General features: G+C 42.6%; 4 protein-coding genes and 2 pseudogenes across 5 annotated transcripts in view; 3 read left to right on the plus strand and 3 right to left on the minus strand.

The window, feature by feature from the left end:
- Positions 1 to 21922: 21922 nt before the first annotated feature.
- Positions 21923 to 165808, minus strand: LOC124791568 (suppressor of fused homolog). The gene is made up of 9 exons (XM_047257873.1): positions 165621 to 165808; positions 69223 to 69315; positions 61420 to 61598; positions 59197 to 59425; positions 46774 to 46952; positions 37541 to 37727; positions 35018 to 35173; positions 34303 to 34510; positions 21923 to 23711 (listed from the first exon to the last, which is right to left on the minus strand). The coding sequence occupies exons 1-9, from the start codon at positions 165767 to 165769 to the stop codon at positions 23634 to 23636; spliced, it is 1458 nt and encodes a 485-aa protein (XP_047113829.1). The 5' UTR covers positions 165770 to 165808; the 3' UTR covers positions 21923 to 23633.
- Positions 165809 to 166003: 195 nt separating this feature from the next.
- LOC124791724 (actin-related protein 1) lies at positions 166004 to 245777 on the plus strand. Its single transcript, XM_047257886.1, has 9 exons — positions 166004 to 166125; positions 171509 to 171573; positions 175027 to 175228; positions 175315 to 175439; positions 198476 to 198619; positions 233081 to 233246; positions 233356 to 233529; positions 233666 to 233728; positions 242154 to 245777. The coding sequence occupies exons 1-9, from the start codon at positions 166078 to 166080 to the stop codon at positions 242295 to 242297; spliced, it is 1131 nt and encodes a 376-aa protein (XP_047113842.1). The 5' UTR covers positions 166004 to 166077; the 3' UTR covers positions 242298 to 245777.
- A 32526-nt stretch (positions 245778 to 278303) lies between these two features.
- Positions 278304 to 331740, minus strand: LOC124795349 (mannosyl-oligosaccharide glucosidase). Of its 2 annotated transcripts, none has more exons than XM_047259349.1 (5): positions 331365 to 331740; positions 305069 to 305307; positions 304807 to 304964; positions 286819 to 286996; positions 278304 to 280689 (listed from the first exon to the last, which is right to left on the minus strand). In XM_047259349.1, the coding sequence occupies exons 2-5, from the start codon at positions 305273 to 305275 to the stop codon at positions 278761 to 278763; spliced, it is 2472 nt and encodes an 823-aa protein (XP_047115305.1). In that variant the 5' UTR covers positions 305276 to 305307; positions 331365 to 331740; the 3' UTR covers positions 278304 to 278760. The 2 variants fall into 2 exon arrangements, with proteins under 2 accessions (XP_047115305.1, XP_047115297.1); XM_047259341.1 differs by lacking the exon at positions 331365 to 331740 and adding an exon at positions 310342 to 310437.
- A 115-nt stretch (positions 331741 to 331855) lies between these two features.
- The window catches only part of LOC124793932 (protein neuralized), an 881057-nt gene continuing 636196 nt past the window's right edge, over positions 331856 to 576716 (plus strand). Inside the window, exon 1 of the mRNA XM_047258061.1 lies at positions 331856 to 332112. Within this exon, the coding sequence (XP_047114017.1) occupies positions 332079 to 332112 (34 nt within the window). The 5' untranslated portion in view covers positions 331856 to 332078. The remainder of the gene's footprint in view (positions 332113 to 576716) is intronic.
- LOC124722761 lies at positions 491987 to 492104 on the plus strand (annotated as a pseudogene).
- Positions 518120 to 518237, minus strand: LOC124723031 (annotated as a pseudogene).

Here is a 576716-nt window from a genome sequence, read left to right on the forward strand (position 1 = left end):
TTTTGATGCCAGGCTTTTTGTTGGCATTGCCCTAAAATTAAGGTCAGTCTCCTGAGTGTTATAAATTGTTGGGGAGAATACTTTCCCTCTCTTATCATTTTTTCAAACTCACTCAAGTATTCCTTCACTGCACCAAAGTCAGAAGAACTCTCCAGTAATTGTTAGCTGACAGATTCCACAAGGTTTTTTGAATCTGTCCAACCAACTGTACTCGCACCAAAAGACTCATCACCATTCATTAACTTGTTCAGGTAAACAGCCTTCTCCTGAACTAGTGCTCCACTCAAAGGAGTTCCCTTTTCTCTTTCCTGCATAAACCAAAGGGAAAGAGCTTCATCCACTTTATCATAATGGGACTGTTTCAAAGTCTGCCAAATTTCAAGTGCTTTTCCCGAAGACATTGCACAGGACTGTTCTAGCTTCACTTGGTTCTCCTTCCAATCACAAATGGTTGCTTTACCAAAACCCAGTTCCATTGCCAGATTATATACATTCTCACCATTGTCTATCCACTTCAAAGCATTCAGTTTTTCTTTGAGAGTTAACGTTGTATGTTTCCATTTACTCATGACGAAAATATGTACACCATGACACCTGGATGAATACAATACAACTTTTACATGTGCCAGCGATCAATAACTAACATAACCAAGCACTTTTTGAGCCAACAGGCAGTGCACTGACCTCGGACACTACAAAGGTCTCAACAATGCACAACAACAAGGGCAGGGAGTGAGAGTGAGCCATTGTTCCCACACTTGTTCCCATTTGTTACCATGGTGTACCTACTTATCTGCTTGGTATACCTCATTCTAGAAACTTGTCACCGTAATTCCATCTAATTTGAACAAATCGGTAATTTGAACAAGGTCTCGTCCCAATTAGTTAGGAGGACGACCGTTCAGTCCCGCGTCCGGCCATCCTGATTTAGGTTTTCCGTGATTTCCCTAAATCGCTCCAGGCAAATGCCGGGATGGTTCCTTTCAAAGGGCACAGCCGACTTCCTTCCCCGTCCTTCCCTAATCTGATGAGACCGATGACCTCGCTGTCTGGTCTCCTTCCCCAAAACAACCCAACCCAACCCAATTAGTTATGATTAACGGGACTCTACTGTATTTGAAATTACAAAATTTCTGGTATTCTTAAAATTCCAATTATTAATTGCACAATTTTGTGAGAATTATAAAATTTATTTCTGGACTCATTTACAAAATAGTGATATATTTTGGCGAGGATTATTCTTTTGTCAAGAAAGTTTGTAAACTCTTTCGCTTTGCAAACTCTTTGGAATATGGTGAGTACCACAGAATGTGGAGGAGTAGTGGGCACGCCTCTGATGGAAGTGCACATTTTTCTAAGTTTGTCGGCAACAATATAATTATTGGTTTTTTTTTAATGTGGAAAAAGTAAAGACAGTGTGATATCTAATAATGTGACAAGGAATAAAATTCAAGAAATATACTGGCAAATCTTCATCAATTATTCAGTCCAACAAGAACCCACAACATTAAATCAAAATTTCAGCCACAAGAATGTACCCCTAGACACAATAACATGAGCCGTGTAACCACTCTTTAGAGAGTGTGTTTCCAGAAACGAATATTAGATTAAATTCTGTAATACAAAATGACCCAACAGCCAAAAAATGGTAGTTGTATTTCGAAGTAGTAGTTAGTTAAAATTTTATTAAGAGTAGATATTTGAAATAGACTAATGCAAAGTAGTACAAAGGTAATCCAAGGAAGACATAACAGAGCTGTGTTTTGTTTTCAATATAATATATAAACCAATGTGCAGCATTGTTAGCTCTCTTGAGTCTTTGTTTTCAATGATGCATGTTCACAGCCTTCTGTGGTAGTTGGAAGTTAGGGATTATAAGCCTAATTAAGTATCATTCTGAAAACTGGATTAGACATTGGAGTGGTGGATAATAGATTATTTTGAGATATTGGGACAGAAAATAGTTGGACTTTATCATACTAATATCTTTGCCAATCGTAGTCAAGGCAGTTCTGCTAATAAACAAGACGTGAGATATAGTGCCCATGAAAAGACTAAATTTGTGCTGAACAGACATTGAAAGAACTCAAACTTATAATTAATATTGTGTTATGAGAATTAAGAAGCTTAGACATTGTAAAGACAGAGATATATTTATGATTTGTCAGATATTAATGGTAAAGGATAGTTTCATGGGAAATCATATCTTTGGTGATAGGAACACGAAGGAATGTGGTACGGACTGACTGTTATTATATTGAAACGATACACATTAGGCGCAACTCCTTCTTCATAGATTCCCCAGTGCCATCTCTCATTAATTTAAGAAGTGAATTGTGTCAATAAAACAGAATATATACGAGACTTTCTCCATGTTGTCTAAATCCCAAAAATCAGCTAGTACATTGACAATTATATCTGTGAACATTCAAGGGTTATTGAGAAAAGCTGATCAACCTGTTAAAAACAGATAATAGAGTTTAACAAAGGCACATTGACTATGAAGGTAACTAAATCAAATTATTTGGGGAACAAAAATTAGAAAAAATAGACTGGAACCTGACTGGTAGGTTATTTCCGAGTAATAAATAAGATCACTGTCTTTGGATACGCCATGGTTGAAAGTGTAAGAAATGTCCCTGGAAATAGAAACCCTGATCAATTATCAACTGCTAGTTCACACAATTAGGTTTAAAACATGAATCAAAGACGTTTTATGCCCAACCCACATGGCAGGGATTGATTCCCTACTAGCTGGGACAATATATATATACAAACTTGTGAGATCAGCTCTGCTGCCAAAGGGAGGGAACATCGAAGCAATATCAGTGCAGTTGAGATGACAGTGGGTGAGTGGGCGTAAACTGGCACAGGCATTGTGAGGCCTGAAAACGGATACAAAGGCCCGTGAAATTTAGGAATATCAACACTACTATCAATGACAGTAACTGGAATTACTACCATTACCACCGACTGCTTCAATGACAAATCCACAACATGGTTGTGACTCAGTCATAATGGACACCGATCAACACGAGTCTGAAGGAGGACTACCAACCAGCATGCTGTCTTCTGTTGGCACTGTCGTCTCTCTGGGGGGTTGCTGATGATGCAGCGCTGTCTCTCGAGTTGTTGCTAAGTGACGTCAGAAGCCAAGAAGAAACTCAGGTAGGAAACAGTTCACTTCACTTCCTGTGGCGTGGATTTTGGGTTGAGCAGTAGAATCATTTTGGTCTCTAAAGCAGTTCTTCATAGTGTTTTTTTAGTCATAGTACCATGTTTGAGAAAGGTAGGTCGATGGCTCAGTAATATCATAAGTAGTTAGTGATGTAGTAATAGTGATTTTCATACTTGTGGTACCGAGCGAGGTGGCGCAGTGGTTAGACACTGGACTCGCATTCGGGAGGACGACGGTTCAATCCTGCGTCCGGCCATCCTGATTTAGATTTTCCGTGATTTCCCTAAATCATTCCAGGCAAATGCCGGGATGGTTCCTCTGAAAGGGAACGGCCGACTTCCTTCCCTAATCCGATGAGACCGATGACCACGCTGTCTGGTCTCCTTCACCAACCAACCATCATACTTGTGTTTGGTGTAAAATAACCCATCAAAATGAAGCATACTTATAAGCCGAGGTCCAATCTTGACATCTACACATCAGATGTTGAATTGGACGAGGCTCATAATGATGAGTGCTGTATATAAAACGTGGCTAAACATAATATAATGGAGACTGAGGAATCTGAATTGGTTAATAAAGGTTCAGTGTGTGCAAGAGAGACCAGCTCTTAAAATGAACATGATGAGCTAGATACTATAGGTGTGCCTAGCACCAATCAAACTGTGGATGTAGACATTGAGTCCTCTGCACCAACAAGTATGAAAATGTTGTTTCAGTTTTTAGTTAACTCTAATAATGAACAAGAATGCAGACATAAAGCTTTGTGGGAACAGAATTTAGAAATAAAGAATTCTATTATGGAACAAGAACTATGGAGAATGCTTTTAAGAAGGAAATGCTAGACTTAGTTAACAAGTTTGAAAATGCCAATCAGGAAAGAGATAAGCAATTGTCAGATACTTTAAGGAAGCTATCATTAACTGTAGAATGAACTCAATGTGTAACCAATTCCTTGAAAACTTCTGTAGCTAATCTAGAAGAGAATGTAAATTACATTAATAAAGAAGATAAAATGACCACACAGATTGAACAGGTTTGTGATCAGGTTAAGAAGTTGCAAATAGTCGGTCAGGAGTATATTGATGACTATCTGACCAAACAAGCTAAAAAATTAGAAGACAATGTATCTGAATGGCTGGAAGCAAAATCCATGGATGTTCTGACCCAGGTTAATAGCGCGATTAATAATGTGATGTAACATGTAGACCAGATGCACCAAAGCACGACAAATTTGAAACAGTAGCTAAGCTTAAAGAAGAATTCAATTTAATAAAGGAAAAAGTTATCTCTGAACTGCCTATGTGGCAAAAAAGTGTGGATAGACAACTAAATAAAAGCAATACTCCATGTAGGAAACATTATTATAGGGACAACTATTCAGATGTCAATTATCATGATCATTCACCTATAAGGAAACATAAATGGTGTGAAGGATATAAAATAATGAACGTTGTAGCGAGGAAATGGTGATGATGAACAAAGCTATATGTATCGGGGGCTACTATGTCATCAAAGGTTGAGCATAGTATATTTAAATCTAGATAGTTTCAGACGTTTTCTAATGATAAGAATTCCATACACCCCATGGTTTTCATAAAAAGTTTTAAAAATGTATTCCTGCAATCATGGAGAGAACAAGATAAAATTCAGTTCAGTATAACAAAAATGGGTGGTGGAGTATTTTTGTGGGCGTCTGAAGCTGCTGAGAAACGTCAATCATGTACGGATTTTGAAAGGCTGTTTGTAGTGAAATCTTGGCCGCAAACAAAATAGACTTAGGAATGAAATTTATAGTCCAGAAATTTTTAATACCAAGAAGGGTACAGTCAGGAAATAGTTTTAAAAATACATTAACACAACCAGATATTGAGATAATCCTATCAGCCATAGTGAGGTCCTTAGAATACTGACCGGAAAATTGCCCATACATTTAAGAGAAAATTTGGTAAATGCACCGGTAGATGACATCGATAACTTTCTAACAGTAATTGATTCGTTGGATGTCATTATGGAAGACGCAAAAAGCATGGGAAACTAATTTTATACTAATTAGGGTTGCTATTCACAACAGGGTGAGGACCAAGATTCTCTGAGGTCACTGTGACTGATTTAACAGGCAAATCGTCTTTGATCCCAAGAGAGAGGTTCTCTACCCTAAAAAAGCTCCATGTGTACACCACGTATACTTCACTACCCTAGTGGCTACTTCCCGCATGTAGTGCATGCCTGACCTATTAAGGGGAACCCTACAATTCTGCACCCGATAGCAGAGGTCGAGAAATTTGCATCCGATACCATCGTAGAGTCATCTGAGCCTCTGATTTAGACCTTCCGCTCTGCTCAAAACCAGAGGACCGCGATCAACCCTGGGTACGATGCTACAAATAGACAGCTTTGCCTACACCTCATGTGCATTGCTACTTGCCTTCACCAAATCAGCCAACCCCTGAAAGGTGCCCAGAACCCAAGTGGTAGGCATCATTTGTGCTGACATGTGCCACTACATGCAGTCGGTTGCACCCAGTGCACTCAATAGCTGCCAGCAGGGCCTCCTCCACATCACGGATGAGACCTCCCGGCAAACATACTAAATATACACTGGAATTCTTCCCACCTTGCCTACTACCTCCCTGAGGGGCTCCATCACCCACCTAACTTTGGAGCTCCCAACGACTAGCATACCCACCCTCTGTACTTGTCAGGACTGGGCTGGAAAATCGACTGCTGGCCCAGCAGGAGAGGCATCCCGTGCTGGCTCAGAGTTATCATCAACACTGGGTAGCAGCACGCACCTCTTGCTAAGATGTAGGGAGCCAGCCACATGGCCTGCTCCCTCTTTTACTTTCCATCCCACAACACGCAAACCCACCACTGTCTGCCACCCACTCTGGAATGAGGACCAAGTCAGATGTTGCGTATCAGAAGCCGTGGCAACGTCTGGCTCACCAGGGGATTCCAGTGACACCAAAGGTGTTGCAGGTCTCATCACTGGCACCTCGACTTCACCACAACTTTGAGAATTAGCTAGAAGCTTATCAATGGTAGCCAGTGCAGCTTCCAGATGTTAGATGTTTACAGACAGCAGCCTCTTCTACTTGTATCCGCTCACACCAAGAACAGTCCCTAGCCATATCGTACTGTGTATAAAATAGACACAAGGTCTCAATTGGTGCTACTGAGTATGAAAATATACCAAGGAAGAATAAAGTAACACTAAAGTTACTGTGCAGATTTCTCACTGTACTCTGAGACCACAAGCTAATAAACAGAAATAAATTTCTCTACTGAAATTGATGTATTTACATATACCTGTTATTAGAAATCCTGTTTGCCAAAAAGTTACTTCATGAGATAAATATTCGAACTAGAATGCACTGATCTAAACTGTGTGCTGTCTATTAGCACAAAACTGAAACTTAGTGGCGTGATGGAGTTTCTGGCAATGGGAAAATTTACACTAGGAAGCCGCTCTGTGCAAGAATATTCACAAGACTTCCACAAAAACAAAAACTATGAATAATTTTCTAACCTCTAGTCTAAACAGCAACATACGCAAGTACAGAAGCACATGAACAAAAAACAAACACTAAATTAATTTACAGTTTATCAGACAAGTGCTGCTGCTGTTCTACTGCGCGTCCTCTCGGCTCGGTGGCTGCCACTACACATCTATCCAGATCATCACACAGGAATTCAAAACTGCATCAGTATCCACTGCAAGTACTATGACAGTTAGGCAGGAGGTGAGAAAACTTGGATTTCATTGGTCGAGTGGTTGGTCATAAGTCAATCACATCGGTAAATGCCATACGATGGCTCGCTTGGTGTAAGGAGCATAAACATTGAATGATTGAACAGTGGAAAAACACTGTGTGGAGTGACAAATCACAGTACACAATGTGGCGATCCGATGGCAGGGTGTGGGTACGGCCAACGCCCAGTGAACATCATCTGCCAGCATGTGTAGTGCCAACAGTGAAATTTGGAGGCGGTTGTGTTATGGTGTGGTTATGTTTTTCATAGAGGGGGGCTTGCACCTCTTGTTATTTTGCGTGGCACTATCACAACACATGCCTACACTGATGTTTTAAGCACCTTCTTTCTTCCCACTGTTGAAGAACATTTCGGAGATAGCGATTGCATCCTTCAACACGATTGAGCATCTGTTCATAATGCACGGCCTGTGGCGGAGTGGTTACATGACAATAACAGCCCTGTAATGGACTGGCCTACACAGAGTCCTGACCTGAATCTTCTAGAACACCTTTGGGATGTTTTGGACCGCTGACTTCATGCCAGGCCTCACCGACCAACATCGATACCTCTCCTCAGAATGGGCTGCCATTCACCAAGAAACCTTCCAGCACCTGATTGAATGTATGGCTGCGAGAGTGGAAGCTGTCATCAAGGCTAAGGGTGGCCAACACCATACTGAATTCCAGCACTACCGATGGAGGGCACCATGGACTTGAAAGTCATTTTCAGCCAGGTAGCCAGATACTTTTGATCACATAGTGTATGTACCTCGTTGCTACACTTGCAGCAATCCAGAAACTGGAACAACATTTGTTAGGTTAGTTGGGCACAAATTGAGTGAACTTGTATTTTCTCCTTGGCAGTAAGAGCAACTATTTTTTTCTGTGAACTTTCTCCGAATTTCAGATACAAGAGCAGCTTTGTTGGCTATCAGACATTCAACTTGGCTTGGTTTTGCATTTAAACAGGGAAAGTTGGGAAGACCCTGAAATCAGCCCCTTGACAGTTCATCCTTGTTGAAAGTACGCTCCAAGAATGTGACCAAAGATCATTTGCAGACATATCTTTTGTGCAAATGACACTTCAAGCATATAAAACACCTATCATTTTTCTAATTTCGCAAGTGACACAGTCCATTCATTGTTTTTAGTACATTTTGAGTGTTTGATTATCTGTTTTTCTTCATGATATGTAGTACTGCTTAGTCAAAAATAGACAGTAAGTATTGATGGCAGAGTCACCTACTCTTTGGCAAGCTTAAGTATGGTGACCACCTCTGTCCTTTCGAATGTTCATAGTCAAGCTTCTTCTGGAAGACAAAAAGTTGGCAATTTATTACTCGACTTCATCCCTAGTGACAATTTTTATAAAGGCATTCACAGCTGGGCCTGTTGTGATGTATACAATGAGGATTGATGTAATCAGCATCTGCATGTTCTTCTGCTAGTCCCTACTCATTCACAATGATGCCATCTTCATTTTCACTTCTATCAAAAACACTGAGATAATAAAGAACTAAATAATCAACATTGCCCACACCACTGATAGTAGTTTGAGTGATAGAGCATTATGCAACATGAGCTTTGTATATTACACTCCCTATGTCTAGGTCTGCAAAATATCGTCACCATCAAAATACACTTCAACACCAATTAAAAGCACTTCCTACATGACTGTACTTAATTGTGCATTATCAACTGAAGTTGAGCAAAGACAAATCTTATTTTGCGGCCACATGTAGTAAGCGTTGATTCATGCAGTGGAGAATGGCAAAACAGAGGCATGCCAGCGACCGAGGCATTGCAAAGTAGGCAAGCACAGATAGCCTTGCTGACAGCAGCAGTCTACCAACAGGCTGACACAAGGACGCACACAGACCAGCCGAGCGACGCCTGGAGAGTGCTGAGTAAGGGAAATTGAGGCCAGCACGCTAAGTTACGCTGCAATATACTGTGAGAGTAATAACAAAAAGCTACCACCGAGGGTAAAAAATGTCCTCTTGCCAGGTATAAATAGTGGAGCGCAGGCAGCAACAGACAGAAGCCATTAGGAAGCAGTTCGGATCCGAGGACGGACGTAGTCCGTGTCTGAATGTTCAATCATCATAGGTGATGATTCCAGAAGTCTGTTCCAGCTCGCAGGAGTCATCCGTTCACCACTTCAGCTCTGGAGGTCAGCCCGAGTTCGGTCGGCACCATGGCTGACTAACTACAGCGAGAACTTCCAGCAGGACCGGCCGCAGTGCGATCTCGGTCAGAGGCATCGCCGGGGACTGACGTCCGGACTTCATGGCAATCCGACCCCACGGCACGTGGTCCATCCATGGCGGGACCTCGTGGCCATCGCTGCTGATGGCTTCCCAGCCACCGGTGCAGCAGGCATCGGCAGCTGACCTCACGGCGACGCGGCTCCATGGGCGTGCCTGTACTGGGGTGCTAAGCGGTGACGAGTTCATCTCAACCACAGGGCATCCTGGCTTCAGCGGAGCACTGGTGGCCTCAGGCTCTGAGTGCGATCAGTGGCACACGTTGCGCGCATTGTTGGAGAATCTACACAGCAGCAGCCAGGCGAAGGGATCCGCAGGGCTGGGCAGCAACAACAAGGGAGAAATTGTAAAGAAAGTTCAATAAATAATTGTAAAACTCCACGCCATCTCAGTCTTTGGCATAGCCACTGTGTCTGCTGCTAAGAAGTGGTGCAGATGTCATAACAAGTGGTGTAAGGCGCACCCACCTCACGACTTTGACTAGCACCGTGTGGAGCAACCAAGAAACACCGAATAGGGTGAGTCCAGCAACTGCCTTCTCTCTATGTTTTTTGTGTAGCTAGACATGTCAAAAATAACGTTGAGGGATGTGAGAGTGTCATTTGAAAGGCCTAGTAGCCCTGTAGGCTTATCGCAGTTTCGTGGGAATGATAGTCATGTTAACTTAGTCCCATCTAAATGTGTAGTGTGTGGATTAACAGGTCATGTCGCTCCTTGCGATAAATTTTTACCAAGCACTTGTGATGTGTGTGGCTTCTACGGTCATGTAACGGGGCAATGTGGTAAGTCTAGATGGCTTGCCATTAGATGTGCTAGGAATTAACTTGCTTCTAGCTAATACAATTTTATTTTTGTGAGGTGAGGTATACCACACGGAAAATGTCAGAGACATGTGCAACAAGGACAAGTGACGCCGTAGTCGCATTGACAGAGCAAGTTAACTGACTGAAGAAAATAAGTTGCAAAAGCAGCACATGCAGAGGATGGAGCAACAATTGTTGCAAAATACTCAATCACGCTCGGGAAGCGATAGTGTAGAATGCAAGGGTACAGTCTTTTACGGTGTGGCAGATTGTTCAGTGCCAGATTTTTTAGAGAAAAATTGGAGAGGATGATGCGAAAAATGGGTGAAATGGTAGAAGAATTTTCAGACAGAATTAGAAGAATGAATGTGCACATGTATGAGTTAACACAAGATGCGAGTGCAAATGAAGTTCTATTGAAAGAAGCACAGAATAGAGCTTTAGATGCATTTTTGCGAGGGGTCTCACTGGATTTTTCACGCCGGATATGGATGGAAAATCCAAGTGACTTAGCAGCAGCATTGCACGTAGCTACACATTTGCAGGAAGTGGATAGCGCCACTAGAAGTCACAATGACAAGAAAATTTTTTCATCTTCCAAAGAGCGTTACCATTGTGGAAAGCAAGGTAATTTTAAGGGACAATGTCAGGAACCACAGTGTTTCAATTGTCAGAAAATAGGGCATAAGGCACGGCAGTGTAAAGCCAAGAAACAGGTTAATGATACAGCAGGTAAAAAACTGTTAAACGAAAAAGGGAGTGTTCCTGCCATCGGGAGGCATTCCCAGTAAAAAGAGATACTAAGAGAGTGCACGAAGAGGCGGATTGTAGTTTGATGGTTTGGATAAAAGATAAGGGGCAAAGAGTTTTAGTGGATACTGGAGCACATGTATCAGTAGCCAGTGTGGACCTCGTGGGCAAGAAAGGATTGGAAGTTCTGAGATACAGATTGCATGCAGTAGGTGATAAAAATTAGATGCACTAGGGACAGTACAGCTCATGTTTAAAATAGGGAACGTGTGGTTCCGGGAGCAAATGGAGGTGTTGTAAACTGTGGGACAGGGATTTTCAGTGATACTTGGGTTGGACTTTCTGATTAAACATCACGCCAAAATGGACCTTTTGCAACATATGCTGGAACACGATGGGAACTTGTTCTCAATGGGTACAGCTGTTGCAAATGTTTCAGAGTCACAAGGTGCACCGATAGCTAATGTGATACCAACTAAACTGCGTACAAGTGCATTAAAGATGATTTCGTGTGACAAAGTATGAACAGGTACAGGAAAGTTGATCTGGGTACCAGTGGATGTCGATGTGCCACAGCAGGGTTTATTCTTGGTAGAGCCACTACCGAGTAATGAGGTTTTAGATGAAGATCATTGCTTTATTCACAGGAGTGTATCACGGGTAATGGACATAAATGGGCAGTTTATGGTTCCGGTGAGTTTAGATAACTTCAGGCGGGATGATGCTGATCTGCCGAAGGGATTAGTAATAGCCACAGTAGAGTTAATGGATGAAGAGGACATCAATAGTTTGAGGCTAGACTATGATGTAAAGCAAACTGTCAGCACGTCTGCACTTTGTGACAAGGTAAATCATTTGAGAGGAAATGATCGTTCGGTTATGGAAGCATTATTACTAAAGTATAAAGCATTGTTTGAAGCACACGGTACGTTACCTGCTACACTGATAACACAGCATCGTATACCAACAGGGAATCACACTCCGGTGTATCGTAAGCCATACAGACTACCGAAACAATTACAGCCAGTGGTAGAGCAATTAATAGAACAACAACTGGAAGATGGGATAATCCAGCACAGTAATAGTCCTTGGTCTAGTAGCGTGGTCCTAGTTCCGAAGAAGACACCGGACGGGTCGAAAAAATTTCACTTTTGTTGTGATTACAGACATTTGAATGAACGGACAGTGGTAGACGTATATCCGATTCCGAATATCACAGAAACGTTAGACAACCTAGGGCAATGTAAATTTTTCTCCACTATGGATTTGCGAAGCGGTTATCACAAGATTGAAGTATGTCTGGAGGACAGGCCAAAAACAGTATTTACGATGCATTGTGGTCACTTTGAGTATAAAAGAATGCCGTTTGGACTAAAAATATTTCAGAGGTTGTTGTATGGAGTCCTTTGCAGGTTGAAACCGAAAAAATGCATGGTGTATTTGGATGACATTATAGTTTTTTCAAGAGATATAGAGCAGCATGTGGAACAGTTAGAGGAGGTGTTTAAAAGATTAGAGGCAGCACGGCTAACATTAAGTTTGGACAAATGCCATTTCGCACAAGCACAAGCAAATTATCTCAGGTATGTTATCAGTCAGGACGGGGTACAGACAGATCTTCGTCTCACTTCTGCAGTACGAGATTTTCCGGTTCTGCAAACGGTTAAACAACTGCAATCTATATTGGTCTTGTGAGCTATTATCAAAAATTTGTACAGGGGTTTGCAGAAACAGCAAGGCCACTTACTAAGTTGCCAAGAAAAGGTGTTACCTTCCAGTGGACATCACAGTGCGAGAAAGCATTTCAAGAGTTGAAATGGATACTGCCATCAGATCAAGTTTTGATGTTTCCAGACTTTTCGAAGGAGTTTATCCTACAATGTGATGCATCTAATCACGCTCTTGGGGTTGTACTTGGGCAAGAAATTGATGGCTAAGAACATCCGATTGCATTCGCATCTCGTCAACTTAACAAGATGTAACAAAATTACTCCACGATGGAGAAGGAATTGTTAGCGGTAATATATGGGATTTCGTACTTTCGATGTTATCTGTATGGTAGAAGGTTTAAGGTTGTGACGGATCATTCAGCTCCAAAAGGGTTATTAGGTCAGAAAGACCCAGCAAGTAGGCTAGTGAGATGGGTGCTGAAACTCAGTGAGTTGGATTATGAGGTAATACACGAGCCAGGTGTGAAACATGCCAATGCTGACACATTGAGCAGGAAAGTGGAGTATTACAAGTAACAGGGGTAGCTGAAGATAAGTGGAAAAGGGCACAAGCCGGGGATAGTGATTGCCAATTGTTCAGAAAGCAACCGCAGTTCCTAGTACAGGACAGGTTACTTTGCAGGTTGATGAAATGCGGCCCGCGCGTCGTCGTACCAGCAGCGTTAAGATCTGAAGTTTTGCAACAGGCGCATGACCATTTTCTTTCAGGACATGGTGGGAGAAGAGCTATGGATAGGTGCATAGCAGAGAAGTTTTGGTGGAGGACACAACGTCAAGACGTGGACGAGTACGTCAGGAATTGTGTGCCATGCGCACAGCGTGCAGACTTGAGCCACCAAAAGATTCAGCTTCAAAGATTACCAGAGTCAGACAGACCTTTCCAACAAATCAGAATTGATGTATTAGGCCCATTTAATAGGAGTGCAGCAGGGAATAAGTATGTGTTAACAGTGATTGACCACTTTTCTAGGTACTTAGTCATGGTTGCATTACCAGATCAGAAAGCAAGTACGGTGGCACAAACTTTAGTTAATAATTAGTTATTCAGGTATGGGATACCTCAGTCCTTAATCTCGGATCAAGGTACTAATTTCACGTCTGATCTGATGAAGCAACTGTGTAAGTTACTGAAGGTAAAGAAACTATGGACTAGTCCATTCCATCCGCAAGGAAACGGACGAACGGAGAGAGTGCATCGCACGATCGCTAAGATGGTGAGTCACTATGTAAATAGTCAACACACTGACTGGGATGTGTACTTGCAATTCGTAACCAGTGCATATAATAGCAAAGTACATACGTCGACAGGGTTGTCGTCGTACAAAGTGGTGTATGGGCGGAAGATGCTGTCGCCTTTTGACATGCTTCATCCAAGGCTGGGAGCGGAGGGCAAGCATTAAGGCAATTTGCGAAAACCATTAAGGAAGTATGGCAGAGAGTTAGACAAGCTAACACGAAAGCGTTGAAACGACAAGAACGGATGGGAGGTAAAACGAGGAAGTTGCCACAGTACAGAGAAGGCCAATGGGTGCTACTAGCTAATCCGTATGTTCCAAAAGGGAGAACCAAGAAGTTCACAAACAAGTTCCAGGGACCATACCAGGTAGTGGAAATGACATCACCTGTCAGTGTAAAATTACAATTACCTACCAAGACAATGGTGGTTCACGTTAGTAGAGTTAAGCAATTCCAGGGGGTAGTAGATCCGTATATATGTACTTCTCCTTTTGGCAGAAAGCGAAAAGAAGCACCAGAAGCAGACAGTAAATCGGGTATTAAGTATAAGTTGTGTTCGGGGGATGTGTAGTTAGCAGTAATTATCATGTGTGTATTATTTTTGTGCACGGACTATGGTTATTTTATTGGTATTAAGGGGTAGTGATGGGAGTTTTTTCCTTCTCTCTCCATTCTGTAGGTGACGCAGGATGGGGTCCAAGTGGATAGTATGGGGTGTAGTCCTCTGGCAGCTGACACAAGCTGGCCAGGTACAGGATATGCTGTTGCGAAGTGGGGTGTTGTTTGGGAAACAACCAGATGTGGTCCTCATGAGTCACGAGTGGATGCTTAGGCTGGCACTCAACATCCTGCAGGTAAGGAACAAGATGCGACAGCTACAGGAGGTGGTACCGAGTGTGGAAACGGTTGCATAAAAGAATGGAATATTACGGGACATGCAAGAAGAGTATGAGGCTTTGGATAGGTCATGTAAGGAAATAAGGGAACAACTGCGCCAAGTCGTGAGCATGATTCCAGGGAGGAGAAAGAGAGTAAAGAGGGGTTGGTTGAATGCAGGTGGGAAATGCTGAAAACAATTTTTGGAACAGTGGATAGAGACGATATTGAGGGTTTGAACAATTCTTTAACAGTTATTCATGACAGGGAGGAAATCATAGGGAAGTTAGTGGATACATACACAACAGAGACACTGGGATTAGGTACAGAATTGTGGAATGTGACACGCGTGGTGCGTGGGATGGCTACAAGGTTATGAGCATATATAGAACGAACACAGAAATTATTGAATACGGATCTGGAACAAACGCGATTGGATATAGTGGAAAAGAAGCTGGAAATGGCTAAATTGCTGCGGGAACTGGTTAACAGCACTGGTGATGCATGAGTGAGGATGGATGAATTGCAAGAGGCAGTACATCACGCATTGCACGGGCAGGTGAGTGTGATGTTGATGTCACCAGAAAAATTCAGACCGAGTCTGAAGCAGGCAGAAGGAGAGTTTCCAGAGGGGGTAGAGCACGTAGTGCCAATAATTGAAGCGAGTGTGTCACTTTTTTATCATATGTCTAGGATTAAGGTAACAATGGATCTAGTTAAGATGTATATAGAGATTAGATTTCCAGTAACTAGTGTGGGGAGACAGTATCACTGTTACACAGTGCATCCTTATCCAGTCAGATGGGAGCGCAAAGTTTTATTAATTCCTAAGGAGGGGGATACTCATGCTACTATGTCGAGTTTATTTGAGTAGATATCTAACGGAGCCAGTTTCCATTTGTCCACCACGGGTTGTTTTCACGGGCAAGGGGCCGTGTGAGATCCAGTTATTTAGGGCAGAAGCAGAAGTTTCGGAGTGTCGGAAAATAATAGTGAAGCCTACGCCACATTTTCAGCAAGTTGGGAGGCATTGGTTGTATTCAGTATTTGCTACGGAGAGGATATCAGCCAAGTGTTATGACAATGGGCATTGGACAGCAACCACTGGGATGGAATTCGGGACAGTGGTTTGCTAATCAACGGGACAAATGGTGAAATAGTAGGGGATCGTTTCAGCTTACCAGCGACAGTCACAGGAGTCATCAAGGTTGCAGATACTCATCTGACGTTGTACTAGCCAGATGCGTCATTCAGCATTGCTCCAGGAGAAAATTTGACGTAAATTAACAACACCTTGGATGCTACACTATTGCAAACAATAGATAAACTAGTAGATTCGGAGAATGGTCAAATTTCAATGCAGCAATTATTAAGGCATGTGGAGGAGTAGGATACCAGGCAGAAACGTAGCATAGTGACCATTGGTATTTCAACCAGTACTATTACCATGTTGATTGTATTTATCAGTGTGGTATATGTCTTATTAAAATGGAGGACTCAGCATGTTAATGCAAGACTGCTCCATGAGATTCCTGTAGAATGGATTACCAGTAGGGCATGAGTCAGGGCAACCTGGATGTATATAGGGAAGAAATAGAATATAGGATAGAACTAGAGTTAATGTATAGATTAATTTTGGGGACGAATTAAATTTTTAGGAGGAGGCAGTGTTGCGGCAGTGGAAAATGGCAAAACAGAGGCATGCCAGTGACTGAGGCGTTGTGAAGTAGGCAAGCACAGATAGTCTTGCTGACAGCAGCAGTCTACCAACAGGCTGTCACAAGGACACACACAGACCGAGCGCTGAGCGAAGCCTGGAGGGTGCTGAGTAAGGGGAAGTGAGGCCAGCACGCTAAGTTACGCTGCAATATACTGCGAGAGTAATAACAAAAAGCTACCACCGAGGATAAAAAATGTCCTCCTGCCGGATATAAATAGTGGAGCGCAGGCAGCAACAGACAGAAGCCATTAGGAAGCAGTTCGGATCTGAGGACGGACGTGGTCCGTGTCTGAATGTTCAGCCTTCATAGGTGCCAATTCTGGAAGTCTGTTCCAGCTCGCAGGAGTCATCCATTCGCTGCCAGATGTCAACTTCAGCTCTGGAGGTCGGCCCGAGTTCGGTCGGCACCATGGCTGACTAACTACAGTGAGAACTTCCAGCAGGACCGGCCACAGCACAATCTTGGTCACAGGTGCTGCCGGGGACTGATGCCCGGACTTCACGGCAACCCGGCCCCATGGCACATGGTCCGTCCATGACGGGACCTCACAGCCATCGTGACTGACGACTTCCCAGCCGCCGGTGCAGCAGGCGTCGGCAGCTGACCTCACGGCGACGCAGCTCTGTGGGTGTGCCCGTACTGCGGTGCTGAGAGGCGACGAGTTCATCTCAATCACCGGGCATCATGGCTTCAGCGGAGCACTGGTGGCCTCAGGCTCCTGAGTGTGATCAGCGGCGCACGTTGCGCGCATTGCCGGAGAATCTACACAGCAGCAGCCAGGCAGGGGGATCCACAAAGGCTGGGCAGCAACGACGAGGGAGAAATTGTAAAGAAAGTTCAATGAATAATTGTAAAACTCCACGCCATCTCAGTCTTTGGCGCAGCCACTGTGTCTGCTGCTAACAAGTGGTGCAGAAGTCGTAACACTTATTATGCAATCGAGGGGGAACTGTTGTGTGACAAGTCCTACCTTGGCCAACACTCCAAGTGTTCTCCCAAAAATGGTCTATCAGCCCCTCTTCTAATTTTCTTGGGGTACAGTGATGTTGGACAGTCCACTTAACTAATATTTCCCATTTTTGTAAATATAGGGTCCTATATTGGTTCCTCCAGTGGTCACATTTGCAAAACAATACTTGAAATAATTTTCCATTAAGGTTAACCTCTTATATAATTTTCTGATGGATTACTTTTCCTTCCCTGAGTTGCACAGCCTGTGATGGGTTCTCCTGGGGATGTCTGCTCCTGCAAACTCCAGAGAACCTTTATTTCCGGTCCCTTTTATATTCTTGTGCCAAAATGACTTAATGTTTTTTGGGTGCTCTGTTGCCCCACAACAAGACAGTGGCTGCTTGTAGCCATCACCTGCTACCATCAATTCCAGTTATAGCACTCTATCAAAATGCAAACATCTCTTTATTCCAAGCTTGGATCACAATGCGGTTTGCATCACTCTCTTTTACATGAAAATCTGCATCCATACCATTCATGTTACTATCTGATTTCTTGTCTTGCTTAACTATTGTAGGCCAGAACTTAAGAACTCTGAAATGAACAAGCTCAGTGAGGGGACATATCACTGCCAGGTCTCAAGGTCACAACTTCTTTTTTTTCTTTTTTTTTTTCCCCCCCCCCTGTAGGGTGATAGTTTTACAGCTTTTTAACTATTTAGGAAGCACTCTTCTTTGTATGTCTGATATATACATACATAATTTTGTATAAAACTCTTTAAATTATAAATTTTCAGAAACCCCATCTAAATGTTTCTTTAGTAGCATTCCAGCCACTAAAATGAGAGCTAACTGCCAGCAGCAGCAGGAGTTTCTCTTTTTACACAACATTTAGTTGTGATTCTCTTGAGAAGTGAATAGCATCTGTACATTTATCTAATGACTAATGTTAAATGATAATGTCCAAATGCTTTTGTATTTTTTACACCTCAGTGTCACTTAAGCTGACTTAGTAGCATCTTCATAGTGATACAGCTTAACAGCAGTACTTATATTGCATCTAATGACTGCTTGGGTTAATCTAATATTTTTGTCATATAGTTGAACATAGATTAAAGGTGCATAAGGACTGTGCCTGTTGTATATGGCTGCAGGGGGACCTGACCACTGTCTAGATTTAGCTGATAGCTGCATTGTCCAGTCGACAGACTTCTGACATAAGGCACCTGGGGATATAGCTGTGGCATATCTGTGCGAGTACTTCACCTTTCTGTAGCTGACAAGCTTCAAACACATTGACTTTTGTGCACTTTTAATTTTTCCGGCAATCCTCTATTTTGCCGTATCATTCCACAAACTTGAATTTACTTTTTAAGTAATTTCTCTGCAAGTTCTATACTGTTATAATAATTATCCACATAGAGGTGATGCCACTTTCCATAAGATGGTGTCAATAGTTTCATCACTGTTTTTGATAAAGGCTGTCCAACGCTGGTATATATCTTGAATGACGAAATGTATCCCGCACTCGAATCACACAGTATCCAAATGAGTATGCCATATTTTGTAAATTTCGATGATTGTAAACTTTAAAATTTAACTGTCCACGCCACGGTATCATTCCTTCACCAACTGAGATGTTTTGACTTAGATTAAAAGTTTCTTTAAACTTTTTGGAAAAATAATCAGTTATGAATTGCACTTTGAAAAGCCAGTCAGCATTATCCAGTTTATTGTTGTTGTCAGAAAAATGTAAAAATAATAATATTTGTCTGAATCGGTTGCGTGACATCATTTTGCGAAATATCGGTGTGTCTATCAACGGATTCGTTGACCAATAATCATCAATCCTTGCTTTTTTTTACAGTTCCCATAAGGATAGCAATCCCAAACCATTTTCTAAGTTCGTGTCCTGCAACGTCGACAAATTTGGCAATTTTTATCCAGCTTCCTTCTATTGCAGTTTTGAGTGTAGTACTTGTTGGTTTCATTGCTAATATATTCAAATAGATCATTCCCAATACATAATTATATGATATCCTCGACACTGTGTGTATCTTTGGGAAATATGTTTCGACTCTGAGATCCACATATACAGAGTGTTACAAAAAGGTACGGCCAAACTTTCAGGAAACATTCCTCACACACAAAGAAAGAAAAGATGTTATGTGGACATGTGTCCGGAAACGCTTAATTTCCATGTTTGAGCTCATTTTAGTTTCGTCAGTATGTACTGTACTTCCTCGATTCACCACCAGTTGGCCCAATTGAAGGAAGGTAATGTTGGCTTCGGTGCTTGTGTTGACATGCGACTCATTGGGCAGGCATTGTTGGTGATGTCTTGATTGGGCCCCATGTTCTTCTACCTACGCTCAATGGAGCACGTTATCATGATTTCTACCTGTGTTGCTAGAACATGTGCCTTTACAAGTACGACACAACATGTGGTTCATGTATGATGGAGCTCCTGCACATTTTAGTCGAAGTGTTCGTATGCTTCTCAACAACAGATTCGGTGACCGATGGATTGGTAGAGGCGGACCAATTCCATGGCCTCCATGCTCTCCTGACCTCAACCCTCTTAGCTTTCATTTATGGGGGCATTTGAAAGCTCTTGTCTACGCAACCCCGGTACCAAATGTAGAGACTCTTCGTGCTCGTATTGTGGACGGCTGTAATACAATACGCCATTCTCCAGGGCTGCATCAGCGCATCAGGAATTCCAGGCGACGGAGGGTGGATGCATGTATCCTCGCTAACGGAGGACATTTTGAACATTTCCTGTAACAAAGTGTTTGAAGTCACGCTGGTACGTTTTGTTGCTGTGTGTTTCCATTCCATGATTAATGTGATTTGAAGAGAAGTAATAAAATGAGCTCTAACATGGAAAGTAAGCATTTCCGGACACATGTCCACATAACATATTTTCTTTCTTTGTGTGTGAGGAATGTTTCCTGAAAGTTTGGCCATAACTTTTTGTAACACCCTGCAGTAATAATGGAAATGTTATTGGTGTGCTTATTACACTAGTGACTCATGCCTGTCAGCAAAATGGTTATTTGTGCAATCAACAATGTAGTAAAAGACAGTTTGCTACTTGCCATAAAGAAGAAACTTCAAATTGCACACAGACACAATTAAAAGACACTCACATATAGCTTTCGCCACAGCCTGCATCAGTAAAAGAGATGCATACACACAAGCAAGCTCACCTGACATAGGATGGAGATGGCGACTGTGTGTGCATGAGGTGTGCTTGGTTTTTTTTGGTGTGTGTTTGTGTGTGCGTGTGTGCATGCATCTCTCTCTTTTACTGACAAAGAATGAAGTCGAAAACCACGTGAGGGTCTTTTAATTGAGCCTGTCTGCAACATGACATGCCTTCTTTGCAGTAAGTAGCAATCTGTCTTTTCCTACATTTTTGACTGGACAAATAATCATTTTGCTGGCAGGCATCAGTCACTAGTGTAATAAGCACACCAATAACATTTACATTATTATTATATGTGTGAGAAAAAATAATGACACTGATTTTTTTTCCACAGGCAGAGTCATTGTTCCCAGTCTTGGCAGCAGTGCTGAAAGCCTTCAATCGGCGGGGCCTTTAACTTGATGGTCACATTCTTTTAAATAGTCTACAGAGTCCCAAAATGACGTCCTTTTAAGACATTTTTTAGTATCTGGAAAAGAAAAGAGTCATGAAGGCTCTGATCAAGTAAATAGTGGGGCTGTGGAACAGTAGAAATGCCTTTGATGTCAAAAATTCCATGATGGAAATGGCTGTTTGACATGGGGTGTTGTCATGATGCAGCATCCACTTGTCTACAATGTCTGGTCTCACTCTATTCACCCCATTCCTGAGCCTTTCAAGGACATCTTTGTAAAACACTTGGTTGACAGTTTATCCTGTAGGAACAAATTCTTTACGCATGATACCCCAACTATGAAAGAAGCAAATCAGCATTGTTTGGATCTTTGATTTGGTCATTTGAGCTTTTTTGGTTGAAGAGCTGTCTCAGTATGCCACTCTTCATTTTACCTGTGTGTCTCAGGTTTGTAAGTTTGATGTTTTCGCAACTTTTTGATGTTTTCGCAACTTTTTGATGTTGAAGGCGGCTCATTTTCAATATGTTCTCGGTCTTCCAAAAATAATTTTTGTGTCAGTGTAAAACTAGTGTTATTGGTAAGAAGTGTTCCCCAGAGGCCTGTTTCAACTTTTCAAAGGTCACACTGACAAATTCCCCACGTTAAACAAAAAACTCGATGACATAGCACTGCTCTAAATTCCAGTGTTCCATTTTTGTAACACACAACAAAAATACTACTTCACTGATTGCGCTTTCAAAAATCGCATAATGGGTGTAGGGAACTGAAACTCTGACTAGCATCTGGAAGGGAGGAACACACTTGTCTGCACAAGTAGAACAACACAGCATTACCAGATTGCTCATAGTGTTCTCACTCTCATTACTTTTCTCATACATTTCTTATTTGCAGACAACTTATCTAATTTCAGACTACTAATACCATATATATACCTAAGTTGATGTTTTTAGATTATGTGACAAGTAATAGTACATCCTTACCTATAACTCTCAATGCTTGACCTATGAGTTAAGAAGATAAGAAAAACATAAAATAAAAACAAGAAAATTAGTTAACAATAATATTCTTTATTTTGTCATTACAGCACAAAATAAGGATAAAAATAAAACAAAAATGTTGCTACAATGATTTGTAAATTAAAAGATGTGTGAGCTCATTTGTATTTAATACTGATACACAGGTTTCATACTGTCAAAGCAGAAACATATACTACAAAAGAAACATAGCATGTCAACAATCTGAGGTATTTACAATCAATTTAATACTGCAGTAACTCAATATACAAAATATGATTCAATAACTAAGCACTAAGAGAGTGAAATAAATAAAAACATGACGGAAGAAAGAAGACTGCTGATAATGAAGAATGGAAAGTACTGTAGTTCACAATCATAATTTAAACATTTACAATAATAATTTAAGGAGAAAATCTATAAATAAATATATGAACAGGAGTAAACACCTAACAACTGATAACAGAATTGTACACAGCAAATGAGATACTACATTAAATACAGCTGCAAGTGGACTCATTAATATTATATTGTAACTAGAAAACAAGTGCGCCCACCTTGGTCAAATAACATATTCTGGAGAAAGGGAGGAAGAGGGAGAGCCATGGATGCAGATACAGCTACTGTGGCACATTCACAAGAACAAATGAGCATAGACATCTCTCTCTCTCTCTCTCTCTCTCTCTCTCTCTCTACACACACACACACACACACACACACAAACACACACACACACAAAAGTTGGTTTGTCAAGCCCTCCATAATGAGAAACAGTAACTGTAAAGTTAACAAGTAATAGTTCAGTCTTGGTCATTATAAAAAGAGTGCACACCATGTTGTTTATTACAAACTTTACATTCTTTTATCAGAATAGAGGATATAGTGTGAGTATATTGTCCATATTTTTATTGAAAATAGCATCCTAAAGTTTAACCAGTGATAACCAAAATGAAACTACATTCCATAAGAAAAAGAACAATATTAAGAGCTGTGCCACAGGAGTAAAGTTGTACTATACTCCAATTAATCTTACTATTTTCTTAAGCAAAAAACGGTTACCAGTAGTAGTTGTTTCTTTTTAAGAGATTTCTTTGTGAAGCAAAGGAATCCAAATGGTCTTTTTGTAACTTTTAAAAAACTTTTTAACAAGAAGTAATTAAAAATTATGTGCTGGTCTCTATCTTGATACAATGAACAAACATCAATGAACAGATAAATAAACATCAATGACCAAATTGAGGTAACCACCCAATATAATGAAGCATTTCCTTTTTTAACATTTGTCAGTATGCACAAAATGTCAATTATTTTCTTACTACTAGTGACTGTATTAAAAATTTACTACAAATTCAAAACTTTGTAACTTCATACATCAAATTTGTATTTATGGTCCCCTAAAACTTGAGTCAGACAGATGCATTTGACCTAGCAGGCATTTTAAATTTTGTATCTTCCACGTTCTTATAAATTACCCAGTCATTGACATTCACTTTTTAAATATTGACAGTACCTCATGGTCTTTGTTTATGTAAATTATTAAGAGGACATGATGTGACATGAAAACTGAGTTCTCTTAATGGGACGGAAGCTGCCTAAATGAGCTGAAAGTACAAGACACTACCTTTTCTTTCACACACTAAGCCAGTAATCATATTAACAACAGCATAATTAGGCAGCCAAAATACATATATACATACACATAGAAACGTATAAAAAAAATCTAAGATTTTCACAGATCTTATCCTTCATATGTGTGGCTTGTCCTCGACTATTGTGATGGCAAGGTTATGGTGAGGCCAAAGAAATGTTTTCGGTAGTTCCAACTGAAACAAAAACAGAATAATCCTTGTTACACTTCTACGTTACAGCACCAATACAGCAAGGACAGTTATGGCAACAAGTAAATAATTTAGAAGTAAAGGAGACCAGTCACAGACTAGCAGAAGTACTGAATTCTTCACACACGCACAAAAGACACTGTAAGCACTTGGCTGCCATGAGAGCAACGCATGTAGCCTTCAATGACTGCCATAGCTGAACACTGTAGCATGATCTTTCACAAAACCCAAAGGAGTTTTGGTCGTACTAAGTGTCCAGACACTCGTGGATGACAACGGAATAGCAAAACACAAGTAGAAATACTTAACTCCGTTTACAAATGTTACTTTATGAAGGAAATGGCAGACATTCTACCAAAGATCCTTTGCACCCCCCTCAAGTGGTATTCCATCGCCCATCAAACTTACACAACTTCCTGGCTGACTTTCCAGCCCCTTGTCACAGCTGCCACATTCCTAAGGCCCAATACCTGCCCAAAAGATCCTTCCCATCCCTCCTCAAGTGATATTCCACCACCCATCCAATCTACCCAACTTCCTGCTACATCACTCTGCCACACTCAATTCCAGCTGCTTGCCACAGTTGTCGTATCGCTGTGGAAGACCCAGGTCCAGGACATGCCCAATTCATGCACCCAGCACTTCCTACTCCAGTCTTGTCACAGGATTAGCCTATTCCATCAGAAGCAGGGGCATCTGTAAAAACAACTCTGCTGTAACCGTTACACAGCATTTTACGTTGGCATGACAACCAACCAACTGTCCACCAGAATGTATCAGAACTTCCAAAATGAGGCCAAGAACAAAGTTTGACCATCCAGTGACACAATACACTGGCAAGCACAAAATTCTCGAGATCAACGGCTACTTCAAACCCGTGACGTCTGGATTGTTCCCTCCAGCACTATCTTCCTTGAACTATGTAGATGGGAGTTATCCTCACAACGCACCCTTTGACACATAATAGTCCTGGCCTCTGTTTCTGCTAACCACTGTCCCCATATGCTCTACCCAACAGTTTCCCCTTCCTCTGTCCTGTCACCTCCTCCCAATCCACACCTCCAGGTCATCTTCATCATGCACTGCGCTTCACCAGCTCCAGTATCATCACAGGCTGAAACCAACCACACACCTCCCTCCAGCATTCCTAGCCAGCAACCCTACTGCCTCCCTCCAAGCTACAACTTACCCATCCCCAACATTCCTTTCTGCTTCTTGTCTCTTGCCCTCCTCAACCCACTCCACCTGATGTTACCCCCACTCCATCCTATTACAACTCTTGAACTGCATTACCAGTATTGTGTTTCTAGCTGGCACCACGTAATTGCACGTACGTGTGTGTGTGTGTGTGTGTGTGTGTGTGTGTGTGTGTGTGTGTGTGTGTGTATTTATTTCCGACAAAGGCCATGTTGGCTGAAAGCTGACTTTCTGGCATTCTTTTTGTTACGCCTATCTGTGACTTAGCATCTTCACCATATGGAGTGTATTTCTACTTTAGCTCATCAAACAAGTTCTTCCACACACTAGCAATATTTTCTCTATCTTTTGTTTGTGCCTTTCGACTACTGAAGGCTTCTGCTATTCAGTGAGTGGTCTCCTTTCATCCTAAATAATTTAAATTACAGTACATCTACATAGTACTTTCACTAAAACCAGCAAGTCAATTACTAATTATTCACTAACACTCAATGCAGCAACAGCAGCAAGATGAAGAAAAGAAGAACAATCAAACACTTTGACACTGCCAAAAATCTTCACAGAACTGTTTAAACTGCACACTGCCACAAAGAAACCTAGAGAAAGTAGCAATAATGTGTTTATCAGTCCAAACATTCTTAATGAAATAAAATACCACAGGATACAAACAGCCTAAAAAAGTGCATGAAAGAAAAAACTGTTTTCTTAAGTTCTTGTAACTGATAACACGAGACAATACTGACCCTATGACTTACCTTAGAAGATAGGTTCAGGAAAGGCAAACCTACATTTATAGCATTTGTAGACTTAAAGAAAGCTTTTGACAATGTTGACTGAAATACTCTCTTTGAAATTCTGAGGGTAGCAGGGATAAAACACAGGGAGCGAAAGGCCACTTACAATTATTTGTACAGAAACCATATGGCAGTTATATGAATTGAACGGCATGAAAGGGAAGCAGTGGTTGAGAAGGGAGTGAGACAGAGTTGCAGCCTATCCCCTAACATTAGGGAAATTTGTTAGCACTGAAAATAGATTTAAATTGTTAGGAAGTCTTTTCTGAATGCATCTGTATGGAATGTAGTCATTTATGGGAGTGAAACATAGATGAGGACACATTCTGAGACATCAAGGGATCACCAGTTTGGTACTATAAGGAGGTTTTTATGTGTGTGTGTGTGTGGGGGGGGGGGGGGGGGCTAAAATTGTGGAGGGAAACCAAGAGATGAATACAGTAAGCAGATTCAGACAGATACAAGTTGCAGTAGTTATTCAGAGATGAATAGGCTTGCACAGGCTAGAGTAGTATGTAGAGCGGCTTCAAAACAGTCTTAGGACTGAAGACCACCGCCAACAACAACAACAACAACAACAGATAACTGACTCACAGAAAAAACCATAACTGATGAATGAAATACCATGATCATCTGCCCACAATACAAAAGAAGGAGTCAACACAGGTGTCAACATATACAAAGAAATATTCCACTTCCAAGTTACACAAAAGCTATTTTACAAAGCGCTGACTGAAACCAATAAGTAAGTAACTTAAGAGTTGAGGCCTTGTTGCTGAGTGTTTGGACTGTCTCGCATCGAACCACTTCATCTTGAGACAAATGAGGGACTGATTATGCGATTTGTGAACTTAAAGAGTAGCATATCCGACCAGAGAGTGAAATGCACTGGTAAAACATATCTGGTACACAATGTATAGTCACATTGGATATTAACTGCAGAAAAGTATTATGGAAGCCCTTTTCAATCAAAATAGGGCTGGCAATGGATGAGATGTTCATATGATCCTCTTAACACAATTTTCAGTGAAACAAAAGTAACAAAATTGTGGAAAGAAAACCAGCTTTTACAAATCTCTCATTCTCAATCCCCCTCCACTCATAGTTTCCACTCTGCAGGCTTGGCAGCAACAGGCCACTGCAGTCAAGCTGGTCGTACGTTGTGTTCCAAAAATGAACAGCATAGAAATAGAAGTGATGACACTTTCTGCAGGACTTGACCATCATTTTGCAGGACAATGCTCAAGCACGTACAGTGCAAGCTGTTACTGATTTGTTTGACTGATTGGGCTGCTAAGTGCTATACCACTTACTGCACTCCCCTCGTTACGTTCAACTCGATTTCTAAACTGAAGGAAACACTTCACGGCATGCGCTTCAGAACTGCTACAAATTCGTCAGGCAATAGAACGTGCTGCTCGAACTGTCAACACAACTGGCACTGCCAAGAGTATCCTACGACTTTGACATCACTTGCAACGGGTTATACACAGTAATGCTGATGACTACTTTGAAGGTCAGTAAAACTTTGAAACACATATCAATTTTGTACGAGCTGTAAATAAATAGATGCCACTATTAACGTTCCAACCCTTGTATATGAGAGTTATTTTCAATACATGAAAAGGACAGATTGCTAATCATCAAAAAGATGACACGTTAAGTTGCAATAAGCATGATCAAAAGATTGTTACACATTGGGCTTTTGGCCCAAGCCTTCTTCATAAATGAAGAAACACAAATTCACACAACCAAGCACACCTAATGTAGACACACCCACTATCTCTGGCCATTCCAGCTAGAAAACAACTGTCATGTTGAATGAATACATCAATAAGGCGTGGTGTGGGGAAGGGGGAGTGATTGCAGTGTATTGGGGGGGGAGGGGGGGGGGGTGAAGAGCACACACACTGGCAGAGCATGCAGGGAAGTGTTGGGAGGCTGTGGGGAAGAGGGCTGGGGAGGAAGCAGAAAAGGAGATGAGCAGAGAGGAAAAAAGATTGGTGGGTTAACTGGCAAAGAGCAGCACACAATGAAGGTGAGGGGATGTAAACTGGGAGAGGTTATGGGACAGAGGGCAGAAACTGTTGGTTGGAGAATGTGGGAACAGTAGTTATGACAGGTTGAGGCTAGGATAATTTCGGGAGTGGAGGATGTGTTGTAAGAACAACTTTCATCTGCACAGTTCTGAGAAGCTGGTGGTGGAGAGGAGGATCCAGATCGCTTGGGTTCGGAAGCAGCCATTGAAATCAAGCATGTTAGGTTCTTTGCCCTTGGCCACACCTTGCTGGTGGCCATTCATCCTGGTGGACAGCTGGTCGGTAGTCATACCAATACAAAAAGCTGTGCAATGATTGCAGCAGAAATGGTACATGACATGACTGCTTTCACAGGTGGCCCGGTGCCTGACTGGGTAGAACAAGCCCGTGACAGGACTGGAAAAGGAAGTGCAAGGTGGGTAGATTGGGCAAAGCTTTTACCTGGGTCTTCCACAGGGATATGATCCCTGTGGAAAGGGGTTGGGACTGGGTGTCGCATAGGAATGGACTAGGTTGTGTAGGTTGGGTGGGCGACGGGACACCACTTTGGGAAGGATGGGAAGGATCTTTGGTAGGACATCCCTCATTCCAGAGCCTGGAGATACAGGGTGTTTCAAAAATGACCGGTATATTTGAAACGGCAATAAAAACTAAACGATCAGCAATAGAAATAAACCGTTTGTTGCAATATGCTTGGGACAACAGTACATTTTCAGGCAGACAAACTTTCGAAATTACAGTAGTTACAATTTTCAACAACAGATGGCGCTGCGGTCTGGGAAACTCTATGGTACGATATTTTCCACATATCCATCATGCGTAGCAATAATATGGCGTAGTCTCTGAATGAAATTACCCGAAACCTTTGACAACGTGTCTGGCGGAATGGCTTCACATGCAGATGAGATGTACTGCTTCAGCTGTTCAATTGTTTCTGGATTCTGGCGGCACACCTGGTCTTTCAAGTGTCCCCACAGAAAGAAGTCACAGGGGTTCATGTCTGGTGAATAGGAAGGCCAATCCACGCCGCCTCCTGTATGTTTCGGATAGCCCAAAGCAATCACACGATCATCGAAATATTCATTCAGGAAATTAAAGACGTCGGCCGTACGATGTGGCCGGGCACCATCTTGCATAAACCACGAGGTGTTCGCAGTGTCGTCTAAGGCAGTTTGTACCGCCACAAATTCACGAAGAATGTCCAGATAGCGAGATGCAGTAATCGTTTCGGATCTGAAAAATGGGCCAATGATTCCTTTGGAAGAAATGGCGGCCCAGACCAGTACTTTTTGAGGATGCAGGGACGATGGGACTGCAACATGGGGCTTTTCGGTTCCCCATATGCGCCAGTTCTGTTTATTGACGAAGCCGTCCAGGTAAAAATAAGCTTCGTCAGTAAACCAAATGCTGCCCACATGCATATCGCCATCATCAATCCTGTGCACTATATCGTTAGCGAATGTCTCTCATGCAGCAATGGTAGCGGAGCTGAGGGGTTGCCGCGTTTGAATTTTGTATGGATAGAGGTGTAAACTCTGGCGCATGAGACGATACGTGGACGTTGGCGTCATTTGGACCGCAGCTGCAACACGGCGAACGGAAACCCGAGGCCGCTGTTGGATCACCTGCTGCACTAGCTGCGCGTTGCCCTCTGTGGTTGCCGTACACGGTCGCCCTACCTTTCCAGCACGTTCATCCGTCACGTTCCCAATCCGTTGAAATTTTTCAAACAGATCCTTTATTGTATCGCTTTTCGGTCCTTTGGTGACATTAAACCTACGTTGAAAACTTCGTCTTGTTGCAACAACACTGTGTTCTAGGCGGTGGAATTCCAACACCAGAAAAATCCTCTGTTCTAAGGAATAAACCATGTTGTCTATAGCACACTTGCACGTCGTGAACAGCACACGCTTACAGCAGAAAGACGACGTACAGAATGGCGCACCCACAGACTGCGTTGTCTTCTATATCTTTCACATCACTTGCAGCGCCATCTGTTATTGAAAATTGTAACTACTGTAATTTCGAAAGTTTGTCCTCCTGAAAATGTACTGTTGTCCCAAGCATATTGCAACAAACGGTGTATTTCTATCGCTGCTCGTTTAGTTTTTATTGCCGTTTCAAATATACCGGTCATTTTTGAAACACCCTGTAGATAATCAAAGCCCAACGATGGATGTGGCTCAGTTATATCAGTGGTACTTGGTGACAAAGAGGGTGCTCTTTTACAGCTTGTTCTTGAGGACGATGGGAGAATTGGGGCTATGTGGTGATACGGCATCGGAAATCTATTTGCAAACTAGGTCTGGGAGGGGGACGGGGGGCAACAAGAAGAAAAGGAGATAAGCAGAGAGGGGAAAAGACTGGTGGGTGCACTGGCAGAGAGCAGTGCACAATGAGGGTGAGGGGGCGTAAATTAGAAGGAGGTTATAGGACAGAGGGGGCAGAAATTGTGATGGCCTTTGTGAGATCTTCAGCATACTGGGCAGAGGAGATCTTGTCACTGCAGATATGCCATTCCCTATCCTCTTTCCTTCATAACCTCAACACCTTCTCTCCCGCCCACTTCAACTGGTCCTCCTCGACTCAGCTTGCACCTTCCTGGATCTTGTCCTGCTTCTCTCTGATGACTCCAAACACACCTCTGTCCACAATAAAGCCACCAACAATGAACACTACCTGAATTTCAACAGCTCCCATCTTTCCGCATCAAAAAAGCCTTCCCATACAGCCTTGTCATCTGGGGCCAACGTGAACTTTTCCATTCTGTTTGTTACTTGTTAGCTCTGAAGAACATTTTCAGCCTTCTTTATGAGCCTTTTGATTTGATTTTGGTTTTTTATTGACCCAGTTTCATCATACAGCACAAATTGAATAACTGATATTGGACTATTCCATGCCTCAACTGTATAGTGAGTGGTTGCTTTTACTCCTATTATTATTTGTATTCCAACCAGTAATTTTCAATACTGCTTCAAAAACTGTAGTTTGTATTTAAATGTCTGATTTACAATGTCATTAGCACAGAAGTACCATTTAATTAAAATTCGTATGATATTTGCTCAGGAAAATATGAAATCTTAAGTTGCTTTAATTTTCATTTCCCTTCAAGCATAATCTTGTAAAGCATACGCTAAAATTCTATGGCTTGTCAAAACTTCCCTGTGTCCATTTTACAAGTCTAACCAGTTAACGGTTCCTCCATGTTGAAAATAACAGAAAGGTTCTTTTACTGTCATGCTCATGATCTGTCTCCTCTGGCTCCATTTTTAAAAGTCTGCAGATTTTGTAATTATCAAATTGGGTGGGAAAAGACAGCTCCATTTTAAATAGACTGCAGATTTTGTGATTATCAAATTGGGTGGGAAAAGACAAATAATGTCCAGGAATACCTTAAACTGGAGGCACATTCTGTTCACTGGCAGGACTGCTTTTCAACAGAACAATCATTTTTGAAAGCTTACACACACAACTAAACAGAAAAAACAAAGGTTATTTATGAAGAAACTGATGTTAAAGTTTTTGCAAAAGGAAACATTCCAGTCAAAAAGTGCCCAATCTTAACTGTCAGTTTCAAATAACTAAGGCTTTGTTTATCTCCACTAATGTAGCGCTACACCCTCCAAAATTTGTGGGTCACGAATTTTGTAAGAAATAGATGCAAATTTTGCCAAAAATAGATGCTACATTTTCCAGTCCTTAGTTACCACTTAGTTTCTTCATACTGAGAATGAAAATCTTGTACTGATAGCTCAATATCACAGGTATTGATCACTTATATTATATCTTTTAAATCCATGTCATCAAAACTTTTTTCATCCCAGTTGCAGTACGTGATCTCACGACAGACTGTGAATCAGATGTCACTGATGTGACAATTATAGGATTTCCGAAAGGCACAAACAGTTATAGTGTTGCTTCTGTTTCTCTAAATATCATCAAACATCCGCTTCAATGCCAGGTGAAGGTACCAATGAGTGAATTCAGCAATAATTATGACTTGGTTGGACCACTAAATTAGGACAGTGGTGAGGTGTGGAAGAAACTTAAATCTTATTGTCACTAAATGCCATAAATGTGTGATTGGTGCACTAACTACGAGGTCAAGAGCTTTTCTTGAAGGCATTTTGGTTCTCACTGTGTCACCTCTGGAAAAAAAAAATTAAGTGGTGTATTTATTATCCAGGCCAAAAAGTGTACATATGAAAAGGTCTTTTGGACCTGAAATCTCAACTGTATTATGGCAGAAAAGAATAGAGTATTTATCTTTAATTGCTTTCAATCCAGGGGCTTGCTGTTTACACAAAATTAATGTTTGAGAAGTTCCACATTCCCCTTAAAGATCTGACTCTTCTATGTCACTTATTTGGTCTGGAGTGTAGCAATGATACTCTATGGCTTACTTTAATGTATCAATTAATAATATGTTTAGCACCTTTTGCTTCTCCTTTGAATTTCTTGTAAAAGTTTTCTTTGATGGTAGATGCTCCACCTCTCATCCCCCCCCCCCCCCCCCCAAATATACAGCCCAGGACTGTTCACCTCACCTGCTCTTCAGCAGGTGTTTTCTGTCATTCATGAACAGGTAAGTCAGATTAAATGTACCGACAAAATGAGTAAGTGAGTGAGTGTGTGTGTGTGTGTGTGTGTGTGTGTGTGTGTGTGTGTGTGTGTGTGTGTGTTTTTTGTACTACAAAAACAGGAATGCCATAACTCCAAATAAGTGAGATCTACAACCCTTCACACATCTGCAGGTTAGGCTTTGGCTTTCCCATATTTGTTCGGTGTTTTAGACCTTAGTACTTCCTTCGTTTTAATATACAAGGCACAAACTATATGAATAATGTATGAACTGTTACTCTCAAGGGACGTTGAAGTCTAAGATAAACTCAGATAGCATAACTGAATAGTTGGAATTGGCAGATATGTGATTTAGCTTGTGTAATACTCCATTATGAAGCAAATACAGCAGTCAGAGAAGAAGATGTAGAATAGGGGGAAAAAAACTGAAGAAATGTGCTGGCATCATATGGTAATGAACTGTAGTAACACACTTGAGCAGATTTCAAAACAGATTACAGAAAGAAAATCATGTATGGTTATTTCCATGGCTACTACGGGACTTAAAATCTACACAACTGGAAAGAGGGACATGTAAATTTTATAATAGCTGTGTAGAATCAGCTATGAAAAAATTATGTTTCCTCTGTAAATACACCTGAGAGTGAAAAATAATTCTACAGGACAAAAAATATATGTATCTCCACCTGCACGTATGAACAAACCTCTGAGTATCAGATCTGTCCAAAACACTGTACAACCTTATTTTTATGCCGAATAGACACATTAATTTTGTATTATTAGTTTATGTATGGTGTTACATGGGACTATGCGAGCCAAATGTACTTGATGAAGGAATGATTTTAAGAAATGGTTTACAGGATGCTGGTTAGAAAATTTATAAAGAAAAGAAACTAAAAAACATTAATAAAACAAAAAATGCTGAAGAGTGTGTGAATAAATAACACATTACAGAGAAAATGTCCAACTACTGGGAGAAACACCTGTACACAACAGAAGAAGTGTGGCATGAAGAAATATTTCAACTCAGACCTGAAGACTTGGGTTTATCAACTAATTTTTTCACTTCTGCTGGAAGCCTACTGAAAATGAAACCTGCCTTGTAGTGCATGCTTTCTCGTATAATGCTGAAAGAAGTGTTATCCAAATATTCAATCCAGTTTCACTGAATGAATGTTGCACTTTACCACAGATCTGTATGACAGTCCTATTATGGGCTTCTTGGTGAGTGCACGGAGTTGCCCCAACACCATACAACATAATAGGGTGAATGTAAACAAAGTAAAATAAACAAGCCATCACTTTCAAGTGTCAGGGATAATGGAGATTATTCTGACAGTGAAGAATGCAACATTCAGTTTTTGCACCCACTGATGTTTGAAGTCTAGTAGTTCTATACTGGAAAGGCAAAAAGCTATGGTTTAATAGCTGTGGCAATTCATGGAATGGGAAATCACAGGAACTAAAACATGAGTATATAGTCATGTAACAAACGTTAGGATGAGATGTGGAAAATAACAAATTGTTCAAAGAAAGTGGTACTGTGAAATGTAAGCCTTATTGTGAATGAGATATTAACATTTATGTTAAATTTTCACACTTTTTAAACAGATGTTAGAAATTGACTAATACAGAACCAACATGATTATTACACACTATACATCTTACCCAATTCACAAATTTATGAAAACACTGAGAACAATACACTGATTGGGTGAGGATATGATCAGTACAAAATAAAAATAAAAACACGCATTCTTCCTCATATCTCCCATTAACAAGAACCTTCATACTGAAAAGATTCACTTGAACATTTACACATCTTATATTTTATACATCTCTATAAATTGATTACTGCTGAATGTTTCAAATACAACATGGGGACTTTATTCAGTGTAGCAAAGACATCTTTAACTTTTAGTTTATCAGACTGAAACTTTCATATGAAAATATTACTTGACTCACCATTCCACGATTACTAAATATTTCGAAGCTCTCCGACATCTCATCAGCCAGTTCATCTGGAATGAGAACCTGTAACCACGGACCATGAGCTACATAAGGGTTATCATCATCGACCAACGTTCCAGTTACTGTCGGAGCTACGAAAGTTATAGCTGTATCCCCCATCATCGATTTGAATGTGAAATGTCTACCATGTTTTACACGTCCCCTGTAAGGAAAAAATTCAAAATGTTTGGATCCATTCGTCATTCCTTAGTGCAAAAATTTATATTCTAGAAATTAAAACAAAAACTGTGTATGTTACACTTAATTTAAACTTTTCACTGGTTTTTCTTTCACATTTTTCATTAGGTGACACATCTCATAAACTAAATAGCAGTTAACAACATTAATAAAGAATAAATGCCATAATGTATGTTTTCATTACAAATACAGCTCTCACAATCTTACAATGAAGTCCATGGATTTGTACTTCTGTACTCAATGTTATGTAAATTATGCTACAGTGTCTAACCACTGCTGTGATGATATCTAGTGAAATGAATTATAAAAGTAGCTTCCTGCACATGTGCAGATATGTACATTAAAACGAAGCTGACAACGAAAATGTGCTTAGTATTGCTAGTTGCTATTTGAACAAAGATCTTATCATGCAACTTGGCTATTCAGTATTAAATGACAAAATTTGCATACCTACATAAACTAAGTAACTAACCTGATAGCTAATGGCAATAATTCCCCTGCTTCTAGGTTGAATGTAAGATGTAAGCCCTCCAGTTTTCTGGTGCGTAGAAGTTCTGTTGACTCAAGAATATCTGCATCACCATTTGATGTAGTGCCTGTTAGTTCCTTCTTGCATACATTGTCATTACTGAAATAAATATAAAGTAGAAAATATAAAATCTATTATTTCAAAATAAATATGTGAATAATTGGCATTAGATAACATTAAGAAAATGAAAAAATATACTAAGCAACAACTGTCCTAGTTGAGGTATTTTCAAATATCACTGATAGTAGTCTGATGTTTGAGGATGCTCTTATTGTTCTAATTAAATCACCATCACCAAAGAAAAGTTAATCTAGTACAACTGAGTCCTCCAGTTTTGATGATGAAAGAAAACAGTCAACACCTATGGGTCATTTCCTAGCTATCACTGGCTATCACTGGCTAAGATGGATGAGGAGGAGACAAAGGACAGGAGAGAGCAAGTGGAACTGACACTGGTCTCTCCAAACAACCACTAACACACTTTTCCATGATTATTTAGAGTAACCACATATACTGATCTCCTCAGCCACAGCCAGAAGGTCCAAGGGACATAGAATGGCTGCCGTGTAGTCCTCTGCCATATGGAGTCATGTGGATGCAGTATGGAGGGGCACTTGGTCAACACTGCTCTCCTGGTCATTTCCAGACAATGAAACTACTACTTCTCACTGAATTAGCTATTTAATTGATATCATGAGGCTGAGTGCACCCCATGACTGTCTTACCAACACAGAACAATCCTTGGCATTACTGGGAATCCAACCCAGGACCTCCACATGACAGCTATCTACACTGATCACTCAGCTATGAAAGCGGTCAGAATAACCACAGAAAAAAAGAAATCAGGCTGTCTGGAGCGGGATTTGTGTCTTGTTCCTCTCACAGGTATCTTTACCTAAATACTATCATTGAACTAAAAAGAGAGCTCTAGAAGACCGTAGCGTTCCAAAGGATTGGAAAAGGGCACAGGTCATCCCCGTTTTCAAGAAGGGAAGTCGAACAGATGTGCAGAACTATAGACCTATATCTCTAACGTCGATCACTTGTAGAATTGTTGGAACACGTTTTATGTTCAAGTATAATGACTTTTCTGGAGACTAGAAATCTACTCTGTAGGAATCAGCATGGGTTTCGAAAAAGACAGTCGTGTTAACCCAGCTCGCGCTATTCGTCCACGAGACTCAGAGGGCCATAGACACGGGTTCACAGGTAGATGCCGTGTTTCTTGACTTCCGCAAGGCGTTCGATACAGTTCCCCACAGTCGTTTAATGAACAAAGGAAGAGCATATGGACTATCAGACCAATTGTGTGATTGGATTGAAGAGTTCCTAGATAACAGAATGCAGCATGTCATTCTCAATGGAGAGAAGTCTTCTGAAGTAAGAGTGATTTCAGGTGTGCCGCAGGGGAGTGTCATGGACCGTTACTATTCACAATATACATAAATGACCTTGTGGATAACATCGGAAGTTCACTGAGGCTTTTTGCAGATGATGCTGTGGTGTATCGAGAGGTTGTAACAATGGAAAATTGTACTGAAATGCAGGAGGATCTGCAGCAAATTGACACATGGTGCAGGGAATGGCAATTGAATCTCAATGTAGACGAGTGTAATGTGCTGCGAATACATAGAAAGATAGATCACTTATCATTTAGCTACAAAATAGCAGGTCAGCAACTGGAAGCAGTTAATTCCATAAATTATCTGGGAGTACGCATTAGGAGTGATTTAAAATGGAATGATCATATAAAGTTGATTGTCGGTAAAGCAGATGCCAGACTGAGATTCATTGGAAGAATCCTACGGAAATGCAATCCGAAAACGAAGGAAGTAGGTTACAGTAGGCTTGTTCGCCCACTGCTTGAATACTGCTCAGCAGTGTGGGATCCGTACCAGATAGGGTTGATAGAAGAGATAGAGAAGATCCAACGGAGAGCAGCGCACTTCATTACAGGATCATTTAGTAATCACGAAAGCATTACGGAGATGATAGATAAACTCCAGTGGAAGACTCTGCAGGAGAGACGCTCAGTAGCTCGGTAAGGGCTTTTGTTAAAGTTTCGAGAACATACCTTCACCGAAGAGTCAAGCAGTATATTGCTCCCTCCTACGTATATCTCGCGAAGAGACCATGAGGATAGAATCAGAGAGATTAGAGCCCACACAGAAGCATACCGACAATCCTTTCCACGAACAATACGAGACTGGAATAGAAGGGAGAACGGATAGAGGTACTCAGGGTACCCTCCGCCACACACCGTCAGGTGGCTTGCGGAGTATGGATGTAGATGTAGAATATTATTATTTTTGTACAAAATTTTACACAACTTGCAGTTAAAACCTTCCCCAACAGTTGCTAGCATTTCAGCTGGGATACAAAAAATTGGTATGAAATCTTCTTGAACAGTAGCAGCCCAATATTAAGTAAGACCATAAATGAAACACACAGAGATACTAAACTTACTCGTCCAAGTCCAATGATTTTCCAATTTTTGTGCTCAGTAACCCTTTTCTCAATGCTGCTTTGATGAGCTGAGAATCTTTTTCAGAAATCGAGGGACGGTCAACACAGCCTTGTCCTCTTGAACATTCATTTCGATTAACACCATCCTCTGGTAGAAGCTCTTCAGTTTCCTCATTACGATTTCCAACTACAAGAAGTAACAACTATTACAACAAGTTCAAGTCAGTTCACTACAAAATATACCAATAACATCACTACATTTTCAGTCATCTAGTGTTCAATACAAATTTTTGAATTCATTAGTCAAATGTAGCGTGTAAGTGAAACAGCTAGTACTTGAAGAAAGCTCTCATTTGGTTAAACACCGAACATACTTGCTACATGTAAACATTTAAAAAATCTGTAAAACAAACAACAAATTGCCAAAAATATTTACAAGCTGTATCTATCAATGGAAACTCCAGGCTGAAATATAAACAATATAAAGAAAAGATGGATTGCTACTTTAGTAAAGATGACAAGTTAAGTTGCACACAGGCACAAGAAAACACACCTCATGCACACATGATAGCCATCTTCGATAGCTCTGACTGGAATGTCACTAGAAGCAGCAAATCTTGAGGAGGTGGGAAAAGGGCATTTGGGGAGAGGGGGGGGGGGGGGGGGGAGGGGAAGCGCTTTCTGGTTGAGCATACAGAGACCAAGAGACTAGACTACCAAAAGGTGCAGTATTGGGAGGCTGTGAGGCAGAGGTGATGGGGAGGGTGGCAGGAATGGGCAGTGAAAACTGAGAGGAGTGGGGAAGGGCAAAGACGGGTGAGACAGTTGGCACACAGAGGCACACAAAGAGAGTGGGAGACAAGAATAGGGAGGAGGTGATAAGACAGGTGGGGTGGGAAGTGATGGTTGGAGGGTGCGGAGACAGTATATTACTGTAGACTGAGGCCTCTCTCCCCACTTCCCTGCCCCACAGCTTCCTGACACTGCTCCTACTGGCAATCTAGTGCCTGCACAGTCCATCTGAAAGTGCTATTCTCTGCCCCCACTCATACTTTGTTATCCCTTCCCCTCTCCCACCCACTCCAGATTGTTGCTTTTCTTTTCTAGTGACAGCTGCATTCTGGTTCGAGCTGCCTGAGGTGGCAGCCACCTGAGTGTGAGGTGTGTTACCTTGTGTGAATGAATGTGTGTGTGTGTGTGTGTGTGTGTGTGTGTGTGTGTGTGTGTGTGTGTGTGTGTTTCCTTTTCTGGCAAAGGCTTTGACTAAAAGCCAATGTGTGTCTTTTTGCTGTGCCTATCTGCAAATTAACTTATCATCTTTACAGTATGTAGCAATCTATCTTTTCCTTATATTGTTTATAAGCTGTATCTAAGTGATCCTCAGATTCAAGTCAAAGGAAATCGTAAAAATCCCATGACATTTTGGCAACATATCAGTTGCCATTAAAAAGTAGCCTGACATGATACAGAGAGGAGCAGCAGGAATGGGGAGGTGGAGTTATCATACATTTTTACATTCTCACACTACCATGTAATCCAGGTTAAGCCTCATTTATCCATCTCGTTACAAGAGTCAAAGACTGACTTGTGAGCTGCAGTGGCCACTACATTGCCTAAGTTTGGGATTTGAGTAAGCCATACAAATATGAGGAAGAAGAAATAAATAGTTACTTGAAAATGCAATTTTTTGTTGTCCTAGTTCATAGGATGTCCTTTGGCACTGCAGTATTCCACTGTAGCATGTAGATTATTGTCATCTGTTATGGTTTTCTACTCCCATAAATAAACAAGTTTTTTGATAAATTTTATCTCATTTTCAATTTATTTCTTGATTGTTATATAATACATGTACAAAAATCTCAAGATCCTATTTACGATTAATTTCACAGAAATTTATTATTCAGAGTGCCATTTCAAATGTTCTGCTTGGACTTCTGTAATTAGTACTTATTATGCCAGTGTGAACTAGAAGTTACAGTTAATTAAAAGTTAGCACAGTTCACTGCGTGCAAAACACTATGAGCTAATATCTGAGAAGGGTGGCCTACGCCATTTGAATGTCAAAAATACCAACTTTTCTGTAAAGTACTTTAAATTACCTAAAATTAATTATTTTCTGCAATAATTAACATCGAAGTTTAAATCGCCCATGTCACTTTCCATTCCAGAGTTCGTCACAACCACTGTTAGACTACAAATTTTGAGTGCATGCTTTTGTTACCTTAATTTTTCTGTGTAATCGACAAAAGCATTGATTGGTTACAAATTAATAATTTCATGTAATTCACTCTAATATGTAATATGGGTTTGGGGTTGTTTGGGGGAAGAGACCAAACAGCGAGGTCATCAGTCTCATCGGATTACGGAAGGATGTTGGCCATGCCCTTTTGAAGAAACCATCCCGGCATTTGCCTGGAGCGATTTAGGGAAATCACCGAAAACCTAAATCAGGACGGCTGGACGCGGGATTGAACCATCATCCTCCCAAATGTGAGTCCAGTGTGCTAACCACTGCGCCACCTCGCCCGGTATTGTAATATGGGGATCATGCATGTAAACAAGGGGATTCACAATCTGGAAGGAAAAGAGTGTCCATGCATTTTTTAAAATTTGTAACCAGTACCATTTTCTGTCTTCCAAAATGTTACTGGTTCTTGCAATTCACCAAAAACAGTAAATTCCAATCCAGCCAAATTTTAAACCTTTATGAAGCTTTCAAAATAAGACTGTTCTTACACCTGTCAGGAAGTAGTCAGACATCACCCAAACCCGGCAGGCCACAATTTGAGAGCTAATGAGTAACATCTATGTTAGATACATTCTCATTGTTGATTTGCGCCACAATAATGCACATTCTATAAGTGACAATATGCGTTCCAAACACCACAAAACTCAAAAACTTTAATAAATAATTACATTTTAGTGATAGCTTTAATCTAAATTAATGGGCCTTGCTAATTCAAATGTGATGCGATCAACAAGTACTGTGAACTATCATTGGCAACTGACTGAGGTATTGTTACACTCCAGTGATTTGTGTGATGGACACACTTAAATGAACACCAGAGTGAGTTATCTTTAACCAGCACAGTGGTAAGTGACAAATGTGGTATTTTCGTATAAATAGGAACATTGCCTTTGTACCACAGGAGAAAATGCAACTTCTTCACTGGACTGTGACTGCGAAATATTGTGGACTTGCATAACAGTGCTAATACTTTGTTCATAGTGTAAAAATTGGTCACTGTACTTATCAAGTGATCTTCACAAGGAATAAAGGTGTGTGTGATAATGAAATCTAAATGCTTGTGACAGGTAGTTTTTTAAATGAACAATGTTCCAAACTTTTGTAGACTTTCAGCTTTGATGTGATCTACATTGATGCTACCGAGGAATAACTATAAAATCCAAGTCTGTTTCATCAAAAGCAGACTTCTTAGGCTGAAACATCAATACATGGTGGTGATATTCCTTGCACTGTTGCTCAACTGTGTAAAGAAAGAAAAGTGTCTGAGCACTGGTGGATGCATTTAGTTTTAATAGTCTGCTGATTTCACCCTATAAGCTGCTGGGATATAGCAAATAAATGATTGTTTTACATTTCTCTCCTTTCATGAAACCATTCCTACACCTGATCAAGGTTCTTTGAAAAGCGCACTTGATCCGTAACTTCATGTGTTTCTTCCACGAGAAAACTGCCTGCAAACTGCATAACTTTTCATCTATGCTTTGAGCATGAGTTTCTGAGAAAGTGCTCTCAGTATTCCCCCACACTACAAAATGCAAATGGATTTACTGTGTCTACCTGCACTATATGTTACATCTGAGACATCCATCTGTTATTCACCAGATGAGGCCAAGCAGAAATGGCAACAGAAAGCATTTCTCCACTTCCATAGCTATATTAATGCTATGGTGGGAACAATTAAGATGGCAAAAGTCCTGTCATCAATTCCACCCTTATGGCTACAATACTCTGTCTTTCTAGTGAAGGTGTTATCAGTCTTGTGAAAGAGTCTGTGACAGGGGAAAAAAAGAGTGACAGATAGACAAACAAAAAGCTGATGATCCAATGAGAACTTTTGCCCTTTGCACAGCTGGACCACGACATGGATGGGGTGGAGGTGGGGGAATGACTAGATATGAAGAAAAAAAAACGTATGTCATACAACTTCATTCGAATGGACATGAAGAAAAAAAAACGTATGTCATACAACTTCATTCGAATGGACACCCAGGAAATGATTAGGTGCATATCACGTTATAGAAATGATAATTCATTTATACATTAAAATTAAAAAAAAAAAAAAAACAGTTGAATATTCAATTTATGATTAGCTCTTTCAGTGCATTTGTGATGGAATTAATTTCAAGGCACCCATCATCAGCAAAAATGATCATTTCCACTTTATCAATATAAGGTAAGGCACCAGTAACATATAAGAAAAATAAGAATGACTTCTCTACGAAAGTCTACGGCCCACAAAGATTAATTTACCCTTCACTGGAAAGACAGAGTATCCATTTGATGGATTTGTGTAACATGACACTCTAATTTCCAAGTCTGTTAGAACCTAGTCATTATTTTTATCTCCAATACAGAGAACTTACATTTCACTTCTTACGTTGCTGTTCATAATTTCATTTCCAAGAAGGGAAGCCCCCAATGGCAGTAAAAGTGTAAGTTTTAGATTGCTCAACCTATTACGTATGTTGCAACTCCTTCCTCTGTTTCTGTCTGAGGCAACAATGAAAGTGAAATGGGAGGCATTCCGCATGATGATTTTGAATGTAGGAATGAACGCAAATCAGTATCTGGAACATTTGCAGCAGCCTTTTAGAGATTCACTTCCAAATTAACAGCTTGCTTCTGGTTTAATGAGTTTGAATACAAGAAAAATTCTCTTGGATACAAACTGAGTACATTCTTGGTTCTGGATCTGAATATCAGTAGTTTACGAGGAGGTTATGAAGAAGAAGAAGGAAAAAAACAGGATAACATTTCCGTGGGCAGAGTTGTATAGTAAGCAATTCTGCCGCTAAACGTGTGTAGCAAAACTCACCAGTTCAGTGCCACCCGTGTCGTAAACCTGCCTTGTTCTGTTCATCTGCAGTGAAAGTTTTTGCTAGCACTGTTTTGTTCTTGTTTCATTTTTTATGATGGCAATTTAAGTGAACAATTTGCAGCTGTAAATTTTGTTTCCTAACCAGTTAAAATGCTGCTGAAACTGTTTTAATGTTGAAAACTGCTTACCAAGATGACACTATGGGACAAAGGTCATTACAGGTTATGAGTGATGGCGCTATGGTTACAGCCCAGAAACAAAGCAACAGTCATGCCATGGAAGACGTCATCATCATCGACCCGCCCAAAAAAATGTCGTCAAACTTCAAAATGGTGCCGATTTGCTTTTTTGATGCCAAGGTATACTTCATTCAGAGAGTGTTCCCCCAGGTCAGAGCGTCAATCAAACTTCTTATTAGGGAGTTGTTAAGAAGATTGCGCAACAGTGTTCATCAAGAGAGACCCTATTTGTAGCAGGCAGGGACACTGATTTGACAACATTGAAGAAGTCAATAAAACAACGAGGGAGCAGCTGTCAGCCATTTTAGAAATGGCTACAAAAAATGTTTCGAACAGTGGAAGCACTGGTGGGATAAATTCATTAGTTGTACTGGAGGATATTTTGAAGGGGATAAGCTTGTTTTGTAAACAATATGAAAATATATAGCTTTTAAAAAGTAGTCCCTGTCTTTTTTGGGTACCCCATCATATGGGATCTTGAATCAAAACCTGCAGTTTAAAATAAGGACATTCTGGATACCAAACTTTCCAAACCCTATGCAAATGACTGCATACTGAATTCTGCCCACAAATGTGTACCAATTCAAACATGGAAAAGTCACAATCATGTATTTGTCTATCTGGAAACGTGAGAGCAGCATGAAGTGCGGGAAACATAAGGAGGTGTAATTTCATTCTGAAAAATAATCTCTCTGTGAGTATTTGCAACATGTTTAAATAATTGTGTTTCACAGCGGCAATAATCCAGACATCTGCCTCTCATTGGACAGTGGACTACCAAATGAACTATCTGAGCATGCCTCGTGAGCTGAGTAAAAACTTGCCACCTAAGTTTTCTCCATACATTTTAAGCTCTACTGAGGATGGCCTGTGTGTTGTGATCCCCTAGAAGAAACAAAAGTAGCACCCTAATGCAGTGTACATTCACTAAAAAGTGAGATGTACACTCACTAAAAATGAAATCTAGTCATCTCCATAATATCTCAGGAGTTGTGGTTAGATTTATATCTTTGCTACCCCTTCAGCAATTTGGAAGAGCCTCAGGGGAAGTAGGAAGGTATGTATAGTAATTAATGGCAGGCTGAAGCTCTGGGTTTAACACTAAGGCATGTTTGTTTAACATGACTGATGGTGTACTACTTGCAAAAGGCAGGTATCCGGGTTTGAGTCTCTGTTCAGCACAGTGTCTAAACTTGTCAAGGGTGTTTAAGTCTTCACTAATTTTCTGAGTCACAGATAGGCACAACAAAAAGACTCTCACAATTAAAGCTGTTGGCCATTAAAGCTTTCGGCCATTAAGGCCTTCATCAACAACACACACACACACACACACACACACACACACACACACACACACACGACTGCAGTCTCAGGCAACTAAAACCACACTGTGAGCAGCAGTGCCAGTGCATGATGGGAGTGAGACTGCGTGGGGGTAAGGAGGAGACTGAGGTGGGGAGGGGGTGGGATACTATGGTGGGGGTGGCAGACAGTGAAGTGCTGCAGGTTAGACGGAGGGCAGAGGAGAAGCGAATAGGTGGGGGGGGGGGGGGGGGGGAGTAGCAGAAAAGGAGACATAAAAATTGTGGGTGTGGTGGTGGAGTGATGGCAGTGTAGTGCTGTTCCCATTCCAGCACTACACAGCCATCATTCACCACCACACCCAGTCTTTTTATTTCTCTCCTTTTCCACTATTTCCCCTCCCCCTTCCCACCTAACTGCAGCACTGCTCGCAGTGTGATTTCAGTTGCCCAAGACTGCAGTCGTGTGTGTGTGTGTGTGTGTGTGTGTGTGTGTATTGTGGACGAAGGCCTTAATGCTCAAAAGCTTTAATTGTGAGTCTTTTTGTTGTGCCTATCTGCAACTCAGCATCTCCACTGTATGGTGAGTAGCAACTTTCCTTCTCATGATATTGTTACAGTCCATCCTGGATTTTCCATTGTTTGATTCACTAATTTTCTGCATTTGTGAACAGTTACTTAAATGTTAAGGAATCATTCTGAGTAAACAATGTAACTATTTTAATTTCTTTTTTGATAATTAATAGCAGTAAACTTTCCGAATACTCAGAATTCTCCCAAAAAGGATCTACATTTAATGTAATCTGAACTCTCATTTCAACTGTAACTTTCTAACATTTAGTTCTCCTCATTTTATTGCTGTTGCAAATACACTGTCCTAGGTTTTCATAGGTTTGCAACAGATTTTAGAGAATTCAGGATTTGCTTTTCATATTTTCTGTTATCAGTCAAATTTATTTATTTTACGCATATAGACTGAAGTGGCAAGTGAAAACGTGTACCAAGGAGAGAAATAAATCTGGGTCTTCTGGTCACAAGACTGGTGCATTAGCCACTAAGCAGCTTGGTACAGCGGTTCACACAACTGCAAGGATTATCCTGGCATGCCTCCCTCCTTAATCAAATTCTTACTGCCACTCCACTCTTCTTTAAATTCTCCCTTACATATGAACAGAATTGCCAAGGCTCTCCATGTTCTGGAATAGCACCTCAGCATCAAACATAAAAGGAGGTCCAGCCTGAAATCCAGGTGCAGGTACTTATACAAACAAAATTACCCAATTTCAGAGACTTTACTGGTTTCATACAGGTATGATTTTATATAGACTGAAGCAGCGGGTGAAAACCTGTACCAAGGCCAGGAATTGAACCTGGGTCTCCTGCTTACTTGGCAGGTGCGTTAGCCACTAAGCCATTATGCCCTTAAAGGGGGGAGGCATACCAGATTAATATGGGCAGTTGTGTGAAATGCTGTGCCTACGTGGCTTAGTGGCCAATGCACCTGCCTAGAAAGCAGGACACCTAGGTTCGATTTCCAGCCTTGGTATCAATTTTCACTTGCCATTTCAGTCTATATGCCTAAAATCATACCTGTATGACGCCAATAATGTCTTTGAAATTGTGTCACTTCACTTATTTATTTTATGTTTAATTGACATGTTGCAGTGTGTTTGAGGTATGTTTTGCTCATCATCAGGTATTTACATATATTAATGAAAGATAAAATTGTCTTAATCTGAAATAATACAGAGCTGCTCTGTTCATTATTTGCTTCGGGGGTAACTAAAAGCACTGTCATATGTTACATAAACACAAATAAATGTGACTTGTAGCAGAGAACACAAATAATTATTCTATAGTCATGATTCCTAAATTCTGTCCGCATGGCCACAATTAATCAGGATATGGATGTTTGAAACTACTGAGAACTGAAAGACAGTTTGTCTTTAACCAATAACTAAACCAAGTATGTACTCATGCTAACAATGATGGAAAAGATAAGACTGATGCTTACTGTAAAGGTAACATGCTGAGTTGCGAACACACACAATTAAAAGACATGTACATATAAGCTTTCGGTCACAGCCTTAATTGGGAAAAGAGAAACACACCATTCATCCACACACATGCCTGCCAACTCCGGCAGCTCAGGCCTAGCCCGAGCCGCTGGAGTAGGCGGTCACATGTGTTTGAGGTGTGTTTGCTTGCGTGAATGATGGATGTGTGTGTTTTTCTTTTTCTGATGAGGGCTGTAGCTGAAAGCTTATATGTAAGTGTCTTTTAATTATGCCTGTCTGCCACTTAGCATGTTAACTTTACAGTAAGTAGCAATCTATCTTTCCCTACGTTGCTAATATTCCCACCTGATGTATCCATATTAATATTCACTACAATACTGGAATTTCAAAGATGGAGTAGTTGAAATCTTTGACAGAACTGTCCCATTATTTATATGCAGTTGTTCTCAAAATAACGCTACTTTATTACCGATTTGTTGCGATGCATGGTATGATTCACATACAATCTGAGCAGACAGGAATCATTATAAATATAAACAGTGACTGTAATAAATATGTTCTTTATTGTCCAGTATTAATAGTTCAAAAATTGCTCACTACGTGGCTTACCAATGTGATGGATCAGGTTCTGCATGTTTACATCTGTCCAGGAACACCGAGCACTTACGCCACTTAGATTGGAGCCATCTTTCTCAACACCTTGATCTACTTCCTCCTGGACTGCCAAGTCTATTTCCTGCATGCTTTCCCCCCGACGCATGTCAGTCACTAGCCATTGGCTGCCAGCCCTTCATAAACAAAAAACGCAAAATACTTAATCTAGCAGCATAACAACACATCAATAGCCAGTCTAGATAAAAAGGAACAGTTTAAGTGATATCTCACAACATAAGTACGCCCTAAAAGAAATTTAAGTATTTAGTATTAGTTACTTCAATGTTTACGATACAGGCAAATGTAGGTTTGCATATATTATTTGGACAAAGCAAACATCTGCATTAAATGCAAAATTAGAAACTGCTATGGATTATGCACGTACCACTGGATGAGAAAATGAATTAAAATTCTATTTACTACCATGCCTGTGATTGATTACAATTCAGCTCTCCAGTGAAAAATGTGTAAAGTTTTAAAAAGAAAATTTGTTGTTTCCTGACAGAAAGGGAACTACACCTATAAATGAATATCAAAAAGTAACAAGAACAGTAAATATAAGAGCAAAAGTTAAGCATTAAATGTTAATGTACAAGTTATCGTAGGACATGAACTAATGGACTGAAATATGGACTGAAACTTCAAACGTTTAATCTGCAGAACTCAGTCAGGACTAAGTAACAAAAGTGTGTGACCTGGCTGGAATTAAATGTCTATTAATAACAATGCTTTCCATTTTTCTGATGTGGCGTGAAATAATTAAACATTCATCACTATAACAGTAAGGTAGAGGACCACTAACAAGATACTGTGATGTCCAAAACGAAAATGCCTAATACTGAAACTATTTAGGTCACAAATAGATACAGAAGGATTCTGATGGAACAGAAACTGGACTCTACTGCAACGAAGAATGGGAAGTATGCTTGGTAGCAAACACACATGAACTGAAAGCTGCTACCAAGTAGAACATAAGGGTAACATCTCAGCAGCAGCCAATAAGATGGTGATAATGACAGGAAAACCGCTGAAATTTATTTTAATAATAATATAAAGGGGAGGTGGAAGGAGAGGAAGTAATTTCAATATCCCGACTTTACTTTATTGTTCACACACCGGAAATCTGGAAAACTTCCAAATGATGATGATGATCGGTTTGGGAGGGGGGGGGGGGGGGGGGGGGCACTCAACTGTGCGGTCATCAGCGCTGGTACAAAGTCCCAATTTTTACACAGTCCAATTTTTTTTACACATTCCAATCAAGCCATAGTCACAAATGATGATGATGGAATGATGAGGACAACACAAACACCCAATCCCCAGGCAGAGAAAATCCCCAACCTGGCTGGGAATTGAACCCGGGACCCCATGATCCGGAGGTAGCAGCGCTAGCCACTAAACCACGAGCTGCGGACAAATTTCAAATGGGAACTGTAATATCTGAGTCAGAAGTTTATTTTACACATGGTCCACCAAAATGTGCATGCACAGTATGTGGGTGGGGGGTGCCACTAAATTGATTTTGGGAAAGAATGATAGTTAATTGAAAGAAAATACAGATTAATTTAAACATTGTCTTTCATCATTCAACTTGAAATATTTGAGAACAACCATCATTTCAAACATGAATCTTTCACTCTGCAACAGAGTGCACATTGTTTTGAGACTTGTAGCCAGAATGCTAGATCAGGACTTGAATCCAGAACCTCACTTTTATGGGTAATGTTCTTAGCACCTGAGCTATCCGTATGCAACTGCTGACCTGCCTAACATTTCGCTTTTGCCATTACCTCTCTACTACACACCAGTTCTTCTGCACACCTCACTGGAAGTTTCAAAACAGCGCACATTTCACTCCAGAGTGAAAGATTCATTCTGGAAACAATTCACAACACTGTGGCTAAGCCAGTACTCCACAATATTCTATCTTACAGGAGTTCTTTCTTACAGAGTATTGGAAAGGGTTGGTGAGAGAAGATGTCTGCTGAAGGTTGTAAGAGAAAGGAAAAAGAACTGGTTGGGACATTCATTGAGAAGGGAGTGCTTGCTAGTAGATGCTTTGGAAGGACTGGTTTGTGGGAGAAGACTGAGAGGAAGAAGGAGATACAAGGTGATAGACGACATAAAGGGAAGAGGAAATTATGCAGACCTGAAGAGGATGGCAGAAGACCAGACAGCCTGGAGAACTACCATGTGAAAACCTGCCTTTAGGCAGAAGCCATGATGATGATGATGATGATGATGATGTTGATGACAGGAGTTGAAGTCCAGTGAGGTACGCAGGGGAGCTTCTGTAAAGTTTGGAAAGTAGGAAGGACATATGGACGCAAGGGAAGCTGAGAGGCATTAGTCATGCCTGGGTAGCTCAGTCAACAAGTGCATTGTCCATGAAATGCAAGGTTATACGTTCCACATCAGTCCACCATACAGTTTTAATCTGGTTGGCAGTTTCAGTAAACATTATACTCTATAGCCACAAAGCTTTTGACAGTGTTGACTGGAATACTCTCTTTCAAATTCTAAAGGTGGCAGGGGTAAAATACAGGGAGCGAAAGGCTATTTACAATTTGTACAGAAACCAGATGGCAGTTATAAGAGTCGAGGGACATGAAAGGGAAGCAGTGGTTGGGAAGGGAGTAAGACAGGGTTGTAGCCTCTCCCCGATGTTGTTCAATCTGTATATTGAGCAAGCAGTAAAGGAAACAAAAGAAAAATTCGGAGTAGGTATTAAAATTCATGGAGAAGAAATAAAAACTTTGAGGTTCGCCGATGACATTGTAATTCTGTCAGAGACAGCAAAGGACTTGCAAGAGCAGTTGAATGGAATGGACAGTGTCTTGAAAGGAGGATATAAGATGAACATCAACAAAAGCAAAACAAGGATAATGGAATGTAGTCTAATTAAGTCGGGTGATGCTGAGGGAATTAGATTAGGAAATGAGGCACTTAAAGTAGTAAAGGAGTTTTGCTATTTGGGGAGCAAAATAACTGATGATGGTCGAAGTAGAGAGGATATAAAATGTAGGCTGGCAATGGCAAGGAAAGCGTTTCTGAAGAAGAGAAATTTGTTAACATCCAGTATTGATTTAAGTGTCAGGAAGTCATTTCTGAAAGTATTCGTATGGAGTGTAGCCATGTATGGAAGTGAAACATGGACGATAAATAGTTTGGACAAGAAGAGAATAGAAGCTTTCGAAATGTGGTGCTACAGAAGAATGCTGAAGATTAGATGGGTAGATCACATAACTAATGAGGAAGTATTGAATAGGATTGGGGAGAAGAGAAGTTTGTGGCACAACTTGACCAGAAGAAGGGATCGGTTGGTAGGACATGTTCTGAGGCATCAAGGGATCACCAATTTAGTACTGGAGGGCAGCGTGGAGGGTAAAAATCGTAGAGGGAGACCACGAGATGAATACGCTAAGCAGATTCAGGAGGATGTAGGTTGCAGTAGGTACTGGGAGATGAAAAAGCTTGCACAGGATAGAGTAGCATGGAGAGCTGCATCAAACCAGTCTCAGGACTGAAGACCACAACAACAACAACAACAGCCACAAATGTCGTTGGACATTTTCTGAGAAAAGACAGAGTGAACAACAACCATGAACAGAAAAAGATCTGAACACCCCCCCCCCCCCCTCCCCCCACTGCGCCCACCAGATATTTGAGTGTGTTTAAGTACTGCACTATCATAATGAGAGAAACTACTTTAATTACACAGTACATAAATGGCTATAATGCCCCACCATAACTGAGTCACTACTTCAAGCTAATGCAGTGGTGTCTGATCAGGAGGTAGCAAGTTTAAAATATGTTAACAGGAAAAATTTATCAGCATCTGTCTTTGGCCAATAATGGGAGGAGAAGTGGCAGGCTATAATGTGTAGACTGTGCTCAATATCGTGAGTTATATACCAGCCTTTCGACAGTATTTCACCCAGTGAGGGTATGTGACAACATTTATGGCTACCTGTACCCCATTTCGTGCAGAGACATCATTAGTTCAACATGAAATGATAAAATTACATACTGGCAAACTGGTTTTCCCATTGCATTTTGTATTATTCAATACTTAAGCACAAAAATGTCATGAACATTTAACTAAAATAGGAAGCACACACAACAGTTGTTTATATGATATGGCTGTAACATGAAACCACAGTGAATGCTTTAAGGAAGGCACCAAGAAACCAGAAAGTTGTGGAGAAAGCCATACAAGATTCTCACCTTGCCACTGAAGCACAGTTTTTGGTAAGAAATTGTACTGGTGTTTGAACATTACTATGCAATAATGAAGGAAACTTTAGATAATGTCTCATCAGAGAATGAACACAGGGAACACTGACAAGGACTGGGTAGAATTCAAGACTTTTTTTGAGAATCATCCTATTATTTAATGTGAGTAATTTTACGAAACAGCTGAAGACCTTTTCCATCAAATACAGGTGCAGTATCTTAACAGCTGTATCGTCTCACTTAATGCTGCATGTTAAAAAATATTCAGTACATGATGTGAGGTGAAACACACATGAATGTTTGCAAGCAGCATCTCCCACACAGGTAACCATTTCTGTCAGGAATTAAGAGGCTCTTGTATCTCACACGTTTAAAATCACATCAACTGTTTATGATACATGCAAAGAGGGGAAATTTAAAACAACTTACAAAAAAAAAGAAGCTGAGCTTTTGCCACTGTGCTTGGAGATTCCAAAAATGATAAAAGAATCAAGACTTTTGAATCTGCCATAATTTTCCACGAGGCAAAGGCAAAGGCTTGATTAAGCTTAGAAAACTATGCGCTCATTAATATAGGGGCAAGATGAAAAATTATTGATCTGGGACAGAAATTACATTGATATCAATGAAATTTTTGTATTTATTTTGTTGTAAATGTTGTACAAAAGTGTTGGTCACATTTCAATGTGATCTGGAGAAGATGAAGAGAAAATGAAAAACCTTATAAATGATAACCATGTTGTTATACTTATGTATGAATGTTGTTGAATGAATACACACTGAAGCACCTAAGAAACTGGTACAGGCATTCGTATTCAAATACAGAGATATGTAAATAGGCAGGGTACTGTGGTTGGCAATGCCTATGTAAGACATCAAATGTCTAGAGCAGTTGTTAAATCAGTTACTGCTTGTGAATGACTCCCTGTAGGCGCTGCTCAGCAACAGCAGTACTGGAGGAGCAGTAAGAAATGCAGAAGTCACCCGCCTACAGAGAAGGCAAGACAGATGGCCCTACAGCTGCCACTAGACCGTTAATGGCCACTACAAACAGAGAGACACTCATTACAGAGCCCTGCGGGACTCCATTCTGCAGGATATGGATGGAACTATGGGAGGCACCAACTTGGACATGGATAGTACAAAGCAACAGCAAATTTTGGATACAAATCGGGTAGCGGGCCTCGGAGACCCCACTCGTATAATGTGGCAAGGATATGATGTCACCAGGTCATGTCATACACTTTTCTTCAATTGAAATATGGGGCAACCAGGTGTTGGCATCTGGAAAAGGCTGTGTGAATGGCAGACTCAAGGGACACAAGATTATCAGTGGTACAGCGACCCTGACAGAAGCCGCACTGACATGGAGCCAGTAGGCCACATGACTCCAGGACCCAACCCAACCGCCAGCACACCATACATTCCACCAGCTTATAAAGAATGTTGGTGAGGCTGACGGGCCAATAGCTATCCACATCAAGCGGGGTTTTACTGGGTTTGAGCACTGGAATGATGGTGCTCTCCCGACATTGCGATGGTAAGATGGCTTCGCACCTGATTCGGTTGAAGATGACGAGTAGATGTCGCTTGTAGTCAGATGAGAGACGTTTAATCATCTGACTGTGGATCCGATTTGGCCCGGAGTAGTGTCGAGGCAATGTGCCAGGGCACTGAGGAGCTCTCACTAAGTAAATGGGGCATTACAGGATTCACTGTGGCATGTAGTGAACGAAATCCCTTTCCCTTCTAGCTGCCATTTGAGAGTGCGAAAGGCTGGGGGGGTAATTATCCGATGCAGAGGGTTGAGCAATGTGCTCAGCAATAGCATTTTCGTCGGTAGATAACACACCATTTACGTTAACACCGGGGACACCTGTTGAGGGCTGGTACCCGAACACACGGTTGATCTTTGCCCAGACTTGGGAAGGTGATGTATGGCACCCAATGGTCGAGACATATCTCTCCCAACAATCCTGCTTCCATCGTTTGATAAGATGGAGAATGCGGGCACAGAGCCGTTTTAAAAGGTTATGAGGTGCTCCAGGGAAGGGTGCTGCTTATGCCGCTGTAGAGCTTCCCAACACTCCTAAATTGCTTCAGCGACTTCCGGTGACCACCAAGGGACTGCCTTTGAGCACGGGCACCCTAAAGAGTGAGGGATTGCATTTTCTGCCGTGAAACGATAGTTGTAGTCACCTGCTCAACCATCACATTGATGTTACCGTGTGGGGGAGATTCAACGGTGACAGCAGCAGTGAAAGTTTTCCAGTCCGCCTTGTTTAAAGCCCATCTGGGCAGGCACCTGTGGGCCTGACACGGGGGCAGTGACAGGAAGATGGGGAAGTAATCACTACCAGACAGGTCATCATGTGCTCTCCAATGGATAGATGGGAGAAGGCCAGGACTGCAAACCGAGAGATCAAAGGCCGAATATGTGCCACGTGCCACACCACTGAAATGGGTGGGGGGGGGGCTGTATTTAAGAGGTAGAGTTCGAATTGTGGCAATAAATTTTAGACATCTCTGCCTCGGCCAGTAAGCATGATGCTGCCCCACAAGGGGTTATGAGCATTAAAATCTCCCAAAAGTGGGAAAGATTTAGGGAGTTGATCAATCAGTGCAGCCAATGTGTTCAGGGGTACTGCACCATCTGGAGGAAGATATACGTTACAGACAGTTATTTCCTTTGTCGTCCTTATCCTGACAGCCACAGCGTCAAGAGGGGTTTGAAGGGACACAAGTTCACTGCATACTGAGTTCAGGACATAGGCACAAACTCCACCTGACACTCGATTATAGTCACTATGGTTCCCATATAGCTGCGGAGGACAGGGTTCCGCATTGCCAGGAACCAGGTTTCCTGGAGGGCAATGAAGACAGCAGGTGTAGAGCTTAACAGTTGCCATAGCTCAGCCAGGCAGTGGAAAAAACTGCTGCAATTCCACTGGAGGATGACGTGATCGTGAGGCTGGGAAGGCATGGAACATTCAATGAGGCAGTTGATGCCTCAGAGTCATCTGCTGCCACCAATTTATTTCCTGAGCAGTCCGTATCCATGGCGCCTGAGTGTCCGGCGAGGTCTAGGTCCTCAGCGGATGCCAGAATCTCCACCTCATCCTCAGAAGTAAAGCATGTAGAAAGCGGTGGTGTGAGTGCCACTGCAAGTCCCTTGGTCTTGGAGGTCTTTTTGGATTTCTCTCACTGCTCCTTGAGTTTCTCTGGCTGGGAGGGCTTCACTGATTCAGTCTCCGGGACTGAGGATGATCGTGAAGCCCTACAACGAGGTACTTTTGGGTACTTCAGCCACTGGCGGGAGTCATCTTTGCCACTAGTAGAAGCCTGGGAAAGGAGTGACCCAAGAGAAACCTTCCTAGCAGGAGGTACCGAAGAAAACTTATGCTTCTCCGGCTGAGAAGTGGGGACTGGTGTCCCCAATGGTTTGGGGGGGGGGGGGGGGGGGCACTGCTCCCAAGGTAGGTGGTGTGGGAGCAACAGTGGTGGAAGTGGCCCCCAACCATCAAGGGGACAGGTGTAGTCTTCCAGCTCAGAGAGCCTACTGGAATTCACGGAACGGACAGGCTACAATTGTTCTCATAGCAGCAGCATAAGAAGAGGTCACAGGCACAGGATGTAGACGCTTAAATTTTCTCTTAGCCTCAGTGTTAAGTCACTCAGTCCAGGGTCTTGTATTCCATAATTTCCCTTTTGCGTTGTAAAATCCTGCAGTCTTGTGAGCAAGGGGAATGATGCTCTCCACAGTTGGCACAGATGGGGAGGTGGGGCACATGGAGTATTGGGATGTGATGGGCGTCCACAATCTCGACATGTGATGCTGGGAGTACAGCGGGAAGGCATATGGCCGAACTTCCAGCACTTAAAGCACCGCACAGAGGGAGGGATATATGGCTTTACATCACAGCGGTAGACCAACACCCTGACCCTCTCGGGCAATGTGTCACCCTCAAAGGCCAAGATGAAGGCACCGGTGGCAACCTGATTATCCCTCAGACCCCAATGGATGCGCTGGACAAAATGAATGCCTATTGCTCTAAGTTGGCACGCAGCTTGTTGTCAGATTGCAAAAGAAGGTCCCTGTGGAATAAATACCATGGACCATATTTAAGCTCTTATGAGGCGTGATGGTAACAGAAACATCCCCCAGCTTGTCACAAGCAAGTAATGTCCGTGACTGGGCAGAGGATGCTGTTTTTATCAAGACTGACCCTGACCGCATTTTGGACAAGCTCTCCACCTCCCCAAACTTGTCCTCTAAATGTTCTACAAAAACTGTGGCTTCATCGGTACAAAGGAGTCCCCACCACTTCTCGTACATACGAGGTACCGGGGTGAATAAGTTTCGCTGCCATCCTTAGCCTGGCATTCCTCCCATGGTGTGGCCAAGGAAAGGAATGATTTACGGTCGTACTTCCTAGCATTGTACTGAGACGTAGAATGCTTAGAGACTGCTGGTATTTGATCACCAGAAAGTAATGATGTGGTACACTTTATCGCGCGTCATCTGCCCTGTTGCCACCCACTCCGACCAGGGGGCCTCCCCACGGGCGCCACCCAGCCGCAGCAATGCCCACCTGGCTGGACGGCCATTCGCCAGGAGTCCCAATGCACCAGGGTGACAGGAATCTACTCCTTGGCAGAGCGATCCCTGTGTTGTCAGGGGGCTACAACCAACAGAGTACATGGCGGCCCCACCACAATGGACTGGCTACCGTCCTGGGTATCAGGTGCAAACAAGTCCATGGTCATTGTCAGTGCAGAAAGCAACATTGCATAGTGCATGGTAGGAAATGCACCCAGGAAGGTGTCATCACCCAAGAGATGGAGAATGACTGGGACTGCAACGCGACGACGACAGATCTTAAGGCACAATGGACATGATGAACAATGTAAGGTGCCCTTCCCCAATTGGCTGGCTCTTCGGAAAAATTTTGAAGAATGGAGGTCAAACCTTACAGGGGACCATCACATAAAGGCCAAAATATGTGAGACTCCTTTTAGTCGCCTCTTACGATAAGCAGGAATAACTCGGGCCTATTCTTAGCCCCGGACCCGCAGGAGGGCATCAAGAAGTGACAGCAAGGCAGAACTTCATCTCTGTAATTATATAACTACTGTTATACATATTTTCAAAGTGTAACCACAGTTCTGTCAAAATTGGAAGAAAAACTAGAATGAAACACTCTCAAAGTTCTTAGTCTTGGGGTGATTTATTGCTCACAAGTAGTCATTCAAAGTTGGTTAAAATTTATGAGGAGTGTGCTCTTCCAATTTCAGCATTTAAGAAAGGTTTGGCTGAATTCAACAGTATTATCTTGAAGCTAATCCATGTTTCATATGTAACAGAGCTGCAACTACAAACGAAAACGATGTAAAATAAGTATGGTACTGGAAAATTGGCAAGTAGAGAAGTATGGAGTACCTGACACCATGGTAATATCAAGACAGTATATGGTATATATTACATGGTAAAATAATTGTGAGAAAGCTTTGTGGTAGTATTTGTTGAATTCTGACCAAAAGAAAATACAAAAAGATATTGATCAGAATGTTTAAACCATTTCAAAAACAAACATAACTAATTTTGTGTTCCCATTAGTTAGTGTGACTGTTACACAGTTTCTCCATACTACACCAGAAAGGAAAACATAATCAGACCACTGAGTAGAAGCCAGTAGCCCTTCACAGGGTGTATACGTGGACAAGGAAAAAAAATTCCCGGATTTTTCCCGCATTTCCCAGTTAAAAATACACTTCTCCCAGGTGAAAATACACTTTTTCCGTGTTAAGCGACAGTATACTCTTCCTCGGCACTGTAAAACTCATCAATCCTTTGAATGTTTATGGTTTTATACACCACAGTAGAATTTCCCGGCACTTTAGAAAACGAAACTCGGGGGGGGGGGGGGGGGGGACGACACGTTTTGAAAGACCTTTGATGTGCAGCAACATGTATGCTGCATATTTTCGTATTACGAAGGTATAAATTTGAATTCCACCAAATACCGCATGGTACTTTCCGAAACATTGAAATCGAGATTGCGATGCGCTTTTGTAAGACAGTCATAGCTCGTGTCACGTGATCTCACCAGCTGATGGTAGTATAGGACACGCAATGTAGTAAGCCAATAGCAAGATCCCCCTTAAGTAGTGCGAACACACAAATAAGAAAAGTTAATGGTTTAAATTAATATACATAGCATTCACATATAATATTGGTCTTGAAGATTAATAAGCTGGAAGAGAAGCTAGGCTTCCACATATAATGTTGATCTTTTTGCACGTGTTACACTTTAAGATACATCAGAAAAATGTGCTGGTAAAATTTTTAATAGCGACGTAAATGTCTGATCTTCTGGGCTCGAAATTCTTCTAAATGGTCGTCCTCAAAGAGTTGATTTTTACATGAGAGTAAAACGCTTTGTGATTTAGTTCATCGTACATTCTCGTACATAGTTCATCTTGCGTAAAATGAAATCTGCTTTGAATGTAACGCTTTTCAAACCACCATTCGCAATATTTTCCCGCGACCTGTTACAAATAGGTTCGTTTCAGCAGTTGCAAAAGAGCGCCGGATAACAGGCATCGCTGCTCTTGCCCAGCTGCGATGATGCAGGAAGCCCATATGTTCATATGTGTAAAACATTAAAAGATCTTATGTATGTCATAAAAGAAACAAGATATCTTGGAGTACCAGTACTGTATTATCTCATGTTTGGTTTTTTACTATGGCATAATGCCATACGTGCACTTGAAATGCAGTGAACAGTTGAAACTAACCAATAGTGTGAAATTAAACACTTTGTTTCAAATAAATTGACTGCCTCAGCAGAAAAGATTAATTTTAAGCCAAATCTCTTCAACAAACTGGCAAAAATAACTTCACTGTTCTGTAAGGTGATTAATGCTTGACTGTCAGAAAGGTGAAAATAAAATTTGAAACTAATAACATATTTTAGCCTTCCGTTATTATGAAAAAGTATTTTAATTCATTTGATAGCTCCCGGCCACAAAAAGCTGTTTTGTTATCATTTAACGTGAGAGCAATAAACAAAGAGGAAACAACAAAATCACTGAAAATAAACACAGGTCACGTGGAGACTACCCACCTCCCCACTACAACTCAACACTGCTCTGTGCATCAGCCCCAGATTTACTATATTTCCGAACCGGGGCAATAATAATTAGTGGCGCCCAGCGACACTACTGTAACCAGAAGCGGGAGAAGGTACTACTCATCGCGACAAAACTGCGCATGCTCAAGAGCCCGCCCGCAACGGGTCAAACGAATCTAATTTAAACAGTTGTCACATCAGCTCATCGGACACAATTGGTTGTTATAAAGCATTGCATAGTCTTCCTAAAGCCTTTGACACACTTTGATGTTGGCAGGCGCTTGTATGAGCACTGTTTTTTTTTGTTGTATACGGTGCATTTCCTTTGCAATTTAAGTCCCCCCCCCCCTCTCTCATTCATGTTTTGTTGCTGCAGTATTATTCTGCAGTGGCGGGATGCAGTAATATTCTTAGTTAGAGTATTGGTTCTTACCAGTCAAAATCACAAAAATTTAACTGAAAACTAAAAGACTGAAAAATTCCCAGAATTCTAAAAAAATTCCTGGGTCCGGTTTTCTCCCGGATGAAAAAATTCCCGGGTTTTTCCCGGATCTCCCGGTTGTCCCGAGTCGTATACACCCTGCCTTCATCAAACCAGATGCAGATAAAAGGGTGAAGTATATTTCATTTTCTGTAAAGCCTAAGGCCAGTGCTTTTAGTGAGTCTTGTGTTGACTGTCTTGAGAAAAGTAACCAGAATAACCATAAAATACTAAAAACTCTTCTGGAACAACCAGACACCATAGACAAAAAAGGCCAGATTTATTTATTTTTCAATATCTTCCACTTGGACCTGAAAAATATTGGACAACTGACAAGACTAAGAACTTTGTCCTCATGAGAAATTGTAAGTGTCTAGCAAATTTATAGTAAACACAAAGTGTCAAAAAATTACCATTTAGTTGATTAGCAATGCATGTACTTTGATGAACACATCAGGTTAATGATGAAATGCACAATAGAAAACTCTTACATAGGTAGGCAAACAAATTTAGTATAGATTTTATTACCCTGGTAACCTCTTCAGTATGTCAAGAACTCCAGGTCCATTCCACTGTTGTGCTGCCTGCAATTCTTCAGCTGTTACACCAACAATCTGCACGAAGTTAACAGATCCATAGGGAGTGCGTATGGAACCCAACTGAGGATCCTGTGTCATCAGCATATGCTGTATACGTGATTCACTGCCATCAAGTGCACAGTGCCAGGAAACATGGTCACCAGCACAAAGAACATTATCTACAGGTAAAGAGAGAATTATTTTTTTTATTTTAAAATAAAATTAAAAGTTTGAAATGCAGATAGTTATTTAATGAGTTCATTGAGTAAAATCAAATCACAAATGAACAATAAAATGTTTGTAGAACATAAGGGGATATTATAATTTTATTCAAAGTAAAAGGTAAGAATATGTTATAGGTGACACACAAAATGAAACAGCTCAATTAAAACAATATAGAAGAAATTCCCTATCTATAAGGTTTGCTGGCAATGTAAAACTTAAATTATCACTAAAAGAGGAAAAAATTGTTACAGTGTGATACAATCAGCATGCCACTGTTAACCCATAAAAACTCCACCTCTTCATTTGTTTTCAAATTATTTCCCTCTTATTTCTTACATATTAAGGATCAAATACCAAGTACAAAATTAGTACTAATAAAATATATGATTAGCTTGACTTCAGTTAATGTGCAAAAGAGGGGGATGGAAGAAAATACCACGTGATTCAAAACGAAAGAACAGATTGCAATTGTTTGTTGCAGACTAGACTACAAAAGGTAGAAAACTTGTGCATGTCACTGGATAGAGGAAGGCTCAAAGTTTCAACACAGCTGCACTGTCGTTTGTTTGTAGCAACACGGCAACTAATTCACAAGAAAAAACATTTTGCTTGTTGGACAACAAGACCTTGTTCATTTCTTTTGGCCTCCCAGTCCACAAGACCTCACATCTTTTTTTCTGTGGATTACATAAAAGACAGTCTGTGTTGCACCTATGGCAGCTGCTCTTCAAGAGCTGAGAAATTGAACTGCTGAAGCTGTTGATTCAATAAACAGGGACATATTGATTCATGTCTGAAATGAAATGGACTACTGTTTCCATCTTTCTTGAGTACAACATGGTGCTCACAATGACTGTATGGTATAGTGTCTGTGTGAACATAAAACACTGAACCTTCCTCCGTCCAGCAACATTTACAATATGTTTGTATCTTTCACAGTTTCTCTGTAATAAATAACTGAAATCTATTCTTTCTTTTATAATCACCCAGTGTATAGCCCGCAAAAATTATTGTACTCTCTTTGGAGAAATTCCACAATCACTTGGTACAAAACTGATTCTCTTGTCTGTGTAGATTGCTTTAAAATTTTTTAATGGCCAATTTTGGTTCACCTAAGCAATCCTCACATCTGATCCTATTGGTTGCAATAGTAAAGTTATCAGCAAAATATTCATGCTACATCAAAGGATAAAACAGTATTATACTGCGCTGTAGCACGTAAACTTATCAAAGCTGATCACAATTCACAATATTCTCCTAGTTTCAAAACATAACTGCATAATTTGAAAATTAAATACCCACATATTTCATTCCAGTTTCCCTATTACCAGTCATATAAATGTCTTCTTACGAAACAGTGGTCTTTATTGATTTTTATTTCCACAAAACTTATTTCCATAAAAAATATTCTTAATCATTTCCTTTTCTGTGACAAATGTACATCAACGGTAAAAGTTTCTGCAATGATGGCATGTACCAAGGTCTCTCATCATAGTGCTTACTTATTTTCCCAATTACACTGCTGACTACTGACACTTATTTGCCTACACTGCAAATCTGTATTTAAAAAAAAAAAAATCATCCTGCCTTCCAATTGGCATTACTAATATCCAACAAGTAATGAAATATAGTATTGAGCAATCATATGAAAACTACAAAGAATGTCAAGTTCACCTGTATCAGACAAGTACATTATGTGCCTTCCTTAACCTAGGGTACCTGGTGATTTTAACTCTGTGACATAGAAAAAGTTTTGAAAATGCTGTCAACTCTCATTTCACTTTTCAGCAAAGAAAATGATATTCACATAAGCTAAGAATTCACAAGTATTGATTCTTGTGAGAAACTATTCTGTCCCATGAAGCACCATTCCTTACAAAATACCAAGAGGAGAAATATACTAAAATAATAAATCAATACTAAGATAGTAGAAACAACTACTACATACCTGACTGGAACACGTATTTTGCAAGTGACTGCATTACTGTTGCTGGCCAAGTTGGTGGTGCTGTTTCACCTGGTTCACGCTTCAATCGGAATGTCAACTCAAAACCAAAACCACTAGGTGATTCAGGACCAGTAATATCGTGCACTCTGCCATCACCATGAAGATCTGACAGGCCAAAGCTGTTGGTAGATAGAAATTTAAGTTTTTTGCCTTTAAACATATGGCATTCAAAGAACCACAACACTAAAATAACATAGTTATAAACCAACGAACGACACCTTTAGAATATGAACATGAAGAAGAAGAAGAAAACAAAAGCAGCTAATGACATTAATGAAACAAAAAAAGTGTGAGAAACATAGCAGTATTCAGTCAAAGAGAGAGAGAGAGAGGGGGGGGGGGGGGGGGGTGTCCTGTATTTCCCAGTTAAAAATACACCTTCCCCAGGTGAAAATACATCTATACCACTGGGGAATGTCCATGTTAGGTGACTTTATAGTTTCCCTCGGTGCAGTAAAACTTATCAGTTTTTTGAATGGTGCAGGGTTTTATACAGCAGCACAAAACTTCCCAGCCCTTCAGCAAGCAAAATACTGCAAACAACAACCGTTTTGAAAACATCTTTCATGAGCAGCAACATTTACACTGCATATTTTTGTATTATGAAAGTATAAACAGGAATTCCACCAACTACAGCAACAGGAATTCTGTCAAATGCTACAGAAATCCTGTGACACACTTTTGTCAGCCAATTATGGCTTGTGTCAGCTGATCTTGCCAGCCAATGGCGGCAGATATTCAGAGCATAGGACATGTGATGTAGTTAGCCAATAGCAACATCTCTGTTAAGTAACGCGAACACACAAATAGGAAAATTCAATGGTTTAAATTAATACACATACAGCATAGCTACAAGAAAACCTAAGCTTTAACATATAAAACTGGTCAGCAAAAGCTTTTGCTGTTTTAATCTGAGGGTTTGGCTAGACAGGGTCCTAAAAGCACAGCTTAAATTGCAGCAACTGAATATTTCTCACAAGCAAAAATATAAATTTCACTGCTATGCACTGAATATTTTGTGGACTACCTGGCTGTTCTGTCAAGCATTTTGACTTTTCCATAGAACAGCCAATTATGTGAGAGACTGTTCAAGAACTCATCTCACACTTTTTTGAGGATAATTATACTTTTTGCCATCATTATTGCATAATTTGTAATCTATGAAATTACTAAAATAAACATAAGAAATTAGCCTTGAAAATTGGTCTTTCTTGCCATGTTTTCACTTTAAGATATACCAAAACACAAATGGCCTATAAAATTTTAAATAATGGCATAAATGGCTGGTCTTCTGCACCCAAAATTTTTCTAAGTGGTACTCATTGTTAAGTTCCAAATGTGTGTGTAATGCTCTGTGATTTGAAAAACTCATCACACATTCTCTCACGTAACATAATTCATCTTTAGTAAAAGGAAATTTGCTTTGCAAGCAACGCTTCACAAACCACCATTCGCAATATTTTCCTGTGACCTGTTAGAAATGTAAACAAATGTGACATCATCCTCACTGAAATGAGGCCCATGAGAAAGACGCGTCAAAAAGTCTTGCACTGTCTTTGAACAATTTGCTGTTGGCAGACGTTTGAGTGTGGTGATATTCTCTCGTTTATTGCTGAAGTATTATTCTGCAGTAGTACATTAAAGTAAAATTTTTTGTTGGAGTATCAGTTCTTGACAGTAGAACTTACCAAAATTTAACTGCAAACTAAACCAATGAAAAATTCCCTGCATTCTAAAAAAATTCCCAGGTTTTTTTCCCAGATTTCTCCTAGATGAAAAAATTCCAATGGTTTTCCTAGATTTCCCGGTTGTCATAGGGCATACACACCACATTCAGTATTTTGTTACTAATTACAAGAAAACATAACACTAGTCAGTAATTATCATCAGAAGGCAAAATTTTAAGTGCTGACAACAGTCACTCATAAAATTATTAAGAAACTGTCCTAACTTAGGAACTATTAGTTCATTTTTCAGGGGAAAGTAAGTTAGATTGTAGAAGATTGGAAAGGAGGAGTAGACATCTCCTTCCCCACAGACCCCAAAACTGAGGATTCCCGGCTCTGACAACAATGGGAGACAAGACATAAAATGTAATCTGTCAACGGATACAATATCAGTTACATATTTATATTTCACTAGTGTAATGCAGTCCATAAAATGCAGCCACTCTCTGATACTTTTCTCAGTTTCTCTCTTATTCCACAATATACTCTGAACAGGATCAGAAGGACCAATGGTACCAACTGACTGCCACGTCAACCTCAGCTGACAGGCATCACCAGATGCGGATATGGAGAAGTATGCGGTCAGTACATAGCCCTCCTGGTCATTTCAGCTCTCCCGGCTATTGCCAGTTTTTGTGACTGGAGTTGCTATGTCTCAATCATGCAGCTCTTCAATTGGCCTCACAAGGGCTGAGTGCACCCGCTTGCCAACAGCCCTTGGCAGTCCCCACTCCATGTGCTATCCAAATCTGACACGGCTTAACTTTGGTGATCTGACAGGAACTGATGTTACTCGTGTGGCAAAGCTGTTGGCCCTTACTTCACAACAACTTTCAAATAGTGGAAACAAAAGTATGACAAAGAACATTTATGAAAAAATTCATTTTAATTAAAATAATCTATAGCACCTGTTCAACATGACAGGTACAAAATAAAGTCTGATGAAGACAGTGCATTACAGCTTATGTCCCCCTTTTGAATATGGCACAAGTAAGGAGCTTCAGGAGGGCCTCAACCATATATTCCATGTAAGGTAAATGAAGTGGTATGAGATGTGGGCTTGTGAAAAAAACAACCCGCCGAATTCTTCACTGCTGCACTAAAATAATGTACAACGTGCCACAAACAATTAACATCTACATACACTCGCAAACCATTTTAAATTGCATGGCAGATGGTACATAGCTTGGTACTCCATGTTGCAGTTTCTTCCCATTCCAATCACATAAGGACAGAAAGAAAAATGACTTCACTTAATACTGGTTTCCAAAAATATTGGTTTCCAAAACGTTTTAAGTAGGCTATCATGGGATAATTAACATCTCTCTACAATGCTAAATCAGGTTTTTCAACATTTCAATGAGAATCAAACAAATTCATACCACCCTTGTTTTTGCATGTTCAACAGCCCCAGTTAGTTCTGCAATGCGACTATCTAACATAGGACGCAAAATTCTTGGTATAACCATTTTATCCATCTCCAGTTACATTTAACTCTTCATTGGACTCCCTGTGATACAGTGACTTCCATTACATCGCATTGCCCTGCCTGAAAGCTATAATAAAAACATTTTGCAGAATCACTGTAAGCAGTTCTCACATCACTGTAAACAGTTCCCATTTTTTTTCCGGTGTAAGCTGCACAATAAATACAAAGTGTTACTGTGTCACACTTGTTCAAATTCCAGTAGCATTTTCATGTACAGTATAACCACAGTAATCTGGCACTTTGTAATCCAGCACACGCATCAGTGCAGCACACATCAGTAATTTAGAGAGGAGACTGTTGGTGTGATTTTACAATGTGTTTTCAACCGACAGCAAGTGCACAAAAATGAGACTGATGAAGAAATACCCAAAACCCTTATCTATTGGGCTGAGACTTCAGATGCCTTAGACACTGTTGTGAAATTTGCTGAGGGTAGTCAACAATACAGTGCTTCTGAAGTTATGAATTCACACACCATACAAAATAATTTTTGTAAAAAAAGAGCTCAATCCATCCAAGAAACAGGACAGCCTTTATGCAAGGTTTCAAAAGGCTCAGAAGAAAATTTTAAGTAACTGTCTGACATACTTCACACCTTCGACAAATACATCTAAAGACAGTGATTCCAACTGAACTGTGCCAAATTCTTGGTAACAATTTTTATTAATTAGCTCTTCATTGATCCTTTCCAATTAATAGAATTTATTTTGTTTCGTTACATGCGCATAAATGTTGTTTACGTATACTAAAGTACTTTAAAACTTTGAGCCTTAAAGTGGTTTAATACAGCAGTACAATATTTGAGTTTAATTCAGTTCTGTTTTTAAAGAAAGTGACACATACTATTCATCTATGTTTACATCTACATGATTACTCTTCATTTAATGGTTACATGACCAGCAGAGGGTTCATCAAATGTCTTTTAAGCTGCTTCTCTGCTCTAATTTCTCTTATTTTATTATGACTATCATTTCTTCCTATGTAGGCGGGTGCTAACAAAATATTTTCACACTCTGAGGACAACGTTGGTGATTGAAACTTTGAAGGTCCTGCCAGAGTGAAAATGCCTTTGTTTTAATGACTGGCAACCCAATTCATGTATCGTATCCTTGGCCTTTTCTCCCCTATTTTGTGATAATACAAAATGGCCTGACCTTTTTTCGAACATCCTATCTGATGTGGATCCCACACTGCACCGCAATACTCCAGAAGAGGGTGGACAAGACGGTGTAAGCAGTCTATTTAGTACACATGTTACAGTTTGAAGTGTTCTGCTAATTAATTGCAGTCTTTGGTTTGCTTTCCCCACAACATGATTCATGTGATTGTCCCATTTTAAATTACTTGTAACTGTAATCCCAAAGTATTTGAATGAGTTTCCAGCCTTTGGTTTTACGTTATTTATTGTGTAACTGAAATTTAGTGGATTCTTTTTTGTGCTCATGTGGATGACTTTTCATGATTTAGAGTCAATTGCTACTTTTTGCACCATACAGATATTTAGTCAATTGCTACTTTTTGCACCACACAGATATTTAGTCTAAATCATTTTACAATTCGTTTCAATGATCCAATGACTTCACATGGTGGTAAATGACAGAATCATCTACAAACAATCTAGGAGCACTGCTCAGATTGTTTCCTAAATTATTTATGCAGACCAAGCATGCCAGAGGGCCAATAACACTTCCTCGGGGAATGCCAGATATTACTTTCCATCAGCTATTTAGTACTCTGATCTTTCTGACAGGAAATCACAAATCCTGTTACAAAGCTGAAATGATACTCCATAGGCATGCAATTTAAATAGAAGTCGCTTGTAAGGAACAGTGTCGAAAGCCTTCTGAAATCTAAAAATATGGACTCAATTTGACACCCCTGTCGATAGCACTAATTACTTCGTGAGAATGAAGAGGTACTTGTGTTTGGCAAGAATGATATTTTCTGAATCCGTGTTGGCTATTTGTCAATAAATCATTTTCTCCGAGGTGATTCGTAACATTCAAGCACAGTATATATCCCAAAAAACCTACCGCAAATTGATGTCAGTGATATGGACCTGTAATTCATTGGATTACTCCAGTTTCCTTTTTTGGGTATCCACAAGTGAGTGGTTGTATACAATTGCTACGTCTGGAGTTACTGTATCAGCACACTCAGTTATGTATACCATACTTAGAACATGCCTGGTATACAATCTGTACTGGAAAACTTGTCCCTCTTAAGTTTTTTTTAAGCTGCTTCGGTACACTGACGATATCTAATTCTAAGTTACTCATGCTGGCAGTTGTTCTTGATTTGAATTCTGGAGTACATACTTCTTCTTCTTCTTTTGTGAAGTAATAACCATGTTTTGTAACTCTTGCTTTAGTGGCGCTGTCATCAATAACATCAATTTATTTTATATGGGAAACTCTCCTTTTTATTTATAAATAATAGTTACTTGTTCTTGTATGTTAGAACTATAGGTTTTGCTCGTATCCCCTTCACTAAAACATATTTTTAAACCTGGACTTCATGATATGGCATATTTGATAATCTGGCATCGATGGATCCTTGAGTGTGCTGCATTATCAGAGCCCTACTGTAATACGATTTTGTTTTGCAGGTATGAAAATGTCATTATTCAATCTTTTGGATTCTGATAAATTTACTGTAGTAACCAAAACCAACCGCAGGAACGCCTTGGGTTGTGGGGTCAGAGACCAACGACAACCGACAACGACCGACTGTGAGCGACACAACAAAGAAGAGAGAAAAAAATGGAGGCTTGTAGAAACCGCAACACCAAACACCAACAGTAAATCCACTCGGAACCAGAGCCAGGCAAATGTCAACAACAAGCAACAACCCGGAAGCAGTACCGCTGAGATAGAGACGCAATCCAGAGCGAGTACCAGACTGACTGGACTAGGGCAGAGCGGGTCCCTATATACGAAACTGGAGGGAGCGGCTATTGGCCGTGGTCTGCACGTAGTGTAGCAGTGGTGCCCTCGCTGCGCAAGAGCCGCTGTGCGGAAGAGCTGTCGCGGACGCAGAGTCCTCTATGGGCTGCCCACGTCCATTTGTTCTGGCGCGTGTTCGACTTATACGGTGGGAGGTACTAGATTTACATTTACAAAGAGGTACCTTCCTATGTAACATGATTTCTGTACTTATGGTAACTTGGTTTCATTTTCACTTTGAGTGCAGTACTTCTTAAATAGTGATTACAACAATATGTTTTACTCACATACACTGCACAATTCAATCATCCCAAACTTCCTACGGAGATCCACTCCCATTTAACTTGTTTTGGGGGGAAAATCTAACTCTGTAATCTTATTATAGCTTTTCATGCTTCCTACATGTTGACTGCTGCCTCATATATCTCAAGGGAAGTTCTGTGTCATTAGTTTCCTATGTAACTTGATTTCTGTACTTAGGGTAGCTTGGTTTCATTATCACTTTGAGTAAAGTACTCACTAAATAGTGACAGACAGACTGGTCTGTTTTCTGTCAGCACGCCAAAGAGGTGACTTTCGTGAATATATTCAAACTCGAAAGAGCATTCTTTTATCTTTTATGTCAATTGAATGAAAGAGCCAGAGAATCTTGGATAGAGGAGATGTGGATGAATCTGACTGTTGGTTACACCACAAACTAAGGAACCCAAACTAATATAATTATATAGCGGTCATGATGTTTGAAGGGTGATCACTCACTGCTATTATAACATGTAAATTCTACTGCTGGAGCGCCCAAATAGTAGTTATTGCGTACATTTCTGACCGTTGCACAGCTTGATGGTCCAGCCTGTACCTGTATTAAAAACACAAATCTATAATCCACTTCACACATTTTACATCTACTTTTCTCTTCACATGATAACGGTATTGTTTTTTCATGAATATGACCTACACCAACTAAGACGGGATGGAATATTAGCCAGTCACCATACATCATCTGTGATGTCTATGAACCTAAGAGACTGCATACTTTCAGGAAACACTAGTATGGTCAATATCTGAGTACTGCTCGAGTGTATGGGATTTGTACTAACAAGAGAAAGTGAGCATATGTATAGGAGGGCTGCGCAAATGGTTCACACGTTTGTTAGACCAGTGAGACCATGTAACAGAAACCTTGAAAAATCTCAAATGACACACACTCTTGAAGAAAAGACTCCGTACATTAACTAGGCTGCGCTTAAAAACTTTCAAAGCAGAATTTATGAATATTCTCCAACCTTTTAGGTATCTATACGGCACACATATCATCACGTAAATAACAGCTCATACAGAGGTGAACAAGCAGTCACCATTCCCAAGCTACAACAGCGAATATAATGGTACGAACGTATAATATGCGCTACAATAAAAAGTATCCAGAATTATTTCACAATAGAATGTGTAATAATTGAGCATATGTTACATTTATGTCAACCTCAGTATCAACAGCCACTAACATCCAAATGAAAGTCTGTTGTTTTCAAGTCGATAAAATTGCCTGACTGTGGGAACCAGTTATTCACGACACGACACTTACCTGATATAATGCCAATGTGGAGGGATATTCTTTTCTGGGACACCAGGATTAGAATACATGCTTATATAATCCAGAGGATCAGGTCCACCTAGCCTGAAAACCAAAAAATAATTTTTCATGAATAATTAGAAAATGTTTACAACAAAATATTGTATTCTCCTGGTATCAATTTCCTATGACATTGCAAACTAGAGTTATGGGAAGAACACTAGGGTTGGCAAAGGTGAAAAAGCATGAGACCACGAGAAGATGTGTAGTGGACAAGATCATTGTTTTCATGACAATATAATGTGGAGCAGAAACATTACATTTTTGCACTGTCTGAAAAAGACTATGTAAGCAACTAATGGTTACAATTCACGACTAGCTGGTGATAGCAGCTGTCAATTTCTACCAAAGAAAAAGGAAAAGCAGAGTGAAGTGTTGGAAAGTGAAATGCGCACTGAACTTTGAAAATTACAAATATCTGATTGGGAGGGGAAAAAAGGCATAAAAAACAAGCACAGTGAAATTCTGTTATGTATGTCATAGGTGGCCCAAAACTTGTGTGATGCATGGACAATGGATGCAACTGAGAATAAAAGCATAGAACATAACAGTAAAAACAAGGCAGTTTTGCAATATGTTATATACTTCCTTGGGGTCTTCATTTATATGCTAAAAAACGGAATCCCATCCTGACAGAATACACATTTCAGAAACTTTTTAGTGCTACAAGGGGAGAAGCCACATCTCTGAAAGAACATGTGGGGCCAAACACCTGCACAACAGAGCACAGAAACAGAATCCTTGAGGTTAAAAATAGAGAATAACATCAAATCCAACATTTAAGATTATTAGAATACAGGAAAAAGAATACATGTTGTGGCAAGCAAGGGAAATAAACGGTGGAGTATAAAAATGAGCAAGTTTCCAATCATTCTGAAAAACAAAATATCTGTTTTGTGTTCAGGATCTTAAAAATTTACTTACCGTTCTGTTTAAAATGCATGAAGAAGTTAAATGAGATCTGTAATGTTACACGCATATACAACCTGTAAACAATTTGTTTTGATTACTGATTAAAGACAGTAACAACAAACAACTAATGTCATCAAACACCATTGCCAGCTAAATGTTCTCTGTCTTGTTACCTGTTTTACTTGATACTTCAGTTCTTCATTAGTGTTGTTCAACAAGAATAGTAAAATAATCATTAATGACGCCTATTACTGCCCCCCCCCCCCCCTCCCCTATCCTCCCCAACTAGGTACCACATGGCAATTTCACTTCCTTCTCATTTGCTTTTATTGTCTTGGGCTCTCCTTCATAGGAAATCTACTAGAGTGGACCAATCCTCATGGAGTTTGGCCAAAATGCAATAAAATAACATGGGAACGCAACGTAGAAATACAGGCCACACAGACTCAGCTTTCGTTATATATTTATCAAAATATCCAAACAACAAATAATAAACAGTTAGAAGTTGTAGTCTACTCATCAGACAGCTGTATCACGGTAGATGTAATTTGTTCCACAGAGCAGTGGCTCAAAAATAAAAACATGTCATTCTTCAACTTTCCAAATTATACAACTGGTAACAGTTTCTGCCAATGTAACAGCAAAAGGGAGGGAGGGGAAGTTGGCTGTCTAATACTTGTTAAGGAGGACACAGTATTTGGCACATGCAACAAACCTGACCACCTACATATTGAGAAACATTTTGAGCACTGGGCTATAGCAATCAACCAGCCTAATGTGATGATAATCTGTATTTAGCCTTCTCCTGATGGCAACATATGACAGTTTCTGAACAGGTTTGAAAGAGTAACCTATTTTTACAAATCCAAAGGTAAGGAGATCATATTGTTTGGTGATTTTAACGTAAATTTTGGTAACATTTCACACATCGTGAACAATGTCATTGTCCTGGTAGTAACTGTCTATAACCAAAACACAGGAAAAGATCCAACAACAATAACAATGTAACTCAAGCAGTTTTGCAGAAGCAATATTCCTGGACCCAAATTCTCTCCTATTTATTAATATCCTGAGCTGGTCCAATGGACTCAGACCATCAGGGTATCTTGTTATGGCTTGTTTTAGGACAACTAAAAGACAGGTCCTCTCCTATTTTCATCTACAGAAGGCAGATCAAAAACTTTAGCAATATCATCATGTTTAAAAATTTACTTCATTCTCATTCCTGGGATATCATTTACAAGGAAAATAATGAAGATAAGAAAACTTCACTATTCCTTGACATATTGGCTCATCATTTCAATATGGCTTTTGCAGTAAACCAAATCAAAGTACAAAATTCAGCCAGGAAAACAGATAATATTTGGCTCACAAAAGGTAGAAGAATATAAAGTAAGACCAAGAGGTCACTCTATGAGCAAAGTATAAAACAGATGATCCAAATTTCCACAGTTGTTTCAAACTGTACAAGAATATCCATACAATCAAACAACTAGCAAATAAAGCCTACGTAAATGACTGTAATATCAAATGTGAAGCCGTGCGAGATATTGAGAGAAAAACTTTACAAACTGATGTAAAATAGAAAACCTCAGAATCTCTTCAATACAATGGCCAATAATTATCAGATGCCAAACATATTTTTGATACAATAAATAAACACTTTTTTGGAATTGCTATTGAGTCTTTCAGTTGGTCCCTCTCCAACAACATAATCTTGCCCCCCCACACCAAGTGTAAAAGATCTAACAAATCACTTTTTCTAATACTTTGAATGAGCTTCCCCTACTTATTAAGACTATGAAAATTCCTCCTTGTTTGGCCTTGTGGTTTAGCTAGCTATCTAATACAATGGTTCGCTGACGAAATAGGACGACCACTTTGGAACATAATTAACTGCTTCTAGGGTAGTAGCATTTTTCCTCGACCACTGACAACTGTCCCACTTAACAAGGATGGGGACTAGCATGAGGTTAAAAAGTGCCAACCTATATCCCTCCTTCCAACTGTGTCCAAAATAATAATAAATTATACATACTTGAGTAACATACTTTCTTGAAAAAACTCCCTACTAACAGCACAACAGTTTGGCTATAGTAAAAATAAATCCACCAATGAGGCTCCCATTTCATTTGCTGACAAGATAATACATGCACTTAATCAAAAATACTATGCTTCTGGCCTTTTCAGTGATGTGACAAAGGTGTTTGATCTAGCCAACCACCCACTGCTTCTAAGTAAACTGGATGCTTACACAGTATACGAGTTGTCTGTAGTGAATGTTTTCAGTCATAACTATCAAACAGTGGGCAGCTGGTAGAAATAACTACACATGACGGAAGAACAAACTGTTCAGTCACATCAGGAGTCCCATAGGTCCCAAACTTAGGCTCCCTCCTCTTCCATTGATTTATTATTAATGATCCCCCAGAACACCTATCCTCAACAAAACTTTGATTATTCACCTATGATACAAACTTCCTCTCTTGCAACATTTCTCCACAACTGATGAGAGCCAACATAGTTGACAGCTGTGAGAGGGCTCCTACACTGGCTCTATGAAAACAACTTCTTACTTAACATGAAAAAAGCAGATGATATTTTGTTCATAAAAAGTCCCTACAACACATATAGAATCATTAGCCATAGACAAGAAAGTTATCAAACAGATCAGTGAGACTAAATTTTTGGGGCTCTGAATAGACAACAAACTAACAAAGGAATATCCACAGAGAGAAATAAATGTGTAAACCGAGTAGCCTCTGCTATGACTTTTAGAGTTCTCAATCAAAGGTGTGACTTGACTCCATTAAAATTGTGTACTTTGCGTTAGTCAACCCAAGTCATCTCATTTGGCATTCCTTTCTGGGGGTCAACATACAAGCAAATATTTGTTATACAGAAGCAAATTGTTGAGATCATGATTCGAGTACCACCACATACACATAGCAAGCCAAACTTTAAAAACTGGGAGTATTACAAATCCTAAGCATATACATCTTAGAGAGTTGCATTTATAAATAGGGATCACCATCTGTATAAAAAAAATAGTGACATACTTGATTATCACACATGCAGTGATGGTAACACTCATCTGACACATCGGAGACTGAGTAAACGCCATGACAGTATGAGGGTCATAAGCAGCATACCTTGCTCAATCAAAAATAACAAAAAATCAAGGAGAATGCTACCAATATAATGTTCCAGTACTATTTTTATTCTGTTGCTGAATTTATGGAGACTAATGTATGTCACCTGTAACTAATTTTGTCCATCGGGTATTAACCATGAATGTGAAGGAGATTAAGTAATAATAATGCTCATGTTGACTTTGTATTTTAAAGTAGATTGCTGCTTAGGAACTACTGTAATGTAAATGTGTGTATATTCTGTCTTATAAGTGCATGTACATTTAGGAATCTATGTAACAAAAAGGTTTATGCTCTTTTAGCTATGTACTGCTGTAACTTGTATCTCAGATCATTAACATGATTTTGTAGATAAGTAAATGAACTTTCCACCAATATTCTTCTATACTTTTATCCTAGCTCCCTTTTCTTTCTTCATACCTGCTCTCTTAGTGCTTCTGTCATAGAATTTTGTCTAAATTTAACACTAGTATTCTGAAAATATCTTTGTGTTGCTTCTTCTGCTTTCATGATATACATTTTTAATTCTTTTTAAATTTCTTGGGTCCAGTTTGTTGCCAATTTATTTTTCAAAACATATTTAAAGAATTTTCTTTTTTGTCAGCCTATCGTCATTCACCTGTAAATGTCCAAAAAAATATCAAACTTCTTTTTTTTAGTATTTTCCTCTTTATTTTTTTCTATGTTTTTGTATAGTTCATCATTGCTTTTCTATCTCCGTTCATCATTGCTTTTCTATCTCCAGGCTTTCTCATTATTCTTTGCTCTAAAATTTCTAGTTTGTCTAATTTACAATCCAATACTAGACATTTATTAGTGCAGAGGCATTGTGGTCACTAGTGTGATATTATGCATTGTTTTTGTATTGCCTGAAAATTTTTGTGGTTCCATATAGCTCTTTCCATTCTGGATATTTTCATGACCCCTCTCTACTATGCTGGAAAAGTTATCTCCATAAGCACACCATTACAGTGTGGCTAATACCTGTATAGTACTTTTTTAGAGCTGACCATGATGTCTCCTTTGTTGATGCTGCTGAGTCTGTGTTGTCCATGTGGCTTCTCGTTGTCTAGGCAATAATTCCTTTGCTGCTCTGAGTCCAAGAAAAGGTGCGGGTTTTTTAATAATCACTGCACTAATGAAATCATGATGCAGTATTCCATGGTTTCTTTGTAACAAAAACACATATTTATTGCCAAAACTCGAAAAACAACTACACTCAACTGCGGCCAAAACTCAAGTGGCCGAAAACCTGTTGTAGACCAAAGATCACAGTCATAAGCTACTAAGAACATACAATTTTGATATCGATTATTAATCGCAACACCTAACCTAGTATTATATTAAGCAAATGCTTTTTAACACAATATTAGAGTATAATATAACAAAATGAGGTCTATTTGGCAGTTCCGTTACAGTATCATGTCACTTACTACTCTTAATTTGTTTTTCAATACAATCTCTCCATTTCATACACTTGTTCCATCAACAGAAATGGCTTTACAATTCACTCTGGGAATTTCACAACTGTAAAAGTTTCACACTGCGGCAATGGTGATGTGCATAAGGATGTTTGTATTTTGGTCCACAACTGTGATTGGTGTAAAACAAGAGAAAATTGAGGGCATATGCTGGATGGAATAACAATTTCACAGTTGGCTATCAAGACTGTTTGGGTTTTAGGTGCTGCACTATATGGCGGAACATAATCTTCAGGAATAATCTTTAAATCTTTAATTGCAGGTTTTAGTCCACTTGCTGTGCCTAGACAATCGTGATGGATGTACTTCACATGAGATCATGCCAAAAATTCTTTCGTTTACAAATACTTCCCAACAAACACTGCTTTGAAATTCCTAATGGAGTCCCTTCTGGACAAATACGAATAATAATGGCTCCTTGTCTACCCAGGATGCACACAGATTTTCTCTGTTGATTGTCTTGCACAAGCATACTGATGTTGATACATATTCTTTGTTAGCATACCTACGCTTGCTTTTACATTTCAGATTAGTCTGATGGCTCTCCACATACTGTGCTTGCTATAGTTCTGACCATTCAAGTCACACATCTGCTGATCTAAACATCTGTGATATCTTGGACATTTCAATAACTTGTTGCTGGAACACTGTTCCACACCTTCTCCAAGTTCTCAATCATTTGGGTAATTCTTTCTCAGCACTGTGATTTTCACAAATGTTTTTTGTGTATTACCGATTTCCATCTACACAAAATATGTTGTGATCGGTAACTGCATTCTCTGCTAGGTTCTGCAAACACGTTCTTCATGAAAGATATGTGTATTTCTCCTAAACTAGTATGTCCATCAATATATGCCTCATTATATAAAATGTTATAAATGTAAAGACTGTGTCAAATCTGAATTAAAACTTGAACTTTTGAAGAAAACAACCATCTTCTTTGTCAGGAGATGACAAAGAAGATGGTTTTAACTGAGATCTGCCCATAGTCCATCAGCAGAAATTTGATGTAACATCTGTATCAGATCTTTAAGAGAATAGTTTCGAATAATCTACACTGACTTACAGTCACCTGCACCACAATGTTTATCACCAGTACATGCTCAAATTTAACAAATCACTAACAAGATTTGTGGCTGTAACATAACAGATTTCAGTTGACTTTTTGATGAATTTTAAACTGAAAGTTAAATGAAGTTTTAAGCTTCTGAACTGCAAACAGATTGTTTCTATTTTTCAAAATGGCTGGAAATATTCCTTGTTTTCCTGTCCACAATATGTATAATTGTTCCTTTATGCTGTTAATCTTCAAAGTTTGATTTGATTTTGTTCTCTGTTATGTGTGTTCTGGCAAAGTCCAACACATCTCAGGAAGATAGTAGTAATAAACTCTGAAGGTCCACTGTAAATCACAGGTGACTTGCTTTCTAAATTTTGTTTGTTAAAAGTTGATAAATAGTACCACATGGCAACTGATGACAAAAAAGACAATACACCAGTAACACATTTCCAAAACAAATATATTATTCGTCCAGTATACATAGAACACACTTCACACAACAATATATTACAATGAATTTATTCCAGATCACATACAGTTCTTTTAAATGGCACATAGAAGTTTTATCAGACAAACTTCTATACTGATTCATTCAGTGGTTGTATAATCAGTTTGCACTCATAATTTCAATGACAACATAACACTGCACCAAATTCAAACGTCATCCACTTAAGAGATTTACAAGGCTTGCATTCCTGCTGTAGCCTTCCAGATCCATGTAATAATTGTAGATCACAATGAACATGTAAATCCAGAACTCCAGGATAAGTGCTGAACTTGTGATTTGGCTGAACAGGTTGCCTGCCTTGGAATATCGAACGTAATAGGTAAGGTCCCACAGTGTCATGCCGATGTTCAAAACACATACCACCAGCCAAAATATGAATAGTCTGGGGCGGCAGCTATAAATGCCAACCAATAGACCTATATTTGCAAATATGTCCACAAGTGTCCAGCCTATGAACATCCATGATGCCGTGGAATTGTAGTCCGTGTCATAGGTCTTGTGGATCCAGGGGTTCACAACCTCCATCACGATAGCCACAAAAGAGACTGCGGAAAGTCCCCAAGCAATTGCAATGGCTCCATTCCTCAGTGACAGAAGTCCAAAGCAGCAAGTATTCAGCCTGCACATTATTTGCAGAGAGCTGACATAGAACAACTGAAAAAATTTTCACCTTCAACGGTATGTTACATTTGTTTGCATTTGATTTTGAAGCACATAATTTTCAAACAAACATCTAAACCATTGCTTATAGATATCTGTTGCTAAGCAACAATGTGTGTCACTAAAAGAGTCGTAACAATAAGTAGCTCCAATATAAATTTTGTAATGCCTTTGTTACAAAATTTACAATGTCTTACTATAAAATACTATTTTTACATAATCATGTGTCTTGACTTTCATTTGGCTCTCATTAGCTTAGGACATACTTATGGGGAAACATGTTATGCTGGTGTTGATAGTTTCTGAAATGACTGAAGTGCCCAAAAATCATCTTTAATAAAGACTGCCCAAGAGGCATAATATCCTGTCAACAACCAGTATTCAGTAAAAGGCAAAAGTTTTCAGCCTTGCAGTAAACAGCAAAAGAGGATTAAAATGTGATGTCTCATAATTTCATGAACAAAAGATTAAATTCCTAAAGAGCAAAAGATGAACATCCCAAGAAAGATGAATATGAAATTGACTATAAAACCCTTAGAAAATATGCAATCCTGTAAGTACTGTAATCTGAAACATATAACTAAGATGTAACTACAATCACTTGCAAAAATCGAATATTGTTCAGTGGTAAATGACACAGACAAAATCAAAAGGTGACAATTATTAGCTTTGTGTACCCTTCTGCCAAATCAAAACGATAAGCAAGTATTAGAAGTAACGTGGTTCTGAGAGCGTCTACCACTGAGCAGCTGCAAGTCATTTTTCCCCTTTAATCCTCCATATGGAGCTGTATTTGCAATAAGTGCTTGAATGTGTTCACAAATAGATATTCATTTAATCAATATTTCTTTATACAGGGTGGTTATAATTAAACTTTCACTACTTGAGAGGGCCCTCATGAAAAACGAGTGATCATAAGACAATGAAACTTTGTGGAAACATTTTTAAGGACATATGAACAGGAATAAGGAATAAACCACTGAAAGAAACACTTTTTAATTTCCACAAGAGGGTTACATTTGTTACTTGGACACCATGTTTACAATCCACGTTACAAACACTGATCAAAATGACAACCATATATATCCACGACAGCTGAAACCACAGTAGAGATTTATTCCCAAACATCTTGGGTGGGATGTTGACTATCTACCTTACTGTACTCATCTTCAATGTCTTCAGTGACATTCTGTCATTCCCTCTACTTCGTCACTACTTTCCCTGTTCCACTGACATTGAGTAAATCAATCTTAACTCAGCTGTGCTAACACCACTGCTCATCGGCTGGTGCTCTCATATGGTATTTAACAAACTCTTAAAATTTTGAATCTCAATTTTTCTAAAATGAATGAGAAGTGCACCGTACTAGAGCATCATTCCAGGGTGTATACACAGACAAAAAACAACGATTCCCAGATTTCCCAGCTAAAGCACACTTCTTCCTCGGTGAAAATACACTTTCTTTCCAGGAGAATGTACACTTTTATTCTGTGTTAAGTGACAATATACATAGAGTTGGAAAGCTTACCAATCCTTTAAATGGTAAAGGTTTTATGCACCAGCAAAGAATTTCCCACCTTTTAGGAAATAAAACCCAGTAAGAAACAATGCGTTTTGGAAAGGTATTTAATGTGCAGCAACATTTACACTGCATATTTTGGTATTATGAAAGTATAAATAAAATTCTACCAAATACAGCATGGTAGCTTCCCAGTTACTGAAATCGAGATTGAGAAGTGATTTTGTCAGCAATCACAGCCCATGTCACATGATCTCAGCAACTAATAATAGCAGATATTCAGAGCATAGGACACGTGATATAGTTAGCCAATAGGAACATCACTCCTTGTCAACACACATGTACGAGAACCTTATAGTTTAAATTAATATACATACAGTATAGCTACTTGTTTTTTTGCTCTTATTTCGAGTGTGTAATTAGGCAGGATCCTAAGAGCACAGCTTAAATTGCAGTAGCTGAATATTTCTCACAAGCACAATTATACATTTCAAAGGAGTGCACAGAACATTAAGCGGGTTTCTTGGCTAAACACGTTCCGTCAAGCACTTCGACTTTTCCACAGAAAAGTCAATTACGTGTGAAATTGCTCAATAACCCACATCGCAATTTTTTTAAAGAATATTATTTTTTTGCCATCATTATTGTATATTTTGTAATCTATGAAAGAACTAAAATAAATACGAAAAACTAACCTTGTAGCTTGGTGTTTCTTAGCGTGCTTACTCTTTAATAGAAACTAACCTCAAAGCTTGGTGTTTTTAGCGTCTGTTATGCTTTAAGCTATAATAAGCACAAATGAGCCTGTAAAATTTTAAATAATGGCATGAATGGATGCTCTTCTAGACCTGAAATTTTTCTAAGCGGCTGGTCCTCAAAGCGTTAAGCTTTGAATGAGAGTCAAATGCACATTGCACACTGTCACACATAACGTATTTTATCTTGCATAAAAGAAAATTTACTTCGGGAGTAATGCTTCTGAAACCACTATTCGCAATATTATCCCGCGACCTGTTAGAAATGTAAACAGTTGCGACATTACATTAGCAAAAAGCAGTTTGTTGTTACTAAGTTCAAATGGCTCTGAGCACTATGGGACTTAATTTCTGAGGTCATCAGTCCCCCAGAACTTAGAACTACTTAAACCTAACTAACCTAAGGACATTACATACATCCACGTCCGAGGCAGGATTCGAACCTGCGACCGTAGCGGTTGCGCGGTTCCAGACTGTAGTGCCTACAACCGCTCGGCCACCCCCGGCTGGCTGTTACTAAGTATTGCACAGTCTTCGTCCTAAACCTTTTAACGTATTCTGCTGTAGGTAGATGGTTATGTGTTTGCACTGTGTTTTGTTGTTGTAAATTCCACACTTCCTTCATAACCAAAGCTTTATTTTAGTGCTATTGTCCCGTTTATGTTTTATTGCTGCAGTGTTATTGGTTCAATTGGCTCTGAGCACTATGGGACTTAACATCTATGGTCATCAGTCCCCTAGAACTTAGAACTACTTAAACCTAACTAACCTAAGGACAGCACACAACACCCAGCCATCACGAGGCAGAGAAAATCCCTGACCCCGTGCAGTGTTATTCTTCCGTAGCGGACTAAAATATTTTTTTTGTTAGAGTATCAGCTTTTACCGGTCAAAAACACGGAAATTTAACTAAATACTAAAACAATGAATAATTTCCCGAAATCTAAAAAATCCTCGTTTTTTTCCCCGAATTTTTCCTCGATTTTCCGGTTGTCCCGTGGCATATGCAAGCTGCATTCGTTAAATTTAAGCATGTAAAAACCTGTACAACCGTGCAAAAGATTAAAAAAAAATTCTGAGCCGTTTAGTGTACGCTTCCCTTGTCGTAACTCGGGCGCAACGGGTTGCCGGTGTACAAATGGAGGAACAACCTATCCGACCGGTGGCCATGACTCAGTGAACCCGCAGTGGAAATTAGAAGCTAGGAGAAATACAATAACTACGGTGCAACGGGCGACTTAAAAATGACATGTGGCCTACACGGCGACCACCCGCGAGGCTTCAGGATGCAGGCCAGGCCACACCGCAGCACACATGTTCCGTCTCCCCCGAGGCACCCAACTTGAAATGCCGAATCCGCCGCAAGCAAAAAGGGGAAGGGGGTGGGCAGGCGGTCCGTGTGCGTCAGCGGCTACTGTTGCCGATACGCCTCCTGCTATGTCTCACCGAGGCCGAGCCATAAAAACTCGTTTCGCTTTGCTCTGGGGCGTGTCGGTTCGTGACTCACGTGGTCGCCAAGCAGCTCAGATGCGCCGTTCGAAAGGGAGTTATGAGAATCTTTTGATAAATATCTTAGTTCGCTCACCCTCAAAAGTGAAATTGTCGCTCAGACGAGTTGTTTTTGATTTTGAGAATATGTTGGAAGAATCGAAAATGTCCCAGACTGTGACTCGAGCCAGGATTTTCTGTTTTTCGCGAGGGGCCGCCTTAAGCATTTCAAGTTAAACTTTTATTTTGACCGATGTTTGCATCTATGATGCATGATTTGGGAACGGTCCTGTTTGGGGTATGTGAGGCCAGAGCCACACAGGAGACGAAATCAGTGAAACACGAGCCTCCTATCCACTGACTCCATTTCTCCAGTGCTGCCATTCGAACTTCCTTGCTCCCCCTTCCCCAGGCTATCATCATTCCACAAGATATATGTAAGAGAAAGTAGTAAACTTTGGAACGCAGCCTCTCGCAATTTTGTGGGTAAATACCTGTTTACATGTTCCTTGTAGTGAGCAAAAAAAAAGAGTTATGCAGACTGCCTACCTCGCTATCCCCACCTTGCTGCTGCAAGTTGCGCGGATCCACAGTGCGCATGCGATGTTACAAGGATGCTGCCGATAGAAGACGAAGCATTCACTAGTGATATCTAGTAAAGAGAAGGCAGAATTTGGCAACTTGGTGCAAAGAACACATAAGTGTTACATTAGACAACATGAACATCAAGTAGTGTCTCCTTGAAATCAGAAATAAGGATTAGAACAACAGAAACAAACGTTCTACAGAAATAAACGAAATAAGCTGTAAAAGAAGAGATATACAACTGTGGAAGCTGTAAAAAGAATATAACAACTTTATATTCCGTATATTGCCGAAAAAGAAATGTAATTGAGCCAGTACTCAAATACTTTTTAACAGACTTCAGTAGTGAGATTGAATCTAGTTGCCGATAACTCGGAGGAAGTAATTCTCTTCTTATCACAGTCTCCTGCTTCATTAATTTCAGCTGCGCATGGAATCGATGATTATCCTCGCCTATCCTCAATTAATTTCGAAACCGGTATTCGTCTACTACTTGCTCTCGGCGCGTGCAGTACTAATGCGCACTTTGTGGCGCGTCTATAATACACGCGACTTATCCCATTCGCTTTAGTGCGCGCTTTAAGAAAGCTGTAAATGAGCACTACAGCGCTTCACGATGCACAGTCTTCCTTCTCACGTCTCCAACTTCAGTTTGTTAAAAAATTCTGTGACTCTCTCACGCTGACTAAACAAGTCCGTTACGAACTGTTTAGCTCTTCTTTGAAACTTTCTCTCTCTCCTGCTAATGCCACCGGCATGGATCCCAGACCGACGAACAGCACTCAAAAACTGGTGGAACTACGGCTTTGTAGGCGGAATCTACCAAGCCTGAATGATTATTCCACATAAGTCTTTCAACAATCTTAGTCTGACGTCTGTCTTCTCCACAACTACCTTTATTTGTTCTTCCAGCTTACAATTACTCCGGACGAAAAATCCAAGATACGAGGGGACGTCAGAAAGTAAGTTACGCATTGCTATTTCACGCCACGTAACTTCTGGAGCCCTGCACCGAGGTTTCAGAGTGACACAGATACATGACACTGTTTGTCAACGTAGTCGCAAAGCCTATGTAAGCAACGGTTGGAACTTTCTACCCATCGTTCACTTCGTGGACGACAAAAATCCGCTCCTTGCTAGCGGAGCCAGAAACACTGTGTGAAAGTCACAATCTCTGAAAAAAATCTCCCCCTCCCCCCCGCCCCTTCCCACATGACATGTCAAATAAAATTCACATTACGCAAGATCTAGACTTCCCCATCAGCATTACCCATGTCAGTGCGGCTTTGTCAAATATCATTGCCACCATTTCACCAATTTTCAAAAATGGATTTCGCCAGACAGCCGTGCAATGGAGAAGTTATTTTATTTTCGCTACCAGTTTCAGCAATTCATCATGCCATCTTCAAGTCCCATGTGCACCTCTAAAAAATAATCGATATTGGCATACTGGGGCCATCTATTTCTGGATGTCGCTTCCGTCGAAGACCAGACTGCAACTCCAGTGAAGTCTCTGAAGGAAATACTTGGTAATTCACGACATCTGGAACATGGTCTAAGTATGCCAATATCGATTATTTTTGAGAGGTGCATATGGGGCCTGAAGATCGCATAATGAATTGTCAAAACTGGTAGCGAAAATAAAATTAACTTCTCAATTACACGCCAGTTTGGCGAATTTCATTGTTAAATATTTACCAACCACTGTTCCGTGTCCACAATGGATCAACAGAGACCATTTCACTGAGGCTGGACGCGACATTTTACTTGGTCCACATATAGCAAGAACATCGCGGTGAATCTGTAGTTCAGACCTTTGTCCTCAAGAAGCTAACTGACTGCCCCGCGTACTTCTACTTTCGAGTATGTTTCCAGTTGCTGCGCCCATTCGCTGGCGTACTACATGCATCTGTCATCCGTTCCGCAGCAGGAAACCCGAAACATGTACTCTCTTTTAATAATGCACCACTCTTGCTGCGAATTGGCCTTACCGTGGGACATATGCAACTCACTTTTTGCAGTCCCTGCGAAATTTCAGATTGTGACTGATCACCGATCGTATAGTCCAACAATACAAGTTCTTTCCGACTATTTATGTGCAACACATTACCTTTATTTATCTTGTGGAATGAAACCGCTAACAGCCGTTTGTACAATCCTTTATTTGGACCTTGCACACTACTTGCATCATTTGTGGACAGCCTCATGCGGCTGCAGAATATGTATCTGAAGCTTACCGCGGTCAATGTCACTGTCAGTAAAATTCCTCTCGAATGTAACCGATTTGGCGATACGTAAAATTCTCCAACTTTGGGCCCACTATTGCGAATGTCCTTCCTCGGGCTGGTGAGCTGAGCACAGTCCACTCGACACCCTGAGGAAGGCCATATGCACCACCGGGCGAAACGTTGGAGACTGTTACATACTGACAATGCGCTGGTCACACACCCTGAACAGTTTTGTTTGCCTAGCTGAGTTCCGTTTGCTAAAAAGTCTTCAATACAATCGCATATTCTTTAGAATATTCTATGCGTATTTATTTTGTTTACTAGGCATTAGTGCGCAACAGTCTCGAAGGCTTTCCGCAAGTTAAGTCTTTCATGTCAGAATAATTTTTTGTGATGGCGTTGTACTCGTATGATCTGTCAAGAAATATAGAACATTCTTAGTAAATGCTCACATTCTGTGTGAACAACATCAACTTTTTCTCAGAAACAGAAAAACTAGATAGATGGCACTCTTTGAAGCTGAATTCAACGTTCGACTAAAAGAGATATCTTCTGTGCCCACATATGCATTCTATTAAATGCTAGGTCGTTACATCCGCCCTGAACCCGACGGCTGGTTAGAACACTGTTGCGATCTACTTGGTATGGTTTTATTTGATGTGATGTGCCCTTGCCTTCCTCCGACCGCGTAATCGACTTGCCCAGATAGTTACAAGCGACCTCACATATTAACGTGCGCATTGCATTTTTCAAACGTACAAAACATTGCCAAAGGAGTAAGAAGCCATAATTACGAGAAAAACAACCGAGTGCGCACTGAAACCTGGATCCTATTAGATTTCTACTACAACTCTTGCAGTAAGCACCTGAATACTGCGCAGCTTAAAAAGCGGTATCCGAGGAGACGCCCTGAACCAATGAAGAAGTTATTACGTCGGGAAAGTCTCAAACACTTATCCAGTTAACCACGGAGTCATAGTGAAAGTATCAATCTTGAGTTGATTACAATGCTTAGCTGCACCGACAAAGTTCACACACAATGAAGTCCGTACTCTGAAAATGTACGGAGGAAAACATCTAAACGTAAAATCCCATGATTTTTAGTGGTGCAAGCTTTAAGCTCCACGAAGGAACAAGGACAAGTCATAAAACAATTTCAGGAGCAACGCAAAGTAACCCCCAAATATGAACATACTGCCGTCGTGCTAGATCACTTTTTTCCCAGCACAATAGCGACACAGATAACAAAATGACAACATATTATGGAAGCAGTTCGCAGCACCTACCACACTTTCCCCACGTTAAATATGCAAACATTAAGTTAACTGTTGTGCTGTTGCCGTGTTACATTAACTATTCGTTGTATTGCAGTCAAGTTTACGCAGATACACTTATTCAAGAATCCGTTTCAGAGGACAACGTCGACACTTCAAGAAAAGAAGCACGGTGCCACAGGATCCGAAATTGTGTGACGGTAGGTGATATTTATACACACATTCAATTAACATCGTCAGGATAGAAATTAGAAGATTTACTTAACACTTCGAAGAAAAGCCACTTAGAAGAATGTCGGGCCTAGAAAGCCGATCAGTTATGCCGTTATTTAAAGCGTTACTGGCATATACGTAATTGATATATCTTCAAGAGTAATATTGAAAAAGTCTAAGCTTCGAGATTTAATTTTCATGTTTATTTCAGTTCTTTGATATAGATTACAGATTTCAAATTAATAGTGATAGAAAGTACAATTACCATCCCAAGAAAAAAGTGTGTGGTGAATTATTGGGCAATTTCTTCCAAAATGTTATGCTCACTCACCAAACGTTTACATATTTGTAGCAGAATTACAGCAAAGTGCGAAACCTCACGAACACATGGCCAAAATTACGTCAACGCGATCACATGCTAGCTCAGCCATTCGCGACATCAGCTGTTAACGTTCGCTACTGTTTCTTTCGAAATAATTTTAGGAAGTAACAACAGAAGGCAGCATCTGTCAAGGGACCTGTAACGAGACGTCTGTCCACTGTTCTCAAATTAAATGAGCGCAGTTTTCGAGCGATAGGTGGCTCGTGCGTCGAGAAAATCGCGGCCCGAGCTATACTCGGATGCGGTCTTTAAAACACAGCGTTGTGGCCCGAGCTATGTTCGGGCTTGGCCACTTAAGTGTTAAATCACGACAGGTTCAAACGTTATAGAACATTTCGGCACGAACATTCCAATATATTCTCTGAAGTTGTCAAAATACAGTATGTACAAAGAAACTTCGAAACAGATAGAGGCTACTGCACAAAATGTGGGAAACAAAGTGTAGGAGAATAGATAGGTGTTGAACGAATAGTTTGGCTGTCAAAAGGTCCACGCGTGAAGTCTTCACTGATTACCGGAGAAGGATCTAATCGAAGAACCTCTCACAAAACCAAAAGAAATTCTGTTGTAAGTTATTATACAGACATTCGTGAATGACACAGCAACTTAAATTAAGGATAGCAAAGCAAAACATAAATGCTATACTCCGCTTTTAATTGTTCCTTTGAAAATGATAATCCCAAGCTACTGCCTAAGTTTACTTCTAGCACCACTGCAAACTTGAATGATACAGTTACCAATGCCAGTATTGTCGAAAACACCTAAAATCACTAGAGCTGAACAGAGCTGCAGCGCCTGATGGAATTCATAGCAGATTATATTCACAGTTTGCGGGTGAGACAGCACTTCCTTTTAAAAATAATGTATTGTACACCCTTGTGCAAAACACAGTGCCTGAAATCTGAAGAAAGCATAGTTCACACCCACCTGCATGAAGGACAGTAGAAATTATCCACAAAACTACCGTCCAATATCGTTGACATCCATCTGTTGTAGAATCTTACGGCATATTCTGAACTCAAACACACTGAGGTATTTCGAACGGAATTATTTATCTCCTCTACGCCAACCAGTACGAACTGGCTACGCGCATCGGCCAAGGGAAGCCCAACCCGTCACACGACATCCTAAACGCCACGGTTTAAAGCAATGAAGTAGATGCATAATTTCTTTCCAAAAGCATTTGATTCAGTACCACGCCAAAAATTAGTAACCAAATCATATTTGTGACTGGATTAAAGATTTCAATGTAGGCAAGTGGCAGTACCTTATCTTGCATGGAAAATCATCAACAAATGTAGAAGTAACTACAAGCGAGCCCCAGGGAATTGAGCTGGAACCCTTGCTGTTAATGCTGTACATTAATCGCCTGGCAGAGAATACTGATAGTAATCTTACACTTCTTGCGGAAGAGGTAATTGTCTATAATTCCGGGAACAAGTTTAAGAGATATTCTGTCTACATATACACCTACATCTACAGGGATAGTCTGCAAATCACATTTAAGTGCCTGACAGAGGGAGTCATCGAACCACCTTCACAGTTAAACTATTACTCCACTCTCGTATAGCGCACGGAAAGAACGAACATCTATATCTTTCCGTACGAGCTCTGATTTCCCTTATTTTATCGTGGTGATCGTTTCTCCCTATGTAGGTCGGTGTCAACAAAATATTTTCGCATTCGGAGGAGAAAGTGGTGATTGGAATTTCGTGAGAAGATTTCGTCGCAACGAAAAACGCCTTTCTTTTAATGATGTCCAGCCCAAATGTTGTATCATTTCATTTCAGTGACACTCTCTTCCATATTTCGCGATAATACAAAACGTGCTGCCGTTCTTTGAACTTTTTCGATCTCAGGTCTTAATAAGACATCAAAGTGGTGCAGAGATTGGCAGCTTGCTTTAAATGTTCAGAAATTAAAATAAATGTTCAGAAATTAAAATAAATGTTCAGAAATTAAAAATTGAGAACTTCAAAAAGTATAAGAACTTTAATTTTCTATTGCTACATGAATCAGTCACAAATGGAATCAGTCATACAAATACCTGGGTGTAAGAGTTTATAGGAATATGAAATGGAACGATCACTTACTCGTACGCTCAGTCGGGGGTAAAGCAGGTGGTTCACTTGTGGGATACTGGGGAAAAGGATATCAGTCTACAAAGAAGACTGCTTGCAAAACAATCGAGCGACCCACCCTAGAATACTGAGTGTGTCGCTCGAATGGTTTATCTGAACAAGACAAAGCGCAATGGAGATGCAGAAAACTGAAACGGCAGACGCATGAAGACAGACTACTTACATAGTTCGAAGAAGCAGTATTTGCCAACGGCTTGTCGCAGTGGTGACACCGGTTCCCGTCAGATCACCGAAAAAAGCACTGTCGGACTTGGCTAGCACTTGGATGGATGACTGTCCGGGTCTGGCGAGCCGTAACCTACAGCCGAGCGCTGTTGGCAAGCGGGATGCACTCAGCCCTTGAAGGCCAATTGAGGAGCTACTTGACAGAAGTACCGGCTCCGGTCACGAAGCTGAAACGGACGGGACAGCGGTGTGCTGACGACAGGTCCATCTATATCTGCACCCAGTGACGCCTATCGTTGAGGAAGACGCGGCAGTCGGTCGGCATCGTTGTGCCTTTTGAGGCCTGTGCGAACGAAGTTTGAGTTTCGAGAACCAATATTGAATGAGGAATCTAGTAATATAATACAATACTGCTGCGTATCGCTCCCGTAGCGGACGTGAAGACTGAATTAGATTAATTACAGCGCGCATAACGCATTAAAGTAGTTATTTCCTACCACGCTCCACACGGGAGTGGAACGGGAGGAAACCCTTGTGTGTGGTACAGCGGGAAATACTCCCAACCACGCCCTTCACAGTTGTTTGCAGAATATAACACACTATGATCGGGCGTTTCCTTGAAACCGTTTCTCGCATAATTCTTGACAGTATTCATTTCCTCCTACCAGGAAACAGTACAAGATATCGGTATCCATCATATTATATTAACGTCTAAACTGGAAAGAACAGACTTTTGCGGGATGCAAGAAATCTCTCTTACCAACAAGCAAGCAAGGATTTAAAGAAATACTGAAACCTCAAATTAATCAATTAGACTAATTAGTCTAGCGTCTTTAGTCCTACGACTGTTTATTCCTATGATACAGTTCAATATGGAAAAAGCAGTGAAACTGCAGATGACTCGAGCCAGCTGCGAATGCTTGCGTATGAGATGTAACATGATGTTATGGTGTTTTTTTCACACGCCTGTTTTCGTCGTCGGCTTCTACGTGACTGGTATCCTCCATGTCTCTTCCTGACTATTACATATCTGTTATTCTGTAACAGCAATACGACAACGGTTAAGTATAGTGTTTTTGCTGTAACTTTCTCCATCTGCTCCTCCAAATTTTCCACACGATGTTGGAACAAACTACCCTATAATCTGCGTCTTACCCAAAACCACTCTGCGTTCAAGAAGAAACTGATGACGCTTCATTTGTTATTATCCCTCTCTTCATATTTCAGCTGCTTTCCTTCACTCCAATAACGAACTGGTGCATCATTCACGTTGTAAACTAACCATACTTTTCTCAGCCATAATGCACTTCTGTTTTCTTCCTTCCAAAGCTTCTGCTACTCTTATCCTATTATTTCTCGCTTATCCTCAGATAAATCAACTTCTTCTCCACACTGAGTCCTTCTGTGCTGTTGCCATTTCTGCTAGATACAATTACTCACCTTTGCTCAATATAATGTTAATAACTGATATATTTTTAATTCAATACGTACAAGATTGAGTAAATGTAAAAACAATCCAAGCGGAAAATACTGTCCTTTCTAAACTATTGCAGGCCCCATGTGCACACGAGTAAACAGAAAAAAATATACCCTGAAGTGCCAAAGAAACTGGTATAGGCATGCGTATTCAAATACAGATACATATACCAATAAGCACAATACGGCGCTGCTGTCGGCAACGCCTATATAAGATAACAAGTATATGGCGCAATTGTTAGATTGGTTACTGTTGCTATAATGGCAGGTTATCAAGATTTACGTGAATTTGAACGTGGTGTTATAGACGGCGACGAGCTATGGGACACATCTCCGAGGTAGCGGTGAAGTGAGGATTTTCCTCTACGACCATTTTACTAGTGTACCTTGATTAGATTATCAGGAGTCCGGTGAAACATCAAATTTCCGACATCGCTGCTGCCAGAAAAAGATCCTGCACGAACGGGGCCAACGACGACTCGAGAGAATCGTTCAACATGGCAGAAGTCAGATTTCAATGATGGGCCATCAACAAGTGTCTGCGTGCGAACTATTCAACGAAACATCGTCGATATGGGCTTTCGAAGCCGAAGGCCCACTCGTGTACCCTTGATGGCTGCACAACACAAAGCTTTACGCCTCGCGTGGGCCCGTCAGCACCGACGTCAAACTGTTAATGACTGGAAACATGTTGCCTGTTCGGACGAGTCTCGTTTCAAACTTATCGAGCGGATGGACGTGTACTGGCATCGAGACAACCTCATGAACCCATGGACCCTGCATGTCAGCAGGGGCTTATTCAAGCTGGCGGAGGCTCTGTAATGGTGTGGTTTCAAATGGCTCTGAGCACTGTTGGACTTAAATTCTGAGGTCATCGGTCCCCTAGAACTTAGAACTACTTAAACCTAACTAACCTAAGGACATCACACACATCCATGCCTGAGGCAGGATTCGAACCTGCGATCGTAGCGGTCGCGCGGTTCCAGACTGAAGCGCCTAAAACCGCTCGGCCACCGCGGACGGCAATGGTGCGGGGCGTGTCCAGTTGGAGTTATATGGGACCCCTGATACGTCTAGATACGACTCTGGCAGGTGACACGTACGTAAGCATCCTGTGTGATCACCTGTATCCATTCATGTCCATTGTGCATCCCTACGGACTTGGGCAATTTCAGCAGGACAATGCGACACTCCACACGTCCAGAATTGCTTCAGAGTGGCTCCAGGAACACTCTTCTGAGTTTCAACACTTCCGCTGGCCACCAAATTCCCCAGACATGAACATTATTGAACGTATATGGGATTCCTTGCGACGTGATGTTCAGAAGAGATCTCCGCCCTCTCGTTCTCTTACGGAGGACAGCCCTGCAGGATTAATTCCTTCCAGAACTACTTCAGACAGTCGAGTCCTTTGCCACGTCGTGTTGCGGCGCTTCTGCGTGCTCGCGACGGCTCTACACGATATTAGGCAGGTGTACCAGTTTCTTTGGCTCCTCAGTGTATTACCCTTACTACAATAGTAAACACAACAGATGAGATCAATGTGTGATACTTTGTCAAGCGTCTATGACTGCGTGATATATTGCTGGGTAACCCGTACAGATTGCCGTAAAGTGGTTTTATGTAGTAGTCAAATGAACATTTTATCCATGCCAATGATTTTGGAATGTCCATGACATCTTTTGCAGTGTTCCCAGTGTGCCGAGAACCACTGGTACCACTTTCACTGGTTCACAGCACAGTAGCTGTAGTCCGATTTTCAACTCTTCGAATCTGGCAAGTTTTTCAAGTTGTCTCTCGTCGGTTTGCCAAAATCTGGGATGGTAATGTCAATGACCCACACACTCTTTTTCCACACAATTGTGATGTCTGATGTACTGTGTTATAGCATTCGATTCGTCTTAAGACCCATAGTAATTTGGTATGTTCGTTGTTGACTACTTTTTGTGGCTTGTAAGCCCACCAGTTCCTTGCCACCGGCAGATGACAATTTTGGCCTGTGTTCAAGTGGATCATTCGTGTCATAGCACTTCCGTCTGTAATCGGTCTGAGCGATCTTTCTGCAACAGTTCAAGATACAGTTCACTGCTTCCTCAGCTTCTTTGTAGATCCGCACATTTGGGTCTTCTGCTGATTTCTCTATTTTATCGCTTGTATTAAAGATACTGCAATGTTGACTCACTAAAAACGTTTGGTTAGATACAAGAGAGGGCCGAAAATCTTGTCAGGAGAAGCAATTGCATAAATAAAGAAGTATCTATGGGAGAAGCATTACACGAACGAAGAAACCAAGGGCGCTAGTTAAATAATAATAAAAACCGGACTAGTGCGAGTAGGTCTCGGGCTCTGAGAGTACGTTCAAACGTAATTATGTATGTGGATAATAATTGAGTTTGGTGCAATGGTCTAGTGGAAGTCTTTCTACTGGATTCCATTTCGGCGACTTGCATGTCCCGCAACTGCTCCAGTTATCCAACCGGGGAAAGGGGACCTACAGTTTAAGGTGGAATCCGAACCACGAGTGGCTTCTAGCGACTACTCAAATCACTGAGACGTGATGGCTACACACTGAAGCGCTGACTGAAAAATAAGTGGTCGCCCTGGATTCGATCACGCAACCTCTCGGTTTCCAGGCACGCGCATTACTACTTTTTTCCCTCCTTCCGATCAGTATATTCGTCGTCGTTTCGCTGCGAATGTCGCCTGACATCTTTTGCATTCTATCGATGAGAGCTGCACTCAGTTCTTTTATTTTTATTTTTTTTTTATTTAATACAGACAGTGACCAGGCCCCTGAGCGGACGCGCTGAGCTACAGCTCCGATGACCACTAGATCACCAGGACCGACATGTATATAAGTAGTTCAGCTACAGGTTTTGATGGGCGAGTTTTCTAGTATGAAAATATATGACGCATAAGGCCGTATCGTTTAACTGCATTGACTCTGAAGCACAAATTTGTCACACCGTTAAGGGACCATGCGCACCTAAGCATTTGACATAGATCTCGATGATGGATTCTAATTCTTTGGGTGCTTGTGTGCACTGGTCTTAGATATTCCATTGCATTATTTACTGAACATGACAACCCCATGCTATCAGTAACAGAGACAAAATACTGGTTTAAATGGCTTGCAACACAACATGCATTTGTTGCCAGGGTTTCGTTTATTTTTGGAGCTATTTGTTCCTCCTCATTTCTGGTCCTACCTGTCTCTGACTTAACTACACCCATATTGTTTTTATTTTGGTGCTGGATCAATTTATCTTCTTCTCATAATGCAGGTGTTTAGATTTCTGGACAACCTTCTTCACTACTTTGCAGTAATTTTTGTAATGAGCAATAATGCTAGTATCAAAGGTGTCCCTACATATCAGATAGAGTTTCCTTGAGATTAACAAATTACTGGTAAGGACCTTAAACAAATAGCACCAGCTTAGAGAAGGATGTGGAAGAAAGAAGCCATGGCCTGTTAAAAGGATCATTCCAGCATTCACATTCATTGATTAAGGGAAATCACAGAACACCTAACCAAGATGATGAGATGGAAATATAAAATCAATTTGTCTTGAATACAAGGCAGTTTCTCAGTCACATCATCATCTCACCTCAGTAGTATCAACCAGAGAGTAAGCATCAGGACATGATCTTGAGTGTCATTAATCTACAGTTCTTGGCAATGCAAAAAGTTGAACATAAAGACCCAGGCAGAAAAATGAAGAATATCTTTCTTTGTTGCGCACTGATGGGTTCTTAGGCACATTTCCTGTTGCTGCCTCAGTCTTGATATTTGTGTTGTATAAACATGTATCTTCTATTGCATGTCATACATGTTCAAAAATGGTTCAAATGGCTCTGAACACTATGGGACTTAACATCTGAGATCATCAGTCCCCTAGACTTAGAACTACTTAAACCTAACTAACCTAAGAACATCAGACACATCCATGCCCGAGGCAGGATTCGAACCTACGACAATAGCAGCACCGCGGTTCCGGGCGGAAGCGCCTAGAACCGCTCGGCCACAACGGCCGGCCCCGTTCATGAGAAAACAGGGTTTTAACAGAGGGCCAGACATACAGACGGACGACAGAAACAAAAAAATGATTCTTTTCTAATGTGTTATAATTACAAATTAACCATTTTTCCCCTTCACTTTTACTGTGAAACCTTGCTTCTTGCAAAATTTCTTGATTCTGGGTCAGCGGGAAGAGTACCGAACAGGGTTTGATGAATAAGATTGCGAATCTTGAAGTACGACACAACTGACTCTATTTTTTGATTGCACTGACTTAAAGAGTCTTAAACTGTTCTTGCCACGAAGGGACCGTAAAACTTAAAATGTGACATAAATTTCAACTAGATAGGGGCGATGTTCTTGAGGACAATATTATGGAAATGGAAGAGGATGTAGATGAAGATGAAATGGGACACACGATACCGCGTGAAGAGTTTGACAGAGCACTGAAAGACCTATGTCGAAACAAGGCCCCGGGAGTAGACAACATTCCATTAGAACTGCTGACAGCCTTGGGAGAGCCAGTCCTGACAAAACTCTACCATCTGGTGAGCAAGATGTATGAGACAGGCGAAATTCCCTCAGACTTCAAGAAGAATATAATACTTCCAATCCCAAAGAAAGCCGGTGTTGACAGATGTGAAAATTACCGAACTATCAGTTTAATAAGGCACTGCTGCAAAATACTAACGCGAATTCTTTACAGACGAATGGAAAAACTGGTAGAAGCCGACCTCGGGAAAGATCAGTTTGGATTCCGTAGAAATGTTGGAACACGTGAGGCAATACTGACCCTACGACATATCTTAGAAAATAGAGTAAGGAAAGGCAAACCTACGTTTCTAGCATTTGTAGACTTAGAGAAAGCTTTTGACAATGTTGACTGGAATACTCTCTTTCAAATTCTGAAGGTGGCAGGGGTAAAATACAGGGAGCGAAAGGCTATTAACAATTTATACAGGAAGCAGACGGCAGTTATAAAGAGTCGAGGGGCATGAAAGGGAAGCAGTGGTTGGGAAGGGAATGAGACAGGGTTGTAGCCTCTCCCCGATGCTATTCAATCTGTATATAGAGAAAGCAGTAAAGGAAACAAAGGAAAAATTCGGAGTAGGTATTAAAATCCATGGAGAAGAAATAAAAACTTTGAGGTTCGCCGATGACATTGTAATTATGTCAGAGACAGCAAAGGACTTGGAAGGGCAGTTGAACGGAATGGGCAGTGTCTTGAAAGGAGGTTATAAGATCAACATCAACAAAATCAAAACGAGGATAATGGAATGTAGTCGAATTAAGTCGGGTGATGCTGAGGGAATTAGATTAGGAAATAAGACACTTAAAGAAGTTTTACTATTTGGGGGACAAAATAACTGATGATGGTCGAAGTATGGAGGATATAAAATGTAGACTGGCAATGGCAAGGATGGCGTTTCCGAAGAAGAGAAATTTGTTAACATCAAGTATTGATTTAAGTGTCAGGAAGTCGTTTCTGAAAGTATTTGTATGGAGTGTGGCCATGTATAGAAGTGAAACATGGACGATAAATAGTTTAGACAAGAAGAGAATAGAAGCTTTCGAAATGTGGTGCTACAGAAGAATGCTGAAGATTAGATGGGTAGATCACATAACTAATGAGGAGGTATTGAATAGAATTGGGGAGAAGAGGAGTTTGTGGCACAACTTGACTAGAAGAAGGGATCGGTTGGTAGGACATGTTCAGAGGCATCAAGGGATCACCGATTTAGTAATGGAGGGCAGCGTGGAGGGTAAAAATCGTAGAGGGAGACCAAGAGATGAATACACTAAGCAGATTCAGAAGGATGTAGGCTGCAGTAAGTACTGGGAGATGAAGAAGCTTGCACAGGATAGAGTAGCGTGGAGAGCTGCATCAACCCAGTCTCAGGACTGAAGATAACAACATCAACAACAACAACAACAACAACAGCTATACCCTTTTCTGAAAAAAAAGCGGGGGGTGGGGTTAACAGTCGGACAGATAGACGACAACAAGGAGAGCCTATAAGGGTTCCGTTTTTCAGAGTAGGGTACGAATCCCTAAAATTACGATGAAACTGAATGAGGACGTTTAGGTCCTAGACTTCAAGGACCGGACAGTGGTCAAAGGAGGAATGTGAGGGTCCGAAAATAGCGGCGGACGGCGCAGGAAGCACCGTCTGCGTTTGTTTGCTGCCGAGGCGCCCAGCGTCCGAGACCACCCACGAAGCGCATTCGACGGAGCTGGAACGCGACTGTGGACGGCAGGGACGGAAATAAAAAGAAGGGCTGGGTCCCCCAGCAGCGAGGCGGCCTCTGCGGCAGACGTGCGTGTCCGACAGGGGCCGACCGCCTGGGTGAGCCGGTGCACACACAAATTTCCGTACGGCACTGCTACGCCGAGATGTCCGATAGCATCGAATGCCGGACATTTGCCACACTTGCCCCTTCGCCAGGTAGCGATCCCTCAGGTAAGGGACGCCCTTCCTCGTACTACTTCTGTCCGCTTTCAAACCGCCGTCTCCATATCTTACTCGATACAACCAGTACGTAAGGGATCTTCTTCTTCGACATCTTGGCCAAATACAGGGCTTCTTTTCTGAAATCGAAATATTTATAACTTTTGGAAAACGAAAGCAATACCGACTATTATGTCAGTATGTAATTAGTTCTGCCAAGTACAAATATAGATTCCTCTGTCTGTACGGTAGCTTTCTTTCACGCTTACTGATTGCGATAGAAACAGTCCATCGCCATGGGAGCAACAAAAAAGGAACGATGTAAAGATAATGCGAATGTACGCTAATCATTTCTTTTTGATCACTACATTTGTGCCTACTTTAATTACTACAACTGCATGCCTGAAAGACAACAAGGAAAGAAGAAATGGGTACGTGAATGTTTGAAAAGAAGAACGACATACTCCATATTAAATTACTCTCTAAAATGAGATATCCCTTGCGGCGAAACATTAGTTACTAAAGTGTAGCGGGACAATATTCAAAACATGACTGAAAATACGTTCACTAAATGGAGATAAGAACATCTATGATTGACATGTCATCTAAAGTCGACGTTCAATTTTAAAATGTTAGAAATAAGGAAATGAAGTAACACAGATTGCTATGCTTGTAACGTACGTTGTTGTTCTATATTGTTTAGCTCTGGTATTTACAGGGTCACAGAGAAAACATCCTAGGTTTTGGAGGGAAAAGCCGTTAACTGTAATGATCTGCACTACAACAGAAACAAGAAGCACAACTTAAGGAAAAATAATGTAATGTGTGTTCCAGCTCACAAGCGACATTGAAGCAGATAGTTCCTGTGACTTAGTATGGGCAGGGTTATACTCGACAACCGGATAAATTAATAACTGGCTCCTTTTACTGATTCACGGTCTCAGATGAAACAGTTGCTGAACAGTTCAAAGAAAACTTGAGTCCCATCACAAATAGGTACCCTACTCATACAATTATAGTTGACAGTGACTTCTATCTACAGGGTGTTTCAAAAATGACCGGTATATTTGAAACGGCAGTAAAAACTAAACGAGCAGCGATGGAAATACGCCGTTTGTTGCAATATGCTTGGGACAACAGTACATTTTCAGGCAGACAAACTTTCGAAATTACAGTAGTTACAATTTTCAACAACAGATGGCGCTGCGGTCTGGGAAACTCTATAGTACGATATTTTCCACATATCCACCATGCGTAACAATAATATGGCGTAGTCTCTGAATGAAATTACCCGAAACCTTTGACAACGTGTCTGGCGGAATGGCTTCACATGCAGATGAGATGTACTGCTTCAGCTGTTCAATTGTTTCTGGATTCTGGCGGTACACCTGGTCTTTCAAGTGTCCCCACAGAAAGAAGTCACAGGGGTTCATGTCTGGCGAATAGGGAGGCCAATCCACGCCGCCTCCTGTATGTTTCGGATAGCCCAAAGCAATCACACGATCATCGAAATATTCATTCAGGAAATTAAAGACGTCGGCCGTGCGATGTGGCCGGGCACCATCTTGCATAAACCACGAGGTGTTCGCAGTGTCGTCTAAGGCAGTTTGTACCGCCACAAATTCACGAAGAATGTCCAGATGCAGGGACGATGGGACTGCAACATGGGGCTTTTCGGTTCCCCATATGCGCCAGTTCTGTTTATTGACGAAGCCGTCCAGGTAAAAATAAGCTTCGTCAGTAAACCAAATGCTGCCCACATGCATATCGCCGTCATCAATCCTGTGCACTATATCGTTAGCGAATGTCTCTCGTGCAGCAATGGTAGCGGCGCTGAGGGGTTGCCGCATTTGAATTTTGTATGGATAGAGGTGTAAACTCTGGCGCATGAGACGATACGTGGACGTTGGCGTCATTTGAACCGCAGCTGCAACATGGCGAACGGACACCCGAGGCCGCTGTTGGATCACCTGCTGCACTAGCTGCGCGTTGCCCTCTGTGGTTGCCGTACGCGGTCGCCCTACCTTTCCAGCACGTTCATCCGTCACGTTCCCAGTCCATTGAAATTTTTCAAACAGATCCTTTATTGTATCGCTTTTCGGTCCTTTGGTTACATTAAACCTCCGTTGAAAACTTCGTCTTTTTGCAACAACACTGTGTTCTAGGCAGTGGAATTCCAACACCAGAAAAATCCTCTGTTCTAAGGAATAAACCATGTTGTCTACAGCACACTTGCACGTTGTGAACAGCACACGCTTACAGCAGAAAGACGAGGTACAGAATGGCGCACCCACAGACTGCGTTGTCTTCTATATCTTTCACATCACTTGCAGCGCCATCTGTTGTTGAAAATTGTAACTACTGTAATTTCGAAAGTTTGTCCGCCTGAAAATGTACTGTTGTCCCAATCATATTGCAACAAACGGTGTATTTCTATCGCTGCTCGTTTATTTTTTATTGCCGTTTCAAATATACCGGTCATTTTTGAAACACCCTGTACCTTCCGTGTTGACAAAAAATACATTTTCAGACCCTATTGTAAATAGAAAACAACTTCCTTAATTGTTCTAAATGCTTTTTTAAAATTATTTTGAAGAATTAGTTCACGAGGCCATTCAAATTTTAAATGGTTACGAAAACACACTTGACCTCTTAGCCACAAATAATCCTGAGCATCACGACGGATGCAGGGATTAGTGAACACACAGTCGTAGCGAGGCTCAATTCGGTAAGAAAGAAATTCACCAAAATTAAACGCGAAACATATCTATTTACAAAAGCAACTAAAAATTCGGCTGACGCCTTTCTAAGAGACAGTCTCCAATCCTTCCAAACTATGTAAGTGAAGACTATATGGGTCTTAAGTTCAAAGAAACAGTATCAACAGCACTAGAGAGATTCATACCAAGTAAATTAATAAGAGACGGAACTGATCCCCCATGGTAAACAAAACACGTCAGAAAGCTGCTGCAGGAGCACCGAAAAATGCAACTATAATTTAGACGAACGCAAAATCTCCAAGATTGCGAAGTTTTACTGGGGCTCGAAATTTGGTGCGGATTTCAATGCGAGATGGCTTAAATAGTTTCCACAACAAAACTCTCTCTAGACATGTGGCGGAAAATCCAAAGAGATTCTGGTTCTATGTTAAGTAAATCAGCGGAAAGGCTCAGTAAGCGATTGGGGGGGGGGGGGGGGAGGAGTAGGGGGAGGAGTAGGAGGAGGAGACAATGGACCCAACCCCTCAGGGCAGGTAAAATCGTGGAAAATGCCCGCACACCGATAGCATCCAACCGTTTGATTAGTGGTAAAATTCTGGAGCCCATCACACCGTTTAAATATTTATGGGTGCACTAAGAAGCGACATAAAATGAGGCGAACACGTAACGTCAGCAGAAGGGAAGGTGAACAGAAGATTTGCTGCAACAGTTCTGGGGCAGTGTGGTAGATCTGTGTATGGTATTAGGTTGGTGCATTAATTCACAGCGTTTTGTTTTGCTCATGTTGGTATTCCGGCTGCTACGGCTTTTTTTTACCGATTGTCATTTTTTTAATTTGTAGTACACTGTTGCTATCTGAGTTCACAAATTGTCATTTTGTCATTTGGAGATAGTGAGTGGAGCTGTGGACGCTAGAAAATGGAATATCAAGCGGAGAAATCGGAACCTTTCCGACGTATTCTTCTGTTTGAGTTCAATAGAGGGGTGACAGCAGCGGAAGCTGCCAGAAACATTTGCGCCGTGTATGGGGATAATACCACTAGGCAGGGCACGGCAAGAAAATGGGTTTCTCATTTTAAGCAGGATCTTTTTGACATTAGTCACTCCACGTTCAGGAAGCCCTTCGGGGTTTGACGAAGATCTTTTAAACGCAGTAATCCACAACGATCCAGTCAGTGTACTCGAGAAATGGCAAACGTGATGAACTGTGATCTTCCCACCATCGTGCGACACTGCATGCAATGGGTAAGATCAAAAAATCGGGTGTATGCGTACCGAATGCTGTAAGCTAAAACCACAAAAATCAGCGGGTGGTCATTCCAGCATCTCTGCTTGCTCGTCATAAATTAGTTGGTGAACAACATCGACCATTCCTATCCTGTGTCGTAAATGATGACGACAAATGAGGTCTTTGTGCTAACTTAAGGAAAACGATTGGTCAAGCCTAAACAAAGCAGCACTCTCCATACAAAGAACTGCGCACATCCGCAAAAGATATCGCGGTGCATCTGGTGGAAAAGCGACACCATGATGTACTACGAATTGCTTACCCGAGGTGTAGCCATCACTGCTGACATTTATTGTCAACTGAGATGTCCTGCAGACGCAATGCAAGAACAACGACCAGGAAGATTGCGTAAAGCGATGCTATTCCACGATAACACTCATCCGCTTTTCGCTAGTGACAAAAAACACTATACACACACCTTATTCACCTGATCTTGCGCCCTCAGATTTTCACCATTTCCTATCTCTATAGAACAGCCTCCAATGAACTTCCGTTCCACATAAAAATGCGCACTGAACACGGCTTGACGAGTTCTTCGCCTCAAAACCTCGGATTTCTTCAGTCGCGTAATCGAGAAGTTACCCTTGCGTTGGCAGATTGTTGTATATGTATCTGTTGTATTTATTAAAGTTACGGAAAAAAGGTGCGAACTTGTGCACCGATCTAATATAAAACAGCTACTGCGAAGAGTCCTTGAGTACTCAACCCACGTCTGCGGTCCGTATCAACTTGACAAGATACCAAAGGAATTTAGGGATTCGTTGCTACGACCGTAAAAAGGTTTAACACAGGTGTTCATGGATGTCAAATGGGAACGTTTGGGAGAAAGATGAAGTGGTTGTCGCAATATATTACCGGGTAAATTTAAGAGTTCTGCTACGTTCATCACTCCGCCACGTACAGTAGCTTGCTGAGTTACATTCGCAGGGAGCGTTAGCTAACAATTCGACAGGCCAACCTAAAAATATCCAGAACGAATAAACATATAGTGCTGTGGTTTTCGCTAAATTATAGAGGGCAAATGTGGCAAATTTTCTGAGATATGCAAATAATTTTCAGCCATTACAGTTGCCAAATTATGACAGAACTCTTTTTTTATGGAACTATGTTGTTAAAGTACTCCATATTTTTGATAAGTGGTAGTATGGAACAAAACAAGAAAAAAATAGATTCTAAAACCCATACCTTAAAAACTATGAGCAGCGGTTATCTTCGCTACTGTGAAAACACATCTCTCCCACTGCTGTCATGAGCAACCGACCTATAATAGAAGCGTGGCAGGCACTATTATAAAATTTCGACTACCACGGGAATATCGAAAACTGTAATTTGTTTGCCGGTAGTAGTATTCAATATGACAATAACATACATCTTATCTGGTAGCAATTGGCAGTGGAAAGGACTTCTAATTATTGTAGGCTTTACTATGAATAATCTCACCGTTTGTATTTGATACGTAGCAGGGTCATGTATCAGGAAAATAAAAACTAATGTGAATAACAACTGTGAAATTCTATCCTTCCAGATAAGATCACGAAATTTTCACATCTATTTTCAATAAAAATTGCCATTAATATTTCATACGTTCTTGATTGATAGGTATCTACAAACATTCACAGTTATAAGTAAGTTCACATTATATATTACTTTATTATCTTAGAATGCATTCTGCATAACCACACTCACAATAACAGACTGAAAGTTTATCATGAAATAGTTCGCAAAATTTACTCTTAAGATATACACTCAATCAGCGCTAATGTCGTAAGAAAGCCGAAACAAAATTTCACTCAAAAATCGTCTGTTGCAGAATAAGCTACCACAGAAGTTAGATCTAACGAAGAAGTGACATCCAGCGAAGAAGTCAGGCTCATAAAATGGGTGTATGCCTTTTATATTTTCTGATAGTCTGCGAGTAAAATGAAAATGACTACTTCGGTGGCTGAATTACGCACGCAAGCGCGTCTGGAATCTCACTCAATCGAAGGTATGGAAACCGCGTAAAAAAACTCAAAATATGTCAAAGAACTGCAGAATGCAGCAAACAAGTAAACAAATAAGGACACATTCTGTTAGTACTTTCTGGATATTTTTCAACTTACAAGATACGGGCTCAACAGTTGCTTCCATTTGCCAGACAATAACAGAAGATCAAGTCTCCCATTCCCCGTGTGGAACAATGGGCTTCTATTAAGCAATTAAGTACAAAGATAAATCTATTATGTACAATGATTTCACAAACCTATTACAACATAGCCTGGTTCTATTAGAAATAATGTATGGACTGCACTTACCCAAGTGCGAATACTTTTTTCTTGTGGCATTGGAAAGCACATTCGAAGAGGACTTAAACGGAATACCTTGTGGAACTTGATCACATTGTCACAAGATAACGCACCACAAATCACTGTCACGTCATCACGAAAGGAGATCCCACAAACATCTAACCCTCAGTCCCAAACGAAAAAAACCACCACACATAACTCGAATTACACACATATAAAACAAATACCAGTATCACAACCTGGCAACTACAAATGTTCAAACTTACTTGCATATGCCACCGAATTCGTCAAGTGTCACCTTTATCGAATGAAACAACAAGATTACTGTTACCAGTCACTGTTTTTTTCCATAAAGCGTTTCAAAGGTCCATCACCATGGGGACTTATGTGTATTAATATTACATGTGTGTGTTATGCTGCGTCTTTTGGGTGACCTGTAACACTGTCTTCAATGATCACAGGCTCCTTTCTTCGTCGTAATACACCACTAAATAACTTAGCGAAAACCGCGCATCGATACATTTCCTAGTTCAGCATATATATTTGGGGTGGCCTTTCTTAGGTGCTACCCTGTACGTAGATGTACTGCACATACGCCTGGAGAAAAAAATGAAACTGGGCTGAAATAAGAAAACCTGACGCGTTACTAAACCACAGACACACTGTTTTGTGTTCTAATAAAGCTGAATACAAAATAGGAAAATTATTTGAGTCTGGCAGTTACATTTCAACTTACTGCAAGTTAATGGGAAAATAATTGATCACACATGGGGACACCGTGACTTCTGTGGTAGGATGGTGCCAACGTTTTTGACAGTCATCCTATAAACACGCAAAACCTACCCCTCGTTGACATGTTCGAGAAATGAGACATTATTCCAAAGGCGTATGCCAAAAAGTTATATAAATAATAAATGTCAGCTTGGTTTCTCAGTGCGTGCCGCTTGACTAGGCAACCAACTCCCGCAGCCCTCATAGGAATTATACGGTACGGTAGGCCTCCAACCGTCAACCACGAAGAAGGTTTTGGTTTGGAAATGCACTTGTTGAGTTCGAAGATACGGGTGGCAAACGAGGGTATTGTACCAATCGACTCCTTATGGGTGAAACAGCTGAGAATCGAGTGCCGAAATGCCCAAGTCCGGCTAGAATTTTCTTTCAAGAATGTTCTCGAATTCTTAAGGATGTTAGACAATGTTTTTGTATATTCCACTGTCCCGCTATGATAAGTATTCGTTCAACTTAAAAGGGTATATATAGGCGCTGGCGAGAGGCATGCGTCAATATAGTTTTGGGAAATCAAGTTGATGTAAAATGAACTGCTTAGCACAGTGAGCAGTGTACGGAGATTGAATGTTAGTGTGTAACTAATATAAACGTATAACAAGGTGCCGAAACGTGAATTTTGTTGCCAGTTGTTGCGTGACTGACATGTGTGAGAATATTTCTTTATACCTAATATAATCATTTAGAAATGTTTCCCTCTTTTGTTCAGAAGCTGAAAAAGATGCGCTTTTCATGACCTTTATTTTCATTTGTTTTCTGAGAACATTCCTGGTCACTCGAGAACATCGTAAAAATAAACATTCAAAAATATCAGAAACTGACAGTGGTGTGTGACAAGAAGGAAACAGAAGGAGCAGAAAAGAAATGAAACTAATGAATAGCAAGAATAACTTTTAGCTACACAATGAAGAGCATGAACATATTAATACATGAACAACGAGAAGTAATTAGAGAAGCGGGGCGGGAACCAGCTAATTGAGAGGCACTGTCGAAGAAACAAGATTACAAAATGAATGCATAAATAAATCTCACCGAGACAAGTTCTTGAAAGACAACGATCGCAAGCGAATGAGCAAAATATTACTGAACGAGAAGTGCAAAGCAAAAGAAGTAGAAATTAAAATTTGGCAAGTTAAGCATTCCGTTATGATCACACTAAAAGGGCAGAACAAACACGTAATTGATAAAATGGATAAGTGTATCCATTCTGTGATGCCAAGACATTCAGTAGAGGAACACCAGGATTGTGTGACATGAGTGAAAAAATTCGTTTAGCACCACTAGAAGCGCAACCACCAGAATTATATCATTGCATGACTAAACTTCAGAATCAAAACATTTTCTGCAAAATATGAGAGTGTATAATCTTTACTTTCGAATGACATCATTTGATGTCACTTCCACGACCGGTGAAGAAAATCAATTCATTCCTTCGTTAAGTTTACCATAAGGTAGGATCATTGTTGCCATTGTCAAACGAATTTTGTGGGATTCCTTGGTGCTCTACAAAGAAATAAATAAGGACGGTGTGTTTTTCTTTCAAGTTAGGGCACTGCCTTTTACTTAAGTAGAATTAAGATAACTGAAGATATTTCTGAACATTCTAGCATACCTTTGAGCGTAAAACATTAATGTTTTCTGATATTTTTGAATGTTTATTTTTACGGTGTTCTCGAGTGATCAGGAATGTTCTCAGAAAACAAATGAAAATAAAGGCAAACGAAGCGCATCTTTTTCAGCTTCCAGACAAAGGAGGGACACATTTCTAAATATTTATATTTAGGTAGAAAGAAATATTCTAACAGACGTCAGTCACGCAAATGCGTTAATTCTGAAATGTGGTTAGTACGGGCCATGTGCTATAGAGTAAATTAATAACGGAACTGGGAAACCGAGCAGACTGTGCGACTTTCAGCTTATTATTTCTCTTAGCTAGACACTGGTACAGAAACGCAATTTGACCCTGAAGTTAAAGTTTCGGAAAATAAACATCGCAGAAAGCAACTAGTCATAAGCGAGAAGCGTGCAGGGGGCACAGAGATAAACTGTGTCTAGGCTATTTATGCTGGAATACCGATAAGACTACCACCAACCCGCGAGAACTGGTTATTGATAAGGACGAAACGAGTTAATGGTGACCTCTACCGGTCACTAAAAAGGAAAACCGCATCAATAACACGCGCGCTTGTAGAGCAACATTAAGTTCAAAACAAAAGCACAGCCCTACGGTAAACACATGCATAAAAACAAATTGCAGCCCTATTGTAGAATGACGTGTACGTTTAGTAACTACACCGGCCGTATCAATAATACATAGTTCCAGCTTTCGAAGGAATGTTCCCTGCACAAACGTAAAAAAACTAAAAAATGAAAAGAGCTGGCTCGGTCGGTTATGTCAACTTGTACATTTTCACATACGACAAGCCACAGATCACTGCACTTCACCGCATTTCTCCCATCGTATATCACTTTTCTGTTTCTCATACCTACTGCGCAGAACTGGAAGTCCTGTTCCCTTCTTGGTTGGTTGATTAGGGGGAGGGACCAAAAAGCGAGATCATCGGTCCCGTCGGATTAGGGAAGGATGGGGAAGGCCGTGCCCTTTCAAAGGAACCATCCCGGCATTGCCTGAAGCGATTTAGGGAAATCACGGAAAACCTAAATCAGGATGGACGGACGCGGGTTTGAACCGTCGTCCTTCCGAATGCGAGTCCAGTGTGTTAACCACTGCGCCATCTCGCTCGGTGTTTCCTTCTTACTACCCTCTCTTGCGTAAGATAACTAAATAAGCCAACCATCTGTTGAAGCAAGAATCAATAATCAATAACGTCAATGACGTTCTCTCATTAATAAGAGAAAAGGGAACACCCCCACCGTTGACGTACTTCATGCCCTTGAGATTCTATAGTATTATGGGATTTATGCAGCCACGTAAAAGTTATTTACTGGACAAGACAAGACGCCATACATAACCTAGACACACACACACACACACACACACACACACACAATAATGATCGAACTTTTACTGATCACCTGACTCCCTAGTTAGTTCCACATCTATACATTAGTAATGGGAAGACTTCAAAGCGCTGATGTTTTGTATCTGGCTATTTCCAACATTACAGATCTAACTATTACAATATTGATTAGTATACGTAAGTGAAAGTCATGTTGCGCTGATAGGTTTGCTTGTTTCAGTCTGTGTGATGAAGCAATTTATGGTCCAACAAGGCCTACTCTACGGTCGATTTTTGGTTAAAATGCGACATGAGAAGAATAATTAAAAATGTCGCCAAATGCTGACTACAAATTAAAATGCCAAGAAGTCAGTCATGAAAACTTTAAGCATTCGTTACATCCGTACTGAAGAAACGCATGGCACTTGAGTACTACTGACATTGCACGAATTCGGCGGAACTTGTTCTACTTCGTGACGAATGTGAAAACGGAAGAAATTTCAGAAGCCTGAAAATTGCAAGTCTTTAAAAGAAGAAAATCCGGATGCTGATACAGATATTTGGGAGGAAATATTACGTATGATAAAAATAAGTCACTAGTGGTAAACCAAACCATAATGGGTACTACGACGGCGGTTCACTAAATATCCGTCGAGTACAGCCAACTGATAGACGACATAACACAACATGTTAATTTTGATTTGACAGCCATTTCAGTAAGTTGTGCTTCGGGATTTTCGCAGGGATGGGAAAAGTGCAGTAACGTTTGGTGACGAGATTTTTGCTTTTGGGTGGAAAAACATGTGACGAGACAAAACGAAATTCGATGGTGTTTATGTCGACATTCACCATCAGTGTCAATAATTCGATATTAGTTCAACGAATTTAAATGTGGTCTAACATCCGTTTTCGATGAGGATCGCTCAGGAAGCCGCGCAGATGTGGTTAGGCCCACCGACGAAATCACTGAAAAAGTCCACGCCGTAACTCTCCTAATCGTCGAACGAAAGTTCGCGAAGTAGCTGAGATCAAATGTTCACAGATACTGTAAACGACGAAAAAATTCTCAGGCCGATGGGCGTCCCTTTACTGAAGATGACAAAGTGGGTGGTCATAGAAGCTGTATTTGGCGTGATTTAAGCGAAATCCAAAGTTGTTTTTTTTACGCATCGAGTTCTCGCCGTGGAGAACGAAGCAACAGACAAAGGGTTGCTACTGGTAAACCTGCTCCAAACAAGACAAAAACGGTCCCAAGGGGCCAAAACATTATACAGACGATATTTTGGGGTACGATGGGCAGCATCGCTAAGACTTGTTAGATAAGAAAAAAAAGAAAGAAAGAATAACTATCTTTTGACAACATTACATTGAGTTATCGTACTGCTACGATAATAAAATGAAGGAAGTGCTGTTCCACCACAACGCACAAGCACATTCATTTGAAGTTGCAAAACTGCATGAACTGGGCCGCATCTCAGTAGTCGCTCGACACTGCTCCCTACGATTCTGCTTTGCGCCCAGACGTGATGAAATGGCTCACATATCAAATAATGAGATGTTTTTTTTAGAAAGCTTCATAATTCCAATTTTTCTAGAGAGGTTAAAAATGACCGGGGCCGCACCCCAGTATTCGCTCGACACTGCTCCCTGCGACTCTTCTTTGCTGCCAGACGTGATGAAATGGCTCCCATGTCAAAAAATGAGATGTTTCTTAGAAAGCTTCATAATTCCAATTTATCTAGAGAGGTTAAAAATGACCAGGATATCTAGAAATTAGATATCCCTAAAACTGAGCCGACGTGAATAGTAATAATTTGTTTTGAACACGAAAAAAATATTAGGTGCCTTGCTATGCAGAGCTGTAATTGGAATGTGAATTGATTTGCACTATAAGCTAGAATTAACGGGACAAGCCTTCGCCAGTATTATGAATCGGGGAGAGAGCAACATGGGTTTCGAGTTGCGCTAACCTCTGTGCTGCTGATCCTCTACAACATGTGATACATTAAATAAATAGGCAGAGATATTTACAGGGCCGGCCAACACCAGCTACGTGGCCCCTCCTTGCCCTACCAGGACACGAGTGGCAACCTGGGGTAATAGGGCTGCCTGCGCTGCCGTGACAAGAGGGCGGCTGGCGCACCACAAACTGCAACGTGAGCTGTGAGCTCCGCCAAGCGTGCCCCGAGCTTTTCAGTGCTCACATTGCAGCAAGTCTGAGGGCGAACCTGCCTACACCAGCTTGTTCACTACCAGTACAGATTAAGTTCACCGTTCTAACCGCCGGACGGGTAATTTACGGAAGACGAAAAAAAGCGCTGTAATACACTTATTTTGTTAAGGAATTAGGCTACAAATTACTCGAAAAAAAAACTGCTCTCGACAAGAAGGAAATTACATACCATCCCCTCTGTACAAGAGTAATTTTGGGACAGGTTCTGCAACGCCTTTCAAATTATAATTATTGGTGGTCACGGTTCTGCCAATGCCTTTCAAACAATAATTGTTGGTGGTCACCAGGACACGGTCACCGATTCAAGAGTTCTTTGGTTTGAATAAGGACGCCAGGAGCGTAGGTTTATGTTTCTTGGAGATAGCTGGCGGTTAGCAGCAACTAGGCAATGGTTACGTCGTAGGTCTGGAGAGTTCCCTCGGAACTAGCGTTTAAGGACGACAGAACTTTTGGAGGAACGGCTATTTATGGTGGCAACAGACAACAGTGACAGCCCTGACAGTCTACTGTTTTCTTGCTGGGACAGAATCTTTTTAATACGGCAACACCCGGCCGGGTCACTCACCCCCACTTCTGTCGGTGTGCTGGTACAGTCAACAACGTAGCGACTGCACAGTCAGTGTCCCATCAGAGAGGACCACGTTGGCGACAGTCTAGCTCTAAGGCTTTTCGCACAATCCATCATGTGCCACTGCTGCTCCCCATTGCTGGTATTTCTCTCTCTTGCGCGTCTCAATCCCATAATGGATTGCTTGATGAAATCATTCCTTGTTGGTCAAGCATTGTACGGATCCCACACACATGAGCGATGTTCCAGTGTATAAAGTATAAGAGCTTTCTAAGTGATTCCTTTGGCAGATCAACTGCCGTTTCCTAGCACCTCGTCAATAAATTAATGCCTTCTATTTGATGTACCTGATCGTTCACTTTCGTACTTCCCATACTGTTACTCCCGTGTGTTTCGGTAAAGTCAACCAAAGCCTACACAACCTTACACTTCTCGACATTAAGAGCTCGCTGCGGAACTCTGGACTACATCGATATTTTGTCAGGAATCACCTGGGCATTATAACCATTTTTAACGGATTAAACTTTCTCATGCATATATCAAGGAAAAGTCAGAAATTGTAACTAATATACTCCAAGCCAGTCACGTACAACACAAATAGAAGTGCCCGTACGGCCAACTATACTTTTCCGAGTTGGACTAGACATTACATATGTTTTATTTACATGATTCTCCGTTTCAGATAACACGCAGATTTCTGTGTGCAAAGAAATTTGGAATTTTATTGCAAATTAGGTTAGATTCATACCGGTACCAATCGACAGAGCAAAATTTACTACGGGATTTTCATGTGGATTATTCACTCGATTGAACTATAATGACTGTACCCGGAAATCAATTGTGGAATAAAGTTAAGGAAACAGTGTCCAACATACTTACTCAAGCCCATTGTGTGAGTCGGTCGAAATATTTGGTACAATGTTTGCATGGAAAGTCATTCTCAACATTACAGTAATGATTAGGTGAAGATAGTTGGTTTATTACTAACAAGCCATATAGTGTTTCTCCTACATATATCTCGCGCAAATAAAAACCGAGATTCGAGTTCACACAAGGGTTTTGTAACCATCGTTCTTCTTGTGAACCATTCGCGACTGGAACAGGAATGGCGAGAAGTGAGTGGTATGCAAAGTACTTTCTGCTACATACCGTAAGGTGGATTGCGAAGTATAGCTGTAGAAGTATGGGCTTTCACACTACTTATTTGAAGACTGCGCCATATTTTGCCAAACAATATCTACCAGAATAATAATTCCCTAACATTTTCGGTGGTGGTCCGTCTCATTAATTCCCGTTAGTCTTCCCAACCCACTGCTTTCCTGCTCGACCCGAATACTACGTCATCGCACGCTCGCGTCGAGGTGATCAGTCGGTCCCGCTGCTCTGGAACACCGTGTGCGGAGGCAGAGGTGTTCATAATAATAGAAGCGGCAAAAAAACAGCAGCTGTTCTTCGGCGGCCCGTCTGAAGGGAGGGCGGAAGCGGCGCACGTGCTGCGAGCACAGCCCCACGTCATCGCCGTCTGCTGGCTGACGGGCCGCCCTGGCGCCCTCCGAGGAACCAGAAACCTGCAGCAGCTGCGACCGCGGTCGTGTCGAGCACCGGCCTCGCAACGCAGTTCGCGGAAGGATGACTCGGCTCTCTACACCGCAGAAGAGTATATGTCGTCTGCCCTCTCGTCACGAAGCAGGCATAAGGAAGAGTATGGCTAGACGTACGAGCTCCTCGTGATACGTATATGCAGCTGAGGGCTCTTGAAACCTTCCTTCCCTAAACAAAGCGACAAAATAACTGATGATTTCAGTTAAGACCTACAAACACAAGCAATGACGCAACCCACAGTGTATACGCGCATGCATATGGGCGGGCGTAAACACACACACACACACACACACACAGAGAGAGAGAGAGAGAACGCTCCTTAGCGTAGACATTTCTAATACCGCCAACGTTAGTGTCACGCGCTTCTGAAACTGATTTCCTCTTTTTAACAGCTCACAAGGATAACTTCCCATCGCACCCTCCCTCAGATTTAGTAGTAACAGGGCCCCAGTGGACAACCCCTTGAAAACTAAACGTAATGGAAATGAGTGTTTGGCGTTATTGGCCGGGAGGCCCCTTACGGGGCAGGTCCGGCCGCCTTGGTGCAGGTCTTATTACATTCGACGCCACACTGGGCGACCTGCGTGCCGGATGGGGATGAAATAATGATGAAGACAACACAACACCAAGTCCATGAGCGGAGAAAATCCCCGACCCTACCGGGAATCGAACCAGGGCTCCTTAGGACGGCAGTCCGTCACGCTGACCATTCAGCTATCGAGGCGGAGAAAAACTAAACGTAGATCAAGCTTGAAACCAGGAAGAAGGTGCAATGAAGTATGAAAAAAAAAAATCGAAAGAGTGAACAGCCCAAGGACAAGAACTGCAATATAGAGCAGCGTGACAGAGCGACGGCGTAGTTAAGTGGTCACAATGTTGGCCTGTCAAGCAGGCGAGCCGTGTCCAAACCACCTTCACACTAATTTTTTTCCTCCGTAGTTCGCTGTATTCAAATCTGTATCTGTGTAGTGGTGTAACATTCCTATGCAACAGCGAGGTGTAACGAAGCGACCTATAATGACAGTTGATTCTGCACAACTACTCTATTAGCAGCCGAATGGAAGTGGCTTTCGAAAGGGAACCGCAAACGTTTGATGACAGGGTGACAAATCTACTGAATCCTCCACCGGAAAACACGTCTGCTGTGTCACACACGGCGTTAATGACAGTTCAAATGGTTCAAATGGATCTGAGCACTATGGGACTTAACATCTTAGGTCATCAGTCCCCTAGAACTTAGAACTACTTAAACCTAACTAACCTAAGGATATCACACACATCCATGCCCGAGGCAGGATTCGAACCTGCGACCGGAGCAGTTCCGCGGTTCCGGATTGAAGCGCCTAGAACCGCACGGCCACCGGGGCCAGCCTTAATGACAGTACGTGTGTCATATGGTAGGAATATCTTACCTACGCACGTAATTTGTACACCTGGTAAATGAGTGAGATATGCCTCTTTCTCCGATTTATGTGTTCGTATGAATGTGAATGTGATCACTCCCAAGAAATTTATGAAAACATAATTGTCGCATAGACTGCAATAACTGAACAGTTTCACAATCACACTGTTCCTCTGTGCTCTGTGAAAATATATGTTTTTAACGTTTTTGAAGTTGCTTTCCGTTTTGGAAGTTTTGACTCTTGAATTTCTTTGTTGAAATATAGTTCAGATCCTTTTATTTGTTTTCATTTCGGTGACACTTCTATGTAATATCTCGCCTGCCATCACTGTTCATCACGTGTGCCTGCGACGTTAACGTATTCTTACCACATGACACAGATTCTACGCCGGCCGGAATGGCCGTGCGGTTATAGGCGCTACAGTCTGGAACCGCGTGACCGCTACGGTCGCAGGTTCGAATCCTGCCTCGGGCATGGATGTGTGTGATGTCCTTAGGTTAGCTAGGTTTAATTAGTTCTAAGTTCTAGGCGACTGATGACCTCAGAAGTCGCATAGTGCTCAGAGCCATTTGAACCATTTTTTGAACAGATTCTACAATCAATGTGTAGTATGACAACGGCCAAGACTACAGAAAGAGAACAAACGTTTCAATGACGGGACGGACATTCGATAATGTTGTGAAGAAGAAGAAGAAGAAGAAAGTAAATGGCACGAGGGAGTTTTGAACACTGCTCGTCCGCTTTACAGTCAACACCGTGACAACTTAACCAGGACGCCGCTGCAATTCACCACTCACCTAATCACAATATTGCACTTGTAAGTTTAGGCCTTTCACAGTTTCTATTTTGCTTTTTTCCCCCCAGAGTTCAGTGCACATTCTTCACGTTTTCATGCTTGATCTACGTTCAGTTTTTGAAGGGCTTACCACTAAATCTAAGGATATGTGTGTGTGTGGGGGGGGGGGGGGGGGGGGAGGGAGGGGGGGTGCGATGGGAAGTTTCCTTCGCAATAAGACAATGTAACCGCACTAGCATGTAGCACTGAGGACTATTAGTTTGATTGCAGCCAGCTATCCAGTCAGAACGACGCTAACTTGCAAGGTTTGAACGGGTCAGGGCACCAGACACTTCATACAATAGTGCAGCGGTTTCCGGATTTTTTTTTTTTGTCACTGCTTACCACACAACATTAGCAAAAATTTAGTCGCACCACTATTAACTCGTTCACTTTCTAACGAACCTTGTGGTGGAGAAGGAGCGGGTGAGGAGTGGGGGTTGAGCGACGACTGCTCAGGTGTGAGGAGCAGTACGGAGAGAAAACTTTCGCCATCTTGCTCGATGCTGACAACGCACATACAGTTCTTGCGTCGTGCCAGTCAACTGCCGTGTGCGGTACATAATGTGACAACAAGTAATAAGGTTTCGTGGAAGTATTTTTTACAGTCATTTCAAGTTCAAACGTGGTACGTATTTGTAGCAAGTAAATTAAGTCTGTTCTGATACAAATATTCAGCATTTAACGTAATGGTCAACAAAGCGGCGACAACAACAACACCGTTCACTGCGTTAAGACTACTACGGAGCTTCACACTGGTACACGCCGTAGTTGGCAGCAGTTGCAAAAAAACTTTCAAATAAACGCAGACAAGACCATATCAAAATATTACCAACTTCAAAAAAAGGCGAATCATTCCCGGCCAAGGCAGGGACGACTACTGAAGAGAGGGCCGGGGTAAGTATAATCCGACCTTCCTTTGTTCCGCGTACAGTCCTAATCAAACGATTCTCCAGTAAAGCCATTTTCTTTAACATTATACAGACGCTACTTATCAGTTTTCTCACTATTATTTTGCTTTAAAAATAAAGAAACAAAAGAGAATAATTTTACTTATATCAGTAGCGCTCTTGTTTACATGACCGTGTACCACTTGAAATGTCTTCGCGTACCATCCTTGCGAAAGTACATTCCTTATCTGCGTTTACACATGGCATTCTGGGAGCCAATGTTGCAAAGCTACCCACAATTTCTTGTTGCTTCTTTCCAACAATGATATTCCTTCTAAATAACATTACGTAAAAACCCATAGCAAGTAAAAACCCATAGTAAGTTTGAGTCTTATGCTGGTCGCATCACAAATCACTTCGTTCAGAGCAAGAAATGAAAGGAAAACGATGAATGTTTATGCTTCGCGATAACCACTTTGCTAACGATGGTAACTGCACGTGAGTGGCACAATAAAAGGTGTCCTATGGGTCCGTCGTTCGATTTCGTCACATATCAGATTTGTCTGGAATGTTGCATGCCGACTTCCCCTGTTTTTCGTTTCTGCAAACGGCAGCGATCTAGCAGCTGTAGTGTCAAAATAGAGTACTGAAGTTAAACTTCGCAGTTCTTTTGATAGCGCCGAACGCCGATTACCTCTGCATTCCCCCTCACACAATCTCCGCCCACGACAAAGACAAATCTTGTCATTTAGATTTTTGCTCATCATTTTCAGCAACTGTTTCTGAAGGATGCCGATGTGAAGAAATAACACACTAGTTGCGTTGTGATGTGCTATTTCTTCGTATTGCAAATCTTGTTATTCCATTCCCCCCCAAAGTGCAACCGACAACTACTTTTGTGCTACCTATATTCGTTTCTGATAGTCAAAGAGAAAGACAGCACGTGATGAAAACTCAAACACTAGTAAAACTCCTTCACACAGTGAAAGCAAAATTATGTTCTGCTTCAATTTCAAATATTTGCTGAAATTTGGGAAAAATGAACAAAATAAAAATATCGGCATTCGATATTTTTCGATGTCGATATATCGGTACATATAGATATGTTTCGCAACATTATCGATCTATCGATATTTTATTAGCTCCCTACGAGCAAGCAGCTCACGTACACACGCGCCACCCACACCACGGGCTCTACTTCCAGAGAACGTCTCGGCTATAACATGAGAACGTGACAACGCAGCCTGCTGGCTTCTTTACTGCAGCCTACGTCCTGTGTCACAATGAGCCGGATAGTTTGGAAACACCATCCACCTGTCGTGGTTGTAGGAACAGCATACAAAGTCAGCCACGACCTCGCACCATGGTTTAAATTTTGTTGAATGAATCTTGGGTGACAGGCTGAGGTACGGAAATAAAAAAAATTGCCTAATAATCAGCTTCGCGACAGCAAATGTCAATATATTTTATAATAAACAAAACATTTTTAAAATTAATAATACATGTAAGTCACCGGTTCATAAATCCAAGAAACTGCATCACACGTTCTCTAAGGAATCTACGTTCAATTCTTTTATCTTGGCGGCTCGCGCATGCCCGCCCAGACGCGGGAGATTGCTGCGTAGCCAGTTGCACACAACGCACGCGCCAATAGAAGCAGCGCCATAGTATAGCATAGTTCGCAAGCTTGCGTTTAGGGGGCAGCGCGCAGTTCATGAAGTAAAGCCACCACGGCCGCATTAACCCTTTCGCTGCTACAAAGACGTGCTCCCTGCATTCCGCGCTGTGCGCGATTTTGTCACTGCACTGTTCGCCTGTGCAGACACATCGTGTTCCGACTGCTTTGACACTCTTATCATTCGATTCCACATAAATTATTTGGCACAAAAATTAGATTTTTACACATCTTCTTGACTGATACCTTCCCCCCATAAATGACATAATTTTGTTTCGATGTTCAACGCAGTTATTATGCAGCATTAAATATAGTAAACCATTGCACGAAATTTTGAAGAGTTTGCAGAGGTAAAAGTCCATAGAGTATACTTTCCGTATGGTCGATTTTAGTAGCCACAATGTTGAGAATGAAATGTGGACAAGATACCTAAATTTCATATAAAATTTACTGTATAACAATATCTCATTTAAGTACCACATAGGTGTCGTATGGAATATTGAGAAATATTCCGTCTTTCGCGACTGTAACAAAAGATTTATTTACACTGAGCACGTTTGGCTTTATTTTAAAGCACTTCAATCAATCAAAAGGAAGTTGACAAAATACATTAAACAAAACTGTGGACTTACAAAAACATTAGGACTTGAATATACCGTCTATCAGTGAAGTGCTCTGAGCTATGTCAAATATAATTTTTGTGTGTGGCACACACAAACATCATTTATTTGCTAAAACACTGATCAGCCAACACAAACGTTGAATATTGTGTTACCGCAGCACAAAACTACGAAAGGTGACTTGGCAATGGAGGAGACAAAATACTGTCCACTGAAGGTGCTTCAAAAGAGAAAAACGCGTCTGGTCTAAATAAGCCGCTTATTACAGTTGTAGAAGAGGAATATATTTCAGTACCATTGGTAAAACTGCGACTGTGGAGCAAAAACAAGAAAGAGAACATGAGTACCATTGTGTATGTGCCATACCTTTCATTGATTGAAGTGCTTTAAAATAAAGCCAAACGCGTCCGGTGTAAATAAAACTTTTATTACAGTCGCGAAAGACAGAATATTTCTCAATAGTACATACGACACCTATGTGGTACTTAAATTAAATGAGATATGGTTATACAGTAAATTTTATATGAAATTTAGGTATCTTGTCAACATTTCATTCTCAACATTGTGGCTACTAAAATCGACCATACGGAAAGTATACGCTATGGACTTCTACATCTGCAAACTCTTAAAAACTTCGTGCAATGGTTTACTACATTTAATGCTGCATAATAACTGCGTTGAACATCGAAACAAAATTATGTCATTTATGGGGGGAAGGTATCAGTCAAGAAGACGTGTAAAAATCAAATTTTTGGGCCAAATAGTTTTTGTGAAATCGAATGATAAGCGTGTCAAAGCAGTGGGAACACCATGTGTCTGCACAGGCGAGCAGTGCAGTGATGACAAAATCGCCCACAGCGCGGAATGCGGGGAGCACGTGTCTGCAGCAGCGTAAGGGTTAATGAAGAGACAAAGCACTAGAAATTTCAAAAAATTGCATTCAAACGAATATAATTCGTGAAGTAAGGCACTTCGATATTGTTTTTAAATAATGAAAATATTAAGCACCGCACAAGGTTTGAACTCATAACCTTTCACATAGAAGCCAAACACCTTTTTTTTTTTTTTTTTTTTTTTTATTATTCACTAGAAACAGTAACAAAAATGGCTACAATGAAATGACATAAATAAGGTGACAGATAATTGCAGTCATGAATTACAGATTCAAAAAATGAGTCTTTAGTAGTAGCACAATTTAGCACCTTCACTGTCACCTTCAACTGGTGGCAGTTCAGCACGCACATTTTCTTCTTCTGCAGCCGGTTCCTCATCATCATTTCCCAGGCCCAAATTAATCATTCAGTAAATCCTTGATATGTGTTTTTTCCAGGGTAAATTACATGGACAGAAGAGAAGTCCCGAACAGCGACATCGCAAAATATTTCACTGCCTTGTTATTTTTGTCAGTTCCAGCCTTCTAAACGCATCTATAGGGAGTTCATGATCTTCCTTTATATCAGACACCAGATGTTTCTCGCCGTATTCTTGTATCTGCTGTACTGCTGATTTATTTTTCATGTGCGACTTGCAGGTGAGGTTAGAGTCGGGAACATGACCCAATCCATTCCCTCTCTACTAGGAATCCAGTTCCTAACCTATGCCCATTCGGTTGAAGACAATTCGGAGCATGTTACCATATTTCTTATTGTGATTCTGATATTTGAGTATTTTGTCGAATTCATTTTCCATATACATCTTGTATTCAATATGTTCATCGCTCCCAATATTGTTAAAAACATAACTTGTATATTTGCCCATTAACCAAATCACAGCGTTATTTTTTGCCTGAGGGTAGTAACTTTCCTCTGGTCTGAAGAAAATGTTAGTCGGTACATTGTTTGCTGAAGTTCTTGTTATTTGAGCAATTTTCTCCCTGGTCCACCTCCAGTTGATAATCCGATCTCCACAAGTGTAACGATGAGGCACACTATCAACGAGGTTGCATTTGATGCAGAGGTTTGTGTCACTTAAGCCGACGGCAAAGAGGCGCTCATTAGTGCTGATGATGTTGTTGACTACCTTGTACCACGCTGTTCTCACGTCAGACGAAAGAACATCACTACTGATGTTTTTCCAGACCACATTCCATGCTATTCCAGCATATTTGGTTTCTATGTTATTTTTCCTTTCATGTTTCCGCCTTTCAGCTAAAATCGCCTTTGCTGTAACGTTTTTGGAGTTTAAAATCTTTTTGCTGAGATAACTTAGTTCAAGATAATACTCCCTAATGTGTTTCAGCTTAAAACTTATTTTTTGTATATTTATCGGCGGCTCCACACTTTCTGGCCTGACAATATCGTATAGTTTTGCTGTAATGCACCCTGGATCATTACACATTATGCTCCATGTTCGTTTGACATACAATGCCATCGCTTTAGACTTGATGTCGGTTAGACCCATTCCTCCATTGCTTGGATCCAAAACTGCTGTCTTCACCGGCACTCGAAACAATTCCCCTTTCCACAAGAACTTTGCCAAAGTGGACATGATCGTCTTCGCCACCATTGATGGAATGGGGAGAACCTGTGCTATGTAGTAGGCCTTGGATAAAATATACGTGTTGATAAACAGTATTCTCTGGAACTGGTCTATGCTACGTTGACAGTTTTCAATCAAAGCTCCCTTGATTTTTCTTGCCACCTCCCGCCAATTTATTGCTATCATTTTTATAAGGGACGTTGTCAATGCCATTCCAAGAGCTTTGTGTTCATTAACATGGTTCGCCCACTCAATGCGTAAGTTAGCAAGCCGCTTTATATTTAGAAATTTACTTTTATTTTCATTTACCCTCGCACCTGATGCGGAACAATATTTTGCAAGTATCATCTCTAGTTGTGTCACATCTGTTTGGTCTCTGATGATTACGCCTACATCGTCCGCGTAAGCACCTACCACGGTCTTTGTTCCTTGAATGGTAATGCCTGTCAGCCTGTGCTGTAGCTGTCTCAAGAAAGGTTCCAGCGATATAACGAACAGGAGCATGGATAAGGGGCTTCCTTGGGTAACACCCCTTTTTATTTCAATTTTTTTTGTCAGTTGACAGTTAACGGAGATTTGTGCAGTAACACCCATTGCCATGTTCTTGATGATGTCGATGGTTTTTGGCAGGAAGTCCATTCGGCGCATTATCTCTATCAGGTATTTGTGATTAATTTGATCAAATGCCTTATGGAAGTCTATGAAAATCAGTCCACATTTTATGTTACTTGCCTGCGCTAGCGCAATGACATCGCGATACAAAGCCGCAGTTTGTAAAATCGTTCTTCTAAAAGCACAAGTCTGCTGTTGGCCTATGATGTCAGCAGTGCATGGTGTAAAGCGCTTGTTAATTACTCGAGCTATAATTTTATAATCTGAATTTAAAAGCGAAATCGGCCGTAGATTGTTTATTTTTTTTGCAGCCTCTGTTCTTCGGGATCAACACGATTTTGCATTGTTTGAACTCTGCAGGCACTGGCTTTCCTTGTAAGACTTCATTGACAATTTCGGTGAACTTTTCTCCTATTAGGGTCCAAAATCGTTTATAGAATTCAATGGGCAGTCCGTCAGGTCCTGGAGATTTTTTAGCAGGGGAGCTGCACACGATTTCTAATACATCTTCCTTGGTGATGTCCGAAGAAATGTTCTCATCACCATCTCGCGATATTCGTGGAAGATATGTCCCAAAGAGGTCATCGTATTCTTCTTCATTTGTTTCCCCTGACGCATACATACGTTCATAGTACGCTGAGATCTCTTTAATTATTTCCTTCTGGGTGGTGATTATGGTACCATCATCTATTTGAAGTTCATCCATGAAACTTCTTCTTCTATTTTTGGCGTGTCTGACAAGGTGGTACAATGCAGCAGTCTCATCTTCAGTGACTGACTTTGCTTTGGATTTTATTTTAAGTCCCTCCAGTTCCTTACGTTTCAGACTTATTAACTTTGCTTTTATTTTCTTGATGTCTTTTAATCTTGTAGGAATTGCATCTGTCTGATCGTAGAGGTCCCTGAGCACGCTGTAGTAGAATTCTACAGTCTGTTTCCTTTCTCTGGCCATATCTATACTAAAAGATATTAAAACTTTCCTTAGCTTCGGTTTCGCTCGTTGGGTCCACCATTCTATCACACTTGGAAAGTTGTTCAGTGAACGGAGACACATTTCCCAAGCTCTGGTTAGGGCATCTTCTAAGTCTTCTTCTGATAATAACGATATATTTAGATTCCACTGGCTTCTTACTCTTCGGGTAGGTTGTGGTGTTAAATTTACGCAGGTCAGCAACGCACTGTGATCGGAAAAACTAACGGGAACAGTTTCTGTTTTCAGTACTTTATCTGCTAAATTTTCCGATACGTAAATTCTGTCAATTCTACTACAGGAATTCGTAACAATATGAGTGAAGTTCACCATTGTTGGGTATTTTATTTCCCACGCATCTTTTAATTTTAAATCAACAACAAGACGTCTCAAGTCAGGTGAGTAATTGAAGTTGGGGGTTTGATCCTTTCGACTCAATACACAATTAAAATCTCCCCCTATTATAAGTTGGAGGGGGTTTTTCCTCAGTAAATAAATTACGCTTTCATTAAAGAATGTGGCTCTTGCAGCTCTATTACTGGTGCCAGAAGGAGCATATAAATTGACTATAGTAACTCCTGCTACATTTATTCCAATACCTCGCCCCGATTCTAATTTATCAACGTCATGTACGGGGATGCCTTCTCTAACTAAAATGGCCGTGCCAACATTCGTTTCAGTGGAAATATTGTAAAAATCAACGTAATTGGAAAAATTTAATTGTGGGAATACCACTTCCTGTAGGAGAGCAATATCCGTCGCTGACTCATACAGAAACTGTTTCAGAGCAGCTATTTTAACATCCGACTGTATTCTATTAATGTTTAACGTGGTAATCGTATATGACTGTAACATAGGGGGGTGACCTTTTTCCCGCTAGTCTATCATTTCATGCCACTCCATGCCGGATACTTCCTGAGAATCTGACTGGAGACCACCGTCACGGTTTGCATTAGAACCTTTCTTTTTACTTTTCTTGCGGTTTGCATTGACACTAGCCTTCACCGAATGTCTGCTCCGCCCACCCCCTGAACAGTTTTCCACCGAGACCGTAGTCGATGGATCTGAGTGGCAGTCGTGTGCCACCATCTCGTCTGCCAAAGGCGGCGCAGAAGCAGTTTGCAAACACTCTTCCAATGCCCCATCACTTCTATGAACACTTTCGTTTACTGTTTGTGTGTTATTGTTGTAAAACTCCACTTCTTCGTCTTGGGATTTGGACTGTGACGTCGCCTGTTGTTGACAATCACTCGCTACCTCGTCATGTTTGCTTTCAGTTGCATCTGCGAGTGAATCTGTCTGCATTGATTGACGTACGGGTACTGCAGCGCGGGGTTGTGGTGTCACCAAGAGCAGCGCATTGCCATCTACTGGCGCGTCCAGCGCTACAGAATGGGACTCTGATGTCACTTCGACCTGTTCAGGTGATGGTAGCATATTCGATCTGTCTACTGATGTACTTGACTCAGAGTTCGAATCTATGCTGACAATATTGTCTGAAACAGTTTCCAGTACTGTTTTCTGAATGTCACCTACAGCTTTCAGCGATAGGTTGATATCTTCTTCATCTGTGCTACTGCCGTCACAAGTTCGACGTCTTTTGTTAGTGGCTATACTACTTTTTCCAGCCGGATTGTCTACAGTGTCTTTCCTGAGTAAAGGTGGAAATGCTTCAAGAGTATTTTGTGGCCTGTCGTCTACATTCCCCGAAATGCTGGAAACTTCACCACCCGTCATCTGATTTTCAGTCACAAGATCAGCCAGTGTTAACCTTTTACGCTGTTGTAAATTATTCTGCAATACAAACACCTTTCTTGGACAGTTCTGCCGGAGATGCCCACTTTCATTACATATATGACAAGTCAAAGTCTGTCCATTGTATATAACGTGCGCTTTGTAGCCACAAACCAAAATATGAGATGGAATGTTTTGTTTGACATGCATATCGACAGAACGAACGCCACTAAAGCATTGCAATCTATGCTGGCTTGACCATCGTTCATTACGAATTTGTCTGACGTCACCGTATTTAGATAATGCGTCTTTTAAGTAGCAGTTTTCTACCTCAGGAGGCAAATTAAATACTCTGACTTGTTTATAATCAACATCAGCATTTGAAATAGTAACTGTACTCACCGAATTATCGCGATGGCGGAATTCAGCTTTTCCTTCAAATTTCTGCAAAATCCGTTCCAACACCAACGGGGAAAGCAGCTTCACAAAAAAGCAGTATTGCTCCAAGTCGTAATAAGCAGTGTGCGTCTGATCCGAAGTAATGCCAATAACGTCAACGATCCAGTCATGAATTTCTAGTGAACTTGGCTGAACATTACGGGTTGCTTTGTCAAATCCAAATCTTAGGGTAAGCTTTCTGGGAAACATTGTTGCCATGTCAGCAGTTAACAGTTCGCGAATACAAGGAAACTAAAATGCTGCATCACCACAATCACAATTTTACACAACACTGTTACGCAGAGTCATGAAATCCAAACAGAAGCGCCGCTCAGGACGGCCGGAAAAGCCGATATTCTGGTTCCAGATAAACGAAACTTCTGTGTAATTGCTTGTCAGAAGGCTATGAACGATAATGGACACCACTCAAAGTGTAACTGTCTGTAATACAACTATATTTTTAAGTTATTTCACAATGCGAACCAAACTGCGATCTCTGTTTACGTTGCTAAGCAGAGATATTCTTGACCGTTACGCTATCGCGTCTCGTCCGTATAGAGGATGCAATGAGGACTATAACACGTCACGCAAAATACTGACAAACACTGTTGGTATAACTATGAATTACTCACGCTTCGTCGAAGTACAATAGGAAATAAACAATTACCGCTGTTCTTTATTGCGAAAAAGCAGTATAAAAGGAAGTCTGCTATGAAGACATTGCTTTTGTTTTATTTATTTATGACTGAACGTTTCTAAAACTGAAGACACTCGTCCATGCTATGCACTGCAGTCGAGATCTGGCAACGTCGTTCTCTGTTCATTGGCTGACTGTGTTTTGTGACGTCAGATGCGCAGAACGAACCTAAACTCGGCCGCCAACATAAATGACGCGCACTTTAATACAGTGCTAGTCTAATTGCGCTTGTAGCGTATGCCCGAGTAAACATTAAACAGAAAAGAAGATTTATCTGCTACCGACATGGTTAGAATCATTCTTATTTTCAGAATGCATTCAAGTTTTAAATCAGTGTAACCAATCATACGTGGTCTGTGAACATCTATACCAAGGGTGCGTCCAGTGACGATCATACTATCTGCTTCAGTTGTAAAGACTTCCATATTTTTGAACTTCTTGCACTTCTAGTAGCTTATGTTTTTATGAGCAGTTGAAAATGAGAACCAAGCTGTATACCGGCCATTAGAGCTTAACAAACTGCTCATTTAAACCAGCAGCCTGGTGAAAACGATGTCGTACTTCACAAAACTGAATTAAGAAAGCACAACATACCAAGAAAATGCATTAATCTTGCAAATATACCGACAGTATAATATTCGTGTACGATACCGATATTGTTTCTGCACACTGTCGATAACCTTACCGGACAAATTATTAACCACCGGACAAACTATTAACCGTTCACTTAAAACAGCGCACCGGTCGTTGTAGAGTTCTGTAGACAGTATCAGATGGTCACGTGACTCTCCACAGCTAATGAAAGTCGTGCCACTGAAGTGGCGTGTATATGCCAGCCGGTTGTAAGGAATCAGTGCAGTAAGATAGATCAATGTGGAGATGTGACAGCATGGTAGAAAGGATATTTCGAGTCTGGACGTGCCCACGGTCACACCGAGAATGAAGTAGCCCGGTTTGTTGGTGTATAAACAAGGAATGTCCAAGGCGTCTGCCAGGACGAGTGCAGCACTCGCTGCCACGTAACACGGCGTAAGAACAGTGGTTGTCACACGGCTTGTCAGTGACAATACGTTTCAACCAAGAAAAAAATTACTATCAGAGAACGCTGGTCAATTTGACTTCTTTCTAAGGATGCAAGGTGACGAGTTATCGATGGTCCCATGACGCGTTTAATCTATAAGGAATGTGGCCCACTTAGGTTACCGTGAACATGAATCAAGATAGTTATTTCAACATCCTAGGTGACTAGTGTTAGCCCTTCTTCTACATCTTTATGACGTGCATGCTGTGGACATCCCCGTCCTCCAAGGTGGCAACGGCCATGGCCAAAGGATTGCACGCATATTCGTAGTTGGACGAACACTCAGGCATCCTATTGTATCATGACTAACCCGAAAAATCACCCATCTTAATTCCACTGGCAATGTTACGAACTATTTGGAGCAGCGGGTGGAGCATAGCAATAAGCATCCCTGCAATTTTGTATCTCTAACCGACGTACAGCCGTGTACAGAAGTGAAACATTGACGATAAACAGTTTACACCAGAGGAGCATAGACGGTTTTGAAATGTGCGCTACAAAACAATGCTGAAGCTTAGGTGGGTAGATCACGTACCTAATGAGGAGGTACTGAACAGAATTGGGGAGAAGAGAAATGGGTGGCACAACGTGACTAGAAGAAGAGATCACTTGAAGAAACTTGTGGATTTTTTCCCTCGCCAAACCCAGTCCATTACCAAGAGTAGACACACAGTACTAGGGTGATGCCTCATCGGCATACCCAATTCTTCGTCTGGTGTGCTTATCACAGAAATGAATAGTACTGCCAATACACACTGATCAACCAGAACATTATGTCCATCTACATAATAGCCGGTATGTCCACTTTTAGCACAGATAACAGTGGCGACATCTTGTGGCATGGAAGCAAGTCTAAGAAAACATTTCTTGGTGCACTGAATAATGGGAATTGCGCAACAGGTATGTTACTTAATCTAACTAAAGCTTTCGCCACGTTGACTACAAAATACTGTTAAATAATTCAGATGGACTGGGAATAAGTGGGGTGGTGAAAAAGTGGTTGCAGCCATATGTACTTGACTGAAATTACACATATATCACATAGCACCATATATATATTGAAAAACGTACTTCTGACGCTAAATATACAAATATAGCGGTATCACAGGCTAGCCTGCTACGTACAGTACTGTTCTTAATTTACATAAATGATTTCCCACAAAGTATCAAGCATGAGCAAACAATATTGTTTGTAGATAACTGTAGTGTACCGATCACTGACAAATCATTAGAAGCACTAAGAGAGAAAGCTGAAGACACACTTAACTGCGAATATGAGTGGGCGGTAAACAATAAAGTTACTCCTAATATAAATTCTGCATAAACAAAAGGTCAGATTGAAACAACGAGAAAATAAACAATGAAGTTATACAACGCGTGGAAAGCACAGAACTTCTGGGACTGCATGCTGACTGTCAATTAAGATTGGAAGAGCATGTAAAAATACTTAGTAATAGCCTCTCTACAGCACACAATGACCACTGAATTCTTACAACAGTATGTGATATTTACTGTATCAGATCAGTGTATTTTGCTTATATTTATTCTGTTATTAGCTATGGCATAACTTTTTGGGGAGTGAGTAAGAGAAATATTCAAGCTGTATTCAGACTGAAAAAAAAATACATGTAATGACCAAGAGTGGAGAGACAGCTCACTGCTTCAAATTTTTTAAAATGCTGGAAAGATTTAACTCTACCTTGTAAATATATTAATCTGATTGTTATGTATGTATCTAAAAATATTGCCTAGTTCATGAGTATAAAACCAGAGACTGCTACTGAGGTTACTGCAAACTTCGGAGCAGAAAATCTCATTCTGGAACATCCCCCAGGCTGTGGGCTAAGCCATGTCTCCGCAATATCCATTCTTGCAAGAGTGCTGGTCTTGGAAGTTGCGCGAGAGCTTGTGTGAAGTTTGGAAGGTCAGAGACGAGGTGCTGGTGAAAGTAAAGCTGTGAGGATGGAACTTGAATCGTGTTAGGTAGCTCAGTCGGTAGGACACTTACCCACGAAAGGCAAAGGTCGCCAGTTCAAGTCTCGGTCTGGCACACAGTTTCGATCTGCCAGGAAGTTTCGGTATTTTTCTGCTTACAGAGACAACCAGTGTCCCCGAATTGTCGATACCAGCGCAAAGTGTTCTGTTTACATGGCCGTTCTTTTCCTAATGCCTTCTGAATGCACACTGCACTGTTGTAACAGATACGCATCTCGCATTTTCCAACAAAGAAAAACTCTTTTTTGCTGCTTCGTCGTCATTTTGACACCGTACTGCAATGGCAACTGGCGGACACAAGGCAAACTCTGTGAGTTTATCAGTCACATCTGTACATGTAATCATTTGGTACTTCAAAAACGAATGAATAATTTGCAATATCCCTGTATGCATGGGCCTACATGTTATAAAAATATATGTATGTATGTACGAATGTATGTATGCATGTGTGTTATGCTCCACATCTCCTTCAGGACCACTGGGCAGATTTCAAGCAAGTTTACTAGACATATCACTTACAGTCAGCCGCGCGGTCTATGGCGCCTTGTTACGGTCCGTGCGGCTACCCCCGTCGAAGGTTAGAGTCCTCCCTCCGGCATGTGTGTGTGTGTGTGTGGTCCATAACGTACGTTAGTTTAAGTTAGACTAAGTAGTGTGTGGGCTTAGGGACCGACGACCTCAGCTGTTTGGTCCCATAAGACCTTACCACACATTTCCAATTTTTACTTACCGTCTGGAAAGAATCGCTGTGGCGATAAGAACCACCTACCTATCAAAGGTGTTAAAAATCAGTGTAGCGCGCGACACTTACGAGACTTGCAACAAAATTTACACATAATTTCATAACATTTACGAAACCTCTTCCATGGATGACATCCACAAACTGATGCAAGGAAAAAAGTTTACCGTTTACTACATTTTCGCTGTTCATGCAATAAAAGTGCCCCATTAGCATGATGTTTTAATTTATTATTTTTTTTACTACTACCTCTATTAGCAACACACTTCGCAGACAGTATCCACATATGCTGCTGATATATAACTGTACGACACAACGTTCGGGAGGCATGACGTCATAAACACTGAGCTGCGTGAAGACGAAATAGCAGGGCGAAATTCGCTAGAGACACAATCTAAATATGTGTAAAAATAAACGCGAAAATGTTAAATATACGTGAAATATATTTGACATCTACGTATGTTGGTACAAAGCTTATGCTAAACCTCTGGAACGACTTCAACGAAATTTGGTACACATATTAGTTGCAACCTGGAAAGAAAACACCACCACCTAATGAGATGGCCGCGGCTCGCTCGTTGTGTGGTTATGAATATTTAACTCCTGTACGCGTGTGATCTGAATTAAACGTGCTACAATAGGAAGACTGCTGCAGGGGTTGCGCCTAAATTCTTTCGCTGCAATGTCTCGCCAAGCCTCGCTAGCTTGCGTGACGTCGCACCGGGCGCCCCACGGCCTTCTCTTAGTTGGTGGCAGTAAGGCCGGTATTACACTATCGTGTTTCTTTGTCAAAGAAATTGGATGGTGTAATAGGGAACTTTGTCGAATCTCGCCTGTCGTCAAATAAATATGTTCAAATCTACGGCGAGGCTCTAGATTTCATAATAAAAGTCATTCGTCTTCTGTTCACTGCAATGCGAAATGCAACCGCTTGTAGCGGTGGCGTTGCTATAGCTATTTGACGTCTCTGTAATGTGTTTGTAAACATGGCTTCAAGATTGGAGTGTACCATTGACTTTTTTTTTTTTTTTTTTTTAATAAACTTGCTTCGACTAGGGGGAGAGGGGGGGGGGGGAGCAAGACGGCACAGTGCCGATGATTAATTGTATGTTGACGGGCAGGTGAAATATTCTGCAGGCGACTTCATGTCCGCAATCACAGCTAGAGCCATCCACCTCTACTTCTGGAAACATCCAGGCAGCTTTTCAACAAGCCGGAATAATGGATGTGGTCACATTCTAAAATAAAAAAAAGTCTTTCTTAGCTTTGCATTCTACTTTGTCTATTTTTGACTTCTGGATCGTACTTGTTATTAATTTTCTTGTTGTTGGAACACTAATTCCATTAATTAAATTATTAAAAAATAAAAGTAGTTCTTTGCCCATGTAGTGTACTAAACATTTATTTACCTTCACATATCCTCCCTTCAGTGCTTTATAAATCGCTTCACACGCTTCTGGAATTATCTTGGTTTATGTACAATGTGACATTCGAGTGCCGTGTTGTAAACTACAGTAGCTCTTCCTGTATCAAGATGTTTGCCTCTCTTCTGCACATTTAGCATTTCTCAAGAGTTTTCTGTTTTCTAATATGAGAAGCCACTTTACTGTGCAAATACTGACATACACTCTGATCCATTCGTAAGTAATTTACATGTAAGACTTGACTTCCTCCACTTGCAGCTTTCGTAAGAAATTTTGCTGAATGCTTTCATTATCTCAACGTAATACCTGTGGCCTCACCCAAGTATGATTCCTTTTTCCCCTTTTTCTTCCAAATACACGATGCAATCGTGGTATTAGCAAGTGCAGCACATAACAATAAGTTGTTTCCCGCCATCTTGAAATCTGACGAAAAATATGACGACAGTGTTCCAAATGGTTCAAATGGCTCTGAGCACTATGGGACTTAACTTCTGAGATCATCAGTCCCCTACATCGTAGAACTACTTAAACCTAACTAACCTAACGACATCACACACATCCATGCCCGAGGCAGGATCGAACCTGCTACCGTAGCGGTCGCACGGTTCCAGACTGTAGCGCCTAGAACCGCTCGGCCACTCCGGCCGGCGACGACAGTGTAATATCCCTTTTTAGCGCCATGTCAACGATCTTTGTCACAGAAATTGGACTAATATTTGATCATATTTCTTTGTAATGCCGGCCTAAGAACCACCAGCTTCTTATTGGGGTGAGCGTGGTAATGTGGAAGGAAAAGGGGGAGGAGAAGATAGACACACAGCTAGGGAAAGGGAGGAGACAGGCACTGAGAAGAAGGAGATGAACGGAGAGAGGAGGGGGGGAAATGGAATTAGTGGGGGGAAGAAGAGACAGCCAGAGAAAGGACAAAGGAGATGAAAGGGAGAGGGGAAGGAGGGGATGGACAAGGAGGGGGGAGAAGATAGACAAAGGGGGAAGAAGCAGATGGACAGAGGGGAAGAGGAGATTGATGGGGGGGGGGTGGAAGAGGACATTGGCAGTGAGAGAGTGGGGGGAAGAAGAGACAGGCAGAGAAAGGACAAAGGAGATGAAAGGGAGAGGGGGAGGAGGGGATGGACAAGAAGGGGGGGAGAAGATAGACAAATGGGGAAGAAGAAGGTGGACAGAGGGGAAGAGGAGATTGACAGGGGAGGGGGAAGAGGACATTGGCAGTGAGAGAGTGACAGGGAGAAGGGGAGGGGGAGAGTGACAGGGAGAAGGGGAGGAGGAACCTGACATGGAGAGCGGGAGGAGGAGATTGACAGGGAGAGGGAGAGGTGGAGATGGACAGACAGTGGGGCAGGAGGAGATAGACAACGGGATGAAGCAAGTGATAAACAGAGGGGAAAGGAGGAGATGGACTAATAGAAGACCGGAATAAATACATACTGAGGCAACGCCGGGTACTCGGCTGTCTGTACAATATGTCCTAGGGGCTGCTTGTGTTCGGTGCGACGCCGGCAGAAGACGCCGGAATTTGCGCAGTTGGTGCGGCTGCGGCGGTGGGCGGCGCGTGAGAAGCGTGCCGGCGCGTGTGTGGCGTGTGTGCCGCGCGGATCGCGGGGTCGCCGGGGCAGCGTCTCCCGCGGCGCCGCTGATAGCGGCCGGCGGCCCGCGTTGCCCTGGCCGCAGCCGCTGCCGCATGCGGGCCTTGTACTTCGGATGACCGACTCGCCGCCCGCGGACGCTCCCCCGCCGCGCTGTTTCACAACACGCGTCTCAAACCACCGCGACCTGCTTTTCCTTTTCCTCGCCTGGCTCACGTCCACAAAAGGGTAATGTAAAGCTGGACAATTAAATAGGGTAATGCTTAGCTAATTAGATTACGAAGCTGGACACGAATGTTTGTTTGCTATTTAGGGAACAAAATGATGGCGACAGGCAACGGCGAGAAAAGCATTTCTGAATATTAAAAATTTGTTAATATCTACATCTACATACATACTCCGCAATCCACCATACGGTGCGTGGCGGAGGGTACCTCGTACCACAACTAGCATCTTCTCTCCCTGTTCCACTCCCAAACAGAACGACGGAAAAATGACTGCCTATATGCCTCTGTACGAGCCCAAATCTCTCTTATCTTTGTGGTCTTTCCGCGAAATATAAGTTGGCGGCAGTAAAATTGTACTGCAGTCAGTCTCAAATGCTGGTTCTCTAAATTTCCTCAGTAGCGATTCACGAAAAGAACGCCTCCTTTCCTCTAGAGCAGGGCTTCCCAACGTGTGGTCCGCGGACCCCTTAGGAATCCGCCGTTTCTCTCTAGGGGGTCCGCGGCCACCTTTCACGAAATCGTGTAAAATAATGAGTAAAATTATTGAATAAAAATGTGAAAATCAAATTCATCACTATTTTATTTGTGTGAAAAACATGTGTACTTTTACTTCAGGTCGTATTCCCAAAAAGCCTCTGCTTCCTAAGTGAGAACGCATACACAGTTTAGTGCCGAAGAACGCGGCTTCTCTGATCTACTGTTTCGCAAGAATACGGGAGTCGTTTGCGTGCCGGCTCACGACGCTAGATGCACTGAAACCTTTTACGCATGCGTGGAGCGAGCTTTGTCGACCAATCACAGCGCTCGCTGGCACGTATGCGGCCTCAGGCATCATTAAATGTTAAACTTGGTTTGTCAGTGCACTACCTATTTCGTAAGTCGATTTTTGACCAGTTTATTACTTATAACATGGAACGGTGGCTGAAGTCGGGATCATTGAAGAAGGGTGCAGTTTTTCCATCGCCTTCACAAGAAGGGAAGTTTCCAGTTGAAATGAATGAAGAGGGAGGACGACCAAAGGAAGAGCAATCACAAGAAGCTCCACAGCCGGATTTATTATGTGAAAACGCTGCAAGTACTCCATTGGTTGCAATATCCTATGGAAGTGGGATAACCAAGAAGCGTAAGTACAACGAAACTATTTAGATATGGGCTTTATGGAGACAAAGGAGGGTAAAGCTCAATGTGTAATTTGTGCGCCTGTCCTTCCGAGGAGTTAAAAGGGTTCCAGTTAAATTGCGCCGTCATTTTGAAGGTACTCACCCGGGCTTCCAGGCTAAAGACATCGATTTATTTAAAAGGAAGAGTGCTGAACTAGCTGCTTCTCAGCATTGCATGAAAACTCTTGCAAAACAATTAATGAAAATTCATTAAAAGCTTCTTTCTTGGTTAGTTATCGACTGGCAAAAACAAGCAAAGCTCATACCATTGCAGAAAATCTCATAATTGGATTGTTAATTTCAAGTTGTTTTCATTCATCTCTAAACCAAAGACTATTGATACTCCGGGAGAGAGAGAGGGGGGGGGGGGGCATTCGGAACATGGCACTTGCATTAAGAAGCTTTCAGTTCCCATGGGTTTCACTCTGAAATTTAAAGTTACTGTACTCTTGACTGACTAGGGGTCCGCCATGGATTTTCGACTGAAGAAGGGGTCCGCCAGCTGGAAAGGTTGGGAAGCCCTGCTCTAGAGACTCCCACCAGAGTTCCTGAAGCATTTCCGGAACACTCGCGTGGTGATCAAACCTACCAGTAACAAATCTAGCAGCCCGCCTCTGAATTGCTTCTATGTCCTCCCTCAATCCGACCTGATAGGGATCCCAAACGCTCGAGCAGTCCTCAAGAATAGGTCGTATTAGAGTTTTATAAGCGGTCTCCTTCACTGATGAACCACATCTTCCCAAAATTCTACCAACGAACCGAAGACGGCTATCCGCCTTCCCCACAACTGCCATTACATGCTTGTCCCACTTCATATCGCTCTGCAATGTTACGCCCAAATATTTAATATACGTGACTGTGTCAAGCGCTACACTACTAATGGAGTATTCAAACGTTACAGGATTCTTTTTCCTATTCACCTGCATTAATTTACATTTATCTATATTTAGAGTTAGCTGCCATTCTTTACACCAATCACAAATCCTGTCCAAGTCATCTTGTATCCTCCTACAGTCACTCAACGACGACACCGTCCCGTACACCACAGCATCATCAGCAAACAGCCGCACATTGCTATCCACCCTATCCAAAAGATCATTTACGTAGATAGAAAACAACAGTGGACCCAACACACTTCCCTGGGGCACTCCAGATGATACCCTCACCTCCGATGAACACTCACCATCGAGGACAACGTGCTGGGTTCTATTACTTAAGAAGTCAATCTAATCAGAATTTTGGTGCTAGGAAGTTTCTTCTACATCTACATCTACATCGATACTCTGCAAATCCCATTTAAGTGCCTGGCAGAGGGTTCATCGAACCACCTTCACAATTCTCTATTATTCCAATCTCGTAAGCGCGCGGAAAGAATGACCACCTATATCTTTCCGTACGAGCTATGATTTCCCTTATTTTATCGTGGTAATCGTTTCTCCCTATGTAAGTCGGTGTCAACAAAATATTTTCGCATTCGGAGAAGAAAGTTGGTGATTGGAATTCCGTGAGTAGATTCCGTCGCAATGAAAAATGCCTTTCTTTTAATGATGTCCATCTCAAATCCTGTTTCTTTTCTGTGACACTCTCTCCCATATTTCGCGATAATACATAACGTGCTGCCTTTCTTTGAACTTTTTCGATGTACTCCGTCAGTGCTATGTGGTGAGGATCCCACACCGCGTAACAGTATTCTAAAAGAGGACGAACAAGCGTAGTGTAGGCAGTCTTCTTAGTAGATCTGTTACATTTTGTAAGTGTCCTGCCAATGAAACGCAGTCTTTAGTTAGCCTTCCAAACAACATTTTCTGTGTGTTCCTTCCAATTTAAATTGTTCGTAATTGTAATACCTAGGTATTTAGTTGAATTTACGGCTTTTAGATTTAGACTGATTTATCGTGTAACCTAAGTTTAACGCGTTCTTTTTAGCACTCGTGGGTGACCTCACACTTTTCATTATTTAAGGTCAACTGCCACTTTTCGCACCATTCAGATATTTCTTCTAAATCGTTTTGCAGTTTGTTTTGATCTTCTGATGACTTTATTAGTCGATAAACGACAACGTCATCTGCAAACAACCGAAGACGGCTGCTCAAATTGTCTCCCAAATCGTTTATATAGATAAGGGACAGCAAAGGGCCTGTAACACTACTTTGGGAAACGCCAGAAATCACTTCTGTTTTACTCGATGACTTTTCGTCAATTACAACGAACTGTGATCCCTCTGACAGGAAACCACAAATCCAGTCACATAACTGAGACGATATTCCGCAAACACGCAATTTCACTACGAGCCGCTTGTGTGGTACAGTGCGAAAAGCCTTCCGGAAATCCAGAAATCTGAATATAGCATTGCACACAAGTGAAACGCGGACGATAAACCGTTCGCGGAAGAAGAAAATAGAAGATTTTGAAATGTTGTAGAGCGGGAGAATGCTGAAGACCAGATGTGTAGATCGGATACCTAACGAGGAGTAGTAGTAGTAGTAGTAGTAGTAGTTGCTCTTGCCATCTCGTTTGATGCAGCTCTCCATGCTACTACATCCTGTAACCAATAACTACTACAACCTGCATTATTTGGACCTACTTACTGTATTCATCTCTATTCTCTCTACTGTATTCTCTCTACAATTCTCTCTCTCTCCTCCCCCCCCCCCCCTCTCCCTATTTCACAGAAAGTGTCCTATCTACCGATTCCTTCTTTTAGCCAAGTGCCGAGCGGTCTAAGGCGCTGCAGTCATGGACTGTGCGGCTGGTCCCGGCGGAGGTTCGAGTCCTCCCTCGGGCATGGGTGTTTGTGTTTGTCCCTAGGATAATTTAGGTTAAGTAGTGTGTAAGCTTAGGGACTGATGACCTTAGCAGTTAAGTCCTATAAGATTTCACACCCCTTTTAACCTTTTTTTAGCCAAGTCTGGCCACAAATTTCTTATCTCCCCAGTTCTATACAGTGCCTACTCATTATCATGCGACCTATCCATCTAATCTGAAGCGCTCTTCTATAGCACAATATTTCAAAGTTTTCAATTCTCTTTTTTTGCCTGAACTCATTATGACCGCGTTTCACTTCCACACAAGGCTATACTCCAGACACATAGCTTCATAAAAGACTTCCTAACACTTAAGTTTATATTCGATGTTAACAAATTCCCCTCTCCAGAAACGTTTTTCTTGCACTGCCAATCTACGTTTGATGTACTCCCTGCTTCTCATATCTTCATTTATTTTACTGTCCAAATGGCAAAACCCAGCAACTAATTTTCGTGTTTCGTTCCCTAATCTAATTCCACCAGCAATGTCTTATTTAATTCGACTGAATTCCATTGCTCTTCTTTTGTTTTTGTTGACGTTCATCTTATATCCTTCTATCGCAATGCCCACTCCATTCAATTGCTCTTCCAAGTCCTTTCCCGTCTCCGATAGAATTACTTCATCAGCAAACCTTAAACACTTTATTTTTCCTCCCTGAACTTTATTCTCTTCCCAAATTCCTCCTTGGTTTTCTTTACAGCTTGGTCAATGTGCACAATGAATAATACCGGCGATAGGCTATAATCCTGCCCAAGGAGGAGGTATAGAACTTTATTATAATGCTCACTAGGCTTTCTTTTTATACTTGGAACGGCCATGCACAATCTCTCTGCGAGTCAAGAAAACGCTATAAACATTCCGCTGTCAGATCCTGGGGACGTTTCCCATGTTTCTTATACAGACAAAGTGTAGCGATCTGGACATTACAACGAAAAATTGTTTTCTGGACATAACAACGAAAAATTGTATTCATTACCGATATGAATTTCATTAAATGACTACGTATTGATCGAAGAAGAGACAAAAGAAAATTATGGTACAATTTGAGTAAAATAATGGCTTCGTCGATAGACCACATTCTGGCACATAGGAGAAAGTAAAAAAAAAAATGTTTTATCGGCGCACAAAAAAGGTCAGATATGCTCATGAAACTTCCTGGCAGATTAAAACTGTGTGCCGGACCGAGACTCGAATTCGGGACCTTTGCCTTCCGCGAGCAAGTGCTCTCTCTTCATGTTCGTAAAACTTGCCAGGTTATTCCGAACTGTGCAAAGAGTGTACAGTACTCGCAACATTAGAATATATTCTAACCTCTACGATTCCGCTAAAAAGCTGATGAAGGAGATCGGACGCACTGTGATCAAGCTGTCGTCCGTCCGTTGTTAGTGTCGCTGTGGGCAGAACGACTGCCAATAGGCCACCGTATAAGCTGTAATTTCTCCCCTTTTTCCGTAGTAGTCGTTTCGCGAGAAGTACGTTCAAATGGTTCAAATGGCTCTGAGCACTATGGGACTTACCATCTGAGGTCATCAGTCCCCTAGAACTTAGAACTACTTACACCTAACTAACCTAAGGACATCACACACATCCATGCCCGAGGCAGGATTCGAACCTGCACCGCAGCGGTCGCGCGCTTCCAGTCTGTCGCACCTAGAACCGCTCGGTCACACCGGCCAGCGAAGTACGTTCGAGGAAGTAAGATGCTACACTCTCCTAGGAAAGTGCACTCTAGGAACTTTAATAGCAAACCTCTTCATGATGTACAAAGCACCTCTTGTAGTATCTACCACCACTGAAACTTCGTATCAATGTAACATTCTAGCGATTACTGAAGAACTTCGCGACGAAACGCTCCACTCTTCGTTGGTTCTCTCTCTCTCTCTCTTTCTCTCCCCCCTTAACAATCCAACCTCTGCCCCCTATTAATCCAATCCGTTAAGTGTTGCAGACTAGCAGTATTCAAGAATCCACTGAACGAATGTTCAAGCCACTTCTTTCTTGGATCAACTACATTTCCTTAGGATTCATCCAATCAATCTCAGCGATGACTGCAATTTAGGTCGCTCCAGACAGTCATTACGTTTTCCTGTAAGCTATCACCAGCACTGCAACCTAACATTAATGGATCAATGCTTCCACCTATTTAGGCCCAATGTGTTGCATTTAGCCGTAGCACAAGTCTCCGATCCTCGGCAGTTCTTCCTGCATTTCGCTGAAGTCATCTGGCGTTTAGTATTAACTCGGTTTGGGTGTTTTCGTGCGGGGATGGATAAGCAGACCAACCAACATACGAAGTGGCGCCATCCCTCCTCCCAGACCATCTGACGGTTCGTCTTCTGTTGTATGGATTCGATCTGGGTCTGAATGACCACTCTGTCTCACAAGGCAACGCTCTTCGTTGTTCTTTATGAAAGTGTGCTGGAAGTAAATAAACAAGTAAAACATGTCAACAGCAGTAACAATAGGGACAGGACTGCGAAAGAATTATTAATTGTGAAGAGTATTGCCACTTGCAAGTTCTTTTAGCAGGAGCCGATTTAGTCCATGGAGGCTGGTTCGCATTTTCATTCTATATAATTACTTTTACAAGTCGAAACGCCTAACAATTGTTATTGTGCACTGAATGAAAGCTTTTAGCAATCCAGTAATCTCCGACAGGTCGATCATATCAGAGGCAAAATCTATCGAGCGGTAACTTATGATGAAGCGTTTGCTGAGTGAAATTGTCTCCGCCCCCTCCACGTAATATACTGCGTAAGACACAGCACTTTTTCCTATAGGAGAGAACTTCAGATTCTCGTACTTTTGGTTTCCTGTCGTCACTAATCACTTTACTTCAAACTAATGCCGGTAATATATCTTCAATATGTCTATGGCAAATTCCGTCCCCCAACCGTGTCTCATATATGCCTGTAGTTCTTCGGCGTTTCCTATCGCCTTCTATAGAAATACAAAATTTGAACGTACTGTCAGATATTCTCCAATTACGGAATTGCAAGTAATCAAAGTCATTTCCCTGGTGACAGCTACATCAAGTAAAGGACTTGATGAATTCCAAAGTCATTCAGATGATGCCTGGAATATTTCAAGCAAAAACGTGTGTGCCTTGGCAAACCATATTACGTTCTTTACTAATTCTATGTACCTGTAATCACACTGTATGGAAATACGTGCAGTACAGTATCAAGTAACACTGTGGTGTATGATCAATGAGATGCACCTATTGGGAATTCAGTGACAGGTAACACTGATTTATGTGTGTACGTAAAGAAACGCGCCTGGCAACATTAAAAGATATATAGTGCATGTGACTGGGCTCACTAAATAGAATCACAAGTGATGTCCCCTCTTGCACTAAAATTTAGTACATTAACACACACTGGATGCCAAATGTAACTGACAAAGTGCCCATTTTAAACAGCTTCAAAATAAAAAAATGGAGAATAAATCTACAGCTCCGAGATTTGATCAAAGTAATTAGATGTCACGGGCAGGGTTAGTTAGCTTCATTATTATTTTTGGAGCTATTACTCGGTGAGTCACCGCGACAAAATTACCTCAGACCGCTGTATACATCCCGAAAGGCGTAAACTCAATTACAACTCAGTTCATACGTCAAAATCTACTTACGTCGGGAAACGGGCGGACATTTGCTTCTCTGGTTGAATGTTCTACAAAGTGACACAGAAAGTGACGTATAGAAGACAGACATCCCGTCAGTTTTTTCCGGGTGGGTGCCAGTATGCTGACGCCAACATTGAACAGCTGACTCGCCTCTCAACAACCCGTAATGCGACAACACGAAGGGCGAAGCAGCAATTCGCATAGCTTCTCTGTCGCTAGCACATCCGAACGGCATCCACAGCAGAGGCCGCATGCAGCTAACGTATGAAAGTCACACGCATCTCTCAACACTACATGCCTGCTAATAGCTAGTCTTGCATCGTCTTCGCGCAAGGCTCACTTTACTCGCTTTCGTTTAAAATGCGACAACACATACAACTTAGTCACAAGATTTTGATCTAATTCTCATGTACGCAAATACGTCTCACAGTTAAATATTCCTCGTGCCCTACAGAGAGTAAGACCAGTTGAATTTCAGGATCCGCGATAGCACTGCTCTCATTCAGCGCGCCTTAAGTGGGGAGGGGTAGGGTGAGGTGGGATGGGATGGGAGTGGGGTGGGGGCGATATGTAAAGACGGTTTGACAGTGCATTCAGTGTTACTTTTTGCAAGTATTTTGGGATTGAATAAATGTGAAACTGAAGTGACAATTCATATTCAATCGGGGCTAGGTTATGGCTTGGATCAGGTGATGGGGCCAAGATTCAGTCTCGGCGTAAAAGTTATGCACTTGCTGTTGAATGATACTACGCGTATTTCGGATTTTGTGTTCTGTGTGTAACAGCGAGTTTCGTAGATAACTGGTAGTATCAGCAACAACCCACAAGAATTCTGCCTTACTTGTACTTTGTTGGTGTTAGTGGCTACAGCAAACTACTAAATTTCAGAACCGTAAGTTATCATTGTTGGTGTTAGTGGCTACAGCAAATTACTAAATTTCAGAACCGTAAGTTATCATTGGATGAAAAAATACTGTGAGGATTTTTTTTTTTATTTCATGTGTGTGTGAAATCTTATGGGACTTAACTGCTAAGGTCATCAGTCCCTAAGCTTACACAGTACTTAACCTAAATTATCATAAGGACAAACACACACACCCATGCCCGAGGGAGGACTCGAACCTCCGCCGGGACCAGCCGCACAGTCCATGACTGCAGCGCCCAAGACCGCTCGGATAATCCCGCACGGCTTTAATTTAATACTGAAGTTGAGAGTATCTCCTTTAATCATTTGGTAGATCTGATATAGTGGTGTCTTTCCTTTGTTGCAGACATGTTCAATGTGTTTATTGAATGTTAATCTTGAATCAATAAGTAAGCCTAAATGTTTTATGCTGTTCTATTTGTGATATGATTTATACGTCTCCATTAACTCCTTTATCAGTGAATAGGATGGCTTCAAGGCATGTGTACCGGCACAGAAAAGGATTTAGTGAGGAAATCAAATAGTCGTGTCCAGATGAACAATAGACTAAGTGCTCATACTTCCTGACAAAACTGGGTACTGAAGAGGGATCCGAACCCGTTCCACCGCCTTTCGCAGGCGACTAAGATGGCCTAGAGGGTCGTGGTGTATTTTGCGGAGGTTATTCTCACAGTCATTCAGGCGTCGGGACTTTCCTTTGTACCCAAACAGCCGGAAATGCCTCCGGGTCCCTGCTTGTAGACTTATGAGTCGGCGCGGACAGACGAGACAGTCCCAAAATACCTTACCGGTGCGGTTGGTGTATTTGCCTAGCGCCCAAGACGGCGACGGCAGAAAAACTGGCGCCAGGAAGCGGGCGGGGGCTTCTGGTTTCTAGCGGTCGCAGACGCTAAAACAGGAAGTCCGGGTAAACGCTGCTCACGCTATTACAGCCAAAGGCGGCTCTCTGAGCAGTCGCCTGTATTTCTCTTACCACGCTTACTAGAGCTCCCAATTCTCGTTTATCACAAACACGTTTCCAAATATAACTACTGGTTCGTTATATCATTACCATCATCATATTTTCTTTTCTGCTAGTAGGTCCTTGGCGTTTCCAATTTCTGGCGCGCCATCGCTTCCTTCTTAATGAAGTTGTATGTGCTGCCGTCCAGGACATCGTTCAGGATCTGAAATCTCTCCTTTCTACACAAACACCCCTCTCAGACTGATTTCATACGCCTCTCCTTAATATTAGTCCTATCCAGTTTCTATTCCCTTGTATTACACTCAGTAATCGTCTTTGCACTCCGATCCTCCTCAATACCTACTCATGTCTCATCCCTAGCCAACCAAATTAATCTTTCCATCCTGCGCCATGCCCACGTTGTGCACCATACAGGGCATTTCATACAGAACACTTGATCAGTTTTTCCCTTTTTGACCACACTGCTGCAGAAAATTATCCTTTTATTAAAAATACCTCTTTCGCCATTGCTATCCTGGTTCTAATTTCAGTATCTTCCCTAAATTATTTCAGGCAAATGCTACGATAGTGGCTCTTATGAGGCCACGGGCAACTAGGTGTCCCATCCTAGTCGAACTGCAGATGTTAACCCTTTAAGCCCTGGTTTCTGCCTAAAACCAGCATTTATTATATTTTTTTAAGCCCAGCGTCTTTCACGTGAAAACACCGGTGCCACCGATGCTATTCCAAGACAGAGACGCCAAGCAGTACACTAATGCAGCAATCGCTTATAGCATTCGAAGCAACGGTTGGTGCTTAGTGTTTGCTACATGACTGTAGAAGATTTGTATCTACAAATTTTTGTAACATAATTTACTTGACGTGTGGTCTTGCATAGCGATCTCGCTAAGATGATCTAAAATCACTGTCACATAAATGTGAGTTTGTACTACAGCTTTTATGAGTAGTTTCGACAGGAAACCACTGGGGCGTTATGTACTTCTATAAGTAATTTTGTAACTGGATGTAAATTAATTAAGTGTAGGCCCATTTTTTGTTTGTTATTTAGGACTATAATTTGCTTTAGGTATTATGATTGATGGAAGTTTCGAGACAGCATCCATGATCTAAACGTCCGTCTGTTAGAAGATGAAATTCCTAGTGATTTGGATTCAGAAACATCTGAGGGAGGAAGTGACCATGAGGATGCTTCCGTGAATGTTCTCATCAGGCAGGTAAATTAGCAACTTTAATTCCTTTGCCAGGTTCTGAACTGGAAATTAAGTCCCATGCTTCTTGACACCGCGTAGGGGAACGATGCGGGAGACATGCACCGCCGTAATAAGCAAGGCCCTAATTGAGGTGGTGAGGTGGTTTCCCGTTGCCTTCTTCGGCTGTAATGGGGACGAATGATGATGATGACACAACAACACCCAGTCATCTCGGGGAAGGTGAAAATCCCTGACCCCGCTGTGAACCGAACCCGGAACCCTGTGCTCGGGAAGCGAGAACGCTACCGCGAGACCACGAGCTGCGGACAGGTCCTAAACTACTCACTGAAAATGCGGTTCATGACGAAGTTGATGATACTGAAGGCGAGCGTGCCATGACATACACACAAATAAGATGGTTTACATGGTACAAATTAGCAGCTTTGCATGACCTTCACTGAAGAGGTCGGACCAAATGTTGATGTAAGCTGTGAATCTTCGGTGGAGGTGTTTCTGAGCTTGTTTCCACAGCAGATGACCGGAAGTTGATAGCCGTATCTCCCAGTGGTTCCAATGTGAAACCATCTCCATGAAACAACCGCTTGTTTTTGACCATTTCTTGTTGTGTTCGTTGCTTACGATGACACACTTAATTTTGTGAAAAATTTTAAAGCTGTATATTTTTTCATAACGTCTGTAAATGCCCGTGCGTATGAATTTTATTTTCTTGTTCTCAAAATGCAATATCATGACATGTCCAACATTCTTGTAAAAGTGTTCTACAGATAAATTACACTGAGGCGGCACACGTCATAGGATAGCGATATGCACATATAAAGATGGCGGTAGCATTGCGTACGCAACGTATAGAAGGACAGTGCATTGGCGGAACTGTCATTTGTACTCAGGTGATCCACGTGAAATTATTTCCGACATAACTAAGGCCGCACGACGGGACTTAACAGACTTTGAACGTGGAAAGGTAAGTTAGTTGGAGCTAGTAAGGTCAATTTCAGAAATCGTTAGGAAATACAATATTCCGTGGTCCAAAATTTCAAGAGTGAGCCGAGAATACCACGTTTCAGGCATTACCTCTCAGTACGGGCAACGCAATGGCCCACGGTCTTCACTTAACGACCGAGAACAGCGACGTTTGCGTAGAGTTGTCAATGCTAATAGACAAGCAACACTGCGGAAAATAAACGGCAGAAAACAATGTGGGACTTATGACGAACGTATCCGTTCGGGCTTTGGGGCGCTAATGGGTTACGGCCGCAGATGGGTGACGCGAGTGCCTTTGCTAACAGCGCGAGATCGCCTGCCTCGCCTTTCCTGGGCTCGTGACAATACTGGTTGGACCCTTGACGACTGGAAAACCGCCGCCTGGTCTGATGTGTCCCGATTTCGGCTGGCAAGAGCTCATGATAAGGTTCGAATGTGGGGCAGACCACACGAAGCGATAGACTACTACTATTACTACTACTACTACTACTACTACTAAACTTTCTGTCACTTTCTACTCTGCTTCCTATGTATGTAAAGCTCTGCATTTGTTCTAATGTTCCTCCATTTAGGATTCATTATCTTTACCCTATCAAGTTCTCCTTTTGTTTTCGGTGTACTGATTTTCATCTTGTAGTTCTTTCCTTTAGCTTCTATAAGAACAACTATTTCCTGCAACTGTTTTCAGTACGTTGCTAGAAAGTCTATGTAGCCTGCAAACCTACGAGGGTAATCGCAAAAGCAAGGTCTTCTATTTTTTTTATTCGTACATAGACCTGTTTATTCCTACAACGGTTTACATCAGTTCACAGCTTGAACATTTAGCTATATTTCGAGATAATCACCATTTCTGTCGATGGGCTTTAGTAGACGCTGTGGCAGTTTTTGTATGCCCATGTCATACCAGCTCACCGCCATGCTGTTCAGAAAGTTAGGAACTCTTCTTTCACCTCGTCTTCGGAGCTGGATTGATTTTCGGCCAAATGATCTTTTAACCTAGGGAACAGGTGACAGTCACTGGGCGCCAAGTTAGGACTATAGGGTGGGTGGGTCATTATGTTCCACTAAAACTGCTGCAGGAGAGCAACGGTTTGCCGAGCGATGTGTGGGCGAGTGTTGTCATGGAGAATGTATACGCCCTTGCTCAACATTCCTCTTCTCTGGTTCTGAATTGCCCGTTTGAATTTTTTCAGTCTCATAGTACGTGTCAGTGTTAATGTGGTCCCAGCGCATTCAGCTCCGACGACGAGGTGAAAGAAGAGGTTCATAACTTTCTGAACAGCATGTCGGCGAGCTGGTATGACATGGACATACAAAAACTGCCACAGCGTCTACGAAAATGCATCGACAGAAATGGTGATTATGTCGAAAAATAGCTAAATGTTCAAGCTCTAAACTGATGTAAACCATTGTAGAAATAAACAGGTCTATGTACTTATAAAAAAATAGTAGACCTTAATTTTGGGATTACCCTCGTATATCCTTCTTTCAATTTTTATACCCCCATTCCCTCTGTCATCTAATGGACAGAGTTCAATCATATTCTCTGAGTAAAGACTGAAATGGTAGGAGACAGCAGCCGTCTCTTACTACTTATTTCAAATACCGTCCAACTGACACTTTCTCCTCTTAATCTCGTCGATAGTGTTCTGTTATACAGAGAGAGTTTATATGTCACCTTTACCTTTCCCATCATTATAGCTGTAAGCTTATCCCAAGCCAGATTGTCAAATGCCCTTTCCAGATCTACATAACACATAAGTCTTTCCCTTTTCAATAACCCTCGCACTTGAAGTTAGCAAAAAATGTATTCCCTCTCCTGTGTCTGTATTCCTTCTAAACCCAAACTGCTCCTCGGGCAGAATCCCCTCCATTAGCTTTTCCAGTCTTTTATTCGTGATGCTGAACATAACTTTAGTTGCACATGAAATGAGGCTAATCGGCCTTTGTTCACTGCATTTCTTGGTTCCCTAGTCACTTGGTATCGGAGTCACTACCATCGTCAAAAAGTCCACCGACCATTTGCTTGCCATTAGTATTGGACTGACCAGGAAGTTATTTCCTTTACTTAACTGAAGAGGTTAACATTTAATCGTTATTAGATAAAAAAATACGTAAATGCTGTTACATTTGCTGAACTGGCAAACCTAAACTGCTTGGCAACAACCCTATACGTGGATAGGTACTTGTAAATTGCTAGACCAAGTCTCTATTTTAGTGACGAAGGTTATCGCACACAACCGACAACTAGTGACAAAAGACTCGCCAATTCTGCATACGAGATTAGGAATGTATTTTTACTAATTGTGGAGCTTTCTAGCCAATCCAATTCTCCAAAATTTAGAGAATGCAGTAATGTCCCTTCAAATACCACTTCGCACTTTTTCCACAACGAGCAAGATCTTGGCAGGTATAATAAAAAAGGTTATGCAAGTATCTCTTGTGAAAAATCTCCCCCTCCATATTTTTAAGAATTCACAGATATCCTTAAGGAAACCGTACTCACTCTATGTTACAAATCCTACGAACATACTTGTAACTACACTTCACAGTGATATTCATCTAACACAAATGACGCTCAGCCTGCCGGGGTGGTCGAGCAGTTCTAGGCGCTTCAGTCTGGAACCACGCGACCGCTACGGTCGCAGGTTCGAATCTTGCCCCGGGCATGGATGTGTGTGATGACCTTAGGTTAGTTAGGTTCAAGTAGTTCTAAGTTCTAGGGGACTGATGACCTCAGATGTTGAGTCACATAGCGCTCAGAGCCATTTGAATGACGCTCAGAAAACTGATTTATCAGACCAGCGTTGTGCTGTTATACGATCAGCTCTACAGTCATGCGCATCTGTCCCTCTTTTCATTTCCGCCGTTAATTCTTTTTTCCCCGAATACACGGGACATTATGAAATTTACTTATTGCAAATTAACTGACTGAAAACAAAGGACGGCATCCTAAAGCTAGCAAACTCTAATCTTACATGTGACGATAACACCATACATTTATACTGAGTTCTCGTGAAACTAAGAGTGTACTAATGAAATCGTAATTCATTCAATTTTGTGTCACAATGGTCTCTCGTCATTAGCAGCTGATTTGTAGTATTGTGCACCCTTCACACTCGATTATAAAGGCACCACCAGGTAATGTTCAGGAATTTACTCCGTTATTCTAGGTTCAGTTTCTTCATAGGCAAGAACTGGATAGCACGTGTCGCGAGAAATGTGGGCTTCTCAAAGTCACTGGCGCCTCTTCAGTATACAGCTTATAGTTCCGTTTAGTATTCCATGGCCATACAGTCACGTTTTTTGAACAATAACTTTCCCCTCGCGAGGAGGAGAAAAAAAAATCAGCGAAGCGGGTGGGTGTTCTCGGCGAGTCTTTGAGCCAAGCCGCCCAAAGGCAGCCACCCACCCGCCGGCCTGTATCTGTCAGAATCGCGGGCCGTAAAGAGGCCTTCTCGCTTCACGCCGCGCCCTTTTTTGCGCATACGTCAAAAGCACGCCGGCGACCAAACACGTGCGCGCCACATCTGCAGCCGGCCACGGACAACGAGGAAGAGTTGTACGAACAGCGCCGTCGACGCGACGGGCCCCTGTCGACCAATTTTGTGAGCGAACACTGTTCGTGAAGTGGCGCGTGCGTCCGATCTGATTCATGTAGTTCCAGCCACTATTTCACCAGAGTAGATCTTCGCAGGCAATGCTCCTGGGTGCGAAATAATGACACGAGTGGGTAACTGTTAAGAAATTAACGAAAATGTTTTCTGTTATAAAATAAATAAATAAATAAAAGGAGCAACACACTATATTCGAAAAACCCTCGATATAAGCTAAGCCATCGTAATTTATATCCACACGTATTCCTCAAGCGATTCTACAACAAGCCGCGGAAGGTATTTCATACCAATATTAGCGATTATACGAGGCGTTTTTTTTAAGTTAAGTACCGTTTTGAAATTAAAAAAAGACGTGCTAAGATATCTCAATAATTTTATTTTTACGTGAAAGCCTGTACCTTAATGTACGCACTGACGCCATTACAATCTGATTCTTCCTAGTTTACGTTGGGTACTGAGTGTTTAAGGTGTCTCCGATATTCGTGAGTCCCGCCGACTGTGAAGTACGGGCTGTTATAAGATTTCTTAGTGGTAAAGGCCTAAAGGCGATCGATATTCATCGTGAGATCTGTGCAGTTTACGGAGAAAACATTATGAGTGATGGACTGGTAAGAAAGTGGGTGAAAGCATTTGACGATGGCCGCACAAGTGTGCATGATGAACAACGGAGTGGGCGTCCTTCGGTCGTTAATGAAAGTTTGATGCAGGAAGTGGAAAATAAGGTGAGAGAAAACAGATACTTTACGATTTCCACCTCGCGGGATGACTTTCCTAATGTTTCTCGTAGTGTTTTGTATGGCATTGTGACCGAGCACTTGAATTACCGAGAATTGTGCGCACGTTGGGAACCGAAAATGTTGACGGATGTGTACAAAACCAAACGTTTAGACAGTGCACTGACTTTCCTTGAGCTGTACCACAACGACGGTGATGATTTCTTAAGCCAAATTGTTACGGACGATGAAACATGGGTGGCCTACGTCACACCAGAATCAAGCTACAGTCCATGGAAGTTGAGCAAGGGCATCATTTTGCTGCAAGACAACGCCCGTCCGCATGTGGCGAATCAGACCAAAGATCTCATCATATCTTTTCGATGGGAAACTAGATCATCCTCCTTACAGTCCCAATCTTGCGCCGAGTGACTACCATCTGTTCCTGCACTTGAACAAACACCTGGGCGGTCAGCGTCTTCAAGACGATGACGAAGTCAAAACAGTGGTGATTCAGTGGTGATGCAGTGGTTAACAAGTCAGGCGGCAGACTTCTATGAGGAGGATATTCAAAAACTGGCACAACGTTATGACAAGTGCCTCAATATTCACGGAAATTATGTAGAAAAGTAGATTAAGGTACTGGCTTTCATGTAAAAATAAAATTATTGAGATACCTCAGCACGTCTTTTTTTTAATTTCAAAACGGTACTTACTTAAAAAAACAAGCCTCGTATTTCCCACTCCAGTCACTAATCGTGTATGAGTAAATTACTGGTTAAATATATCTCGGTACGCGACCTAATCTCTGCCATACCATTCTCTTGACATGCGACAGCCTCAGGTCCTCCCTCCAAAGCAACCCTGTTATAACACTACACTGAAATGACAAAAGTCTGGGACAGCGATAAGCACATACACAAGTGGTGGTAATACCGCGCACACAGGGTGTAAAAGGGTAGTGAATTGGCAGAATTGTCACTTGTACTTTCCTACGTGATTACGCCCGCACGATGGGAACTAACAGACTTTGAATGCGGAATGGTACTTGGAGCTAGACGAATGGGGCATTCCATTTCGTAAATCCTCAGGGAATTTAGTATTCCCAAACCTACAGTGTCAAGAGTGTGCCGAGATTATAAAATTTCAGGCATTACCACTCACCACGGGCAATGCAGTGGCCGATGGCCTTCACTTACCGACCGAGAGCAGCGGCGTGTGGTATGGGCTGGTGTTTACATGAAATGGTCTGGGTCCTGTGGTCCAACAGAACCAATCATTTAATGGAAATGGTTATGTTCGGTTGCTTGGAAACCATATGTTCCCAAACAACGTTGGAATTTTTACGAGTGACCACGCGCCAACTCACTGGAACACAACTTGCTAGCGATTGGTTTGTAGAACATACTGGACAGTTTGAGCGAATAATCTGGCCAACCAGGTCGCCCGACATGAATCCCATCGAACATTTAATTGGACACAATCAGAGGTCAGTTAGAGCAGAAAATCCTGCACTAGCAACACTTCCGCAATTATGGACGGCTATAGAGGCAGCATGGATTAATATTTCTGAAGGGGGCTTCCAATGGCTTGCTGAGTACATGTCACGTCGAGTTCCTACATTACGCGGGGCAAAAGGAGGTCTGAGGCGATATTAGAAGGTATCCCATGACTTCAGTCACCTCAGTTTACGTGAATGTGGACTCGACATGATCACAGCAGCACGTATTTCTATCTGTCAAAAATGGTTCAATTGGCTCTGAGCACTATGGGACTTAACTTCTGAGTCATCAGTCCCCAAGAACGTAGAACTACTTAAACCTAACTAACCTAAGGACATCACACACATCCATGCCCGAGGCAGGATTCGAACCTGCGACCGTAGCGGTCGCGCCGTTCCAGACTGTAGCGCCTAGAACCGCTCGGCCACCCCGGCCGGCTTGTATCTGTCGATGTCTGTCATGACTCCAAGCAAGATCAGAATAATTACATTGCGCACAAAGGCATTTTAGAGTTCATTCTTGTCGCGCTCTATACAAAAATGGGGCGGTAAAAAATCCTAAATTTACAATGTGAAGTACGCTCCCTTCTTTTCCTTCTTCTTCGTCTTTTCCCGTTCCTATCTGGTAGGCATTTTTATATGGATTTTGGCACTGTTAGTGGCAATTGTTGGCCGCATGTCCTGACGCTACAACTCAGCCCGGGATGGATCAGTGTATTTCAAATGTCTGCGTCTAGAGTAAATCTCATCTTCAAGCATGAGAACATTTTCTATCTGTTTGCGTAGCGTATATCTGAAACGGGACGTGGGCAGCAGCCCGGTATTTTCCCAGTCGATGCCTAAAAAACCACAGCCAGACTGGCCGGTTCGTCAGCCCTCGTCATTATTTGGTGTATCGGATTCCATCCGGCACTGGCTCGCCTCCCCGAATAGCAAGGAGCAGACCGTTAACGCGCTCAGCAATCCAGACAGGTCATGTGAAAGTACCCTTTGCCATTCACTTAACAATGGTTTCGAGAGTATACAGGGTGATTCAGAAGTAATGTCACATAATTTGTGAGGTGATTCTACGTGTGGAAATAAGCCTAAAAACCCACATGACCTGTGTCCGATTTTCGATTGTTACAGAAGTGGAGCGGGTTGAAGACCGACCACACACACACACACACACACACACACACACACACACACACACACATCCACGAATGATTATGAAGACAAGTGTGAATATTACTTACCGAAATGCTGTGTAGGCGCTGTGGTGAACAGAATAATGGTAGAACAGATGATTATCCATTCTACCGCCACAGCCGAACAACATTTGAAGACCCTGGGTTCGAAAATTTTACGCGAGCAGGAAGCTTCTTTAGCACGAATACCTACCCCACTTAAATCACATAGACATCAAAGATAAGCCTTTCGGGGACTGTCAGACGAAAGAGGATGTAAACCACTTGTTTCGCTGCAGTTTCTTCGAAGCACAGCAAAACTAATTACTGAGAAACCTCGTGAAATTGAGGGTGTTCTTCCCAACAAAAGCTCAAGTTTTATTCTGTCTGAAGCCAGTTTTTACTACATACGAGATAATAACGAGTCTGTACGAAATTTGGCGTACTATATGCGCTTACACGAACACTCTACCCTCCAGGTTTATGCTCCTCAATCCCTTGTTCTTTTTTTTATATTCTGTCTACACCTGATACTCTTTCGTTGCAAGTACTGCGCCTATGTAACACTCGAACGCTACTTATTTTGTTCAAACTATTTACATTGTGATTTCTCTGTACATATGATTCTACATTTGTACCAATTTGATGGCAATATGATTCAGTAACCGAAGCCAAAGGAAAAAGAAGTATATGGACACTTGTTACTATCAGAAGTACAATCTGTGGAGTGATGAAACAGTCGGGAAGACCACACGGCGGTTACCACTAAAGTTGTCAGCAAACTACACAATGTCGGATGTGAGGTAATACGCACACACTGGTAAGGAAGACGTGTAATAGTAGTAACTCGTACGCGTCCTCAGCAGAGACTCGTCAAACGCGGGGAGAGAAATCCCGCCAACATGAGTACATTGAGTACGGAATCTAGTTTTGAACCTCTACACATAAACATCTGGTTGCCCCGTCAATAATACAGCTTTCATTACGACTTAATCAGGTTAGCGAAGAGGTCAAAACTGGAACAGGACACAAAGGCAAGGTGCTTTTGTGGCACCAAAACTACTCACAGCAGTTCCTGAGGAAGTATTCATACCCTCAATCAAGGAGAACCGAAGGAGCACATGTTACTAGAACGTAGCTGGTTCCCCTTAGTTTTGCTGATGACATTGCACTCTATGCATATAATGCAAGTAATCTACTAACGGGAAAACTTAATAGAGCAGATCTGAAAATAGGTCTGAAAATCAATGAGACAAACATTATTGAAATATAATTGTACAAATTAACTATGAAGTCACAGAACAAGTTTGAGTTCTTGTATTTACGGCAGATGAACGTTGGTTGGCTGGTTGCGGTTTTAAAGTACTAAACAATGAGATCATAAGTCCCTCGGGCAAGATTGAACTAATGACGTTAATCAGAAATCTGACTGAATTATGAAAGTATGTAGTAGTGGAAAAGTCAAGGCACTGAAGGCAATACTGATTCAAGATCTGAGAAATAATTTAAAAATACTCTGGTTGGGCCGATACGTACAAGGAGCAGAAGGGAGCAACCCCTTCCCACGGGGCTAATATGTGGCGAGAGAAAAATCACCCGCATTTACCCACTCCAAACGGAGAAAAATCACCCGCATTTACCCACTCCAAACGGATTAAGGGCTAAAACAGTTACAAAGTAGAGAATGCCTTCTAGCCGAGCCACTCATAATAGCAGAAGCGAGAACGCTAAATGTAAAAGACATCAGCTGAACCGACAATAATAAACTAAGGTGAGAGAAATAATCAGGTCTGGAGGTGGGTGTGGTCAGGCGTGTGTGCCCGGGACTGTACGCGACGGGAGTCGTCCCTCTCATAGCCATCCACCCCCGATCCGTTACAGTCGAAATGTTAAAAGATGGGAACAGCACCCACTATTCATCGGGGTGATACGCGACACATCAACAAATAAGGCAACTTCGCTCAAAGTATAGTCAAGAGCAGGTGCAATACGATAGCTCCTCTGCCATTGTCACGTCTCCACATAGACTCATCCTACTGTACTGATTTGTACAACAGACTGGCATATACAAACCATTTCACTGCCAGTGGAACAGGATCACGTGACTGCCCGGTACCAATTATACACCATCTCCAGTGCTGCAAGGCACCCAGTGTGCTCTTTTTAAATGGCTGGCTGAAATGTATTCTGGCGAGTTTATCTTCCAGTTAGAAAGAGAGAACTGTGCAACTGGTTTGGTCTTTTTAGGGCTCCGTACCCCAACCGGTAAAAAAGAACCCTAGTGGGATCACTTCATTGTCCGTATGTCTATCCGTCCGTCTCTTGGGACCCTTTTTCTCACGAATGGGAACAGGAATCAAGTTGAAATTTATATCAAATACTAAGGTCTACAGTCCCGTGGCAGTGTAAAAATTTAAGCTTCAATTAAATTTGCACGGAAACCACAGAACGTGAAACATATCCACTTATCTATTTTTTTTCCTTTGCATTTCTTTTAGAAAATGCCAGGCACAGTCTATATAGAGTATAAAACGGGTGTCATTTTCCTTGCAATAATAAAATTAATATCATCTAAAATATTAATACGTAAATGTTGCGTCAGCTTTCATTCTCTTTCCAACTATCGAAAAACGTTTCAATAAGTGCGACTCAAACCTACGCATACGGAAGTTGCCAGTGATCCAACTGCAGGCCTCATACATCATCTCCACCGCCCCCTCTTTTCTTTGTTTCTTCCTCCCTCTAGCGTATCAGCAACGGATAGAAATCACACATTCTCCCACTAACTGGAAACTGTTTAATTGCAAGTCTGATGTGTAGCATGAAATTTGCTTGTTTTCGAGTCTTCTAATGATTCCTCCTAGCCCGAAATGGATCCTAAATCATGGCCTCATGATTTCCATTTCTTTCCGAAAATGGAAGCATAGTAGGTCTACCCCCCCCCCCCCCCCCATCAACCATGGACCTTGCCGTTGGTGGGGAGGCTTGCGTGCCTCAGCGATACAGATAGCCGTACCGTAGGTGCAACCACAACGGAGGGGTATCTGTTGAGAGGCCAGACAAACGTGTGGTTCCTGAAGAGGGGCAGCAGCCTTTTCCGTAGTTGCAAGGGCAACAGTCTGGATGATTGACTGATCTGGCCTTGTAACAATAACCAAAACGGCCTTGCTGTGCTGGTACTGCGAACGGCTGAAAGCAAGGGGAAACTACAGCCGTAATTTTTCCCGAGGGCATGCAGCTTTACTGTATGATTACATGATGATGGCGTCCTCTTGGGTAAAATATTCCGGAGGTAAAATAGTCCCCCATTCGGCTCTCCGGGCGGGGACTACTCAAGAGGATGTCGTGATCAGGAGAAAGAAAACTGGCGTTCTACGGATCGGAGCGTGGAATGTCAGATCCCTTAATCGGGCAGGTAGGTTAGAAAATTTAAAAAGGGAAATGGATAGGTTGAAGTTAGATATAGTGGGAATTAGTGAAGTTCGGTGGCAGGAGGAACAAGACTTCTGGTCAGGTGACTACAGGGTTACAAACACAAAATCAAATAGGGGTAATGCAGGAGTAGGTTTAGTAATGAATAGGAAAATAGGAATGCGGGTAAGCTACTACAAACAGCATAGTGAACGCATTATTGTGGCCAAGATAGATACGAAGCCCACACCTACTACAGTAGTACAAGTTTATATGCCAACTAGCTCTGCAGATGACGAAGAAATTGAAGAAATGTATGATGAAATAAAAGAAATTATTCAGATTGTGAAGGGAGACGAAAATTTAATAGTCATGGGTGACTGGAATTCGAGTGCAGGAAAAGGGAGAGAAGGAAACATAGTAGGTGAATATGGATTGGGGGACAGAAATGAAAGAGGAAGCCGCCTGGTAGAATTTTGCACAGAGCACAACATAATCATAGCTAACACTTGGTTTAAGAATCATGAAAGAAGGCTGTATACATGGAAGAACCCTGGAGATACTAAAAGGTATCAGATAGATTATATAATGGTAAGACAGAGATTTCGGAACCAGGTTTTAAATTGTAAGACATTTCCAGGGGCAGATGTGGACTCTGACCACAATCTATTGGTTATGACCTGTAGATTAAAACTGAAGAAACTGCAAAAAGGTGGGAATTTAAGGAGATGGGACCTGGATAAACTAAAAGAACCAGAGGTTGTACAGAGATTCAGGGAGAGCATAAGGGAGCAATTGACAGGAATGGGGGAAATAAATACAGTAGAAGAAGAATGGGTAGCTTTGAGGGATGAAGTAGTGAAGGCAGCAGAGGATCAAGTAGGTAAAAAGACGAGGGCTAGTAGAAATCCTTGGGTAACAGAAGATATATTGAATTTAATTGATGAAAGGAGAAAATATAAAAATGCAGTAAGTGAAACAGGCAAAAAGGAATACAAACGTCTCAAAAATGAGATCGACAGGAAGTGCAAAATGGCTAAGCAGGGATGGCTAGAGGACAAATGTAAGGATGTAGAGGCCTATCTCACTAGGGGTAAGATAGATACCGCCTACAGGAAAATTAAAGAGACCTTTGGAGATAAGAGAACGACTTGTATGAATATCAAGAGCTCAGATGGAAACCCAGTTCTAAGCAAAGAAGGGAAAGCAGAAAGGTGGAAGGAGTATATAGAGGGTCTATACAAGGGCGATGTACTTGAGGACAATATTATGGAAATGGAAGAGGATGTAGATGAAGATGAAATGGGAGATATGATACTGCGTGATGAGTTTGACAGAGCACTGAAAGACCTGAGTCGAAACAAGGCCCCCGGAGTAGACAATATTCCATTGGAACTACTGACGGCCGTGGGAGTGCCAGTCCTGACAAAACTCTACCATCTGGTGAGCAAGATGTATGAAACAGGCGAAATACCCTCAGACTTCAAGAAGAATATAATAATTCCAATCCCAAAGAAAGCAGGTGTTGACAGATGTGAAAATTACCGAACTATCAGCTTAATAAGTCACAGCTGCAAAATACTAACACGAATTCTTTACAGACGAATGGAAAAACTAGTAGAAGCCAACCTCGGGGAAGATCAGTTTGGATTCCGTAGAAACACTGGAACACGTGAGGCAATACTGACCTTACGACTTATCTTAGAAGAAAGATTAAGGAAAGGCAAACCTACGTTTCTAGCATTTGTAGACTTAGAGAAAGCTTTTGACAATGTTGACTGGAATACTCTCTTTCAAATTCTAAAGGTGGCAGGGGTAAAATACAGGGAGCGAAAGGCTATTTACAATTTGTACAGAAACCAGATGGCAGTTATAAGAGTCGAGGAACATGAAAGGGAAGCAGTGGTTGGGAAGGGAGTAAGACAGGGTTGTAGCCCCTCCCCGATGTTGTTCAATCTGTATATTGAGCAAGCAGTAAAGGAAACAAAAGAAAAATTCGGAGTAGGTATTAAAATTCATGGAGAAGAAATAAAAACTTTGAGGTTCGCCGATGACATTGTAATTCTGTCAGAGACAGCAAAGGACTTGGAAGAGCATTTGAATGGAATGGACAGTGTCTTGAAAGGAGGATATAAGATGAATATCAACAAAAGCAAAACAAGGATAATGGAATGTAGTCTAATTAAGTCGGGTGATGCTGAGGGAATTAGATTAGGAAATGAGGCACTTAAAGTAGTAAAGGAGTTTTGCTATTTGGGGAGCAAAATAACTGATGATGGTCGAGGTAGAGAGGATATAAAATGTAGGCTGGCAATGGCAAGGAAAGCGTTTCTGAAGAAGAGAAATTTGTTAACATCCAGTATTGAGTTAAGTGTCAGGAAGTCATTTCTGAAAGTATTTGTATGGAGTGTAGCCATGTATGGAAGTGAAACATGGACAATAAATAGTTTGGACAAGAAGAGAATAGAAGCTTTCGAAATGTGGTGCTACAGAAGAATGCTGAAGATTAGATGGGTAGATCACATAACTAATGAGGAAGTATTGAATAGGATTGGGGAGAAGAGAAGTTTGTGGCACAACTTGACCAGAAGAAGGGATCGGTTGGTAGGACATGTTCTGAGGCATCAAGGGATCACCAGTTTAGTATTGGAGGGCAGCGTGGAGGGTAAAAATCGTAGAGGGAGACCAAGAGATGAATACACTAAGCAGATTCAGAAGGATGAAGGTTGCAGTAGGTACTGGGAGATGAAAAAGCTTGCACAGGATAGAGTAGCATGGAGAGCTGCATCAAACCAGTCTCAGGACTGAAGACCACAACAACAACAACAGTAGGTCTACCTGAAATCTCTCACAGTGTGAGTTACTTTCAAGTGGTCCCGGCCGCAGGTCGTCGAAATTGGAGAGCCGCTGCTTCTGGTCTTCTCCATGCAAGCTGTGAGAACGTCACTTAGGAAGTAGCATAACAGTGTAGGCTAACTAACTGGGTATTTCGGTAATAATAGTTCTGAGAAGCTGCAAATAAAAATAAAAATTATAATAATAATGCCAAAAACTTTCTCTAACTTGCGTAACTGCCTAACCTTTCCCAGTACAAGCAATACAATGAGGTGCCAAAAGTCATGGGGTACCTCATACCGTATCGGACCTCCTTTAGCTCGGCATAGTGCAGCAACTCGATGTGACGTGGACTCAACAAGTCGTTGCACTTCCCCTGCAGAAATACTGAGCCATGTTGCCTCCATCGCCATCCATAATTACCTAGATATTGCCGGTGCATGATTTTGTGCATGAACTGACCTCTTATAAGTGTCCCATAAATGCTAGATGGGATTGACATCGAGCGATCTGGGTGACCAAACAATTCGCGCTAATTGTCCAGAATGTTCAAACCAATCCGTGGCCCGGTGACATGGCGCATTGTTATCCATAAAAATTCCATCGTTGCTTGGGGACACGAAGTACGTGAATGGCTGCAAATGCCCTCCAAGTTGCCCAGCATAAGTATTTTCAGTCAATGAACTGTTCAGCTGGACCGGAGGATCCAGTCCATTCTATGTAAACACAGCCCACAACATTATCGAGCTATCACCAGCTTGTCCAGTGCCTTGTTGGCAACTAGGGTCCATGGCTTCGTGGGGTCTGCGTCACACTCGAACCCTACCATCAGCTTTTACCAACTGAAATCGGGACTCCTCTCACCAGGCAGCGATTTTTCAGTCTAGGTCCAACGGATGTGGTCACGAGCCCAGGAGAGGCGCCGCTGGCGACGTCGTGCTGTCAGCAACGGCACTCGCGTCGCGTTGCTGCCATAGCCCATTAATGCCAAATTTCGCCGCAATGTCCTAATGGACACGTTCGTTGCTCCTCCTCCACTGATTTCTACCGTTATTCCATGCAGTGCTGGTTGTGTGTTGGCACTGACAACCCTACGCAAACGCTGCTGCTCTCGGTCTTTTTAAGTACAGGCGGTCGGCCACTGCATTGTCGTTGGTGAGAAACAATGCATGAAGTTTTGTATTCTCTCTCGGCATATTCTTCCTAACACTGAATCTCGGAATACTGAATTCCCTAACGATTTCCGGAATGGATGCATGATCACGCCGGAAACCTTTCCACATGAATCACATGAGTACAAATGACAGCTCCGAGCGAGCGATATGTCGAATGGGTGAAGGGACCTCTTCGTGTTGAAGGTTCAGGCTTCAGTTAGCTCATGCCTTCTGTCAGAAATGTTTACAGGGAACAAAGCTAATTGGTTTTTGATGTAGGAAGTGTTATTTTGTTGTGTTCTTGTATAATGATTGGTGGTGGCGTCTAGACGTTGAAGAGGCGAGCGGTCGTCATTGTTGCAAATTTGGTTGTGTGATGGTCTGGGATAATGCCTATGTTTCGAATAAGTGGGTAAAGAGAGTTCTGCGAGTTGCGAAAGAATGTTTCTGATTTCCTAATGATGATGTCTGTGATTGAGGGGAAATTTGTGTTTGTGTATAAGTCTATGTTTGACAGATAACGGGGCGCATTTGACGCCAGTCTCAGAAACTTGTTGTGGACTACTTTGACTTTTCTAATGTTAGTTCAAATGGCTCTGAGCACTATGGGACTCAACATCTGAGGTCATCAGTCCCCTAGACGTAGAACTACTTAAACCTAACGACATCACACACATCCATGCCCGAGGCAGGATTCGAACCTGCGACCGTAGAAGCAGCGCGGTTCCGGACTGGAGCGCCTAGAACCGCTCGGCCACCGCAGCCGGCTTCTAATGTTAGTGTCACTGTCTAGCGACCAGAGTGCCGACCCGTAAAGTACAGCTGGCAGTACTATCGTTTTGTACATCTTGAGTTTTGATTTGACCGTGAGGCCATTTCCTTTTAGCAGAGGGTATAATTGGTAAATGGACTGTGCGCCCTTGTTGCATATCTGTGTGATGTGGTCCTTGAATGTAAGTCTTTGGTCGAAGACAATTCCTAGGTATCGAATGCTGTCTTTCCAGGGTAGGACTACGTTGTTGAAAGTAATGCTAACATTTGCGCTCATCCTACGGTGGGTAAACATTATCGCCTGCGTCTTTGCACTATTTATTGTTATTTTTCACAGGTTTGCCCACTCCTGTATGGCTCTGAGGTGTTGTTCCAGCTTCTTTGCGATGAAGAGAAGGTTTGGGCTGCTCCTGTAGACGGCAGCGTCGTCAGCGAAGAGTGAGAGGTGACCTGGTTGTTTCGGGATATCGTTGGTATAGATAGAGGACTGGGCCCATAACTGAGCCCAGTGGGACTCCAGCCTCTATTTCTTTGGTGATGCTGACTGCACCAGAAAGATGGACGAAGAATGTGCGGTTCCTCAGGAACGAAGCTGCGATATTGGTAATGTGCCTTGGACACCCTTGATTATGGAGTGTTATAAAAAGGTACGGCCAAACTTTCAGGAAACATTCCTCATACACAAAGAAAGAAAATATGTTATGTGGACATGTGTCTGGAAATGCTTACTTTCCATGTTAGAGCTCATTTTATTACTTCACTTCAAATCACATTAATCATGGAATGGAAACACACAGCAACAGAACTTCAAACACTTTGTTACAGTAAATGTTCAAAATGTCCTCCGTTAGCGAAGATACACGCATCCACCCTCCGTCGCATGGAATCCCTGATACGCCGATGCAGCCCTGGAGAATGGTGTATTGTATCACAGCCGTCCACAATATGAGCACGAAGAGTCTCTACATTCGGTACCGGGGTTGCGTAGACAAGAGCTTTCAAATGCCCCCATAAATTAAAGTCAAGAGGGTGGAGGTCAGGAGAGCATTGAGGCCATGGAACTGGTCCGCCTCTACCAATCCATCGGTCACCGAATCTGTTGTTGAGAAGCGTACGAACACTTCGACTGAAATGTGCAGGACCTCCATCGTGCATGAACCACACGTTGTGTCGTACTTGTAAAGGCACATGTTCCAGCAGCACAGGTAGAGTATCCGGTATGAAATCATGATAACGTGCTCCATTGACCGTAGGTGGAAGAACATGGGGCCCAATCAAGACATCACCAACAATGGCTGCCCAAACGTTCACAGAAAATCTGTGTTGGTGACGTGATTGTACAATTGCGTGCGGATTCTCGTCAGCCCACACATGTTGATTGTGAAAATTTACTATTTGATCACGTTGGAATGAAGCCTCATCCGTAAAGAGAATATTTGCACTGAAATGAGGATTGAAACATTGTTGGATGAACCATTCGCAGAAGTGTACCCGTCGAGGCCAATCAGCTGCTGATAGTGCCTGCACACGCTGTACATAGTACGGAAACAACTGGTTCTCCCGTAGCACTCTCCATATAGTGACGTGGTCAACGTTACCATGTACAGCAGCAACTTCGCTGACGCTGACATTAGGGTTATCGTCAACTGCACGAAGAATTGCCTCGTCTATTGCAGGTGCCCTCGTCGTTCTAGGTATTTCCCAGTCGCGAGTCATAGGCTGGAATGTTCCGTGCTCCCTAAGACGCCGATCAATTGCTTCGAACGTCTACCTGTCGGGACACCTTCGTTCTGGAAATCTGTCTCAATACAAACGTACCGCGCCACAGCTATTGCCCCGATCTAATCCATACATCAAATGGGCACCTGCAAACTCCGCATTTGTAAACATTGCACTGACTGCAAAACCACGTTCGTGATTAACACTGACCTGTTGATGCTACGTACTGATGTGCTTGATGCTAGTACTGTAGAGCAATGAGTCGCATGTCAACACAAGCACCGAAGTCAACATTACCTTCCTTCAATTGGGCCAACTGGCGGTGAATCGAGGAAGTACAGTACATACTGACGAAACTAAAATGAGCTCTAACATGGAAATTAAGCGTTTCCGGACACGTGTCCACATAACATCTTTTCTTTGTGTGTGAGGAATGTTTCCTGAAAGTTTGGCCGTACCTTTTTGTAACACCCTGTATATTAGACCTTGGTGCCAGACACGGTCAAAGGCTTTCTTAATATCGAGAAAGACTGCTCCCGTGCTGTTCCTTATGTTTTTGGCTGAGAATTGTTTCCGTCAGACGCATGGCTTGATGCCAATGCACTGCCCTTTTATACCTTGTGTTCGCGATACTACCGCCATCTGTATATGTTTATACCGCTCTCCCATGACTTTTGTCACCTCAGCGTATGCCGCGGTTAATTCAGTACAAAACACTTCTCTCACTAACGGATAAGAGCGAGACGAGAGGGGCGGGGGTGGGGGGTCGAGCGAGGCCGCCTGTCGCCACCTCGGCGACGCGGCTGCGGGAGGTGCGTAAAAACAGTGTGTGAGCGTCCGCGTGGGTGCCGTTCCCACGGCCCGGACCGCCAGCTCCAGACCGAGACTCGGAAGTGGCCGGTCCCACGCTGCAGCCCGGAGCCAGCGCCCCCAGCAGCGCGTGCGACACGTCACGCCAGCCAGACGACCAACAGTTGGCCGCTAAAAAACGAGCCCAGCGCAGGGGCCAGGCGGGTGGAACGTCGCCGCGCCGAGCGCTCGTCCATTTAAACGCAGAAATAGCTCGCGCGCGCACACACACATACTGCACCTGTTGGATCCGGAGGCTGCAGACATTCCCAGCCTTTCCGACGGATCCACACCTGTTTGAGAAGTGCTGAATGAGCGAGATGATATCTCTTTACTACTGCAGAGTAAACCATTTCGCTTAAACAAGTACTACGCCCCGACTGCCCTACACATTTAGTGAAATTATCCTGGCTTCTACCACGACATATGAAGAAAAAAAACACATTCTTGTGAAATTGATGGTAAATTTTTGCATAAAAACCTTTTTTTTTTAAATTCAAACGTATTTCGGAAGAATTTGTCTTCAGCAAGTACTGTTTAGTGGCAAAGTACATTACTTGACATGTTTTCAACTTACCGAGTAAAGTGTCGTTGTCGCTTCAGTTTTTCGCGTTACAATTGTTGCAAGCTATTTATGATAGCACAGGAGTCAACTTAGACGTGAAATTTATCGATAGCATTTCATTAATTTTAAATTGAGATGGGAATTAATCAAACCAGAAGCGTTTCAGTTATGGTCTATTTATTCTGTGCTCACCAAACACGAAATACCGAGTGATCAAAAAGTCAGTATAAATTTGAAAACTGAATAAATCACGGAATAATGTAGATAGAGAGGAACAAATTGACAGACATGCTTGGAGTGACATGGGGTTTTATTATAACCAAAAAATACAAACGTTCGAAAAATGTCCGACAGATGGCGCTTCATCTGATCAGAATAACAATAATTAGCATAACAAAGTAAGACAAAGCAAAGATGATGTTCTTTACAGGAAATGCTCAATATGTCCACCATCATTCCTCAACAATAGCTGTAGTAGGGGAATAATGTTATGAACAGCACTGTAAAGCATGTCCGGAGTTATGGTGAGGCATTGGCGTCGGATGTTGTCTTTCAGCATCCCTAGAGATGTCGGTCGATCACGATACACTTGCGACTTAGGTAATCCCAAAGCCAATAATCGCACGGGGGACCTGGGAGGCCAAGCATGACTAAAGTGGCGGCTGAGCACAAGATCGCCACCAAACGACGCGCGCAAGAGACCTTTCACGCGTCTAGCAATATGGGGTGGAGCGCCATCCAGCATAAACATAGTACGTTCCAGCAAGTGTTTATCAGCCAGGCTGTGGATGATGCGATTCTGTAACATGTCGGCGTACCTCTCACTTGTCACGGTAGCAGTTTTGCTGTCCAGCGCCATCTGTCCGACATTTTCTGAATTTTTTTTTTGTTCTAATAAAACTCCATGTCAGTCCAAGCATGTGTGTCAATTTTTACCTCTCTATCTACATTATTCCGTCGTTTATTAAGTTTTCAAATTTATACTGACTTTTTGATCACCCTGTATATAGCCACAAAGTCAACTGTCTCCTCCTGTTTCGGTGAATCTTGGGCTGGCAACACACTATTCGTGTTACTTCTACGTACATTTAGCTTTCGTTAAAACTCGAATCCAGTTCTTCTCTTTCGATAAGTTTTAATCTACCACATATCACAGAATTAACTTAGCGCGTCAAAGCACTTCTTCTGGAAGGTCGTCTTTTGGGAGGTCGTCATAGTGAAGCCAACAACTCGGTCATCTCACTAACATCGGCATACATTTGCAGGCGTCTTCCAAAGTACTTCTCAGTTTATCTTACATGTAGTCTTCCCAACAGAAGTTCCTTTATTACAGTGGAGTTATATTGCGCAGCGTTTGGTTGCACTGAAAAATACGTGAAAGTAAGTCGTTTCACTTGCAGAGTTGTCTTACAAAACACGCAAAAAATTGTGAACATAATTTCCAAATTAAGTCAGTGAATTTACAGGGAAGTTATGGAGTGATATCGTTATCAAGCAAGTAGAAATTATCTATTTGTGAGTATTAATTTGCGTCTATGTATTACGAACTGAATGAGTAGTTGGACAAAAATTTGGAAACAATTTCTGAAATACGCACTTGAATGTAAATGCAGTTGCTATACAAGCCTGCAGGTTTCGCTGTTGTTGGTTACCACTGACGGCACACGTGCAATGTCCTAAACACGTTGCAAGTGCCTGTCGTGGTCGTAAGTATTCTGCGCACTGAGTGAATTATGTCGCAGCTAGATTAATTCCAACGTGGACACATTGTTGGTGCTCGTAACCAAGATAGGTAAGCGTTCAGTGTTTCAAGAAGCGTCGCAGTGAAGATTTATACCGCGAGTCACAACGCGGACGAAAGTGTGTGCTGTGTGTTCATGGCAGACTCTCACTGAAGAGGATTTGGAGAAAAATAAGACGATTACACCAGGAAAAGTTACTGCAGAACTGAATGTGGCACTCGCGAACCCTGTCAGAACCAAAACAACAGGAAGGGAGCTCCATAAGATGCGGATTGCAGGGGGAGATGAAATTCCAAGATCACTCATCAGCGATGCAAATGCACATAACAGGAAAACGTGATACCGGAGCCATAACACCTGGATTATAGAGCACTGGAACAAAGTCATTTGGTCGAATGAGTCTAGTTTCGCACGGTTTCCAAATTCTGGCCGAGTTTACGTCACAAGAGTGAAACATGGCGGAGTTAGGTGGTGATTTGGGCAGCCATATCGTGGTAATCCATGGGCACCATGGTTACTCTGCGGCGTCAGGTCCACCTCACGATACAATGTTTGTTCCCCAATGGTGATGCTGTGTTCCAAGGCGACACGGTACCTGTTCAACAGCTCGCATACTCCACGGTTGGTTTTGTGAGCACGAGGATGAATTGACGCCTCTCCCCTGGCCACCATATAACCAGATCTCAATATTACTGAGCTTCTGTGGTCTACTTTGGAGAGATGGATATGTAATCGCTATCAGTCTCCCCAATAGTTAACTGAACTGAGTCACGACGCACTCACCCGAAAATTATATCGGACCTGTACATATCCATCCCGTGACGAATGGAAGCTGCTTTGAATGCAAACTGTTTTCCTACACTGCATTTGGCATGATAATGTGTTTTTGATGTTTCCATATTTTTGTCCAGCCCTGTGTATCTATCGACGTACGACAGTATCTCAATAACTGACTCACTGCGAAAATTTTCTGTATAATAAACGATTTCTAATGAACTACACTTACCTTCTCGATGTGGTTTCGGTATCTGTACAAGATTAAATAAAGGTCATAAAATATAAACACTTATTTTGTTTATAAATCGAACATAGCTGATAGAAATTGATATCATTACTTATGCAAGCATAATACATCATTTCACATGTACTGCTGAGGAAACTAAATGGTTCCTACCACACTAATACTACTACTTCTTATACTATTACGGGAACAGCGAACTAAGTGACTCGCACTGTATCAAAGACTTCGCTGAAGTCGCTTTTGAAAAGAAAGAACTGTCAATATAGTGCTTAAAACTGTCGTTTCGCCAGGACAAGCGTAGGAATGAAAACCTTCGCATTAATACTGGGAATTATGGAGAAATCCTGTTAGTCATACACGTGTAACGCTGATTCAACAAGTCAATCAAGCTTTCAGTTATAAATTAGAAAAACTGTAACTGTCGGCTCCACGTCGCATACTGCGTAACGACAGAAACTTGATTCTTTTTGTCCTGTGTGCTCTGTCTTGTGCCTTTGTTTTTTAAACCTCAACATGACAGATAGGTGCAAAGTAAATTTGCTGCCTTAAATGAGATCCCACGAGCCGTTCGAATATTTCAACATTTATCTGTGCAAATGGTTCATATTTTCTGCCAGAGCTTGTTTCATTCCGGTATACAGCTCTCATACCTTTATTCCGGTCATTAACGCATCACATCACTGGCGACGACACCAGGATCCAACCGTCACAGCCGTGTCTCGCTGCACCATAAGAAGCAAACAACTGAAAGGTCTACGGAACGCATGTATCCCAACGATGTAAATTACTTCCGGGTAAGACACCGTATTTAACGTTCATTCAAGCACTATATTTTTACCAGCAAAGTTTTTTGTTAACTGGTCTTACTCTGTTATTGTCGCGGTAACAATGGCATTTACCAACTAATATCCCGTAATCCGATACCAATTCCCCCAAATTTTCCGTAGGTTTTGGTTAACAGTCATCAGAAGCCACATTACTTGAATACTGGTTTCTGACAGGAGGGTTCGCAGTGCAACAACTTGAAGCAGTGGCATCAGCAGGCACTGTTGTTTCGGGGACCTACAAGACGCACGTTACCTTTGTGTCTTCACGAAATTGCACCAGCCTATGTAGTGTCCAACAACTCTAGAAAATCCTATTGTCCAACAACTCTAAGAAAATCCTATCCAGACAGCAGAATGTTGGGCTCTACTTCGATCAATGTATTATCTTTTACTGTCATAATATTTCTCTCTCTTCCTCGAACAGTTCGAAAATCTGTCTTTATCTCAAAGTATAATTTTATAATCTCACGTCGCCGGCAGGAGTGGCCAAGCGGTTCTAGGCGCTACAGTCTGAAACCGCGCGACCGCTGGTTCGAATGCTGCCTCGGGCATGGATGTGTGTGATGTCCTTAGGTTAGTTAGGTTTAAGTAGTTCTAAGTTCTAGGGGACTGGTGACCTCAGAAGTTAAGTCCCATAGTGCTCAGAGCCATTAGAACCAATCTCACGTCTTAGACACGAAAACAACAATGTATCTTATTGTTTTGTATATCTTCGGGACCAAGCTCCATTCAACTTTTTGTCCTACATACTGTACATGCCTTACCTCTGGCAAAGAACTGCTTATGCGAACTAAACAACTACAGCAGCATCGTGGGTTGGATTCTACAACAAACATTAATTCTAAAGGACAACACCTAAATTACAATTGCTCTGTAAATCACTGTGATCCTCAATTTGAAAATTCATTAAGTCTTTCACCGCTTCTTCCCACTAAATCGACTATTCATATCATTCCATCGCATACTTTTTGAATTGAACCGATTAAAATGAACAATATATTCCTACAACAGATTGTGATGCCTGCTTCAGGCAAATTATGCGCATAACGGCAAATACCCTGACTTGTTTTCAAGCACCTATCAAAACAACATTTACAAAATTAGACTGGCGTTATAAACAACACCATGAACGAAAACGAAATACCAAACCAACTAGCAGCATGATTTGGCAACTTTAATGAAACCTGTAGACATGGCGGAAAGGTAAACATACTGTATAAGCTACGAAGAATGAGTACGAGAATTCAAGGAAATTTTCCATTTTATGAAAATATATAAGGTTTTAAGAATAACGTATAATAGTTGGGCATACCTCTGAAAGAAAATTTGACATTCAGAATCTGACCATCACAGTACTCTGCACAAATCGTCGTTCTTGTGATTTGGCATCTCCTGGTCTGAAGCAACAATGAAATGACAGAACTATGAAATATCACTGCCAATGAACGAAAGATGTGGTGATCGTCTACTTCCGCACCCTACAAGATCTTGGGGATCCCTATACATCACTTTGCAAAATCCAATACTACATTTTAATGTTCTATGTTCTTTAAACCGGAAGTATAGGTTTAAATCACTGTTACTAGAACTGAAAGAAGAACACTGCTCCGAAGACACCTCCCTTTGCTATTAATATCTGGAGAGAGAGAGAGAGAGAGAGAGAGAGAGAGAGAGAGAGAAGGAGAAATTGCAGAAAGGGTGGGGGAAAGGGGAGGGGCGTGATGAGCTTACAGCACAATTATTCTCAACAAAACATTGTTGTAAGAAAACAAGTCTAAAAATACGTCTTACTCTTTCGTAAAATAGAGAAAATGCAAAGTAAATGGCTTCCTCATGAACTGAATATTTTATATAGACCATTGACACACAACTATGTAGCTTATTTACAACGAGAGAAGTTAACAATGCCGTGGGTTACATTAAAGTAGACAACCTGCGTCTCATGTTTTAAGCCCATAACTTTCGTTCATGCCTTCACATTTATTATTTTCTGATGGAAGTCTCAATCAAAAACGTTAACTCATACATTTGAGAAGCAATGTTGATGTCTGTCAAAAAAATGAAAACCACAATGGAGCACAGACTTGACGCCATGGTGTTGACGTTATGAAATCTAAACACAGGCAACCCCAAAAAGTGTATATATAAGTAGGTATATTCTGATCTACGTAATGAGTAGCATAAGTGCAGTAGTACTGAAAAGCTTATTAAAAAAATAAAAAAACAGTACGCGCGCACACATTAAAGGGAACTGCTTCGGGCTGAAGTTATTTACGGTAGTGTTTACAAAAAAGCAAGTATTTACTATGATTCACAATACTAAGGTCAATGCCTAACGCTATTTTGAAACAGAATCTAACACTTCAAGTCATTTTCATAGTGTAAATAGCATCCGTACAAAAACAATTTTCGTGTAGAAATCAGTTTAGATAATTTCTGCATTTTTTGGACTTACCAATACTTCACCAGTGCGGTTACTTGGAGAGGGTTCACCTGATCTGGATAAATTTTTCGACATAGGGAATAAATAGCATCGAGTCCTGCCGGAGTTGGCGGAAAAAGCTCCATTGGCAACCGATACCTCGCACCACTTAACTCGCTCATTCCACTTTTGGAACTAACTCGAGCACACCACTTCCACTGCCAATAGTTCGTACGTTTCACGCAAGGTGTCACTGGCTGGTTGGAGATGCAGTCCAAATCAGCATACTTATATTTAACAATAAATTGACGCCACAGTTAGAATCAATAATAGAAAAATAAATCGTTACAAATTTATTCTGGTCGAAATATCAGTTTGTATCGGTGTGACCTCCTTTCTGAACTTTTGGTTCGGAAGCTCAATACATTGACTGCTTGTGAATCAGCCGGGTTGGGTTGGATGAAGTGTGGGAGGAGGAATTGTAACAGAGATGGAACCTTACGATGTTATAGTCAACCAGCCAGTTGTCATTGATAATGTAAGTTTGATTTAGTAAAACACGTTCCTTACTTTCCTGAATAAATGTTGTATTAATACCATCAATACAATATTTTGTGTTATGGAACGCCATATTTAAGAAACACTGTGACCACTGAAGTGTCTACATTGTTTACTGCGATTGTTCTAGTAAAATAAACAGCAAATAGTTTTGCTGCATCGCCATAGAGATTGCAACGATATTGTGTGCGGAAGCATACCTTTGAATTCCTTATCAATAATTGTGAGGTGGCCAATATCATTCTAATACTCCCAAAAATAACTATCACATCACATGTCATTTCGATGAAGTTTTTGCCTCCACGAAGTCACAACAGCCAGAAGCCGCACAAAACACACATATTGAATAGTTACAAGGCAGTTGATTGTTAAAAGTAAATAAATAATTGCGAGAGATACTCGATCATTTAACCAGTGTGTCAAGTGTCCCGCGTCCGTTCTCTGGAGGTTATGAAGATAAACGAACGTGGTTTAGGATTTGAACATACAGTTAGAAGGAATAGATGAACTGAAGCCCTGTATTCGTGTACATGGTTTTGCATAAAATACACATATCTGATACAAGCATTTCTTTCTCTGGCAACGCAGCTAAGACCTAAACAGTATTTAGGCAAAAGGTCATTAACAATATCATGTAAAGTTAATAGCAAAACATCTTACAGAATTCTCTTAAGGAATCTGGGAATTCTTACGCTTACGAGTTAATACATTGATGCCCAAATGGTATTTGTAGTTAATTGTAGTAGTGAATTTAGGATGAACTGTAAAATTCACAGCCACAATACTAGATGTAAAAATCATGTTCATATAGAGATCGGGTTCAGAAAGCTTTGTTTTGTTGCAAATGTCTGTAAGATAATGCCAGCAGACATCATGTAGGAAATTGTAAATAGCAAAATAATAAAACCTACTTGTAGGGAACCAAATTAATCACTTCAATAATTTATCGCAGTATTTCTGTATTTGGATGTAAAGTCTGGTTAAAACTAACAGGCTTCGACTTTCCCAGAATATAGTGACAGAGCATGTTCTGTGTAAAGTTACAAATTATCTTAGTTTGATTCATTATAGAGAAACAACAGCTGAACAGTGTAAGAGGAATTGCAGTCCCCCCCACTCTTCCAATTATCTTTATCTAGATTAAGTCTTGTATAACCATCATCATTAGTAGATGAGTACTAGTTTTAATTTGTTGTAAGGCTACTACACCAACACATATAGGAAGTATCCTTTCCTTCATGATGGAGTTCGTGCAATGTGATGATGTGTGAACAAATGAATTATCACAGGACAAGTATCGTAAGTAATTCCTACTGTGCAGAAATAGCGGTATTCAGACTAAGGAACTATTGGGTTGATTACTTCAAGTGCAAAGGTTGATAAGTAAGGATTGTAATTGTTAAGTGAAAGTAAACTCTCAGAAGAATGGAAACAAATATGAGGGGGTTGTATCTAATCATTCGACCTGAGACTTGTTATGATTCCTTGGAAAATGTGTCAACCGTGAATTTTTTAAGTTTTTAGCTGCTCTGGGAATATTCTTTTAAGTAAATAAGAATAAATATTATCCATCTTTTTCAAATGAATGTCAACAGATTACACAGTTTTGTGTTGGAGATAGCATGTTTGTGCCCTAAAGCACGTTTGCAATTTATGATTAGTTGAATGCGACCCTTTTTGAAGAACAACTTTTTGTTATGTTTATGGAAAGCTTTAGTGGTAAGTGTCCATCCCTTGACTGGAAGAAATAATTGAGTTATAAATGTAATGCTTTCGGTGGCAAGATTCTATGCACATATGTTAAAAAATAATATTGAGAAACATTTTATGGGATAAGAACAAAAAAAAAATTGATTCTGAGTTTTTCATTTATGTGTGGGTTGTTTTTTATACGTAAGCTATCTAACAGAGCAATGTGTTTAAAGACAGCAAACAGTCCATGTAATATTCGTTAATAAGAAAAGGTGCAAGACTCTGAGCCGTTTAATAAGTTTTAACTGAGCATGAAGAATTATGGTGTCCAAATGACCTACATCAATGTAGGTAGAACGTTGTATTGTAGAAGCATCAACTCTGTGAAAGTGGGTAATGTATTGTAGGAGAAATTCCGAATTAGCAAAGGGGTTTGACAGAATTTTCCACTGGCTCCTCTGTTTAAAATATAACGGGAAGTAGTACTGAAGACATGGAGAAGTAAATCCAGTCTCGTGGGAATGTCTCACGTACTTGCCAAAGACAAAGTGATAAATGCCAAAGATGGTGAGAACACTAGTTATATATGTACTAAATAAGCTGTTTGAAGAACATGACAAGTGGGATTTAAAAACACATACAGAAATCTGAGTATATGATAGTGGGTAGTGACAAACAAAATGATTTATATGCTGAGAATTTTAGTATTAAATGTTGTTCTTTTAAGTATATAGGCATAACTGAACCTGTAAAAGATAAGTATCTGAGAAATCCATATAACATTGAAAAGTACCCTGCAACACATATTTTGATGTGTCTTGATTTAAATATGGACACTTGTGATCCAGTTTCAAGGAATTTTGTTCTTCTAGTTGTGTGTGAAATTTGATCATTCCTCTGTATTTATCAATGATAGTTTTTCTTATCACATTGTGTTTCATATTGATGAATAATTATTGTTTTTTTAAGCATATACAGCTCGTCTGTTGATGTATATCTTGTTCAAAGTATCAATAAATGTATTAAATTTGATATTGTTGCCATTTTGCTGGTGTAAATGGCTATAGTACACCAAAATAAATAAAATAAAAACTTTTCCATAATTACAGACTGATCTGCAGCATAGCCAGAGGTCTAGGTTAAGTTGGGAAGTGACAATTCAGTTGAGTTGGTGACACCAACAAGTGTGAATGCAAAGTAAAGGTTGCTTTATCCAATTGATCTGTAGTGTAGCCTTATTCTACGTTTATGCCACATTTAACATACCTTTATTTATAAAAACACAACTACAAATTACATTCAGAATAACAGTATTGGGCAAATCTCTGACAAGTATTTTGATGCATATGGCAAATAAAATGAAAAAATGCAGAGTTGACAGCACCACAGAACTCTTCCCAGCTTAAATACACAACATTCATCACTATCTGCGAAAAAATTGCTCATGTGTCTTTCTGGGAAGAAGAATGTCCGAGAGGAAAAAAGAGAGAGAGAGAGAGAGAGACTGATTTTATAAGGCTTGCCAAAAATAGACATGGAAAGATGCCCCCAGAATCCTTATCAAATATGAACTGGATAAATTCATGATCAATTAATTGTGATAAATCCACAAAAGGAAAAAAAGTGATGTGAAACAAAACAATTACCATTCAGGGAAAGCCATTATGTAAAATCAAACAGTGGAAAGTCCAAATTGACATATCACTAATATTATGAAAAGGATAAATGGCTACTCACTAGAGCTGCAGACAGGCACAATCAAAAGATTGCTACACATTGAACTTTCAACCAAATCCTTCTTCCAAAAGGAAAACACACAGGCAAGCACACCGTACACACACAAGACCACTTCCAGGTGGAAAGCAAATGTGTTGTGTCGATTGGAAGCAGCAATCTGGAGTTGGGTGGGGATGGTGGGAGAAGGGATGTGTGTTTGCAGGGGGGGGGAGAAGTGAGCACTCCCTGGTGGAGTGTGCAGCGGCAAGGTAGTGGCAGGACAATGTTGACAGGCGCACAATAAGTGTGAGTGGACATGACTTAGGACAAGGTGAAAGGACAGGTGTGGATACTGGTACTGTTGGTGCAGGCTGCGTGCACAGTAGGTTAGAGGCCTGGACGATTTCGGGAGCAAAGAATGTGTTGTAAAGATAACTCCCATTTGTGCATTTCAGAAAAGCTGGTGGTGGAGGGGAGGATTGAGATGGCCTCGTTTGTGAAGCAGCCATTGAAATCAAGCTTCTTATGTTCAGCTTGTGCCACAGGGTGATACAGTTTGGTGGCCACAGTTTGATGGTGGCGATTCATCTTGATGGACAGCTAGTTGATAGTCACTGCTACCGTTGCAGCAATTTGAGCAGTGCTGGTATAAGATATTGCTGCTTTTACAGGTGGCCCGACCTCTGGTGGATTAGGTTAAGTCTGTGACAAGACTGGAATAGGAAGTGCTGGGTGGGTTGAATTGGGAGTGGCATAGGAATGGACTAACATGTTTTGGAGAGTGGGTGGGTAATGGAACACCACTTTAGGAGGGGTGGGAAACAGGCTGGCATAGGAAGATGCCTTGCTGGTGCCCATGGCTGTACTGCAGATTTGTTAGTATACTTTTCCTTCAGAGGAAAAGTAATTATGTATTATGATAAAGTTATTGAGGTAGATGAGGAATAATGTAGTTGGTTTGGAGTCCGAAGGATGTGGGGAGAGATAGTGTCCAAGAGCAGCAAGACAATTGTCATGGTGGATGTTGGTGTGTAGGGAAGTGACATCAACAGTGATGCAAAGGATGCAGGAGGTTAAGGGATAGATATGGTGAAGAGTTGTTGAAGGAAATGGTTGGTATCTTTTGACTTGGGAGACTAGATTTTGGGTAGTTGGTTGGCAGAGTTTGCTCAGTAAGGGCTGAAATTCTTTCAGTGGGAACTCAGTAACTAGCTACAATGGGGTGTGCAGGATTGTGGAGTTTGTAGATCTCAAAAGGCATGTATGTTATGGTTGCCCATGGGGTGAGGAAGAAAACAGATTTAGGGGAGAGACTCTGGGAAATGCCTAAGGCTTTAAGCTGGAATTGGAGGTTATGTTGAACTTCTGAGATGGGGTCTCTGTGGCAGAGTTAATAGGTGGAGGAGTCAGACAATTGGCTTTTCTGTTTTGACACTGTGTATTCCTTTCCTTTGTGAAAGGTTGGTGTCCTTAGTAGGAGACCTGGGGAAGGATGGTGAGGTCAAGTTGGAGGTAAGGAATTATTTGAAGGTGACCACAGGCTGGTTAGTGGTAGGGGGTAGTATCATGGTTGGATGGTGGAGAGGCAGGTTCAGTGTTGAGATTTGGTTGGCTTTGAGTGGAGGGATTGGTGGCAAAGAAATGTTTCCATTGCAGGGATTGAGAAAAGGAGATTAGTTCTTTGAGAAGTCCAACATGGTTATATTTGGATGTAGGGCAGTAGGTGAGACTGTTTTCTTTTATGTAGACATATGACAATCGCAAGTTTTACTCATACAATTACTGGTTTCAGCGTAATTAGTCATCTTCTGATCTAGAGTTGCAGCATAAGAAGACTTATATTGTTTTTCTATGGTTAAATAAAGGATAATGGGTGCCATTTGGGTTGTAGTTTGTTGTAATCAATAAATGTTGTTGTTATTTTGTTATTTCTATTGCTAGATGCTTATTTACAGGGCTCTGGAGTCATCAAAGCAGGATTTGCAGGAGATCACATTCCAAAATGTCGGTTTCCAAACTAGTAAGTCAGTTCCAATATTTTTTTCGTTATACAGAAGGATATGTTCACATAATATTACATTATCATCATTGATATTATATTTTTTTGATAAGTTCTTAATGTTTGAGAGTGTTTGTTGAATGTAGGAAGGATGCTCAGAAATTAAGTCCCATTTTGGAGAAAAAAACTCTTAAAACATTCTTTCAAATCAAAATTTATTTTTACAAGAAACCGCATTTCCTGCTAAACACCATTTTTTGCTTAATCATCGCTGTAAAAGCACCTTCCAAAATCACACTTAAAGGTCAAGAACAAGTGGAAGATGCGAGACCAGGACTCCACAGTGGGTGATGAAACTACTCCCAACCGAATTGTTGAATAACAGCGGAATTGGGTTGTTTATTGCGTGGTGGGACAGACGGGGCATTCTGTTTGTTGAGTTCCTTCCCAGAGATGCGACCATCAGTTTGGTGTAGTACTATGAAACACTGAGAAAACTGCAACGCGCATTTCAGAAGAATAGGTTTGGATCACTGTGTCAAGGCATTGTGGTACATTATGACAACTCATGTCCCCATTCTGCTGGTGTCGTTCAAAACCGTGTTCACCAGTTCAGTAGGGAGTAGTTCAATCAACCGTGGTACATCCCTGATCTTGCACCATCTGTCCACCATTTGTTCTCGAATTTGAGGCATTATTTTGGGGAAAGGCACTTTGACAGTGATGAAGATGCGAAAAATGATATTCAGCAGTGGCTGTATTTTTATTTGGTGTCTTTTATGAAGAGGGCAGAGAAAAGTTGCTTTCCCTCTATGACAACTGTCTGAACAATGCTTGCAACTGTGTAGAAAAATAATTTAAGAAGTGGTCTTTCTTGTAAAAATAAATTTTGGTTTGAAAAAAGTGTTTTTTATGAGTTTTTCCAAAATGGTACTTGCTTTCCAGAGATGTCTCACAGACAATAACAGCAAGGAAGAGAAATTATTGAAGGCTTTATAAGCAGCATTTTTTCAGTCTAGTGGCACATTGCATGACAGTAAGATTTAAGCTGAACAGTATTTTCACCAAAACTTTGTTGAAGTAAATATTGTTACTCTATTGATCAAATTAATTATGAATTAATATAACAGGGGGAAACATTCCACGTGGGAAATATATATATATATATATATATAATTTTTTTTTTTTTTTTTTTTTTTTTTTAAAAAAAAAAAAAGAGGGAAACATTCCACGTGGGAAAAATTATATATAAAAACAAAGATGAGGTGACTTACCGAACGAAAGCGCTGGCAGGTCGATAGACACACAAACAAACACAAACATACACACAAAATTCAAGCTTTTGCAACAAACTGTTGCCTCATCAGGAAAGAGGGAAGGAGAGGGAAAGACGAAAGGAAGTGGGTTTTAAGGGTGAGGGTAAGGAGTTATTCCAATCCCGGGAGCGGAAAGACTTGCCTTAGGGGGAAAAAAGGACGGATATACACTCGCACACACACACACACATCCATCCACACATATACAGACACAAGCAGACATATTTAAAGACAAAGAGTTTGGGCAGAGATTTCGAATTTTCCCCGCGTGGAATGTTTCCCTCTATTTTTTTATATATATATATACGAGAAAGCGCTGGTAATAGACACAATAAGAAACACACACACAAATTTCAAGCTTTCGCAACCCAAGGTTGCTTCATCAGGAAATAGGGAAAGACGAAAGGATGTGGGTTTTAAGGGAGAGGGTAAGGTGTCATTCCAATCCCGGGAGCGGAAAGACTTACTTAGCGGGAAAAAATGACAGGTATACACTCGCGCGCGCACACACACACACACACACACCCATCTGCACATATACAGACACAGGCAGACACATGTAAATGCAAAGAGGTTGGGCAGAGATGTCAGTCGAGGCGGAATTACAGAGGCAAAGATGTTGTTGAATGACAGGTGATGTACAAGGGGCGGCAACTTGAAATTAGCAGAGGTTGAGGCCTGGTGGGTAACGGGAAGAGAGAATATATTGAAGGGCAAGTTCCCATCTCCGGAGTTCTGATAGGTTGGTGTCAGTGGGAAGTATCCAGATAACCCGGACGGTGTAACACTGTGCCAAGATGTGCTGGCCGTGCACCAAGGCATGTTTAGCCACAGGGTGATCCTCATTACCAACAAACACTGTCTGCATGTGTCCGTTCATGCGGATGGACAGTTTGTTGCTGGTCATTCCCACATAGAAGGCTTCACAGTGTAGACATGTCAGTTGGTAAATCACGTGGGTGCTTTCACACGTGGCTCTGCCTTTGATCATGTACAACTTCCGGGTTACAGGACTGGAGTAGGTGGTGGTGGGAGGGTGCATGGGACAGGTTTTACACCGGGGATGGTTTCAAGGGTAGGAGCCAGAGGGTAGGAAAGGTGGTTTGGGGATTTCATAGGGATGAACCAAGAGTTTACAAAGGTAACACATCTTCGCACAGTGTTACACCGTCCGGGTTATCTGGATACTTCCGACTATCAGAACTCTGGAGATGGGAACTTGCCCTTCAATATATTCTCTCTTCCCGCTACCCACCAGGCCTCAACTTCTAATTTCAAGTTGCCGCCCCTCGTACATCACCTGTCATTCAACATCATCTTTGCCTCTGTACTTCCACCTCGACTGACATCTCTGCCCAACCTCTTTGCATTTGCATATGTCTGCCTGTGTCTGTATATGTGCGGATGGATATGTATGTGCGTGCGAGTGTATACCTCTCCTTTTTCCCCCTAAGGTAAGTCTTTCCGCTCCCGGGATTGGAAAGACTCCTTACCCTCTCCCTTAAAACCCGCATCCTTTTGTCTTTCCCTCACCTTCCCTCTTTCCTGATGAAGCAACCTTAGGTTGTGAAAGCTTGAAATTTGTGTGTGTGTTTCTTATTGTGTCTATCTACCAGCGCTTTCTCATTTGGTAAGTTACAGCATCTTTGTTTTTTATATATAATTATGTATTAATAAACAGAAATGACAAAATTGCACTTGCCCACAATTTTCTATTTGATATGTGGCACATAAACATGTAACACTACAGGGACTATCTCTTTCTGTTAAATCTCAAGCCATGATACAGTTTTTTGATCTGCCGTGATTTGTTTCAGATTGAAAAAAGTCTCGCTCACAATAACTTTACGCCGTTATTTAGAAAATTTTTAATATACAAATTTTTAAGGCTTTTTGCCAGATTAAAAGATCTCACTAAGATAATATAACATAATTTTTAAAAAAATTCTATTAGGGCCATTAACAATTATACTTTACCAAAGTTTCTCTTAAGAAAGACAGATTTAGTGTTGTTATGTAGCTGTTTTGCTTGTCTATGTACTTTTAGTGCAATATAACTCATAGCTTGCATTTTACAGAATTTTGAGAGATGTCCAGTAGTGTGATGAAGCAGTGTATGGTCCTTCGATTAATATTTGTATTGTGCTTTTTCATGTAGTATTGGACGTCCAAAGCATATTCGCGTTATGGCTGGAGCACTTGAAGCTGACTTGTTTGTAGGACCTAAAGCTGAAGAGCACAGGGGATTGTTAAGCATAAGGTATCCAATGGAACATGGAATTGTTTCTGACTGGAACGATATGGAAAGGATTTGGCAATATATCTACAGTAAAGATCAGCTTAATACATTTGCTGAAGAGGTAGAGAAGTCTTCATAAAATTATGTGGTTCTGTGTGTTTACTGTTTCTTAATTAGGTATTATTGCCGTAATTGTTTTTCTTGCAGCATCCTGTGCTGTTAACGGAGGCACCACTAAATCCTAGGCGTAACAGAGAGAAGGCAGCAGAAATATTTTTTGAAACATTTAATGTTCCAGCATTATTTGTTTCAATGCAGGCTGTGCTTAGTTTGTAAGTATGCCCAGTGAAACATTAACATGAAATAAAATTAAATCTGCTATGTTGAGTACTATATACAACCTCACTAGACAAAAAAGTTATCTTTTCTTGTAAGCTTGTAATACTTCTGTAAACCTCAGTGACAACTGTGATTCACTGGGGAATAAATTGACAAGCTTCTGATCGTACACTATCTAATTGTTGGAGCACTTGCATAGTGTGTCCACATTGTGTGCATATTGCCTCCTGTTGTCCGTCTTTCAATAAAAGTAGTTCACAATGCTACACACTTGGAAAAATGAGACGGGCACTGTGCTGTATGACATCCTTGGGAACTCGTTAATGCTATGCAGATCTTGAAGCAGATACCTGCCATTTTCCATCTCATTCTTTGCCCTCTGCAGGAGACTGAAGTTTCTAGTATCTGCATGACAGTAATTTTTTGTCCAGTGAGCTTGTAAATACTTACTAGCTGGTTCTCAAGTAAATTTTTTCGAGCAGCTTATAGCATCCCTGGCAAAAAAGGTGAAACACCAAGAAGGGGAGGAGGAAACTTAACACTTTACAGATTGAGAAGGTATGTGATGTTATTTCAGTGAGTAAAAATTTACAAAGACCTTGGCAGTATGAGCCCACTTATCAGTATGATGTTGCACCCCTCTGGCCTCGATGCATACATTGACTCAGTTGGGTAATGTGTCATAGAGCCATGTGATATCTTTGACCAGGAGAAGAACATGATTTGCATAAAAAATACCGGGTACCATATGTTCTCCATGTGAAGAGTGGCTAGCTGTGTGTGTGTCCCTTCCATTGTTATCTGTGCAAGTCTTTTATTACTTTTGAATAGCTAGGTTATGATGTTCTCACATCATTTTCAAAATATAGAAGGGTTGAATACTCGTGGTTGGTTGAAATAAAAGTTCAACATGCACTGAATTAATTTGTTGAAGGGAGGGCGATGGTTCAAACCTGCGTCTGGCCATCCTGATTTAGGTTTTCCATGATTTCTCTAAACTGCTTCAGGTAAATGCCAGGATAGTTCCTGTGAAAGGGCATGACTGACTTCCTACCCCATCCTTCCCCAATCCGACGAGACTGATGACCTCGCTGTTTGGTCCCCTTCCCCAAATTAGCCAACCGTTTATTGAGCGTATGCAAAGGATGTTGTCCTCATGGCTACTTGATGTTCAAGTTGCATTAAAAATTCTTCCATGGAGATTCAGAAAGTAGACAACTAAAATTTCCTAACAATTCAGACAGTTGCTCCCCCTGTGCTTCATTTAACCCTCAGTCCCTTTAATCCTCTCATTAACTGCACAAACTATCTTTTCGTTACACAATACAGGCTGATCTCAGTGTTTGTAATTATCAGGAGACTTGTGGTACAGTTCGGCTACAACTTTACTGCCTAATAAAATCTTATTAAACTGAACTCTAAAACTGTTATCTCCTACTTTAAACTCAAAACAGATACCTGCTGCAGTTAATTGTGGCACCTACTTTTGTCATTCATCCCATAACAAGTATAAAATTCACTCAGATCTGGGTTCACTAAACATGCTTGTATAAGGAGGCTGTTTGTGTTGTTACCCCTGGATGATAATTATATGAAATATTTGTCAGGATTTGTAAGCAGTGGGGTCTCTGAAGTACAGAATACACGAACACCGAGAAGTAACTTTAAACAGTTTATTAACAAAAGACTGATTATAGAACACACATGCTACGTGCACCCACCATCAGTGTGTCTGAGACCCTAACACTGGCTAATTACGGTCATATCTAAAGGCTCCATAGCGAGCTAAGAAAAGAGACATATTTGCCCCCAAGGCCGTGCTAGTTATATGGCGCACTGTGGACGCCCAGTGGCTTACTCTCCTGCAGCGGACAGCAGCCGGACGAGCATCTACTGACCAAGTAAATTGTCGGCATTCCAAGATAGGTCATCTGGTGAGTGCGTGTTATGTACTGTATGACTACGTGCAACCCGTAGACCCTTACATCACTCTCCCCAGAGAAAAAGAGCAACCATAGGTAGCTCAAAACAACCTCCTGGGTGTTATGAATTTATTTTGCCATTTGTGGCATCAGAATGCATCTCAACATGTATTTCATTTGCAGACATAGTAACGTTCAGTACAGAGAAGCAAGCTTTCAGGATGATAGTTTCATACATGACAAATGCTGTTGACAAAAGACAAATTAATAAAAGCAATAAAAACACAATACTGACAATCAAGTATGCGTTAACATTATTGGATGAATCTAAGTTCCTAATACTATTTGCTGCTTCAATGAAGTTTAACTCATTATTGGAAGAAATTACATTTTCATGGATATCCTTAATTAAATCATTGTCTTCAGAAAAACCTGATACGGAATGCTTTCCATATGTATGAATCATTGTAATAAACAGATAACATTCTCGTTAATGGCAAATGTCCAGTGGCATGAAATGTAGTTGGCAATACACTAGGCGTATCAAATAAATGATAAATCACAATGTGTGGCATTCAAGATTAATTCACTGTTATTCAGTTTGAGTGTAAAGGGTAGCTCAGGTGTATCATAATTGCTACATGTAAATGTGACATCTAGGGTGGAGTTAAATGAGAAAATTATAACTTCAAAACATCGTTTAATATATGGATGATAAAGACATGTTAAAATTCTAGGGCAATCATCTCTTGGGGGATGATTCATAAACAGTTCTTTCTCACAGCTGTACACTCTGCTATCTTAGAATACTGCCAGTTCATGGCAAATTAACTTATGACTATGTTTACACATATGCAAATCGTTTTCAAAAAATATCTTTGATCCTTGCTGATCAGTAGATAATCATTTAGTACGTACTTTACATGAATACCTGCCCGTCTCCACTTCACAGGGTACTACTTTCTAAGGCTGTTCTTAAGTTAAGGGCATCAATTGTAATATTTGGTAAACTATTAGTAATTCTTAATTATCAAATGTAGACCCTACCTGCATTTTGGCTGGGATTCAGTGACTATACCAAGATTTCCAAAATTGTATAATTACCCTTAACAGAACGAATTAGATCAATTTGCTTCTTTACAGAATTGAACTGTTCCTGGGTTTCACTCAGATTGTACTTCAGAACAAGTTTTGCATTACTTGTTGAAACTACCCTGTCTGATTGTGGTTCAAAAAAGACACCTGTACTCTGTGGTACTATTACTATAGCATTAGTAGAAAATGCTGTCATAGCAAACATTAGAATAAAAATGGACATGGTTAATTAGTTCTGGTAACATGTGTAGTAAAAGGTTTAGCTTCACTTGTGCACCCTTTGTAATAGCTTCAATACTAAATTTTCACAACACATTCACATAAGCACATGGCTGAAATAAACACATGCATTGCACTCTCACACACTACACACACTTATGCAGATTGTAGGGGTGTCTGGAACAGGATCACTCAGAACGTGGCGATGCCTCAGCCTCGAAGTCTGGACTGCGACCTTGTGTTTCTCGCTTCCTGGGTTTGAGAACAGCAGGTCTGCTTCTCGGTCAGTCCTCGTCGTCTTGTGATGCCACAGGAAATCTACCTAGAAATGACTTTACACAATTGACATGAATGACAATAGAACGAAAGGGCAGTTGGAGCTTAAGAGTGACTGGCAACAACACCTTCAAGATTGGATATGATCCTTTCCAAAACTTCTTAAACTTTTTGTCTTGACTCTTCTTTAACACCACGTTGCTCAGATACACAAGATCTCCAACTCGATACTGTGACACTGATGCTTGGTGGTCGCATGCTTCCTTTAGTTTGCATGCTAGATCCCTTGTGTGTTCATTGCTGATTCTGGCAGTCGATCGTGCAAGGTCCAAAGGTGAATGCATTCTTCTTCTGTAGGCGATATCATATGGACTTAGGCCGTTGAGCTGTGCATTTTGGCATTGTAACAACTTACCAAGTACAGTAAACAGACATCCCAATTGTCATGTCTGCTGCCCCCATAATGGCTAACCATTTTAATAATTGTTCTGTGGACTCGCTAAACTCTTCCATTTCCTTCAGGGTGTGCTGGAGTAGTCCTTAACTGAGTTATTTGTATGAACTTACAAGTATGTTTAAGTAATTCACTCATAAAATTCATTCCTTGATCACTAATTATACTTTATGGTGATCCAAACTTAACAATCCGTTCTTTTACAAAAACTTCAGATATAGTCTCACCACTCTGATCAGGTATTGGTATCATCAGAAGGTATCTAGAGAAATAATCTAACATTGTCAGTATGTATTTGTTTCCATCTTTGGTCTTAGGCAACAGTCCTACATCATCTAGTCCTACTCTTTCAAATTGTCCACTTGTCTCTGGCAGTTCTTGCAATGTTGCTCTACTTTTTCCTACATTATTCTGTCTGTTACAGGAATCACATTGTGAAACTCAAAAACGTCAGCTTTGCAGCTCGGCCACTGAAACATTTGAGCAGTTTACTGTTTGTTGCTTTTTTGCCGCAGTGTCCTGATAATAAAGAATGATGTTGTTTTCTCATGATTTGATCTTTCATGCTGTCTGGAATAACTAGGCGGTTCCCTTTTCTAGTGATTTTGTACAATAATCCATCTATTTCAACAAAACATTATTCATTTTTCCATAATTTACATTGTGGATCTTCTTCTTGAGCTGCCTTTAACTCTTCTTCTCGACTTATTGTAGCACAAACGTTGACTTTTCAACTCATTGCATCAGCATTCACATGTTGTTTACCAAGTTGGTGAACAAATTGGTACTCACTCAGTCTTAATGCCCATCTTATTAATCTGGAACTTGGATCCTTGAAGCTCAACAACCATTTAAGTGCAGCGTGATCTGTAATAACTGTAAATTCTGTTCTTGTTAAGAAACATCTGTTATGTGTTATACCAAAAACCAAAGCACAAAGCTCCTTCTTGGTAATAGTATAATAACATTCTGCTTTGTTCAATTGTCTGGAAGCAAATGAGATTGGATGTTCATGACCATCAACTTCTTGAGACAAGATTGCATCTATGGCAAAATTGGATTCATCTGTTGAAAGAATAAAAGGTGTACTAAAATCTGGATAGGCTAACACTGGGGCTGTGGTTAGAGCAGTTTTAAGTTCTTCCATTGCCCTTTTGCATTCTGTTGACCAATTAAATGTGGCTCCTTTCTTCAGTAGCTGTGTCATTGGACGTGCTATATTCGCATAACCGGCTATAAATCATCTGTAGATATTTGACAATCCCAAGAATGGTTGTAGTTCTTTCAAATTCTGTGGTTCAGGAAAATTCTTTACATCTTCAATTAATTTTGGATCAGGGCACCTTCACTGATTATAACATGACCAAGGCAGTTAACCTTACTTCGTGCAAAATGACATTTATATATTGACAAAGACAGGTTTGCACTTCCTATACCCTCAAAGACAGCTTGTAGTCTCTCAGTATGCTGCTTCATGTTTTCACAAAAAATTATTACGTCATCTAGATAAACAAGTGCCTGTGTTGGGGTGAGCCCTCGTAAAACTGAATCCATCAGGCATTAAAATGTAGCCGGAGCATTATGAAATCCAAATGGCATACGAAGGTACTTGTATACTCATGTTGCAGTTACAAATGAAGGTTTTGCTTGATCATCAGGGTGCACTGTTAACTAGTGATAACCACTTGTTAAATCACTTACTGAAAAAATTCGACATCTGCCCAAGTAATCCAAGGTTTCCACTATATTTTGTAAGGGGTAAATGTCAGGTGTGATTACAGCATTCAAAGATCGGTAATCAACACAAAAACAGAACTGTGGTTCTCCAGAAACTGATTCCTTATTTACAATTACAACAGACGAACAGCACGGTGGGTCTAAATGATCTCTTGGTTTTATAATTCCGGCTTCTAATTGTTCTTTAACCATGTCTTCTATCAACTCTCTTTGACTAAATGGTATTCGGTAAGGCTTCTGTGTGACTGGGGCTGCATTCCCTGTATGAATATGATGCTAAACTAAATGAGTGACAGGTAAATTTGCGTGTTCTTGGAATAAATCTATATACTCCAATAAAACAGGCCCAAAATCTTCTGTTAATCAGCTGCCAAATGTTCTATCTTCTGCCAAATGTTGCGCTTCAGTTCATTATTAACTTTGTCTCCTCATTGCAATTTTGCGGTACTGTTACCAAAACCTATGTTCATAACCGCATAACGGAAGAAGAAGACCGCAGTGTTTGTTACTTCATCTGGAATCTGTATTACATCGCTTTTACTTATCCTCGACACTTCAGCAACCTTCGTTCCTCATGGCAAAACAGCTAACTCATTGTTCATATTTGTTATTGGAACCAGGACTTTTGCAACATTCTGTCTCACCATTGTAGTGACACCTACACTTCTAACAACATAACAATGCATTGTATCCAGTAACTCACTTTCCCAGATCGCTCAATTAATAACAAAGTTCCTTCCTTGCATCAGGGTGACTTAACTTCAACGTAGAGTGTCTTTCCTGCTACCTTGGGAATTTGCTGAGGCTGATCAATTTGAACATCGACTCAGACGGTTTGAACTGATGCATCGTTTGGGCGATCCATTCCCACGACGTCAGTATTGCTGCTCCTTTGAGTACGATCTGAAGAACGATTTCCTAGGTTGTAGTTGCTACAGCCTAGTCTGATCTTTCTTTCTGCAACAAATATCTCTGCCTCGTTAATGGACAAGAAATCAAATCCAAGTACACTGTTGTAACGCTTTTCTTTATTTGAAACTACTTGTACCCTTGCTGTGTATTTATCTGTATCTTTATTTTCACTTTCATCTTGGACTTATGAAGTCTGTGTTTCTGTGTCAATAAGTAGTTTGATGTTTCTCCCACGATATGCAGCACCTATCACATCATTTTCGGTCTGATTTTCACTAGAACTAACAGGAATCATTGTCTCTGGCAGGGGGCGGAAAGAATGGTGGCCTGTACGTCCCCGTACTCGTTTGAAGATCTGGCAGATTATCTTTGTTCACATTACTTTTCTTTTTGTTGGTTCAATTCTCTTTACAATCCTTACACTTGTGACCCACCTTATTGCATCTGTGGAATTGTACTGTTGTGTTGAAAACTCTGCATTCTTGTTTCTGCATCTCATTCGGTCGTCTTAGTGCTTCAACGAAACCAACAGCTGATTCTATTGCTTCCTGAAACATTTTACATCTTGCCAATCTATCGGCTTTGAAGAACTGAATGCAATTTTCATTTTCACTTCTACTAACTCTATGTTTGAGCGTTGATGTTTCGAATTCTGCCAGCAAACTGCTCGATAGATTCGTCTCGTCACGTTCTCAAACTGTAAAGCTGCTCTCTGTAAAATCTGATCGCATTTTTACATTTAAATCTCTGAACAAGAGCCATTCTAAACTCCTTGTAATCTTCTGTTTTCACGCAAGTAGGCTCCGCACTAATGAAATCTTGTGCTGCTCCCTGAATTCTTAATTTGGCAACCACTAGCTTATCGGTATCTGTCCATGATCCTAACAGGGTGGCATCTTCAAGTTTACAAAAAAACACTCACACATCATCTTCGGGTTTCCCGATAAACACTAGTACTGATGGCAATAATGAAAAATTCTTTATTGTAGTTGTACTTGTACCGCATGAACTATCATTTGACAACTCTTTCGGAATGTTATGCTCACTTCTCTGCTTTGAACTGCCAAATCTCTCCTTGCAGTTCGTAGATCGACAACATTATTCAGACTGGATTGCGGCATTTTGTCTAATTTAACGCCAATGAGTCACTAAAGTGTAAAATAAAAATCCATCACTGCCTTTCATATTCTAGCCATACTGGAGTAGGCAAACCTGAATTCCAGCGTTGGATGTCCCGGCATAGTCGGAAGATGTTCATGCTGCTGCTGCTCGAAGTTCACACTGTGCTGCACCTCTTCAGGACTGTAGGTTTTCTATAATTATCCCCATGCTGACACCTCTTCTAGAAGGAGGTTGTTTGTGTTGTTACCCCCGGATGATAATTACACGAAATATTAGTCAGGATTCGTAAGCAGTGGGTCCCTGAGGTACAGAATACGCAAACACCGAGAAGTAACTTTAAACAGTTTATTAACAAAAGACTGATTATAAAACACATACACTATGCACACCCATCATCACTGTTTCTGACATCCTAATACCGGCTAATTACGGTCTTATCGAAAGGCTCCCTGGTGAGCTTAGAAAAGAAACATATTCATGCCCGAGGCCACGATAGTTATACGGCACGCTGCAGACGGTGGCCAGTGGCTTACTCTCCTGTGGCACACTGCGGCCCGACGCACGTCTACTGACCAAGCAAATTGTCAGCATTCCAAGATAGGTTGGCTGGCAAGCAATTGTTACGTACTGTACCGCTACTTGCAACCCGTAGACCCTCACACCTGACTAAATTCAACATTATGTATTCTGAATGTTAGGCAAATCTGATTTCTTATTGGCTTACTTAGCTTATTTGCTGCTCTTCATATCTTCACCCCAGTGGCTGGCATCACAGATAATTCAGTGTGTGCTCTTATGTGATCTACAAACATTTCTGATACATCATAAACCTGACTCATTGTTTCAAGTAAAGGCTCTGCTTCAAAATCTCCTATTTATATATTCACATCGGGTTGAGTTTTAGTAGTGATTCTCTCCTCAAGCTACTCTTCCTCCAACTGATCTCTCTGTATTTCTTCAAAATTATCTGTGTAAGGAGCTTGTTATGTATATGAAGTTTGTAGAAGGTGCCAAGTCTAGTAATTATTTCATTCAAGGTTCAAATTATTAGCAGTGTTATGGAAAAAGCAAATTGTAACCCTCATATGGTTCACAGTGGATGTAATGCTTCCCACATAGAAGATATATCTGCTGGAACAAACATGGTGCATTTCTGAATGCAACATCCGCTGTCACTGTCGTAAAACAACCGGAGGCAACTTGCTTACCTCCTGTCTTGTAAAGATGACTCTTGGCCATGGCCCCGATTGGTTTCTTCTCTACCTCTACTGGCCACTTATGCTAATGTGTGTGCAATAAACGTAGCGTAACGAAGTGGCAGATAGGGAAAATCTTAGTGCTACTAGAAAGAGAAATTTTGAAATATTGGGATGCCACTTAATTTTCCTTTTATTGATAGAATCATAAAAATCTTAAGAGCCGGTCGACTATTAGCAAAGTTCCCTGTTATTAACTACTCCCAGACCACCATAAATAGTGAAAACAAAATGCTCCACATAATCTTAGAATTCACATATATGTTTTCAGAAGCATCCTTTAAAAATTTGACCAATGTTTAAGTGAAATCAAACTTCACACAATAAATCACTTTTTACCTCCCCAGAAACTGATCATAGACTAGTAGTTGAGCTATCTTAACTATTTTTCGTCTGCCTGCTCAGGGTACACTTGTGATCAGTTCTCAGTATCTGCCAATGACTATCAGTGGTAACTTAAACTTGTAATAAGTCTCTAAATGTGAACTGAAAGTTACAGAAATTATTATTAATAAATTCTCATTGCAATTAATGTCAGCAGAAGTGTTGCAGATGTACATTAACATTTAAACATTAAATATAAATAATAAAAGTCACACTTATTAGTACTCAGCCTCATAGTTGAAATCACCAATGTCTGTCTATGCTCCAACATGATACAGCTTCCACTCAACCTGCTGTAGTACACCAAATGTTCCTACCTTCATCCTAGCTTCCAGCAACACCCTTCTATACTGTACATGGAAATGTAACAACAAAATGTCATGAAATTTAGGCAGAGATGTGGCAGAAACACCACAAACTGACTACATGGTACCTACATTATTTTCCTCATCAGGAGGCTCTATTTCCAAATCACCTTTAAAAATTTTGTTACAAGTCTTTTTCAAGAAATAATGTTTTGTACATTGCAAACTTCTCCATTGCGAACTTGACTTTATTAGGTTTCCAATAACTTATACAGGTCTCCTGCTACAGGTGAGTGAACTCTTTACATTCATCCTGACTGTATATATTTCTATGTTTATAAAACTAGCCATTCCTCTCTATAGTATCATATCCTTCGTGCAATTTATTAACTGCTAAATATAAAGTCTCCCATATCTTTAAAATTTGCAGCATCACCAGTCTTATGTACTATTTATTCTCTACCATTTTATGTTAATGCACTCATACTTGATCTTAACTCACTTGATTTCACAATATCGTCTTCATTTTTCCCAACTGTTGCAGCTGATTCCAGAACTAGAAAGTCTTCAGCCTCATTAGTACTTTCTGCATTATATATATATATATATATATATATATATATATATATATATATATAAAATAGAAGGAAACATTCGTGTATATATATATATATATATATATATATATATATAAAAATCACTATGTCATTTTTTGAATCACTGCCTACTTCATTAATACCCATTTCTGCATTAACACAAATGAAATCATCAACAATATCAACACAAAAATTAGCAACATTATCATGAGAAGTATTTTTACTTGCAAAACCGTAGAATTTTGACCTCAATTAACATGCATGTCACTCACTTCCACATTCATTCTCTCACACTCATTCACATTATCTGGCTGCTGCAGACACTTATCCACATCACTTCTTTCCAGTGGTGCCCTGCCCTCAGGGCAGGCCTTTGGCCTTTGAATTTTTTTTTTTTTTTTTTTTTTTTTTTCTGCCTCTTGGAATCCTGTTCACCGTATTACTGTGTAGCCTCCCATTATTTGTTTTGCCAAATCTCTCTTCCATGCTCCCCGTACCATAGCCTATACTGCCCATTATAGTTTTCTTTACTTCTGCTTCATCCCTCATTGTCATGCACATTTATGCAGGGTGGTACAAATAAAAATGGCCTGAAGAACAGAGTACCAGTGTACAAAGAAACATAGTAGAGGAAAGGAAATACAGTGGTTATAGCAGATGTTGAAAGTGGCTACTATTCATGTCTTTGCACTTTTGGGTCACGGTCAGCAAGTTGCTAAAGGCGGATTGAAGCTGGACTGCTAGAATTCCTACAGTCTCATCTGAAATGTTCTGCTACAGTTTTTGAATGCTAGGAGGGTTGTTGGGATACACCATAGACTTGAGGGCTCCCTGTAATCAAACGCTGACAGATCAAGTGATCTGTGTGGCCAGCCAGAACTGCGACCAGACTGAGCTTTGTCAGGCAGGAAGATAGTGTGAATGTGCTTCAAGATTTGGTGGCTGATCGGGCAGTTTTTCCTTCCTGTTGGAGGTAACTGTAGGTTAATGCTACCACTAATTCACATCCAATTGTACCCACTCATCTAGGGTACTTTTATTTGCCCCATCCTGTGTTTCTGTAACCCTGCATTTCCCTTTGTTAGTTCTACCTGCCATTCTTAAAAAAAGAAAAATCTGTCTATCTTTCTATGTATTCTAGGAAACTATCTGTGTTTCATTTGGTGTATTAATCAAATCTCATTGAATATTGTAAGGTTGCCTTTTTTAGAGTGGAAATGATTGTTAATGGGGCTTTTCAGTTTCTTCCATATAGAATGTTTTTATGTTTTGTCTACCTGGTCTGTATAGTGAACCATTCAAAAATTCATTTTGTATCCTACATTGCTTTGCTTCTCCCCAACATCTGTGCAGAAATCCTTTTGTTCTAAAATTGCTAGTATTCCAATTCATTAATGATAAAGTTTCACCTTCTAACAAACATATCACAAATTTAGCTTTAGGCCCATCTCCATCGATACTCGCATTTAGAAATATATCCGTAGAATCTCGTAGAAAGTCTAAAGGATCCTAATTCCCAGCATTATCAAAACTTTTCATTCCAAAATTACTAATAAAAGGTGCCATTGTTCACTACTCTTCCATGCTCCAGATTTAAAAATTTCTTCTTCATATATGATTACAGCGTGTTTTCAGTGTCATTTAATCAACTATTCCACATACTTTCCATTACTTGGATGCTCTTCTTAAATTCAGTCCCCTGTTCTTTAATACTCTGCTTAATCTCAGCCATTTGGCCATCGACTTTAACTATAGCTTTCATTATTGAATTTAATGTATCCACTTTCATTGTGCGCTGACTGAAGATTGCCATACCTGGCAACTCTGTTATCACAAATACTATTTGAATTACTTGTTGTTGTACTTTTATATGAACCAACACATCTTTTTTAAAAAAGCCACAGCACTGTGTTAGACAGTTCATGTTTCGCAGTCTGTACTTAACTTTTGTAGTCTTGTTGCTTCCCGCAAGACGTATCAAGCCGATACACTGCTCTGCCACTGCCGCTGCTGCTGCTCGTAGGGTTTCCTGCTTCCTGGCTCAGGTGGGCTGCTGCATTCGCTAGATTTTCCATTGGCTGGTGTGGACTGTTACCACTGCTTGGTGGTACCACATAGTTAACCTGGCTTTTCATCATCGCCAAACCCATTGAGGCTTCCAAAGTCACTTCTGAAGTCATTTAGTCTTCAAAAGGAATCTCTTGAGCATATTCTTCTAATTTGGCTAGTTAAACAATCACGACTTTGGGTTTGTCTGTGATTCAGTCAGACAAATCAGACATGGCCCCATATTATGATATCATCTTACCATATTAAATGTATAGACCTGTTAAATGTTTGAAGAGTATTTGTAATTGGTTGAAATGAAAGTTTCGCATTCACTAAACACATTTATTGAACTCGGCTGAAAACTGGTTAACATAGTAAATTAATGCTGCAGAACAAAAGCAAACTAGCACTTTTCATTTATCATTGGTACGATTTTATACAACAGGTGTTGCCCTCGTGGTCGCCACATTCAAATTGAGCACTTCTGGCTGTCAGAACCTCATCCTGCCCCCTTGCCTGACGTCCCATTTGCGAGCTACCTGAGGGTGTGTTCACTACCCCATACACAATAAGATATATCTCTGCCCATATATTGAACTATGATTTTATATTTAAGCAGAGGCTGTGACTTGTACTATCACAATACCATGGCTGGCATTGGTGCTCCTGAGGTCATAGTGTGAAACATAAAACATTACGCTGATTTACAAAATCAGACTCCACATGGAAAATATGTGTGTGTAAAAAAATTGGAAAAAATAACACATTGTCACAGGACATGTACATCAGAAGGAAACAGTGGTTGTGGGAAAGCAAGGAGGAGGATAATAATAAGAAGCAGCAGCTTTGACAGGAAATGTAACGAAAGACGACAGGCAATTCTGTTAATGGCATTGAAAATGATTTTACTGTACAGGGATAGTTAACCAGTAATAATGTTGCTTTTCTAATTAGAGAAAAAGAAAGAAGAAAAGAAAATTGTAAGACAGGGACAAAGTGTAATTTGAATATGTATACTAGTGACTGAAGTGAGTGAAAATGAAATGGAACTCTGGTTTGGAACTCTGAGAACACAACATGAAAAAATTACCTTCTTGGAAAAACTGGTAGCAAAAACAAAATAAAATAACTTCTCAACTGCATGGCTGTTTGGTGAATTTCATTCTTACAAAATGTTAAAAATTCCAGGGTAAAAGTTGTGACAAAAGCAATGTAAGTACAAAGATTTGGTGGTAGGTCAAGTGTGATATTTTGTGAATATTTACAAGTCCCTCCCTCCCTCGCGCGCACACACACACACACACACACACACACACACACACACACACACACACACACACACACACACACAGCTTTGATAGTGACTATCAATTCACAGGCAGGCAAACCACATACAAATTGATTTAAGCAGATGCTCTAGGAATGCAGCAGATGTAAAAAGAAGATAACTTTTGTAGAGATTCGAATTCGCTTGCCATCTGGGTTGGAGAGTTTGCAGTGTCCCAGTTTTGGTGCTAATAAACCTGCCAGATGTTTTGCCAGTCTGTAGGTGGTCAGGCTGATTGCACTAACAATGGGCCTAACATGAGATGGTCCATTCCGACATGTCAAAACCCAACCTAAAATTTTTCGTGCAGGAAGAATACACCGAAAGAAGTGCACTGTCATAATTTTAGCTGTTAAGATGCACTGTAAGGTGATGTTTTTAGTTGGTCATTTTTGCGCTAGGTTCTATAGCCCTACCTGTCTAGTGTGCGATTCAGTGAATAAACAGAAGCAGTCGTGACAAGAGGACAAAGCACAATGGAATGCATTGCAATGGAATGCAATGCAAATTCCAAAGTGCACACATGTGAATTGTAACCACTTAAACCGTACCAAGACTGCCTCAAATCATTAATTTTTTGAATAACTTGCAGTTCGTATTGACAATTAACTATTGCAAAAATAATTGTTAAACAATTGGCTAGTAGAGGAGAGAAAATTGAGGCAGTGTTTGATGTCACATTACGGAGGATTTCTGTCGGTCGAGACTTTAATTTGTTGACATGAAATATTTTGTAGATGTTAATTTATTAGCCTTTCAGCATGTTTACCTTGCAATTGGCTTCGCCATTTAGTGAATTTACAATTACTGTAGCAAAGTTCTTGTAATTTTTCAATAACATGTATTTCACTAACAATATAACAGGTCTTTGTTAGCATTTAGTTTTTTTTAAAATGTGGAGTGTCTGTTGGATGACAGAAACAAACATTTTCCATACACAAGGCTCACCTGATAAATGAAGAACTAATGCATTCAGGTGCTTCACACTACTAGTTTTGTTTAGACAGAACTGGAATGGAGTAAAAAATGGTTTTGGCTGCTTTTCTGCAAATTGGTGGCGTGTTCCAGGCACTCTTCATCAAATTTGTAAAGTATGTTGATGCAAACTGACAATACAGAAATTACTGAAGTTTAACAATACTGTTTGCTGATAATTCTGAAACGACAAAGTGCTGTCGGAGACACAGGTGTCAGTGTGTTCACGCCAAGAGTCCAACAAAAGTAATGAATTATTTCTGCAGATGGTAAGAAGTTTTTGATGTAACATTGAAAAGTATTCTGTCCCGTTTTTGCAGATTTTGCTATTTTGATTACAAGACTTTTACAAGTAAATACACTGTTTTACAAATTTTTGGTCCTGATGTACCTTGATTTTCTGGAGACAGAGATAAAGCTGCAGAAACAGTAATCCACTGATGCTTATCACTGACATTGTTGTATATGAACATGTTGTAGCATGCGCTGTCTGCTACAGCTGCAGCAGGGGTGTACATTTCTCCAGCCACCTAGCGAGCTTCGAATTTATCAAATTTACTTCCTGTGCCATGACGAATATTATGAAATAACAGATGGCACAGCGATTGATCACCACTGTTTCCAGCAGTCGCGAATTTCTTTACAGAGCACTTTGATGAACAGACTCTGAACTTTATTGGTGTCGTGTTTGTGTTGCTCCCTAAGGCCATTGAATGACGCTCCTGATATGGCCTCATAGGGAAAATGCACTGCAGCTCTTCGTCGGTCACACAAATGGTTGCCCATCTCAAAATTAAATTTCCTATCAAGATGATGAAGGCTGGAAAGGCACCACACTTGAATTTTTTAGTTCAGCGGAAGACAGAAGGCTGAGTTGGTCATTCAGTTACAGTGAAGCAACACATACTGATCGATACTTGAACGCTGATAGTTTTCATCATCTTGTACACAAGAAAGCAGTCCTGAACAGCAGGGCAAAGATTATTTCTGATGACAATCACTTATAGTCTGGATTTTGCAGCATTAAAGACAAGTGGCACCATCTGTATGGGTCTAAAAATTTGCACAGTTGTGGAGCACTTTCCTAAGCACAAGTGCCATATTAAACAATAGGAAGCAGAAGGTACACTTTAAATAAATGAAAGTGAGCTTGACAAGATAGCTATAGCTGAACATTGCCTGAAAAAGACACAAAATACTGTTTGAAAAGAAGAGACTCTTGGCTCTTGTCAACATATTGGGATTCCATTCTAAACTCACTTTTCATGCACATGTCACTCCAGCTGTTTATGATGTGTGCCAGATGCTACAATCGTGCCTATATATGTGGAAAGCTGTGCTAGCCCTGGCAATCAGTGCTTTTTACTCCTGATGACAATGGCAGAGACAACCATCGAAACCTTGAGTGTTTTATCCAAATTGATGCGACATGAAAACCGAGGAGATTTTATTTGGACGTGCCACTGCAAAAGACTCGGTGGACACAGGATATAGAGGGTTTTGCAAAAGTCCCAAAGTTTAGGAGAGACTATGGGAACATTCACTGATGATAAAAACTGCTACATATTTACAAGCGACTAAGTATTTAAAATCTTACATGCTTGCCAGTACCCATTGTACACTACTGGCACTTAAAATTGCTACACCATGAAGATGACGTGCTACAGACGCGAAATTTAACAGACAGGAAGAAGATGCTGTGATATGCAAATGATAAGCTTTTCAGAGCATTCAGCACGGTGGTGACACCTACAACATGCTGACATGAGGAAAGTTTTCAACCCATTTCTCATACGCAAACAGCAGTTAATCGGTGTTGCCTGGTGAAACGTTGTTGTGATGCCTCGTGTAAGGAGGAGAAATGCATACCATCACGTTTCTGACTTTGATAAAGGCCAGATTGTAGCCTATCGCAATTGCGGTTTATCGTGTCGCGACATTGCTACTCGCATTGGTCGAGATCCAATGACTGTTAGCAGAATATGGAATTGGTGGGTTCAGGAGGGTAATATGGAATGCCATACTGGATCCCACAGTTCGACGACATTTGCAGTAGCATGGACTATCAGCTCGGAGACCGTGGCTGTGGTTACCCTTCACACTGCATCACAGACAGGAGCGCCTGCGATGGTGTACTCAACGACGAACCTGGGTGCACGAATGGCAAAAGTCATTATTTTGGATGAATCCAGGTTCTGTTTACAGCATCGTGATGGTCGCATCCATGTTTGGCGACATCGCAGTGAGCGCACATTGGAAGCGTGTATTCACCATCGCCATACTGGCGTATCACCCGGCGTGATGGTATGGGGTGCCTTTGGTTACACATCTCAGTCACCTCTTGTTCGCATTGATGGCACTTTGAACAGTGGATATTACATTTCAGATGTGTTATGACCCGTGGCTCTACCCTTCATTCGATCCCTGCGAAACCCTACATTTCAGCAGGATAATGCACAACTGCATGTTGCAGGTCCTGTACGGGCCTTTCTGGTTACAGAAAATGTTGGACAGCTGCCCTGGCCAGCACATTCTCCAGATCTCTCACCAATTGAAAATGTCTGGTCAATGGTGGCCGAGCAAATGGCTCTGAGCACTATGGGACTTGGACTTAACATCTGAGGTCATCAGTCCCCTAGTACTTAGAACTACTTAAACCTAACTAACCTAAGGACATCACATACACCTATGCCCGAGGCAGGATTCGAACCTGAGACCATAGCAGTCACGCCTAGAACCACTCGGCCGGCCGCGGTGGCCGAGCAGCTGGCTCGTCACAATACGCCAGTCACTACTCTTGATGTACTGTGGTGTCGTGTTGAAGCTGCATGGGCAGCTGTAACTGTACACACCATCCAAGCTCTGTTTGACTCAATGCCCAGGTGTATCAAGGCCGTTATTACGGCCAGAGATGGTTGTTCTGGGTACTGATTTCTCAGGATCTATGCACCCAAATTGCGTGAAAATGTAATCACATGTCAGTTCTAGTATATTTGTCCAATGAATACCCGTTTATGATCTGCATTTCTTCTTGGTGTAGCAATTTTAATGGCCAGTAGTGTACATGAAGTACATAAAACTAAATTCTAGTTGAGGGTTGTGCATGCAAAATCTACTGAATGAGGATCCTGCCGAGCAGAAGAATGGAGGTTTTGTTCTAAAAGCAGACATAACGCGAAAGGTGAATGACAACCTATAAAAGAGCATTACGTTTGTTTTGGCATCTTTGCTCTAATTTTGCAAAGGCTGCATTTAGCCTCATTCAAATTATGGTTGCATGATCTATGAATCAGTGTGGCAATCATATTTTAAAACTCTTAATGGAGTACACAACAAGGATATTGAATTGGACAAGCACCATAGCATCTTATGCGCAGAGGCAGAATAACCTCCATGATGTGATGTGTTTCGAAATGTTCTTTGTGGATAACAAAGTATAAAAGCTATGGTCATTAAGTTGTTAATTTTTCATATAATCATTCATATTTAGTATTTTGTCCCTCTTCAGCAACTGTTTTTCCATTTGTTGAAATAATCAGTAACCAGTTGCACAAAAGAAATTTATTTCCTTTACTCATTTATAGAAATATAGTTGCTGAAAGTGGATAAAATGCTAATCTTAACGTCAAGCCAGACACAAAGAACCATCTACTTGTACAAGAAAAACAAACTGAAGAATCGTGAGATCTCCAACCACATTAATTTTAATAAGGAAGGAACTGACAATAAGACTTCTGAAGAGGGGCACTAGCTGTCTGAAACCAGCAAAGGAAATAAAATTTCTTTTGTGCAACTGTTTGCTGATTATTTTAAAAATGATTCATATCAATGAAATCTTAGGATGATTGTATTGAAATTCTCCTCAAGTGTGGAAGCCATTTGGAATAGGAGCACATTATAAATCTTCTTGAAATAGACATGGGGTTTCACTGATATGGGGTTTGTGCAAACCCCCACTGTTAGTATTAGTGAGGTCCAGAATAATTTTAAACATGACTGAGTACTACATAGTGTCTACTCAAGAATGCATTTTTCCTCCAGTGAGCTCTACTAACAGGCCTAAGCAGGAGGAAACTCTTAGCTGTTCATTTGTTTTCTCTAAGCATATTTGATGCTGAGCTGTATGCATTTCTGAGGGCCATGGAGCTGATGAAATGTGATCACGGCCTGAATTCCTTTCCTTTTCCAATTTCTGTAGTGCTCTGCAGTTGATACAGTACAGACTGTTCCAGCTCACATGCCCTCCCATGAGCAGACAGTGCACAAAAATTATTTGAAATATGTATGAAACGGCTATTGCTGATATTAAAACATAAATTGGTGACCACTATTTTTGGCTTTGAGTCAACAAGACCACTGACAGTTGTGGTTTATTTATAGCTAATGTCATGGTAGGGAAATTAGATTCCACAACAGCAAGAAAACTTCATTTACTTCTGGGTAAAGAGTTGGAAAAGACAAGTCACAGTACTGTAGTCTGCACTGTCAGGGATTCCCTATGCATCCAATTGTAGTAAACTACCAGTTACTACAACTACCACCCACATTCAGGCCTCCAGTGTTAGAATAGTGCTCACCAACATTCAAGCAGCGTGCCTCAAGGCTACTTGGTCGCTGACTGCTGTCAGCAGGTCTACTGTGCATGTGCAGCACTACACCAGCGACCCATTGTGTGGGTAGTGCTTTTTAAGGGCATGCACAGACCTCTAGTCCCTGTGACCAGGAGAAGATAAGGATAAAAAAATTTTGGTGTTGGTGACAAGACTGTGTTGCCTATATGTTCAAAGTGGGAGCAACACTGCAAGAATTCTGTCCTTGTATAATCTGTTACACCTACCTTGCCCATGGTCGACACCATGTAGCAGAGGAAGTCAGAATAATTTTCCTGGGGTTAACAGTATTATTTCTTCTATTAAGAAAATACTTCTCAAAGCTCCTAGCCCTTTAAAAAAAAATCTCCAAACATTCTTCTCCCACCTGAACCCAGACTTACACTTTTGGGCACATGGCTGTTGGCAGTTTCATAGTTTCCTTTTGAGGGCATTGCTGCAGTGTATATGCAACACAGTGCGACTCTGATTTAGGTGTGTAAGCATCGACATGTAGGAAGAGACTAGTGTGGCATTTGTGTCTTTCTGAAATGCGTATGGTAAATGCCAAAACATGAACTATGGCGACATTATTACCAGATGCTTCCAAACAGTATTACCAAATGCTTCCAAACAAGACTAACATGATGTTATTATTTTCTTGGTTTCCGAAGGACAAACACCGGTAGACATCCATTGGAGAATGAAGGATGTGTATGGGGCAACATGTATGCTGGAAACCATGGTTGTGAAATAGGCCAAGTTCCATGCTGATTGTGATTTGACACAAGATGCCGTTCGATCTGGGAGGCCAGCCTCTTCCGTTATGGACCAATTCTATTGGGAGACACTTGATCATGTGCCGTATAGTCCTGATCATTCCCCATGCGAATATTAAATCTTCATTCCATTAAATAAGGCCATGGATGCACTAAGATTCCTGTTAGATAAGGATATACAGCAGACAGTTGCGGACTTCTTCATGCAGCGTGACACGATGTTTTACCAAACGTGTATCTTCAACCTGGTGTGTTGGTGGGATGAATGCTTCAGTGCTTACAGCGGTTTTGTCTGAGTGGCATACCAATTCTGGACTGTGCGGTCTTCGATTGGAAACTTTTTGATCGCTCCCTTATATTATGCCAAAGACGACCAGAAAGTTAAAGAGGTAGTAGACACATTCGGCTGTAGTGAATCAGTGTTCACTGAAGAAACCATTGATGGTCATTAAGAACAACAAGAATGTTGCATCCTTGACATTTTTAAGAATTTATTTCCAACATCTATCTGTTGCAATACAATGCCTAAAGTCCACATCTTTGCCCCAAAAGATGCTGTAGACATGATCTCTGAGGTGCAGATATCAGGAGAATCATTGGACATAGCATGTCACCAAATTAAGGAATATTCTTCTGAAGCACCCCAAATACGAAGAAAACGTCCTCCATTATTGAAGGGGAGAGGTTTTGAAGGTAGATTGTATTGAGAGCCACAAGCAGTTGTGTTGATGAAATATGCTCCTTGTGTGCTGTAGAGAGATATTTCTCAGTGTGCAAAAGTGTGCCGATAGCCCAATAAAAAAAGTCTCATTTTAAAAATATAGAAATATTTTTAAATTGCACCAAAATGCAATATAAAATTACTTTTAGTTGTCATGCTAGGCCACAGACAGTGGTGATACATACACATATACAGACCTTAAGTTTATGTTTTCATCTTAGCGACAAATGAAAATAATTTTTCAGTAAAAGAATTTTCATTAAAATATTAAAAGAAGTGAAAATAATTGTAGCATGATTAAAATACCTCAATTGTTATTGCATTTTTTATTTTTTTATTTTATTTTTTGGGCCATATAAGAAATAGTGAATTGTTCATTTTCTACAAAGAAGTAGGATAACTGTGTCATAATTATAATAAAATTTTCTATGTCAACATTAATTTTCATTACATTTTTTATTAAAAGATTCCAAAAAGGTTAAAATAGTGTGTTTGAACTTATTCCAAGGAAGTACAGGGCCCTAGTAATAACACGAATAATTTATTTTAGATTAAACAAACTGGAAGTAGTTTGTGTGCAGTTGTACTTATCTTGCTGGATAGATGAGTCGGCGGTGTTCTGTACGTTACAAGTTAGTTAAGCCCAATCCCCTCCCCACTCGACTTTCTTCTGTGCTTCAAAAACTTGTGCCTGGAGTGAAGTTCTTATCCAATTACAGTATGTATACTATCTCATGAAGTCTACACTATTGCTACAACTAAATAAAAGTTTTGAGAGACTGATTAGCCTTTGTTATGTGAAATTTCATATTACTCCAGCTTTGTATGTTGCACTAGTACCAGATCTGGCACTTGTCTCATTTATTTACAAATTTTCTCTTATGTAAATAAATCCATGATTTTGAGTGGGTAAATGCAGACTACCAATCCAAAGATTTTGGGATTCAGTCCTCAGAAGGCCCTAAGATTCTTTTCTATCTATTTATCATTTCATTCACCTCTGACAGTGATTTGTAAATGGAAAAAAATCCAAGTTTTACTGTGATTCAGAGTTCATGAGAACTTTTAAGTTCACACTATAATTATCTGATTTGTTCAGGTTGAAAACTCAGATACAACCATGCGTATAATTAACTGACATTTGGGTTGAGGGCAGCTTCATTTATGAAAACTTACACTAACACAATAGTGGTTCGGACTGATTTACATGTATTAAGTATAATTAGTCTAGTGCTAGTTCATATCAGATGAGGTACTGAAGTGTCCACTCATCATATTTGGGTAAGAAATAATTGGCATAATATAGCAAATAATTTTCTATCCACTGGAGGGAGCAATATTGACTTGTGGGGCGCGCGCACACACACACACTCACACTCACACTCACTAACACACTCCTTCTATTCTCTTCCTTCACCTGCATTTCACTTCCGTACAAGATGGCGCTGCAGAGCCCTGGAAAAGAGTTTCTAACACTTAACTTTATGTTTGATATTTTCTTGCTATTGTCTGCCTGAATTTTGTATCCTCTCTACTTTGGCCATTGTTACTTATTTTGCTGCCCAAATAACAAAATTTGTCCAATGTTTTTAGTCTCTCCTTTCCTAATCAGTTCCCTGTGTCTGATTTAATTAGACTTTACTCCATTACTCTAGTATTGCTGTTGTTGACCATCAGTTTATAACTTTTTTGAGACACTATCCATCCTGTTCAACTGCTCTTCCAATTCCTTTGCCGTCTCTGATAGAATTACAATGTCATAAGTAAACATATAAATTCTAATTTCTTCACCCTGAACTTTTAATTCTCTTTCCAAACTGCTCCGGAGTTTTCTTCACAGCTTGCTGAATGTACAGATTGAATATCAGGGATAAGCTACAACCCTGTCTCAATCCCTTATCTGGTACTGCTTTCTATTTATATCCTTTGACTCATAATTGCAGATTAGTTTCTGTATGAGTGGTAGATAATCTTTTCCTCATTATATTGTATTCGTGCTACCTTCAGGATTTCGAAGAGTATATTCCAGTCAACATTGTCAAAAGATTTTTCTGAATCTACAAATGCTATAAACGTAGCTTTTTTTTTTCAACTTTACTTCTAAGGTAATTCAAAAGGTTAGGAAGACTTAACTGTTCATTTTTATGTGTATTAGCAGCAACCTATGATCGCTTCCTGCTATGCTTTCCTTCCTTCATACCTATCCATCTGTAGTCCCATTTATCGCTCACCTCTTATTGTGTTGTAAGAGGTCTATTTCTGATGTTATGTAATAGTCATCCATGTTTACTGCCTTTTTTTATTCTCACAGGTATGCAACAGGACGCACAACAGGTGTTGTTTTGGATGCAGGAGATGGCGTTACTCATGCAGTACCTATATATGAGGGATTTGCCATGCCTCATAGCATAATGAGGGTAGATATAGCTGGAAGAGATGTAACTAGGTACCTTAGGTATGTCACGCTACTTTATATTATTTCTGTCTCTGGCAACTTGTCTAGTCTCAAAATGTTGATTGATGCATGATTCATTTTGTCCATGAAGAATCGTAATGGGTCATGTTAGTTTCACAGAAATACCTTTTAAGTGATTCATGCACAAGCATGTTTTAGAAATAAATTTGACAATAGAATATAATTACATTTGTCTTTGCTTCATATGTTATAATTACTTATAGTGTAAGATACGAGGATGGTTTGAAAAGTTCTCAGAACGGAATAGAAAAGAAGTACTTACATCACTGAAACTATTTTATTTTTGAATGTAGTCTCCTTGTAGATAAATGAACTTTGTCCTATCTCGAAAATGAGTTTCCTCCGGGCCTGCAAAATAATTGTCAGCTCTGACTATCAGTTCTTCGTTTGAAGTGAATTTTCATCCAACAAGAAAAATTTTCAGTTTTGGGAAGAGGTGGAAGTCTGACGGAGTCATATCAGGTGAATAAGGTGGTTGTGGCAACATTTCATAACTTAGTTCGTGTAATTTTGCCATGGTGATGGCACATGTGTGCGGTTGCGCATTGTCTTGATGGAAGAGGACTTTCTTCCTTGCTAAATCTGGCCTTTTTTCACATGTCTATTGTTGCAATTTGTCCAGGAGTTTAGCATAGTATTCTCCAGTAATTGTTTGCCCAGTAGGGAGATAATCTACAAACAGAATCCCCTTCGCATCCCAGAACACTGATGCCATGACCTTTCCTGCCAAAGGAATTGTCTTTGCTTTCTTTGGTGGCGGAGAATCAGCATGTTTCCACTGCTTTGACTGTTGTTTTGTCTCTGGGGTGTAGTAGTGCACTCAGGTTTCATCTGTGGTCACAAACCAGCACGAAAAATCTTGTTCGTTTCTCCTATAGCAGGCCAAACATTGTTCCGATATGTCCATTCTCGTGCATTTTTGATCCAGCGTCAAGAGTCACGGCACCCATCTTGCAGATAATTTTTTCATTTCTAATTTTCAGTTAAAACGTGATACACCCTTTCAGATGACATCTGGCAAGTGTGAGCAATTTCATGCACTTTCAATCAGCAATCCTCCATGACCATTTTGTGCACTTTTGCAGTGATTTCTGGATTAGTGACACATGTTGGCCAACCACTGCGTGGATCATCATCTAAGCTCTCCTGACCAAATTTAAATTCATTTGTCCACTTGGCAATAGTTGAATATGAAGGAGCAGAGTCCCCCATTGTATTCTGGAAATTGACATGAATGTCCTTTGGTTTCACACCTTTATTTACGAAGAACTTAATCACCGCTCGAATCTCGATTTTTTTTCCAACTTTGCAAATCACTCCGCGGGAACAACAGAGCCATGTCACAGCCACAGCTCTCTTCCAAGAGCACTGACGAGGCACGTGTATACAGGCAACAGTCCAATGAATATCGCGTGAACAACTTGTTGCGCTAACACTGACCTCTCGTGGTGATTCCGAGAACTTTTCAAAACACCCTCGCAGTTTATGTGAGTAAAACATGAAAAAGTGGGTTTTCATCAGAAAGTAAGTTTGATATTTGATGATCTGTTTTTAGACACCTAATTTACTCCCTTTGTCAGCTTGTATCAAATTATGTGACTGCTAGTGAAAGTTATTTACATCTGTGTTTACAATATTTCTGAAGATTCCTTTTACATTCATACTGAGGACACCACATACAAGAGATGTGCTGTAACTATTGCATGATAAAATATCTGTAGAAGTATCACTGTGGACATGCCACCAGCCCAAGGTTTTCTTTCTTCCCCTTTAATAGTGGGAAAGATTAAATTTGTTTATTGCTTTAGTAGTGTACAATATTTATGAGGATTGATTGATTTACGCAGGAAGAGAAAACAACAGTGGTCTTAGTAGACTGTTGGCTGTACTAGAACTGGGTTTATTGTGCTGTTTCTCTCCCTGGAAGTCTAGTAAATCCAGCCAGTACCTTTAAAGAGTAGTAAGAGGCATATTATTACTTCTTTAGTGGATATAAGTTCTTTTAGAATTACTGACCTTAGTATCCTGTCTTTCTGCTTCCCAGCTCTTCACATCAAAAGATTAAATATGGTGTGGTTTCATCCCCCTCACCACATAGTCTGCACTTAGGGACTCTATTGTCTACACCCAGTGTGTGTGGGGGTTTCTTAAACTTCCCACAGCCACTCATCAGTCCTATCATGAGTTTAATCTGTCTTCTATTCTAACCCAAGTTTACAGAACTTCCCCTGAAACATGGCTTTGACAACATTACCTCGCCGTGTTTCTGTTTTTGGATCTTCGTTCAATATTCTGTTTGGTGCATCCTAATCCAGCTAAGTAGTGTCGTTCTTACCATTACCTTAAGGATGGACACTTGCGAAGTTGCAATAATTTGGTGAGAGGAAGGGGGGGGGGGGGTTGAACCTTACAAAGTTCGAAGTTTTCAAGGCATAAATTTGGTACAGTTGTTAAGGAATGTTATATGGATAGACACATACATTTTCATGCTTATTGAATTATACATTTGAAATTATAAACAATTAAATTTTTTCCGGCAAGATGGGTACAAGTATTCATTTTTTGAAAAATCTGTCTGAACAAATTTAATGTAGTTTTGGATAAAGTTTGATATACAATTATTACAGAGATCTGTAGAATGGAATATTACATCATCTTTTGCAAGTTAAGGGAAACCTGAATCAAAGATCTGGCAGTGTTTGTATTAGGCCTTGTGTGAACTAGTGCGAGCCATATGCATTTTCCTCTTCATCCTCAAGCAGTCTTTTCTTTGTTGTCGTGTTATGCTAACCAGAATTCTAAATTGAGTAACATCTGCATCAATTCCCCTGTTATTGGTTTCCTTCAGTATCTACAGCGTGAAAGCTCCTGGATCGAATGTTAGCCTCCTGAGAGGCTGTAGTGTGCAAAGATTAGCACTGTTAAAAATTAAACAAGCATCAAATGCTACAACTTCTTCAGCAGTTTTGTAAACAAATGTTGTCTTGGAGGTTGGCTTTCCTGTCGTCAGAGAGTTGTAACTTTCATTGGTATTTCGAGTTCTGGATCTGCTAAACACCGAAATATTCCTCACGTTATGACTGCATAAAACTGGAAGGAAACACAGCAGGAATAAATAATATGAGAATACACAGAACAACAAAAGGGCTTGGACCCAAGCGCTTAGGGGGTGGAACTGGTATTTAATACAGTGAAGCCCTATTTTATGTTTTCGTATAGTCCAAATGTAAAAAAACACAAAACTGAAGAAAATGCAGAATCGAGGAAAATATTGAAACTCCCAAAATACGAACAAAAATATATGCAATTGACATAAATGATTAAAAATTGTAATCCTCTCCAATGCATTGTATAAAATCTGTGTAAGTGGAGGAAATTAAATGTATTGTACAATAATTTGTAGTAATGAAATTCATCAGTTCTTTAAAAAATCACAGATGTGTAACAGCATGTAAAAACTCATCAAAAAATTGAAAATGGTATCTGGGTACAAGGTAATTGGACTGTTTTCCGACATGCTATGATCATAAATTATAAGATAAAACATGCTTTTTTGGGAAACCCTTCCTTTGTGCTCATCCAGAAAAAAGCAAAAAGTGGCGAACAAGGTGAATGGTATAAGAATGTAATGTGGGGGTGTTTTCCTTCTGTAACTAGTGGCAGTGCAGCATATTCTGGTGACATAAGCGTATTGACCTCTAGTGTATTGCTTGTAAACTTTACCTTATTCATGTGCTGAGCAGTCAAAGTGGAGCATTTTGCAAGATTGCCAAAGCGTTTTTTGCACTTGGAGCATGTCACTTGCTGTATTGTAAACAAGCAAGTTTCATGAAAGCACTTGTATATACAAACATTTTCCTTCACATGTGGTGCCTATTTATACCAATGAATATGAAATAAAGCTAAGCCTGCTGTGATTTCTGTGTTACTAAGTACCAGCAATCCATTAAATTTATAACGATCTGTCTGCCATCACAATGTATTGAATAGCATTGTGGACTGCAACAAAGACAAACAAGCCATCGCTCAACATATTCATTGAATACGTTTTATTAAGTGTGATGCTGCAAATAGCAAATGGAGTAGCCTACGTTGGCTGCAGTCGGTAGAAGCATGATACGTTCTGGATTCTGTCGACAGGCTTACAGCAGAACTACTGTAAGTAAAGTTAATTCACGGTAGTGGAGGGCGTACAAGATTTAACTGTATAAATTAAACCTAAATGGAAGCCACAATCACTAACATGGCTACACAGACATATGACGACAAATTTAGCACAGCTGTTGTGAAATTGCACAGCATCATAGTAGCATTCCTGTCTCCACTTTCAGCTGTGCAACACGCTACCAAACTTTCGCCTCTGTGGGCGAAGTCACCAGCCACACAATTGGCAGGCAAGAAAGGACAGAAGGCATACTCCCATGAAGACTTCCTATGTCCCTTCAGCCAACAAACATCTGTGTCTTCTTCTGCTAACCGGAAAGGTTCAAAGAAGTCAAACAAAGGCAAACGGGCTTCTCCTTCGTTGACTCAAAGATCCTCTTCGACGGTGTCGTTATGTGATACCCTCACCCACCCAACCTCTGTTCCGCGAGTGCACACCACCTACCATTTTTCTGCCCTGGACTCTGCAGGCCAACAGCTGATGAATTCCGATGCTCCTGTAATCCTCATGGAGCAGGATCCTCCTGCCTCTGTGCCCTGTAGCAGCAAGTCTTTGAAGACTAGCCTCCAAGGTGACACCCCTTCATTTTTTCCTTGTCGTGATTCTCCTCCAATGGAACGATCACAGCCTTTGATCCAACCAAGAGAATTTACGGCTCATCCTAGAATCACAGCGTCCACTTGTTCTCTGCCTCAGGAAACAAGATTGCATCCTCACGACCACATTGAGCTCTTGCAGTTCTTCCCAGTCTGTTTTAACCTTCCTCCTGAGGTCAGCATTCCATCTCATGGGGGATTCATGCTGCTCATATGGGATGACGTTCATAGCCAACCCAGCCCCCTGACTACCCGCCTTCAAGCTGTTGCAATTTGCCTTTTCCTTCCTCACTTGACCATTTCCCTTTGTACCGTTTACATCCCTCTGTCATTCAGTGTCACCAGGGCAGACTTCCTCCAAGTTATTGAGCAGCTACCTCACCCCTTTCTACCACTTGGTGACTTTAATGCACACCATCCCCTTTGGGGTTCTCCCAGAACACGTCCAAGAGGTGCCCTCTTGGCTGACTTTTTCAATCAACTTAACCTCTTCTGCTTTAACACAGGAGCACCCATGTTCCTTTCAGACTCCTCACACACCTATTCCCATTTGGACCTATCCTGCACTGCTCAGCTTTCTCATCGTTTTGATTGTACAGTTATCTCTGACACATACTTTTCCTGTGTGCTGACTCCTACCCCGCCTATGTGCACACCAAAACGACAGCTTACTCAGGCTGACTGGAGGTTTTATTCCTCACTGGCGACCTTCGACAAACAACAGTTCTCCAGTTGTGATGACCAGGTGGAATACCTTACAAACGTTCTGCAGAAAACCATTCATGACATGAGTCAAAAAAGGGACGAGATGGTCAACTGCAGAATGGCGTGCTCGAAATCCACATTGTGCTATGGTTAGTAATGTTCCATTCTTCGCACTTCCTCTATACCACACTGTGTCCCAGTCCCTTGGTGGACTGAGGCGTGCCACAATGCAATTTGTTTGTGGAGACTTGCAGTTTTTAACCATCTCTTACAGTGGCAAACTGCATTCATTATAAACAGATGTGTGCACAATGTCATCGCTTTCTTCAGGCTAGCAAAAAAAAGCTAGCTGGATTTCACTCACTAGTTCTTCCAGCAGTACCGTTCCCTCTTCCTTCTTCCAACAGTGCCATTCCCTCTTCCGTCATGTGGGTCAACATCTCACAGCCCTCTGGGACCAAGATCCATTCCCTAATTTCCTGCCTGACAGTAGCAGATGATGTCATTGTGGAACCTATTGCTATCTCCTGCGGAGATTTCAAGCTCCTCCGTATCACCCTGCCTTCCTCCATCGGAAACGAGTGGAGGCAGCTCAGGCGATACCCTTCTCTTCTCAGAATCATGAGTGCTACAATGCCCTCTTTACTGTGAAGGAGCTGGATCATGCTTTCACTTCCCCCAATCCTCTGCCCCAGGGCCAGACGTTGTTCACATTGAGATGTTGCAGCATCTTTCTCTTGCAGGCAAGCACTTTCTGCTTAATACGTACAACCGCATCTGGGCAGAGGGTACATTTCCCAATTGCTGGAATGAAGCCACTGTCATACACATACCTAAGTGTGATAAGGACAAACACCTTCCTTTTAGCTACTGCCCCATTTCTCTCACCAGCTTTGTTTGCGAGGTGATGGAACGTATGATTTATGCCCGGCTGGTATGGTGGCTCAAGTCTTGCAGTTTACTAACTATTGCTCAATATGGATTTCGAGCACGCCATTCTGCAGTTGACCATCTCGTCACTTTTTTCACCCGTGTCATGAATGGTTTTCTCCAGAAATCCCAGCTGTGGCTGTGTTTTTCAATTTGGAGAAAGTTTATTACACCTGCTGGAGGACTGGTACCCTCCGTAGTCTGTATGCATGGTTCTTCTGTGGCCACCTGCTCCGTTTCCTTGAGAAATTTTTAAAAGACCGAGTTTTCAAGGTACATTTGAGTTCTGCCTTGTCAGACACCTTTACCCAGGAAAACCGTGTGCCTCAGAGTTCTGTCGTGGTCATCGTCCTCTTCACTATCACCATTAACCCTATAATGGCCTGTCTCCCACCGGCCATCTCTGGCTCCCTTTTCCGTTGATGATTTTGCCGTCTGTTGCAGTTCTCCACATACTTGTCTCATTGAGCAGCATCTTAAGCGATGTCTCAATTGTCTTTACTCATGGAGCATCAACAATGGCTTTTGTTTTTCCACTGACAAAACCGTTTGTATGAATTTCTGACAGCGCCATTGGTTTGAGCCTGTTGCTCTTCCGTTCATTGAAACAACAAAATTCCTGGGGCTCGTGTTTGATAGAAACTTTATAGGTCCTCCCACATGTCTTACCTGGCAACATGCTGTGTGTGGTCCCTCAGTGTCCTCAATGGTACTTCACGGGCAGCAGATCGTGCTGCCCTCCTCTGTTTGTACCAATCCCTTGTCCGTTCGAAACTAGACTATGGGCGTTTCATGTATGCATCTGCACGTCCATCCCTCTTACGCTGTATCAATACTGTCCACCGTTGTGGCATACATTTGGTCAGTGGCTCCTTTTACACTAGCCCAGTCAAGAGCCTGTATGCAGAAGCTGCCGAACTACTGCTGTCCTACCGCCATAACTTCCTTCTAAGCAGATATGCGTGCCATTTGTCTGCCATGCATGGCCACCCTTTCTATGCTTCCTCATTCGATGACTCCTTTGATTGCCAGTATGGGATGCGTCCCTCTTCTCTGTTACCTCCTGGAGTTTGCTTTCGGCTCTTGCTCCAGCAGCTTAATGTCACGCTGTCTGCAACTTTCCCTCCACTACCTCGGCTTTGTGCAGTGGCCATGTTTACCTAGGCCCTCATTTGCTTCCTAAGGACACTTCTCCAGCCACGCTCTATTACCTTCAGTTTCACGACCTTCGCATGGAACTTCGCAATAGTACCTTTGTGTACACTGATGGCTCTTGGACTGACCGTGATTTAGGGTATGCCTTCATCATTGGCGCTGATGGTTTTCGGTATCAGCTTCCAGAACATTCCTCAATATTTACAGCAGAGCTCTTTGCCCTGTATCAGGCCATGCAGTACATCTGGCAACACAGGATTTTCAATTGTGTCATCTGCTCAGACATTCTCAGCGCCCTCCAAAGCCTCTGTGTGCTGGACACCATCTATCTATTAGTGCAATGGGGCCAGGAAAGCTGTAACTTGCTCGCTCTTGATGGAGCCACTGTGATGTATATGTGGGTTCGTAGTCACACTTGTCTGACAGGAAACGAGGCTGCTGACGCTGCTGCCACGGTTGCAGTCCTTGTACCTCAGCCTGCCAGTCCTTACATTCCCTTTGAACATCTCTGTGTTTGCCGTCTGTCAGCAGGTGGTGTCACTTTGGCATCACCACTGGTACTCCCTTCACAGGAACAAGCTCTAGGTCATTAAGCCTCTCCCAGCGGCTTCAGCCCTCTCATTTTGACTAGGTTTGTATTGGGCACTGTCTTTTTACTTTTTAGCCATCGCCATTTGTTAACTGGTGATACCCCACCACTTTGTCCACATTATGCCCAACTTGCGACTGTCCACGATTTTCTGACAGAATGGCTTTTTTTTTTTTTTAACTGCTTACGTTCCCATTTGTGTTTGCCGTCTGAGTTATTGGCCCTTTAAGCGAACGACTCCTGGGCTGTCGACAGTGTTTTACCTTTTATCCATTGTAGCAATATGGCAAAGGCCATTTAATTTTTAGTTCTGGCATTTTTTACAGACCTTTCTGCACATCCCTGTTTTTAACTGTCTTCTCTTTTGTTGATTGGGATTGATGTGTAGTCATTTCTGGCTCCTCAGTCTTCTGGTTCTAGAGTTTTGACGTGGGCATGTGTGACCCTAGTTGTTTTTGCGCCCTAAAACAAAATGAAATGAAACAAAACAAAACAGTCACTAAATTTGCTTTACACAAGACACATCAGTCATACTTTGGAACAAGCCACCAAGTAAGCTTGCTGTTTATCACTCTATATGCTAGAAGCCACTGCATTACCGTGAGGTCACCATGCTATACAGCTATTGGCTGCAGGGGGAAAACAAACATCCAAGATGTCGTAATCCAGCAGTTTTCATTGTATTTTACAGCAGTTTTCAGTTTATTTCATCATATAGGCTATAAATATTTGCTATATTCGAGGTGAACATAAAATGAAAGAATCCTCAAAACTGCAAAGTTTTGTAGTACAGTTTGTGGCAGTAGTGTGTTGATAAATGGCTCAGTTACCTTGTACATAGTTACCAAAAGTAATAGTCTGATAGTATTTTCAGTTTCGTATCTTACTATGGCAAAAGCCACGTTTTTTCGTAATAGTCTTCTATATGACGTAAAATTTTGAAATTTCTTTGTTGCTTGGTTATGGATTTGGTCATGTCAGTTGACGTTATGAATGAGTGTTTGTAAAATTGCTACCTAGGAGGAGAAGAATGAAATTCTAGCACCTACTTAGATATAGTTTCTGTGCCTGTTTATACTGTATAATCCATTACTTTAGGAATTTCGAATGTTTCATAGGCTGAGGTCTGTAAACTTATTACATAGTGAGCTAAACAAAGTGGGTTTGACTGGTACAGAGTGATGGGAGGGATAAGCAGTGGGGGGGGGGGGTGTAAAGAATTTCATGTAGGGCTAAAAACATATTTCGCTGGCAGAACAGCTCATGTACGCTATTCTACAGAACACTATAAATTACACAAAATGTCGGCAATCAGAGATGATAATTTCAAAAGTACGTTCTTCACTTTACATGCCGTAAAGTAAAAGGAAAGTAAAATACAGTACCAAGTTTTCTTGACAGGAATGATAAATAATCCGAACTTAATGTGGCAGACTTTCCATGCTCTGCCAGGAGCCGCTAAGCGCTAATAGGAAACACGACACAAAGGAAAGGCTTCCTTGGGCATAAAATACAAAAGGAACGGTCACGTGACTCAACATCCACGAATTAGGTTACTAAATTGAATTGTCAAGAGTCCATGTATGAAATACAAAACAGATTTGAACTACATGTTTTATTTGGAGGTTAATTATTTAGTAATTGCAATACAATATTCACTCCTTAAACGAGTCCAGACTACTCGTTGGTTTGGATTTTTCTTGCCGCTTAAATAAATAGAGCTTGTTTTCTACATTTGATGACATTGCTAGATAGTGTCTCCCACGTCAGATTACTGCAGATATTTTCTTAGTCTCTACACCCTGTAGTGTCTACAGAAACTCACTTTCTCGGGAATTTCTTTATCAGATTCCTCCTCCTCTTCTTCTTCTTCCTCCTCCTGTTCCTCTTCCTCCTCTCTAGCACCACAATTAAGTCTGATATGCTCTTTCACTACATGGTCAACAGAGTTGTTTTGCATTACACCTAAATTTATGTCATGCAAAACATACTCACCGAAATCTAAGTCTGCTGGTCACACTGAATCCCAGTCTTTTGCTGCTTCTTCGTCCAGAACAGTAGACATGTCATTATAGTCTCCCCTGTGTGCCAAAAAGCCACATTTTCTAAAGCAGTTTTGTATTGTGGTGCTGTTCCACGCTTCTGAAATAAAGTTAAGAGCAGTGAGGAGATTTATCTTCAGTGTGGATGCATCTCCAAGTAGTCCTCTGTCAATCCATCACAACTGCTTTCTGAACTAGCTGCTATCAGTAATTAAATTTAAAAGCATGGATAATCCCCAAATCTAGAGGCTGCAATTGCCCAGTGCAATTTGAGGAAAAAAACATTTTCACATTTCTCACCAAATGAAAATATTTCGGATGTGCAGCACACTAATTGACAAGTAGAAATTTTTCTGTTTTTTTTTTCCCCCATTTGATGATATAATGGGATGAGGAAGTCTTCAAAATTTCGAAAGTCACCTAGGGATTCGAATTTGCTGTGTTCTATATGGAAAGCTTTTTAATACTTTTTAAGCAGTGTAGATTTACACACATACTCATAAATTAAGGATAATTGCAGAATGTGGTGCCACACAACGTGGCACTACACAAAACTGGCGTTAATAGCATAGGCACATAGGGAACACACACGACACAGATCTATATGTCCACGATATTGGTGATAAGTTTAGAAAACCATCCGAAATACATGTGCTACAAAACGCCACTATCCTGTGCATGTACCCCGATGTCAATATGGGATATGATCACCATGCACACGTATACAGGCCGCACAACGGGTTCTCATACTTTGGATCAGGTGGTCAAGCACCTGAAGTCTCCTAGGGGTTTGAAGACGTGCAGCGATACGTCGACCGAGAGTATCCCAGACGTGCTCGATGGGGTTTAGGTCTGAAGAACAGGCAGGCCACTCCATTCGCCTCATTCAAGGTACTCCTCCACGATGGCAGCTTGGTTGGTGGGGCTGTGCGTTATCATCTATCAGGAGGAAGGTGGGACCCACTGCATCCCTGAAAAGGCGGACACACTGGTGCAAAATGACGTCCTGATACTCCTGACCTGTTACTGTTCCTCTGTCAACGACATGTAGGGGTGTACGTGCACCAATCATAATCCCACTCCACATCATCAAACCACAACCTCCATACAGGTCCCTTTCAAGGATATTAAGGGGTTGGTATCTGGTTCCTGGTTCACGCCTGATGAAAACTCGGTGAGAATCGCTGCTCAGACTATACCTGGACTTGTCCGTGAACATAACCTGGGACCACTGTTCCAATGACCATGTACAGTGTTCTTGACACCAGGCTTTACGGGCTCTCCTGTTACCAGGGGTCAGTGGAATGTACCTTGCAGGTCTCCAGGCAAATAAACCATGACTGTTCAGTCGTCTGTAGACTGTGTGTCTGGAAACAATTGTTCTAGTGGTTGCGGTAAGCTCCCAAGCAAGGCTACCTGCAGTACTCCGTGGCCGTCTGTGGGCACTGATGGTGAGATATCAGTCTTCTTGTGGTTTTGTACGCTGTGGATGTGCCATACTGTAGCACCTGGACACGTTTCCTGTCTGCTGGAATTGTTGCCATAATGTTGAGATCACACTTTGTGGCACACGGAGAGCCAGTGCTACAACCTGCTGTGTTTGACCAGCCTCCAGTCGCCATAGTATTCCTCCCCTCATAACATCATCAATATGTGTTCTTTGAGCCATTTTCAACACACAGTCATAATTAGCACGTCTGAAAATGTCTGCACATTTACCCGCTGCACCATACTCTGACATGCACCAACACACCTCCGCGTATGTGGATTGTTGCCAGTGCCACCGTGCGATGACCGCAGGTCAAATAAACCGTATGGTCATACCCCGAGGTGATTTAAACCTGCAAACTGCCCACCAGAGCATTTTTTCACCATGTATCAGCATTATCCTTAATATATGAGCATGAGTGTACATTGCAGCATAGCAGAACTGTGACTATTTATTTCGAATTAGTGCCACCATGACAGACATCTTTATATTACAAAGTTTTATTTGGCTGCACATTATAAAACAGTCCGTTTGTGTGCATTGAAAATATCTCCCAGTTCATAGTCCTCAATCAATTCCATCAACTCACTTTCCACTCACAAACGTTTTTCGTTAACGCTTGAACTTTCAGCACATAATGTTTTGTAAACTAGATTGTGGCAGTTTTTAAATCAGTCTATTCATCCATTGGATGCTTGGAAATTGTCAGTTCCTAACTAGACAGCAATATGTAGGATCTTTTCTTTCAAGATAGTGCCATCTATGGCAACATTTGCTGTGCAGGCTTGCTTGAACCAAGTTGCGAGAATTGATTCTAGTTCTTCAAGTGGTGATGGCTTCATTGATTTCCTGCCCACTATCCTTCCCACTCCTTCTACCGTTGTATTCCGCCGACCACCGAACCTACACAATATACTCATCCATCCTTACACAACCCCCAATCCCTTACCTCATGGCTCATACTCCTGTAATCCCCCCTGCGGGTCCGGGGATTAGAATAGGCCCGAGGTATTCCTGCCTGTCGTAAGAGGCGACTAAAAGGAGTCCATCCCCCTCACGGGGGTAGTTAGCGCCTGCGTCCGGAGACGGACGGTTTCACGACCTATAATCGTGGTCTTTTTGGTTTTTCACTTCTCGTTTCTTCCTTCCTTTTGTTGGTTCCTTTCTTTGCTCTTCTCCACTTCACTGTCTTCCTTACTCTTTCCCTTGACTTCTCCTTGCCTTCTCATTGCCTTTTTCTCCTTGCCTTCTCATTGCCTTCTTCTCCTTGCCTTCTCATTGCCTCCTTCTCCTTGCTTTCTCATTGCCTTCTTCTCCTTGCCTTCTCTGGTCTCCGCCTCGGCGTTTGAGACAGTCTGTCCTCTTTCTCCCTCTCTCTTCTTTTTCCTCTTCTTCCTTCCTCCCTGTGCGTGTCTGAAGGCCGACCCACGCGTTCGCACGCGTAGCCGGTGACGGGGTAACGCGTAAGTCCCCGCCCTGGGTAGACATGTAAGGCACGCGCGTACCCCCTGATAAAGGCCAGGCCCGGGGAGGGGTGATTGCCTGAGCTGATACCTTCTCACCATGCCGATTGGTCCCTCCGTCTGTTTCTCGGGAGGTGTGACCTGAGGTGTAAACATTCACCTAAGGCGGGAGTGCCCTCTGAGAGGGTCCCCACAAGGAAGGAGCGCGCCATCGGAGATGCTGGCAATCATGGGGGATTCCTCCGCAATGGATTCTACTCCATCTCTTTCGACTTCGACCCAAAAACGGAAACGTGACCAGCCTACAGTGACAAAAGTACTACCGCCTGCCCCACAGTTCCTCGTAGTTTCTCGATCTGAGGACGGAAAGGATTTTTCCTCTGTCAACCCTTTCGTTATTCAGAAGGGCGTAGATGCCATAGCCGGATCTGTCAAATCTTTTACCAGGTTGCGTAACGGCACCTTATTACTAGAAACTGAGAGTGCCTTTCAGGCACAAAAACTGCTTCGGGCCACCCTCCTGTACACGTTCCCTGTCCGGGTGGAGGCCCACCGAACTTTGAATTCGTCTCGAGGTGTAGTCTATAGTAGCTCTCTCGACGGATTGACTGACGAGGAGCTTCAATCCTTCCTCGCTGAGCAGGGCGTGACGGCTGTCCATCGGATCATGAAAAAGGTCAACAATGACCTTATACCGACCCGGACACTTTTCTTAACCTTCGATAGTGTTAAGCTGCCATCGCGCATCAAGGCGGGCTACGAGGTTATTTCTGTTCGCCCCTATGTCCCGACACCTACGCGCTGCTACCAGTGTCAGCGTTTCAATCACACTCGACAGTCTTGCTCCAATGCGGCTAAATGTGTCACTTGTGGCAGGGATGCCCATGAGGGTGACTGTCCACCTCCGTCTCCTCGTTGTGTGAACTGTCAGGGTGACCATGCCGCATCCTCCCGCGACTGTCCTGTCTATAAGGAAGAACGCTGTATTCAGGAAATTCGAGTCAAAGAGAAAGTGTCCACCTCGGCTGCTCGCAAGCTATTGGCTAGTAGGAAGCCCACGCTGCTCCCAGCGGGGAAATACAGCACTGTCCTCGCCTCTCCTCGGACTACCCGGGAGGTAGCAACCCAGACATGCGATCTGACCTTCAGCACCACGGTCGTCCGTTCGGCCAGTGCTAAGATCGCGCGGTCGACGTCTCCTCTTCCTCCCATCACCCCACAGACACCAGCCACTTCCTCAGCTTCTGCTCAGTCGAAGACCCCGAAGTCAGATGCACGGGCCTTCAAGAAGGAACCATCCCGTGCAGACTTCCTCCGTCCCTCGACCTCCCAGCCTTCGACCGGTACTTCCACCAAACGTCCTTCTAAAAAGGCGCATAGGAAGCACAGTTCTCCTTCTCCGCCGCGGCGCCTTTCTTCTCCTGCGCCACCCAGCGGTTGCCGCCCCAGGCCGTCATCCGTTTCGCCTGGCCGCACCGCTGGTAGCCGAACATCTGGCCGTTCACCGGCGGAGGAAGCTCCCCCTCCCGGCCATCCTCCCGAGATGGCCGATGACCCTATAGACCCCATGGACGATGACTGTCCGCCTCCTGCTAGCGGCGGCAGTGCTCGCTCGAAGCCAGGCCCTAAGAGGCCTTCGAGGTGACCCCTTCTCTCATCTTCCTTTTCTTACGATGGCACTTATTAACTGGAATATTCGCAGCATTCGCTCCAACCGAGAGGACTTGAAGTTGCTGCTCCGCTTGCATCGTCCGCTCGTCGTAGCCCTCCAGGAAACGAAGCTACGCCCATGCGATCAAATTGCCTTGGCACACTACACCTCTGTGCGTTTTGACCTACCCCCTGTGGTAGGTATCCCAGCTCATGGAGGGGTTATGTTGCTGGTCTGGGATGATATTTACTACGATCCCATCACGTTGCACACCGGCCTGCAGGCAGTTGCCATCCGCATTACTCTCCCCACTTTTACGTTTTCCTTTTGTACCGTTTACGCTCCATCGTCATCTGCCGTTACCAGGGCAGACATGACGCAACTTATTGCTCAGCTACCTGCACCATTTTTGTTAACAGGAGACTTCAATGCCCACCATCCTCTTTGGGGCTCTCCCGCATCCTGCCCGAGGGGCTCCTTGTTAGCAGACCTTTTCAACCAGCTCAATCTTGTCTGCCTCAATACTGGCGCCCCTACTTTTCTTTCGGACACATCTCATACCTATTCCCATTTAGACCTCTCTATATGTACTCCCCAACTTGCACGCCGGTTTGAGTGGTATGCACTTGCTGATACATATTCGAGCGACCACTTCCCGTGTGTTATCCAGCTCCTGCAGCATACTCCCTCTCCGTGCTCCTCTCGTTGGACCATCTCCAAGGCAGACTGGGGGCTCTTCTCTTCCAGGGCGAGCTTTCTGGATCAAACCTTCACAAGCTGCGATCGTCAGGTCGCACACCTCACGGAAGTCATTCTCGCTGCTGCTGAATATTCCATTCCTCACCCGACTTCTTCTCCTCGTCGCGTACCGGTCCCCTGGTGGACCGCAGCATGTAGAGATGCTTTACGTGCTCGTCGACGTGCTTTACGCACCTTTAAACGCCACCCTACAGTGGCGAATTGTATTAATTATAAACGATTACGTGCTCAGTGTCATCGTATTATTAAAGAAAGCAAGAAAGCCAGCTGGGCTGCTTTCACAAGCACCTTCAACAGTTCTACTCCTTCTTCTGTTGTCTGGGGTAGCCTGCGCCGGCTATCTGGCACTAAGGTCCACTCCCCAGTTTCTGGCTTGAAGGTCGCGAATGAAGTCCTTGTGGCCCCTGAGGCTGTCTCCAATGCCTTCGGCCGCTTTTTCGCCGAGGTTTCGAGCTCCGCTCATTACCACCCTGCCTTCCTCCCCCGCAAACAGGCAGAGGAGGCTAGGCCACCTGACTTCCGCTCCTCGAATTGTGAAAGTTATAATGCCCCATTCACCATGCGGGAACTCGAAACCGCACTTGGCCGATCACGGTCCTCCGCTCCAGGGCCTGATTCTATTCATATTCAGATGCTGAAGAACCTTTCTCCTGCGGGTAAAGGTTTTCTTCTTCGTACATACAATCGCATCTGGATTGAGGGACATGTTCCCGCATGCTGGCGCGAGTCTATTGTTGTCCCGATTCCTAAGCCGGGGAAGGACAAGCACTTGCCTTCCAGTTATCGACCTATCTCGCTTACCAGCTGTGTCTGTAAAGTGATGGAGCGAATGGTTAACTCTCGATTGGTTTGGCTGCTCGAGTCTCGACGCCTACTTACCAATGTACAATGTGGATTTCGCAGGCGCCGCTCTGCTGTTGACCATCTGGTTACCTTGTCGACCTTCATTATGAATAACTTCTTGCGGAAGCGCCCGACCGCGGCTGTGTTCTTTGATTTGGAGAAGGCTTACGACACCTGTTGGAGGGCGGGCATTCTCCGCACCATGCATACATGGGGCTTTCGCGGTCGCCTCCCTCTTTTTATTCGTTCCTTTTTAATGGATCGACAGTTTCGGGTACGTGTGGGTTCTGTCCTGTCCGACACCTTTCGCCAGGAGAATGGGGTGCCACAGGGCTCAGTTTTGAGTGTCGCTCTCTTCGCCATCGCGATCAATCCAATAATGGATTGCCTCCCAGCTGATGTATCAGGCTCCCTTTTCGTGGACGATTTTACCATCTATTGCAGCGCGCAGTGTACACGTGTCCTGGAGCGCTGTCTTCAGCGTTCTCTTGACCGTCTTTACTCCTGGAGTGTCGCCAATGGCTTCCGTTTTTCTGCCGAGAAGACGGTCTGTATTAACTTCTGGCGCTACAAAGAGTTTCTCCCACCGTCCTTACGACTCGGTCCCGTTGCTCTCCCACTCGTGGAGACAATCAAATTTTTAGGCCTTACCTTTGACAGGAAACTTAGCTGGTCTCCACATGTGTCATATTTGGCCGCCCGTTGTACCCGTTCTTTAAATGTCCTCCGTGTTCTCAGTGGTATGTCATGGGGAGCGGATCGAACCGTCCTACTTCGTCTATATCGGTCGATCGTCCGCTCCAAGCTGGATTATGGGAGCTTCGTATACTCCTCTGCACGGCCATCCATCTTACGCCGCCTCAACTCCATACAACATCGGAGTTTACGATTTGCGATCGGAGCATTTTATACCAGTCCCGTAGAGAGTCTTCATGCTGACGCTGGCGAATTGCCACTCACCTACCGGCGCGATATACTGCTTTGTCGGTATGCCTGTCGGCTACTGTCAATGCCCGACCATCCGTCTTATCGTTCCTTTTTTGACGACTCTCTTGACCTTCAATACGGGTTGTATGTCTCTGCCTTGCTACCCCCTGGAGTTCGCTTTCGTCGCCTCCTTCAACACCTTCATTTTTCACTCCCTGCAACCTTTCGGGTGGGCGAGAGCCGCACGCCACCTTGGCTCCAGGCTCAGGTCCGCGTTCACCTAGACCTCAGCTCGCTCCCAAAAGAGGTCACCCCCGGTTCGGTCTACCACTCCCGTTTTTTGGAACTTCGTTCGAAGTTCAACAACATGACTTTCATTTATACAGATGGCTCTAAGACCAATGACGGGGTCGGGTGTTCCTTTATTGTCGGGGCACAAAGTTTCCAATACCGGCTCCATGGCCATTGTTCGGTCTTCACAGCTGAGCTCTTTGCCCTCTACCAGGCTGTTCTTTACATCTGCCGCCACCGACATTCTGCTTATGTCATCTGCTCAGATTCCCTGAGCGCCATCCAGAGCCTCAGTGATCCGTACCCGGTTCACCCTTTCGTACACCGGATCCAACGCTCTCTTCAGCAGCTGGTGGACGTCGGTACGCCGGTTAGCTTTATGTGGGTTCCTGGCCATGTCGGTATCCCTGGGAACGAAGCTGCAGATGCCGCAGCCAAGGCTGCGGTCCTCCAGCCTCGGACAGCTTCTTGTTGTGTCCCTTCGTCCGATTTTAGCAGGGTCATTTGTCGGCGCGTTGTGTCGCTGTGGCATGCCGATTGGGCTGCACTTACCGACAACAAGCTTCGGGCCTTAAAACCTCTTCCCGTGGCTTGGACGTCCTCCTCACGCCCTTCTCGGCGGGAGGAGGTCGTTTTAGCAAGGTTAAGAATTGGACACTGCCAGTTCAGCCATCGCCATCTGCTGACGGCTGCGCCGGCGCCGTTCTGCCCATGTGGGCACTTGCTGACGGTTAGACACATTTTAATGTCCTGTCCAGATCTTAACACACTGCGCCTCGATCTTAACCTGCCTAATACTTTAGATGCCATTTTAGCGGATGACCCACGAGCAGCTGCTCGTGTTCTTTGTTTTATCAATTTGACAAACCTTGCTAAGGACATTTGATGATGTTTTTTAATCCTATGCCTGTCAGTCTGTCTTTTATTGTGTTTTCCCTTTTAGTTGTTGTTGTCAACTTGTGCCTCGCGGTGCATTCTTAGAGTAGTCAGGGCGCTAATGACCATTGAAGTTGTGCGCCCGAAAACCACAAAAAAAAAAAAAAAAAAATACTCCTGTAATGGATCTAGATGCAAGATCTGTTCCATACATCCTCCTACCACCACCTACTCCAGTCCGGTCACTAACATCACCTACCCCATCAAAGGCAGGGCTACCTGTGAAACAAGCCATGTGATTTACAAGCTGAGCTGCAACGTCTGTGCTGCTTTCTATGTGGGAATGACAACCAACAAGCTGTCTGTCCACATGAATGGCCACCGACAAACTGTGGCCAAGAAACGAGTGGGCCACCCTGATGCTGAATACGCTGCCAAACATGATATCCCTCATCTTAATGCCTGCTTCATAGCCTGTGCTATATGGATCCTTCCCACCAACGCCAGCTTTTCTGAATTGCGCAGGTGGGAAGTTTCCCTGCAATACATCATACGTTCCCGTAACCTTCCTAGCCTCAACCTTCGTTAGTCACTGTCCTCACCCATCCAGCCCCCTCCCTGTTCCCATTCGAGCACTACACAGCCGTCATTTCACCGCCACACCCAGTCTTTTAATTTCTTTTATTTCTCTCCTTTCTGCTTCTTACCCCCTCCCCCCCTCCGCAACTTCTTTCCTGCCCTCCATCTAAACTGCAACACTTGGCTGTCTGCCACTCCCGCCATACTATCCCTCTCCCTCCCCGCCCCAGCCTCCTCCTTACCCCCACCCAGTCGCCACTCCCATCATGCACTGGTGCTGCTGTTCGCAGTGTGGTCTCAGCTCTCTGAGACTGCAGATGCGTGTGCAAATTGTGTGTGTGTGTGTGTGTGTGTGTGTGTGTGTGTGTGTGTGTGTGTGTGTGTGGGTGGGTGGGTGGGTGGGTGGGTGGGTGGGTGGCTGGGTGGGTGCGCGCGCGTCTTCTGCTGACAAAGGCCTTAATGGCTGAAAGCTTTAATTGTGTGAATCATTTTATTGCGCCTATCGCTATATGGGGAGTAGCAACTTTCCTTCTCTGGTATTATTTGAAAGTCTTCTAGTCTAAACTGCATATCAATTGGGTTCCTTTCAGAGTGTGCTGATGAAGTAGCTCCTTTTTTAACAACTGAATACAACCCCTTGCTTGATGAAAGATCTGTAAGATCACACCTATATGTAAGAATGGAAATACTGTATTTACCCAAGTATAAGACTAGGTTTTTCCAAGATTCACCATTTGAAAAACTGCGGTCGTCTTGCATTTTCAGATTAAACTATTGCTGCTGATGTCAACGTTTTTACATTCTTTTGTAGATTAGTGGAGAGGACATCTTAAATTTACAAAGGAAGCTTTGGCTATTGAGGTTTCTTACAAATTTATTTTGAAGATTCTGGAGGATAGGGCTTGTCAAACAATGCGTTCATTTGAAAAGGCTCAAGACTTTCTGAATATGCCAAAGAGCTTGATACAGTATTGACTTTGCTTGAACAATTGTGTGATACCCGATATTTGACTCTTAAGTGCTAGTGCAAGGGAAACATGTGGGACTATGAACTAATGAGGGACTATGAACTAGCCACTACAGCAATCTAATGCTTTGCCCTAAAAACTGACAATTATGTGAAACACAGAACTTAACTTTTGTTATATTTGAACAAGTTTGCAATAAAAGTCTTCGTACATGAGTGGTTATCATATACATACATATATCCATACTATGAGAAGGAAAGTTGCTACTCGCGATATAGTTGAGATGCTGAGTCGCAGATAGGCACAACAAAAAGATTTTCACACCCAAAGCTTTTGGCCAATGGCCTTTGTCAACAATTCACACGCACACACACACACACACACACGCAAACACAACTCACACACACGTGCGTATGTGAGTCTATTGTTAAGATCATTGGGTGAAAGCTTTAAGTGTGAAAATCTTTTTGTTGTGCCTATCTGTCTCTCAGCACCTCTGCCATATGTTATGTAGCAACTTTCCCTCTCTTAATATTGTTACATTCCATACTGGATTTTCCATTTTTGATACATACATATATGCTGCTTTTTAAGTAAAGATAACATTCAGAGGGGAAAATCTTGCCCATCACAAACTGTTCCTTGTTTCTGGACCCAACTCAATATTTTACTTGATTATGAAAAACTGTAATTATTTACCAAGCAGATTACAGATGAGAAATTCTTTCCATATTCACATATTACGAGGCAGGAGAAAAAGTCATCAGCTTTTGAGTAGTATGGTGACAGTCAGATGAAACAAGAAAGAAATTTAAACCAGAGCTAAATGTCTGACAAACAAAATAAATTGCATTACACCGACTGTAATTATTACAAGAATACACTCCTGGAAATTGAAATAAGAACACCATGAATTCATTGTCCCAGGAAGGGGAAACTTTATTGACACATTCCTGGGGTCAGATACATCACATGATCACACTAACAGAACCACAGGCACATAGACACAGGCAACAGAGCATGCACAATGTCGGCACTAGTACAGTGTATATCCACCTTTCGCAGCAATGCAGTCTGCTATTCTCCCATGGAGACAATCGTAGAGATGCTGGATGTAGTCCTGTGGAACGGCTTGCCATGCCATTTCCACCTGGTGCCTCAGTTAGACCAGCGTTCGTGCTGGACGTGCAGACCGCGTGAGACGACGCTTCATCCAGTCCCAAACATGCTCAATGGGGGACAGATCCGGAGATCTTGCTGGCCAGGGTAGTTGACTTACACCTTCTAGAGCACGTTGGGTAGCACGGGATACATGCGGACGTGCATTGTCCTGTTGGAACAGCAAGTTCCCTTGCCGGTCTAGGAATGGTACAACGATGGGTTCGATGACGGTTTGGATGTACCGTGCACTATTCAGTGTCCCCTCGACGATCACCAGTGGTGTACGGCCAGTGTAGGAGATCGCTCCCCACACCATGATGCCGGGTGTTGGCCCTGTGTGCCTCGGTCGTATGCAGTCCTGATTGTGGCGCTCACCTGCACGGCGCCAAACACGCATACGACCATCATTGGCACCAAGGCAGAAGCGACTCTCATCGCTGAAGACGACACGTCTCCATTCGTCCCTCCATTCACGCCTGTCGCGACACCACTGGAGGCGGGCTGCACGATGTTGGGGCGTGAGCGGAAGACGGCCTAACGGTGTGCGGGACCGTAGCCCAGCTTCATGGAGACGGTTGCGAATGGTCCTCGCCGATACCCCAGGAGCAACAGTGTCCCTAATTTGCTGGGAAGTGGCGGTGCGGTCCCCTACGGCACTGCGTAGGATCCTACGGTCTTGGCGTGCATCCGTGCGTCGCTGCGGTCCGGTCCCAGGTCGACGGGCACGTGCACCTTCCGCCGACCACTGGCGACAACATCGATGTACTGTGGAGACCTCACGCCCCACGTGTTGAGCAATTCGGCGGTATGTCCACCCGGCCTCCCGCATGCCCACTATACGCCCTCGCTCAAAGTCCGTCAACTGCACATACGGTTCACGTCCATGCTGTCGCGGCATGCTACCAGTGTTAAAGACTGCGATGGAGCTCCGTATGCCACGGCAAACTGGCTGACACTGACGGCGGCGGTGCACAAATGCTGCGCAGCTAGCGCCATTCGACGGTCAACACCGCGGTTCCTGGTGTGTCCGCTGTGCCGTGCGTGTGATCATTGCTTGTACAGCCCTCTCGCAGTGTCCGGAGCAAGTATGGTGGATCTGACACACCGGTGTCAATGTGTTCTTTTTTCCATTTCCAGGAGTGTATATTACAGTGGAAAGAGGTATTGTGAAGATAGTAGCAACAGATGTCACTAGTCACAGGATTAGCAAAAGTTCGAGCATTGGACTAGATCATTATTGCGATCTTTTATTTATGTATTAGTTGTTGTTCTGCTTATACCTGCACCCTGCCATCCATGTTTCACCATTGCTCAAGCACAGCAGTACAGAATTTGGAGGGAGAGCAGTGACACTAGCTTGGCTGAGAACTAGGATGAGTGCGAGGAATGGATTGGTGAGAAGGCAGCAAATTTCGTTGTGCTGCTAATAAAGGGATTTTATACTGCGTATTATGGCTTTTTATGAACATCTACTGTGTTTAAACTGCAGTTTACCTGAATCCATTTGTACTCTGAATAGAATTGGTTTTAAAATTGGACAAATACCCAACAGTAGCATGTATTTCTACAGGTGATGCTTAAAGTCTAGATTGGGGCCATTAGCATACTTACGCATTTCATGCAGTAATGTTGTCAACACTCACCGTGAAGTACGACAGGAGTGATAAAGGGATGTGTCAGCTACTGGTTAAACACAGGCAATGAGAGATCGGAGGGCATACGGTATGTTTTGAAGCAAGAGATAATGTAACTTTCCCACGTCAGTATAGGAATGAAATCCACTATGTGTATGGGGCGGGGTGTTAGCTCGCGGATCCCAACATTACCATGACCTCAGAAATCACAACATGTTCGGAAGAAATAGCCAAATATTTGTGACAACAAATACGTAGGTTTCACAGCTGTCCTGTTAGGATGATGATGATTAACAATAGTGATACCATGGATGACAATAAACAAAAAAGGCAGTAAAAATAAAAATTAATGTAAAACCATTTCTTTTTGTTTATTTTACTTCCCCGCATATTATCAAGATGTAGACAATGAATAAATGGCCTAACTTTACAATAGATGCACTGTTAACTTTTTAGGCAGATGCGTTAAATAAATATAAAAATTTGTAATTTTGATTAACCAGAATTCGTTAAAAAATAAATTTTTCTCAAGGAGCCTCTTATATGAAAAGGGGGAATCGTCTTGTATTTAGGGTCATCTTATACTCGGGTAAATATGGTAGATTTCCAGAAGGCTTTTTACACTATTCCTCAAATGCTTTGTGGCCAAATTGTGAGCTATGGAGCTATACAGTTCGGTTTGTGATTTCGTGTCCAAAAGGTTACCATTTGTAGTAATTGGCAGGAAGTTATTTAGTGAAACCAAAATTACATTTTGGGTGCCCCAATGTTATAGTCCCTCTGCCTTTCTTAATGTTTGTAAACAGTTTAGAGGAGAACCTGAGCAACCCTCTTAACTTTTCTTCAGATATTGCTGTTGTTGTGTAATGAAGTCATCAGAAGATCAAAATGAATTACGTAATGATTCAGACAAGATAGTTCCGTGGTGCGAAATGTTGCAGTTGACCTTGAACAATAAAAATGTGGTCCTCTACATGAGTATTAGAAAATTTCCATTAAATTTTGGTTACACAAAAGGACACACAAATTTAAAGATTGTTGATTCATCTAAATATCTAAGGTTTACAGTTATGAATAACTTAAATTTGAACCATAGTTGGAAAATTTAGTGGAGAAGACAAACCAGGGATTGCCTTTTCATTATCAGAACACTTAGAAGATGCTACAGATCAGCCAAAGTAACGGCTTTCACTATCCGTGTCCATCCTCTTTTGGAGTGTTCCTGTGCAATATGGGATCCTAAACATGTATGACCAATCGAGGACATTGAGAAATTTCAGAGAAGAGCAGCTTGTTTTATACTGACTCAAAATACTGGATATAGTGTGACCGGTATGATAAGTGAATTGACAGTCATTTTTCATCATGGCAACATCTTTTCACAGAATTTCAACCACCAGCATACTCCTAAGAATTTGTTGACTTCCACTTACATAGGGAGAAACAACCATCATAATAAAATAAATCGGAGCTTGCACAGAAAGATTTAGATGTTCATTTTTCCTACATACTGTTTGACAGTGGAACAGTAGACAAACAGTTTGATAGTGGTTGAACCCTCTGACAAATACTTACAGGGTACTCATGTAGTTGTAAATGTAGGGCACAAATATGAGGTGTGGTTGGTGCAAAGCTGAATTGGATGATGAGTGGAGATTCTGCCTTGGTACCATTGATATTTATTTGTAGGTAGAGCAGGCAATTATTGGAGGGTGGCACTAGCACTAGCTCTAGGCGTCATGGTGCCAGTAGCTTTTAACGTGTAGTGACCCGAAACGTTTGGTTTTGTTGAGGTAACATCAGAATGTGCAGTATTCGACAAGATCATCATCCAGCCCATTCTGTTATTGTTGTACAATGTTTTCTAGTGGGAGAATGTCAGTTCACACCCCAAAATGCACTGTCACAGATTTTCATAAATTCTCTGTGAAAACTATCTGCAAAGATTTCGTTCAAATCCTCTTTTATTATTGCTGTACAGGATTAAAGCTTAATGATGACAATTAAAGATACTGAAGTTATTATTCAAGACAATATTGGTGTAATTGATGACCCTATGATCATAGCTTTATGTATTACACATATTGTACAATATTTGAAAGAAAGAAAAAATGTGTGAAGTGTACTTACTTGTGTGTGTGTGTGTGTGTGTGTGTGTGTGTGTGTGTGTGTGTGTGTGTGTGTGTGCGCACGCGCGTGCTCATGCGTGTGTACAGGACCTCCTGCCAAACACTTGTTTATTTTAACCATATGTGGCACAGAAACAACATATGTCACAGGTATGACCACCGTTAGGTTTATAACCTTCTAGCTCCAATAGGAGCGGAGATACAGGTAAATTGTGTTTTTCGTCCAGTCCCTTGTGTATAGGCTCCCCTGCGCAACATAAATGTGTTGGAACAGTATTGGTCTGCAAAATCAATTTGTTTGCAGGGCAGCCTTCATTTTAAGGCAAGAAATGGTTGTCCGGGACCAGAAATGCCGGCTGACAGGCATGTCGTGTTGAAGGAGTATCGACCTGCTTCGCAACGTGGTCTGTATGTCGAAGCAAATACATGATTTTCATGCCCCTTATTTGTAGCCTGCTCTGCATGAAAAGTGTGTTGTGGGAGTAATATTGGCTTGCTTTATTGAATAGTATTGCAGGGGCTACATGTCCCATTGAGCATGGCTGGGGACAGGTTGAGATGGATAGAGGGGGCAGGGGGGGGGGGGGGGGGAGGGGAAAGATGCATGAGCCAGGTGGAAGTTCTACAGGAGTAGTGGACTGGTGAAAAAACAAGAGGGGAAGGTGGATATGGAAAGAGATAGGGGGAGGAGGATATGACCAGAGGGAGGGGGAATGGGAGGGGGGGGGGGGAGATATAGTCAGAAAGAGGGCATGTATCGAACGCATATGCAGGTGAGGCCATGGGAAAAGGCTAGTACATAAATGTGTGTGAATGTGAGTGGTAACCCTGACATCTTGGCATTCCCGCAGGAGAGACGTATTGTGCAGATAATATTGGAATGAATTCCATGCAGTATACATGCAGATGGGCATGGCTAACAGAGAAAGGGGGAGGAAGAGGGGACATTGAAGAGGAGTAGGAGAAGGAAGATGAAGGGGAGGTGTAGGAAGCAAGTGGAAGGTGGAGAGGGGTATTGGGCAGGTGGAAAAGGAAGTTTGTGTGAGGCAGCAGGTTGGAGTACTGTGGATTTAAGGTACCCCATTATCCTTAGTGACAGGGATGAAAAAAGGGGGTGACATTTAAAAAAGTTTGTCCATCTATCTGCCCGCCCAACTGTTAAGAACCCTTTTTCTCAGGAACAGTGGACCTATCGAGTTCAAATTTGTCACATACTGAGGTCTGTGGTGTCTTGGCAGTGTAAAAATTTTAAGCTTCTAAGTGTCCCTTTTTTGATACTCAGAAACTCACTCACCAAAACCTACATGGTATTTTCCTGTTGACCTAGAATCGTGGAATTTGACAAGAAGCAATGTTTCACAATGCAAGTAAATGCGAAGATCTGAAATTGTTAATTTGTAATTATATCACACCAAAAAATATTTCTGTTGCCATTTGTTATCAGATTTCAGACTTGAAATTAAAACATTCTCGTAAGTCGTGGAATGCCTGTGACTGACATCTTATCAGTATCAACGTGAAAACAGGCAAAAATCGTCAGTATCCTTGATTCACAGAATGGATAAACTGTCTATATATGTAATTAAGTTTGTACGGAACCCTCAGTGCAAGAGTCCTACTCGCACCTGTCTGGTTATTTTAGCATTTTTATGGACCAAAGATCATGCCATATGGCTGAATACCACAGATAACTTTGACATTCTCTTTGTGGTTGCATGGTGTGTGTGCATACCTAGTGGTGTGAAAAAATTAAGGACGAACATAACTTTTGTATGATGTGCCACTGCCAAGTAACATAGGTCGATGAAGTGCGAACCATTCATAGAAAGAATTGCAGCAGTATACTACAGAAGGTAACTGAGAGAAACATGCAATGAGGTGAACAAAAATGACATTTTTATGTGAAGACAATACTACACTGAAGTTACTGAGATACGTGATGGTCCCCTGGACATTACAAAAGGTGCGACATGGTTCTTAATAGGGTGTGAGATCAACGTGGGTGACAATGGATTTTGTATAATGTGCTCCCATTCTGCCCACAAGGTTGGTAAGGAGTTCTTGTGGTAAGGCATTCCATTCCTCCATCACTGCAGGACAACTGGACCGTCTAGACCACCAAAATGATTATGTTCGACAATAATGGATGTGTCCTCATATGGAATGCACCCAGGAACATTGTCAAACATGATCTTTTGGTGGTCCGGGTATTGTGGTATGAGGAGTCATAATGTTACATGGGCACACTGACTTTCATATCTTTGAACATGATACACTTGCCAGTCACTGTTACCATGGCACTGTATTCCTTTCCCATGTACATCTTTTTGGTGATGCATCTGGCCCAGACTTCATTTTTATGGGTGACATTGTGCCACCTCATCAAACAGTGCAGGTGGAGGAGCTTGACCAAGACATATTCTGAGGGTAGACTGGCCTGCTTGTCCCCCCTACTTAAATCCCTTCAAGCATTTGTGGGATGGTGTTGGGGAGATGTATTGCAACATGTTCGCATGCACCAGTGACCATCCAGCAGTTGTCAACCGCTTGTTAGAGAAATGAAATGGCCTACCACAAGAACTCCTTAGTAACCTTGTGATCAGTAATGGAGCACATTGCAGAGCATGCATTGCCGTTTGTGGTGTTCACAAACCCTATTAAGAACCATGCGCTGCCTTTTGTAATGTCCAGGGGACCATCACGAATTGATGAGTTCAGAGTAATTTCTGTTAGTCTCATTCCATATTTCTTTCCTTTACCTTTTGTAGTGTACAGTGGTAGTTCTTTCTGTGTATTTAGTTGACATGGAATACTTTAAAAGTATTATGTGTAATATGTGTCGTATTTATGCTGTTCAGTGTTTCGATTAAGTCGTGAGACTGAGCACTGCAGTAGGCCAATAATCTTGTCAGCATGTTTCATGACTGAATATCATGCCTCACAGCTGAATACAACAGATAAATTTAACATAGTTACTTGGGTTGTGTGGTACAAAACAGCAGAGAATCTGTCACATATGTAAGCAATATATGTGACACAAGCATACACACGCAAAGTCATGGGTAAACAAGCTAGTATGTTATGAAAATGTTTGTATGTTCCACACCAAATTAAGTGCACCAATTTCAACTAAACTTGTTACTCATATCACTTAGTATCTGGAAAGAAGCACTGTAGGGGTAAGAACCACTATCTCTCGTAAGGGTGGGGGTGTGGGTAAAAGAGGTGCGTTAAGTCACATAGTACTCAGAGCCAAAAGAGGTGCGACATAGAAGCATAACTCAAGAAGTTATGGTGCGATTTCAACCAAATTTTGTATGATTCATGACTCACTATTTGTAAAAAATACTGTGGGGCGATATACACATACCATGCCTAGGGATGGGGGTGAAAAGCCAAGGTGGTCAGACTATCAGGCCCATGGAGGACAAGTGTACTGAGCACAAGTGTCTCACACACTTAAAACGACGAGCAGTCGGCTATCGTAGAACATTGTTTTGGTACTAGTTATCCTACAGACTATAACTACACGGAGATTCTGGCATTCCCTTCCCATTATTAAGGAAGCAATTGAAATTAAATTAGAAAATAACCTTGTAAATAGAGGTGGAGCTTTTTGCTTAAATTCTGTGTGGGATCCTGCTCTCTCGCATGTCAAAAAACAGAGGGACGAAATGAACACTATCTCAGCCATTGTTTAGTAGTTCTCACTATCAATAACTTCTGTCTTTGGTCACCTTTTGTTGTGTTGTGGTGCTAGACAGATAGACACACACACACACACACACACACACACACACACACACACACACACACACACACACAGAGAGAGAGAGAGAGAGAGAGAGAGAGAGAGAGAGAGAGAGAGAGAGAGTGTTATCTTTCTGGAATTGCTCTGCAAACATAGGTCTTAAATTCCCTTGCACAACACTTACTTGCTGCAGTTTTGCCTTCGAAATGATAGGATGATCACCTGTTGAGTTGCATTCCCATAAGTTACTTTAACAAATGAAAGTGGTTCGATGAACACTGTACCAGGTGCTTAAGTGTGAAATACAGAGTAGTCATGTAAAGGTAGTTCTTTAATCCTGGAGGGAATAACTTATTCTTTCATGTATTTCTGTGGAAAATATTTTCCCTTTGCATGCGAAAAAAACTAGCTTTTAAAAAATCTCATAATTGGATGTTTTTGTTGATGTAGCTCTTTCACAATATTTTGGGTACAAGGGTCATCCTATAAGTAGACTGTGCCCTTAACATATGAGGGCTAGCGATTTGGACTGGTATGTGCTGACAGTGCTCACACTGGCTTATGATGCACGTCATAGTATCTTGCCAGTATGCTGCCAGTTAGCAAGGAGTTACCAATACAAAGTGTTTCTGCTTGTAAGTTGCACTCTGTCATTCTTTTTCTCACAGCAAAACAACTACCTGCTGTCAGTATCCATTGGTAGTTAATCTTTGTCAGTGGGGAAGGCCTTATGAGCATTCAAATGGGGTGAGACCTGGGTCCATCATTCCAACCCCGAGACAAAACATCAGAGCATGATGTGTAAGAAACGTAGTGAAAGCATCCCCCCCACCCCAAAAAAAAAAAAAAAAAAAAAAAAAAATTTAAACTAAAAAAAAAAATAAATAAATAAAAAAATAAAAATGTCACACTTTTGGCACAAAAAGTTACAGCAAGAAACTTTTGGGGTGTTACTTGTTCATTACCTGTGTCACAACACCACAATAAATGCAGTGAAGTACTGTAAAGACACGAGAAAAAGTTTTCTTTCTTCATGACAATACTCGGCCTCATACAGCTTGAATGACCCAGGTGGAGCTTGGAAGAGTCAACTGGGAAGTGTTGCCGCCACCTCTTTATTCACCAGATCTTGCCCTCAAGTGATCTTTATATGCTCCCCCAACCTGGAGGTCGTCTTGGAGATAAACATTTCTGCACTGATGAAGAAGTCACATCAACAGTGAACGACTGGTTACGGGCAAGGGACCTGACCTGGTACAATACTAGTTTGGAAAAATGTGTTGTGTTACTAAAAATGCTTGGAAAAACATGATGACTATGTAGAAAAGTAACAGAAAGATTGTACAATGCCAATAGAATTATTTCACCATGATAAATTGTATAAATTTTTTTTAGTTACTATAGAAACTTACGTATGGGAACCCCCCTTGTAGTTGACATTTTTTGCCTGTTTATATTCTTAATCACACATATTGAAAAGTTGTTCATGTAAAGTTATGATCTGTGTTGCTGTTCCCGTGCCCCCCCCCACCCCACCCCCCCCCCCCCCCCCCCCACCCCACCCCCATCTCCCACCTCACACACACACACACACACACACACACACACACACACACTTACTATCATCTCTAGCAGTGTATGCCACTGTACTTGATCGAGCATCTCCATAACGCTGTCATGCCAAGTAAACGATCCTGGATCCTGTGACTAAACGTGCCGCTCTTTGCCGAATCTCGTCTATCTGTTTTATTGATCCTGCGTGGTAAAAGTCTTAGGTAGAGGGACAATAACCAAGAATCTATTGACCAAGTGTCTTGTGACCTACTTCATTTGTGGATGTATTACATTTTCTTAAGTATTGTGCAATGAATAACAGTCTGACATCTGTTTATCCTACTATTTGTTTTGTGTGGTCACTCCACTTTCTTCGCGTATTTGTGCACAATATGTTACATTTACTTACACCTGCCCAGATAGCTGTGCATGTTAAAGCACTGCTTCCAGAACAGGGAGGTGCACGAGCTCTGGATCAATTCCAGCCAGCAGATTAACGACAAGGGTTATTATGCTGGCCAGCCTGGGTATGGTTTTTAGGTGGTTTCCCAAATCCCTCTAGTTGAATACCAGACTGTTACCCCCATTTGACCTCAGTTACATGATTCTCAAGCATATAGGGAACTTTTGCTCACTTTCACATGAATAACATGACACGCAGTCAGTTGGGCTACACATACCCCATCCCAGGGGGTGTGACAGGGAGGGCACCATCCCAGGGGGTAATGGGGTGTGACAGGGAGGGCACCCGGCTGTGCCATAAATTAACCATACTAAATCTGTTAATAACCATAACCATGATGATGTGGGACAGAGGCACAAGGAAACCAAGAAGGGGCAACTGCCAGTCCTTAAACCAATTGTCGATCTTCCACAGGTCTTCCTGCATTTTGCAACAGTCTTAGGTGTTGCAACCATCCTTATAGACAACAGCATCATCCTTGGATAGCATCGTGAGACCTCCAACATTATTTACAGGATCATTAATATAAATGACAAATAGTGGTGGCCCTATAACACTACCTTCAGGTACACCCGAAATTACCTTCTAATTTGTTGGTTTAGTTGCATTGAGAATGAATTGTTCAGTTCTGTCTGCAAGGAAGTCTTGTATCCAATGAAAGATCTGGTCCAGTAATCGGTAAGCTTTTATTCTGTTCACTAAATGACAGTGCAGAATTGCACACATGCTTTGTGTATGGTAGCCTGGATCTCGTGAAGGAGAACAACAACTGAGTTTCACAAGATACGTGTTTGCAGAGTTCTACATCTACATCTACATCCATACTCCACAAGCCACCTGACGGCGTGTGGCGGAGGGTACCTTGAGTACCTCTGTCGGTTCTCCCTTCTATTCCAGTCTCATATTGTTCGTGGCAAGAAGGATTGTCGGTATGCTTCTGTGTGGGCTCTAATCTCTCTGATTTTATCCTCATGGTCTCTTCGCAAGATATACGTAGGAGGGAGCAATACACTGCTTGACTCTTCAGTGAATGTATGTTCTCGAAACTTCAACAAAAGCCCGTACCAAGCTACTGAACGTCTCTCCTGCAGAGTCTTCCACTGGAGTTTATTTATCATCTCCGTAACGCTTTCACGATTACTAAATGATCCTGTAACGAAGTGCGCTGCTCTCCGTTGGATCTTCTCTATCTCTTCTATCAACCCTATCTGGTATGGATCCCACACTGCTGAGCAGTATTCAAGCAGTGGGCGAACAAGCGTACTGTAACCTACTTCCTTTGTTTTCGAATTGCATTTCTTTAGGATTCATCCAATGAATCTCAGTCTGGCATCTGCTTTACCAACGATCAACTTTATATGATCATTCCATTTTAAATCACTCCTAATGTGTACTCCCAGATAATTTATGAAATTAACTGCTTCCAGTTGCTGACCTACTATTTTGTAGCTAAATGATAAGGGATCTTTCTTTCTATGTATTCACAGCACATTACACTTGTCTACATTGAGATTCAATTGCCATTCCCTGCACCATGCGTCAATTCACTGCAGATCCTCCTGCATTTCAGTACAATTTTCCATTGTTACAACCTCTTGATATACCACAGCATCATCCTCAAAAAGCCTCAGTGAACTTCCGATGTCATCCACAAGGTCATTTATGTATATTGTGAATAGCAACGGTCCTATGACACTCCCCTGCGGCACACCTGAAATCACTCTTACTTCGGAAGACTTCTTTCCATTGAGAATGACATGCTGTGTTCTGTTATCTAGGAAATCTTCAATCGAATCACACAATTGGTCTGATAGTCCATATGCTCTTACTTTGTTCATTAAATGACTGTGCGTAACTGTATCGAACGCATTGCGGAAGTCAAGAAACACGGCATCTACCTGTGAACCCGTGTCTATGGCCCTCTGAGTCTCGTGGACGAATAGCGCGAGCTGGGTTTCACACGACCGTTTTTTTCTAAACCCATGTTGATTCCTACAGAGCAGATTTCTAGTCTCCAGAAAAGTCATTATACTTGAACATAATGTGTGTTCCAAAATTCTTGTTCATTTTTGTAGAGGAGCTTTTCATTCTCCATGTACATCGTAATATGTGAGTATAAAACATGTTCCATAATTCTGCAACACATTGACATCAGTGATATAGGCGTGTAGTTATGCGCATCTGTCTGCTGAGCGGTTTTCAAAATGAGAATGACCTGCATTTTTTCCCATCTCTAGGTACTCTTCATTGCTCCAGTGACCTACGATAAAATACTGCTAGAACTTATTTAACCTAATCTCAGTAGAATCTTACAGGTATTCTCACCTGGTCGAGTTGCTTTTCCACTGTTAAGCAGTTCACCTTGTTTTATATTCCACAATCGTTTATCTCAATATCTGCCATTTTAGGTATTCATGCAGTGATTGAAAGGAGGAACCATGATACAATACAGGAATTATCTCTTCACGTATTTATGCACAATATGTCAGAAAACAGATCAAAATCATGTATTTAGTCGCTCGGTGACCATACTGGCACCAAAACAAAAGTTTTGGGGAGCAAAATAACTGACGATGGTTGAAGTAAAGAGGATATAAAATGTAGACTGACAATGGCAAGGAAAGCGTTTCTGAAGAAGAGAAATTTGTTAACATTGAGTGTAAATTTAAGTGTCAGAAAGTGTTTTCTGAAAGTATTTGTATGGAGTGTAGCCATGTATGGAAGTGAAACATGGACGATAACTACTTTAGACAAGAAGAGAGTAGAAGCTTTTGAAATGTGTTGCTACAGAAGAATACTGAATTAGGAGGGTAGATCACGTAACTAATGAGGAGGCACTGAATAGAATTGGAGAGAAGAGGAATTTGTGGCACAACTTGAATAGAAGAAGGGATCAGTTGGTAGGACATGTTCTGAGGCATCAAGGGATCACCAGTTAGTATTAGCATGGAGGGTAAAAATCGTAGAGGGAGACCATGAGATGAATTCACTAAGCAGATTCAGAATGATTTAGGTTGTAGTAGCTACTTGGAGATGAAGCAGCTTGCGCAGGATAGAGTAGCATGGAGGGCTGCATCAAACCAGTCTTTATACTGAAGATAACAACAACAACAACTTACTATGTAAGATCAAAACTCCTTAGGGTATGTAGTCAGATTGTTTGGACAAATTTTACTTAAAATTCATTTAATGCTTTTCACATTACTCTCAGTGCGCCCTTTTTGGCCCCATTTAGCTTCTGTTTGTCTACCAGGCTTTCAGTTCGTTTAAATCAGAGATGAAGCACTCTTTGCTTTTGTAGCAACTTTCTAACATGGTCAAGGAGGGTCTTTACCATCCCTCACTACCTTTCTGTTATTTCTGGAGAAAAATTATGCTGTTATGGACTAATCCATTTGGGCATGTTCCACAATGAGGCTCACAGTGTCAGTCAGTCAGTACCTCTATCCGTCTTTTCAAACTCCACTTTGTTTCTTTGTTGTACTACATACATTGATAGGCAAACAACGTTTATGAATTTGCTGGCATAGAATATTGTAAACTAGGCTTTTCTAGAGGTTAACAGTGACAGTTGTGTTGAGAAAATGTGATTAATTTAGTTGTTCAGTGTTGGAAGGAATCTCATAAACTGCCAATGTTTTCAGCTACAGTCTAACAGTAACTTTACTCATTTAACTGTTCTAAACTTTTCTCTGTTATCTGATGTACATATATTTTTAGGTTACTGTTGCGGAGAGAAGGTGTTAATTTTTATACAACTGCCGAATTTGAAATAGTGAGAACAATTAAAGAAAAGGCGTGTTATCTTGCAAATAATCCTCAGAAGGAAGAAACTGTTGAAACTGAAAAGTACCAGTATGTTCTGCCAGATGGCAGCACTCTTGAAGTAAGTAATTTTTTTCTTGTAAAACAGTCGATTTAAAAAAAAAGTCAAGAGTTATATAACTGCACCCAAATCACTGCACATAACTTATTGGGCCTTTTTTCTATGCCAGATCGGTCCAGCAAGATTTAGAGCACCAGAGGTTTTGTTCAGACCAGATCTGATTGGAGAAGAATATGAAGGACTCCATGAGGTTCTCCTGTACTCAATTCAGAAATCTGATCTAGATTTACGTAAAGTACTCTTTCAAAATATCATTTTGTCAGGCGGCTCAACATTGTTTAAGGTAAAGTCGTCTGTATTTTTCTTGTGTACATAATATAATAACGTTCTTCCCCTCTCATTGTATGTATTTGTTATTTTTATCATCCAAATTAGATGGTGGTGATCTCATAGTGTACTTGATGTTCTTCTGTTTTCAGGGATTTGGAGACAGACTGTTATCAGAAATACGAAAATTGGCACCAAAAGACATAAAAATTCGGGTAAGTTTCTTCTTGGTTTTTAGTTGTGAACTGCTGTAATAAACTGAATTTATATATAAGCTTCCAATTACTGTTTAATTTATGTTTTACTCTCTCTCTCTCTCTCTCTCTCTCTCTCTCTCTCTCTCTCTCTCTCTCTAAATCAAATTCCTAAAACACCCATGTTTTTCAAAATAAAAAAGCCTTTCTTCTTATAAACCTATAACTACACAAGGGTCTACTGTCAGGAATGTCATTTGAGTATCTCTGCTGTAAGCAATGGTGTGGGACAAGTTGTTTGTTTTGAGCAAATTGTGCTGTAAAGTTTCTGTAAAATCTTCTTAGTTAAGGTATTTTGTAAACAATGTTAGGGATGGTCCTTAACATCTCTGCCACCACACTGTCATTTAAATTCATGCAAACCATGGCAAGGGACGCAACATAATATAATTGCTTAAATAATTATTCACATTTATCTGATTAGCAACAACTTTTGAGGCACATTTTTGTTCAGGAACATATTCCGGATTTTATTTGAGTCATAGTTATCGACATCATCCTTGGATTTGTACAAATCTTCCCTGGAAAGCATTTTCATATCATGAACACAGCACATATTACACTACTGGTAATAATGCTTTCAGCACTTACCACTGTTTACAGGCACACATTCCGACAAATCTACCATTAATGAAAATAATAAATTTTAGTTAAGTTGTCATTTCTCAGTTTATCGTGGAACTGTTTTATTTGTATACCTTGTTTCCCATCGACTGTCCCATACCATTGTTTCTAATCAAGGTCTTCATTCATGATTAATAAAATTGTTTTATTATTATGTTCCTAAAGAGTTTACAACTTACGAGATACTTACAGCCTCTTAAGAGAACAAATTATTAATTATGTCTTCAAATGGATAAGTTGCAACTATTTATCAATCTTATGAAAGAAAAATATGCTCCATTGAAGCCAAATCATTCACTTGAATTGTCCAGAATGGTCTTCAAACCAGTCTCTCATAATTGTGGCTCAGTGACATGGCACATCGTTGTTTGGGAATATGAAGCCCATGAATGGCTGCAAATGATCTCCAAGTAGCTGAACATCAAGAGCACCCAGTCCATTCCATGTAAACACAGCCCTCACCATTATAGAGCCACCACCAGTTTGCACAGCGCCTTGTTGACAACATGGGTCGATGGCTTCATGGGGGCTGTGGCACAGTCGAACACTATCATTACTCTTTCCAACTGAAGATGGGACCGATCTAACCAGGCCACGATTTCAGCTAGGGTCCAACTGATATGGTCACGAGCCCAGGAGAGGCGCTGTAGGTGATATTGTGTTGTTAGCAAAGGCACTCACATTGGTTATCTGCTGCCATAGCCCATTAATGCTAAATTTATCAACAACATCCTAATGGATACGTTTGTAGTACATCTCACATTGATTTCTGCAGTTGTTGCTTGTCAGTTTGCACTGACAACTCTAGAGAAATGCTGCTACTCTCGGTCGTTCAGTGAAGACTATTGGCCACTGCATTGTCTGAGGTGAGAGGTAATGCCTGAAATGTGGTATTCTCAGCACACTCTTGACACTGTGAATCACGGAATATTGAATTCTCTAATGATTTCTGAAGTGGAATGTCCCATGCATCTAGCTCCAACTACCATTCTGCGTTCAAAGTCTCTTAATTCCTGTAGTGTGGCCATAATCAGTTCAAAAACCTTTTCACGTGAATCTCCTGAATACAAATCACAGCTCCGCCAATGCACTGCCCTTTTATAGCTTGTGTACGCGATACTACTACAGTCTGCAGATAAGCAGATCGCTTTCCCATGACTTTCCAATTTGTTAGAAGGGAAAAAAGCGGGAGGCAAGACACAACAGTCTTGCCAGGTTAAATAAATTAATAAATAAAAAATGAAATAAACAATGTGTTCCCCCTGCGGCTCCGGGGGTAAGAATAGGTCCGATGTATTCCTACCTGTCATAAGAGGCGACTAAAAGGAGTCTCCAACATGTCAGCTTTTCTGTCATGGTCCCCTCTCGGGTTTGACCTCCACCTTTTCCAAATTTCTGTTGATAGTGCGTGCCATTTGTGGAAGGACGTCTTATGTGGTGTTTTTTTGTGTGTACATCGTGCACTGAGATCTTGCATGCTGCTTATTGTCGTGTGGCAGGCTTGGCCCCCTCAGTCTTGTAGGTTGCGTACTTTTTGTCTCTTGCCCCTAACCATCCTTTGCACCTCCAACAATTCTGCGCATTTTGGCACCCGAAATCCAGTCCAGTCCAGTCCATCGTGGTGGGTTTGTCAAGTGTACCGTCTTGGTGGTAGCCCCCTGACAACACAGGGATCGCACTGCTGATGCCTGAGCTGCGACCTCCCCGCATATGCAAGGAATAGGTGCCCGTCCTTTCTGGGGCACCAGGACTCCCAGAAATGGCCATCCCGCCATGTGGCCCTTGTTATGGCTGGGTGGTGCCTGCGGGCAGAGCCCCTGATTGGAGTGGGTGGCGTCAGAGCGGATGACCCGCAATGAAATGGGTTAAATTGACTCAAGCTGGTGGTCGCTCAGTTTAGCAGTCTCAAAGCGTGTATGAAATGATTTTAATGCTGCAACATATGATTCCCGATCGTTCCCAGGGCAACTCGTCTCGTGAGCCATATTTGCCTCGGTACCTAGTTTGCTGCAGGACTGATGCCGAGACTTTTCAGGCAACGAAGCCTCAGTTTTCATGGACCACCTTGAAGATAGTGGCGGTGTTATCTAGAATGCACAGCGGGGCAATTTTGATCCAAGCAGCCTCCCCAGCCTAGTCGCAGGAGTTGGTCATCTGTGACAAGCTGGGTGATATTCCCATCTCGATTACTCCCCATAAAAGCCTTAACTTGGTCCAGGGTCTTATTTTCCATCATGACCTCCTTTTGCAGTCTGATGAGGAGCTATGCACCAACTTAGGGCGTCAGGGTGTCCACGTCATCCGGCTCGTGCATAGGGGACCCAAAGACCCTTTGAGGGTGACTTGTTGCCTGAAAGGTCAAGGTGATGGTTTACCATTGTGACATAAAACCATACATCCCTCCTCCTATGTGGTGCTTTAAGTGTTGGTAGTTTGGTCACATGTCATCTCATTGTACTTCCAGCGCCACATGCAGGGATTGTGGTCGTCCTCTGCACCTGGGTGCTCCGTGTGTGCCTCCTCCCACTTGTGTCAACTGTGGGAAGCACCACTCTTTCTGCTCACCTGACTGCCCTGTTCTCCATAAGGAGTGATGAATCATGGAAACAAAAACCCCGGACAGGCTCACCTATCAGGATGTGAAGAGGAAATACGAACGACTTCATCCTGTGCAGATGACTACATTGTATGCTGCAACTGTGACTTCACTTCGTTGCCCCGGTGGAGACGGCTGTCCCTGCGGTTGTTAAGCCTCCAGTGGGCCCTTGGGGCCACACCGGCTCTTCCCCCATGTCTGTGATAGGGGATGCTGTTTCTTCTGGTGCTCCCAAGGTACCGCCTTTGGGAGACCAACCCCTCAAACTGATGGGGATATCGGACCCCCCGCGCCGAAGGTTCACCAGCCTCCTCCGGCTTCTCTCATGCAGAAAGGGTCCCTTGGAAGTCTACCTTCTAAGACCACCTCCAGCGCGACAGCTGACATCAGTCAGTGGCTCAAGGAGCCATGAGCGGTGGATCAGAGAGCTTCCCACTCTTTGTCTGTTCCTGACGCTCTGTCTGAGTCTCCCTCCTCGGTTGCTCCTAAGGAGCAGCAGGAGGAGGCGAAGAAGAAGAAGAAAAATAATAGGCTGGGTAGGACGGACGAGGTTCAGGTTTGCCTCCGTGCCCCCTGTTTCTACCAGTTCTGAGTCAGGACGATTTGCAGATTTTGGCCTCCCCCGACAGTCTCACTCTCATCCCTACCTCAGACGCACTGATTCTCAATTCAGGCACTCCTTCAGTGGTGGTTGATGACCCAGTGGCGTAATCTACCTCCTTGGTCCCTTCATGCCTTTTTTGGCCGTGGGCAGTGTCATCCTCCAGTGGACTTGTAGAGGTTTTTTCCACCACCTTGCTGAGCTCTGACAACTTATCAGCCTCCACCCTTTCTTCTGCATTGCTCTCCAGGAAACTTGGTTTCTGGCGTTGTGAATGCCTGCCCTCTGTGGCTATCGGAGTTATTATAAGAATCGGGCAGCTTATGAGAGGGTATCTGGTGGAGTCCGAGTTTACGCTCTTCACTCTCTTTACAGTGAGCGTGACCATCTTCAAACACCTTTAGAGGCTGTCACTGTTAGGGTGTGGACGCCACAGGCTGTTACTGTCTGCCACCTTTATCTTCCACCTGATGGTGATATCGTGCAGCATGTATTGACTGTGCTGGTGGCCCAACTGTCGCCACCTTTTCTGTTACTGGGTGACTTCAATGCCCATAACCCTTTGTGGGGTGGATTGGTGGCAACAGGCTGAGGCACTGTCATTGAGTGAGTGTTGGCACAGCTAGACCTTTCCCTCTTAAATACTGGTGCCTCCACACATTTCAGTATGGCGCACGGCACGTACTCGGCCATCAACCTTTCGGTCTGCAGCCCTAGCCTTCTACCATCTGTCCAATAGTGTGTGCATGACGACTTGTGCGGTAGTGACCACTTTCTGATCTTTCTGTCACTGCCACAGTATTGCTCTTTTGGGGGCCTCCCCAGATGGGCCTTGAATAAGGCTGACTGGGACTCGTTCGCCTCCATTGCCACTATTGAGCCTCTTTCTCATGACGCTATTGATGGTGGATCACACGATTACCACCAGCATTGTTTATGCAGCAGAATCTGCAATTCTCTGTTCTTTCGGGTCCCCTCGGCAGAGGACTGTACCTTGGTTGTCACCAGAGATAGCTGAGGCGATTAGCGATCACAGGCGGGCCCTCTAATGTCATAAGCGGCACCCATCCCATGAACACCTAATCACCTTTAAGCGGCTCCGTGCCCGAGCCCGACACCTTATTCACCAACGGAAGCTGGAGTGCTGGGAAAGTAATATCTCCACCGTTGGGATCCGTACCTCTCCATCGCAGGTTTGTACCAAGATTAGGTGTGACTACGGATACCAGACCCCCGTCAGTGTACCTGGGCTTTCCCTGAATGGAGCAGTCTGTACTGAATGAGACATGATTGCAGAACTCTTAGCAGAGCATTATGCTCAGAGTTCCACTTCTACGAATTACTCGCTGGCCTTCCACTCCCTGAAAGAGCAGTTGGAACTTCAGAGCCTTTCATTCCATACACGCCACTCCAAATCGTACAATGTCCCATTCAGTGAGTGGGAATTTCAAAGTGCCCTAGCCTCTTGCCCTGATATGGCTCCCGGGCCAGATCACATCCACTGTCAGATGCTCAAAAACCTGCATGGACTGCCTGTGACACCTCCTAGACCTTTTCAACCGTATCTGGGTTGAGGGTGAGTTCCCATCACAATGGTGGGAAAGCATCGTCATTTGGCTGCCGTCAGCATCTGGTTGCAATCTTTTATGACATGCGGAAGGCGTACGATACAACATGGCGACATCACATCCTCACCACGCTTCATGGGTGGGGTTTTAGGGGCCCGCTCCCGATTTTTATTCAAATTTTTTTGTTGCTTCGTTCCTTCCGCATCAAGTTGTTTCCTGCCATAGTTCCTCCTGAGTCCAGGAGATGGGATCCCGCAAGGCTCTGTCTTGAGTGTCTGGCTCTTTTTAGTTGCTATCAATGGGCTAGCTGCAGCTGTGCAAACGTCCATATCAGCTTCTTTGTATGCTGATGACTTTTGCCTGTATTACAGCTCCACTGGAATTGCAGTTGCTGAACAGCAGCTGCAGGGCGCTATCCGCAAGGTGCAGTCTTGGGCCGTAACGCGCGGCTTCCAGTTTTCGGCCACCAAGACTTGTGTCATACATTTCTGCCGGCGTCGCACTGTTCACCCTGAGCCAAGGCTTTATCTTGACAGCGAACCTCTTGCTGCGGTGGAGACGCATTGGTTTTTGGGAATGCTTTCTGATACCTGGTTGACTTTGCTCTCTCGTATTCGGCGGCTTAAACAAACATGCTGGCGGCATCTTAACACTCTTCATTGCTTGAAGCACACCAGCTGGGGTGCCGATCGGTCTACCCTTCTACGGCTATATCATGTGTTGATTCAGTCCCGTCTCGATTATGGGAGCCTGGCTTACAGTTCGGCATCATCTTCCGCGTTGCGGTTGCTTGAGCCCATACTTCACTGTGGGATCCGACTCGCACATCCCTGTAAACAGCCTACTTGTGGAGGCTGGTGTCCCTTCATTGTGGATCTGGCACCAACGACAACTGGCCGCTTATGCTGCACATGTTTGTAGCTTGTCCAGGCATCCAAATTACCATCTCCTGTTCCCCAACTCGGTCGTCCATCTTCCAGATCAGAAGCCCCAGTCAGGGTATACGATTGCGGTTCGCGTCTGGTCTCTTCTCTCTGGGCTTGACTTTTTGCCTCTCGCACCTCTTTTCTGGGCCCGTTTATGTATACCCTCGTGATGTGTGCCCTGCCCATGCCTTCAGCTGGATTAGGCACAAGGCCCAATAGACTCAATCACTACTGAGGCCCTCTGCTGACACTTTCTTTCCATCCTTGCCACATTTCACAGCTCTGACGTAGTCTATACCGATGGTTTGATGGTTGCTGATCGAGTTATTGCACCATGAGAACCCACTTCTGTGAGTCAGTGTTGACAGTGGTCCACATCTTGTTGGACTATCCGCTTTTAACCGCACTCAAATAGGATGCTGCCATGCTTTGAGTTTTACTCAGGCAGGGGGCTTTTATCGCTTGATCTGAGGGTTTGTGTCCTTTTTGTGTTGAGTCTGGCCTTTGGCCTACGGTTTTAGATTGAGGTTTTTAATGTCTCTCTTTGTGGTTGGCTTTTCCTTTTTTTTTTGTTTCTGTGGTCAGCCAACCACTGTAACACTTGTGTTTTTAATTCCTCTTTTCTGGTCTTTGTCTTTCTTGTTCTGTGTCATCCCTTGTTATCTCCAGTACTTGTTTCTCTTCCTTATGGGCGTTTCATGGTCATGGAAAAAACCCCACAAAGCAACCAAACAAACAATGTGTTAAGGAAACAATCCCAGTACAATGCAAAGAGGTGGGGGTGGTGATTGTATAACTTAAATAAGCACTACAACTTTGCTGATGGAAGGTTGTGTCCTTGGCTTTCTGTTAACAACAAATACACAACACAACCTGTCAATAAAATTTATATTTATTAGTATCAGAGTGTTTTTGGATGAACTTGGATGTTAGCCCCCCACCCCACCCCTGCCAATGGTGTTACTGTGATATTAAAGCACAGTTTTGCATGTGTGTGTGTGGGGGGGGGGGGGTCTCATACAGTGGGTGAGCTGTTCCTCATACCATTCTTTGTGATAGTTTATATGTAAAATAAACACAAGCACTCACCTTTGGTTAACTGATGGAATACTTTTTCCTGTTGCGGGTAGCTACGTGCCACTGACCAGTTAGTTATCGGTGCCTTTCATTTATTTTACGTATTATTCCACCCAGGAATTTCCTTTAATTACAGTTACTAATGTTCCAGATGTGTGAGGACTCTTCTTCATGTTGAGATCTACAAAATATCATATGGGAATGATGAATGAATACCATCTAGCAAAGAACCCTTGCAAATTTCATGTGGAATAAGAACTCAGTTTCCATTTGACCACCACGATTAAAGTTTCCTTAAATTCTTCAGGACTAGTGTGAAGACAGTAGCACAATTTTTGTAGAAATTGTTTTAGGATTGCATTGCATTGCATTCAACACCAGTATTTAAAATAATAATAATGTTCGTAAAAGAGCCATATTTGTAAATTTAATTTGTAAACTATTTTTGGCGTACTATATGGTGAAATACACAAGTCAAGTACATAATGAAATTTAAACAATGGAAAATCTAGAATGGAATAATGACAGCATTATGGAATGCATAGGTTGCTACTCACCTTGTAGAAGAGACACTGAATTGCAGGCAGGCACAATGAAAAGGCTGCTGTACGTTGAAGCTTTTGGCCAAAAGGCCTTCTTTCAAAGTAGAAAACACACACACACACACACACACACACACACACACACAAAATTGTCTCTAGCGGTCCAGCCTCATTGGCTAGTGACAGTGGTTATGTGTGTGAATTGTGCTTGTGTGAATGTGTGTGTATTTTCCACTTTGGAAGAAGGCCTTTTGGCCGAAAGCTTAAATGTATAACAGTCTCTTTGTAGTGCCTGTCTGCTACTCAACATCTCCAATACAGTGAGTAGCAGTCTATATCTTTTCCATATTATAATGAAATTTCTCTTGAGCTGAATGACAGTTTCACTAAGAAATAAGAAGTCTTGTCCACACCTTCAGTGCATTTATTAACAATTCCTTTGTTGTCTTCAGATATCGGCACCACAAGAACGTTTGTATACAACATGGATTGGTGGTTCAATTCTTGCCTCTCTTGACACTTTCAAGAAAATGTGGGTATCAAAAAGAGAGTATGACGAAGAAGGTCACCGAGCAATCCATAGAAAGACTTTCTGAAGAGACCACTGCTGTTGGAATTATAATATACCAATATTGCGTAGGCTGGTACAGAGCAATTATGTTACCAGCCTTGAGAAAATGTTGGACCACAAAACAGTACATGTCTGTTTAAGTGATTAACTTGTTTGGTTGTAATGTGGTAAATGCATTAAACTTTGCTTTATATTACAGTAAGATGATTTAAGAACTATACTGCTGTATTTTACAAGCCACTGTAGCTATCATGTGATAACATTCAGATGTATAATTTATTGCTAAAGTCTGTCTGAGCTTTATTATACAAATGTGCAAGGTATTGAATTCTTAGTTGTTTTTTAAAAAAACAAAAAAGAAAATAAAGAAAGGGTAATGAAGAAATACACAGGTTTGCTGACTCTTGTTGATATACAGAGTGCCAGTTTCTGGATGTTGAGTTTCAAACGAAATTATTTTAACGGGAAACTTAATGTGAGTATCACTGTCAGAAATATGTTAAGTTTCAATAATGTAACTCAAATTCGATCTCATCCTTTACACAGAAAAGGCTAAAGTAACTAATGTGCATATTTAATTTCATTTGAAAAAGTAGGATATATGTCAGTAGGCAACAGCAGGTCTTTATTGCATAATTATTTATTGTTGTATTGTTATATTATGAAATTTTAATGGTTGTAATCTCACGGAAAGTTGAGAGAGAGGCTATTCTATTGATGTGTACATTATTTATTTGTAATTTCCTCTTGAATAATTTAAAATTATGTTGCAACAGTATCGGCAGCTAACTTATGGAATTATGGTGGAATGCACTCAAACTGCTAGTGTGTGTAATGTGTAGAGCATTTGAGTTGTAGAAATAATGGTTTGTAATGTTATTTGTGTAATAGTTAGTGGCTTTGAATATACAATCAGTGCGACAACCATTACTATCTTTTGTTATAAGTGGGGCAGCAGTATGTCATAACCAGATAACATTTGCTATGTGCCAGAATTTGTGCAGGTAATTTATAAATTTGTAAAAAACACTGTCATCAATGAGGAAATATATTACAATTTATCTGTTGTTTCTGTGCGGTGGTACCAAAGGAGGCGGCTTGAGGTGGCCAAGTGTTCATATTTAATGTTTTCTGTTTGTAAGTTAAACTTACAGAAGAGGTGTTAATCCACACTTGTGCAGGGCTCGGAAGAAATAGTTTTAATTACCTCCAATCTGAACTAATGAGATAAGTGCACAGCTTTGTTTTGTTTCCAATATTGTTATATTTAAGGAAAAATTTTCCTAGTCTGTAAATGTCTTTTCACTTTGATTATGAGGGAACTGGTGAGATAGTTCAGGACTACCTCTGTCAGTAAATCGTTGGTGTACGCTAAATTTTAGTTCATACTCAATGCTGTAATGTATTTGTCATTCATTGTTTCAGTCTTGTGACTTTCTTTTAACTAAATTTTTAAAATTTTAACTGGAAGATGGACTTGTGAAGCTGCATTTTCGAATTTACAGGTCCTGTGTTGCAATGTAATTATTGTTTTTTTGGGCACAGTAATATGTATAATTTTGTTATGAAAGATGGTTTTTCAACACAATGTGTATTTATCAGCAGTTTTGCTAATAGAAATGACATTGTTGTTTAGTACATATCAATGTTGCCTCTATGGAACAAATTGGTAAATTGGGATTCCAGTAACAAAAAGATCTGAAAGGAACAGGCGAGGGAAGAGGCATGTCTTAGTGAGGCAGTAGTAATTTTTAAAAAAATGGTGTACTATTTTTCTCAAATTAATTGCCTATTGCCATTCTTCGAATAGTAACAGATATGCCACAAGTGTATGGTGTTGCTGGTGCATCAGTTTATTTAAATATGAGAAATGTATGTCTTTATAAGGAGATATTTGTTCACAGGATTGTGAAATGAAACACTGAGAAACAGGTTGCATATTATGTTCCGGTACTATTTTGCTTCATGAAACAGGAGCAGTAATGAAAAGCAAATGCATGTGGTAAGCAACTGGTCTATTACTCAGCCTGCATTGGCTTAAACTGTCTTTTCAGGAGTAATTGCAGAGTTGAACTCCAGCTCTGACAGTCAGGCTAAAAAAAGTTTTAAAAAAGCAGTAGGATATAATGCGCTGATCATGTCACTGTAATTTTTATGTTAATGGCAAAGTAAAAGTTAAATCATCAGAGATACATTTTAGTGTAAAGCAGTGGCCTTTAGTTTGGAGGAAATTGTTCGAAAGTATAATAGATGCATACTTGTTAATATTGAGAAGAACATTAATTTGTTGCTACTGCTGCATAAACACACTGCAAGTTGCTTGTTTTGCATTAGTTATCTTGTTGATGCATTCATTCTGCACAACATAATTGCAGTATCAGCTTGAATAACTCATAAAAAAGACAGTGCACTTATACAATAACCGTTAAGATTTGTTGTTGCTCTCATTTCTATTTATTAATAAATTGAATTATACTCACAGTTTTCTACATTGTAGTGTGTATACATAATAAAACTATAGTGCCCCCTCCAGAAATTAATGCACTAGCCCTGCAGCATACTGTAGTCATTATTGTAAAAGTTTGATTTTTGGACAAATTAAATATGCATTTTCTCATATTAGTTTTGATACAAGGAATAAATACAGCATGTATCACAATAAAACACACTGACTTTTGAAAAGACAAAATGGAAAACTTTCATAGTGCAGCTTTTGCAACAGTCTTTCTTTTGTGCAGTCCTTCTACATATACTTATTCAAGAAAAATAAACAGTATCCTGTTATGGAAATATAAAGATATTTCAGAAATTGTTTCATTATTTGTTCATTTGGAAACTTTTTTTCAGTGCCTTTTGCGTTGTGATACCTCACCAATAACTTACTAATCATGCCTGTTTATTACTGTCATATGTTTAAACTCCGATTAAGCACACATTCCTTAGTAATAAGTGAAAGCACACAACCTGTATTTTGTAATCTGTGAATTATCTGGTATACTTGAAACTGAGTGACAATGACTGAGTTAAATGATGTATAAATGTGGTGTTGGAATGCAGAACGATAGATAATGTAATTCTTTAAACAATGAAAGATTAATTAACTGAATGCCACTTTTGTAATGGTTAGATTTTTTTCAGTAAAAATGACTCGGTGAGTTTAATAATGCCGACAATAACACTCAAATCCTGTAATTCAGACCACAAACATTGTAAAATGCAGATTGTGAAACAGAGGTGGTATCTACCAACTATAAAGCAGAATTTGTTATGTATGTGATGTTTTGGGAGTGATAATACCATATAATATCTTCCATTCAGATGGAGGCTGTGCTGCTTTTGCAGTTTCTCTTCAGAAATCACAAGAGCTTGCTGCAAACAGTATTATTTTTTTAAGATTATAATTTATTGAGTTTCTGTAGTTGCAAGCTGTTTGTGTACTTTAATTTTTAAAATATAAAATTTGTGTGTTTACCTTGTTTGTAATAAATTTTATACATTTTGCTTATTTTCTGAGTGCTTTGTGGCATTAGAACTTCGACAATGGGAGCATTGTTATGGCTCATTCGTTATCCCACTATGGTTTCATATTATTTATAGCACTAGGAACATTTTTCAAGAAAAGTGGAGTATCTCCTTGGATGTGGAACTGAAAGTGTTAAAACTTGGATTTTACAGTTTCTCATAATGACACTATTTGGTTGCTCAAAAGATTGCCAAGTATTATCTACAAGTTTTAAGCATCACATCAGATTCTCCTGCGGTTTTGCATGTACTCAGAGAACCGTATTAGATACAGATCTACAGAGAAACAAGTTAAAAATGAAAACAGTGAAGGCACAACATATTTCAAGGCAATATCAGTTACATTTATAAAATTAGAGAGGCAGAATAGAGAAATGGTATATGGAGTAATTACATATTATCAACATAGACAACAAACAGATCATGGGCTTAGCCTTGGGAAAAAGGCTTATCAACAGACTTCAATTGTCTACTAGTTACTTTTGGTATCAAAAGTGTGCAAAGTGTGAGCTTTACGGGCTCTCCTGTGACCAGGAGTCAGTGAAATGCACCTTGCAGGTTTCCGGGCGAATAAACATGTCTGTTCAGTCGTCTGTAGACAACTGTTGCAGTGGCTGCAGTAAGGTCCCGAGCAAGGCTACCTGCAGTACTCCATGGCTGTCTTCTTGTGGTGTTGTACACTGTGCACGTCCCGTACTGTAGTGCTGGACACGTTTCCTGTCTGCTAGAATCGTTGCCATAGTCTTGAGATCACACTTTGCACACTTTTGATGCCAAAAGTAACTAGTAGACAATTGAAGTCTGGTGAGGATGATTCCATCAGTAAAACAGCATATGTTCTTATTTCACAGTTCTACTTATCTTGTTTCATTGTGACTCCAATTTAGCATGGCGAATCAAAAAGCGTAAGACACCTATTAGCACATGCTGTCTGTGAGGGAGTAGAGTTGTGCATTAGTCTTTCCGAGCTTCAGTAGGAATAAAATTCCCTTTCCAAATGTTCAGCTATTACAGAAGATGAAACTCTCGAACAAAGTAAATTAACTTGGAAATATTAAATTTCTTGGTGAACAGGAAGGATTTAGTATACTCTCTCCCAACCATGGTTTCCTGTTCTACACATATTGTGGCGTTTAATATATCAACAAAAATAATCAGTTTTTGGAAATATAACATAATTTGATAGATTAGAACTACTTGCCAAGTGGCAGCAGGAGAAAATACAAATAAAATTTAAGGAAATGTGCAAGCTCTCAGAGCCCGTGGCTCCTCCTTCGGGCAGAAGAGGGATCAAGGAAAAGACTGGAGAGGTTTAGGAAATGGGGAGACTTAACTAATGGGAAAGTTGCCCAGGGTCAGCGGAGACTTACTGGATGGGATGAGAAGGAAAGACTGATTGTTGACTGCAGCAGACAAGATTTAAATACCTGGGCTTAAAGGAAGACAGATTACTGACTAAACATTATGCTAGAGGTAATAAGAGTGGAAAGCTAAGTGCATTAAGATGGGAGCGGGAAAAAATAGACAGGTCAGAAAAAAAAAGATACAGAAAACTAAAAGGGACTGAAGAAGGGAATAGTTACTGTAAAGAAATGCTGAGACCGAAGAAATTAATGTAAATGAAGGCCAGGTGGATGGCAAGAACCAAGAACATGTAACACCAGTTCCCACCTGTGGATTCTGAGAAGCTGGTTTCAAGAGGAAAGATCCAGATGGCACGTGTGATGAAACAGACACCAAAGTCAGTGTCATGTTGCACATTATGCTGTACAACAGTATATTGCGTGTTGCCAGTATACATCCTCTTCTATGCCCATTCATCCTAACTGACAACATTGTGGTTGTCATACCAATGCAGAAGGCCAAACAGTGTTTACATAACAGATAATACACAACGTGTCATTTCACGGATATCTCTCCCTTTAATAGTATATGTTTTACTAGTTACAAAGCTGGTATAAGTAGTGGTAGGAGGGTGCGTAGGTTAAGTCATAGGTGTAGGAGCTGTAGAGTAAGGAAACAGGTACACAAGGAGCATAGGGTCTGACCAGGATATTGCAGAGATTCAGAGGGCAACAAAAAACTATTTTATGTGTGGTGGCAAAATGACAGACAGAATGGACCTCATTTCGGGTCATGATTTTAGGAAGTCACAACTTTGTTGAAGTAGCTGATAAATACATTCAAGACAAGGATATGGAAAGGATGCCAGTTGTCAAAATGTAGTGAGTACTGTTGCTTGTTAGCAGCTTTATTGTGAACAGAAGTGTGTAGCTGAACCTCAGTGAGAATGAGGTCAATATCAAGTAAAGTGACATGGGATTTCGGATAGGACCATGTCATGTTTAATTGGGAGAATGTAATGTTTAGCAGTAGGCAGAGCATGTTATGTGGGGAATGTTCGTAAAGAAGGAGGTGCTCTGCTGAATGTTACCTCGACCAGCAGCCACCTGATTCCAAACATACGATTTTCTTCCCGCTCACCTTAATCAGATTTGTACTTACAAATGGCTGCTTTACGTTTGACGCATAGACAACAAACAGATCATGGGCTTAGCCTTGGGAAAAAGAGTTGGCTCTTTTCTATGCCAACCTTTTCGTGGGTTGCTTGGTGGGGGCTTTTGTGGGATCCATTAGCTTTCAGCACCTGGTTTGGTTTAGATATACTGATGATGTCCTTGCAACACTTATCATGGTGAGGGTGACCTGTTAAAATTTTTGGAATCTCTTAATGCATTCTTCCAATTAAATTTCACATGGTCCTATGCCACTTTCCATGGTGTTGACCTGATTCTCATCGACATTCAGCTACACACTTCTGTTTGTATTAAGGCTACTAAAAAAGCAACAGTACTTACAATTTGACATTTGCCATCCTTTCCATATCAAACATTCTCTCCCATACAGCCTTGGCATTTGAGGCAAACATATTTGTTCTGATGCAGACTCTTTACAGCACAGCAATACCTACCATTCTCACCCTTGCCTTCACTAGACATAATTACTCCATAAGCCTAGTTCCAATAAAGCAAATTTCTTTGGTCATCACATCCAACCTTGATAATACTGGGCCCTCCAAGAAAAAAAAAGCTTAGTACACCTCTTGTCCCTCAGTAATATCCTGGTCTTGAATGTATTAATCAGTTACTTTGACAAGGCTATGACACATTAAAATCATGCATGAGGCCTGTTGCATCTTTTGCTCACCACACCTAGAATAGGTCAGACTCTATGCTCCTGCATCTAATCACTACTCTGTGCCCCATATCCCTGTGTCCATTCCCAGTGTAATACTTACCCTATGCACCCTCCTACAACCACCTATACCAGCATCATAACTGATAAAATGTATACTGTAAAGGGAGAGCCACCTGTGAAGTGACACATGCCATGAACTACACTCATGCTCATAAATTAAGGATAATTGCAGATTGTGGTGTCACACAATGTGGCACTACACAAAACTGACACTAATAGCAAAGGCACATAGGGAACACACAAAACACAGATCTGTAAGTCCACAATATTGGTGATAATTTGAGAAAACCGTCCCGGAATACATGTGCTACAAAACGCCACTGTTTCCTGTGCATGTACCCTGACATCAATATGGGATATGATCACCATGCACATGTACACAAGCTGCACAATGGGTTGGCATACTCTGGATCAGGTGGTCGAGCAGCTGCTGCGGTATAGCCTCCCATTCTTGCATCAGTGCCTGTCGGAGCTCCTGAAGTGCCTTAGGGGTTTGAAGACGTGCAGCAATATGTCGACCGAGAGCATCCCAGACATGCTTGATGGGGTTTAGGTATGGAGAACAGGCAGACCACTCCATTCGCCTGATATCTTCTGTTTCGAGGTACTCCTCCACAATGGTAAATTGGTGGGGCTGTGAATTATCATCCATCAGGAGGAAGGTGGGACCCACTGCAACCCTGTAATGGCGGACATACTGGTGCAAAAATGACGTCCCGATACAGCTGACCTGTTACAGTTCCTCTGTCAAAGGCATGCAGCGGTGTACGTGCACCAATCATAATCCCACCTCGCACCATCAACCACGACCTCCATACAGGTTCCTTTCAAGAACATTAAGGGGTTGGTATCTGGTTCCTGGTGCACATCAGATGAAAACCCGCGAGAATCACTGTTCAGTCTATACCAGGACTCGTCCGTGAACATAACCTGGGACCCCAGTTCCAATTACCATGTACAGTGTTCTTGAAACCAGGCTTTACGGGCTCTCCTACGACCAGGAGTCAGTGAAATGCACCTTGCAGGTCTCCGAGCGAATAAACATGTCTGTTCAGTCGTCTGTAGACTGTGTGTCTGGAGACAACTGTTGCAGTGGCTGCGGTAAGGTCCCGAGCAAGGCTACCTGCAGTACTCCATGGCTGTCTTCTTGTGGTGTTGTACACTGTGCACGTCCCGTACTGTAGTGCTGGACACGTTTCCTGTCTGCTGGAATCGTTGCCATAATCTTGAGATCACACTTTGCAGCACATGGAGGGCCCATGCCACGACCTGCTGTGTTTGACCAGCCTCCAGTCACCCTAGTATTCTACCCCTCGTAATGTCATCAATATGTGTTCTTTGAGCCAGTTTCAACTCAGTCACCATTAGCACATCTGAAAATGTCTGCAAACTTACTCGCTGCACCATACTCTGACATGCACCAACACACCTCTGCATATGTGGGCTGCTGCCAGCGCCACTGTGCGACGACTGCAGTCAAATGCACCACACGGTCATACCCCGAGATGATTTAAACCTGCAAACTGCCTACCAGAGCTTTGTTTCACCATTTATCGGCATTATCCTTAATTTATGAGCATAAGTGTAGCTGTTATGTAAACACTGTTTGGCTCTCTACGTTGGTATGACTGCCACTAAATTATCAGTTAGGATGAATGGGCATAAACTGGCAACACAAAATATCCTACTGTAGAACATGCTCTACAATATGGTAGTTGCGACCTCAGTGCCTGTTTCATCACATGTGCTACCTGCATTCTTCCCCGATAACCATTTCTCAGAACTCCGCAGGTGGTAACTGGCATCATATGACCTTGGTCCTTGCAACCAACCTGGCCTTAATTTATGTTAATTTCTTCAGTCTTAGCATTTCTTCACGGTACATATTCCTTTCTTCAGTCGCTTTTAATGTTTCTCTATCTTTTATTTTCTGACCTGTCTATTTTTTCTCTCATCCCCACCCCAACCTCTACCATATATAATGCATATAGCTTTTCACTCTTGTTGACACTTGCACGATGTTTTTGCCAGTAATCTGTCTTCCTTATTATCCATCTTACACCTTTAAGGTCTCAGGTTTTCAAATCTTATCTGGTGCAGTCCCCAACAATCAGTCTTTTCTTCTCATCCCATCTGATAAGTCTGTTCTGACCTAAGGTTCTGGGCAACTTTTTTGTTACTCTCCCATTTCCTAAACCTCACCAGTTATTTTCCTTCATCCCTCTTCCTCCTTCAAATCTGCAAGAAGAGCTACTGGCTCCAAAAGCTTGCACATTTCTTTATTTATGTATGTTTTCTCCTGCCACCGCTAGTTGAGTAGATTTCTTATCTGTCCAATTATATTACTTATGAGAACGTGCAACTCAGAATAAATAGAACTAAAACTGAATGGGCATAAACTGACAACACACAATATCCTACTGTAGACCATGCTCTACAATATGATATTGTGACCTCAGTGCCTGTCTCATCATATGTGCCACCTGGATTCTTGAACATTAAAATTGCAACACCATCAAAACTGGCAAGCAACATGTCAAAAATTATAATTAAACTGATGATGTTCATGTTTCTGGAGTGCAGGCTGTATACATCACGAGATGATGAAACGACGTATGTATATTCATTAATCGGCGCATTAATGTCAAGTACAAATCCAAAATGAACAAGCCTGTGATCCGGTTCTGCAGATCGTTCAGAGCGATTGGTAGAGGCGGGACATAAATAGCTTCCTTCACATAACGCAATAAGAAATAGTCACAGGGTGAGAGATCAGGAAATCTCAGTGGCCAGAAGAGCAGAGCCAGGTCCTCAAGTCCTCTGCGACCGATCCAGTGCTGAGGAAGGGAGTCATTCAAAATGCCTCGTAAATCATGGTGCTATTGGGGTGGAGCTCCATCCTGTTGGAAAATGAAGTCATGGGAATCTTCCATAAATTGGAGGAGGAACAGCCACTGTTCCAACATGTACGTGATTCCTGTTACAGTTCTTTCTGCAAAGAAAAATGGCCCATAAACCTTTGCACGGGATACGGCACAGAACACAATGATCTTCAGTGAGTCTTTCGTGTTGCAATGGTGAATGTGGATTTTCCAAGTTCCACATGCGAACATTGTGTCTGTTGACTTTTCCACTAAGGTGGAACATCGCTTCATCGTTAAAAATTACACACTGTAGAAATGTGTCATCCTCCATCTTTGCTAGTACAAAACCAAAAAATGTGAGATGCTTCTCTTTGTCATTGGGGTTGAGAGCCCGCACAAGTTGTAATCGGTAGGGCTTGTACAGCAAACACCATCTCAGAACTTTCGATACAGGTGGTTGGGGTATTCCAAGTTCTCAACTGGCTCTATTGTTAGACTTACTAGGCCTGCACACAAAACTTTCTTGAATCCGTCAGCATCATCCTCTGACACACACGGTCGAACTGTGCTTTTTTTCCTTTGCACACACACTCCCAGTCTGTTTAAATTGCTTAAACCAATGGCTAATGCTTTTTCGAGTTGGTGGTTGAATATCGAATTTGGTACGAAATGCCCGCTGCATTGCAATTTGTGACTCACTTTTCACGAACTTCAGAAAGCAGAAAACCTTGTGATCCACAGTCACCATCTCACTCGCAACTGACAGTGAAACACAATGACGGTCCTATTGCTGCGCAAACTCTACCGGCCACTTCTGAAACCATCACCAGTTGCCTGCCACCTGCTAAAATCTTTGAAACTTCCACTTTTCATTGGTATAAAGCTTGTTCATTTTGGATTTGTACTCGAATATATAAGAATTTTTGAAAAATCCCATCATTTAGAATAATCCTGTTGTTCCACTTTCTTCCACCAGCTGAAAATTTGGGCTGTAAGTAGTCTGAACCCGAAATGATTTGTGTTTTTGACGTCAGTATGCTGTTTGTCGCTCGGCGACATATGCTGTTTGTCGCTTGGCGATGCACATTGATTTCATTTGTGAAAAGGATTATGAAATCTGAAGTTTTCCATATGAAACATAATGGCTGTTGAGAAGAAAGATTGTGCATTGCTGATACAGGTGCTTTATAAGAATGGCAGCAATATACTTGTGCTGCACTGTGGGAATATCACCAACAGAAACAGCTGCAAAGAGGTTCCATATCACTAAAAGGGCTAAAGAAATGCACCACATTTTTCACTGGTGCGCATTCCAGAATGTGCATCAAACGAAGCCCCAAAATAGGCTATAACGCTGTGACTTTGCCGTTTGTTTTTTTGGCACGCATGGAAATGGATGATATGGCTGGAGAATATTCTTTGGACAGAAAAGGCACATTTTACTCTACGTATTGCTGTGAATGTACAGGACTGTCGGTTATGGGGTTCTGCTCTGCTACACGTTATGCAGGAACATCCACTGCACTCAGCTTATGTGGCTTTGTGGTGTGATTTTAAAAGCTCCTTCATTCTCAGTCCGTTGTTCTTTGAGGAGGTGACACCTCATAGGCATTGAGTGCACAGTAATTTGGATGTTATATGGACCTCTTTGTGCAAAATGTGATTCCAGCTTTCAAAGAACACAACTGCGTCCACGTCATTATTTTCACGCAAAGTGGCACCATATATTGCTCGATAGGTGAAAGATTTTTTCGAGAAACCGTTGCTAATGACCGCATCATCTCTAGGCAATTTCAAGATGCGTGACCTTCCAGCTCCCTCGAACTAAATCCATGTGACTTCTTATTGTGGGGACATCCGACAGATAGTACCTGTTAGGAATGTATCCTCACTCTTTGTGATCTGAAAGGTAGCATAATGTGACAATTGTTCCGACTACATTGAATATGCTGTGAGCAAGTGTCAGCCACGCCGTGTTACAGATACATCATGTCGCTGAATCAGAAGACCATATCCTAATAAAAGTGCCTGAACCACCGTTATCATGTGTTTGTTTCCTGCACCCACAGCAGCACCCTATTTTCAACTGGTGGCAGAAAGTGGAACTATTATGTTTTTCAGCATAGCTCGCATGCACACTCTTGGAACTCCATCAGTTTGATTATAACCACATGGTACATGCTTGGTATTCTAATAATGAGCATTTCAGTGTGACCACACAAGGAAGATATAAGTAATACCATCTGCATTCAGTATGTAAGGAAAGATTATGCAATGACTTCCTCATTCAGCAGTCATACTGGAATATTGGTGGTTTGTGAGAAGATTGTGTTGCACTTCTGTAATGAAATGTCTACCTGTGCATATGAGACTTCAGCAGTGGTGGAATCATTGTTCTGCAATATTGCTGCTTGTGTTTATTGGGATCCTATGACTGTTATGCAATATTGGGGGATTCAGGAAGGTCAGACGCATCCAATGACAGCACTAGACATAAGACTGACACCATGCATTATTTTCATATGAATCCCAGTTCTGTGTACAGCATCATGCCAGATTCCATTTGCTGTTATCGTACAGGTCCAGCACCTGGAATTATAGTATTGGGTGCCACTTGCTAGACAAAAGAATCATCTCTGGTTCGCATAGCTGGTAATTTGAACTGTAGTAGTCAGATACCCAACACTGGTAGCTGTGCTGTATCTTTGAACTTATCTTTCAAGAAGATAAAGAAAAATTACAGGTTGTCCATGCTGTCCTGACCTACATTAATATAGAGGACATTCAACCATTGCCCTGGCGAGCATGTTCTCCAGATCTCTCACCCAGTGAAAACATCTGGTCATGGATTTCCAAGAGAATGGTACTCCACTACTCGCCAGACACTACAACTGATGAACTCTGGCAAGCTGAAATAGTGTGGAATGATGTACCTGATCTCTCATTCAAGCTCAGTTCAACTTAATGCCCAATCTGGCTAGAGATACAACCAGAGGTGGCCGTTTGTCTACTAAGTTTACAGTGTATATGTCCGTTACTTTGGTTATATCACAAGAAACACTCACCAGATGTACCATTAAAATTTTAAATGCAACACAAAAAAATAAATTCACAGATTGGTATGAACACAATAACTGACTCCTGAAAGGAGGAGGGGGGGGGGGGGGCACTACCTTCAATGAGTGAATGCTCAAATTACTTAGATTCAAAAGTAACAGTCGCAGGACGAATCCTTTAGTCTGTATCAATGAAGTTTCTTATAATGGCACTAATTCTGACACTTTCCAAGTGTGGTAAATGTAGCAAAAACAGAATACCCAGTCCTCTCCACTTGGCAGCATCCCACTGGCAAAGTTCCACTTCATTGTGGCAATGATGAGTAGAGATGTCGATTGTAGTAGTATACTGTCCAGGTGTGGTCTTACAGATGTGGCTGGAGCTGCTGGTTCCCATCGCAGTGCAAGCCTAAATAGTAAGCTTGCAGAGTGACACTTCTGTTTGATTGGCTCATACTTAGTTTCGGTGGAAGTAAGAAATAGTTCAGTCTGCTTGTGATGGTCAGAGATGCAAACATGACTTTGAGCTGCTTTGGCCTGGCCAATAATGCCACCCTCTGTTGATCGGGTAGTGAGCTGGTCAGTTTGAATTTCTGCATCCGGAGTACTGCCACTGCGATGTAGGGGTTTCTGTTGCACATATTGCCACAACAGTGTGTACCCCAAAATTGTCTACAAATGTAGTCGTGTTCTTTCTGTTGTAGTGTATATTTACAAGAAGTAAAATTTCATTATTTTCTAACTTTCCTGGTGTTGCACTTTAAACAGATAGCAATGCTGTATGTCTTGACCCACTGCATTGCCTGTCCACTAGTTTTATCCGAAACATGTGACCTTCACCTCTTTAGAGTGGAATGTAGAAAGTCCATGGCAGAATATCATATTGCAAACACAAGAAAAACCCAGATCTACCTCTACATCTGTACTCTGCAAACCACCAAGAGGTGCATGGCAGAGGATATGTGCCACTGTACCAGTTATTAGGGTTTCTTCCGCTGTAATTATTCTAATCTTGTCCTCACAATCCCCATGTGAGTGATATGTAGAGGTTGTAGTATATTCCTAAAGTCGTCATGCAAAGCTGGTCCTGGAAACTTTGTTAGTAGACTTTCTTGGGATAGTTTACACCTATCTTCAAGAGTCTACCAGTTCAGTTTCACAGTAACACACTACCAGGGGTCAAACAAACCTGTAACTGTTTGTGCTGCCCTCCTTTGTATATGTTCCATATCCCCTGTTAGTACTGTTTGGTAAGGGTCCCACAAACTTGAGCAAAATTCTTGAATGGTTCACACATGTGATTTGTAAGCAGAGCCTTTGTAGAATGATTGTACTTCCGCAGTATTCCACCAATAAACCGAAGTCTATCACCTGCTTTACCCACAACTGAGCCTATGTCATCATTCTAGTTCGTACTCATACAAAGTGTTACACCCAGGTATTTGTATGATCTCGAACTATGACTCATTGATATTATAGTCATAGGATACTATGTTTTTTCGTTTTGTGAAGTGCACAATTTTACATTTCTGAACATTTGGAGCAAGTTATTATTAGATATTCTGTATGTCAACAAGCTAGCAGCCTGCTTATTCCCCTCAGAGCAAGAATTGAAAGGGAAATGAAACACTTTCACACTTCGTGATAACCACATTGCTAACAATGGTAACTGCAGGTAAGTGGCACTAAAAGGTGTCCGATGGGTCCATCGTTCGGTTTCATCATTTATTGGATTTGTCTGGAACACTTCATGTTGGCTTCCCTGTTTTTTCATTTCTGCAAACGCCAGCAACCTAGCAGTTGTAGTGTCAAAATTGCGTGGTGAAGTTAAATGCTCCAGTTTCTGTTGGTAGCGCCGAGTGCCTATTACGTCAGCATTTCCCCTCACACATCTCCGCCCACCACAAAGACCAATCTTGTCTTTTAGATTTTTGTTCATCAGTTTCAGCAAGTGTTTTTGAAGAACGCTGTCGTGAAGAAACAGCACACTAGTTGCAATAAAAATTGTTTTTTAACACAACTGGTGCACTATTTCTTCACATCGGATATCTTGTTATTCCATTCACACAGTCAAAGAGAAAGACCTTCACACAGTGAAAGCAAATTATGTTCTACTGCAATTTCAAAAGAACAACTTCAAATATTTATAAAAAATTGCAGAAAAAATATAATACAAAATAAAAATATCGGCTCGAGATTTCGATATTGATACATTGGTGAAAAAAAGTATCGCCGATATATACAGATATTTTTTTTGGAAAAACATCAATATTTTATCAACAGCCTTATTTCAATACACTTCCCTGAGGCACACCCGAAGTTACTTCTATGTCTGATGATAACTCTCTATCCAAGACAACATGCTGAGTCCTCCCTACAAAAAGTCCTCAATCCAGTCACAAGTTTAACTTAATGCCCTATATGATCATGACAATAAGCGCAGGTGTGGTACTGAGTCAAATGCTTTTCAAAAATCAAGCAGCACTGCATCTAGCTGGTTGCCTTGATCCAAAGCTTTCAGTATGTCATGTGAGAAAAGTGCGAGTTCAGTTTTACGTGGTTCATGTTTTCAGAAACCATGCTGGTTGGTATTGAGGCAGTCATTCCATTCAAGATACTTCATTATGTTTGAACTCAGAATAAATTGGTGTCAACAGTATTGGATGGTAGTTTTGTGGATCACTTCTATTACCCTTCTTGTAAATGGGTGTGACCTGTGCATTTTTCATAGAACTGGGTTCGGTTTTTTGTTTGAGGGATCTATGACAGATTATAGTTAGAAGAGGAGCTAACTCAGCCACAAACTGAGTATAGAATCTTACATAACTTATGCTGGATGCTGTTGTTAGCTTCAAGTTTGGCAGTGATTGTGCAGAGGAGTTCAGTAGATGCCACACCAAAGTATTTTGTATACATTATGGTATAAGCCTCTGATGCGAATTTGTTGTTAAGATGGAAATAACACTTTTGTTTTGGCTATAATTGGACAGAGCCTGTACTTCTGGAAGTACACGTACTTCCATGATGGTTTCATCATCAGTGAGCGGCTTCCAAAGATAAAGGCAAGTTTTGACAGACAAGTTATTAGTATACCCAAACTCCCAGAAATGCACTCTGGATATTATGACACTCTAATAACTGAAAAAATAACAAGGCTTAAACTGATCCTTCTGAGAGTTCAGTGTTTAAGTACCTTGTTGGCATTTTCACACAGTTCATAGAAGTTTGTTTTGCAGCGTTCTATCAATGACATTACAAATACTTCCTATTAAAAAAATCTAAAAGGGTGTTACTTGGCACTACTTGAAATATCTTAAAAGCACATTATGTTAGAAACAGCACTCGAGTCAATGAAAGCATTACAGACTTTTTAATTGCTTTTGGAAAGAGAACAAATGAGAGGGGGATGGGTACTGACTTCCTGTTTGGTACTGACTTCCTGTTTGAAACTGTCATCTTTATTGGTGTGTCTATTATAGAAACCAAGAATATTTGTAGTGTGTGATGTGGCATAATATTTGTGTCAGTCCAAGACCAAGTCAGGGGTGTTCCGACACTGGGATGCTATTGCAGTGTTTATGATATATCTTGTTCCCCCATTTCTTGCATAAATGGAAGGGGGAGGAGATTTGATTCTGTATACTGTCATTCGTCATGGATGTTCCATGGACAAACAGCCAGGAAGGACTGAGTGTCATCACCAGAGGTTGTCATGGATGTCTTCCTGGATTTTTGCTTGCTGGCGTGATCCGTGCAACACTTGTTATGCAGGGTACCAGTTGCTCTGTTCAGTGCTGATGTTTTTCCAGCATTACATTCACCAGTTATATCATCTGTCCATTGTTTTTTACACCTGCAGCTACAGGGAATACTATATATACCACATCTTCAAAGCTTGAAGCTATCCTTCACTGTGTACAACAGCACCTGTGTTTTGGCAAGGATGTGGAAAACATACTTGATGCTAGATTTCTATCAACTGTAAATAATTCTCTTTTATGTCTGGCCTGCACATTGCAAGAAGACCATGGAATGTGGTTCTCCAAGATATCTCTGTATGTGCTGATGGTATACAATAGAAAACCAGACTTATCTGGCAGTCACTATATCCTTTTTTTCCACTTCCATTAATACCTGTTATAGACGTTACGAATTCTTTTCTGAAGGTAGTTGTCTGGAGTGTAGCCATGTATGGAAGTGGAAATGAAATGTAAATGATAAATGGTTTAGACAAAAAAAGAATAGAGGCTTTTGAAATGTGGTGCTACAGAAGAATCCTGAAGATTAGATGGGTAGACTGCATTGCGTAACTAATGAGGAGGTACTGAATAGATCAGCAATACAAAAATGTTGTGCAACAGTTTGACTAGAAGACGGTATCAGTTGGCAGAACTGATTCTGAGACATCAAGGTATCAGCAGTGTAGTACTGGAGGGAAGTGTGGGTGATAAAAATCGTAAATGGAGACCAAGAGATGTATACAGTAAACAAGTTCAAAGGGATTTACATTGCAGTAGTTATTAGGAGGTGAAGAGGTTTGCACGTGATGGAGCAGCCTGAAGAGCTGCATCAAATTAGTCTTCAGAGTTAAGACCAGCACAATAACATAAGATGACATCTTTCATTATTTTGTAATCTCCAATTTAATACTGATTTTTATTTATATTACCGTGATTATTTTTACTGTCTCGCTCTGTGTCCTAGTAGTGCTCTCTCCGCATGCTCTCCACAATGACACCTTACTCAATGTTCTAGCTAAATGTGTTTCCACACTACACTAATTTAGAGCTTTATGCAAAGCTTATTTGCAGCTATCACATTGTGCACCTGCATTGGTATGAAGATATCACAGGAAAAATAAGTACTGTGAGACGAACATTTACAGACAGGACATGATATTGTGGGCTCCACCTTTGTTCAGTTCAAAAATTATGGTCTTGTAGTTATTGGTGATTAAAATTTCATGGTATTTTGTTCCACAAAGGCATTCAGCCAACATGTGAATAATTTCACATGTGTGTAAAAAGAATGAAGGGGGGGGGGGGGGGGGGAGCAGAAGAAAGAAAGACTGAAAGGCTTCCACAGGCTGTTAAAGCCACAACATAAGCATGTAATTGATATATCTAAATATTTAGTTAAACAGATATTTTTACTGTCATGAGGAGACTACTCTGAACTTTTACTTTTTCATGGAGTGATTAGGATTTACAAGCACAGTTGTCAGTGGGCTTCCCATGCCCACACCAACAGTTTGTTCATAATGCTCTCACTTGATAATAAAGGAGAGAGATGTAAGTGCACAAGTTCAGTCTCTCAGGCTTATCAAACTTAAAAAAAATACACTGGAGTAAGTCTGCCACTCGAATGTTAGTGAAAGGTAAATATCCATGTGCTGAAGTTGTAGCTTTGTCCACATGTTTGTAAGTTAAACTAATGACTGTCTGACTGTGTACCTTAGCTAAATGCTTATTGGAGAGACACTGCAAGCTTGACATCTGTCAACATGCAGCTGTTCTATTTGACGTGAGCCTGAGTCCAGGTAAGGACTTCCAGCCTTATTCCAGGTGTGTAGTGTGAAGGTAACTGCAAGCTCTATTTGCACAGTGAGCACTACTGTGGCATTTGTAATGGCACATGGAACATAGCCAAGTGACAGCCTCTTGTGACAATGGTCACACACTCTTGGGCATGGACAATGCATGGAACATCCACAAAGTAACCCAGCTGCTGGAAATCAGGTTTCATCCCTCTCTGTACACCAGGACTTGGAGAAGAAGGTATATCAGAAACCGATAACATGTCAGTACATGAGAATATCTGATTGCATCTTGGTCTGAAGCCAAAAAATTGTGTTGCTTCAACACAACAGCTTGCAAGATACCTCAATAGCTCTTTCTTCAGCTTCCTGTCTGCTGAAGAAAAATGAAAGTTTAATAACTCAACATGACTCACTTGTTTTTCATATGCCTGTCAGTGATCAGTTTCTTAAACAGATGTTTTCATCCCATACAGGGCATTTGCTCTTAAAAAGAATATTATATAACATTTTTAAATGAGAAATTTCCAAGAATGACTTGAAATATCCCCCTGACTGTGAATTTCTTACACTGGAGTAGAAGAACCAGATGAAGTCACTTTTAATTCCGTGGATGGTTAGAAAGCAATTATCCCTAAGACTTTTTTAATTAAAATAATGAAGGAAAAATTCACTGACTTTAATTGTCACAAATATAAAAACATGAAAGTTATGAAAATTGCCATGCTCATAGGTTATGAGGTTAAATTACCAATTTTGTTGTCCAATGACATTATTATGAATATCAGCTAGCTACACCGCTCTTTAAATGGTTTTTATTTTACAAATAAATCACTCACGATGAGCCCATTTCAGCATATTGCCATCATCAGGTGCTCTGTAAATACATAAGTAAGTAATGGTCTTAAAATAATGGTCTGTAACTTATGATTAGAAAAGTTGCAATACATTTGGTTGGTGTTTTTACCTTACATGTAGTATTGTTGCTGCCATGTCCTGTCTTAGTTACCATTTATAAGTAAACACTTCATACTTCTGATCAACTGTCATCTAAGCTGTCAAGAGAAAAATAGCATACATAAAAACTGACTAAATGCAGAGATATGTCTCCAATGTACATCTATCAAGAAACTAATTATTCTTAAAAACAGGAGAGACAGACACAGGATATGGCAGCAACAATATTACATGTAAGATAAAAACACCAAATGAATGTATTATAACGTTTATGATCACAGCTACAGGCCTTTATTTTAAAACCACCTCTTACCTAATGTGTTTATGGAGCACCTGAAGATGGCAATATGACAAAACAGGCTCATCAGGAGTATTTTTAAATTAAAAACCATTTAAAGAACAGTGTAGCTGGCTGATATTAATAATAATCATGTTATTAGAGGACATATTTTGCACTGCATGTCCCAAAGAACAAAAGTTAATTTTGTTATCATTGTTAATGAAAATTTGCCACTCTTCAATCTGAAAAGGAAATATTGTTGCACTGTATCGAGTCTATGTGCCAGTATTTAACATGAAGCTAAAGAAGATTTGAGTTTAGAAGAAAGTAGCGTGTTATTGCCACGTGGTGGTGGTTCTCCCATGTCAACAAAACAATAAGCTAAAAGTGTGGTATATTTGTGATATCAGTTGCCCAATCAATGCAGTGTTACCTGACCACCAACCACCTGCCAGTTGACATCCAACTGTCATTTCCTTGGAATGGTCATTGTATGCATAACTGGACATAAGAGAGTCCATGCAATGGAATGTGTTTCAACAACAAAACAGTCAGGAAACAACTTCAGAAAAAGTGACAGAGAAACTTCAAACAGTGTTATATTGGAGTGAAGACATGTAGGGAAATATATTCTTGTATAAAATGACAAATCATTATAATCACAGCAAATAGCTGTTTCATGTATGACAACTAGGATTTTGTAATTGATACCATAATAAATGCTGTGTAAGAATTTGATGTGTACTTCTAATATCACATAATTTTATTATGACATATTTCTACCACCTAAAATAATCATGTGACTGTAACAAGGAGTGAAATAAAAAGACGAACTGTGGCTGACAAGAAAGAGTACTACAAAATACACAACAGCTGTGGACCGGAATATAAACCATCCATCTGCAAAGTTCCCCAATAGATTTTCTTCCTTGGACACAAGCAACAGTGTGGTAACTATGGCGACAGCTTGAACTGTAGACAACAGATGTGCACGCCATCAGATATTGTGAGCAGGCAGCGTTCAGTAGTGAACATGCAGCCAGCCATATTGTGTTGCAATGAAGCAACAACTCTAAACCAAGTAGTCAAGACATTCTCCAGAATTCCCAGACCAAAATTTTTCACTCTGCAGTGGAGTGTGCACCAATATGAAACTTCCTGCCAGCTGAAAACAGTATGCTGGATAGAGAGTCAATCTTGGGACCTTTGCCCATGGAAGGGAACGGTCGCAAGCTCAAGTCTCCGTCTGGCACACATTTTAATCTGCAAAGAAGTTTCACTCTCCAAATGTTCTGAAGAAGAGAAAAGTGTGTATAAAGTTTGTCCTGTATACTTAACTACCGAAAAAAAAAAAAAAAAAAAAAAAAAAAAAAAAAAAACAATGCATGGACGCCTATCGTCACTTGACTGAAATACAAAATGTGGACAATTCTTTTCTGGAAAAAATCATTGTGGATGATAAGACTTGGTGTTACCAATTCAAACCGACCAGAAAATGACAAAGAGCAGAAAGTGACATGAAGGCTCAATGCTTTGACAACATAGCTGACAGTTGTGTCAATATAGCACGCGAGTTGAATAACATCCCACAGATGGACATTTCTGACAGTTTCACACAATTATAAGAATGTTGTAGGTGTTTTACTCATGGGGGAGACATTGTAGAACACCTGAAGCATTAAAACCGTTATGTTACCTCTTCTCTGTTTTTTATTAATCCAGTCCCAACCCTAGTAATCAATCAAGTAATGATAACAATTATAAAATCATAGCAAAACAAAAGTAATAATTTGACATTTTTAATACAAATGAAGCTCCAATGTCTTGAAAATACAGTTTTATCACCATTCATGAGCTACTCATGAAATGTAATTATATTAACAAAAAAAGGGGGGAGGAGCTGCTCATTTATAGGAAACAGATGGTCATGACTGAGAAACAGAAATGCACAAAAATAACAGCACACAATTGGAAAAAAATGAAAATGAATCTATAAAATCAGCACAATAAAAGTGAGGCAATGAGAGAAAAGACTGCAATAATTACAAGTTTTCCAAAGGTACTTTCATAATTTTACCAAACTGCACAGGAAACGAAACTTATATGGCTAATGAACTAGAAAATTCTCATCGCATAAATGGAGGGAGCTTTATCTTGTTGAAAAACAATCATATGAAAACTGGTTTGATGCAGCACTCTTCACTAGTGCACAATATTCCGATGAGCAGCCCAGCTGTCCTCTTCAGGCACTGTGAGTTTTGTTGTTACTCACTGCCGGGTCTCAGCCAAACTGTGAACTATTGTTGGTCTCACAAAGCTGTACATAGCAGAGTTCAACTCCCGATGTCCGCTACGCACTTTGACTCTTTTGTTTTCAGAGCTGGCACTGATATTCTGTGAAATGCAAATTCTCTCAGCGTGTTCCAACTCTGGTAGATGCAATGGCTGGTGAGATTTTAATAAATTAAGCACCAGACTCCAAGCTTTATTTAAACTGAAACTGCCATCCCTGTTTATTAGGTTTTCCGACATCTCCATTTCAGTAAAATCCTTAATTATACTGTCCCAGAAACTTGGTGTTTGCACAACGATACTGGTCTCATCGTATTTCATATCATGATTATATTCAAGGCAGAGCTCAATAACAGGTGATTTGCTTGATTGTTTTATTAGTCGGGTGTATCACTGATGTTCCTTGCATCTGTCCTCGACTATTCTAATATCTAATAGTCTGCCCCTTGTAAGACATGTCACATACACATGGAATGCGATACACATCTGGCCTAGATCATCTTTAGCATTACAAAGATGCCTTTTTATCTTAGCTGAAGGGAGCAAAATATGGTTGATGCCATGCTTCCATATGCGTCTACCGATTTTTTCAGATATTGGGTAAGCGTAACGTAGGTAAGTGATTTTTGGCTTCTTTTCTTTGGTCTCAGTCACAACCTCTTTCTCCGGCATTCTTGATTTTGTCTATAACACCTGCTCAATTTGACAATCATTCCTAAGGAGGAGTATTTGTGGGCATTGTAATTCTTTGGTTAGGTTCTCCTTGTCTGAATGTGTACAAGCTCTATGGAACAGAGTCTTCGGCACCGCATTTCTTTGTAATGGATATTGCGCATATGTTTTCTGCCCACACTTGTGACCCAGGGATCCATCTGATATTTACTTAATTAATACTTTGAGGAAAGGTAGTTGACCCTCTTTTTCAAGTTCCTTTATGGATTTTATATTTCAATGGATGGAGTTTAAATTTTCCAGGAACCATTTATGTTTCTTCTGCTCCATGTGGCCAAATCACAAATGTGCCATTTACATACTGACAGAAACATATTGGTTTCAACTAGTGGATTCTAGTACATTTGCCTCCGTGTGTTCCATATATAGGTTCACCACAGGTTCCCTTGTCACAGTATATACAGAAAACCTATGCACACTGGCTTCTTATCTCCAGACCTTGTAAACTGTCAGACAGGGAGAACCTTGTAGAAGAGTTACAACACCTACAAATAGTGTTCTGAAGGAACGAGTGCTCAAATTGTCAAACTGAACAGGAATTGCAGGCAAAATCAAGAAGGCCTGAGAAGGAGGTTGGAACCAAAGAAGAGAAGCCTAAAATCACTTATCCACCTTAAGCTGGCCGAGTATTTGGAAAGACTGGTAGAGTCCTTTGAATACATGGCATCCAGTGTATTTTTTCCTTTCAACAAAAATAAAAAAGGCATCTTTGTAATGTTAAAGATGATCTAAGTCTCTGAAAGGTAGGTGTGTATCACATTCCATGTGCACGTGGCATGTCTTATATGGGGCAGACTATCAGAACGGTCGAGGAGAGATGCGAGGAACATCAGTGGTGTGCCTGACTTAACAACCAAACAACTCAGCTGTTACTGAACACTGCCTCGAATATAATCCTGAATTAAAATACGATGAGACTAGTACCATGATGCAAATGTGAAATTTCTGGAACAGCATCATTAAGGATTGAATTGAAATAAATATGTCAGAAAACCTAATAAATAGGGATGGAGTTTTCAATTTAAACAAAGCACTCAATTTATCAAGATCTCGCCAAACCTCACATCTATCACAGGTGGAAAATGCTGCAAGAATTTGCATTTCACTGAATAGCAATGTGGGCTCTGAAAAACAATAAGGTATCAAATGGTGTAATGAGTGTCAGTAAGTGGCACAAAACCAACAATAATTCACAGTCTGGTTGGAGCGTAAACAGCCAGTACACATAACAGCAAAACTCGGAGGACCTGAAGAATATGGCTTGGCCAGATTTCAAAATATTGTGCATACAGTGGAAACAACTCAGCATAACACCCAGAAGCATGCCATTAATCAGTCACAGTGAGAAAGCCTGATAGATCACTGCTTACTGTAGTCAAATCTTAGTCTCCTTCTACAATTTTTACTCCACACTTAACCTTCATAACCAAACTTACTACTCGATGCCTCAGGATGCTTTCTATCAACAAATTGCCCCCTTTTTTTGTCAAATTGCATCATAACATCCTTTTCTCACAAATCTCATTTACTACCTCTTCATTAGTTACTCAATGTATCCATCTAATGTTCAGCACTCTTCTGTAACACATTTCAAAAGTTTATATTTTCCTCTTGTCTGAACTGTTTCTGGCTCACACATCATTTCCATATAAGACTACACTCCAGGCAAAATCCCTCAGAAAAACCTTTGTAACAATTAAATTTGTATTAGGTCTTGAAACATTTTTCTTTTTCAGAAATTTTCATGCTATTATTAGTCTGCATTTTATGTCCTGTCTAGTTCAGACATCGATTACCTTGTTGCCAAAAAAGCAAAATTGATCTGCTACATTTAGTGTCTTGTTTCCTAATGTGATTCACTCTGTAGCATCGGCAGCACCCGATTTAATTTTTCTATATTGCAGCACTTTTAGTAAGGTTCATTTTATAACCTCTTTTGAAGACACTAGACATTCCATGCAACCGCTCTTGCAAGTCCTTTGCTGTCTCTGTGAGAATTACGTCATTGGCAAATCTCAAAGTTCGTATTTCTTCACACTCAACATTAATTACCTTTCCAAATCTCCCTACTTGCTCAATGTACAGACTGAATAACATTAGGGATAATCTACAACCATGTCTCACTCCCTTCTTAACAACTGCCTCCTTTTCATATCCTGGTTTCTGTACATGTTGTAACTTCAACTTTTCTCCCTGTACTTTATCCTTGCTACCTTTAGAATTAATTTTCTACATCTAAAAATGCTATAAATGTAAGTTTGCCTTTCTGCTAAGATAAAATAGATAACTAAAGACAGTAAACTCTTGATTACTCACAGTAATTGTGGACCTGAAAATTGTAGTTAATTGAATTCTGTTGATAGTCCACAGTTCATGTGCACAGTAATGTATTAGAGTTGTTCAAAAACAAAAATTAATTACAATATCATAATTGAAATCATTAATTACAGTTTATAACAAATTCTGCTTTAATCATCATAATATATGTGAAAATTCGGTAGTTACAAGGAATACAGAACAACCCAATTACACATTACCTTACACTACTTTGGAACAAAACACTGTCCAGCTCTTTTAGCATTCGAGCAGCACATTGTTTACTTCATTTGTGCTGTAACGTGTGATTATCGCGCACCCGCAACCACTCCCAGGTTAATGTAAAATTTTCAGCAGCAAAGAAAAAAAGTCGGAGAACTAGGCCATGGATAATCCACCTGTGGATAATTGGGAGTTTACTATATTCTGAAAAAAATTTTGGCTGCCAGGTCATTAACTTACAATATCAACAACAGGGCTGCCAACATAGTAACCTGGAGCATACCTGTTGGTGACTCACTATCCTCCCTATCAAGAAATATTGAATCCAGTCACAAATTTCTTTTACTATGTTAGTGCTTTCATTAGTAAGTGTTGGTGTGGTACGACGACAAATATTTTTTGGAAGTCAAGAAATACTACAAAAGAAATACTGCAGTCATCTGATTTCCATGACCCACGGCTTCCAGGATGTCACATGACAGAGGTGTGAGTTGGGTTCCAAATGATCAACATTTCTGAAACCCATGTTTCTTGCCATGCAGGAAGAAGTCATTCTGTTTGAGGTAACTCATTATGTTTGCGCTCAGGATATGTTCTACAATTCTACGACAGATACATGACAATGATATTGGATGACAGTTTTATGGATCACTTCTGCTAACCTGCACTTTTCTCCCATCTATTGGGCACATACTTTTGTTTGATGGACCTCAGTATATTACGGTTAAAACAGAGGCCAACTCCAGCACAAATTTGGTACAGAGTTTGACAAGCATTCCACCGGACTGTGGAGCTTTGTTTAACTTCAGTAATTCCAGCTGTTCAATAACACCACACACACTAATAGTCCACCTCCTTAGCTGAGTGGTCAGCGTATCTGACTGCCATGCAATGGGCCCGGGTTCGATGCCCACCTGGGTCGGAGATTTTCTCCACTCAGGGACTAGGTATTGTCTTGTCCTCACCATCATAGACAGGCAAGTTGCCCAATGTGGCATCAACTGCAAAGACTTTCAACTCGGCAGCCGATCTTCCCCAGGTGAGGACTCCTGGCCAATCAGTACCATACGATCATTTCACAGACACTAATGTCTACATAACTCATCTTTGCTGTTGTGCAAGAATTACACTAGAACACTGCTCTTTGATCCTCCTTTGTAAACTAACATTTGAAAACTGAGCACAGCATTTCAGATTTTGCTTTTCTACCCTAAATTTCAGTTACAGTGTCATCCATGAGTGCCAGGGCACCAATCTGGGTGCCATGTACAGCCTTTGCATATGACCCAGCATTTCTTTGGGTTTTTAGGAGGTCTTTTGATAAGATTCTGCTGCAGCATTCATTGAAGTCTTCATGCAGCCAAACATGTCACATTTAGCATTTCTCTACTGATATGCTTTGTTTTACATGTATTGTGCAGTAGTCATCTTTTCCGTGGTGTATGGACTATACACCATGCAGGGTCCCTCCCATCATGAACTCTTCTAGAACCAAGGGGATCTTACAGACTGATCTACCCTCTCTGGTTTTCTTCATGCTGATGACTTGAAGGTCAGTACCAAAGCATCAATTTCCTAAAGTAGTATGATGCACTTCTCAAAAAAACTTGAAAAATTTGCCTTTGAAGATTTCCATATGGCGATATGTACAAAACATTTCAAGCATTCTAACAAAGCTGCCAACAGCTCAGTGTGTAGTATAAGTCTTTTAATGACAAAGTTGCTGATTTCACTCTCACTAGTAGCACTTTTTTTTAAAATTCTATATTTACTATTGGATGAAAATGTTCATCGACAAATACTGAAGGGAGCCTCTGAGAATGTCTTACAATCTTTATATGATCCTTCCTCTTACCATGTTACTGTAAATACCGAGTCAGCAATATCTTAGTTAACTACAATAGGTGACTGTGGACAGACTATTACAGTAAAACTGGTACATTCATGTAGCATCAACCTCATTTGCTGCCCGATTTTCTTTTTTTCCCCTCCCTTTGCCTTTTCCTTATTTTTCTTTCTTCTTTGTATTTCTCATTTTATACTTATTTATTGACACTTTCCCAGCCTTTCACTTAGCACTGATTTACAATAAATTGATAACAGTGTCCCCATTTTTAATTGAGGAAAACTGAATAAAGCAGTTAAAAGGACACACGTCTCCATTCATTCTTCCAGCCCTTTGATTGTCAGACGCATTTGACAGGTTATTGTGGTGACACTGGATGAAGAACAAAAGATGGAGAAGTTGTCAACAAACAAGCAAAACTGAACAGACTTCTTACTCTCTTTACTATGTTATTAACTGCTATGGCACACACAGTTTCACTTAAAACAATACCTTGAGGGACACAATTCTCTCATTCAACACCATCAGTGGGGATATTGCTGATTCGTGATTTAAAATAACATGGAAGAAAAAGGACCATATAAAGATGGGAAGACACCCTTGAAAGCAGCATTCATGAAGCTGTCTGAGGATACTGTGCCTCCAAGCAGTATCAAAGGCCTCCTCAATATCATAGTAAACACTTGTTATGTAGCATCTGTGTAGAAATACTTTTGTATAGCTGCCTCCCGTGGGGTTAGGTTATTAAACAGGGGAGTGGTATCTCCTGAACCATCACTGGAAGTGACTAGATTCAAAGCTGTGGACAGTGTGGGAGTTGACAAGCTTCACAAGCCATGCAAAGAATCACCTTTCAAAGATTGGTGTGGCTCATATTAATGTCTTACACCATGCTCAGAGCACATCATTACCTTGGCTTCTTAAGAGACTTCAAATTACTTTGCATTTGACAAATTTCAAAGAGGAATGTCTAGATGTAACTTCATTTAATAACATTTTAGTAAGCAACATGATTCAGAACCCCACTGATGATGAAATACACTCTAAGACAAAAAAAAAGACAAACCATGAAGGAATTATCTGAACAGTATAGAAATCGATAGATGTGATGTACATGAACAGGAAAACAAATGATAACAATTTCAGAAAAAATGGATGATTTCTTCAAGAGGAAGAGCTTCAAAAATTGAGCAAGTCAATAATGCATTGGTCCGTCTCTGACCATTATCCAAGCACTTATTCGGCTTGGCTTGGATTGATAAAGTTTTTGGACATCCTCATGATGGATAGTGGGCTAAATTCTGTCAAATTGGTGTGTTAGATCATCAAAATACCAAGCTGGTTGGAGGACCCTGCCCCTAATGCTTCGAAAGTTATCCGTTGGGCAGATATCTGGTGACCTTTCTGGCCAAGGTAGGCTTTGGCAAGCACGAGGACAAGAAGTAGAAATTGTCACCATGTGTGGGTGGGCATTATCTTGCTGAAATGTAAGCCCAGGATGGCTTACCATGAGGGTAACAAAATGGAGGTGTAGAATTTCGCTGATGTATCACTGCAATGTAAGAGGGCCATGGGTGACAACGAAAGGGCTCCTGCTATGAAACAAAATGGCACCCTAAACCATCACTCCTGGTTGTCGGTCTGTATGGTGAGCAACAGTCAGGTTAATATCTCACCACTGTCTGAGGCATCTCCAAAAAGTCTTCATTAGTCATCGGAGCTCAATTCGAAGCGGGACACATCACTGAAGACAATTCTACTCCAGTCAATGAAATTCCAGGCCAAAGACATTTCTGAAGATGCCCTGGACAGTGGTGGGAGACCAACCTGACTGTCGCCCACTATATGGCTGACAACCTGGAGTGGTGGTTTGGGATGCCTTTTCTTTTCATAACAGGACTCCTTCGGTTGTCATCTGTTCAAATGGCTCTGAACACTATGGGATTCAACTGCTATGGTCATAAGTCCCCTAGAACTTAGAACTACTTAAACCTAACTAACCTAAAGACATCACACACATCCATGCCCGAGGCAGGATTCGAACCTGCGACCGTAGCGGTCGTGCGGTTCCAGACTGTAGCGCCTTTAACCGCTCGGCCACTCCGGCCGGCGGTTGTCATCTGTGCCACCTTTACAGCACAGTGGTATGTCAATGATATTCTAGACCCCATTCTGTTGCCCTTAATGGCAAGCCATCCTCAGCTTACATTTCAACAAGATAATGCCCACCAGCACACATGCAAGTTTTCACTACTTGTCTTCATGCTTGCCAAACTCTACCATGGCCAGCAAGGTTTATGGATCTCTCCTCAATTGAGAACTTTTGGAGCATTATGGACAGGGCCCACCAACCAGCCTGGGATTTTGATGATCTAACAAACCAACTGGACAGAATTTGGCACAAAATCCCTTAGAAGGATGTCAACAACTCTACCAATCAGTGCCAAGCCAAATAACTGCTTGCATAAGGGCCAAATGGATGATATTGTCACTTGGAAAAGACTAGAAGAAGCAGTGATTCTCACTGTGTCACTGCTGCAGATTCCTTCAGGTATTTTCCCTGAAAAACAACTTCTCTATTGCATCATAGTGACTAAAACACTTTTTTGGGGAGGAGAGGGAATGGAGAAATTGCCTACATAGAAGGAAACACACACCGTACAACCATACGTATAGTCCGAAAAGTGCTTAAAGTCCTTTGCAGAACCTTTCTATGCAGTAATCAATGTATACAAGTTCTCCCTGCATTGTGTCTCTCAAAGCCCGTACTCACCACAAGGGTCTAAAATATGTTGCAATTACTCTTAAGTCCGCAAATTTCAATTTAACAGTTTGCCAAAAATGCACCCTTTCACAAAGAAGTAGTTACGGAACACAGGAAGTTCCACGCATTATGTGGTAATATATGCTGACTTCATATGGGAAATAGTCCGGCTACTAAGAAAAAAAGCTACAGTATGAATGAGTTAGAATCTTCCAAGAGTGTATGTCCACCATCTAACATGCTAGAGAAATTTCTAAGTCCACCATGCAACACTTAGTTTCTAAGTCAAAGCACAGAGTAGTACAGTACCAGTGTCCTTGTACTACTATGATTCGTTCCCTGGCTGCTGAGGGTTGCAGCTTTCATCTGGTGAAGTGGACAGGCTATTCATCCTCATTTCACTAGTGGCTATGTTCAAACCACGATAACGCAGTCCATCAAACCAGCTAAATCATTCATGGCATTCCCATTTTGGTCTCTGCATTAAGTTTGACGACAGTTTTTATCCCTCATTTCCTGAGAGAAACCCAGTAAAAAATGTTGCTTTAATCTGCAAATTAAAGGCACAGTAATTTTTTAAAGACAGGATATGGTCACCTGAGGGCTCTGAAGGAACTCATAAAAACTTTACTTTGGTTGGAGTATTACTAGTACACCATGATATGGTCACCTGTGGGCTCTGAAGGAACTCATAAAAACTTTACTTTGGTTGGAGTATTACTAGTACACCACCCAAAACCCAAACATTCGTATTTATTGTAAAATATCTAAACTGAGGGCTTAAAATGAACATTAGTTGATCTAAACATGTTTTTACATTTTTTAAATGAGAATCACCAATTTCAGAATAACTTCCTCAAATTGAAAGATACTTCTAAATGGGCATAGGGGGAGCTCACTGTATAATAAACACATATTACTGTTGAATTACATTTCCCAAATACCATTCCCTGCTGGCCATTAATACATTAAAAAAAACACCAAGATCTCAAAAAGTACATGCTTTGGGGGAACATTAGTATTGCTGGACACAGAAAATCACACACAGTTTTATCTCTGGCGGATGACGGGAGCCGTTCAGTTCACTCTGTGACTCAAGTAATTGATGTCATGTATCCTTGTATGTATTGAGTTTCTTAAAATAAAGTGTGTTGTGTACTCCATACCACTGTGTAATCTATCACTCGTTCTCACTACATCTGGAGTCCTGTACTGGTGACCCCCGGAATACCATCATGACGTATTTTCTTACTTTACTGCAGAGCTGGTTACTGGGCAATGACAATTCATCCATTATCACTCTCCGCCACCAAGTACACTCCTGGAAATTGAAATAAGAACACCGTGAATTCATTGTCCCAGGAAGGGGAAACTTTATTGACACATTCCTGGGATCAGATACATCACATGATCACACTGACAGAACCACAGGCACATAGACACAGGCAACAGAGCATGCACAATGTCGGCACTAGTACAGTGTATATACACCTTTCGCAGCAATGCAGGCTGCTATTCTCCCATGGAAACGATCGTAGAGAGGCTGGATGTAGTCCTGTGGAATGGCTTGCCATGCCATTTCCACCTGGCGCCTCAGTTGGACCAGCGTTCGTGCTGGACGTGCAGACCGCGTGAGACGACACTTCATCCAGTCCCAAACATGCTCAATGGGGGACAGATCCGGAGATCTTGCTGGCCAGGGTAGTTGACTTACACCTTCTAGAGCACGTTGGGTGGCACGGGATACATGCGGACGTGCATTGTCCTGTTGGAACAGCAAGTTCCCTTGCCGGTCTAGGAATGGTAGAACGATGGGTTCGATGACGGTTTGGATGTACCGTGCACTATTCAGTGTCCCCTCGACGATCACCAGTGGTGTACGGCCAGTGTAGGAGATCGCTCCCCACACCATGATGCCGGGTGTTGGCCCTGTGTGCCTCGGTCGTATGCAGTCCTGATTGTGGCGCTCACCTGCACGGCGCCAAACACGCATACGACCATCATTGGCACCGAGGCAGAAGCGACTCTCATCGCTGAAGACGACACGTCTCCATTCGTCCCTCCATTCACGCCTGTCGCGACACCACTTGAGGCGGGCTGCACGATGTTGCGGCGTGAGCGGAAGACGGCCTAACGGTGTGCGGGACTGTAGCCCAGCTTCATGGAGACGGTTGCGAATGGTCCTCGCCGATACCCCAGGAGCAACAGTGTCCCTAATTTGCTGGGAAGTGGCGGTGCGGTCCCCTACGACACTGCGTAGGATCCTACGGTCTTGGCGTGCATCCGTGCGTCGCTGGGGTCCGGTCCCAGGTCGACGGGCACGTGCACCTTCCGCCGACCACTGGCGACAACATCGATGTACTGTGGAGACCTCACGCCCCACGTGTTGAGCAATTCGGCGGTACGTCCACCCGGCCTCCCACATGCCCACGATACGCCCTCGCTCAAAGTCCGTCAACTGCACATACGGTTCACGTCCACGCTGTCGCGGCATGCTACCAGTGTTAAAGACTGCGATGGAGCTCCGTATGCCACGGCAAACTGGCTGACACTGACGGCGGTGGTGCACAAATGCTGCGCAGTTAGCGCCATTCGACGGCCAACACCGCGGTTCCTGGTGTGTCCGTGGTGCCGTGCGTGTGATCATTGCTTGTACAGCCCTCTCACAGTGTCCGGAGCAAGTATGGTGGGTCTGACACATCGGTGTCAATGTGTTCTTTTTTCCATTTCCAGGAGTGTATTTCATACAAACTGGCAGTGATTTTCCTGCGGCCTTGTTTTATGTGCCATGATACAACATAGAACATTTGTGTGCAATGCATCAAACTGTGTTCAAACCCAAACATCAACATAACTGTGTAGTGTACTAACTGCCCAGTGCATCCATGGTGTTCTGCGTTCCATCAGTGCACAAGAGATGGCCCATTTCGACACGGAATATATAATCCACATGTTTGGTGCTATGTTATGTTGCAGCCAACAGTCTCCATGGGACTTAAATTCAGATACGAAGTGTCATTACAGTGCTGGACAGACACACACTATCCAACTAGACAGCGTGCTCTCATCGATGCTGCTGTTTTGACTGCGCCACTTTTGGACAGTAAACATTTTCAGGAGTGTGCCTTCCAAACAGTTGAATAGTGCTCAGACACTATTTTCCACCCTACTATTATGTACAATTGACAATGTGTAACTGACACCGACAACAATGGCAGCCACCTTGCCTTGCCACAACCTCCAGTTGCCTCACAATGGCAGGAACCCAAACTTGCATGAATTCAACTGGGTATCACCGAGCATGACGCCCTCATCGCCACGCCATTGCAGAAGAAGCCAGCATATGGGAGGGAATGTCTGATATGGAAAGGATGGCAACTGTCAAATTGTAAGTACTGTTGCTTGTTAGTAGCCTTAATGTGAACAGAAGTGTGTAGCTGAACATCGGTTACAGGACTGAACAAAATGTTCCAGCAACATACCACAGTTCCACAGACATCTACTGGGCAACTTGTTACACACAAGAAGCCATCTGCACAACATCTGTTTCCTCCTGAATGACTGCAACAGCACCATGTTTCACTGATGACGGCCGTCTAGCCATTCATGCTCTGCACTACCGGTGGTGGACTCTGGTATGTAGTGGCAGTGAATGATAGATGACATATAAGACACTTTATTTTAGAAACTCAATACTCAACATAACACACTCGAGTCACAGAGCAAACTAAATTGCTCCTGTCAACCGTACGAGACAATATCAGGAGTCATTTTCTCTGGTCAGCGATGCTAATGTTCCCACATGTTTAATCTTAAGAACTCCTTACTCCTTTCCCCATGTTCACCTACATTGTGTGATCTTCTTCTTCTTTCGTTTCACCCTCTTTGGGGTACGCTGGATCAATCATTTCTTTGTGCGTTGTTCTTTTCTTAGGGCCCAGTATTTCTTCATTCTTTCTGATCTTCTTCTCCTCTCTTCTTCCGAAATGAAGGATTTGGACTTTTGTGTGGATTTGTCTTGGAACCTTATGTTTTCATCTTTAGTAATTAATTTAGCAGTTCGATCAATAAGTGAATTTTCTGAAATATTTAATTCCACTAGGTCTTTCTCAGTTTCTTTAAACCAGTTGGGCTTCGTTTTTCGGTTACGGAAGAAGTCAAAGATTTGTTTAGTTAATCTGTTGGAATTCATTCTGAGAAGATGACCATAAAAATTTATTCTCCTTTTTCGCATAGAATCTGAAAGTTTTTCAATTTTCTTGTAGAGAGTTTCATTTTTAATGTATATAATCTTATTGTCTTGAAATTTTGGCCCAATGATTTTTCTTAAAATTTTTCTTTCCTTTATCTCAAGTTTCTCCATTTGGCCTTTGAATTTCATGTTAAGTGTTTCTGCTGCATACAGTGCTTCTGGCTTAATCACTGTCTTGTAATGTGTAATTTTGGACCCCCATGAAAGGGATTTTTTGTTGTATGTATTTTTTGTTAGTTGGAAGGCCAGTTCAAGTTTATTTTTTCTGGATTCCATTGCTTTGCTTTCCCCAGCATTCCAAGTAATCCATTCTCCGAGATATTTGAATTCTTTTACTATTTCAATCTTCTGTTCTTGAACTTTGAGGTATTTACATGAGTGCTTGATGTTTGTCAATATCTTAGTTTTTTCAGGGGAGATGTGAAGACCAATTTTAGCTGCTTGTTTCTTTAGTTCAAGGATTTGCTCCCGTGCTTCTTCCATTGTTTCAGCAAACAGGGCCATATCATCTGCAAAAGCAATGCAATTTACTTTAAGGTTCTTCTTTTTGCAACCCAGTCTTATACCACTCTTAATATTTGTGTTCCATTCTCTGACTACTTTCTCAAGAGCACAATTGAACAGCAACGGTGAGAGCCCATCGCCCTGTCGCACTCCCGTTTTTATTTCAAAGGGTTCCGATAGTTCGCCCATAAATTTAACTTTCGAAAATGTATTCGTAAGGGTCGCTTTTATAATATTAGTTGTTTTCTTATCCAAACCCATTTCTTCCAGGACTGATAACAGAGATTCTCTATCAATCGAGTCATATGCTTTTTTGAAATCAATGAAGGAGATTACGTATGTCTTTGCCCTTGATTTTTGGTAAGCCATGATGTTTTTGAGGTTTAGTATTTGTTCCGAACATGATCTACCCTTTCTAAAACCTCCCTGGTATTCCCCGATTTTCGGATCCAATTGCGGCTCTGCCCTGTTCAAAAGGACTTTAGAAAGAATCTTGTACGTTATATCCAGCAGTGATATTCCTCTGTAATTGTTGGGGTCTGTCTTCACACCTTTCTTATGGATAGGGTGGATGAGAGCTGTTCTCCATTCTGCGGGGATCTCTTCTTCTTTCCAGATTTGATCGAAAACACATTTTAGGGATGTAACTGCATTTTTGTCAGCCTTTTTCCATAGTTCGGCCACTATTTGATTTTCTCCGGACGCCTTGTTGTTTTTAAGTTCTGAGATGACCTTCTGTAGTTCTTCAGTCGTCGGTGGTTCTGAATCCGGCTTCTCACGGTTGTTTGGAATGGATTCAAATTTTTCAAGGATGGGTTCACAATTCAAGAGTTTCTCAAAGTAGCCTGCTAGTATTTTGCAGTTTTCCGTGTTGTTGTGAGCGATGGTCCCATTTACATCTCGAAATTGGAGGGTGGGTGCTTTGTATCTTGATAACCTTTGTTTGAAAGTTCTGTAAAAGCTCCTTGTGTTGTTTTTAGCAAATTCTTCATCAATTTGGAGGAGAGTTTTGTTTTCATGTGTCTTCTTAATCCTTTTTATATTTTTATCTACCAGTTTTCTAACTGTAATGAAATTCATTGTGTGATCATTGTAAATAATGACTTTTTTTGAGGTTTTCTGTGCTGCGTGTTTGGAGATGATGCACATGCGTGTGTGAAGGAACACACAGTGTACTAATACATATCACAACCTGTATGGGCAAAACAAGAATAACTAATGTTGAACAAGTCTGTCTCATTAAGCCTGTTGCGGGACCCCAGGTAAGCTGCAAGCAACAGGCGTGTATACAATGTGACATATGGAGGTTTGGATCAGTCTTGGATGTGTGCACAGATAAGCAAGATGGTTAAGGTGAACACTCATGATAAGCAGGAAATGCAAGTTTGAGTCCCAGTCCAGCACAAATTTTCATGTGTCACCAATAGGTATGAATTCCATGCCTAACTCAGCTGGTGTTGAAAATATTCATATTTGTGACAAAATTTTGTAATATTACTACAACTGCAGATTGTCACAAATGTCTGTTTCTTCAAACATGCATGTGTGTCTGAAAACACAGACATTGTAATAATAAATAATGATACTTGCTTACTGTCAGTTTCTTTACAAAGCATAATATAAATCAATGTAATGAATCAAAAATAAAATTTTATTTTAGAGTCACAACCAATAATGAACAAGGAAAGTTCTCACCTTTCAGTTTCTTGTGTAAAATGAATCATGTACAGAATGTACATGATTTTGTTGACAGAAGTCACAGTTAAAATTGTTACACTCTTATGGGACTACTTTAGAATATCAAGTTAACCCTTCTTAAAATAGAAGGAATGCTTACTGATAGCATAGTTACTTCACTCTCAGTAAAAAGGCATATATTAAGAATTAATCTTTACCAAAGTACCAACAAAATATATTGAGATCACAATATCAACAGCAACAACATTAGAAAGACACATTTTAATGGAAGTACCTCTGAAAATATATTGTTTCCAGTGCAGCAAATGTGGTATTTTTCTTTAAAATGTAATCATGTTCAAAAGGATTACTTGATTTAAAAAAATCTGTTTATGCAGTGATGTTTTATTTCAGAATAATTCTGCCATCATTAAAACTACTAATGATGACCACCCTGTAAAAGGTCTTGATCTCTGCCCTTCTCCTGTTTCATCATTATACTGTTCCCAAAGATAACCCGTGCGTTTATACTCCTTGAAAATATTTTTTATCAAATTTTGTCGAAGTTCATTATATATTTCTCTTGATTTCTCCATATAAGGTCCATTGATTTCACTGTAATAATGTAGTGCTCTAACAGCAAGGTAGTTCATATTAATCCATATGGGACCTCGCCAGTAAGGTGGGTCATGTTCTGTATTGTATTTCATGTATAAAGGAGAAGTTTTAGCTAATGATCTTAACCCATATTTAGTCCAAAGCAGCTCTGGACGTTTTATATCATCTAATACCTTACCAAGTTTTGGAGAATCTGGTTTCATTAATTGTAGTAAGAAGGGAAATAAGCTAACATAACCGAAATGTGAATCAACAAATTGCAGTTCTGGATCTTTCAGAACAACACGAATTTTCTCTCGTTCTTGTTGTGACTGATAAGGCTGTCCTGGTTGCCTTCCTGGTTGAGGAGGTGGTCGCTTCAGAACTACCTTGTCAGTGTGCAACCCAAAATCTGCAAATGAAGATGAGTGTTTTGACCAATGTAGTTCATCTAGAAGGGTCTCTTCAGATAAATATGAAACTGTATTCATGTACTTTGCATTGTTCACATTCAACAATTTTGCTATTTCAGCTAGAGTAGAGGATGCAGCAGCAATCCAGCACCGCAAGTCTATATGACGTTCATCTACATTGGGATGTGATGCCCTTGGATAATCATCCAAGCCAGATGTCAGTGTTTTGGGATTTATTTCTCTGTTTGTAGTTGAATCTCTACCTCTCCACCGGTACGAGCCAGGCATATCACCTACTTGTGTAGTATTAAACCATTCAAACCACACTTGCAGTCGTGGATAAAGACGTTCCAGTGCTTCCAGTCGCCCATCTTCCTCAGTAAGCTGGTATGCAAAATTTTGTAGTATAAACTGTAAAGTAATAAAAAATGTAGGTGGGTTGGCATTAGAATTTCTCTGGATAACAAATTCCTCAGGTACTTTGCTCAGAGCCTCTTGGCCTAATATTTGCTCCCGGGGTATCCAGCCTTCAACATTCATTAAATCAAACCAGTGACATATAATATCCAACTCAATATCTAGATCCCACGATGCAATGAGCAAACCATGAAAACCTTCATCCCATAAAAATCCTCTTGGGAAAAAGCTTCTAGACGGTACTGCAGTATACAAAGGAGCTTTCCAGTATGGAACAGGTCCTCTTGTGTAAGGTGACTCTACGCGGGATGCACCATAAAAGTATCCAATTCCACCAACCATATTACTAAAAGCTGCCTTTGCAAATTCTTGTTCATCTGTACCAAATCCTTTTTCCTCCAGGTGGAATGTGTTTTCAAATCTGTGACTGAAAGCATCCCTCCATATTTGTAATTCCTTAGTATAAACTGCTCCTTTCAGTGATTCTGTTCTTTCGAAGGCACTATTTGACTCAAATATAATATCTATTTCAAAAGGAGCTTTTCCAGTAATTTGTGTCACAATAAAATTTGTTGGTAGCTCATTCCCATCAGGTCCATTAAGTCTGTGTTCACCTGGAAGAACTATCCACTTTTTATTTTTATATTTTTCACTAACAACACGAAAATTGCTTAGCAAAGTTTCTTTTAGCAGATGCAGGCCAGGAGCTGTTGTACTCAAGAATGATTCATTTTCTATTATTCCTGAATTATTAACAATCTTCAAGGAGAAACTACCTAACCCATCTGTCTTTCCTGTTACACCTGTTATTTGACTATCCGAAAACTTTTTGGGTTTGATGAAACCCTTAGTCTTTTCCTCCGTTGCAGTATACAAAAGAAGAGAAATATACTGTTGCTTCATAGTCACGTCCTGAAAAAAGGAAAAAAAAGAGTTAAGAATTTTTCTTCATACCACAAAAAATATTTTTTTTCCATACACTCACTCAATTTTCAAACATAAAAGTAAAAAAAACATTAGTTTTGAGCACCAACACTTACACTACAGCCAGTGGTGTACAAACATTTCTTATTTCTATACACTTGAATATGCATATGATTAGCATTTCAGTGCAACTGAACAAAGTAGATATGAGTAACGTTATCTATGGTCTGTATAAAAGGAAAGATCAAACAGCAGGTTTGTCATTCAGGAATTGCATTTGAATGTTGGTTGTTATACCTCATGTATCGAGTACAGACATCTACCAGCACTTGTTGGAATTCAACAGCAGAAGAATAGTGGCTTATCAAAACTATGGTTTATTGTTCTGCGATATTGCTACTCACTTTTATCAGGATCCCATAACTGTCATGTAAATATGGAAATGATGGGTCCAGAAGAATTCTGCAGGATCTCAGTTGCCCCCTGTGACTGGCACCCAAGAGGATAGACATATTGTTCATTTGCTCTTGTAAGATCATGTAGGCATGTCACAAACTTTGAGTTAGGAAACTGCCCTGTTTGCAGCAAAACAAGTATCCACAAAGATAATGTAACAATGTCGGGAGTACCAAAGACTATGCCCTGTGCACCATGCCATCTTTTTCAGCCAAGCCCAGTTCTGGGTACAACATCACATTGGATATATACTTGAGTGGGGGGTCCAAGGAGAACAAATGTTGCCAGACTGAACTTTTCATCATCATACGGTCCCAGTATCTGACGTGATGTTATGAAGTGCCAATGGATACACAACTCGATTGCCTCTAGTTCCTATAGCCACTGATTTGTACAGCAGATGTTACATTTCTGACATGTTACGGCCAGAACTTACACCCTCTCCAGGACATTATCCATAAACAAAATAATGCAAGACCGTGCTTCTCTGGCCTACGCAATGCAAAGGCTCTTTGACTGTTGCCCTGGCCAGCTGATTCTCCAGAGCTGTCCAACTGGAAACATCTTGTAATGAGTTGCTGAGAGACTGACACACCACACTTCACCACAGTATGACCGGTGAACTCAGCCCTAGAGTTGAAGCAGTATGAAATGACATGTCCATATCTGTCATCCAAGCTCAGTTTGGCTCAATGCTAAGCTGTATTCGACCCCAAATCACCTATAATTTAATCACGTGTGACACAAAGGAATTACAAGACATTGGCTGCAAGCAAGCATTGATTAAAATCAATGAGGAAAGTTGAATATTTGTACCAGACCAGGATTTTAGCCTGGGTCTCCTGCTTACTATGTAGATGCTCCAAACACTAAGCCATCTGGACACAGTGAGCATTACAACTGCACGGCCTACCCCTGCACGCCTCCCATCAGACCCAAATTCTCAACTTATTCACATACCACTAATGTAGTGCCCCTTGCACATTAATCGGATGGGGAAAAAGATCTACTCATCAAGTGGCGGCAGAAGAAAACACACATATAAAAGGAGGTTCATATGTATTCCTTGAAGCATAAATGCCTGGTATGGTCTCAAGAATGTCATGATGCCAAATAGGAATCCCCTAATTGGGGATAATGGCTGCTGTATCAAAATTATGTCTGTTATTGACTCACATACACACACACACACACACACACACACACACACACACACACACACTCTTCTTGCACGAGGTGTATCAACCAACATTCAAATGCAATTTATGAATGAGAAATCTGCTGTTTGATCTTTCCTCTTTCCTTCTATACAGATCATAGATGACATTATTTGTACCTACTCCAGATGGCTTAGTGGTCTGAGTATCTGCCTAGTATGCAGGAGACCTGAGTTTGAATCCTGGTCCAGCACCAATTTACAACTTTGCTCATTGATTTCAATCAATACTCACTTGCAGTCAATGTCTGTAATTCCTTTGTGTTTTAAATCATTATGGCATTATGGCTGGTGGACATATCCGAAAGAACAGACACCACACATATATTTAATCATGTATTCTTTTTACCTTCCTGTATATGTACAATATGTAAAATTTCATTATTTGATATCCTTCCTGGTGTTGGAATTTGAATGACCAGGAGCCTGCACCCCCCCCCCCCCCCCCCCCGACCCAACTGCAGTCACAGAAACTGGTACCAACAGGAAAGAAAGTAAACCAATCCCTCGGGGTCTTAAAGTAAAAATACATTGGCTAAAGTATTTACCCCCAAAAAAATCAGTTATTTAGGGGAGGCCTTGAAGTGGGACCCCACCACGGACCTACTAAGGAGGAGGTCAATAGACTCTCATGAGAAAATACTTGTAAAAACAAACTTCACAAATGAACACAATATTTCATGTTTTTTATAATTTCTTGTCATCCTTGTTTGAGAATCAGTTTATTAAAACTGTTTGTTAAAAATGGAAAGAATACTCAAGACAACAACAAAGAAAAGGAAAACTGCTTAAAACAACAGAACAAAAATTCAAGACTGAGTACAACATGTATTTGTGTCATGTGTCAAACTATTGCATCTGGGCATATTTCTTGACAAAAATAGCATTTTTTTTCAGTCTAGCACAGGATTCACTTTACCAAAGAAACCAATGAATGCTTAACAGACCATTTAAACAGAATCACGAAGATTTAAATATACAGTGAGACCTAACTGCAAAGCACTGCTTTTATTGGTATTAATGTCCGGGATTTGCCCGTGGTTTTCCAGACCCTGTAGGGCCACCCTACATACATATTGTTAACAATACCTTGGGTGTAGACCTGGTGAAGGAAAAAGAAATTCTTATACAATATATGCCACTCAAGGAATAGAGACATTATTGAAAAGAATATCACAAATATATTGGTGAAAAGAAGAAACTGCTAGAGAGACTGCACATTTCAACAATACCATGAAGGAAGATTGGGAAATTAGGAAGTAACTCAATTTCCTCAAGTACATCTCAATCCTGGTTTGATACAGACCTTGTCCTGTAAACTCACATGAAAATAAAATATAGTAAGTAATGCACTAAATGCAGCTGTACTACAAAAGAATGTCTTAGTGTTGAGCTTATTGCCTTTTTACTGAGGAATAAAATGGGGGGGAGGGGGGGTGATTTTATTATTATTATTATTATTATCATCTGGAATTTCGAACTGTCAAGAATCCTGGAATATTGTCAAACATTTGGTGCACTGTAACAACCAGTCCCTCCACACTTCATAACAACTGCTGTCTCAGTAGTCAAATTTTGACCATAGGTCCTAAAAGTCAATGACTCAGAAAATGAAAATTAATAGTATACTACAAAAGCAGTAAACAGTGAGAAGAAATAATACATTACGCAAACACATCAACAAATCATGGTTCACTCTCTGGTGGCCATGGCAAAATTTCTCAAAATTGTGTGAACACTAGGAACTTAAGAGGGCACTGACTGTGTAGGATGCTAACTCACAAATATACATACATGGCTGATCTAACAGAGTACTGCAGAGTTTGGAAGTGCAAGGAGCCCTTCAGAGGCAAGAAGCTGCCAGGTCAGCCATACCACAGAATACAAAATGGTGCTTACATGTTTGATAACATTGTTAACAGTAGTACTATTAGCAGTAGTAGTAATAGGCATTAATGGTAAGTAAACATAAATCACAAAAGCAGTGTCACGCAGCTGACCTCCACTGGTGAATTGCATTATGTATTTTATGGAAGAATTCATTCATGAGTCATTCCTGCAGTTCATAATTAGCAAGCCCTTGAGTTTTCTCTTGCTTAAAACAAAAAGCATAATAGAAAATGAGAGGCTTTCTATAATAAAACATTTATGAGATCACTGCATACCCACAGCATAACATCAAGGAATACCTTTCTGTGGATAAAGACTTTATCAGTAGCCAAGAAATATAAAATCAGATGTGAACCCTGAGCTTTCAATGACGGACATTGTTGCCAGTGTTTGTTTCAAAGTTTGAGGAAGCTGTGAGTCAGTTGGCAGTGTTTACATACAGCATGTTCATTATTAAAGTCCCAGTTTCAAAATGCTGTAGATGCAGAACCACTGCTCACAATTATACCAAATTTGAACACCTTATTATTGATGCAGGGGAAAACATCATAGAACAAAATATAATTTTTTAAAAAGTTACAAATACATGGCGCTGTAAGCATCTTAACAGAAATGGGGTTGGTTGGCTACAAATCAAAGATGAAATGCAATACGATGTCTATGGTTTGAGCTGCACATCACACCATATGTACCATTCAAAGTGCATGACTGCACAAGTTCAGCAGTCAACTGTTGTTCTGTTAGTTAGGCAAGCCCATCCACCGCAGTAAGGACATACCACATTCTGTGGCTAAAATTGGTTTTTAATTGTCCCGAGGTCAAAAACTGCATAAAAGGCAAAATGACATCGGTTTCTAATTGTTGGGAGACTGGAGCAAGACATGCTGTCCACTGTTTTCTGGCACAGGTTGAAACTGAGAAACAGCATGTTCCACAACAGATCGGAGTGTCTCATTGAGGTCACATTCACAAAGTGCTGCGCAATGCATGCCTTCAATTCAGCTATGTTTGTAATTAAACACTGACCACAATGTCTTTCATGTAACCTCACAGCCAGAAGTCACACAGATTAAGATGAGGAATCTGGACTGCCAGGCTGTAGCGAAATGATGGTTGATAATTCTAGTATTTACGAAATGCCTCTGCAGCACCCGCTTCATTGGCTGTGCAATGTGCAGAAGAGCCATCTTGCATAAAACTGATCCTACCCAGACATCCATGCTGTTGAAGGGTTGGAATGACGTGGGTGTACAGAAGACTCTGATAACATTTACCAGTGACCGTACAGGTAACAAGACCCACAGGACTCATCTTCTCAAAAAAAAAACATGGTCGTATCATAAATGGTGCAATCAACCCTCACCATACAGTCACTTTTGCAGAATGAAGTGGTACAGGTTGATGTGTGTGCACATTTTCTGTTGCCCATATTCTGCAATTCTGTGTATTGACATATCCTTGGAGAATGACTTTGTCTGTTCACAGAATGTTCCATGGCCATTCCTTGTCCACTTCAATATGAGTGAGAAATTCCCCACAGAATGTCTGTTTTACTAGGAGGAAGCAAATCCTGAAATGGGTGATTTTGTACAGACACCAATGCAGGATGTTTTGTAAGATTTTATGCACTGTGCTTGCCGGCATATCCAACATTTGGGAAATTCCCTGTGCACTTCATGTTTGCACACCACTGCTCAACCACTCCTGCAACACTGTGGTCACATCTTTGACAGACGTCAGATCAACTGCTTTCCTCCCTCTGCCACATTGCCCTTCTGTAATTGTTTTCTCCAGTCCCTTAGAAGACATCATAACAATGCATTTTTTCATACCCTTGAGTGTCCAGAACTTCTACAGAGCTGCTGGCATACAATTACCATTCTTATAAAAGAGCTTTACCAGCAGTGCATGATCCTTCATGGTGACAGTCATGTTGGGTGTCTTGAACGCAAACTAAGGAACAGCCGTATGCTGTGCATCTGTTGGTGAGCATATTCTGACACACAAAGTGCCATCTATTTGTCAAATTTTCATTTTTTCACTGCATTAAATAATTTGCTGTTCAGATTTGATATTCTGAGCAGTGGTTCTCTTTCTGCAGCATTTTGAAACTGGAACTTTAACTTTGGACTCCCTGTATAAGTCACTTCTGAGCGATTTCTACACTGGAGGATGTGAATACTCAGATGTCTTCCAACTACTAAAACAGTTTCCACAGATATTTAAATTATCAGCCCCTTCTGCTACATTCCTGGAGTTTTCCACCGTCTGCCTATATATTTGAGACATCATCACAATTCCAACTGTCACATTTACCTCTGACAATGACTGTCATCAAAAGCTCAGGTTTCACACTCAATTTGATACAGCTTATCTACTGGGAATCTCATCTCCATAAAATCCTTTGCAGATACCTGTTAGGTCTATTCTTCTGTGTCATGGAACACTTATTTTGGCGTTTATATGTTCACTAATAACAACACTTGCACCAACCTGGAAGCCACATGGTATTTATTTGTGTACAGAAGTTGGAAGAAATTGAAAATTGTTCTTGCCTGTGTGGTAACACTGATCCTTGCAGTCCAATCACCACCATGGCTGCCACCAAGCCTCTTAACAAAAGATGTTGTTATCCTGAATGGACCATCATCAATTTCCTGGATTCCAAAATTTCTTCCATCATGTGCAGTCCATGTGTAACGATCCAGATTGTCACTTTGCTCACACCAATGCCTGAAGAGAGGAAACAAAGTAATACGTAAATGTCACAAACAAGATTTTCACTAAGAAAATTTCTATCACGATAATGAAAATTTTTGCTGGTTTGACAGGATTTCCCTTAAGCTACCACTATCATTAAACAATGATTATGGGCAGATTTCCTAGCAGATTTTTTTAATATGCCGCAGTAACACTCATCTACAAAATGGAATATAAGCTAAAAAAGAACAAGTATTCTGTCAGTATATTCTGTGACCTTGCCAAAGTCTTTGATTACACTCATAATCAAATAAGTTAAGTATATTTCCAAATTTCCCACCAATAGTCACCATGGACATTTCTTTCATGTTTATGTACGAAGGTGGTTGTGTACATAATGCAAAATTGTTTATGATTGCCATTGTGCTTTGTCAGGGGCCATGAAATCACATCTTGTACACAAACACAGTACACAAGAGCTAAGTTGTTGTGAATGTACAGTTGTCCATGTGCCTAGTAGTGCAGCACAATGCCTCAGAACAGTCTCTTCATGGCAGACCATATCAAAATCATCACATTGATGGGACAAGTTGACACTGTGAATATTGTTCACATTAATCAATGTGTTGTCTCCAGATTGTGGAAAAAGTTCCAAGAAACATGTTTAATAGTGGATCGACACAGAGAAGGCCGTCCACACAAAACTACAGCAGCTCAGGACCCTATAAAGACATCGGCCACTCTGCGCCATAAGTTTGAGAAGCCACAAGGGTTACCGTAAGTACCCAAATTGTAAGCAACAGACTTCATGATGGGGGTTGTACAGCAGAAGACCTCTCACAGGGGTGCTCATGCATGATGGTGTACTGGCGTAAAAGTCAAGTGCCGGCACAATGGTCAGGGACAGTAGAGCAGACAGGGCTGTGAAGAAGATGTTAGCCAATAGTACGCTGACTGACCCCTCTCTAGGATGACACCAATACAGCAGCGGCCTCTAGGCAAAGAGAACGTAAGTGCCGCACTACCTAGCTGCGGCCCAGTTGAAGATGAATCATTCTATGAGCTCTACAGCAGCGACTTAGGAACTGTATTGTTTCAATTGTAGTAGGAATTGTGTATACTGAAGAGATTTTCTTACACTGTCTGTTGCCCACTGCTTGCGACACACCATTGTAAATTCTCAAAACTGCCCGTCGCGACAAACACAGAGTTACGCTCGTGGCAAGAAAGGACACATTGTCATTTATCTTACTGTAAATTCATTAATATGATTTTTTTTTATTGTTGACTAGTGAACAGAAAAGCAGGTTTCCTAGACAACCCACATTTGACAAGTCGGCAGGACACAACATCTGCGTCAAGGAAGTCAATGGATTCCATAGCGACAGCCACCCCTGTTTCTCTGTTTTCCTTTTTTGTGGACTTTTGTGTTTTGCTGGCACCATAATTTTCTCTTATCTTTTCTTTGCAGAGGTGTTTACTTGCTTTAACAGTCTCTTATAGTGTTTTTGCTAATCAGGGTGAGTGTGTGTAGCGAAAATTTTCTTTGCTTTTGTACTTATTTTTCTTGCTTGCCTTGTCTGTTTATTGCCTTTGTATCTTCTGATATGAGAAACCCACCTATCCCACCCTCTGATTAGATGCCACAGCTGCAAGCGTTAGATGCAACACAGCTAATGCAGATGTTTCAGTTTCAGAGTCAACAAATTGCATCTTTACTCAATATGATGCAGCAACTACTGGCCAATGCTGCACACCTGCCAGAACAACCAACCACCCATATCGCAGCAGCCGGTGCATTCTACATCTGGCTATGGGCCTCAGTAGGTGGATGTGTACCCTTCTGGTCATTTCCCGGGGGATGTTTCAGCCAGAGCACAGCCCGGATGGCGAGGTGTGACTGGAAGCCTAACATCCCCTGCAGCCACAGCTTCCGGTCCAGTGCTGCATCCACACTTCTGCCTCACCCGCCTTTGTCAAGCTCCTTATACGTGATGGTACATCGTTTGGGGGGGGGGGGGGGGGACAAGCCAGCGTTAAAGTCAAGTGCCAGCATGACTTTCAGGAATGGTAGAGCAGAGAGAGCTGTGAAGAAGACGTCAGCCAACAATATAGTGACCAGCCCCTCCCTAGGATGATATAGAGACAGCAGCTGCCTCTAGGCAAAGAGAATATAAGCACCGTGGCCCCTGTCCGTGGCCCAGTTGAAGACTAGCCATTCTCCAAGATCCACAGCAGCGACTTTGGAACTGTATTGTTTCATTTGTATTAAGAGTTGTGTATATTGAAGAGATTTTCTTGTATTGTCTGTGCCCATTGCTTGGAACATGCCATTGCAAATTCTCAAAGTGAAGTATTGCCATTTACCTTACTGTATTACAAATTCATTAATACAATTTGCTTGAATTGTTGTCTAGCGATCCGAGAAAGCAAGTTTCCTAGGCACCCATATTCGATGAGTAGGCAGGACACAACAGATGGGCTAGAGCACATGAACATTGGACAAGATACCAATGGACCCAAACCACATTCACAGGTGAAGTGAGAATAGGCTTGCACCCTGACAACAACTCTGTTCACATATGGAGGCAAACAGGAGAACTTCAGTCATCCCTCAATGACTGTGGAACATCATCAACAATCCGGTGGCTCAGTCATATTATGGGTAGGAATCATGTATGACTGCTGCACACCACTCACTCCATTTGAATGCCACATGACTGCTGCAGTGTATGAAAACATTCTCTAACCCATAGACAGCAGTTTTGCAGAGACAGTAGGGGAAGGGTTCAATCTACAGGATGATAATACCACTCCTCATCCTGCTCACAGCGTGTTTTGGTATCTGACTGGATGTGGGATCCAAAGACTAGATTGGCCAGCATGCTCACTGGATATGAATTGCATAAGCATGCATAGAGCTTGCTGAAAAGGGTGATTTCTCATCATCAACATCCTCCATTAATGATTGAAGCTCTCAGGAATGCTGCCATTGAAGAGTGACAAATGTCTCAAGAGGCCTACAATGAGTTGGTACTGAGCTTGCCACGTCACATTCAAGAGTGCCTGAGGGTTCGTGGAGAAACTATACATTACTGAACAGTGCACTGAACACACAATTTATGCTTTCTGATGTTGTGAGCATTGTAACTTTTTAGTTTTTTCAAATAATGTTCCTTTTTCATTTTCTAATTGGTTCAACGAAAACATATAATATAGTTTTCCTATGCATAATATTCTGTATTATCAAAAAAATACAATATAAGATATCTATCTCATTTCAAGATATGACAACCAGTTATATGCTTAACTTTTTTTCATGGATGTACATGGATCTCTTTCAAATTCTGAAGGTGGCAGGGGTGAAATACAGGGAGCGAAAGGTTATTTACAATTTGTACAGAAAGCAGATGGCAGTTATAAGAGACGAGGGGTATGAAATGGAAGCAGTGTTTGGGAAGGGAGTGAGACAGGGTTGTAGCCTATCCCCGATGTTATTCAATCTGTATATTGAGCAAGCAATAACAGAAACAAAAGAAAAGTTCGGAGTAGGTATTAAAATCCATGGAGAAGAAATAAAAACTTTTGAGGTTCGCCGATGGCATTGTAATTCTGTCAGAGACAGCAAAGGACTTGGAAGAGCAGTTGAACGGAATGGACAGTGTCTTGAAAAGAGGGTATAAGATGAACATCAACAAAAGCAAAATGAGGATAATGGAATGTAGTCGAATTAAGTCGGGTGATGCTGAGGGAATTAGATTAGGAAATGAGACACTTAAAGTAGTAAAGGAGTTTTGCTATTTGGAGAGCAAAATAACTGATGATGGCCGAAGTAGAGAGGATATAAAATGTATACTGGCAATGGGAAGGAAAGCGTTTCTGAAGAAGAAAAATTTTTTAACATCGAGTATAGATTTAAATGTCAGGATGTCGTTTCTGAAAGTATTTGTGTGGAGTGTAGCCATGTATGGAAGTGAAACGTGGACGATAAATAGTTTGGAGAGGAAGAGAATAGAAGCTTTCGAAATGTGGTGCTACAGAAGAATGCTGAAGATTAGATGGGTAGATCACATAACTAATGAGGAGGTATTGAATAGAATTGGGGAGAGAAGGGGTCGGTTGGTAGGACATGTTCTGAGACATCGAGGGATCACCAATTTAGTATTGGAGGGCAGCGTGGAGGGTAAAAATCGTAGAGGGAGACCAAGAGATGAATACACTAAGCAGATTCAGAAGGATGTAGGTTGCTGTAGGTACTGGAAGATGAAGAAGCTTGCACAGGATAGAGTAGCATGGAGAGCTGCATCAAACCAGTCTCAGGACTGAAGACCACAACAACAACAACAACAACATGGATCACAAAATTATATCTGACAATCTGAAGTGTTATGGCAAAAATGGCATACCTCTTGCACGGATAGAGTCTTAACTTCATAATAGAAAGCAGAGCATTTCACTAACAGATTGTGTCACAAGCATGAAACTAACATCAGAATGGGGGAATGTAAGATGTGAAGTGTCACAGGGGTACAATGATCAGTACTTGGACCAGTTTTGTTCTTAACCAACAGAAATGACCTTCCAGTGACTTTAAATGGCATTTCAAAAACTATTATTTTGCTGATGACGTGTATATTAATAAAATGTATAAATCTGAGCACAGTTGAGACAGCTCAGATGATAGCAGAATAGCCCTATAAGTTATTCATAGCTACAACTTTGTCTTACTCCCACAAAGATTGTTACACAGTTTTGAATGAGTGGTGAGAATACTGTTTAAAGTAGATAACCATCCATCTTGCAGACAGGTTTTAAGTCTCTTGTAATTCTTTCACTCACCTCACAATACATGAGTTCCTTGATGATTTTTGGTTGCTTCAATTGGCCAGAAAGGCCTTCGCTGATGGATCAGACTAAGAGTGTCCCACAACATCCTGTCTTCCTTAACCACTCCTAGTCCTTACCCAATTTCCTTCCAAACCCAAGGTGTGATGCAATCCGTGCCAAGGGGTGCGTGGCACATGGGAAGATGTGTCGCAAACAGAGCCTCAGGGATACCAGGCGACCTATGGTGTGAACTGTGTAGATCCCCAAATCATGTGGGACCAAGATGGACACAACAAAAGAAAATAAATTAAAACAAACTGAGGGGCAAACTGAGACCTCAGACAGCCAAACATCAGGGTCCAGACCAATGGAATGCCCTCCCACTACTGAATCAGGGTCTAGACCTGAGCCAGAAGTGGGAACTGTAAATGAGAATTTGAACCACATCAAGATTAAAGCCTTGTCTGGGGCCCAGAGGAGGAAACTTCTCAGGGAACAGAAAGAAAAGGAAGGAAAAGAACAGCTTCCGAACCACAAGCAGAGGGAATTAAAAGGGCTTGAGCCCAATACCCCTAAGAAAAAACTGTCTCAGGTTGAAGGGGATATGCAGACCCCCACAATGTCGAAGACAGGTAACAAGAGGATAAGGGAGGAATCGAAGACTCCCTTCTCCCTGGATAAGTGAGCCCAGATAAAGCCAAGGCAAAAAAATAGGTTTTTAAGATGGCAGTTATCCAGGAAGGCTATCCACTGGTAGCCATCAACTCGCAGTAGGAGGAACTCATACAGATGGCCCTCTATGAAAAGACTGGAGGGGATGCTGGTTCAGGACACAACTTCGGGAGGGTCTATCTAGATTGTGGTGCCCTCATTTTTGTCTGTGAATGGATGCACATGGTGGAATGGCTGAAGGACAAGGTGCCCATGATATTCCCCTGGGAAGATGTGAAGCTGCTGGTCACGACGGCAGCGGAGCTTCATGAGACCGTAAAGATATCAATATGGGTACCAAAGATCCTTAAGGATGTCTCTCCAAAGACTCTGTTCGAGAAAATAGAAATTCAGGACCCAAAAGTCTCGACAGAGGAATGGAGAGTAATCAACCAGAAGGTTGGACTGGAAGGACGAACCCTGGTGGTGGAGGTTGGAGAGAAGTCTCTGAAGGTGACGTGAGAGCAAGACCTGAAATTGTTTTTAGGGTAATCAAAGACCTCATAGGCAATTATGGCAGCAAGGCAGAGACTGGAGGTGCTGCAGATTAATCTGCACCACAGTAAAGGGGCCACCGCTGCCCTGAGCTGCTGCCTGGGAGACAGAAAGTGGACATGGCCCTGATACAAGAAACCTACTTATATAAAGGGGACGTATTGGGCCTCGGTGGCACTGGAAGTAAGCTGATTTATGCTAGAAATCTAAGAAACTCCAGAACATGCATCCATTGAGAAATGGAATTCCTTTCATGTCAATGATGGATTTCTGTTCCAGGGACCTAGTAACTATCACGATGCAGCAATATGAGGAAGGTATCACGAGGGAAATTGTTTTGGCTTCAGCATACCTTCCTTACAAAGACAGCTCTCCTCCTCCTTTGGAGGTGAGGAGACTGACAGAAGCTTGCCATCAGCAAGACGATCAACTGTTGGTTGCATATGATGCCAATGCCCACAACCTAGTGTGGGGCAGCAAGGAAACCAACAGTAGATGTGAGTACCTTCTTGAATTTCTCTTGCCTAACAACTTGAAGGTCCTGAATAGAGACAATGAACCTACATTTAGGACATAACCTTTGGTTCCATGATGATGGGCAGCTACAATGTTATGTGGCATTAGAGCCATCCTCATCAGGCCACATATATACTAAATTCAAGGTTGAAGTGGGAATCAGACAGACCACTGCCTATAGGAATCCCAGGAAAACAGACTGGGAGACATATAGGAGAGACCTTGACTTAAGCTTATCAGAAATTAAAACCTCGATAAGAAATCCAGTAGAGTTTGAGGAAGTAGCAGAGGCTGTTACCTCTGCCATAGTGACCTCATACCAGGACAACTGCACAATCATCACGAAGTGCACAAATATGAGTGTGCCTTGGTGGAACAATAACTTGGAAACGCAAAGAAAACAGGTACGGAGACTGTTTAACTTTGCGAGACATAAAGGACAATGGGAAAAATATCATGAGGCTCTTGTCAACTACAACCTTGCAATTAGACAAGCACTGGAGGTATCCTGGAAGGCATTCTGGGAGGAAGTGGAGAGCAGACTTCACAGAATTCTCACTACAGTACCAACTAATCCAGCTCTCCCGCAACAGGCAGGAGAGAATCTCTTAAGAATCCTATGCAGGTTATTCAGGGTTAGCCTAGCAGTAGGAATCATTCCCAATGCCTGGAGGGCAGTGAAGGTTGTCTTTATTCCAAAGCCAGGGAGAAGTAATCATACCAAGGCCAAGGATATGGGACCTATCAGTCTGTCCTCCTCCATTCTTAAAACAATGGAAAAACTGGTTAATGTATATGTTGGGGAGAGGAGGCTAATTAGGGACCCCTCTAAACTCAAACCAACATGCATATCAACCAGGTAAATCATGTGAGACAGCTCTCCATCAACTCGCTGGGAGGGTGAAGAAAGCACTTCACTTTCAAGAAATAGCACCCTGCATCTTCCTGGACATCAAGGGGGTCTTCAGTAATGCAACCTTCGATTCCATGGTTAGGGCAGCAGTGGTGCATGACCTAGGCACCACTATATGTAAGTGGACTAGTGCCATGCTTAGTGGAAGGAAGGTAGAGGCTACCATGATCAATGAAAGGATGGTAATTAACACCACTAGAGGTTGTCCACATGGAGGAGTTTTGTCCCCTTTATTGTGGAACCTAGTGGTGAATGAACTCATTGAGAAACTAAATTCCAGACAATGTTTTTACCAAGGATATATAGATGACCTTGTCATACTAATACTTGGCAAATTTACTGACACATTTAGAAATATGGCACAAGGTGCATTGGACATTGTGCAAGACTGGTGCATTAAACAGGATCTAAGGGTTAATCCTAAGAAGACTGTTGTGGTGCCATTCATGAAGAGGCATATCCAACATTCAAGTTGGAATCTAAAGCTCTTCAATGAAACTACCTGTGAAGGGGATAGTGAAATATCTAGGGGTAACCTTAGATTAGAAACTAACATGGACCCCTCACATTAAGAGCATCTGCTACAAGGTGAAAGGTACTCTAGTGAGTACCAGAAGGGCTGGTGACAAAAACTGGGGCCTAAGCCCTAGAGGTAAGCACTGGATATACACCACGGTGGTTATACCGAGGAATTCCTACGGGGCCGTAGTGTGGTGGAAGAAGGTAGAACAGCAGGTTGTAGCTAAGGAGCAGAGACTGGCCTTCTTAGCAATTGTTGTTGTTGTTGTGGTCTTCAGTCCTGAGACTGGTTTGATGCAGCTCTCCATGCTACTCTATCCTGTGCAAGCTTTTTCATCTCCCAGTACCTACTGCAACCTACATCCTTCTGAATCTGCTTAGTGTATTCATCTCTTGGTCTCCCTCTACGATTTTTACCCTCCACACTGCCCTCCAATACTAAATTGGTGATCCCTTGATGCCTCAGAACATGTCCTACCAACCGATCCCTTCTTCTGGTCAAGTTGTGCCACAAACTTCTCTTCTCCCCAATCCTATTCAATACTTCCTCATTAGTTATGTGATCTACCCATCTAATCTTCAGCATTCTTCTGTAGCACCACATTTCGAAAGCTTCTATTCTCTTCTTGTCCAAACTATTTATCGTCCATGTTTCACTTCCATACATGGCTACACTCCATACGAATACTTTCAGAAATGACTTCCTGACACTTAAATCAATACTGGATGTTAACAAATTTCTCTTCTTCAGAAACGCTTTCCTTGCCATTGCCAGCCTACATTTTATATCCTCTCTACTTCGACCATCATCAGTTATTTTGCTCCCCAAATAGCAAAACTCCTTTACTACTTTAAGTGCCTCATTTCCTAATCTAATTCCCTCAGCATCACCCGACTTAATTAGACTACATTCCATTATCCTTGTTTTGCTTTTGTTGATGTTCATCTTATATCCTCCTTTCAAGACACTGTCCATTCCATTCAACTGCTCTTCCAAGTCCTTTGCTGTCTCTGACAGAATTACAATGTCATCGGCGAACCTCAAAGTTTTTATTTCTTCTCCATGAATTTTAATACCTACTCCGAATTTTTCTTTTGTTTCCTTTACTGCTTGCTCAATATACAGATTGAACAACATCGGGGAGAGGCTACAACCCTGTCTTACTCCCTTCCCAACCACTGCTTCCCTTTCATGTTCCTCGACTCTTATAACTGCCATCTGGTTTCTGTACAAATTGTAAATAGCCTTTCGCTCCCTGTATTTTACCCCTGCCACCTTTAGAATTTGAAAGAGAGTATTCCAGTCAACATTGTCAAAAGCTTTCTCTAAGTCTACAAATGCTAGAAACGTAGGTTTGCCTTTCCTTAATCTTTCTTCTAAGATAAGTCGTAAGGTCAGTATTGCCTCACGTGTTCCAGTGTTTCTACGGAATCCAAACTGATCTTCCCCGAGGTTGGCTTCTACTAGTTTTTCCATTCGTCTGTAAAGAATTCGTGTTAGTATTTTGCAGCTGTGACTTATTAAGCTGATAGTTCGGTAATTTTCACATCTGTCAACACCTGCTTTCTTTGGGATTGGAATTATTATATTCTTCTTGAAGTCTGAGGGTATTTCGCCTGTTTCATACATCTTGCTCACCAGATGGTAGAGTTTTGTCAGGACTGGCACTCCCACGGCCGTCAGTAGTTCCAATGGAATATTGTCTACTCCGGGGGCCTTGTTTCGACTCAGGTCTTTCAGTGCTCTGTCAAACTCATCACGCAGTATCATATCTCCCATTTCATCTTCATCTACATCCTCTTCCATTTCCATAATATTGTCCTCAAGTACATCGCCCTTGTATAGACCCTCTATATACTCCTTCCACCTTTCTGCTTTCCCTTCTTTGCTTAGAACTGGGTTTCCATCTGAGCTCTTGATATTCATACAAGTCGTTCTCTTATCTCCAAAGGTCTCTTTAATTTTCCTGTAGGCGGTATCTATCTTACCCCTAGTGAGATAGGCCTCTACATCCTTACATTTGTCCTCTAGCCATCCCTGCTTAGCCATTTTGCACTTCCTGTCGATCTCATTTTTGAGACGTTTGTATTCCTTTTTGCCTGTTTCACTTACTGCATTTTTATATTTTCTCCTTTCATCAATTAAATTCAATATATCTTCTGTTACCCAAGGATTTCTACTAGCCCTCGTCTTTTTACCTACTTGATCCCCTGCTGCCTTCACTACTTCATCCCTCAAAGCTACCCATTCTTCTTCTACTGTATTTATTTCCCCCATTCCTGTCAATTGCTCCCTTATGCTCTCCCTGAATCTCTGTACAACCTCTGGTTCTTTTAGTTTATCCAGGTCCCATCTCCTTAAATTCCCACCTTTTTGCAGTTTCTTCAGTTTTAATCTACAGGTCATAACCAATAGATTGTGGTCAGAGTCCACATCTGCCCCTGGAAATGTCTTACAATTTAAAACCTGGTTCTGAAATCTCTGTCTTACCATTATATAATCTATCTGATACCTTTTAGTATCTCCAGGGTTCTTCCATGTATACAGCCTTCTTTCATGATTCTTAAACCAAGTGTTAGCTATGATTATGTTGTGCTCTGTGCAAAATTCTACCAGGCGGCTTCCTCTTTCATTTCTGTCCCCCAATCCATATTCACCTACTATGTTTCCTTCTCTCCCTTTTCCTACACTCGAATTCCAGTCACCCATGACTATTAAATTTTCGTCTCCCTTCACAATCTGAATAATTTCTTTTATTTCATCATACATTTCTTCAATTTCTTCGTCATCTGCAGAGCTAGTTGGCATATAAACTTGTACTACTGTAGTAGGTGTGGGCTTCGTATCTATCTTGGCCACAATAATGCGTTCACTATGCTGTTTGTAGTAGCTTACCCGCATTCCTATTTTCCTATTCATTATTAAACCTACTCCTGCATTACCCCTATTTGATTTTGTGTTTATAACCCTGTAGTCACCTGACCAGAAGTCTTGTTCCTCCTGCCACCGAACTTCACTAATTCCCACTATATCTAACTTCAACCTATCCATTTCCCTTTTTAAATTTTCTAACCTACCTGCCCGATTAAGGGATCTGACATTCCACGCTCCGATCCGTAGAACGCCAGTTTTCTTTCTCCTGATAACGACATCCTCTTGAGTAGTCCCCGCCCGGAGATCCGAATGGGGGACTATTTTACCTCCGGAATATTTTACCCAAGAGGACGCCATCATCATGTAATCATACAGTAAAGCTGCATGCCCTCGGGAAAAATTACGGCTGTAGTTTCCCCTTGCTTTCAGCCGTTCGCAGTACCAGCACAGCAAGGCCGTTTTGGTTATTGTTACAAGGCCAGATCAGTCAATCATCCAGACTGTTGCCCTTGCAACTACTGAAAAGGCTGCTGCCCCTCTTCAGGAACCACACGTTTGTCTGGCCTCTCAACAGATACCCCTCCGTTGTGGTTGCACCTACGGTACGGCTATCTGTATCGCTGAGGCACGCAAGCCTCCCCACCAACGGCAAGGTCCATGGTTCATGGGGGGTTCTTAGCAATAACAGGCGGAATTAGCAGCACACCAACCGTTGGGATGGAAGCCATGCTAGACACCTTTGGGTGAAGATGGAGGCAGCAGCTAGTGTATACAGACTCAAAACTGGTAAAAATTCGATATCACTATGTTCCACATCCAAAAGAACAACTTCAAATATTTACCGAAAATTGTGACAAAAATATAATATAAAATAAATTCACTGTTTGAAGGAGTCTTACTACTTTTTGAGTTTTATCATGTCTAATCTTTCTCTTTGACTGTGTGAAGTAGGTATATGGGGCACAAAAGAAGAAGTCCAACTGCACTGGGGAGTGGCGGCGCGAATGGAATAACAAGATTTCCAATGTGAAGAAATAGTACACCAGTTGCATTAAAAAACAATTTTAACACAACTAAGGTGCTATTTCTTTGCATCAGTATTCTTCAAAAACAGTTGCTGAAAATGATGAACAAAAATCTAAATGACAAGATTGGTCTTTGCAGTGGGCGCAGACGTGTGAGGGTAAATGCTGACATAATCGCCACTGCGCACCTTCACTGCACAATTTTTACACTACGGCTTCTAGGTCGCTGACATTGGTGGGTGGGGGGGAGCTTGTATCAGGGTTTGTCTCAATTACAGCTCTAAAACTGGCAGTATATTTAAAATGTGCAGCCGATATTTTTAGGGGTCAGTATGTCAATATTTCTTCAGTTGATATATCGATAACGGTATTTTTTTAAATATCAATATCTCGGATTCCAGAAATTTTTAAAAATATCAAAAGTCCTAACATCAACCACATCACACATTTCTATCCATTTTTGGGCATCTGTGTAATCATGGGTAAATAGGCACGGAGGTTTTGGACTGGGCGTACACCAGATTTGGAGCTTGTATCAGGGTTTGTCTCAATTACTCTGTAGCCCATAGTACCATATATCTGGTGCATACACAGTCCATTTTCACCCTACATGTTTGTCTGCCTGAAAGGACCCATGATCACACAAATGTCCAAAAAGGACTGGAATGTTGCGTGATGTGATTGGTGTCTGTGAGGGTATTTGTTGTGATATAGCCGTGCTGCCTCTTGACTGTTTCCTTTGGCTTGGCCATACACAAAAACCACCTTCGCTTGTTCCTGACATGATACTAGACCATTCTGCTGCTTACAGTAAGATGCATCAATCACACAGCCTGCAACATACAAGGAACACATGGCATGTGGTCAGAGGAACAGTCATTTGTCAGTGCCTTCTACCATGGCAACAGTGCCTTTCAGAACACATGTTCTTAGGACATTTTTTCCTCCATGTCCAGTCAGTAACCCGTCCCTGCAGTCTGTCAGTTTTATTAATGCTCACCCTGTATATAAAGTCTATGTCTGAGTGAACATTCATCAGAATATCATGTAAAAATTTGAAGTAAACAGGGCTATTACAAATGATTGAAGCGAGTTCATAAATTCACTGTAGCTCCATTCATTGACGTATGGTCACGACACACTACAGATACGTAGAAAAACTCATAAAGTTTTGTTCGGCTGAAGCCGCACTTCAAGTTTCTACCGCCAGAGCGCTCGAGAGCGCAGTGAGACAAAATGGCGACAGGAGCCGAGAAAGCGTATGTCGTGCTTGAAATGCACTCACATCAGTCAGTCATAACAGTGCAACGACACTTCAGGACGAAGTTCGACAAAGATCCACCAACTGCTAACTCCATTCGGCGACGGTATGCGCAGTTTAAAGCTTCATGCCTCTGTAAGGGGAAATCAATGGGTCGGCCTGCAGTGAGCGAAGAAATGGTTGAACGCGTGTGGGCAAGTTTCACGCGTAGCCTGCGGAAGTTGACGAATAAAGCAAGCAGGGAGCTAAACGTACCACAGCCGACGGTTTGGAAAATCTTATGGAAAAGGCTAAAGCAGAAGCCTTACCGTTTACAATTGCTACAAGCCCTGACACCCGATGACAAAGTCAAACGCTTTGAATTTTCGGCGCGGTTGCAACAGCTCATGGAAGAGGATGCATTCAGTGCGAAACTTGTTTTCAGTGATGAAGCAACATTTTTTCTTAATGGTGAAGGGAACAGACACAATGTGCGAATCTGGGCGGTAGAGAATCCTCACACATTCGTGCAGCAAATTCACAATTTGCCAAAAGTTAATGTGTTTTGTGCAATCTCATGGTTTTAAGTTTATGGCCCCTTTTTCTTGTGTGAAAAAAACGTTACAGGACACGTGTATCTGCACATGCAGGAAAATTGGCTCATGCCACAACTGGAGACCGACAGCGCCGACTTCATCTTTCAACAGGATGGTGCTCCACTGCACTTCCATCATGATGTTCGACATTTCTTAAACAGGAGACTGGAAAACCGATGGATCGGTCGTGGTGGAGATCATGATCAGCAATTCATGTCATGGCCTCCACGCTCTCCCGACTTAACCCCATGCGATTTCTTTCTGTGGAGTTATGTGAAAGATTCAGTGTTTAAGCCTCCTCTACCAAGAAACGTGCCAGAACTGCGAGCTCACATCAACGATGCTTTCGAACTCATTGATGGGGACATGCTGCGCCGAGTGTGGGAAGAACTTGATTATCGGCTTGATGTCTGCCGAATCACTAAAGGGGCACATATCGAACATTTGTGAATGCCTAAAAAAACTTTTTGAGTTTTTGTATGTGTGTGCAAAGCATTGTGAAAATATCTCAAATAATAAAGTTATTGTAGAGCTGTGAAATCGCTTCAATCATTTGTAATAACCCTGTATATATATTACATAAAGGATTTGTTCAAAAGTAGTGTGTCACATTTTTTTTTTAATTTATTGCTCAGATAGGTTCAAAAACTTCCAATTCTTTGAAGTATGACCCTTCTGCATCAATATATTTTTGCTAGCACAATTTCCGTACATAGTAAGCTTTCTGCAGTCCTATGTAGTTTGCACACTGTCAACCAACTCGAGATGCTTTCCTCTGCGGTCCCGTTTCAGCAAAAAAAAAAATCTGCCTTGGCCAGGTTGGAACTGTAGGGCGGCTGTGGCACCATTGTCAGACCGGTATAGCTCAGGTAGTCCATGAGAACAAAGTTGGTATGTGCCTGCATGTTGTCATAGTGCAGTTTTCCTGAAACACAGAACTCCTTTCAGACACATGTGACCCTGTGATTCAGTCTCTAGAGCACTGTCTTGTAAAATTGAGCACTGATGCACAGACCAGGGGGTACAAATGCAATGTTCACATTCTCAAGGAAATTGGGATCATCTTCACAGAGTTGCTTGAATTCTTCACACACTTCCACTCGGTGCCACTCTTGCACGTTGGTCAAAACTCTGGGCACAAGTCCTACGCAAATCTTCTGCATGGACAAGGCTTCTGATACAACCTCATGAAGAATCGTTTTCAGAAAGTCAAATAATTCTGACACCAAATTAACACCATTTGACAGACTGAATTCAGTGACTGGCGCACTTAAGTCACATGGTTGTCTGTCCTGCATGGACCTTGTCAGCGAACTTTTCCTGATCTTCTCTAAACACCTTGTGCCACTTGTTCAACTGTGATCTGGAATAGCAATCATACCTGAATGCTTCGTTAACCATTCCAAAAGCTTCCAGCAGTGTCTTCTTGAGCTACATGCAAAATTTTATCACACAGTGTTGCTCCAAAGTCTTCTCCATCTGAAGTTCGATGTGACCACTACATAGAGATTCACAGAAGAAGCTGTCCTAACCCTCCAAGATGGTGGAAGCAATTGATAGACCTACTGCTGAAAAGCTAAGGGTCTCCCTCACCATCCCCAACTGGTTCAACACTCTGCGACATATAGTTACATCACAAAAAAATGTGATGTATTACTTTCAGGACACACCCCACATTTATTTATATACCATATTTACTGAAAAACAGGTAAATAAAAACAAGTGCATATCCAAATGCAATACTGTGTCAAAATTTCAAGTCAATTGTCATTACTTTTCAAGTTCTGTGAGCACAAACATACACAGGCTGAACTTTTTCCAAACATCCAAACATCTAGACTCAGAGATTGATAAGTCCCATTAGCTACATGGTAACTAGTAGTGTTCATTGCAAAGCTGCATGACAAGCAGTAAGGTGCTATAAATACAATTAGGGTATTAACATATGTAATGAAATACTATCTTTGAAAAATACAATTGTAGAAAATAAATAATAAGCTACCAACAGCAGACAAACAGCAGCTATACCATACAATTTGAGGAAGTAGTAGCTTCTTTTATAATTTACTCAATTCAATGTTGGTGGCATAAGCACCAACAGCATTAAGCAGTACAGTGGTATTTTATTGTTAATACAGTATACAGATTAAGTCTCTGTCATTTTTGTTAATGTATACCTTGGTCCATACCGCATCCCTGACTGTTCTTCTTTATGGGATCTATGGAACAAGATGAATGTGTGAGTGACTAAATGAATGAATATACACAGATTACCTCCCTCTGCAGTTTCATATTCCCACCCCCATACCATTCTTCTGCTCCCACATCAGTCTCTCACAGCCTTGTCATTTACCTACTCTTCTGTAACTTATCCATATATTCCTTGGCCTATCTCCTTCTCTTATTGCAGGTCCTCATCCTCACACTGCACTATTTTTCTGGGTTTCTCTCAGCAACACTATACCTTAGCCCCTGCCTCATTATGTGTCCTACAGCCGCCTACATGTTCCGCACTGTCACTATCTTACCTAACCTTCTTATGTTTCTTCCAATACCCGTCTTAGGCCTCTTATAAATTCCCACCTTCCACTCCAGCCACAATGAGAAATGGTCTACTGGAATACTCTGTTTCAAATTCTGAAGGTGGCAGGGGTAAAATACACGGAGCAAAAGACTATTTACAATTTTTACAGAAACCAGATGACAGTTATAAGAGTTGAGGGACATAAAAGGGAAGCAGTGGTTGGGAAGGGAGTGAAACAGGGTTGTAGCCTCTTCCCGATGTTATTCAATCTGTATATTGAGCAAGCAGTAAAGGAAACAAAAGAAAAATTTGGAGTAGGTATTAAAATCCATGGAGAAGAAATAAAAATTTGAGGTTTGCCGACGACATTGTAATTCTGTCAGAGACAGCAAAGGACTTGGAAGAGCACTTGAAAGGAGAATATAAGATGAACATCAACAAAAGCAAAATGAGGATAATGGAATGTAGTCAAATTAAGTTGGGTGATGCTGAGGGAATTAGATTAGGAAATGAGACACTTAAAGTAGTAAAGGAGTTTTGCTATTTGGGGAGCAAAATAACTGACGATGGTCGACGTAGAGAGGATATAAAATGTAGACTGGCAATGGCAAGGAAAGCATTTCTGAAGAAGAGAAATTTGTTAACATCGAGTATAGGTTTAAGTGTCAGGATGTCGTTTCTGAAAGTATTTGTATGGAGTGTAGCCATGTATGGAAGTGAAACAAGGATGATAACTAGTTTGGACAAGAAGAGAATAGAAGCTTTTGAAATGTGGTGCTAAATAAGAATGCTGACAATTAGAGGGGTAGATCATGTAACTAATGAGGAGGTACTGAATAGAATTGCGGAGAAGAGGCATTTGTGGCACAACTTGACAAGAGGAAGGGACAGGTTGGTAGGACATGTTCTGAGGCATCAAGGGATCACCTATTTAGTATTGGAGGGCAGTGTGGTGGGTAAAAATCGTAGAGGGAGACCAAGAGATGAATACACTAAGCAGATTCAGAAGGATGTAGGTTGCGGTAGGTACTGGGAGATGAAGAAGCTTGCACATGATAGAGTAGCATGGAGAGCTGCATCAAACCAGTCTCAGGACTGAAGACCACAACAACAACATGGATAAATTTGACCTGTACATTTTGATAACACTTGATGAGGTATGTTACATGTTGCAGCAGCAAATAAGTCACATATGGCAAGTTTCAACTGTAAATACAGAAATATATGACACATAATCAGTTCATATTTACTAAATGTACAACAAATATCCAACAAAAAGCAATTTTGCATTATTAAAATTCAGTGTTTATGTGTCTTACCATACACCACCTCATGTGTTAAATTTATCTGTGAGAGGATGTAACTAACCATCCCCACCACTATTTTTCTCTCTGTTTTGACTACATCCCTGAGAAAATAATTCTGTTCTCTGATTTTCAACTTTTATTACCAACTTTCTGAGCTAGTATAAGCTGAGTGTTTTTTCTGCATTTAGTATTTTTGTGTGAACTTGGTATCAAACTTACTTTTATTGCAAGATAATACATAATTGTAGTGACTTAACCAACTGTATAGTAAATAATGTCACTGGAGAAAGTGTACCTTATACCACTGCCATCTGGCCTTAACATGTGTGGAAGGTACCACATCAGACCTGTAACTAAAGAATGTGGATCTCTTGTCTTCATCCCAAAATAAACTCCTGGGCGGTATGAACCCCAATATCTATCTGGAACCTCAAGACCAGACTTGGCAACAATCTGGAACACAGAATTTTATGGTTTAGTGGCATGCAATGACACAAGTATAAGAAAAACAGATTCTGATGGAAATGAAACAAATTAATTAGGAAACTTCAACATACTTTCGTGTCATCATATGGAGTATTTACACGAGTCTCAAGATAGCCCATGTAACCAATACAACCAGCAACTGCTAAACAAACAACTGTAACAGCTTTCCAAACAAATGGCATGCCCCTGGACTTCTTGGAGTTGTCTTCCGCTGCTTTCTTTTTGCCAGGCTTCTGGTGTGTACTTTCTACTGATAAAGGTTTACGTTGTCGTGCCATAGTCTGTACTGCAATTAATATGTGATGGAATTCTGGAACAAAAGAAAATTTTATATATTCTCTGATATTTTTGCTATACAGCTATGGACATCACAACTAACAAAATATAATAGATTGTCAATGAATTTAATATAAAAATAGAATGAGTAAAAAGGACAAAATGTGTTAGGAGGATTATACTAATAAGAATTTAAAATACTGGAAAATCATGTAGTGGATTTCTTAGCAATTGTTGCCATAAAACTTTTCAGACTTTTGGGAATGGTAATGAGTGCCGTAAAGTACAATATTTGAAAGTAACTCTTGATTTATACAAACATCAGGAAGTTCTGAGAAGTTCATGTGAAGTCTGCAAGTATATATCTTGCCAGCATGGATCAGAACAATTAATAATCATGTTAGTGATTCCACAGTGATCTATTCTGTAGTGACTTTTTCAATGCCAACAATGCACTCAACATCGAAACTAAGAGGAACACTCACAAATGTAGTACTTCACAAAACACCGACTAAACTGAATGAGGCAAAAATTAAAAGAAAATGGTGTGCAGCATCCAGTTATATAATATACCCAGGTGTTAGTTAATCTTTACTAATGAAGACTGAAAAACAACTGTCCCACTAAAACAGCAAACAGAGGAAATGTCACAAGGCTTTGTAGCCTCTAATAAATTGTGAAATATTTTCACACGAAATCGTGTAAAGATTAGGTTTCAAGAAAAGTGCAAGTAATAACTCTTAACTTCCATGGTGAAAGTTATTTGTAAATATATTACCTGTTAGCATGTCTTAGTGGGTGTCAGAGTAAAAATCCAATCGTTTGGGGTTGAGTCCTCTGTCTGTTGTCAGATTTTTTTCTGTTACTTATGTCTTTCGCCTCTGGCATTGATTTGTGAATGAAAAAAATGCCAAATGGCACCATGGTTTGGAATCCCCTATATGGCTAAGTCAGTTCAAAGGTCACAGAAGGCAAGGGCACAAAACTTCCAATAAAATCGTGCTCTGTAAAGCACTGCAGTGTTAAAACTAACATTTGGGTTTGGAACTGATTTGCTTTTAATTTGTTGAGAAAGCTCAGTAATTATGTATGCTGAACATCTTTACAGAATATGCCAATGATGATAATGTGTATTTTAGAGTAGCAATATTACAGGTACTTGAAATTACAACGATGACGGGAGGGGTGGGAGGGGGGGGGGGGGATTGACTGGGGGAGGGGAGGGGGCGAGATGGGGGGGGGGAGATCAAAAACCCCACACTCTCACATTATCATCTCAGAATTTCTGAAGAACCCTGTGAATCCTTGAAAAATAATTTATTCAACACATTTCTTAGGAAATATAGTCAACATGCATACCTATGCTTTTTTTTTATCTTAATGACTGCAAAACCTGCCAAGCTATTTATGTCATCTGTAGTTACCGTTCTATTGCCTACTAATCTCACTGAATCACTACTTTATAATAGATCAGAAGTTAACTTTATTCAGCTGTTGTCAATAATTTGCTACTGGATGTCGATATGAACATTATCGGTGTTTTTACTACAATAATGAGAGCAAATACAGTTCAAATTGTATATTTTATCCAGTTACAAAAAGAACCCTAATAACCCTAATTAGCACTTAACTTGCTCTCTTTCATTTAGCTCAGTCCTCCCGACTTCCCCCAGTCTAAACATATGGGCAGATCTGACAGTAGCTTTTGTTCAGCCTGGAAGGAAATGATGAACCACCCTTTCCACAATCTTTTTACATGGGTTGTGATTGGAGATGACTCGGCTGACATAAGGGCTTGTGATATTCCATGGCTGCTTGTGTTTTTCAATACCCACTGGAAAAAAATTTCCTGGTAGGAAGTAACACCATACAGAGAGTGCTATTAGCAAGAGCAGGAAATGGCCAATGGGAAAGCCTAAATTTGTTTACTGAAAATGACTGGCTGAAAGGTCTAAATGTTTTTTAATTTTGTGGATCTCGCAAAATCTGAAGTTAGTCAGCAGTCCTTAAGGGTCTAGGTGTAGGTGTAGAAGTCCTGTGTCTTCTGGTACAGAGGTGACATTTTTGTATCGAATTTCTGAAATTGGGAACAGGTGATTCTTCAGGATCGACCAAGTTATTTCTTGCAATATGGAAAGCAGAGAGGATCTTGAAGGGTGGTTCATCATTTCCTTCCAGGCTGAACAAAAGTCCCCAGTTCCTGAATACTAGTCCAGGAGTCCACATTAGTGTACAGGATGAGCTGATGGGTGTGGCCAGGAAGTAAATGTTAAAATGTAACAATGCTGTGAAGCACTCAATCACTTTGACACCCTGAGCAAGCTTAAGGTAGTTCTATAGCACCCAGCAAAGACATAACTTCAAAATATACAGTGCTCTCCCTAGCATAAAGGGAAAGGGATGTTGTTCTGCTGCACAGCAAGGCATATGGAAATCTGGAGAACTGAAATAGCTAAGGAGGCCCACTAGTGGAGTTACTGCGAAAAACTGTGCTGTTTGAACAAAGAAATTGTAACTTTTGTGTAGACACTGAAAACTATAGTGCATATAAAGTTGCTGTATCGCAGCAGTGTATGTAAAATAATGTAAAACTTCTGTATTACTCTTATAAAAATATTTCATTGTAAATCTGGACATGTCTCCTGTACACCAAATTAAATGATTTCAAAACTGTATATTGTGAGATAAGTAAATAATATTTCATGTGTCTCATGCTCTGTGGCGTTTCTGCTGAGACAACCATGTGTCAGTTGGAGGAACAGTGGCAGGGAGAAAGCAAAATACACCACCTAACCATTGCATATCTCATTCCACTCTGCTAGGTTGAAGTTATTTTAACTTTACTTCAGACTGAAGTTTGCTTACAATGCAAAGATTCTTCCTCCATTGAGATGACCTGGCCTGAGGTATCCAAAAATTGGAATACGTTGTATTTCAGCCTTGAACAGTCATAGATTTCTGCTTGAGTCACTTCAGGTTTTGTAGCTGAGTTTTATCATTTAGCGAGTGTGCATATCCTCCGCATGCAGATACCTCAAATTAGGAGGTGGAGCCAAGTAGCTATCTGAATGGTGTTGTTAGGGTGACAAGGCGTATTTGGTGAGGTTTAATTCAAGTTAATACATTATATACATGCCTTGAAAATTTACGTTTTTGTGTTTTTGTGTGAGTTTTCCCCAATTAACTTTGTATCCCTGTTTTGTTTGTGTGGAGATTATCAGGGGAAGTACCTTGGAGTCAGTGGGAGATGATATATGAACTGTAAGCGGTGTACGTATTTCAGCCCACTGTTCATATCTTGAAATTTTCCTGGGGGTAATTGTTGACACTAGATTATTGAGAAGTTTAGCCCTTTCTCGTGGCTAAAAGCAGAGCTGGCAATCTAATTCAGATGATTTGATAATGTTGCGATTCAGAGGTTTAACAGGTCTGCCAATAAGCATTTCTGAGTAAATCTGTGGACCAATACATAACATAATTCCTCTCACCTGCTGCACATTGCCAGATGAATGTGGATTCTTGTCACAACTGTTTGGTGTTACAGAATCTTCAAGAATGTATGAAAGGAGCATTTCTCCTGGTAACCTTGCATGGACTGGAATCACTGCAGGTAACAGTGGCTGCACATCATTGAATCCCATGGTTTATCACTTAGAGGGGGCATCTTTGAATAAGTCTCTGGAAGATTCCATATTACTCTATTTCCATAGGCTTTTGAGGGGAGAGTGAAACAAGAGAGATGGTGGAAAGTCAATTAGGTATCCAGGAACTGGAAAAGGAAGGAACCAGAACTGAATAAGAATATGCATTTCACATTCTGCTGCATAATGTACTAAGGCAGCTTCCAGATGATGAGCAGAAGGATGTGCTGAACAACTTGCGTAGTTCAAAATGGAAAATATAGAAGAAAAAAGATGTGGTGATGAATCTAGACCATCTTCTGTATGAGCAAGTGAGATTTTAGAAGAGAGGAATACACAGGATTAAAATTAGCCAATGTAATGCTCACTGTAGTTACTACTCTTCGTAAGGTGAAGCTTAAGTTTCAGTTTAAGAAATTCGTTTTACAAAAACCTTTCTACAAGTTTGTCCACAAGAAACAGTAAGCATTAGACACAGGTAGATGCTGTATTCCTTGACTTCTGAAAGACATTCAGTACAGTTCCAAACTGTTGCCTAATGAAAAACGTATGAAGTGTATGGAATATCAGATTAACTATCTGACTGAACTGAAGAGTTTCTAGCAAACAGAACAAAACATGTTATTGTGAACAGAGACGTAAAAGTAAGACAATTACTTTTCAAAATATATGTATATGGCCTAAGCAGACAATGTTGCAAGTTACATGAGGCTTATCACAGATAATATGGTCGTATACAGAGAAGTCCTGACACTAGAAAATTGTAGCGAAATGTAGGAAGGTCTGCATAGGATCAACGCTTGGTGCAGACAGTGGCAACTGACCCTCAACATAAACAAATGTAACATACTACATACATAGACAGAAAAACCGTTTACTGTATGATTACAGATAGCAGAAAAATTACTGGAAGCAGTTACTTCCATAAAACATATAGATATAGTTACTTCCATTAAATATCTAGGAGTATGGGTACCAAGCAGTTTGAAGTGGAACGACCACATAAAGTTAATTGTGAGTAAGGCAGATGCCAGACTGAGATTCATTGTAATAATCCTCAAGAAACGTAGTACATCAACAAAAGAAGTAGCTTAAAAAGCACTTTTTTGACCAATACTTTGATTGTGCAAGTCAGTCTGGGACCTGTACCAGATAGGACTGATAGAGGAAATAGACTAGATCCAAAGATGAGCAGCACATTTCGTTACAGGTTCATTTAGTAAGCGCAAAAGCATCATGAAGATGCTCACCCAACTCCAGTGGCAGATGCTGCAAGAGCAGCATTCTGTATCACGTTATGGTCTAATGATAAAAGTTCTAGGAAGCTACATTTCTAGAACAGTTAACCAATATCTTGCTTCCTCTATATCTCACAAAAAGACCATAAAGACAAAATTACAGAAATTTGAGCCTACATAGAAGCTTACCATGAATTGTTACTCCTGTGAACCATACATGACTGCAACATGAAGGGGGAAGTGACATGGTACACAAAGTATTCTCTGCCACAAACTGTACGGTGGTTTGCTGAATACAGATGTAGATGTTAGAAGAATACCACAGATACATGCAGAATAAAAAGTACTTTCAAATAAATAAATAAATAAAATTAAAAAGAAAAAGATGTAAATAGCAGCTAATCATTTACACATACACTTATTATATGTTAATCAACAACATATTCAGACGAATGTATTATTGTATTGTGTGTCAAGAATTATAACTGTTGCTGTTTTTGTACATATGCTATTAATCATTTGATACTGATATCCATAAAGCTTAGATACTGATCATCCACAGAAACAGAGTTTTGATCAGTAGGATGGCATAGAAATTTAAACATGAGAACAAAATGAAGGCAAAGACATGAAATATGCTTTTGAAACTGTTGTAACACAATAAGTTGTCCCAGGAGCACTGGTTGTTCCTGATAATAAGAACTTTCTGAAATGAGATCTCTCTCTCTCTATGCAGAAGCTAAAACAACACATTTAGAATAATTAGATGGAAAAGATGTCTATGTTTCAAAATTTCATCATTTCTGCAAGGTGGTCATTGGAATTAGAAAGTTGTCAATGCAATAATTAAATTCTGTCTTGCCTCTGGTTTCCAAGATTATACATTGTAAAACAGAACAGAGAGATTCTCTCAAATCGAGAGATGAACTGAAGATTATTAAGGAGTAAACTTTTAATCAGTTTTTAAGGGCGGACGGCACCAATGAAAACTTTTGAAGCAATAAGACAAGCATGAAACAGAAATTTAAAAATTTAGAGAATGAGAGCAATAATTTCCCATTAATGGAAGGGACAGAGAGATGAAAAGCAAACTTTATAAAGTCAACACTTCCAGCAGTGTGAGGCTACTGATAGCAACTGACAACACATCCAACTATGAATGCCAATACAATTAGCTCGATATTTTGTGTAGCTGCCATCTGGGCAATACATAAGGCAGAATTCATGGTCAAAAGTGCTTACACAGCATGGATTAAATTGGAGGAAAACAAAATACATGTTGGTGCTGCATTGACTGAAGATACCCAAGGATGATAGTCTTGATAGTCTGAACCCTCACCAGCAGACTTTCCAACCTTCTCTACAGCAGACATTGCGCTGTCCGAACTATCTCTGCAATGCTACTACGTGTTTAGTTGTGCAAAAAGTATAAAGTGGCAATATATCTCACCAGAGCAGTGGATATGTGTATATAAACATATGCTCCACAGAGGGTTCCATGAAAGATCTTTAATTTTCATTGAAAGGTGTGTGAATCAAAAACATAGTGTGTGTGGTTTTGGTGGCCTACTGATGGCTATATATTTATGCTGATGATGTGCTTAGTGAATGATATGAATGAGAGCATTATTTTCTTTAATCAAGCTGATACATTGATTATTTACATGTATTTACATTGACTAATGCATGGGATTGCTCTTTAATTTTGTGTGGTTTAGACAATACTTACTGATTTTATTAAACATAAAGACAAAAATTATTATGCTATAATGATTTATTTCTTACTTAATTATACGATGGCATTCCAAAAAAAATGCTTCAAAGTTTTTTATGTGAAAACTCTTAAAGTTGTTTGAATATAATAAACTTCATTAGCATTCTACACTTTTATTCTTTATGTCTACAAATTTATCAACACAGTTATCTCGACAACAAACACATTCTCACAAAGAGAGAGCAATTTGTTGTTATCGTCACTGTAAAATGTTTGATTCTGTTGACAGAGCCACAACCCCACCTTTGAAAGTGTTCTTTAAGTTTTAGAAACATTTGGATGGAGCCAAGTCGGGACTGAATGGAAGACGACTGATGTCGGTGAACCCAAGGTGCAGGATTGTTGCAGATGTTGCAGTGCTCATGTGTGGTCTGGCACCATCACACTGACGAAGAGGGTACTGCTTGTGTGAACAAACTCTTCAAATTCATGCTTTCAGTTTTCTGAAGGTGTCTCATGCATCGCCATAGTTATGTTACACACTGTCATGTTACACACTACAATTCAAAGCCCTCTAGCTGCAAATAATACCTCAACCGATATCGAGAACAGAATAAAAAGTTTCAAGGCACTGTTTTTTAGCATGCTGTCATACATTTGAGATGGTAATTTAATTTGGCTCTAAACAGAGTTTAATTTTTTTTATTTAGAGTTGGCTGCCTCCAAATACAGATTAACAATTATTGAACTATATGAAAAGAAACATAAATTAGTTACAAATTACGGTATGCTCGCACTTTATTCAACATGTAAACCTCATTACAGATATTTGGATTTAGGTTACGACATTTTCGATATGCCTGCCATCACTGGTGATGATGTGGCGCAGATGAATAGTGAAATTCTGCTGACCTGTTGAGTGTCAGAACACTGATGCTGTTGATGACCTCCTAAATGGCTGTTTTCAGCTCAGCGATGGATTTGGGATTATTGATGTACATCTTGTCTTTAATATATGCCCACAAAAAAGGGATCGCATGTGTTCAGATCCGGAGAATATGGTGGCCAATCGAGGCCCTTGCCATTGGCCTCTAGGTACTCCAGAGCCAGAATGCGGTCCTCAAAGTGCTCCTCCAGCACATCAAACACTCTCCTGCTTTGATGGGGTCAAGCTCTGTCTTGCATGAACCACAACCTGTCGAGATCAATGTGTCTGTGGATAATGGGCACGAAACCATCTTCCAAAACCTTCAAGCACCGTGCCACGGTGGAATATCGCACTGTTCATTTAGTGACTGGACACTGCACATCACATGGTCACCTGTTGAGGGTGAAGAGACTTCTTGATCATGAAATGCTGATTCTCATTCCCCCAAATGCCCCTATTTTGCTTACTGACAAACCCATCCAAATGAAAGTGGGTTTCATTGCTAAACTAAACCATGCGCATGCGCATACCAATTCCCATCATGCCTTGCATCTAATGTGCAGTTTGAACATTCTGACGCAGACCACGCAGAAGTTATAACAATTTTATTTCATATAGCTCCATAATTGTCATCCTGTATTTGGCCTACTTATTTTCCTTTATTCAAGTCTTTCCGTTTTGATTTAGAAATGCAGTACAATTTTATTTTGTTTGATGTTTTTGTTAGTTAGTGAAGTATTGTACTATCATAAAGTGCTGCCATTTTACTTTCATTTTCACTTCAAACAAATAATTTTATTTTTCAAACTTGCCCATTTGCATTAATTCATTAGCAACGTTTTTGATAGTTCAAGCAGAAGTATATGGAGGTCAGCAATAAAACACAGATTTGTGTGCCATTTTCTTTTGCTGTTAGAGATGACGGTTTTGATGAATCATTGTAAATTTTATTATTCTTGTGTGCAGTCAATTTTTTAATTAACCCTTTTTTCATAAATTATTCTATGATGTTATAGTATTTGGACATATAATGTATGTAATATACAACTGCACACCAAGTTTCTGTTCTTCAGTCCTATTTTTCGAGAAGTGTGTATATGTGGCTTCTGCAGACACCAACCAGCCACCCATTGCTCCAGCATATTACATAAATTTATTGGCCTAAGGGTTTCATTATCCTGGTTAGGAGTAATTTCATCTGTCACTGAAAAAGGGAGGGGCTGTGTAACATATCAGTTCCCGGCCACATCCATCAGTTCTTCTGTTCGCTTTCTGGAAGATAGAGCCGGTCTCTGGATCTGGAAAACAGTGACTTATGTAGACTGGTGATGATAGGCCAGTGCTTCCATAATCCTTTTAAATGGGTTGTGATCAGCACCAATTAGGCTGGCTTAAAGCTTGTGACTTCTCATGATGGCAGTTGTTTTCCAGTAGCTAATGCAAAGAAATTTCTCTAAATCCTGGCAGAAAGCCGCACCTTGCAAAAAATTCTATCAGTGGGAGCAGGAAACAGCTAATGGGAATGCTTGAATTCTGTTGTTAAGGCTGATTGACAGAATGGGGCTAAATGTTAAATAATTTCATGAATCAGAATTGGAACTTGCAAAAATGGCAGCCCTTGTGGGAAGAAGTTGGGTGCCCTCTGAGGAAGTGAGGAAGTGGTCATTTTCTCATAGTGTATATCTGAAATTGCTGGAAGGTGAACCTTCAGGCAACCAAGTTATTTCTTGTAGTACAGAAAATTTCGATAATCCGAAAGTGCATTCCTGAGAATAGGTATTGATTTCTTGTGCAGACATTTCTAGTTTTGTAGGCAAGTGTTGCCATTTAGCAAGTATGCACACAGTTCACGAAGAGCTCATATGAGGTTGTGGAGTTAAATAGATAGCTGGAATATTGGTGTTTTTGTGAATGATATTGTATCACTTCTTGTTACCTCTATTCTACAGACACGTGAAATGAAGTTCGTCAGAAATAGGACAGAAATAACAAATCTAAGATGGTATGGGAACTTTCCTAGTAAGATACACGAAATGGAGATGCAAAGCAAATGAGCAAGATGAAGACCAAGGAATTAGTGATTGAAAGGTGAGGAGTGGTGTGTTGAAAAAAGAGGCGAGGACTGGACCAAAGTGAACAAAGAAAGACGGTGGGAAAACAGGACTAGGTGGCAAAAAGACCCAGCCTGGAGTTGGAAATTTTTCATGATGATGATGATGATGATGATGATAAATGAGATGCATGTGGCATGACTTAATTTAAGCCAATACATTACACTTATTTCTATGGAAATGTAAAAGTGTTGATGTTTTTGTGCGACTTCTACACAACTGACTTTCAACTATTCCTGGTTTGATACTGTGGTGACTATAAGCACAAGCTGGCTGAAGCAAACTGAAGGTGGTGTACATACTCCAGGACCATGGCTGAATCTCAGAATTTTCTTGAGAGTGTAGTTACATAGTTATTCTTATGGGACTACCAATAAACATTTCTGAGTAACTGTGCACAACAATACATAGCATAATGCCTCTTGAATGCCACACATTGCTAAGAGTGTATACATTCTTGCTACAACCACAAGCAGGACTTAATTGACATCACAGAATTTTGTGGACAAACAAATGGGACATTTCAAAATTGCATCTGCTCTTTTGGTCACAAGACTGCACATTTCTCTAAATCAAGGGTGTGTCAGCTGCACCTTGAAAACAAATTCTGGGCTTACATCGACATACGTGCTCTGCAAGTCACCATACGGTATATAGTGGATGGTACCTTGTACCACTTTCAGTCATTTCCTTTCCTGTCCCACTTGCAAATGGAGCAAGAGAAAAATGACTGCCTCTGTACAAGCCCTAATTTCTCTTATCTTGTATTCATGATCCGTATGTGAAATGTATGTTGGTTGCAGTGGAATCATTCTGCAGTTAGCTATAAATGCCCATTCTCTAATTTTTCTCAGTAGTGTTCAGAAAAAAGAATGTCACCTTTTCTCCAGGGATTCCCATTTGAGTTCATGAAACATCTCTGTCACACTTGTGTGTTGATCGAACTTATTGGTAACAAATCTAGCAGCACACCTTTGAACTGATGAATTTAACCTTACCTGGACAGGATCCCAAACACACTAGCAGTACCCAAGTATGGGTTGCACTATTGGTATATATGCATTTCCATCTATGTATTAGCTACACTAAGCAGATTCAGAAGGATGTAGGTTGCAGTAAGTACTGGGAGATGAAGAAGCTTCCACAGGATAGAGTAGCAAGGAGAGCTGCATCAAACCAGTCTCAGGACTGAAGACCACAACAACAACATTAGCTACACTTTCATAGAAGACTCCCAATAAATGGAAGATGACCTTCCCTCCAACCAACATTACATGCTTGTTCCATTTCATATTGCTATGCAATGTTACACCAAGATATTTAATTAATTTGATTGTGTCAAGCAGCACACTACTGGTACTGTATTTGAATATTGCAGGATTATTTTTCCTACTCATCTGCATTAGCTTACATTTTTCAACATTTAGATCAAGCTGCGATTCATCACACAAAACAGAAATTCTGTCTAACAAGGGAATATTCCCAGGTGTAAATAATCAATTTTCATAAAACTTGGTGGGCAAGTAGAGGGGTCAAAATAACACAATATGGTCATTTTTGCCCAAGTTCAATTTTAAGGGATAAAATATACCCCGAAACTAATTTGGCATATCAAACTGAGAGAATATCTTCAAAACCATGATACGTAAAAAAATATGTTTTATATAAAAATTGAAATGTAGTTAATGTTATTTAAAACTGTATAATGAACTTTTGTAATAATTTGAAAATTTGGAAAATACCCCACCATTAATTAATTTTGAAAAATGAATACTTTTGGTACTAGATAATTTACAGAAGTTTTCATGCCATATCCATCCATGGTTTGTGAAAAACCATTTTAGGAAAATAAGCGGCAAACAATGTGCTGTCTGAGCATTTTCAGCATACCGTATCAAAACATCTACACATTCATTATTATTCTAATTAACTGTTTTGCCTTTCTTGTTTTTGTTATTTTACATATCAAATTCATATTTCTTTAGGCCACCATTTCACATATGTGTATTTTCTTAATTGAAAATAATAAATAACTCATTATATCTACATTATACTCTGTTAGCCATTTAATGGCGTGTGGTGGAGGGTACTTTCAGTACCACTATCTGGTCCCTCCAACCCTGTTCCACTCGCGAATAGTGCATGGGAAGAATGATTGTCGTTAAGCCTCTGTACTGGCTCTAATTTCTTGAATTTTCTTCTCATGGTCAATATGTGTGATGTATGTGGGGGGAAGTAATATGTTGACCGACTCCTCCTGAAAAGTGCTGTCCCGAAATTTCATAGTAAATCTCTCCATGATGCACAACATCTATCTCATAACATCTGCCAGTGGAGTTTGTTTAGCATCTCCGTAATGCTCTCTCGACAGTTAAACAATCCCTTGATGAAATGCGCTCCTCTTCACTGGATATTCTCTGTCTCCTCTATCAGTCCTACCTGATAGGGATCCCAGATAGATTAACAACACTCAAGAATTGGGCGAACATGCATCTTATAAGCAACTTCTTTCATGGATGAGTTACATTTCCTTAAGATTCTTTCGATGAATTTGAGTCTGGTGGCTGCTTTTCCCACTATCTGTTTTATGTGATCATTCCACTTAAGGTTACTCTGGATAGTTATTCCTACATATTTTATGGCAGATGTTGTCTCCAGCTATTTGTCATCAATAGTGTAGCTGTACAATAGTGGATTTCTTTTCCTATGTATGCGCAATATGTTACATTTATTTACATTCAGGGTCAATTGCCAGAGTCTGCACCATTCATCAATTCTCTGCAGGTTCTTCCGCAAAATTCTTCCCATTTTATGAAACAAAATCATCACAATAATGATTATCCATAAAGAAAGGCTTAAAACATAACTTATTTTCTTACACCATGCACATAAAATTAACATAATGCACATGGCATTCATGGCAAGTCACAGCTGCAAAATACTAACGCGAATTCTTTACAGACGAATGGAAAAGCTGGTAGAAGCCGACCTCGGGGGAGATCAGTTTGGATTCCGTAGAAATATTGGAACACGCGAGGCAATACTGACCTTACGACTTATCTTAGAAGAAAGATTAAGGAAAGGCAAACCTAAGTTTCTAGCATTTGTAGACTTAGAGAAAGCTTTTGACAATGCTGACTGGAATACTCTCTTTCAAATTCTAAAGGTGGCAGGGGTAAAATACCGGGAGCGAAATGCTATTTACAATTTGTACAGAAACCAGATGGCAGTTATAAGAGTCGAGGGGCATGAAAGGGAAGCAGCGATTGGGAAGGGAGTGAGACAGGGTTGTAGCCTCTCCCCTATGTTATTCAATCTGTATATTGAGCAAGCAGTAAAGGAAACAAAAGAAAAATTCGGAGTAGGTATTAAAATCCATGGAGAAGAAATAAAAACTTTGAGGTTTGCCGATGACATTGTAATTCTGTCAGAGACAGCAAAGGACTTGGAAGAGCAGTTGAACAGAATGGACAGTGTCTTGAAAGGAGTATATAAGATGAACATCAACAAAAGCAAAACGAGGATAATGGAATGTAGTCAAATTAAGTCGGGTGATGCTGAGGGAATTAGATTAGGAAATGAGACACTTAAAGTAGTAAAGGAGTTTTGCTATTTGGGGAGCAAAATAACTGACAATGGTCGAAATAGAGAAGATATAAAATGTAGACTGGCAATGGCAAGGAAAGCGTTTCTGAAGAAGAGAAATTTGTTAACATCGAGTACAGATTTAAGTGTCAGGAAGTCGTTTCTGAGAGTATTTGTATGGAGTGTAGCCACGTATGGAAGTGAAACATGGATGATAAATAGTTTGGAGAGGAAGAGAATAGAAGCTTTCGAAATGTGGTGCTACAGAAGAATGCTGAAGATTAGATGGATAGATCACATAACTAATGAGGAGGTATTGAATAAAATTGGGGAGAAGAGGAGTTTGTGGCACAACTTGACGAGAAGAAGGGACCGGTTGGTAGGACATGTTCTGAGGCATCAAGGGATCACAAATTTAGCACCGGAGGGCAGCGTGGAGGGTAAAAATCATAGAGGGAGACCAAGAGATGAATACACTAAGCAGATTCAGAAGGATGTAGGTTGCAGTAGGTACTGGGAGATGAAGAAACTTGCACAGGATAGGGTAGCATGGAAAGCTGCATCAAACCAGTCTCAGGACTGAAGACCACAACAACAACAACAACAATGCACATGGCGAACAGCACAATATAAAACAAAGTTCAGCACAATTCACGAATTGTGGCTGGCAACCCTTTAGACATCCTGATCTGTATAAGGCATTTTTTGTTCATTGAAAACCTTGGCAACGAGAACTGATTATGTACTAGTGACTTCAGTTTGATTGCAGTGTTTCCCAGTTGGAGACTGACTACATAATCATTTGGCGGAACCAGGTTCGAAAATTTTCTCATGAGGTCCTTCCAACATTGAATGCCTTGTACGTCCAATGGCTATACCTGTCCTGTTGAGCCTTTTGGGATCACCAGATGAACAAGTTCCTTGTCCTTATATATGATGCTCAAACCGGTTTTTCCACAATGACCGCCCCAAGAATCTAACAATAAAACAATTTTTTCTCCTGCACTGAAAAAAAAAAAGCCTGTCAAATATCTTTTGATGACGGCAGACATTATTTTACCAGATTTTGAAGCTGCCACAAGAACATTTGGGGCTTCAAAAAGAGATTTTCGAATTCTTGTTCATCTGGTGATCCCAAAAGGGTCAATGGGACAGGTACAGACTTGGGACATATACAGCTTTCAACGTTGGAGACCTTTTTGAGAAAATTTTCTGATCTAGCTTTGCTGAATGATTAACATTTCATCCTCCACTCGAGAAACAATGTAATTAAGCTGCAGTCACTAGAACATAACACATCAGTTCTGTTCACTAAGGTTTTGCAATGCACCAAAATGAGCCTGGCACAAATCAGGCCTAAATATGGCTGGCACAAATCAGGGTATTTAGAGGCTCAGCCGACACAATTGGAAATCTTGGTGGATTTTGTTTTACAGTGTGTTGTTCATCATGTGTATTGCATTACAAAATTTTGTTCATTTTATTTGTGTGGTGTAAAGTACATTATGTTTTATGCCTTCCTTTATAGATAATCATTACTGCAATGATTTTGTGCCATAATAATGAGTCAAAATAATTAAACTAATAATGAATGTTTACAAATTTTAATTAGTTATATTGAAAAAATTCTGACAGCACAATGTGTACAGCTTATTTTGCAGAAATGGTATTTCAAAAAACAACTTTATTACACATGAATGGAAATGGTGTGGAGCTTTCTTAATTTACGTTGCATCAAAAGTTTTCATTTCTGAAAATTAATTAATGGTGATGGGATATTCTGCCAAATTTCGAATAGTTACAATATTGATCACACAGTTTTCAAGAATGTTAATTACACTTCAGCCTTTATATAATACACATTTTTATGTATCATGGTTTTGAGGATATTCCCTCTAAACCGAATATGCCAAATTAGCTTTGTGGGTATGTTTTACTCTTTAAACGTGAAACTAGGCAAAATGAAAAAATCTGTATTGCATTTCTTTGAACCCTCTGCATACCACCAAGTTTCATCAATATCATTTATTTACACCGGGAATGTCCCCTTGTAAGTCATCCTGTATCCTACTACAGTGACTCAATAATGATACTTTCCCGTACCCTTCAGTATCACCTGCAAAGCCACAGATTGCTGGTCTTCCCTGGGGCACTCCTGATGATAGCCTTGTCTTTGATGGACACTTGCCATCATGGAAGATATACCGGGTTTTACTATTTAACAAGTTCTTGAGCCATTTGCAAACTGTGAACCTATACCATATGCTCAGACCCTCATTAACAGTCTGCAGTGTGCCACCATGTCACAAGCTTTCTGGAACATGGTAACAAAGGAAACCATGCTTAGTCAAGTTGGTTTGTTGGTTGATTCATGGGAGGGAACCAAACAGCGACGTCAGTGGTCAAAGCAATTAGGGAAAGGTGTGGAAGGAAGTTGTCCGTGCCCTTTCAAAGAAACCATATCGACATTAGCCTGAAGCGATTTAAGGAAATCACGGAAAACCTAAATCAGGTTGGCTGGATGCGGGTTTGAACTGTCGTCCTCCCAAATGCGAGTCTTGTGTGCTAACCACTGCAGTCAAGCTGGCACAGGCAATGATGTCAATGTGGTGCTTCCTTACAAGACAAGAAAACAGTAATGGAAAAATACGTGTCAGAGTATGGTATTTGGATCCACAACAATATTATGTGATGCATCTTCACACAAATCTCAATGGTGTTGTTGCTCACAAACAAAAAATGAACATTTGTTCATTTGGTGAATGAATGGAATGAATGGTATGGTGTGACAGTGACTGGAAGAAACACATTTCATTTACACATGATAACCTAACAGAAGTCAGCACCACCTGGCAAGTGATCATTCATCAAACTCAGCAGATGTTGGTCTTAAAACTTCCATTTGCCAGCCCAATCCCCCGCCCCCCCCCCCCCCTAGAGGAAATGTCTACAATCTACAAGTACACAGCTTTGCTGACTTATACACAGTGTATCCATAGTCTTCCCTGCATGGCATTTACGGCATTTTGGAAAGCAGCAGATATTCCTTGTCTGCTCATCTAGATCTGTGCCTGAGGCAATTTAGAATGTTTATTTCCATCAAGTCTATCAGGTATACAAACTTAGTGAGCTTATCATTAAACTGGAAGCCTAGAAACTCTGCTGCAGATTTAAAACTGCTCAAGCAGTTTACAGACTAACACAATTAAAATCGAGTCTCCTCTGGAGATGATAAAAAGCTGGTGGTTGTTGTCCATCATCCAACTGCCTTTCTGTCAGTCATAATCATATGGCTGGAGAAAAGAGTAAAAATTGCACATTTGTTAAAAGAACAATGTACACTGTACTAAGTTCTTTACCATAGCAATATGCTATGATCATAATAACAAAAAAAAAGTGACATCTAAAATAGAATTTAATGGAAAACAATTCTCTTGCACTAAACATCACCAATAATTAATTGACACAATCAACAGAGAACAAAGAATCATATAAGAATGGAGAGGTGCTTATAATATCCTCAGCCACAGAGCTTTTGGAAAACATCATGCTTCCAAATAACGTTTTATGCTTTTCCAAGATTTAAAAACGGAAATTCGCTACTGGATGTTATTTGCCCAGGAAACCATTTGCAACAGGATCAAAAAAATAAAAAAAATGAAAATGAATAAGAAGCTGTCAGATTCTAAGATGCTGGTAGATTCCAAAATGCAGATTCCTCACCAATTCTCATACTTAGGTGGAAGTGGATGAATTATTTATCACAAGCGTAAGTTCCATAAAAGCTTACTTTTGCTGTGTTTAGTTGTGCACTGACACTTAGCCCTATCTACATTAACCATTTATATGACAGAGTCTTGTATTAATAGAGCAAAGAATATCAAGATCCAGAATCTTGTTGGAAAACATTCTCTAAATTTACACATGGAGCTGTGGCCCCAGCTGAATGGCTGTTTTGGGATACGAATATAAGGTTACACATGTAGAATCAAAACAGACACACATCATATACTGAATGGGCACAACTATATCACCACAAAATGAAAGAAACCTCAGATCCATGATGCCAGAATGGACTTCTGGTACAGAAGTGGTATCTGCCTGGGTTACTCAGCCAATAGGAATATGAATGTACAGTTATTTGCCTTCACAAGGTCATCTCACTTTTACTTGTTTGTGTAAACCAATGCTCTGTGTTTCATAATTTGTTAGGTCTTTGTTGTGAAATTACAATCAACAAATATTGTTCCGCATTTCATTCTATGTACAACATTATTTTCCAGTTTTTATAAGTTTCAATACTATTCATGGAGCTTTTTATCCCAACCACACAGTAACAGTAATCCCTTTTTACTAAACTGAGGAAGATAATCCATTTGCACTTGCTATATTGCACTACATATCAATTCAGTCTCAAATCTGTTGAGTCTACTAAACAAAAGGATCACACATCTACATCAACAAACATACTCTGCAAGCCACCATCCAGTGCAGTATGGAAGGTACCCTGTACTATTACTAGTCATTTCCTTTTCTGCTCCACTTACAAATACAGCAAAGGAGAAATGACTGTCTATATGCTTCCATATGAGCCCTAATTTCTCATATCTTTATCTTCATCATTGTTACATGAAATGGATGTTGGCGGCAGTAGAATCATTGTGCAGTCTGCTTCGAATCCTGGTTCTCTAAATTTTCTCAATAGTGTTACTTGAGAAGAATGTCGCCTTCCCTCCAGTGATTTCTATTTGAGTTCCCAAAGCATATCTGTAATACTTGCATGCTGTTCGAACTCAACAGTAACAAATCTAGCAGCCCACCTCCAAACTGCTTCAATATCTACCTTTAATCCAAACTCATGCGGACCCCAAACACTTGAACAGCACTCAAGAATAGGTTGCATCAGTGTCTTATATGTTGTCTCCTTTACAGATAAACCACACTTTCCAAAAATTCTTGCAATATACTGAAGTCGACCATTTGCCTTCCCTACCACAATCCTCACATACTCATTGCATTTCACATCATTTTGCAACATTGTGCCCAGATATTTAAACAATGTGACTGTGTCAAGTACGACACTACTAATGCTGTAACCAAGCATGAAAGGTTTGTTTTTTCTCCTCGTCTGCTTTAACTTACATTTTTCTGCATTTAGAGCTAGGTGCATTTCATTAAACCAACTAGAAATTTTGTCTAAGTCATCTCATATCCTATTACAATCACTCAACTTTTGACATCTTCTTGTACAATGCAATATCATCAACAAACAACTGCAGATTGCTGTTCACCCTCTGTACCAGATCATTTATGTATACAGAAAACAATAGGGCTCCTATCACACTTTCCTGTGGCAGTGCAATATCAGATTATTCTGGCACTCAGAGACATCAAATTTACATTATGATTCTGGCCCACAAAAGAAACTGTAGATACAGGCATGATAAAAATCCTGTCCTGGCTGCATATGCTTAGCAGAGCTGATAATGTCTTATTTGTCAGTAAAACTCAGTTACAGCCTGAGGTAACAATTACCACAGCTGTTCACAGTCTACCAAGCCATCTCTTTCACCGTCTTGGATTTGGATGAAACTTGACTTATTTGTTATCTTTATTGATTCATACCAAATTCTAGCATTTCATCTACCTCTGTTTTCATTTTATGGCATTACAAAATTTGCAAGTTTAGAAACTGTTAATACTATAATGTCCCAAAGAGACACTAGCTAACATTTTTAAAATCAATTATAATTTTTTCATACAATACATGTGAAATTTGGTGCTTATGTACTTGAAAATATGATAGTACATAAAATTACCTAACACCTTTACGTAAACTCACCGAGACAGGAAAAATGTATTTCACAGTTTTGTGTTTTATTCTGGGAATCACATGGTTCAGAACTGCATATAGGGAAAGCAATAATCCTCAAAACCTATATTATTATTATTATTTTACAAAAAATCTTCAACGTTAAGGCCATCCTGTGGTAGTATAAAATTTGTGGGTTTCATCTATGTGCGTACCACTAAGAAATGTGTGGATGAAGGTACTTCACATTGTACTATGCACAGTATTAAGGTTTCTACCGATTCCACTCACACGTGGAGCACACACTGAGTGATGGCTTACATGCTTCTGTGTATGTTGTATTTAGTGTCATCTTGTTTTCATTATCCCTATGGGAGAGCTGCAATGTACTTTTGTTCTTTTATGGGATTTTTCTTGTTGTCTTGGAAATTTTAGGTCTTTTAATATATTCGGCTGTCTCACAAAATATGTTTCTCAAATATTTGTAAAAATAATCTTTTAGAATTTGTTTCTCTTTTCAGAGTTGTTGTCATTTATAGTAATTACAATTTTTTTTTAAAAAAAAAGGAAAGGACAAGTAGTAAAACACATGGTTCATGACAGATAAATTGGCAACAGACAATTTTGTAGTCCTAAGCTCAAGACAAAAACTGAAGTTTTAAGTCATTACATTTATAAAACAAAAATGTTCCACTGATAGTAATTTAAAAAAATACATTCAGGCATTCATAAAACTACTGATTTATTCTTTTTTTAGCTATCTATCTAAAGTTAAAATAATTTCCTGCAGCAACATTTTTTTCTGAATAAAGCACATACACTATTCTGTCATAGGTAAATTCCTCGACATAAAGTTTTAGAAGTTCAACAATAGCCAGATGGAGACAGTTGGGCACCACACAATTATCATCTCTTTGGACTAATCAAATGACTGTGATGGTTCTGAAGGATGCATACAGAGAAAAGTAATATCATATTTTTTGTAAGACCCGACATAATTAAAGACATGCATGCTCTGTAACAGTTCACTGTAAATTTGTCTTGCTCAAGACAAATGTATTGCGATTATCATCACATTCTATTATATTCAGATCAGTAATATTTACTCCATGTACTACTGATTGCATAATTTACATGTTAAATAATTTGTTGGCACCAAGGGAAGTCAATTTTCATCTTAAATTACATTTCGAGGATGGGGTCAGCATCACAGCTCATTCTGCTTGGTGCCAACTTTCCTAAGCAATCTACTAGTTTGAAGTTATGGAAACTTCTGGGTTTTGAAAGTGTTTGACATTCGACAAAGTATTCCACAAGATGCAGAGAAGTTTGATTTACAGACTCTTTGGAAACGAAAAAAATTTATCTTTGGTGTCAACATTAAAAAACTGAAAGAACTGTAGATTATATTTCTTGGATGAAATCTGTCACAGTGTATGGAATTCTGCAGAGCATACAGACATCATGTTTTATGTCATCAGGCATGACACAAAGACACTTCACTTATCTCTCACCTTCAGTATTTTTCAGATTAACTACAATGTGATGTATAGTGCAAGAGTAAAACAGGAACAAGTTTTTTGAATTTGGTTAATAGGTTCTGCAATGTTTGCAGAATGTGTGGCTATTTGCATTCTTTTGGTTGAAAGCCGCTGATAAATTTTATATTTTTTTCTAAATTTTTCTTCCTCTTTTGAACGGGATTCACAACAGTGGCATAACATACACGCATATTTCGGGTTTTCGTACATTAGCATTTTTCTGTCTATTGTTTTATTCAAATGGTAATATGTTAATTGGTAAAATCATGTTGGGTGAATCATGTACACACATAATGAGTGGGTAGCATTAGCGTGTACTACAATGCTCAATTTGGGGCACCAAAGGGGGAGGGGGGAGGGGAGTACAATGGTTGGCACACTGGACATGCTTAATGCATTCGGGAGGACAATGGTTCAAATCCACATCTGGCCATCCTCATTTAGGTTTTCCGTGATTTCCCTACATCTCTTAAGGTAAATGGCAGGATGGGTCCTTTGACACGGCACGGCTGGTTTCCTTCTCCAACCTTTCCTAATCTGAGCTCGTGTCCAACTCTAATGACCTTTCAATGGGATGTTAAAAACACTGATTTCCTCTTCCTCCTCCCACAATTTGGATGCAGTAAACAGAAGTTAGAAAACTGACTTTAGTTTCAGAATATTCACTTTTAAAATTTGAATACATTTTGTACAAACTGCTTCAAATCAAAAGTTTTCTTTCACAGTGTTTTCTCCCTGTGCATACTCCATCTTTTATACCTGGCGAAACTTGCAGGTTTTATTTATTACTAAATCAGTTATTTCAGTTTCTCAGGTTATTTCCTCTTTTCAAGTTAGGTATTGCTAAGAAGCCCTTTTTGTTAAATATACTCTGTGCCTGATGCACTAAACTTTTTAATTATTTTGTTTCTCTGCTGAGACAGATTCAGTGATGCAGAGATAGTCAGCAACCGAATTTGGTACTTCTTTGTAACTTGGTGCTAATATTTTCTTGTATCTGTTATAAAAAAGAATATGTTTCTCTCTCTGAAAAGAAGTAACTTTTTCATCTGTGTTCTGCTCAACATATTTAAACAAACGTTGCACAGTATGGCAATTATGGGTAGCATGCGTGTGTGAGCCCCCCCCCCCCCCCCCCCCCAAATCTCTCTCTCTCTCTCTCTCTCTCTCTCTCTCTCTCTCTGTGTGTGTGTGTGTGTGTGTGTGTGTGTGAAGTTACAATATGTTAAATTAAAAGCCCTACTTTAGAAGGACTTATTTTAGCATTGTATTTATTTTTTTCCTTCCTTTTGTATTCCTTTTCCTTCTGTAATACTAAATTCCCCCTATTTCTTGAAGCGGCCTCTACAGGTCTGCATTCTGGTCTTGGGATATTTACAGAAAAAAGTCAAATAAAATGAAGATAGGAGATTAAGATAGTACACTGAAAACATAGCTCAATTTTCTACCGTAAACAAACATTCATCAGGTGGTGTTTGCTAAGTAGGAATACTCTAGGAAATACATTTATATGCTGTAATGTTTACCCTATAGTACAAGTTGAATATGACTACAGATGGCTTTCACAGACATCAATAACATTCTGAAACGTGCTCAATAATCTCTTTTTATTTCTATCTGTGACTGAACTGTTTAAAATTAAAAACTACACCTTTCTATTTTATATGTGGGACATTACATGCCGGAAAACAGTCAAAATCAAATATCCTAGTACACCCAGAAAAAAACAACCAGTGCTGGAGATAGATGCATCATATACCTCCAGAACAACAAGGAAAGGGGGAGGGCAGAAAACATGGCTGTATCCATGCGAACTGCACATATTTGGAATAATTTCCTGGGACCATATAACTTATAGTTTGTTGAGTTTTAAGTAGTAAAATCTTATTAAGAATGTTAAGATTGAAAAACAGAAATATTCTAAGAAAATGTTTTATTAATTTTTGAACAGCAACAGATTCTAAGGAAACTGAAAAAAGACCTAAATATTTCAATATAGCAGGAAATATACCATACAGGTACAAAAACACTACTAATTTTCTTTTTCCACTTGATAGCCAATGGTTTAAAAATTATTTTAGGAACAAGATTTTGAGATTATCTCCTTTCTAGCAAAAGTTGATGATACATGGTTCTGGCTGATTGTTTAAACCTGCCTGTATTACAGAAGAATGTTTCCTACAGCAAGACCCTTTCTCTGTTAGAAAACTTCTAGAGCCAACATAAGGCATACTCTTGATTTGTGAAAGCAATGTTAGCAGGACTTTGACTTTCTCATTTCATCCAAAGGGTGGTCATTACCTCACATAATATCTTAATTATGATGCTCTCTTCAGATACACGGTATGCAGACTGTGAAGGTAGAATACTCACAGGCTGTAGATACATAAATCCAATTTTAATATAACATATAACACAAAAATGAAAGTACACTTTTTTCCTGTCTCATTGGGATTACATGCAAATATTAGACAATTTTAGAGTATATAACAACTGAATTTCACATAGGTTGGACAACGAATGAAAAAATTGTAATTTATTTCCAAAATGTTGGCAAGTTTCATTTTATGCCATCACACTGGTTACAGTTTCAGTTCCAAACTTTAAACTGACAGAAAATAGAAAGGCAAGTGATAAATTTGGTATACTTATTTATCTCTTTAGGGAGAACTACTACAATAAAAGCCAAGTATCATCCAACTCAGACACAGTGGGTGAGAAAATGATTCCTCCCCCCCCCCCCCCACCCCCCCCCCTTCTTCTTCTTGAATTGACAAGACTCACTTACAAATATGTCGTCAATTTTTACAAAACTAATAAGGCCTAACAACGCACTGTGAGGGGAAGCCAATATTTCATCAAACTTCAATAGTAAACTACTCACACCCACTTCAGTAGTAACATGCAAATTACACAGAGCGAAATAAAGTTAACCTTCCACTTATGTGTGAATTAATTCTTCATCTTTACTTCTCTCAGTAAAAGTTACATACTGGGGTCCGCTCCCCTTGCATTTTTCCTACTTGTGTGTGATATAGGCCTATATCTATAATATGCAGCAAAATACTCATCATTATATAATATAGCTTTTCTAAATTTACCCTGCAGTTAGTATTTATTTTAATGAAATGTGTGTTAAATATGGCAAAGGGCTTTCATTTATGGGTTGGGGGTTGGTTTGGGTTGTTTGGGGGAGGAGACCAGACAGCGAGGTCATCGGTCTCATCAGATTAGGGAAAGATGGGGAAGGAAGTTGGCCATGCCCTTTCAAAGGAACCATCCCGGCATTTGCCTGGAGCAATTTGAGGAAATCACGGAAAACCTAAATCAGGATGGCCGGATGCGGGATTGAACCGTGATCCTCCCGAATGCGAGTCCCGTGTGCTAGCCACAGCGCCACCTCACTCGGTTTAAATTATGGCACTAAAAATCAATCTGAAACCACCCTTTATTTCACATTCACACTCATTGTCAATCCTACCCAACTCTCACCAACTTCCTGACTTATCCTCACCTAATCCTATCCTACTTTGTACTAGTCTCACACAGGTGAACATGAATAAAACCAACAAATTGCAGGGATGGATTCGTGAATAGAAATGGAGAAAAAAAGGTCCAATAAACATGTGTCCAGGAACAGACAGACAGACAGAGAGAGAGACACACACACACACACACACACACACACACACACACACACACACAGAGAGAGATAGAGAGAGAGAGAGAGAGAGAGAGAGAGAGAGAGAGAGAGAGAGAGAGTGTGTGTGTGTGTGTGTGTGTGTGTGTGTGTGTGTGTGTGTGTGTGGACAACTAATCATCCCAGAACACAGTACAGAGCTGTGTTGCATTCAAGTGATAACAAGTGTTCAAAGTGCAACACACATGGTACATTCTCAGAGGAATTGTCATTCATCAGCACCATCTACCACAGCAACAATGCACTTCCTCCATTTTCAGTCAGGAATCCATCCCTGTGGTTTGTCGGGTTTATTAATATTCACTCTGTATATGTATGTATTATTACTTTAATGTGTCTAACATGTCTGACACTGTTATGCTGAATGGTTTAAGGACAAATAATAAACATTCCTGCATTGATTTACAGTTTTTATGACACTATACAGCAAACATCATCAGATTATCACACAATTTGCTCTTTAGAAATCACTGCTTCTTGCTGTAACGAGACTCACTGATGGACATTCACTTGGTAGTGAGGTAATTTGACTCCAGTCTAGCTGGACTGGTAAAGGGATTTATTTAAATCTTTCTTAAAGGTGACATCACAGCATTCAGCTTGAATGATGCAACAAAATCACTGAAATGTAGAAGAAAGTGGATTGGTATGTGTTTTATTGCCACTAACTGTGAATAAAAGTTTCATTTTAAGGGGTACGAGACCTAACTCTGTAACCAGAGATACCCTCCTCTGCAGTCTTATATCTGAATTTAATTGTTATTTAAAACAGTGCAGGAGACAGATGCCAGTTATTTCTTCTCAATCTCCCTCCTGTTCTTTTGTATTTCTGAACTCTTTGTAGCAATTCCATGAGCACTGGCAGTAATTCAGATAAAAAAAAAAACTCTAACTAGCTTCAATTACACAATCTGGCTGCTTATAAACACAACTTTAATGATTAGGTGCATAAAAAGGAAAAAAAAAAGAAGTCATCTAACCAAAAGTCGTATAAATTTGGTTGTTGGATATCTGGAGGTTTAAAACAATCTAACAATGTTTATAAAAACAATAAAGTGACCTTTGATGCACAAAACACCAAGAGTAATCTACAACACTGATGCTGCATTGTACTGGAACTGCTATAGGCTATAAAAAAACTTAGTTTCTTTTGAAAATGAGTTGTAATACATCGCAATTTATTAAGAAAAGTGTGTTTTGAATAGTTAATAAAATGATACACCAAGATTAAAGGCATGCTGATGAAGCAAGTGATGATAATTACCCTTGCACAAGTCACAAATATGGTTCATCTACAATATTTAGAGGAGAAAAGAACTTACACGATTTCTGATAAACGAGAATATTTATCGTGAAGAAAAGAAATGAGCATCAGCCGAGTGGGTTTTTGCTGAAACGTAAAATGTCGGTTGCGCTGAATGACAACTACTTCAGACCATTTCAGAAACGGCTGGGCTAAAATCACTCTAAAGACAAGAAGGCTGCAGCTGATAATAAATTTTGTATTGTCAGATTCATCTTCTGATTAAAACTTGATAAGAACATTTACTATACTCTAATTTTTATCTTTATATGAACTACAGCATCCTTGTAAATTAACTTCAGAGTTTTTTTAAATTTATTCATGTTATATTGATGTTGTTTGAGGTGGAATAATTTATACTGCTGCAGTCATTTGTGACTGCAGGAGAATAAATTATTCCACTTTATTCAGGTTTCTTCTTTTTAATTTTTGGGCGCTTTCTGCTCACGCCGCTAAAATTATGAGGGCGTTACACACTATAAGAAGGCGTATACCATACTAAATACCGGTACGCGCACCTTTCCTGAGAAGAGTTTGTGCCTGTTTGTCGTACACATGGAAAAATAACGTCACTCCTGAAGAAGCGCCCTGCTCTCTGGACACGTAGTTCGTAAATAGAATACTAACATCTCTTTGATTTTACTATGAAAACGAGATAAATTTTGCAAATTAAGCAATAATGCATGCGTTTGCTGTTAGTTTTCCAATCACTCACAGCCGACACAAGCTATAAAGTGTCAGAATACGGTCTTCTACAAATCAGCATATTTATAACTTTGACGCTGTTCATTAAAATACTTTGGCAGCTATATTTCGCTACACACTTTAACAACACAATACACGTGTCAGACTCATAACATACGTAAACATAGTCACTTCAGATATCAACATTGATCCAGTGACACATCTTTGCCATAAATTCTTTGCATTGCATAGCATAAGTAGTGATACCAACCCTTTATAGTAATTACATCCTTTATCCAATCCTACCAACCTTTAAGGAGTCAAGTGTAACGACTCCATCATAGATGGCAATACCTGTAACGAGTTTGTAATTCGTGAACAAGTGCAAGGTGAAGAACCTTTGCCATTTTACAGTAGTCTGAAACAGTGGCAGTTGTTCCGTTAATTAGCCAGATGTTTGCAGTTGTTAAGTGGGACAGTATTTGATAATCGCCATCGGTTCACCTGAAACTTCACAAGAATTCGAAATTCTGGAGATGTCTTGAGAAATGGGACAGACATCCAGCAGCCTTGGTCAAAACAGTGAGTGATGTCATTATTTACTTTTTATCGTAGCCAGAGATATATTGGAATATTATGTCGCCGTCGTTCAAGCGTCAGAAGCAGTCGCACGTGATATGTTGACAGTTGGATGCTTATCGTGTGTGTGTATATTCTGAATTGCGGAATGTGGTAGAGACTGTGTTTTATTTGACAGCTAGAAGATTTAGAAACGACGTGCAGCGTATCAGTGTTCTTGTGCACAAATTACTGAACGAACATTGGTATTAGATATTTATTACAAATAATATTTGTCCATTTGGATTGATCAGAACTTTTAGTTCTACATTACTACTGGCACATGTTTGATTAGGCTCCTTTAGAATGAAATTAATGTCCGGGCCCTTACATAGAGTTGTTTCTGTTTCCACGAAACATTAAAATTATCTCGAGCATTTTCGGTTTTTGTCGTGGAAATTATTTATCTGGATTTACATACATATATATATCTTCTAATTAGCGTTTGTTTATTTTGCTATATTTTGTCTGCTCGGATTTAATGCACTTCTTTATTAATATGCAACCTATTCAATGATTAGCTACTGATGCGAAGTATTGATAAAACTTACCGAAAGGCTGCACCTGAAACAATCACAGAGGCAACTGTTTTGCTGTTGAAATTGTTGTGTCGTTTTAATTATTCGATTCATGATGAATTTGCTGTGAGATTTTTCAGTAGGTTTTAAAGACTAAATATGCTAAATGTAAGTAGCAGAATATGTATACATGTCAATAGTGAATTTGTCGTGAACGCAATCGCCTACCTTTGTTCCATAGATGGTTTCAAAGCCACAGGCATAGTTCATTTAATAAACCGTAAGTCTTTGAATAATAAAAATTTATCGCAGATGCATTATACCGCTTTGGGCACGTACATAATTTGCAGCTTATTTTTGTACATTATTTGTTAGTGTAGTGCTTCTCAAGAAACTCTTTCGAAGCAAAACATAGGTTTCTCAGTGTCTGTCGTTTGCGATCATAAGGCGGGCCGTATTATTTGGTACAGACCGCCCCGCCCCCTTTCTTACATTAAATACGATTCTCTCTCTCTCTCTCTTTCGTGGAAATTAAATAGAATGTTGGTGGTTGTTATGTAAGTTTTCACTACACTAGAGATCATCATTTCTGACCTGTAGACTTTTTCATACTTTTCAAATCTTTGATGACGCTCGTCAATCGAGTCGCTGTAAATCTCATCCGCATGAAGTGCATTGCCCAGGAATCACAATAATTCGTGTTTTAATTCAGTGCTGCAGCAAAGAGTCGTTAGTAGACTGAAAGATGCTGGAAGAGGTCTTTGAGGGAATTATTTTATCCCCGCGTAATTAAGCCTTTTACATTCACCCCTTTTTGACCATACAAGTAAGTGTTACTTTTTTTTCAATTCTCGTTCTGTCCACTTTTATCTTCCCTGTTGCGTTCTTGAGTTTATTTGTTCTGTCTTGGGCACTTGTTAATTTATTTGTTTTTGTTTCTATATTTTGTTCTACCTGCTTTGGAATTTTTGAGCCCGCCCCCTTTCCCATTTCTCTCTCTCGACAGAATTAAAAACATTATTTCATTTTTCAGATTTGATTGATTGAGAGCAGATACTGCAAGCAAAAGGGGTGCTGCTGGAAAATGTCTTCCACTGGGTACCTTGTCTGCACTGGAGTGATGTCTAGTGAATGACGATTAAGATAAATAACAAGAGATATGTTGCCTTCTCTAGCCGATTCAAATTCTTTTGTCCGATGTTCAGGACTCGAGAACAGTCGATTTACACAAGTCGTGCTTTCGTTATTTGATTCTGCCTTTCGGAGATGCCTTTCATTTTAAACGCAATAATAGCAACCCACTGAAAGAAGTGTCAGTTCTAGTAGACAAAGTAAGCATTTCTTGACGCGGGCCGCAGCGGAGGGTATTGCTCCCAGAAATAAGCGTTCCAGCTATGTGTAACAGTCAATATGTTCGGCGATGTGCAAGAAATGGTCGCGATCGGGAAATGAATTAGTATTTTCCAGAAACTCAGTGACAAAAGGACGCCAGTAAAGACCGTATTTCAGTAGCAACAAGACCCATAAGTAAGTTGATCCTCAAACTATATTTACCTAGACAAGGCCAGTTTCTTTATACGAAAAGGGATCCATCCAGCTTGCTTTAGTGGAATCCGCAGTGGACCATAGTGCAAATTATAATTTGTTATCAATCGCTAGGGAAAAAAATAAATAAAAAACGTGCTTGATCTTGGGCTGAACCCCAGGCATGGGAACTGTAACCTGACAGCTGAGCATAGGCCGAGCAATAGTGAAAGTGATCAAACTATGTAAATACAGGGTGTTTCAAAAATGACCGGTATATTTGAAACGGCAATAAAAACTAAACGAGCAGCGATAGAAATACACCGTTTGTTGCAATATGCTTGGGACAACAGTACATTTTCAGGCAGACAAACTTTCGAAAGTACAGTAGTTACAATTTTCAACAACAGATGGCGCTGCGGTCTGGGAAACTCTATAGTACGATATTTTCCACATATCCACCATGCGTAGCAATAATATGGCGTAGTCTCTGAATGAAATTACCCGAAACCTTTGACAACGTGTCTGGCGGAATGGCTTCACATGCAGATGAGATGTACTGCTTCAGCTGTTCAATTGTTTCTGGATTCTGGCGGTACACCTGGTCTTTCAAGTGTCCCCACAGAAAGAAGTCACAGGGGTTCATGTCTGGCGAATAGGGAGGCCAATCCACGCCGCCTCCTGTATTTTTCGGATAGCCCAAAGCAATCACACGATCATCGAAATATTCATTCAGGAAATTAAAGACGTCGGCCGTGCGATGTGGCCGGGCACCATCTTGCATAAACCACGAGGTGTTCGCAGTGTCGTCTAAGGCAGTTTGTACCACCGCAAATTCACGAAGAATGTCCAGATAGCGTGATGCAGTAATCGTTTCGGATCTGAAAAATGGGCCAATGATTCCTTTGGAAGAAATGGCGGCCCAGACCAGTACTTTTTGAGGATGCAGGGACGATGGGACTGCAACATGGGGCTTTTCGGTTCCCCATATGCGCCAGTTCTGTTTATTGACGAAGCCGTCCAGGTAAAAATAAGCTTCGTCAGTAAACCAAATGCTGCCCACATGCATATCGCCGTCATCAATCCTGTGCACTATATCGTTAGCGAATGTCTCTCGTGCAGCAATGGTAGCGGCGCTGAGGGGTTGCCGCGTTTGAATTTTGTATGGATAGAGGTGTAAACTCTGGCGCATGAGACAATACGTGGACGTTGGCGTCATTTGGACCACAGCTGCAACACGGCGAACGGAAACCCGAGGCCGCTGTTGGATCACCTGCTGCACTAGCTGCACGTTGCCCTCTGTGGTTGCCGTACGCGGTCGCCCTACCTTTCCAGCACGTTCATCCGTCACGTTCCCAGTCCGTTGAAATTTTTCAAACAGATCCTTTATTGTATCGCTTTTCGGTCCTTTGGTTACATTAAACCTCCGTTGAAAACTTCGTCTTGTTGCAACAACACTGTGTTCTAGGCGGTGGAATTCCAACACCAGAAAAATCCTCTGTTCTAAGGAATAAACCATGTTGTCTACAGCACACTTGCACGTTGTGAACAGCACACGCCTACAGCAGAAAGACGAGGTACAGAATGGCGCACCCACAGACTGCGTTGTCTTCTATATCTTTCACATCACTTGCAGCGCCATCTGTTGTTGAAAATTGTAACTACTGTAATTTCGAAAGTTTGTCCGCCTGAAAATGTACTGTTGTCCCAAGCATATTGCAACAAACGGTGTATTTCTATCGCTGCTCGTTTAGTTTTTATTGCCGTTTCAAATATACCGGTCATTTTTGAAACACCCTGTAAGTGTACAATGTAAATTGTTAAATGCGTGAAACTGACGCATTCATTTGATGATGTTTTTGCCTAGTTCAAACCCCCGACCGATCATCCAGATTTAGGTTTTCTTTACTTCGCTCCAAATCGATTGTGGCAGATGCCCAGGTACGTACGATCCTTAGAAAAGGAAACAGCCGAATTTCTCACACAATCCGAGGCAGTGTCTCATTTCTAATGCGCTCGTCTAGAACAAATCTCAGTCTTCCGTCCGTCCTTTTTTTTATGTTCAGAGAAACAATACACATCCTTCTGAAGAACACTAGCGGTGTCATTACTTTTCTTAGCAGTTGTTATAAACTTTCTGCAGTCAGTACGTATTTAGGTAAGATTTTGAAAAAAAAAGTGCAGCATTTCTCATTACTACTATGATGGTTGAAGGAATTGAGATGGTCATTGAAAGACTCCCTCCCTCCCTCCCTCCCTCCCTCCCTCCCTCCCTCCCTCCCTGCCTCGTCCCTCCCCCCCCCCCTCCCTCCCTGAACGAACCACAGTGCAATAGATCATTCATCCATTAGATGGCGGGTAAAAATATGGAAAGAAGATTGATTTGCGTTCTGTCAAGGCGAGCTCATTCAAGGCTGAGCTCTAACTCGGATACGACAAAATTGAGGCGTGCTTTTTAAAAAAAACCACTTCCGCATTCTACGTAATCGATTTTGAGAAACTATATGAATCAGCATAGCCGGATGGGTAATTAAACTCAGCTCTTCGTGAGTTAGTGTGTCATGCCCAGATCGCTGCGCCACCTCGTGCAGTTGGATAACAATAACAGATTATGACCAACGATACACCCAGAACCATCTCATTGTTATGGGATACCGAAGATACCTTCCATTGTGTGTAATTTTTATGCTCACTGCACGTAACTGGGCATAAGAGATCAACAGAAAAAATTCGCCTGTACTGATGAACACGTTGATAGGGCTTGGGTAGAAACGCTTTCTTATTCTTAGCATTGGTCGAGTGTATCCTTTTTCTCCGAAGGGCTGGCCGCCTTAGTTTGCTGTCACCTGCTGAGCTGTGCAGGTTGTTTGTTAGAAGTGAAAGTCTCCGTTGTTTGTGCCCTGATTTTCGTATTTGTTACTCTAGCCAGGGACTGAGACTTGTAGAATTACATGTCGTACTGGCATAATGTGATAATAGGTTTATTTTCAGACTCATAAGCTGTAGCCCAGAAGTTCTGCTTGTGCATAAACTTCAGCTGTTGGACAGCACCTCCCCTATCCCGCGGTGACCTTCTCGCAGCGGACACCCCACCATTACAACGCCGTCTGTACAGGTAGGGGCCGAGTTTTTTGTGTGCGTTCTATACACCTCTGGCAGGGTATGACTGCGTCGAACATTACGTGAGGCGATGCGTCCCCCATACCAGTAGGGAATGATTCCAGTAAGTGGTGGAGATATTCCGCAAAATTACAGACCAATATCCGACCAATATCCTTAACATCCGTTTTGCTGCAGAGTTCTAAAACATATTCTGAATTCGAATGTAATAAATTTCCTAGAAATTGAAAAGCTTTTGTCCGTGAATGAGCCTGGTTTTTAGAAAGCATGGCTCTTGTGAAACCCTGCTTGCCGTTTCCTTCCATTATATACTGTGAGCTATGGGTGAAGTTCAACAGGCAGATTCCATATTTCTAATTTCCGAGAAGCATTCGACATATGCCGCACTGCAGACTGGTAGCAAAAGTACGAGCATATGGAATAGGTTCCCAGATCGAACACTTCTGAAGTTATAGAACCCTGTATGTTGTCCTCGGCGGTTAGTGTTCATCGAGACTAGGGTATCGTCAGGAGTGCCCCAGGGAAGTGTGAGTCGAATGCTGTTATGTTCTTTATACATAAATGAACTGGCGGACGGGGTGGGCACCAATCTGTGCTTGTTTCGTGTGATGCTGTAGTGTTTGGAAAGGTTTCGAAGTTGACTGACTGTAGGGTGATACAATATGGCTTAGACAAAATACCTAGTTCGTTTGATGAATGACTGACAGCTATAAATGTAGAAAAATTAACATTAATGCGGTTTAGTAGGAAAAACAAACCCATAATGTTCTGATACAGCGTTATTACGTCAAAGTCGTGTTGTTTAAATATCTGTATGTAACAGCGTAAAGCGATATGCAATGGGACATGCAGTGAGGATTGTGGTAGGAAAGGCGAATGGTCCACTCCAGTTTATTGGGAGAATTTTAGGAAAGTATGGTTCTTCTGCAAAGTAGACTGAATATGGGTCGCTAGTGAGACGTATTCCGAGTAGTGCTCGAGTGCTTGGGATCCGCACCAGGTCACATTAAAGGAAGACATGAAGTTCAGAGGCGGGCTGCTAGGTTTGTTACCGGTGGTTTCGAACAACACACAAGTGCTGTATAACGATATACTTCAGAAGCTTAACTTGGAATCGCTGGAGGGGAGGAAACATTCGTTTCGAGGCTCACTATTGAGGAAATTTAGAGAACCGACATTTGAAGCTGATTGCGGAACGATTCTACCGCCGCCAACATACATTTCGCGTAAGGACTAAGAAGACTAAATGTGAGAAATAAGAGCTGATACGGAGACACATAGGCAGCCGTTTTTCTCTCGCTGTATTTGCGAGTGGAACAGGAAAGGAAATAACTATTTGTGGTACCAGGTACCCTCCGCCACGCACCATACGATGACTAGCGGAATATCTGTTTAGATGTAGATATTCTCAGGTGTGGGAGGGGGGGGGGGTATTTATCACCGATGGCGTCTGCCATTGTTCGTCACAGGCGAACTGTACAGGAACCTATTGGCCTTACTGGAAGAAGTATAGCAACCAGCTGCTTTATATGTAGCATTACTTGTGCTAAGACGCGTTTAGGATCTTCACCGATCTTCAATTGTCACAATAAATATACAGGGTGGTCCAAGATGGCGCTGTAATTGTCACAAACGTACAAAAGTACGTGGTATCACGCAACATTCCGCCAGTGCGGACGGTATTTGCTTCGTGATACATTACCCGTGTTAAAATGGACCGTTTACCAATTGCGGAAAAGGTCGATATCGTGTTCATGTATGGCTATTGTGATCAAAATGCCCAACGGGCGTTTGCTATGTATCCTGCTCGGTATCCTGGACGACATCATCCAAGTGTCCGGACCGTTCGCCGGATAGTTACATTATTTAAGGAAACAGGAAGTGTTCAGCCACATGTGAAACGTCAACCACGACCTGCAACAAATGATGATGCCCAAGTAGGTGTTTTAGGTGCTGTCGCTGCTAATCCGCACATCAGTAGCAGACAAATCACCTGAGAATCTGGAATCTCATAAACGTCGGTGTTGAGAATGCTACATCAACATCGACTGCACCCGTACCATATTTCTATGCACCAGGAATTGCATGGCGACGACTTTGAACGTCGTGTACAGTTCTGCCACTGGGCACAAGAGAAATTACGGGACGATGACAGATATTTGCACGCGTTCTATTTAGCGACGAAGCGACATTCACCAAAAGCGGTAACGTAAACCGGCATAATATGCACTATTGGGCAACGGAAAATCCACGATGGCTGCGACAAGTGGAACATCAGCGACCTTGGCGGGTTAATGTATGGTGCGGCATTATGGGAGAAAGGATAATTGGCCCCCATTTTATCGATGGCAATCTAAATGGTGCAATGTATACTGATTTCCTACGTAATGTTCTATCGATGTTACTACAAAATGTTTCACTGCATGCAGAATGGCGATGTACTTCCAACATGACGGATGTCCGGCACATAGCTCGCGTGCGGTTGAAGCGGTATTGAATAGCATATTTCATGACAGGTGGATTGGTCGTCGAAGCACCATACCATGACCCGCACGTTCACCGGATCTGACGTCCCCGGATTTCTTTCTGTGGGGAAAGTTGAAGGATATTTGCTATCGTGATCCACCGACAACGCCTGACAACATGCGTCAGCGCATTGTCAATGCATGTGCGAACATTACAGAAGGCGAACTACTCGCTGTTGAGAGGAATGTCATTACATGTATTGCCAAATGCATTGAGGTTGACAGACATCATATTGAGCATTTATTGCATTAATGTGGTATTTACAGGTAATCACGCATGCGTTCTCAGAAATGATAATTTCACAAAGGTACATGTATCACATTGGAACAACCGAAATACAATGTTCACACGTACCTACCTTCTGTATTTTAATTTAAAAAACGTACTTGTTACCAACTGTTCGTCTAAAATTGTGAGAAATATGTTTGTGACTTTTACAGCGCCATGTGTCACAAAGAGAAAAAAGTGGTTCAACTAAAACATTCATATTTCCTTACGTACTACACGAATGTGTAATAAGAAATGGGGCTTTCTATTAAAAAAAAAGAAAAAAACGCAGTTAATATCCGTTTGGCCTATGGCAGCGCCATCTAGCGGGCCAACCATAGCGCCATCTGATTTCCCCCTTCAAGCTAAATAAGTTTCGTTCTTTGTAGTTTTTTCATTTGACGTTTATTTCGTGATATATTTGGCCCGGTCACGATCAATGGACCACCCTGTATATATCTTCGTTAATACAACGTTTCCGTCGACCGCATTAAGAAGGCTACAGTTGCCCTATCCAAAATAACACACCCAGACCACTGGCGATTGCACAGCCATCGTTTTCTGTCGAGCACCACCAGCACGACACTCTTCTTGCACACAGTTGTTGAATAGTACTGGTGTACAGCCAACACGGTCTACACTGTAGCCAAGACGCCATGCACCGTCCGCCCACTTCGACCAGGAACCAGTCTGCATGTTGATAACAAGCTGGCATTAGCTAAGGCCTGTACTTCATGCCCGTCTGCTCCACTACTGACCACGTGAAATTACAGTTCCGTCCGAACTGCAACATGACCATCTCTGTTTCTCGCTTACCGCTGTGACCTTTCTCGTTGGCTCTCCAGAGACGGACCCACTGCTCCAGCTGAGGCCCAGCACAGCTCGAGTGGGGCGGCGTTGTCGGCAGACTGCCGCGCCGATGTGCCCCTGGACGAACAGGAGACGAGCAAACGCTGGACACAGTTATCGTTGTGGGCGGGAATTTATCGCGTTGTAATTAACAGCACATTATAAATGTTAGACAGCCAGGGTCAGGTGAAAGTTACGGTGACATACACTACTGGCCATTAAAATTGCTACACCACGAAGATGACGTGCTACAGACGCGAAATTTAACCGACAGGAAGAAGATGCTGTGATATGCAAATGATTAGCTTCTCAGAGCATCCACACAAGGTTGGCGACGGTGGCGACACCTACATCGTGCTAACATGAGGAAAGTTTCCAACCGATTTCACATACACGAACACCAGTTGACCGGCGTTGGCTGGTGAAAAGTTGTGATGCCTCGTGTAAGGAGCAGAAATGCGTACCATCACGTTTCCGACTTTGATAAAGGTCGGATTGTAGCCTATCGCGATTGCGGTTTATCGTATCGCGACATTGCTGCTCGCGTTGGTCGAGATCCAATGACTGTTAGCAGAATATGGAATCGGTGGGTCCAGGAGGGTAATACGGAACGCCGTGCTGGATCCCAACGGCCTCGTATCACTAGCAGTCGAGATGAGAGGCATCTTATCCGCATGGCTGTAACGGATCGTGCAGCAACGTCTCGATCCCTGAGTCAACAGATGGGGACGTTTTCAAGACAACAACCTTCTGCACGAACAGTTCGACGATGTTTGCAGCAACATGGACTATCAGCTCGGAGACCATGGCTGCGGTTACCCTTGACGCTGCCCCACAGACAGGAGCGTCTGCGATGGTGTACTCAACGACGAACCTGGGTGCACGAGTGGTAGAACGTCATTTTTTCGGATGAATCCAGGTTCTGTTTACAGCATCCTGATGGTCGCATCCGTGTTTGGCGACATCGCGGTGAACGCACATTGGAAGCGAGTATTCGTCATTGCCATACTGGCGTATCACCCGGCGTGATGGTGTGGGGTCCCATTGGTTACACGTCTCGGTCACCTCTTGTTCGCCTTGGCGGCACTTTGAACAGTGGACGTTACATTTCAGATTTGTTACGGCCTGTGGCTCTTCCCTTCATTCGATCCCTGCGAAACCCTACATTTCAGCAGGATAATGCACGACCGCATGTTGCAGTACCTGTACGGACCTTTCTGGATACAGAAAATGTTCGACTGCTGCCCTGGCCAGCACATTCTCCAGATCTCTCACCAGCTGTACGCCACAATACGCCAGTCACTACTCTTGATGAACTGTGGTATTGTGTTGAAGCTGCATATGCAGCTGTACCTGTACACGCCATCAAAGCTCTGTTTGACTCAATGCCCAGGCGTATCAAGGCCGTTATTACGGCCAGAGGTGGTTGTTCTGGGTACTGATTTCTCAGGATCTATGCACCCAAATTGCGTGAAAATGTAATCACATGTCAGTTCTAGAATAATATATTTGTCCAATGAATACCTGTTTGTCATCTGCATTTCTTCTTGGTGTAGCAATTTTAATGGCCAGTAGGGCCAGTAGTGTATATCTGATCAAAATTATCCAGACACCTATTAGTGGACATTAACGTTGGGTTTGTCCCCACTTTGCCTTTATGACTGCATGAAATCTGCTGTGGATACTTTAAAGGATAGCAATCCTTTCTTCCTCAATAGCAGACACAGTGATGTCGGGCGCTGGGGTCTGGAGCAGAGTCGACGTTCGAACGCATCCCAAAGGTGTTCCATTGGGTTCAGGTCAGGACTCTGGGCAGGCTTTCAGGAATGCTACTGCCCGCAAACATTTCCTCATTAATGCTGCTTAATGAAAGGATGCTTTGGCATGCTGATACAGTCAAGTCATCGTCTCCGAGGTGTTTCTCCACTGTACACTGTACGCAAAGCTGTTAAATATGTTCATATCATACTGCACTTAACATTTTCTTAGGTGCAGTGAAGGACCATAACCTAACTACAACACCCCCATACTGTAACAACACGTCCTCTGTACTTCAATGTTGACAAAAAGCCTTCTACAGGCATTCGCCAAACTCGAACCCTTCCATAGGATTGCAGCAGAGTTTGGCGTGATTCACCAATCAAGAAGACTCGTTCCGAGTCAGCCACTGTCCAGTAGCGTCGTTCCTTAACCACCTCAAGCGTCGCTAAGCATTGAGTACAGAAATACACAACTGGCCATTAAAATTGCTACACCAAGAAGAAATGCAGATGATAAACGGGTATTCATTGGACAAATATATTATACTAGAACTGACATGTGATTATATTTTCACGCAATTTGGGTGCATAGATCCTGAGAAATCAGTACCCAGAACAACCACCTCTGGCTGTAATAACGGCCTTGAGACGCCTGGGCATTGAGTCAAACAGAGCTTGGATGGCGTGGACAGGTACAGCTGCCCATGCAGCTTCAACACGATACCACAGTTCATCAAGAGTAGTGACTGGCGTATTGTGACGAGCCAGTTGCTCGGCTACCATTGACCAGACGTTTTCCATTGGTGAGAGATTTGGAGAATTGCTGGCCATGGGAGCAGTCGAACATTTTCTGTATCCAGAAAGGCCCCGTACAGGACCTGCAACATGCGGTCGTGCATTATCCTGCTGAAATGTAGGGTTTCGCAGGGATCGAATGAAGGGTAGAGTCACGGGTCGTAACACATCTGAAATGTAACGTCCACTGTTCAAAGTGCCGTCAAGGCGAACAAGAGGTAACCGAGACGTGTAACCAATGGCACTCCATACCATCACGCCAGGTGATACGCCAGTATGGCGATGACGAATACACGCTTCCAATGTGCGTTCACCGCGATGTCGCCAAACACGAATGGCGACCATCACGATGCTGTAAACAGAACCTGGATTCATCCGAAAAAATGACGTTCTACCACTCGTGCACCCAGGTTCGTCGTTGAGTACACCATCGCAGGCGCTCCTGTCTGTGGTGCAGCGTCAAGGGTAACCGCAGCCATGGTCTCCGAGCTGATAGTCCATGCTGCTGCAAACGTCGTCGAAAAGTTCGTGCAGATGGTTGTTGTCTTGCAAACGTCCCCATCTGTTGACTCAGGGATCGAAACGTGACTGCACGATCGGTTACAGTCATGCGGATAAGATGCCTCTCATCTAGACTGCTAGTGATACGAGGCCGTTGGGATCCAGTACGGCGTTCCGTATTACCCTCCTGAACCCACCGATTCCATATTCTGCTAACAGTCATTGGTTCTCGACCAACACGAGCAGCAGTGTCGGGATACGATAAACCGCAATCGCGATAGGCTACAATCTGACCTTTATCGACGTTGGAAACGTGATGGTACGGTGTTTCACCAGGGAACGCCGGTCAACTGCTGTTTGTGTACGAGAAATCGGTTGGAAACTTTCCTCATGTCAGCACGTTGTAGGTGTCGCCATCGGCGCCAACCTTGTGTGAATGCTCTGAAAAGCTAATCATTTGAATATCACAGCATCTTCTTCCTGTCGGTTAAATTTCGCGTCTGTAACACGTCATCTTCGTGGTGTAGCGATTTTAATGGCCAGTTGTGTATATGGGTTTTGAGGAGTTGCTCGACCATTGTACTCCCGTCTTTTTAACTCCCTCCACACTGTCATTGTGCTAGTTGGACTGTTTCTAAAACTTTGGAACTCGCAAACCGTTCCTCCTGCTGATTTATGCGATATTTTACAACCACCCTCTGCAATGCTCGGCGGTCCTGTTCCGTCAGTACGCGAGGGTCCGCCAGGTCTTGGTTGAGCTGTGATTGTTCCTTCGCTCGTCCGCTTCACAGTCACATCACCAGAAGTCAACTTTGACAGCATTAGTAGGGTTGTAATGTCCTTGATGGGTTTATTACTCATATGACTAGTTCACGTTCGAAATCACTGAGCTCTGCAGTAACTGCTTCTCTAGTGACAACACAATGCTGCGTGCCTCCCTTTATCCACCTCTCGCGACATCTAGTGATCGAGTTGGAGGGTCCGGATACTTTTAATCAGATACTGTATCTAGGAGAAAGTAGATTGTCTTTTTATCCCTTTCCAGGCACAGATTCTCAGCTTTTTACGAGTGAATTACGACATATATTTCGGCCCCTTCGGGTCCTCTACATGTGGATATCACCCATTTACGGCTTATCGTACAGTCCCATACTGATTAATTCATGAGTGTCCACTATCATTGTTATTATTAACGACCTTCACAACCTATAAATCCTTCTCATCTGTTGAATGAATTTTCCACGTAATTCCGACTTGGCATTGAATGTTCCAGTTCCGGTTTCCATAAATGGAGAAACTCACACAAACAGTTGTATTTGGCAGTGAAAATAAACGTTGGGCTTGAAATATGAGAGTTTTGTTGCCACAACAGAGTTATCCAAAACTTCTTGGTGCACCAGCGATGCTGCAGCCCGCTTTCGTCATCTGTACCCGGCAGACGACTTCCTGTTTGAGAAGAGGACAACAGGTAGACAGCAGGATGAACTAGTGTCGAGGCATTTGTTACCGAACGAACTGTAGTGGAGAGACATTGGCAGATTGGAGTAGTTCAACATTAGACAGTCGTGGCCAACTGGCTAAATGTGAACACTCCTTTTGTACACAGAGTGGCGACAGTTTTTAAGAAAGTTCGTTGATCAAATACTAAACCAGATATTGGCGATCATCCACTCGAAGAGAGATGAGTGCGACAGTATAGCGGCCGTCACCAAAATAGGCACCTCATGGTCATCTCACTGTCCGACAGCATTGCCAGTTAGTGATAATTTGAGACGTTAGTAAGAATTCCGGAAAAAAATTAAGACATCCATATTTTTGGTCTAGAATATGATGGTGTTCTTTCTAAAGAAAATTGTTGCCAGTTGCTACGAAAAAAATAAATAAAAATGACGTTACGAGAAATTTTGAAGGAAAGTGATTTTGAAAAAGAAAAAGAAATTTCTTTTTACTTAAACTTCTGGGGGAAAAAACAGAACGGCTGTCATATTTGGATTGAAAATGATATATGAACATTCTCTAAATTTATATATGCATCTGATAAATATTTTACTATGAAAACATAAACATCTTTGAACGCATAAATATTTTATTGAAACCGGTAACCGCATCTTCAGATCCTGTACTCTGCATAGAGAGTAGTAAACAGCTTATAATAATGAAGGGAAACAGTTATACAATATAATTAATGTGAATAGTATACCCATAATGGTGACTGGAGCAGGGCTTGCTGAACAGGCTGAATGGACAAAATCAGTGTATTTTATAAGTAGCTTTTATTACTTACACTCACGATCCATAGCCATTGGCCAGTAATGACGCCATGCTGGAGGCAGGGGGCGGGGCTATCACTGTTTAACGACGAGCAGCTGAGCCAGAGTCAGCAGTCAATTACATCTGTCTAGAGTAGCCTGCTCAACCAGCCCAGCTCCTTTCATCATCATGAGTAATTATATTTTACAATTATTTCGCTTTATTATTATTATAATGATATGTTTTTAAATCAATCTGTATATTGAGCAAGCAGTACAGGAAACAAGAGAAAAATTCGGAGTAGGTATTAAAATCCATGGGGAAGAAATAAAAACTTTCGAGGTTCGCCGATGACATTGTAATTCTGCCAGAGACAGCAAAGGACTTGGAAGAGCAGTTGAACGGAATGGACAGTGTTTTGAAATGAGGATATAAGATGAACATCAACAAAAGCAAAACAAGGATAATGGAATGTAGTCTAATTAAGTCGGGTGATGCTGAGGGAATTAGATTAGGAAATGAGACACTTAAAGTAGTAAAGGAGTTTTGCTATTTGGGGAGAAAAATAACTGATGATGGTCGAAGTAGAGAGGATATAAAATGTAGGCTGACAGTGGCAAGGAAAGCGTTTCTGAAGAAGAGAAATTTGTTAACATAGAGTACAGATTTAAGTGTCAGGAAGTCGTTTCTGAAAGTATTTGTATGGAGTGTAGCCACGTATGGAAGTGAAACATGGATGATAAATAGTTTGGAGAGGAAGAGAATAGAACCTTTTGAAATGTGGTGCTACAGAAGAATGCTGAAGATTAGATGGATAGATCACATAACTAATGAGGAGGTATTGAATAGAATTTGGGGAGAAGAGAAGTTTGTGGCACAACTTGACTAGAAGAAGGGATCGGTTGGCAGGACATGTTCTGAGGCATCAAGGGATCACCAATTTAGTACTGGATGGCAGCGTGGAGGGTAAAAATCGTAGAGGGAGACCAAGAGATGAATACACTAAGCAGATTCAAAAGGATGTAGGTTGCACTAGGTACTGGGAAATGAAGGAGCTTGCACAGGATAGAGTAGCGTGGAGAGCTGCATCAAACCAGTCTCAGGACTGAAGACCATAACAACAACAACAACTTATTTTTTTTTAAAAAATTATTGGTAAACCGCGACCGCTGTTTTCCTGGAACAATGTTCCAGAAAAGATGTGAAAGATAAAAGTATTCGGAGATAAAAAATAAAATATCCGTAAGAGGGTTGGTATCTTTACCGCCTGTGTAACAAAAAATGTCGCCGGTGATGAATTTGTGTTCTGTTAGATCTTGTACGGAAGTACTAAGAAATGACGAGATACGTGTGAAGTTCTCTAACGCTATAGATAGCAATAAGGAATAGCGCAGTAGGCAGTACAGTTGAAGAGGAATGGACATCTCTAAAAAGGGCCATCACAGAAGTTGGGAAGGAAAACATAGGTACAAAGAAGGTAGCTGCGAAGAAACCATGGGTAACAGAAGAAATACTTCAGTTGATTGATGAAAGGAGGAAGTACAAACACGTTCCGGGAAAATCAGGAATACAGAAATACAAGTCGCTGAGGAATGAAATAAATAGGAAGTGCAGGGAAGCTAAGACGAAATGGCTGCAGGAAAAATGTGAAGACAGCGAAAAAGATATGATTGTCGGAAGAACAGACTCAGCATACAGGAAAGTCAAAACAACCTTTGGTGACATTAAAAGCAACGGTGGTAACATTAAGAGTGCAACGGGAATTCCACTGTTAAATGCAGAGGAGAGAGCAGATAGGTGGAAAGAATACATTGAAAGCCTCTATGAGGGTGAAGATTTGTCTGATGTGATAGAAGAAGAAACAGGAGTCGATTTAGAAGAGATAGGGGATCCAGTATTAGAATCGGAATTTAAAGAGCTTTGGAGGACTTACGGTCAAATAAGGCAGAAGGGATAGATAACATTCCATCAGAATTTCTAAAATCATTGGGGGAAGTGGCAACAAAACGATTATTCACGTTGGTGTGTAGAATATATGAGTCTGGCGACATACCATCTGACTTTCGGAAAAGCATCATCCACACAATTCAGAAGACGGCAAGAGCTGACAAGTGCGAGAATTATCGCACAATCAGCTTAACAGCTCATGCATCGAAGCTGCTTACAAGAATAATATACAGAAGAATGGAAAAGAAAATTGAGAATGCGCTAGGTGACGATCAGTTTGGCTTTAGGAAAAGTAAAGGGACGAGAGAGGCGATTCTGACGTTACGGTTAATAATGGAAGCAAGGCTAAAGAAAAATCAAGACACTTTCATAGGATTTGTCGACCTGGAAAAAGCGTTCGACAATATAAAATGGTGCAAGCTGTTCGAGATTCTGAAAAAAGTAGGGGTAAGCTATAGGGAGAGACGGGTCATATACAGTATGTACAATGAAGTTAAGGAATTTTGCTACCTAGGCAGTAAAATAACCAATGACGGACGGAGCAAGGAGGACATCAAAAGCAGACTCGCTATGGCAAAAAAGGCATTTCTGGCCAAGAGAAGTCTACTAATATCAAATACCGGCCTTAATTTGAGGAAGAAATTTCTGAGGATGTACGTCTGAAGTACAGCATTGTATGGTAATGAAACATGGACTGTGAGAAAACCGGAACAGAAGAGAATCGAAGCATTTGAGATGTGGTGCTATAGACGAATGTTGAAAATTAGGTGGACTGATAAGGAATGAGGAGGTTCTACGCAGAACCGGAGAGGAAAGGAATATGTGGAAAACACTGATAAGGAGAAGGGACAGGATGATAGGACATCTGTTAAGACATGAGGGAATGACTTCCATGGTACTAGAGGGAGCTGTAGAGGGCAAAAACTGTAGAGGAAGACAGAGATTGGAATACGTCAAGCAAATAATTGAGGACGTAGGTTGCAAGTGCTACTCTGAGATGAAGAGGTTAGCACAGGAAAGGAATTCGTGGCGGGCCGCATCAAACTAGTCAGTTGACTGATGACCAAAAAAAAAAAAAAAATAGAAAGTTGTTAAACTGTGAACTTAATTTTGGTGCCATCTCAGACGTCATTACTGTATCGAGTCACGTACGGACGCATTTTATTTACAAGGACTGCGCGACAGCGCCCGAGTGCTCGTGTACCTCCGCTAGGATTTTAGTTCCGACAGCTCGCCGTAATAGCACCGAAAATATCCCCTACCTCCAGAATTTTTTGTATTTGCAGCTGTTACTGACCCTTCGTCTCTGCAACCATTATCCAAATCGCCGATATATACTATACAAAAGTAACTGTAGGTACTTTCAGGCCGTTATTTCCGTTGAAGACGAGCGAAATATATTTTTGCGTGTGGTTTTGTGAAGCTCATGTTATATCGAAGTATATCAAAGGACTATTGTCATCATCACGCAGTAAGTGCATTTTACACAGAACTTGCTGTTACAATGTCTCTGCATTCCACTGCAAATTTTCGTCCACCATTACACTTTCTGAATCAACATCCAGATGAGCAGAGAAGACAAAGAACGGTAGTCTCTGAGCTATAATAACTAATTTTTTTCACAGTGATCCCCTGTATTTTTGTATTCCTCTGTCGTAATATCAATGTACAATTCTACGCACAAACTTTTTGTCGAAATCGCCAAATTCTGTAATATCAGTTTTAATTTCTATGCCTTTCACATGCTCACATTTAGAGGTTCTGCTGAGGTTACTGCACTGTTAATATGGAATACAGTCGATTCGAAAATACTATAGGTTTTTATTGTCATTTTATGAACTTGCGCAAAATCTATATTATTCCTGATTTTCACTGTTGGCCATATCAATAAAAAAAGTTCAGTACATTCGATACGACAATTTTGGATTGTTTTCGAATGTCTTTACACCCTTTACGCACACCGACTGGAGCAGCAGTACACGTTGGCCCTTGATCCTCCATTCCACTCACTACCAGACACAGAATTCCTCGTTCCACGGATGACTGAAACCCTCCATGAACACACGATATTGCACGGAGGCACTGAACATTTCATCTGATGCTGACTTACTGCCCTGTTCACAATGTACATGCGGCAACAAAGCTATGAAGCGAGCGAATCACAGGGGGTTTGACGGTTTGGTGTCGAATTTCGTGACGACCACTCTAGTTATAATCTGGCCTTCTTGCAGCCATCGTGTGGGTGGCACATCGTATAGAGAGGACAAATTTTACGCCTGTGTAACTCCTTTTGCATATGCTCCTTGATTCCACCGCTAGTCTAAGCCAGGGGTTTTCTAAACTTTTCTTCTAACGGAACGCTTTGAGAATCCTGGCTCTTTGATGGAACACCTTGTTCATTTTGAAAATCAATATAAATTTTAAAAAATGGGGAACCTTGTTTTAGTTAGTGATTACTTCAATTTTAAATCATAACTAATAAACAGAAATCATAATTTTTTTAAAACATATGTAGTATCGTCAGAATGCTGAAAAAAACACCACGTTATTAATAGTTTTTCGCGGCGTTTTCGTTCCCTTCCCGCGGGACAAATTCGCTCATATGAAAGTAGTTCAAAGGGATAAAGTTGGGCATCGCCCAATATACACTACTGGCCATTAAAATTGCTATACCACGAAGATGACGTGCTACAGACGCGAAATTTAACCGACAGGAAGATGATGTTGTGGTATGCAAATGATTAGCTTTTCAGAGCATTCACACAAGGTTGGCGACGGTGGCGACACCTACAACGTGCTGACATGAGGAAAGTTTCCAACCGATTTCTCATACACAAACAGCAGTTGACCGGCGTTGCCTGGTGATACGTTGTTGTGATGCCTCGTGTGAGGAGGAGAAATGCGTACCATCACGTTTCCGACTTTGATTAAGGTCGGATTGTAGCCCATCGCGATTCCGGTGTATCGTATCGCGACATTGCTGCTCGCGTTGGTCGAGATCCAATGACTGTTAGCAAAATATGGAATCGGTGGGTTCAGGAGGGTAATACGGAACGCCGCGCTGGATCCCAACGGCCTCGTATCACTAGCAGTCGAGATGACAGGCATCTTATCCGCGTGGCCGTAACGGATCGTGCAGCCACGTCTCGATCCCTGAGTCAACAGATGGGGACGTTTGCAAAACAACAACCATCTGCACGAGCAGTTCGACGACGTTTGCATCAGCATGGACTGTCAGCTTGGAGACCATGGCTGCGGTTACCCTTGACGCAGCATCACAGACAGGAGCGTCTGCGACGGCGTACTCAACGGCGAACCTGGGTGCACGAATGGCAAAATGTCATTTTTTCGGATGAATCCAGGTTCTGTTTACAGCATCCTGATGGTCGCATCCGTGTTTGGCGTCATCGCGGTGAACGCACATTGGAAGCGTGTATTCGTCATCGCCATATTGGCGTATCACCCGGCATGAGGGTATGGGGTGCCATTGGTTACACGTCTCGGTCACCTCTTGTTCGCATTGACAGCACTTTGAACAGTGGACGTTACATTTCACATGTGTTACGACCCGTGGCTCAACTCTTCATTCGATCCATGCGAAACCTTACATTTCAGCAGGATAATGCACGACCGCATGTTGCAGGTCCTGTACGAACCTTTCTGGATACAGAAAATGTTCGACTGCTGCCCTGGCCAGTACATTCTCCAGATCTCTCACTAATTGAACACGTCTGTTCAATGCTGGCCGAGCAACTGGCTCGCCACAATACGCCAGTCACTACTGTTGATGAACTGTGGTATCGTGTTGAAGCGGCATGGGCAGCTGTACCTGTACACGCCATCCAAGCTCTGTTTGACTCAATGCCCAGGCGTCTCAAGGCCGTTTTTACGGCCAGAGGTGGTTGTTGTGGGTACTGATTTCTCAGGATCTATGCACCCAAATTGCGTGAAAATGTAATCACAAGTCAGTTCTAGTATAATATATTAGTCCAATGAATACCCGTTTATCATCTGCATTTCTTCTTGGTGTATCAATTTTATTGGCCAGTAGTGTAATTCGAGGATTTAAAATGTTAGGAAGAAGACTTGAAAATGGACGGAGATGCATTCAGATTGGACACTCTTTTTCAGAAAAAAACAGAACACCTTGAACGACTAGAGATTGGATATTCATATTTTCAGGACATGTACATCAGTGCATTCTGCAGAAATTATCAGCATTTGAACAATGTCGGCCTGCTGGCTCAAGATGAACATCGATAATGCGACACATCACCACCTTCCGGTAAGATGTGCCTGCGGCTCTCGTTGTCGCTATAAACCAAGGGTAATGGATCTGTGTGCCTTGAGTAGACGTGCAGGATGGCTGGTAGACGTATGCACGAACTTCATCGTAAAATCAGTGAGATTGAAAGAGGGCGCATTGTTGGTATGTGAGGATGTGATGCATCCATCCGGGAAATTGCTGCTCATGTGGGACGAAGTGTTTCAGCAGCGCAACGGGTATGTGCAGACTGGTTCAGGGAAGACGGTAGAACACGACGAGATAGGTCAGGTCGCACCATCCAGGCCATCCCCCGAAAAGATCGACATCTCATCCGAATGGCATAGCTGGACAGATCTGCGTCCTCCTCGGCTCTGGCGCAACATTGGAACGGTGTAACACATCTACACTAACAGGGGTGACAGTCCGTTAGCCGGCCGCGGTGGTCTAGCGGTTCTAGGCGCTCAGTCCGGAACCGCACGACTGCTACGGTCGCAGGTTCGAATCCTGCCTCGGGCATGGATGTGTGTGATGTCCTTAGGTTAGTTAGGTTTAATTAGTTCTAAGTTCTAGGGGACTGATGACCACACATGTTAAGTCCCATAGTGCTCAGAGCCATTTGAACCATTTTTTTGACAGTCCGTCGCCGTTGATTACGGCATGGGATTCGTGCGCATCGTCCACTTCTGTTCCTACCTTTGACGAATGTGCAGACACATGGTAGACAGCATCACCGGGTACAGGAATGGCGCCACATTGTTTTCGGACGAAGCCAGGTTCTGTTTGTTTGAAAATAATGCCCGCATTTTGGTTCGACGCAGACAGGGGAGTAGCCATCACAGTGACTGCAATCGCAAAAGACATACAGCGCCAACGTAAGGCCATATGATGTGGGGTGCTATTGGGTACAACCACAAATCACAGTTGTCCAGGGCACTCTAGCCATTGAGACCTACGTGAATGGCGTCCTGCGAACGCCAGCCATACCCTTTCTGCACAACAGTCTAGACACCATTTTTCAGCTAGACAATGGACGATCACATGTTGCTGAAAGAAGACGTGCCTTCATGGTGTCACAGGATGTCAGCGTTTTACCCTGGACCACCAGATCACCAGACTTGTCGTCAATCGAAAATGTGAGGGATATGGTGAAACGACGGGTGTAGTGCTGTGACCCAGTGCCAACCGTCACAGATGAACTGTGGAACCAGGTGAATGCATCAAGGATGGCTAAACCGCAAGACGCCATTCGCGCCTTATAAGCGTGGATGTCATCACGCATGGAACAAGTTATCAGGGCCCACGGCGGACCCAATGCCTACTAGGCAACAAGTCACATATTAATGTACGTGTCCTGTGAATATGAACGTCCTTATCTCTAGTCATTCAATGTGTTCTGTTTTTTCTGAACATGAGTGGTGTTGTACAGTTATCTGGTCATTTTTATGACAATATTCAAACATATAATTTTGGAATGCCATTAGGTAGACTGAACCGTGAAGTGTATCTGTGTATCAGTTGCCGAGGATAAAGTTTTGGACGAGAATAAATGGACTAATAAATATGTTGTTCAGGTAGCTGTCTGTCATGTACAGCACAGCAGATGATTTCGATAATTTGTTATCTGAAACTGAACGAGAAGCATACACAACAACAAACAAATGTTGTGGAAGCTTCCTATTCAATTCCATATGACAGACTGTACTGAAATACATCGGTTGTACTGCAGATAACAGGTAGCTGCCTGAACAACAGTACAACAGTATGTGCTGTGAAGAAAAATAAAGGGAACTCACTGATGATGAAACTACACTAGAACATATATGGGCAAAAACGAAAGAAAACAGTGGTTGCTCAAGGCAGATTTCTTACAAAACATTTATTTGTTGAAGCAAACATACGGGAAAGTGATGTTTAACCTCAGGATGAATGAGTAAATTGTCTATTTGTTCATAAACAGCAAATCACTAAAGTTGTTCACTTACGTATTTTAGTTAAGTGTCATAGGTATAAGTGTTGAAAAATCCCCTCACGTAGCCCCTCTCGATTACACAGTTAATTAATTAATAACTAGTGTGTTGCTAAGTGAGTAAGTATCGGACGAAAGTTCAAAGATCCGGATTTAATGTTCAATGGCTCCTAGGATTTTTTACCTCTCTTGTAGCTTTTTATATGTAAAAAGTGCGAAGTTTTACGGTAATTCGCCGTCCATGTTATAGTGTATGTCTCCCAGTAAGTGGCTGATCAAGTTACCCCAAAGATCAGGGGAAGGTAAGAGCATACCAACCACAACGGAACCCTTATTAAAGTACTGTTGCGTTCAAACCAACTTGGGGGTTGAGTAGGGCTTCAGATTCGGTAGTAGCTCTGATTTATTGCTCGAAATAAAGGATCTGTTTCGCGAATACTGTGCAATTTATTCCGCTGTAGCTTCCAAGTAGTATTTATCTATTCAGTTTTATTAATTTCCTGTAGTACTTATTACAAGATCGATTATATCTGTTCTTTCAGACGCTTGAAGCTACAGGTAATAGGCAGTGTCCAGTTTGGTTTCTTTCTGCTTCGATGGTAATTTTTCACCTTATGATAGCTGGCTGCAATTGCTAGTGCCATCGTTCAACTCTACAGTACTATTAGTCAATAAAACTTGGCAGTAATAGAATTAAATTATCGTCAACTAATTTTCAAATGACAGCATCGCTTTAAAAAAATTTCTTCATGTCCACAGGCATACACAGACGAGCAAAATTCAAATGCCGTGGGAGCAGTGGACACATGAACATTATTTGTCGGAGATTGAGCGGTTGTCGTCGGTTTAACTACGATCTTACATCAACTCTGTACTATTTTAGCATTTCAAACACCAAAACAGTTGTTACTGTGAGTCTATGATGAGTCTGTGTTGAAAAGTAGTGGACGACAAAGCTTCAAAGTCAGTGTAAAATATATTACATTGAGGGGAATAGAAAATGCTAGTCTTACAATATCTCTATTTCTTTTGGCAGTGTGATCTCTGAGGTATTCTTGTTGAAACTGGTAGAAGGAATGTTTTCTGGTATCCAACCGTATTGACATTTAAACGTCATGAAACTCAAAAGTTTCAACGCAACCATATAGCTGAAATTGCTGTGAAAGAGGTCGGTGTCTAGTATTATGTGTTGTGGTGGCATACTTGAGAATATGAAAATCTTATAATTACTCACTGTGATACAGTGTACCTCACATATCCCCAAACACTTGCATTTGATGATGAGCTGACTTCCGTACCTGATTATGTCGTTCCTGAATAACTTGCAAAATTTAAAGCTTTGTTAGTTTCCTGGTATTAAATTACCACCGTGTCACACCAGAAACATCTTACAACAACGAAAACAATTTGCTAACCTCTTTACCAACTAGTTAGTGATTTTATTTTCAGCCTCTGCGTCAACAATAGCCGACCATCTCTAAATCCGAAATTTCGAAGAAGAGCTTACATTACTTTATAAAACTCATTTTTCCTTGCGTTTAAACAACATGGGGCTAATAATTTATAGCGTTTGAAATTTGTAGAAATGTATTTGTATTTTGTGTGTTTAATTCTAGAAATAAATGAAATTCGAATTGACGTAAAGTTATTTTATTTATTTATACTCTCATTTTTTGCTCCCACCATTCCTTGTAGCTATTACCCAATATCAGTTGTAGCATATCCATCTTATGCAACATCTATTCCAGTTACGATGTTTCGTAAGTAATCCTTCATTTATGTTTGTACTTTAATTTATGTAACGTTTCATAAGTTCCTTATCCCACTTTATCTTGACATTTCTAATGGACAACACGTATTATTTTTTTAGAACCTAAAGTACTGCTATGTAAATTATTCACGAAACTGGCACTTCATGACATGGAATACAGCACCTTACTTCTAAGCCCTTTGCGAAGTAGTCTTCGCCACAGAAAAGAAAGTCCGCATGTTTATCAAGGACACAGGGACAAAAAGTCTGCGGGCAGAATAAACATGCTAGTTACTCGCAGCAGTACCATGTCAGATTGTAATTCACGCTTTGACAGCGACGAGGTATGGTGCACACAAATAACCACTACTACACTCTGAGGTTGTGAGTTGCTTTTTTATCTCTTGTAACTGCCCTATGAAACATATATTAAGTTTTTGTGTGCCCATCCTTCTGACTGAAGATGTGTGGGACTTCGGCTTCACTTACGGTATAAAATGAAATATCTGCCGCCGTCCTTTTCGTGAGACCTGTTATGTAGCAGACAGTTTCGGTGGCTCTGTTAAGGCCTGAAAATGGTGTATTGAGTCACCGAAACTGGTTGCTGCGTAATAAATAACATTGAAAGGTTAGCTACATGTGGTTCATTTTATGCCGGGCACTATTTTATGTCCGTGTTTACATTTCAGTGGCTATCTCTACCCGAAATTTGCCATTGTAATTTCTAGAGATTAGTGTCACACACTTACCCACTGGATTTTATCTACTATTTTTGGACGTTGTAGTGTTCAAATAAGTGTAGTCTGATGATTTTTCGGTACTCTCTGCAACCACTTATTTTCACATACTTATCAGTTAGACAGATAGATTGCATATTCGTACTTAAAATCCGTCAGTGTTACCACTGCATTTGCACCTTTGTGGTCTATTGCTGTCTTTATGAATGATGAATATTTGGCTTTTACGATCCAGGCCTCTCTTCACGAATTTTGTCATGAAACAGTTCCATTGATCTAGAATATTGGCACAATATTCGCCAGTTATTGTATCGTCCTTTTGCGAGGTAATCAGTAAGGAAAACTCCTTTTATCTATGAAAATGAGGTTCGTACCTACTGTGACGGAGAGGTGGTTGGAGGTTGGTCAACAATGCCGTACAATCCATTCTTCTTCTTTCATCGGATTTGTGAAATATGTCTGTGCCAGTTCGAGAACTGTTCACTTTTCCTTCTTACGTTTCTTTCCCTCGTTTCTGAGGATGCCTTAAAAGACAGCGAAAGCAGTTTATGAATTAATTTTCGTTGGAGACTTGTCTTCTCCAGTTTGAATCTTATAATAATTAAGAAGGTTAACCAGTTTTTCTGTAAGGCAATAAATAATCAAGATCCCTACACAGTTTCGAAACTTTTAACATTGCGGACACCTTTCTCTCGCATACATCGCAGCAAAACTTGAATCAGTTAGTAAAACAGAAAGATCACTCCATAAATAAGATACAGATAAAAAAGAATCTCTCGCGCTATGCTAAAGTGGACCGCTTTGCTTGACTTTTCCAATTGCCGCACACTGATTCGTAATGAATTGAGCATATCCATGGGGACACTACGGAACTGTTGCAGTATCACACTTCTCCTTAAGTTCCAAATTCATATACGTAAAATTTGTTTCCCACTACACATACAGATGCTTGGACCCTTATGCATCCCAAACTCCACTCCTCACCTCAGTGCTTTTCGCCTCTGTAGGGTTTGTCCTATAATTTTAAACTGTCGTTCAGTTAAAAAAAAAGAGCTGATCAATATGGGATGAACAGGGTGTATACGACCCGGGAAAAATCCGGCAATTTTTCATTCGGGAGAAAACCGGGAAAAAGCAGGGAATTTTTTTTCCGGGAATTTTTCATTGTTTCAGTTTTCAGTTAAATTTTTGTGATTTTGACTGGTAGGAACCAATACTCTAACAAAAAATATTACTGTACCCCGCTTCTGCAGAATAATACTGCAGCAACAAAACATGAACGAGAGAAAAAAAACGAAAATAAAACTTAAATCGCAAAGGTAATGCGCCATATACAACAAAACACAGTGCTCACACAAGCGTCTGCCGACAGCAAAGTGTGTCAAAGGCTTTAGGAAGACTATGCAATGCTTCTTAACAACAAATTGCCTCCAATGAGCGTGACGTGACAGCTGTTTACGTTAGATTCGTTTTAATGTTTCACACGTACGAATATGCGGGCTTCTTGCGTCATCGTAGCTGCCCAAGTGCAGTGACGTCTGTTATCTGGCGCTCTCTGGCAACTGCTGAAACGAACCTATTTCTAATAGGTCACGGAAAAATATTGCGAATATTGCTTTGAAAAGCGTTACTTTCGAAGTAAACTATGTGAGAGAATGTACTACGAATTTCTTAAATCACAGAGCGTTTGGACCTCATTTAAAAATCAACTCTTTGCGGACGACCACCTGAAGAATTTCGAGCCCAGAAGATGAGACATTTATGTCGTTATTAAAAATTTTACTGGCACATTTATGTGATGTATGACGCGCAAAAAAGATCAACATTATATGTGGAAGCTTAGCTTCTCTTGCAGCTTATTAATCTTCGAGACCAGTATTATATGTGTAAGCTTTGCTTTTCTTCTAGCAACAATATGTATATTAATTTAAGCCATTAACTTTTCTTGTTTGTGTGTCGCGCTACTCAAGAGTGATCTAGCTATTGGCGGACTACATCACGTGTCAAATGCTGTCATCAGCTCTGGCGAGATCACGTGACATGAGCTGTGACTGGCTTACAAACGCGCGTCGCAATCTCGATCTTAATGCTTCGGAAAGTAACATGCAGAATTTGGTGGAATTCGAATTATACCTTCGTAACACGAAAATATGCAGCGTACATGTTGCTGCACATCAAAGATCTTTCCAAAACGTGTTTTTTCCCCCTGAGTTTCATTTTCTATAGTGCCAGGAAGTTGTACGTCGTTGTATAAAACCATAAACCATCAAAGCATTGATAAGTTTTACAGTGCCGAGGAAAAGTATACTGTCACTTAACACGGAAAAGTGTATTTTAACCCAGGAGAAAGTGTATTTCCCATTGGGAAAAATCCGGGAATATTTTCTTCCTTGTCCATGTATACACCCTGATGAAAGATGTTCAAATTTCTATCTGACCACCCTGATCAGCATTTCCATGGTTTCCTTTCATTACTTCAGCCAAACCCCAGGAGGGTTCCTCTAGTATGACCATAAGTAATTCCTAAAACCCATCGTTGTTCCATTCGAGCTATTCCTCATTGTGAAAGATGTCCTCCCCACCTAGACCATCTTTCATAAGCTAGTTGCGAAGTGAAGAACGCTCCAAGAGGTCTGACGGTGATACTTTTCTACGACGCACTACAAGTTTCAGCATGCTCAGTCTGGTTCAAGTCAACAGACACCATATGGTACCCCATCTCCAACCTGACTGTCGCCCACCATACGCCCCGACAGCCAGTAGTGATAGTCTGGGGTGCCATTTCTTTTCGTAGCAGGACGCCTTTGGTTGTCATCTGCAGCACCCTTACAGCATAGCGGTACGTCGACGATATTCTATGCCCTGTTTTGTTGCCCTTCATGGCGAGTCGTCTTGCTTGCCAAACCCGAACAATGCTCCAGTAAGCGCTGCGCTTCGCTATTCTTCATTGTTAGAAGACACCGACGGGAATACGGCTGGCATCTAACCTGGCAATATTATGTCGAAGAAAGCAGTAAAGGATGTCAACAGGACACAACAATGCAGCTTTTTAAAGCCTACCGTATCTCGCTGTTCAGCAGAAAAGTGGAGAAGAACAGGAAGGGAGAAAGGTGCTCAAACGAAAGAAACCTACATTCCATAATCCAGTGCCTGGTATTATCCATTGTATTTTTTAACAGAGAAGACGCTGTTTTTCTCGTCATAATCTCAAACTTCTATAAATTCAGCTCGTCTTTCTTACATTTACGCCGCGCGGGATCAGCCGAGCGGTCTCAGGCGCTGCAGTCATGGACTGTGCGCTGGTCCCGGCGAAGGTTCGAGTCCTCCCTCGGGCATGGGTGTGTGTGTTTGTCCTTAGGATAATTTAGGTTAAGTAGTGTGCAAGCTTAGGGACTGATGACCTTAGCAGTTAAGTCCCATAAGATTTCACACAAATTTGAACATTTTGAACATTTTCTTACATTTACGCTATAAAAAAGTTTTAATTAAGGTGCCAGATGGGCCTCTTAAGTGATGTCTGGTCCACGGAGGTAGAACATCGCCCTTATCTCCACTATCGCCAGGCGTGTTTCTAGAACTGTAGTTACAGGGTTTGTCGTGAGTATGGGCACGACTTTCAACAGACACAGACTGCTCGCAGATTTTAGCTGTATGTTTCTTAATAACATTGACAGGGACGAATAACGAAGAACGGAAATGTGCGGCATTGTGACATGTGGTCGTTTATAAATTCCTAGCCCATTACTGAGATTGTCATTTGCAGCTGTCCAAATTAATAAAAAGGTTGATAAATCTCTTATTTGCTAAGTAGGAGGCATCGTAATTGTTCTGTAGAGGCTTCAGCAGGTCGTTGGTGTGATCAGTATCATGTAACTCCCACTGGCTGAAGGTGAGAGATTTAGTTTGTGTGTGTCCGCCAAGGACGTACAGTGATGCGCACTACAGATCGTCACTACACAACTCGAACGGCTATTGCGAAAAAGGTCATGATCAAGTTCCATCGGCAACCATAATTCGTAGGGTGTAGTGTACCTGTGGCTATCATAGAAGAATGTCTTCTTCCTTACATGTTACGGAATGAGTTCAAGGATGTAGGGTGGGGGTGCAGATTGTGGGATACCGGCTCTTTGCATCATCTCCCCCTAATAACGACAGGAAATAATGCAAATTGTTCCAGAGTTCGCATCGTATGTCTGCTAACACTTCTATCCATATAATCAGCGAAACGTAAATTGTACCTGGGGCTGGTTAGCTGTATTATGAAAGTACATGTACTACTGCAAGTTTTCATGATGCTCAAGATCTGACGAAGCGACGCTCTTAAACAAGAGGGCAACATTGGCGCTCTCCGGGATCCTGCTGAAGAGTCTGCCGCAGCTGGGACTGGAGAGGTAAGTCATGCTGGCTCAGTCCTCGCATCTGACCGCATGGGCGTTGTGTGGTGTGAGCGCTTCATTGCGGTCAGCGTCCTCGACTCTCCTGCTGTGAGAACGACTGTGTGGGGCGAGTCTGCTGGAAGACGCCGTAACGTCCAGATTTTGTACGTCAACCGAATCACAAGTGCTGTGTCCCAGAGGAACTGCCAGATACCGTTTTATGGCTATTAGCAGAGCTTCCGCTAGACCAAATTGAAGACTTCATTTGTCGATGTTCAAGTTTTAACGTAGTCTCCAAATAGACCCTAAGGCATATATCGCAAGACTTCAGACACACGCTGCTGGGATTATAACCGTTACATTTGTTGCTTACTGAAGGGTTACTGTGAAATTCGAGGCTTTGAAATACAACATACGTTTTGCGAAACGCTTCTGGAAACTCCAAAGAGAATCAAAGTAATTGAACGTAAAACATTTCATCTATCTGAGTTGCTAATGGAATTAAATTCCTCTGAAATGAAATGAGAAGAGTCAATGTAGCTGCAGTACATGAAATGGTGGTGTGACATCTGTCCGATGGCTGGTTTGATAAGCTCTCCACACTTGCTGATCCTGTGCAAGCCGCCTCATCTCCGAATAACTTCAGCAACCTTCCTCCATTTGAACTTACTGTATGCATCACTTGATCTCCCTCTCTAATTTTTCACCCACCCTTCCCCTGCCCTCAATAAATGCAAACGCTTCCCTCCACACCAAATATTCCACGGCAGTATCCGTGTCAGAGCGAACACTGTTTGTGCGTTCTGACCTGCGTTATATGCCACCCTATCTCGATATTACTGCACTTTTTAAAGAAGTGCACCAGTTGACCGAGGGAAAATCATCACACTGTCAATAGTGTCAGGTCAGTTGTGCATGAACTGAAGAATTGTTCGGCTTATCCTTGTGAAATATCATCAGTAGTGTAGTGCGGTTTTATCTATAATGATGAATTCCCCTGAGAGTGGAAAACGAGGAAGGTGTCCCGAAATTGGACACATTCAGGTGAAAAAGAGCTGTACACGTTTGCTAAGAAGAAAACAGAATCAGGTAATGATGTCTCGACAGAAAGCGGCCTTGTGAAGGGGGGAAAACAGTAGATAAGTCTGAAAGAACAGTAAAATACATTTTGAAAAAGTAATCAGAAGAAACCACAGAAAAAGTTAAAAGTATTAGAAAAGAGAGGCAATCTATAAAAGTATTTTCTCTACATCACTTCGATAAAGCATTTACACGAAAAACATTTTTGAAGTACAGGGTGACAAATGCACCCTATTGTAGTGTATCTCAAAGAAATTATGTTCCGGCGTTGGAAGTGCCAAGTATCGTCGCCCGAGTGCAGCATGGTCGGATGAAGTGAAAATAGCGACTCCACAGCAGCGCGCGCAAGCATTAGTGTGGTTTGCAGAAACAAAATCGCCGATTACTGTGCAAAGAAATTATCGTCGTGTGTATGAATGTGATCCACCTGATGTAAAAACAATTAAGGAATCGTATAGGAAGTTTCTGGCGACAGGAAGTGTTCTGAAACCTTCTAGCGGTGCACATTACAGAGTTTCAGAAGAGACAATGGAGGACATCAAACAAACGTTTCTCAGAAGCCCACCTAAGTCAATTCGTAAAGCATCTGGGCAAATTGATGTACCTCGATCAACATTGCATCGTGTAGTTCATCAGCGTCTTCGTAGGTGTGCTTACAAAGCAAATTCTGCAACATCTGACGCCGAACGATAAACCACGCCGGCAACAACTTGCTGTGGATAGGGTGCAGCGTATTGATTTGGATGCCAGCTTCCTGGAAAGATGTTTATGTTCAGATGAGGCAACCTTTCACGTATCAGGAAGGGTTAATAGGCATAATGTTCGGATTTTGGGTTCGCAAAATCCGCACATAGTCACCGAACATGTTCATGATAGCCCTAAACTAAACGTCTGGTACGGGCTAATGCACGACAGGATTGTTGGAGCGTTCTTCTTTGCCGAACAAACAGTGAATGGGTCACTGTATCTGGACATGTTGGAGCAGTTTGTGTACCCTCAGATACAAGACTTGCAACCCAACATTATTTTTCAACAAGTTGGAGCTGCGCCGCATTGGTCAACGGCTGTTCGCAAGTTCCTGAATAGGAAATTTCCCAATCTTCGGGTCGGACGCGGAGGACCCATTGCCTGGCCACCACGTTCACCCGACATTACGCCGCTTGATTTCTTCATGTGGCGATTCGTGAAGGACCGCGTGTATGCGACCAAAGTCCTGCGTTACGACATCGTATCACTAATGCGATTGCAACGATAACAAAGGAAATGTTACAAAGAACTTGGCAAGAAATTGAATATAGACTCAATATTCTTCGTGCTACAAATGGTTCACATGTAGAGGTGTATTGATGAAAAATAAATAAATTCTGTGAGATTCCCTACAATGTGGTGTATTTTTCATTGTCGTATCTATTGTGGTTTTTTCCTGTGTCTTTAAAATCAATGAGGTTTGAGTGGGTCACCATGTATTGTGAGCAGAAGAAGGAAACCCATATGTTGAGAAAACTGCTTATATTTTCAGAAACTGAGATAAATTTTCAAGAGGGGGGGGTGATGGGTATCATTTCGGAATATTTTGGAAAAGATGGGATTTCGTTTCAAAAAATAGGAGAACCATCTTTAGAACATCCGACATTGCTGCAGTACTTGACAGCAATCAGAAATAATGAAATGGGGTGAAATAAACCAATGGCATTCATGGACGAAACATGGCATTATAGACTACCATGAAAAAGTGCTGGCACATGAAGATGTTCTGGAAGTAGCCACTAATAGCAGTGCATGCCGCAGAATTATTGTTGTCCATGCTGGAGGAACAATGGATTTCATAGATGAAGCAGAGTTAAGTTCAGATTCGTATTCGAAATCCCGAGATTATCACGATAACATGAATGGGGATAATTATCAAAAATTGTGAGAAGAGAAACTGACTTCTAACATCCCAGCTGGTTGTGTTGTTCCTGGTAACGCAGTGTATCACACTACTCAGGCAAATAAGCCCCCACTGGTAGAACTCGTGGGAAGGGCATAACTAAGTTGTTTATTTAGAACAAAATCAGTTTTGAAATGATCTTAACAACAAATACGATTTTACAAACTGCCTTATAATAAGCCAAAGCATGTGTTTAAAGGAGATGCAGTTTTAAAGCGTAAGGGATATAGTTTTCTGAGGCTCCCATCGTAGCTCTGCGAATTGAACCCTTTAGAGGTAATCAGGAATATAATGAAACAAAAAAATGCATAAAATATATTACTTCCATTAATTAAAGCACCCTACGATAAATAACGAAGGAGTCGTTATCTAAGATTACCCAACATGATTGGTTCAAAAGTTGCGAACATGTAAAAGAAACTGAAAATAATTATTGGTACTGAGAAGGGTTAATGAAAGAAGCAATAGAGAATATAATAGTGTTGGGCTCGAAAATGAAGATGAATATGCAGCACATGACGAGGACAGTGATGGAACGGATTCCAGTGAAACAGATACAGCAGATGAAGATCTTTGCGTAAACCCCTTGTGTAACGGCCAACCGCTTCACAACTCTTAACCATCAAGGCTAGTGCAGTTTTCATTGCATAACAGTAGTTATGCCGTCCTTCCTTTCCTCGGCAACCCCAATTACTTGCTGACCCACGTAAGCCGACCGAAACGTGTCGTCACTCCCAGATGCAGTAATATTGTGAGCGACTAACACGGAAGAGCAAGGGTACATTCTAGAATCCAACCAAACACAACGTCAAACAGTGCATCGGGGAAGCTTGTCTTTCCATGACACGGACAGATTTACACCTGACCCTGATTTAGAAGGCGCACTGACATGTGCATTTTCAGTCAGAAAATTGCACTCTCATTCCAACACATATCTAAAATGAACATTCCTAGCTCCTTAACCAATACTGGTATAAATTTAACTCTTTCACTAAAAAATTTTCCGGAGTGGACGACACTGATGTATAGGTATTATAATTAATGTTGTAGTCAGAAGTAACAACATAAAAAAATTTCCCGCCGTCTCGTTTTGCAATGCAGGGAGGGTTGAGACACGCAGGATTATTCATAAGTACCTTCCAGACTTTCAGATGAGTGCGCAGAAAATAGAAAACACACATATCAGTGAATAGAGCATCTCTCCAAGTTTTTAACTCACATTACAGGTGTTCAATATGAGACCGTTTCTGGCGTTGCAAACGTCAATACAGGTGTGCGGTTCACTGACACGAATTGTGCAGGAAAGCGCGGTGGCAGTCCGTTTTGGAAACTTGTTGACTGAGTTGCCTATCTACAGGCGCGAACTAATTATAGCGAGAAAAGGGTTAACGATGACATGCGAAGATAGCACAACCTACAGTTGAATTCTAAGAATTCTACATACCATTAGCAGGTGTCCCTTTACCAGTTGACCAATGATATGTAGCAATAACGCGTAGCAAATTCGCACTGTTTCTCTACCAACCTATCGTGGGACACACAAATCCCAATCATAGAGAAAAGGGTAAATTGATTTGTACACAGTTCGTTTAATTACATCAACTTCATGATACAAAATATAATGTTCTATTTAAAAATTTATAATTCTTTGCTGTCAGTCAGAAAAATAACTAAATAACCTATGGTCATAACTCTGCAGACAGTTTTTGTTATATTTAGGTTCGGAAAACTTGACATTAAATAAACTAGAAGGGATAGATAATTTCCGTCGGAATTTCTAAAATCATTGTGGGAAGGGACAACCAAAGGACTATTCAAATTGATGTGTAGAATCTGTGAGACTGGCAAAAAAAAGGGGTGACAGTCATTGCTGTACACCTTGTAAAGAAACGTAAATTAGTTACAAACTAGGGAGTACACATACTTTATTCAACATGTAAACGTCGTACAGACATTCGGATTTAGGTTATGACATTTTCGATATGCCTTCCATCATTGCCGATGATATGGCGCAGACGAATACCGCAATTCTGCATGACCCGCTGTAGTGTCGGAACATCGATGCTATGGATGACCACTGAATGGCCGTTTTCAGCTCAGCAATGGGTTTGGCATTATTGCTGTACACCTTGTTTTTAATATAGCCCCACAAAAAGGAGTCGCATGTGTTCAGATCCGGAGGGTATGGCGGCCAATCGAGGCCCATGCCATGGCCTCTGGGTACCGCAGAGCCAGAATGCGGTCCCCAAAGTGCTCCTCCAGGACATCAAAACTCTCCTGCTTCGATGGGATCGAGCTCCGCCTTGCATGAACCACATCTTATAGAAACCAAAATCACTTTGGATAATGCGGATGAAATCATCTTCCAAACTCTTCACATACCGTTCGGTAGTCACCGTGCCATCAAGGAATATCGCCCCTATTATTCCGTGACTAGACATTGCACACCACACAGTCACCCGTTGGGGATGAAGGGTCTTCTCGATTGCGAAATGCGGATCCCCAGTCTCCCAAATGCGCCAGTTTTACTTATTGACGAACCCATCCAAATGAAAGTAGGCTTCGTCGCTAAACCAAAAGATACAGTGCACGCTAATTCCAATCATGCCCCGTGGCCAACCGTGCTGTTTGAACGTCCTAACGCAAACCGTTCAGAAGTTATGACGATTTAATTTCATATAGTTCAATATTGTGACCCTGTATACCGTCAGAGTTTCGGAAAATATCGTCCATTCTGTTCGGAACATAGCAAGAGCAGGTACGTGCCAGAACTGTCGGACAGTCAGGTTAATAGCTCATCCATCCAATTTTATAGCAAGGATAGTATACAAAGAACAGAAAAAAAAACGTGAGGAGCTGTTAACTGAAGCCGTCCGGAATGGCGGAACGGTTCTAGGCGCTACAGTCTGGAACCGCGCGACCGCTACGGTCGCAGGTTCGAATCCTGCCTCCGTCATGGATGTATGTGATGTCCTTAGGTTAGTTAGGTTTAAGTAGTTGTAAGTTCTAGGGGACTGATGACCTCAGCAGTTAATTCCCATAGTGCTTAGAGCCATTTAAACCATTTGTTAACTGAATATCAGTTTGGATTTAGGAAAGGTAAAGCCAGCAGAGACGCAGTTCTGACGTTGCGCTTTGTAGTGGAAGGAAGATACAAGAAAAATCAAGACACTTTCATCAGATTCGTCGACCTAGAAAAAGCGTTTAGAATGTAAAGTGGTGCAAGGTGTTCAAAATACAGAGAAAAATAGCAGAAAGCTATAAGAAAAGACGGGTGATTTACAAGAAGCAAGAGAGTACAATAAGACTGGAAGACCAAGTGCGAAGTGCTCGCATGATAAAGAGAGTAGGACAGGGATGCAGTCTTTCGCCCTTACTGTTCACTCTTTACAGTGTGAACAATAATAAAACCAAAAATTGCAGGGACGGATTCCTGATTGGAAATGAAGTAAAAAATGTCCTATGAACATGTGTCCAACTGCTTCGTTCCTACGGTGGATAGCGCTGATGAATGACAATTCCTCTGACCGCGTGTTCCACGTGTGTGTAGACTTTGTGATTGAAGCAGTGTACCCCAATGTCGAAACACACTCATTGTGACGAAATGACATCGATTAAATGAGTTTCACTTACCAATCGAAGCGTTTTTTTTTTTTTTTTTTTTTTTTTTTTTTTTTTTTTTTTTTTTTTTTTCCAAGCACTCACTTTTTACTTCGTATAAAAGAAACAAACGAAATGACAGGTTAACCAGAAGCGAGAAAAAGTACGTGTTTTCAGACTGTTTGCCATATACGAATCATATTACGACGGAAAATCTTGTTGAGAATAGTATTTTAGTTGATACTAATGCCCTCTGTGATACATCCGAAATCAGTAGCACCTCTATTCTGTCGGTTGCATCCGAGTGCCAGGATGCGCCAAACCTCCAATCAGAAAATCGCGTTTTTAACATACACTACTGGCCATTAAACTCGCTACACCAAGAAGAAATGCAGATGATAAACGGGTATTCATTGGACAAATATATTATACTAGAACTGACATGTGATTACATTTTCTCGCAATTTGGGTGCATAGATTCTGAGAAATCAGTACCCACAACAACCACCTCTGGCCGTAATAACGGCCTTGATACGCCTGGGCAATGAGTCAAACAGAGCTTGGAAGGCGTGTACAGGTACAGCTGCATATGTAGCTTCAATGCGATACCACATTTCATCAAGAGTAGTGACCAGCGTATTCTGACGAGCCAGTTGCTCGGCCACCATTGACCAGACGTTTTCAGTTGGTGAGAGATCTGGAGAATGTGCTGGCCAGGGCAGCAGTCGAACATTTTCTGTATCCAGAAAGACCCGTACAGGACTTGCAACATGCAGTGGTGCATTATCCTGCTGAAATGTAGGGTTTCGCAGGTATCGAATGAAGGGTAAAGCCACGGGTCGTAACACATCTGAAATGTACCGTCCACTGTTCAAAGTGCCGTCAATGCGAACAAGAGATGACCGAGACGTGTAACCAATGGCACCCTATACCATCACGCCAGGGTGATACGCCAGTATGGCGATGATGAATACACGCTTCCAATGTGCGTTCACCGTGATGTCGCCAAACACGGATGCGACCATTATGATACTGTAAACAGAACCTGGATTAATCCGAAAAAATGACGTTATGCAATTCGTGCACCCAGGTTCGTCGTCGTGTTCACCATCGCAGGCGCTCCTGTCTGTGATGCAGCGTCAAGGGTAACCGCAGCCATGGTCTCCAAGCTGATACTGCATGCTGCTGTAAACGTCGTCGAACTGTTCGTGCAGATGGTTGTTGTTTTGCAAACGTCCCCATCTGTTGACTAAGGGAACGAGACGTGGCTGCACAATCCGTTACAGCCACGCGGATAAGATGCCTGTCATCTCGACTGCTAGTGATACGAGGCTGTTGGGATCCAGCATGGCGTTCCGTATTACCCACCTGAACCCACCGATTCCATATTCTGCTAACAGTCATTGGATCTGGACCAACGCGAGCAGCAATGTCGCAATACGATACACCGCAATTGCGATAGGCTTCAAGCCGACCTTTATCAAAGTCGGAAACTTGATGGTACGTATTTCTTCTCCCTTACACGAGGCATCACAACAACCACCAGGCACCGCCGGTCAAATGCTGTTTGTGTATGAGAAATCGGTTGGAATCTTTCCTCATGTCAGCACGTTGTAGGTGTCGCCCTCGGAGCCAACCTTGTGTAAATGCTCTGAAAAGCTAATCATTTGCATATCACAGCATCTTCTTCCCGTCGGTTAAATTTCGCTTCTGTAGCACGTCATGTTTGTGGTGTAGCAATTTTAATGGCCAGTAGTTTATTTCAACATTTATGGCTCAAGTTGTGTGAATGAATCATAAAAACAGACTTTCTCAGGAACATTTTAAACCAGTTAAAAACTTAGTCAATTTTTTTCAACCTTAGTCTTCAAATTGATTCAAATGACTCTGACCACTATGGGACTCAACTGTTGTGGTCATCAGTCCCCTAGAACTTAGACTACTTAAACCTAACTAACCTAAGGACATCACACACACCCATGCCCGAGGCAAGATTCGAACCTGTGACCGTAGCAGCAGAGCGGCTCCGGACTGGAGCGCCTAGAACCGCACGGCCATCACGGCTGGCTCAACCTTGGTCTGTCCCCATAAGAAGGAACCGACATACTACGAGAAATACATAAATGACTGGCTAGGCTAGCAGAAATCTTGCGGTGATGAAGATTCGTAATGAGAAGCAGCTGATACCGAGGCTGGCCATGGCGCCACGCATGCAGATAAGGAACGCGCCGACAGAAAGCCCTGAAATGCGTCGCCCAGCTGGTCGCGGGCAGCTGATCGCGGGCGCATTGTTTTGACTGGGGCGGCGGCAGCAGCAGCTGTGGGTCGCGTGGCAGCTGAGGCAGACAGCCAGGTGCTTCCCCGGCCCGGCTCGCTCGTGTTACTGCGACCTGCCGCCAGCTGCCGCCGTCTGCCTGCAGCTTTTATTTCCATCTTATCCATTATGCACTCCTTGTTTTCTCTCACATTTAACTCGTACCGCGGACGCTGCTCCGGAAGGTTCGCCTGCAACTTTAGAGTGATCCACGGCATTAAAGAATTCCGAAGCTGTTAATTCTCTCGTCACCATTTACGTAATATGTTGAATGAAACTTATTTATTTATTTGATCCGTATTATAACCAAATACCTTCTGTTCTACAATATGCCTAATTTTTCTTTGCGGTTCTACTTTATTCATCATCAATATCCACTTATCCTCCACTCCTGGCGGCCGGCCGGTGTGGCCGAGCGTTTCTAGACGCTTCAGTCTGGAGCCGCGCGACCGCAGGTTCGAATCCTGCCTCGGGCATGGATGTGTGTGATGTCCTTAGATTAGTTAGGTTTAAGTAGTTCTAAGTTCTAGGGGACTGATGACCTCAGAAGTTAAGTCGCATAGTGCTCGGAGCCATTTGAACCATCCACTCCTGGCTGTATGCCTGACTACAGAGATTAATACTCAGTGCGACCACAAGGCAGTTGCTGCTAGACTGAATACCGTTACACCCATCAAAAAGAAACGCAAAATACATCTATTTAAAAAGAAGCTGACAAAAATGCTCTTAACGCCTTTTTAAGAGATAGTCTCCACTCCTTCCGATCTGATCACGTAAGCGTAGGAAAGATGAGGAACGGTTCCCAAGAGATAGTATCGACGGCAATTGAGAGATATAGCGGGTGATCAAAATGTCAGTATAAATTTGAAATAAATCACGGAATAATGTAGATAGGGAGGTACAAATTGACACACATGCTTGGAATGACATGGGGTTTTATTAGAACCAAAAAAATACAAAAGTTCAAAAAATGTCCGACAGATGGCGCTTCATCTGATCAGAATAACACTAATTAGCATAACAAAGTAAGACAAAGCAAAGATGATGTTCTTTACAGGAAATGCTCAATATGTCCACCATCATTCCTCAACAATAGCTGTTGTCGAGGAATAATGTTGTGAACAGCACCGTAAAGCATGTCCGGAATTATGGTGAGGCATTGGCGTCGGATGTTGTCTTTCAGCATCCCTAGAGATGTCAGTCGATCACGATACGCTTGCGGCTTCAGGTAACCCCAAAGCCAATAATCGCACGGACTGAGGTAGGGGGACCTGGGAGGCCAAGCATGACGAAAGTGGCGGCTGAGCACACTATCATCACCGAATGACGCGCGCAAGAGACCTTTCACGCGTCTAACAATATGGGGTGGAACGCCATCCTGCATAAACATCGTACGTTCCAGCAGGTGTTTATCAGCCAGGCTGGGGATGATGCGATTCTGTAACATATCGGCGTACCTTTCAACCGTCACGGTAGCTGTTACAAAACCAGAATCACGCATTTCCTCGAAGAAAAAAGGCCCGATTCCAAGCATGTGCGTCAATTTTTACCTCTCTATGTACATTATTCCGTGGTTTAGTAAGTTTTCAAATTTATGCTGACTTTTTGATCACCGGGTATGTCACATAAGTTAATAAATGATGGTACTGATCCCTCATGGTACACAAAACTGCTGCCAGAAGCAACCAAAAAAGCATGCCAAAGTTTAAATAACGCAAAATTCTCAAGATTGGCAAAGTTTTGCAGAAGTTCGAAATATAGCGCGTACTTCAACGCGAGATGCTTTTAATAATTTCCAGAACGAAACACTGTCTCGGAATCTGGCAGAAAATCCAAAGAGATTCTGGTCATACATAAAGCACACCAGTGGCAAGACGCAATCAATACCTTCACTGCGCGATAACAACGGTGAAGTCACTGATGGCAGTGCCACTAAAGCAGAGTTATTAAACACGGTTTTCCAAAACTCCTTCAACGAAGAAGACGAAGTAAATATTCCTGAATTCCAATCAAGAACAACTGCCAAGATGAAAAAAAAGTAGATATCCTCGGTGTAGCAAAGCAGTTTAAATCATTTAATAAAGGCAAGGCCTCCGATCCAGATTATATACCAGTCAGGTTTCTTTCAGAGTATGCTGATACAATAGCTCCATATTTAGCAGTTATGTACAACCGCTCGCTTGCAGGAAGTGCCGTAGCTAAAGACTGGAAAATTTCTCAAGTCATCATCGACAACGAGGTCATTAGAGACGGAGCACAAGCTCGGATTAGGGGTGGATGGGGAAGGATATCGGCCGTGCCCTTTGAAAGGAACCATCCCGGCGTTTTGCCTAAAGTGATTTAGGGAAATCACGGAATACCTAAATCTGGATGGCCGGGTGCGGGTTTGAAACGCCGTCCCGCCAAATGCGAGTGCAGTGATCTAATCACCGCGCCACCTCGCTCGGTGCCTAATGGTAAGACGACAGCTCGCGACAAGCGGGAAAACCGTGTTCGAGTTCCGGTCCGCCACAAGTTTTCACTATCGTCATTCCATTAAACAGCTGATAGTTGTCCATATTCGCAACTGCGAATACGTTTCATGTATCCACATATAGCGCTGAATGTACCTACGCAAATATATCATTGACTACACGTAGTTCGAGAGATATGACGTCATAAGCGCTTACATGCGTGAAAAAATGCCGCATGTGGCACGAATGTTTAATACATTTATTCTTTACTACTAAAAAAAAAAAAATCAGGCCAACTTAAGGAAATCCCTAACACCTGATAGCCGGCCGGGGTGGCCGAGCGGTTCTAGGCGCTACAGCCTGGAATCGCGCGACCGCTACGGTCGCAGGTTCGAATCCCGCCTCGGGCATGGGTGTGTGTGATGTCGTTAAGTTATTTAGGTTTAAGTAGTTCTAACTTCTAGGGGACTGATGACCTCAGAAGTTAAGTCCCATAGTGTTCAGAGCCTAACACCTGATAGCGCTTTTGACAGTTTTCAACCGCGAAGCGCAGACCGCTCTAGGCGAAAACAATCGCCGTCTATAGAGCTGTGAAGAACAGTTGTCATAGAGACGTTTATAAAATCGCGTTGTAGACATGTGAAGCAGCTGCGCCCAGCCTACAGAAAGTATATGGGATATTATAGTACAAGCACAGTTCAATTTTTCTATTCATTTCTAATAGAAAATTGGCAAAAATAGTATCCGGGCAATGCCGTGTTTCTCGGCTAGTAAAATTATAAATACATGTGAAATAGTAAATTGTGACCACTCATCCACTCGGAAAATTGGGTAAGGATCTTGAAGACTCATACTGCCTTCATATTGGGTGTAAGTGTGTAGCATTTATAGTACTGGCACATTTACATACCAACTTTAAAGAAACTCATCTGCAATTTTTTATACACTTGCCTGAGTTGAAAAGTAGCTTATTGCGATATTTACTGATGTCAGCTTTCATGTGATGCATTGTATGACCAGATTGCTCTAGTGGCTTATTTGTTATTACTTTTAAATCTGTCATATTGAAAAGACTTTCAACTTTCTGAACATTAATCCTAGATCATACTTGAAGTTGCAGTGTGCTCATCTCAGTGCCGCGATTTTTGTAGTGTACTCGGTTATTCTGTATCAAGTTTGTCAGGTTTGCAGCGTAGTTTATTTGATACATAATAGTCATTTTCCATTTCAACCATCTCAGCCGCCACCGAATCGTCGCCACTCTTTCGGCAGCCGCGCACACTCCAGCCACGGGAAAATCTCTCGCATTCGGGTCTCAGCCACCTGCATTTCTCGCCTGGCTGAGTAGACGCTGCTAGCGGTCAAAAACAAAAACACCACACCTTCGCCCCACGAGCCAGCTTCTCTCAGTGTCATAGATGCACATATAGGACGTAACAGGTCATTGTAGCCAATATGTAAGTGTAACGGAGATAATTAAAGAACCTAAATGAATACTTGAAGAAATACAGTAACTGGACTAGAGCTGGTTCTGTATCTCTTCAAGTATCACCCAGACAGCCTAACTACCAGTATCATGAGTAAACCGATTTTAATCTTTGGAAGAAAGGCGATGTTTCCTTGAAGTGCTACTAGATAAATTTAGAAAAAACTGTATTTGAGAAAGAATGTGCAATAGCTCTGCTGCCTCTATCATATACCGGTATATCACGAAGGATTGTGATAATAAGATGTGGGAAATTATATCGCGTGGAGAGCCATATAGATATTTCCCCATCGCTCAGCATCATGGAACAGGAATGAAAATGGATAATATTGGTATAAGTATAGTAGCTTGCGGAGTTGATACGTCGAAGTAGATTTACGTATATATTTCTTTAATAATTAGGTAATTAGAATCCATATTAATTTTATATCAGTAAAACTTTACTTTCCTGGCAAGAAAATCCGATAGAATACAAATTTGGCATCTTCTGACAGAACGAACTTTCTTGTTATGTTATACAGGGTGTAAGCGCAGATATTTTCTCCATGTGGTACGTGAGTATGTACACACATCGGTGTGTAGTTTGTTTTACCTCTGCGTTGAAACGTCTCCACACAAACAAGTCACAGACGTCACTATCTGATGATTTCTGTAGAGTCTTAACTGCAGTACTAAGTGGACTACGTCTGTCAGTATAGATTAACCGTTTTGCGTCCATGCGTCCATACTTCAACAGCATTAATGGCTTGCTATTACCATATGTACTTGGAGGTACTAAGCAACCTGAATACGTACTACTTCTAATAGGTGTAATTATGAGTCTACAAATGAAGTAAATATTGATGTTATGTTGTTCAGTACACTGTCCTCAGTCACCAGTCAAGATATCTACACTTGTGCCCGTTACACCCTGTATAAGGTGTTCTAAATTCCAGTTATAAACTTGTGGTATTTCTAGAGAAGACTGGGTACGTAATACTTTGAATAGGAACCCACCCCCAGAAACATACCGTTTCCGTTCTACAAATTTTTCAACGTATCGGTCCGAGCCATTACTGTTTCCCTCAGCAGAGACGGATGAGTTAAACACCCAATTTGAAATGGTTATAGAACGGAAACGCTACATTTCTGGAGATGAGTCCCTGTTCATAATATTGTATACTCTATATCCTCTAGACGTCCTACAAATTTGTAACCATAATATAAGAACAACCTGAGACTACTATGTATTTACCTTTCCTGTCTATTATTGCCATAAAAATCTCGTCCACATCGCAGTCATCAAAGACTAAGTCAACATACGTCCTCAGCTGTTTAAAAACAACGCGAGTGGGAAGTATAAAAAATGATCGAATGTAAATGTGACACATCGAGGTGATCCTTGAGAACTGCTTTGAAATAATGAAAAAGTTATAAATTTTCTCTAGAAGTTCTGGGCGGTCTTTTGGTGTTGGACGGCAATGAGCCGAAGTACAATAGAGGCTCTTAGCAGTCTTCTCCTCTGGAATTTGACGAATTATTAGTGCTGCTACATCAAACTGGTTCTACCCTGGCTTTTTACCACTAGAACAAAATCGTCGTTCTCCATCAGTTTTCGTGTTTCTGCGTCTGTTTTTGAAAAGTACAACTTTCTAGACGCCTTTGTGGCCAGGTTAGAGAGTCAGCCCCGCATTCGCCGAGGTGTGGATTCCCCCTAAAAGCCAACGTAACGTTTAGTCAAAGGACACCGCTTCTGTTCGAGAAGCCAAACCACTGAGGCACTACGGACGCTGCACCTGTCAAGAATAGGGTAGTTGTCCCCATAGGGTCACACGCCGAACCCACCAACTTCTCACTTAGCGTTAATTTTCAACTCACTCTGGAGCAACTTCCGCTAATTAGCAGTTCGCTCGAAATTCGAGAGTTGCGTTCGGGGGTTTCTGCTAATGAGACAGCGCTGCTCGGAGGGAACTGTGAACTTCCAGTAAGCTGTTATGCCATCGCGATAATATGTAGCCGGCCGGTGTGGCCGAGCGGTTCTAGGCGCTTCAGTCTGGAACTGCGAGACCGCTACGGTCGCAAGTTCGAATCCTGCCTCGGACATGGATGTGTGTGATGTCCTTAGGTTAGTTAGGTTTAAGTAGTTCTAGGGGACTGATGACCTCAGATGTTAAGTCCCATAGTGCTCAGAGCCATTTGAACCATTTTGATAATATGTATACGATCGCGAGACTGTTGTTCCGCGGGAATTGAATAAGTGCTCCGCAAAACCTATTATAACGTGGCCGTTTTTCCATCATTATTTATTTAAAATTTTATTATGATTTGTGTGTTATTAGTTACAATTAAAATTTTACATAAGTACTGAATAAACCAAGTTTCCTCATTTTTAAAATTTTTATTGACCAAGGTGTTCCATCAAAGTACGAGGATTCAAAGAGTGTTTTCTCAGAGGAATAGTTTTGGAACCCCTGCTCTAGGGGATGTTTACGTTCAGTTCTTTGGCACTTCGCAGTGCCAGTTTCTGCGTTAAATCATGATTCATTAAAACGTTTGCATCAGCTTGGGCAAAGAGAAATTACTGTTAAAAGATAGACTTCACTTTATTTCGATCGGGTCTGTGCATCAGCATTGTACCAAAGGGTGAGCCACAGGACACCAAGACATAAGAATTGCACTGCCCTTGTTATGTTACGGAAGCAGGCAACGACAGTAGCGTTGTTGGTGACCTGGTAGTGAATTTCGAATATGGGAAAATATGGCACGAAAATCCGTGTTCTTGCTTTGCGAAATACAAGGATTAGATGATAATATTTTTGTTTATACTTTTTGGGTGTTGGTCAAGTGCATGACTGGAAACGCTTTTGTGGCCTTCTAAAGTATTATATTCGGGAAATCTCAATCAAAAACTACGATTAACTTCTAGTAGCTGGGGTTCAGAGTCATGTAGAATTTTGTAACTGACATCATGGTCGCCTTTTGGCTGGAAAATTATTTACTTGTTAAAACCCCATGTTGCAATTTCGACCATGTGGCGCAAATCAAGTGGAAACAATCACCTAAAAACCATCTAACATGACGTGTCATATAAACTGGTTTCACCGCAATGCGTTCGTGATTAAGGATTCTAGTGTGTACTACAGTCTTTGAATTGCATTGTAAGTATGTTGCTCGCTTTCTGCATGATTTTTGCTCGCATCCGTACTATTGGCAGAAGTAAATGATTCCTTATTTATTTCCGTTTCATATAAAAAAGAATCTAATTTCATCGCATGATGTTCTTTGAACTGATGTATACACTCTAAGACAACAAAAAAGACGCACCACGAAGAAATTATCCGAATGGGGCGGAATTCGGTTGTGATGTACATGTACGGACAAACAAATGATTACAGTTTCAAAAAAAAAAAAAAAAAAAAAAAAAGAAAAAGAAAAAGAAAAGAAAAGAAGAAAAAAATTGGATAATTTATTCAACAGAGAGAGATTCACAAATTGAGCAAGTCAATAACAGTCTGCTCCACCTCTGGTCCTTATGCAACCCGTTACGCCGTCTGGCATTGATTGATAGAGTTGTTGGATGTTCTCCTGAGAGATATCGTGCCAGATTCTGTCCAGCTGACGCGTCAGATTGTCAAAATCACAACGTTGGAAGAACCTGTCTATAATGCTCCAAATGTTCTCAACTGGGAAGAAATCCAGCGACCTTTATAGCTAAAGTAGGGTTTGGGAAGCACGAAGACAAGCAGTAGAAACTCTCGCCGTGTGCGGGCGTTCATTATCTTGCTGAAATGTAAGCCCTGGATGGCTTGCCATATAGGGTAACAAAACGGGGCTTAGAATGTCGTCGGCATACCGCTGTGTTGTAAGGGTTCCGCGGATGACAACCATACGCATCCTGCTACGAAATGAAATAACACTCTAGACCATAACCCCTAGTTGTCGGGCGATATGGCGGGCGACAGTCAGAGTGCCATCCCATCGCTGTCCGGCGCGTCCCAGACACGTCATCGCTGGTCATCGGGACTCAGTTCGAAGCGGAACTCATCACTGAAGTCAATTCTATTCCAGTCAGTTAGATTCCAGGCCGAATGTGCCCGACACCGCTGCAAATGGGCTTCTTGGCGTGCAGAGGTCAGCCCCCTTTGTGTGAGTCGCGTATTGATGGTCCTTGTGGTCAATGAAGCACCATCGGAACGGTGGATCGACAATAATGATGAAACGGAGGCTCTGAGTGGCTCTCTGACGATCGCTCGATCCTCATTTTCTTGTTGTCTCTCTAGGTCGACCGCTTTCTTCTTGACGCTGTGTTCGGCCATGGTTCACCCATTCCTGCCAACAGTGTAGAATAGTACCATCACTCCTATTCAAATTTCGAGTGATTCGCCGATTACTCCAACCGGGTTGTTTGAGCCGAACTGCATGTCCTCTCTCAAATGGTGACATACACGTATAGTGTTCTTCACGCGCCTGTCTACGATGCATAGTTACTGCACAGCTGAGAACACGGAATGAAATCCTCAAAGACTTTATGCCCTGGTATCGACACGGAACTCATCACTGAAGACAATTCTATTCCAGTCAATTAGATTCCAGGCCGAATGTGCCCGGCACCACTGCAAATGGGCTTCTTGGCGTGCAGAGGTCAGCCCCCTTCGTGTGAGTCGCCTATTGGTCCTTGTGGTCAATGAAGCACCAAAGGAACTTTGTATCGACAATAATGATGAAACGGGAGCTCTGATTGGCTCTCTGACGATAGCTCGGTCCTCATGTTCTTGTTGTCTCTCTAGAGTCTAGGTGGGCCGCTTCCCTCTTGCAGCTGTGTTCGACCATGGTTCACCCTTTCCTGCCAACAATGTCGAATAGTGCCACTACTTCTATTCAAATGTCGGGTGATTCGCCGATTACTCCAACCGGCTTGTTTGAGCCGAACGACAGTGGTGGAAATACACTCCTGGAAATTGAAATAAGAACACCGTGAATTCATTGTCCCAGGAAGGGGAAACTTTATTGACACATTCCTAGGGTCAGATACATCACATGATCACACTGACAGAACCACAGGCACATAGACACAGGCAACAGAGCATGCACAATGTCGGCACTAGTACAGTGTATATCCACCTTTCGCAGCAATGCAGGCTGCTATTCTCCCATGGAGACGATCGTAGAGATGCTGGATGTAGTCCTGTGGAACGGCTTGCCATGCCATTTCCACCTGGCGCCTCAGTTGGACCAGCGTTCGTGCTGGACGTGCAGACCGCGTGAGACGACGCTTCATCCAGTCCCAAGCATGCTCAATGGGGGACAGATCCGGAGATCTTGCTGGCCAGGGTAGTTGACTTACACCTTCTAGAGCACGTTGGGTGGCACGGGATACATGCGGACGTGCATTGTCCTGTTGGAACAGCAAGTTCCCTTGCCGGTCTAGGAATGGTAGAACGATGGGTTCGATGACGGTTTGGATGTACCGTGCACTATTCAGTGTCCCCTCGACGATCACCAGTGGTGTACGGCCAGTGTAGGAGATCGCTCCCCACACCATGATGCCGGGTGTTGGCCCTGTGTGCCTCGGTCGTATGCAGTCCTGATTGTGGCGCTCACCTGCACGGCGCCAAACACGCATACGACCATCATTGGCACCAAGGCAGAAGCGACTCTCATCGCTGAAGACGACACGTCTCCATTCGCCTGTCGCGACACCACTGGAGGCGGGCTGCACGATGTTGGGGCGTGAGCGGAAGACGGCCTAACGGTGTGCGGGACCGTAGCCCAGCTTCATGGAGACGGTTGCGAATGGTCCTCGCCGATACCCCAGGAGCAACAGTGTCCCTAATTTGCTGGGAAGTGGCGGTGCGGTCCCCTACGGCACTGCGTAGGATCCTACGGTCTTGGCGTGCATCCGTGTGACGCTGCGGTCCGGTCCCAGGTCGACGGGCACGTGCACCTTCCGCCGACCACTGACGACAACATCGATGGACTGTGGAGACCTCACGCCCCACGTGTTGAGCAATTCGGCGGTACGTCCACCCGGCCTCCCGCATGCCTACTATACGCCCTCGCTCTAAGTCCGTCAACTGCACATACGGTTCACGTCCACGCTGTCGCGGCATGCTACCAGTGTTAAAGACTGCGATGGAGCTCCGTATGCCACGGCAAACTGGCTGACACTGACGGCGGCGGTGCACAAATGCTGCGCAGCTAGCGCCATTCGACGGCCAACACCGCGGTTCCTGGTGTGTCCGCTGTGCCGTGCGTGTGATCATTGCTTGTACAGCCCTCTCGCAGTGTCTGGAGCAAGTATGGTTGGTCTGACACACCGGTGTCAATGTGTTCTTTTTTCCATTTCTAGGAGTGTATTTATTGCATCATCATGAATTACTTCGTCTTTTTGTCTTTCGCAGCAGTTTGTTTCAGGTTATATCAGTCCCATTGTTGCTACACTTTGTTGACATGTTATTGCCTTAATAATGTGACTTATTCACGCATGTTTTCCAATAATACACAACTCTTTGTTGCAGTCGTTTGGTTTTACAATGACACCAGTGTTTATACTGCCATTTTGAGTTGAGGCTTTGCAGTGAGAAGATGGGCAGGTCAGTTGAATTAACGCTAGAAAAGAAAGTTGCTATACTTGGTTATTCGTCTGTTGGTCTCAGCACCAGAGAGGTAGCCTCTAAGACAGGATTTAACCAGTCTACGATTTCGAGGTTACTGAAAAAATACAGGGAAAAAGCAAAAGGTTGATTGTGAGGAAGGGAGAGGTCGGAAAAGGGCGTCTACTGCCAAACGGGACAGGGTATTGAAAAGTCTTTCGCTCAACGATCGTCGCCTGTCATCAACTGAACTAAAGCGAGACTGGGAAGGAATGTGCGACATCTCAGTAACCAGTAGAATTGTAAGAAATAGACTACTGGAGGCGGGACTCTCAGCCCGTCGTCCTAGAAGGAAGCCTTTATTGCCCAAGATAATGTGACAACAGCGACTACAATGGGCAAAGGTACATGCGACATGTACACCAGAGATTTGGAACAAAGTAATTTTTTCAGACGAGTCCAAATTTAATCTGCATGACTCAGATGGAAAAGTGTTCGTGCGTCGAAGAAAAGATGAAGAATTTTTGCCACCATGCATAACACATACAGTCAAACACCCACAAGGACAGATGGTCTGGCGGTGCATTTCCAGTCACGGAGTAGGTCGTCTGGACTTCATCAATGGCACTCTCAACGCAGATACCTACATAAGCATCCTTGAAATTCATGATGACTCCATAGAGCTTTGAAGGTGAGTCCTATGACTAATATTTGTACCAAACATGAAGCAGATTACTTTCTTGGTTAATTATCACGTACTTCTACATTTCAGGTAAAGTCTTTCCTTGGACAAAATTGGATTCGAGTATTAGAGTGGTCAGGAAACAGCCCTGATCTCCATCCTATTGAGAACTGTTGGAAGGTTATGGGAAATGCTATCACCAAAAAGAACTCACGGAATAAACGGGATCTGTTGGAGATCCTTATGCGTGTGTGGTTTCATGAACTGAGTGAGGAGGAAATAAAAAGTTAATTCTTTCAATGCCTTCATGATGCCAAGCGGCGATTAAGGAGCGTGGTGGAGCAACGAAGTATTAAATGCAACAGTGTGTTCATATGAGGCAATACGAACACTAAAATCCATCACTGTTATGTTACAACATTAATATGCAGCGTTTCTTTCAACAATAGTATTCATATTTCAGAATAACAAACAGAATAGCTGACATATCCACTTTCACTCATTTTTCAAGAAAGTGTTAAATTATAAAAAAAAAAAAAACATTTTATAGAAATAAAAATTAAGGATAAAAACAAATTGACAAAAGTTATTGTGTATATTCATCTCTGATAAAAATCAAGAGAAATCAGGCAAATTTAGCGCAGGTATTCAATGGTTGTAACAAAAATTGTTAATTGTAAGAGGTGATGCAATAAATATTTCCACCACTGCACATGTCCTCTCTCACATACGCGTATACGATTGTTCAAGCGCCTGTATACGAGGCATAGTTACTGCACAGCTGAGAACACGGAATGAAATTCTCAAAGACTTTATGCCCTGGTTTCGACACGTCACCTATTGACTATCATGCTAGCTGTGTGGTGCAGTTGCGCTGTAAGCGTCACACATTCATCCATTGGCCGCCAGAGTTTACAATTTTGCATTTTCCGTTGATGCATGTATGAATACCAGTTTGTGACCAATTTGCATCTCCTTCAGGATGCGCCTTTTTTTTCTTGGAGTGTATTCGTTCCTGCTTACAAATCTGTGTGTGAACTGCTTGATTTAAATGCTTTGTTAGTAAATGCTGATATTTTACTTTATATTTCTGAGCTTCCGTTTTTCATACTTTCTCACGTCTGTTGGAGAACTCCGAAATTTTCGTTGGAGTGGCAGGATGATTCTACTGTCTGCACATACTAAGTTGACACTCGGACTGGTTGCTGATGGGAGCGACCGTAAATACATTTTCCATTTACGGTCGCTCCCATCAGCCACCGCGCCATGTGTCAAGTTAGTTTGTGCGGACAGCAGTACATTCATTTCTGCTAAAATGCGTTGTTTTAGTACCTGTTAATAACGTTTGGACACACTTGTGAAACTACCGGTATTGTTGCGTTTTAAGCATTTGCAAAGAAGGATGGTCTTGTCACGAAGACTACAAAGCATACTCAGTGGCAAGAAGCTACATCATTTAAAGTAGAATTATTAACTCATTTCGTGGCGAGATGTAATAAAGTTGAATATCAATTCTGTCAGAAGCTAATAACACTGAGTTCTCCATAAATGGAAGAAATTACGTAAAACGTATGCAAACAAACATAAAGCGGAATACGAGCAATATACTTACAATGCATTAAATCGAGCAGTTTACACACAGGTTCGGATACGTGGGTGTACAGAACATCATTAGACGAAACAAATGTGCAATCATTTACCTCACCCAGCATTACGAACGCGAGTAAAAAGCGGGCTGAATACGAGCAACATATTTACAATGCAATTCAAAGCGTACAATGCACACAATAAGTCGTAATTAGGAACACAGTCCGATGAAATCAGCCTTTGTTTACTACAAAACGAAAAAAATGTGAAAGAGTTTATATCCCACAACATGAAAACGCTGTGACGAAAGATATAATTATAGCTCTTAATAAAGACAGTAACGACAACCTTGTGTGTGTGGATTACCAACAACTGCTCGCTGACATTGGTCAGTTGAACATCACGTGGTACAAGGCAGCCATTTTGGACCAAAATAGTATGAGATCAACTTGGAGCATTGAGTGGTTATCTTAGTAAGTAGGGGTGTGTGAAAAATACGTTCTCATTTTATGTTAAATTAAGAGCCTTATAAAACGTGGCGACTTTTCTGTGGTGAAGAACGGCGCAGTGTTCTGCAGTACATTGCTGTTCGAGGGCAGAGGATGGTAACAACTTTTTCCGAATTCCACAAGGAGGAAAGATGCAAAATATGGCTGCATCGATTCGAAAGGAAAGATACATTTCCATGCGAGTCTGCTAAACTTTGTGAAGTAAATAAAGATTTCTCGTTGTGAATTACTTAACAATGAACTTTCGTAACCCATTATTTAGCCGCTACAACTCGTTGTCACCTGTTTCGTAATTGGTAACGTGATGGAATTCTAAAGTGAGGTTTGCAAGGTCGAGCGTCATTTAGAACTAGTTTCTTTTATCTTTCCTTCCTGTTCACTTACTACTGTCTTCGTAAGTTTAATTTACTCGTAATACAGTTATGTAAGAGCTTTAAATTGCATTTCATATTACATTTTAATACCTAGTTTCATTTATTCGCTTCATTTTACGTTTGATCAGTTTGAGATGAATCATAAAAATGGTGTTAAGGAACTGTATTTCGTGCCTGATGTAGCTCTTGTTCTAAAAATCTGAGAAACCATTGGACAGTTTCTGACAATTCATCTTTCCAAACAAGATGTTGAAGACAATAATTTGCCAATTCCAGTTGTCTCCATTGAGCCTGTTGTAAAGCTCAATGATTTTGGCAAGGAGAAAGAAGCTGTACATTAGTACCTACGGGAAAATGTAATATTGCCGGATAATCACGATAAAATGAAAGTTGATCTTGCTTAAGCACTTTTACATCATAATGTTTGAGCAGCAGTTAAGTATAGAACAACAGATACATTAAGGTTCTGCTGCGATCAACTGCATATTCTACACTGATGATTCAAAACATTATGACCAGCTGCTTAATAGCTTGTTTGTCCGTATTTGGAACGAAATACATCACTGATTTTGCATATCAGGAATCCGACAGTTTGTTGGTAGGTTTTTGGAGGTAGGTGGCATTAGATGTCTGCGCACAGGTCATGAAATTCGTGTAAATAACGGGCCGCTGATTTGTGTATATGGCGATAGCGACCCAGATGGATTTCAAAGGATTTACATCAGGCGAATTAGGCCGCCGAGACATCAACGTGAGTTTCCTATAGTGCTCCTCAAACCACTGTAGCACAGTTCTGGCTGCGAGATACGAACAGTTATACTGCTGAAAGATGGCATCGCCGTCGGGGTAAACATAAAGCTTGAAGGGATGCAGGTGGTTCGCAGCTGTCGGCGTATCTTCGATTACCACCGCAAGTCCCATGTAAGCACAGGAGAATTTCTCCCGTAGCATACTACTGCTCCCTCCAACCTGCGTCCGTTGCACGCTGCATGTTTCGAGCAACCGTTCACATCGATGACGGCGTTCGTGGAAGCAACCGTCGACCTAGTGTAGCAAAAATATGATTCACCCGAAGATCCGACAAGTTTCCATTGATCGAAGGTCGAATCCCCATGGTCCCATGCCCACTGCAATCGTAAGTTGCGATGTCGTTGGGCCAATGTGAAAAAGTTCAAAATGGTTCAAATGGCTCTGAGCACTATGGGACTTAACATCTGTACATCTGTGGTCATCAGTCCCCTAGAACTTAAAACTACTTAAACCTAACTAACCTAAGGACATCACACACATCCATGCCCGATGCAGGATTCGAACCTGCGACCGTACCAGTCACGCGGTTCCGGACTGAGCGCCTAGAACCGCTAGACCATCGCGGCCGGCAATGTCAACAAGTAAGGGTGGTCTTTTGCGGAGCTCCATGTTCAACAATGTACGATGAACGGTGTGCTCCGAAACACTTGTGCGTGCGCGAGCATTGTGCTCTTTCGGCAAAGAGCCACAGATCACCGTCTGTCCTACTTTACAGAGCAGACAAGCCTCCGAACCCCACTGTCTGTGAAGAGTAGTGGACGTCCAGTCATTTAGTGCCCAGTGGTAGTTTCATTGTCCTTGTATCTCTTTCTGTAGATACTCATGGCAGAAGCACTGAACATTCGAGCAGTTTCGCTGTTTTCCAGATACTCGTTCACAGGCTCTGTGTAATAATAATCTGCCCTTTGTCAAAGTCGCTTGTCTCAACGGATTTCCCCATTTACAGCGCATATCTTCTATATGATGATCCCCCGTCCGTGACTGCTCCGCTTACATACTTTTCTTACGGCGTCATATGCCGGCAACGCCACCAAGTGGCATCCAACGTCGCGGTGGGCAGTGGTCATAATGTTTTGGCTGCTAAATGTATAATTTTCTGGTGGTTTAAATTCAGGACTGGGAGGAACAGAAAAACTTCTATGTATAAAGCTGTTGAAGGCAAACACGATGAAGCTCTGCAGCTCGGCAGGAGTGTTGTTACGCTGTTTGAAAATCTGATAAAGAAGTGCCTGGAAAACAGTAGTTGTTCCGGAAATACCCACAGTAATTAATAGTCAGAATTACCTTCTGAATGAAAAAGGTTTCCACTGTGTTTTATTGTGCAGGTTTTCACAAGATGTGCTGGAAAAACTTTTCGATATAGTTTGAGTAAACAATACAGTTACAGATTCCTTTAGTTTTAAGACAATTTTGCGGCTTAGTGCTCTCTCGCAGTGTTTCCGTCGCAGTCGCCATGGCAGTTATCAGACAGAGAATGCTGAATTCCTCGCTCTTTGGCGACTACTCAGGTACTGGCGTAGTTGTGATGAGTCACAAAGCAGCAACGATGCAGACGTGCCTACAAGTTCGAATTTAGACATTAGTGACGTAGATGAGATTTCACACGAGGGAGAACATTTTCTGAATTGTCTAGCCGAGTTGTAAAACGAGTTAAGGAGACACATGTGGAAAAAAGTTCGTAGATTAACCGAACTCGAAATTACACAACCGATCACAGCTTAGAACATATATTGTAAGCAGTTTTAGGTATTATTCAAATGGGAAAGTTTCCCGCGTCAGTGAGAAACAAATTTTGGAATGACAGTTGTTGCTTGATGTACTGGTGGGAGTTGCATGTTAATCAGCCACAGAAACTCCTTCAGTGTTTTCCGTCTTGTCACGGTGTCACAGAAAATATTGTACATATATTTTTTTGACAAAGGAGTGTATATTCTTTTGAGAAAATATAACCGCCCGGCGTTGATGGACACCATTGCGAAACATGGCAATAAAAGTATCAACATCAGAAATGTTGTTAAGTTATATTAAGAGGTAGTCACAAGACAGATCATTTATTTCCAGTAATTTTCTGCTAATTATGTGATGCAAATGTAAAAAGAATTACAATCTGCAAAACTAACAAAAATATTAAAGACGTTACCATGTAAACAGAAGTATGCGTTTGTGTTTCAATGTGTTCTGCAATTCATAAATATCTTTCTCAAGGAAACTGAATGTGCATCATATATAATACTATTACATGTGTAGCATCGTTATCACAAAAGTAAGCGTGAGGAAGGTTTATCCTTATTACAAGGAGAGTAAGATGTAATGATTCCAGTGACAGTCTTACGAAAGTCACCACTTTAATCACTTTAGCTATTAGAAACCAGGGAATAATTAAAAAACTGTAGCTCATTGTTTACTTTACGCAGTAGGATATCATATGCATGTAAAGTCCCTTTCATCCCGTTCACTTCCTCATAAACGAGAATTTAACAGTTCTGTACCTAGCGCTGTTGTAGCCCCATGGCTCCAAAATGGCGGCCGCCACCGAGTTGGCGATACTTTCTTTATTCAGGGCTTTGGGATTGGTGAAATTGCAGCGCTCCAAATGGCCTGGCAGCGAACCATGGTCGTGTTACGCTAAGCAACATTCAGGGTGATAGGAAATTCTTGTAGGACTTCGAGAGGTCAGAGGAGAGTGAGAACATAATATTTTGAATAGGGACCCATGTCCGGAAAAGTACCGTTTTCTTTCTACGATGGTTTTAGTTCAGATGTTTATCTCATCCACTTCTGCCTGAGGAATTGAATTAGGCGTGGCACAGTACAATTATCAGGTAACAATTCGAAAGGAAACATACCGGAAACATATATTTATCACTTACGCACATTTTTTTGTATTGACACATAACCAATGTGTGTTTACATTATTCCAAAACAAAAGAGAACCCATCATACTTCACGTGCAGAAACTAATGTTCAAATGTTAATACAAACAAATGTGCTGAAGTGACAAATGGATATTTCATTATGTTTCCTTTCCTATTGTTTCCTAGTAGCTCTACTGCAGAAGTTTGAACTGGGGAAACAAAACGCATACATCATAATTACGTATTGCTCTGTAACGAGCCACCGGAGACAACGAATTCCTTATACCAGTATGCTAAACAAATATCCCTGAAAGACCTCCCAAATTTTGTCTGTGGACTTGGCGTTCACATTGCGTATGCAGCTCACCGTAACAACTCCTTTTAACAATTTCGGTCATTGATTTTCACTGTTTCATCGCCAGCTTGATCCTGTAGATTGAGCATTGACCAGAACTGACAAAGGTTCAAGGATGAATCGGATTCTTGCTTCTTTAAATTCTTACTCAGAGCAATCAGCAATATTCATCATAACTATGCTAAAAATGAATCGGCGACCGACACGAGAAAAATTTTTAATCCAAATCTGAGATAATGAAACTTATCACCCTAACTTTCTTGAGAAGTTTTTAAGATAAGCAGTTGCATGCTTCTTCATCTTATTATTCGGAGATTGTTATGTAGACGGACTGAGGTGCCCACCACCCTGCTGTATTGTTATTCGACAGCTATTGGAGGCATCCGACTGTCCGGAAGCTGCGGTCTCTTAAATAATGCGACATAACTAAAAGAGGAAGCGCCCGTCGGCGGAAGGGTGAACGGGGAGAGAGGGTAGTACTGGTGGCGCCCGCTTTGTTATCGACCATCTGTCGTTACTGTGGCAACGCCAGCTGCGCGGCTGCTGCGAGATCATCCGAAAAAAACTTAATGTAGGGGAATTTCGCTCTTACTGGCTGAGAACAGTGGCGAATGCTCCATTTTCGTAGCTCTGCTGGATAGCTGCATCTATTGTGCAGTCTTCTGACACAATTACTCCAGCCAAGTTCACTGCATAAACGTCAGCAGTTTAATCGCATACTCGGTAGCACTGATAGTTTCGCACAGTCAGTCACTGAAACTGGGAAGAGGGCAACATCCCAGGTTCTTAAACATTGACTCTGAGCACTATGGGGCTTAACAGCTGAGGTCATCAGTCCCCTACAACGTAGAACTACTTAAACCTAACTAACCTAAGGACATCACACACATCCATGCCCGAGGCAGGATTCGACCGTAGCGGTCGCTCGGTTCTCGTAAACATTACATGCCGAACCGAGAAAAACCTGAAGAGATCGCTGACGAAGAAACTGTTGACACGAACATAACAGGACAATGAAGCAACCAAGATGATGGTAGCGAAGATGCTGAAGAGGAGGAGGTGGAATAAGAGGAAGAAGAAGAAAAGATGATGATGATGCCGTTGAAGCTGGTGGTGATGATACTGTATCTCCAGCCTCTAAAAGAAAGAAAAGCTTATTATTGTGGCAATAAAACGTGAAACGTATATAGTGTGTCGACAAAATTAAAATGATCGTACCGGATGAAATCAGTGAAGACGCAGTGACGTAAAATGATATCAGCGCTAACCGAAAGATGAACTTGCAAAATGTGAAGACTGTGTCAGGCCTGGATGCGTGTTCAGATAGTCTAATGGTTACAGCGGTTGGCCGGCCGGGGTGGCCGAGCGGTTCTAGGCGTTACAGTCTGGAACCGCGCGACCGCTACGGTCGCAGGTTCGAATCCTGCCTCGGGCATGGATGTGTGTGATGTCCTTAGGTTAGTTAGGTTTAAGTAGTTCTAAGTTCTAGGGGACTGATGACCTCAGAAGTTAAGTCCCATAGTGCTCAGAGCCATTTGAACCATTTTTTACAGCGGTTGACCACAAAAAATTGGATAAACAAAAATAAAAAATTGCCAGGTGCGAATAGCATTCGTGTACTGAGGGTTCCGTACAAACATAATTACTTATATGGACAGTTCATCCATTCCGGGAATTGAGAATCTCGAGATTTTTTCCTATTTTTGACATTGATACTGGGAAGATATCGGTCCCATGGATTCCAAGACTTCCGATAATGTTTTAATTTCAAGTATGATATCAGGTAACAAATGGCAAAAGATTATTTTTCCGTGTGATGTAATTACAGATTAATAATTTTTTGATTTTTGTCCATAACTTATTCTGAAACCTTGCTTCTTGCACAGAAGTCATTATTCCGGGTCAAAGCAAAGTACCCTATAGGTTTTGACGAGTGAGTTCTCTAGTATCAAAATATGTGACATGAATGGCCGTATCTTGTGGTAGCGCTGACTTGCGAGCTTACATTTTTTGCACAGCCAAGGGACCATAGATGTTGGTATGTGACATAAAGTTCATCTTGATACGCATACCTGTCCCTGAAAAAAAAGGCGTCTTAACAGGCGGGCAGACAGACAGACAGACGGACAACAAAATGATCCTATAAGGTGTTCCGTTTTTACCGATTGACGTTTGGAACCTCCAGCACACATTTTCTGTTGTCATGACACATTCTTTAGTCTCTAAATATTCCTGCTCTTCGTCACGATGCGAAATTTTTGAAGAAGCGCCATCTGCATGGGCCATGAGTTCCAGAAGTGGTGGGGTGTTCGTTGTTACTGTATGGGATGTAATTTTACCCCCATCGGCGACAAAAACACTGATTTGCAGACATGCGTCAATCTGTAACAGACCTTACCTGTAACACTGTGTTTTGATAAAGCTCTCCAGTCTCCCTTTGACCTATGAGACATCGTTAACTCGGACACAATTGATACGAGCCTTAAAGCTGTTTGATTACACTCGAACTCCTGCTACGACCATTGAACCAGAAACAATAACTCCTGTAGCGGTCTTATTCCACAGGTTAAGGTCTCGTGTGTGCGTCGAACGTTATGTTGACGTTAAGAGTTGCAGACTGACCACTTCTATCACTGACTGACATGTGAGGGAACTATGGAATGGAATCCTCTAGTACCGCGGCGAGCGCAGAGTCAAGTATGCTCACTCAACAACATTTTTCATTAATTGTTGTTGCCATACAGAAGGTCGACGTCTGCGCCAGGAGGCCATGGCTAAGAAGGCGGCGAGTGTGTACCTAACAGAGGTTGGCAGTGTGCGTGGCCTTGCTGATGCAAGACTGGAATCAACTCAGTAGCTTACTGTGGGACTCACGTACACTGCAAGCAGCCAAAGGCGGCTGCCACGGGTGCGCAGACGCTCCAAGTTCAACCCAGGTCCCTCGGATACTGGCCGGAGTGTATTGGCACTTGCTGGATGACCTCTTGTTGGCGGTACCAGTTCGAAGCTCGGAATCATCAGGCGTATCTGAAGGCTTGTAGACAAGCGGCTCTGTCTAGTTCATGTGTCCCCAAGCTTTACCTCTCACAGAACACTTTGAGACTCCTAGTATTTTGATGGAACACCTTGTTTATTTTGAAGTTTAATAAGATTTTTAATAATTAGCTAACTAGAAACACACAACTCATTATCATTTTTTTAAATAATTAATATCGTCAAAATGTAAAAGAAAAGTGTTATTCGCTACGGTCGCAGGTTCGAATCCTGCCTCGGGCATGGATGTGTATGATGTCTTCGGTTAGTTAGGTTTAAGTAGTTCTAAGTTCTAGGTGACTGATGACCTCAGAAGTTAAGTCCCATAGTGCTCAGAGCCATTTGAACTATTTTTTGAAAAGTGTTATTAATATACTGTGCAACACAACGATCATCTTCTTGAAACCCTTAATTGTCTCCTAGCTGCGACGTAGAAGTTTGAGATCTGGCTCAAAGATGCCTACGGCCTTCCTCCATAATGGTGCAAAATCGTGGCAGGTACCCTGTAACATCACCCTCAGGCTCGGCAGCACTTCGAACAGCAGAGTGTTGACACATGCAAATAAAAGGCCAGAGCTCAGAAATTCATGTAATGCGGGTCAATGATGTCCCATGGTCACCAAGTTTCACCACAATTCTGCCCTACACGACCGTGGACGTGTCAGGATGGGAAGACCGTCACATTCCGTCTTACCTACATCTCATCCCTTCATTTGACGCCTCTGCAATGGAGGTCAGCGCCTAGCGTTTTATTCACGCATGTATCTTATGAGTGGCCAAGGAAAGCATTTCATACACACCGCCACTCAGAATCGAGAGAAAAGGCCTCATGAGGTGGCATAAAGGGCGTCGATGAACCACCTATTTCCTAGGGGCGTTCGTTTTCACACATTTCGCACTAGAAAACGACAGTTTTCGATAGGATGTACAACAGGACGACGTGTCTTGACAAATTTTGAAGTTTTACCCCTGCCGTCCCCTCCCCCCCCCCCCTCCAACCTCCCCCCGCGGACGAATCAGTCCTTCTCTCAGGACATCGCAGGGCTGCAATTCCATATAGGGTGATGCCAGGATGGAACCACCTGGGACCATTCAAAAGCTTTAGACGAAATTTGAAAGTAATCCAAAGCAGAAAAGGGTGTTTGTGCTTTTTCATCCTTCCTTTTTGCAACCAGTCCTGTGGCGTGTCGTTGGAGCCGTGCGACCTTGAAACACATGTGAATGAAATGGCAAAGGGTCCCCCTGAGACCCCCCAGTTCGACAACACCCTTGGTCACACTTGAGCATCTTTGTTGGGCACTTCAAAAATGTCCGTGTACGGAGATACTCATTCACCGATCCCTACCTGCAGACTGCTCAAGCAACCTGCTCTACCCTATTACCATCTGGCCACATACGAAATCACGGGGTTGTGGAAAGGGTTGCCTGTCTGACCAGCGGGTAGAGATCTGTAGATAGATGTCTCCGTACACACCTATTTTTAAACTGTTCAACAAGGCTGTGCAGGTGGCACTGAAGATGTTGTCGAACCGGGGTGGCGGTGGGGAGGGGGGTTGTTAGAGGAATCCTTTGCTGTTTTATTCACGTGCATTTCCATATCGTACCCCCCCACCCCCTCCAAACACATGCCACAGAAGGCCGTGAAAAAGGAGGGATGAAACAAAATGTTGAGATCACTTTGAATGGGAGCTGTAGCCCTGCGTTGTTCTTAGAAAAGGATTGAATCATCCTGGGGTTGCCAGCAGTGGCAAAATTTGTCAACAGCGTCTTCCTGTTGTACAGTGCATTGCGAAATGCCGTCTTCCAGCGATAAATGTGGGAAAATGAACGCCCCTAAGGAAGAGGTGGTTTCATCGACGCCCTTTATGACACCATCTGAAGCATTTTAGTGTCGATTCTCAGCGGCGATGCGTTTGAAACGTCTTCCTCAGCCACGCATAAAGAGCCCGCGTGATATCAACGCTAGGCGTCGCGGTTCCGATTCCTTCGCAGATGCACCAAACGAAGGGGTGACACGAGAGGAGATATCACGACCACCCCATCACATGACGCGTCCACGGTGGCGTTGAGCAGAATTGTGGTGAAATTTCGTCCCCATCTGGCGTCATTAACCAAATTCACAGCTCAGGTGAACTTCTGATCTCTGGCTTTTTTCGCATGGGTCGACATCTCACTGTTTGATGCGACGCCGAGCCCGAGAGAGATGTTGCATGGCGCCACGCTTTTGCGCCATTGCAAAGGAAGGTTGTAGGGACCGCTGAGCCAAATTTCAAACTTCTGTGTCGCAGTGAGAGACAGTTTTAAGTTTTATTACTATTTATGCAAGTAATCACTTCCCGCAGAACTCCAGTGTTCCGCGGAACACAGTTTGGGAAACTTTTTTTTTTCTTTTGGAACGTGCCCATACAGCCATCTAAGTAGTGTAATTTCAATTACGACAACACGAACGTAAGGACAACGTAAAATCCAGTTCCCGAATGGAGACAAATCTCAGACCCGGCTGGAAATCGAGTCCGGGTCCTTTTGTTTAGCAATCCGGCGCACTGACCGCGCAACTACCGAAGCGGATGTTTCGGAAACCTTGGTCTAGTCTATGACATTGCTCGATGCAGCTGTAGAAGTTAGCTCAAACCTTTTTTGTCCGGTGACTGTCGCGGCGCCGGTGGAAGATGGAAGCCGGGAAGCGTTTGCATTCACTTAGCTGCTGCGTTTTGACAGGAGGCCGCTTCCCGTCACGTAGCGAGCCGCGGAAAGGCAGCTTTGAGCTACAGCACGTAGCAATCCAGATCATCGCTGACGTTAAAATGCGCGTTGCAGAACGCTACAGCAGCCTTATTTTAGTCCCCCGGCGACTGGCCTGCGTACCCACTGACCGGTTGCGACGGCTCACCTGAGACTGATGCCAAAACAACTGCGAACAGTTTCCAATTATCACCTAACTTATTTCTTGTACGTCTTCTGAACCTACAAAAAATAAAATCTCAGACCAAAAATGAAGAAATCCCAGAGTGGAAATAGGCTCACAAAACCATAAACAATAATATTTGTTTTGTAAATAAAAACCACCTTTCCTTACTGCTTTCTTTCTTTTGCTTGTGCTTTTTCCCGCAATGACGCAGGATCGGCATGGTTAATCGTGTGGCAAGGTTAATTTAAGGGGTGGCCGGATGCCCTTCCTGCCGCCACCCTGTACCCCAACTGTCTGTGTCTAGTGTAATCTATGGAATGGTGTGAATGTATTCAGATGTCTGCGAGCTGTGTAACTGAGGCGGGACGTGGGGACCAGCCCGGTATTCACGTATTGGGATGTGGAAAACCGCCTAAAAACCACATCCAGGCTGGCCGGCACACCGGCCTCCGTCGTTAAGCCGCCGGTCGGATTCGATCCGGGGTCGGGGCGCCTACCCAAATCCTGGCGGGTAACAACCTTTGCTTACTGCACTGTGTTTTATTTCTCGCAGACGCGTTCCGACTTTCTCTCTGTAAGACATCATCGGCGAGATTTAGATGCATGCAGTTTTGGATTTACGTGTGTTCTTTGTAGATTTTATAACAGTTCACCTCTCGTTTTTAATGCTAATTAGCGATTATTTATAGATCATCGCCCATGTGGTTGCATCTGCGCTTCCACTTATCTAGTCACATGATGGAGGTCGCACTATAGCTGTGTTTATGCAACTCAAGCCTCTGTCAATATTCCGAAGCTTTACTTCCCACTTGTCATCTTGTTTGCCCTTATTGCCGTGATGCACTATCATTCTTTTGTCACTAATTACAGATATTTGACCGAAAACTATGATTTCAAGACGTAACTACTGCGAGTTCACTACGTGGCTCATCCTGTTCCGTTTGTTTACGTACATGTTGCCAACCTAACGATATATACGGTGAAAAGTAACGTCTGTTCATTCCTGCTATGTTTATATCGTGTGTGTGAGTTTGTTCAGAATATATAAACGTCATTGTGTTTCGTAAATAGAGCTGTAGTCCGACTAGCAGCATGTAACCAGATGAGAGGAAACGCATATGCCAACCAAAAACGCAAATAACTTTAGATAATCACTTGCTTACATAAAAAAAAACAAGAAGTGAACTTTTCTATAACCTACAAGTAACACATTATGAAAGCAAAACTGTGTCATTGTAGATCCCACTGATGATATCTTAAATAGAAAAAGGCGAAACGCGTCTGCGAGAAATAATATACAGTGCAGCAAGAAATGGCGGTTTTCATTTACAAAACTAATATTTCTGTGCTTGCTGCGGACGATGGCCACGCAAACAAACTCGATAAACTTCAGTCTCCATTGAAACAGTTTTATTTCCACACCGACAGGAATCTCATCGTACTCGTCATAAGCTGTAACACACAACGCAAAGCTGCCGCGGGAAAGTGACATTCACTTAGCATAAATCACAGTCAATCCTGTAGTCTGCTGCCAGCGAAAGGAAACCTAACTTCGATTTCACCATCCCTCTTGTACTTGAAAGCTGAAACTGCCGATCTCTTTATACTAAAACCTAAATGCGAATTAAAATGAAAACTGCTGAAAATCACCAACTTCACTTTTCATTTTTCAGTTTGTTAACCAGCGATCTTCACCCCGCAATTGCGTGCTGCTGATTTCCCGATCTGCGAGACCAGAGCAACTCCATGGGCTACCTAATAATAGGTCTGCCTTTACTTCATTTACATCGTCGTGTCCAGGGAAGCTTTCACTGACGTACTTGAAAGCTGAAACTGCCGATCTCTTTATACTAAAACCTAAATGCGAATTAAAATGAAAACTGCTGAAAATCACCAACTTCACTTTTCATTTTTCAGTTTGTTAACCAGCGATCTTCACCCCGCAATTGCGTGCTGCTGATTTCCCGATCTGCGAGGCCAGAGCAACTCCATGGGCTACCTAATAATAGGTCTGCCTTTACTTCATTTACATCGTCGTGTCCAGGGAAGCTTTCACTGACGTTGTGGAAAAATCCTTTGACATGGAGGACAGTTCCCACAACTCTCGATGGAATGCTCTGAGAGTCCTCAAAACCTTCCCCTAGTACAAAATACGTAAGAGATGTGGCGAAGATCATTTATTTCTTCAGCGATAAGCAAAGTAAGGGAGATAATTATAACTGTCATAAGTTTAATATATCCTCTTTCTAGACCAGAAGTCATCAGACTTTTTTCACAGCGGGCTGGATAACTAACAAAATGACGAGCGCGGGCCGCATCATCATTGTGAACAATAGCTGCACGAAAGAACGAGAGCTCTGGGAAAAAATAGGAAAAACTAAGTTAAGCATTCCGTGTTAAACGAGGATGAGTGGCACGCAAAGCACAAAAATGGACAACCAAAATATTCATTTTCTAAAAAAGTTATCAAAGAAGGCGACATAAGACAGTTACGTCAGTCCTAGTACGCACATAACGAAATCTCACAAATTAAGCAGCAAGAAACATTAGTGAGATACTTGAAACCGATGTTTGGCTTTCAAGATACCTTCAATTCTTGGTTTGATATTACCGAATCCGTTCAAAAGAATTGATTTAAAATGTCTATGAGTCAACCTCGTTCCATGTTCTGCTATAACATACTGCATTTCTGAAAACGTTTGCTCACGGGCATAAGTTTTCCCTTAGCTGAAGCCATATAAGCGGCAAATTTCTTCAGTTTCGGAAACTCTACATCAGCGCTACCATTCAGCAAGTTTTCTTTCTCTGTGCTTCTCTCACAGAACGTCATTTTCTTGTAAATTACTGAATTCCAACTGTAGCTCAACTGGCACACCATCAAGGTTACTATCAAATGGATTTTATAAAAGCATTTGACAGGGTACCACACTGCAGACTATTATCGAGGGTACGAGCATACGGAAAGGTTCCACAGATATGAGAGTCGCTTGAAGACTTGTAAAGTAACAGAACACCACACGCCTCGACAACGAGTGTTCATCAGAGACTAGAGAATCGCCAGGATTGCTCCAGGGAAGTGTAACAAAAAATGGTTCAAATGGTTCTGAGCACTATGGGACTTAACATCTGTGGTCATCAGTCCCCTAGAACTTAAAACTACTTAAACCTAACTAACCTAAGGACATCACACACATCCATGCCCGAAGCAGGATTCGAACCTGCGACCGTAGCAGTCGCGCGGTTCCGGACTGCGCGCCTAGAACCGCTAGACCACCGCGGCCGGCGAAGTGTAACAGGATCACTGTTATTTCCTATATATGTAACACTACTGGCCATTAAAATTGCTACATCACGAAGATGACGTGCCACAGACGCGAAATTTAACCGTCAGGAAGAAGATGCTGTGATATGCAAATGATTAGCTTTTCAGAGCATTCACACAAGGTTGGCGCCGGTGGCGACACCTACAACGTGCTGACATGAGGAAAGTTTCCAGACGATTTCTCATACACAAACAGCAGTTGACCGGCGTTGCCTGGTGAAACGTTGTTGTGATGCCTCATGTAAGGAGGAGAAATGCTTACCATCACGTTTCCGACTCTGATAAAGGTCGGATTGTAGCCTATCGCGATTGCGGTTTATCGTATCGCGACATTGCTGTTCGCGTTGGTCGAGATCGAATGACTGTTACCAGAATATGGAATCGGTGAGTTCAGGAGGGTAATATGGAACGCCGTGCTGGATACCAACGGCCTCGTATCACTAGCAGTCGAGATGACAGGCATCTTATCCGCATGGCTGTAACGGATCGTGCAGCCACGTCTCGATCCCCGAGTCAACAGATGGGGACGTTTGCAAGACAACAACCATCTGCACGAACAATTCGACGACGTTTGAAGCAGCATGGACTATCAGCTCGTAGACCATGGCTGCGGCTACCCTTGACGCTGCATCACAGACAGGAGCGCCTGCGATGGTGTACTCAACGACGAACCTGGGTGCACCAATGGCAAAGCGTCATTTTATCGGATGAATCACCTGGGTGCACGAATGGCAAATTACAGCATCATGATGGTCGCATCCGTGTTCGGCGACATCGCGGTGAAGGTACATTGGAAGCGTGTATTCGTCATCGCGATACTGGCGTATCACCCAGCATGATGGTACAGGGTGCCATTGGTTACACGTCTCGGTCACCTCTTGTACGCATTGACGCCATTTTGAACAGTGGACGTTACATTTCAGATAGGTTACGACCCGTGGCTCCACCCTTCATTCGATCCCTGCGAAACCCTACATTTCAGTAGGATAATGCACGACCGCATGTTGCAGGTCCTGTAGGGGCCTTTCTGGATACAGAAAATGTTCGACTGCTGCCGTGGCCAGCACATTCTTCAGATCTCTCATCAACTGAAAACGTCTGGTCAATGGTGGGCGAGCAACTGGCTCGTCACATTACGCCAGTCACTACTCTTGATGATCTGTGGTACGGTTGCCTATACACGCTATCCAAGCTCTGCTAGACTCAATGCCCAGGCGTATCAAGGCTGTTATTACGGCCAGAGGTGGTTGTTCTGGGTACTGATTTCTCAGGATCTATGCACTCAAATTGCGTGAAAATGTAATCACATGTCAGTTCTTGTATAATATATTTGTCCAATGAATATCCGTTTATCATCTGCATTTCTTCTTGATGTAGGAATTTTAATGGCCAGTAGTGTAGTTCTAAGTTCTAGAGGACTTATGACCTCAGATGTTAAGTCCCATACTGCTTAGAGCCATTTGAACTGTTTTTTTTTGATCCTGTGGTGTACGAGAAGATGTCATCATTGAGTGACTGTACGAGGATACAAGATGACTTTTACAAAATTTCTAGTTGGTATGATGAAAGGCAGTTAGTCCTAAATGTAGAAAAATGTATGTTAATGCTGGTGAGTAGGAAAAACAAACCCGTAATCTTCGAATACAGCATTAGTAGCGTGCTGCTTGACACACGCACGTAGATTAAATATCTAGGCTTAACAATGCAAAGCAATATGAAATGGAATGAGCATGTAAGGATTGTAGTACGGAAGGCGAATGGACGACTTCGGTTTATTCGAGGAATTTTTTGGAAAGTGTGGTTCATCTGTAAGGGAGACCGCATATAAGACAGCAGTGCGACTCGTTGTTGAGTACTGCTCGAGTGTTTGGGATCTCCACCAGGTCGGATTCAAAGAATACATTAAAGCAACTGAGAGGCGGGCTGCTAGATTTGTTACCGGTAGGTTCGAACGACACACAAGTATTACGGAGGTTCTTCGAGCTCTCAAAGGGGAATACCTGCAGCGACGGTGACGTTCTTTTCGAGGAACACTGTTCAGAAAATTTAGAGGAGTGACATTTGAAGCTGACTGCAGAACAATTCTACTGCCATCAAAGTACATTTCGCTTAAGGACCACGAAGATAAAAAAAATTACGTCTCGCGCGGAGGCATATATACAGTCGTTTTTCCCTCGCTCTCTTTGCGAGAGGAACAGGAAAGGACTTGACTGGCACTTACGCACCATACTGTGGCTTATGGAGTCTGTATGTAGATGTAGAAAGGCTATTTACAATTTGTACAGAAATCAGATGGCAGTTATAAGAGTCGAGGGGCATGAAAGGGAAGCAGTGGTTGGGAAAGGAGTGAGACAGGGTTGTAGCCTCTCCCCGATGTTATTCAATCTGTATATTGAGCAAGCAGTAAAGGAAACAAAAGAAAAATTCGGAGTAGGTATTAAAATTCATGGAGAAGAAGTAAAAACTTTGAGGTTCGCCGATGACATTGTAATTCTGTCAGAGACAGCAAAGGACTTGGAACAGCAGTTGAACGGAATGGACAGTGTCTTGAAAGGAGGATATAAGATGAACATCAACAAAAGCAAAACGAGGATAATGGAATGTAGTCAAATTAAATCGGGTGATGCTGAGGGAATTAGATTAGGAAATGAGACACTTAAAGTAGTAAAGGAGTTTTGCTATTTAGGGAGTAAAATAACTGATGATGGTCGAAGTAGAGAGGATATAAAATGTAGACTGGCAATGGCAAGGAAATCGTTTCTGAAGAAGAGAAATTTGTTAACATCGAATATAGATTTAAGTGTCAGGAAGTCGTTTCTGAAAGTATTTGTATGGAGTGTAGCCATGTATGGAAGTGAAACATGGACGATAACTAGTTTGGACAAGAAGAGAATAGAAGCTTTCGAAATGTGGTGCTACAGAAGAATGCTGAAGATAAGGTGGGTAGATCACGTAACTAATGAGGAGGTACTGAATAGGATTGGGGAGAAGAGAAGTTTGTGGCACAGTTTGACTAGAAGAAGGGATCGGTTGGTAGGACATGTTTTGAGGCATTAAGGGCTCACAAATTTAGCATTGGAGGGCAGCATGGAGGGTAAGAGTCGTAGAGGGGGACCGGGAGATGAATGCACTAAGCGGATTCAGAGGGATGTAGGTTGCAGTAGGTACTGGGAGATGAAAAAGCTTGCACAGGATAGAGTAGCATGGACAGCTGCATCAAACCAGTCTCAGGACTGAAGACCACAACAACAACAACATGTAGATGTAGATTTTGGAAAATAGGAATGTCACTATTCTTTCTGTCAAGATCTGAAAATCTTGCCAAAAAAAGCTTATTCAACTCACGATTAATTTTCTTGGAGTACTGTAGCAGAGAACTCTTTGAAACAGTGAAAATGAGGAACGTTTTCTCCTTCTAGTTGTACTACGAACAAATGCATTCATGAATCTGTAGAGATAACACAAGACAGTTTCATTTTCTTGACGTTTAAAGTTCAGCTCATTCATGTGAGTTGTGGTGTCGGTTATAAGGGATAATATTGACAGCAAGGCAGTATCTGACAGCTGCGGATCAGCTGTCTCTTTCTCAGTCAGAAAAACATCTGTTTCGCATCGGAGCTTATAATAATGAAACAGGATTTTGCCACAGTTGAGCCACCTCACTGCTGTGTTGTTAGACAAGCTACGAATTCAGAATAAGTTTCTTCAAGAAAAGCATAGAATAGACGGTGATTGAGTGTATGTCCCTGAACGATGTTCACAGCAGAAAAGACTGGTTTCAGTATACCGATATATCTAAGTTTTTTTTTCCATAGAGTTCTTCACGATGTATGATGCAACGTATGACCAGAGTACCTGGAGTTTGTAAATATTCCAGCTGAATCCTGATCATTGAAAATAGTAAATTTAAGGTACATAGCAACCAGGAGGTCTCCGCATTTGTGAAGATCTAGTATTTTAAATATAATTTTTAATTGCATCACAACTTATCCTGTTTCATACGTTTGATCAGGAAAAATCAAGTACCTTCGGTGGGCCGGATGAATGACGTCACTGACCGGATCTGTAGTTCGGTGAGCCTTATTCTAGACGGACATCCAACGAACGTCTACTGCGGTCTCAGTAACCAAAAAATACGCCAAGTCTAGTGTGATCTCTAGTGCACGTTAAACGTAAATGAAACTTCTTCCCGCATTGGAATTAGTATTGGATAACAGCCATTGTGAAAGCACCTCCCTACAACTTTGAAAGTGATTATTGCAAATGCAGTACGCACATCTGAAGCTGAAAAAATGATAAACTTATGTATAAAATATCAGCAACGTCTTGCCGCGCTTTAGACGATAAACACTATTAGTTCGTCAGCAGCAAATGATTGTCCTGGCTACTGCTGTGGCGACGTTATAAGCCCATGGACTGCTTCTGATTGGTCGGCAATTGTGTATGCCGCCACAGATGGTGTTGATGTCCGCGCTGGCGGCTACACCGCTCCCGTGGGAGCGCAAACAGTGTGGCGAATTTCCGCGTTTCTTCTCAGCGTCTGGAGCTCGCTTTTACGCATCTCTAAGATATTGTCCATAGTTCCGTCTGAAGTTGTTCTCGCTCATTCTATCACCTTTTTAATAACAGAATCCCAGTATGTAGTAGGCGGGGATAAAAATTTTGTTTCATCAAACAGTATTCTGTGTCTGTGAGACTGTACTCGGCAACTGCTGATTTCTTAAGTCCGCGATTTCCTGAGAAAGAGGATGGTGGTAATCGTCGAAATCTCGAGGTTTACCGAGAGCTGACGCGGCAAGAAATTCAAGAATATTTTGCACGTAAGTGTCGTCGTGTGAGACTTCATTCTCATACGAGAAACTTACGTTTAGTCTTGCCCCCAGATAGAACTTCTAATGTAATTTACCACTTAATGTTCAGAAAAATTTCTACATACATCGAGGGGTACCCACTGGCATTTCAGTCAGCTTAGAAACTCTTAGAATACTGTGAGCATTGTACTACTTCCTCAAACTATGCTAACCTTAGGGACACCCAGCCCATCAGCTTAGGATTGCTGACAAAGGGAGCAGCTCTTTTCACTGGCAGACATCTGTGCATCTCGTCTCAGTAGGCAAGGAACTTCTGCCAGTGGTGAGTATCTCGACTGGTAGACGAGAGTGTCAGCACTGTCAGCAGCGCCTTTTAGTTGGGCAATGAGGTGTTTCATGGTGATCCGTCGAACACTTGGAATACGAGTGCCCGCACGGTCCTATATTGCAGGGTCACGACTGTGTATGGTCACCCGGCGCGCGGGAGATCGGACGGCCTTGCTCGACCTTGTTGCTATGACGACAGACGCCTCGCCCAACGACTCACGGTGCTTTTGTTCATTTCCAGTTCTCAGTAGACATTCAAAAAGCGCCTATGAATATCTGCGATGCTGTTGTTTTCCGTCAAAAGAAACTCAATGACAGCTATCTGCTTGGAACGCGCCAGCGTTACAGACGCCACTTTGAAGGATCCGTATAGCACTGCCACCTACCGGAAAAAAATGTTCAAATGTGTGCGAAATCTTATGGGACTTAACTGCTGAGGTCATCAGTCCCTAAGCTTACACACTACGTAACCTAAATTATCCAAAGGACAAACACGCACACCCATGCCCGAGGGATGACTCGAACCTCCGCCGGGACCAGCCGCACAGTCCATGACTGCAGCGCCTGAGACCGCTCGGCTAATCCCGCTCCGCACCTACCGGAACTTCATAAAACTATAGAGGCTGAAGCAGGAATATTCCATGATGTCCCACAAGAAATTCCGCATTTGTTCTAGCGAAATAGAGCAAGAAAAAATGTGTTGCATTACTTACTGAACTCCCCTCGTATACATAAGACACTAAATAGATCTTAATTTACGCCATTCCTGTGTTATTACTTTTCTTCACGTATATACAGTTTCTTCCAAATATTAACAGTTACATGTGCTGCGGACGAGTAGGCGACGTACTGCTGTGAAAATTGTTACCGTCTGACAGTTGCACCTAAGCTAGCGCCCCTAGCGGCGAGAAAGAAGCCGTAAGATAAACGTTTGTTTTTAATTATTTTTCTACTTAATTAATGAAACAGTTATTATATTGTTACGCTCCAAGCCTAAGTAAATTATCGAGAGACTTGAATGACCGTGAAATAAAAATAAAAGAGCCGAATGTCACTGACTGAATGCCATAAGCTATATAACCTATTCATGAAGAAAGTCTTTTGCAGCGTAGATGTATAATTGCAGCATATATATTCATGCATGAGACCCATATATTTATGTTGTTGTGTGTCTCTCTATGATAGGCACGTTTCTCGATACGTAACAATTTTGTATGGAGTCGCACATTCTTACAATTCATTCGACTTTCCAGTGCACGAATATTTTTTTCAATGTAACTACTTTTGCTACAAAAGCGAATGTGTTGAAGATACTTCGCGTTTGTTGCTCAGATGTAGCAACAATAGTGGAACTGGTTTCTCCTGTGTTGGGAAAATTGTTTATTACCGTTGACACTTTACTAGCACATCTGTGTGGTTTTCTCTTCAGCTACAGTTGTGGTGGTTTGTTTGGTACATTGTAATATGTAGGTATTGCATTCCATACAACTTTCCTATGCTCCACATTCACTGATTTGACTGGAAGGGTAGTCACCAAAACTTAACGTTTCTGAGTGGATATAGGCCTACGACGTCTTTCTGCTGTTTACAAGCCTTTTTTTCTTTTTGTTCTTAAAAGAAAAAGACATTCTTCAATAAATATCCGTCCGTTACTGTGGTGTGCGTACTGTAAGACCTTCGGTACACACACCATCAGATTATTTGACTTGTCGCTCTAACGAAGTAGGAGAGTGTCAGCAATATGTCTCGTGGTCTTATCGTGGCGTGTTTATCTTCTGCCGTTAGGTCAGACGATAGAAATGCCACTTGCACACTTTGAGTAGCAGATTGACGGTGACCATCTTTAAACAGAACTTGATTAATTTTCTCACACATTTATTAAAATAATAACAATCATAAATATTACGTAACTTGATTCTGGATGCTGTTTACAATTGACATCTGAAGTTCCTTTGGTCTTGGTATGTTAATCTTATTCTCACATATCTCTGATACTTGACAAAGTGTCTATACATTTCTCTTCATGGCTATGTACAGGAATATGATAATCTTATTAGGCGCAGACTGAAACTTGACTATAGACTGGTACAGACAAATGTAGACTGGTACAGACTAATGCAGACTGATGCAGACTGACTAATGTACACTCGTTATAATACCTCGAGCGTTCAGGTATCACTGCGCGAGTGTGATCCGCGAGGAGAAAAGGTTCTACGTTAGCAGCAATCTCATTGGCTGCGTTACATATTAATACGCGGATCGGAGGAAGCAGAATTTGGTCCGTCTCTCAGGCAGCGCCATCTCGTAGTGCGGAGACGGACGAGCGCTGAGCCTGCGCTGTTGTGCTTAGCGGGGCGCGCTCCAGTAGGAAAGTTGTGTACGCGCTGACTACGCAGAACTATGTACACAACAGTTACAAACTGTCCTGTAATGTACCTCGAAGAAAACGGTCTATTGACCCACAGTCAACATGGGTTTAGAAAACATCGTTCCTGTGAAACAAAAATAGCTCTTTATTCACATGAAGTGTTGAGTGCTATTGACAAGGGATTTCAGATCGACTCCGTATTTCTGGATTTCCGGCAGGCTTTTGACACTGTACCACACAAGCGCCTCGTTGTGAAATTGCGTGCTTATGGAATATGGTCTCAGTTATATGACTGGATTTGTGATTTCCTGTCAGAGTTCGTAGTAATTGACGGGAAGTCATCGAGTAAAACAGAACTGATTTCTGGCGTTCTCCAAGGTAGTGTTCTAGGCCCTTTGCTGTTCTTTATCTATATAAACGATTTTGGAGACAATCTGAGCAGCCGTCTTCGGTTGTTTGCAGATGACGCTGTCGTTTATCGACTAGCAAAGTCATCAGAAAATCAAAACAAACTGCAAAACGATTTAGAGAAGATATCTGAATTGTGCGAAAAGTGTCAGTTGACCCTAAATAACGAAAAGTGTGAGGTCATTCACATGAGTGGTAAAAGGAACTCGTTTTACTTCGGTTACACGATAAATTAGTCTAATCTAAAAGCCGTAAATTCAACTAAATACCTAGGTTTTACAGTTACGAACAACTTAAATTGGAAGGATCACGTAGAAAATGTTATGGGGAAGGGTCAGCGAAGACTGCGTTTTATTGGCAGGACACATAGAAAATGTAACAGACCCACTAAGGAGACTGCCTACACTACGCTTGTCCGTCCTCTTTTAGAATACTGCTGCGCCATGTGGGATCATTACCAGATAGGACTGACGGAGTACATCGAAAAAGTTCAAAGAAAGGCAGCACGTTTTGTATTATCGCGAAATATGGGAGAGAGTGTCACAGATATGATACAGGATTTGTGCTGGACATCATTAAAAGAAAGGCGTTTTTCGTTGCGACGGAATCTTCTCACGAAATTCCAATCACCAACTTTCTCCTCCGAATGCGAAAATATTTTGTTGACACTGACCTACATAGGGAGGAACGATCACCACGATAAAATAAGGGAAATCAGAGCTCGTACGGAAAGATAAAGGTGTTTATTCTTTCCGCGCGCTATACGAGATTGGAATAATAGAGAATTGTGAAGGTGGTTCGATGAACACTCTGCCAGGCGCTTAAATGTGATTTGCAGAGTATCAATGTAGATGTAGATATATCCCAGTGTCCTTAGGAAAAACAAATTGGGTGTCATTTTTTAGCTATTATCGTTTTTTATGGCACAACAAGCACTCCTTATTGTAAAAACTATGTTACAAATCAATGTGAGCGATACTATTCGCACTCATCCGATATCGTGTTCAGAAGTGTAGCTTGCTGCCCGCTTGGAGCTCTAGTGTCGCACAGTATACCAAAAGTGAGCGGGAATGTCGCGACTATACAGGGTGTTACAAAAAGGTAGGGCCAAACTTTAAGGAAACATTCCTCACACACAAATAAAGAAAAGATGTTATGTGGACATGTGTCCGGAAACCCCTACTTTCCATGTTAGAGCTCATTTCATTACTTCTCTTCAAATCACATTAATCATGGAATGGAAACACACAGCAACAGGACGTACCAGCGTGACTTCAAACACTTTGTTACAGGAAATGTTCAAAATGTCCTCCGTTAGCGAGGATACATGCGTCCTCCCTCCGTCGCATGGAATCCCTGATGCGCTGATGCAGCCCTGGAGAATGGCGTATTGTATCACAGCCGTCCACAATACGAGCACGAAGAGTCTCTACATTTGGTACCGGGGTTGCGTAGACAAGAGCTTTCAAATGCCCCCATAAATGAAAGTCAAGAGGGTTGAGGTCAGGAGAGCGTGGAGGCCATGGAATTGGTCCGTCTCTACCAATCCATCGGTCACCGAATCTGTTGTTGAGAAGCGTACGAACACTTCGACTGAAATGTGCAGGAGCTCCATCGTGCATGAAACACATGTTGTCTTGTACTTGTAAAGGCACATGTTCTAGCAGCACGGGTAGAGTATCCCGTATGAAATCGTGATAACGTACTCCATTGAGCGTAGGTGGAAGAACTAAAATGAGCTCTAACATGGAAATTAAGCGTTTCCGGACACATGTCCACATAACATCTTTTCTTTATTTGTGTGTGAGGAATGTTTCCTGAAAGTTTGGCCGTACCTTTTTGTAACATCCTGTACATGTTAGACTTTGTCTAAAACTATCTATCTTTGCTCGTTATCTCCGTCTTGGGAAAGAGGGAGACAAAAGAAAGGAATTCGCGGATGAATTACTATTATTATCTGTGGCCTACGTAATCTTAGGTTATATTTATTCATTACTAATAGCGTTATTTATCTCGGATTAATAATTTGGTTCGTAACCTTGTTGGAGGCGGAAAATACAGAGATACTGCGTGATTAATTTTTAATTTTTGCTTTGTAATTCAGGTACAAAACACGTACTGCAGCCACCTTAAACCTGTAGTGCACGCCTTTGTTAGCAGTGCGATTGGTCTCCTGAGGAGGCTGCAGGCTACCAGTTGGCTACGCGCCGGCTAGTGGCTCCCTCGAGGGTGGTGAAGTTGTGTCGGCCTGGCAGGGCTGCGGCGCTCAGGTTTCGCTCCTGAGGCGACGCGCGCTGCTCTCCCAATCCGGCGGCTGACGCTATCGATCCGGCCCTCCCCTCTCCCTGCGGCGTTCATCCTTCCATTGAGCGAGAGGAGGTCATGGTTTCTTGGCGAGCCGGCGAGGGCCGAACAGCCCCGAGCTGCAGGTAGCAGGCGCTCTCAGCTGATGGTTTTGTTCCCAACAGCTGGCCGCCCGCACGGGGAGGAGGCGTTCCTGTTCGTCCGAGATCAATGGCTGCACACACGGACTGCCTGTCCTCCTGTTTCTTAACACAGCGTGAGCGATTCAGCCTTCATTACAGTCTAGTTCCTGCGTCACGTGCAAGTCCCAGTATACGAGTGCTTGTACTGGCCGGCGAATGTTCTACAGAAACAAAACGAGCATCGGACGTACCCCATGGGCGCGTAATAGCACCTCCAATGATCTCAAACACACACGTCGACAAAAGTTTTTTACCGCCACTGTATGTCGTGTAGGTGTGTTGCTATTCTGACCGTTCCTGTACTGCACACAGTTGCCATGAGCGCCACCTACAAGTAAAACATCGTACTCGAATGGCTTGCAGCATTTCAGCTGAAAATAAAGCAGCATTAGGGAGGCATTAGAGTCGTCTGTGAACAGTAGAGTGAACATACACTACTGGCCATTAAAATTGCTACACCACGAAGATGACGTACTACAGACGCGAAATTTAACCTGGCAGGAAGAAGATGCTGTGATATGCAAATGATTAGCTTTTCAGAGTATTCACACAAGGTTGACGCCGGTGGCGACACCTACAACGTGGTGACATGAGGAAAGTTTCCAACCGATTTCTCATACACAAACAGCAGTTGACCGGCGTTGCCTGGTGAAACGTTGTTGTGATGCCTCGTGTAAGGAGGAGAAATGCGTACCATCACGTTTCCGACTTTAACAAAGGTCGGATTGTAGCCTATCGCGATTGCGGTTTATCTTATCTCGACACTGCTTCTCGTGTTGGTCGAGAACCAATGACTGTTAGCAGAATATGGAATCGGTGGGTTCAGGACGGTAATACGGAACGCAGTGCTGGATCCCAACGGCCTCGTATCACTAGCAGTCTACATGACAGGCATCTTATCCGCATGGCTGTAACGGATCGTGCAGCCACGTCTCGATCCCTGAGTCAACAGATGGGAACGTTTGCAAGACAACAACCATCTGCACGAACAGTTCGACGACGTTTGTAGCAGCACGAACTGTCAGCCCGGAGACCATGGCTGCGGTTACCCTTGACACTGCATCACAGACAGGAGCGCCTGCGATGGTGTACTCAACGACGAAACTGGGTGCACGAATGGCAAAACGTCATTTTTTCGGATGAATCCAAGTTCTGTTTACAGCATCATGATGGTCACATCCTTGTTTGGCGACATCGCGGTGAACGCACATTGGAAGCGTGTATTCGTCATCGCCATACTGGCGTATCACCCGGCGTGATGGAATGGGGTCCGATTGGTTACACGTCTCGGTCACCTCTTGTTCTCGTTGACGGCACTTTGAACAGTGGACGTTACATTTCAGATGTGTTACGACCCGTGGCTCTATCCTTCATTCGATCCCCGCGAAACCCTACATTTCGGCAGGACAATGCACGACCGCATGTTGCAGGTCCTGTACGGGCCTTTCTGGATATAGAAACTGTTCGACTGCTGTCCTGGACAGTACATTCTCCAGATTTCTCACAAATTGAAAACGTCTGGTCAATGGTGGCCGAGCAACTGGCTCGTCACAATACGCCAGTCACTACTCTTGATGAACTGTGGTATCGTGTTGAAGCGGCATGGGCAGCTGTACCTGTACACGCCATCCAAGCTCTGTTCGACTCAAAGCCCAGGCGTATCAAGGCCGTTATTACGGCCAGAGGTGGTTGTTCTGGGTACTGATTTCTCAGGATCTATGCACCCAAATTACGTGAAAATGTAATCACATGTCAGGTCTAGTATAATATATTTGTCCAACGAATACCCATTTATCATCTGCATTTGTTCTTGGTGTAGCAGTTTTAATGGTCAGTAGTGTATATCATGCCACAAAGGACAATAGCGACCAATGAACGGGTCGGCGTTATCAAGGTATGCACAGAAAGCTTGTTAACCAGGAAATTTGCTCAGTCTGTGGACCAGATTCAAAGTGATGTGCAGACATAGAATCGGTTCCAATTGACAGGTGGTGTTGAGGTCTTACATCCCACAGGTCGCCCATGTTCAACAGGTGCAGTGTATGATTGACATATACGATATTGGAGTCTAAGGAACCGTGGCCTGAGCATTCTAGAAATGAATTTGAGCTTTGAAAAGTCTACAAGAAGTCATGTATCGCATAAAATTGTTAGAATACGACTGATTGATGCGAATCTCCATTCCCAACGAGCATGGCGATCGCCGAGTCTTACACCACGATACCATGGACTCTGTTTTAGATAGGCAAGAAATCTTGCAGAATGGACGCCCAGGGGTTGGATGCTGTTCTGGTTGAACTCCGATGGTAGCAGACAACGTGTTTGGAGCTAACCCTGTAATTTCGAACACCTACAACACTGTGTCCTGCATGTGTAACAAGATGGCGGAGGAGGATATTCTGAAGTGGCGTTACGTTGGGGCGACCCAACGCTTCTTGCGGTTGCTCAGGGCAATCTCACTATTCTACGATGCAGTGACGAGATTCTGCAACCAAAAGGGGACCTTATTGCCAACATTTTGGTAACAACTTCATCTTTATGGATGATAGCACACTTGCCCATCGCGCTGTTCTCGTGAACACGTTCCTTCAGCATGTTAAAATTACCAGAATGGTATGGCTTGCCTGTTCCCCTGACATGAATCCAATCAAACATATATGGGATCGACTGAAATAAGTTGTTTTTTGGACGCTGACAACCTCCACGTACTCTGCACGACTTACGCACAATCGCCATTGGAGAGTGGAACAATTTGTGTCAGCGTTGGCTTGATGATCTCATCGATGGTGTGCCTCGATGTATTTAAGCCTGCATCTGAGGCAGGGACGTCCCATCACGTACTGACGTTGCTCAGGAGTGCTGTGGAAACCCTCTCCCCGTCCCTTAAGGGGAACTGACGATTTCTTCATTACACAAATATTTTTTTTTTTATTTGATTATCTGGACACTCTGCAAATGAGTGTATATACATATCTCAAAGCCAGTTTTATTCAGTGCCATGATTTTCGAAATAAAGGAGTGATGCAAAACTTTTGTTGATGTGTATACTTGAACGATTTATCAGTTAGTACCAGCAGCACTGTAAGGTTGTTCGTTGATGCTGCAGTTTCCACAGAAAAGCTGGTCGTTGGCCGATTGTAAGGAATTGCAGGAAGACTTGGACACAAATTTCACGTTGTATTATGAATGGCAGCTCTCTTTAAATGTGGACGTAAATCCTGTAACAAAGGTACGCGATACTGATGTCTTGTCGTTCTTCTGAGATTAACATCTCACCCGTCGTGGGAAGATGCTGGTTCAGTTTTCCCGGTGGACTGAGCGGAGGAAATGAAGACGGACATGGGGAACTGTGGCATGGCTACCGGCCTCAAGTCAGTTTGCCGAACGGGTTGTAGTTAATGCGAGGGTCTAGCAGCAAGTTCGTGGTCCCAGAGGCATTATCGGGGGCCCTTAATGTGCTATTCTGATATAGATTTTCGTGGTTTCCGTAAGGCACTTCAGTAATGGTTCCTTCATCAAAGGCACGGCCGACCCTGTCGTATCTTCTTAAAGCTTGCTTGTATATTCTGGGTGTGTGTGTATTCTTTGAACTACTTATTTTCATTGCATTGTGATGACAAATCCTATATCATTGTAAGATGATCCCGGCATGAACGAATGAATAAATGAATAAATAAACAAGTAAGAAATGAACGACGGTCTCAGATCACACGATTAGCGGCGGACATCTTGATCACATCATACCAGGCAAGTATTTAGGAGTAATACTAAGAGGCTATTTGAAATGGAACTTCTGTTCTCTTCTTTTTCCTGGTCTTAGGCCGTATATTCGCAGGGGCGATATGTGAATTCCCCCTTGCTCCGCTGGGACGTAATAGGTGTACCCATCTGTCTTACATGTAGTATTATCTCACAAGTGGACATGTTTACGAAATGTTTCCGAATAGTGTAACTGAGGCGGAGCCTGCCTTCTAACTCCGTATTCACCTAGTCGGGTGCGAGAAACCGCCTAAAACCTCCTAAAACTACGTTCAGGATAGCTGGAACACAAGCCCTCGTTGCTAATCAGTTGGACGTAACTTAAAAGTAGATACCCTCGGACTAGTGAAGCAACTTAAATCACTTAACAATATCAAGTCTTCCGGTCCAGACTGCTTACAAATTAGATTCCTTTCGGAGTGTGCTGATACGGTAGCACCATACTTAACAATCATATACTACCGCCCGGTAGACGGGAGTTCTGTACTCAAAGGCTGGAAAGTTCCAGAGACACACCAATATTCAAGAAAGGTAGTAGAAGTAATCCGCTAAATTGCAGTCCCATGTCATTAACTTCAATATGCAACAGGATTTTGGATCATATATTATGTTGGAACATTATGAATTACCTTGAACAGAACGGTCTATTGACACACAGTTAACACTGATTTAGAAATATAGTTCTTGTGAAACACAAATATTTCTTTACTCACACGAAGTGTTGAGGGCTATTGACAAGGAATTTAAAATTGAGTCCTTATTTCTAGATTTCCAGAAGCTTTTTGACACTGAACCACACAAGCGGCTTGTAGTGAAACTGCGTGCCTACGGTATATCGCCTGAGTTATGTGATTGGATTAGTGATTTCCTGCCAGAGAGGTTACAATTCGTAGTAACTGACGGAAAGTCATCGGGTAAAACGGAAGTGATTTCTGGCGTTCCCCAAGATAGTGTTTTAGGCCCTCTGCTGTTCCTTATCTGTATAAACGATTTAGAAAACAATCTGAGCAGCCGTCTTAGGTTTTTTGCACATGGTGCTGTCGTTTATTGTCTAGTAAAGTCATCAGAATATCAAACCAAATTGCAAAACGATTTAGAAAAGATATCTGAATGATGCGAAAATTGGCAGTTGAACCTAAAGAATGAGAAGTGTGAGGTCATCCACATGAGTGCTAAAAGGAATCCGTTAAAGTCCGGTTACACGATAAATCAGTCAGTTCTAAAGGCCGTAAACTCAACTACATACGTAGGAATTACAATTACGAACGACTTAAATTGGAAAGAACAAACAGAAAATGTTGTGGGAAGGCGAACCAGAGACTGCGTTTTATTGGCAGGACACTTAGAGAATGTAACAGATCTAATAAAGAGACTGCCTACACTACGCTTGTCCGTCCTCTTTTTGGAGTTGTGCTGCAGAGTCTGGCATCCGTACCAGATAGGATTAACGGACTACATCGAGATAGTTCAAAGAAGAACAGCAAGTTTTGTATTATCCCGGAATTGGGGAGAGAGCGTCACTGACATGATAAAAGATTACGAGTGGACATCATTAAAACAAAGGCGTTTTTCGTTGCGTTGGAATCTTCCCACGAAATTTCGGTCACCAACTTCCTCCTCTGAATGTGAAAATATTTTGCTGACAGTGACCTACATAGGGAGAAACGATCTTCGTAATAAAATAAGGGAAACGAGCTCGCACGGAAAGATATAGGTGTTCAGTTTTTTCGCGCGCTGTTCGAGACTGAAATAATAGTGAATTATTATGAAGGTGGTTCGATGAACCCTCTGCCAAGCAATTAAGTGTGATTTGCAGAGTATCCAACCAACTGTAGATGTAGGCGGATTCGATCCGGCCCAGGCGCGCCTCCCGGAATCCAGGAAGCGACGTACTAACGCGCGTGGCTACCAGCGTGGATCCGATATGAAATGTGGCGATCACGTAAAATCAATATTACGCCAGGCGAATGGAAGACTTACTTTCGTTGGAAGGGTTCTGGAATAATGCGGTGCTTCTGTGAAGTAAGTGACATACCACACGCCAGTGCGAGCAGTTCTAGGGTATTGTTCCAAAGTTTAGAGTGCTTACCATGTAGAGATGACAATAGATTTAGAACGAAATCAGACACGCGCTGCTAGGATCGTAAAAGGTCTGTATAACCCACACTAATGTTAAAGAAATGCTCGTGGAACTTAGATGGGAATCTTGCAAAAGCGTGTTGAATAAATTTAGAGAACGTGTACTCGAAGTAGACTGCGGACCATTATGCTGACGCCATCGTATATCATCGTGGCTGATGCCACCCAGTACAACTACTGGTCATTTCCTTTCTTATTCCTCAAGCGAACAGAGTGAGAGAAAAAGTATTATTTACATGCCTCCGTACGGGTCCTAATCTCTCTAGTCTTTCATTCGTGATCCTTACGCGCAGTGTATGTTGGCAGTAGTAGGATAGGATCGCTCCAGTGTACCATTTGAGTTTACGAAGCATCTCGGTAATACTTGCGTGTTGTTCGAATGTTCTAACCTACCGGTAACAGTCTAGCAGTGCGCCTCTGAATTGCTTCGATGTCTTTCTTTAATCCGATCTGGTGCGGATCCCAAACACTCAAACAGCGCTGAAGAATGGGTCGCAGTAGTATTCTGCATGCGATTTCCTTTATAGACGAGTCCTACTTTCCTAAAATTCTCCCAGTAAACCGAAGTTTACCATTCGCCTTTCCTACTACAATCCTTATGTGCTCATTCTATTTTATACTGCTTTGCAACGTTACGCCTAGATATTTAATCGACGTGACTGTGGCAAACAGCACACTAGTAATGCTGTACGCGAACATTTTGGGTTTGTTATTCCTCCTAATCTGCTTTAACTTACCTTTTTTTTTTTACATTTAGAGCTAGCTGCCATTCATCACACCAACTAGAAATTTTGTGTAAGTCACGTTGTATCCTCCAAAAGTCACGCAAGACGACACCTTCCCATACACCACAGCATCGTCAGCAAACAGCCGCAGATTGTTGCTTACCCTGTCCGCCAGATCATTTATGTACAAAGAAAAGAACAGCGGTTCTATGACATTTCCCAGGGACACTCCTGACGGTACCTTTGTCTCGATGAACACTCGCCGTCCAGGATTACATATTGTGTTCTGTTCCTTATGAAGTCTTCGAGTTACATACCTGGGAACCTATTCTGTGTGCTTGTACCTTCGTTAACAGTCGGAATTGTGGCGCCGTGTCAGATACATGTGGAAATCTATGAATATGGTTCAAATGGCTCTGAGCACTATGCGACTTAACATCTGAGGTCATCAGTCCCCTAGACTTAGAACTACTTAAACCTAACTAACCTAAGGACATCACACACATCCATGACCGAGCGAGGTGGCGCAGTGGTTAGACACTGGACTCGCTTTCGAGAGGACGATGGTTCAATCCCGCTTCCGGCCATCCTGATTTAGGTTTTCCGTGATTTCCCTAAATCGCTCCAGGCAAATGGTTCCTTTGAAAGGGCACGGCCGACTTCCTTCCCCATCCTTCCCTAATCCAATGAGACTGATGACCTCGCTGTCTGGTCTCCTTCCCCAAACAACCCAACCCAACACATCCATGCCCAAGGCAGGATTGGAACCTGCGACCGTAGCAGCAGCGCGGTTCCGGACTGAAGCGCCTAAACCCGCTCTATTGTGCTTCATCCATAGTTCGCAGTACATCATGTGAGTAAAGGGCGTGAGTTTCGCATGAACGATGCTTCCTAAAACTGTGCATACTTGTGGACAAAAGCTTGTCCCCCTCAAGGAAATTTATTTTATTCGACTTGAGAATATGTTCAAGGCTTCGGCAACAAACAGATGTTTAGGACATTGGTCTGTAATTCTGTGGGTCCGTTCTTTTACTCTTCTTAACAGGAGTCACCTCCACTTTTTTCTTTTCTAGCCGCTTTGGACTTTGCGCTGGGCGAGAGATTCGCGCGAAATGCAAGCTGACTAAGGAGCCGATGCTGTATAGCACTCTTTGTAAATCCGAATTGGAATTTCATTAGGTCCTGGGGACTAATCTATTTTTAACTCATTCTGCTCTTCTCTCCACCAGGGATGCTTATTACTGCGTCCTCCACATGGGAGTCTTTGCAATAGTCAAACGACGAGATTTTTGTACGATTCTCCTGCGTGAGCTATATCTTAAATGCGAAATTTAAAACTTCGGATTTACTTTTACTATCTTCTACTGCCACACCAGACTGGTCAACGAGTGATTAGATAGAAGCCTTAGTCCCACCTAACGGTTTTGCGTAGGAACAGAATTTTCTCGGGTCGCCTATCGCTCAATACACGAATGGGATAGGGCAGAAAATAGGTAATAATGATGGGATGTACCTTCTGCCATGCGCTTCACAGTGGTTCAAATGGCTCTGAGCACTATGGGACTTAACATCTGAGGTCATCAGTCCCCCAGACTTAGAACTACCTAAACCTAACTAACCTAAGGACATCACACACATCCATGCCCGAGGCAGGATTCGAAGCTGCGACCGTAGCAGCAGCGCGGTTCCGGACTGAAGCGCCTAGAACCGCTCGGCCACAACGGCCGGCGCTGCACAGTGGCTTCCCATCTAATGAAGTTGATGTAAAATTAAGGAAAATAAAACGGCAACAATATTGCAAGAAAAGTTCAAGTAGCTGACACAGAATTCGAGTATGATGCTGCTACCTTCGGCTTCACGAATCTGACGCGCCAAAAACGGCCACGCTGCAATATGCTTTTGACGTCCGATCGTAGCATACTTCATGTTTGAAGGCCTCACAGTCGCTAGTTCTTGGAAAATGGGAGAAGATAGGTTGGCTGGGCGACTGAATCAAGTGGTGGCGTGGGAAATTTACCGGGAGAACTGCGATGGTAGGCCACTGACAAAAAGTCTCTCCGCAGTGCCGTATGATTGTTAGCCGCGCGTGCCGTATGCCGCAGTGAATATACCGAAATGAAACTCGGTGAAATACAAGTTATTAATTTATTGAATATTCATTTTTACTTAAAAATTTTCACATTAAATGTTGAAAGTGTCCCCCCTGTTGGTGAATACACAATTCAATACGTCTAATCATGTTTCCAAACACAAGCTGTAGCATTTCTTCTGTAAAAGAAGCGGTGAAAGTGGATATTGCAGTTTTTAATTCATCGATGGATTTTGGACGGTTTTTATAGACAGTTGCTTTCGTTGCAGCCCAGAAGAAAAAAAGTCAGGTGGTGTTAGGTCGGGTGATCATGGAGGCCAAAGTCCCTGTGAACTTATGCGATCACCAAAAACATCAGCAAGCAATGATATTGAAACGCGAGCGGTATGCGCGGTTGCACCGTCTTGTGGAAAATAACCGTTCAGTATTTCACTTAACAGAAGTTCTCGTATGAATGGGTACAGAATATCACTGCAGTATCGTTGTGCGTTTATTGTTTCGTTGAAAAATATGGGACCCACAGTCCGGCGTCTGGAAATTGCAACCCAAACTCCTATTTTCACAGAATGAAGTGGTTCCTCATGAATACGCAATGGATTTGCAGTACTCCACTTACGAGAATTTTGCAAGTTCATGTACCAGGATAAATGGAACGACGCCTCATCAGTGAAAAACGTTTCATTAAGAATATCCCTTCCATTTTGTTGAGCGAAGTTTTTGAACCACTGACAATAATGCAGTATTTTTCAGGTCTTGCACAACTGTCACTTTGTATGGGGGAAAGTTTTAATTTATTCCTTACAGCTGTATAGGCCGTTGCGACACTAACATCGATTTCCTGGGCGCGAGTAGTTTATCCTCAGACAAAACGCTAGGACGACCACTTCTCGGTGAATGTGTCACGGAACCCGTACTTCGAAATTTGTTAATCAAATCTCGCACAATATCGCGATATGGGGGTGTTGTCTCCGGGAAAACTGAATTAAATATTTGACGAACTGAAACTGTGTATTTACCGCCAGCTTTGAACACTTGTTCGACTAAAAACACACGTTCTTCAATGGTTAGCACTTTAACAGTGACAAAAACGAACAAAGGAACTAAACTTAAACGTTCACGTCAACACGTAACGACACACGCTAACGATACTACTGACGCTGGCTGAGATAAACGAAAGAGTCCACTTGAAGGGAAGTAACCCAGGGAGGCGAACAATCATACGGCACGCTCGGCTGACAATCATCGGCACTGCGGAGAGACTTTTTGAACACCCCGTATAAGCAGGCCCATGCCGGAGTAAGTTGGCCGTGTTTCCGAAACTTCAATCTTCCAGCGGTCATAGACTGGCGGCAATATACAATGTCCGATCAAAAGCATCCGGACACCCCTGTGGAATCCAGAATTGACCAATAGATGTCACGAGAAACGGTCATGAGAGCTCAGTGACCTAGTCACTGGATGCCACCTGAGTCACAAATCCATCTGGGACATTTCAGCTCTTCTAAACCTGTTCAAGTCGACTGTGAAGTCGAAACGCGAAGAAACAACCAAAACTAAACCAAGGCCGAGCACACTTCATGTACTGACGGACGGCGGGGAATGTCAGACATTGCGGAGGGTGGTTTTAAAAAAATCTCGTGAAGTCAGCGGAAGGAATCACTAGTGAGTTCCGGCGATCTACCAGCTGTGCAGCTGGCATAATGACTTCCGTAACGAGTTAAACAGAACGGGGCACTAAGGTCGAGCAGCTCCTCATAGGCCACATATCGCCAAGCGACGATTAAGGTGGTGTAATTAGTGACAACTTTGGACAGTGGATGACTGGAAACAAGTGGTTTGGAGTGGTGAATCACGCTATGCTATGTGACAATCCGCTGGGAGGGTTTGGGTCTGGCGAACACTTGTACAATATTACCTGCCATTATATGCAGTGACAATCACTGAAGTACAGAGGAGGCGGTCTTACGATCTGGGGTCTTCTCGTGATTGGGGTGTGGTACCCTTGTTGCTCTCAAGAACATGTTAAATGCGGAGGATGTGAACACATTGGACAGCACTGTGTATTGCGTACTGTAGAGGAACAGTTCGGAGACGATGCACTTTCGTCTCAGCACAACAATGGCTCCTATCATAAAGCAGAATTTGTAAGGAAATTATTTGCGAGCAATAGCAGGGAACACCTTTGGAATCTGTTAGCACTTCATCATCTTCGACATTGTGAAAAAAAATCTCTTCTAGTGCAAACTCTTTATTTTATATATTTTGTTAGGAGGTAGTAGGAACCAAAACAAGAAAAAATTGTCTGGTAAATATGGTCTCTAAAATGCGTACCTTAAGAGCTATGAGCACTTGTTCCGTAGAAGAGATGGGTTTCACACTGGCGAATATAAGCATGTGTTCATAGATGTTAAAGTATGCTTTTAGAGTCCGTGTTTACTAGACTTGTTTTCTTCGAATGATCGTTCCTGATATATCCCGGAATATTGCGCATCCCCCGCAGAACACCCTGTGTTTTAGTTTCACATGGCTACTTTTTCACTCCTTGAACCTCTTTAATCTTAGCCCGCACAAGATTGCAGATATGTAGTTAATGGAAAACTTTTTTAGCCGTTTAGTAACTTAGTTTTCCCTGTCGTGAAAGAATAACGTTTCTCACTTTTGGCATTACTATGTTAGGAGTACCATACGTCAAGAAGTTACACTTTCCGAAGAACAGAGACGTCACGCTGTATTGAAAAGCAGGACGACAAGAAATGCAAGGGAGCCGGCCGGTATGGTCAAGCGGTTCTAGGCACTTCAGTCTGGAACTGCGCGACCGCTACGGTCACAGGTACGAATCCTGCCTCGGGCATGGATGTGTGTGCTGTCCTTAGGTTAGTTAGGTTTAAGTAGTTGTAAGTTGTAGGGGACTGATGACCTCAGATGCTAAGTCCCATAGTGCTCAGAGCCATTTGAACCAATGCAAGGGAATCCTGACGGGTAATAGCAAATTAGTATTTCGTCCTTCATATTTATACGACTACTGTTATACAGTGTGTATCAGGAATGGAGTTGGTAGCAACTCAAAAATTCATTGATGATACATGTTCGCGAATGATCCCTAACATAACAATATTAATTATTATTACTGATTTGTTTCTCGTTCCAGTACGGATATTTGTGTAACTTTAGACGAAATCTGCACTCTACTACAAGGTCTTAGCGATGGATTTCGCGAATTACATAACTAACGTAAGATAAAAGCGCTTGAAAACAGCGCGTTCATCAATTGCAACCTATCGTTTGTGAGTGAGTTTTATTCTTCAATCATTTTGATGGAGGTACCAAAATATCTATTCTCGTAGAAGCAACTTGAGTGATCTCTCTACTAAACTGCTGTTATTATTATGATTACTACACGTGCATTCCCTCTTTTCTCTGCATCTGTGAAACCTTAGGATTTGAGTAGAACATGGCGTTCTCCTTCTCCTCTTTTCCGTCTATTTTCGTCTTCTCCCTCTTTCCTTTATACAGGAACATGCGCCAGCAAAAGTTCTTTTGCTTGCAGCCACTCCAAATCATCTTTCATTTTTTGAATGGCTTTGCAGATAGTTCTCTCTCTCTCTCTCTCTCTCTCTCTCTCTCTCTCTCTCTCTCTCTCTCTCTGTGTGTGTGTGTGTGTGTGTGTGTGTGTGTGTGTGTGTGTGTGCAGGCAGAGAACATAGAGGACATCATAAATACGAAGACGGAAATAATCTTGCATTTCGAGGGGCTCGTAAATTTTTTCGTGTGCTGACAAGGATCAAGGAGCGAGTAACTCTTTTAGGAAGAGGCACATCTGATAGTGAGCTTTGGAACTTCGACTATAGAGAGGTAGTCTTTCACATCTTGAATGGAATCCCACCAGGCAGTATATTCCGTATAGACCCGTGTGCGGTCTCAGAGGCGTCGAGGGGAGCCACCCCTCTAAGCGAACATACTACACACCGTTATCATTCTTTCCACGTAACGGTGCGACTGCCGCCAATCTCGATCGACCGACACACACACACACACACACACACAAACGCACGCACTCATATGTTACCCAAAATCAGTCTTCAGAAGTGCACAGTCTTTTCTGCTTGAGTACACCAAATTTTTTATTCAGAAAAAACATTAAAAATGTATCAAGCAAGTGTTGTTTAGCCACGTCGGATCATTAACCAGCATGACTGCCTTTCTCGTAACTTCATCCATTCCTGAAACATTACCAGCAGTACGTCTTTTTTAAACAGCACCCTATATTTTTTTATTCTGTTAACCACTTCCTCTCCTCAGGACCTATTTAGAAACATGGTAACGAAACTTGTCCATTTACTGGAGTTAACAGTAACTAAATTGAAACACAATGAATACACATACCTGTCATTCATTCAGCCGTTTCTGCTGAAGGTTTGTGTTGATGTAAACTGTTCTCACAAATTTCACGAAACCCTTGAGTGATCTCCAAGGAACACCATGGTTCCGCTGAATATAGTTTAACAAACGCTGTTCTAGCCGGAGGGCATTTATTCTTTTGCACGTAGCCACTTGCACTAAATGATGACCTGAAGACAGGAGGTATTATGTTCCCTTTAACGAAAACATCTGACACTGTCGGTCTTATCACCACCAACACCACTAATATATGTATCAGTCACTTTTATTTTCTTTCACGACGCGTTTCGAATGCTTACATCTTCATTTTAAGATGGCCCAGTTGATTACATCAGAATTTCTTTTTCTAAATGAAGCCATTTGTCTTTCATAATCTTCATTTATAAAATGTTCCTACAAAAAGAACTCTCAGTGACTGAAACAGAAAATAGTTTTAACTTATGTCTTAAACAGGCGTAGTTTCCAAATCACTGTCCATCTTTGACGACATAAGGCTGTCGCCGCCACCACCGTCCACTTAATATCCCCTGCCGGTTAAAGGCCTCTTCCACATTTCTCTATGAATTGCCATCATCCACAAGCGTCGATGTTTTCTAATGCATATACCGTGTCCGAGAAACCTCCCAAAAACTTCTTTTTTCCCCCATTCGATTCAGTATCTCTTCGTACGTTGTTCGATCTACCCCTCTAATCTTCAGCATTCTTCTATAGCACCACATTTGAAAAGCTTATCTTCTCTACTGGTCAGAATTGCCTATCGTCGACATCTCAGTTCCATACATGCCTAAAACTGCCTTCAGAAAAGACTTCCTAACACTTGCATTTATCTTAATCAACAAATATTTCGTTTCGAGAAATGATTTTCTTGCTGTTGCCACTCAGTATTTTATATCCTCCCTATAGCGGCCATCATCAATCATTTTGTTCTTCAAACAGCAAAACTCATGTATCCTAATCTAATTCCTTCAGCATCGCCCGATTTAATTCGACTACGTTCAATTAACGTCATTCTGCTTTTGTTGATGCACATTATATATCTCTTTTTCAAGACACTATCCATTCGGTTCAGATTCTCTTCCAAGTCCTTTGCCGTCTCTGACAGATTTACAATGTCATCGGAAAACAGTAAAGTTCTTATTTCTTCTTCCTAAACTTCACTTCTCTTTCCAAATTTCTCCTTCATTTCCTTCGCAGCTTTGTCAATGTACGGATTGAATACCATAAGTGACAGCTACGTAACCTGTCTCTTTCCCTTCACAACCACTGATCTCCTTCCATGACTTCCAGCTCTTATAACTGCTGTCTGGTTTCTGTGGAAATTTTAAATAACCTTTCCTTCCCTGTATTTTATCCTTGCTATCTTTAAAATTTCAAAGAATGTGTTGCAATCAACATTGTCCACAAGCTTTCCCCAAATCTGCGAATGCAATAAACGTATTGTGTCTTTCTTCAGCATATCTTAAAAAATAACTCGTATGATCAGTATTGCCGCGCGTGTTCCTACATTTCACCGGCGCCGAAACTGATTATTCAGAAGTTCGGCTACTAGAAGCTTTTCCATCCTTCTGTAACTAATTCGTGTCAATGTTTTGCAACAATGACTGATTAGGCTGATGTTTCGGTGCTACTCACACCTGTCACCACCTGCCTTCTTTGGAATTAGGATTAGGCTACTACATTCCTCCTCAAGTCTGAGAATATTTCGCTGTTCTCATATACCTTGCACACCGTGTGGAATAATTTTTGAGGGAATGTCGGCTGCCCCAACAGCCTCTTTCCCACAAAGGTTTTACAGTGTTGTGACAAATTCTTCTCGCTGAATCATCATCTTCATCTTCTACCTCTTCTCTTTCTACACTATTAAGACAAGAAAAGCGATCACGACGAACGCATTATGCCAACTTGTCACAAACTGATATCCAAACAGGTATCGATGGAAAATGCAAAATTCTGGACTTTGGCGGCCGATGGATAAATGTGTGACGCTCAACCGCGCAGCTGGCATGGATAGTATACAAGAGACAAGTCTCTGCGAATTTCATTCCATATACTCAGATGGACAGTAACTATGCCTCGCAAGCAAGCGTGTGAACAAAATACGCAAATGTCAGCATTTGGGAGAGGGTGTGTAGTTGCGCTCAAAGAAGCCGACTGGAGTAATCGGTGAATCGGCCGCTATTTGAATAGGAGCGGTTTCACTATTCGACGATGTTCACCGTAATGGGTGAACCACGACCCAACACAGCGCCAAGAAGGAAGTGGTCGATCTAGAGAGACGGCAGAACGTGAGCACCGAGCAATCGTCAGAGAAGCGCTCAAAGCCTCGGATTCATCATTGTCATCGATCGATGCTTCAGTGATCACAAGATCCATTAGTAGGCAGCACAAAATAGGGGGCTGATCTCATGCCGCCCATTGAGCCGACTACCAATGACCAGTGTGCACCAACAAGCCAGTCTGCAGTAGTGTGGGGCACATTCAGCATGGAATTACATTGACTGGAGTAGAATTGTCTTCAGTGATGAGTCCTGCTTCGAACTGAACCCCGATGACCATCGGAGACGTGTCTGGAGACGCCTCCGACAGCAGCTGGATAGCAACCTGAACGTGGCACGCCATAAGACTCAACAACCAGGATTAAATGGTCTGGGGTGCTATTTCATTTCATTTCTTAACAGGACCCCTATGGTTGTCATCCGCGGCACCGTTACAGCACAGCGGTACTTCTACGATACACGAGGGTCGTTCAATAAGTAATGCCCCACATTTTTTTCTCAGAATATCTTTATTGTTAAGAGTCAGAACTTGGTGACAATATATATCAACATGTCTTGCCCCTGTCCTATTTTTCTTCGTAGTCTCCATCATGTTCTATGGCCGTACGCCAGCGTTGTGGAAGAGTATGTATTCCTTGCTGATAAAAGCTCTTGTCCTATAGGGGTAACCATGTTTTCACACGGTCCAGTCGTTCAGTGGTGTTCGTCTGGACCCCTGGTTAGGTCGGAATCCCAGGAAATGAACTTGCTGACAGGCTGGCCAAACAGGCTACACGGAAACCACTTCTGGTGATCGGCATCCCCGCAACTGACCTGTGTTCGTTATTACGCCGCAAGGTTTTTCAGCTTTGGGAGACGGAATGGTAAAATCTCAATACGCACAACTAACTGCGAGACATTAAGGGGACCACGAATGTGTGGAAGTCCTCGATGAGGGGCTCTTGCCGGGACTCCGTGGTTCTCTGCCGGCTCCGCATTGGCCATGCCTGAGCGACCCACGGCTACCACCTGCGCCATGAAGACCCACCTCAGTGTCGGTGCGGCGCCCGGTTGACAGTGGCCCATATTCTTCTGCTCTGTCCTCCTTTGGCTGCCCTGCGACTTCATCTTCGGTTGCCGGGCTCGTTATCATTGATTTTACCAGACAACACCTCATCGGCTGATCTGGTTTTACGTTTCATCCGTGAGGGTGGGTTTTACCATTCGATCTAAGTTTTAGCCCTGTCCTTTGTCCCTCTTTTGTCCTCCACCCTAGTGCTTTTAGGTTGAAGGTTTTAATGTGTTGCAGGGTGGCTGACTTTTCCTTTTTATTTTCATGGTCGGCTAGCCACTGTTATCTGCTTCCTTGTTTTACTCCCTTCTAACTGTTTCTTGCATCTCTCTGTTGTTCTCTTGTCATCTTTTGTTCCTTTTAGTGTTCGTTGCCTTTCATTTGTTCTTGTGGTTTGTCCTTTCTTTCCGTATTGTGCTACATGTCTCGTCTATTTTATTCTCACGCTTGTGGCATTGTTTTATTAGGAAAAAGGGACCGATGACCTCGTAGTTTGGTCCCTTTCCCCCTCTTTTAAACCAAGCACCAACCATGTTTTCACTGCATGACTGACAATCTCGCCATCTTCAAAGTGCATTCCCCGTAGAGAATCTTTAAGACCGTCACCATGATTTTTCCCGCAGAGGAGGTTCTCTTGAATATTTTCTTTTGTGGTGAATGGGGACGATGCCACTCCATGGACTGCCTTTTTGTTTCCGGCGGAAAGTGGTGCACCCAGCTTTCGTCCCTCGTAACGATCCGTGACAGAAAGGCCTCTCCGCCGGTCTCGAAACGCTGCAACAATTCAGATGAAATGGCCTTTCTTTGAATATTGTGGTCCGCTGTGAGTACTTGCGGAACGCATCGTGAGCACCTCTTTGAATATCCGGGAGTCTCGATCATTGCAGACGCACTTCCAATGCCGACCAACAGCTGTAGAGCCAGTTGTCGAGTTGCCGTCGGTCGGCACGAATGATGGCATCCGCCCAATTCAACATATCTGGAGCAGTGGCGGTGACATGACGTCCCGGAGCAGTGGCTGTGACATGACATCCCGAGCGTGGCTGATGATGGAGCTCTGTTTCTGCATTTCCTGAGGCTGTAATTTATTTTGCCCGTTGCCTAACTGTACTTCCATCAACTGCAAAAAATGGCTCTGAGCACTATGGGACTCAACTGCTGAGGTCATTAGTCCCCTAGAACTTAGAACTGGTTAAACCTAACTAACCTAAGGACATCACAAACATCCATACCCGAGGCAGGATTCGAACCTGCGACCGTAACGGTCTTGCAGTTCCAGACTGCAGCGCCTTTAACCGCACGGCCACTTCGGCCGGCCATCAACTGCAACATCGCCATACACTGCACTCAAACGTTTATGGATGTTCACCACGATTTCTTTTTCTGCGCACAAGTATTCAAATACAGCACACTACTTGTAACGTGAGTAGTACGTAGACGCCATTTTGACGCTGTACTACTGCTCTGCCATCTGCCAGAAGGGTTCGAAACTGCGCAAAGAACAAACATCAAATGTGAAGCACCAACAAGGACGTTTGTCTATGTATGTTAATGGCTTTAAAAAAAAGTGGGGCGTTACTTATCGAACGACCCGTGTATTATTGTTGCCCTTCATGGCAACCCATCCTGGGCTTACATTTCAGCAAGATAATGCCCTCCCGCACGCTTGTCTTCGTTCGTGCCAAACCCTACCTTGGCCAGCAAAATACTAACGCGAATTCTTTACAGACGAATGGAAAAACTGGTAGAAGCCGACCTCGGGGAAGATCAGTTTCGATTCCGTAGAAATGTTGAAACACGTGAGGCAATACTAACCTTACGACTTATCTTAGAAGAAAGATTAAGAAAAGGGAAACCTACGTTTCTAGCATTTGTAGACTTAGAGAAAGCTTCTGACAATGTTGACTGGAATACTCTCTTTCAAATTCTCAAGGTGGCAGGGGTAAAATACAGGGAGCGAAAGGCTATTTACAATTTGTACAGAAACCAGATGGCAGTTATAAGAATCGAGGGGCATGAAGGGGAAGCAGTGGTTAGGAAGGGAGTGAGACAGGGTTGTAGCCTCTCCCCGATGTTACTCAATCTGTATATTGAGCAAGCAGTGAAGGAAACAAAAGAAAAATTCGGAGTAGGTATTAAAATCCATGGAGAAGAAATAAAAACTTTGAGGTTCGCCGATGACAGCAAAGGACTTGGAAGAGCAGCTGAATGGAATGGACAGTGTCTTGAAAGGAGGATATAAAATGAACACCAACAAAAGCAAAACGAGGATAATGGAATGTAGTCGAACTAAGCCGGGTGATGCTGAGGGAATTAGATTAGGAAATGAGACACTTAAAGTTGTAAAGGAGTTCTGTTATTTGGGGAGCAAAATAACTGATGATGGTCGAAGTAGAGAGGATATAAAAAGTAGACTGGCAATGGCAAGGAAAGCGTTTCTGAAGAAGAGAAATTTGTTAACATCGAGTTTAGATTTAAGTGTGTGTGTGTGTGTGTGTGTGTGTGTGTGTGTGTGTGTGTGTGTGAAGTCTTATGGGACTTAACTGCGAAGGTCATCAGTCCCTACGCCTACACGCTACTTAACCTAAATTATGCTAAGGACAAACACACACACCCATGCCCGAGGGAGGACTCGAACCTCCGCCGGGACCAGCCGCTAGATTTTAGTGTCAGGAAGTCGTTTCTGAAAGTATTTGTATGGAGTGTAGCCATGTATGGAATTGAAACATGGACGATAAATAGTTTGTACAAGAAGAGAATAGAAGCTTTCGAAATGTGGTGCTACAGAAGAATGCTAAAGAGGTATTGAACAGGATTGGAGAGAAGAGGAGTTTGTGGTACAACTTGACTAGAAGAAGGGATCGGTTAGTAGGACATGTTCTGAGGCATCAAGGCCTCACTAATTTAGTATTGGAGGGCAGCGTGGAGGGTAAAAATCGTAGAGGGAGACCAAGAAATGAATACACTAAGCAGATTCAGAAGGTTGTAGGTTGGTGTAGGTTCTGGGAGATGAAGATGCTTGCACAGGATAGAGTAGCGTCGAGAGCTGCATCAAATCAGTCTCAGGGCTGAAGACCACAACAACAAATAGGTGAATGGTATTTGAGATAGTTTTCCTTTCTGTTGCAACTAATGTTGTTACAGAATGTAAAAAACACAAAAAGGGGTTCCTCGATAATAGTGGTCATAAAAAAGCGTTCCATTAATGGAAGCGATTAAGAAATGCTGTCCTGCACGGTGTGGTCAGGGTACAGCACATTTTGGGCTACACACCCTCGTCAGTAGCCGTGTTGCCGTGTCGGTCAAGTGGAAGCGCACTCGTCGGCAGCGGTGTGCCGTAATGCAGTGTGCAGCACCGGCAGCAGCTGGCGCCAGGTGGGAGTCCGCTGGGACGGGACAGGTGCTGATGCTGCAGCCGCGGCCAGCTCGTTATGGCCGCTGACTCGTCGCCGGCGGCCCCCGCATATGCCGCGCGGCGATCGCATTTCTCCCTCCTCAGCACTCCGAGGCTTCCGTCTCGGGCCTAGCCCCGCCTGCTCTCTGTACGGCCGGTCAGCTACAGCGCCGACGAAGGCGATAAATCCTACCACGGGGACTTCAGCACCGTTCTGTTGTCGTGTTTAAGGTGGGAAGGAGGGACGCCTTCTTATAAGGAAAGGTAGTTTGGTGGCTGCGAAGTAAATAGACGAATAAGCGGAGATAAAACCGAATCTGCCAAGTGCTTCAACAGGTTTTACATCGTTACAGCATTCATCCGAGATACGTAAGGACTTCAAAAACTGTTCGCTGTAATTCATCCCGGGAGGCGAAGCTGGACGAGATAACATGGAAGTCTAACTGATGTGATGTGACAAGTCAGCATCCAGTGATCGTTAAAGGTGTACAGCTGCCTCTTTTCTGCCACCTTACCAGAAAATAAAAAAGTTCGCAAACCGACTTCGTATCCTGTCTGGTCTAATAGATAGACATACAGTATTAATTGCCGGCCGCGGTGGTCTAGCGGTTCTAGGCGCTCAGTCCGGAACCGCGCGACTGCTACGGTCGCAGGTTCGAATCCTGCCTCGGGCATGGATGTGTGTGATGTCCTTAGGTTAGTTAGGTTTAAGTAGTTCTAAGTTCTAGGGGACTGATGACCACAGATGTTAAGTCCCATAGTCCTCAGAGCCATTTGAACTTACCGAGCGAGGTGGCGCAGTGGTTAGCACACTGGACTCGCATTCGGGAGGACGACGGTTCACTCCCGTCTCCGGCCATCGTGATTTAGGTTTTCCGTGATTTCCCTAAATCGTTTCAGGCGAATGCCGAGATGGTTCCTTTGAAAGGGCACGGCCGATTTCCTTCCCAATCCTTCCCTAACCCGAGCTTGCGCTCCGTCTCTAATGACCTCGTTGTCGACGGGACGTTAAACACTAACCACAACCACCACCAGAGCCATTTGAACCATTTTTTGAACAGTATTAATTCGGTATTACTTTGGAGAAAGGTAGAACATGTACAGTGATTGGTAGAGACATATGCCGTAAAATCTCAAAACTATTTCTTCATTCAAAGCGAAAATACCTGAGCTGCTCTTCCCTTTTTTGAGACCTTCAAGAGCTTCCTCTGTGTTTACTGCTTCGAAAACTTCGGTCATTTAAAGATTAACTTCTCGTGTTCGGCGTTCATAGTCATGTAGAATTTTTTAAAGCACATCATATTCGCCGTTGACTGTAGAAATTATTTATTTCACAATTGCAGTTTCGGCATTCGGGCTATTTTCAAGTGTCATTGCAAAAAATTGTGTTTCAGCACATGTCAGACTTTGAAATCCTCCGACATGTATACATGTCATCGTCAAAAATATGCCTTTTCACTGTGCAAGTACAGTTACAGTTTAATGTATTAATCACAAAGAATAGTTTTTCAAGCCCTTACACATTTGAGCTCAATGTAACGATGTCAGACCTATTACTGTGCCAGCCGGAGTGGCCGAGCGGTTCTGGGCGCTACAGTCTGGAACCGCGCGACCGCTACGGTCGTAGGTTCGAATCCTGCCTCGGGCACGAATGTGTGTGATGGCCTTAGGTTAGTTAGGTTTAAGTAGTTCTAAGTTCTATGGGACTGATGACCCCAGAAGTTAAATCCCATAGTGCTCAGAGCCATTTGAACCATTTTTGAACCTATTACTGTATTTTTACAGTGAAAATGCTTATTTTTGACGAGGACATGTATACATGTCGGAGGATTTTAAAGTCTGACACGTGCGGAGTCAAAATCTTGTGCAATACCTTTTGTGTCCCGCCTGGATAGGCGGCGCGTGGATCTGCTGCGGTGAACTGCTTCTACAAAATAGGCCGAGAGTGAAGGACGCGAGTAGGAGCTAGAAAAGGTGAAGTACTTCGGTACTGCAAGTAAAGTTAAAGCACCTTTACTGGTGTATAAACAGAGATATAAACACATTACTTAACTTCTGGTACAGACGAGCACGTAGGTGCGAAGCCGCTCATGTATCGAAGCTAACAATTACTACAAGTTACAAAGGCAAAGTATGTAATGGCTAGCCCCCCTACAACTAGAAGCTAAGTTGCTTGGTCGTCTGCTCTTGATCAAATGGAGTCAATCAAGAGCGGCGCTCGTCGAGCTCCACAGCGTCGGCTAGAGGGCGCTGTCGTCGGCGTTGTTCGTCCGCTCTCGTAGTCCCGACCTACGAGAGCGCACCTACGTTGTGGCATCATAGCTATCGATACCACAATACCACTTGAAAATGGCCCAAAGACCGCTACTACAATTGTGAACTAAATAATTTCTACAGTCAACGGCGAATATGATGTCGTTTCAAAAATTCACTCGTTTAGTTACTAGCGGGTCTAACGAGAGGACCAGCGGCAATGGAATCATTGTAATTTGTTGTATTTATAGTACGTGAAGTTCAAAACTCAAATACTAATCTCCCAAAATAATTCGATGCAGCTCTCAGAAATTTTGGAGAAAATAAACTATAAAGTTTTCCGATCATCGTTAATGTACTACAACAAGGCCGATTTTTTTTCGACAGGGTGTATGGCTGCGTGGTTGAATGCTCACCTGACACGTGTCGCAGATTTTCATAGATGCTTACAGAATATTTGTAAGTGGTAGTGAACAAAAGCACGGTGTGTCGTTGGGCGAGGTGTCTGTCATCATCGCAGCAAGGTCGCGCAAACTGTCCGACCTCCCGCGTGCCGGCCGGGCGCACACAGCAGTGACTCCTGCAGTGTCGGAACGTACGGTCACTCTGATACGAGGTGATCGATGGGTCACAATGAAACAACTCGCAGCTCAACTGGACGTCTATGCTGGTAGTTGGGTTATTCGAAGGTACGTGCCCGCTGGGTTTCTCGCCACCTAACAGAATACCATAAAGAACGACGGAGAGCGTCTGTGGGGAATTGCTTTTGCGTTACGATGGAGATCGTGACAAGTTTTTGCTGAATAGCATCACAGGCGATGAAACATGGATTCATCACTTCAAACAGGAAACAAAACGGCAATCCTTGGAGTGGCCACACACCACCTCTCCTCCGAAGAAAAGACTCGAAGCCGCACTCTCTGCCTGTAAGGTCATGGCGACGATCTTCTGGGACTCTTAAGGGGTTATTCTGTCGGAAGTCCTTCCTCATGGCGACGATCTTCTGGGACTCTGAAGGGGCTATTCTGTCCGAAGTCCTTCCTCATGGCGACGATGTTCTGGGACTTTGAAGGGGGCTATTCTGTTTCATGTCATCCCTCATGGTGCAATAATCAACCTTTAAATGTATTGCTCTATCCTCAGGAAACTAAAGAAATGATTTTAGTATGTTCCTCGCTACAAAAATGCAAACGAACTTCTCATTCTCCATGAAAACGCAAGGCCTCAAACAAGTCTGCACACCCGAGAGGAGCTCACAGTCTTTCATTGGACTGTTCTTCCTCATCCACCCTACATCCCGGATCTCTTACTTTCCAACTTCCACCTGTTTGGCCTAATGAAGGATGCACTCCGCGGGAAGCAGTACGCAGATGTCGGAGATGTTATTGATGCAGCAAGATGTTGGCTCCGACGTCGACCAGTAGAGTGGTACCATGCTGACACGCAGGCCTTCCAAGCAAGGGGGCGTAAGGCCGTCGCAGTGGACGGCGATTATGTTGAAAAATCTGGTTTTGTAGCCAAAAGAGTGGGGAATAATATGACGTACTGGAATCATGAATGAAATCAAGCTGCTTTTAGAAAAATAAGAGTTTCATTACTTACAGAACATTTCTCGTATTAACTCACTATAAGTTTGAAGAAAGTTGGAACATGTGATGGATGTATATTGACTAGTAGAGACATTTGTCACGAAATCTCAAAACTATATCGTTATTCATCCACAAATTTACCTGAATTGCTAACCCCTCCCCCCTCCCGCTCCATTTTCGACGCCCACTTTTATGTACATGGTTCGAAAACTTCTGCTCTTTTAGTTACTAGCAGGTCTAAGACGTTACCCTCAGGTGTCGGTTCTGTAACTAACTATTCGGCGTAATTTTCAGGCAAGATATTCAGAACAATGTTACACGAATCCTTATGTCTATCACTAACTGTAATCGCACAGCTCTCCCATTCGGTAACTTCCCTGTTCAGGGCCGGTTCGAGATCATTTTTCCAGACAAGCCACTTATCAAGTGGCATCCCCTCACTTCCTCCCCTCTTTTCCCTCGTGCTTTTTCACCTGTGTCAGTTATCGCTACTATTTGCGATAAGCTCTGTAAACAAACCTTGCACAGAAACTTCGTGGCAGATTAAAACTGTGTGCCGGACCGAGACTCGAACTCGGGACCTTTGCCTTTCGCGGGCAAGTGCTCTACCGTCTGAGCTACCCAAGCACGACTTACGCCCCGTCCTCACAGCTTTACTTCCGCCAGTATCTCGTCTCCTACCTTCCAAACTTCACAAAAGCTCTTCTGCGAGCCTAGCAGAACTAGCACTCCTGGAACAAAGGATATTGCAGAGACATGGCTTAGCCACAGCTTGGGGGATGTTTCCAGAATGAGATTTTCACTCTGCAGCGGAGGGTGCGCTGATATGAAACTTCCTGGCAGATTAAAACTGTGTGCCAGACCGTGCTTTGGTTGCTCAGACGGTAGAGCACTTGCCCGCGAAAGGCAAAGGTCCCGAGTTCAAGTCTCAGTCCGGCACACAGTTTTAATCTGCCAGGAAGTTTCATACCAGCGCACACTCCGCTGCAGAATGAAAATCTCATTCTTGAAACCTTGCACTTTGGCTCGGGATGAAACAGAATGTTGGAAGGGGTCCATTACTCTCGGACGGCAGGCTCAGATGTAAAGGGGTTACGACGTGCTTGATGCACAATACAGCGACTCTCCATTGTGGTGGTTAGGCGTGATCAGTCGGAACCTCGACGACGAGTACGCCTGCCCTCATGTTCACATTGTAAGTAGGCTGTTTATGTTTTCTCTATGTAAGTAGGCTGTTTATGTTTTCTCTATGTAAGTAGGCTGTTTATGTTTTCTTATTGGCAACGTTACGTAGCGCTCAATATGAAAATCACTGGCTGTGCTGTGTGCAGTCTGTGGCTGCTTTGCATTGTTGTAATACTCGCCATTGTAGTGTTAGGCAGCTGGCTGTGAACAGCGCGTAGCGTTGCGCAGTTGGAGGTGAGCCGCCAGCAGTGGTGGATGTGGGGAGAGAGATGGCGGAGGTTTGCAGTTTGTCATGAACTGATATATATATATTATGATTTGTGATGATATTAAGGTAAATACATTGTTTGCTCTCTATTAATATCTTTCATTTGCTAACTACCCCTATCAGTAGTTAGTGCCTTCAGTAGTTTGAATCTTTTATTTAGCTGGCAGTAGTGGCGCTCGCTGTATTGCAGTAGCTTGAGCAGCGAAGATTTTTGTGAGGTAAGTGATTTGTGAAAGGTATAGTTTAATGTTTGTCAGGGCCATTCTTTAGTAGGGAGTTTTGAAAGTCAGATTGCGTTGCGCTAAAAATATTGTGTGTCAGGTTAAGCACAGTCTCGTGTAAAATTGTTCAAAGGGGACGTTTCATATGTCGACCCTTAGCCTAGGATACCTCACTGGAATCTTCTGATTTTTTCTTGTAGTTTGTGTATTTAGTGTAGCTTTTGTTTATTGCTAGCGCGTAATTGTAGAGAGAATCTCCTTTGTAGTTGTAGCCTTTCATTGTTGTACAGTAAAACAGTTGTGGCATGCATATAGATTTGCACCAAGTATTTCGCAGCTGTAATTAACTAGATATTATTTTCAGTGTTATGTTAATGTGTTCTCTTATTTTTGCTCTTCAAATTGTGTTTTTCTGTGTTGTCGTGTGAAATACTGTGACAATAATGGCGTGTGAAAAACGTAATACTAGGCTCCAAAGTAAACTGAGAAATGACAGTGAAGACGAAGGCAGTGTGTTAGCGCCGCAGAGTAATGAATTAACTGATGTTCAAAGTAGTAATTTGGTAATTGTGAATAGGGAAATGGAGCGGGCTGCAAACAATGGTGTAGACAGTGAAACAGGTAGTGAACAGGGAAGCATTATCGATCGATCGGTCGGCAACAGCTCGCCTCAGGAATCCGAAATGACAGGACACAATTTCGCAAATACTGTAGATTCAGGTTTTGGGTTATCACCGTTTTCTCAAATAAGTCAAGACGCATTTTCTGCTTGTCAAAATGTGAATGTTGCCGGTGCAAATGCACTGCCGAAAAGCGTAGAGAAACAGATTCCAGACACTAATACATTATTATTGCAATTAATGCAACAAATGGAACAAAATCAGAGACAAACACAGCAAAAGCTTGAAAAGTTAGACACAATGGAACAACACCAGAGACAAACACAGCAACAGTTAGACACAATGGAACAACACCAGAGACAAACACAGCAACAGTTAGACACAGTGGAACAAAATCTCAAAAAGTTAGACTCATTGGAACAAACTCTCGAACAAACACGTGAGGATTTAACTGCTGAGTTACATAACATTGAATCGAAATGTCAAAAAGTCTGTAATGACGTAAAAACTCAAATTTGTGAGCATTTTCAACCTATTTTTTCGCGTCATGAAAATGCATTACAGAATCACGAAGCAGCCATAAAAGAACTGCAAACTATTGTTCATGAAAATCACAACACCTTGCAAGCTAAAATTGACGCAGTTGCATCTACCGATTCGGTTACGCAACTTGCAAAAAGTCAAGAAAACTTAAAGGACACAGTAGATTCGATTTCAACACAAATGGACACTCTGAAGCTTGGTTCAGAAAAACACACTGAGGAAATGTGTTCATTATCAGAGAAAGTAGTTGAACTTTCGGATCAGCTAAATAATTTATCTACGAAGGTAGATGATAATCTGAATGACGCAAAACCGGTAGTCTTTAATGACACAGAACAGAGCGAACAAATTAGGAAACTGAAACAAAATCTGAATCAAATTAAAACGCAACACCAAAGAGAAATCCGGGAAGTACAAGATCAGCTGACACAGGTAATACAAGAATTACGTGTTTCAGAAGACACTCGCGCTCCAACACGGGAAGAGGAACTTAGAAATACGCAAAAGCCACAAAATAATAACACAGGGCATTTCGGTAATTATGAAAGAAATTGGCAAGGTACACCGAATTTTGAGATGGAACCGCCGACACGACGTAACTATGACCGAGATGCTACTCGCCGACACGATGATTTTGACTATAAGCTGTTCATGACTACACGTAAATTCAAAACATTTAAGAATTCTGGCAACGACATTCATCCACAAGCATGGCTCCATCAATTCTCTCATTGTTTTCCTCCCAACTGGTCATTAGAGCACAGATTAGAATTTATGTGTGGCTACTTGGAGAATGAACCAGCTGTAAGAATGCGATCGGTCATTCACGATTGCCACAGTGAAGGAGAATTTTACCATGCCTTCCTCTCAGCATATTGGTCTCAAGCCACACAAGATCGTGTAAAACATAGCATCATAATGATGAAACGTTTCGAACAATCTGAATTTTCCAGTCTTGTGAAATATTTTGAAGACATGTTGCATAAGAATCAGTATCTTTCAAACCCATACAGCCCCTCAGAACTCATCCGCATTTGCTTAATCAAACTGCCTGAACATTTACGACATATTATTTTGGCAGGACGTTGCAAAGACGACATTGAAGCATTTCAGGGTCTGTTACAAGAATTGGAAATTGACACTGACAATCGGGGAACGCGGAAACAGGAGCACAACAATTACAGGTCACATCTGTCACAATTCCACGATGAAAGAAATAATAACTGGACACGACAAGGCTATTCTTACAACGCAAATCGTGACCCAAACAGACACCACCCGTATGACAACCACTGGCAGAGTAATAGTTACAGAGAAAGATCGCATTTCCGTAGTAATGAATATGACAGAGATTATCAGAGAAACAGACAATATGGGAACCAAAATAATTATCAAGGGAGACAGAATAACTTTAGACGCAACGGTCCAGCGCACAGTTACGATTCAGGGAGAAATTCTCCACCACTTAACCGACAAGAAAGAAACTACACGAACTACCGACATGACGACAGACGATGTGATCGTAACGACAGACCTGAATTGCATCAGAACTGGCGGGATTCAAACAGAGCAGGGCACTTTCGACAACGTGAATTTGTAGAAGTTAGGTCTCCTAATCCCAATAACGACACGCGCCAACAAAGAAACAGACAATGACTCACACCGCAGGCAGCCGCGTGCGCCGGCTGGCTCAGAGAAAAATAACATTGACGCTAACCTTGAGCAAGATTCCAGTATTCTTTACGGACGAATACCGCATGATAATTGCATTCAAGTTGAAACTCTGCGTACTAGGAAGAGTAAAGGTTTACACCACATTTCTCATGTAAAACCATTTATTGACAGATAATCTGCCTTTTAACTTTGTCTTTGCCATAAAACGTTTCGCTTCACGTTACTAGTATGCTTTAGAAACTGTTACCATGCAACAATGTTTGAAGTTAAATATCCAATCAAGAACCAAGAGAACTTATTTAAACAGAAATGACGAATGCATTGTTATAGTAAACAGACGTCACAGTGTTATTGTGTGTGTACATTCTTGCTTGTTTGTTGCACGATTACGTAACGACTATAAGGCTCACATACTTAGAACATTTACCAGTACTGCTAATGAGATTTTAATGCAACATTTTGGTTTATTTGAAAATACATTCTGAATTTAAAGTGCTTTCTGAGAGATACCAGATGACACAGAGGTTAGTTTATGTGACAGCTACACGATTTTTATCACGACGCTACTAATGAGTGACAATTTACAATGTTGCTTTTGCGGTGTATCTGTTTTATATCTGCACAGTTTTCTGAATTCTTCTGGAAATCAAAACATGTTTTATTAGTAACTTTTGTGGTATAGCTACAAGGAGACAGCCTTTTCCATAGCACAACAATACGTTACAGCACAGTACTTTCATCATCACAACAATAAGTGTAATAACTAAGATATCTCTACGCAAAGCATTTCACTTTTGTTTATCATGAGGTAAGTACATTGGCTTCTGCAGAACTTAGCTTTCAGAGGACGATAACTACGACACTTCCACACAGATTATGTTGCAACAAGACGCACATTTAGCGCTACAGTACACGTATTTGAATGATTAATTTTGTACTTGAAACATTTATTTTTAAAGATTTTTTTAATTACAAAGAAAGTTTTCCGTGATACATTTCATTCCATTGCTGTAATTTGTAACACCTGAGGGCATAATTACATTTATCCTCAGGGGAGTACACGCTTACTTTGTGTACCATGTGTGTGGCAACCACAAGGAACCCTAGCTAATATGGTATTTGCTTATACAACTTTACACATCGGTACCATATTTCTCTAACACACAAATTACACAGCTATCTGATCATTTAACTGAGAGATAAACATTTTTTTACTACGTCAGTGACAGATGTTTACGTAATTACACAGCTGGATAATTTCACACTTATGAAACTGTATTTTGTCTGTACTTTGTAAACTGTTCATATTTTTTCGGAACCATTGTGATACTATGAGAGCTTTGAATGATGTATTTGGTAAAGGGATTATGATTTTTAAAGTACGTTTGAGGCAGATGACACTTTTGACATGAGCAGAGAATTTTTTTAATTATTGGAGGAAGTTACGACGATTTTAAGATTTGACTGAAGTGTTATGATATTATTACGACGACGATGTGTACTATGCTGTTGAGGTATGTTTATGATAAATAAGCTGATGCTATATGAGGAATCTGATTATGCTATGTAGCTATTATGATGAAATATTGAAGACGTGTTGATGAATATGAATATGTATATGTGTAATAAGGTAAGGAATAAGGAGTAGGGGTTAGGGACTCTGATTTATGAAAAGGTTGTTGGAAACCAAGAATCGTACTTTAAGAGTTATGAAATGTGTGTGTATATGCATGAATGTATCACAATGCCACTGAAAATTTTTTTGGACACTGTTATATTTATAGGGTTTTGTTTCTACAGATTTGCAACGCTAATTCTTGACCTGTGAAATATTTTTATATGAGACTACCACGGTAGCAGAATCTCCTGTCGTAAATATTTCCGTACGAAAGTTAAGTGACCACCTGCACGTAATGCGTCGCGGGCACCCAGCTGTGTCAGACGCCTGGAGAAAAAGCCATTATTGCGAGCCCTTTTCAGCGGCACAGGTAGCACAAAAAAAAAAGGGGAGGCCATTATCCTTGGAAATATTCTTACATCTGCAAACCTGATAATGACAAGTGTCTTTCTACGAGAATTGAGAGCTACTGACTTACGAAATGTCACATGACTATTGAAAGATGTTTTTATGCTTTGGTTTGCGTAATTGCTTATTTCACTTGATATCTGGTTTCCAGCTGTGTTGCAGCATTGCTTTTATAAAATAAAATGCATTTGCTAATGTGAACACTTTCTGTCAACAGATCTATTAAATAATTATTTTATGATCCACATTCTTTAAAAAAGGAGCACTTGGAAAGGAAAGAACAATAAGAAGGAACTAGTAACTGCATTCATAATTTTCTTTTCAAGTAATTGGTAACTTTTTGGTAGAATAACTTCTTGTGGTGCACCACTTTAATTACATAGACATTAAGATGTGAATATACATTTCCCTTATCTGCATTGTTGTTTAGTGTAATATTTTTTCTGCTTGCGCTATGTCATGTTTAGTTATAAGTTGCTGCTGTTTGCCAGGCATAGTGTTATTGAATTTGACTTTTGCTCATTTATGCTGCTAGCTTTGCCAATTTGCATTTTTTGCATTGCTGTTTGTGTTAATTTGTTTTGTGCTGCTGCATTGCCTCGTCCCTTAGTTTAGCATCTGAGCTCAGTAGATTTAAGTTAGCTTAAGAGGGGGTAGACTATATAAGAGAATGAGTTGCGATGAATTGGAAGAAATGCATTGAGAATTAATACGAAAAAAGTACATAAAACAGGTTTAGGTAGGATTTTCTTGGAAATAAATGTTGAGGTAAGAAATGTGTGAACATATAAATACAGAAAGCATGCTTAGATAGAATTTTTTTTGGTGGAAACAGAGGATGAAATAAGAGGAAAGATATATGAAGTTTTGGGTTGGACTGCAGTACCAAATGTTACACTGAAAACGAACCCTGTCCTTTCCTTTTGTGTTATCCCAGTACGTGTTTGTGTACCCTTGTGTATTTGTTTTCTTCCTGTCTCTGTGTAGTTTCATAGAATTTTTTTCTTCTTTTAATATTAAGCTACATTCACTATGATGAGGAATACTGTTATCCTCAAATATAATTGGCATTAATAATATGTTATTTACTTTGTAAAGATATTAGACATTATTCATTTTGTTTTAATGCTCATGTGTAAAGTTGATGTTTCAATAATTATTCTGATCTATGTATGTACTTATGTCATAATTCCTGTAACATTGATGTATATGTTTATTTCTATTCTTTTGTAAAGCCTGTTTTACTACAAATGTTATCTGTATTGTTATGTTTTTAATAATGTATTTTGTACCTTTGTTATTGTATTCTTATGTTATAAAATTGTAATTGTCACCAGTTCATGATATTATTAACATGTAAGTTACATTTCACTGCACACGTTTCTGTTGGTCATAGTACATGGACAATATGTGAGAAGTAGGGACTGTTAGTGTTTGCACGTTTGTTAATAATTCTGCAAGGGACTGGATAACAGCATTGCTGGTTCTAAGGACAATTCCAAAAACTTTGTGAGTGCACAAGTGATGGTTTATGGACTTGCTATATTATCCGCAAGACTCTTCAGATGGCTACTGGCCATCTCTTCAAGGACTACAGTGGGTCTACATCTTTGATGATCCATCAATACCATTATTTCTACAAGGACTGCAGTGGGTCTGCACCTCTGGTGGCCCACCAATACCATACTCTCTACCAGGACTACAGTGGGTCCGCTCTGTGATGACCTACCTACCAATATTCTTCCAAACTACGACTGACTCTGCTGTGGGTTTGCTCTGTTGTGGCCCATTATCTGTCAGCATGTCAAGAGTCAGCTCTGTCTTCCCGTTGGAAGGACAACACTACTTCTTCGAGACTGCATGGAAATCCACTACTTCTGTGTGCAATTTCTTTTACTAATGAGACTTTGTGAAAAAAAACCTGTAATTACTGTTATGATGTACGATTAGGACTGTCTTTATGGACTGTGAGACAATTTTAGCTTTTGACCAACATAATATCAATAAGTGTGTGCATTTGATTTCTTTGTTATTGTAATTATGAAAAATTTTTTCAAATCTGTATTGGCCACTGCCCCATCCAATTTGTAAAAATTTTTGTGGGGAGCATGGGGGCTATGTAAGTAGGCTGTTTATGTTTTCTCTATGTAAGTAGGCTGTTTATGTTTTCTCTATGTAAGTAGGCTGTTTATGTTTTCTTATTGGCAACGTTACGTAGCGCTCAATATGAAAATCACTGGCTGTGCTGTGTGCAGTCTGTGGCTGCTTTGCATTGTTGTAATACTCGCCATTGTAGTGTTAGGCAGCTGGCTGTGAACAGCGCGTAGCGTTGCGCAGTTGGAGGTGAGCCGCCAGCAGTGGTGGATGTGGGGAGAGAGATGGCGGAGGTTTGCAGTTTGTCATGAACTGATATATATATATTATGATTTGTGATGATATTAAGGTAAATACATTGTTTGCTCTCTATTAATATCTTTCATTTGCTAACTACCCCTATCAGTAGTTAGTGCCTTCAGTAGTTTGAATCTTTTATTTAGCTGGCAGTAGTGGCGCTCGCTGTATTGCAGTAGCTTGAGCAGCGAAGATTTTTGTGAGGTAAGTGATTTGTGAAAGGTATAGTTTAATGTTTGTCAGGGCCATTCTTTAGTAGGGAGTTTTGAAAGTCAGATTGCGTTGCGCTAAAAATATTGTGTGTCAGGTTAAGCACAGTCTCGTGTAAAATTGTTCAAAGGGGACGTTTCAACATGAAGTCCAACATCTGGCAACTGGCACATCCGAACGCCGCACAAATCTGGATCCTACACCATTCGACCAGCCGCCGCACTGAGACCCTTTTCACAACGCCGGCCGCTGTGGCTGAGGGGTTCTAGGCGCTTCAGTTCGGCACCGCGCTGCTGCTACGGTCGCAGGTTCGAATCCTACCTCGGGCATGGATGTGTGTGATGTCCTTATGTTGGTTAGATTTAAGTAGTTCTAAGTCTAATTTAAATACTCGCCGAGAGTGTGCACGTGTAAGAAGTTACATTGGCATCCCACCATATGTTCTACGTTTTTGGTAGGCAGTGCATTTTTTTCTGGGTAGTCGCCGCGCATTTCGTCGGCGTAACGTTACAGTGCATGAGCCAGATTGAAGTGGATTAAATGGGGATAGAATACGCGAAGGGAAGTTGCTGCTTTCAGCATGTAGGCTATAGCATCTGAATACATTACAAGAACTTTTTCTGCTTGGATTCCCTCACGCCACAGCAATTTCAGAACGTTATTTTGAAAATGAGCTTTTCTTGAATGACTAGTGCATTTGAACACTTCGCAGAAATGTCTCTGAGGGTTCTTTTCCTTCTTCTAGTGTGCCAATAAAACGTCCACATGTGTCCGTTCATGGCGCAAAGTTTAGGCGATGAAATATCTTTGGAGAGGTACCTGCTAGAGCGTCGTCTTCTCCCTCACTGTAGTACTAAAAGTCGAGTAGCTTGGATTTATTGTGAAAACATCGTCAAACTTATCCACTACCCTCTACTAAGTATCACTTCCAATGTCAGTCAGCTTGTTTCTGAGAGTATCAACAAATTTTTAAAGATTTCCTCAAAGGCGGTGCGATAAATTCTTTAATTCTGCTGACAAGGAATACGAAGTTGCTACGGACGTACGCCAGAGTATTTTCGATACCAGGTTCAGTGAAAGCATTTCACAGTTTGAAAAGCCCATTATAAAAACCGGCAGCCTTAACCTATGCCATTCGGTGGGATATGCTCAGGAGGCAACGTTAGTTTAAGCAGCAGTTTTCTATAGACTGACACATGATGTGGGGCTTTCTGATACATTTTCTTGGTGTGTGACTTTATTTTATTTGCTTCTGGATAGTTTCGGCGATAGACAAGTGCCTCAAGAGCTGTAGCAGCAGTGCGCTTCAGATAATATTTGGGGAACATTGTGCGTTTCCTGATCACACTACTGCAATAGGGGCAGGGCTGAGTTAAGGCACAAGCGACAAAAGTCGCCGCTTGGTGCGCCACCGTAATATTTCTATACGGGGCATATCATACTTAGCAGCCGTCGGTTGGGGCAGCAAGCTGAAAGGGACGCCATTTTCTTGGTGTGTGACATTATTTTATTTGCTTCTGGGTACTTTCGGCTAGCAGCAGACGGACTAGGGAATCACCGTCCCATGTGTGGACTGTCGTTAACACCACAACACAAACGCCTCCTTAAGGAGTGGTGCCCTGACGGGAAGCATGGACTGGCGATGAATTTTGTTCAGCGATGAATCGTGGTTCTGCGCTACTTTACTCTGGAGGACCTCGTCGGTGAATATGGCGGCGACCTGGGAAGAGTCCCATTCTTCCAATGTGTTGGAGAGGCACAGCAGTGTTACAGCTGACGTCATTGTGTGGGGAGCCATCAGGTATGTCCTCAAGTCACGCTGGTAGTGACTGAGGAAACTCTGATGATGTCACGGACATTCTTCAGGGTGTCCAGCGAAGGAGTTCCCGATTTTAGAGTTAAATATCTCGAAAACTAAAATCGACAGACGAGTGCAACAAACGGTATGTTTATTTTGAAAGCTGTAAGAATTTTATACAGAAGTTACACAGCAGTTTCGAAATAGTTCGAAAAGCTGCTTACAGATGGCGCTGTAATCGCAATACACAGTGTCTATAAATAGTGCGCCCTAACTCAAAGCGATCAGTTCCACTGTTGAAACGCGAAAGGAGGTTAGCGTACCGAAGGAATGCATTGAAATCATCTGGTACTGGAATACCACAGGTTAGAACACAGTCCTGTGCTGACAAGGCGTAATTTTCCAACACGATTTAATGTTTAAAAAAAACCTAAACAGCCTACTTACAATTTGAGTAATGACAAATGTAATGTGGTGACTTAAACCACTTTAACCCTTATCCGTGAAGATGGTGCAAGATTGAAACCGGTCGATATTTGGGTTTAAATTAAAAACAGCCGATGGTCATACATGTATTTTATAATACAAATGTGTCCGTATGGCTTCTATAAAAGAGCACCGAGTATTTCCTTCCCTATCCTTTCTCATCTGCGCTTGTATTCCTTCTCTAATGAGCTGAGCTGGCGGTCGACTGGGCGTTAAACTCGCTTTTAAGGCACTGTTCAAAGAAATCAAAAAATCTCTTGCTTCAGTACAGCTCCCCCATCTTAACTGTTTCTCCAAGGCAACTTGTTTAACTTAATCTGAAGTTTCTTTAAAAATGGTTCAGACGGCTCTGAGCGCCATGAGACTTAACTTCTGAGGTCATCAGTCCCCTAGAACTTAGAACTACTTGAACCTAACTAACCTGAGGACATCACACACATCCATGCCCGAGACAGGATTCGAACCTGCGACCGCAGCGGTCGCGCTGCTCCAAGCTGTAGCGCCTAGAACCGCTCGACCACTACGGCCGGCGAAGTTTCTTTCTCCATCATAAGTCTGCTCTGAGAAACACAGAAAGGCAATTGTAATGAGGCGGGCTAAGCGCACGCTCTGTGGTCGCCGCCTCGACTCGAAATGAGCGTGGTCGGAGGTGAGCTATTCCAGGGCGTGAGTTAACGAAAAGGCGGGCGAGGCGCACATGGCACCAGATGGCTGGCCGGCGTCCAGCTCGAGAGAGCCACTCGAGACAGCCGTCGCAGATGAGCTCTCGTCGGCGCGCGCTCCGCTGCCCGAGTGCCGCTTGCGGCCACTCGCAGACGGCCGACACTTTGCCCGGCCGCCCAGTGTACACGTGCTACGGCGCTCGTGTGCGGAAGCCGCGTTGACTTGCAGCTGGCCAACTGCCCGAGGCGACATTCGCAGTTAAGCTCACGTCGTACGAGCTGTCACTCGATTCAGCCTGTATTCCTTGGAAGTCTAAAATAAGTGGAATTTTCCAGTTACACAGTTCTGTGTTTACTGTGTTGCTCAAAAATGTTTCAAATGGCTCTAACCACTATGGGGCTTAACATCTGAAGTCATCAGTCACTTGAACTTAGAACTACTCAAAACTAACTAACCTAAGGACATCACACACATCCATCCCCGAGGCAGGATTCCAGCCTGCGACCGTAGCGATCGCGCGGTTCCACACTTCCACACTGAAGCGCCTAGGATCGCTCGGGCACAGCGGCCGGCCCATGTGATGCTCAAAAGGTGGTTTGTCAACTGTTCTACCGGCAGTATTGTTCATCCTAGCCGGCCGCGGTGGCCGAGCGGTTCTAGGCGCTTCAGTGTGGAACCGCTTGACTGCTACGGTCGCAGGTTCGAATCCTGCCTCGGGCATGGATGTTTCTGATGTCCTTAGGTTAGTTAGGTTTAAGTAGTTCTAAGTTCTAGGGGACTGATGACCTCATATGTTAAGTCCCATAGTGCTCAGAGCCATTTGAACCATTTTGTTCATCCTACTGTAGGTATATAAATAAAATGCAGTACATGCGAGGGTGAGTCAAATGAAAAACTTAAATATTTTTTAAATATTATTTATTCTGCAAAAGTGGTACAAAGCTGTATCACTTTTCAACATAATCTACCCCACGCTCAATGCAAGTCCTCCAGCGCTTACAAAGTGCATAAATTCCTTTAGATAAAAATTATTTTCGCAGTCCGCGCAACCACTCATGCACCGCGTGGCGTACCTCTTCATCAGAACGGAACTTCTTTCCTCCCATTGCGTCTCTAAGTGGTCCAAACATGTGGAAATCACTTGGGGCAAGGTCTGGTGAGTATGGTGGATGAGGAAGACACCCAAAATGGAGCTCTGTGATTGTTGCAACTGTTGTATGGGCAGTGTGGCGCCTTGCATTAACATGTTGCAAAAGGACACCTGCTGACAGCAATCCACGTTGCTTTGATTTGATTGCAGGCCACAGATGATTTTTTAGGAGATCTGTGTATGATGCACTGGTGACAGTCGTCCCTCTAGGCATGTAATGCTCCAAAATGACGCCTTTTTTGTACCAAAAGAGAGTCAGCATAACCTTCGCTGCTTATGGTTCTGTTCGAAACTTCTTTGGTTTTGGTGATGAGGAATGGCGCCATTCCTTGCTCGCTCTCTTCGTTTCCGGTTAGTGGAAGTGAACCCAGGTTTCGTCCCCAGTAACGATTCTTGCAATCAAGCCATCACCTTCTCGTTCAAAGCGCTGAAGAAGTACTTCACAAGCATCAACACGTCGTTCTCTCATTTCAGGAGTCAGCTGCCATGGAACCCATCTTGCAGACACTTTGTGAAACTGGAGCACATCATGCACAATGTGGTGTGCTGACCGATGACTAATCTATAAACATACTGCAATGTCATTCAGTGTCACTCGGCGGTTTTTCTTCACTATGGCTTCAACTGCTGCAATGTTCTGTGAAGTCACAACTGGCTGTGCCTGACCTGGACGAGGAGCATCTTCCACTGAAGTCACACCATTTGCGAACTTCCTACTCCATTTGTAGACTTGCTGCTGTGACAAACATGCATCACCGTACTGAACCTTCATTCGTCGATGAATTTCAGTAAGTTTCACACCTTCACTACGCAAAAACCGAATAACAGAATGCTGTTCTTACCTGGTGCAAGTCGCAAGTGGGGCGGCCATCTTTATACTGATACTGCGACGATTTGTATGCACCTGCAGTATGCTGCCACCTACAGGCCATTCTGCACGCTGTTTGTAGCACGCTTACCATCTTACAGGATAACGACGCGAAATTTCGATTTGTTGTTACAAATTAAAGGTTTGATTTGACTCACCCTCGTAATAGTAAGGAGGAGACCTACTCAGCATCAGTTATATATTGCATGGTCTCAGGTTTTTCGTTTTAAATTCTGTAAGTGTTTTCAGAGCTGTTAAAAATTCGCAAGCACAAATTTTCACGATTATCTGTATGGGGCTAGGAGAAATTATTTTATACTTTTTAGTCCGTTTTAAAAACATGTCATACTAAAAAGTTTGTTATTTAAATAATTATTTTCTGTATGCAGGCTGAAGCCATGGATGAAAATTTGTACCAAGGCTGGGAATCGAATCCGGATCACCCGCTTACTAGGCAGATCCGTTAATCACTACACCACACTGGCACAATCGCTTTGGACAACTGTGCGGACTACCCTAGCACGCCTTCCTCCTCAATCAAATTCCCATTCGCGCATGAGCTCACTTGGCATTCCCCTAAATTCGAACAGCCCCGGATTCGAATCCCAGCTTTGGTACAAATTTTCGTTCGTTGTTACAGTCTGTATATATACATCATAGATTTTTGAGACTTGAAAAAGTCTCTGGAACCATATAGTTTCTTTAATTCTTTTATGTTTCTTAGTCTTGTGTCTGTCAAATTTTTCAATGGATTTGCAACAGATGCAAATGAGGTTGCAACAGAGACACGTGGTAAATTTCAGGATTATTTCAGTTTCGCTTCACCTCAATCAACCAATACATTGCTTACTCGTCCGATTATCTAACAAAAAGACATCCAAGGTAAAAATTTAAAATAGTAGAGTTCACACGGAGGCTTACCAACAACCGTTCTTACCATGAAACATTCGCAAATGTAACAGGGAAAGGGGGAAATAGGTGTGAGGAAAGAAGTACCTCCCGTCGCACACCAGAGACAAAATCATTTTAATAATGTATGGTCATCGAGTTCTGAGCTCTGTTGAAAATTTTCAGGTCCCTAGCTCATCGAGAAGTTAGTCTGACATCAATTGCGAAGTTTGTATCGAAAAAACACACCGGAAAGCGTGTTAAAAATAAACATTCTACCATGCTTCTACAACAACGTAGTGATTATAGTAAGAATGTATCTTGTGTTAGGAAACAAAGCACAGAAATTCGCAGCTCATAAGTGTTTTAATGATAAAGCAGACCTTTAATAGATTGAAAAGGAGCAAGGTAAGTGCACTTTTCTGTGCTACATTTTAATATTTGCTTGCGTAACATTTTACAACGATTACAGGAGAACGTATTGCAAGCATACATTCAGTTAAGCCTACCATTGCAGAATTTTTGGAAATTTGCTTAATTTCAGAGCTATCGTCTTCTAACAGGTATGTGCAGTGCCTGCAACATATGCTCTGTAACATTTTATCCGAACTTTGACTTGGCCACATCAAAATTTTTATCTTTAGCGTACGGTATTCTTGGACGAGCACTCACACCCTGAACGACGCTTTGGATCGTTTTCGTTTTAAAAAATCCAGTTTCGTGGCATATGCTTTCTAGAATACTGTAGCATATGTTTGTCCCGTATGTCCCTATGGCCAGGACGTTTCATGGTATCTTCTATGCACACTAAAGGACCACAACTTTGTAGGAAAAGCATCCACGTACCGAAGTGTTTCCTTCTCCATGCTTCATGTGTGAAATCTGGTTCGTGGATTGCATCTTCAGCTATAAGACGATGAACGTACCGAATCTCGTCGTAAGATTTCAAATTAAATTTACTTTCGTTGCTCCATAACACCTTGGACCAATCCTTTGCTGACCACTTGAAGGGTTCTTTATCAAATGCAATTCTTATCTTTCTGTTTCCTGAACTTACGAAAGATTTCTTGCAAATTATTAACTTGAGCCTGATGCAAACAGCGATACTGCAGTTCGTGTGTAACATAATAAATCTTGATTGTCAAACTCCAATTGCCGTTTTGTATTACATAACAGACATCACATGCAGTTTCTTTTCGTTTTCCAATAGTCATCACAAAACATTACTTTCGCTGTCAAATCTGTTACGCCATCCAAACGGCAAGCGATTTGTCGATCTTCTAAAGCACTGAAGAAAAAGGCATCAAGAGCTTCAGCAGCAGACGAGCAACGGGAAGCAAGACTGGTACGTACCAGACGGAAAGACAAAACAAACAAAAAATATTGTGTATCGTCAAGCACTTCAATAAACAGAACTTCAGCACATGGACTTTCTTTTTTTTGGAAGAGGACCATCAGCCATATTAACGACGGATTTTGCTGAACCTCGGGTATGTTGTAGATGGACCGTTCCTGAGTACCTGGTTAGCCGCTTTTCATGCGACGGCCCGCAGTTCCTGAGAAAGTCACTGTTTAAGTTTTATGCCTACCTATTGTACCCGCTAAGTTAAATATGTTTCGATCGAGCGGGCTTATTGCAGGGGCTAAGGTTCACGGCTATCACGCTGACGGTAGGGGTTCAGACCCAGTCCCTGCACATTTTTTCGTCTCATCTTCATTATACACAATATCATTCAATTATTCGAAAGCAGCCATTTTAGCCGTAGCAGTTTCACTAATAAATCAATTAACACAGCAAAATTTCTTCAAACCTGAATTCTGTTCGTTGCTGCGCTATGACAAAATTCCCATGTGGTATAGTATTCGTCGTGGAAATTACCGGAACAGAAATTCGTAGAGCACCGCGCACATTCAACGATAGATACTTCCCTGCAGGCACACGGATTTTTCAGAAGCGATACCAGAAAAACACTTTGTTTCTATTCAAAAAGGACTTACATTCGATGCGAACCACGCTTGTTTGATCTTTCCTGTGAAAGCAGGTGTACTAAATTGATGCAGAATTAAATAATTTATTCTTGGGGAGTGTTCCGTGGAAGCGATTTCTCTGTTAGTTTTTAGAAAGTCGACAGCATTTTGAATTTTTTTCGTGAAAAACTGAATTCGGGTGTAAAAGTAAACATCATAGGGTTGGCAAATCCATCCGTGGTGAACCTTAGCCGCAACGCTACGCTCTGTTAGACGAAAGATGACGTATCTTAGGGTGTAGAAGGTATGCATGGAACTTGCAACATCGCTTTTCTCGGAAACTAGGAGCCGTAGCTAGAAAATCCGCTAGCTGGGTACTCTCGACTGGTCCCTCTACAACATGCTGAATGCTCGTCAAAATCCTTGATTAAAAGGTGTGATGGTCCCCTTAGTGGCGTTGCAACATATACCGGATACTCGACAGTAATAAATAAAAAGATACCAGTTCAGAAACATTTCCGAAGCTGGTGCGGTATCCCACAAGAACGCGCGAAAACGTTGTTTCCACTACGAACTGGTTGTTCGCTGAAGGAATTCTTAATTATTAGTGTCTTGTAGGCTGGGGGCTGTCCTAGTAACTGTTGTAAGTGGTAAAACTGTACTTTTGCTGCCCGAAGACTCCACGTAAGTCTCTGTGGTCACCTGTTTAGCTGAAGAGGACAGATATTACGGGGCGCTGTTTCCTGTTAGGCAGGAGGTGGCGACGCGTGTGTCAGGAGCAGATGTTCCAGCCCATCAGCTGCTCCTAAATTTCGGAAATTGCGCGTTTCCGGCCACAGTTCAGACGCCCCAGTTTGCAAATGTTATGACCAAGACAGCCAGAAGGCCTTTCCCTACTCCCTGCGGAAATTCCCGATTAATTACAGCTTATCAAAAACATTGCGTGCGCTCCACAATTTTTGTATTCCCTCAATTCAGCACTTCCGACATCTGGTCGCATTAATTACAGTGGCATTTATTTCTTTCTGCTCTCGTTATTGTGCGTTAGCTAATCGTCTTTTTTTGTTAAATATTATACGTCAGATCCGATGGATAGCACAAGACTATTTCTGACACAGAGATTTTACTAAACAACGTTTTCTACTTTCTTACTAACAACGAATTTTTAGTTCTCCATTACACTGTAGTTTTGTTATGACTGTGGAGCATGTTACCCTGTGGAGACAGTAAGACCAGATGGTTAAGGTGTAACGTCCCACGGATGTCCAGGTAATTGGAATGGTAGAAAAATGGAAAAAAATTGGCTGAGTTCTTGTTGAGAGAACCATATCGGCATTCGTCGCAAGTGATTTCAACCACTGTGTCACATGGCTCGTTGGATTTCCGTAGTTGTTTAATTCAGGGTAAAGCGGCTAGATTAATATGGGCAGACATCATACACATCGAAAAACTAATATGCACTCTCGTCCGTAGAGGTAACTAACTTCATTGGAGCGTATGTGTAGGTAATCGCGCTCAAATGAACGACAGTTTACGTCGAAGTAAATTCAGAGTTTAATAACTGGCCGAAAGGTAGAGGTAGCATTGCCTTTATGGTTTCGTTTTAAGGAGGAAGGACGAAAGTCTGTGGCAGTACTGTGCCATTCGTAGCGACCGTGTATCTTGAAACAGTGCACTCGCAAATTGAACTAACGATTTAGGGCCTCACGGATTCGACACATCACAATAAACGGTATAGTTTTTCCCGTTTTCTCTTCCGTAACAAAGGTGCATCACACAAGGTGTTACAAAACGATACCGCAAACTTCGACGGGTTGTAGAGGGTGTCTTGAGGAGCAAATTGATGACAGGAACCAGTATCCAAAAACATCATCCAACGATGCTGCAGAGCTCGGAGCTACAGACGCTGATGCCTACCGCTAGGCCACCCCTTGCGCAGTAAACGTGACTTTGTTTACTGACGGACCATAGGCGGGACGTCTCGCAATGTTGTTTGTTATTCAGTGATAGTGGCTGATTGCCACGACCGCCAGTAGAGAAGATGGAGCTAGCTGCTGCGTAGACAGACCGTCTCTCCCATGAATGCGATGCTCTGTTGCCTTGGTGGACGATTGTTTCGAACAATGGTTTCCATCTGCAGTTTATTTTCCCCTGTACACCAAAACATTAGAGATTTTAAAGGGTTCCAGGAGAAAAATAGGCTGCGGATCGTAACCTGTGTCCGAAACCTTCATCCACCAAGGCAACAGAACATCGCATTCAAAGGAGACAAGGCCTGTCTACGCAGCAGCTTCCACCATCTTATCCACTGCCTATCGTGGCAATGATTCGCAATCACTGAACAACAAACAACGTTAGAAAATCGGTATAGGAATGCTTATTCAAATACGGAGATATGTCAACAGGCAGAACACGGCGCTGCGATCGGCAACACCCATATGAGACAACAAGTGTCTGGTGTAGTTGTTAGATAGGTTACTGCTGCTACAAAGGCAGGTTATCAAGATGTAAGTGAGTTTCAACGTGGTGTTATAGTCGGCACAAGAGCGATGGGACACAGCATCTCCGAGGCAGCATTGAAGCGGGGATTTTCCCATACGACCATTTCACAAGTGTATCTTGAATATAATGAATCCGGTAAAACGTCAAATCTCTGACACAACTGCGGGCGGAAAAAGATCCTGCAAGAACGGGACCAACGACGACTGAAGAGAGTCGTTAAGCATGATGGAAGTGCAACCCTTCCCCAAACTCCTGCAGATTTCAGTGCTGGGCCATCAACAAGTGTCAGCGTGTGATCCATTCAACAAAACATCATCGATATGGGCTTTCGGAGTCGAAGTCTCACTCGTGTACCCTTGATGACTGCGCGACACCTTACGCCTCGCCTAGGCCCGTCAGCATCGACATTGGACTGTTGATGACTGGAAACATGTTTCCTGGTCCGACGAGTCTTGTTTAGAATTGTATCGAGCAAATGGACGTGTACGGGTACGAAGACAACCTCATGAATCCATGGACACTGCATGTCAGCGGGGGACTGTTCAAGCTGGTGGAGGCTCTGTAATGGTGTGGGGCGTGTGCAATTGTAGTGATATGGGACCCATGATACGTCTAGATACGACTCTGACAGGTGATACGTACGTAATCATCCTGTCTGCTCACCTACATGCATTTATGTCCATTGTGCATTCCGACGGACTTGGGCAATTCCAGCAGGACACTGCGACACCCCAATCGTCCGGAATTGCTACAGACTGGCTCCAGGAACATTCTTGTGAGTTTAAACATTTCCGCTGCCCACCAAACTCCCCAGAAATGAACATTATTGAGCATATCTGGGATGCCTTGCAACGTGCTGTTCAGAAGAGATCTCCAATCCGTCGTACTCTTACGGATTTAGGGACAGCTCTGTAGAATTCATGGAGTCAGTTCCCTCCAGCACTACTTCAGACATTAGTCGAGTCCATTTCAAGTCGTGTTGCGGCACTTCTGTGTACTCGCGGGGCCCCTACACGATGTTAGGCAGGTGTACCAGTTTCTTTGGCTTTTCAGAACATTTCTTCTTCTTCTGTACGTGGGAAACAGGAAATAAACCTTGAGGACAAAAAGGAAAGGTATTTTATTTTCAAGACGATCCGTTTGTGTATATGTCGCATGGTTAAAATTCCCGGAACACTAATCGTAGGTTCACTGTGTGGAATGTAACAATGGTTTCACATTTATTCTACATAGATTTGCATTTGTTGGATCAGCGCCTTAAGGTATAGCTATTCATTAGTTAGAGCCGACCCTTGTGACCCTTTTTCCACGTAACTTCTTGGAATATACTTAAACAACATGAGGTAAAAATCTTTCTTTTCTTCTCGCCATGACGTGTCACGTGTGTATCCTTGAGGTACGACTGATTTTGACACTTTCAAGTAGAGTGAGTGTTGATTCTTTCACGCGGAAACGTGCAAATTCATAGATCATGCTCCCATCCATCTCGAATAACGTCAAGGGGATAACCGAACTTAAACTTCCCATCTGATGGCCCTGTCGTCACCATCATTGTTAATGGATTCCGCGAACAGGTTTGGGATTTACCTTAGTACAATGGAGCATCGCCACATTGTGACTAGTCACTTTTGTGTATTAACTTTTCTCCATGTTGCCAGCCAGGTACTGACATGAAGATTTTCCTCCGACTAGCTGCCGTCGAACTGTGCTCGTACAGCAGCGGTTCCGGTCCGCGTTAGAGGCCTCGCTACATACTACCGTGCTGTCCGTTGTTTATTACAGTAATGCTTTCGGCTTAATAATATGCTTTTATTTGCTGTCTGTTTATCGCTCTGGATTTCCATAATAGTTTTTCAGTTAACGAAAATTTTCATTTTCGAGCTGTCCTCCTGCGCGTAAGGAGCTGAAGTTTCTCTTTCCTCGTACATTGAATGTCTGAGTGATACTACACTCATGCTCATAAATTAAGGATAATGCTGATAAATGGTAAAACAACGCTTTGGTGGGTGGTTTTCGGTTTTAAAACACATATTGATGACGTTATGAGGGGTAGGATACTAGGGCGACTGGATGCTGGTCAAACACAGCAGGTCGTAGCACGGACCCTCCGTGTGCCACAAAGTGTGATCTCTAGATTATGGCAACGATCCCAGCAGACAGGAAACGTGTCCATGGGCTACAGTACGGGACGTCCACAGTGTACAACACCACAAGAAGACCGATATCTCACCATCAGTGCCCGCAGACGGCCACGGAGTACTGCAGGTAGCCTTGCTCGGGACCTTACCACAGCCTATGGAACAGTTGTCTCCAGACACACAGTCTACAGACAACTGAACAAACACGGTTTACTCGCCCGGAGACCTGCAAGTTGCATTCCACTGACCCCTGGTCACAGGAGAGCCGGTAAACCCTGGTGTCAAGAACACAGTACATGGTCATTTTAACAGTGGTCCCACGTTATGTTCACGGACCGTCCAAGTATAGTCTGAACAGTGATTCTCACCGGGTTTTCATCTGACGTGAACCAGGAACCAGATACCAACCGCGTAATGTCCTTAAAAGGGACCTATATGGAGGTCGTGGTTTGATGGTGTGTGGTGGGATTATGATTGGTGCACGTACACTCCTGCATGTCTTTCACAGAGGAACTGTAACAGGTCAGTTGTATCGGGACGTCATATTGCACCAGTATGTCCGCCTTTTCAGGGGTGCAGTGGGTCCCACCTTCCTCCTGATGGATGATAACTCGCGGCCCCACCAACCAAGCTGCCATCATGGATGAGTACCATGAAACAGAAGATACCAGGCAAATGGAGTGGCCTGCCTGTTCTTCAGACCTAAACCCCATCGAGCACGTCTGGGATACTCTCAGTCGACGTATCGCTGCACGTCTTCAAACCCCTAGGACACTTCAGGTGCTCGACCACCTGATCCAGAGTATGAGTACCCGTTGTGCGGCCTGTATACTTGTGCATGGTGATCATATCCCATATTGATGTCGGGGTATATGCGCAGGATAGTGGCGTTTTGTAGCACATGTGTTTCGGGATGGTTTTCTAAACTTATCACCAATGCCGTGGACATACAGATCTGTGTCGTGTGTGTTCCCTATGTGCCTATTCTATTAGCGCCAGTTTTGTGTAGTGCCACGTGGTGTGGCACCACATTCTGCAATTATCATTAATTTATGAGCATGAGTGTAGTAATGTGCTTTGCTCTTACTGTCCGATTCCTTAGCGTGAGTTAAAAATACCGGCGCTGGAGATCCGGAATGCATGCTACAATTTTATCAGACTGAGCCAATCTGTTTCTGCCAAAAGACAACGTTATAAACATCTAACGTTTTCATCTTTATTTCGGCGCTAATGGCATAACCGGATTTTTTTTAAATTTTATTTTTTACAGTCTGTTCACGAGGATGTTATGTGTCGATGGTTTTATGAGGCGTTGTGCGGCGCTATCCAGAAACAGGAAGCAGGCAGCTGCTTCACAGCGTGTTCTAGGAGATAAGTTCGCTAGTGAGCAGATACAAGTGGATCACCGGCTACGTGGTCCAGCGATGTATTGGATAACGTATATTTCGTGTCTTCAACGTGGTGACGGTGTCAGAAGAAAAAGATTTTAGCACAAGCTACTAAAATTCTGAAAGCAGCAGGTAACCGAACCTATTGAAGTTTGCAATATACCCCATCCGTCAGTCGAGGCGAGACTGGATTAATAAAGAAACAGAGAAAAGTTAAAATGCTAGTTTTAAGCATTCAGGTGTTATACGTAGTTTCCCCGAACTTGCCTAAAACACATACAGAGTGGTCGGAAATTCCTGTTACAAACTTGTAGCACATGTAGAGGGTAGTGTGTACAGAACATTTTGAATGTCCGGAAACGTATCGTTTCCATTCAGTGACAGTTTCAATTCAGATGTGTACCTCGTCAACGTCTGCTCAGGGCAAGAGAAACGTCTCAGAGTTTCCTGTCCTGGTATGCAACAGGGTAGATATGATGACGGGTACTACGTCAAACGATCCCCAGATGTCACTTTTTGTCCGCTTTGCTGTGAGACCGAGTCAATACCTGTGCATCACCGATGGAGGAAACATGGTGCAGTACACGTTTGTGGAATACACAGACATGCTCTTTGTGTATGGCCAAGCTGGAGGTAACGGAAGAGCTGCTAGTCGGCCGTATCACGATCGTTTTCCACACCGTCACACTCCATCGCACAAACTGTTTGCCCAAGTTACACAACGGCTACGAGAAACGGGTACCTTCACCGTGGGGAGGCAGGACTGTGGTGCTCCACGGCGACGCCGCACTCCAGAATTTGAAGAAGGTGTACTGCGTTGCACTGAAGGTAGCCCGTCAACGAGTTCGCGAACAATTGCGCGTTCAATGGCTGTTAGTCACAGTACCGTCTTGGACGTCCTGCATGAGCAACAATTACATCCGTACAACTTACAAAGGGGGTCCACCAGACTTTCCACAACGCGTCGCCTTCTGCACATGGTTCCTGCACCGTTGCGTCGACGCGCCCCTGTTTCCACGTCCAGTTCTCCTCACAGATGAACACAAGGGATTGTGTTCTGAATGCTCTGGGCGAAAGAAAACCGTCATGCCACCGCATGTTCAGGTATTTCAAGACAGGTTTAGAATTAACGTGTGGGCAGGTATTCTGGACGGTCATGTGATTGGACTATACCTCCTTCCATCCAAGCTCACGGGTCTCGCATACTTAGTCTTCCTACGACACACAATGGACCCATTCTTGGAAGCTGTCCCATTGAATGTCCGTCAAGAAATGTGGTTTCAGCATGATGGAGCACCACCTCACTTTTCACTGGCTGTCCGGAGACATCTCGACAGACGGTGTGGTGAAAGATGGATAGGCCGTGGTGGTCCAACCGCGTTGCGGCCACGGTCTCGGGTTGAACCCCTGTGGACTACTTCTTGTGGGGTTGTATGAAGAGCCTAATTTATGAGACACCTGTATAGACAGAGGAAGATCTGCTGGTACGAGTTCTGACCGCTGCACAAGACATTGAAAAGACACCAGGTGAGATGAAGAGAGAGTTCCAGAGCATGCTTCGGAGGTACAATGTGTGTAAGAACCTTGGTGGTCGCCACATTGAGCCGCTGTTGTAATGCATCGGTACGTTGCGGCTGGTGCCGTAGATGCTGGGTTCTTGTTGTTGTCGACTAATGTAAACCGTAAGGTGTAAGCTGTAATGCAAATGCGTAAGTAATAACGGAACGAGTCAGTATTCTTTTCAAATGGATTGCAATAATTGTACTGGGTCACGCCTGAGTACATTCCTCACGTGGGTGTGGATGAGATAATCATCCGCACTGAAACTGTCGTAGAACGGAAACGATACGTTTCTGGACATGGGTTCCTATTCAAAATGTTATGTACTCACTACCCTCTACATGTCATAGAAGTCTGTAACGGAAATTTCCGACCAGCCTGTATAACGATCATATAAACTTGTGGAAAAACAGAAAAGTCCCTTCTTGGGATGTTCAACTCGCTCGTCACATTGGCTTAAATATCGGTTATGTCGTCAAAACGTTGACACTGTATGTGATTTACTGCACATTGTCGTTTTGTGTTAGGTTCATACTGATAACAGGAAGTCTCGCCACCCGTGGTGATTTTTTCCAGAAAAAGATCTTTCCGTGTTGTACTTTCTAATCAAGTCACGGCAGGCGTCCACGTGGCGCCGTTTTTGTTCTTGAGTCAATGTGCGGGACAGACTTTGCACAAACCTTTCTCTTCTTCAAAACATCCTTCAGCACTTGATTCAGAGATGTTACTACATTGCGGTTTATGTCACTACTTCGTTGACATACTGCTCTCGCGTTCACTACCTAATACTGCCTGCTCACAAGTGACTGGCCGAATGCACATCCGTTATGATCGTTATGTGATGCCCAATTGACATTAATTCTTCCTAAGAAGACATGTTCTTAACATATCCGAAGCAGGTTTGCAGCAGCACTACGAACAACTACTTAATGTAGCACCAATTCAGTTTTGGTATTTCTGTGACTCTGTTGTTGGTTATTGAACAAATGTGCCATACGAAGCACCTGGAAATCCATTCTTCTCTAACATTAAGATACATATGCTGGGACAAGCGCTAACTCAGAAGAAATATTAGAGATTTCGAGCAATTTACGTGAGCAGAATGTTGGATCCGTCTGTTCCAATGAACGTCTATTCGCAACTGTTCTCTGTGCTACCATGTACACTAGCGGTGGGTGATATTGTGCTCTGTACAGAAGTAAAAAACGTTCTGAATAAAGCGAACGTTTTCAGTTTTTGTAATTAAATTGCCTGCCATACTAGTTCATGAAACACTGATTGAGAAAACACGTTGGTAATTCAATGTATTCATCTTCGGGAAAGCGTTGCTTAAGTCTGCTTCCGAGCATTCTTCTTATTTGCCGTGGTTTCCTTTATCACTTCAAATGAATAACCTGTTTGTTTCATCTACACCATGTACATGAATGCTCTACAAATCGCGCTTAAAAGCCTGGCAAAGGGATCATCGGACCACCTTTACATAAATTCTCCATTATTCCATCGCCGAACAGTGCTCGGAAAAACGAACACCTATATCTTTCCGTGCGAGCTCTGTTTTCCTTCAGTTTATCATGGTGATCGTTTCTCCCTACGTAGGTCGGTGTCAACACAATATTTTCGCATTCGGAGGAGAAATTTGGTGATTGGAATTTCGTGAGAAGACACCGCCGCAACGAAAAACGCTTTTCTTTTAATGATGTCCACCCCAAATCCTGTATCATGTCAGTGACGCTCTCTCCCCTATTACGCAATAATACAAAACGTGCTGCCCTTCTTTGAACTTTTTCGATGTACTCCGTCAATCCTATCTGGTAAGGATCCCACACCGCCTAACAGTATTCTGCAAGAAGACGGACAAACGTAGTTTAGGCAGTCTCCTTAATAGAGCTGTTAAATTTTCTAACTGTCCTGCCAATAAAACTCAGTTTTTGGTTAACCTCCCCCACAACATTTTCTATGTGTTTCTTCCAATTTAAGTTGTTCGTAATTGTAATTCCTAGGTATTTAGATGAATTTACGGCCTTAGATTAGACTAATTTATGATATAACCGAAGTTTAACGGATTCCTTTTAGCACTCATGTGGTTCTCCGGTCCGCCCTCCTCCCCCCTCCTCCTCCTCCTCCGTGGTTCTCCGCACCCCCCCCCCCCCCCCTCTTCCATCGGAGTTAGCAGCACTCCAGTGGCAAACGATACAAGAGAGGTAGTGTGCATTGCGGAGAGGTTTATTATTGAAATTTCGGGAGACTACTTTCCGGGAAAAATCGGTCTGTATATTACTTCGTCCTTAACACGTACCGAGCGAGGTGGCGCAGTGGCTGGCACACAGGACTCGCATTCGGGAGGACGACGGTTCAATCCCGCGTCCGGCCATCCTGATTTAGGTTTTCCGTGATTTCCCTAAATCGCTCTAGGCAAATGCTAATCCGATGAGACCGATGACCTCGCTGTCTGGTCTTCTCCCCGAAACAACCCCAACCCTTGACATGTCTCGCGAAGTGACAACAAGAAAATTCGAGAAATTAGAGCTAATACAGAGGCTTACCGACAATCATTATTCCTGCGCGCCCTTCACGAATGAAAAAGGAAGAGGGGCTCAGTTAGTAGTACCAGAAGTACCCTCCGCCACACACCGCCAGGTGGCATTTTAAGTGTTGATGTAAATGTAGATGTGAAACACGAAGGAGAAGAAGAAAACTTGGCCTCTGTTGCGCATGTCGATTCAAAGTTACGGAGGTGACAAAATGGACACTCTTAAAATGGAAGTAAAGGATTGTACGTGACAAGTAGCTTACCTCAGATGACAGTCGTAAATAACTCCATTTGCGCGCTTGCCTCGCGGAGAGGGGTGCGTCTGAGTGAGGGAGGAAGGGGAAGCAGCACCAGCTCGGCGGTAATTCTCGCGCGGCGTCGGCGGCGATTGTTTGCTTAGCTAGCAGCAGCAGAAGTGTTCCGCTCGCGTCTCGCCTTTTGTGGCGGCCTCTGGGCGCACAGCTGCGGCATCGGAAACAAACACCTCTGCGCCGCGCTCGCCTTTCTGGCCGCTTCCTCCCTGTACACATAAAGGAGAGAGAGGCGCCCGCACCGCCGCTGCCACCGAACTCACTTCCTTCCGGCATCCCGCAGGAGGAGGGCCGGGAGGGGAGGGGAGGGGGCACGACGGCTGCTTCAATTTGGTGCCCCTTGCGGCCCGGCCACACCGCCTGCCTGCCTGCCGCACCAGCTTTTGCGTTTGTCATTCCAGGCGGCTGACACGGAAAGGGCGAAACAGTATTACTGTACTCACTCAACTGCTAGCGGTACGCTCCAAACCCCTCCCTCCCCCCCCCACCCCCGTCTCTCTCTCTCTCTCTCTCTCTCTCTCTCTCTCTCTCTCTCTCTGTGTGTGTGTGTGTGTGTGTGTGTGTGTGTGTGTGTAGAGGAAGAGAGGAGGGCGGAAGAGGCTTAGACCCTGTCGTTTCTTCACCTCTACGTCTACCGGGTGTTACGCAACTCAAGTTACACACTTCTAGAGGTGGTAGAGGGGACTTAATAGATCAAGTCTGACATAGGAAACGTTATCCAAAGACGCTACAGAGCTTCAGATCTATAGGTGCCGGCGCCTGTAAATGTATGTATACAGGGTGTAACAAAAAGGTACGGCCAAACTTTCACGAAACATTCCTCACACACAAAGAAAGAAAATATGTTGTGTGGACATGTGTCCGGAAACGCTTACTTTCCATGTTAGAGCTCATTTTATTACTTCTCTTCAAATCACATTAATCGTGGAATGGAAACACACAGCAACAGAACGTATCAGCGTGACTTCAAACATTTTGTTACAGGAAATGTTCAAAATGTCCTCCGTTAGCGAGGATACATGCATCCACTCTCCGTCGCATGGAATCCCTGATGCGCTGATGCAGCCCTGGAGAATGGCGTATTGTATCACAGCCGTCCACAATACGAGCACGAAGAGTCTCTACATTTGGTACCGGGGTTGCGTAGACAAGAGCTTTCAAATGCCCCCATAAATGAAAGTCAAGAGGGTTGAGGTCAGGAGAGCGTGGAGGCCATGGAATTGGTCCGCCTCTGCCAATCCATCGGTCACCGAATCTGTTGTTGAGAAGCGTACGAACACTTCGACTGAAATGTGCAGGAGCTCCATCGTGCATGAACCACATGTTGTGTCGCACTTGTAAAGGCACATGTTCTAGCAGCACAGGTAGAGTATCCCGTATGAAACCATGATAACGTGCTCCATTGAGTGTAGGTGGAAAAGCATGGGGCCCAATCAAGACATCACCAACAATACCTGCCCAAACGTTCACAGAAAATCTGTGTTGATGACGTGATTGCACAATTGCGTGCGGATTCCCGTCAGCCCACACATGTTGATTGTGAAAATTTACAATTTGATCACGTTGGAATGAAGCCTCATCCGTAAAGAGAACATTTGCACTGAAATGAGGATTGACACATTCTTGGATGAACCATTCGCAGAAGTGTACCCGTGGAGGCCAATCAGCTGCTGATAGTGCCTGCACACGCTGTACATGGTACGGAAACAACTGGTTCTCCCGTAGCACTCTCCATACAGTGACGTGGTCAACGTTACCTTGTACAGCAGCAATTTCTCTGACGCTGACATTAGGGTTATCGTCAACTGCACGAAGAATTGCCTCGTCCATTGCAGGTGTCCTCGTCGTTCTAGGTCTTCCCCAGTCGCGAGTCATAGGCTGGAATGTTCCGTGCTCCCTAAGACGCCGATCAATTGCTTCGAACGTCTTCCAGTCGGGACACCTTCGTTCTGGAAATCTGTCTCGATACAAACGTACCGCGCCACGGCTATCGCCCCGTGCTAATCCATACATCAAATGGGCATCTGCCAACTCCGCATTTGTAAACATTGCACTGACTGCAAAACCACGTTCGTGATGAACACTAACCTGTTGATGCTACGTACTGATGTGCTCGATGCTGGTACTGTAGAGCAATGAGTCGCATGTCAGCACAAGCACCGAAGTCAACATTACCTTCCTTCAATTGGGCCAACTGGCGGTGAATCGAGAAAGTACAGTACATACTGACGAAAATAAAATGAGCTCTAACATGGAAATTAAGCGTTTCCGGACCCATGTCCACATAACATCTTTTCTTTATTTGTGTGTGAGGAATGTTTCCTGAAAGTTTGGCCTTATCTTGTTGTAACACCCTGTATATAGGGTGATTCCGTATTGATGTTACAATCTTTCTAGGATAATGGATAAGGATAAATGTATCAGTTTGAGGTAATGGTTTCTGTACGGGAAACGAACGAGTCGAAAGTTATAAACTAAAACCGTTCTGATACCTCTGACAGTGGACTACATGTACTGGTACTGTTATTGCTAGGACTGTAGGATAGGTGACTTGATGAGTTGGTAGTATGGACCAAAACAAAAAATATACTTATATGGATATGGTGTCTGTTCTTTCGGACATGTCTGAAAAAAAAAAACAGACACCATTGATGACCCGCAGCCGCCTAGAACGAAATTAGAATTGTATATTAATACCTTCAGCTGCTGACGGGCGTTGATATATATCAACGGGGACAGGTGACAATGTGTGCCCCGACCGGGACTCGAACCCGGGATCTCCTGCTTACATGGCAGACGCTCTATCCATCTTTTTTTTCGGTATTGTACGTTGCGTTTGGTCTGGGCGGACGTCACGAGATATCCGTTCAAGTTTATCACTGACTCCTTTACTCAGTTATTTTTTTTGTTACAGAGAGCGAACAGCCCTCTGACCGAACGCGCTGAGCTACCGTGCCGGGTATCTGAGCCACCGAGGGCACAGAAGATAGTGCGACTTGTTCGAAAGAGCAGGCACTATATCCATATAAGTATATAGTTCTGGCAATATCGGCCATGATCTTCTTCTTCTGTTCGGATGCACACGTATTGGCTCTGAGCACTATGGGACATAACTTCTGGGGTCATCAGTCCCCTAGAACTTAGAACCACTTAAACCTAACTAACCTAAGGACATCACACACAGCCATGCCCGAGGCAGGATTCGAACCTGCGACCGTAGCGGTTGCGCGGATCCAGACTGTAGCTCCTAGAACCGCTCGACCACGTCGGCCGGCGCACACACATTACTCGAACTCTTACGGGACTTGGTAAGAATGTCTTCCACGAGTAATGAGGGTGTTAGGTAGGGACACTACGAATGTAGTGTGTGGACACATAAGGTGAGAATGTGGGTCTCGCAGGAGGCGTGCGCGAGATAGTCCCTGCAGTCGCACTATTCTCTGTGACCTCGGTGGCTCTTATGGATAGAGCGTCTGCCATGTAAGCAGAAGATCCCGGGTTCGGGTCCCGGTCGGGGCACACATTTTCACCTGTGCTCGTTGATATATATCAACGCCCGTCAGCAGCTGAAGGTATTAATATATAGTTCTAAAACAAAAAATGTCCCGTAAATAATGGGCTCTGAGATTCAAACCTGAGGAGCTATGACCACTTGTTCATCTTGACTACTGTGAAACACATCTCCCCTAATGAAAAAGAGGTCATAGGTCGTAAGGTATGCATTTTAGAGGCCATGTTTGCTAGAGTGTTTTTCCTTGTTTTGGCCCATACTACCACCTCTGAAAAGTTGCTACAATCTAAGCAACAACAGTACCAGTAGATGTATTCCACTGTCACAGGTATCAGAATGCTTTTCGCTTATAACTTTCGACATGTTCGTTTTGAGTACAGGGACTCTTACCTCAACGTCATACATTTATCCTTCTGCATCATCCTGGAAAGATTGTAACATCATCACGGAATCATCCTGTATACATACATTTATAGCCGCCGGCGCCTATAGCTTTGACGGTCTGTAGCGTCGTTGGGATCCTGCGTAAAACTTCATCTACTAAGTCCCCTCCACGGCCCGCCCGATTAGCCGAGCGGTCTAACGCACGGCTTTCCGGTGCGGGTAGGAGCGCCTGGTGCCCGGCACGAATCCGCCCGGCGGCCTCGGGTCCCGATCCGGTGAGCCGGCCAGTCTGTGGATGGTTTTTAGGCGGTTTTCCATCTGCCTCGGCGAATTCGGGCTGGTTCCCCTTATTCCGCCTCGGCTACACTATGTCGGCGATTGCTGCGCAGACAAGTTCTCCACGTACGCGTACACCACCATTACTCTACCACGCAAACATGGAAGTTACACTCGTCTGGTGTGAGACGTTCCCTGGAGGGGTCCACCGGGGGCCGAACCGCACAATAACCCTGGGTTCGGTGAGGGCGGCGGAGGGGTGAAGTGGACTGCGGTAGTCGTCGTGGGGTTGTGGACCACGGAGGCTGCGGCGGGGACGGAGCCTCTCTGTCGTTTCTAGGTCCCCGTTTAATATATAACATACAAGTCCCCTCCACAATCTCTAGAAGCGTGTAGCATGAACTGTGGAACACCCTGTACAACGAACAACATGACATTTCACATCTGCAGGGTGATTCCGTGATGATGATACAAACTTTCAGAGGCGACTGAGAAGGATAAATGTTATCAATTTCAAGTAATGGACCCTAGACCTGAAACGACAGAGTCGAAAGATATAAGCAAAACTGTACCACAAGTTTCGCCATAACCTCGCGCAGCGCTCAATCTAAGGGCGCCAACTTTTGAAACCTCGACCTGGCGTACAGAATTCCCGCTGAACATTCTCCAATACCCTCAGACAATTTCCACTGTGATGGGCTAGCGTAACTTGATGTTAGAGAGGCCGTAAATCCTAAGTCTGCCGTACAGTAATAATGAATTCCATTTACCTGCAAAAGTTTCTCAACTTGCTGCGTTTACAACAATTATTCAAAATGGCGTCCCGGAGCGTCAATGCAGGCATGATATCGTCGCACTATGTTCTATCGTATCCCCAGTGTCGCTTAAAGTGGCTCCCAGCGAGAATTCTTGCTAGAAGATCCTCCTCAGTCTCGACAGACCCCTCGTACACAAGACTTTTCACATGGCCCCACAAGAAGAAATCAAGTGTGGTGAGATCAGGTGAACGTACTGGCCACGAAACAGGGCCTTCTCTGCCTATCCACTGTTCAGGGAAAGTCTGATCAGGTGTTCAGGAACCCTCAGTCCAAAGTGAAGTGGGGCTCCATCTAGTTGGAACCACATCCGTTGACGAATAACAAGTGGGATATGTTCCAGGAACCTGGGCACCAAAACATCCTGTACACCGGTGCATTTAAGCGGGAAGGAAGAAGAAATGGGCTTAGTACGTAATCACTGACTGTGCCTGCCCACACGTCGGCGGATAATCTGTGTTGGTGGCTCTTGACACCTGTAGGGTGGGGAATCTCATCGGCCAAAACACGATTAAGTAGCATTGCGTCTGTAGTGAAACAGGCTTCATCCACGATAAATACATACGCAGGAAAATCAACTGTAAGGCGCTGCAAGAACCATTGGCTGAACACGACGCCAGGTCTGAAGTCAGCAGGACCAAAGCATGCACTGTCTGCGGACGTGGGGGTGCAGCTGCATTTCCCGTAATACTAGCCAAACATTGATATTCGAAACATTCATTTCACGTGCAACTGGTTGCAGGCGCCCCATCCACCCGAGCAAGCACAGCGTCTTTCAAGTTGGGAGTCCGTGTAGTTCGTCGTCCACCACGGTCGTTGTACCGCGGTTACAGTTGCCTTGTTTCACTTAATCGTTAGGACAGTTTTGGGAACATGGTGTGAGCCGGATATCTTCTACGCGGATATTTGTTCCTGTGAAACATTTTCACTTTTCTGCTGCTTCCATTCGCTTGCCCATACACGAAAATCATGTCTGTAAGTTGCGTGGAACTCCATTTAGTTAGGGTTCATCGATGTTGGGACTTCAACTTTAAACACAGACTGCAGTCAACTAAAGACATTGTACACCAGGATTGCTCATGTGCATTGGATTAGTTGAGTTATTATCGCAACCTCTACAGTTAAGTTCTCTTTAGAAGTGCCTACCCTACGATCGTAGCGGCAACAATACCGATAAATGTCTTTAACTGTCAGAGATGTCAGACCGATTTCCACATACCGTGTGGTTATAATTCAACTTCCTCTATTTAAAAGGTTATAATACGGAAACTACACTACTGGCCATTAAAATTGCTACACCACGAAGATGACGTGCTACAGACGCGAAATTTAACCGACAGGAAGAAGATGCTGAGATATGCAAATGATTAGTTTTTCAGAGCATTCACACAAGGTTGGCGCCGGTGGCGACACCTACATCGTGCTGACATGAGGAAAGTTTCCAACCGATTTATCATACACAAACAGCAGTTGACCGGCGTTGCTTGGTGAAACGTTGTTGTGATGCCTCGTGTAAGGAGGAGAAATGCGTACCATCACGTTTCCGACTTTGATAAAGGTCGGATTGTAGCCTATCGCGACTGCGGTTTATCGTATCGTGACGTTGCTGCTCGCGTTGGTCGAGATCCAATGACTGTTAGCAGAATATGGAATCGGTGGGTTCAGGAGGGTAATACGGAACGCCGCGCTGGATCCCAAGGCCTAGTATCACTAGGAGTCGAGATGACAGGCATCTGATCCGCATGGCTGTAACGGATCGTGCAGCCACGTCTCGATCCCTGAGTCAACAGATGGGGACGTTTGCAAGACAACAACCATCTGCACGAACAGTTCGACGACGTTTGCAGCAGCATGGACTATCAGCTCGGAGACCATGGCTACGGTTACCCTTGACGCTGCATCACAGACAGGAGCGCCTGCGATGGTGTACTCAACGACGAACCTGGGTGCACGAATGGCAAAACGTCATTTTTTCGGATGAATCCAGGTTCTGTTTACAGCTTCATGATGGTCGCATCCGTGTTTGGTGACATCGCGGTGAACGCACATTGGAAGCCGGTATTCGTCATCGCCATACTGGCGTATCACCCGGCGTGATGGTATGGGGTGCCATTGGTTACACGTCTCCGTCACCTCTTGTTCGCATTGGCGGAACTTTGAACAGTGGAGTTACATTTCAGATGTGTTACAACCCGTGGCTCTACCCTTCATTCGATCTCTGCGAAACCCTACATTTCAGCAGGATAATGCACGACCGCATGTTGCAAGTCCTGTACGGGTCTTTCTGGATACAGAAAATGTTCGACTTCTGCCCTGGCCAGCACATTCTCCAGATCTCTCACCAATTGAAAATGTCTGGCCAATTTTGGCCTAGCAACTGGCTCGTCACAATACGCCAGTCACTACTCTAGATTAAGTTGTGGTATCGTGTTGAAGCTGCATGGGCAGCTGTACCTGTACACGCCATCCAAGCTCTGTTCGACTCAATGCCCAGGCGTATCAAGGCCGTTGTTACGGACAGAGGTGGTTGTTCTGAATACTGATTTCTCAGGATCTATGCACCCAAATTGCGTGAAAATGTAATCATATGTCAGTTCTATTATAATATATTTGTCCAATGAATACCTTTGTATCATCTGCATTTCTTCTTGGTGTAGCAATTTTAATGGCCAGTAGTGTAATTACCGTAGGAGTACCAAACTTTGTAGCATTGATGTCCAGGTTGTGGGGTGAATGATTTCCATGGATCACAGCGCCACCGTCTACTCCAACTATGGCCACAAGGTCCCGTGAGCAGTCATCGTGATTCATAGTCTCAAACACCCGACCAGTCGCAGTGCACTAGTGGACGTGCCAACATGAGCTTGGAAAGAAGGAGCTGGTTCAAATGGCTCTCACCACTATGGGACTTAACATCTGAGGTCATCAGTCCCCTAGAACTGAGAACTACTCAAACGTAACTAACCTAAGGACACCACACACATCCATGCCCGAGGCAGGATTCGAACCTGCGACCGTAGCGGTCGCGCGGTTCCAGACTGCAGCGCCTAGAACCGCTCGGCCACACCCCCCGGCCATTTCCCAATCAGTATTCACATATACCACTGCATGTACCTGCGTAAACGTTGAGCAGCGTGAAAACGAAACTGCAGGGCGAAATTCACTAGAAATGAAGATGAAATATATGTACATATGTGTGAAATATGTTGAATATACACCATATTCAGTAAAAAACCAGAACACCTTGAACGACTAGAGATAGGATGTACCTATCCACAGGACTTGTACATTGTATGTCCTGCGGAAATGATTAGCATTTCAAACATGTCGGCCCGTGGACAAGGTCAGCATCGATATCGAGGCGGACTACCACCTACGATAAAGTGTGCGTGCGGCTGCCGTTGTCGCTATAAACAGAAGCAGCTCATGGTCTCAAGCAGCTCGTGGTCTTGCGGTAGCGTTCTCGCTTCCCGAGCACGTGGTCCCGGGTTCGATTCCCGGCGGGGTCAGGAATTTTTCCTGCCTTGAGATGACTGGGTGTTGTTGTGTCGTCTTCATCATCATCATTCATCCTCATTACGGTCGGAGGAAGGCAATGGCAAACCACCTCCACTAGGACCTTGCCTAGTAAGGCGGCGCGGGTTTCCCGCGTCGCTCCCCTACGCTCTGTAAAGAAGTATGGGACTCATCATCATCATCATCATCATCAATGCATCAATATAACTTCAGCAGACGTGTAGAATGCCTTGCAGACATATGCGCGAACCCTACCGTCAAATCATTGAGTTTGAAAGAGGGCACATTATTGGCATGCGCGAATGTGAAGCATCCATTCGGGTAATTGCTGCTCGTGTGGGACGAAGTGTTTCAGCGGTGCAACGGGTGTGCACGGAAATGGTTCAGAGAAGGCCGTAGAACACGACGGGATGGGTCAGGTCGTACCACCCAAACCATCCCCCGAGAAGATCGACACCTCATCCGCATGCCATTGCAGGACGGATCTGCGTCCTCTTCGGCTCTGGCGCAACAGTGGAAATGTGTAACACATCGTACACTATCAGAAGTGACAGTCCGTCGCCGTTTATTACGGTACGGGTACCGTGCGCGTCGCCCATTTCTTCGCCTACCTTTGACGAATGTGTAAAAAGATGCTAGACGGCAATGGTGTATGGAACGACGTCACTGGGCACAGGAATGGCATCAGATTGTGTTTTCGGACGAATCCAGGTTTTGTTTGCCGCAGTCACAAGACATACAGCGCCAACTCATGTGGGGTGCTATCAAAGTTAGTGCTTGTCGAGGGCACTATGACCGTTGTGACCTACGTGAATGACATCCTGCAAGCCGTAGCCATACCCTATCTGCGCAACACCCTAGACGCCATTTTAATGCACGACCACATGTTGCTGCACAAACATGTGCTTTCTTGGTGTCACAGACTGTCAGCGTTTTTCCCTGAACCGCCATATCACCAGACTTGTCGTGAATCGAAAATGTGTGGGATAGGGTGAAACGACAGGTGCAGTGCTGTGACCCAATGCCAACCACCACAGATGAATTTTGGGACCAGGTGAATGCAGTATGGATGGCTATACCACCGGACGCCATTCACACCCGATACACGTTGATGCCATCCCGCATGGAACAAGTTATCAAGGCCCATGATGCACCTGTGCCTGCTAGGCAACAGGACGTATGCTGAATCGAGGTGTGAAATGATAATCATTTCTGCAGAACATACCGCTGTACATGTCCTGTGAATATGAACGTCCTAGCTCTAGTCGTTCATTGTGTTCTGTTTCTTGAACATGAGTATATGTAACATGTACATACATGGGCAAATCCATGAGTAAAAAACTCCTCCTAAACCCCTGTTTCGAATTTCAACCAAAGTTGGTACATATAATTTGTTAATTGCTGTTTGGAAAAAAATACTATGATGGTAAGAATTAGCAACCTTTTACTGGGGTAAGGGTGATAATATTGAGAAAGAACGGAGAGGTGGAGGAAACTGACAGACAGGGGAGAGGAGGAGATGGGCAGATAGAGAGGAGGGAGAAATGTAGAGAGAAAGGTAAAGGAGGAACTGTACAGAGAAAGGAAGGAGAAGGAGATTGACAGAGGGAGGGGAGAAGAGGAGGACAGAGAGAAAGGAGGAAGAGGAGGTGGACAGTGAGAGGGAAGAGGAGATACAGAGAAAGGTTGGGGTGGAGGGGGGAGAGTCTGACAGCGGGGGGGGGGGAGGGGGGGCAGGAAGAGGATACTGACGTAAGTACATACCCGCGTAAAGCCGCCATTCAGCTTGTAAAGAAATAAATATTACTGCGCGGTTTCCCTAAAACACTAGGTTTCCCTAAAACACTAAAGGGGAATGCTAGAATGGTTGGACGATTACCTGCACTACGCTTTTCTAATTAGAGCTTGTGTTCCGGCTCTAAAGACTTTCTCGTACCCTGGATGGTAAATTGCTTTTCCAGCTTTCCAACACTGTAATCTTGCGTAACAGAATGGTAGCAGTAAACCCTCCACCTCAGATTCTTTAAGGAATCGAACTTCCATGTATAACACCATTTCAACCGTCCAATTGCTTTGCAGCTGAGTTAATATATCAGTTAATTCACACAAGCAGGAGAAGTTTTAGAAAAGGTTTGCAGTTACGTTTAACGTTTGTTGGAAGTAGCTAAGCGCCCTCATCGTCAAACACTGGATGTGTCTGGGTAATTTGTGCTCTGTTTTAGGCAAAAGCTAGTTATTCACGCATCTCATTGTTTATGACATCGTAGCTGCTGAAATACGTCTCGTACAATGATATAATTTTGCAAGTATATTCATTTATGTATTAGTAAATAAGAAATAAATTTGAACGTTACACATGGTGCTAAAGTTTCACTGCATGAATAGTCAAATTGTAGTAATCCTTTAATCATTTCGTGGAGGGTTTCAGCAAGAAAAAGTATAGAAGGTTCGAAATTATATGTAAAGTTTTACAAGTCATTAAGTGATGACCGAGCGAGGTGGCGCAGTGGTTAGCACACTAGACTCGCATTCGGGAGGACGACGGTTCAATCCCGTCTCCAGCCATCCTGATTTAGGTTTTCCGTGATTTCCCTAAATCGTTTCAGGCAAATGCCAGGATGGTTCCTTTGAAAGGGCACGGCCGATTTCCTTCCCCATCCTTGCCTAATCCGAGCTTGCGCTCCATCTCTGATGACCTCGTTGTCGACGGTACGTTAAAAAAACACTAACACACTAACATTAAGTGATCTCACTCACAAATATTATCTGAATATATTCTGGGCAATTTGCGCGCTGTAAGTTTCGCCGCCTCAGACATACACACAGTTTCACACTGTAATATTAGTCTTGCTGTGCTAAAGCTTTCACATAAGGTTATAGCTCTTAATGATCAAATTATAACAACATTTTAAATTCTTAAATTCGGTCAATAATTACATGAAATACCGAAAACCAAATTTTTGTTGCCTCTAACATGTTAGCGGGATTTAGTACATATGTTAATGTGTTAATACGAAACCGATTTACGCTGGAAAAAATTAGTTCCAGTTTAGGCTACTAGGTGCAAATGTGGCGCTGTACACTGTTTATATGACATTCAAGGTGTCATCTGACGAGCTATAATGGGTAATAATAAAACCAACGTTACAACTGTCTCACTTGTTGACGTTTTATGCCCACATCGCCTTCGTAATCCATTACGTATGGAGACATTTCTATATGTATTTCTTGCATTCACAGCTCCAGAGGCCAAAATCGTAACTAATTTTTTCCCTTGTAAATCAGTTCCGCATTAACGCATTAGCGTATCTATCAACTTTCGCTCCCATGCGATAGTTACAGCTCACACTGGACTTCTGTGAGCATCTGCACTTTAATTGTAACCACCCGGTGACTGAAATAGTATACTGTCTAGAAAAATTTTATATGTTTGCTAGGTGGACGGATTAAACAGTGATTTTTATTTTAACGGAGAACTGATTTTGACCACCAAATGCTCTTAAACGATTCACAGAAGCACCACATTAGACACTCCTGCAGTAAATGACGTCCTCGAGCCTCGCAGACTTTGAACATTCGTTCTGCAAAAGATTTCCACGAAAATGCAACCTGTATAAAATATGCGGTGTTTTATGGCTTCCATAAGCTGTGTCGTGCGCTGTAACTGCGAGACCAGAGTGAATTGCGCCAGCAGGAATCGTCAGAGCCCTGAATCTGCAACCCTGCGCGGCTCACCTTTAACGTCCATTGACTAAAAGGACAGTTTCCGTAAAACTGCGGGATCCATTTCAGCGGAGGAGCATCCAGGCAGTTCGCACTCATCTGGTGCTCCGTAAATTGGAGGGGGACCCGTGCCTCCCTTAGCCGCCATTACGAGACGAGAGCCTTTTCGCTTCCTGGCGTAAAATATTCACGAATCAAAAGCGCTCTTTCGGCTTTATGGCCCGAAAGAGATGCGGCTCTTTTTCTTTCTTTTCAGCGAGATGGAGCTTTGTTTCACTGTCGGTTTCCGCTCTGCGCCGAGCGCGCCGCTGTCCGTCTCGCAGACAAAGCGCGCCGCGTTTGTTTTTAAACCTCTCGCACGCTTATAGGATTTTTTTTTCTGAAGTGCGGGGCACAGGCGCCCCTTTTGAATTTACTCGCGAACATTAGTAATTATTTTGAAGCAAACTCGCGGCCGCGGGAAAGACTGGCTGCGTTGAGCCGTTCCATTTGTCTCGTGCAATAAACGCTGCGGAATATCGACGAAAGTGCGAATGAAGACGTCGCCTTAATGTCGGTGCTTACCAGGAACTGGAGGAGAACAGTATAAGACAGGTATTTCGACGCAGTCTTTTGTTTAATTCCGACGTAACATTCCTCTCGTCAGTATAAAAGGAGGGTATTTAACGAATAAACCAACTGTTTCTGTTGTTTGTCTTTCTCATTAAAAACAAAAAAAAAAGAAAAGGGGGTGTGGAGAGGTCCGAGTACACGTGCTCTGGGAGTTCTGTACAAACTTAATTGTGTGCGTATATAATCATATTATTATTATTGTTATTATTATTACATGCGGCCCAATGGACAAGTGCAAGTCTTTCTATTGGCGCCACTTCGGCGGCTTGCATGTTCCTAACCAACCCCAGATATCCAATCGGGGAAAGGGGATCTATAGCTTAACATGCAATCCGAACCATGTGTTGCTTCTGACAGCTCCTCACATCCTTGAGAGATGAAGGCTACCTTTTTAACGATGACTGAAAAGCAGTCATGATCCGACCGAGATTCGAACTCGCGACCTTTCGGTTTCCAGGAATGCGTTTTACCACTTTTTTTTTTAATCTCATTTTGTTCGCTTTCATTCGTTGCGTCCGCTCGGAGCGGACGTCGTAAGAGTCGTAAGACACCCGTTTAAGTTCGTCGTTGATCGATTAACTAAGTTTTTATTTTTATTACAGAGGGCAGCTAACCCTCTGACCGAACACGCTGAGCTACCGGGCCGGCGGCTAGACTATCAGGACCAATTTGTGTATAGATAGTTCCTATAAAGGTTTTGCTCAGTGAGTTCACAAGGATCAAATTATGTGACATGCATGCCAATATGTTTTGATCGCATTGACTTAGAAGCTTAAATTATTTAGGACTGCCAGTGGACCGTAGCTCTCATTAATTAATGTAAATGTCAGGGTTGATACCTTTACCCGTTACTGAGAAAAGGGGGTCTTAACATTCGCACAGACAGGCATACTGATAGACGGATGGACAACAAAGCAATCGTATGAGGCCAGTTTTGTACATATTAACTTGAACTGTGGGCAGCCGTAGCCAAATGTCGACATCGTCACCTCATGATGCGCCTAAACAGGCGTGAAACCGGTCGTGGTTTTAATGAACCTTCTACAGCCAGAACGGTGTTTGTTGCCTTCACATAAAAATGATCCCAAAAGGGTTCCGTTTCTTCTGTCTGAAGTACGGGCTCCTAACAAGAATAAATTAAACACGACCTGAATCGAGACAATTATGTTCCCATCTTCAGGTATACAAATTGATTAGTTGGACATTGCAGTGTGCTGCGGAGTAGTGCTAGCGGACACATTACCTACTCGCACCATTCTTTTTATCAGTACGTACTGATATTAAAATTCATGGTGCAAGATTATGGATGACAAGGTTTGCTGATGAGATTGCTGTCTTCAGTCAAACTGAGCAAGAATTGCAGGATCTATTTAATGGAATGAGCAATATATTGAGCACAAAGTATGGTTTGATAGTAAACCGAAGAAAGAAAAACGTAATGATTAGCAGCAGAGATGAGATTAGCTGTTACATCAAAATTAGCGTTCACGATGAAAAGCAAAGGCTTTCTGCTATCTTGAAAGCAAAATAGCGGATGGCGGGAACAAAGAAGATATAAAAAGGGGAAGAGGGCATTCCGTCAAGAGAAGTCTACTGTTATCAAACATAGGCTTTATTTTGAGGAAGAAATGTCTGAGAGTGTGCGTTTGAAGCACAAGACTGTATGGGTGTGGACCATGAAGTATGGGAAGCCCAGAAAAGTAGAGAAACGAAGCATTTAAGTTGTGGTGCTATTGAAAGATGTTGAAAAGTAGGTAAATTGATAAGGAATGAGGAACATCTCCGCTGAATCGGCAAGGAAGGGATCAGATGGAAAAAATGGACAAGAAGAAGGAACAGAATGATAAGATTTGTGTTAACATGTCACGGAATAACTTCTGTGATATTAAGGGAGCTGTAGAGGATAAAAATTATAAAGGAAGACAGAGATCGGAACTGATCCAAGAAATAGTTGAGGGGATTGACGCAAGTACTTCGTTGAGATGAAAAAGTCGGCACAGAGGAGGAAGTCTTGGTGAGCCGCATCAAACCAGTCAGAAGACTGATGACAAAAAAATAAATGTATGGACAAACAGTGTGCTTTTTCCATGGGCCACTAAATTTTGGCGGTGGTTATCAGCAGTACTAGCGTGCAATCGAAGTTAGCAGTTACGTAAAGACATTCAATCAAAATCATAAAACATACATCTACATTTGTACTCCGGATGCAAGTGAACAGTGTGTGGCTTACTTCTTTCTTGCCGGCAGGCGTGGCCGAGCGGTTCTAGTCGCTTCAGTCTGGAACCGCGCGACCGCTACGGTCGCAGGTTCGAATCCTGCCTCGGGCATGGATGTGTGTGATGTCCTTAGGTTAGTTAGGTTTAAGTAGTTTTAAGTTCTAGGGGACTGATGACCTCAGAAGTTAAGTCCCATAGTGCTCAGAACCATTTGAACTTATTTCTCGTGTTATTCACTGTATGCTTGTCCCTGCCGCAGATATAGGTCGTGAAGGTTGGTTGCATTTATACCTCTTTGTCCACTTAAATTGTTTGACTACATCATGGATAGCCAGGAATTCAGCAGGCGAGCAGTGGTCTTGGTCGCGTGCCATTGCTTTATCGCCCCCATCCCCATTTCATGCTGTGTGAGTGTTGAGAAGGGGGAAGAGGGGAAACTGTGAAAGTGCCACTTTTAAATGGCAACGCAGTCGCACTGCATACGACTTGATTTTGTGTTTCTCATCTTCATAGATTACAAACAAAACAAATTTTCATTATTATTTAATTATATTTGACACACTGAAGACATAGCTCCACTTCGGCCATCGTCAATTATCCAAAGAAGGCGGTTGCTCATAGGTGTGAATAATACTGAATCACCAGTGTAATAAGTCATGGTTGGAAAATACTGATCCGAATTACTTACAGAAGAATGGAAAAACTGTAAGCGCCGATTTCAAGGAGAACTACTAGGTGTGCTCATACTATCCCTACGACTTATCTTAGAAAACAGACAGAAGAAAGACAAACCTTCGTTTGTAGCATCTGTGGCTTAAGAGAAAGGTTTTGAAAATGTTGACCGAGATACATTCTTTGAAATTCTGAAGACAGAGATAACATGCACAGAGTAAAAAGTTATTACGAATTGTGTAGAATCCAAACTGTCGAAGGACAAGAAAGGGAAACAATGATTGAGAACAGAGTAAGACAGGATTGTAGCATATCCGCGATGTTATTCAATCAGTACATTGAGCAAACAAAAAAAAAAAAGATAAAATTGGAAAAGGAATTAAACTTTAGAGAGAAGAATATTCGAAGTCAGATGACAAAGTAGAAAGATTTCTTTGGGTCAACTTGATCCAAGCGCTACGTCCGTGGTAATTACCATTTCGGGAAAACTATTTTTAACAATTAGAAACACTTTTGAACAGCAGACTGCTTTCTAGTTGTGGAAAAAGTAAGCGACTTCCACAAACATATATAATTTTATAAAAAACATAACAATAAAACAATATTGCTTTTCGGGTCATACAGACCGCAACAGAACAGCAGGGTTAATGGCTTACACAAATGTGGAACACTTTACCATATTACGTGTTGGCGTATTTCATGACTGATGAGCCGGCGAAGGGAAAGAATGGCGGAATTACTGTAAAAAGATTTGGGAGGAATTATCTGTAAACCACTGAAATTACAACACGACAAATGCAACTAAACAAGAGTATGTTAAAATATTTAATATTCAACGTTAATAAGTGATGTAGTAATCCATCAAGAAGAAGAAACAAAGACGAATAACAGGGAAATTAATGCTGTTTCTAAGAAATAAAATATTGCGGATATTTATTACACTGGAAAAACAATCCGATGCAGATCGATACTAAGCGAAAAGCAATGGAATTGGCGTGCAAAATCGAATTTATATATTTTGATTCATTAGAATACTTAAGCCGACGAGTTGTTCTCTTGTCTTCGTGTTCTCCCGAAAGGCGGCCACTGTGGCCGTGCGGTTCTAGGCGCTTCAGTCTGGAACCGCGTGTCCGCCAAGGTCGCAGGTTCGAATCCTGCCTCGGGCATGGATGTGTGTGATGTCCTTAGGTTAGTTAGGTTTAAGTAGTTCTAAGTTTTAGGGGACTGATGACCACAATGTTAAGTCCCATAGTGCTCAGAGCCATTTGAACCATTTTTTGTTCCCGAAACCAGACTCTATCTATTCTTGTTGCGGTTATTGTTTAGGTATGGCCACGCCATTATACAACAACATACATATTCCGCAAGCCATCATACGATGTATGGCGGAAGGTCTACTGTACACCTGCTACTCATTCCCTTGCTTGCCCCACTCGCAAATGGAGCGATGGAAACATGAACGTGCATTTGCTTCCGTACTAACCCTAATTTCTCATATCTTGTCTTCTTGATCCTTGATGTTAGTGAATCGTTCTGCAGTCTGTCGCAAATGCTGGTTCTCTAAACTTCCTCAATAGCATTTCGCTGAAAGAACGTTTCTTTCCATCCAGGGGTTGTCATTTGAGTTCACGAAGCATATCCTTAACGCTTTCGTGATGATCCAGCCTACCGGTAACAAATCTAGCAGCACGCCTCTGAATTGCTTCGATGTCTTCCTAAACACCGACTTGGTGGGAATCCCAAACATTCGAACAGGACTCAAGAACAGGTCGCACAAGTGTTCTACACGCCGTCTCCTTTATAGAGGACCGACACTTTCCTAGAACACTCCCAATAAACCGAAGTCGACCGTACGTCTTCCATACAACCGACGGCACGTGGTCGCTCCTCCTCATATCGCTTTGCAACGATACTCGAAGGTATTTAATCGACGTCAGTGCGTCGAGCAGCACAGCACTAGTAGCACAGTATTTTAACATTACAGGGTTGTTTTCGTACTCATCTGCATTAGCTTAATTTTTCTGTGCTTAAGAGCAAGCTGCCGTTCATCACACCAAAGAGGAATTACGTCTAATCCACCCTGTAGTCTCCTGTAGTTACCCAATGACGACAATATTCCGTCAATACATCGTCATCAGCAAACAGCGGTAGAGCGCCACTATCCTTCAGATCGCCCATGTACACTCATGCTCATAAATTAAGGATGATGCTGATACATGGTGAAACAATGCCCTGGTGGGCGGTTTGCGGGTTGAAATCACCTCGAGGTATGACCATGCGGTGCACTTGACCTGCGGTCGTCGCACGGTGGCGCTGGCAGCAGTCCACATACGCAGAGGTGTGTTGGTACATGTCAGAGTACGGTGCAGCGCGTAAGTGTGCAGACGTTTTCAGACGTGCTGAAAGTGTCTGTGTGTTGAAAATGGGTCAAAGAACACATATTGATGACGTTAATGAGGGGTAGAATACTAGGGCGACTGTAGCTGATCAAACACAGCAGGTCGTAGCACGGGCCCTCCGTGTGCCGCAATGTGTTACCTCAAGATTATGGTAACGATTCCAGCAGACAGGAAACGTGTCCAGGGGCTACAGTACGAGACGTTCACAGTGTTTAACACCACAAGAAGACCATATCTCACCTTCAGTGCCCGCAGACGGCCACGGAGTACTGCAGGTAGCCATGCTCGGGACCTTACCGTAGCCACTGGAACAGTTGTTTCCAGACACACAGTCTACAGACAACTGAACAGACATGGTTTATTCTCCCGGAGACCTGCAAGGTGCATTGCACTGACCCCTGGTCACAGGAGGGCCCGTAAATCCTGGTGTCAAGAACACAGTACATGGTGATTGGAACAGTGGTCCGAGGTTATGTTCACGGACGAGTCCAGGTATAGTCTGAACAGTGATTCTCACCGGGTATTCAGCTGGCGTGAACTAGGAACCAGATACCAACCACTTAATGTCCTTGAAATGGACCTGTATGGAGGTCGTGGTTTGATGGTGTGGGTTGGGATTATGATTAGTGCACGTACACCCCTGCATGTCTTTGACAGAGGAACTGTAACATATCAGGTGTATGGTTCAAATGGCTCTGAGCAATATGGGACTTAACTTCTGAGGTCATCAGTCCCCTAGAACTTAGAACTGCTTGAACCAAACTAACGTAAGGACATCACGCACATCCGTGCCCGAGGCAGGATTCGAACCTGCGACCGTAGCGGTCGCGCGGTTCCAGACTGTAGCGCCTAGAACCTCTCGGCCACTCTGGCCGGCCCCTGCCTGTTCTCCAGGCCTAAACCCCATCGAGCACGTCTGGGATGCTCTCGGTCGACGTATCGCTTCATGTCTTCAAACCCCTAGGACACTTCAGGAGCTCCGATAGGCACTGGTGCAAGAATGGGAGGCTATACCCCAGCAGCTGCTCGACCACCTGATCCAGAGTATGCCTACCCGTTGTGCGGCCTGTTTACGTGTGCATAGTGATCATATCCCATATTGATGTCGGGGTATATGCGCAGGAAACAGTGGTGTTTTGTAGCACATGTGTTTCGCGACGGTTTTCTCAATCACCAATACCGTGGACTTACAGATCTGTGTCGTGTGTGTTCCCTATGTGCCTATGCTATTAGCGCCAGTTTTGAGTAGCGCCACGTTGTGTGGCACCGCATTCTGCAATTATCCTTACTTTATGAGCGTGAGTGTATATCATTTCAGCCTGGCTTCAAACCCTTTCACCTCTTTAGTTATACACTATGTCATCAAAAGAATCCGGACGTCACGAGAGGCGGATTCGCCAGTACAGGAGGAGGCTGCGAGTGTTTCTTTGATGGTAGAGAAACAGTAATAGCAGAATGGGTCGGTCAGGAGATGTGGGTCACTTCGAACGTCAACGAGTCACTGGACGTCACCTAAGTAACACATCAGCTACAGCTCAGACTTTCTAAAGCTGGCCAAGTATACTGCTGGTGATGTGATAGTGGAAACCGCAGTTACACCAAAACCAGGGACCGTCGAGCAATACGGAGGGTTGTTGTAAAAAATCGCATGAAATCAGAGGAAGGAATCGCTCATGGGTTCCAAAGTGCTGCCAGAAGTCCGGGCAGCACAGTGACCGTACTTAGTAATTAAAGCGACTGTGGAACGGTGGTCGAGCAGCTCCTCATAACCCCATATTTCTGTAGTCAGTGCTAACAAGACAACCATACGAACTTCCCCTCACCGATCTGATTCATATTGATAGGCTGTGTAGGACACGATTAGCACTTCAACATATGCGAATAACTAGACGCAGCTCTCAACCGTTTGCGAGAAAATCGAGTCTGATTATTTTACGCTAACACACTTCGTATGGGCACCAATAATCAAGGATTCTGCAACCAAGCGAGTAAGCGCTTAGTTTCATAAGCGCGAGGTCTGTGGATCGAATCTCGTTTCTGGTACTGTTCTTTTTAATTTCATTCTGACGTAATAGATATGCTTGGTACGCCGCGAAATTGTGTGACGATCGAGCATCGCTTACGAAATCAACCCACGTTTGTTTTGCAATAGACACATTGAGAAAAAAAAAAAAACAAGCACAAGCAGATGTTCGGCCTTCATTAGAAGCGCTGTATTGGCAGTAATTATTACTTCCCATCTTTCTGTGATCATTATCGTCATGATTCGTACATTGATCCATAGGTTACACATTATACTGGCCACACATCTAGATAAAATAATCTGAAGAACCGAAGAAACTGGTACACCCGCCTAGTATCGTGTAGGGCCCCCACGAGCACGTAGAAGTGCCGCAGCACGACGTGGCATGGACTCGACTAATGTCTGAAGTAGCGCTGAAGGGAATCCTGCAGGGATGTCCATAAATCTGTAACAGTAAGAGGGGGTGCAGATCTCTTCTGAACAGCACGTTGCAAGGCATCGGAGATTTGCTCAATAATGTTCCTGTCTGGGGAGTTTGGTAGCCAGCAGAAGTGTTTAAACTCAAGAAGAGTGTTCCTGAAGCCAGTCTGTAGCAGTTCTGTAGGTGTGTGGTGTAGCATTGTTCGGCTAGAATTGCCCAAGTCCGTCGGAATGCGCAATGGACATGAATGGATGCAGATGGCCAGACAGGATGATTACGTACTTGTCACCTGTCAGAGTCGTATCTAGGTGTATCAGGGGTCCCATATCAATCCAACTACACACGCTCCACACCATTACAGAGCCTCCACCATCTTGAACAGTCCCCTGATGACATGCAGGGTCCATGGATTTAAGAGGTTCTCTCCACACCCGTACACGTCCATCCGCTCGATACTATTTGAAACGAGAGTCGTCCTACCGGGCAACATGTTTCCAGTCCAATTTCAATGCTGACGGGGCTAAGCTTGTGTCGTGCAGTTATCAAGGGTACACGAGTGTGCCTTCGACTCCGAAAGCTCATATCGATGATGTTTCGTTGAATGGTTCGCACTGTGACACTTGTTGATGGTTCAGCATTGAAATCTGCAGCAATTTGTGGAGGGATTGCAGCTCTGTCAAGCTGAACGATTCTCTTCAGTCGACGCGGGTTCTATTCTTGCAGGAGCTTTCCCTGGCCGCAGGATGTCGGAGATTTGATGTTTGACAGGATTCCTGATATTTACGGTACGCTCGTGAGATGGTCGTACGGGAAAATCCCCACTTCATCGCTCCTTCGGAGATGCTGTGTTCCACCGCTCGTGCGCCGACTATAACACCACGTTCAAACACACTGAAATCTTGATAACCTGCCATTGTAGCAGCAGCAGCAGCAGATCTAACAACTGCGCCAGACACTGTTGTCTTATATAGGCGTGCTGACCGCAGTGCCGTATTGTGCTTGTTTACATATGTCTGTATTTGGGTAAGTATGCCTATACCAACTTCTTTGGCGCTTCGGTGTAGGATATAATATAGCTAATGTTGTCACCAAGTTCCCTAGCAAGTCACTATACAGTTTTGCGGAGTACATACGTGTATAGACCATCAAATGTACTTGTGTTAGTAGACATTAAGATGACAGTTTGAGCTCTACTGAATACACTTTCAGTGAAGTGTGTGAATGTCTGTGGAGGAATGGCAGAACATTCTTCCTAAAGAACGGAAACCAGAGAAGGCAGTGATGTTGACGCCGACATCTGGAACAAAGTCTACGATCTAACTCATCTCAAATGTTATCCACTGCGTTCACGTCGGGACTCTGGGTAGGCCAGTCCACTTCAGCTGTGTTTTGTCCACAAAGCATTGTCTCAGTATTGCTGTTTTTCGATAGGCTGCATTGTCACGCCGCTACGGCCATCGTCTCGCAGCTGTTCGTCTACTGTATACGGAACACACTGTTGTCTCCACACCCGTACATGTCCATCCGCTCGATACAATCCGAAACGAGAGTCGTTCGACAAGGTAACATGTTTCCAGTGATCAACAGTCCAATGTCCGTGCTCCCGGGCCCAGGCGAGGCGTAACGCTCTGTGTCGTGCAATCATCAAGTGTATACGAGCGGGGCTTCGTCTCCGAAAGCCCATATCGATGATGTTTCGTTGAATGGTTTGCACGCTGAAATTTGTTGATGACCCAGCATTCAAATCTGCAGCAATTTGGGGAACGGTTGCACTTCTGTTACGTTGAACGATTCTCTTCAGTCGTCGTTGGTCCAGTTCTTGCAGGATTTTTTCCCGTCCGCAGCGATGTCGGAGATTTGATGTTTTACCGGATTCCTGATATTCACTCGTGAAATGATCGTACTGGTAAATCGCTACGTCATCGCTACCTCGGAGATGCAGTGTCCCATTGCTCGTGCTCCGTCTCTGACACCACGTTCAAACTCACTTAAATCTTGATAACCTGCCATTGCAGTAGCAGTAACCGATCTAACAACTGCGCCAGAGACTTATTGTCTTACATAGACGTTACCGACCGCGGCGCCATTTCTGCCTCTTTACGATCACTGTATTTGAATACTCATGCCTATTCCAGTTTCTTTGGTACTTCAGTGTATATTTCTAATATTTGGGAAACATCGTTACCAAAAGTCTCAAACACACTCGACCTATTTACTTTAAATAAAATATATAAGGAAGCGTAAAATTTTTAATACTCAAATTTCTCGAAAATGGTTGAGATTTGCGTCATCCTGTTTACGTATTTTGAAGTCGTAGTCGTGCACTACATATGTCAGTGTCCGCCCGGCGGACTTGTGTCGAGGTTCGGTGAACCGGCCAGTCTGTGGATGGTTTTCAGTCGGTTTTCCATCTGCATCGGCGAATGCGGGCTGGTTTCCCTTATTCCGCCTCAGCTACACCACGTCGACGATTGCTGCGCAAACAAGTTCTCCACATACGCGTACAGCACCATTACTCTACCACACAAACATAGAGGTTACAATCGTCTGGTGTGAGACGTTCCATGGGAAAGGGGGGGGGGGGGAGGGGGTCCACTGGGGGTCGAACCGCACAATAACCCTGAAAGAGTGGTTCGGTGTAGGGCGGCGGCGGAGGGGTGAAGTGGACTGCGGTAGTCGTCGTGGGGTTGTGGACCACTGCGGCTGCGGCGGGGGCGGAGCCTCTCCATCGTTTCTAGATCCCCAGTTAACATACAATACAATACAATACACATGTCAGTAGGAATCAAATCGGTAAGGGGAATTTCGTACGGTCCCCTTGCTAGTGACGCATCAGGTAGTGCACAGAATGACTCTGTTGGGTAGTGGACGACTGGAAACCACTGTTTCGGAGTCATGAATCACCCGATATTCTGTGGCAATCAGACAGAAGTGTTTGGATTTCGCGAATGCCAGGAGAACCTTACTTGCCATCATGCTTAGCGCTAACAGTGACGTACGGAGGAGGTAGAGATACAATATTATGACGTTTTTCGTGGTTATTACGCTTAAGAAACAGCTAAAGGCGGAAGTATGTGAGCACAATTTACAGCATTGTGTGCAGCGTGCAATAGAGGAACAGCTCGTAGACAACAAGGGAACGTTTCGGGGATTATAATTGGAACAACATGACAGTGCATCTGAGAAGCCACGAGGCAATGGTTTGCGGACGATAACATTCCTAAATCGGACTGGCCTGCCCGGTGTCGGGACCTGGACACAATGAAACACGTTTGGAATGAGTTGTAATGACTTCGCTACAGACGCCTGCACCCAAACCTTCTCTGGTTTGAGGAAAAATGGGTTGCCATTCTTCCGTACACATTCAAACACCTTATTGAAAATATCACCAGCAGAGTTCAAACTTTCAATAAAGGGGAAGGATGGACACTCCTCATATTAATGTCCAGTAATAGGTGTTCGGATACTTTTGATGTTGTTGTTGTGGTCTTCAGTCCTGAGACTGGTTTGATGCAGCTCTCCATGCTACTTTATCCTGTGCAAGCTTCTTCATCTCCCAGTACCTACTGCAACCTACATCCTTCTGAATCTGTTAAGTGTATCCATCTCTTGGTCTCCCTCTACGATTTTCCCCTCCACACTGCCCTCCAATACCAAACTGGTGATCCCTTGATGCCTCAGAATATGCCCTACCAACCGATCCCTTCTTCTAGTCAGGTTGTGCCACAAATTTCTCTTCTCTCCAAATCTATTCAATAACTCCGCATTAGTTATGTGTTCTACCCATCTAATCTTCAGCATTCTTCTGTAGCACCACATTTCGAAAGCTTCTACTCTCTTCTTGTCTAAACTATTTGTCGTCCACGTTTCACTTTCATACATGGCTAAACTCCATACAAATACTTTCAGAAACGACTTCCTGACACTTAAGTCTATACTCGATGTTAACAAATTTCTCTTCTTCAGAAACGCTTTCCTTGCCATTGCCAGTCTACATTTTATATCTTCTCTACTTCGACCATCATCAGTTATAGCAAAACTCATATACTACTTTAAGCCTCTCATTTCCTAATCTAATTCCTGCAGCATCACTCAATTTAATTCTACTACATTCCATTATCCTCGTTTTGCTTTTGTTGATGTTCATCTTATATCCTCCCTTCAAGACACTGTCCATTCCGTTCAACTGCTCTTCCAAGTCCTTCGCTGTCTCCGACAGAATTACAATGTCATCGGCGAACCTCAAAATTTCTTCTCCATGGATTTTAATTCTTACACCGAAATTTTCTTTTGTTTCCTTTGCTGCTTGCTCAATATACAGATTGAATAACATCGGGAATAGGCTGCAAACCTGTCTCACTCCCTTCCCAATCACTGCTTCCCTCGACTCTTATAACTGCCTTCTGGCTTCTGTACAAATGCCACCTTCAGAATTTGAAAGAGAGTATTCCAGTCAACATTTTCATAAGCTTTCTGTAAGTCTACAAATGCTAGAAACGTAGGTTTGTCTTTCCTTAAGCTATTTTCTAAGATAAGTTGTAGGGTCAGTATTGCCTCACGTGTTCCAACATTTCTTCGGAATCGAAACTGATCTTCCCCAAGGTCGGCTTCTACCAGTTTTTCCATTCGTCTGTAAAGAATTCGTGTTAGTATTTTGCAGCCGTGGCTTATTAAACTGATAGTTTGGTAATTTTGACATTTGTCAAAACCTGCTTTCTTTGGGATTGGAATTGTTATATTCTTTTCTTGAAGTCTGAAGGTATTTCGCCTGTCTCATACATCGTGCTCACTAGATGGTAGAGTTTTGTTAGGCCTGGCTCTCCCAAGGCTGTCAGTAGTTCTACTGGAATGTTGTCTACTTCGGGGGCCTTGTTTCGACTCAGATCTTTCAGTGCTCTGTCAAACTCTTCACGCAGTATCATATCTTCCATTTCATCTTCATCTAAATACTCTTCCATTTCCATAATATTGTCCTCAAGATCATCGCCCTTGTATAGACTCTCTATATACTCCTTCCACCTTTCTGCTTTCCCTTCTTTGCTTAGAACTGGGTTTCCAACTTTTGATCGTATAGTTTAAATATCCCCTTCGACTCGATGATGATGTAATGCAATGAAATCAACATTTTTCCTCGCTGGTGTTATTAGTTACATGCTGCTCGGTGTGGAACTAGGTAGGTAAATTGCGCCTTGGGGAGCTGCTGGTTTCCTACGAAATAAGACGTCTAAAATAAACTGTGACTCCGAGCAGCGCTGTAGAGAGGGCCACCTGGCTCCTTTATAGAGGACTTCCGAGAAGGGGCGTCTCGTTTAATTAAAGAGAACCTGCGAGAAAATGGGCGCGAGCCCCGCGGAGGCGACGCGGGCGTCGGCGTGAGCGTACCTCTGGAGTGAGCTCAGTCAATTAGAAGGCGCGTGGGCGACGGGCCGCGCAGCTGCCGGAAGCTGGAGCTGGAAGCGCTGGCGTTGGCGGGCCGTGGGCGGCTCCAGGGGAGCATCTGCCCTGCCTGTCAACTCCGCTCCCCGCCTTCTCCCCGGTGTACGGAGGGTTTTCAGAAACTAAGTTGCTCACTCTTGGGGGCCAGGGCCAGCAACTTTTATTGGGTGCTGCACTGTGCGAGCGGCGTTCAATAAGTAATGCAGCACATTTTTTTCTGATGGCAGGTTGGTTTCATTAAGGTCTCCAATACACCATATTATTCCCCACTCTTTTGACTCCAAAACTCTATTTTTCGACATAACTTCCGTTCATCTACATCTACGTCTACATCTACATGATTACTCTGCAATTCACGTTTAAGTGCTTGGCAGAGGGTTCACCGAACCACAATCATACTATCTCTCTACCATTCCACTCCCGAACAGCGCGCGGGAAAAACGAACACCTAAACCTTCCTGTTCGAGCTCTGATTTCTCTTATTTTGTTTTGATGATCATTCATACCTGTGTAGGTTGGGCTCAACAAAATATTTTCGCATTCGGAAGAGAAAGTTGGTGACTGAAATTTCGTAAATAGATCTCGCCGCGACGAAAAACGCCTTTGCTTTAATGACTTCCATCTCAACTCGCGTATCATATCTGTCACACTCTCTCCCCTATTACGTGATAATACAAAACGAGCTGCCCTTTTTTGCACCCTTTCGATGTCCTCCGTCAATCCCACCTGGTAAGGATCCCACACCGCGCAGCAGTATTCTAACAGAGGACGAACGAGTGTAGTGTAAGCTGTCTCTTTAGTGGACTTGTTGCATCTTCTAAGTGTGCTGCTAATGAAACGCAACCTTTGGCTCGCCTTCCCCACAATATTATCCATGTGGTCTTTCCGACTGAAGTTGTTCGTAATTTTAAGACCCAGGTACTTAGTTGAATTGACAGCCTTAAGAATTGTACTATTTATCGAGTAATCGAATCCCAACGGATTTCTTGTGGAACTCATGTGGATCACCTCACACTTTTCGTTATTTAGCGTCAACTGCCACCTGCCACACCATACAGCAATCTTTTCTAAATCGCTTTGCAACTGACACTGGTCTTCGGATGACCTTACTAGACGGTAAATTACAGCATCATCTGCGAACAACCTAAGAGAAGTGCTCAGATTGTCATCCAGGTCATTTATATACATCAAGAACAGCAGAGGTCCCAGGAAGCTTCCCTGGGGAACACCCGATATCACTTCAGTTTTACTCGATGATTTGCCGTCTATTACTACGAACTGCGACATTCCTGACAGGAAATCACGAATCCAGTCGCACAACTGAGACGATACCCCATAGGCTCGTAGCTTGATTAGAAGTCGCTTGTGAGGAACGGTGTCAAAAGCTTTTCGGAAATCTAGAAATACGGAATCAACTTGAGATCCCCTGTCGATAGCGGCCATTACTTCGTGCGAATAAAGAGCTAGCTGCGTTACACAAGAACGATGTTTTCTGAAACCATGCTGATTACGTATCAATAGATCGTTCCCCCCGAGGTGATTAATAATGTTTGAATACAATATATGCTCCAAAACCCTACTGCAAACCGACGTCAATGATATAGGTCTGCCGGCCGTGGTGGCCGTGCGGTTCTAGGCACTGCAGTCCGGAACCGCGGGACTGCTACGGTCGCAGGTTCGAATCCTGCCTCGGGCATGGATGTGTGTGATGTCCTTAGGTTAGTTAGGTTTAAGTAGTTCTAAGTTCTAGGGGACTGATGACCTAAGATGTTAAGTCCCATAGTGCTCACAGCCATTTTTTTGATATAGGTCTGTAGTTCGATGGATTACTCCTACTACCCTTCTTAAACACTGGTGCGACCTGTGCAATTTTCCAATCTGTTGGTACAGATCTATCGGTGAGCGAGCGGTTGTATATGATTGCTAAGTGGGGAGCTATTGTATCAGTGTAATCTGAAAGGAACCTAATCGGTATACAATCTGGACCTGAAGACTTGCTGTTCAGTGCTATGGCCTTGCGCTAAATTTCTGATAGGGCCACTCCAATGGTCGACTTCGGAACCAACGTTTTGCAACATCAATAACCTCTCCATGATCCTCGTACTACTTCCCGCGTAGTGCATCTTTCATTGGGCCTAACAGATGGAGGGAGGAAGGTGTGAGATCCGGGCTTGAGGGTGGATAAAGGAGGACAGTGCGCAGACTTGTGTGACGCTTTGCATTGTCGTGCTGAAGGAAAACTTCGTTTGCTTTTTGTGGTGACAAAATAAGTTCTTCAGGTTTCTGAGGGTAGCACAGTTCAGAGTTGACCGTTGTCCCGCAGGGGAGGACATCAGAGTCTCAGAAGACTGTCGCCATGACTTTACCGGCTGAGGGTGCAGCTTTGAACCTTTCCTTTGGAGGAGAGGTAGTGTGGCTTCTCTCCACGGATAGCCGTTCCGTTTCCAGTTCGAAATGACGAACCCGTGTTTCATCGTCTTTGACGATGTCCGCCAGAAATTTTCACAGTGAGCCTCGTAACACGCGAGCAATTCCGCACAGATGGCCGTTCGTTACTCTTTATGGTCTTCTGTTAGGCGGCGATTCATCCAGCGGGCACACACCTTTTGAGTACCCCTACTGGTGGACGAGCGTCAGCACTACCAGTTGAGCAGCGAGGTGTTTCATTGTGATCCTTAGATCACCTCAAATGAGTGTGTCTGCACGTTCCAACATTGCAGGAGTCACAGCTGTGTACGGCCAGCCGGTACGCGGGTGATCGGACATGTTTTCGCGATCTTGTTGTGATGATGACAGACGCTTCGCCCAACGACTCACCGTGCTTTCGTTCACTTCCAGGTCTCCGTAGACGTTCTGTAAGCGCCTGTGAATATCTGCGATTCATTCTCAGCGCCGACCGTGGTGCTCGTGGAACTCGCGCAAGTGGCGAGTTTCTATGCTGTTGGCACCAGCTCGTATCTTTGCGCCTGAGATGCTTTTGCCCTGGCTGTGTCTTCTTCGGACGACACAGCACTACGTGTGTATAATTCTTTCACAGTTCACTTCGCATTCCTTCCGCGGTGGCGAGAAGACGTGTCTCCATTCCACAGACGCTTTCTTTGTTGCAGATGTGAAATGACGGGCTCATGTCCCATCGCCTGTTGTGATGCAGCTTAGGAAATGTTTGCCTTCCACTGAGTAAGAATCAAGGAAGCCCTGAGAAGCATAAAACTTGCGCCTTTGAATGCAGGTTATAGTGATCGCGGAACTCAATATGAGCATAGTTTTCGATATTGCAAAAGATCTCGGACTATGCAATGAACACTGTCTATAGCCTTGCGCATCTACTGAGCAAGGTCTGCAATAGCCACTGGCAGATTGCTGCGAATCAGTTCCTCGTTTCCCTGGACATTGTCGTCTGTATACATTAAAAAGTATTCGCGATTGCGAAAAAGGACAACCATCAGCTGTAGAATGGATTGGCGACAATGAAAATTCGTGCCGGACTGGGACTCAAACCCGGATTTCCCGCTTATCGCGAGCGGTCACCTTAACATTTGGCTATCCGTGCACCACTCACGGCCAGACCCAAACTCCCATATGTCGTCAACCATGCGTCTACAACCTGTACTTGTACACCCGTTGTGTATATTCTCGCACAGGTCAGACGTTATACATGAAAGTCGTTTGCCCGGTGTCGGCAGATAAATACGATATTGCAGTGCCTGTTTTATTCTGAATACGATGCAAAGTACCTTTGGACATGGATGCATGTCCAAAGGAACTGCAATACTGTATTCTCGTCTGTGGACGATGTCCATGGCCTTGCTTCCCGGTCTGCATCATACACATCTGTGCGGCCTTTGTCACGTTGAAGCATATTTTACGACTTGGGCATCCACAGCTCAGATGCATGATAGAAATACCTTAAAATTAAAAAAAAACTTAATATTCTGGAAAACACTTTTGTTAGCCGCATTAGCTGTTAATAGTTCATTTATTGTAGGATCATACACAAGCGGTTTCGTTGTGATATAATCGCATCCTCGCATTCTGGGCTGTTAGGTGGTGTGGTCTTCCTGCTTCAGGCATAGTCAAGTCTTCACCGTGTGGCTTTTGCGGTCAGTTGTTGATTTTTCATCACTGGTCCATACCCACGACGAAGCAGGAAGTGACATCCCGTCGGAATACGAATTTTGTTGTTGAATTAAGTTACACTTCAGTTACTTCCTGTACTAGAATATGCGTGGTTTTTATGTCTTCGGTACATATTAATAGGAAAGAAAGAGCACTTTCTAAACAACGACACGCCCCATACTGTCTACTGTCAAGTGAGCTGTGTGTACTGCAGATGCAGCAGACTTTCTATGCCTTTATCTATTCTTTGGTCATTCTTTGCAAGTTGGTCAGCCTTCTGCTAAGCGAGTGTAAGTGACAGCTGTACGTCAGTTCAGCGTTCTGGTTTCGTTTTACTCGTAGTAGTGAGTTGAAATAGTACTTGATTTTAGAAAATAATCTTATTGTGTTATAATTATATTTTATCCATTCATGTCGTAAATATGGGCACAATAAGTAAGTTAACAGTAGGGATAAATTTAAAAGCAACATAGGACACCTGTCATTCTCTCTGTCCGAAGGGCCCCGAGTCATGCTGTAAGTATCAGAGAGCTAGGTTTAACTGGTGATGAGTATAGACGTAAACATTCCCTACAACTGCAGATGTTATAAAACATTCCTACAGAAACTTGGCTAGCAAAAACTTGCTTGTTAATCTATTCGTGGGAGAACTCAAAGTCCCAATGAAAGTTTCAGTAAGTGTCTTAGGAAATGCTTGCCTAAAACAGTATTTGTGGGCCTCAAACCCCTAAAAACTGATTTCATGGATGCAATGTTGTGCGTCAATAATGGGTCAAGCTAGTAGAACAAAAGACGGAGCATTCTTTCCAAGTATGTTGGGTAGTGTCTAAACGAGGTTATCGACTAGCCTGGTCGACCAAGATCGGTATTGAACGTTCGCAAGCCATCCTCACTCCGTTTAAATATTTGCGGATAATATTAAGAACCGGTATGTAGTGGGATAAATACGTTCAATCTTTGGTAGGGAAGCGAGTGGAATACTTAGATTTGTTTAAAGCATTCTGGAAAAGTGGAGTGCATAGATTTGTTGTGAAGTCTGTAGGAATTCTTTAACAAGAATTTTCTGCAAGTAACGCATGCAGTGCTAGAGTAGTGATCCAGCGTTTGAAGTTCTTACCAAACAGCTGTTAATTCAGGGACACTCTGCTAAGATCGTAACAGGTGGGTACAGCACATACGAAAGTATTACGGGGTCGTTCAGTGGATGTAAATGCGAATTTTTAAAGTAAGGCGACGTTGTTTCTAGGAACATCTGTTGACCAAATGTAGGGAACTGTTATTCGAGGAAGATTATGCGATAGTTTTGCGGCCACCATCGTATATCTCGCGTAGAGATCGTAACTATCAGTGATCAGGGATCATACAGTGGCATGTGGTTAACATTTTTCCGTGACGTATTACATGAATGAAAAACACTGAAGAGCCAAAGAAACTGGTACACCTGCCTAATATCGTGTAGGGCCTCCGCAAGCACGCAGAAATGACGCAGCACGACGTAGCATGGATTCGACTAATGTCTGAAGTAGTACTGGAGGGAATTGACAACATGAATCCTGCAAGGCTGTCCATAAATCCGTAAGAGTATGTGGGGTGGAGATCGCTTCTGAACAGCACGTTGCAAGGAGTCCCAAATAAGCTCAAAAATGTTCATGTCTGGGAAGTGTGGTGGCCATCGGGAGTGTTTAAACTCAGAAGAGTGTTCCTGGAGCCAGTCTGTAGAAATTCTGTACGCGTGAGGTGTCGCATTGTCCTGCTGTAATTGCCCAAGTCCGTAAGAATGCACAATGGACATGAATGGATGCAGGTGATCAGACAGGATGCTTACGTACGTTTTATCTGTCAGAGTCGTATCGACAGGTATCAGGGGTCCAGTATCACTCCCAACTGCACACGCCCCACACCATTGCAGAGCCTCGACCAGCTTGAACAGTCCCCCGCTGACATGCTTGGTCCATGGATTCATGAGGTTGTCTCCATACCTTTACACGTCTATCCGCTCGATACAATTTGAAACGAGAGTCGTCCGACCAGGCAACATTTGTCCAGTCATCAACAGTCCAATGTCGATGCTGACGGGCCTAGGCGAGGCGTAAAGCTTGTGTCGTGGAGTCATCAAGGGTACACGAGTAGGCCTTAACTCCGAAAGCCCATATCGATGCTGTTTCGTTGAATGGTTCGCCCTCTGACACTTGTTGATGGTCCAGCATTGAAATCTGCAGCAATTTGTGGAAGGGTTGCACTTGTGCCATGCTGAACGATTCTCTTCAGTCGTCGTTGGTTCTATTGTAGCACGATCTTTCCGCGGCCGTAGCGATGTCGGAGATTTGATGTTTGACAGGATTTCTGATATTTACGGTACACTCGTGAGATGGTCGTACGGGAAAATCTCCACTTCATCGCTACTTCGGGGATGCTGTCCCACCGCTCGTGCGCCGACTATAACACCACGTTCAAACTCACTGAAATCTTGATAACCTGCCATTGTAGCAGCAGCAGCAGCAGATTTAACAACTGCGCCAGACACTGTTGTCTTATATAGGCGTGCTGACCGCAGTGCCGTATTGTGCCTGTTTACATATGTCTGTATATGGGTAAGCATGCCTATACCAGTTTCTTTGGCGCTTCAGTGTAGGATATAATATAGCTAATGTTGTCACCAAGTTCCCTAGCAAGTCACTATACAGTTTTGCGGAGTACATACGTGTATAGACTACTTCAACAAAAGTACTTATGTTAGTCGACGTTAATATAACACTTTGAACTCTACTGAATACACTTTCAGTGAAGTGTCTGAATGTCTGTGGAGGAATGGCAGAACATTCTTCCTCAAGAGCAGAAACCAGAGACGACGTTAATATAACACTTTGAACTCCACTGAATACACTTTCAGTGAAGTGTCTGAATGTCTGTGGAGGAATGGCAGAACATTCTTCCTCAAGAGCAGAAACCAGAGAAGGCAGTGATGTTGACGCTGGCGTCTGGAACAAAGTCTACTATCTAACTCATCTCAAATGTGATCCATTGCGTTCACGTCGGGACTCTGGGTAGGCCAGTCCACTTCAGCTATGTTATTGTCGACAAAACATTGCCTCGGTAATGCTGCTTTGCGACAGGCTTCATTGTCACGCCGCTACGGCCATCGTCTCGCAGCTGTTCATATACTGTATACGGAACACAGTCCTGTAAAATATGTTCATGTCCTTCCTCATTTAGCGTTCTCGTAAGCGCAATAAGGGCAACGGCCTTGCCGCAGTGGAAACACCGGTTCCCGTCAGATCACCGAAGTTAAGCGCTGTGGGGCGTGGCCGGCACTTGGGTGGGTGACCGTCCGGGCCGCCATGCGCTGTTGCCATTTTTCGGGGTGCACTCGGCCTCGTGGTGCCAATTGAGGAGCTCCTAGACCGAATAGTAACGGCACCGGTCAAAGAAAACCATCATAACGACCGGGAGAGTGGTGTGCTGTGCTGACCACACGCGCCTCCTACCCGCATATTCATCTGAGGATGACGCGGCGGTCGGATGGTCCCGATGGGCCACTTTTGGCCTGAAGACGGAGTGCTGCTTTATTAAGCGCGATAAGGGGACCACAACCTAACTACGAAAACCATCACCATACCATACTTCTTCCCTACTTCACTGCTGACACTTCACAACGGATTGCCACCGGGTAAGACACGATTAATCATCCCCAGTGACTCGTTTCCAGTCGTTTACTGCCCAATGGCGTCGTTCTTTACACCAGCTCAAGCGTCGTTGCGCACTGATTACAGAAATGTGTGGCTTACGAGGATCCGTTCGACCACTGTACCCTGTTCTTTTTAACTCCGTACACACAGTCATTGTGCTAGCTGGGCTGCTCGTAGGAAATTTGAATTCGTGAGTGATTCCTTTAGCTGATTTTTTTTACAACCACGCTCCTCCATGTTCGACGGCCCCGTGCGTCAGTGCACGAAGTCTACGTGGTCTCGACTTACGTATGATTGTTCCTTCGCGTTTGAACTTCACAATCACTTTATCAACAGTCTACCTGGGCAACTTTTCGGAAGGTTCAAATGTTCCTGGTGTACTGGTTACTCACGTGCCATCCGATGATTGGGCCGCGTTAGAAGTTACTGAGATCTGAGATCTCCTGGCCGATCCATCCAACTCTTACTGTTTCTCTACTGACAACACAATACTCCAGCTGCTTTTAAATGGCAGGTGCTCCTCTCTTATATCTAGCGGTCAATTACGCATTACTTAATGCTGTCCGAATACTTTTCATTAGATGCGATTTTGTAGAATAATTTCCTTTATAACCAAAACTTTAATTTGGTGCTGGAAATTTGTTTCGTCATGTGCTACGTGGTGCCAACACTTCTTTCTTTATGTATGAAGATGGTATCGGTGACCATGCAGCTCTCTTAGAATGAAATGATAATTAAATGAAGACCCTAAGCTGTTGACAGGCGTTGATATACATCAACGGGGACAGTTGAAAATGTGTGCCCCGACCGGAACTTGCACCCGGGATCTCCTGCTTACATGGCAGACGCTCTATCCATCTGAGCCACCAAGGGCACAGAGGATAGTGCGACTTCAGGGATGTATCCCTTGCACCCTCCCCGTGAGATCCACATTCCCAACTTAATGTCTACACACTACATTCGTAGTGCTCCTGCCCATTACACTCATTACTCGCGGCAGACAATCTTACCGAGTCCCGTAAGAGTTCGGGCAATGCGTGTGCATCCAGCACAGAAGAAGAAGGTCAATGGCCGGTTAACCTTAACTATATGAAGATGGTGTCTATTCTTTCAGACAAGCAGGGGCACTACGAATGTAGTGTGTGGACATTAAGTTGGGAATGTGAGCCTTAGGGGGAGCGTGCAAGGGATAAACCCCTGCAGTCGCACTATCCTCTGTGCCGCGGTGGCTCAGATGGATAGAGCGTCTGCCATGTGAGCAGGAGATCCCGGGTTCGAGTCCCGGTCGGCGCACACATTTTCAACTGTCCCCGTTGATGTATACCAACGCCTGTCGACAGCTTAGGGTCTTGATTTAATTATCATTTCTTTCTTTATAGGTCGATAGGGTCCGCCTTAACAAGTCTTACGTGCAAGAAGTTAGAAGCAATCGAAAATGGATCGACTGATGTCAAAGGGAATCTCACAGAAAAAGGTCAAAAACCTTGAAAGACTATTCAAGAAGGACAAGTTACACTACTCGCTAGAGAATAAATATTCCCTTATTTGATCATGTTCGGGATATTGCAGGTGCTTATAGTGGTAAAGATAGACTGGCGAGGAGTAACTGTTCGAAGAACCTAAATTACTGGAGAGGATAGACACAGTATAGTGGAACCATTGCTACAATGATTGTCTACGTTTGTTGCAGGGAAAAACAACAAGAAGGGCAAAAAGACCAATTACTCTCTCAGACCACTCTGTAGAAACCTTATAAAGTCCAAAGTTTTTAAGAAAATGTAGCTAAATGTGGCGCAGTTGTTAAGAAGTGTTACATGCACACAACTTTTCGTGCTTATTGAGTTACACGTTTTTAATTTTAAACAAAAGAAATGTTTTCAACAAGGTGAGTACAAACGGTCCTTTTTTGAAAAGCCTCTCAGTACTAAATCAATGCATTTTTGTAAAAACTTTGATATACCATAATTACAAATGGAACAGAATTTTAATATCTTCTTTTGCTAGATTTTTACTGCTATCCAAATATCTGTGAAAAAACATGCACCAAATTTTAGGGCTTTTCCCTTTCATAAATGCCTTACTATTGCGTTAAATGAATATTCCTTCCACAGAATATTTCACTATAGTGTTGACTAGATGCATGCCACATTTAAGTACTGTAACGTCAGTAGTTCGCGAGGAAAATGTACGTAAAGTTTCCAAACTGTAAGTTACGCCCTTACCTTCTGTGGACGAACTAATGCGAGCCATATGCATACTTCTGTTCATTCTCAAACATTCTTTTCTTTGCTTGTCTTCTCTGGTTAATCTGATTTCCAAACTGAGTATCAATTCTCCTGTTACCGATTTCCTTCAATACCGGCAATGAGAAAGCTCCCATATCATATGCTAGCCTCAGTACAGTTCGTAGTCTGCCGAGATTCATAATTTGTAGTAATTATACTTTACTAGAACGAGGCATGCTGCAGATTGCAGTAAACGATCTACACACAACTTCCGTAAGCTTTACTCCTTTACAACCACTTGTAAACGAATGCCACAAACCAAAGAATATAAAATCAGTTGCAGTGATGCTATTTCTCATCCTTCTTGATGTTCTACACAAACATCTGGTCGGCAGGTGATGGTTGAAGTGGTCGCTATAGCAAGCAGAAATCCACTAATACCATTATTGCTGGCCCCTGATTTGACCAGAACCGAGGAAGAATCTTCCTACACGTCTGTCAGGGACCTGAAGATGGCGTAGTAAATCGCCGAAACTGGTAGCCAAAGAAATTAAGTTTGCAAAGTGAAAGATGTTTCATTTGACATCCTGTGTTGAACAGCCGAGTCCCACAACTATCTTCTAAAAGATAGACGTACAGAAAATTAAGTTTGGCTAACGTTATCATGTAACAAATAATGCGTTGTGAAGGGTTGCACACAAATACAGTAACAGCTTTAAAAACAAAGTGCGTAATTATTTATACGGAGCAAAAATACGGAGCAAAATTCAGAGCAGTAAAATTCGTAACAGGGACGGATTCAGAGAGAATGCTGCTCAGAACTTGTCTAAACAAAATGTAATGGGAACGTGTGTCCCAAAGTTTTCTAAACATTGGCCCTGTGCATTGTTTTCAGGTTCCGTTAATGTGTGAAAAGGTAATGTAAATGCCACGTCAACCTGTTGCGTGGGAGTAAACTGTTTGCGACCGCTGTGATTCGCAGCGTCCGGTTACACAACACGATGAGCGTATTTTTGCTCCATCTGTAAAAGCCGTTATCTCTTGCAGTACAATCAGTCCTGTTTTTTAACGATGGAGTTACTCTGCAGCTTACAGCGGCGAGTTATGGCTTTCCACCACTCAACTGACATTTACTCGCCGAACTCGTGTAAATAAAGTCATCTTTAGGATACCATACCGTAAATATTAGTGTTTTACGCTATAGGTGTATTGTAGTTTTTCGTTTGGAGTTAAATAATTTGAAAAATCGATTTTTTTCATGATAGCCCCTAAATCAACAGGAGTCTTGATTGTTGTCGTTTCTGCGTATTTTGAGACCTTGGACTGTTGTGTAATCACTTTGGAGTATTAAATTAAGAAAGAGTGAAAGAAAGTTGTGTATCAACTACAAGAAGTCAAATCATTCGAGTTCATCCATCAGATAAAGTATGTGTTTGTTTCAAAACCTACCTTCTCACTTAGTGTAGTAGCTGCTGAGATAGGAATGATTTTGCTAAAGGCAACACTGTGCCTTGTTAGGAGTCTATTACAAGTTGTCTTTGTGATGGGAACACTTGGCAGCCGTCCGTGGTGGCCGTGCGGTTCTAGGCGCTTCAGTCCGGAACCGCGTGACTGCTACGGTCGCAGGTTCGAATCCTGCCTCGGGCATGGATGTGTGTGATGTGCTTAGTTTAGTTAGGTTTAAGTAGTTCTAAGTTCTAGGGGACTGATGACCTAAGATGTTAAGTCCCATAGTGCTCAGAGCCATTTGAACCATTTGAGCACTTGGCAAACAATCACTTTTCGAACGTTCCAGCGGACTGTTTCGGTTCGGTTGATATCGTTGGGGTATGATCTTGATCTGCTTCTGGTGAATATGACGACCCTTCAACGGTGTTGCAAACAAAGACAGTCGGCACTTAAAACAAGCGATTTGTTTTAGTAACGACAACTGATCAGTTACTTCTTGTCGGTGGCAAAATGCCAGACTCGGGCGTTTGTTTTGGTTCTCAGTCCGAAAACTGATTTGATACGGCTCTACATGTCAGTCTTATCTTGATCTCTGCACAACTACTGCAACTGACATCCAGCTGAACCTTTTCACTGTGATCTAGTCTTGATTCGCCCCTCTATAGTTTGTACCTTCCCACATACACTCATTTTTTTTCCGTTGCCCTATTGATGCTTTAGGATGTTTCCTATCAACAGATCCCTCCTTTTAGTTACATAGCGCCATAAATTTCTTTTCTCTCATTTCAATTCAGTAATCTATCAGTCTTTCAAAATCTTCTCTTGTCTTTTTGGCTGTGGTGTTTAAATTTTCAGTTCCATACAAGGCTCTTCGGACAAATACCGTTACTCTTAAACTCTTTTTGAGAAATGCTTTTGTTTCTATAGCCACTATCCAGTTTATATCGTTTTTACTTCAGCAATCTTCATTTAGGTCCGCAGCTCGTGGTCGTGCGGTAGCGTTCTCGCTTCCCGCGCCCGGGTTCCCGGGTTCGATTCCCGCCGGGTCAGGGATTTTCTCTGCCTCGTGATGATTGGGTGTTGTGTGGCGTCCTTAGGTTAGTTTGGTTTAAGTAGTTCTAAGTTCTAGGGGACTGATGACCATAGCTGTTAAGTCCCATAGTGCTTAGAGCCATTTGAACCAATCTTAATTTATTTTGCTGCTAAACAGCAAATCTACTATAATACCTTCAGTTTCTCTCTTTCTAGTCTCATTCCCTCAGCGTAGGCCGATTTAGTTCTATTACATTCTATTAACTTTGCTTTACGTATGTCGATTTGTATTGTAACCTATTTTCAAGACGTTACCCGTTCCGTTAAACTGATCTTCCAAGACTTTGCCGTCTCTGACAGTGTTACAATGTCATTGGTAAACCTCAAAGTGAACTTGAATTCCCTTCCCAGTTTTGCCCTTGGTTGCCTTTACTGCTTGCTCAATGAACAGATTGAATAACATGGGGGATAGGCTACAACCATCTCTCTTTAGTCTGGCTTATAACAGTTGTTCCACTATTCTGTACTTTAAATTTACCCTCGATGAATAATGATGGGGATGCAAGGAAACATTGGACGTAGCCCAGTTTTGGGCAAAAAAGCTTTGATACTTGGACACGAACAAGTAAAAGTATTATTATAATCATAATGCGCATATTCGTATCTGTAAACTGCACGCTCTCCTAAGACGAAACAGATATTTGAAATGTCATAAATGGTCATTTTGCTAGAACCATTGCATTGTCGGTTGCGATGCCAGCTGTCGTGCAGGAAGGTGTGTGTGGGCTTTAGTTCTGCGGGTTGCGTATACCTCGCCAGTAGGCGCTTATTTTCCTCACGTCAGCAAAGATGTTTGCCTCTCTCTCTTTCTCCCTCTCTCTCGCGCAATTCAGTCATATGCGTGAAATTTAAATACATAGTTAATTTCTGCATCTCAAATTATAATAGTATTAAAGTGTTTGTTTGTTGTTTGTTTGTTCTTCCTCGGAGGGCGGCCTCTGGTGGCCGAGCGGTTCTAGGCGCTTCAGTCTGGAACCGCGAGACCGCTACGGTCGCAGGTTGAATCCTGCCTCGGGCATGGATGTGTGTGATGTCCTTAGGTTAGCTAGGTTTAAATAGTTCTAAGTTCTAGGGGACTGATGACCTCAGATGTTAAGTCCCATAGTGCTGAGAGCCATTTCACTATCTCCGGCATTTTACAAAATTGTCTGTTGTCGTCTTACTCGTCACAGTGTGAGCAGATTTGACCCGTGTTGAAGCTCTGTACTAGTTTACGCCCAAAACTTGTTTACAACGGCAAGTAGGTACAAAGGATATAACGTGGCGCCAGCCTCTGTACCAAGGTACTAATGGTTCAAATGGTTCTGAGCACTATGGGACTTAACATCTGAGGTCATCAGTCCTCTAGAACTTAGAACTACTTAAACCTAATTAACCTAAGGAGACCACACACATCCATGCCCGAGGTAGGATTCGAACCTGCGGCCGTAGCGGACGCGCGGTTCCAGACTGAAGCACCTAGAATCAGGGTACTACCGCACGTTAATGCAGTGGCGTTTGTCCTTGAGGCAGGTGATTCGAACCTTGTTGATGAGACAAATATTAATCATAATTATGGAAAAAATGATGTATTGTCAATGAGGATTAAGTTATTATTTTCTTTTACGTTTTATATTTTATTGTTGGCAACACGACGGGGATGTTGCCCACGCTTGTACTCATAGCATACAAGCGGGCGTCTCGGGTTCTGTCGTGTTGTTGGGAGGGGGGGGGGGGGGGAGGGTGCGGGGGAGTAGAGTATGTGAAGGCTGTCAAAGTACGTTTTCCCCCTCCCCCTCCCCTCCATCATACCCTCCCCAGCTGCATATACAGGGTGAGTCGCGTAAGACGTAACACCCCCATTATTCCGGGGGCGATTGCACGTATCGGCATGCGGTTTTCGGCGAATCATAGCTGGCTATGGGGCACATACGTTGGTACATGCGCAATAATCACAACGTTTATATTGACCGAGATAATGAGGCAAGTACATGTTTTATAAATGGGACGCTATACTTTTTTTTACCATCATTCGAACGCTCTGGAAAAGACGCGTATAGTGATGTAACGCATGTTTCTATTGTGATTCAAACATCGCTTAAAAGACGCTGGGAAATATTGTTCGAGTGAAGGTCGAGGCGGTCGCAAGCGGCTGCAGACTGTAAACACGCCTCGCGCGACCCGCAGGCCGAGTTGCCGTGCTCTATGCAGCATGCACGGCCTACGCTATGTAGGTAAATCCTCATCCGCCCTCTTTTAAGCAAAGTTTGAATCACAATAGTAACATGCGTTACATCACTATATGCGTCTTTTCCAGAGCGTTCGAATGATGGTAAAATAAGTATCGCGTCCCATTTAAAAAACATGTACTTGCCTCATTATCTCGGTCAATATAAACGTTGTGATAATTGTGCATGTACCAACGTATGTGCCCCATAGTCCGCTATGATTTGCCGAAAACCCCATACCGATACGTGCAATCGCCCCCGGAATAATAGGGGTGTTACGTCTTAGGCGACTAACCCTGTATATCTTGACATCTCCCTCATCTTTAACGAATACCTTTTTATATTACAAATAATTACGATTGTTGTTATCCCTTAAAACGTTTGTTTACACCTGTGTTTAAGATTTCGCTTCAGCATAAGACTACTGATATGCGAGGATATAAATTGGTGGGAGGGGTGCTGTATCTTTCTGTCGTTTTCACCTACCTTCTGGAAAGACTGTTCAAAATGGCTCTGATCACTATGGGACTTAACTGCTGAGGTCATCAATCCCCTAGAACTTAGAACTAATTAAACCTAACTAACTTAAGGACATCACACACAACCACGTCCGAGGGAGGATTCGATCCTGCGACCGTAGCGGTCGCGCGGTTCCAGACTGTAGCGCCTAGAACCGCTCGGCCACTCCGCACGGCGGAAAGACTGTGTTTCGGTTATTTTATTCTTAGCAGAGCGTCTTCTTCTCCTCCTACCCCCCCCCCCCCCCTCTAACTTCCTGTAGATTAACGAACATTGTCATATTTAAGTGTGTCAGCAGGTATGATGAGCTTGTAAATGGGCGCCTTTTCTTGGCTGGAATGTTATTTACACCCAGTCAGGTCACAACCCTATACTGCCGGGCTGACCTCCAGGAACCCCCCTACAAAATTATCCTGTGCTGAACGAAGCCTTTAATTTTCTTAGAATTTCATGCTGTTTTCGACACTCTTAGTTCTCACGATGCTGTATTCTCCGTGAAAGCAGCTGAAAATTTGTAAATTAATGTAATATGCAAATTAAAAACGATTTGAAACTTCAACGATTTCAAACTCGAACCGTGGACTTCCGCCTTTCGTGAGTAAGTGCCCTACCGACTGAACTATCGAAGCACGACTCAAGACCCGCTCTCGAAGCTTCATTTCGGCCAGTATCCCTTATCCTAACCCCAAAGGTTGCGGCCAAGCCATTTCTCCGCAGTATCCTTTCTTCCAACAGTGCTAGTTTCAGAAGGTATGCAGGGGAGCTTCTGTGAAATGTGCAAGGTAGGAGAAGAGGTACTGGCGGAAGTGAAGCTGTGAGGGCCGGCCGTGAGTCACTTTTGGATAGCTGAGTCGGCAGAGGACTTATCCGCGAGACGCAAAGGTCCCATTTTCGAGTCCCCGTCCGACATACCGTTTTAATTCGCCAGCAAGTTTCAAGTCAGTGCACACTCCACAAAAGTGTGAAAATTCGTTCCGGAAACAAACGATATTAGTGAAATGTTTTGACGTGGAGGGTCATGACCCTCATAACTGCTGGCAGCACTTCCGAATCGTAAGCGATTCCTTCCGCTGGTTTGATGCGATTTTGTACAGCTACCCTCCGCAATATCGACCGTCTCTGCCCGTCAGTACACGAGGTCTGCCTAGTCTTTATTTATATTCGTGTTCCTTCCCTCTTCCAACAGTTGACTTTTGTAGCTTCAAAAGGGTTGAAATGTCTCTGATGGATTTCTTCATTCAGGTGGCATCCAGTGAATAGTCACTGAGCTCTCCTGAACGACCCGATACTTTTGATCATAATACAGTGTAGAGCCAAAGAAACTGGTACACCTGCCTAATATCGTGCAGGGCTCCCGCGAACAAGTAGAAGGGCCGCAACACGGTGTGGCATAGACTCGACTAATGTCTGTAGCAGTGCTGGAGGGAATTCACACCATAGGTTCGTATGAGTAGTTGCCAGCGGGTTCGTGCGCATGCGCAGAGCTGAATTCGCGTGAGCAGTGCCTTCCTCCCGCTTCTGGCTACTTGAAGCGTGGCTGTTTGCTGTATGAGCAGTAGCATCAAGTAGCCAGATGCTACTCGGAAAAATTTTTCCGGCGCGCCCAAGCAACCAGACTCGCGCATGCGCAGAGCAAGCTGAGTTATAGGGGGAGGGGGGGGATACTTCCCCACGTGACCCGTGTATATGTTTCGAGTCTTCGTAATACTGCTGGTCTCTTCGTTTACAGCTCCCACGTCAAATGAAATCAAAACAGATTTCTGTGACCAGGAGCCATCAAGTGAATTAATATACATTCTCATAATTATGAAAGACCAAAATTTTCAATTTTCTGATTTTATATTATTTCCACATTATTAGCAATCAACCATTAATGTCTTAATGAAGCTATTTCTGTCTGTTTTGTAGAGAAATTTGCTTCTATTTTTTTCCGCTGTGGCAGTTAGTTTATTTGAAATGAAGTGTTTCATTCCGCACTATTGGCTACTTTCAATTTCGTTCAATTTCAAGTGCAAATTATCATTTTCTGGGACGAATGACATTATACCATAATAAAGAACCAAACACGAGAATACAGTACTGGACCTCCGAGAAAATTGGTGTCACGAAAACCACATGAAAAGCTGAATATCAGGTACTTTAGAGTGCATCTGGACATAGAAATGTGCAATTAGAGCGGAATGAAGCATTTTAGTTTGGTTTATGAAATTCCGAGCTGGCTGGAGCAGTCTCTGATGTCCTGTTTCTTTTATGACACTGTAAGATCTCTTAATGCTATATACGTACGAACATACGTAAACATGTACTAGAAGTTGACTAAGTAAGCAAATTTGGTCAGTAGTTTTTATCTAAATATTTTGTTTCAAATATAAACTGTCAGTTGTACAGTGTCTTTGCCTCACAGTCAACCTTGTTAATTTTTTGCACATTTTGAAATAGTCATGAAATTTATTGTCCTTTATTTCGGTGTAAGCTACACAAGCAACTGTTTCTGTCTTCTTTTTTTTTTTTCAAGAAATTTGTATTCCATCCTACCAGCTTTTTGCAGTGTTGTGTAGATGTAAACGAGTTGGAAATGCTGCATAATAACATTGCAGAGTACGAATTAAAAAAAAAAAATTGTCAAATTCACCCCATAGCAAAATGTTATGGTACTTCGAGCTGTGGAGTCTAATTCTGAAATGATATTTTGCCAAGAACTGCTTCCTTATTTGCATCCTTTATCTGGGCGGGACATGATAAAACAATTGCTCTAAGTACAACTCTGCATGTCCTCTCAACAACATGCCGCAGGGCTGCACATAGTCACGTGATGCCCCACCACGCACAAATTCCACCAGAAATGCGACGAAAAGCGTATGAGGAGAGCAAGCACCAAGCACGGGCTGCCTACGTCATCGTAGCTGCGCATGCGCAGTACAGCCTGTTGTCTGGCGCTGTCTGGTAACTGCTCAAACGAACCTCATGAATCCCGCAGGCTGTACATAAATCCGTAAGAGTACAAGGGGGTGGAGATATCTTCTGAGCAGCACGTCGCATGGCATCCCATATATGCTTAATATGTTCACGTCTGGGGAGTTTGGCGACCAGTGGAAGTGTTTAAACCCAGAAGAGTGTTCCTGGAGCCACTCTGTAGCAATTCTAGTCGTGTGGGGCGTTGCATTGTCCTGCTGGAATTGCCCAAGTCTGTCAAAATGCACAATGGACATGAATGGATGCAGATGATCAGACAGGATGCTTACGTACGTGTCACCTGTCAGAGTCGTATCTACAGGTATCGGGGGTCCCACATCACTCCAACTGCAGACGCCCATCACCATTACAGAGCCTCCGCCAGTTGAACAGCCCCTGTTGACATGCAGGGTCCACGGATTCATGCGGCTGTCTCCACACCCAAAACCTCCATCCACCCGATACTATTTGAAACGAGACTCGTCCGACCAGGCAACATGTTTGCAGTAATCTACAGTCCATGGTGTTGACGGACTCGGGGGAGGCGTAAAGCTCTGTGTCGTGCAGTCATCAAAGGTACGCAAGTGGTCCTTCGGCTCCGAAAGGCCATATTGGTGATGTTCCCTTGAGTGGTACGCACGCTGACACTTTTTGATGGCCCACCATCACAGGGAATGGGGGTAAGAAATACAGTAGAAGAAGAATGGGTAGCCCTGAGGGATGAAGTAGTGAAGGCAGCAGACGATCGAGTAGGTAAAAAGACGAGGGCTAATAGAAATCCTTGGGTAACAGAAGAAATATTGAATTTAATTGATGAAAGGAGAAAATATAAAAATGCAGTAAATGAAGCAGGCAAAAAGGGATACAAACGTCTCAAAAATGAGATCGACAGGAAGTGCAAAATGGCTAAGCAGGGATGGCTAGAGGACAAATGTAAGGATGTAGAGGCTTATCTCACGAGAGGGAAGATAGATACTGCCTACAGGAAAATTAAAGAGACCTTACGAGAGAAGGGAACCACTTGTATGAATATCAAGAGCTCAGATGGAAACCCAGTTCTAAGCAAAGAAGGGAAGGCAGAAAGGTGGAAGGAGTATATAAACGGTTTATACAAGGGCGATGTACTTGAGGACAATATTATGGAAATGGAAGAGGATGTAGATGAAGATGAAATGGGAGATATGATACTGCGTGAAGAGTTTGACAGAGCACTGAAAGACCTGAGTCGAAACAAGGCTCCCGGAGTAGACAACATTCCATTGGAACCGCTGACAGCCTTGGGAGAGCCAGTCATGACGAAACTCTACCATCTGGTGAGCAAGATGTATCAGACAGGCGAAATACCCTCAGACTTCAAGAAGAATATAATAATTCCAATCCCAAAGAAAGCAGGTGTTGACAGATGTGAAAATTACCGAACTATCAGTTTAATAAGTCACAACTGCAAAATACTAACGCGAATTCTTTACAGACGAATGGAAAAACTGGTAGAAGCCGACCTCGGGGAAGATCAGTTTCGATTCCGTAGAAATGTTGAGACACGTGAGGCAATACTAACCTTACGACTTATCTTAGAAGAAAGATTAAGAAAAGGGAAACCTACATTTCTAGCATTTGTAGACTTAGAGACAGCTTTTGACAATGTTAACTGGAATACTCACTTTCAAATTCTGAAGGTGGCAGGGGTAAAATACAGGGAGCGAAAGGCTGTTTACAATTTGTACAGAAACCAGATGGCAGTTATAAGAATCGAGGGGCATGAAAGGGAAGCAGTGATTGGGAAGGGAGTGAGACAGGATTGTAGCCTCTTCCCGATGTTATTCAATCAGTATATTGAGCAAGCAGTAAAAGAAACAAAAGAAAAATTCGGAGTAGGTATTAAAATTCATGGACAAGAAATAAAAACTTTGAGGTTCGCCGATGACATTGTAATTCTGTCAGAGACAGCAAAGGACTTGGAAGAGCAGTTGAACGGAATGGACAGTGTCTTGAAAGAAGGATGTAAGATGAACATCAACAAAAGAAAACCGAGGATAATGGAATGTAGTCAAATTAAATCAGGTGATGCTGAGGGAATTAGATTAGGAAATGAGACACCGAAAGTAGTAAAGGAGCTTTGCTATTTAGGGAGTAAAATAACTGATGATGGTCGAAGTAGAGATGATATAAAATGTAGACTGGCAATGGCAAGGAAAGCGTTTCTGAAGAAGAGAAATTTGTTAACATCGAGTGTAGATTTAAGTGCCAGAAAGTCGTTTCTGAAAGTATTTGTATGGAGTGTAGCCATGTATGGAAGTGAAACATGGACGATAAATAGTTTGGACAAGAAGACAATAGCAGCTTTCCAAATGTGGTGCTACAGAAGAATGCTGAAGATTAGATGGGTAGATCACATAACTAATGAGGAGGTATTGAATAGAATTGGGGAGAAGAGGAGTTTGTGGCACAACTTGACGAGAAGAAGGGACCGGTTGGTAGGACATGTTCTGAGGCATCAAGGGATCACAAATTTAGCATTGGAGGGCAGCGTGGAGGGTAAAAATCGTAGAGGGAGACCAAGAGATGAATACACTAAGCAGATTCAGAAGGATGTGGGTTGCAGTAAGTACTGGGAGATGAAGAAGCTTGCACAGGATACAGCAACATGGAGAGCTGCATCAAACCAGTCTCAGGACTGAAGACCACAACAACAACAACAACAACAACCATTGAAATCTGCAGCAATCTGCGGAATGGTTTCACTTCTGTCACTTTGAACGATTCTCTTCAGTCGTCGTTGGTCCCGTTCTTGCAGGATCTTTTTCCGGCCGCAGCGATGTCGGAGATTTGATGTTTTACCGGATTCCTGATATTCACGGTACAGTCGTGAAATGGTCGTATGGGAAAATCCCTTCTTCATCGCTATCTCGGAGAAGCTGTGCCCCATCGCTCGTGCGTCAACTATAACACCACGTCCAAACTCACTTAAATCTTGATAACCTGCCAATGTAGCAGCAGTAGCCGATCCAACAATTGTGCCAGACACTTGTCTTATGTAGGCGCTGACAACCCCAGCGCCGTATTCTGTCTGTTTATATACCTCTGTATTTGAATACGCATGCCTATAAGAGTTTCTTTGGCGTTTCGATGTGTATTATATGTATATAAGAAAAGGTCAGATTGTTAAAATAACTTGATTAAAAGATGTGATTCTTCAGTTTCTCCCGGCGCATTTCTTGCTCGAACAGTCCACGAATGTACTGCCGGTCCATAGTGTCCAACGGCCCCCGTTGGACACTATGGACCGGCGGTACACCCGTGGACTGCTTGAGTTGATTAAAAGATGATAACAGTATTAATGTGAAACTCAAAAATGGCACTTATAAGAGTTGAAGGGTATCAAAGGGAAGAAGTAGTTAAGAATGGAGTGAGACAGCTCGTAGTCTATCTCCGGTGTTACGCAGTCCGTACATTGCCCAGGCTCTCAGGGAAACCAAGGAGAAGTATGGAAAAGGTATTAAAGTTGAGAGATAAGCAATAAAAATTTTGCGGTTTGCCAATATATTTCTATCAGAGACGGCGAAGGACTCTTAGGAGCAATTGAATGGAATGTACAGTTTATCCCCAAAAGATGTTATAAAGTGAACGTCAACGAAAGTAAAGCAAGGATAATGGAATGTAATCGAATTCAATCAGGCGATGCTGAGGGAATTAGAGTAGGAAATGAGACACTTGAAATAGTAGATGAGTTTGGCTTCCTGGGCCGTAAAGTTACTGACAATGGCCGAAGCAGAAAGTATATAAAACGCAGACTGACTATAGCAAGGAAAGCATTTTTAAAAACCAAAGTATATTAACATCTAATATTACGTTTAATGTCAGGAAGCTCTTTCTGAACGTATTTGAGTGGTGAGTTGCGAGTTGAAATTTGGTGGTACATAAGAATGCTGCTGAAGTTTTGGTACGTAGATCGAGTTATGAATGTGGAGATACTGAACAGAATTGCTGAAAAATAATTTATGATAGAAAACTTCCTGGCAGATTGAAACTGTGTGCCGGACCGAGACCCGAACTCCGCACCTGTGCCTTTCGCGGGCAAGTGCTCTACCAACTGAGCTGCCCAAGTTGGTAGAGCACTTGCCCGCGAAAGGCAAAGGTCCGGAGTTCGAGTCTCGGTCCGGCACACAGTTTTAATCTGCCAGGAAGTTTGAAATCAGCGCACACTCCGCTGCAGAGTGAAAATCTCAATTCTGGAATTTATGATAAAACTCCTCTTAAGAAGGAATGCTTGTTAGGACACATGCTGATGCATCCTAATAAAGGGAAGTGTGGCGGGTAAAACTCGTGGAGGTAAACCGAACTTTCTAAAACACACACATTCACATACGCGCGCACAGACGTGCACACACACACACACACACACACACACACACACACACACACACAAAGAAAACGCACCACGAGAAAGCATCCGACTGGGACGGAAATCGGTAGATGTGAATTACGATCTGGATGTGCAGACGATCAAATTACAGTTTCAGAAAAACATGATGGTTTATTCAAGATAAAGATGTTCACAAACTGAGCAAGTCAGTAACGCGTTGGTCCACTTCTGGCACTATGCAAGCAATTATTCGTCTTGGCATTGATTGATAGAGTTGTAAGATGTCTTCCTGAGGGATGTCGTTCAAAATTCTGTCCGATTGACGCGTTTGATCGTCGAAATCACGAGCTGAGTGGAGGGTCCAACCCATAATACTCCAAACGTTCTCAGCTGGGGAGAGATTCGACAATCTTGCTGGCCGAGGTAGGGTTTGGCAAGCAAGAATACAAGCAGTAGAAACTCTCGCCGTATGAGGTCGGGAATTATCTACTTCTACATCTACATGCATACTCCGCAAGCCACCTGACGGTGTGTGGCGGAGGGTACCTTGAGTACCTCTGTCGGTTCTCCCTTCTATTCCAGTCTCGTATTGTTCGTGGAAAGAAGGATTGTCGGTATGCCTCTGTGTGGGCTCTAATCTCTCTGATTTTATCCTCATGGTCTCTTCGCGAGATATACGTAGGAGGGAGCAATATACTGCTTGACTCTTCGGTGAAGGTATGTTCTCGAAACTTTGACAAAAGCCCGTACCGAGCTATTGAGCGTCTCTCCTGCAGAGTCTTCTACTGGAGTTTATCTTGATGGAATGTAGGCTGAGGATGGTCTGCCACCAAGGGCAATGAAACGGGGCATACAATAAGACACCTCCGAACAATACGCCTTGTGAGGTGCCATCCACTGACACTAAACCATCGCCATTTGCGACTTCAATGGTGTCAAGCGAGATCTCATTGGAGGGCAAGTTGGAGGTCTGTTGTGATTTTTGATGAAAGCTAGTTGTGCCTCGGTGCCAGTGATGGCCGTGTATTGATTAGAAGGAGGCTACTTAAGGGCTTGTCTGCATGCTAGACACAGTATATCTACACCTCGATTTGTGCCTAGGGTGCAATTTCGTTAGACAGCAGGAGCACTTTCGTGGTTTTCCACGCACCCTGACTGCAAAATTGGACTCACTTGGTGATTCGACCTGCCGTGCTGCCATTCTTAAACAGCATTCCAGGGGGACTTTTCCAACAGGATACCGCTGTTGTAACCCAGCATGCTCTACAGAGCGCCTACATGTTTCTTTGGGCTGCTCGATCGCCGGATCTGTCTCCAGTCGATAACATGTTGGACATCAGCGGACGACAACTCCAGCGTCATCCACAAACAGCGTTAACCGCCCCTGTATTCAGCGAGCGAGCGCAAAGGTGTGGAACTTCATCCAACAAATTGATATCCAACACCCGTGCTACAAAATACATGCTCATTGATATACTTACATTAAACATATCGTCGGTTATACCGGCTGTTAATGTACTAGCATTTCACCTGTCATCTGATGCTTACGTTAACCTGTGATCTTGCAGTGTTAATCACTTAAATATGGAACTTAGATAGATGTATTCCCGAAATTTAGTTACTCTGCATTAATTGTTTATGTTGCAATTTTTTTCCGTCTGTGTAAGAAATGTGCCTAGTTAGATGTAGGAAAGGGCCCTGGCAAGGTACATAATAAAATAAAGGGAGAAACCTACTTGGGGAACATTCCGTCATTCGTCTGAGTGACGTAGAGAAATCCTTCCGAACAGGCCATAAGGTCCAACGGTACCTAACGGCCGCCGTTTCATCCTCAGCCCAAAGACGTCACGGGATGCGGTTATGGAGGGGCATATGGTAAGCGCCGGCCGGAGTGGCCGAGCGGTTCTAGGCGCTTCAGTCTGGAACCGCGCGACCGCAACGGTTGCAGGTTCGAATCCTGCCTCGGGCATGGATGTGCGTGATGTCCTTAGGTTAGTTCGGTTTAAGTAGTTCTAAGTTGTAGGGGACTGATGACCTCAGATGTTAAGACCCATAGTGCTCAGAGCCATGTGGTAAGCACACCGCTCTCCTGGTCGTATGTCAGTTTCCGAGACCGGAGCCGCTACTTCTCAATCAAGTAGCTCCTCAATATGCTGCACAAGGGCTGAGTACACCCCGCTTGCCAACAGCGCTCGGAAGACCGGATGATCACCTATCCCAGCCCGACAGCGCTGAACTTCGGTGATCTGACGGGAAACGGTGTTACCACCGCGGCAAGGCCGTTGACGATCTAGAGAAACCATTAAAAAAATCGTGTGTCCTCTCTAGTTCGAACCCGTTAACCAAAAGTCTATCCGTCTTTGACCGGGGTTGCTAAAGCACGCTTGTGCGTACAACTCGACTCGGAGGTAACGAGTTAGAATCGTAGGGAAACCATCTCGCAGTGTCTCATGAAGTGAGGACGTGTGCTACTGTTGATATGGAGCCGTCCGACGTTAAGACAGCCTTGGTGCTATTCGAGGGGAGTAACCACGCACTGACAGCGGGTTTCACATTCAGCCTACTTTCATCATCATAAAACTCACACGCATCAGTCACAGTCACCTAGACTCAACAGATACAATTATTTGTATAAATGAGTGGTGTCTGTTCTTTTGGAAATGTCCGTAAGAAAAGACACCACACTCGATCCGCAGCTGTGATGCATAGTGTGTAAAGTGAAAGTGGAGGGGGGAGAAAGGAAAGGAACTAATGGTATCAGCAGCATCGGGACCTTTGGCGGAATAAGCGGCGACTAGTGGAAACGTGTGTCAGACTGGGACTCGAACCCAGCAATGAATGCATTGTGTCTGTTTACTCGGATATGTCCGAAAGGTGGACAATGCATCCACAACCTACAGTGCGGATGCATGTTTACGTTCGACCTCCAGTGGGAATCTAAAAGTATGAACATGGAGGATATGGAAAGAGACTTCGCAAAGATGGCGCTAGGTGACAGTGCGGGTCGACCAGGGAGCGTGCCGAGAAAGTCTGTGCAATTCTGGCAAACAATGTGTCCGGGTGGCGCAGTGGTTAACACATCCACCCGGTAAGCAGCAGATCCCGGTTTCGAGTCCCAGTCCGGCACACATTTTCACTCGTCGCCGCTGCTTCCGCATAAAGTCCCGAGGCAGGCTGATATCATTAGTTCCTTTCCTTTGTCGCCCTCCACCTTCAATTTACATAAGATGCTTTTAAGCCGCATTTTAAACACCACGTGGGAAGAGGCCATTGCGCGCGAAGAAGGAAAACTTTCTTCGATTTGGCAACTAAACATATATTGCCATGTTTCCCAGCCAACAGTGGCGTACGACTGTTCTTTTCTCTTACCTTAACCGCTGTCGTTCTAGTTCGCTCTAAGTGTTGGTGTACGACCTAATAACTGGGCAGAGACAGATGTAATTTTATCAATTAAGTAAATAATTTACTGCGCCAACAGGGAACGGAGCGTGTAAGTAATAACCATGGCGAGAGTTGCGCATCAAGTACTCTTAATTATTTTTGAAGCGGAGAGGAGGGGAACGGCATTGCAATTAGCATCGTTCGCCAACCTATAATTGCTCTTATGACCAGGTGAAGAAAAATGTCGTCAACCGTAAAACTTCCGGTTTCATACCACTTTGGACGGCTTTCAGAGCTTGCTGCTGTCCATGGTACACGGATTCTAAAAGGCGGTGACATAAATTGGAATTTTAATGGGGGAAGAATCATTAGCGAGGTAGCCTTAATCGGGAAATTGGCTCAGCTTCACGCGACGTCGCGCCGTCGCCCTAGCTTTACGACGGAGTTAACTGTCTTGGCGGCATTAAGAGAGCTCATGAATTTTTTTTTACATTCATGGCCGAGGCTTTTTCTAATTGCCCTCTCCACCGCGGCTGTTGCATTCCTCCACTGGATTGTGTGAGAGCCATGAAAGAATCTAAACGGCACCGTTGGGGGAAAATGCTTCACATTGCAACGTTGGTACGGCCATCATTTTACTGGTAATTATCAATCGATAATTTTGAACGCTAGGTTGCCAGTCCCTACGTAGCATTTTTTTCATTTTCGCCTACTCCTTAAAGCTGAAAAAGTACGTCGTTTAGCGGTTCCCGTAACGTTGCGTTCTGCTTATTGATCACTGTTGTTACCGTCTCTTATTTCCCTGAGCTATGATCGAGCGGAGTGAACTGTTTTGAGTTCCAGTTTTCCAGGTAAACATCAGTTTAATGACAATGTCTTTCTCGTCTAAATGTACAGTCGACAGTTCCTGTTTTTTGGAATAAATCCCTCGCCGTGTGTGGAATGCTGGATATGCCAATCTCCACCAACCAAGTTTTCCAATTACTTTGATATAATTTTGAGAAACTTGAAAGACGTAAGTGAAGGAAGTATGAGAATTGCTGCACAAGAAGCTGAGTCAACAAACGATCGAGTGAATGGAATTTGTGTAGCTGTCGATGGGACCTGACAGAAACGTGGACACACCTCTCATCATGGTGTTGTTGCTGCCACATCAGTTGATACCAGTGAAGTTATTGATGAAGAGGTTAGGTCCTAAAACTAGTGTCGAGGGTGTAGTAATGAAGTGACTAATCATAAATGTGACAAAAACTATGTTGGGCCTAGTGGAGGTGTGGAGGTCCAGGGTGTTGCAGAACTTTTCAGACGATCGGTACACGAACGTTGTGTGCTTTGTTTTCAATACCCTGGCGGCGGTGACTGTAAGGCTTGCACGAACGTTAATGAATCAAAGCCAATGATGATGTAGATGAAATTGTAAAATTGGAGTGTGTAGGGAAATTCTTGAAAACGGTGGGAATAAGGCTGCATAAACGGAAGTCACAACTACGTGGGCAAAAATGGAGTCACAAGTGACAAATAATGGGGCTGGCCGACTTAAAGAAAAAGAAATATGTCTTTTTCAAATATGTCATGGTAATGCCATTAGAAGTAATGCAAATGATATAGAAACTGTGAAAGTAGCAGTAGGGGCTTGCTTGTTGCATAAAGCGTCAACGAACACAAACCCCAAAATACCCTGTGCCTTCAAGAGAGTGGATCATGGTGTGGTTTTCAAGGGCTACTGTTGCTGGTGAAACTGCAAGTTTAATCACACACTTCCTGATGCTGTCATTCATGCAATAAAAACTCTGTATAAGGAACTTAGTAATGAGATGCTGCTGAAAACTTGAACAAAACTTTGAACTGTGTACAGGAGCGTCTGCCAAAAACTGCGTTTATTCAACTAAAAACTACGCAACTTGGAGTGTATGATACAGCCTGGTAATTCAGTAGTTGAGCCATAACCGGGACAAAAGTTTTCTATGAACTTGGAGTAAAGTCTGGTATGGACGCTGCCGAAGCTCTTCGCCAGACTGATGAAAGCGGGGCTTCTACGCAGATCGAGAGCGTTCTTCTAAGGAGGCAGGAGTGCAGGAAATACTTCAAAGGAGGGTGCGCAGCGCGGGGTAGCCGCGCGGTCTTAGGCGCCTTGTCACGGTCCGTGCGGCTTCCCCCGTCGGAGTTTCGAGTCCTCCCTCGGGCATGGGTGTGGATGTTGTCCTTAGCGTAAGTTAGTTTAAGTTAGATTAAGTCGTGCCTAAGCTTAGGGACCGATGACCTCAGCAGTTTGGTCCTAAGACCTTAGCACAAATTTCCAAAATTTCCAAAGGAGGGTGCCAATCAAAATGATTACGGACCTATAATGTTTTGAGGTAACAAAAACAAGAAGAATATTTCTTTAAATAAGTACTGCTAAAAACTACATTTCTTGTTATTTAGGAACCAGTTTCTCAAAAACTGTAAGAGATATATCACTGAGATGTGACACAGCTATTTTTAACAATCCACAGTATATTTGTCACAACTTATACACCTTTGAAGTTCGTACGTCAGATATTATATGATGCTTTGTGAGAGAAAAACTGTACAATTTTCAAATAATTTCTTTATCAAACAAACAGTGTTAAAATAGATGTACTATGTGTACTAAAGGCGTAATTCTCCCCACACTTCACAAGAATATGCGATACAAATCACATGTAAAGTTTCATCAAAATAGCATTTATATTTTCTGAGAAAATGGTTCCTGAAAAGGACTGTATTTTTGTACTTAAAAATTTAATATTTATTAACTATCTATATTTTATATTTTGATGTCCGAGGACCCTGAAAATTTACACCAATGTTGATTAAGATATATAATATGTGAAGCAAAATATTCCTTGACGTGCATTGAGAGCTTTAAGAGGTACAACGACTCATCTTCGGAAGTAGTCCACCCCGATTCCCTTAAGCTCGTTATTTTATTTTCAAAATATTGCAGATTTATAGCCTGCACACGTTTTTCAACTTAGTAATGTCATTTGCAAATCTTAAACAGCATCTGGGAATAGCACACACGTTTATTTCGGATGTGTTTGTTTTGAATATCCTCAAGACTTTCTCTGTGAAACTATTAAACTAATATAGTGACAGGAAGCTCCCTGGAAACCTATTTATAATTTTAGATTTTCCTTTTTGCCCACTAATTTACAATTTTTGTTTTGTGTTTTGTATGTATTTGTTATTTATCTTATATCTTGCGATCAAAGTGTATAACTTTCAAGATCCTGAATAGTTTCTTGCAATCAGGACTAGCATGGTTCGTCTTTAAAAAAATATGTGCGTATCCCTGTTTATTTCTGGTCTTATCGGTGGTAAAATAATGAGTATAAAAATAGCTTCGCCAATTTTAGTTTGTTGCCTAAATCTAAACTTGCTTTATACAGAGGAAAAAATAAAATCAAAAAGGAATTTCGGGAAGTAAACGTTCTAGCAGAATCGCTGTGACGTTGTAAACTGTTTATATTTGAAGTAGCTATTTACATTTCCAGAATGAGATTTTCACTCTGCAGCGGAGTGCTAGTTCTGCAAGGTTCGCAGGAGAACTTCTGTAAAGTTTCGAATGTAGGAGGCAAGGTACTGGCGGAAGTAAAGCTGTGAGGACGGGGCGTGAGTCGTGCTTGGGTAACTCAGTTGGTAGAGCACTTGCCCGCGAAAGGCAAAGGTCCCGGGTTCGAGTCTCGGTCCGGCACACAGTTTTAATACGCCAGGGAGTTTTATTTACATTTCCTTTTTTTATGTTAATTCGACTGCATGTGCTGCATCCTCTCTCCTGCGCATCGTAAGCGATTAAGATACTACTTAAAGCCACGCATTCTACGCCCCAGAGACAGGCAGCAACCGCCGTCGTATCTGCCGAACCTTCCCCATAAATAAACCGAAGGTGCTTCCGTGCACACTATCGCCGCCGTATTTCTCCGTGCGAGCTTCCGAACATATTTTGCGGCTGACACAATGGGCCTAGCAGCAAACCCACAGGGCGACATGCAGGTTCGGGGTAGACCCCTGCGGCGAGATTATCGGGAAAGAGGAGACTAACCACACTGCCGTAACTCGCCGGGAAGACCTGCTGTTCCAGTGGCACGGGGCTGCCTCCCCGGGAGCCTCAGTGGCGCCGTTTCACCTCAGTTAATGAACTTGTCAGGAGCGTTCCTCCCGCCCGCGGAGAACTCGTTACGGCCGTTGCTACGAGTTCGCAGTCTTCGCGGCTGCGCTATTAAAACTTGACGCCTTTGCTGTCTGCACCGGGAGAGGAGGATGAAGCTACACGCTGTCGATCAGCTTTCCCAGCCGAATCCACTGCAAAAGGGAACTTGCGCGGCCAAGTTCGTGTTACCCGACAACACTGAACAAACTTCTGTCACAGACAGGTTAGGCTGTTTCGCTTCTTAGTTGCCCATGTGCCTAAACTTTCGCCGATGTAGGTTCTCGATGGTAAAATCTTTAACCTGTTTTACAAAACTAACGAGCATGAATGATGCCACGTGTGGAACATTAAATCTATCCGTAACAATAAATAATAATCAGCTGTATGCTGGTTAGAATACAGATATATTCCGTCTATCTATATCTACATCCATACTCCGCAAACCACCTGACGGTGTGTGGCGGAGGGAACCTTGAGTACCTCTATCGCTTCTCCCTTTTATTCCAGTCTCGTATTGTTCGTGGAAAGAAGGATTGTCGGTATGCTTCTGTGTGAGCTCTAATCTCTCTGATTTTATCTTCATGGTCTCTTCGTGAGATATACGTAGGAGTGAGCGATATACTGCTTGACTCTTCAGTGAAGGTATGTTCTCGAAACTTTAACAAAAGCCCGTACCGAGCTACTGAGCGTCTCTCCTGCAGAGTCTTCCACTGGAGTTTATCTATCATCTCCGTAACGCTTTCGCGATTACTAAATGATCCTGTAACGAAGCGCGCTGCTCTCCGTTGGATCTTCTCTATCTCTTCTATCAACCCTATCTGGTACGGATCCCACACTGCTGAGCAGTATTCAAGCAGTGGGCGAACAAGCGTACTGTAACCTGCTTCCTTTGTTTTCGGATTGCATTTCCTTAGGATTCTTCCAATGAATCTCAGTCTGGCATCTGCTTTACCAACGATCAACTTTATATGATCATTCCATTTTAAATCTCTCCTAATTCGTACTCCCAGATAATTTGTGGAATTAACTGCTTCCTGTTGCTGACCTGCTATTTTGTAGCTAAATGATAAGGGATCTATCTTTCTACGTATTCTCAGCACATTACACTTGTCTACATTGAGATTCAATTGCCATTCCCTGCACCAAGCGTCAATTCGCTGCAGATCCTCCTGCATTTCAGTACAATTTTCCATTGTTACAACCTCCCGATACACCACAGCATCATCTGCAAAAAGCCTCAGTGAACTTCCGATGTCATCCACAAGGTCATTTATGTATATTGTGAATAGCAACGGTCCTATTACACTCCCCTGCGGCACACCTGAAATCACTCTTACTTCAGAAGACTTCTCTCCATTGAGAATGACATGCTCCGTTCTGTTATCTAGGAACTCTTCAATCCAATCACACAATTGGTCTGATAGTCTATGCAACTACACTCCTGGAAATTGAAATAAGAACACCGTTAATTCATTGTCCCAGGAAGGGGAAACTTTATTGACACATTCCTGGGGTCAGATACATCACATGATCACACTGACAGAACCACAGGCACATAGACACAGGCAACAGAGCATGCACAATGTCGGCACTAGTACAGTGTATATCCACCTTTCGCAGCAATGCAGACTGCTATTCTCCCATGGAGACGATCGTGGAGATGCTGGATGTAGTCCTGTGGAACGGCTTGCCATGCCATTTCCACCTGGCGCCTCAGTTGGACCAGCGTTCGTGCTGGACGTGCAGACCGCGTGAGACGACGCTTCATCCAGTCCCAAACATGCTCAATGGGGGACAGATCCGGAGATCTTGCTGGCCAGGGTAGTTGACTTACACCTTCTAGAGCACGTTGGGTGGCACGGGATACATGCGGACGTGCATTGTCCTGTTGGAACAGCAAGTTCCCTTGCCGGTCTAGGAATGGTAGAACGATGGGTTCGATGACGGTTTGGATGTACCGTGCACTATTCAGTGTCCCCTCGACGATCACCAGTGGTGTACGGCCAGTGTAGGAGATCGCTCCCCACACCATGATGCCGGGTGTTGGCCCTGTGTGCCTCGGTCGTATGCAGTCCTGATTGTGGCGCTCACCTGCACGGCGCCAAACACGCATACGACCATCATTGGCACCAAGGCAGAAGCGACTCTCATCGCTGAAGACGACACGTCTTCATTCGTCCCTCCATTCACGCCTGTCGCGACACCACTGGAGGCGGGCTGCACGATGTTGGGGCGTGAGCGGAAGACGGCCTAACGGTGCGCGGGACCGTAGCCCAGCTTCATGGAGACGGTTGCGAATGGTCCTCGCCGATACCCCAGGAGCAACAGTGTCCCTAATTTGCTGGGAAGTGGCGGTGTGGTCCCCTACGGCACTGCGTAGGATCCTACGGTCTTGGCGTGCATCCGTGCGTCGCTGCGGTCCGGTCCCAGGTCGACGGGCACGTGCACCTTCCGCCGACCACTGGCGACAACATCGATGTACTGTGGAGACCTCACGCCCCACGCGTTGAGCAATTCGGCGGTACGTCCACCCGGCCTCCCGCATGTCCACTATACGCCCTCGCTCAAAGTCCGTCAACTGCAAATACGGTTCACGTCCACGCTGTCGCGGCGTGCTACCGGTGTTAAAGACTGCGATGGAGCTCCGTAAGCCACGGCAAACTGGCTGACACTGACGGCGGCGGTGCACAAATGCTGTGCAGCTAGCGCCATTCGACGGCCAACACCGCGGTTCCTGGTGTGTCCGCTGTGCCGTGCGTGTGATCATTGCTTGTACAGCCCTCTCGCAGTGTCCGGAGCAAGTATGGTGGGTCTGACACACCGGTGTCAATGTGTTCTTTTTTCCATTTCCAGGAGTGTAATTGAAGGCAGTTTGTTTATTGCCAACGCGTTTCGCTGCTTTTATTTGTAAAGTATCTTCAGTAGCGATTTTCAGCACTGTTAACTGATGCGCGTGGTCCTGGAGATGCATTCGTCAGTTTCCATACTCCAGCTGGCCGATTTCCGGCGTTCTTTCGCCCACATTTAATCCAACACATCGCATATGTCACTTGCACTTTTCATTTTGTGATCAACATATGTGTGTTTTCCGTACAAATATGAAACTAAACTAAATTTCTCCCGCACAGGCCATGAAGGCCCAAAGGTACCGACTGGCCACCGTGTCATCCTCAGCCCACAGCCGTCGCTCGATGCGAATATGTAACGGCGTGTGGTCAGCACACCGCTCTCCCGGCCGTTGGTCAGTTTCCGAGACCGGAGCCGCTACTTTTCAATCAAGTAGCTCCTCAGTTTACCTCACAAGGGCTGAGTGCACCCCGCTTGCCAACAGTTCTAGGCAGACCGGATGGTCACCCATCCAAATGCTAGCCCAGCCCGACAGCGCTTAACTTCGGTGATCTGACGGGAACCGGTGTTATCACTGCGGCAAGGCCGTTGGCCTCCATACACATATGTTGATCATAAAATGGAAAGTGCAAGGGATAGATGCAATGTGTTGAATCAAATGTGGACGAAAGAACGCCGGAAATCGGCCAGTTGGAGAATGGAAACTAACGAATACATCTCCAGGACCACACGCATGAGCCGGCCGCGGTGGTCTAGCGGTTCTAGGCGCTCAGTCCGGAACCGCGCGACTGCTACTGTCGCAGGTTCGAATCCTCCCTGGGTCATGGATGTATGTGATGTCCTTAGGTTAGTTAGGTTTAAGTAGTTCTAAGTTCTAGGGGACTGATGACCGCAGATGTTAAGTCCCATAGTGCTCAGAGCCATTTGAACCACACGCATGAGTTAACAGCGCTGGAAATCGCCACCGAAGATCCTTCACAAATAAAAGAAACGAAATGCGTATGGCAATAAGTAAACTGCCTTCAATTCGTTGCATAGACGGAACATACCTCCACGAATTTTAAAGCAACTAAGGAAAGACGTAAAACAGAAAAAAATGACGAGAATACAGATATTTGAAAAACGAGTTACGAGTGCAGAATAAGCTACAGATGGGTGGAAAATGAGGAGTAATGAGGAGATCTACCAAAATATTCGGAAAATATCAGAAGTAATGGCAAACGAATGAATGAGAGCAGACTAACGAAACAAATGTTCCTGTAATTCTGCAAAAGAAAGTCAACAGTAGCATGGATTTAGGAAATGAGGGAAGAGCTAGAAAGAAGCAACATTACATAATCGGCAAAATACAAAAAGCAGGAGTAAGATACTAAATTCAGAAGACTTTCACAACAGAAGATATAAGAAGTCAAGAACAACATGAATAGAAAAAAAACGAGAAGACAATGTGGGGAGAAGATGAATGAGTTCTGGAAAATTATGAGAGATCAAAACGGAAATGCTGAAATTACTGAAATTACGCAAGACTGTTACCAACGGTATCACATTCTAGAATCCATTAAAATTTTTCAGGATGTACTGCTGCGTCATCTTATACAATATTTAATATAAATAACAAAATGTCCGAGGTTCCCGGTCGTGTTCATCAGGGCATAAACTCAGTCCAGAAGGATTTCAACGAGGTCATTGCCGGCTGCGGAAGTGTACGTATTTGTACTACATTCCAGAACATTATTAAATCTTGCCATTTCAACACATACGCAAATAACGAGGCTCATATGATAGCGGAGCATCATTAATGCCTATAAATACAAAATATTGCCGTAGTGAGTGGATCACAACATTAATTATAATGGGATGTCCGAGAATGACAATCATCATCTAAACTAGACAGGTAACACCTCAACCTAAAATAATCGTAAGTCACGCACGAATCTGTGGTAATTATCTAACGGCACATGCCTGCAGTGAATAATGATTTGTCTTCTCTCTCTCTCTCTCTCCCCCTCCTCTCTCTCTCTCTCTCTCTCTCTCTCTCTCTCTCTCTCTCCCTCTCCCCCCTATATTCTTTAACTGCGTATTCAAAATGGCTCTGAGCACTATGGGACTTAACATCTGAGGTCATCAGTCCCCTAGAACTTGGAACTACTTAAACCTAACTAACCTAATGACATCACACACATCCATGCCCGAGGTAGGATTCGAACCTGCGACCGTAGCAGTCGCGCGGTTCCGGACTGACGCGCCTAGAACCGCTTGTCCACCGCGGCCGGCCAATTGCGTATTCTCTGTCAACTTTATTCATTGACTATGCCTGTAGATAAGCAATACAAGAGGAGGAGGAGGAGGAGATTAGTGTTTAACGTCCCATCGACAACGAGGTCATTAGAGACGGAGCACAAGCTCGGGTTAGGGAAGGATGGGGAAGGAAATCGGCCGTGCCCTTTCAAAGGAACCATCCCGGCATTTGCCTGAAGTGATATAGGGAAATCACGGAAAACCTAAATCAGGATGGCCGGACGCGGGATTGAACCGTCGTCCTTCCGAATGCTAAGCAATACAAGACCAGAGCTTTACACATAGTTATGCTTATGCTACCGTGTGTATGAAAGGCAGTGAGACTGAATGAGGGTTCCTTCTGTTGCTTGTCAAGAAGAACAGTCTTCTTCTTCTTTCGGATCAGCGGCTCCACTTCATCATATGGGCGGACTGTTTGTTTTAACTTGAGACAACTGAATATCTCTAAATGAACGCACCGCACGAAAAAGACGTTCCAGGCCAAAATTTAATATTACTAAAGGGCTTATATGAAGGGCTTATTTCAATAGTGCTACAAGTCCATTACCTCCACTTTTCTGCCTATAGTGCTTCTGAAATTAATGATCCAAACAAACAGAAAGAAAGGTTCATCTCTAGCAAGAAGCCATATGCTTGAATATTTCTGGTACCTCAATTGCAGATTTTTCAGCCCTCATTTAACTTTAGGACTCTGTATCTCAAAATGAACAAAAATGGACTTGTACCACTATTGAAATAAGCCCTTCATACGTCTGTGCCACCACTGCTCCATGGGCGGGGTCAACGTTGTATTTTCAAATGGGAACCCCCATTTTTATTGCATATTCGCCTTCTACGCCAAAAAATAGGTACGGTTTACTCAAACCATTGCTTTCCATTCGTGGTAGATGGCGCTGTAATCGATAAATATCATGTGTGCCCTTTTTTTCAATTAGAACCGATGTATTTGATTCTACATTTCATTTGCGATGAAAATGTACAGCTTTATGCTCTAACGGTTGAGATGTATGTTCGAAATTTAGTGTTACCAAATTGATTGTATAATACAATACTGTTATTAGTTTCAATGTCTGGCTAGGAACTTCGTACGTTTAGCGTGATCCTGGAACAACGACGTGGATGTAGTAGTTTTCTGTTCAGATCTTTATGCGGGATATCGGTGAGCCCCCTTGCCTCTCACCATTGGGATGCTGATTTCAAAAGTTCAGATGTGTGTGAAATATTATGGGGCTTAACTGCTAAGGTCATCAGTCCCTAAGCTTACACACTACTTAACCTCAATTAACCTAAGGACAAACACACACACCCATGCCCGAGGAAGGACTCGAACCTCCGCCGGGATCAGCTGCACAGTCCATGACTGCAGCGCCTCAGACCGCTCGGCTAATCCCACGCGGCGATGCTTGATTTCAGCGAGTACCGAACGGTTGTCGTTTCTATTTCGCCGGTAGCCACGTAACGGTCAGCGCGAGAGTTACGGCTGTTGGATGGAAACATACATCGAAAAGAATCGCTCTGATGGTGGAGTTCGAGGCCGGCACTCCGGTGATTTGGAGACTCACCGCAGTCAACCCCGTGACGAACACAAAACTACGTTACTGTGCAAATAGCTTACACTGAGCTTACAAGAGTCATGGGATAGCGACATGCACATATGCAGATGGCGGTATATCGCGTACACAAGGTATAAATGGACAGTGCATTGGCGGAGCTGTCATTTGTACTCAGGTGATTCGTGTGAAATGGTTTTCCGAAGTGATTATTGCCTCACAACTGGAATTGACGGACTTTGAACGCGGAGTGTTAGTGGGAGTTAGAAGCGTGGGACATTCCATTTCGGAAATCGTTAGAGAATTAAATATTCCGAGATCCAAAATGTCAAGAGTGTGCCGAGAATACCAGATTTTAGGCATTACCTCTCATTTAACTGCCGTGTGCAGCGGCGTTTGCGTAGAGTTGTCGGTGCTAACAGACAAGCAACACTGCGTAAAACAAAATCAGAAATCAATGTGGGATGCACGACGAACGTATCCGGCAGGACGGTGCGGCGAAATTTGGCGTTAATGGGCTACGGCAGGAGGCGACCGACTCGAGTGCCTTTGCTAATAGCACGACATCACCTGCAGCGCCTCTCGTGGGATCGTGGCCATATCGGTTAGACCCTAGACGGCTGATCAGATGAGTCCCGATTTCAGCTGGTAAGAGCAGATGGTAGGGTTCGAGTGTGGCGCAGATCCCACGAAGGTATGGAACCAAGTTGTCAACAAGGACTGTGCAAGCTGGTGGTAGCTCCATAATAGTGTGCGCTGTGCTTGGAATGGACTGGCTCATCTGGTTCAAGTGAGCCGCTCATTGACTAGGAATGGTTATGTACGGCTACTTGGAGATTATTTGCAGCCATTCATGGATTTCACGTTCCCAAACAACGGTTCGAGATTGATTTGAAGAATATGCTGAGCATAATGAGATTTTCACTCTGCAGCGGATTGTGCGCTGATATGAATCTTCCTGGCACATTGTAACTGTGTGCCGGACCGAGACACGAACTCGGGACCTTTGCCTCGGTCCGGCACACAAGTTTTAATCTGCCAGGAAGTTTCATATCAGCGGACATTCCGCTGCAGAGTGAAAATCTCATTCTGGAAACATCCCCCAGGCTGTGGCTAAGCCATGTCTCCGCAATATCCTTTCTTCCAGGGTGCTAGTTCTGCATGGTTCGCAGGAGAGCTTCTGTGAAAGTTGGAAAATAGGAAACGAGGTACTGGCGGAAGTAAAGCTGAGAGGACGGGGCGTGAGTCGTGCTTGGGTAGCTCAGATGGTAGAGCACTTGCCCGCGATAGGCAAAGGTCCCGAGTTCGTGTCTCGGTCCGGCACACAGTTTTAATCTGTCCGGAAGTTTAATATTCTGGGCAGTTTGAGCGAGTGATTTGGCCTCTCAGATGGCATGACATGAATCCCAATGGACATTTATGGGACGTAGTTCAGATCGTGCACCACATCTTTCAGCGGCAATACTCTCGCAATTATGGGCGGCTATAGAGGCAGCAAGTCTCGATATTTCTGCGGGAGACTTCTAACGACTTGTTCAGTTCATGCCTAGTCGTGTTGCTGCATTACGCTGGGAATAAGGAGTTCCAACACTCTATTAGGAGGTATCTCATCACATTTGTCGCCTCAGTACATCTGCCAGAAAGTCGATGTGTAGCCATGTTATATGTACTGTACAGTCATCTTTGCAACGGTCAAGTAACGTCTGATCATCAGCCTCAACCGTTAAAACACAGAGGTTCACATTTACAAGAGCTAATCAACAAAGATTGAAACTTTTTTTTGACAAATGTTTATTACTCCATTCAACGTTTATATGATCTTTTTCACAGTACTCCTCTCACTTGAATGCAATTTTTATAATGTCACTACCTGTCCTCGAACACGTAGTGCAGGCCATTCTCTGTCAGGTATTTGAAAACCGTCTCACTTTTCTTGAACACTGCTTCAGAGTTCTCAACTACACTACTGGCCATTAAAATTTCTACACCAAGAAGAAATGCAGATGATAAACGGATATTCATTGGACAAATATCTTTTACTAGAACTATCATGTGATTACATTTTCACGCAATTTGGGTGCATAGATCCTGACAAAACAGTACCCAGAACAAGCACCTCTTGCCGTAATGACGGCCTTGATACTCCTGGGCATTGAGTCAAACAGAGCTTGGATGGCGTGTACAGGTACAGCTGCCCACGCAGCTTCAACACGATACCACAGTTCATCAAGAGTAGTGACTGGCGTATTTTGACGAGCCAGTTGCTCGGCCACCATTGACCAGATAATTGGTGAGAGATCTGGAGATTGTCCTGGCCAGGGCAGCAGTCTAACATTTTCTGTATCCAGAAAGGCCCGTACAGGACCTGCAACATGCGGTCGTGCATTATCCTGCTGAAATGTAGGGTTTCGCAGGGATCGAATGAAGGGTAGAGCCACGGGTCGTAACACATCTGAAATGTAACGTCCACTGTTCAAAGTGCCGTCAATGCGAACAAGAGGTAACCGAGACGTCTAACCAATGGCACCCCATACCATCACGCCAGGTATACACCAGTATGGCGATGACGAATACACGCTTCCAATGAGCGTTCACCGCGATGTCGCCAAACACGGATGCGACCATCATGATGCTGTAAACAGAACCTGGATTAATCCGAAAAAATGACGTTTTACCATTCGTGCAGCCAGGTTCGTCGTTGAGTACACCATCACAGACGCTCCTGTCTGTGATGCAGCGTCAAGGGTAGCCGCAGCCATGATCTCCGAGCTGATAGTCCATGCAAACGTCGTCGAACTGTTCCTGCATATGGTTGTTGTCTTGCAAACGTCCCCATCTGATGACTCAGGGATCGAGACGTGGTTGCCCGATCCGTTACAGCCATGCGGATAAGATGCCTGTCATCTCGACTGCTAGTGATACGAGGCCGTTGGGATCCAGCACGGCGTTCCGTATTACCTCGTTACACGAGGTATCACAACAACGTTTCACCAGGCAACGCCGGTCAACTGCTGTTTGTATACGAGTAAACGTTTGGAAACTTTCCTCATATGAGCACGTTGTAGGTGTCGCCACCGGCGCCAACCTTGTGTTAATGCTCTGAAAATCTAATCATTTGCGTATCACAGCATCTTCTTCCTGTCGGTTAAATTTCGCGTCTGTAGCACGTCATGTTCGTGGTGTAGCAGTTTTAATAGCCAGTAGTGTAGAATACGCCGAATCTTTGCCTTTAGTGGAAGATCGGGGCCATAAGGCGGATGCGGTACACCGGTAATGTTGAACTGAGTCAGAAACCGCACATGATTTGCAACGTGAGGCCGCACGTTGTCATGATGATGACACGCAGTCCGAGAAAGTTGTGGCCGCGTCCTGACAGTGTGCTTCCTCAGTTTAGCCGATACTGACGTGTAGTACGCTGTTGTAATAGACCTCTAAGGGGGAACTGCATGCTGGTAAATCATTCCTCGACAGTCAAAGAAATGTAGTGTCACCATCACTTTTCCTGCAGAGGTGACAACTTACGCCTTTTTTGGTATTGGAGAACATGGCGGTTTCCACACTGTGCTGGCTCGTTTTTCTTCAGGATCATAATGTTGCAGCCATGACTCATCACCGGTGATAACTGATTCTAAGAACGCATCCCCTCCATCAGCAAAGAGACGCAGCGCGTTACGGCTTGTCTCCATTCGCACGCCGGCCGCTGTGGTCGAGCGGCTCTAGGCGCTTCAGTCCGGAACCGCATTGCTGCTACGGTCGCAGGTTCGAATCCTGCCTCGGTCATGGATGTGTGTGATGTCCTTAGGTTAGTTAGGTTTAAGTAGTTCTGAGTCTAGGGGACTGATGACCTCAGATGTTAAGTTCCATAGGGCTTAGAGCCATTTGAACCATTCGCACAGCCTTTTGTTCTGAAGTCAACAGACTTGGCGCCCAACCGATACAAATACGGGTCATATGGAGATAATCATGCACAATCGTAAAGACAATGGCATATGAAATTCTCAAAACTTCACTGAAGTTCCATAATGTTATCTGCCATTACTCACGTTCAATCACAGCAGCTGTGATGATGTTGTCTTCAGTCGCAGCAGAAGCGGAAACACCAGGCCCACCTTGCTGAACACAGATAAATCGGCCTTCTTTGAAGTCCTTGAACCATCTAAACACTGTTTCATGAGGCAGTGCGTCCACACGGTACGCTTGCCGCAGCTTGTCGTGAGTTTCAGTGGCTGTATAGTTTAAGAGAATAAAGAAATTTATTGCGTCGTACTTTTCTCTCGCGTCTCGTCCCTTGTTTGGTATGCGAAATTCAAAGAACGTCTATAAAATACAGCATTACTACCAATCTATCGATACGAGTGGGCTGCCGCGTATAGACATCATACATTAAAACCCGCTCTCTTCAGGTAGTCATGGTATAAATAGGAAACTTGCTCGAAAGCCACAGGAAAAAATCAGTCTCGGTGTTTATTGATCTGTCCTGATAAACGAAATTTAGAACCAAATTCCTCGATTCTTAATTGCAAAAACAGACACAGCTGATATTTGTCGATTATAGAGTCATCTACTACGAAAGGAAAAGGAAAACAGAAGCTCTCCTGCGAACCATGCAGAACTCGCAAAGTTCTGCATGGTTCGGAGGAGAGCTTCTGTTAAGTTTGAAAGGTTGGAGAAGAGGTACTGGCAAAAGTAAAGCTGTGAGGACGGGGCGTGGGTCGTGCGTGGGTAGCTCAGATGGTAGAGCACTTGCCCGCGAAAGGGAAATGTCCCGAGTTCGAGTCTCGGTCCGGCACACAGTTTTATATATTTATATATTGTACAGGTATATGGCGATTCAGTAGGTATAGAAAACACGAGCGCACACGAATGCAACGTGGTGTCAGATAAAAAAAAAAGGGTAGTAGCCTCCGCCATATACCATTAGATGGCTTACGGAGCACGGATGCAGACGTGTGCCCTACTCCGCCGATGCAGAGTGTACGCCAAACGCGCGGTAGCCGTTGGCGCAACCGACGCGGGGCGCAAAAACAAAGTGTGCGCCAGCCGCCGTGCTTTACGCCCGCAACTTTTTGCGGCGCTCGCAGAATCCGACGTCGGCGCGGGTAGTCCCCGAGACGGCATTTGTCTTCCGGCGAAAGCGCTTTATCTCCTGGCGGCTGGGGGCCGGGGCCGCATCTGGCGCCACGCCACGCCGCCCGCGCTGCGCCCATAAAGAAGAGCCGTGGCGCGCCAGCAAAAGTGGCAAGGGGCGGGAGGGGCTGCTGAGAGCGCCACGCGATAACCCGCCGCTGCGTCAAGAAACACGGCTGCAGTGCTGGGCTGTATCGGAGACTCGTATTCCACATTTGGGGATGATCTGCAGCCGCGCTCTGAGTAGACAACAGCGACGGTCGTTTATCTACATCTACTTACATACTCCGCGACCCACCGCATCGTGCATGGCGGAGGGTACCTGTAGTACAAGGTGTACAACTTTGCTTCCGTGTTTTTCCCCCAACGTTTGAGGCTTTATGGAAACACATTGGTTACACGTCTATCATTCAAAGTACACTAATGGCCATTAAAATTGCTACACGAAGAAGAAATGCAGATGATAAACGGGTATTCATTGTACAGATATATTATATTAGAACTGACATGTGATTACATTTTCATGCATTTTGGGTGCGTAGATCCCGAGAAATCAGTACCCAGAACAACCACCTCTGGCCGTAATAACGGCCTTGATACGCCTGGGCGTTGAGTCAAACAGAGCTTGGATGACGTGTACGAACATTTTCTGTATCCAGAAAGGCGCGTACAGGACCTACAACATGCGATCGCGCATTATCCTGCTGAAATGTAGGGTTTCGCAGGGATCGAATGAAGGGTAGAGCCACAAGTCTTAACACATCTGAAATGTAACGTCCACTGTTCAAAGTGCTGTCAGTGCGAACAAGAGCTGACGTGTAACCAATGGCACCCCATACCATCAAGCGGGGTGATACGCCAGTATGACGATGATGCATACACGCTGCAAATGTGCGTTCACCGCGATGTCGCCAAACACGGATGCAACCATGATGATGCTGTAAACAAAAGCTGGATTCATCTGAAAAACTAACGTTTTGCCATTTGTGCACCCAGCTTCGTTGTTGAGTACCCCATCGCAGGCGCTCCTGCCTGTGATGCAGTGTCAAGGGTAACCGCAGTCATGGTCTCCGAGCTGATAGTCCATGCTGCTGCAAACGTCGTCGAACTGTTCGTGCAGATGGTTGTGGTCTTGCAAACGTCCCCATCTGTTGACTCGGGGATCGAGACGTGGCTGCACGATCCGTTACAGCCATGCGGATAAGATGCCTGTCATCTCGACTGCTAGTGATACGAGGCCGTTGGGATCCAGCACGGCGTTCCGTATTAGCCTCCTGAAACCACCGATTCCATATTCTGCTAACAGTCACTGGATCTCCACCAACGCGAGCAGCAACGTCGCGATACGATAAACCGAAATCGCGATAGGCTACAATCCGACCTTTATCAAAGTCGGAAACGTGATGGTACGCCTCCTCACATGAGGCATCACAACAAAGTTTCACCAGGCAACGCCGGTCAACTGCTTTTTGTGTATGAGAAATCGGTTGGAAACTTTCCTCATGTCAGCACGTTGTAGGTGTCGCCACCGGTGCCAACCTTATGTGAATGCTCTGAAAAGCTAATATTTGCTTATCACAGCATCTTCTTTCTGTCGGTTAAATTTCACGTCTGTAGCACGTCATCTTCGTGGTGTAGCAATTTTAATGGCCAGTAGTGTATTTTCCATCGCTGGCCACTACTTTCTGGCACTGTACGAATCCCGCGTCGAGAAAATTGTTCATCATTTGAATCGATCCAATTTGTGACTTCTTCATGAGATCGGAAGTGTTGGTCAGCCAGGCCATGCACCATTAATCTAAACAGGTGACAGTCAGAGGGAGCAATGTCTGGAGAATACGGCGGGTGGGCAGGACTTCCCATTTTAACGTTTCCAAGTACGTTTTGACCTGTATCCAAGGTTCTCGGGTGTCCAGCCAGATCCGATCGTCGAAGTTCCACGATATTTCGGCGAATAAACGTTCCGCCATCATCAGGTGGTGCTGATAGAATGATCTGTCTGCGCTGTGTCCGTGGTATTTATGTCCGCGGGGTCCCGAGTCGTGCCCCGGCGCGGACGTCCGGTGGAGCGCCGCGTGGCGGGTTGGGGAGGGGGGGGGGGCGGAGTTGCTGCAGCCACGCCCGGTGGTAGGCGCAGTTCATCTCCGTCCGCCGTGGCTGAAGGATCTCGCGTCCGCTCGCGCCGTTGCTCTTTGATGGTGTTTAGTAATGGTTTCCAGGCCTTGCTAAGTTTAAACCCGGTGTCCCTGTTGATGAGGTGATCTGTTATGCGAATTTCTATGGCCTCCTTGTAGATACTGTCCCAGTAGGCACTTGTGGCCGTCAGGATTTTTATCTCTTCGAATTTCGCTATGTGTCCGGTTTCAATGCAGTGTTCTGCTAGGGCCGAATGGCTGGGTTGGCGTAAGCGGGTGTGACGTTCGTGTTCCTTCGACCGTGCGATCTGTTTGGCCGATGTAGGATTTGCCACAGCCGCACGGGATTTTATATACGCCCTCTTTCTTAAGGCCTACGTCATATTTTGCCGTTCCTCGTAGGTCAAGAATCTTTGCTGGTGGTCGGAAGACTGTGTTAATCTTGTGTCGCCTTAAGAGTCTCCCTATTTTTGACGACACTTTGCCAGCAAACGGTAGAAAGGCCAGAGCTTGCTTCTCTACTTCGGGTTGTTCTTCATCTCGGTTCTTGCTGCACTTCTGTTGTCGGAAGGCCCTTTGAATTTGGCGGTTGCCATACCTATTCTTGCGGAACACGGTCTCAAGGTGTTTGAGTTCCGTTGGCAAGTTCTGTTCATCAGAGATCTGGTGTGCTCTATGTACCAAGGTGTTGAGCATTCCATTAAGCTGCGCCGGATGGTGGCAGTTGGAGGCATGTAGGTACAGGTCAGTGTGTGTTGACTTGCGGTACACACTGTGACCCCGTGAGCCATCAGAACCTTTGGTACAGCACATTCGCCGGGAAAGCCTCAGATTACACGTTTTGACCTCTTTTGCAACGTGGGGTCGAGCGTTGTCGTGCTGCAAAATCACTTTATCGTGCCTCTCGCTGTATTGCGGCCGTTTGTCTTTTAATGCTCTGCTCAAACGCATTAATTGCGTTCGATAACGAGCACCTGTGATTGTTTCACTTGGTTTTAACACCTCATATTACACAACACCGAGCTGGTCCCACCAAATGCAGAGCGTGATCTTGGAGCCGTGAGTATTCGGTTTGGCCGTCGACGTGGAAGCGTGGCCGGGATATCCCCAGGATTTTTTGCGTTTACGGTTATCGTAATGAACCCATTTTTCGTCCACGGTCACAATGCGATGCAGAAATCGCTTCCGTTTTTGCCTCTGAAGCAACTGTTCACAAACACACAAACGCCGTTCAACGTCTCTCGGTTTCAGCTCACACAGGATTCCGTTCCTTCTTTCTGAATCCTGCCAATAGCCTTGAGACGTTTTGAAAAGGCTTGCTGTGTCACTTCCACTAATCGTGCCAATTCTTCTTGAGTTTGACGCGAGTCTTCACTCAGTAATGTCTCAATTCTGCATCTTCGAAAACATTCTCTCTTCCACCACTATGCCGGTCTACAACGTTAATATCACCGTTCTTCAAGCGTTGAAACCACCCACGACACGTCTTTTCAGTAATAGCGTCCTTACCATACGTACCTGTGAGCATTCGATGAGACTCAGCCACTGTTTTCTTCCTTTTGAAACAAAACTGTAAAACCTCCCGCAAATGACGAGAATTACGCTCGTTAACTGAAATTTTCAATCAAGAACAACTGTATGATGCAGACGAAAATCGACTATGTTTGAATGAGATTATGTTGACCGAGGTCCAAGCTAACTGCCTGACGTATGCGATCTGTTTCTTTCGTACGCTACGCATCGCAGTCGCCACTTATCGGCAAACGGCGGAAACAAAGTTGTATACCTTGTAGTATCAGTCATTTCCATTCCTGTTCCACGCGCAAATAAAGCGAAGGGGAAACCACTGTCTAATGCCTCTGTACGAACCCTAACGTCTCTTTCTTATCGTGGTCCTTACGCGAGATGTATGTTGCTGACAGTAGATTCGTTCTGCAATTACCTTCCGCTTCTCTAAATATTATCAATACTGTTTCGCGAAAACAATGTCGTATTCCCTCCAGGGATTACTATTTCAGTTCACAAAGCATCTCCATAATATATATGAATAATTATATAATACACAGGGAGATTCAGCTGCTCTTAAATATCAGACGCAAGACTTTCATGTTCTTTCGCTCGATACGCGCAAGCTATTACTCTTACAGAAGAAATGAACGGGACCTTTTTGTTGGAAATGTAAGCCCGCATCTCGTGGTCGTGCGGTAGCGTTCTCGCTTCCCACGCCCGGGTTCCTGGGTTCGATTCCCGGCGGGGTCAGGGATTTTCTCTGCCTCGTGATGGCTGGGTGTTGTGTGATGTCCTTAGGTTAGTTAGGTTTAAGTAGTTCTAAGTTCTAGGGGACTGATGAACATAGATGTTAAGTCCTATAGTGCTCAGAGCCATTTGAACCATTTTTTAGGAAATGTAATCAATTAAAGTTTGTAGTGGGATACGTTGTCATTGGAGGCCTTGGTTTCTAGTTATTCAAGAAAAACGCGTTTGAAGGTCACTTTTTTACGTTTTTCGTGAATTATTTGAGAACTATGGTCTGTAGCAGAAACGTGTCGCACTAAAACTTTATATTTCCTGCAAAAAGGTCCTGTTCATTTTTGCTGCAGGAATAATAGTTTGGCCTAGCAAGTGAGAGAATACAAAACATTTTCGCATGATATTTGAATGCTTTGCAGGCAGCATAAAGCCCAACGGTAGGGGCCGCTTAATTACCCTGTATGCACAGTGTGAACATTGATAAAACAGACAAACTGCAGGGACGGATTCCTGACTGGAAATGGAGGAAAGAAGGTCCTATGAATATGTGTCCGGAAGTGAATCGTTGTCACGGTAAATGGCGCTGACAAATGACAGTTCCTCTGACCACGTACAGTGTGTACCTTGTGTGTTGCAGGCTGCGTGATTGACGCAGCGTACTGTAAGCAGCAGAAAGGTCTGGTATTCATGTCGGGAACAAGCTGAGATGGTGTTTGTGTGCAGTCGAGCAGATGGAAACGGTCGAGAGGCGGCACGGCTGTACCAGAACAAGTGCCCTCACAGACACCAACCATATCACACAACACTTCAAACCCTTTGTGGGCGTTTCTTCGGACAAGGGTCCTTTTAGACAGACGAACGTGCGGGGAGGCGGCGGTCGGTGGGTACAGCAGATTTGGAAGACTGGTTCTACAGATTATTGAACCCTATCCCTGTTCTCCGATGAACACTCGCCGTCGAGGATAACATTATGGGTTCTATTACTTAAGAAACCATTGAGCCACTCACGTATTTGGAAACCCAATCCGTATGCTCGGGCTTTCAACACCCTGCACCGGGGCGCAGTGTGAAACGCTTTACGGAAATCTAGGAATATGGAACTTGCCTGTTGCCGTTCATCCATGGTTTGCATGATACCATGCCAGAAAAGAGCAAACTGAGTTTCGCACGAGCGCTGCTTTTTAAATCCGTGCTAATCTGTGGGCAGAAGCTTTTTCCGTCTCAAGGAAATTTATTTCGTTCGAAGTCAGAATATGTTCAAAAATTCTGCAGCGTTAGTGATTCTAGTGAGAGCTGTTGGACTCTACATCTACAATATATGTATTCCCTTGCGAATATTGTCAAGTGCGTGGCAGAGGCTCCTTCTGTTAAACCGTATATTAAGCCTTCTTCCATTTCCATTAACGAACCTCTGTTCAAGCTATTCGAAGAAGCTTGCGCGATAAAGAGACATGCTTTTCTCATCTGTACTCCGTCGACAGTTCGTTCAAATCAGAAAATCTTTTACCCGCATCCGTGGATATTAAAGTTTTGTAAACCACTGTAACCTGTTTCGTGCGCCGGAGCTCTGCTGTAGGCTTGCGCTGGACCCAAAAGCTCGTTTACTTAAGTCGCACTTCGTTATATACATTCCTTGGAATAAGCACATAGGAGAGCGATCACGACCACATATTAATACAAAATAGCCCGTCATATACATAATTCTTTCCGACAGTTCTAACTTTTCTGTGGTGCCGGCCGTTGTGGTCGAGTGGTTCTAGGCGCTTCAGTCTGGAACTGCGCGACCGCTACGGTCGCAAGTTCGAATCCTGCCTCGGGAATGGATGTGTGTGATGTCCTTAGGTTAGTTAGGTTTAATTAGTTCTAAGTCTAGGGGACTGATGACCTCAGATGTTAAGTCCCATAGTGTTCAGAGCCATTTGAACCATTTTCTGTGGTAACTGAGGCGATTTTTATGAAATTTTCTGCAGAACATTTTCGCAACATTAGGAATTCAACTGAAGTTGTGTCGTTATATCTTGCATAGTAAAATACGAGCGTTCATTAAGCGTAAAGCTAAATCGTGTTAACGTAGCACAATACTTGGAGTATCAACCACTATGTTCTGTTGAACCGTTGAAAGATTCGCTGATTTTGTACCTCACATTGTTTACGGTGCTTTTCGGTGACTCAGAGGTGAAGTACCCAGACTAAAGACCCAAAGCCGACGGAATCGCTCCCCTGTCAGTCCTAGGATTTTAGTCTATCATTTTTCGCTTCTTCCTTCGCTGACAGTGTTTGTTATTGCGAAAAATCCGAGTTGTAGCTGTTATATTCTCCTACAAGTGGCTGGGCAAGTCAGTTCATAGATCGAGGAAAGGTAACGGCATTTCAACTGCTGTACGACCATGCCTAGTAAAGCACTATGGTGTTAAAAAATCAACCTGCAGGTCGATGGCGGCTTTGCTTACTTTAGTATTTACACTGATCAGCCAGAAAATTTTGAGCAGCGACCTACTATCGATACAAACCCGGCCAGACGATAGCTGCGCCACCTGGCAAGGAATGACTGCTAGTGAGACACACGCACGGTGGATGTAGTATCAGTGAGCGTGCTGTCCGTGTGTAGAATGGGAAGGCGATATCTATTTGAGTTTGACCGAGGCCAGATTGTGATGGCCCGGAGGCTCGGCACGAGCGTTTTGGAAACTGCACGACTTGCCGGGTGTTCGAGGAGTGCTGTGATGGCGAAAGCAAGATGAAAACACGTCCAGACGTGGGGTTGTTAGGCGGACACCCTTCATTACAGATGTCAGATGTCGTAGGTTGGGCAGACTGGTAAAACAGGACTGGCGGCGAATTGTGGGGAACTAACATCAGACTTTAATGCTGGGCGGATTACAAGTGTGTCTGAACACACACCGCACTGAACACTCCTAATGACGGGTTGGTTCAAATGGCTCTGAGCACTATGGGACTCAACTGCTGAGGTCATAAGTCCCCTAGAACTTAGAACTACTTAAACCTAACTAATCTAAGGACATCACACACATCCATGCCCGAGGCAGGATTCGAACCTAAGACCGTAGCGGTCGCGCGGTTCCGTACTGTAGCGCCTAGAACCGCTTGGCCACTCCGGCCGGCCCTAATGACGGGCCTCCGCAGGCGACAACCCATCCACGTACCAACGTTAACACCACGACATCGACAAGTACGACTGAAATGGGGCACGTGATCATCGGCACTGGACGTTGGCGCATGGCAGAGAGTTGCATCGTCTGACGAATCCCGATACCATCATCATGTCGATGTGAGGGTGCGAATCCGTCATCTTCCAAGGGAAGAACTGCTTGAAACCTGTAACCCGGAGGGAGACAAGCTGGTGGCGGCTCCATTATGCTGAGGGGAACACTGACGTGGGCATCTACAGGTTCAGTGGAGCTCGTGCAAGGCACCATCACGACCAAACAGTATCGTGTACTGTTTGCAGACCATGTACACCCCTGCTTGACGATCATGTTTCCCGACGGCAGTGGCACTTTTCAACTAGATAATGCGCCATGTCACAAGGCCAGGAGTGTGATGGAGTGGTTCAGCGAACACAGTGACGAGTTCCAGTTGATGTGCTGGCCCCGCAGCTCGCCAGATCTGAACCCGATCGAACACATCTGGGATGTGATTGAACGTGACGGCAGAGCTCATCGCCCCCCTCCCAGCAATTTATGGGAACTAGGTGACGTGGTGCGCAGATGTGGTGCCAACACCCTTCAGCGACCTACCAAGGCCTCATTGCTTCCATACCACGACGCGTCGCCAAAGGTGGACATACAGGCTATTAGGTAGGTGGTTATAACGGTTTGGCTGATCAGTGTACGGTGACCGCCTCTGTAGCCTAACTGTTTTGCCAGCTCGGTATGTTCGGTCAGGGACTGAGAACCCCCTGTAATAAGCCAACTGAGTGAAGTTCTTATCGATATAATTTGAACGATGTCGTGCGACATCCACAAAGTACCACTGATGAGGTGACAATGAAGAAACAAATCTAAAGAAAGAACAAGAAAGAGAAAAAATAGGTTAGAATCGCTGCCTTGGGGGCAGAAATACCCGGGTTTGTGTCCCGGTACCGCAAATTTTTCTGAGGTAGGGAGGTCTGGTTCGTGATCCACTCAGCCCTTGCAAATGAGGAGCTGATTGAACAAAGACGCAGTGACATCATCACGGTTCACCTCAGGCAGTAACGGCTGAAAGAACTGGCGACACGCTGATCATATATCCCACGATCACGTAATCAGCGGCTGGCCAGTCGGAACAGGCCTAAGGTCCAATGCGTAAGTGGTGGTCACTTTATGTCGTATGACATATTCAAAGAAAAGTCACGTCACGGAACTTTGGTTCCGGTAGATGGAATGTCCTACAGCAACCTTATTGTCGCTCTATGACAGTTTCGGTAATTACTTGAGTGGCGCCTGTTACTCCAAATCAAACAGTAATGACTAAGATGCAACGCGAAACGAGGAAGAAGTTTTTAGTCCTTGCACGTGTCACCCGGCAGCGGTGGCCGAGCGGTTCTAGGCGCTTCAGTCCGTAACCGCGCGAGTGCTACGGTTGCAGGTTCGAATCCTGCCCCGGACATGGATGTGTGTGATGTCCTTAGGTTAGTCAGGTTTAAGTAGTTCTAAGTTATAGAGGACTGATGACCTCAGATTTAAGTCCCATAGTGCTCAGAGCCATTTTTTGAACCTTGCACGTGTCAACAAGCCATCTGTTCTCTCCAGCTCATTCTCGCGATTTTATCTTATTGTCTTCAGGACTCTAGCGATTCAAACCAATACAGTGGCATTCCGCCCTAAATGGGTAATAAATACTTCGTGCAACAATTAGGATAGTAATCCCAAAAGTAAGGTCTCCTATTTTTTGTAAGTACATGGAACTGTTTGTTTCTACAATGGTTTATATCAATTTACAGCTTGAACATTTAGCTATTTATCGACATAATCACCATTTCTGTCGATGCATTTTTGTAGACGCTGAGGCAGTTTTTGTATGCCTATGTCATACCAGCTCGCCACCATGCTGTTCAGAAAGTTACGAACCCCTTATTTCACCTCGTCGTCGGAGCTCAATCGCTTTCCGGCCAAATGTTCTTTTAACCTAGAGAACTGGGCGCCAAGTCAGGAATATAGGGTGGGAGGGTGATAATGTTCCACTGAAACTGTTGCGGGAGAGCAACGGTTTGCCGAGCGATGTGTGGGCGAGCGTTGTCATGGAAAAAGTGTACGCCCTTGATCAACATTCCCCTTCTCCGGTTCTGAATTGCCCGTTTGAGTTTTTTCAGAGTCTCACAGTACCTGTCAGCGTTAATTGTGGTCCCAGCGATTCAGCTCCGACGACGAGGTGAAAGAAGAGGTTCATAACTTTCTGAACAGCATGGCGACGAGCTGGTATGACATGGGCATACTAAAACTGCCACAGCGTCTACAAAAATGCATCGACAGAAATGGTGATTATGTCGAAAAATTGCTAAATGTTCAAGCTGTAAACTGATTAAACCATTGTAGAAATAAACAGGTCAATGTACTTATAAAAAGATAGGAGATCTTACTTTTGGGATTACCCTCGTATTACAATTACCATGGATTGTATGTAATGCAAGTAGACGGAAATTGTAATATCAACACAGTCATTTAACTTTTAACCACAAAGTAATTATTATTGCGGATTGCGGCAGATATAACCGCAGATATTGGCATTGGCATTGGCACAGGCTTTTATCTGAAAAGTAATGGTTGCTTCGGATGTGTAGTTATTTGCCAAATTTTTTCTGCACGACCTGTAAGGGGTACTGTAGAGGAGGCTGAAGATTATTCGTATTTTCTGTCCTGAAAGACGAGTCTTAGTTTAGAAGAGAAATCATCACGAAATACACTGCCGTCAAAGGAGAAAATTACACAGAAGGCGAAAAGGGAACGTAATGAGACCTCACGGGTTGAGTGAGTATGTGATGTTATTTCAGTGATTAGGCTTGCAAACTCTAGAAAGAACTTGGCAATATGGGTCTGCTTGTTTGTTCACGTTGCGTCCCTTCTAATCTGGATGTATGCTCTGACTCGGCTGGAAAGGGGGCTATAAAGCTGTAGTATCCTCTCCCGAGGCAAAGTGGCCCACAACTGTTGTATTTGGTCCTTGATGTCCTGGAAACTAGCACTGAGACGGAACAGATGTCCGAGCTGGTCACACACGTGTTCTATTGGACACAAATATGGGAATCTTGCTGGCCACATGAGTACTTCTGCATCACTCAGCCAGTTCATGGAGACACGTGCCAAGTGTTGACGAGTGCTGTCCTGTTGAAAAATGACATCACGATAATGCCGCAAGAGAGGTAACACCTGAGGACGGAAGATGTCCGAGGCATACCATTGTGCCGTCCGAGTTCCCCCAATAGCTACTAGCCGTAGCCCGAACTCATCATACTCGGTGGCTCCCTACACCAGGAAACATTGGAAGAATGGGACCTCTCACCAGGTTTCCGCCACACTCAAGGATGATGATCATCACGAGTAGTGCAGAACCGCTGTTGATCCCAGATTACAGTGCAACGCCATTTATCAACAGTTCATGCTTCCCTTTCACGACACCACTCCAAACACAGCCGTTTCAGTTGGGGTGCTAACAACAGCCTAACCACGGGAGGGTAATTTCCTTGTCCAGCTACTGCTGATCTTCGACCAGTGGCGTGGGATGACACAGAATGTTGCAAGGAATGCAACGCTTGTTCTCGGATGGCAGGCACAGATGTGTGGGTATTACGATGTGCTTGGTATATGATACGGCGATCCTTTCTTATAGTGGTTAGACTTGGTCTACCGGAATGGTTCCAATGGCTCTATGCACTATGGGACTTAATATCTGAGGTCATCAGTCTCCTAGACGTAGAACTACTTAAACCTAACTAACCTAAGGACATCACACACATCCATGACCAATGCAGGATTCGAACCTGCGACCGTAGCAGCCGCGTGGTTCTGGTCTACCGGAGCATTGACTACGAGTTTCCCAGGACCTCACGTTACTGTGCAGTCCAACATCGGGCCACTGTCACAATGTAATTCTCCACAAATCTAGGTCTTGCACGATTCCACCTGCTGTCCAAATGGAGACCCACAATGAGGCCGGTACCAAATTCTGCCTGGTGCTGCTAATGCTATCTCACACTATTACGCAGCATCTCCGTGTCCTTCACAATGATCGCTCATCATCCGACGCTGTTCACGCCATTATATACCCTACCAGACCCGATAACAACACTAAACGGCAACAACACTAAGACAGTGGTGTATGTCATATCTTTCACAGAGAAAGTACCGAAAGCACCTTCCGCCACACACCATTTGGTGGCTTGCAGAATATGATGCAAATAGCTAGATAGATAGACAGCGTGTACATGTACAAGGTTATGTGACATCCGCATCCGACCACATGTTCTGAGTACTTCACTTTTTATGTCAGACAGTGCAATTTTATGATGAATGCTGGGCAATCAAAAGATAGTTTCATCTATTAGGGATGGTCTTAAACTTAGTTCTCTCATTCCGCACGGTCAAGTATGCAAACCTATTGCAGCTCTTTCCTCAAGCTGTTTCCTCGAGCCCGCTTTTACCAATAAATGCAATCAAATGCATGTGCTACCGGCCCACAAAACAGGTGCCTATCGCTGCAAGCTGGTCGCAGCTGCTTCTTGTGGAGCCCAGGAAAACTGGGTCATACACAAATAAAAGTATGTAGTACTCTCTACGAGCAGGCATAGACAATCATCCCCATTCGCCAAAGTGTCACAATCTTTTTTTTACCGCCAATGTATGTGGTATCGCTTTTGAATCGTTAATTAATTTGTAATCCCTGCCTAACAGTGCGCTAGACACGATACGAACAATTTTTCCTCCGTGGAGCCGGCCGTGGCGGCCGAGCGGTTCTAGGCGCTTCAGTCCGGAACCGCGCGACCGCTACGGTCGCAGGTTTGAATCTTGCCTCGGGCATGGGTGTGTGTGATGTCCTTAGGTTAGTTAGGTTTGAGTAGTTCTAAGTTCTAGGGGACTGATGACCTCAGATGTTAAGTCCCATAATGCTCACAAGGGAACCTCCCCATCGCACCCCCCTCAGATTTAGTTATAAGTTGGCACAGTGGATAGGCCTTGAAAAACTGAACACAGATCAATCGAGAAAACAGGAAGAAGTTGTGTGGAACTATGAAAAAAATAAGCAAAATATACAAACTGAGTAATCCTAGCGCAAGATAGTCAACATCAAGGGCAGTGTGAGCTTAGGAGCGCCGTCGTCCCATGGTTAGCGTGAGCAGCTGCGGAACGTGAGGTCCTTGGTTCAAGTCTTCCGTGGAGTGAAAAGTTTACTTTCTTTATTTTCGCAAATTTACTATCTGTCCGTTCGTTCATTGACGTCTCTGTTCACTGTAGTAAGTTTAGTGTCTGTGTTTTGCGACCGCACCGCAAAACCGTGCGATTAGTAGACGAAAGGATGTGCCTCTCCAATGGGAACCGAAAACATTTGATTGGAAGGTCATAAGTCAACTGATTCCTCCACAGGAAAACACGTCTGATATATTTTATACGACACTGGTGACGGCATGTGCGTCACACGACAGGAATATGTTGTCGACCCACCTAACTTGTACACTTGGCGAATGGGTAAAAAGATTCTTCCACCTTCCCCGATTTAGGTTTTCGTGTGGATGTGATAATCACTCCCAAAGACGTGTTTAGGTTTAGCATCCCCATACTACGGCTCAGTTACCTCGCATCGGACGGACGGACGGACAGATAATAATTGTCTGAAAATAAAAAATTAAACTTTTTTACTCGAGGGAAGACTTGAACCAAGGACCTCTTGTTCCGCAGCTGCTCACGCTAACCACGGGACCACGGCGCTCCTGACCTCACACTTTCCTTTATGTTGCTTATCTTGTGCATGGACTATTCAGTTTTTATATTTTGCTTATTTATTCATAGTTCCACACAACTTCTCCCTGTTTTCTCGATTGATCTGTGTTCAGTTTTTCAAGGCCTGTCCACTGTGCCAACTTATAACTACATCTGAGGGGGGTGCGATGGGGAGGTTCCCTTGTCAGAGCCATTTGAATCAGTCCTCCGTGGGCGGCACACATTTGGTTGCGGAATGAGTGGCTGAGAGGAGGAAACGTTCCAAACTGTGTACATCTGGTAGCCAGCGGGCTCGTTCAGACTCGCTAATCCGTAACCGCTGAGGGGCCGTGACTCCCTGCTGCTGAGGGAATTATGCCGCTCTGTCAGCGCGGATGGCGAATCTCCCTGTCACCACCCCTCAGCCGTGGGAATGAACACGCCGAGGAGGTTATGCGGAGGGCACATGACGGAGGGCGAGGATCCCCGCAGTGTGGGGATGCCGCTAAAGCATTCAGTCGCGTCTGTCTGTGCAGAATTCGGGAAGCTGTTTAACTTAAAGCAAGGTAGCGACCTCCCAGTGCTCGCGGACACGTTTAACAAAAAATGGCTCTGAGCACTATACGACTTAACTTCTGAGGTCATCAGTCGCCTAGAACTTAGAACTACTTAAACCTAACTAACCTAAGGACATCACACACATCCGTGCCCGAGGCAGGATCAGAACCTGCGACCGTAGCGGTCACGCGGTGCCAGACTGTAGCGCCTAGAACCGCACGGCCACTCCGGCCGGCACACGTTTAACAGAATCGCTCACTGGCATTATTGACGTTTACGTTTTAATGTAAATGAGTAGGAAAAACAATACCGTAAATGAGTGATTTGAGAAAATCAACCAACCAGTTGCAGGTATAAAGATTTTTTAACAACCACTGACTATGATATCAACAACCGTAAAATTGGCTCCTTCAGAAGTACATGGATATGTAAATTCACATGTTGGCGATGACAAATTTCAGAGCAAAGAAGCTCTTGTCAGGTAACATGGTGTGTGTGACTATCAGTAAAACCAAATAAAATCCATTGAAAAACATTCCCATTGGAGCTGAGCTAAACGCAAAATTCTTCAAATCAAAATATACATGGAATTAAACGGCAGTGAAACGGCCCGTATGCGACTCCAGTTACGGAGGTGAAGATGATGTAACAAAACACCACATAATCACAAGAACAGCGCGAAGCACCATAACATGTGTGAAGACTTAATTAAACGCTTACGTTTTGCACCTGTGGCTAGCTGTGTATGCCATACAGTAAACTTTTTGAAACCTACCTAAACAAGATTTACAGTGCATTTTTGAATAATTAGCCACAGTGGGAAAAATCATAGTGGGTAACTACGCAGTCATACAGCAGGTATGTATAAATATAGATATTGTGTGTTACCCAGAGCGAAAACTGTTAAAAATTTTGGTGAAATAGTGCACTAGGTGTTGTGTCCACTCGTACAGACATACTCTACACACGGAGTGCATGGCCACATTGGGCATGTACTGCATGGCGCGGGTTGTTCCCGTTCCAGTCGCGTATGGGGCGTGGGAGGAATACTTAAATATCACCGTGCGTGTGGTAGTTAGTATAATTTTGTCTTCATAGTCCTTACAGGAACGATACGAAAGGAGATGAAGAATAGCTCTAGATTCTTCGCTTAATAATGGTACTTGAAATTTTGTAAGTAACCTTTCGCGGGGAAGTTAACACCTACTTCAAAAGTCTGCCAATTCGGGTTTTTTAATATTCCCGTGATAAATACAAATCTGTGACCATTCATGCCTCTTTCTTTGTATACCTTCAGTATCTCCAGTTAACCCTAATTTGTACGTCTCACACATACTTGAGAATATTCTAGGTTGGCGCGCAAGTGATTTGTAAGCGGTCTCGTATGTAGACATTCCGTTTTCCCAGTATCCTGCCAAAGAACGGAAGTGTGCCACCTTCCTTACTTACGATTAGGCTTATGTGATCATTAGATTTCCTTTTCATTCGTGACAAGTCTTCTGTCATTTGAGATAAATCTTCTGACTCGTTCCATGCAGGCAGCCACAAATTCCTCTCCTGCGTTAACCTCTTCAAATGAGTAGCAATCGCACCCTACGTCCTCAGTCATTTGTTGGATGTATTTGAATCAGCCGGCCGGTGTGGCCGTGCGGTTCTAAGCGCTTCAGTTTGGAACCGCGTGACCGCTACGGTCGCAGGTTCGAATCCTGCCTCGGGCATGGATGTGTGTGATGTTCTTAGTTAGGTTTAAGTAGTTCTAAGTTCTAGGGGACTGATGACCACAGATGTTAAGTCCCATAGTGCTCAGAGCCATTTGAACCATTATTCGAATCTCTGTCTTCCCCTACAGTTTTTACCGTGTGCAGCTCCCTCTAATACTATGGAAGGTATCCCCTGGAGTTTGTAACTTTTTCCCATATATTCCTTTCTTCGCCGATTCTAATTTTCAGCGTTCATTTGTAGCACCGCACCTCTTCTGTTTCCGTTTTTCCCAGAGACGACGATTCACTAATGGTTCAAATGGCTCTGAGCACTATGGGACTTAACAGCTGTGGTCATCAGTCCCCTAGAACTTAGAACTACTTAAACCTAACTAACCTAAGGACAACACACACATCCATACCCGAGGCGGGATTCGAACCTGCGACCGTAGCAGTCGCGCGGTTCCAGACAGAAGCGCCTAGAACCGCTCGGCCACCCCGGCCGGCGACGATCCACTACCATACTGTACTGTGACCTACTCTAATCTGCTTGTTATATCCTCCTTACTTCTTCAAATGGTTCAAATGGCTCTAAGCACTACGGGACTTAACATCTGAGGTCATCAGTCCCCTAGACCGAGAACTACTTAAACCTAAGTAACCTAAGGGCATCACACACATCCATGCCCGAGGCAGGATTCGAACTCTGCGACCGTAACAGCAGCGCGGTTCCGGACTGAAGCGCCTAGAACCGCTCGTCCACAGCGGCCGGCCCTTACTTCGCCCTTGACCGTGTTATTTTGTGTACAAGGTACCAGAAACCTTCGCCTACTTCGTGGTACTCAATTTCGATGTTAAGTTTCTCGCAATCTCATTTATGCTACTCCTAATTACTTTTGTCTTTCTTCGGTCCACTGTCAACCGTAGTGTGTTCTCATCAGACCTTTTTTTTCCGTTGAAACATCCTGTATTTGTTCTCCTGAACCTTACCTTTATTTCTTCATTACATCTTCGATGTATAGTTTGAACAGTTGGAGGTGATAGACTGCATTTCTATCTTATAATCTCTTATTCGAACTCTTCGTTCTTGGTCTTCCGGTCTTATTGCTCTTTCTTGGTTCTTGTACATATTGTATATTACCCGTATTTTCCTAAAGATTTCTCGCATTGTTCTCAGAATCTCAAACATCTTGCACCATTTTACAGTGTCGAACGCTTTTTCGAAGTTGACAAATCCTATCATTCTGTCTTAATTTTTCTACAGTGTTGCTACCACTGTCAAACACAACGTCAGAACCGCCTGTCTGGTGCACCTACGTTTTACTAAAGCGAAACTGACCACCATCTACAAGATCCTCAATTTTCATTTCCACTCCTCTTTATTTTATTCTTGTCTGTGATGCATGAGCCGTTAAGCTGACCGTGCGATAGGGTCCGCCGGCCGGTGTGGCCGTGCGGTTCTAGGCGCTTCAGGTTGGAACCGCGTGACCGCTACGGTCGCAGGTTCGAATCCTGCCTCGGGCATGGATGTGTGTGATGTCCTTGGTTAGTTAGGTTTAAGTAGTTCTAAGTTCTAGGGGACTGATGACCACAGATGTCAAGTCCCATAGTGCTCAGAGCCATTTTGCGATAGGGTCCTGGCACTTATGTGTCCGCCGGCCGCGGTGGTCTAGCGGTTCTAGGCGCTCAGTCCGGAGCCGCACGACTGCTACGGTCGCAGGTTCGAATCCTACCTCGGGCATGGATGTGTGTGATGTCCTTAGGTTAGTTAGGTTTAAGTAGTTCTAAGTTCTAGGGGACTGATGACCATAGATGCTAAGTCCCATAGTGCTCAGAGCCATTTGAACTTATGTGTCCTTGCTGTCTGGAATTATGTGCATAATATCTTTCCGAAAGTCTGATGCTATGTACGCAGGTTCTTAGATTCTACACGTCAACTTGAACAGTCGCTTGGTTGCAGTTTGCTCTAATGATTTCAGAAATTTCGAGGGAATGTTTTCAGTCATTTCTGCCTTATTTGATCGAAAGTCTTCCACAGTTCTGTTGAAATCTGACTCCGTCTTCCACCTCGAATTCCATTTCTTCGTCAATCAAATCATCCGACAGTTTTCTCGTAGAGGCCTTCAGTATGCTCTTTCCTCCTGTCTGCTATCTCTTCTGCGCTTACTAGTAGAATTCCCATTGCATCCTTAATGTTCCCACCCTTGCTTTTAATTTCACCGAATGTTGTTTTACCTTTTTCTACATGTTGAATCAGTCCTTCCGATGACCATTTATTTTTAGATTTCTCCACGCTTTTCCTGCAGATATTTCGCCTTGGCTTCCTTCCATCTCCTATTTATTTCATTCGTAAGAGGCTTACATTCCTATATTTCTGAATATCGCTGAACAGTTTTGTATTTCCTGCTTTCATCGATCACATGAAATATTTCTTCTTTTAGTCAAGGTTTGTCTGCAGTTACCTTCCTGTCGAAGTTCTGTAATCGCCCTTTTTAGTAATGTCCATTCCTCTTAAACTGATCTACCTCTTATGGTATCCATTATCACGGTATGTACAGCCTTAGAGAACTTCAAACGTATCTTAATCGTTCCTCAGCACGTAGGTAGACGTAAAGGAATGAACTCCACTTTATAATGAGATTTTCCGATCTAAACACACTTCGAGTGAATAGGGAGAAGCTATGACGAGTAACTGTTTTATTGTGTGTATGGTTAGAATGTGCTTAACCGAAATAAATAAAGAGATCATTGACTTGGTCTAATTCGTTTCTGACTCACGTGCAGTTCCGTCGTGGAAAGTACCTCCTTTCACCGAATGTTTCTAGCCGTAACTGGTGTTAACGCTTGTAGAATAATTCGGGTGTTGACGTGAGGGTATCTGCGCCGCCCTAGTCACTTCCTGACAAAAAGGAAACAGAGTGCAGGGAAGCGAAAGGCGTGACGGCTGCGTGTCTGGTTTCCCCGTAACCCGACGCACACCGTGCCCCGGTGACGTGGTCGCGTGGGAAGCGGATATCCTCGCTGATAATACTTATCTAATAACGTGCTACTTCCTCCCGTACCGGAAGGTCATTACACTTCGCACCTTCATTGATTACAGCTCCACCTTTCGCAAGCTTTGAACTTTTCTGACCAATAGTATCCCTCTGCGGTGTTGATGGCGCCCACCGCTAGCAGTACAATGAGAAAGGCTCAACTAATTAAAAGTATTTCTTTTTCCTACGTTACGCTCCTTGACGAGAAGCTATAGGTTTCGCGGAGACGTATGTTCTCACCTTTCCTGTCTCTAACGTGTTGCTGCAATTCCTACAGAATGAAAGTATTAAAAAAATGAACAGATGTATGTAAAATGACAATGTCGAACTATAGTAGTAATAATAGTAGCGGTAGTAGCACGCTGCATTTAATTTTGGAGTGTGCTAAAGCCCTCGCTGTGGTAACTTTCCCTCCATCTTTATTTCATGTGTTTATCCTGCGTATCATCTGCAGTGGTGTTCCTTCTGTGTGGGTAGTAATAACAACAGACGAGTACGAGGTAGAGCAAAAAGTTAGAGGAATACATAGAACTTGCTGAAAAGGACCCACTTCGGTTCGTCTTTTTACCATTTATTTTCTGAATTGAAAAAAAAAAATGTGCAATCGGTCATCTCAGTTGTATAGGATCTATTTATTTGTATACTGTTAGGAACTAAATTTGATCTTTTTCTTTCGGATGCCAAGACGAATAAATTTCGTGGTTTTCCAACTCGTGAGCACGCCACATATAGTTGGATGTGCGAGAAACACGATACTTTTAGATTCACTCTGCAGAACTGGAATGTTTGCCCTTAGGCGTTATTGATAGTCTTACCAGAAACTGGAGCCTTAAAAGTTTGGTTGAAATGAGAGGTATTCGTGGTATGAAAATTGACTTCTATTTTTCTTGTCCGGCTTCTGTTTGAATTCTATTACGTTGTTTAGAAACTCTTTTGCGAGGACATACAGCGAACATTGAGCGACTTCAGGAACTCTGCTAAGAAGATTACATTTTTGTATTGCTTCATCACTGGATCAGTGGATTTAAATATTCTAACTTCTCCTGCTATATTATTCTGTATTCCGTGATTTGTCTGTTGAACTGCGTCATTTATTGTAGCTATAGTTGTTCGCTAACGTAAGCATTCTTTGTTTACGTAGTTTCTCTCTATAAGCGGACATTATGTTACACAACTCTTCGGTGAAGGCGATTTTGCTGAAGTGCTGATGAATGCGAGAGGCTGCGTGCCTTTTCCAAATTGTATTCTAGAACATTTGAAAACATTCATTACCGTTCGAGGATATCTGTAAAAGTCCGAGAACATTATACAACAATCTCGATTTCTTCCCTTGATAAGAGCATTGATGCGAGAGAGACAAAATATGTCCTGGATGCAGTACCTCATTAATTTTTAGTGATTTCCGCCACAAATTTGCGCAAATCTGCCGCCCTAAGTTAAAAAATTGTTTTAACTTGCCTGTTATGACCTAACCACTGGCTAGGATTGTTTTTCTTACGACAGGATATGTAGTCCATACATCAAGATTTATATATCTTTCCATTCCATTTTCTTCTGCACCCCTTCACTCTTTCATCCCATTCCACGATTCCTAAACGGGAAGTGATGCTAAATTCTTGCTACATGAGTTTTAAGCTAATGAGACTCTCAGCAGCCATTTTTATGCATTTCATTACATGATGTTGTTTTTCAGATTATGACAAGCTGATACTGGGTTTATTCACTAAATCTGACAGACCTGTAATAAAAATAGCAATTGCATAATATTATGAACGTTTCTTTTATCCACGTAGGGCTCTCATAATGATGCATTGTTTATACCAGTATTTTCAGCTTTTCCGTTGGAAAACATTAATTTTCAGTAATGTTGTGCCTGGAAAAACAGCTAAATGTCTGCGATAAAATTGCAAAAGCGTATAACGCGTCCTGTTCTCTGGCTCAGCTTTCTACCTCACGTTTCGGACCACTTCCGATGTTTCTTTTTTTATCGCCGTTTTGGTTAGGCTGTGCATTGAACAGTGATAAGCCGTAAGAAGGATGTCATATAGAAACCTGGAAAATTTTACAGCTGATGACAAAGACCTTTACAACATTACATGGTTTACAGAGCTTAGAAAATAGATCTTTTGCATACCAAACTGGATTTTATGTCTTTAATTTTTTTGTGTGGGTCGCCTCTACAGCCAATCATTTAATTATTCGGCTTTCTGGCCTGTAAAATGGTAAAACAGAGGGTACGTAAGTTAGCATTACATAATACCAGCTACTGACACATCATGCATACTTGGCGACTTTAGCTATCTGTGTCACGGCACTGGTCTGAAAGATAAGAGGGCTTTATATAAATTCGTGAGTACAATACGTGTCTAACAACTGACAGTTATCAGTATTTATATGACAAAGATATGTCAGTGTTGTGAAGTGCTGTGGCGGATGAGGGTCGAGGGCTGTTCGGAAAGTAAGGTCCGATCGGTCACGAAATGAAAACCACAGTAAAGATCAAAATTTTTTTATTTGCAACAGTTAGTCACACTCTCCATCTTCCTCTGTAAATAGTCGCCGCTCAGACTTAGACAGTCGGCCGTTGTGACAGAGCGGTTCTAGGCGCTTCAGTCTGGAACCGCGCGACCGCAACGGTCGCAGGTTTGAATCCTGCCTCGGGCATGGATGTGTGTGATGTCCTTAGGTTAGTTAGGTTTAAGTAGTTCTAAGTCTAGGGGACTGAGGACCTCAGCTGTTAAGTCCCATAGTGCTCAGAGCCATTTGAACCATCAGACTTAGACATTTGTCGTGGCATTGTAGAAACTATCCCCGCACCCTCGTCACAGAAAGCAGCCGCCTGTGCTTTCCGCCAATTCTCTACACTGGTCTGCCTTTCGTGCCAAAATGTTGTCTGTGAGGTTCATGTGAGTAGAGATGAACATCGGAGGGGGCCAATTAAGGGCTGTGTTGTAGGTGATCTAACACTTCCCATTGAAATGCTGCAGGAGTGTCTTCAATGCCCCTGCAGAATGCGGCTGAAAATTGTGTTGAAGAAAGAAACGCATGACATTTATGTTATGTGGGCTGCATAGCTTCAGGCGAAATCCCTCACCAGATCTACATACTTGGCGGGAGACACTGTTATTTTACGCATTTCTACGTGATAACTTTGCGCTCTGAGCTGAAAAGAGCGACATGAAGCGATCGACAGGCACACTAAAGACACTGCCCAACTCCTCTGTGCAAAGTTCCATCGGATTTGTAAATAATAGATTTCAGCTATCAGTCGTCCTTTTGAAATTTTATTGGCAGATCTAGATTTCAGCTAGAAACTAGCCATTCTCAATGCACCTTCATTTTTGATCAAAGTATGTAATGCCTGATGGTCGGGCTTCATTCACAGTTCAATACATTGATCAAAAATGATGGTGTATTGAGAATGGCTAGTTTCTAGCTGAAATCTAGATCTGCCAATAAAATTTCAAAAGGACGACTGATAGCTGAAATCTATTATTTACAAGTCAATAACAGTCGCTGCGTGCAACAGCCTTCTGAATGGAGGGTAACCTGATTCCATCGGATTTTCACATTGATTTCCATTTCGCGCCTAATCGTACCTTACTCTCCGAATACGCCTCGTAATAGGAACCTTTAGAATGTTCCAGTTAAGCACGTCGAAGTATGACAGCACTCTGTTATAATTTTTTGTAATTAAGCTTATTTCGTTCCAGTGGACCATCGCGACTACAGCTGTAATACCCATTCGTCCAGATTGAATATATACACTCTGGTTTCGGAAGGAATATGCGAAACGGACTTGAGTTCCAAGGTAAAGTGAACTCGGCAGTGTCATACTACGCATACCGTTCATTGAGGTCGTATATACGTGCCTTAGTCCGCCTGTTTGCCTGAGTGGTTACATGTTTGCCTACGATGCAGTGGGCCCCGGTTCTATTCCGAGACGGGATTTTCTCCGCTCATGGACAGGGTGTTGGATTGTCCTTATCATCATTTTATCATCACCGACGCGAACATCGCCCATGTGGCGTCACTTGAGGTAAGCTTTGCAACTCGGCGGCCGAACTTGCCCGGATGGGGCCTCCCGGCCAACAATGCCACACGATCATTTCGTCTTTCCTCAGAGCTGTAAACAGGCTGATTTGAACCAGTGCACAACTTGAATATTCATCAGCTGAGTACATCGTCGAGTGGCAGGGGGAAAAAAATCTCAGGGTAAGTAGGGATTGAACTTACAACCTAAAAATGCAGGTCCAGAGTGACCCGCTTTCATTTTTTCTAAAAATTTTATTTCACAAATAAAGAAATTCTCATAATTACATTATAATAACAGAAAAGGAACTCACTTCATAAATAATATCCACGTTGTTCACACATTAACTCTTCAGTTTTCAGTGTCGAAATGATGATTACAATGAATTTATTTTAAAATTTGATAACATAATACGCCATACTTACTATCAAGAATCTTGCGAAGTTTGTTCCTTTTATTACGTTCGTTTGTAATGTACCGCAGTGACAGTAGGCTAATTCTCCAGGCTTGTCTCGTTTCTGCTACTGTAATATGCAGGGTGTCCCGGGAGGAACTGTCAGTATTGAGGAATGTGACAGGAGCGATCATTTGAAGCAAAACACTTCGTATGGACGTATGCACTTCTTCGAATGGTTTCCGAGAGAGAATACATTTAATGTACATTGTCGCCGTATGCAGGTAGGAATACACTGCACCATTTCAGTAATGCTCCTGTACAGGTTGTTAAATTGCACGTTCAGAAGAAAAATGAGAACTTGGAAGAATACCTGTTTCACGCATTGTGCTGAAAACTCCACTATCAGGAATCATACGCATCGGAGAGCACCGACGCTATCCTTCGACAGCATTAGCAACGCTACCATCGCAGAAGCCGTAAACATCCATCATAAAAAATGGTTCAAATGGCTCTGAGTACTGTGAGACTTAACTTAGGTAATCAGTCCCCTAGAACTTAGAACTACTTAAACCTAACTGACCTAAGGACATCACACACATCCATGCCCGAGGCAGGATTCGAACCTGCGACCGTAGCGGTCGCGCGGTTCCAGACTGTAGCCCCTAGAACCGCTCGGCCACTCCGGCCGGCAATCCATCATATCTCCATATTCTTCGTTAGTGTAGATGTGTGGCATTTTAGCCACAGTGTGTAGACACACAGTTAACCGATGCTTCTCTTTGATGCAGTCTCAGTCCCTCGTAGTAATTCACTGATAACATATCATGGACAACTGCGCATTCAACGGGCTAGTGTAATGGCAGGAAAACATCGCGAGCAAAGAGGTTGAAAGCAAAAGCAACGAGATAGGTTGGGCTGGACTAAAACGTCACAGAGGTTGTGTGGGTAAGACACGGGTGTGTGCCACTAGCCCAAGAACAAATGTACATCAAATGTGTTCTATCTCGGAGACCATTTGGAATAGGACACTCGTGCATATGAAGTATTTTGTTTCAAATGAGCGTTCCTGTCTTATCCCTGGCTATGTACGCCTCGGAAACCCTGTATAGTAATCAGCGCCACTCGTTCTTTTTCCGTCCGGGAACAGTGTGTCCTCTGTGATCGTTGTGTGAGCCGATGTTATTATTATAACCGATAGCTTTTCTTTCGTCAGTTTCAGTATTGTCGGTCTGTGTGCAAATTGCCTGACGGACACTTTCTGAGGCAGCGCAGCACACTAGCGCACACGACACCAGCCTCTTCGGCTGGCGCTGTGGCCACCTGCACGCTGCACTGCGCTTCTGCAGCCTTGCAGCCGTGCGGAGCGGAATTGCCTCCTCCCCCACCACGTCCCCGCCGACCAATGGGCGCGCGAGGGCGGAGCGTGCCCCGCTAGCCACGTGGCGGGCCGCCTTCCACCTGTCACCTGCGCACCTGTTCCTACTCACATACCTGAAACAAAAAAACAGTCCAGCCAGCACGTCAATTTGAAGAGCGATCTCAAGACGCCTGCACCCACACATCAATATACGGTTACAGTACAGTTTACGTCATACGGCACAACACCGTAGTTGTGACCCTCTATGACCTAAGGGCACGGGTTGCTAACATATTTGTTGACGCCTCAAGTATTGACAATGATCTGTTTTGAATCATCAAGGAAATTTTGGTAAAAATGGACTTTCCATATTCATATAAAGAATAATTATAAAGGATTTACGCCTGCAATAATCTTCTTCTTCTTCCTTCTTACTGGCCACGGGTTCGACATGTTAATGTGGATTTTACAATGTTACTGGTAGAGGGTGGCCGGATGCCATTCTTAGATACACTGGGTGACGAAAGTCGTGAGATACCTTCTAACATCGTGTCGGACCTCCTTTTGCCCGGCGTAATGCAGGAACTCGACGTGGCATGCACTGAACAAGTCAGTGGAAGTCCACGGCAGAAATTCTGAGGCACGCTGCGTCTATAGCCGTCCATAATTGCGAAAGTGTTGGCGATGTGGGATTTTGTGCACGAACTGACGTCTCGTTTATGTCCCATAAATGTTCGATGGGATTCATGTCGGGCAGTCTGGGTGGCCAAATCATTCGCTAGAATTGTCCAGAATGTTCTACAAACCAATCGCGAGCAGTTGTGTCCCGGTGACATGACATCGATGCTTGGGAACACAAAGCTTTTTTCCCCCTCCTAGTCGTCTAGGTTCGAACCGAAATGGTCACGTGTTCAGGAGAGACGGTGCAGACGATGTCGTGCTGTTAGCAAAGGCACTTTCGTTGATCGTGTGCTGCCGTAGCCCATTAATGCACTCTCAAGAAAAAAGGAAGAAAAAAAGGTTCAAATGGCTCTGAGCGCTATGGGCCTTAACTTCTGAGTTCATCAGTCCCCTAGAACTTCTTAAACCAAACTAAACACACGTCCATGCCCGAGGCAGGATTCGAACCTGCCACCGTAGCGGTCTCGCGGTTCCAGACTGTAGCGCCTAGAACTGCTCGGCCACCCCGGCCGGTTCGTCGCACTCTCCTAATGGATACGTTTGTCGTACGTCTCACATTGATTTCTGCTTTATCTCTGTGTTGCTTGCCTGTTAGCACTGTCAGCTCTACGCAAACGCCGCTGCTCTCGGTCGTTAAATGAAGGTCGTCGACCACTGTGTTATCCGTGGTGAGAGGTAATGCCTGACATTCGATATTCTCGGCACACTCTTGACACTGAAGATCTCGGAATATTGAATTTCCTAACGATTTCCGAAATATAATATCCCATGCGTCTAACGCCAACTACCATTCCACGTTCAAAGTCTGTTAATTCGCGTCCTGCGGCCATAATAACGTCAGAAACCTTTTCACATGGATCACCTGTGTACAAAGGACAGCTCTGCCAATGCACTGCCCTCATAAACCAGAGCGCGCGATGCCATCTCCATTTGTATGTATGCATATCGCTATCCCATGGCCTGGTTCATTGTAGGTGTAACTTTTGCTTCAGTATGAAATGCCCTTTAAAATTTTAAACTCAGCATTGGAAGGGTAAAAATGGAACCCTTACAGGATCACTTTGTTGTTTATCTGTCTGCCTGTTCCACTGTTAAAAACACTTTTTCTGCCGGCCGTTGTGACCGAGCGGTTCTAGGTGCTTCAGTCCGGAACCGCGCTGCTGCTACAGTCACAGGTTCGAATCCTGCCTCGGCCATGGATGTATGTGATGTCCTTAGGTTCGTTAGGTTTAAGTAGTTCTAGGTCTAGGGAACTGATGACCTCAGATGTTAAGTCCCATAGTGCTTAGAGCCATTTTTTAACATTTTTTCTCTGGAACGAGTAGAGCTATGAAGTTGAAATTTATGTCTTATGCTATGGTCAACGGACCGTTGGCAGTATGATACATGTATATTTTTTAGTAAACGTAAGCAAAAGGTAAGGCCAGTTTTCAGACTTGCAAACCCACTTGTCAAAACGTATAGAATGCTTCCTGTTGACATAGAGTCTAGCAATGTAGCAAGAAGCAAGATTTCACAGTACAAGTGAAGCAGAAAACCCGAAAATTGTTAGTATGTAATTATATCACACAAACATACTTTTTTTGTCGTTACAGATTTGCATTGCATTCTGTAATCCGGCAAAAATCTCAGGAAATGCTGTAGCGATTTTGATCTTACTTTTAGTTATAGGTAGAGGTGATTCACAAGGAAATGTTGTGTATGTAATTTACAAATATTTCGCTGTAACTGGCTTAGCTATGATGAAGTCAAGTCCCGTGACGTGGCGAAAGCGATGCCTTCGCCATCTACTGGTGATAGGTGTAAGGCTGTCCAACTACTGCGCCACGACAGTGCTAGCATTTACTAGAGCTTATTCTGTGATAGCTAATGTATACAACACTTACAGCATTCAAAGCAATGTAATATTAGTAGCCGGCTGGAGTGGCCGTGCGGTTCTAGGCGCTACAGTCTGGAACTTAGCGACCGCTGCGGTCGCAGGTTCGAATCCTGCCTCGGGCATGAATGTGTGTGATGTCCTTAGGTTAGTTAGGTTTAATTAGTTCTAAGTTCTAGGCGACTGATGACCTCGGAAGTTAAGTCGCATTGTGCTCAAAGCCATTTGAACCATTTAATATTAGTAACTGATGCAGAATTGCACTTCTACTGTTTGAGATGAGACTCCGATAGCCCATAAAGTACCCGCCGAAGCATTCCACAGAACAATTCGACATTTGCGTCATATCTTACGAGTAATCGCAAAAGGGACGAGAGCACATGAAGCAACTTTCAAATTAACCAAACAAATGAAAAAATTATAATAGCGAATGCAAAATTACACAAAAAATGTAAACGTAGAAGCAAAGCATTCTCGAAAGTGATGGAATTCCTGAGACCGATAACCTACTAACTTCGATATCGATAATATCTATCTACATTTACATCTACGTCATATTCCTCAAGCCACCTAACAGTTTGTGGCAGAAGGTGCTTCTGGTACCACTAACAAATTCGCCCTTTCCTGTTCCACTCACGGATGGCGCGTGGGAAGAATGGTCGTTGGTAAGCCGCTGTGTTAGCTCTAATTTCTCGAATGTTCTCGTCATGGTCATTTCGCGAGATGTGTGTGGGAGGAAGTAATATGTTGTCCAACTCTTCCCGAAAGTACTCTCACGAAATTTCGGTTAATCTCTCCATGATGCACAACACCTCTCTGACGAAACGCACCGCTCTTCGTTGCGTCTTCTCTACCTCTTCTCCCAGTCGTAACTGGTAAGGATACCATATTGATGAACAGCACTCAAGAATCGGTCGGACAAACACTTTCTTTATAAGCCACTTCCTTCGTGGATGAGTTACATTTCCTTTAGATTCTTCCTATGAGCCGGCCGGAGTGGACGAGCGGTTCTAGGCGCTACAGTCTGGAACCGCGCGACCGCTACGGTCGCAGGTTCGAATCCTGCCTCGGACATGGATGTGTGTGATGTCCTTAGGTTAGTTAGGTTTAAGTAGTTCTAGGTTCTAGGGGACTGATGACCTCACAAGTTAAGTCCCATAGTGCTCAGAGCCATTTCAACCATTTTTCTTCCTATGAATCTCAGTCTGGCATGTCATTTTCCTGCGATTTGTCTTACGTGACCGTTACACTTAAGGTCGTTCTGGACAGCTACTCCTAGATATTTTACGGTAGATACTACTCGTATTAACTGCCAGAGACTGCAGGTCATTCTGCAGATGGATACTGTATTGGCCGGCCCGAGTGGCCGAGCGGTTCTAGGCGCTTCAGTCAGGAGCCGCGCGACCGCTACGGTCGCAGGTTCGAATCCTGCCTCGGGCATGGATGTGTTTGATGTCCTTAGGTTAGTTAGTCTTCTGATGTTGCTACTTCCATGCAGACAACCGCATCATCTGCGATCGTCTTAAGGACCTTCCGACACTCCTGTTACATCATTTATGTACATTATAAACAGTAACGGTCGTGTCACGAAGGCAAAATTGTCGAGATTCTCGATTTCCGGGATGGATGAACTATCTACATCCATAATCAAGTTTGTACGTAACCCTAAGAGTGAGAGTCTTACTCTCATTTTTTCGTTTCTTTCTATAAAATGTACGCCCTCCGTGAAACTATTGAAGTCGAGTATCACATCTTCAGTCTGGTTTGTTTTAGTACTGCAAACTTTATTCGTTAAATTCTAAAAGGGCACAGCGTTGGAAAATGGAGTGTGCGGAAACATAGAATTCGAACAAAAGCTAATGAATAATTAGTTCTTTTCTGTATGTTTTGAAGGCGTTAGTACGGGCTGTTTATAAATTAGTTTTATGAAGGTAACCTTTAATTGTGATAAGGGTAAATAACTTACAGAACTGCATGATATAGCACTGAATGCAGTATATCTTCAAGTTTTATTCCCGCCTAACACTGATAGTTCCCGACGTTCCCGCTGGGTGACATGCACAAATGAGTTACTCCAACAGTCATAATGGCGTCGTATAACGGTGCAGAGCATGAGCAGTATTGTTCATGGTTCATGAATCCAAATCCGCGACTACAGTTCAGAGACAATTCAGTACTAAATATCTCAAGCCACCACCTCAAAGGCAATTTGTTATTAATTAGTACAATTGGTGCACCGAAACTAAATGTGTATCACGTAGGATGGCGGATCATCTGTAATAAGATTTACGGTCCTTTCTTTTTTGAAGAGTTATCTGTAACTGGCTTACTGTATCTGGATATGCTTGAACACTATCTAAAGCCTCAATTACAACTAGATATGGGCACAGAATTTATCCTTTAGCAACATGGCACGTGACCACATTATCATCGTGACGTTGTGGCGCAATTCCGCAGGAATGTAGTGACTTGGATTGAACGTGATGGAACAATATTCTGGCCACCATGATCACCTGATTTTAACTCCAGTGGGCTTCTGGACGGGGTTACGTCAGAGTGCTTGTTCCCCCGCGTCCGGGGCGAGCTACGACAACAGACGACACAAGCAGTTGCCACCATACATCATTACATGCTTCATAGGATTCGATAGGAAACTGATTGCAGATGCGACATTTTCGTGTTAAACAAGGTAGCCACAATGAAAATTTGTAAATAAAACTTGAAGATGTTCTGCGTTCAGCGTTGTATCAAACACTTTTGTAAGGTATGTAACTCTTTCTCAGATAAAGGTAACTTTTCTATAACTAATTTATGAACACCCTGTGCTTCGCTCTTCCTTGTCTGAAATAACACCTCGTAGCATTCAGTCTTGGGGTTGGCCATTAGAGAGAGGGATAATAGCGGATGCTGATGGTGCAACAGATCCTCGACATAAAGACCATGATTTGCAGTATCTCAGTAGAGATGCTGATGGCAGGGTTGTTCTAACGTATATGCCCGTCATGGTTGCTGCTGCCGCAACTCGTTCTCAAAGCTTTCTCCTGAGAACCAAATAAACCGTCGTAGATATCATCGAAAAATATGCTGTGAAAAATGTGTGCTGTAAGCTAAGCGAATCATGCTGCAGCGAATAATTAGCGCGCTCTCGAGCTGCACAACATGCTTTCCGGCGCCGCGACGACTCTTTATCTTACGCAATTACTGCTGGCGAGTAAAGGAGCATGTTCCTTTTGCACGATTCGATGTAACTCATACGTGTTTCGGAGAAGTAGTCGCTCTGATTGATGCGAAAAATCGAGTGAAGTATAGATCGAGCAAGAAGGGAGTTGGCTATCGAGTGGCATAAAAAATATACAGGGTGTCACAAAAAGGTACGGCCAAACTTTCAGGAAACACTCCTCACACACAAAGAAAGAAAATATGTTATGTGGACATGTGTCCGGAAACGCTTACTTTCCATGTTAGAGCTCATTTTATTACTTCTCTTCAAATCACATTAATCATGAAATGGAAACACACAGCAACAGAACGTACCAGCGTGACTTCAAACAATTTGTTACAGGAAATGTTCAAAATGTCCTCCGTTAGCGAGGATACATGCATCCACCGTCCGTCGCATGGAATCCCTGATGCGCTGATGCAGCCCTGGAGAATGGCGTATTGTATCACAGCCGTCCACAATACGAGCACGAAGAGTGTCTACATTCGGTACCGGGGTTGCGTAGACAAGAGCTTTCAAATGCCCCCATAAATGAAAGTCAAGAGGGTCGAGGTCAGGAGAGCGTGGAGGCCATGGAATTGGTCCGCCTCTACCAATCCATCGGTCACCGAATCTGTTGTTGAGAAGCCTACGAACACTTCGACTGAAATGTGCAGCTGGCCGCAGTGGTCTCGCGGTTCTAGGCGCGCAGTCCGGAACCGTGCGACTGCTACGGTCGCAGGTTCGAATCCTGCCTCGGGCATGGATGTGTGTGATGTCCTTAGGTTAGTTAGGTTTAAGTAGTTCTAAGTTCTAGGGGACTGATGACCACAGCAGTTGAGTCCCATAGTGCTCAGAGCCATTTGAACCATTTGAACTGCTACGGTCGCAGGTTCGAATCCTGCCTCGGGCATGGATGTGTGTGATGTCCTTAGGTTAGTTAGGTTTAATTAGGGGACTGATGATCACAGATGTTAAGTCCCATAGTGCTCAGAGCCATTTGAACCATTTGAAATGTGCAGGAGCTCCATCGTGCATGAACCACATGTTGTGTCGTACTTGTAAAGGCACATGTTCTAGCAGCACAGGTAGAGTATACCGTATGAAATCATGATAACGTGCTCCATTGAGCGTAGATGGAAGAACAAACTAAAATGAGCTCTAACATGGAAATTAAGAGTTTCCGGACACATGTCCACATAACATCTTTTCTTTATTTGTGTGTGAGGAATGTTTCCTGAAAGTTTGGCCGTACCTTTTTGTAACACCCTGTATAGGGTGGATCAACTAAAGCTTTCACTGCAAATACCCTGTAGCGGAAATGGAAAGTGCTATTGATGTGAGGTTTTCACAGTATGGATTGGTAGTCAGGGGCTTGTATTGTTAGCCAATACGCAGTCTACAATAATACTTGGAAAGTGTATTTTTTGTGCAAACATACACTTTTTTTAAATCGACCATGCGTGTTCACATTATTAAACTAAAAGTAGGATAAATTAGAATGGTAGTGGTGTTTGTTGCAGGATTCTAGTGAAGTCGTGTACGAGCTATCGTATTTTGGAACGTTTCCACACCGACACTTGTTTGTGCCATTCAACCTGCGTAGCTGCTACGTGCCAACGGCCTTGTCGCAGAGGTGAAACCGGTTCCCGTTAGATCACCGACGTTCAGCGCTGTCGGGCTGGGCTAGCACTTGGATGGGTGACCATCCGGTCTGCCGAGCGCTGTAGGCAAGCGGGGTGCACTCAGCCCTTGTGAGGCAAACTGAGGAGCTACTTGATTGAGATGTAGCGACTCCGGTCTCCGAAACTGCCATACGGCCAGGAGAGCGGTGTGCTGACCACATGCCCCTCCATATCCGCATCCATTGACGCCTGTGGGCTGAGGATGACACGGCGGCCAGTCGGTACCGTCGGGCCTTCCTGGCCTGTGCGGGAGGAGTTTAGTTTTAGTTGCTACGTACGATGTTGTTATGTTTGCTTACAGTGTGTTTCTGTGTTCCTCGAGTATATTACGACTTTCTTGTCACTTAGTGTTTGATAGTTCAAACAGTAGGTCGTGAGTGGACGGTGGGATTTACTAATGCGAGAAAAGACGCCATGTTGATGGTTTATGGACCGTGTACGAAGAATACAATTCGTTCTTCTACGGTGTATGCTGCAAGATATCCCAATAGACGTCAACCATCTCGGCAATTATTTATCAGCCTCTGCAATCAATTACGTGAAAGTGGTAGTGTAACACGGGGACAACGTAACAGAAGGAAACAAGTGACTACAAAAGAGGGGGAAATTAATGTCCATGATACCGTTGCAGTTGAACCGCACGTTAGCTCCCGCGCAATCACACGAGGAAGTGGCATGAGTCAGGTAAGTGTCCTACACGATCTCCGTCGACATATATTCCATCCCTATCACGTCTCTCTCTACATCAAGATCTACATGGAAACGATTAACTCCTGCCGGCCGGAGTGGCCGAGCGGTTCTAGGCGCTACAATCTGGAACCGCGCGACCGCTACAGTCGCAGGTTCGAACCCTGCCTCGGGCATGGATGTGTGTGATGTCCTTATGTTAGTTAGGTTTAAGTAGTTCTAAGTTGTAGGGGACTGACGACGTCAGAACTTAAGTCCCATAATGCTCAGAGCCATTTTATCCAATTTTTGATTAACTTCTGTACGTGGGCATTAAGGTAGAATATTCCAGATGTATCATGTATCTTGTTTATTGATGGAGCCACATTTATCAATCATGGCCTGGTAAATCGTCAAAACATGCATGTTGGTCTGTTGACGATCACCGTTGGCTTCGTCAGGATAACGTCAGCGTCCATGGAATGTAAACATATGGCGTGGGATAGTGAACCATCAACTCATAGGCCCGTTTTTCATACATGGAAAACTGAATGCGCACAAGTATCGAAGCCTCCTATCGACCAACTCCCACGGATGCTAGAAGACATTCCTCTGGAGACTAGGAGTGGACCTGTGATAGCAACATGATAACTGTCCAACCCATAGTGCACGAATTACTACGGCATGTCTTCACGAATTTCTCCAATTCGTTGGACTGGATGCAGAGAGCCCTTACCTTGGCCGGCCCGTTCCCTGGATTTGAGGCCTGTATGACTTTTTTCTGCGCGGAAAGCTGAAAGACGGCATCTACAAGGACATACCATTTACACACGATGACATTCCATCGACTTGTTACTGCAGTCCGCTCCGGCATCTCCGGTGAAATGGTGGCACTTGTGCAACAGTCGTTCCATACCAGATTCGAAGCGTGTATTGCTGGTGCCGGTGGTCATTTTGAAAACGACCTATGATGGTAATTTGTCTCGTTACTGGCCAGAATCCACATAACTATGCACTTGAGTTGTTCTTTAGTGTGTGCTACCACACGTATTGTACGTGTCGGTATGGGAACTTTTCAGAATACGGCATCTCGTAAATGACTCGCACTAGAATCCACTGACATTGTAATTTACACTGCTTTTAATTCTTTTAATGTCAATAGGCATTGCTCCATTTGAAAAAAGTGCATGTTCGCACAAAAAATACACTTTCTAAGCTTTATTGTTATCTGTTGAGTGGCTAAAAATACAAGCCCCTGACAACCAGTCCATTCTGTGGAAACTGGATATCAACAGCGCTTTTCGTTTCCACAATATTTGCAGTGCAAGTTTTAGGTGATTCACCCTGTATTCTCAAACGACAATATCTGTTATTGTAGAGGAGGACCAAGGGTTGACTACAATAATTCTACAATGAGGAGAATCTTCCAATGGATGTAATTTGCCGTAATGTGCAGCGACGAAGACGCTTGCACGTGACAGGCTAATACGGAGAACTGCATCAAACCGATCTTCGGACTGAATGCCGCAAACAGCACAACAGGTTTTGGTGCAGTCTCCAGCTTACGCTCTCTTCGCATAACAGTTGTTGTCGTAAGTGCATGAGCACAGGCGTCTCAACCGCAGTGCTTTTCAGTAAAACTCTTGTTGACATGAAACTGTATCATTTTGTAAAATAAAGGAACAACTTACATTTCGGCACCGTTGCAAGCCGCCTTAACTGGATTACTCAGACTTTATGAGTATTGTCAGCTTCAGTAACCAAAACTTCGGCAGATATTTTGTTGTATCACGTCGCTGTCAAACACCCAGAAAAATCATGCTGAGATTTGATGAAAATGCCCTGGTCTGTAGACACCTCTAAATTTGTTGCTAGTTCATCGTTGATGTACGTCGCTTTCCAGTAATTACTACACTACTGGCCATTAAAATTGCGACACCAAGAAGAAATGCAGATAATAAACGGGTATTCATGGGACAAATATATTATACTAGAACTGACATGTGATTACATTTTCACGCAATTTGGGTGTGCATAGATCCTGAGAAATCAGTACACAGAACAACCACCTCTGGCCGTAATAACGGTCTTGATACGCCTGGGCTTTGAGGCAAACAGAGCTTGGATTGCGTATACAGGTATAGCTGCCCATGCAGCTTCAACACGATACCACAGTTCATCAAGAGTAGTGACTGGCGTATTGTGACGAGCCAGTTACTCGGCCACCATTGACCAGACGTTTTCAATTGGTGAGAGATTTGGAGAATGTGCTGGCCACGACAGCAGCCGAACATTTTCTGTATGCAGAAAGGCCTGTACAGCACCTGCAACCTACGGTCGTGCATTATCCTGCTAAAATGTAGGGTTGCGCAGGGATCGAATGAAGGGTAGAGCCACGGGTCGTAACACATCTGAAATGTAACGTCCACTGTTCAAATTGCCGTCAATGCGAACAAGAGGTGACCGAGACGTCTAGCGTTTCTAGGCGCGCAGTCCGGAACCGCGCGACTGCTACGGTCGCAGGTTCGAATCCTGCCTCGGGCATGGATGTGTGTGATGTCCTTAGGTTAGTTAGGTTTAAGTAGTTCTAAGTTCTAGGGGACTGATGACCACAGTAGTTAAGTCCTATAGCGCTCAGAGCCATTTGAACCATTTTGACCGAGACGTGTAACCAATGACACCCCATACCACCACGCCGGGTGCTACGCCAGTATGGCGATGACGAATACACGCTTCCAATGTGTGTTCACCGCAATGTCGCCAAACACGGATGTGACCATCATGATGCTGTAAAGAGAACCTGTATTCATCCGAAAACATGACGTTTTGCCAGTCGTGCACCCAGGTTCGTCATTGAGTACACCATCAAAGGCGCTTCTGCCTGTGATGCAGCGTCAAGGGTAACCGCAGCCATGGTCTCCGAGCTGATAGTCCATGCTGCTGCAAAACATCGTCGAACTTTTCGTGCAGATGGTTGTTGTCTTGCAAACGTCCCCATCTGTTGACTCAGGGATCGATACGTGGCTGCACGATCCGTTACAGCCATGCGGATAAGATGCCTGTCATCTCGACTGCTAGTGATACGAGGCCGTTGGGATCCAGCACGGCGTTCGGCACTACCCTCCTGAACCCGCCGATTCCATATTCTGCTAACAGTCATTGGATCTCGACCAACGCGAGCAGCAATGTCGCGATACGATAAACCGCAATCGCGATAGGCTACAATCCGTCCTTTATCAAAGTCGGAAACGTGATGGTATGCATTTCTGCTCCTTACACGAGGCATCACAACAACGTTTCACTAGGCAACGCCAGTGAACCGCTGTTTGTGTATGAGAAACTTTCTCCATGTGAGCGCGTTGTAGGTGTCGCCACCGGCGCCAACCTTGTGTGAATGCTCTGAAAAGTTATTTCATATCACAGCATCTTCTTCCTGTCGGTTAAGTTTCGCGTCTGTAGCACGTCATCTTCGTGGTGTAGCAATTTTAATGGTCAGTAGTGCAGAAACGTCTCCGGAACAGATTAATTGTTCCTCATATGTAATGGAAAATTACAGCTAGAGAACAGAGAAACTGAAGTGCTGAAGTTCGGGTCAAAGAACCAAGGTACTCTGAGGTGACAAAATTCATGGGATATCCTCTACTCATAATATCGTGTCGGACCCCCTTTTCCCCAGCGTATTGCAGCAACTGGACGGGGCACGGATTCAACAAGTCGTCGTAAGTCCCCTGCACAGATACTGAGCCATGCTGCCTCTATAGCCGTCCATAATTGCGAAAATGTTGGCGGTGCAGGGTCTCGTGCACGTACTGACCTCTCCATTACGTCCCATAAATTTTCGATAGGATTCACGTTGGGCTATTCTGGTGGCCAAATCATTACAATTGTCCACATTGCTCTTCAAACCAGTCACGAACAATTGTGGCCCGTCGTGCGGTGAGGTGCAGTGTCACGGACTGCGCGGCCTCTCCCGCCGGAGGTTCGAGTCCTCCCTCGGGCATGGATGTGTGTGTTGTTCTTAGCGTAAGTTAGTTTAAGTAGTGTGTAAGTCTAGGGGCCGATGACTTCAGCAGTTTGGTCCCTTAGGGTTTCACACAGGCAATTAATTGTGGCCCAGTGACATGGCGCTTTGTTACCCATAAAAATTCCGTAGTTGTTTGGAAACATGAAGTCCGTGAATGACTGCAGGTAGTCTCCAGGTAGCCGAACATAACCACTTCCAGTCAATGTGGGACCAGAGGACTCAGTCCATTCCATGTAAACACAGCCCACACCAGCCACCGCCAGCTTGCACAGTGCCTTATTGAAAGCTTGGGTCCATGGCTTCGTAAGGTCTGCGCGACACCAGGACTCCACCATGAGCTTTTACCAACCGAAATCGAGACTCATCTGACCAGGCTACCGTTTTCCAGTCGTCTAGGGTCCAATCGATATGGTGACGAGCCCAGGAGTGGAGCTGTCTTCTGCTGGCGTAGCCCATTAACTCCAAATTTCATCGGACTGTCCTAATGGATACGTTCATCATACGTCTCACATGGATTTCTGAGTTTATTTCATACAGTGCTGTTTGTCTGTTAGCACTGACAACTCTACACAAACGATGCTGCTCACGGTGGTTAAGTGAACGCCGTCGGCCACTGCGTTGTCCGTGGTGAGAGGTAATGCCTGAAATTTGGTCTTCCCGGCACACTCTGGACACTGGTGGATCTCCGAATATTGAATTCCCTAAGGATTTTCGAAATGGAATATCCCATGCACCTAGTTCCAATTACTATTCCGCCTCCAAAGTCTGTTAATTCACGCCGTGCGGCCATAATCACGTTGGAAACCTTTTCGCGTGAATCACGTGAGTGCAGGTGACAGCTATGCCAATGCGCTGCCTGTTTATGCGCATATCGCAAGGCATATATGCGTAGCATATGCTATTGTTTTGTTGTTCTTGTTGTTGTTGTTGTGGTCTTCAATCCAGAGACTGGTTTGTTGCAGCTCTCCATGCTACTCCTCTATCCTGTGCAAGCTTCTTCATCTCCCAGTACTTACTGCAACCTACATCCTTCTGAATCTGTTTACCCTCTACGCTGCCCTCCAATACTAAATTGGTGATCCCTTGATACCTCAGAATATGTCCTACCAACCGATCCCTTCTTCTAGTCGAGTTGTGCCACAAATTTCTCTTCTCCCCAGGTCTATTCAATACCTCCTCATTAGTTATGTGATCTAGCCACCTAATCTTCACCATTCTTCTGTAGCACCACATTTCGAAAGCTTCTATTCTCTTCTTATGTAAACTATTTATCGTCCGCGTTTCACTTCCATACATGGCTACACTCTATACAAATACTTTCAGAAACGACTTCCTGACACTCGATGTTAACAAATTTCTCTTCTTCCGAAACGCTTTCCTTGCCATTGCCAGTCTACATTTATATCCTCTCTACTTTGACCATCATCAGTTATTTTGCTCCCCAAATAGCAAAACTCATTTACTACTTTAAGCGTCTCATTTCCTAATCTAATTCCGTCAGCATCACCCAATTTAATTCGACCTCATTCCATTATCCTCGTTTTGCATTTGTTGATGTTCATCTTATATCCTCCTCTCAAGACACTGTCCATTCCGTTCAGCTGCTCCTCCAGGTCCTTTGCTGTCTCTGACAGAATTACAATGTCATCGGCGAACCTCAAAGTTTTGATTTCTTCTCCATGGATTTTAATTCCTACTCCGAATTTTTCTTTTGTTTCCTTTACTGCTTGCTCAATATACAGATTGAATAACATCGGGGAGAGGCTACAACCCTGTCTCACTCCCCTCCCAAACACTGCTTCCCTTTCATGTCCCTCGACTCTTATAACGGCCATCTGGTTTCATTACAAATTGAAAAAGCCTTTCGCTCCCTGCATTTTTCCTCCAACACCTTCAGACTTTGAAAGAGAGTATTCCGGTCAATATTGTCAAAAGCTTTCTCTAAGTCTACAGACGCTATTGTTATTCATGTTTACATGCTTGTCGCCATCTCGTGACTTTTGTCACCTCAGTGTATAAAATCAATTCGGTTTCATTAGTCTGAAACTGTCTATGGTCGAAAAGGGCAAAATAAATGCGCCCTCAAACGAAGGAAGAGACTTAAAGGAGAAAAAGATTGTTTGAACAAATATCAGGAACCGACAGTTCAAGCGGTGAATTTCTGTAGAGCAGAAAATACTGAAATATTTCTGAGAGGAACCACGGTGCGTGACTATGGCCGTCACTGGGACGACAATTACACGGACGAGTGGATAGCCCGTAGCGTCTCGAAGGAGTTTGTTTCGTGGAAACAGGGTTTGTCCTTGGCCAATGTCACCGGTGCTATCTGCCATCAGTGACCCAAGGGGTCGAGTATTGATCACAGAATTGTTCCCTATTTAGAAATGATGCTGCTCCTCTTGGAATTATCTGTGCGAGAAGAAAATATGTTACATGCGACAGCCCGCCTTCTAGGCGCCAGCGGCCGTCAGCCAAACCTTGGTTCTTTGACCCCAGCCAGCTTCAGCACTCCTGCTTTGTTGTGCCCTTGCTGTTACTTTCCATTAAATTTGCAAGCTTTTTCTTTTCCGTTGCTTAGGAAAACTGTATCTATGTTGGAAATAGACAAAAACGCCATTTAAATGTTTCATTCCTGTTCATTAACATATATTGTCATACCTTAGTATTCTTAGCTTTCTTCGCTCGACTGGGTAGAATTTTCTTAGTAAATATTGAAATTAATTTTGTTATGGTTCATTTCCATGCAGTGCATTGACATCTCTACTCTCTAACACGACAATTTATGTGCAGGTCTTTTACATACTTAACACACAAGTGTCATTCTCTGTTCGTCGCAGAGAAACTGCAGATGAAACCTTGGATTTCATTTAGCCGAATAGCTCAGTGATGGATCGCTCATTCGCTTGCTCATTTGTCTGTGGATTGGCGGTTCTAAGTGTCATGTGGTTAAAGAGGAGTGAACAAACGACAATAGGCAGATATACTAGGATGATAAAGCGAAACTTAAATATGAAAAAAGGTTACGCAGGTTCAACCAATTCATGATCACTGATCGTGTGTCTAGGATTCGCAAGAAGATACTGTGATGGAGACAATAATTCAGAAACAAAATATAAATCCTCCCACTGTATGGCCATGATGTAGGAACCTTGATATATCTTCAGTAGGAAAAAACAGGCTAGGTTGCAATGACGTCAGAAGCTGTATTGACACGTTTCACCTTTTTGAGGCACCTTCAGAATTTCTTTAGGAACTGCGGGTAACGGTCATAAGTAGCCAAAATTTTGGTTGTGCACCTTCGGCGAAGGCACGCAGCTATGCTAAAACAGGGCCACACTTCTAAAATTGACGCAAATACTGAAATACAGATTATAGTGGCGGTGAATACGTGACCACATACGCGCGCGCTACATGAGACTCGCAATTTATATTCCAGTAAGACGAGAAGTGTTGCACTATCTTACCATAGCTGCGCGCCTTCGCCGAAGGTACACATCAAAAATTTTGGCTAGTAATAAATAATACGTTACACGCACTTTCTAAACAAATTCTGAAGATGCCGCAAAAAGGATAAACGAGTCAATAAAGCTCCTGCTGTCACTGCAACATAGACTGTTTTTTCCCACTGGAAAAAAAATTGTATGATTCTTGTCAAGATTGTCTTGTAATATTTCGATATACAGATACTATATAGGAAATTTTAAATCTGTTACGTCTATGTCGTACCCTCGTTGTGTAAGACTTTTAAATCTCTAAAAGACCTCTTTAGTTGTGTACTGTTGTAGGTTGAGATGTCGTGTTGTTTAGTGATTACCGTGTAGAAATATGGAAAAGTATTCGATATTTGAGTCTCACCAGTGATTTTCTCTTCATTTATGCACGCGTAAGCTTCACAGTTTAAATAACACGTTTCTTTGTCTCTTCATCACGTGACTGAGCGAGGAGGCGTTGGAATCTGTTCCGGAATACAGTAGGAAGATTAGTCTTAAACGTCCCTCCGCCGACTATGTCTTTAGAGACTGAGCATAAGATCGGAGTGCGAAAGTATGTGGTGCTCTTTCCAAAAGAATCCTCCAGGAATTCCCTCAACGATGGAATACCGAAACTGTTGGCTGGAGGGTATCTGAAGTTCCGTCTTTCGCCGCGATAGGCCACGGCCGATTTCCTTCCCCGTCCATGAGAACTTCTCTGGCATTAATGAACTAGATGTGGACGGGAAGTTAAAATGTAAACTTCCTTCCCTATTAAGTTCAGAAAAATTTTGATTGAGTTTCTCTAAAAATGTGAAAGATCCTACATTCAGTCGCGGTTACGCATTTACAAGCTGACTGAGAAGCAGGGAGATGTATTCATCATTGCTTCCGAAGAGATGTATGCTATAACGTCAGCATCTTTTCTCCACTCGCGCTATGTTTTAGTAGTGCAGTCTGCAAAACTGCAACTGAAGATTGGCTTTCATGACCTGGTGAATGTGCACTCAGAGCAAACATGAAAACACCTTTGTTACACTAAGAAGGACCAGGGAGTGAGTGTTTAGGGGTCTGCTGATGCAACTGAGACGAGAAACCCCATGTAGGGGAGAAGGGCGTCTGCCATCACAAATCTACCCTTCGTCAGGGCGACAGTCCCTACTAAAAGAACTTTCTGGTTTTACTAGTTACTGCAGAGCGGCTATACTGGTAGGTTACAGTAGCAGGGCCGGCCGGTGTGGTCGAGCGGTTCTAGGCGCTTCAGTCTGGAACCGTGCGACCGCTACGGCTGCAGGTTCGAATCCTGTATCGGACATGGATGTGTGTGATGTCCTTAAGTTAGTTAGGTTTAAGTAGTTCTAAGTTCTAGGGGACTGATGACCTCAGATGTTAAGTCCCAAAGTGCTCAGAGCCATTTGAACCATTTTTTTACAGTAGTAGGAGATACACAATGTTTACAACAATGATGTCGCTGGTCCCGCACAAAACATTCCAGATCTGGTCACTTAAATCTTTCCATGCGAGCTCTGATTTCTCTTATTTTATTATCATGATCATTTCTTCCCATGCAGGTAGACGCCAACAAAATAGTTTCATACTCTGAGGAGAAAGTTGGTGATTGAAATGTGATGAGGAGATCCTGCCGCAATGAAAAACGCCTTTGGTTTAATGGCTGTCATTCCAATTTACGTATCATATCCTATTGCGCTATAATACAAAATGAGCTCCCTGTCTCTGAACTTTTTCGATATGCTCCGTCGATACATTCTGGTAAGGATCCCATACAGCAATACACTAGCAGAGGACGGACAAGCGTAGGGTAATCAGTTTCTTCAGTAGACCTGATGCATTTTCTAAGTGCCCTGCGGATGTATCGCAGGCTTTAACACTATCCTATTATACCCCCAGAACACAAATTCTCTCTTAATACGGCTCTACTGAATTTGTCCTTAACCCAATACATTTAGCAGTAAATATTAATTTCACACTTTTAAAAAGATATTTTTAATAAAGTGCGATTTTTCATTCTCATGCTGAGCGAAACTGCGCTAGAAGTTGCAGTTTTCGAGTTGTTCCAGAAAAAGGTACCCCCCACCCCAACCCCAACTCCAATCCCAACGCTAACATCACACCGGTCAGGATTTTTAGTATGTTGTTCCTGGCACTCCTGCCTACAGAGGTACAAAAACTTGCAACTACACGTACTTTTCCCCCCTAATTCTCCTTCGCTGACTGGACTGTCTGGGACTGAACCCGGGACCTGCAAGGCCGGAGTCTAGTGCTCTGCCCGCTAAGCCACCACGAACACACAAGAAATGAAAACTTTAATAATTGTCGATGACATTGTAATGCTGTCAGAGATGGCAGAGCACTAAAAAGATCAGTTTGAACGGGATCCGTAGCGTCTTGAAAAGTGGTTATAAGACAAACATGAATAAAAGGAAAACGAGCGTAATGGAATGTTCTCGAATAAAGTCAGGCCGTGTTGGGAAAATTACGTTAGGAAATGGGACGCTGGAAGTAGTAGGCGAGTAGAGCAGCAAAATACCTACCGATGGAAGAAATACGGGGGCGTGATGAAAAGCAATGCCTCCTAATTTCTTACGTGAAAACTGTTGAAGCTTATTAAACAAAACATACGCTGTTAACATTCTGCATCTGTTTTCTTCATTTCTACATTTATTTTTCAACATATTCACCCCGGCGACGAACACATTTCTTTCAACTATAGTCCAGTTTGTTGATATCGTCGCTGTTTAATGTTTGACTTTGTTGACGGAGCCACAATATCACCTCTGTTTGCAGCGCTTCGTCACAATCAAGGTGAAGTCCTCGAAGGTGTTCTATAAGTTTTGAAAACAGATGAAAATCAGATGGAGCCAAGACGGGACAGTACGGAGAGTGATCGATGACTGCCGGCCAGTGTGGCCGAGCGGTTCTAGGCACTTCAGTCTGGAACCGCGCGACCACTACGGTCAGAGCCATTTGAACCATTTTTTTTTTATCGATGACTGTGAACACAAGGCGTCGCATTTTTTGCAGCTGTCGCAGCGTTCTTCTCTGGTCTGGAATTGTCATGCTGTAGCAGAGGGTGATGAGTATGTGGTCGAACTCTTCAAATTCGAAACTCGATTACAGGAAGCTATAACGCACCCGATATAGTTACTCACCGTCATGTTACACGTTACAGTCCGAAGCCCTCCAGAGGCAGAGGGCTGCAAATATGTAGACATGGAGAATAAAGATGTAATAACGTTTGTTTTATTTAAAAACATTTAAGAATTTTCACATAAAAAATTCGACGTCAAAACTTTCCAAAAAAATGGTTCAAATGGCTCTGAGCACTATGGGACTTAACATCTGTGGTCATCAGTCTCCTAGAACTTAGAACTACTTAAACCTAACTAATCTAAGGACATCACACACATCCATGCCCAAGGCAGGATGCGAACCTGCGACCGTAGCGGTCACGCGGTTCCAGACTGCAGCGCCTAGAACCGCACGGCCACACCGGCCGGCCACAACTTTCCAGCACGTGCTCATAAAGTGGACATGAAATACAGACCGGCAGTAGCAGGAAGAACGTTCCTGAACAAGAGAACAAAGTTACGTCAGATTTAAATTTCTGTAGTTGGCCTTCTGAGATGGATGCGAAGCTCCAGTAACAAACCATAAATGGCGTAAGAATCATACAACGAAGCCTATTGTTTAGCAAGTTACATGATAAATCACACAAATGTAAAAGGTGTAAATTCAATTAAATACGGTACTTAAGGTTTACAATTACGAATAACGAAAATTAGGACGATCACATACATGCTGTTGTGGGGGAAGCGAACCAAAGACTGCGATTCATTTGCAGAACACTTACAAAATGCGTCAGGTCTACTGAAGAAAAAAATGTTCAAATGTGTGTGAAATCTTATGGGACTTAACTGCTAAGGTCATCAGTCCCTAAGCTTACACACTAATTAACCTAAATTATCCTAAGGACAAACACACACACCCATGCACGAGGGAGGACTCAAACCTCCGCCGGGACCAGCCGCTCAGTCTACTGAAAAGCCCCTGCGTATGCAACGCTCGGTCGCCCTCTTCTGAACAGTTGCTGTGCAGTGTGGGAGCCGCATCAGATGGAGGACATTGAAAAAGGACGACGTGGTTTCAACGTACATACACTCCTGGAAATGGAAAAAAGAACACATTGACACCGGTGTGTCAGACCCACCATACTTGCTCCGGACACTGCGAGAGGGCTGTACAAGCAATGATCACACGCACGGCACAGCGGACACACCAGGAACCGCGGTGTTGGCCGTCGAATGGCGCTAGCTGCGCAGCATTTGTGCACCGCCGCCGTCAGTGTCAGCCAGTTTGCCGTGGCATACGGAGCTCCATCGCAGTCTTTAACACTGGTAGCATGCCGCGACAGCGTGGACGTGAACCGTATGTGCAGTTGACGGACTTTGAGCGAGGGCGTATAGTGGGCATGCGGGAGGCCGGGTGGACGTACCGCCGAATTGCTCAACACGTGGGGCGTGAGGTCTCCACAGTACATCGATGTTGTCGCCAGTGGTCGGCGGAAGGTGCACGTGCCCGTCGACCTGGGACCGGACCGCAGCGACGCACGGATGCACGCCAAGACCGTAGGATCCTACGCAGTGCCGTAGGGGACTGCACCGCCACTTCCCAGCAAATTAGGGACACTGTTGCTCCTGGGGTATCGGCGAGGACCATTCGCAACCGTCTCCATGAAGCTGGGCTACGGTCCCGCACACCGTTAGGCCGTCTTCCGCTCACGCCCCAACATCGTGCAGCCCGCCTCCAGTGGTGTCGCGACAGGCGTGAATGGAGGGACGAATGGAGACGTGTCGTCTTCAGCGATGAGAGTCGCTTCTGCCTTGGTGCCAATGATGGTCGTATGCGTGTTTGGCGCCGTGCAGGTGAGCGCCACAATCAGGACTGCATACGACCGAGGCACACAGGGCCAACACCCGGCATCATGGTGTGGGGAGCGATCTCCTACACTGGCCGTACACCACTGGTGATCGTCGAGGGGACACTGAATAGTGCACGGTACATCCAAACCGTCATCGAACCCATCGTTCTACCATTCCTAGACCGGCAAGGGAACTTGCTGTTCCAACAGGACAATGCACGTCCGCATGTATCCCGTGCCACCCAACGTGCTCTAGAAGGTGTAAGTCAACTACCCTGGCCAGCAAGATCTCCGGATCTGTCCCCCATTGAGCATGTTTGGGACTGGATGAAGCGTCGTCTCACGCGGTCTGCACGTCCAGCACGAACGCTGGTCCAACTGAGGCGCCAGGTGGAAATGGCATGGCAAGCCGTTCCACAGGACTACATCCAGCATCTCTACGATCGTCTCCATGGGAGCCTGCATTGCTGCGAACGGTGGATATACACTGTACTAGTGCCGACATTGTGCATGCTCTGTTGCCTGTGTCTATGTGCCTGTGGTTCTGTCAGTGTGATCATGTGATGTATCTGACCCCAGGAATGTGTCAATAAAGTTTCCCCTTCCTGGGACAATGAATTCACGGTGTTCTTATTTCAATTTCCAGGAGTGTAGAAATACATTCGTGTAGTAATCTTCTCTGACATAGGTAGATAAATGAAAATCAAAAATAAAAATAATAACAGCGTTTCGAACACGTGGCATGGAAGTGTAAGGCTACGACGCTAGCCACTGTGCCACTACTTCAGGTGGACTGTTTCCTAGCTAAAAAGCACATAAATTACCTCGAAGAATATGACAATCAGATAAGCCGAGACACGTGTTCGCTTATTTTGATCCCTCGTCCACTCAGCAAAGCTTCTGGGCAATCGGAATATGGCACTAGCCGTGTTCTCCTCGTTATAACTTTTGACTTTCCACACTTGAAGTGATCTTGACGATGATTTGCCATCCTCGTCTTTTCTTTGTGGCGGCCTATCTGTGGGCTCTTCGCTCCACATGAAAACTACGACGACGACACGCGTGGCACATTGCCGCAACTGATACCAGCACTGCACCTTTCAGTCCTTGGTGCAAATAGTCCGCGTCACAGGATTATCTGCGCCAGTGTATTAGCTTAGCACGGTGAACAGCTCTCGCACGGACAGCATGCACGCGTTGGCGCTGCAGAGTCCAAAGCGAAAGAAAGAGAGCACAAGGGCGGCTGGCTGAACGGGACGAGCCGTAATTGGCCGTGTGTGGCGGCACGTGCCGCGCAGATGCGCGCCATCCAGCGATTTGCAACATCGGGGCTGGGCTGCGCCTCTGCAGATGAGGCGAGGCTCACACGCGGCGGGGCCGGGTGTGCTCGCGCGCGCGCGCCTAGCTCCCTTTGTGACTCGCCGCCAGGTGAGCCGCGCGCCGCTAAGGGCGATTTTCCCCAGCTCCGAGCAGGGCCGCTCGCCCTTACGGCGGCACGCGACAGCGCACCACCTGGCGCCGGCGTTGCCGAGGCCGCGCAGCGGATCCTTGAGGCGAGACAAGGCGGGGGGCTGAATAGCCCAGCCGCCCTGCCGTCTGCGCCCGGCCCCGGGGTCCCTGACCTCCCCCTGCAGGCGGGCGCGAGCCGCGGACCTTCTGCAGGCTCTTCGCGCCACGTCAGAACTGCAACTTCCGCGGCTAACCCCAGCCCCGCACCCTCCAATCCCCGTTGCAAGTGGTCTGAGTCAATACAAAAACTGTCTGTCCAGCTGTTGCTGGTGAATGACATAGAATTGGTAATAAAGGTAATTATCACCTCCGCCAATGTATTAGGTTAGACACATGCAGGGTAAGACCACCCGTACTGGAACACCGAAGAACTTTGGGATTATAAAAAAAAAGAAGGAAGAGTGACATTAGGCAGAAATACACTGAATGAATTTTATCCATAGTGGATGCTGTCGAACTCCGTGACTGTTCCTTTATGGGGTTGTAGAAAAATATCCGCTACCAGTCACAATAAAAGGTTGTTTATTCGTCACACGACCGGTTTCGGGCTTGCGCCCATCTTCAGGTGTTTATACATTCATTTACATGTTTGTAATGTTGGGGATCACTGTATAAATACAAAAATTATTTGCTGGTGACTACACAAATACAAGTGGGACAATTGTAAGTGGTAAGGCAGCATTTGACGAAAATATATCTGTACTTACAAAAAGATGAAGCACCATTATTACAGTTACGCTGTGATGATAGTTTTGCCACTTAGTTACACACTTATGGTCAATTTCACGTCCATATATCAGGTATAGCTCCATATTACACTATTATGATGTGCACTCGTGACATACACTATGTTTACATACAAACATGTGGGCTGTGGTCAAAGAACTTAGATGTAGCAGATGTAAAGATGTTGCTCACTTGACACACATTATGAAATTTTTTTTGTTCACATTTTCGTCAAATGCTGCCTTACCACTTAAAATTGTCCCACTTGTATTTGTGTAGTCACCAGCAAATAATTTTTGTATTTATACAGTGATCCCCAACAGTACAAACATGTAAATGAATGTATAAACACCTGAAGATGGGCGCAAGCCCGAAACCGGTCGTGTGACGAATAAACAACCTTTTATTGTGACTGGTAGCGGATACTTTTCTACAACCCCAGAAATACACTGTTCAAAAGAATTAGGGGAACACATGTATCAACGTCTGGTACGTTAAATCTATTTTTATACACTATGTGATCAAAAGTATCCGGGCACGTGGCTGAAAATGACATACTAGTTCGTGGCGCCATCCATTGGTAATGCTGGAATTCAATATGGCTTGGCCCACCCTTAGCCTTGATGGCAGCTTCCACTCTCGCAGGCATACGTTCCATCAGGTCGTGTGACTAGGGCCTCCCGTCTGCTAGACTGTTCGCCGGGTGCAAGTCTTTCGATTTGACGCCACTTCGGCGACTTGCGCGTCGATGGGGATAACATGATGATGATGATGAGAACAACACCCAGTCCCTGAGCGGAGAAAATGTCCGATCCAGCCGGGAATCGAACGCAGGCCCGTAGGATTGACATTCTGTCGCGCTGACCACACAGCTAACGGGGGCGGAATCAGGTGCTGGAATGTTTCTTGGGGAATGGCAGGCCATTCTTCACGCAGTGCTGCACTGAGGAGAGGTATCGATGTCGGTCGGTTAGGCCTGGCACGAAGTCGACGTTCCAAAAGATCTCAAAGGTGTTCTATTGGATTCAGGTCAGGACTGTGCAGGCCAGTCCATTACAGGGATGTTATTGTCATGTAACCACTCCGCCATAGGCCATGCATTATGAATTGGTGCTCTATCGTGTTGAAAGATGCAATCGCCCTCCCCGAATTGCTCTTCGACAGTGGGAAGCAAGAAGCTACTTAAAACATCAATGTAGGCCTGTGCTGTGATAGTGCCACGCAAAACAACAAGGGGTGCAAGCCCCCTCCACGCCATAACACCACCGCCTCCGAATTTTACTGTTGGCACTACACTCGCTGGCAGATGAAGTTCACCGGGCATTCGCCATACCCACACCGTGCCATCGGATCGCCACATTGTGTACCGTGGTTCGTCACTCCACACAACGTTTTTCCACTGTTCAATCGTCCAATGTTTACGCTTCTTACACCGAGCGAGGCGTCGTTTGGCATTTACCGGTGTGATGTGTGGCTTATGAGCAGCCGCTCGACCATGACATCCAAGTTTTCTCACCTCCCGCGTAACCGCCATAGTACTTGCAATGGATCCTGATGCAGATTGGAATTCCTGTGTGATGGTCTGGATAGATGTCTGCATATTACACATTACGACCCTCTTCAACTGTCGGCGGTTTCTTTCAGACAAGAGACGATGTCGGCCTACTCTCTTACGATGTCTAATGAGTACTGAGGTCACTGATATGGAGTACCTGGCAGTAGGTGGCAGCACAATGCACGTAATATGAAAAACGTATGTTTTTGGTGATGTGCGGATACTTTTGATCACATAGTCTACAAACAGTATCTGTGGTCGTATTGCATGGAATGAGATCTTCGTTTTCAATGTACGCAACAATTAAAATCATTTACCATTGGCTCTGTTACGGTATGTATTACAGAGTCAGGTGAGTACCTGTGGCCCAGTGTTTTCTGGTAAGGTTCACAGATGGCACGTTGTCATTTGTGGACGCTGTATTCAACTAAGAGCGACATATGAATGCTGTGAAAGCTGCAAGGGCGGTCTGTTTCATATAAAAAGAATGGAATTTCGGTCATGTTGCTGCAGATGCAATGCCTCTCCATGTGTCATCCACAGGTTGTGGACACGCTACAGGGAGGCAGGTTGTCGGGTTGGTCGAGGTCGCCGACGCATTGCAACCCCACGTCAAGACCGACATCTGGCCCTGTGCGTTGCGGCGTTGTACGGATGCCGCCAGGGCACTGCATGAGGATTTCAGAAGGGCCACTGGTATCGTTGTGTACGATCAGACTGTAATGAAGTGTTTACGGAAAGAATCATACGACCTAGACGTCCTCTTCGAGTACCCTGCTGGACAAGACGTCTTACAACTCCCCTTCAGTTTTGTCGTTCCCATGCCGTCTGGCAGCTTCGTCTCAGGCGAAACGTTTTATTCACAGACGTGTCCAGAAATCTTCTGACGCAAAGTGATAGTTTTTGTACGTCCATCCTTTTAGCAGGACGTCTCTGCGACGACGGCCGTTTACTATCGTGACAAAAAATAAAAACACCTACAGCCGTCCTTATGATTTTATTTTATTTTGTCGCTACCAGCGTCGAAACTAGTAGCGAAAAAATAAAATAAAATCATAAGGACGGCTGTAGGTGTTTTTATTTTTTGCCACAAGGTGATAGTCGTGTGCGGATACCTGTGGTCAGCTGTGCCTGCCAAATGTTTTCCAGGCAATCGACGGGTTTCGAAGGTTCTGTGATGTGTGGAGGCTTCAGTGTTGACAGCCGAATGGATCTTGTCGTTGTTCATGGTCGTCTTACCGCCAGGCAGTATATCGATGTTGCGCCATGTGGTGGCTGCTGCATATGGTGGTACCCTGAATTCGTTCTCATGCCAGGGCCTGTGTGGTGGGCGTCAGCAGGGATGTCTTACGAAGCTTGGCCATACCCCTTCGTCGCATATGTGGGACAC

Source organism: Schistocerca piceifrons, chromosome 1 (assembly GCF_021461385.2).
Source record: "Schistocerca piceifrons isolate TAMUIC-IGC-003096 chromosome 1, iqSchPice1.1, whole genome shotgun sequence".
NCBI lineage: Eukaryota > Metazoa > Arthropoda > Insecta > Orthoptera > Acrididae > Schistocerca > Schistocerca piceifrons.

What these genes read in the sequence shown, in the direction of transcription:
- LOC124791568 (XM_047257873.1), bottom strand. Translation starts at nt 165,769, where the DNA reads ATGAGCGAGTTAAGTGGTGCGAGGTATCGGTTGCCAATGGAGCTTTTT. An exon ending in AAAATACGTGTTCCAGTCAG is followed by an intron (nt 59,426 to 61,419) that starts GTATGTAGTAGT and finishes CTTTACCTGTAG; the next exon opens with ATAATGTTCTTTGTGCTGGT. An exon ending in ATACTGAAGAGGTTACCAGG is followed by an intron (nt 46,953 to 59,196) that starts GTAATAAAATCT and finishes TTGTTTATGAAG; the next exon opens with GGCTGGCAGCCAATGGCTAG.
- LOC124791724 (XM_047257886.1), top strand. Translation starts at nt 166,078, where the DNA reads ATGGAACCTTACGATGTTATAGTCAACCAGCCAGTTGTCATTGATAAT. An exon ending in TTAATACATTTGCTGAAGAG is followed by an intron (nt 175,229 to 175,314) that starts GTAGAGAAGTCT and finishes TTTTTCTTGCAG; the next exon opens with CATCCTGTGCTGTTAACGGA. An exon ending in GATGTAACTAGGTACCTTAG is followed by an intron (nt 198,620 to 233,080) that starts GTATGTCACGCT and finishes ATATATTTTTAG; the next exon opens with GTTACTGTTGCGGAGAGAAG.
- LOC124795349 (XM_047259341.1), bottom strand. Translation starts at nt 310,399, where the DNA reads ATGTCACTTCCCCCTTCATGTTGCAGTCATGTATGGTTCACAGGAGTA. An exon ending in CCAGATGGCAGTGGTATAAG is followed by an intron (nt 286,997 to 304,806) that starts GTACACTTTCTC and finishes TCCTCTCTTCAG; the next exon opens with GCATTGGTGTGAGCAAAGTG. An exon ending in GGATCAGTGTTACCACACAG is followed by an intron (nt 280,690 to 286,818) that starts GCAAGAACAATT and finishes TCCTTTTTTCAG; the next exon opens with GACGTGACTATGAAGCAACA.